This window comes from Wyeomyia smithii, chromosome 2 (assembly GCF_029784165.1).
Source record: "Wyeomyia smithii strain HCP4-BCI-WySm-NY-G18 chromosome 2, ASM2978416v1, whole genome shotgun sequence".
NCBI classification, from domain to species: Eukaryota; Metazoa; Arthropoda; class Insecta; order Diptera; family Culicidae; genus Wyeomyia; species Wyeomyia smithii.
The window spans coordinates 271,926,048-272,423,034 of record NC_073695.1 but is presented as its reverse complement, the minus strand read 5'-3'; the positions used below and the strand labels follow the sequence as shown (position 1 = coordinate 272,423,034).

At 37.4% G+C, this 496,987-nt stretch overlaps 3 protein-coding genes across 5 annotated transcripts; 1 reads left to right on the top strand and 2 right to left on the bottom strand.

The window, feature by feature from the left end:
• Window positions 1–10,715: 10,715 nt before the first annotated feature.
• On the top strand, window positions 10,716–447,447 carry LOC129723294 (ecdysone receptor). Of its 2 annotated transcripts, XM_055677426.1 has the most exons (9): window positions 10,716–11,917; window positions 57,763–58,806; window positions 150,480–151,351; window positions 161,296–161,471; window positions 435,477–435,650; window positions 435,716–436,026; window positions 436,091–436,237; window positions 436,300–436,452; window positions 442,978–447,447. In XM_055677426.1, the coding sequence occupies exons 3-9, from the start codon at window positions 150,774–150,776 to the stop codon at window positions 443,719–443,721; spliced, it is 2,283 nt and encodes a 760-aa protein (XP_055533401.1). In that variant the 5' UTR covers window positions 10,716–11,917; window positions 57,763–58,806; window positions 150,480–150,773; the 3' UTR covers window positions 443,722–447,447. The 2 variants fall into 2 exon arrangements, with proteins under 2 accessions (XP_055533401.1, XP_055533402.1); XM_055677427.1 differs by lacking the exons at window positions 10,716–11,917; window positions 57,763–58,806; window positions 150,480–151,351; window positions 161,296–161,471 and adding exons at window positions 297,304–298,255; window positions 327,976–328,896.
• LOC129723296 (protein transport protein Sec61 subunit alpha-like) lies at window positions 119,312–121,631 on the bottom strand. 2 transcript variants are annotated; one of them, XM_055677429.1, is made up of 4 exons: window positions 121,302–121,631; window positions 120,327–121,237; window positions 119,754–120,270; window positions 119,312–119,651 (listed from the first exon to the last, which is right to left on the bottom strand). In XM_055677429.1, exons 1-3 carry the CDS (start codon window positions 121,306–121,308, stop codon window positions 119,758–119,760), a joined length of 1,431 nt encoding a protein of 476 aa, XP_055533404.1. In that variant the 5' UTR covers window positions 121,309–121,631; the 3' UTR covers window positions 119,312–119,651; window positions 119,754–119,757. The 2 variants fall into 2 exon arrangements, with proteins under 2 accessions (XP_055533404.1, XP_055533403.1); XM_055677428.1 differs by having other exon boundaries at window positions 119,312–120,270.
• A 43,732-nt stretch (window positions 447,448–491,179) lies between the features above and the next one.
• On the bottom strand, window positions 491,180–492,419 carry LOC129723297 (uncharacterized). Its single transcript, XM_055677430.1, has 2 exons — window positions 492,301–492,419; window positions 491,180–492,242 (listed from the first exon to the last, which is right to left on the bottom strand). Exons 1-2 carry the CDS (start codon window positions 492,333–492,335, stop codon window positions 491,180–491,182), a joined length of 1,098 nt encoding a protein of 365 aa, XP_055533405.1. The 5' UTR covers window positions 492,336–492,419.
• Between the last annotated feature and the right edge of the window lie 4,568 nt (window positions 492,420–496,987).

Here is a 496,987-nt window from a genome sequence, read left to right as displayed (position 1 = left end):
CCGAAATGTGATAATCACGAAACATCATTATTTCAGAAACTACACAACCGATTTGATCAGCATCATTATCAGATGAGCGGTCTAGCTAAGGGTTAACTGATGAATTATGATTGAACTCATGTTTCAAAGTTTGGGTGCTCTATACGTTCCCATTTCATTTGATTATAATCGAACTAAAGCAACCGTTATGTTTTAAACTGTTAATAAAACAACGAAAGTCTATCATCTCAAAGATTACATAACTTATTAGAACATAACTAGTGTCATACGAACGAGTCATCTCTCGAACCTGTAAATAACAAATTTCATAACAATTTGATATGTGGCTCAAAAGTTATGGAAAGAAAAGAAATTCAAAGACTATTCAAAACTACCATAGGATATGATCAAAGTCAAATTACAAATCTTTTAAAATGATCGGTTTTATCGAAATGACAACATCCTTGACTTTTGACTTCTGTACATCGCTTTAATTCTGAATATATTTATTCATATTGGGTGGTATTCGGTCATTTTCAGCAGATTTTCTGGCATCAATCTGACACCGGAAATACCCATATTGGGAGGAATTTTCTTGTTTTGGTTGTTTTCCAGAAACTAAAAGTGGTCATCTTTAAATTCAAATGGTGTCCAGGGTCAATGTTTGGTTTCTATGCATCATCTCGATTAAGGAAATATCCATATAGAGTATTATTCGGTCATTTTCGACTGTTTCCTAGAAGTTACCCTTTAGCAATTCAAAATGGTGCCTGAGGTCAATTGTTAGCCCATTGCATCATTCTGGTTCCAGAAATACTAATATTGGATGGTGTTTGGTTATTTAAGGCTATTTTCCACAAACCAGAAGTCGCCACCTTGGATTTCGAAATGGTATTTAAGAAAATTTCTGGCCTCTGAACGTCATTCTGCTTGAATGTTTTTAGAGGTAACAAATATGTCCAAAATATGTCGAACCATCGACGCCCCTCCTTCCTTTAAAAGCACATGTTCCTGGGAAACAGCCGAAAAAGATCGAATAACACCCAATAACGGAAGTCGCCATCTTAGAATTCAAAATGGTATGTGTGGTCGATTTTAGCTCCTGTGTATCATTCTAGATCCGGATATTATTATATTTTGTGGAAATCGGCCTTTTTTGGCTGTTTTCCAAAAACCGGAAGTTGCCATCTTACAATCCAAAATGTTGCCGGAGGTCGATTATGGAACATATTTGCTACCTCTGAAAACATTCACCTGCCAAATTTGGTTCCATTTAGTTGGTTAGCTCTCGAGATGTGCAGAAATTTGTGTTTCATTTGTATGGCAGCCCTCCCTTCCGAAAGATGGAGGGGTGTCAAACATTATGGACATATTTGTTACCACTAAAAACATTTACCTGCCAAATTTGGTTCCATTTAGTTGATTAGTTCTCGAGCTGTGTAGAAATTTGTGTTTCATTTGTATGAAACCCCTCCTTTCCAGAAAAGGGAGGGGCGTCTAACTATTATGGACATATTTGTTACCACTTTATAACATCCACATGCCAAATTCGGTTTAATTTGCTTGGTTTGTTCTTGATTTGTGCCGAAGTTTGTGTTTCATTTGTATGGGACACCTCCCTTCCAGAAAAAGAAGGTGTCTTAAACAATCATATGAACCTTTATCGGCACCAAAAACCCCTACATACAAATTTTCACGTCGATCGGTGTGATAGTTTCCGAGCCTATATGGATCAGACAGACAGACAGACCGGACTGCTTTTTTATATGTATAGATTAAAACATCAATATTTTAGAACCTAAAGAGTAAATATACATTCATTGGTTTGAAGCGTTCATGTAAATCTATTTTTACAAATAAAAGTTCGAATGAGAAAGGCTGGGTCTGACCGCTAGGTGGATTAATTTAGGTTTTTATCTGTATTTTGATTTGTAGGATCGTAGCGCTAGCCCCGCAATTGTCCTGTACACTAAACAGTTGGCTGCGAAGTCTGTGTATAATAAAACAGAAGGTCAAGTTCCGAATCGGAATGTAGCACCAAGGCTTGCTTGGCTTTGCTTTGCTTTACGATGAAGTTAGGCGATGACCGTTTAGATTCCATGAAGCGATGAGTGTCTGTGTTTAACATAGCTTGCATCCGCATGCAAGAAAGCAAATGCTTGTGTTTTATCTAATGCAGTTCGCATATTGTGATGTGATTGTGAAATATAAAGTCTTCTTTTCTTATATCACGAAGAAAAAAATATACCTTGCAATTCTTGCCTCTTTTTGCTTTACTCTGTACCGTATGCATACGACGAACACGTACACATAATTAACTGGAGATAAAAAAAATTAGTAACATATGTAAAATATACGACAGTATGTGTTGTTACTTGAGTGGGGATGAATCTTATTGCTTTTAGGTAACAAATTTATTACAAGAAGGAGAATTCTTCTTCCATTTTGAAAGCATACAAATTAACACAAGCGCGTATACCAAAGACTGGTTCTTTCTAATTGTTTTTCTTTTTTTTTTTTCATTATTAATAATAAATTTTATTTTCTAACGTTGACCCCCGTTACTTGCATACACGTTATTGTTTAAGTATCGTGAATGCTCGCGTTTCTTGCAATTCGACGAAATTGATCGAAATATCATAATCTGGTTTATTCAATTTAGTAAAATCTACATATCTCTAAACATCCTTTCGAATATAAGTTAACTAAAATAGTGGTTTCAATATTGAAGAGAGTGGCAGGTTGAAAGAAAGACAGCACCTAAATCATGTAAAAAAATAGATAAACAATGGTTTGGTGCGCACACGTCAGATGTGAGTGCGGAAGAACATTCGAGAGGGAGAAGAATGTCAAACAGAAAGTGTTTTCCTGCTATCATTAATCATAATCATGCAGCAATCACTTTCCCGAATCAGGTATAGTCACAGAATACCACTTCCGCAGACAGACATACATTTAAGCAGCCTTCTGTTGGCATATTACAAAAACAGCATGTTTTCTAATATCCCTTTGCCAGAATAAAGTACTGATACTAGGCACCTTATTTCTCGTGGGAGAAACAACGATGACCGCATGTCAGGGAAATGAGTACACTATGGTCGTTTCAATAATACAAATTGCTGTTCTCCATTACCAAGGATTTAAATTATCACTCCCGCTCATTTTTTCGCAAGCCGATAGCTCGTTCAAAAAACACATTTTTAAACAACTTTGTATGACGAACCTAAAGCCCTCAAGTAGTACTACAACTTTGTCGGAGAGAGTATTACTCGTACCCGGATACTAGAGCCGTGAGAGCACATTAAAGAAAATTATCGCGGTAATTCTCGCGATCATGATTTGGCCTTTAGATTAACCACTACCTTAGTCTAACAAGGTTCTAACATATTGAGATGGTTTCCTTCGTTATATTTTCAACTCAAAAAAGTTTTTTATGTGGTTTCTTACATACTTAGAACGTATCCGTGAAAAAGACGTAAAGAAGAATAGTGAAAACTTTCAAAGCCAAAAATTGAAGACTGGAAAAAACAGGGAGCAAAAAGGAAAAAATGTTTTCCTTCGGCGGTTCAGCAGTTTAGGTTTAGGTGAAACTAGTTCAATAAAATCAATCGAGTAATAAACTTCCGGTAGATATTTTCTCCATGCGTACGGGGAATTATAAAAAAGCCCGATTAAGCTGAAATTTAGCATGGAGACATTTTTCGAGAAGGCTAAGCTTACGAACTCTACTGCTTAACGAAATACCAATGTCATTTTTTTCCAATACATTCCATTGGTACTCTGAAAACAGTAATGCCCTAATATTATAAAAACATTGAAATCAAAGGCTTTTGAGAGGCTTTTCGAAAATTTATCTAAACAAACATTCGAATAGCGTTGAATTCTTCGAACCCTTTCTATATAAATCTAAGTAATGACGTGGGATGGAGAATAGTTGTCAATGGATGAAAAAATTGATTTAAAAAACAAAAAGTGATGTCTTTAAGCTCAAGTTTTTTTAGCTAGACAATTTAGCTGCCCAAAACTCTTCAGAGTATTTCAAAAACATTCGATCATTGTTAGGCAAAAAGTCGTAGTCAAATTCCTAGGTCAGCTCGCATCGCTACACGTAGCTTTTTGTATCCACGCATATCGAGTCCAAGGTTATCCTTTCTCGTAACTCGTTTGTGATTTCTTCTAACTTGTAATCCGTTTTTCCACTTCTTCGAATAGCGATAAATCTCAAACGACCCGTAAAACATTTCGCGATGACTTTGGAAACGAGGATAACGAACGAAAAAGCTCAAACAGCGAACAGATTATTATTTCTTTACCCAGTTAAACTGCGCTTCGCACTTTTCCGAACGAATAAAACACATCAAAATCCTTCCTACACACATTCTTCCCGGAACGATAAGATCATAATGTTGCAGGACGGAAACATCCTTCCCGGCAGCCGGCCTTGAATGGTAATATCCTGGATCACGCCGGGAATGTATCCGACCGGGACTGGCTGGCAGAACGGAAAAGTTACAATAAATTAGGAGCTTATAACCCAGCGAGACAGACAAACTTCCGTCTTGGTAGTGCATCCTTTATGTGCACACTTTTGGTGTGTGTGGTGCAGCAGCTCTCGGCGCTTTATTATGCGCTCGACACTACCCGCTCCGCATAAAGTCAAACGATAATAATTCTAAGTGATGTTTTTTTTCTCTTGCTCCGAAAACAAGCAAGTGCTTTCCAGCTTTTCCGCCCCTTTTACTGCCGCGTGACATTGCCACATCCTTGCACTCTCCGTTCGGCTCCCCGTTGGGTCGTTATTGGAATGATGTCAAAGGCATTATAGGTCAGTTTTCCCGCTCTCTTTTCGCCTCGGGAGGAACGATGATAGTGCATGGTTGAAACGCTATTACTTTCGGTGATGTAAACACTGTGATTCATTCGCTGCTGGGAGTTGCTCCGCTGGGGATAGGAGGAGGAACTTTAATTTTCTTTGAATTAATTTAAGTTCATGAGAATGGGAATGAAATTTGAGTAAGTGGTGGCGCAATCATGAGTCGGTCATCGATAATTTCAAAATGATAAATAATTTTATTCCGCAGCCTAGTGCGAAACAAAGAAGGTTAGTCAGACAGTGAAAGTTTTGCGAATTCGTTACAGAAAATCAAAAGAACGAAACTGGTTTGTGCGACCCAAGTGTGAAAATATGCAATTCCGTTAAATTATCACGCATTCTCGGCATTGCTCAGCGGAAGTGCGCAGACGGCGAAACTGCTTCAACATCATCCATGGTAGATGTGCAACGTTAGTTGCATTTATTGTTTACATGCAGCATTTTCGACTCCGCATCGGGCCACGCTTCGTGAGAGTGAAGCCCGGTTCCGAAGTAGACGAAATTCTACCGGGGAACGGTGTGGGGCGGCCTCCCCATTCTAACATCGTCGCGTGTGTGGTGAACTGAGTGGTAATATTGCGGAAATGAGCACGTTTCTGCTCCTTCTGCCGGCGCGGCAGACGCACTGAAGAGTCCAACTCGACCATGTTCGGCTGGACTAATACGCAGAAAATACAACCGAAGCCAGTACTGCTGCTGTCTGTCGCTCGACATGGGAACCGGTTTTCCACGTCGTAATGGCATCGGGAGCGACACACCATCGCACTGACGCCGATGAAATGGGAAATATAAGAAAAAAACGCAACATTTACTTCTATGAAATGAATGCTGGAAGAAGGCGCAACGAGCGAAGAGTGGGTGGATCATGGTTGAGCTACATGTATGTGTAGGTGTGTGTTTAGACAACTTCGCATGCCTTGATAGAGGAACTCTGCTTGACCATTAAGGCTACGCAATTGAGAGAAACTCACGAGAGGAAAGTTCTTTCTTGCTTCGCTTGAAAGCTGGATCTCACCATGCTTTTTGTTTACTTTTATTAAAGTGATAATATTGACATAAAATAATTTGTTGAATTGTTTTATGCTGATATTACTGAGTTTTGACTACTACAGAAAAATGCCATTCATATTTTCCTAAATTTGAAGACATTTTTTTGTCTGGCTAACATTTGTATGGAATGCGGTGATTATGCTAGTTAATTAAAAAAAAGCAAAGCCTTGGTGCTACATTCCGTATCGGAATTCGACCTTCTGTTTTACTATACACAGACTTCGCAGCCGACTGTTAAGTGTACAGGACAATTGCGGGGCTAGCGCTACGATCCTACTGACACTAACAGTCTAGTTAATCAAAGTGACAACTGAATCATGAGAAGTTGGGTTTTTTTAATTTTTTTTTAAATAGTGGGATGTTTTGTGATGAATTAATTATTTACTAATATTTATTCAGAATTTATATAGTGTGTTCTGCCACAAACATATCAACACTATTACATAATAAAAAGTTGGGTATTTCAATACAACGTTAAGCCAATAAATAATTCAATAAATAAACAGTATGAAAACCCAATTGACTCCTTCAAATTATTGCAACTTGTTCGCTCACGCCTGCTAAGCTATATAAGATAATATATATAAGATTAAAACAATCTTGCATATAACATAATGTTGTTGAAAGTTTCGCAAAATTGTTACAATAAGCTGTAAGTAAAGTTGGTGTGCTTCTAACTTCTGTTTGCCAATGGATGTCACCAGCGGTAAGTGTTGATCGATTTTGACATACCTAAAACGCGACGAACCTAGCTGAGATATATTTCCAACAAACCGCTTCGACGTAGTACTGATTTCATTATGATGTCACATACTTCCAGTTGTGTGAAAGTTTATGATTTCATGCCGAATAATCGTCACTTTTGGATAATGTTATTTCCTCATTTCATTCAATGAATAGTGGCTGAGGCGGTAATACTGCTCTAAGTAAAACAACGTATCGTGATTGGTTCCGTCGTTTAAAAGACACTTATTTAGATGCTGACGAATGTCCGATTTAAGGAAAGCCAAAACCCTCCGAATATGCTGAACAGGAGGGATTGCTCGACGAGGATCTATGCCAAACGCAGGAACAGCTTGCTTCGGTATTAGGAGTTACCGGTCAAGTCATTCCCAAGCAATTGCATGCTCTTTCAAAATAAAGTTGCATTTTTGTTTAACAAAAATAGGAAGAAAGCAATTGCGCACGTAAAAGAATCCGGGATAACTTCTCATTTTATAGCAGCAGTTCTAGGTACCGTTTCTAAAATCTTTTGACAGCAAATTTTGTGGAAAACTTATAATTTTTGTAGCTGAAAATTCCACCTTGATCCGCTTTGCTATCCCATTCTCACTGATTATTAGCCACAGCTTCACCTTGAAGCTAACTTTCTTCGTGGGGGAATATACAAATACAAAATGCCCTGCCAGTTGTTGCCATCCAGGCTGAGATTGGTCTCGTCCTCCATCACCACCGCCACGTTGCGATTCGTCAGGAAAATTGACTTGACCATCTTTTTCACCCGCTGTCACTGCGTCATTGCCTTCAACTCCGAGGCCAATGGACGAGACTGCCGTTTGTCGACTTGTTTGTTCATGTTCGCCAGATACTTTTTCTCTGTTTGGCCGGAACTGGACTTCCTTTTGATGCTCTGATTGTTGTCCAATAGTGTAAAGATGTCGTAAATGCCGGAACGAGCATATCTGGCGCCAACAAAGTGCCACACCATGTCTGTTTCCGACGCGGCGGGGTACCGTTCTTCAAACGCGCACACTTCTGAACGGAGTAGCTTCACTGTTTGTCCATCACGGTTAGAGTTCGACTGATTCTCTGCTGACTCATGGGTTGCTATGATTGATTCTGCATGGGTAGGTTTGTCTGTGCGTTTGAAGGTAAAACCATGAAAACTCGGCATCTTTTGTTATTTTTTTTTTTTAATTTGAACGGTTATGGAAGCCAAGAAAAAAACTTCAACAGACGCAATCTAAAGTTGTACAACAAGGTTTTGACGATTTACGAAGGATGCATGATGATGAATGACGAAACTTACGTAAAAATGACCTTTGAATAGTTCTCATGTCTGAAACTCTACAAGGACGTGACCAAAGGAGATGTCCAAAAAAATTTTTGTTCGATTTCGCTGATAAATTTGCCAGAACATTTCTGATATAACAATAACGCTTCTCAACACAGGTATTGCCCTAGAGCTCAAATCGGAGAAATGAAAGATTGTAGCTTTTTACCCGTTCCCGTGTCCCTAGCCACTTCGGAAGAGCGTTCAAAAGCCGCAAAGTAAATGCTCAATAGGTTTTTTAAAAATACCTTAGTCGCTTTTTATGCGGTTTTTTTACGCGGATTCTGGAATTAACGCAGTTTTTTTACGCAGATTCCGGAATTTACGCGGTTTTTTTTTACGCGGCATGAATTCCCCGCGTAAAAAGCGACTTTAGTGTATGTTATTTTTCAAATTTGAGTAAATTCAATTCAAAAACATGACAAAAATTTCAATAATTTTATATATTACGCATATAAAAGCATGCATATTTTTTTGCTGGTATTTTTTCTTATAACTTGAAATAATTACCTTTAATTTGATCCAAAAAGATTGAAAATCGATCAACTGGTTCAAAAGCTATGATTTTTTAAATTAAATACATTGAACACAGTCGTTTTTTATGGTCACGCTATTTCGAAGTTGGTCACGCAAAGTGCTTCAATTGTGCTCAAAATCGCAGAGATGAATCTATGTTGAAAAAAATCAATTTTTTTCATTGAGTTGTCAGGGGGACTAGCTCCGAAATAGGGTGACCATAAAAAACGGCTATATTAGATGTATTTTATTTCAAAAAATTCATAACTTTTAAAGTAGTTGATCGATTTTTGATCTTTTTGATCAAATTAAAAGTAATTACTTCTAGTTGTAAGAAAAAATACCAGAAAAATAAATCGGCGTGCATTTATATGCGTAATATATGACATTATTGAAATTATTGTCATGTTTTAAAATTGAATTTACTCAAATTTTAAAAATAAAATATTTTTAAAAATTCTTCCATTTATAGAGTCAAGTATGCCCTTTAAAATAAGACCAAGAGATATTTTTTATGTTTGCCCCAAAAAGAATGACAAACAAATAAAAAACGCATGTTTTTTGATGAAAAACACGAATAACTTTAAGTAGAATTGAGATCTTTACGATATCAGCATTGCAAATTATTTCCCTTAAAAAGCTCTAAAAGTCGTCCAAAGACAGTTTTAGGGTGAAACTTGAATTAAAAAAGTTAGAGCGCAAAATGTGTTTTTTCAATATAAATCGGTTGTTTTCAAAGATAGAGAAAAACTTTTTTACCAAGTTACTTGAAATTATTAGATCTATAACATTGTAGAACAGGTTTTTCTTCTATCTACAAAGATAAAAAAGTTGGATTTTTGATAATTTTTTAATAAGTGCTTTATCATATGTAACAACTTTGTAGAAGAAAATTTTTCTCTAAAGCATTGCCATAGAGCTCTAGACCAAAATTTCCCCTAAATTTGGTTTCTGGACCATTGTACAGTGCGTGGTTGAAGCAAGATTCTGCTCTCAAAAACACCAATGCTTTCAGTGTCCATGTTTCATGACCATAGAGAGCCACCGGGAGAATCAGTGTTTATAAAGTGCTAGTTTTGAACGCGTGTGCAAGCTGTGGAAGCACAGGTTGGTTATGGCCGCTATTCGCCTCTTTATCTCACGGCTAGCCCAATTGTCGCACGTCACCAATGTACCCTGCTTCAAACCAACTAACATCACGAATGCGTTCGATATCCTACCGGGTACCCTGGCGCTTTATGAGGAGCCTTCAAGGGTGGCACGAATCAGTCCAATTAGTTTTGTCATAAAACCCCGGTCGCGCATTATCTGCCTTAACTTATTCTCTTAACTGAATCGTACGCTGCCCTGAAATGTACAAAACCAATTGTTCAAAAACATCAAATATTTCGTAAAACCTGATGATGGTCCCTTAAAAGGAACGAAACGTCGGTGATAAAAGCAGATTGAAATTAACGCAATTCATTAGACTGCAAACCGAAATATCAACCACTTATATTAAACCCAAAAACTACATAATATTAAACTTGCTATTCAGTATAGTTGACTGCTTGTTGGTTGCCCTGTGGAGACTTTTCCACGAACTGTCAACAGCACGGTAAATTCTTTACGTGGGCGATACATTCCGTAGAAAAATGAATTTATAATTAGGGTATTTTTTATTTTGTGTAGCTACTTATTTCAGCTTAAGAAATGCAGCTTCATACGCTCGTCTGACAAGGGTTTTATTATCATATTTTATTACATTTAGCAACAGTGTTTTCCAATGCAACCCTCCATACTTGCATCTCATTCCACCTATACATACCTACTCTCATGCTCCGCATTATTTTCCAGCAGAGCATGTAGTTCGAGAGTGAGTTCCCCGATCAGCTGCATCGCCCGCCACCCACCATTCGAATGCTTCTCCACTGCAATCGGCAGCACTCACGGGGAGCAGCAGCTACACTGGTATTGCTCCCCGGTCACTTCACCACCCCACATCCCACCACCCAACCAGCGAGCGCGCTGGTGTTAGTGTTGGTGCATTTTATGCTTCTGCCGTTCTGCCGTTCGTTCGTACGTACGGGGTACGGTGTGATTATTCGCGGGAGTTCGGCGATGTTTTTCTCGATTTCTCTTGGACCAGGTTTTACTTCACGTCGTCCATCGTCGTTCATATATACTACACAGCAAACGAAACGCAAGCGATTTGCCCGTTTTGCGCTTTGGTGGAGCTAAAACGTCAGTCTCTCCTCGTCCACTGATTCGCACGGTCGCGCGTCTTTTTTTCTGTTGGCGCTGTTTCGCTCGGTGGTGAATCTTTGTGTGCAATTCATTGTGCGTGGAACAAGCAACATTTGCGCTTGCCAGATTACGATCGTTCCGTTCGTGTTCGATATTGTCAAAAAATAACCGCACGGGAAAATAATCGTAAAGCTAATGATGTTTGAGCATCGTTTGTCACTTGCTGACAGTCCAGGGCCATCGTGCCGAACTGGAACTGGACAATAGTGACCGAGAGAAAGAAAAAAAAACGCTTCTACAGTCGGCAACGAAAAAATCAGTGTCGATATTTTTCCATTCCTGTTCGTGTCTGCAAAGCGAGCGAATCCACCAACCCGATCAGATTGCGCGGTGTTTCCATTCCGGGTTTCAACTCTGATCTAGCCCGAGTGCTGGGTGCTGCCGTGTGTCGTAGTGTTTGTGCCTCTCGAATGTTTGTGTCGGTGGTTTGTTATTGTTGCCGTTTTGGGGCCATTCATGAAAAAGTATGCCGAGTGAGCGAGCGGCCTGCTGCAGCACCATGAGAGGCTGCATCTGAAGCGGTCAGCTCATCATCGCAGAGACCGACCGACGAGCGTAGTGTTGGTGGAAAACCGTTCGAAAATCATTTCCCGAAATGTTGGTGAAAAAAATCCGGGGAAAGTAATGTTTTCTGGTTGTTTTGGGAAGAACGAAATCGGAGTTGAAGCTAGAAGTGTGCATCCAACCGCACAATCGGATTCGATTTACAAAAGTGAAAAAGCTCCCCACCGTCTAGGCTATTATGCATCTCAAATCGTGTAAATGAAGAGTATTCTATGCTGCCAGCGAGAAATTAAGTGCGAGTCGTTTCAACACAAAGCGCTGAACAGCATGCAGTGCTAGTCGGGAAGAAGATCCAGAAGGGAAGATAAATGGTGGCGATGAAAAGCCTATAAAACTACGGGCATTACATCAGAATCAACCAGCTGAGTATAACCGCGAAGTAAGATTGGAAAAAGAAGAAACAAAATCAAATTATAAGAATAAACAGTTCTGGCACCGGAGGAAACGCACCCGGCTGCAAGAACAAGAACGGGAGAACGGCAATAAACTAATTCCACAAAACGTAATCAAACAACAGTTATTCGGCGTATGTGCGTAGCGGAAGGGAAACGTCCGGAGCCACACAGTCAATCGACGAGTCATCAGTCAGGCAAAAGGTAAGGTAGAGTAAATGACAACAAAGAAAACTCACTTAAGAGTAACCTAGCAACGCAGAGTGGAGCGTTATCGTTATCGTCGGTGAAGAAGGTAGCTGGGTTCGATCTTCTCGTTCTACCGTTTTATCTCGGCGCAGATAAGCTACTACTTTATGACCCAGTGGTGATTTGATCTACTTCATTCATTAATTCCAGGTTACCTTTTACAGTGTTGTCTGGTCCATTACAGAAGGGAGCTCGTTAGGGGTTATTGCTTGGAGGAGAAATTTTTATCGAAGGTAATTCGTTGTAGGAGCAGTCTTGTAGGAACTTATACCTAAGTTTTATTTCTACTCGTTAGATGCGAGTGCGTTAGACGAATGCGGTCATTTCCGAGTGATTTTATTTTTAAAGTAAAAATATGAAATTCGCAGAATACTGAACATTATTCAATAGTGTACAAATTTTCATTTTTCCTCTTTGAATTTTTGTGCTGTGTGTACTTTTCTGATATAAATCCAGAGAGTGTCCAGGGTCTGGAAATACCTGAAAAAGGAAGAGAATTTTTTGAATAATCGACGACGATTTTTCCCTAAAGATTTTTTTGTACTTTTGAATATTATTTTTTCATTCAATATCCCTCAATCATGTCTCGTTCTTATTTCAACAGAACAGCGAAATTTATTGGCATAAGCCATTTCTTCAGGGCTTGACGAAAGAGTGGAGAGGTAAAAACTAATTCAATCGAGATAAAAAAAAATCTCAATAAAAACTTGACTCTCAATTCAGAACCTAGAGACAGAGTGAGAAGGAACTTTAAAAAATCCCACAAAATGATGTCAGTGTAGAGAATTGAACCCAAATTGAAATATTTGAATCAACTATCAAAATCATGCTTTTTAAATTGAAATTTTAAATTGCCATTTGGTATTAAATTACCCAATTTTCTAGAGAAAGTTACGAAATGATGTGAAATCGAAATAGTTTTTGTCGCGAAGTAAAGTTACACTTAATCTACACAAATTTCGTAGCCAACGGTGTCCGATCCTAATTACTCTCTCATTCGAGATTCGATCATACGATGGTTTGCTTGATGGAATAACTTCGCGCATCGACGCAAACTGGGAGTCTACAAAATATGTTACGATTTTAAGCAATAATGTCAATTCTCTAGATAACCGCATAGCTTCTCGAAAAAAATAAAACAAAACTAGAATAAATTTTATTCACGTTTTGTGCATTATAACGTATTTGATATGATGAATCATTTTAAAATTTTGATTTTGTTGTGTAAGTTTTGATGAAAACTTTGGACTGCTTTGTGATTTTGTTTCAGTAAGTTACTACTCTTCACGAGTTCATTATTTAAAATCATTAACCCATTATGGACCGGACCTAGAACCCAAATTTTCTCCAACGTGATTTCCATGATGCTATGGGCTTGTAATGTTCTATTCAAGAAAAAAATGATTAAAAATTTTTTTTCGACTTTTCACAACCCTGGATGTTTTACATTACAGTGAGTCCGAGCTTGAAAGATTGTACTTGCAGAACATAAGGCCTGTAGAAAAAAATGTCCCTTTTTTATCCGTGTGACTTTTTTGTCTGTGGGTAAAAATTGATGGAAAGGTGGGTATAACTAGTTTGGAGTGTATTATTTACATGTGCCGAATTTCATAACAATCGGTTCAATTGTTATTGAGATGTCATCGAAACAAGAAGAAAATCGCCAGAGAATTTCGCGCGCCGTCATGGAGAATCCGACTGCGACCTTTGGGATGGGTCGAAAGACAACTGTGAATCATCCATACAACTGTGTCTCGGGTAGAAAAATCGTTTAAGGAGTCCCAGACGACCGAGGTGTTTAAGAACGAGTATGAGTTGAAGAAAGAATTAATGAAAATGACCAAAAAGGTCGGCTCCACCATTGCACAAAGTGTAATGGTGGGTCTTGAAGTTTCTATTGTTTCTTTCAGCTTCAAAACAATTATTGAAAAATTGTGTTTTTAAATACATTTGCCGAACACGCTACTCTCTCTCTCTATCTACGGAATAGGAAGGCAGGGGTGCCCGGCATTTTGTTGTACCTAATATCCCAAGCTAACATAAACAGAAAACGGAATATGTTCATCTCATCTCAGTTATACGCAGAAAAATTCTTAAGTACTGGTCAAAAAATCGAACATCTGTATGTCTGAATTTGTTATTCGTGTTTCTGCTAATATATCTGATTTGTTGTACTAAAAAAAAATCCAATACATTTTTAATTGTTTAACAGTCGTTTCTAGAACTATAAAAAGTTAAAACCTGGTTCCTGGTGAGAAAAATACTTGTGAAAATCTGGATGTTTTGAAGGAAATTTTTGAAATTAATTAGACTTTTTTAACTTTAATATTGGATCCATGTCTAGTGAACCAGTCGTCGTATGTTCGAATCCCGGCTAAAGAGAGACAGATACTCAAAAGTTTGCTGCGAAGTCTGTGGCGGTGATATTATATACAAATATAATATGTGCAAAGCCACAACCGCAAGGTTGACGTAGAATTACATAAGGCTGTTTGTTCGTTTTTTTTTTTCAAATGAACTTGCTCACTGCGACCAGAATCATTGATCTATTGTGAGTTATGTCCGGGTGTCTGCTGTATCCCGCACTTCTATCATTAGCAATACCGCTACTGAGAAGTCGCATGCTTATTAATTGTCCGTGCTTGTGTGTAATATGATTTTACCCTCCCTCTACACGCTTGCTGCTCTACTACACCGAGTTTCGTTCCTCCTGTCAACCAATTATGACTCCCTGGAGAAGTTTCGTCAGCGACCTTTTGCCAGTTTTATTATTAAAGGAACTTGTTTTGTTAGGAGGAAGTCACACTAAGGGATTCTAGAATTCAGCGTAAAGGAAGAGTTAGTTGCGGGAGAGCCTGAGGATAAACCCATGCTTAAGTTCTTATTGGCATCGAATGGCCTGATTCTACTAAGATTCGAACCCACGACCGTTCACTTAACAAAGCGAACTCCTGCGACTACGCAGGTCCGCTGTACATTACTGTTTGTTACGTTACTCACATTGTTGCATTGGAGAATGATCAATAACAGAAGATTTTTTGTGTGAGATTTTTTTATAAGAGAAGTTTTCAGCTTTGAGCTAGTTCGTACTCTTAGCGTCTATCATAAGTATTTAAGAGAGTTATTTTATTAGTGCTCCTTTAATGTTATTAACATTGATATAAGGTAGTCTACCATAATCTTAGCGTAATCATTAGAAGAATTATGAAAAAAAAAATAGAATTTTGCTTGGAACTTATCACTTGCGATCACTCTCGAATGCAAGTAATGTAACAAACAGCTTTGTGTAGTTCTACGTCCACCTTGCGGTAGTAGCTTTACAAACAACTTTTCTGTTATTTTCTAGTCAAATTTATAACCGTCTCTGTTAAGGTGTTCCAACGGGTTGGATTAAGTATACTGAACAATTTTAAAATTTTGTGCAGTGCAGGAGTTGAAGTACTATCTGTGCACATGTTCATGTGATTGAAATAACATCCCACCTTTAATTCTAACGCTAAACAAAAGAATATTAAATCTTCATTCGTTTATTTTTTGCCCTTAACAGGACAATTGTTGTTCAATTTAAATCGAACATGATGCTGATTACATCTCTGAGCTATTCCGACAATATTGTACTCTGAAAATACAGTGGAAAGCTGTTTTTTACACTGAGAACTAAATGGCCGGCAGATGTTGATTGCTAGGATCCAAAAAGCTTGTGTTATTGCCAACACAAATCGAAGTTCCACCATAGGAAGGGGCCGTCTGTGTCCCATTATCTTCTAGTGTAATGATTTGTTTGAACCGATAGCAGGCTCGGCAAGTTAACTGCTGTCGCTACCACTGCCGTTACCGATACCGCTGTTACTAAATTGGAACCGTCCTACTCACCATCCACTAGTGAAAAGATTGGTTTGAGCAGAAGCAGGCTCTTGTATAAGCCAAAGAATGCATTCCAGGTTCACTAGGTATAATATTTTTTAGACCGTGTAGGGGAAAGCAAGCATTTAGCGATCAATCAAAGAACATAATCTGCGTTTCAACAAGGTTCGACAATTTTCAGTAGTACAGGACAATAGTTTTCATAAACACGGTGATTTTTCAACCGATTGCTGCAAGACCGAACGAAATCCGCTTAAAACTAGCCGATTGAAAAGCATTTAAAATTGGACATATTTCTCCCATTTTTTGTGTCAAAAATTTTATTTCACACCGGAGCTTCCTGGAAAACGTAGCTCTTCGTCAAAAAAAAAAAGACAAACCAGCTGCAGTACTTTATTTGCTATTTTCAACATGCAACTAACTATTCATCCTAGAGCGGGGGCCTAGTGTGGTTGGTAACGTCTCCGCCAACCACGCTCGACGCCTGGGTTCGAATCCCACCGCCGACATAGGTGTCGATGGTTGTGAGGTGGCGTGATCCACTCACAACCAACCCAACTGGTCTAGATTCAATCCTAGCCGACACCGGGAGATTTTCTGAGGCGAAAAATCTCTGGAATCACGCCTTCCATCGCATGAGGAAGTAAAGCCGTTGGCGCCGGTCCGTTAATAAACGGGTCGTGAGTTAGGGTCCTGGGTGTGGAGTCGCCTCCTTGGGCGTCGGTGATTGGCCACAACAGTGGCGGAACTAGACCGACGGAAAATAAGCGAGAATAAGAAAAAAAAACTATTCATCCTGAAAATTGAACTAACCTCTGATCAGCTGATGAGCGTAAAAAAAAACTGTGTAGTAAGGCATGCTTGTCTTTCCTCCTCGAAAAACCTCTAGAGTGCAGGAGAACATCTTGCACTGCGAAAACAACTGCTCTCACACTAAAGAGCAAATCAACACTCATGCTAGAAGAGAGCGACAAACGATTTTTATCTGCTGAGCTTCCTGAAAGCACTGCGGTGAAATCTGAAATCTCTCTCTTGCGATACAATGAACTATGGTGTACTTTCTCACACGTGTGGACATCACGCACAATAATTACACTGCAGAGCTATCTGCGGTGCGTTTCACAGTTGGTTTCTTGAGCATGACAGAAGAAGAAAAGAGATTGGGAGAGAAAAAAAATTGACTGCGTTGCTCGTGCCGGTCGAATTTACTCTGGTGGAATTCGTTTTCGCAGTGTAGCTACACGAGGACTACACTATTGCCCGGTAGATTTTTTTTCACCTTCCGGACTACTCGCCAGTGGACACTGTTGTGTACTTCTGCGTTTTCTCTGTAGAGTGATTCACCCCTCTTGTTTCTATCAGATGTGGGGTGAGCTGGAAGTGTGTTTGTCTCTCTGTAAGCTGGTTGAGACACTTTGGATTTGAGAAAGAAGCAGTGTGGTGAAAGCATTTGCTACACGCAGGCACATACTGGAAGGGAAATGCGCGCTGAATTTTTTCTCCTCTCCTTTCACATAAGCATGTAGTAAGGTAATGATGAAAGGCAAATCAAGCATGTAGTAAGGTCATGATGAAAATCGAATATTCGAACTTCGCTGAGATGTTACTTTTTCTGAAACTTTGACCGTTTTGAAGAACGTGTTACCAAAGTCTTTACTCTTACACTTTCATAAACGGAAACGTAAAGTGTAAAAGTGTTAAAACCCTATCTTGAAATTTGAAGTCAATCGACCACAATTCAGTAAATTCACAAAATGAAAAATAAAAATTAGGGATTTTAATTTTAAGAAAAAACAAAGTATCTTATATCATAAATTTATTATTATTTACTGCACTCAACAACTGACGGATGAAAAAAATATTTAAAGAGCTGTTGTTCAAATTCCATGTACGCTTTTCTTCGGCTAAAATTTTTTTCTACTTGTTATATCAATCCACGTTAACTAGAGTATTCGTTCCAGACTGGTTCGATTACCCTCTGCCTGTGTGTTGTTTTTATAGCATTCACGGCTTGGTAAACTACAGTCCTGTGCCCCGTCACCAACTGACCGCCAGCTATATAGTTGCCAAACACGCACATTCAAGCTGAACAATGGCTGAAGAAGCTTTTTATTTTAATTTGCCTTTTTTAAATAGGATGCATAACCGACGTGTAACTTAACCCGAATCAGCCTATGGATAACTACCTACTGCGTTTCAATACAAAACTTAGCTAACTTGATGTCATTTATCTATAAAGCGACATCTATTGGTGCTCATAAAAGTATTGATGTCATTGAATTTCATTTTTACTTTATTTCATAGCTGTTTCTCTATTAAAACAAGTACCTATGCCTATTTTAAATGTGTATTTTTTATTATTTTTCGTAAAATCGCATACTTAGTTTTCTTCTTCAGAATCAACTGATTTAGAGCTGTATAAACGCTCACATTACTACTCATCGCTGATTAAAAATCGCAGCTTTTTCTTCAACTAAAGCATTTTTCCATCCAAGACCTCTTAGCAAAAGTTTTGTCATAATTTCAGATTTCTCAAAAAAAAAAGGAAATGTAGTACATTTTTTTCACAGTGTATATTTCTTTACAAAGCAGCATCTTCCCTACAAATAATTCTCAGACAGTTTGTCTGTACAACCAAAGGTTTATAAACTGCAACTCTTTGAATTAAGTATTCAAATCATTCAAATCAAATATTGTCTAATCAGTTTTCCCGTATCTTCAGATCATTTGGTGGTTTTAATCGATTGTGATACTGCCTAAAGGAAGGAGTCATATCGAAACCTCGTTCATTCTGCCAATATCGTGGCACAAAGACAATCTACGTTTTTCTGACTAAAAAAAGCAAAGCCTTGGTGCTACATTCCGTATCGGAACTCGACCTTCTGTTTATTATACACAGACTTCGCAGCCAACTGTTGAGTGTACAGGATAATTGCGGGGCTAGCACTACGATCCTACTGACACTAACAGTCTCTCCCGAGCCGAGACTCGAACATACGACGACTGGCTTGTTAAGCCAGCATCGTACCTCGAGACCAGCTGGGAGAGTCGTTTTTCTGACTAGTACTGTATAATTCTGCGTAAAGAAATGGTGTGGTGAGGAGAAGAATTGACTTGATTCTTCTAAGATGCGAACCCACGACCGCCCGCTTGTCGAAGCAAAATCTGTGACCTGGCTTCTCCGAAGTTTCCTTCAAAAGAGAGTAATACCACAGACAGACGTCCAAGCAAGAACAAAATTGATCGAAAATTCCATGTAAATTTTCAAAGAGAATTGCGTTATAAATCACTTGTATACTAGCGCCACCTGGTGACCTTATCGCTACAATACATTTTTTTCGCTGGTGTATGAGGCTGGCGTCACTGGTAGCGCTGTCTGGTTACGATTTGCTACTACAAAAATCTTTACACAAGTTTGAAACTCAGCTTGGACGTCTGTCTGCGGTAATGCTATATTGATTTCATAAGTTTCGTAATCCGAGGTCTCTGTTAATTCTGCTCTGTTCCGTATAAATCTTGTTCCATTCCGCCAAAATAGGACGCCATTTGCAATACACACCAGACAACCGATGCACACTGTTTCCAAGCTGCAAAAACGAGATCGAAATTATTTCGACCTAAGAAAACTTGATTTTGGAGCCATAGTGTCTTCAGTAAAGTTGTTCCATTAATTATTCTCCATGTTATAGAAGTTACAGTTCCACTTAACAGTGAAAAGTGAATTTTAAAGTTGTATCACATTTCATGAGAAACAGCTTTGTCAAAGACACCATACTTCTATCTGCCTATTTTAATGTACTTATGTGGAGTTTCCTACAGATTGCCACTTAAAATCAGTTCTTTCGATATAACTTTTGGTAGTGATTTTCTACAATTTTTCAATGTTCTATAATATTGTATTGTCAAGAAGGTTTATTTTCATCTAACATATTTTTTTAGTTATTGACGATTTCTACCTAAATAATGCACTACTTCACACTAATTACTTTTTACTCAAAGAAAATCAAGTTTGGAGCCATCGTGTCTTCAGCAAAGTTGTTTTGTTAATTATTCTTAATTTTATGAAAGTGAGAATTTTGTGATCAATCTACCCAAAAGAGAGAAACGAATTTTATTTTTCTCATTTGTGCATATAAAAATCCACTTTGCTGAATAAAGTTTTAGCATATTTTATAAGAAAAAACTTTGTCGAAGACCCTTGAACTATTGTGAAGTTTCCTTTAGAATGCCCCTAAAAATTATTTTTGTGATATAACTTTTTATAGTGGTTTTCTAAAATTTTCAATGTTTTACAATGTTTTCCAGTATAATAAAACACACGAGTTCACCGAAGGAAGCTTATTTTTATCTCTTATAATTATTTAGTTATTGAAGATTTCTATTGAAATAGTGCACCAATTTACTTACAGATATAAACACAGGAGACAGCGAGAGACAAATGCCTATATCTGGCTTCTCTATGGTTTTTTTCGATATAACTTTTTTCCTTCTATGTAAATACTGTCTGGCTTGAGAAAATCATCACTTAGTATATTTATTGAGACTGCCAAACCGATAACCAAAGCTAAAAGCGTCCCAAAAAAGTTTTTCAATGAAGTGTTGAAGTGAATAGTAACAGACATTATATCAAAATCATCTCAGTGTCGCTATTTTACACTACAGTCAGATACTTTAGAACCTCTTTCAGATAAATCATTAGAACCCTCAGGATGAATCCCTTACCCAAAAACCCATATACACTAAAGTTGCTTTTTACGCGAGGGATACGTGCCGCGTAAAAGGAAGTCGCGTAAATTCCGGAACCCGCGTAGAAAATAACCGCGTAAATTCCGGAATCCGCGTAAAAAGCGACCTTAGTGTATATATAGTAACCCACAGGACATGCCTTCAAAAAAGTGAACGGAATTTTTGCGTTGCATCCGAATCGTCATTAGTCATAGCAGAAGGTTCATCTAAATCGTATAAAAATGATCGGCTTCTAGCAGCAAAATAACAAAGGGTTTACTACTTTGATCAGAAAGGTCTAAAATGAAAAATATTTTTCTAATTTTCTAGATCGTTTCCATCACCTTCAAAGTATGTATTCAATCCTCAATCTCAATTTAGAAAGTTAAACTCTATTGAGTGAATACCACCCAAGCCACGATGACAACCGTTGCGAGGCAAAAGGTTTCTGTCTTTCTCTAAAAACATTGTAGTTTGGCAAGCGGTAAAACTGTTCAATGTAAAGATGTGTATTTGGCCAAGTTTTAAAAACAGCAATTTGAATTGGTTACAAGTTCATGAAACATGAAAAACTTTTAGAGTTACTTTGTAAGACACTCGGTACGAGAAGCATTTATGGAATTTACTGGTTGATAGGACGAAATTTCAACTTAATCTTGTTCCGCTGTTTCTTCTACGATCCTGAAAATCAAATTCTTCAAAATCATATTTTATTATAAACTAGTCCAAACCAATTAGTAGGAGCAATCGATTGTCTCGATTTCCCCGGTAAGCTATTTCTTCCTTTCACGCGCAGCCGGCATCAGATCAACCCGAACTGCAAGTGTGATGATGGCATCGCCTGACAGGCGTGGATCAGGAAACGCTCCAACTTTTGCTTTCATGGGCGAAAACCGGTCTTCATCACGAAAGCGGAACACCGCTGATGCTGCGAGGCAAAACTTTGCCGCGACAACGACCGGCCCGGAGTGGTGCACTTGATTAGCATATTTAGGCTGCCAGTTGTCGCTGTTGCCGCTGCCATTTTCAACATGAATATAAATACTTTGCGCACACTGTAATGCATCGAGGAGCGCTTACAGCGAAAGTGTAAATAACCTCGCGGGCTTCTAGCCGTAACTTTTCAGCTTTTGTTAAGGCATGCAAATTTCACCTTCTAGAATGAGCAGCAGCAGCAGCAGCGGGGGCGAACAAGTTCCTGGCTTGACCGATTTCCTAGAACTTGCAAAGCGCTTCTTCGGTCAGGTTGCGAAAGTGGTTTCATTTATACCTACTTCAATTGGTTCTGGCTGGCAGCTACTTGCCATTCAGCGTCGATCGCCACTACGCGCAACAATGGTTCGAAGTCCGTCCGTCGAATGGCAGCAGCGTGAGACTTTGCGCAGAGTTCTGTCTATTAGTAGACTGGCTCTGTGAATGCTCTGTGTAGAAGAGGCAGCAACGAGTCTTGTTCACTGTGTACCATGTGGTTAGGAATATTAATTAGCACCCGTTTTACCGCATTTTACACCTCGGCAAAACAAGCGACTCTCCAATGTGGATTTGGTAGCATAACTAATAGTCTTTGCTCGGTCGTACATTGTTTAAGCAAGACAGTAATGTATGCAAGCGCTAACCCGGTACAGACTGTGAGCGTATTTTTCCATTCATTTGACCCAAACGGAGATGGCACTAGAATGTTTCCGTTCTGTGAGCCAGTTTTGCGCGTCATTTCAAAACGGAGGGCCAAAATTGAATCTCGCATCGATCACCATTCGCAAACGACAAGACCTTGAGCAAAATCTTTGCAGACAGCGAACTCTCGCGCTGATCGAGAAAGTGCATCGAGTGCATTTCTGCGAGGACAATGCAATCTCGCGATTCAGATCGACGCAGTTAAGAACAAAACAAACTCAAACCCGGCCAACTAACCAATCAGCCTACGGAGCGCTGTATCTCTCTCTCTCTCTCTCCTTCTCTGCCTCTTGTCTGATGAAGATGTTTTATTAATGGGCCAGTTGTGCGAAAGCCCCTTCGGTCTATCATTTTTCATTCATTACGAATGCATCCTCCTCCGGTTGCTCGGGCTCGGGCTCTGGCTAGCCGTATCTAGACGTATCGGGGCAACAGCAGCAGCCGCAGCAGGGTTGGACACTACGAAAGATCTGTCGTTGCTGATATGCGCTCTTGACTTGGCGGTTCGAGTCTGCTGGCCGTCACAGCAGGGCGTCTCCGGTCAGGAACCGATGCAGCCGCGACGGAACGGAAAGGTAAATATGCTAATGAGGTTGTCCTTGAACACGGGGTATCGGTGCTGCTGCTGCTGCTGCTGTGTACCCAGCGGATACCTCCCTCTGCAAGCGTTGATAATTTGTTCACCACAGCCGCCGCCTCCCGGACCGTGGTGCTGTGTCTAATGCCGACAGTGCAGTGGCGGTTACGGGGATCCGGCAATCGCGGCCGCAGGCGATCGCAATTTGAACGTGAGTTATTGAAAATGAGTGCTAAAGTGCTGACATATCCGCTGGACGGAGACAGCCAACGTGACTCCGGTGGTGATTTTTTTCTTCGCTCATGTTTCCTGCTTTGGGTGCTTAGGTCGGTTGAGATTTTTTTATTTTCAAATTTTATATGACAATGAGATAAAACAATAGGTAGTAAGCAGCATTTGGTGTTGGAATTTTTGCTCGAATTGTAGTCGATTTTTTTAGAATATTTTTTTTATTCCATGTTCAAAAAAACAAAACAAAAATATTTCCAACCAAATATTACTGTCCAGATCCAAGTGTACACTAATGCTGGATTTCAATTCTACTGTAAAACCTTGTCTTATTGAACTACAATAGCAAGAGCAAAAACTGAACTACAACATTGAAATCTGCATTCTTGCCAGTGCATTAATACGGGTTAGACTGGTACGGAGTAAACTGGTTCGGCAAAATCTATTTTGTTAGAATGATATCAGTGCCTTAGTAAGACACGCAAAATTTGATGTATTACAATATTATACAAAAATGATGATTTTTTTTCACAAAAAAAACGGATATTCATCAAAATTGGAAAAAAACTTGACATTTTTTTCAAAAATATCGAGCAGCTTTTTATTGTTAAAACACCATTTACTCCAATTAGACATAGTAAATAAAAAGGCATCAATTTTGGATCGGGTTTTGATATTTTCTATTGTTAATTTTTTTATTTTCCAAAAATATAATAAAATATTCTTTTTCTAGCTCCGAATTGTAGCCCAGGTGGCTCGTGCTGTTCTTTTCAAAACTTTGGCCACTTTTTGGGTTTTTTCTGTTTTTTGACTTTTTATTGAGTCCCCTATACATTAAAAATTTTTTTGTACGTGGGGGATATGTAGTGCACGAAAAAACGCGTAGAAAAACCGATCTCAGAAATTCGCGCAGCTTGCAAATCAAGATGAAAATCAGAAAAAAAAAGAATTATATATAACCAGTGAATACATCAGTGACACTTTGTACAGACGATTTGATAAAGGAAATCCATTAAAAACATACCGCATGAAACCTTACTTTTCTTGGAAATTTATGTGTCAACGTAAAAAGAACATAAATTTCAAATCTCGCGTACAGAACGAAATCTGCATAATATATGCAGATTTCGAAAGTTATATAAGGTGATTTTAAACTCATCTCCAAAACATTTTTAACTCATTTCCACTAGTACCTTTGTGTATTCTTTTAAATTGGTTGTCGGTGCTTGGTTCAATTCGAGATTAATTTCTTCTCGCGTTTCATACAGGCGAAATCATACTTCAAAAGTAATGACGAAAAGTTCTTCCTTTCGTAACAAATTTGTTACTAAAATGCAGTAACATTTATCCCTAGTCAAGTAATTACACACACCGGCATATATATTGCCCATGTAACAATATCACGTCACTATGAAAAGAACAACAAAAAAAATCTCCTTTTTTTACCACCTTTTTCTTATAAAGCAATAACATTCATCTTCACTCAAGTAACGACACATTTTGTCGCAGATTTTGGACAAGCTATACAGTTCTTCAAAATCCAATTCAACCAGTGTACGTCCATTAGTTTGTTCGTCATACGCATATGGAGCAGAAATAGATATGACAAGACAAGGTTCTTTCTTGTCTCCGTCATGTATGACGGATTCGAATGTAGAAGATTTCACTTAATATGCTTCGTGAATTCAAATAACGATCAGTAAATTGATCAAAAACTCATGCAAATCAGACTGAAATTAACCTAAACGTTGCATCCATACCAATTCTGAAGATTAGGTTTTACTAACACACACCCACATTGCGATTCTAGGTGTTGCAAATAACGTCAATCACGCATACTATAATATATTTCCTTTTTTTAAGTACGAGGTTTCATGCCTATCTCAACTTTGGTGTTATTTTCATTTGTCATTTTACAAACTTCTTTCTAGTATAGGGAGGAGTGTCAAGTCATCATAGAAACATTTCTCGTGCCTGATTGGTTTTAAAATTATGTAGAAATTTGTGCTTCATTTGTTTGGAAGCTCTTCCTTTCTGAAAAGGGAGGGTTGTTAAATCACCATAGAAACAAGCCTTGTCCCTCAAAACCTCATGATGGTGAATTGAATTCCATTTGCTTGATTAGTTCTCAAGTTATAAAGAAATTCGTTTTTTATTTGTATGGGAGCAGGTAAGGGTCAAGTACTACCACTTAAATATTTTTTGCTCCCAAAAACCAAATTTGGGTCCATTTGCTTGATTAGTTCTTGAATTATATAGAAACTTGTGTTTCATTTGTATGGGACCCCTCTATTCTAGAGGAGGGACGGGGGTTGGGGAAGCACCATAGCTATGTTTCCGAATTACAAAAACTTCTACGTGGCATATTTTGTTTCATTTGCTTGAGTAGTTCACGAGTTATGCAGAAATTTGTATTTCATTTGTATGAGACCCTTCACTTCCAGAAGATCTGTGTTATCAAATTACCACAGAAATATTTCCTGGTTTAGGAATCTTTTACGTGCTAGATTTGGTTTCAGTTACTTGATTAGTTCTTGAGTTATACAAAAATTTGTGTCGAACTACCATAAGAATATTTCCTAAGTCCAAAAACTTCTACGTGGCAAATTTGGTTCTATTTACTCGATTAATTCTTGAGTTACAGACGCGAATGACCCTTAAGGTTAAAGCGTCTATAATTAAAGGAAAAAAAAAATTCTTGAGTTATGCGGAAATTTTTGTTTAATTTGTATGGCAGCCCACCCTTCCAGAGGAGGGGGGGGGGCTCAAATCAGCATAATAACCTTCCTCGTCCTCAGAAACCCCTACCTTCAAATTTTTACACCGATTCGCTGACCTGTTTTCGAGTTAAACGGAGTTTTTCGGACTCTACTTATTTTTATTATATAGAATTTAAGTTGGATGTAGAGAATTTTTTTCCGTTTGATTTTCAATTTTTTATATTATTCCTTTATTGGTCATCGCCAGCGATGGAAACGAAACGATTATGATCCGATTATCGTTTTATCCTGAACTGTACAGTTCCCGATGTGTTCAGATAATGAATAAACTTGAATCTTCTTAGTACGTAACAAAATGTTGATGCATTGCTCACTCGAAAATAATAAAGTAAGCTGTAAATCGACCGTAACATTGATGTCGGGATATTTCGGCTAAGTGGTCTTTAATTTTAGAACCAATTATTTAATTTTGTCCAACGTTTCGACACCGGTTGGTGTCTTCATCAGGGAAAGAATTCTAATTGTTCTTTGTCCTGTGGCTTTTTAAAGCATATAACTGTTTGGTATAGTTCGGTAGTGTTAACATTGATGCTTTGTGGTGTTTAATTTCTGTTGTATTCGAAAATCTGTGGTTAATACAACAGAAATTAAACACCACAAAACATCAATGTTAACACTACCGAACTATACCAAACAGTTATATGCTTTAAAAAGTCACAGGACAAAGAACAATTAGAATTTTTTCCCTGATGAAGACACCAACCGGCGTCGAAACGTTGGACAAAATTCAATAATTGGTTCTAAAATTAAAGACCGCTTAGCCGAAATATCCCGACGGAAATAATAAATACATAACTAGACTATATACAGCACTTAGAAGAGAGTGATCCGCGCAACTCGTTGTGTTTTTTTCTCCGTACGTGGCTCGTCGCACGAGGAAAAACGATAGCAAAAGAGAATAATAAACTCGACTTGTCCCCTTCGTATCACAGTGACACAGTAGCAATGATGTGGTGCGGTGACGGCGGGAGGGAGAGTTATTTTAGGCTATCGGACAACTTGGGCAACGATTTTTTCCGGCAGGTTTGCTACACAAATTAATGAAAAACTGCTGGAGAAGTCTGATACATAATATTTGTTTGTTTTATTCATTTAAAAAAAAGGCTGCTTAAGCAGGTAATACAAAAATTAATAGGTACCAAACATTGCTGTTATTCAATTACGTTGGGCTTGCGGTCATGTCAAAGATTTTATCTACCTCTTGTTTTGGTTATGATTTGGTGAAAGGAACATTTTTCTCATATTAATTAGAGAGGTAGTGCTAAGAGGGGAGAGAGAAGTGGTGGCTACCTGATATAAATAAATTAAAAAAAAAGGCAAGGTTGGCATAATTTGCGTGATTGATCGTGGGTCGTGGACGCGAAATAAACGCAATAGTCATCTTCGCGTGCTAATTAGTAGACATTCAAATGCTTGATCCTATCTCCTAAAACTAATTTCTTTTTAGTCGTATTGAACTAAGATTTTCAGTAAACATAACAATAATTCTTGTCTAGAAACAATAAGTTTCAGGGTACGTGTAATATTTTATTTTTTATCGTTTCCTTTCGGATTGACTCTTCTTTAAAAAGAATCACTGCGTTACTCATTGTTACGTAGGAGGGAGGGAGGGAGGTGTTAGTAGAGACAGTTACGTAACTATCATGTTTGCTCGAAATTGAAAATTTCGGAGGGGAGTCAGACTAATTAGTGTTACGTAATTTTAGGCGGGGGGAGTCATGTCGAACGCTACCTATCGTTACATAGGGGGGGAAGGGGGTCTGAAATCTAGATTTTTAGCGTTACGTAATTTGTAATATAACACGTCGATGTTGCACCATCATGTTACATATCAGAGCAATTCCATCACAAAAAACCTGAATTAATCCACCTAGTGGTGCAGAAACCTTCGTTATACTAACTACTTATTACTTTATACTTATTAGACCAGTAATCCACAAATCGTTACCAACGTAAGTCCAAATCCAACAATGAACGAAACGAATTTAAAAGATAGTAGCATTGCCAACGGGTGGCACTAACATATTCGTACGTAAATAGGTCTATACATCTTTGGTAAAGCTTTTCAAAACATCTGCAATTGTGTTACATTTGAACACTGTGAGATCAGATTTTGCTACAATGTTTGGCTCCCGAAAGCTGTAGAAGATTTGCTACACACACATACACACGAACAGACATTGCTCAGTTAGTCGAGCTGAGTTGAATGGTATATATGATTCGGCCCTACGGATCTTGGATCTATTTTGCGTTTTTTGACCGATTTTATAACCTTTGTTTAGTATAACAAAGGTAATTTGTATAACAAAGGTAAAACGGGCAATCGATTTAGTCGACCATTGCGAATATTTTTATAGCCAAAACGGTTCGTTTGATCGATGTGAGGTCTTCGGCAATAACGTAGATAATAATAACATCTTTAAAAGAAAAATACAGTCTAGTACATTTTTTTTAAGAGATTTAAAAGTGGAATTAAAAATTAATTATCTACAAAAGCTCATTTTTTAAAACTCATTTTATTTTATAAAAACAACGAAAGATTACCTAACATTGAGAACTATCCGATCATGGAGATATCGATTATATTAGGGCGCCAGCCAAAATGGTCATCTCGGGTTTAAAAAAACTCTATACAAAATGATCTGCTCGAAAAAACACCCAGTTCAAAATTTCAGCTCAATCGGACTTAAAATGGGGCCTTCAAGTTCGGTTTTCAAATTTTTTTTATGCCAAATGACTTAAAAATGCATGAAACGTCGAGAATTGGTGTCATCTGAATTTTTTTTTTTTTTTTCAAAAATCGACTCTGGGACTTAGTCGTTTTTCAATTATGGAAGGGGAAATTTAAAATATTTAGAATTTATTCAATGAAATTGATCGCTAGTCTCTCGAAATAGCCTGTATAATGATATACACTATAACTAGCATCGAATACATTATGTTCCATTAGGGTGGTTCGTTTATTCGGCATAGGGTGGTTCATAATATTGTGAAAAATGAGTATAAAATAAAAAAAAGCACTTCGGTTCGTTTGATTGGTATGATGTCAAAGTTGTAGATAATAATTCTGTCTTTCCAAAAAAAATACAATAAAAAAAATTATTTATTGAAAAAAAAGTAAGAAGAAAAATTAAAAATTAATTATTCAAATGAGCGCATTTTAAAATTTGATTTTTTTAATAAAACCTACAAAAGATTAGCAAAACAACGAAACCAGTCCGATCTTTTAGAAATTGAAAAAAAAATCCTTTTAATTATTTTTTTAAAAGAAATATTTTTCTTTTGGAAGGACAAAATATTATCAACAACTTTGCCGAAGACACTATGTCAATTAAACAAACCGTTTCGACTGTAGACATATTTTTAATTTCAAATAGAGCACTGTATGAGGAATTAAGAATATTTGTTCAGTCAAAAAGGTTTATTTGATTGTCATAGTGTATCTGGCAAAGTTATAAATAAAAACTTTGTTCTTCCAAAAAAAATGTACCCTGTGAAAAAAAAAATAAATAAATATTTTAGATTGTATATTTTTTTTGAAAGACAAAACTATTAGTTACTACTTTGCCGAAGACGTCACACCGCTCAAACGAACCGTGTTGGCTCTAAAAATATTTGTAATCATCAATACCTATCCGAAATAGCATTTTTTCAATAGCTTTTCAAAAATGAGTTGAGTTTCAAAAAATTGAACCAATAGCACAAAATGGCATCTTTTGCCTATAAAAACGTCTATGTAAAGTTTCAGCCAATGGGCACGTTCACGTTCTGATGATGTAAACTTGACAGAAAATGTATGGTCGAAACTGTCAAAATGACGCAAGCCCAGAAACAACGAGTCAATTGTGTTGCGTATCTGATTGAGATCCCTATACTCTCATTATCACTGAATAACATAGATACAGTCTAATGTCCGAAAATATAAGTGTTGGCAAAAAACATTATTGTGGTAAATAGAACGAATAAATTGTCTGGTACAACATCCGAAAGAACGAGTACAAGTGTCCTAGAGAGTAGATTTTTCAAACAAAATAAAAAAACATTTCCTCAGTTTCCATCGTTTAATGTACTTTTAAGTCATTTGGAATCGAAAACATTTTTCAAATATTCAAATTACATGTACCCCTTGTGCGTGATTTTGCAAATGACATGAAAGCATTCAACATTTTCCGCGAGACACAATCTTAATTTTGGTTGATATAATTTTTTTTTGCACAGAGCAGTTTTTTGATACATTTTGTAAATTTGTTTTGTGATATCTTGCCATTTTACATGGTATTTTTTCCATATCAACATTGCCATCCTAACTACAATGATATAACAAATATATTTTCAGGAATTTTTCTCTTGGTATTGAGTGAAAAAAGATTTTTTCATTTTATACTCATTTTTACACAATATTATGAACCACCCTATGCCGAATAAATGAACCACCCTAATGAAACATAATGTATTCGATGCTAGTTATAATGTATATCATTATACAGGCTATTTCGAGAGACTAGCGATCAATTTTATTGAATGAATTCTATATATTTAAACTCCGCCTTCCACAATTAAAAAAGTCCCAGAGTCGATTTTTGCAAAAAAAAATTTTCGGATGGCACCAATTCTCGACGTTTTATGCGTTTTTAAGTAATTTGGTATAAAATTTATTTTTCAAAAACCGAAATTTTACGTTAAAAAAACGGTTTTCAAAAAGGCCAAACTTCAATCGCTTCGCGCCACCCCATTTTAAGTCTGATTGATAGTTTAATCAGCCCACCAATAATTTTTCACCGGTGCACTTTCACTATCGTGGACTCATCCGATTGTCCAGCGTGTTTAAATCTTTTGCGGCGCAAAGGGTTTTCTACTTCGTCATCTTCATCAAGCTGTTTTCCGAAATTTAAAGTATTAAATTCAATGGGGTGCTGCTCCCGGAGATGCCGATGGTAGTTTGATATGATTATAGTTTATGGCCGGTAAGTGCATTTCTCCGCCGCGATGCATCTGAAACCGTCATTCTCCACTGAGAAAACTTGCCGAACTTTTTGCGGATATATTAACCTTTTTTTGAGAAAAATCACAATCATTGGCTGAATGATCATGAATGATCTTTGTTCATCATATGTACATATTGCGACTAACTTCATATACTCAGCTGTGCACATTTATAGCGAATTTCTTTATTCCACTGTGTGCGAGCAAAACTGCCGAGGAATAATGAAACGTCATCGCCATTTAAGACGCAAGTAAGAAAGAGATGCCAGATAATTGTTTACGAACTAAGCACGTGCGGTGGTGGGTTGAAGCTGACAAATTTTACAGTGCGCCTCGGGCAGCACGGCAGGTCAAAACTGGGTCAAAATCGAGCGAGTAAAGAAGGGTTTTGACAGCAAGTAGTGCACTTCCAGGTCAAAAAGAGGTGAGCTGGTGGAATAAAGAAATTCGCTATTAGATACAGATGTTGTTGTTAGCAGTCACGAGAAGAGGCGAATAGTGCGAAGGAAGAGAAAGAGAGTACGCCAGCAGGGATACTATATGCATGGTGCTTCTTTGTAATCCTCGTAACTCGTCTTACACAAAGATCTGTTTGCAAATGTGAGAAGAGTAAATGTATATCGCACACTGACAGCGATGTTAATGCATCACAAAGGATATGTATTCAAAAACCGCTAGATACGATTTTCTTCCATCGCTGGTCATCGCATAGTATTCAAATTTTCAAAACTGGTCGTCTGATATGGTAACACTAAATGCACATCATCGGAATATAGAAAGCATATAAATGATCCTAAGTGACTGCTTTAGAGGACCCAGAAAGCATTGCGACTTCGCAAAATTTACTTCATTTGTGGGAGAGTTCTTATTTATGGTTTGCATTGATAAATTTTTCTTCACTCAATTTTTTTCTCCTCCTTTCCTTGTTTTTTGGAATTAGCATTAGCTTGAGCTTGTACAACCGCTCATTTCGCTCTTCCGTGATAGATCTGAGCTAGCGAAGTTGCATAGAGAACCACCTTAAGATGGCCAATTTGGTAATAATTTATCTTCTTTTATGTAGGTACAACAATTCAGTAACTTCCGTTTTGTATAGATCGATAACGGCGCCGGCTTCGTTCTTTTGGTCGGTTAGGGAAGGAAGGGAGGAAGTCTAACAACCGTTGTTGTCAGAGACCAAGTTTACCTCTGCATCTCTAACGACTGTTACGGAGAAAAGGGTCCTTTTGTCACCGTGGTCAGTGACGAATATTTATGCATTTCCTCTCTACATGCTTCTATAGACAATTCATTGCATTTCTTAACTGAGCCTCGCTAGATACTCCCGCCAAGTGTCGGCAATTACAATTGCCTGAACTATGTGTGACTGTCTTTTTTTTTCTCCTGGAATTTAGCATGAGGGAAGGGTCAAAGAAGAAATTGGGAGAGAGCCTGGGAACAAATCCATACGTAAAAATCCTCCTGACACCGAATGTTCTGATTCTACTAAAATTCTAATTCATGACTAACCGCTTCTATAACTTTGAGGCTACGAGCTCCCCCTTCGTTCTCTTTTTTTAGAACTAAGTTTTAGAAAAATCGCTAAATTCTAGATAGTTTTTATCTTCTATGGAAGATTTTTATATTTTCCTATTTTAGGCATAACTCACGAACTAATCAAGCAAATTTTTCCATAACTCGAGAATTAATCAAGTAAACGGAACTCAAATTCGAATGTGAGGTTTTTCAGGGTGGCCACTCTAACGAGAAAAAAAAAACAAAAGAAGCCGGAAAAAGATTGAAATTTCAAATACCCATTAAAATACATTCTCATAAGCATGGGTATAGGGAGAACAATTTGTACTCCGTAAACTTGAAGACGACTTCCACGATAACCGTGCAATTTTAAATACAGAGGTTTTGTAGTATGATGCGTATATTTCCAATGTTACTGCCATTTGGGACTTTTCTGCATCTCATCATTCAGGTTGACATAGCACATCCTCCCCCTCCCCATACTCACTATGCCAGGGTATGGGGAGGGGGAGAATGTGCAATGTCAACCTGAATCGCTAACTGATTTTCTTTAAATCCGGCATGTAGAAGCTGATGTTTCAACCACTTGAATTATATCTCTTGCATTAGAGTGGCAAGGTGAGGGGGTGGCGTGTGACGGGGGCGCAAATATGTTTTTATTAAACACCTAAATTTATCACCATGCCAATTCAGTTGTCACGTATGTTTCTATGACATGGTGATTGGTACAACAGTGGCGGAACTAGAACGACGGAGAATAGGCTAAAATAAAAAAAACGTAGCTTAAGCAACAAAAATGATGTTAAAATAAATTCAGACTTTATGAAATAATATTCTGATGGTTTTCTCATGCAGAACCTGACTCAAAATTCTATCTTAAATTACTTGAATACTCCTTCAATACCAAAAAGACATATATGTAAATAAAAGCATAAAAAATTCTAATGGTCATAGCGAAAATTACACCTGGAAACCTGAAATGTAAACATAACTCTAAAATAGACAAAATTTTGAAAATATGATACAAAGCTATGAAATTTTTCAAAAAAAAAACAACAAAATTTTACTAAAAACCAAAAATTTATTTAACCGCAGAAGGGTACCTACATGTTTATAATTCAACTCGTTAGTCTAAGAAATGCACAAATTGATTCTCAAACAAATTTTGAATTGCCAGATCCTGAAAAAGCAAAAAATTATCTCTTTTTTGGATTGAAAATGTGCTTAAATTATTTTAAAAATTCTTCTATTCAGTTAGAAATGACTATAAAAAGAATAGCAGATAACAAGTGAAGTAAATATTTTGAACTAAAAACATTTTTAAAATTCTATTTCAAATTAATGGAACTAATTTTGAATTTGAATATTTTTTAAAAATGATCACTAATTAAGCTCAAAATCCGTAATAAAGCTTTGGAACAGTTATTGAAATTTCTTAAGGCTTGAAGTAATAGAACATGAGTTCAAAGAATTGTCGTTTTCTAAGCTCAGAAACAGCCAAAAAGATTCTGAATTAAATTCAAAATTTATGAAGAAAAATATTCTGAAGGCTTGTAAAAGTAGAAACTGTCTCTATGAGATGCCGAATCAGCAGAAAGTCGCAAGTGTTAAATTATCTTAGTTAAAATATTCTGTAAACATGAAGCACACAATATAAATTATTCATTGAGTTTAGTGGAGTGAACTAAGATATTGTTTGTACGCTCCGTGGTCTTTAGCGGTTCAAAAAAAAACCCAAATGTGCCCTTTGTGTCTGGTGTAATACCTTGTTCAAGATGATGGGCCGAGTTGCATTACTTATCTGTAAAAATTCGAAAATCATCAGCAGCAAAATAATATTGGCCAAACTAGTTTTTAAAACTGGTTTTTGAATAAAATAATAACAATAAAGCCCTCCCCAGCTGGTCCCGTGGTACGATGCTGGCCTAACAAGGCAGTCGTCGTAGGTTCGAGTCTCGGCTCGGGAGAGACTGTTAGTGTCATTAGGATGGCTGCGAAGTCTGTGTGTATTAAACAGAAGGTCGAGATCCGAATCGGAATGTAGTACTTGCTTTTTTGATAATAATAAAAAAAATTTACAAAATTGAATTTTTAATAAATAAACATTGTTGAACTTTTTATTCTTGCGTTTTAAAAAACATTGCTCGTTAAACGGGAAAGAATCGTAAATTTGAAATTTGGAAATCCGCTGGCCACCCTTTTTTAATTGGCTGTTGCGCGAACTCATTATTGGTCCCATGTTGGTGTTCATAGAGAATTATTGTAAAAGACGGAATAGTCTTTTCAAGTTGCAATTCTTCTTGTTTGCATACTTTGTTCCCAGATCCAAATAATCGGAATAAAGTATGAATATAAAAGATCCTAAGTGACTACCTCGGGGGACCCAAATAGTAACTTTACGTTACCAACTTCACTTCCTTCGAGGAAGAATTCTTGTATAAGGCCTGTATAAATCAATTTTGCTTTATTAAAAAGTCGATTTTTTTTCTCCCCCTGCTCTTTATTTTGGTTTAAGTTCTAGAAAACACCATCAATTTTTTTAAATTTTATCATCGTGTTGGCTTTCACAGAACGATAAACAAATTAAAATAGAGTTGCAAATTTTTGAACCCATAATTTGTCAAAAATTCTGACGATCGACTTGGCTACAACAGCATGCCTTAATCGATGGCGCAAGATAACTTATAATTAGAAAACCAGAGGACCAAAGGGGATATCGTCACGATACCATAACACACGAATATCTTAAACATTAAAATTTAAATTCTCTTGTTGGGTCACTTACCCTATGGCTATTATTTTCAAGACACTTATTTCATACGGCACAACACAAGTGAACTTTGGCAAGTGTGTGCTAACCAATCTGTTTTACTCTGTTTTAACTGTTTTAGAATGAAAAAAAATATTTACATTTTAACTCAACTGAAATTTGCATTATTGACCAATCGATCAACAACATTGTGGTATGTGAGTAAGAATTAGCACTTTTTATTCTAAATTGGTAGTATTTTTCCGCTTCCTAGAAAAAAATAGTCTTATAATTCTTTATCAGTATCAAAGGCGGTGACAAAACATTCCCACAAAAAAAAAACTGGCCGAAGTTGTAACACAGCTGTGATTATATACGTACATACCAGCTTAGGGCGTAACGTACATCAAGGTAAACATTTGGAACACCGTAAGCTTGCAGTTTGCCGTAATCGGCAGCGCACCGGCAACAGCAAATCCACCACCCACGCTCTCCGGTCGCAAAACAGTTTGCAGCCTGTCAGTGGAACAAAAGCGTGCGGCTGTGTGTGCTTCAAGTGCAGCCGAATCGGTCGAACGGCCGCCGCCGACCGTCGTTGTTGCCCAGGCAGGTAGCACAACCCAGCTCAGTGTTACGCGCGCGCGAAAACTCACGTCACGACCTTGGCCCAAATCTGAACGCACGCCACGACCAGCAAGCAAGCAGCAGCAGCGAGTTCAATTGGTCGGGCGCGCGGAAAAATTTTTAGCCCCATTCGGGTGCTTTCGGTTGTTTTCATTTATGCCTGCACGCGAAACGCGGTGCGGTGAGTAAATAATTTCGCGATTGTTTCTGACGGTGTCAGTCAAAGCTGTTGATGTTTGAGTTTGTGTATGTTTATCGGGGTAGGTTTTGGTATCTTTTTGCATCGTCGATTATGGCATTTGCTTGCCGAGTGCAGCCATGCACACGGACGAAAATATACACCGACCAGCCGACCGACGTCGAGTTTTGAGTTTGTTGACTTTGTAGAGCTAACCCCGTCTGTGCAGAGAGTAGAGCGGCTATAGCTCGTTGAATTGTAAACCGTCTTCATAAATACAATACCAACGAAACTGAGCTCACACAAATAGCAGAGCGCGGCACGGCGGCGGTGAAAAGTGCAATGTTTTAACGAATGTTCCGTTGAAGGACAAACGGCCGGCAGAGTTACCGATGCGAGGGTTGTTCACCTCTCCGATGGCGAAATATCGAACTGAGAAGAATCGGTTTCACGTCGATGTGGTTAGATCAGCACAAGCTGAGGTTTCTAAAATACCACGTTTATATGTTTAAACATACGCGAATCTATAAAGTCTGTTATTCAAAGCACCCACAGCACAGCTGTCAAGCAGCAATGAAAGTTGATTGTTGATCCTATACAAAGTTGTTTGAGTGATTTTAAAACTTTTCATGTCCTGAACAAGTTTACTCGGAATCACACTGCATCAATCACTTTGCTATCTGGCGTGCCCGATCAAAATCTGCGAAGTAACGTCTTGAACGTTGTTTTTTTTTTTTGCTGTGTCCCTCGGTCATACTCCACACAAACCTGACGATCATCACCCCGAGGAAACGGGCGCAAATGCGTAAAAGATCGCGACAAGATATGTTAGCTAGGCGATTGAACGATGCCGACCAAGGCGGAACATTCTGGGCGGCCAGAACATCGTACTTAGTGATCGTGACCAGCGGCAAGAACACCCCTTTTTAAAACGCAAACAAACGACCGTCGAAAAGTGGTGGAAAGAAAAATAAAACTAATAGAAACAACATACCCGCAGACCGATGATGGACGGAAATTGTTTGTCGGAGATAAGCGTGATTTCCGTCTGGAACGGTTCGAGTTCATAAACGACGACAGGACAGGCTGCTCGCTTTCAAATGCCAACCTAATAAACTGTATCAAAAACCGTCGATTGCACTAAACTGCCACACGACTCACGGAGCCCACCAGTTCAAGTTGGTTGTACTTTACAGTACAATGAACAACTCAACGCGAGTAAAGTAAGATCAATCGAACATAATAAATTAGGCTTTTCGTAAGTCTGCCATCCGCCGCAGGCAAAGGCCGTGTCGTCCACCGGCGGTCATAAAGTATCGGATTTTACGGTCTGATGCTCTGCTGACCAGGCTTGCCAGATCTACGGAGAAAAGAAGAAGAAAACAGGGGAAATCCGTAAAAAACCAAAAAAATCCGTAGAATCTACGGATTTTCACGAAATAGTTCTGGCATCTCTGCTGCTGACCTCGAAATCAGCATCGAGCTTGCAGATTGACACGAAACGGATAACGAAGCTCTTTGAGAATATGGCAACAGCAACCACTTTTCGTTGTAGAACCTTCTCACTTCACAAAAAGTAATATTTGAAAACATTGCAATTGTTGCTAATAATTAATTTTATTATTATTCTGGCAAAGATTAAAAACAAATCAAAATACTATTTCCCTTGGTTGGCAAACCAACCGCCTAAACCAGCTCAAACGATGCAAGAAAAAAAAAATCCGCACGTGCGCGGTAAAAAAAACTCCAACTCTTCGAGCTTATCTTTTAAACATTTTGGAACAACGTCGTCCGTTCCGCACACCTTCCCCAATAGCTGCAGCGGCAGCAACAGCAACAGCATCATAATGACAGCAGGAATTCGCTTTCAAATGTGCGCATTTCGCGTGAGCTTTTTTGTTGTCCCCTTTACTTGTTTATTTGGGATTCATTTTTTTTCGTCTTCTTATTTTGCTTCCTTCGATTGTATGTTCGTTTCACTCTCCAAGATGATGTGCCAGTTAAACACTATTTTGAGACACCTTTGACTGCTGCCATTTAGAGCTTATTTTTAGTTCGGGTGCATAGTTTGGTTTTCAGCTTTTCAAGGAGGACGTAGTTTATTTGTTTTTGTTCTGTTCTATAACACTGTGCTACAGCGATTTAGAACTTCTGAAGTGACCTAGTGTAGGTTGTAGGTCTTGTTGAGTGTAACATTCGCTCATACTAGAAATTTTCCAAACACCCCGAAAATCTGAAGTTATGGTCAAAATACGATTTTTTGGACTCCAGCGCATATAGTATTTTTTAACTCGGTCATTTATCAACCGATTTTCAATATTAAAGCAGTTTTAGAAAGAGAACAAATAGAGCTTCAAAATATATACAGGTTTGTTCTAATATCAAAGGAACATGTTGAGTTATTTTAGCTTAAATCTAAATTTTTAAACTTTTTCACGCAATTTTTCAATTTAATTGTCAATTTGCCGTCTATTTTTGTGAGAAACATACCACAAATATACTATAATTTTGAAAGTTTATTCAATTCCGAACCAATTGAAAGTAGTTTTGTAAAAATCAGTTGATATTTGGCTAAGTTATATATATTTTAGGAAACCAGAATTTTTGGCTTCTATAGCGCAATAATTTCACGGAGCTACAAATGATGAAAAAATGCAAGAACTTTTGATGTGACTTAGTGTGGGTTGCAGCTTTAGTCAAATGTTACTTGCGCGTTTACTTGAAGTTTTTCAAATACCCCAAAAATTATTACTTATGGTCAAAACCCTGTTTTTACCTTAGCTTACATTTTTATGTTTAATTCAGTTATTTTTCAACCAATTTTTTATATTTTGGCTGTTTTGGAAAGGCAAAAAATAGAACTCTTGAAACATATAAATATGTCTAAAGAGTTTACCTATATGTGATGAATAGTTTTAAACTTAATAAGATGGTTTATGTCATTTTCAAATTTTTCATTCGTTGTTTTGCTTTCGTCTCGATTAGACGCAAATTGTTTATCTCCGTTTGAGTTCGCAAAATAACAATACACGAGTTATCGTACGGGTATTTTTTTTTTGTCGATAGTTCTTGTGCTGCGCGACAACAATAGCCTGTTGTATATCGGCAGAAACATCTGCACACTGGTAGGGGCAGGCTACCCCGCCAGTGATTCGATACGCAGCTGATATATCAGCAAAAATAATTCTCCCGCACCGCTGTTACCCCGCTAGCAGCACGGACCACCAACGACGAAAATCTTTCTTCAGTCTTTTAATCATATTTTGATTATTTGCTAGTTCTAAAATGCTTATCCCTCGACAGCTACATCGTCAATTAGATATGAGTAAAGGGCCGATGGAGCAATTTAGAGTTGTTCTACTTTTAATGAAACTTTGTACCAGTTTTTTATAGAAAAGTAAATATTGTCCACGAGAAGTTTTTTCGAAATTCAAGAGTAACTATTCAAAAGAATGTGTAAGTTACTATACACAGCGAATTCTGAGTGAGAATGTTTAGAATACCTATATCTCGGTAACAGAATAGGAATCGTAGCAGCGATACAGATAGAGTCTCTGTGACTCGCAGATGGAAAACTTCCTTATTGATCTCTATTATGGGGATTCACACTCTCACACGCGTTCTCTGTGTGTTAGTTAGGGTACACGCAAAACTTTTCCTTATTACTTTAGAAGCAATAGCGCAAAATTGCCTTTTGGGTAACAAATCTATTACTTAAAAGGCAATAAAATTCTTCCCCAGTCAAGTAACAACACATACTGTCATATATTTAGCACGTGTTACGGGAGTACGACTATCTAATAATGGTCGTTTCAACCACATGCAAGATTTTTTTCTGTCAAAAACTGCTCCCTTTCCATCTCAAGTAAAAAAAAAAGTCACACACATAGTCGCATATGTTGCACATGTTACAAGTTTCTTCAATCACCAATTCATCCGGTGAGCGTGTATTAGTTCGCTCGTTGTATGCATACGGAGTAAAGGAAGAATATGACAAGAGCTGCCAAGCAGCATTTTCCCCGTCATAGAGTATGCAAACGTTGATGTTTTCAAAGACTTGAAATGCGTCTTTAAATGACATCACGATCTGTAAACTGCGTTAGAGAAAAACAAAAACATTCGCTTTCTTGCAAGCTATCCAAAACACATACTCATTGGTTCATGGAAACTCATTTGCACCTGTTTGAAAATACAAAACTCGTGCCCATCCAGAACAATATTCGCAACTTCGGCAACTCTGTTCAGACAGTATAACGTATTTTCATTTCAAGTAAACACTGGGGGACGAAACGAAAGTGTTTCTAATTAGACATTTGAGATTGACGGGTGAGATTCTCATTATGTGTGGATGAAGGGACAAAAATGAATCTGATCGTTGCATCAATACAAATGCAACGAGTGAAGTCTTGCTAACACATGCATTGCGGTGCTTGGCTGTATGTTCTCCTGCAGAAACACATACAAGCGTGTGCCCGTCATAATTTTTGTTACTTTTCGGTTATTACTATTTGTGTATAATTCGCAGTCATAAGACACAATTAGTAATAAAAAATTGCCCTAAAGTAATAAAATGTTCCCCGTTTGCGTTGGGTGTAGTATCCTTCAAAATCTCCGCAAACCAACTAAAGCGAACCTGATCTTTTCCAATGCTGACAAACCCTTGAGAGTGAAAGAATTCGAATCAGATGGACTCCTATTCATGACTCCTAGTCCCATAGGCAGGATAGTCTTGAGGATTACTTTTTCAGGGTTCTCTATTGAGGACGCTCACGTTTTTAATGTGAGGAACCCTAGAGAATCTCTGTGAAACTTGAGTGTTTGTTTTTTTTTATTCAAAGTATAGTAGCTCAGAAACCTTCTAATCCTCATTACAAAGGATATTGCAGAAAAATCAAACTTTTATTCTGAAAAATCATGCTGTTCACTTTCCTTCTCACAGTTACTAGCAACAATTCCCAAAGCGTCGCTGAACGTAGAAACAATCTGATTTTCATCTTGTATCTAGCTCTGATTAATTTGCTGCGGAAACACTAAACCAACTCCGAGTCACTTCCAGGAAAATCTAGCAATCAATCGAACCTATCAAAACAAGTGCCTGCCGGTTAAGAATAGACCCGAAAAGTACCAGCCAGAAGCGTCAAATTGTGCTTGTCTTGTTGTCGCACATAGCGAAAGTGCGTGGGTGCGTGTGATCAGCTTCCTTTTCGTCAGCTACCGATAGGCAATGCTGGAGAAAGTGATTGACGCTTCACTCTAGGCGGATTTGTTTCAGTCGAGATGATATTATCAGTTGGAAGGCTTCTGTCTTTGAGTGTGCTGAACAGTTATTTATTGGTGTATTTATAACTCTTGTACAGATGACAGCTGTGGATTGCAATCTCTATCTGATAAGAATGATTACAGCTCCTTGCGGTGGATTTTTTCTACAACGAATACTTAGTCGAAATGCTATTTTAAATCTCAACATAATTAATTTTGTATCTGCTAATAGCAAATGACATTTCAAGGCCGGAGAAATTTTACGACTTAGCGTCATTCCTTCCAACAAACCAAATACTGCAGAGCTAAAGACTGAAAAGAGTGTTACGAATGCCGTTCAAACGCCTTTCGGCGATATATTGGTGGGCAGATCGCGCTAGTCTCACAAACAGCACCAAACTTCGCGAGTTCGCTTTGAAGGCTGTCAGTGATTCCCACAACTGCAGCAGTATTGGTGATGGATGGATCACCTTTTCGGATCCCCACGCTCTGGTAGACAAAACCCAGTGGGGAGACAGCGGAGTAGTCGCGAACATGCTGAGTCGAAAAAAAAACCGGTTTTTAGCTCCAAACATAAGCACCCTGCCTCGAGAGTAGCGTGATAGGAGGCAGGCAGACGCTGGCAGTGTGGCGAGGCGTTTGAAAACGAATTCGCTACACTACCGGTTTTCGGACTCTGGCGTCTGACTCTCGTTGGTCTTGAATGTGACGGAATGACCCGGCTTTTTGGTTTTCTTTTCTTCTTCTCTACACGCTGGAACGAATCCGGGACGATCGCCTTCTCTGGCTGGCCTCTGTTGCTGCATTTTCGGGAGCCTTTGGATATTTTCTTGTTTGGATGGAATCTGGCACTCGGTTTTGACAGTCTCAGCCATGCTTCGGCGAGAAAGTGAATTATGTTCGCAGAAAATGGTCGGTGGGCACGCAATACCAGCGTTTTTTTTTTGTTTTCGGTGACGGCGTTGTAGAGGTGGGGATATTTTAGCAGTTTAACTTTACTGTATACTATCTATAAGAAATAGGTATCACTCCGGTTAGATAACAAAAAAAAAATTGCCAGTTGCAGTTACTCCCAAGTCCGGTTGCATCCTGCATAAAACAAGCAGCACGTATTATTTCATCTTCTTCATCTCCCTTGATTGTGAGCCCTACTTGGAACTAACCCATTTTCCGATGTTTCGCGAGTGATACCGTCATCTAATTAAAATAAAGGCAATTCGAATCACAAGCAATTATTGAAGAACAAACAACAACAGAACAAGGACAATCAGTACAGTGCTCCGATGTGGATGGCGTGACAGGCGCTACTTTGCCTATGTCACATTGTTTCGAGCTTGCATTAAACATTTCCAATAGTTGCCAATACATGTGCTCGTTTTAGGGAACAATTCTGCCGCGCAGGAATTGCTCTATCTCTTGTGCGCCGGGAATACTAACAAGCAATTTAATTGACCATAAAAATGACCAAACGAACAACGATTTTGCGAATAAGAACGCAATGTTGCATGGTAGAATAACCTTCGCTTCCTCCCATCGGTCGTCGCGCAGTAGCTCCTAGTGGCATCACTGCTGTACTATCCTTGCATTGCATTGCATTGAATGGATGAAAAAAGTTCAGTCGGAAATCAGGTCAAAGTATGTTCAGAAATATAACAGGTTGTAGGGCGGCAGAAACAGCGACAGAAACTGTGTGTATGTGAGACAGAGACAAGGTGTTGGGAATGGAGGTGCATGCTTTCAGCATAATTAACACGACCATTTGCGTGACAAATTGCTTCTCGATGCCTGACGTCCAACTGCATACTTGCAGGTCTATGGAGGTTGTGCCGTTCGAGTGGAATGCAGCAGTTTCTATTCGATTCGTTCAACAAAAAAATATAGTTGTTAGCGATTTTTGAGCCTAATACTTTTATTAAATATTCAGATTATGTATTGATTAGCAAACATTAATTTACAAACAAACTAAAAACTCATTTTAAACGTACTTCTGAACTGTTTTAGGACACTAAAAACTATATACTTGTCATCAAATTGTGATTTATTTTCAAAGTAATCTAGATAATCATCCCCCGACGGTCGAGACAACTTTGAAGTAAACAGTCATGGTTTCATTCACAATAATGCTTGGGTTAATTCTATGTCCTTTTTTTGTTTCAAGCTATTTAGTCTATACAATTTTGCTTTCCGGGAAAACTTTCGCCAACACGCCAACATCTAATATATTTTTAGATGGTTACATGGAAAGTCTCGAATGGACACCAGTTACAGTCCAACGAACACCATCCATTTGGTGCTTGTGACTTTGAAAGTTGGTTGGCATGATGATTCATTTTTATGTGATCTAACTTTAACCCCACAATTACGTACTGTTTTTTACAAGTTGTATGTAACTTTCTAATCAATTTTTGTTTGTTAACTTATGTCAATATGTCAATAACAAAAATATGTCAATAACAATGTCAGTAGTGTGAATCCGACTTTCGAAGCTACAAAAATATTTCTCTATGTGGAATGAGTTAAACTTACCAGGTTTCATAATTCGATGCGTAATGTGCAAGTTGAACACTTTTCGCTCTTTTCGACGTGGTATTGAGAAACCTTTTCTTTGCTCGCGGAATTGCAGTAGCTATATTTCAGTTCATCTTCAAGATAATGTTATGAAATCAATTTGCAGCATTTTTGGACCGTAACATTTGATCAGACAGACAGAGCGATGTCTGGAAAATATGATGGGTGGGACCAAACTTCCTATTTAAAATTAATATTGGACTGTACCATTCTGATAGCTTTGAAGTATTTTCCAACCGTTGATAGGTCAACTACAAGCGATGGAGAGCTGCATAACCGCAAGGTTACAAAGTCCGTATTAACGGTTAGAATAAAACATTGTAAATATTCAAATGTGATCTGGAACTGGATAACAGACATTGTTCAAAATAGGTTTGAACAGAATATAAATTCACCAGAAGATGTCTTATATAAAACAATTAACAATAAAAATTGTAAAGCAAATAACGCAATATGGCTAGTAGCAGAAGCTATATATTACAACATGATTTATTATAAAAATGCCAGTTTAGAATGCTTCAAAAAACAAATAAGGAAAAAGAAATGAAATGACAGAAAACTCTTCAGTAAGCACTTTAATAAATTTCTTAATATTTGTTAAGAATGCCAAACAGTAAAAGTTACTGTGACTTAACAGAAACATCATCTTTGTATAGACAGTACATAAAATGTATGGATCTTTAGGTTAAGTTGTTAACTAATATGTAAATAAAGTTTTAAATAAAAAAAAACGGTCGTAGGTGATTCACCCATACAAGAAAAAAAATTCGATTCGTACAGCTCTAGAAGTATTTGACACGACACCAATTCATCTTCGAATCAGGCTCAATCAGGCAATTTTTAGGCTCAAATGTCGATATTTGATGAGCTCCATGCACAATTCCAGCTCAATCGTGCAGCAGTCTCTTTCTCAGAACTAGGTATAGTCACGAAATTCCATTCGCCAGAATAAAGTGCTGATACTGGACACCTTGTTTCCCATTGGAAACAACGACGGCCGCTTGGCAGCGAAATAAGTAGACAAAAAGTAGCGTTAAGATTTCCTTTTTGAGTGACAAGGTCAAAACCAAGAAGTTAGGAATCGTGAATTGTTTCTGTCCAGTTTTTAGTAGGTATAGAACTAAATAGAAATTGTTCAATAAAATCAATCTAGTAACAGATTTGATTCTGGTCGATCATGGTTTTCTACGCACAATTTTCGATTTCGAAAAATTTAGTTTAATGCCAGAAATGCATAAATTACGAGATCGGGTGTTGTCACAATTTTTTTTGCTCGGACTTAGAAAATTTTCGAGCAGAATACTTCCAGAAAGTCGATTTTTTATCTTGAGCTTGACGACCGCACATTTAGTAGTTGCTTCGCCGTGATCTCGATCTGAGCTAGTGAAGCTGCACAAGGAGTCACGTAGATGGCTACTTGGGATTAGTTTGCCATCTTTAGTGTACAACAATTCAGTAGCTACCGCTTTGTATAGATCAATAACAGCGCCGGCCACGTCCTTACTATCGTTAGGGTGAGGAGAGATGTTGTAAGGAAGAAGGTGTCACAGTCGTTGTTGTCGGAGACCGAGTTTACCTCTGCATCTCCACGACTGCGACGGAAAGGTAGGGTTTGGTCATCGTGGTAAGTAACGAAACGAACAACGTTGCGCGCGAAGTTAACTTATTACGAAAGCAAACGGAGATATATATTGCGTAGTCGTTGGATTAATGGTGATATAAAAGTAACGGATGAGCAACCTAAGGCTAAACGGTTATACTGAGACTGAGTTTATTTCTGAATCTCGAAAAGAGAGGTTTTTGTTATCATGTTTCCGTGGCAATTGACGGAATCTAGGGAAGTTGCGCGCTGTACCTATGCTTTTTTATCTATCGAAAAAGTGACACTTTAACCGCTTTGAGGCGCGAGTCTTATTCACAATTACATTTATCCGCGTTAGCGCGATGCTACTGGGAGGAAAATTGAAAATACCCGTTTGTAGACAATAGTGTCCGTCATATTATCACGTGAAAATTGTGTTATGTTTTGGTAATGGATAAATGTGAGTTTCCAAAATGCATGCATTTTTAAGTAAATTTAGCATTATTGAACGCAAAGAATTGTGCACAAAAAATCGAACTTCTTTCTCATTAATTTGTGAGTTTTCTAAGCTCAAGCTAGCTTTTTGATTTTTACTTATTCAAATCAACTTTTAAACTACTACGGTGATATTTATGAAAGACCAATTGCCTTTAATGAATTTTTCGCATTTGTACGTCAGAATACGATCATCAGTTGGCAAAATTCATGGACCAAGGGGGAACTGGGAAGGTGGTTACATTCCATAATCCCCAAGGTATCGACGAACCCGTGGTTCAAGGGGTTGGATGTAGGTCGGGATTTCATTTGCGTGATGTCCCGGCTTATGTCCAATCACTATAGATTTGACGCGCATCTCCGTCGTGTTGGGCTCGGGGAGAGTGGTATCTGTGCCTGTGGTGAAGGTTATCACGACATAGAGCACGTTGTTTGGTCATGCCCTGTACACCGTGACGCCAGGTCTAGATTAATAGCTTCCCTGCAGGCCGAAGGCAGGCAGTCGGCTGTTCCTGTTCGTGATGTCTTGGCGAGCCGTGACCTATCCTACATGTCCCTTATATACGTTTTCCTGAAATCCATCCACGCCCCAGTTTAGTCCTATCCCCTTCCGCCTACATCCAACCAAACGACAAGAACACGTTAAGACCCCGGATCCGGAAACAGCAATCAGACCCGCACGATACTCTCAAGGCCCGATGGAAACAACCCAATATGCCAGTCCGTAATATCTTGGCCCAGCAGCGGAACAAATTTAATATGCTGCTTACCTATGGCAATGAAAACCATCAAACAGTAAACCTGTGCTTTTAATGCAAAATATTCTAGCTTTAAGTTAAATTTAGTTTCAGCTCGTAGTCGGCAGGGAGGATAAAAAATTTGCTTTTAGTTATTAAGATACTTTAGAAAGTAAGCCACCAGATATAATTGGCGCCGTTAAACATTGAATTGCATTTGTGCCGTGTCAAATAAACTATAGATGAAGAAAAAAAAACTTTCAAACTAGTTATTGTTCATTAAAAAACTACTGCAGTGGATATTCCATTTTGTCCCGGTCAAAACTTCCCATATAACTCTTCGAAAATATATTTTTCAATGTAAATTTGTTCGTAACTTTGTCAGACTACTTTTGGATAACCCCATTTACTTTAATAACTAGATTATTGCTTTATTTGGAAGAAGAAGCTCTACACGCAAAAGTTCAAGTCTTGTACAATCATTGTACTTCCCGATTCACACAAATTTTGCACTAAAATCGCACAATAAATGTGTGAAACGGATAACGCAGCAGTTGTACTGCGAATACATTGACATAGATTGAAATCAGAATATGTATCATATATTGACACTTTATTCCTCACACCGAGTGCATTAGTGACTGCTCTTTCTCTTTTGCTCGTAGGTTTTCCATGCACGTGCGACGAGACTAGATACATTGTGCCGTGTCAAATAAATGTTGTGAAAAAAAGAGACTAGATACGTCACATATAGTTTGCAGGTTGCTCTTTCGCTTCTTTTCGGTTCGGATTGCGACGGGCAAGAGGATGTCTCGTCGTTTTATGAAATGAGCGAGACACCCGTGCTGTACATACTTGATGCCAGTGTTGTTAGTCTCACTCATACTGTCGGTGCGTGCTTGCTGCTACTCAGGGGAAAGCGTGTGTGCAAAAGACTTGAAAAGTGTAGCATATGTCTCGTTCTCAAGCAGAAATGAGGAGAAAGGTTTTGCTTCTCGCTCGCTTTGCAATGCTGCTTGATACCAGCTGAAACTGTTTAGGTGTAGTAGTTTGGAGATGACAAATACATTGAAAAAACCGCTAGAGCATTAATTGCGTTATGCCCAACACGCAATCATTGTACTGGTTTCAAACCACATCAACAATTGCGCTAAAAACGCACAATTTTGTACTGGTTTCGCACCATCCAACTTTTGCGTGTAGGTAGGAAAAAACTATTTATTAAATTTTAGAAGCATTGAGAAAGATTTTCCACTTTTGAAAGTGGAAAGAGGAAATATCTCAGCTTTTCAGTAATCGACTGTGTAATCATCATACAAAGGCTTTGTGAATTTCTGTAACCTGTAAAGTTCGATAAGTTGATTCTCTTTAAGATTTTTGGAATTGGTATATCAACAATTTCATTATCAAACCTTCATACCAAACATTATCGAATGCTTTTCGTGTATCTAGAAAAGCAACTCCAGTAGAATAACCTTCAGATTTGTTAGCTCGTAGCATATTAGTTGCTCTCAGCTATTGATAAGTTGTGGAATGTGGAATTTGAACTCCATAGCCACAATATTGATTTTATCAAAGTTTCATAGCGCTTAATAGAACCAAAAATGCGCTATAAAACTAGTTTTATTACTTGGGCTGTTAATGCGCGAAAATAGAAATTTCATTAAAAGCTAGTTCGCGAGAGGTGCAACCGCATATTATTTCGATGCTCTCAGATCAGGCTGAAATTTTTAGTGCTTGTTTCAAGGTAGGAAATTTCGAAAAATTTTAATATTTTTCATTGGGGTTAAGTGGGGAAAAGATGATATATCTAAAAACGTCAGAATCACAAAAAGTTCAATAACTACTGCTATAATAGTATGAAACGAAACAGTCGAAATAGTACGATACGAAACAGACACAAAAGACAAACATTCCTGTCGCAGTAGAACTTTTGCAGTCATACAGAAAAAAAAGATTGCGAAAATTTCATACATCCCGATCTCAAATGAGTATAACAAACGGTAACACAAATATATCTGAACTTGATAGAAATAATATTCTTATTTTTACTCTCGCTTAATTTCCTTTTTTTTTACTCTCGCTTATTTTCCGTCGGTCTAGTTCCGCCACTGTTGTTGTGCCAATCACCGACGCCCAGGGAGGCGACCACCCCACCCAGAACCCTAACTTACGACCCGTATATCAACGGACCGGCGCCAACGGCTTTACTTTCTCATGCGATGGAAGGCGTGAATCCAGAGATTTTTCGCCTCCGACAATCCCCCGGTGTCGGCTAGGATTGAATCTAGATCAATTGGGTTGGTTGTGAGTGGATCACGCCACCTCACAACCATCGACACCTATGCCGGCGGTGGGATTCGAACCCGGGCGTCGAGCGTGGTTGGCGGAGACGTTACCAATCACACTAAGCCCCCGCCTTGTAATATTCTTGATATGCCAGAATGATTAAATGTACAAAATTATAGCAAATTCTGTTATCATACACTTGAATATTCAAAAGTGTGTTTTTTTTTAAGCAACAAAATTTGTTATTGCAATTAACAACATATTGTACATTTTAACGAATTCTTTTTTTTCTGCCAAAAACCTTACAAAATTTGCTATAATTTGTAATAGTCAGTAAGTAATTTAACTAATAGGTGACATCTTTAAATTACGTAACGCAAAAAACCCAACACCTCCCCCCCCCCATAAAAATTACGGAACGCTGTGGAAGAATTTGCCTAATAAAAATGCTCGTTGCTGAAGAGTCTTCAGGGATTTTTTTGTTACGTAACGCTGATCATACCTCCCCTCCTCTCCTATGTAACAAATCGTAACGCTCAAGGATACTCCCCTATGAACGTTACATAATTTATGGATGCTGCCTTAACGAGACCAAGTTTAGAACACAAATTGATACAAAAAACTAGTAACAAAATATCAAGATTTGTTATAATCCTTATATTTTTTGACTAATCGGGATGACGAAAAAAAACGCAATTTTCTTTTAAAAATCTGCAACTAGGGAAAATTTTAAATATAGCGTACTATAGAGCAACTCAATTATTTTAATTCCATGTATAAGCCGAAGTGAGGTAAAACGATCCTTGACGGGATTTGTTTTCAAAAACTGTCTAAATAACTGGAAATTTTAATAACCACTCTACTCTTCCAAAAAAAGGCTTGCAAATGAGGTTAAATTACACAAAAAATCAATTTTGGTTTGAAAAATGTTTTTTTTTTCATCTCTATATGCTTTTCCACATATCGAAGTCCAAATCCCGAATACAGCGTTTGTGGAGCCAATTTAGTGCCATTTGGGGTCAGTGCGTCTTGAACTGTCCTACAGATCAGACGTTTTTTCGGTTGCTTGTGGACTGGTCTTTGACTGCCTATAGCTTCAAAGTTTGTGTTTTGTCAGTGTGTCTTTTAAAGACTACCTGAAAGTTATTTCCCATCAGTCTTTCTCAAGACTACCTACTTTTGAATTTAACATTTGTTTTAACTTTTTTCGTATCACCTGAAATGGCTGGACGGAAAAAGAAACCTCGCATCGCTGCGGGGAGGAAAAGAGAGGCATCTCTTTCTGACACATCGAGTGTCTGTAGTGACAATCCTTTTGATATTTTGCCTGAGCAAGAAGCTGGTGAAATGGAAGTTACCAATAATGAAACTATACAAAATATAAAATCTTTAAAAAAAGGAGAAAGTTCCACCTATTGTGGTAACTATTTCTTCTGAATTTAATATATTCAAAAAGGAACTTTCAACGTTTGTTTCTGGCGTCAAAGTTACCTATCAAATTGGCCGTAGAGGTAAATGCCGCTTATTAGCCGACTCAGTAGAGGGTCGTGATCGTCTTGTTCAGTATTTAACTGACAAGATGTACAAATTTTTTACATATGACACCAAGAACGCCAAGCCGTTCAAGGTTGTCTTGAAAGGTCTCACCAACGATCAAACCGTTGATGAGATCAAACTTACTTTAACAGAATTACTTGGCATAGCCATAGCCATAGCCAAGTAATTCTAATGAAACAAAAATCACGAGGCGAAAACAGTCAGAGAACTGTAATTTCCCTTGTTAATTATTTAATTCATTTTAACCGCAATGAGGTTAACAACTTAAAATTTTTTGAAAAAGCACATGCTTTGTATAATGTGCGTGTAAAGTGGGAAACTTATAGGAAGTATGGCGGAGGTGAAAAGCATATCACCCAATGCCGTACTTGCCAACGTTATGGCCATGGTTCCAAATTCTGTAACATGGACCAAAAATGTCTTAATTGTGGAGACTCTTCTCACAAAAAGGACACATGTCCTGTGAAAGAGAGTAAAAATTTTCGCTGTGCGAATTGTAACGGCAACCATATGTCCAATTTTTATCAATGCCCAGTCCGTTTAGCAATTGTTAAGGCAAGGCAAGGTAAACAAAATTCAATTTCTCAATTAAAACCAACCTCAAAACAAAATTCTCCAAGCGTACCAGTGACGCATAGTTTACCTACTCCTTTGCATACCCGTTTAACTTATGCACAGGTTACAGGTAGTTCGAACATTATACCGCCTAGTGTTGGTAGTTCGAAAATGACCGTTAATATGGGTAAGCAAAACAGGCTAGAAAATAATTGTACACCTATCACTCCAGCTCTTATTGCTGCCGAAAATATTTTTTCTAATGTCAACTGCCTGGGGCCTATTACGGCAGGTAAACTTTCTTTTTTGCAACAGGCAATGTTCGATCTTATGAACGCCATGTTGCAGGCAAAATCAATGTTTGAAGCCATTCAAATAGGCACAAATTTTACTATTAAAATTGTTTCTAATTTAAAATTTAGCAATGATTTTAAATAAAACAATTAAAATATTAAATTGGAATGCTCGCTCATTGAAGGCCAATGAGAATGAGCTTTTTAATTTTTTAACAGTAAATAATGTGCATATTGCAATTATTACTGAAACATTTTTGAAACCTAACATAAAATTAAAATATGATCCCAATTACGTGGTTCATAGATATGATAGGATTCATGGTTCCGGCGGTGGAGTTGCAATTGTTATTCATCGCCGAATCAAACATCGTGCTCTTCCCCATCTTGAGACGAAAGTTATTGAAACTTTGGGAATTGAAGTTCAAACTGAACTTGGGATTTTATTTATTGCCGCAGCATATTTACCATTTCAATGCACACGCGAGCTCAAAAATTATTTTAAAGGTGATTTACAAAAACTCACCAGAAATCGTTCGAAATTTTTCATAATCGGCGATTTTAACGCTAAACATCGTTCATGGAATAATTCTCAAAGTAATTCCAATGGCAAAATTTTATTCAATGATTGTTCTTCAGGATACTATTCTATTTTGTCTCCGAATAGTCCTACATGCTTTTCTTCTGTAAGAAACCCTTCAACAATTGATTTGGTGCTGACAGATCAAAGTCATGTATGTAGTGATTTGATCACACATGCTGACTTTGATTCTGACCATCTTCCAATAACTTTTTCTTTATCACATGAATCAGTTTTAAACCCTATGAGCTCTGTTTTTAATTATAACAAAGCTAATTGGGAAAGATACCAAAATTATATTGAGAGAAATTTCAATAATGAGCTTGATTTGCAAAACGAAGTGAATATTGATTCCGCTTTGGAAGCATTAAAATGTGCAATTGTTGATGCCAGGAATTATTCTGGGTCCAAAGGCTCAAGTGAAATTTGATTCACCAATAATTGACGAAAATCTTCAACTTCTAATTCGTTTGAAAAATGTCCGCAGACGTCAATATCAACGTTCTCGTGACCCTGTTTTTAAAACTATTTATAAAGATTTACAGAAAGAGATTAAACATAGATTTACTCTTCTGAGAAATCAAAATTTTGAGACTAAAGTTGAAAAATTGAAACCATATTCAAAACCATTTTGGAAGCTGTCGAAGATTCTTAAGAAACCTTCAAAGCCTATTCCAGTTTTAAAAGATGGTGAACGTTTTCTTGTATCCAATGAACAAAAGGCTCGAAGACTTGCTCAGCAGTTTGAGATTGTTCATAACTCAAATTTGAATTGTGTGAGTCCAATTGAAAATGAAGTCACACGTCAATTTGATTTAATTTCTTCCCAGAATTTTTTACCTGCAGAAATAATTGAAACTAACTTGAATGAGATTAAATCAATTATTAAAAATTTCAAAAATATAAAAGCACCTGGTGACGATGGAATCTTTAATATACTAATCAAACATCTCCCTGAGAGTACAATGGATTTTTTAGTGAAAATTTTCAATTGCTGCTTCAAAATTGCATATTTTCCCAAATTATGGAAAAATGCAAAAATTACTCCCATTTTAAAACCGGATAAGAACCCAGCTGAAGTTTCAAGTTATCGACCAATCAGTTTGCTTTCTTCAATAAGTAAACTGTTTGAGAGAATTATTCTTAACAGAATGATGTCACACATCAACGAAAATTCAATTTTTGCAAATGAACAGTTTGGATTTCGCCATGGGCATTCCACAACTCATCAATTGCTCAGAGTTACTAATATGATACGAGCTAACAAATCTGAAGGTTATTCCACTGGAGCTGCTCTTTTAGACATAGAAAAAGCATTCGACAGAGTTTGGCATAAAGGTTTGATTGCGAAATTGCAAACTTTTAATTTTCCAATTTTCCTAATCAAAATTTTAAAAAATTATCTTACTGATCGAACTCTGCAGGTTGTCTATCAGAATTCAAAATCTGATAGATTTCCTGTCAGAGCAGGTGTGCCTCAAGGTTCAGTCTTGGGTCCAGTCCTGTACAACATATTCACTTCAGATCTTCCTGATTTGCCTCCAGGATGCACAAAGTCATTGTTCTGCGATGACACAAGCATTTCCGTAAAAGAAAAAAGTCTTCGTGTCATATGCAGTCAATTGCAGAAAAGTTTAGATATTTTTTCTTCCTACTTGCAAAAGTGAAAAATCTCTCCCAATGCTTCTAAAACTCAAATGATAATTTTTCCGCATAAGCCTAGGGCTTCTTTCCTCAAGCCAAACAATAATCACGTTGTCAAGATGAATGGGGTTATTTTAAGTTGGTCCGACAAGGTTAAGTACTTGGGACTAATTTATGATAAAAAACTTATTTTCAAAGAGCACATTGAGAGTATACAAGCCAAGTGCATCAAATATACGAGATGTTTATATCCTCTCATTAACAGGAATTCTAAACTTTGTTTAAAGAACAAACTTTTGATTTACAAACAAATTTTTAGACCAGCAATGCTTTATGCTGTACCGATCTGGTCAAGTTGCTGTTCAACAAGGAAGAAAACGCTCCAAAGGATTCAGAATAAAATTCTGAAAATGATTTTGAAGCGTCCTCCTTGGTTTGGTACACTCGAATTACATAGACTTACTGGTGTTGAACCATTAGAAGCTATGTCAAATAAAATTATTAACAATTTTCGACAAAAATCGTTGCAATCCTCAATTGCTACGATAAGCTCTCTTTATAGCCAATAAGTTAGCAATTAAGTTAGTTGTAAGTTTACTTTCCCTTTTCTGAAAAGTAGGTTTAAATCCCTACGAATGATAAGTCCTAATTGCGAAAGCAAACAAATCCTAACAATTAAAATTACAAATTTCTAACAGTGTTGAGAAGTCACCATTTGTGATTGGACACACATACTCATTATTTACTAATATTTATCATAAATACTTAAGCTACTAACAAATCCCCCCTTAAAAAAAAAAAAAAAAACTGCCATTTGGGGTGGAACGACAATTGAAGATTTTTTGTTTCAAAAAAGTTACATGTAAACTTATATGAGAGGCCAATTTTTGACGTATTTGACGATCTCTCAGGGAGTTCGGTTACATAGGGGTGTAGAATGAAAAATATGTCCCATTTAAAATGCTAATAATTCGGTTAGTTTTTAATGGATTTCCTTCGTTCTTGCAACAATCGATTGGAAAATCATCTATGCATCCGCCCAAATGCAAAAAGTTGTAATTTGATTAAACGAATTATTGTAAAGCAAGCTATTCAAGCTATTGTGACGAAATTTCAAACTAGTTTGACTCTGTTGGACATAAACCCACCAACACGTATGCATAGAGTGCGTACAGAAGAAAATATTGCTGCCGTATCAGCCAGTGTAGTGGAAGACCGTGAAATGTCAATTCGACGCCGTTCGCAGCAATTGGGCTTGTGTTATTCGACTACATGGTAGATTTTACGAAAGGATCTTCGTGTTAAGCCTTACAAAATACAGCTCGTACAAGAGTTGAAGCCGAACGACTTGCCGCAGCGTCGAACTTTTGGTGAATGGGCCTTAGAACAACTTGCCGAAAATCCACTTTTTTACCGAAAAAATGTGTTCAGTGACGAAGCTCATTTCTGGTTAAATGGGTATGTTAATAAGCAAAATTGCCGCATTTGGATCGAAGAGCAACCAGAGGCAATACAAGAATCGCCAATGCACCCAGAAAAATGCACGGTTTGGTGCGGTTTACACGCTGGAGGCATCATTGGTCCGTACTTCTTCAAAGATGATCAAAGTGCTGGGGCTTGTTGACATGTGGTTTCAGCACGACGGAGTAACGTGCCACACATCGCGAATATCAATGGATATATTGCGGAATGAGTTCGGTTAGCAATTCATCTAACGAAATGGACCGGTAAATTGGCCGCCTAGATCATGCGATTTAACACCGCTAGATTATTTTTTTGTGGGGCTACGTTAAGTCTCTCGTCTATGCGGATAAGCCAACAACAATTCCAGCCTTGGAAGACAACATAACACGCTGTTTTCGCGAAATCTTCGAAAAAGTGACCCAAAATTGGACTTTTCGTATGGACCATTTAAATCGTAGCCGTAGCCAACATTTGAATGAAATTATCTTTGAAAAGTAAATGGCATAAACCAATTTATCGGCTCAAATAAAGCTTTCATACAGTTTTGTAATTTTTATGCGTTTTTTTTTTAAAGAAAAACCAAATTCTTAAAAAATCACCCTTTACTATTGAAAATTGTCAAGCGTTGTCAAAACGCAGAATTCGTCCTCAGATTGGTCGCTTATTGCTTGCTTTCCTTAGCACGGTCGACAGAATTTAACACGTAGTAAACCAGGAATGTATCATTTGGCCTATATAAGAGCCTGCTCCACCCTAAACCAACCAGATAACAACTGGATAGTGACTAATACAGTCCTGACTTAGCAGCAGCTGCAAGTAACAGTAGTAGTGGAAGCGAATAATAGCAGCAGTGACAGCGGATAGCAGCAGCAACAGTGGCGGCACCCGCTGCGGTAGGTGCGATGGCACTACCTCTACTGAAAAGTTGCCTTTGTGCGGTAGCGAACTGCATCAGTAGTAGGTACATTGGCCGGTACTTTCTCCAATAAACAATAATTGCCGTATTGTGACATAAAAAAAAAACAAAGCCTTGGTGCTACATTCCGATTCGGAACTTGGCCTTCTGTTTATTTATACACAGACTTCGCAGCCGACTATTTAGTGTACAGGACAATTGCGGGGCTAGCGCTACGATCCTACTGACACTAATAGTCTCTCCCGAGACGAGACTCGAACCTACGACGACTGGCTTGTTAGGCCAGCATCGTACCTCGAGACCATCTGAGAAGCCAAAAATATTTGTGAAGTATTGTGACATATTTTGACGTATTTTTGCTCTAAAATGCTGGCATTCAGAATAAATGGGTCGTCGAATTTCAACGTGAAAACAGCTTTCCACTGTGTGATCAGTGTTTGGTGATATTATTTGAATGACATGTTTGCTAAATTTTGAAATATTTTGCTTTCTTCCATATAATAGAACACATGATTTGATACCTAGGATTGTTTTAATTTTAGAGATTTTGACATTTTGAAACCCCAAAAATTAGCAATTGTTAGCAGCAAAATGCAACTTTTTTGCTTTTGTTTGACCATGATTTTAAAATTAACCCTGTTGTAGAATAATAACTATCATCGAATAATATTTTTTTAGAAAAAACTACCAATTCTAGCAGGAGTCTGGATGCGGTATATTTTTTCAAATCTGTATCATATTTTCAATTCGCTTATTTTTCGCTTTCCCTGTAGTACACATTGTCTGCTTAATGAATCTAGCAGGAGATAACCGTTATAAGGAGGTTGATAAAAGTTTCAATGGAATCTTCTAAGTTAATCAACTCCACTCACTTGAATGTATTCTTGTTGAACACTTATTTGTTTACCTTCTCTTATTGCTCTGAAATGATTATCATTATAACCGAATTCACCGGCTAGACTGAATTGCCAATTCTCCAAACTACTTCTGGTTTTTAGATTGATATCAAAAGTGAATGAGAGTGGTTCTCCTTTGTGCACACATCGCACGTTTCTTTTATTTTTTGTTATTTTTTTCAAGCAAATTCACCCGAGCTATTCTTATTGTTCTCCACCACTAGCAGTAGAACACTTGAATATGAAATTACAGTTTTCCTATTATTTATTTCGCTTGCGTGCACTTGGGAGACTATAACTGGTGCACTACAGACCTACATTATTGTGGTTACTTTTTGCCCAATTTCTCCCAGTCTTCTTACTGCGAACAGTTTTTTTTTTCTTTTTCTATTTTCGTTCTCTCGTCGTTCACAGCGTACTGGCACTGGCTCTGCTCGAGTGAAAATTGCAGTTATTCAACTGTAAATAGTATTACTTCACACTCTAGGCGTACGTAGATCGCGCATTGCCGGCCAATAAGTTACATCTTTCTGTGCTTTGTATCATTCTTTCTTTCTTTCTCTTTCTTTCCTATCATTCCCTACTTACGAGTTGGTTATGTTGGGGCGCATTGCTACACACATTACATTGCTCCTGTGGCGGTGGAAAAACGGCTGGATGCGGATTTTCCCTGCCCATTTTATTACTCTTATATACAATTCATTTTCGTTAAATGTGCACACTTTACATTACCGGGCGTTGGTACCGCTTATTGGTTTCCCTTTTCTCCGCGAGCATTCGTTTTTCGTTTTTCAATTGTACGTTATAATTTTAACAGTTTCATGTGTAGCTTGGTGCTGTGCGCGATAATTAGAATCAACATTTCGTAAAAGAGGACAGATAATTAAGTTAACGTTCGGAGTAAGTCAGAGTGGGAATTTATCGATGATTATGGTTATTATGTAGATAACCTAATCGTTGAGAAGTCTTCCAGCCCTGTATGTCTGTCGGTGTTGTGGGTTTTGATCATTTATATCATTCTCGCATCTTCGATTTAAATTAATATTCGTTTCCTTTTTTTATTTTCAGATAACTCTTCCAGTGCTGCAAGCAATACGTGCAACAGAGTGGTAATCTAACACCCAAAAACCCAATCTAGTGATCCAAAGTGAAGTGATGTACTTAGTCGCAGTTTTCCATCAGTTTTTCAGTGTTAATGTAAGTAACCAGTGAAGCATTCATCGATGTTCATTAATACATTACTATTCATCGTGAATATACGAAATAAGTCTAAACCAACGTTCTTTTCGTCGTCATAAATGTCTAGCCAGTGCTTCTCGTAAAAAAAAAACGTGTTAAAAAGTAAAATACATATAATTTTTAAGCAAAGGCTCCAGTGAAGTCATCTGATATTGTGAAGAATCTCCCATACTCGAATGAAATTTCTGTCGAATCGAAGAGAAGCCAATCCCAGCAATGTAAAAAACACCTAACCTAAAAGTGACGTGATACAGTATTTGAGCGTGTTTACGTTTTGTCTGTCCTCCCGTGTCAAAGTGTGTAACATTCAGTTGAACGCAGTTTTCCACAACAACTGTGTAGCGTGTATAAATCCATCGTCCGAAACACAAACCAATGTTAGTCCTGTGTCATCGCGCACGCAATAATTCCAAAGTGAAAAGCGAAACAGAATAATAATCTCAACGTATCCCTGTTAGGGGGCACAACAAAAGCCGAAAGTGAAGAAAGTTTGTTTACGTGCGTGGGGCTGAGTAGTGCTGGACCCGAAGTCGCTTTGAAGCAGCAGTGTCTAGTCCAGTTGAGAAGAGAGGAGGCGAAAAAAAGGTGAAAATTTACGACCAGTGTTTTATCGTCAAGCTGCTGCTAGCGCGAATAATTGCAACTTACTGCTTTGTGCCGATTTCTTTTCACCGACATTAGGCGACGATGAAAACAGAGTTGGCTTTAATTCAGCAGAGTTACTTCCACTAATAGTTTATCGCTGCTAGACGGTAGACCTCGTAAACAAGCAGCAGCAGCAGCAGCGGTGGCCAGCTATTAGTGGGCCTTCCAAAAGTTGTTGAATTGCGGTTGGCATGACCTGTACGAAGTGGGTTGCCGTGTAAATTGAAGGTAGGTTGTGTCATTTTACGCAGTTTGTTGCTATGTCTGGGGGAGAAAAATGCTGAGACTAATTAAATTGCAAATTGTATATACAGTTTAATTTTTTTTTTAATTTTTTCGATACTCGAATTAGAATAATTGCTGCAGAGCCTCATTATCAATTTAATTTTGGTTGACTTAGAATTACGTTTAACGTTCGAAAATTTTTAATTAAATTAAAGAAGAAATTTTAAAGAAATTTATTTCCGATATTTCTTTCTCGCTTTGCTCTGGGTATTCGGCCACCGTGAGACAAACTGAAATCTCCACTATTTGTTAATGAAACTATTGTAACGATAACAACGTATTTTTAATTAATTTTGCTAAAAAAATTACGCACAATTATTTTGATACCACATGACACGAAAGAATTTGCTATTGAATAGTACTTCATCCTATGTTCAACCCATTAGTTCAACGCAGAACAGCACACGTGGTTAATTCGACCAATAATTTTAACACTTCCTGTGCGACATTTTCCCATCATTTTCTGCGAATTTCCCATGTCAACTGAATATTTGCCGTGCAACCAAATAGAATCAGACAGAGTTCTGCTTCCGGAAACAAACCACCAACCACTCCGTAGAGCATGTATTGGTGGTTCGGGTCAACCGAACCAGTTTGAATATAATAATTTACAGCCCGGGCACATCCGCTTCGAAACAGGAGCAATCGATTTCTGATTGGTCTGGCTAATACGGGAGGCTGTGCTTTCCGCCCAAAACAATAAACTGACAGGGGCATGTTCTATTGCAAATGTTGTCCACCAGGCAACCCATGCCTCCCACCACTGTTTGGACAGCATTTGTACAGATCCCGAATCAAGCCTGTGCAAGCAAATGCGACTATAAAAAGTATCCAGACTAGCCGTCGTCGCTAATGCAAAGCGGTGTGGCGTGTTTTTGGGGAAAAACAACTACTTTTGGCAGCCGAAAGAGATACAAATTTTATGCACAATTTACAGCCTACCACGCGTCCCCACCGCCACTACTCCTTTCATGGAGACTCACTCGCCACTCAATCGTTTCAAGTAAACTTTACATTAAATAGAACAAGCACTTTCTACGCATCGCTGACATCCCATCGCCGGTTGCCAAGAATGATAGAACCATTACGCCTACGGCAAACTATGACCGCACCGTTCTTCCACATACCAACAAAACGATTGCAATAATAACAATAATTATAATGCTGATGATCCGTCCAACCATCACAGTCAGCGCTTAGTGGGTCAGTAAACGAGCAGCGCTGCTCGCGAGTCGATCTAATTTAGTTTTGTTTTTTCGACTTTCACTTTCCTATTCCTTTCGGGGAAAGATACGTTAACCATGCCATGTTTTTTCGGGCCGCCCTGCTCTCCACTTCTTGCCGATTTAAGGTTTCCAAATACCATCTCCGGCAGTCACCCTTCGTATCCAGAGCTAGCTGGATAAGCTTCGATTAATGTTTATTTCTTGTTTATAAATAACTCATTCACAAGCGCGCACGGACGGGACGGACCGTATTCTACGCGTTTTCGCTGGACGATCATCCTTCGCGCGACGCGACGCCACAGTATGTAATCGAAATTTCACTATCTTAATGAATGCACCCGGCTCCGGTCGTGCTTGCTCTAGCGTTCACTTTCGGCTCGGTGGTGTTTGTGTAGCGGTCTTCGCGAACCGAATGTTTTCCGAGCTGGAATAACTATGTTATTGATTCTTTGGCTATAAGTTTTCTTGCGATGTTCGTATTAAAAACTGAAAGGTTGTAGATTCGACCAGTATTTGTAGAAATTTACCAGCTTTTTTTTTTCAAAGAATTGTGTTGAAACCGATTTTACCATTACGTTACGACGATTTTTAGATTTTTCGCGGATTTCTCGAAAATCACAGACATTATTTTATACAGAGCTCTTTATCAGATGCTGGACCAAACAAAGCGAGTAAAAATGAAAGAAGACAATTTAGTTAAACAAATCAGAGTGGGCAATCCCTAACAAACAACTTTTTTATGTCGAGCATTGTGCACGTTTTTTGCTTCTGAACGTCCATGAATAGTAATGACAAGAGTTAGGAAAAAGTGGTCAAGGGATGATTATTAGGGTCAGGGAATTGTTTGAACTTTCATTTCAAAATATTGCAAAATTAAATTTGAGATCCGAAAACAATTTGTCCTGAAAACAACAATTGATTTAAAAAAATGTCTGTCTATAAAAACTATTTTGAAAAAAAAACCTGAGATCAAATGAGAGCGGACACTCTCAAAGAAAAAATTTCCTCAAACAAAACTTTTGAATGTGTGATTATGCTTCTAAACAACATCGACATTCCCGAAATATCCATATTAAGTGGTATTTAGCCACCCTGCTCAACTCGGGTTGGTCGAAATCAACGCTTTATTTCGTTATACTTCTGTAGAAGTCCTTCTCTAAAGACGTTGTTTTATATCAACATCAAAAACACTTCAACAGCAATCAAGTCTTTATCGACATTAGAGCATACTTATCTCTATTCGGCTGCGAATGATGTCGAGTATGACGAATGATCTATTGAGCGTGTAGAGTTACTTAAAAAATCATCTAGCATTCTCCTTTAAACATAAAATTTCAGGAAAATTCCCACAAGGCTTGCATTTAGGACTTTTTTCATTATATTATTTATTTTTTAAGTCTTGAAATTCGAAAAAAAATCAATTTCATTACATTACACACTTCAACAATTTCAAGCGTTTTAGCAAACTGAAACAATATTTGTTATTATTTTCAAGTATATTATCTATACATATAAAAAATGAAATTTTGTCTGTGTGCCTGCCAGGGTGATCCATATAGACTTGAAAACTACTGGACAGATTGACATGAAAATTTGTATGCAGGGGTTTTTGGAACCCGAGAAGGTTCTTATGAAAGTTTAAGACCCCTCTTTTCTCTGGAAGGGAGTACCCCTATACAAATGAAACACTATTTTTTGCATAACTCGAGAACTAATCGAGCCAATGAAGCCAAACATGGCACGTTAATGCATTAAGAAACAAGAAGTATTTGTGCGGTAGTTTGACACCACTCCCTGCTCTGGGATGGAGGGGTCCCATACAAACGAAACACAAATTTTTGCATAATTTATAAACTAATCAAGTAAATGGAACCAAATTTGGCATGTGAAGAATTTTAGGGGTAAGAAATGTTTCTATGGTGGTTTCAGCCCTCTCCATTCTCTGGAAAAAGAAACTTCCATACAAATGAAGCACTAATTTTTGCATGACTCCAGAATTATTCAAGCGAATGTTATCAAATTTGGCAGGCGACAATTTTTGATGATCAACACTCTTTCCTTTGCTAGTAGGGAGGGGTCCCACACAAATTTTTGCTTTTTAGAATGCATACCAGTATAGAAAACAAAGACGTAGTCCCACGTCAAAAAAGGTATGAAACAATGAGCAATTCAATAAAAAATCTCAATTTTTATATTTTTTTTCTGTTATCAGTTTGTGCTATTTCACGACTAACTCCTGAGAATTTTTTTTTTTTTGTTTTAAAAACCTAAAACCTTTTTTTGGAAATGAAACTGGCAAATATTGCGTCAGATTTCGAACGATAATAACAGCATAACCACATGATGAATGACAATAACCAATATGTTGTTGGATAGATAAAATGTTGAACAATTTTGTAATACGCCAGTTATCATTGTTTTTTCATTGCAAAGCGGTAAAAATCGATAAAAAGTGTCAAGGACAAATTTACGCGAACAATAAACCGATCACATGCGAGCATTTCTAGCACGACATGAATAGACACCAACCATTTCCTGTGATATTCTCTGTATCAATATAAAAAAAAATTGACAGAGTCTCCCCGTCCCACTAGGTCAATTTATGTTTGTTTCCATGAACCTAGACTAATTTGATGTCTCAAAGGTAAAGGTTTTTTGGAAAGTTTGAAACAACTTCTTTTCTTGAACAATTTCTAAACCCGCTGTTAGAGCGTAATAGAAACTGATGTCTTGAAAGAAAACATGCTGGTAAAAGCAACATTACCGTAGAGTATATGTGGAGCAGAGCACCGCTAGTTTCTCGTCGTCTATCATTGCAGCGGGCACGACTTCTATGCGCGTGCAATCAAAACTACAATGCTTACTGATGGTGATTGAAAGTTTATCTCATGGTTATGATTACCATAAAAACCATAAATTAATCAACAAAAATTGAGCATTTTTGCAACGGTTATAAGTTATTTTTATTTATTTTTTATCTTCGATATTCACTTAATAATCGTGACCGACATAATATCGATCGAGTAAGTTCCTAAAACACTAATTTATAGAAGAGTAAGGGTCGGCGAATGCTTGTGATTTTTTTGTTCATTTACTAAGATCTTTTCAGAATCTTATTTTTACATTTGGGGCCATCCACATACTACGTGGTCAGCTTTGGAAGGTTATGTGTAATGTCCACGGTCCATACAAAATTTTCAGGCTGTATACCTTGTAGTATTGCCTACTTCGTTCTATTTATGTTGAGAAATATTATAACAAGATCAATGATATAGGTAATTTCCAAAATCTCCGCACACAACGTACGTAATTCTCATTTCTAGAAAAAATGTCAAAATATGTTTGAGGAAAAAAAAACGTCGGTACTCGATTGACATGTTTGTTCAAGAATTCAATACATGTAATACATACAGCGAGCCTAGGTAGTGTCAGTGTAAGAAGAAGACGATTATCGCAGTGAAAAATGGTTCTACCGTGACCATTTTGAAGCCTGGCAGTGACAAACAGCCAACGCCACTAGCGGCCAGCAGCGAACGAAATCCGTTGGAAACTGACTGAGTTTAAATCATTTGAAAAAGGGCAATTTTCCTGACGCTCTTGATGTTTTCGGTTTTACAGTTTCTACCCCTATATATGTTGCTGTAAGACGTAATTCTACGTCAAAATCGCACTAATCGATGTGCTTAGGTTGACTATGTTCAAGGAAAAAGGGAAAAACGAAAAGTAATTGTATTAAATTAATTCATAATTGCTTCATGATCGCGTGCGATATCCACTCTGACATAATGAATCTCATTTTATTCAGGTTTAGAGCTATCTCCTGAATAGTCCCGCCTTACTTTCAAGTTCCCACAGTTTGTCCCAGTTTCTTGATACGGATGCACAAAAAATGATTTCTTGTGGACATTCTGTCGAGCCGGTGGAAGAGCTGAATAACCCCTCAGGTTAAAGGCTCTCTAATAAAAATCAAATCTGTGGAGCCGGACCGATAGAGCTCTTAGAAAGGCAACAAAATATCATGTGTTGCGGCTTGAAAGAAGACATTGTTCCCGTTTCCGTGTCCAATCGATGCAGGTTGTTGCATGTTTGATATTGTCGATGGAAGACATAAGTATGAAGTTCGAAATTCTGCTATGATGTAAAGCTATAACCGTCTTCTTCAAGACGTTACATCCTTGTTAATGAAGTGTTGTGAATTTCCTAAAACGGACTCAGCTTCGTGAGCAGAACGTGCCGAATTTTTCTGTTTGAAATCGGATGTGTTTCGTATATACCGCCGGTTATGCATAGTATCAACGAATCGTAATAAACATCACATTGTTGTGCATTTGCAGCAGCATCAAACCACAGTTGCAGTTTAATAATAACCATTCATTATGCTTTTCATTCGATTATCGCATAAATGCTTCATGGTCAGATCACGTGCGACATAATATTTTTTTCGAACGATAGAGAATGATGTAACTGGAAATAGAGGCGTGACTCCTTTATTTTCTGTTATACCACTTTCCAACGTTCGAAAAAATTTATTTCCTATGTCGCAATATTCTGTATGAAAAATAATTCTCATTTAATTCTGGTTTAGGGCTATCTTCTGAAAAGCCCCGCTTTAATTTCAAGTTCCTACAGTTTGTCTCAGTTTCGTACTACGGATGTACAAAAAATAATTTCTTGTGAACATTAGTGCGCAGTCAAATAAGTATTTTCTGTCGACCTTGTTAGGGAAAGAAGCAATAAGCGACCGATCAAAGGTCGACAATTTTTAACAGTACAATAGTTCGAACAATCAGATAACAATTTTCTGCATTTGAACGAGTGCCTAGATGATTTTCCAATCGATTGCCGCAAAAATGACGGAAACCAGTTGGAAACTGGTTTCCGTCATTTTTGCGGCAATCGATTGGACTGAGTTTAAAACGTTTGAAAGAGGACAATTTTCGTGACGCTCTCGAAGTTTTCGGTTTTTTAAATGGGATCCCTGTATTGAAATTGAAGCCCTGTGAATGTTGCCGTAAGACGTAATTCTACGTCAGAAAAAAAAACATAATAGAACACTTTTTAAAAATCTGATTTTTTTCACGAAAACTACACAATGTTAACTAAACATTTATAATCGTTTTAACTCGGTGAAATAGAAAATAAAAAAAAATTAAGTTTCCTAAACATATAAAAATATTGTCTGCAATCAGCCGTGCTTCAAAAGAAATTCTAATAGCACTGAATGACAATTGAGGAAAATATCAAAATTGAGGCATTTTCTATGGAATTGCTTTTTTTTGTAGGATTTGGACCACTGTTTTGATCTTTTGTGGTATAACTGTTTCATGTCTTCCTTTTCATCGGCGTGATTGTTGAAGTTTAATAAAAGACTTTTTTAACTCATATGCAAACATATCATTTGATAAATGCAAAAGGTTGTTTCTCTATGTCGATTTTTCCATTTAAAATTTGGACTTAAATTGGATTTCGAACTCACAAATTAACCACTAAATATTGGTGGTAAAAGAATTAGAGAAAACTACTTTTTTACCCTAACTTTTTTAAATTTTTCTACATTCTGTTTTCTTGATGCAATTACAATATTGGGCGTTAATAATTTTCTGCTGAAAGATGTTGAATTGCATTATTTTACATTTCCATTTTCATACAGTTTCATGTCTTTGGCACAATGCTTTCAGATTTGTAAAGGATGAAATTAATATCGTTTATGTAAAAAATAAAATAAAGTGGTCCTAGATGCGAGCCTTGGGGGACTTGATTCAAGCTACTTCAAGAGAGAAAACTCAATACAAATTTTCAGTAGTTTTGAAATAGCATTGATATCTCAATACGGTCATAGTTATGTCTTCCTAAACTCTGTGTAAAGTGCTTCAACGTGGTTCCCATTATCCATTGCAGTATAGACTTATTGTTTAATCAACAAAAGTTACAAATCAACATTCATCTTACGTTGGCCTTGTACGAGTCCGCTAACGACCCCAACAGTGTTCTGCGCACTCTAGCTTCCACAATTCCATCCCCTTCTTGCGGGCCCCGAAGAAGCCAAAAAGCAAAATTGAAACAATATCTCACCCGAGCACGTCTTTTCTCAAACGATCACATCGTTCAGACCGCAATAAATTGGTCTCATTAATTTATTAATCGGTGCACGATCGTTTCATTGGCAGGGCCATTGTTGTACCTGATTACGGCGATATTTATTTTATGGAATATCTCTTCTGCGCGACCAAGACCAAGCTCATTGAGTGGTACTCCGATCCGTGGAAACTGAAGATATTTCGCGCAATCAATGCCAGCGAATATGTGGCAGCAGCCCCAAAACCTGTTCAACCATCAACACCATCATCGTCTCCGGATCTCGGCCACAGGTAGAACGGAACGGCTACAGAGCAGTAAACGCCGATAAATGATCGCGTTGTTATCCCGCTGCCTTTTTGCGATCGACAATGATCGTGATAAATCAATTTAGCATCGGATAACTCGTGTATGCCCCGCTAAGAGCAAGCGCACCGGTGAGTTGCCATTTGAGTTGCTATTTTCACAACGCTGGCCGTTGCTATTTTGGATAGAAACCGATTTTCGCACCGGTCGTTGCTAATGGGGATTACCAATTCCACTATTTCTTTTTCACACCGGCAGTTGCCAATTTCTGAAGACCGTCACTAGCCAGCGTTGGCAAAATGTTTGTTTGTGATGTATTTCGCATATTTTTTGCGTATCTAGTAATAACCAACCTATCCGAAAAAGCTGGCAACACAGCCATTGGAACAAACCCGCGTTTTTACTCGCTCCGATTATTTTCTTTTTTTCTATGTTATTCAACAAGATGGGTGCATGAAAGTTAGCAATTTTTTTCCTTTTTGTACTATCGCGTGTGCCAGTAGTGAAATATATTCGGTAAAAGTTAGATATAGGGTGAAAATTTACTTAGAAGATTTGTGATTTGTGAAAAAGTAATGGCTGAATCAAGAGAGGCCGTTTCGTTGTGTGTATGAGTTTCGTGTTCGTGTGAAGGAGATGGAGAAGACTCGTGTGTGTCAACTTGAGGGCATATTGCTCTCCACATCGCCAAAGCATAGCAATAAAAGATAAGTAGAAATTTGCTTGAACTATTCCAACAGGTTGCATGTAGAGTAATTTTGTATTTCATAGTTAAAATTTTACTTAAACCTGATCTCATTACATAGTTTCCGATCATTGATGCACGAGTAAAGTAGAAAAAAGCAAGTACTACCGTTTTCCAATTGGAAACGGTTAACTGTCCCACTGCTATATTCTCGACTAAATTGTTTTCCTCTCTTTCACACTTGGTGATCGTGTGAAAACGTGGCATCAAAGTATGAGTATTGGCAGGAGTTGATATGATTTATTCCATTATTTGTAGGAACCGAAGAAGTGTTCGTGATTCTGATTTCGCAATGGTTGCTGTCTGCAATGGTGAATAATTTTCATATTTTGTCACCAGATTTTGGTACAGGTGTTTTTGAGCAGATTGTGTGAACTGCTGTTGTATAAGAAAGATGACAGGCAATTTGAATGTATCTGTTCTAGCATTGGCCGATATCATATCGATACATACGATATCGATACCTGGAGGTCTGAATATCGTTATTTTTTATCGATGCAAGCGACATCACTCAAAATATTTTTCACGTCATTATTATCGGAAGTTATGTGAATATTTTCCACTGTCATTTTCACGTAGATTTTACGTGATTGTCATTTGAGTTCATCATGATCTGGTGAGATGATTTATCCTGTGAATATTATTCAGTAGACATATGCGTTTCATGTGATTTTCACGTAGAATTTAACTACCGGCAAAGTGAAAAGCATTTGATTAACGGATAGCTTCTACGTTTTTTAAAACGTATTAATTTCGATTGTGGTTCCCCAAATTCTTAAGAGAGAAATTAGATTTCAGAATTTCTTGAAATATGTTGCTAGATAAATCGCACAGGCATGCAAAATTTCCAATTCGAAAATGGATTGCACGACATAAATATTAAGACATTCACCGTCGATAATTACTGATAGCTGCTACTGTTTATGTTCAGGTAACTCCTGGATCTTTGAACTGAATCCGTACAAAATCTGTAAGCTAATGGTTTTTCTAAATCTCACCCATTGGTAAGCCATCGATGAAATCAATTTTATGTTCAGAGACCGAATTACACAACAGCTTTGCCATTTTGATTCTTGTATATTTTCGCACGGAGAGTTCATTCTGTTTGACGTTGCCAAGTTCACGTAGATACTACGTGATAAAACATAGTATGCATTTCACGTAGATGTTATGTTTGTCACATAAATCATGAAAACTGACAGAAAATGAATAAGTACAGGAAATTTCACGTAACAATAACGTGAAAAATATTTTGAGTGTAGATATGTTCTCTCACTTCTATTTAGGATTTATTTAGCTTTTGAATATTTTTTTTCTAGCTTCCACGCAAATTAAGGTAAAATTTTTTAAAGATGACACGGGTTCAAAACCATAAAACCAATAATGACAACATTGGCATTTTGCAAATTCATTGGGAATGCAGTATTGTTTATTATGCATACATGCTTTTTTATATTTTTCGAGCTTTGGATGCATGAGTGTTGCCAAATTTAAAATTTAATAGGAATATTCTCTCGTGCGTCTACGAAAACGATAATCGCGTTGTTACTGGTAGTGTGAATGATAATATTGATTGTGATTAGCGGGGAAACAGACTATTGACAGACTAACCTATTGCCTACACGACAAACTGTCGGATTTTCCATCCATCAATCAACGTGAAAATAACGTTTCGCTATTCCCCGTGTGTACGGCGCGCATAGTATTTACGCGGTTGATAGCTTCCATATCGGTACGTCGTGTTGAAATCGTATATAACTTGCTAGAGGCTAGATATCCGGCAAACTTTGTCCCGCTCATTCATACTTTCTTCATCTTAACTCTGGCCATTAACGACAGCTTCACTTGTTTTTTTACCGAATATTCGTGACTTCAGGTGTGCTTTTCGCGGTATCGTAGCGTCTTTTTTTCTTTTAGGACAGACGAAGTCTATACGAGAGGCGTCGCTACTCGATCTGTAAGGTAGAAAACTAAATGTCCGGTTGACCAAACCTCCAAAGACTCCGTGTCGATACATTCCATGAGGTCGTAATATCTACAGATAAATCAACAACGCGTAATAGTTTTCGGTATAAAGAGGGTCACCTTACGAGGAGATGTCCGATTAAGTCCAGTATCTTGCGTATGCTTATCATTGCGGTGTTACTTCATCAAACTGAAAAAGTTCGGAACGCATTATGAATTTCGTGGCGGATGTAATGAACTTGCAGGCGCGACATTTGGTTTAAAGAACCCGACACTCATAATTAGTGAATCGTTTACCAAAACGAACCCTGCTGTATACCCTGCCCTTTCTCCAACATCCCAGTGATTTCTCGTGGAAGTGCAGAGGTGTTCTCGGCTTCCAATAAAGCGAGTATCACGTCAACATATTCCCATACAAACTCCTTCTTTGACCTGCATTCGGATGCGGCCGGCGCTGGTATTGCCTTACATAAAGATTAAGATCTCCAGTTTTTACACATTGAGGATACATGCTGGTCCCGAGCATCATCCGTTGGTTCTCTGTGTAATTACAGCTGATCTGGCAATAACGGAGTAGCAACCGCGGGCGGTCAATCATGCTCATGCTCATGCTCATCTAGTAATAACCAACCTATCCGTCAGTCAATCTTTTCCGGAATGATCACGTTCTTTCTGCTTCATAAAATGTTCCCTCCATTTCACGCAACTTTGTTTTAACTTTGTTTCCGTTTTCCCAAGTTATCGATAACATAATTCTTTTGCAGGTTTTTTTACTTGTGCGTACATGGATTTTTTCATCCTTACATGTTTATTTAAAGTAATTTCGTAAAACTGGACACGTCCCGCAACGTTGGCTTAAACGGCTATTCTACTGAAAGCTGGCGAACTTTCATTAGTTGTATTTTGTATTCTATGATGTTTTGGTTCCCACAGTTTGCTATTAATATTTTAAATTTGCCACCAAAAAAAAAACTTGAATATAGAACGCGGAAATTGTTTTCGAGTATTTGGTGGATTTTAGTGATGAAGAAAGTGATTTCGCAAAACAAATTTCCTTATACGCGACAAAGAAAAGGGTGTTTGGAAAGATTCGGGGCGGCTCTCAGCCTAGAAAATAGCCAAACATTGACCGCCATACGGAGGAAGGTGCCATCCAGTGTTTTAACAATATTTTTATGGGAAACACCGGTCAATACAGATGACCATTTCCAACGCCGCTTTCGAACGCATCTCAGGTTGTTTTTGAAGATTGAAACAGCGGTAAAGGAGAAATCTTGTGAGGATTTACGCTCTCCGCATCGTGTAGGTTGCACACCAAAATGCCAACCAAAATGGTCATTTCAATAAAAAACCTATAAAAAATGTTTACCTGCCCGAAAAAACACCCTGTGCAAAAATTCAGCTCAATCGGAAACAAAATTGAGTAGTAGTTCACGCCGACACTTGCGTTCTACGACGTGTTTAACAAGCGAGGCAAAACATCTCGTCTTCCGTGGCCGACCAATTGAGTCCGCATTCGAAACACTCATCATCTTCGTAATATTATTACGAACATTCACTATCGAGCACAAAAAACAACAGTTTGACATTTCATCAAATAGCAACGATTCGGCTCGTTGCTATCGCGTTGCCAAATTTAATAACTCGCTACTACCCGAGATGGGGATTGCTATTTCCCAAACCAACATAGCAACGCCCGGTGCGGTTGCCGCGTTATGGTGGGAGTTGCCAAACTAGCTTTAGAAACTTCAACTTAGCCACTGGTGGGCTTGCTCTAAGACCCAGACCGACAACTGCAGCGCGCCAATGTTTTCTACTCTTCTTGTTGCTTGCTTTTGCATGCATTCGCACCGATCGTAATCCGCGCAGCGGCAATCAACGGATAAATGTCAAGTGTCATCCCTGGAAGTGTTACTAGCTTTGCTCGAGAGTTTTATAGTAGTAGTATGACTCGTTTGATTTGTAATTATCGTTTTCTCTTTAATCATTTACTGTGATTGGATTTCGAATTAAAATACAATATTCTGTACCTATATGTAATACGTATCGTGAAATCTGCCAACACTTAAACATGTGCTAGAACTGAGCTAACCTTTTCTTCCTGGTTTTGACATCAAAACCTGAGAAGTCGAACAGCGCTACTTGCGCTGCCAAGTACGGTTACACCTTTCGAAAAATGCGGACGAAGTTCAGCTAAATCGATAGCCCCACGACGCGACGCGAAAATAGATTTAGACGCCGCAGGCTAAAAGTAAAATGGAATTCGCAACTCTGCGGCACTTTGTGGTTTTAGAACGCACACACAGGCTGGGTTATGTGGAGGACGATTAGATCGTCTAGCAAAGTTTTTATCAGCAGACTGATGTTTGAAATTACACAACCTAACCCTTTTTTTTTTGAAAACCGTCCGATATGACTCAGCGCCAGACCTTGAAAATAGGAACTGGGCGTCGCATTCCCTGTTGTACACACGTCGCACCGGAAATGATTCACCGGCCCCTAGTTCCGTTCCAATGCCAGTTTCGGTACTGTAAAGCAGTGTAACGCATAGAGAGCGAAACGAAAACACTGTTATATTGCCTGGGCTTTCGTTTTCAACTAAGTAAAACCATGCACCAATTGCGAGGACGCCCGCGGCGGTGACGCCACTGTGCCTCACATCCACCGATTGTATAGTCCGGGGGTTGGTTGGCGAGCAGAGCTGAAAAGTGGTGAGAATTGAAACTAAATTATTGCTTAAATGACCTCCAGGCACGAAACCGTTTGTGTGTTTTACAAAAAAAACTGTGAGTGGAATAATTCACAGTGTTATAAATTAATGTTTCGGAGCTGTTTATCAAAAATATTAAATGCTAAATTTATGCAGGGTATAGGAAAAGTGAAAGCAGAATATAATCTAACCAACATTTATTATTATTTTATGTATTTGTTATCATTCTCTTCCCGCGCTTATGGCACAGTAACAGTCGCGATTTAATGTTCCAAAAACCGGAATTCAACTATATTTCAAGTTAAAGTCTTTTTCGCATTCAAGCTAAAAATTCACAAATAAAATGTCGTTTTGATACCCTACAAAACAAAAACACTTTATCTTCCAAGTTTTGATATTTTGAATATATTTTACATATGTATAATTTCATTCCAAGTGTGCAAAAATGCATAAACGTGTCAACGATCTTCTCATAAATGACTCAAATTTTAGAGAATTGTTTATATAAATAAGGTCACTACGCAAAAATCGCAACTCTGATGCCAATTGAACTTCGCTCCGTGAAATCCTTCCTTTTTTTGATTCACCAAAAACCTTTATTGTATTTCTACTGTCGCTTCAAACATGTAATGCCTAAAAAGAAACTAATAAATTATTTTTGAAAAAAAAAACAAGTCAACTAATCAAAATATATTATTTCAAGCGGCAGTGTTACCAGGTATTTTCTTTTTGAATTTGAAAAACTAAAATGCATGTATTATTCTGTTTTCCAGAAGCAGTGTTCTCAATGTTGTTTTATGTTCTGATAAGTTGAAACTGAAAAACTCCATATCAAACTGAAAAAAATGTGTTTAATAAATATCTAAGCAACTGGCCACACTTCCGGTCCATGACTAAACTGTGCAAATAAGATGGTGTATAACGAAAGTTGGTGGATAAAAGGGTTACTAAATTAACCAAAACAAGAATCTAGGCAAATAAGACACACAGGCAAGGGCAGGGAGCATGAAAAAAGAACTCCAAAAACCGCGTAAACTCTGAAATCCGAGTATTGAAAAGTGCGTATGAAAAACCGTGCAGTTATCGAAATCCGGTGGCTCAAGGTATGTAATTAAAAAATCGATTTTAGTGCACTTAACAACGAAGAAAGAAATCTGTAAAAACAAATTTCACAAAAATGGATAGAGAGATAGAGAAAATTATATCTATAGAGAGAGATAGAGAGAGAGAGAGAGAGAGAGAGAAATATATATGAAAATGGAGAGAGAGAAAGATAAAGAAAGATATGGAAAGTGAAAGAAAGATAGAGAAAGAAAGAGAGAGAGAGAGAAACAATTAAAGAGAGAAATATGAAGGGAGAGAAAGATAGAAAGAGAAAAATATAGAGAAAGAGAGAAAAAACAGAAATGAGGAAAGAGGTAGAGTAGAGATAAGGAAAAAGGTATAGAGAGAACGAGAAAGGGAGATAATGATAGAGAAAGAAAGATAGAGAGAGACAAAGATAGCGAAGGAGAACGATAAAGAGAGAAAACAGAAAGGGTTGAAGAAAGATAGAAAGATAAAAAAAGGAAGAAACAGAGAGGTAGAAAAAGATAAAAAGATAGAAAAAGGAGAGAGATAAAAAATAGAGAGAGAGAAAAATAGAGAAAGAATACATATAAAAAGAGAGAGAAAAATAGAGAGAGAGAGACAAAATAAAGAAAGAGCGAAAAAAATAGAGAGAGAGAAAAAATAGAGAAAGAGAGAAAAAATAAAGAAAATAGAAAAGAAAGAGAAAATAGAGAGATAGAGAGACAAAATAGAGAAAGACAGAAAAAATAAGAGAAAGAGAGAAAAAATAAAGAGAGAGAGAAAGAGAATATAATAGAGAGAGAGACAGAAAAATAGAGCGAGAGAGAAATAAAGAGAGAAAAAGAGAAAAATAGAGAGAGAAGGAGAGAACAATAGGGAGAGGAAGGGAGAAAAACAAAGAGGGAAAGAGAGAAAAAAAGAGAGAAAGAGAGAAAAAATAGAGAGAAAAACAGAGAGAGAAAGAAAGAAAAATGGAGAGAGAAAGATAGAGAGAGAAAGAGAAAAAAATAGGGAGAGAAAGAGAAAGAAAAATAGAGAAAGAAAGAAAAAGAATATAGAGAGAGAGAAAAAATAGAGAAAGAAAGATAAAATATAGAGAGAAAGAGAAAATAGAGAGAGAGAGAAAAAAAATAAGAGAAAGAGAGAAAAATAAGAGAAAAGACAAAAAATAAAGAGAGAGAGAGAAAAAAAATAGAGAGAGAGAGAGAAAGAGTATAGAATCGAGAGAGATATAAAGAGAGAAAAAGAAAAAAATAGAGAAAGAAAGAGAGAAAAATAGAGAGAAAAAGAAAAAAAGAGAGAAAGAGCGAAAAAAAGAGAACGAGAGAAAGAGGAGAGAGAAAAAAATATAGAGAGAGAGAAAAAATAGAGAAAGAAAGAGAAAATAGAAAGAGAAAGAGAAAATAGAGAGAGAGAAAAAAATAAGAGAAAGAGAGAAAAATAAGAGAAAAAGACAAAAAATAAAGGGAGAGAGAGAAAAAATAAAGAGAGAGAGAGAATAGAGAGAATAGAGAGGGAGAAAAATGGAGCGAGATCGATATAAAAAGAGAAAAAGAAAAAATGGAGAGAGAAAGAGAGAAAAATAGAGAAAGAAAGAAAGCAAAACAGAGAGAGGAAGAGAATAAAAAGAGAGAGAAAGACAGAAAAATAGAAAAAGAGAATAGAGAGAGAAGGAAGAGAGAGAGGGAGAGAAAGGAGAGAGAGAAGAGAGAGTGGCGAAAGAGAGGAGAGAGAGGAAAAAGAGAGGAGAGAGAGACAAAGGGGGAGCGAGAACGTTTTAGCCAAATCTGGGACGGTCGTTCAATCGAAATTGAATGACCAATATTAAATATTTTTAGCATTTTGCAGCCGGGTATTATATTTTGAAATTGAGACATTTTTTTCAGTTTTTGATATTATTAATATTTTTAAAAAACTTAAAAGGTATTTTCAGTATTGCTTTACTCTATTGAAATGTATATATTTATTTATTTCTGCTGTTTTTGTTAATTCTTAGCTTTGTTGATTTGTGATTAATCTTGAACTTTTTCGGGATCTTCATTTAATATCATTCGATCTCGTCTAGTTTTCGTTGGTTCTTATAAAAGTTTTACAGTGATTCTGTTGATAACACTGGTCAACACAGGTTTATTCCAAAAGCTTAAACCGGAAAAAAAAGAAAGATTATAGCTATTCAACCGTTCCTGTGAATGAAGGGACACCAATCTGATCATTAACGTTTTTCCAGAGAAATAAATGAGTTTTCTCGTAAGCATAACGTTGAAGCGACGAATCTGGCGAGCAATTTCTATACGACACTCCCTCGTGAGTTGACGCGTTTTAGTAACATCTAGGGACACCAAAATTAATACGAATGGTTGAATAGCTATAATCTATCATTTTATCCCGATTTGAGCTTTTGGAATGCACTTTTTTATTTTTCGACCAGTCAGTGCACAGTGGTCCAATAAGGCAAAAAGTGAAACTTAATTCTATAGCGCCTTTCCCCTTCGTGCTAGCTCAAAAGTGTCTTCGGAACAATTGTTTGTATAAATGACCCGCATAATCGAATCTTCTACAACTTTGCTGAATAAACTCTTCTTCTATCTCTCAACACAAAAAAGTTGATTTTTTCATTTTTAGTATAGTAAACTTTTCATATTTTTTGATAATTTGCGATTATGCGGGTCATTCATACAAACATTTGTTCCGAAGACACTTTTAAGCTAGGATGAAGTTGAAAGGCGCTAGGGAATCAAGTTCCACTTTTTGCCTTATTGGACCACTGTGCAGTGTAATTCAGTGTAGTTTTCTCTTTCGCATGAATGAATTACTTCTTTCAAAATTCAACATGTTTGTTTATTTCTATCCAAAAATGCTTATCACGTTTAGCTCATTCAGAGATTTCCGTTGAAAAAAAAAAAAATACTTACAATAACAAATTCACTGCAACTTATATGAAATTAGTATAGTTTACAAGCTTCGACGCTAATAGAATTCGGTAGGTTTTTACAACTAAATTTGAGAGCTCGATTCAATTTTTCGAAACTTTTCTCAATAAAATTTATTGGATTTACAGTAGCGTAACAAAAGTTATTTCGATCACTTTTTAAAACATATGATTTAACACATAACAACTGTCTTAGTCTGTCGAGAACTGAGTTGATAACTTTCAAAGCAACGATCAACATAAATTTTCAGCGTTCCTTATGCATTTATTTAGATCGCAATTTGTTTAACCCGAATCAGCCCAGAATTAATTTTTTTCAACTTTGAATAGCTACTGCGTCCACGTACAAAACTAAACTAACGAGATGTGATTTTTTCAGTCAAGCAGTATCTATTTGTGTTCAGAAAAGTATTTTCAAAATTGTATTTTATTTTAAGTCAAGAAATGTTTAATGTGATGCTATATGGCATCATCGGGTTGATTCGGGTTAATCAATACGTATTAAATATTTTTTATACTAAAGATTTGATTTCAAAAAGGTATGGAAATTAGTATATAATTGTACTATACTTCAGTTAAAGTATAAAGATCATGTACGATAAAGCACAATTACAATGCAGCTAAGTTTTTAAATTTTTATAGTCAATATAATGATTGAAAGCGATGAGAAATGTGGGGAACAGCTCAAGTGGGTTTTTTGCAGGTTCGTCCACATTTTGGTTTGTTTATCTAATTTTTCATTTTATTTGCATATCAAACTCTTGGAGTGGACTTATTCAACGTTTTCCGCTTCTGTTTGAAATCGGTGAAATGGAAATTTAATTCAAATTAAAAATACTAGTTTTTTTGAACCCTCAACGTTAGCAATTAAAATGGCCACATCCCGTGCCAAAACGAGTGCGTAGGTGGTCTAGCGCAAACCTACAACAGCAAAAAGTTGATCTATGCGACACTAGTCAAGAGTCGCGCACTACTCGGAACGAACGCAATGTCAGTGGAAAAAAGTGACAGTCAATGTTTAAAACGTGACAAGCTGTTCTAATGCGTCTCCGGTGAGTATTAAAAACGATAAGCTTTATAGCTTGTGCCTTTTTCTTGCGTCATACCAACCGGCGTTCCCCCGCCAGTTGTTTAGATCGAGAAGAATAGAATAATGAACCGGAATTCGATGAAAACGTAAAACACAACATTGACATTAGCACAAGCGCGAATCAACACGGGAAAGATCACCGAAAACTAGCGCCGAATCCATTCGCGTGGTGTGCACGTACTGCGGGCCAATGACCTGCCGGGCGTTTAATTAGCGGGCAAGTTTCCGAATAGAGATGTTAATTGAATAGTGCCCAATCCACATTTAGCACTACGCACTAGTCGGTTTGCTCAAATGGAGAGCAAACTTTCCAGCACTATGAATCGAAAATTGTTCAAAGACTAAGTTGATAAATTCGTCGATTTAATGTTGAGTCATCATCTGGAGACACGATTGGGAATAGCTTCAGAAATATGAAACTATCTGCAAAACAAATGTGCACAAAAGCCCAACAGAAGCTTATCAATTTTGAAACACTATCTTGTGCACTACCAACCGAGATCTTGGTTTCAAGCTTCAATGGGCTGTCGCATATCGTAGCATCCTGCAGCCATAGACAGCACATGGTCCCCCCGAAGCAGTACCCAGAGGGAGAAGCAACCTGATAAGGGCTGACACTTATTGGCCGGTTCATGTGTCAGGCAGGATAATAAACCGCCGCTGCATGGAACGGAAAGAGTACGCTGACCTAATTACGTACACACGGCTTGCCTCTAGTTTATAATTGAAAGCATTTATTTTTAATCAAGCTGTATGTGCCCCACAGTGATGAGGTGCATCACACCGGGTGTGTTGGGACAGTGATGATACGATGTGTGGCTGGGTCAGTCAGCCGTTGTTGACCGCTCCCGATAGTACAATTACTTTCAAAAAAAAATTCAGAATCCATAATATGAACAAGTTTATAATTTGTAACTAACTTTGTTTTTTTTTTTCTCTGTCATTACAGGTAAGAGATGAAGCCATGTAAAATTGTTTCTCTGTAAGTGCAACAAATTTTAAAATTTCTTTCTCCGATTTCCGATGATGTTATGGTAAAAATCGATGCTACTGCGTTGCGTTTAAATTTGAACAGTTATTAGGATTTTGTCTCTGTGTACGCTGACTAAATTTAGAATAACGTTGAATTTTCGGAAATTTTCGACGTAAATCGCGCGTGCAAATATTGTCCTGATGCTGCAGTCATATCGGAAGCTGATAAATAAACACGAGTCGCAACCGTGAAGTAGTATGCAATATTGATATTTACATGTACACTCGCGGTCGGTAATTAACCAGAAAACTCTGATGTCACATGCAATGTCGTAACCCGTGGTGTGTATCATTTGGTTTATTGTTTTATGCAATTTCTCACTGAGCTTTCATTTTCATTTTGACACTAACAGAAATTATAAGGGAATATTATTTTTTCATAATTATTCAATTCTTCATTCTAGTAGAAATTTTTAGTTGGTCAGTAATAAATGAATTTTGAAATAGAACGTTTTTAGTACCATTTGCCAATAGCACCAAATATTAAACCCATTTAAACCACCTAAGATCTATACACCATAAAAAATTTGCATTTAAAGGGGATCAGTTATGCTGAATTTTCAAAAATCCAGTCCACAATGTCTGTAAATGTCTGGCTAATTCTTGGTTGAAGAAAAAGGAACAGTTTGGTTTTTAGATGTTCCTCGAAGTGCCGGATACTTTTTGCGGGTATTCAGTTTAACCAATATCGGAGAAGTTCGCTTCGGATTTTCAAGAGCACTTTTTGGCTTTAATGTTCTGTTATTTCAGATGGGGATCTCATTCGTCCATTCCGGGAAAGTTTACAGGAAGAGAAGTTTTCTCTCTTGCGAGACATCCCAGGATCGCTAAAGGAAGGTTCCCCAACTGCATTGTCAGAATCAGACTTATACTGGCCACAATGAAGACACTTTCCAGCACCTCATTTACCACGTCTCTCCTTATTGCTGTGGGTAGCCGTATGTTCCAACTGCTTGCATTTGATTTAATTCATCACCCGCGGTACGAATAATCGCACCAGTAGACGCACGAGTACATAGCCCGGCAGAGCAGGCTCAGCGAAAAGCTCCCGAATTGAGTCTGATTGCGTCTTGTCGAGCGATGTTGAATGCAATTATTTGCAATCCAGTATTTTGACCAGCTGGAGACTGGAATTCTCAAAACGGCCGGTACTAGCCTTCAGCAGATCCAAGACAATCAGATTTGAGTCAGTGACAACGCTGTCAACCTCCATTACGCGAGCTGAAATGTACACGTGGTTTTCCCGCGTAAAGAGCTCAGCGGCAGCAATCTTATTTGCTTGCTTGAGGCTTGAAACCGAAACACGTAGTCGAAAAATATTTAGCCATATTTTATTCAACATTGTGCTTTCGCTTGAAACGAGCTCTTTTAGAACTCTATTTATTCAGAAAACAAATATTTGTTGTGTGAAATTAAAAATCAAGAAAATTATAAACAGAAACAAAAAGCAAATAGGAAAAACAGAGGCTTGGCTGAACTAGGAAGAAAAGAACTTGATCTTTCCCACTCAGACCGCCGAACAAACAAGTTGCAAATTTTAACTGGAGAAGTGAACCAAAAAAGTTGATTTATTTAAAAGTCAATTCTAAGGTTAATGAAAGTGATTAAATTGTATCTCTAAAGAAGTGAAATCTATTCTAGAAAGAGATTATTGGAATCGCGAGTCAAGTGATGGGATAAAATTATAATCGGTAAGCACACGTTTTTCTAAAGAAATAAATAAAATTAAATAGTGAGATTATATCAAATTAAAAATCCTACATCAATTGATGCAGAAATAGGACGTGAGTCGAATAAATTAAAATATTAGTAAGGCAGAGCTGTAGATAAAAAACAACACGTGGATGCTAGAAGTCGCGAATTTTCTGTCAGGAGGAAAGACTACCACAGCCAATGTGAATCGCCCGGACTAGCGTCCCGGGAAAGAATCTCAATCAGTCCTGATCGCAGGTCCCCCATCTCTCCATCGAGATCCGCCCGTTCGGTCCTCTGCAAAAACGGGACCTCGTATCATCACCATCGCAGTCGAGGTAATCGAGCAGTAGCAAACAAGGACATAGTAGGGCATGAGCAAATTGTTTAGAAGAGGAAGAGAGATTTTGAATAGACAGGAAGACTCACGTAACAAGGAATTAGAACACATAGAGTGACGTCATAAACAGGAAGAAGATTCCTGGGATAGGAGAACAGGTTTAGGGAATGTTATAAATTGATCTCACCTTCTACCAATTTACCAATGAAAATTAACGTACAATAAATTTCGCTTCCAATTTTTTTTAAAGTCTTCCAATATACATTTTTTTATCCACATTTCTAAAAAAACAAATTTTTGTTGTTCACGAACTGAATCTAGAAAATTTATTTTATTTGAATGGAAAATACTCCTGTTCCGAAATTTGGTCGATGAGTTTTGAAGGTGGATCCTGATGTGGGGTCAGAACCTTGCTAGTATGGCAGAGTGATCTGAAACTTAGGCAAATGGTCATCTGGCGCGTAAGTTAGAATTTAGAAGCCCTGCCAGGGTCCTTCGCTACATGTTTTGGCCCGAAAAAATACAACTCATTGTCCCAGTTATTCTTTCTGGCACAGCTTCACGCTTTACTAGAGACTTTCGGTGCCTCGTATCTAGAAAGATCAGGCTGGGGAACGAGCGGATTTTTATACTACCGTGAAACGCATAGCAGTTCCATCTGTGAAATCATGGAACGGAGAAAACAGCGATAGAAGAGCGAAGATAGAATATACGATCCGCTTAGAATATTGATATGCATTCTTCCCAGATAGATGGATTCTTTTTGATATTTTTGTTCCAGTTCATAACAATTACATTGGAATAAATTAAAGTGGGACTGATATGCGATTCTTTTGCAATACAACATGTTGAATAATTGAATATCAGTACAAGTGTTTATAATCACTGAGACTGAATTTTGCTGAAAAAAAAATCACTTTGAAAGTGTCAAAATAGTGTTGCAAATTATCCTAGTTAGAAATGATCCATTCTTGTTACGCATGGCTCCGGCTCCGTAGAAGACTGTCTCGGTTTTATCTGGCTATTTCTGATATTTTTGATACTTAATGCAGTTGCTTGCAATCCAGTATCTTAACCGGCTAGAAGCTGAAATCTTTAAAACGACCGGTATCAGCAGATCCACGACGGTCAAATTCGAGTTAGTGACAACGCTGTCGATCTCCATTACGCGAGCTGGAATATACACGTGGTATTCCTGCGTAAAGAGCTCAGAAGCAGCAAGTATGTTTGCCTGTATTTGGATGAATCAGACTAGGGAACAAGCAAATTGTCACGCTTACAACTGGTCTGGCAATCACAAACCAAGCACGCAGAGTTCTAAACACCAATAGAGTGAAAAAAAAAACTACTTCTTAGCTCCTGTAACCGTTCTTCTCCACAACCGGCGTATGGGCGATGCCAAACTCAGTCCCGAAGACCAGTCCTGCACATAAAACGTCCGGCTGTAAAAGATGATGATGTGCTGCTTACATATGATAAAGAGCTCATTGAACGATAATCACAAACTAGGGTTATTCAAATTTTAGATAGAATCAAGTACCTAACACTTTTGTCTCTGTAGATAGAAGAAAAAAATGCTCTACAATATTATAGCTTCGTAAAATTTTGTAGAAAAAATCTTTGGAAATAACCGATTTTAGATTGAAAATACACATTTTTCATTCTTATGTTTTTTATTTTAATTTTCACATCGAAACTGTCGTTGAACAGTAATTTTAGGACTTTTTTAAAGCAATAATTTGCAATGCTGACCTCGTAAATATCTCAATTCTACTCAAAGGTATTGATGTTTTTCATAAAAAATATGCCTTTATAATTTGTTCGTCGTTCTTTTTGCATAGAAAATATATCTCGGTCTCAATTTAATGGGCACATTCGACTCTACACATGGAGAAATTTCAAAAACATGCTATATTTGAGTAAATTTATTTTGAAAACATGTCAAAAATTTTAATATTTTTTACATTTTGCATATAAAAGCACACAAAAAAAAACAAAAATTGAAAACTGCTTCGAAAGTTATAAATTTTTGAAAACAAAATACATCGAATGAAACCGTTTTTTCAATGGTCACCCTATTTCGGAGCTGTTCACCAAATGTGCTTCAATTGTGCTCAACAATGAAGGAATAAATCTTTGTCGGAAATAATTAAACCTGTGTTTTTCCGTTCTGTCGTTAGGGCGACCGGCTCTGAAACAGGGTGGCCATAATAAACATTTTTTACTTTTGAAAATTCATAATTTTCAATATTTCGAGGGAAAGACAAAGTCCTGTTCAACTCATCTTACTTTTTACTTTGTTGGCTAACGGACCGTTCACCGGTTCAGGGCCGAACGAATTAGAGATGTCCAGCTTCTTCTGTCTTGGGCAGTCGTTCTCCAGTCTCCTCGTACACCAGCAGATCGTTAATCTTCTTCCACCGCGTGCGAGGCCTACCACGGAGCCGACGGCCTCTTCCTGGTTCTCTACTGAAGATAGTTTTGGCGGCTCGCTCGTCAGGTATTCTGGCTACATGTCCAACCCACTGATTACCCAGCCCCGCTGTATTACCTTCACTATATCAGCATGTTTGTATACCTGGTACAACTCGTGATTCATGCGTCTGCGCCACACTCCATCTTCCAGTTATCCGCCAAGTATCGATCGCAGAACTTTACGCTCAAAAACTCCGAGCACTCGATCAGCTTCCTTCAGCGTCCATGCTTCATGCCCGTAAAGGGCCACCGGGAGTATCAGCGTCCGGTTCAACTCATACTGGGTTTCAATTCTCGATAGGTAAGTGGTTGTCTGCTGTGTAATGGAAACTATGTGCGTTGGTGCTGGAGTACCTTGCTAGAAAAAATAAACCGAGAATCATCCCACGTCATCTACAGTTGGCACCCCGCAATGAAGAAAAATGGAACAAGCTTTTATCCGGTGTCACTGTTGCCAGGGAGGTGTTCAATCCAACAACCAAGCTGTTCTGCTTTCGACGAAACTAGAAAAGAAGGCATTATTCAATTAATTTCCTGCTTTGTAAAAATTTAACCCAAACGTTCTTTTAAGAACAACCACATAAATTTTACTGCGATATCCGAATTGCGATAATCTACGTTGCGCTTTTTCGTGCTGCATGCTGCAATTTTTGAGAAAAGCATTAAAATATTTCTGGAAATACAAGGAAAAATCAAAGAATTTTATTTTAAACACATTTTCGCCATCTTTAAAGACAGCTGTTTTAGTAGAAACAATGCTTTTGAGATAAATTTTTCAGAGATTTCTCCTGCTGTTGTTGCTTATACGTTGATTTTAAACATAAGCCTTGAGTCAGAAGGATCTAAATACCTATAGAAAAACGACGTATCTTTTAGTCAGAAACATATACAAAGTTTCCTCAGGATCATCAATAATGTTCGTTTCCAATTCCTCCATTTTCGGAATAATGTCACTTGGAATTGCTGAATATAAAAACATACACCCCAGGTCGGATGTTTTACGCCGAAAAAGTCAACTAACTCCCCGGGTTTATCTCATAAATTTTTGAGATGCGAATTATAAGTCCTTAGCAACAAGCAGGTTCAAGCAAATGATTGTTTCTTAAACTAACAGCATATTATCAACGAAATCCTATTTCGACCAACAACAACATACTGAAGACTACGAACAGAAAGAAGACTAAAAATAAAATGCCGTGTCGTGTGAGTTTGCCCCATTTCCTCAAGCATAAATTCACAACTCTCCATTCTCCCAGGTCAGGTAAAGCGTACTCGTGATGACACGTCTTATTTCCATCACCTTTCTTCCGTCATCAAGCTGCCCGCTATTGCAATCGTCACATGACCTTTTCACTGCACAAATGACCAGCCCGCCCCATAATGAACAATCGTCGGAAACCGCGAAACCAAACTGACTGCGTACCCGCAGGTGTTCGCATTAAAAATTTACCATGCTTCCGCGTGCGGTAGGTTCGGGATCTGACAACTCATGCATGGCCGGTGTTGTCTGTCTCTCGCATGCAAGTCGCACATCCACTCGTTACTTGCCTCGGGCATCAACTCAAAACGCGTCGTCGCTCGCGTAGCAGCTCGTGGTGGCCCGCAGCTATTGAGGGGGGAGAAGTCTTTGCGGCTCTCACCGTGTTGTGTGACAGTGGTGGTAGCAGTGATGGTGGTGAAAGCCTGCTCGGCCTTTGGTCTAATTATATCGCGAGGCGTACATACACCACAGTTTTGTCGCTATACGCAACGCATATGTCACTCGCTTGCAATGGATGACGCAGCCGAATACGCCACGGATTTATTTCCATGAAAGTCATAAGCCGGCCGGCAGCCAGTCACTGTACCACAAGGCCATCAAACCTTTAAGAACATTGGCATTTTGATGGGGGGTGTGCCACCCGCACCACCCCCTACGTCGTGTTAGTGTTTCTGAGTTTGACTGGCATCATGATGCAGTATAGGGCAATGTTGCAGCCGTATGCGCCGCTGAATATAGGCCGAAGTATCGTGTTACTCGGTGAACGTGCCGTTGTCCCTTGAGACGTTTTTGAAATGCCACATGCGGCACGGATGAACGAATCGGCGCGCCATCGCCGCCGCCACCGCGAACCGTGAACATTTGCAACAATTGCATGACCATGGATTTTACTGTTTCTTGCCCATCATCTGCAGCGGATGCATGTGCACTTTACGACCTCAACAGCAGCAGCATGCAAACGTTTATAGAATGAAACAGGAACCCGGAACCAAGTAATCAATACTTGGGTGTGCAGCAGGCAGGCGGGCAGAGCAAATCATAGGAAAATGTTGTCGAATGATTTGACTGCATCGAATAAAATCGAGAGTGACTGTTTAATGATATTTGACTTCATAATTTTGTTTTAATAATTCTCACACAAATTGTGTATCTCGTTTCGTTTCACCGCATTCCTGAACCTAATCCGACTCAAAATGTCAATACGGTCTAAAACTAGTTTCATTTTTATTTACCTCACATTATAGTAGCTACTGTTTGCCGCTAAGTTCATTGCTCTAGTAAACAGCGCTTAATGAATCGAGATGAGCCGGTTCTACTCACAGCGCTAGCGCATGTGTGTGCCGTTTGTGCTTCTTCAGATGTTTGCTGTTTGCTTTAATGTCTGTGCAGTTTTGTTTACCAAGTAAGTAAAAGCATCGTCGAAGTGCCGGTCATCGCTATACACACAGCCAGTCACACACCGTGCAGTATAGTTTTGTCTTTAATAGTGCAGTAATAAAGTTCCATTCGAGGCAACGCTTAAGGGATCAATTCGTTGTCTTTAATATTGTGACTTCCTTTTTGCAACCGGAACAGTTTGCATGGATACCTTATTTGAACATATTAAATTGTTTTTATTTAATGGCAATGTTTTCAGCTGCCAGTAATAGTTTGGAACAGGATAAGCAAAATGAAAATGGCATCTGACAAAAAGCTGGAAGATCTAGATATATTGATGTTTTTGTCAGTTCTTTGAATTATTTCTCCTGGAAATAAAATTTCGTATGTTTTTTCGTCTTTTAGAGAAATTGACTCTGAAAAAAATTACAAATAATTTTCGGCACGTCAACCGTTTCAAAATATAATAAATATAGACCAATAATATGAAACTTATTAGAATATTATTCTTGAAATTAAATAAACAAATATACCCATAAGATCGTATTCACAGGCCGTTAGTTGACCGGTGTAAGCCATTTTCATCCAGATGACTTACGACTCTTCAAAAGGGGGGAGATGTAGCGACCACAAGAGACATGAACGTTTTCGACCTGAATAAAAATTGTATCCTTATGTGTTTATGTATCGCAGACAGGTATTCAAATTTTCATCAACATGAGTTCTTGAACCAAAACCTTCGTAGCAGCGAGTAAGCGTTAATTCAAATCTCATTTTGGTTGTCAAAGGATTATTTTCAAGCTGGTTGTCAAAGGATTATTTATTCTCAGGCTCTTCACTACTAACCCTTCCTCCACGCCAAACTCTAGAGTATTCCTGAGTAATTCAAAAAGATTCTTCAAGAATACGAGAGCAACTTCGTTGGGTCCAGGCTAATTGACGAATTTATTGTTTCTAGGACTTCGTGTTAAATTGACAGATATATTTTTGGAGATTTTGGAAATAAATGCAAAGTTGTCACAGGCATTATTATTTCTCTAACAATATGGTATGAACATCCTGGAAGAAATTAGTTAAATGATTACAAATTTTGTATGAAATTTCAACTTCTTTCTTTCAATATAAATTCATGCTACATTGAACTTTTCCAATTCACGTTTACGCAGTTGAAAAAAAATTAGAGCATGATAATCAACTTTTGATTCTTCTTTTTTTTGTGCAGCATTGACGGCAAGTCTGAGTTGGTATTTTTGTGCTGCTTTTTAAATAATTTATCGTAAAATAAGTGTAACAAACAGAATTCTTTTATCGAAATCTTCCCTAGTCCTGGGTGTTAATGTTGAAACCAGCGTTATCAACCCTCCAGTTCTTCTGGATATCTCCAGGTATTTTGGACACGCCAGCGAAACAGCTAAAGGTTGAATATCTCTAGTTTTTAAAAAATTGTTCCAGTTTTATCCAGCTTTCTATTCGTCACCTCATTTATCTAATTCATTCCTCTCAAACGTACGGTCTTTCCAATATTTCATGCATTCTATTTCGGCATTCATGCCCTGTAGTTTTCTGGTTTGAATCGAATTCTAGTCGCATCTTCAAAATTTCGAGTACGCCAGACTTTATACATAGTGACTATAATCTTCTTCAGTGTCTCTTTCATTTTTGTTTACATGGAATAATACGGTGCAATATTTCTATATTATTGTTATTTACGCAACATTTTCAAACCGAAAATCAAATAAATTTCTGCAGAAGCTTCAAATTTTTGTACCCAGTTTTCTCCAGTTTTTAATTTGAATTCTTCCATTTTTGTTAAAAAAAAGGTTGGCATCACTGGTTGGGACTGTATCGAGTCTCAGAACCTTATAACAGCTACATAAACATCATGTCAAATAAAATTAGAACGATTTTGTTTCTTAGTAACACTAAATACGAAGCGTCTCCATTGAAATCACATTGCACAATGGTACAGTAAGACAACTTAGGCGGACATTAGCTTTTCGATGTGATTTTGTAGTTTTAGAGCCATAGTTTTTTCTAAGAAGTTGTTTCTTATAGTAAGTCCTTTATTTATGGGCAAATAATAATTAGGGTTGTCCTTAAATCAGCAAAATGAAAAAACTAACTTTTGTATTTGCAGAATTATTTGTTACATTCTTAAGCTAAGTTGTAGATCGAGTAATTTTAAGCAACTTTACAAAAAAAAATTGTAGCTATGAAATTGACCGATTTAGAGCAATTTTTCGTAATTGGCTCTGGGTGGGTCCCCAAAAAACTGCTTTTTTGCTCTATTTTTTTCAATTAAAATTCAATAAAAATGTTGTCTTCGGATGACCTTGAGAGCTTAAAAAGCAACTTTTGACGAGAAAACATAATCGATATCTTGAACAGGTGAAGAGTTGTTAAAGTTTTTATTATGAAAATAGGCCCTTTTCAAACATTGATATCTCCGTTTGGGGCAAACATACGTAAAATCTTTTGGCACAATTTGAAAGAACAAATATTGTACTTTATTATTCTCTTTTTGCACGGTCTTTTTTTACACGAATTTTTTTACACACCTTGTTTTGGCACGGTTTCTCGAAATAACACGCTTTTTCTTAACACGCTTGATTTTACACGGGAAGCATCCTCCGTGCAAACCAAAAATTTTACACTAGATTCTTTATTTTTGCACGCGTTTTATGCACGGTTTCTCGAAATAACACGTTTTTTTGCACGGTTTTTTTACACGGGACGCGTTCCCCGTGCAAAAAAGAATCGGGTGTATATTAAAACAACATGAAATTCATTTGAAATTGTTCACTTTTCATAAATTTTTCGAGAAAATTATACACAAAATCAGTTTTATGACTTTATTCACATACGCATCAAAAAGCTCATGTCCGACTGAAATGCCTTATTGTACCACTGTGCATTGCTTTGTGGAGTAGAGAACCGGGATAACTCAACAGAATTTATTGAAAAACCATCAGATCCTGAAGAATGGCGCGAATGAATGAACCACAAGGACAAAATCTACGCGATTAGTCCCGTTTTCGGGTCAAAAATTCGTTTTTTTGGAATTTTACTCCGGTTTCCAAACAAAAAACAAATAAAATGCAACGATCAAATAAATTAAAGGGCTTTTTTTGTTAGAATTATGATTAAATTTTTTTTCTCAAAGGCAATTTTTAATCGCAAACTAAAACAGATAACCGCTTTAGAAAATTTGCGGCATTGAGAAATTAGAAAAAATATCTAAAAAATACACAGGAACTGCTGGATAGTTTTCTGATCACTTTTATACGCACAAAAGAATGCATTTTTATGTGGAAACGCCACGAAACCTAAGGAGAAAAATTTCTCGAATAATTGCTAACGACTGGGATCAAACTTTTGACTTACTTGTAATTTTAGGTGGTCTGACTCATCAAAACTTATTTGTTCAAAAATAAAAAACATAAACGCTTGCGACTGTTCTGAGATTTTTTGTCGAAAAACATATTTTCACAAAATGAAAACCGAGGACGAAATCCTCCGGTTGAAACTCTGACAATGAACTTTTGTTGCAAAAGTCTTTGAATATCCGATGCCGTTTATGTGATTGCTTACTGAGATGTCCTTTGGATTTCATATTCCTCTTTGGATGTACTGTTTTGAATAAATACATTTTCCATTTTTTTCTTCATAGACTGCTTAGCTGAACAAAAAAAAACTCGAAAAAAGATTGGAAGATTCATGTTCCGTAAAAAATTTTATATTTTTAGATTACTTTTGTTTTATTATTTTTAAACACAAATGCATGCGATTTTTATAAAAATGCGAAATTAATAAAATAAATTGTTTTATTCTTGTATGTACTATTCACTGCAACCAGAAACATTGATCTTCTGTGATGTCGACCGAACTTTTACTAATAGCAATATCACCATTGAGAGTGACATGCTTATTCATGTTTGTGTGTATGCTTTTTCACTCTTACTTTTTACGCTTACTGCTCCGAGCCTCGTTGCCAATTAAATTTTCCTGGAAAGTTCATCTAAATGTCCCACCCATTGTGAGAAAGAATTCGAAGTCATCGAGATTCCGCAGAAATCAACATGGAAGAATGGGGTTAGTGGTGAGCCTAATATTAAACGCATGCGCAACTAAGATCAGGAATAACTAGTTTATTTTATCGCAACAGGCAAATTCTAACCGCAAAATAGATACAGAATATGCTATTGATTGACTGTCTTTCTTTTGCCATTTGATAGCTACGTTATTATGCGAAGAATGCGAATGCGAAGAAATCGAACTCAAATGAGTTTTCCCGTAAGCAAACGTAGAAGCGACAAACCCGGTGAGCAATTACTCTGCGGCCTTTTGACGCCCTTCTGCATTTATTGGGGACAACAAAATTCACCGGCATGTTTAAAAAGCTATAATCTTTTCAGAGCGATACTTTTGAGCCTTTTGGCAACTTTTTTCCGCGTTGGTAGACCAGTGTAATTGAAGTCACTGTAAAATGTAATTATGAAGTAGTAGTTGTTGCCAAATAAAAATGATATTCAATTTGTTTCCATCATATCGCAAACTCAATTTTTACTGCAATATAGAATTTGCACCTGTAATACCAGAAATCTGAAATGTTCAGCTTTCAGAAATGAAAAACTTTTATCTTCAAATGTTGCTATATGTTGGATTATTGTGTCGTTATATAAGTTGGATGTATTTTCGACTTAGTAATCTCGAAAATTGTATGACGGCGTTATTTTATACTGTCCGACGTTTCGTCACCAATTTCAGTGACATTTTCAGGAGAAATTTATTTGCCTTTCTCAAAAGTTCTACAACACCGTTGTTCAATACTGTCCGACGTTTCGTCACTAATCAATACTATCTTCAGAGGTAATATGGATTCCACAAACTTGACATAAACTCTTCGCCTTGCCCAGACACGCTTTCAAACAGTCTTTCAAAACAGTATTAGGAGAGCTTTTGGTCTCATTTACCAGTTTGTTCAACGCGTGACTGGCTTCCGGTGACTTTTCCTCAATTTGAAAAATCTCTCACGTCACACCTATTCATAAAAAAGGATATCGCTCAGATGTAGAGAATCATCGTGGCACAGGTCGTACTCAGTTATGTATATAGTCTCCATTTTTTTTTACTCAAATAACATTTATTTGGCTCGCCACAATACATATTTATGTTTCACGGAGCCAATTATTTCGAGTGTCTTACTTTATAAAATATCTGTAAAACTTAAAGCAAATTTTATATTCTCGTTAATTAAAAACTTACATGGTTGTCCAGTGATTTGTTGATGGATGAGCACCTTGATGTTTTTGATTAAGGCCATGATTAAGCAGCACGTAGGGGCTTATATTTTTTAGGGCCCGAAGGGTATTGTGAAATATTTTAAATTTAAAAAAAAATTTAGTTTCAATTTTGTAATTTTTAAATTATTTGATTTTTAATGTTTTATTACTTATTTATTTTGTATTTTTTTCATTTCATGAATCAATTCTGGAATATTCATTGGTTATGCAGTGCAAAAATAATTATTTTCGACGCCCTCTCCTTTTGTATATTTTCTTAAAATTATCCGCATGGGTTGCTGCGATTTGTCTGATAGCCCCCCAACCCCTTTCCTCCCGAAGCGTCACGAATTTTATGGACGTTTTATGGACGATATGAAAATAAATAGAAAATAGAAAAATAAATATATAATAAATATAATAATAAAAAGAAAAATAAAAATGTTTTTCTGCTATATTTATTCGAGTCTAAAATTATTTATGATCGAATCATACATGATCGACCGACCTGTAAAACAAATCAATTCGCTACTTCTAAGCTCTTCAAACGGCTAGTGTACGATTCGCTTTACGATGTAGTCGCTGAAAACATTTTTTCTGTGCAACACGGATTTCTAAAAAAGAAATGTTACTATAAAAATTTGCAAATTTACTGCCCTGTGCCCTGGATTATGTATCCAGAGATTTTTAAGTCGACTGTATTTACACAGCTAGGCTTTTGATGCGCGTAAAACGAACAGCATTCTTCAATCGGACTTCGGAAATAGCCGTCCGCTCTATAACTGGCTTTGAACATACTTGGTAAGAAGAGTACAGTATGTAGAGAGTGAAAATAAAGGGTGTACCTCAAGGAAGTCACTTAGGGCCGCTGTTACTCTTATTTGTGATAAACAAACTTTCAAACAAAGTACCTGATACCACAACTCTGATTTATACTGATGATGTGAAAATTTTCTTGCCTATCAAAACAAACAGGGATTGTTTAAAACTACGACTGGACATGCAAAGTTTTAGACAAATCTGCCCGAATAGTGGACTAAACGTTGACGTGAACAACTGCTCAAGTGTGCCATTTTCTCGTGGAATACCTTCGCTCGAGTTTATATACCATTTCGAAGGAGTTGAGCTCCCACGTGAAAAAACAATTCACGACTTAGGAACTTGAGATTAGTTTCTCTTGTGAGACGATACGGACGTGCTTTCAAAGACTTATCCCATAGCTATTTACAAAGTGCAAGTGAAGAGTGAACTGGACTTTGCAAGCGTTGTTTGGCGCCCCCAATATGTAACGCAATAACAACAATATCGCACGCTAGCCTGGGGGGCTAATGTGGTCTCGATCAACTAGGTTAGTTGAGAGAATTCGTTATCGATATTGTTTTCGGCACATTTTGCATGTTGAAGGATAAGTACAACGATACACCGTGTCCCAGTGCTGAGTCGAGCAAATTTCCAGCTCGAAAAGATCCTCGACCTGATCGGGAATCGAACCCGATATCACGACCGTGTGGGAGAGCTAGCCGACCGACATCGCTAACCACAGAACCACGGGGACCCGCACATTCAGTGAATCGAAGGAATTCAGAAAAAGTACGTGCGTTTTGCCTTACGGGACCTCAGATGCAACGGTGATCATCTACCTTTCTACTAAAATTGTACGCATTAGATAACATTGACACAGTACATTGCCGACATACAAGAGTGTTCAACTCTCCGCAACAAGCTTAGAATTTTTTTACAACATGAGCCTATTTGCGTTTTATGAGATCTTTCAATGAACTACAGCATGTTGTTGACAATTTTGAGGAATGGACTTGGTTTATATCTGAGATGACAACTCATATTTTTTATTTTCTAACAAATAACTAAATATATTTCCCCCTGAAAATGTCACTGATCAGTGATGAAACGTCGGTCAGTATTGAATCACGTCAATCTACAACTTTTGCGATTACTAAACCGAAATACGTCTAACGTATGAACGATTATATAATAAAATTATTATTAAAAACTTTCTCATTTTTGCTTACTGAAAAAACTTTGTTACGACTAAACAAAAGTTATTCATTCCTCCTTTATTTTGATAAAATATTTTCGAAAGATTTTACCAAGAGTTCAGTTTTTGTTATGCTAAGCTTCCGAAGCATTCAAGCTATAAGAATTTTATCGCGTTATTCAACACCCGAAATTTTACACGAATATACTTCTAATAACCTTTGTAAGAGTAGAGCACGAGAGAAGGCCTTGATCGAAGTTTTAGAGAATTTGGTTGTTTCGCTGTTTCAAAAATATTTAGAAGAAATCTCCTTGATTCTTAAGTGATTTTCACAACCTTCTTTTGCAAACTAAATGAAAAATGTTCATTTTTCATTCGTTAAGGTGGTTCTTAAGTTAGTACATGGAGTACTGGAAATAATGTCGCTTTTTGCAGATTCAACAACTTCATGTATTTGAATAACTAAATAATATTAATATAAAAAATTTTAAAGATTATTATACATTTTTAAGTTAAGGGATCGCATAATGGTGCAGCGCGAACTTCACTTAGTCAGGACGCTAACCTCGTTTGAAAACCATTATGAAACAATTTTAGGTTTACACTATTCAACATCACAGAGCTACAGGTTAACCATGTATCTTCCGGAAAATAACTATTAGGATGTGTGATTTGTAATAGAAGCTACGAAGGGTTGGTTTCTAAAACCAGTTATGAAGTATAAATATTCTAATAAATGACTTTTCAGGGCCTGCATTTTAAAAAAAAAACTTCCGGTTCTGATTTTTTCTATGTGATCAGAAATTACTCTAGCCCGAGATGCACGTATTATCAGTTCCTAAGATCAAGTTATCAGGTAACACATGTTGACTCCTTCCCACCGTGCTCCGACAGCATCATCAAGCGCCTGCTCCATCTGTCGGCAACATTTTACCTACTGAACCAAACACAGTCTGCCACTCGGTTGCATATCACGACTGTTTGACTTTTTGACACCGTTCCCGGCGATATGCAAATGCGGTGCAACCTACCAACCAACCAAACAACCATATTGATGAAACGACGGATTGTGCAGTATGCTGCACCCGCTGGATGAAGGTGACCTTGCACCGACTTTCAGCGTCAGCTTCGTTACTCAGGCGCACAGATGTTCATGTGCTGTGTCTTTCTGAGATAACTTCTCCACTCGCTGTATAAAGTTTATCTGCTAATGGGCGCCATCGTTTGTCGGAAGTGTTATTTCTACGGACATTACTTAGAATGACCAGCCAGTTAGGCATAATCGAAATCATTGATCTAATCAAATGACACATTTCGAACCCAAAGTAATTGGCCGAGCTATTTTTTACGACAAATCAGTTTTTTTACTACTCTCTTGCACAACGCAATACAATCTGTTGAATCATATCATCTAGTCTATCGAGTTCGATGAAACAAGGTTCAGGTTTCCGATTGGCAAAACAAACCCATGCTAGAAGTAGGTAGATACCAAGGACCGATTCCATTCAACCCACGTGAGAATCATTTGCGCCCGAAAGGCCCATAACAACAGTCTGTGATTCATTTCGGACCGTGTTTTCGACCCCAGCACTGTTGTCTCTACATAATCCCCGCAAAACACGCACACTCTAGCCGTTGCCAAAAGCGGTTCGCATGCACTGCTCCAGTGTGCTCCAATAATGGGGACTAAAGGGAGACAGAGCGAAAAAAAATCGCACACACAAACCGTAAAAAGCCTAGCCAAAACAGACTTCCGCTGCGCGCCCTTCCTCTGCGGAAATAATATATATGTGCGCAAATCCTGTACGACGATACACGAGGATGCGAAACACTGCGGGAGGAATCCGTCTGGCGCACTGCTAGACTCATCCCATATCGATTTAAGACCCCCTCCCGGCTGCACAGTTACCGGTCGACTGGTACAAAAAACTTACCTCAATCGAACGAGGAAATCGACATAATTGTAATAATTTGGTTGAACAGAATTTGGACAACATGCTTCCAGAGACTGTGATCTTTGTGTGTTTGTTTTTCTCTCCACGTTAGCCCGCTGTGCATCCCACTTACGTACGGTCTGTGTGTGGTGGCAAGGCCGATTTTTCACAGGGCGCGAATATTGCAACGAGAAAAGCTGAAATGATAATGGTTGTGTGTGGTGCACAGCAGGAAGCAGGTGGGATGGAGAGAACCCCCCTGCAACCGTCTACCAGTATCGATCGGCACATATTTTTCGAGAGCCTTCTCGTTCTCACTCACTGAGAGGTGCTCTGAGGCTTTCTGGCGGGAGCAAGCAGACAAAACATTCACACCTTTTCGCTCTAGCCTTCGCGCCGAAACGCAACCGCTCGAGAGTTGGCTTTGACCGAAAACAAAAAAAAAAAGGAACAAACAAATAGTAGGATGAAGCTGGGCAGTTCTGGTCTGCTGGAAAATGATGTCTCGATGCGTTTGCCGCTGGGTGTTTTTCTTTCACCCATTAAACGACACAGCGGGGTAAGAGTAACAATGTGGCGTTACCGCAAAATTTGCTTTGTCAGTTATATTAGATGTTCTCTCTTTCTATCTCGATGTGATAGGAAGCATTTTGGCATCGTTCCCGGTATGATTTATAGAGGCTGCTCATTTTGTGCCGTTTATTCTGCTGAACACGAATATTCTCCGACCCCATCAGGTTCATCTTCACCATTAATTATGATTTTTACGGGACAGTAAGCGAACCAACGCACTGGAATATCATCTAACCGTGATATGAGACGACGACGAGAATTGCTACGCTTGCCAGACGGTATCATCAACTACACGGAGGTTGGCTGGCTACCCGAGCTAGGAAAATTTCATTGTTGTGTAACGCCGCCACTACCGAAAGGAGCGAAACGAGCAAAAACAAATAGGGCGGCTGTTGAGTGAGTCTTTGTAGATCAATGTCATTCCGGTGAAAGGGCAAGCGGTTAAACCTAGTTGTTACTGTAATTATTAGTTTGATCTGGAATTGCTGCAGATCGTATAATTTTCCTTCCCTCTCTTGTTCGATGAGCTCATCCATCATATATTATATAAGTTATCGTTATTACATTTATTTAACTATTTTATTTATTGAAATACTGAAAATTTATTCTAGGATTGGGTCTGAATAACGATCTAGTACTATGAGTGAGATCGTATTCTCTAGTTCTCTACAACGAGCCTTTGCTCCAAATGTTTGTTCTGAATCGAGAAACAGATAAAATATCAAAAAGCATAATCAGGTGAACAAGAATGGAGTTTTTACTTGCTGTTATTTTTAATTAAAAATGCAACTTTTATTTTTAAAAATAAATATCTATAAATCAAGTAATCACAACTCTGTCCCATCTTTCTAACAGAACAATGAAGGTGTTCATCTTTTGAGGCTATCCATGAATCAAATCATTTTTTGTTGACTTTATCTACACAGATTTGAAGGCAACTTTCGACAAGATCACAATATACTGCTGGTTAATCTGTCTCGTCTTGGATTTTCTTCGAGGCTGGTATCGTAGATTAGGTCCTACATTAGTGGTCGTGAGCTCCGTCCTAAAGTTGACTCCAGTGTTTCCTCGAGTTTCTGCAATTCAAACGAAGTACCCCAAGGCAGTAACAAGGGCCCACCGTTGTTTACGCTATTTTTCAATGACGTTGCTTCGAAATTGCGTTTGGATTACGAACTCATTTACGTCGATGACCATATTTAGTGATTCGTTCAATTGAAGGCTGCCACTGCACAGTGGTCGGAAAAGGCAATATGAAGAACTTAATTCTTTTGTGCTTAAACGGTTGATGTTAGCCAAAGACAATGTTCAAAAGAATTGTTCACAAAAATATAACGGATATGTTGATAAGAAAATTTTTTGATCATGGCCTACTATCATAAAAATAAAAAATCTAACTTTTGATACAGCAAAGATACATGAATAGTTTCTTTAGCAAAGTTGTAGAACTTTTCAAAATATGAAACTTTGTAGAAGATATTAAATTTCTATGACGTCTATTTACTGAAATACAAAGCATTTTCGCTGTCAACCTCCTCAAATTTAGTTTTTCTAGCATAACTTTTTAAATATTGTTTTTTCAAGAACATAATGTTTTAGACAAATATGACCAACATATAAACACAGGTTTCTTTCGAAGACAACATGTTGCTACAAATGTTCTATACTGAGCTAGAGCGTTTTTGCCTTTCTCCTAGAAAGGTATAGCAATCACTTGCAAAACCGAAAGTATAAAAGTGCTCCAAAGGGCCGAATGGCATATATCACTCGACTCAGCTCGACGAGCTGAGCATTTTCTGTATGTGTGTGTGTGTATGTGCAGATTTTTATTCTCATTCACTTTTCTCAGAGATGGCTGGACCGATTTTCATGAAATTAATTGCAAATGAAGGGTCCCATTGTCCCATAAGACCCTATTAAATTTCATTGTAATCGGATTTTTAGTTGTATCAAAATGTAAAAATCATGAAACATCATTATCTCGAAAACTACACAACCGATTTGAACAAAACTGATTTCAAATGAACGGGCTACCTAAAATACCCTTAACTTTTGAATTTCATAAAGATTGAACTTGTGGTTCAAGAGTTATGACAAGAAACGTGTTTTGAAGGCTACTTAATCTCACTCATGTTTCTCAGAGATGGCTGGACCGATTTTCATAAAATCAGTGTCAAATGGAAGGTCTAGTTGGCCTATAAGACCCTATTGATTTGTTTTGCAATCAGACTATTACTTTGCCTGTTATGTTTAAAAATGTGTAATCCAGCTTTGAAAAGGAACATATTTCGAAGACTACTTGAACTCACTCACTTTTCTCAGAGATGGCTGACCCGATTTCCACAAAATTAGTGTCAACTAAAAAGTCTAGCTGCCTCGTCACACCCTATTGAATTTTACTGTAATCGGACTGTGACTTCGTCTGTAAAGTACCAAAATGTGAAAATCACGAAACTTCATTATCTCAGAAACTACACAACCGATTTGATCAATATTATTATCAGATGAGCGGGCTAGTTAAGGGTTAACTGATGAGTCATGATTGAACACGTGGTTTCAAAGTTTCGCTGCCCTATACGTTCCCATTTCATTTGATTATAATTCAACTTGAGCCACCGTTATGTATTAAATTGTTAATAAAACAACGAAAGTCTATTATTTCAAAGATTACATGACTTATTCGAACATATCTAATGTCATACGAACGAGTCATCTCTCAAACTTACAAATACCAAACTTCATAACAATTTGATATGTGGCTCAAAAGTTATGGAAAGAGAAGAAATTCAAAGGCTATTTAAAACTATACCTGCTTTGATTGATATATGTGGTCTCCACATAATTTAATTGTAGTTTTGTACTATTTGAACATTCCAAATTCATTGATTCGTTGCGATGTGTTTAAAGTCTGAAAATGCACGACGAATCGGCCATAGGATATGATCAAAGTCAAAAGACAAATTGTTTGAAATGATTGGTTTTATCGAAATGACAACATCCTCGACTTTTGGCTTCTGTACATCACCTTAATTCTGAATATATTCATATTGGGTGGTATTCGGTCATTTTCAGCAAATTTTCTGGCATCAATCTGACACCGGAAATACTCATATTGGGAGGTATTTAGTTATTTTGGTTGTTTTCCACAAACTGAAAGTGGTCGTCTTTAAATTCAAAATGGTGTCAAGGGTCAATGTTTGGTTTCTATGCATCATCTCGATTACGGAAATATCCATGTTGAGTATTATTTGGTCATTTTCGACTGTTTCCTATAAGTTGCCATTTAGCGATTCAAAATGAAGCCTGAGGTCAATTGTTAGCTCATTGCATCATTCTGGTACCAGAGATACTCATATTGGGTGGTATTTGGTTATTTCAGGCTGTTTTTCACAAACCGGAAGTCGCCATCTTGGATTTCAAAATGGTATTTAAGATAATTTCTGGCCGCTGTTTTTCCGAAACCGGAAGTCGTCATCTTAGAATTCAAAATGGTATCTGTGGTCGAATTTAGCTCCTGTGTATCTTTCTCTATCCGGATATTATTATATTGGGTGGAAATCGTCCATTTTTGGCTGTTTTCCAGAAACCGGAAGTTGCTATCTTACAATCCAAAATGTTGCCTGAGGTCGATTATGGAACATATTTGTTACCACTAAAAACATTTACCTGCCAAATATGGTTCCATTTAGTTGATTAGTTCGCGAGATGTGCAGAAATTTGTGCAGAAACATGTGCTTCCATAAGAGGTAGGAGCTTCGAACTATTATGGACATATTTATTACCCTTTAAAACATCCACATGCCAAATTCGGTGTCATTTGCTTGGTTTGTTCTTGAGTTGTGCAGAAATGTATGTTTCATTTGTATTGGACCCCTCCTTTCCAGAAGAGGGAGGGGTTTCATTACCTTATTATATTACCTTTATGGGGACCAAAAACCCCTACATACAAATTTTCACGTCGATCGGTTCGGTAGTTTTCGAGCCAATATGGATCAAATAAACAGACAGAACGGACTGCATTTTTATATGTATAGATTACAACATCAATATTTTAGAACCTAAAGAGTGAATATACATTTATTTGATTGAAGCGTTCATGTGAATCTATTTTTACAAATAAAAGTTTGAATGGGAAAGGCTTGGTCTGACCGCAAGGTGGATTAATTTAGGTTTTCATTAAATTATTTCCCAGATTTAAATGCGTATAGGGGAGAAAAAGGCAAACCGGTGCACATCATCAAATACTTTTTTTAAAGCTTAGACCTTGTACTATAAGCTAGTTGAACTTTGATACTTGACAATTCATAAATGAATGAGTAGAGTGATGTTTTAGGTATGTATGTTTCTGGAGTTTTATATGCAAAAATGCACAAACGAACGATGATTTGTGAATTTATGAAACAGATGACTCGCAATACTTTCAAAATTAGTGAGTACACTTCTTGGGTATATTTAGTTGTTAATAGGTGCATCCATTATGGATCCATCAGTCATTCGACGTGATTAAAAAGAACACATAACATATGGACTGTTGCTGGCGAGTGAAATCAAGGATATATGGAAACCAACAAATGATCTACATGCAATTCAACGTTGCGCTACAATACTACAGTACATTTTATCTGGCCGGGAAATTAACGCATCAAAATTTAAACACTATTGTTTGGAAACTGCTCGTTTGTTGGTGTTCATATATCCTTGGTATAATTTACCATAAAATATTATTTCAAGGTGCGGACATTATTAAACATTTCAATATTCCATCAGGCCAATTATCTGAAAAAGCGCAAGAGTCACTGAACAAAGTGATAGAAAGGTTCAGGCTAAATCACACGCGAAAAATTTCACGAACTGTTACTAACGGTGATCTTAAACGTCCTCTATTGGTTCCTTAAGATCCAGTAATTGCCGGCTTGCGAGTCAAACCGCAAAAGAAGCATCAAGAATTTTCAAAAGATGCTAAGCTTATATTAGTTTTCACAGAGATTGAAAACGAGACAGATAAAGATGAAATAAATAGGGTAAGAAAAAGCTTAAGCAGCGGCGCCTATTCAAATCAGTCGAAATAAACGGGCCTCGATCTACTGAATTTTGATCAATATGGATAATTTAAATGATGGAAACGAAAACTTTGATTGACTAGCATTCTTACTAATACATAAAATTCCGTTCAACACGGAAAAAACTTTGAAAAACTCAAACGAAAAATATTGCAGCTATTCAGGCGCTATTCGGGTGCTGAAATAAATCCCCTGCAAAACAGATGCAAAGAATAGGTCCCTCGATAGGGAACTTCAATTGATCATTGTTAAAGTTTGCTAAATCGGGTTTAGAATCAGAAAACAAGTGCTGACAGAGAAAAGGATAGAGAATAAATCGATATACTCATGTTCGTATTTCACCTTACAGATTTCAAGTATTTCGTCTCAATACACAGGCGGCTCCTAAAGCTGCTTAAAATATGTTCCCTACCCTAATTAACAATAAACATTGCTGTTATGTGTTCATTTTACTCACCTTGAATGACTGATGGATGCACCTATCAACAACTAAATCAGGGGCGACTCGTGGCTGTTGAACCTACCTGTTCAACTAGAAGTTCTGAAAATCAGAGTTTGGGGAAGTAACTACAATTTTATCCGCGAATAAAAGCAAGTGATTCCCTTTGTTACTATTTAAAAATAAAACTAGAAAATAAGAAAATAAGAGCATGAATTTGGATTTTAGATTCATTTTTTGCCTGACGTCCCCATGTGCATTGCACAGGTTGCACCTATGGACGAGTCGCCCCTGAACTAAATATACCTAAGAAGTGTTCTCACTATTTTTGAAAGTATTGCGAGTCATCTGTTTCATAAGTTCACAAATCATCGTTCGTTAATCAGGTAGTTTGTGCATTTTTGTATAGAAAACTCAAGAAACATACATACCTAAAACATCACTCTACTCATTCATTTATGAATTGTCAAGTATCAAAGTTCAACTAGCTTATAGTACAAGGTCTAAGCTTTAAAAAAAGTATTTGATGATGTGCACCGGTTTGCCTCTTTCTCCCCTATACGCATTTAAATCTGGGAAATAATTTAATGAAAAAACGCTCTAGCTCAGTATAGAACGATTGTAGCAACATGTTGTCTCCGAAAAAAACCTGTGTTTTTATGTTGGTCATATTTGTCTAAAACATTATGTTCTTGAAAAAACAATATTTAAAAAGTTATGCTAGAAAAACTAAATTTGAGGAGGTTGACAGCGAAAATGCTTTGTATTTCAGTAAATAGACGTCATAGAAATTTAATATCTTCTACAAAGTTTCATGTTTTGAAAAGTTCTACAACTTTGCTAAAGAAACTATTCATGTATCTTCGCTGTATCAAAAATTAGATTTTTTATTTTTATGATAGTAGGCCATGATCAAAAAATTTTCTTATCAACATATCCGTTATATTTTTGTGAACAATTCTTATGAACATTGTCTTTGGCTAACATCAACCGTTTAAGCACAAAAGAATTAAGTTCGTCATATTGCCTTTTCCGACCACTGTGCACTGTTTGCAAAATCAGCTGAATTTGTTTGCGGACTGGTGCTCTCGTAACAAAATAATCGTTAGTATACCGAAATGTTCTACTATGATATTCCATCGCACGAAAAACCCGATTTTGACATCACTCTGAAGGATTTAGAAAACGAATGATTTGGGAGCCACTACACTTCAATAGCTGTCAAGATCAATCGTTAACTTAGTTATATTTCGAAAGCTGCCGAAGGCTTCAATGCACTGGTGAAATTCTTCTATTCTTGAGGCCGCTTTAGGTTGCAATACCATAGACGCGTGTTGGCTCGATTGATTGAAAGACGTTAAGCAAAGCCATATCCTGCTGGCCATGCGTTGCTTCCCTTAGAGGAATCCTCTAGTTCTTTTTGAATACCGATGACTGGGACTTTTGAGCATGGATCTATATGAAAAGAGGCGCAAAATTAATCAATCAATATTTGTTGCGAAGTTGCTAAGAGGAGAAGTTGGCTTTTCTCGGTTACTTGCCATGCTAGAAACAGTCAAATAAACTGATAAATAAATTTAGGCGTTTCTATGTAACTTCTACGACTTTGGCAGTATGAGGCCGAGCGTTGTCATGTAGTAAAATCATTTTTTCATGTCTCTGCTTGTATTGTAGCCGTTTTTGGCGTAGTGTTCTGTTTATTCGCATCAACTGAAGTCATTTCTCAGTGATAGTTTTTTTCGGTTTCAACAGCTCATAATAAATAACTTTTATCTGGTCCCACCAAATATAGAAAATAATCTTCGCAGCTTGTATATTCGGCCGAGTCAACGACGTAGAAGCATGGCCCAGTTTCTCGTCTTTAGTTAGTTGTAATAAATCCAGTTTTCATCGCCCGTCATTATGCTATGCAAAAAAAAATCTCTCCTTTTCGTCACTAGTTGTTCAAAGGTGGAAAAACGACGCTCAACGTCCCATGGCTTCAAATTATAAGGAATCCAAATTCCTCATTATCTAACTATTCCCAAAGTATGCAATCGCTTGGAAATGGTTTGGCGAGTCACTCTCAATACCGAAGCAAGCTGTTTCTGCGTTTGACATGGAGATTTTCGACCTTCCTTTACGTGGTCGGCCGTCAACATCGACATTACCGTCTCGTAAGTGAAGGAACCAAATAGGGCGCGTTGTTCTACTTAGAACAGTGTTCGGACAAAAACTCCTGCCTCAGCTGGGGATCACTGTAAATTGTGAGTGTCCAGCTGAGGCCAAGGCGACGCTGGTTTGCGTGCGCTTATTTTAAGCTTTGTTCTGGTTCGACAATCTTTCCGTCCGAGAGGCAGCCTATAAAAGGGTTCATTTCAGTGAGTGGATAATCGTACGGCGGCAGCGCCGTCACGCTGCCCCGTTGTAAATACAAGTAGAATAAAGTTGTACAGTAGCTAAAGTGAAGATTTGTATTTGTGTCGTCGGGCAAAATAAAACTGCTCCCTGGGCTTTTTTTTCTTCTTTACATATTTATTTAAAACAAGACATTACTTTAAAACAAGACTTCTTACAACTACTTACAGCACTATTCAAGAAAAAATAAATTGTAAGTAAATTACGGAATCCTTACATTTGTTCTTTCTTCATTGAACATTTTACCAAAACGCATTGAGAGTAGAACCGAATTCTTTTCCAAAAGCTTTCCTATTATTCTACCGAATATTTCTTAATCGTCTTCGCAAATCATGTAAACTTCTGTTTTTGTAATGCTATACATTGCAACTTCTCCTTCTATGAAAAGAACTGCTTTTTTACTACATCATCTTCGGCTATTTCGTTTGCAAAGACCTGTTAGCCTTAATTGCCCCAAACGTAGGGCCGTGCGGGATCATATTTGGTGCCGTGACCAGGATCAAATATGATCGCGCACAGCACAGTTTCGAAATGCAAAGCAAACGACGCAATCTACTTTCCTACCTAGATGCTCCCCTCATTTGATATATGCTTAGATTCACACAGTTAAAGAACTGTGTAGTTATGAAACGTGCAGTAAAGTTATTTTTTACACAATTCTATGTACCGTGCAAAAAAAACCGTGTAAAAAAACCGCGTTATTTGGGAAAACGTCGTAAAAAACCGCGTTATTTGGAAAAACGTTGTAAAAAGAACCGTGTAAAATGAAACCTTGTAAAAATGAAACTATGTAAAAACCAGCCTACTATTCCCTGTTACCGTTACTGTAGTAGACAGTTAGTAGACAATTTCACGCGAAGTCGAAAAATCGCAAAAAAACGTGTAAAAAAACCGCGTTATTTGAGAAAACGACTTAAAAAAAAAATCGCGGTATTTGGAAAACCGTCGTAAAAAAGAATCGTGTAAAAAAAACGTGTAAAAAAAGACTTTACTGTACTGTCATTTCGTGTGAGAAAGCTCACACCTGTTTCTTAACTCTCTGGAGAGATATTTCAGCTTTCCACCGCGGCTTTTTCTTTTTTTTGCACGCTCCCCAGATACACACGATTCATGGCTCTCTTCAAGCAAGTGCGTCGCTTTGCCCACCAGTGTGAGAGCAGTTATTTTCGCAGTAAAAGATATTCTCCTTCATGCTAGTGATTTTCTGAAAAAAAGCGACAATCCTGATGCCATCTATTGACAAAAAGCGAGAACTTAGTCGCGCGCTTGTTAGTAGATAATAGTCGAAAACGATTACGGAATATATGAAAATTTTTGAGGTGAAACATCGTGCTAAAATTTTATCAGAATTTTGCAAGATAATTTTCTCGCAAATCAAAAAAATTACAAAAAACTTTGATCAATTGATTGCAGTGCTGACGAATGCATAGAGTACGAATTCGAGCGTGATTTATTAGGTGGAAGCTGAGAATTAGACGCTCGAAACTGTCAAGTGAAAAGAAACCTAATCTCAAAATTATATGAAAAACAGCCACCGTCCAGTTTCACCTTGAATCATGTCAGAATCTGCAACATATAACAAAAACCGATAAAACTACAAAGAAAAAGAATGGCAAAGCTAAAAGAAAAAAATTAAAAATGTCAAATCTGATATCTAAGATTTTACTCAGAGTAAATGCACATCGCAACATAAAACGGATAATAATATTTTGGACTGGCAAAGAACCCCTCAGCAGCTGTTTACCGCTTGCTGGTCGTTATCTTCGAAGATTAACGGATAAAATAAATAGTGAGTGGATTCAGTGTGTAGCAGTACATATGGTGACAGCGGTGGGATCAGAAATGTCAAAAAACGTTGAAATGTTGAAACTACAAAAATCCTTAAATATCATAAATAGTAACTACGATAAAAATTAAATTATCAAAAATTATTAGTTTACAAGTAAAACCAATATCGAAAATATCAGTAATATAGAAAAATAGTTAAAATTACTCAAGTGGCTATAATGTTGAATATGTAAAAAATGTAAAAAAAAGTCAAAAAATGTCAAGGATGAATAATGTCAAAAATACCAAAAATAAATATCGAGAATTATGACGATAATTTTTTATAGTCGAATTGCGAATAGGGCAAACATCGGGAATCGAAACCGATATCACAACCGTGACATCGCTAACCCAGAGCCACGGGGACCACGTGTCTTTTATAGTTATAATTATTATTTTATAACAAAAGTAACAAAAAAATAATAGAAATGACGAGAATAACAAGAAAATGTAAAAAATGACACATTCGACTTAAATATCATAAATGATCAAACTGGCAATAATTGAATGTCCAGGATTTCAAAAATTAAAAAACAACATAAATGACGAAAACAAATGAAAATTCCGAGAAAGGCAAAAATGACAATAGGCAACAAATAAACAATTACAAAGATATAAAAAATTAAAAAATCATTGGGAAAAACACAACAAAAAAATTATGCAAAAATTGCATGAAAAATTGACACAATATATAATATGACAAAATAGTAAAAATAACAGCAAAGATAAAAATGATAAAAATATCAAAAATTACGAATTACGAACAGAAAAGATAAAAACGTTAAAAAGACAAAAATATAAAAGTGACAAAAATAACAAAAATATCTGATGAAAGATGAAAGTGAAACACTGCTAAAAATATTGAATGATGGAAACTACAACAATGATAAAAATAACCAAAAATATCAAAAATAATTAAATGACAGAAGTGATGAAAAAGACATAAACTACACGAACGTCAATAATGGCATAAATGCTGAAACTACAAAAAATGTCGACAAAAATATCAAAATGATGATACTGACAATAATGAATGCAATTACAAAAAAAACAAAAGTGACAAAAATGACCAAAGATACAAAAATGACGAAAATAACAAAAAATAGCAGTTATGATGAAAATTGCAAAAGAAAAATTGTGTCAGAAATGACTTAAATAACAAAAAAATGTTTGACAAAATTAACACAATATTAAAAAAAATGCCGAAAATTACAAAAGACAAAAGTAACAAAAATTTTAGAATTAAAAAAAAAATAAATGCAAAAAATACCCAAAATTAAAAGAATGACAAATTACAAAAATGATGAAAATGACAAAACGTGGGGTCAAAATGACAAGAACGACGAAAATGATAGAAATGACAGAAAAAGACTTAAAAAAATTGACACTAAATCGAAAAGTAATAAAAGTCGAAAAATTAAAAAAAAAACAAAAATTTCAAAACCTTTTAAAACATAAAAATGGCCAAATCACAGACTGTTAAAATAATAAAAAATTACATAAATTTCAATAATTACTACAATATTCAATATAACGAAAATGTTATTAACATATTAAGCATGTCAAAAATAACAATAATGATAAAATTGACACAACAATACAATGAAACATGAACACAGCTTGATAAACTCAGAGGCGTCTCGTCCACCTGTTCAACCTGTTCATAGGACAGGTAGACAATCTCAGAAAAAAAGTGATTTTTTCATATTTGTAGAGTGGATGAAAAATCATCGAAGGTAATTTATTTGTAATTTTAATGTTATCCCGAACATCCTTATTTTATTTCCTACATAGTGGAAATTTATGCACCATAAAGAATGTAACCTGATGGGCTACCCTTCAGACTACGCCATACAACTCACACGCAACGCAACCCACACGGCCACACGCAATAATGACTACCGTTTGTTCGGATCTTTCACCTGAACTAACCGCCGTTCAACACTTCTCTGCTCCTTCAAGAGCGGAAGGGTAGACGCAGTCATTTATGCTCACCACTACTAATGCGACGCCTCGCGTAAAAATGACATTTTTGGTTCAAACTTTCTGCTGAACAAAACCGATGTCAGCGAGAGAAAACATTTATTACACACCACCTCTCTTCAGTGTCTGGTAATTCTGCTCCGTTATGCCTTTCTGTTTCTTCTCTCGACGTCATTGAAATTTGAGAGAGACCACGTGGCCGCGAGAGTTCGCTGATCCATCTTCAGAGCTTTCGTAGTGCAAATGAAAAACGAGAAAATTCATTCATTATTTCTGTCAATGTGATGGAATTCTTCCGTCGATGTATAGTTTCATTCGAACCTCTACACCCATTTTGTTCATTCGAAAACTTGAACCTCGCATATTCCGCATAGTATACGTTTGTCTTCTTACGCGCTGCTTTCTTTTTAGCTTAAAATTTTAACATCGTCTAAGGAAACGCTTTAGCATTGAACTAAGATTTGATAAATAAAGATAGGTTTTTTACACGCAAAACTTTTCCTTATTACTTTAAAAGCAATAGCGCAAAATTACCCTTTAGGTAACAAATCCATTACTTAAAAAGCAATAAAATTCTTCCCCAGTTAAGTAACAACATATACTGTCATATATTTAGCACGTGTTATGGGAGAACGACTATCTAATAATGGTCGTTTCAACCACATGCAACGTTTTTTCTGTTGAAAAATGCTCCCTTTTCACCTCAAGTCAAAAAAAATCACACACCGTCGCATAAGTTGCACATGTTACAAGTTTTTTCAATCTCCAATTCATCCGGTGGGCGTGTATTAGTTCGCTCGTTGTATGCATACGGAGTAGCGAAAAAATATGACAAGAGCTGCCAAGCAACATTTTCCCCGTCATAGAGTATGCAAACGTTGATAATTTCAAAGACTTCAAATGCGCCTTAAAATGACATCACGATCTGTAAACTGCGTTAGAGAAAAATAAAAACATTCGCTTTCTTGCAAGCTATTTACAGCACATAATCATTGGTTCATGGAAACTCATTTGGACCTGTTTGAATATACAAAACTCGTGCCCATCTAGAACAATATTCACAACTTCGGCAACTCTGGTCAGACAGTATTACATATTTCCATTTCAAGTAAACACTAGGGGACGAAACGAAAGTGTTTCTAATTGGACATTTGAGGTTGACGGTTGAGATTCTGATTATGTGTGGATGAAGGGAGACAAAAATGAACCAGATCGTTGCATCAATACAAATGCAGCGAGTGAAGTATTGCCAACACATGCATTACGGTGCTTGGCTGTATGTTCTCCTGCAGAAACACATACAAGCGTGTAGCCGTCATAATTTTTATTACTTTTTGTGTATAATGCGCAGTCATAAGACACAAAAAGTAACAAAAAATTGTCCAAAAGTAATAAAATATTCCCCGTTTGCGTTGGGTGTACTCATGCGAAAAGTTTAGAGGCAAAAAGATCATAAACATAATTTTAATTATCGTTGGACGAAACCTGAATGATACTGACATTGCATATCACAACTCCATCCGTCGAGCGAACTTTTCTAGTTCTTCGACGGATCAAGAGCTATTTACGACTAAAACCGATCATTGAGAATCATGATGCGATAAATGTGGTTAAAGATTTCCTCTATGAAATGATGCAGATATCATTATTCTACGAGAAAAGTATCGGTCATAATAGACCGTAAAATTTCTTTGCCATATAGATAAATGTAGAAAGATAAAAGTTTTCGAAACTGTTATCACGATACTGTTGTTTCAGTGTTGCAAATGTTGATTGAACAGGTAGCCCACTTGGTCACGCGTCGCCTCTGGATAAACTAACATGTCATCAATGCTGAAATAACAAAAATGGTAAAAATGTGCAAAATATTTAAAATTTTATTACTGTTCGAACTGTCAAAAATGTTGAAAACGACAGAAAATGTACAAAATGTGTAAAAAATGATAAAATGTTGTAACACAGTTTTTCGAAATCAAAAATTGCTTACAGGGTATCGAACATTTTCGACAGGTTTTTGCATAAGACTGCTACAGAAAATCTAATATGTATATTTATATACGGCATAAGTGCATTAAATTTAACATTTCCTTCGATGTGTATAGCATCTTAAATCGTCCGGAAAACATTGTTTGTGCTTTCAAACCGAAATTGTAAGAACGACTTTTTTATTCATAATCCAGGATATAGAGAAGAGCATTTTTATTGAATTGTGTGTGTGTATTTTTTAACATATTCGAAACCTAGCACACTCTGTGTGAAAAGATGGCGTATTATAAGGACATGATTTTGAAGCTGATTGACTATTCATTACATCTACTTTAGCGTCCTTGAGCCACCTAGAACTAGGGTACTTTGAAAAACTCTGACGATGAGCTCAAGAAATGTAGCTATTCATATTTTGCTTTCTTCGCGCGAATGTGAAAAGTCTTTGTGCATTTACGCATTTGTTTTTTCCTTTTTTTGTGGATTTCCATAACCTGATATTACGAACAAAGAAAGTTCACGCTTTTGTCGGTTACGCTGGAAGGTGCAAACCATATTACGGTACCCAGCTGCTACTAGCCAGCCCAGCCGCCGCAAAAGAAACAGTCAAAGGGTATCTAACTTCTTCGAGTTTTCTTCTGTTGGTTTTTTTTTCTTTCTCGCAAAAGTTGTAGGTTTTTAGTTTCGTTCTTCGTTACTGGCGCGAAACCAAATCAAATCTGGTAGCCTTGGCTGTGCCTTTTTCAGTAGTCGCGTGAACAGTTAGAAGTTAAATAAATCATCTGGTATATTTTGGGTCATGGCTTTTTTCTCCACCTTATCATTTTCTTTATTAGAATAGACACAAACTTACGAGCGCGGGGGAGTACCAGGAAATAACAGTTTATCACTCTTTTTGTACCAAGCCGGTCAGCTCATGTCATTAAAAATTATGTATAGGTGAGGTGTTGCTTCAAGGTATCATAAAAATTGATAAACACATAGATACACAAAAGATAATTCCACTTCTTCGTCAACCGGCGGCTGGCTGAGTAAAGCTCTTATTAATTTAATATTCCCACCTTAACGTCCGTCGGCTCCTTCTGTGGAGAAGCTTACCATCTAATCGTACCATCTAGACAGGTTGGGCTGGTGGACAGCCCGGGACCAGCAGCAGTGCCAAATTGTACATTCCAAAAATGTCACCGATAGAGAAACGAGGTTACGAATCAAAGCTGGGGCGGCGGTTGCTGGGTCTTTGTACGCAGTTCAACCTGAATTTTTGGGGGCTGCTGGGTGCGCTTGCCGAAAGGTGGATGAACCTTCCAGCCAAATATTGATTTTGGCAATGGTAAGCGGAAGAGGATAGAGTGTGTGTGTGAGAGAGAGAGAGGGAGAGAGAGAGAAAGTGGATGGCGGTTTGTTGCCGTCTTGGTCGATTTTCTGACGCGAAACTCTTGTTTATAGTCGAATGATGTGTGGCAGGAAAAAGGGAGGCCAGCAGGAAGGGTGATTCGGATGACGAAAAGACTCTATGCTAGGCCATATAATGACGATATCGTCTGCGTTTTGGGTGAACGCAAACGAGTCTGTGCCGGGTTTGTGTTGAATTTGGGGCGTGATTAATTATAAATTTGACACCACTCTTGCGATTGGGTTTCGACAGTCGGTCGGAAATTTTTAGCAAGAAAAGTTGAATTTGTGGGAATCTAACCTAGCAAAGAGCAACCTGACTGTCTGGATTTGTTGTGATGAGTACGCGTCTCAAGACTTGTCATCAGATCCAGGAAAACACATAAAATATTTCTGCGAGAGGGAAAAGATCAAAAATATATCATTATCACTATATCTTATCAGATTAGACACAGTTTGTTGTCTCAACCTACTTTGCAAGTTTTAAATTCCAAAATCCGTGTTGAAAAATTGATTCGTCAAATGATATTTATGATTGTCGAAATTCTTAAGCAAAAAACCTGAAGCAGAGATATTCCACCTGCGAATCAAGATAAAAAAAGTGAAAAAAATCAAAGGTTATGGAGCTTATTGCGGGAGTCACTTCACGGTGAAATCAGAGTGAAGTGAATTAAGCCCTAGCCCTAGCGGGGCTCACCTAAGTGACAAAAAAGTACGGGAATTCGATTTTGAAAATTGACCCGAAACTCTGAATAAACGATTTGCAAGCTAGAACAAATCTTACAAAATGAAATGAAAATCTACTTTTCTGGAAATGCGATGTGAAATGTGATATGTTCTGTTAGATTCCATTATTCATGTGTATGCATTAATAATGACATTGCGAACTTTCTTTGGAATTCGCGCCATCAGCGGCTTTTTGCCAATTTCTCGCTATGTGTACAGCATCCTACATGACCTTTCCCTCTTCTTCATTTTTCTCTTGATTATTGCCCAGTACTTTTCAATTGGGTGGAGTTGGTCGCAATTGGGTGCATTCCTTTGTGATGGAATCCCCCTTGTTGTCACTGTACCACTACACTACCTCGCGACTGTGTGGCAGTTTACTATATTCGACCAAAACTCAACAGGACCTGTGTGTGTCTTAATAACGGTAGGAGTCGCATTGCTGATGCTTGATTTTGTTTGTTTATCCTTGAATCCATCGTCTTGATCGTGATAAAAACCTTGGTTTTTCGTCCGCAGGTGCAAATTCCTTGCCAGATTTCGTGGCAATTTTTTCTGCGAAAACAAACTTGAACATAGCGAAGACATCGCCAAGTTCTGTGGCGAGACAAAATTTCGCTCCAGGAAGCTGTTCAAAATACGTATGTTTTGTCGTCCAGGACCCTCTCGTACAAGTTTCGAAAGCGTGTTTTAGCCATTAAGTTTAAACCTCTTTTGAAGGTTCGTAATAATCTGATCGTAGTAATATGGTTTTGTGAATTCTTCCGATTAATACACCTTCAAAGGGTCTGATGGCTTATGTCGTATTGAAGACAAAAATCTTTAAATAGCTATGGGAGGCGCGGTGCTCGGATTATATTATTGATACATGATACTTTCGATAGCACAAACAAGAATATATTTCAATGCTACGGTGTTTCGTAATGTAGTGAACAAATGTTTTATTATGCGCGATTTATGATAATTTTTTCAAACCATTTCAACGCTGTGGAGTGTTGAATAAAAGTTTAATATTTAAACGTACAACCTACAAAAGTTTATTTGTTTGTTTGTTAATTAGGTCATTCGGGTCGATATACAAAAGTGTGGGTGTTCTTGTTTATGTGAATGCACGTGTGTACGGTCGTGCGTACAGGGCGATTAACGCATTTTGGGCAGGGTAACGAATCATCCAGATGCAATTTTAAATATTTCTATCCAGTAAACTTAACGTTGGAGCCTTAAAGCATGCAAACATAACCACCAGTGTCATCAACCAAATGGGGCTGACACCACACAATAACATCAGAAGATGTTTTTTTATAAAACGTATTTTTAAGAAGCATTTTTATTTTATTTTAAACAGGCAAAGTATATTTTGGACATCAGATATTTTTTCAAACTGAGTCGAGTGATATACGACATTCGGCCCTTTTGAGCACTTTTATATCTTTAGTTTTTGCAGTAATTGCTATACCTTTCTAGGAGAAAGGCAAAAACCTGAATGCTTATTAAACATTGCTGGCTGTTTGATCATGGTGAAATGAAAAATTTAAGGCTCTCAAGGTTTGTTTGATTGGTGTGATGTCTTCAGCGAAAATGTAGATAGTATTTCCGTCCTTTAAAAAGAGGGGAACGTCTGAAAACCACAATTCAAAAATTTTATTCTTTTATTATATAAATCTACAAAATATTAGACAGACATTGATGGTTGTTCGAGCTTGGAAAAATAAAATCTAATACGATTGATGTTTTGTAAAAATATTTTTTTTTTTGATATTTTTTTCATAGTGTCTACCTATTTTAAAGGAAAAAATCACAACTTTGAATTTTGCCGAAGACATCACTTCGATCAAATAAACTACTCTGTATCCAAAATCTTTTACAATCAGCAATACAATTTTTACAGAAGCAGAAGTTTTAAAAAAATACTGGTTTGATGGTGTTCCTTTTTTATTAAAATTTATGCTTATTTTCTTCTTGAGATGAGGGCAGCTTTTCTCTGTTTCTGGAAAATAGATGTGATTTTTATCTGTAATTATGAAACATTTCGTCCAGATAACCATACAACCTCGAGAACAACAGTTCTACTATTCGTTAAGAAGAGCGGTATGAAGATTATATGATAAAATTTTTAAGTAAAAGCTAATAACAAACCCAGCCTGTCCAAAATATATCTATGCCCAAGATATATTATCCACCCTACGTGTGTTGCTTTGTTTGTTGTTCGGGTACGATTGTATCATTTTCAGTTCAGGTTATGGTTTTTCCAGTTTAACGATCACAAGGCATAATTAAGCTGTACTTAACTGTAATGACTGTTTTTGAACTGTTTTTGATAGATAATAAAGATAATTGAATTTCTGTAGAAATAATCAGAATCTAGGTGGAAAAGATTTATTTAGATTTTTTACAACTTTTTAAACATACTCTTTTTTTCATAAAGATATAAAAAAGGTGACACAGTTTTTTAATAACAATACGGTTGTTAGGTTTTTTATGGTTTTTTTATTAATATTGTAAGTTAAAAAGAAATTATTTTGAGCAAAACTTACAGAGAAGCACAAATTTTTTTAAGTTATTTACATTTTCTTTTTAGATCTTACTAAAATCAAATTTCGAAAGAATTTCCTGGTTAAGTCGAATGAACAAGATATTTTGTAAATTTTCCTCAGCAAGCAACGTACGGAGTTTGGTTAAAATCAGTGCCAATACACTGAATGAACGCTCTACGCTGATCTGAGTACACGGTATTGCCAGAATAGTCGAAACTACTTTATACAACGCCGGTTTCGAGTTTCTGAAACCATACCACCATTCTAGGATGGAATTTTCTTTGTTGTCTGCTTGCGATGGTTTCAGCCGTGGCATTCTGGAAAGCTCACTGAGCTTATTCTCAATATTAATGCTCTCCTGCGTACTGTTCGACTCATCTAGAGTACTGAGATAAACCTCAAAAGAATCATCCGGCGGTGAGTTCGAATGCTCAGTAACAGACGAAGACGATGCAGCGTTACTTTCAATGTGGCAGCTGCCAGAGATAGCTTGCACAGTGTTCCAAGTTTGCATGATGAACTCCTGAAAAAAAAAGGTTTTAGATGACCCTTAGAAAGAAGATATATTCAATCACCATTGCTACAGATCTCTCTTCTTCTGTGATGAACGGACTGTTTTTGAAGTTTATGCGTTGCTCGATGAAAATGGCAGCCAAAAACGATCTGTTGCTCATCAGAGAGGCACGTCTTTTATCCATCTTCTCAGCGATGACTTGAGATATCGCATTGTTTGCTCTTTTCACGTTAAAGGAACACTTTTCCCAGATTAGAAAAAAGTCACCAAAAGTGATCTGCGCATTTTGAAGCTGTAATGTGGCCTCGGCTACTGGTTTAAAAGCATCGGCGAAATTCTCCAGGAAAGTCCACGTATCAACGTCAACGATCTGTCAGAATAAAACCTTTCTCCTTGATGAGAGACTGCACCATCACGTATGTGCTGTTCCATCTCGTCGGACAGTCCAGTTTCGGTCTACATCGCTTGCTCACTGAAAATAACTTTTTATAGGGCAACTTACGCAACACTTTCACAATACTCCGGATTCGCAGAAGTTTTTTTTTTCATTTTAGTCTCCTTAAGAGTATCATTTACCGCTACCTGTAGCATATGTTCCGCGCAACGTACTCCTTGGAAAATGGGCTCAACTAATTCTAGTTTCCTATTAGTATACTCGTTGTCGTAATTTTCTGAATCACTGTGCTCTTCATCGTCTTCTTCATCATCATCGTAATTATTCGGGTCGTCAGAAAACTGGTAGCCATTGAGTTCGAGTTCTTGAGTCATCCTCAAACGATCTATTGTGGCACGCAAACGTCGGATATCGATTCCATACGGTTCCAAGCATCTAAGAACTTCTTCCGTCAGATTTGTTGCTGTGTGTCTGTCATAGAGCTCAATGATTTTGAGAGTGCGAATTTTTATCACCTTTTTGTCAATAAATTGAATATTTATTCCCAACAACTCCCGGTCCATTCGTGTGGTTGCATCCATTTTGAGACAAATCATTTTATCGACAATTTCATTCACAATGATGTCCCGCATTTGGTCTGCCACCTTGGAAAGTACTTCACGTATCGAATCCGGGTCCAAATGTTTCGTCAATTTCAGCCCCTCCTCGATAGGCCTTGCAATGCTTTGGAACGCAGGATATCTGAACATGTTTAGCGGAAGACCATTTACGGTAACAAGTTGAACCATGGCTGACATGTACGTTTTTTTTGTCCATTCGGACTTCAATCTTCGGGATTTTTTTTTCGAAGAACCAGCACCACCTTGCTCGTCTCCATCATCTAAAAGCCCTCTTTTTCGTGCAAAGTCTTTGTGAAGTGTTTTGTAATGACGATAGTAACTAAATCTTCTCAAGTCAGTTATCTTTTTGTTACACAGCAAACATATCGCCTCTTTGGCTGCGATAATTATATTGAAAAGTTCTGTGTCACTGATTGCGCGCGACATGTTGCAAGCCAAGAACTCTAAAAAAATCGAGTTTCCGTAACAGCGCAAAATATTACTTTGAGCCTAATACACGAGAAAGTCTCACGAGCTCTGGCGCACGAGCTGTATCAAGTATGTACAGCACGGGCGTCTCGCTCAGTTCGTAGTGCGACGAAACATCGCCTTGCGCGTCGCAATCCGAACCGAAAGAGAAGCGAAAGAGCAACCTGCAAATTGCATGTGACGTGTCTCGTTTCGTCGCACGTAAATGGAAATTCTACGAGCGAGAGAAAGATTTCGCTCGTCGCTTGAAAAAAAGCACGTGCACAGGAAGTCTGGTCACACATCCGCATTACCATGTTTTTTGGCGTGATGTCCGGTCCGCTCACTGTCAACATTTCGCTTCTCGCCTGTGCGAAACGAGGACATTCAAAAAGCACAAGCTCAGTGATTTCGACCGCTCCCGCGCATTGTGGACACATAGTTGACTCCGCGTGCCCAAACTTGCGCAGATACTGCCTGAAGCAGCCACGGCCTGACAGTCTCCATGACGCCTCTCGAAGAGTCGATATGTCCATCTACCTTTAATAGAGTTGGACCATTCCCGCTGCCACCTGACCATCGAAGTTGACTGGTGTTACGTATACCTCTTGTGCCACGTTGGTCAAAGCACTCTGCATCCTCATTGACAATATGGTATGTTTTCAATCTTCTTAATCCCGAGAACGACCGCTCACCTATGGCAGTAAACGAAGGTATGGTTACGAATATGTTCAGAAACTTGCGACTGCCCCTTCAAATAGTTAATGATATCCGTCATGCCTTCAACAGAATGGTCTGCTACTTCATTTCAGAATCAAACGATCTGAATCAACGTCATCTTTGTAGAATTCGGGAATCTTAGCCTTTTTGGTATCGTCATCTAGTATAAACTGTCCAATTTCCAGTAAAAATTGGCATTACCTTAGAATCGAGCGTCCAGTGCTTTCAGAATAGCATCAATGATCTGCATGAATTGAGATTCATGAATTTCCTCGATTGAACGATTCCTGGGACTGATCGTTGGTCTTGAAGCGCTTTGGAACATTTCGTTTTCTTGGGAACTTTGCGTCTTCTATCTCTGCAGGTTTTTCAGGGAGTACTTTTTGCCAAAATCTATCAAAATCCTTATGACAGAAGCTTAGACTGGTCTTTGAAGTTGTTATCATCCGATGCGCTTTTTCTAAATGCCGTGATTGTTGTTTTGAAGTGCCGTGTTTACAGTATCGATGTTTTCAAAAAGCTTCGTCAGAATCATGAGAATAAAATAAAAATCGAACTTTTCCATCAGTCTCGATAACCCAGAAGCCTTTGCACCAGAATCCGGTGAATTACTGTCAGCTTTATCAGTAAAAATCTACAAAAGCTGAGTAGTTTGATAGAAGAGATGCCATTGATACATGTTTGACGGACCATCTTGTGGTTGACATAGAGGCCGGAGATTAAAAGAATCATCTGGTTTTAGATTCTGGAATCTGGCCTATCGCTTTGGCGACTCTTTTGCGAAATTGATGATCTTCAACCATGTCCAATGTATCTCTGCAGCTTGCAAAACTCATGATAGTGTTTTGAGCTACCAAGTTCAATAAATGGGACAAAAAAGCAAAGCCTTGGTGCTACACCTTCTGTTTGTTATATTTGTTAGGCCAGCATCGTACCTCGAGACCATCTGAGGGATAATGAATGGGCCAAATAATGAACAAATAAAGCTCTCTTTTCGTCTTCAAGAATTTTAGCTTGCACACCACTTTTGTCACCGGCCATTTTCCTAGCACCATCACAGCATTGCCCTTCTACAGTTGGACTGAGGTAAATCAAATCGGTGAAGAACGTCCTTGGTGACAGAGTACAGCGCTGCAGAGGTTGTAGATTCCACTTCATAGAAGCCAACGAAAATTTCTTCGGCTTCTAACAGGTTCCTGGTAAGCCGTAAACATAACGCAAATTGCTCCTTTTGAGATACATCCGCCGTCACATCACAGATAATAGCATAGGAATCCGCTTCCTCAACCAATACAACTAGTTTCCGAAGAAGAGTATAGGCTAGAAGATAACATGACTTCTCCATGTGTATGATTCACGCTTCAACCACGCTTGCAGCTCCTCTGGATCTTCACTACGCAAATGTGACAAATTTTGGAAGTTACTTGCGTCATCGTAGTCACCACGGATTGCTGGGAAGCCAAGTTGGTACAAAAACGAACAGCTTTCTTTTTTCTTCTGGTCGGAAATCTGTAGTTTTAATCAAATTTATGACATTAGGAGACCCTGTTAGATGAAAAATATACTAAAAGGTCACCTGTGCAACGATGCAAACTAAAGATTTTTAGGCATGCATTTTTTTCACGGAATCACTGTTGCACAATGATTTTTTATGTATTTCGAGTTTTTTCAATTCCTTTTTCCAATTAAAGCCTGTTTCAATAGAAACTGTTTCTTTTTTGGAAGAGAATGTCAAACTTATGACGAGGAAAATTTCACGGAATGTAGGACAAAGCACAACGTCCTTTTCCGAGGTTCTGTTCTTCCTGATCAACCGGAGAGAGCAGCAGCTGATGTACCTTCTTCTGAATCTAAAAAATCTACTGATGTGGGGTCTATTTGGGCTTCGGAGTTTACTGAAACTAGCCTGGTGGTTTTTGACGGCAGCTTCATCAAAAACTTATCCATACTTTCGAGTTTGTGCTAAATCTAAAGTTCACTCAGCCTTAGAGAACAAGAGCTCATTAACATTCATACTTCGGAACGTTTTCATATTGAATTCAACAAATGTCTCCGCGCAACAACGAAAAACTTTAGGTCAGCATTATACATAGTTGCCCAAATTTAGGCGGGCATGCTTCATCGCCAGGAGGTACCGCATGATTCGTCTCGAAATTGTTGTAGCTCCTAATACGATTCCTCCTTTAGCTTGGGAAAGTCGGTACCGGGTAGCACCAACTCCTCCTCAAAGAAACAAGCGTCTCGACGCTACTAAGAAGATGAATCGATGAACCTGTAGGTCTTGGATGGCTGAAATATCCAACGAACGTTATTTCCTTCAACTTTTCCTGGAATTTGCTACGCTTTTCCTTTGACAAATGTGCGTTTTTCCCATTTTTGCCACTACTCTTTAATTCCGGAGAATATTCGATAGTGAAGTCGGGGTCTTAGGAAGGGAGTTCTCCACTTTCTTTCTTCATGAAGATTTCCACCGCATCTGGTTTGCGGCATCCAAGTGAGTTTGCAATCGCGCTTGTGAGATGCAGTTGCTATGATGATCTCGTTGCTATTTATAACAAATCTGCACTTTGCGTCCACAAATTCAAACTTCGCTTTCCGAGTGGTCATAGTAAGCACGGAGAAGAAACTCGCTGACAGCTATTCATAAGAGACCACTGTATATGAGAGAAATGACAATTTCTCTCATATACGGTGTTCTCTACTATTCATGCTTCCAGAACCTTCACACATTTGATTCCGGCAATCCTTGCAGGATGCCTTCTTACAGGTTCTATCCTGCACAATTCAGCTTCATGTGGAGATCTTCCATTTTCGTGAAGTACTCGTTCGTGTACTAAGTTTCAGACATTCGTTGTAGGAGAGAATGTCTCCACCTACCTCAGCTGCAAGTGCTACGGAAGGAGTTTTTCAGGTAGATCCACAAAGCACAACATTTTATCGTCCATCACCAGCCAGACGTTTCCAAAAACCGTGCACTTTTTGAAAACTGATTGGAAATAATTTCTTTTAGATTCTCGTTGTTCATTGTATGTTCGAATGTTATAAAGTTCTTCGATATTTTGCACAGCGATCCTCACGCTCATTTTTTTGCAGTATGACGAACAAAATAGAAATCATTTGAATTCAACAGGCGCGCTGCTGCAACCTACTTATTACGGTCCACTGGTCATTTTGCATTTTGGGTACACACTGAAATAACATTCATAATTTTGCGTTGAGAAATACCCTTGTTTCTAGTAAACAAATTTTTTTTCTGGAAGTTTAAAACTGGAAATTGATTTCAGTCTATTGTTCTTTTCTACATACTTTCAAACAAATCAGCTCAAACAGAGGTTATGTTCAAACGTTTTTTTATTATTTTCCTTAAAATGAACGAAACACAAAATGCTGTTTTTCTTACTTTAAGATTGGAAAAGTCTTAAAATCTCTTTAATAATTTTCGTTTTTTTCCATTTGTTATATTATTATCGGATTAGCTTTCACTTCCATCGCTACAAAATCCTGCCGATAGATTGCTTATAAGTTTTCGTTTTGTTCTGAATGTCGTCCTACCTTCTCGCATGGATGAATATTAATAAAAATAAGTTACCGTATGAAATTACAGGTGTTGGTTCCACAGAAACAAAAAAAATCAAACGAAATGGGAAAATAGCCTGCCTATAACCTATCACTGCTACAGTGTGTTTGCATTGTGATGAACATGAATGAAAACGAGAAACAGAAAAAAAAAACTAACTGAATTGAGTACGCTTTGATTGTTTACACACATACAAACCCACTTAGAACAGCATCGCTCCCATACCACCCATTTCGCTCTGCTCCTTGACGAAGATCTCGAAGTACTGATAGATAATCGTCACAGCCAGCAGGATACCGGTTCCCGAGCCGATCGCTCCCATGAAATCGGCAATAACTGACAGTGCTCCGATACACAACCCTCCGAAGGCAGCCGCAGTCGGAATGTACCGATTCAACTCGTGGATCATCGAGTTCTCCCGATGACCACGCATAATCATCTGCTGTTCCTTCAGCTGCTTAGCAACGTCCTTGGCCGAACTGCCCGATACATCGATCCAGGTCTTCGAGAAAAAGGCACAGCTTCCGAGCATGAATACAATATAGAGCATAGCGTGAATTGGATCTTGAGCGATATGCGATAGGTTCTCCGGTGGCGATAGATAGTAGCAAAGACCACCGATCGGATAGGCTCGGGCGGGACCTCCTCCCGTGACGTCAGCCCAGGTACCAAGTAAGTTGACCAGGAAGTTGCCGTGGAATTTTACCGCCAACATCTGAAATGGTTGTTTGTTAAACACTTTTCTTTACTGTTTCGAAAAAGGTTTCTTACCTGTGAAATGACGTACAGATTGGAAACCAGCGCAGACTGTAGGATGATCGGGATGTTACTTGTGTAGAACAACTTGATTGGATAGCTGCTGTATTGGCCGCGATAGCGGGCTGATTTGATTGGTAGATCAACTCGGAAGCCCTGGAAGTATATGACCACCGCAAAGACCAGCACCGTCGCCAGAAGATTCATCAGATTCGGCAAATTCTGTCGGTAGAAAGCTTCGCGAAGTCCTCGCACCTTATCCTGTCGGGTGGCCAACAGATGGAATAGAGCAATAACCGCACCCTCGAACTCGGTTCCTCGTCCGGTATTGACAGTGGCTGGTGAGAATGCTTTCCATACGATGGTCTCGCAAATGTTGGTGGCAATGAACAGTGAAATACCGGATCCCAAACCATATCCTTTCTGGAGCAGCTCGTCCAACAACAGAACGATCAAACCGGCCACGAACAGTTGGATGATAATCAGAAGACAAACACCAGCTCCAATTTCCGCTGGATCACCGTACATTCCAGTCATGACGTACACAATCGCTTGGCCAACGGTAATAACCATTCCGAACAACTTTTGGGCTCCATTGAACAGTGCGCGGTCCTTCGGGCTGTCACCAACCTCGATGATTTTCGCGCCTGCCAATAGCTGCATAATTAAACCCGAAGTCACAATCGGTGAAATTCCCAGCTCCATCAGTGTGCCCCGGTTGGATGCCAGAATAACTCGAATCCAGTAGAAGGGATCGGCCGAATCCGAGCTCATAATACCGAACAGAGGAATTTGACAGCATACCAGGAAAATGAACAGCGTGATTGCCGTCCAGAGCACTTTCTCTCTGAATTGGATTTTTCGTTCTGGTTTTGCAATTTCCGGCAGGATACTGCAAAACGGTTTGATGATTTCCAGGAATTTTACTGAAAGATGATCGAAAATAGATTGAAAATTGCTTGGTTTTTACGTTGCAAACGTTGTACTTACTTCCCATTTTGCACTGATTCTTCTTTTTCTTACTGCTAAAAGGGAAAGCTGAAAACGGGAATTTTCACCCCGAAAACTAGTGAATTTTACTCGCTTCTTCTGCGAAAAACTGTTTCAGCTTCACTTTCCGTCACTAGTTTGGATGTGTCCAGTATTCCTATAGCTGGAAGCACCCCGTCAACAGCCTCGTTCCTTCCGTAATCGGTAAGCACTTTTTTCGAAATGACTGAGCCGCACCGAGTGTGGCAATCAAACACGAGCTACGATTTGAGGAAAGTTGTCCGTTCCCGTCTGCGTCTCTCCTACACGTAAACAGCCAGACGATGATGTGTTGGAGCTTGCAAACTGTGCGAAACTGACAATCGGCAGCTAGCTGTCATGCTGGAGCTTTGCGAAATGGTTCGGGAACGCTGGCGGACACGAGTTGCGTTACTGTGTGTTTGAGTTGGAATGGTAGAACAGTTAAGGGCGTTACCTGCGTCACAATACGGCTAGCGGAGATTTGAAATCACGGTTGGTGTGTAGTGTGGATAAATGGATTTTATTCTAATCTACCAACTTTGTTGTAAAACTTTGAAATGAAAACGTTTTTCAAAGATTCAATTTTAACACTCAATATGTATGAAATGTATCGAATTTGCGATAACATTAAAACATAAGCCTAAAAATTTAGACTCTAGTGCAATACAACACTCTAATGTTTCTAGTTTTGAAATAATAGTAAAACCAATTCAATAGATTCGCCATTAGATGTAAAGGCAGTTATGAAACTTTTATTATGACAATTATATGGCAAAAACACAAATTATAAAAAGGTTTTATCCTCTTACAAAACTTATAATTACTTATTTATGACATTGAGATTTTATTTAGCTGTTTATTTTTTGAACACCTAGAGGCGTACAAAATCTAAATATCAACAGTATTATTTAAAAAATTTAACCCAGCTTAACATTATTCTTTATAATTTTAAAGACACATACATATTTTTAGTTTCATGATTTTATTTCACGCCTGTCGCTCGATTCAAACTTTCCCTTGACGTTGGTGAATTCAGCTGATGGAAGCACAACCAATCGAATCGATTTTGTTTGATACATACCGACGATTCGTGTAAAAAAATCCTCTAACATCACCATTCCACCTGCTCTATCTTCTACGAGTTTCAACCGACGCTCCCTAAAAACCCTGACCTATGACCCCGAATTTCGGAGTGTGACTTTTCTGCGCATCATTACTGGTCCCGTTCCGATGCTCGCATGTCCCTTTCGATTACTGACCCTGCACCTTTTGCTTCCCACCGCTCTCACACTCTCCCTCTCTCTTTCCTCCTGGTCAACCCTTCTTTATCTGTGTTTCTTCTGCCACATTGGATATCATAAGAAAATGTCCTTGCAACCTACTAAATGCAGCACCCTTTTCCCCCCAAAAACCCACACACACAAGTACCACATTGCTGCATCACCGATGATTACTTCGTTGTTGCTGTTGCTAGCAATAACCAAAATAGTGCGGGTTGCCTAGCGAGCAGGGGCAACAAACAACCGTCATTTCATTGCATTGAGCTTTCCACTCCATCCATCTCGGAAAACAGAGCGGACGTCCAAAGTTCACTAACACCAGAACCACACAGATTCGATGGAGTCGTTGTACGCGGTTCTCCTTGAGCTTGATCTTTACTCTCTTCTCAGTTGAGTGTATGCGTGCTCAACGTCAGGCTAAGGGGAGGTGCAATTTAACACCCACTCACGCACACAGGCACGGTAAAATTGAGCGTGGCTCTGTATGCGCTCATATACAGCTAGCCCCTATGTATGGCGTACGGTATACCTTGCAGGCGCACACACTGCTTTATGGACGGCGTGCTTCAAGCGCATATGTATCATCTCCGGTGGCGCCAGGCAGACACGGCAGCAGCCAGCATGCACAGAGCCACTATTGTTTAGGGTGAGAAAGGTGGCATTTTAATCTTATTCGCTGACCGCGGGCTGTCTAGTCGGGTTCGGGTCGGGATGATCAAACGTTTACTTTTCCTGCGCTAGCCTTGGTTCGCCGTCTAATTCTAAGCATTCCTCTAGACCCCAAAACGAAAGGATGCGCAGCTGGCGCGAACTATTTGTTCGCAGGAAACCACCACAAACGATAATAATAACGGGGGAAAAAGTTCCCGCCGGCGAGGACTCTTCTGGAATGAAAGCCGCCACCTGCAGGCGTGACCTAACAAAAGATTAAGGGAGAAAAGAAGTAGGTGTTGGTGTGTCGTACGAAATAATGCTCTGTTCATTGGGGCATGAAGCATCCTGAGATTATCTAATAATATCTAGCAGTAGTTTTTTTAAAGGGGGTTGGAGGTTGTAAGTAGCTCAAGTATTTCTAACAATTATTAGTAAATAATAAGTTTGTGTGCCTAACCACAAATGGTGACTTCTCAACACTGTTAGAAAAATAGTAGTTTTAATTGTTAAGATTTGTTTGCTTTCGCAATTAGGACTTATCATCCGTAGGGATTCAAACCTACTTGTCATTAAAGAGAAATAAACTTACAACTAACTTAATTGCTGTTTTATCGGCTGTTGGATTGCAATGATTTTTGACGAAAATTGGAAATAATTTCATTTCGCATAGCTTCTAATGTTTCAACACCAGTACTGCCGCTCCAAGCATAACTGTCCCAGCGTCCATAAGGTTTGCATAGAATATGGGACAGTTATGCTCGGAGCGGCAGAGTAGGTAAGTCTATGTAATTCGTGTGTACCAAACCAAGGAGGACGCTTCAAAATCATTTGCAGAACTTCATTCTGAATCCTTTGAAGCGTTTTCTTGCTTGTCAAACAACCACTTGACAGCATAAAGCAGTTTATTATTTGAGCAAAGTTTAAAATTTCTATTAATGAGAGGATATAAGCATCTCGTATATTTAATGCGCTTTGCTTGTATACTCTCAATGTGCTCTTTGAAAATAATTTTTTTATCGTAAATCAATCCCAAGCTAGCCCAATTTCCTTCTATGCTCAGTCTGGGTAATATTGTTATATTGTATAACACTTTTAACCGGTCACTTCTGCAAGGTTGATGCTCTTCACCAAGAATTATACGGCAACTTGAAAATGCTGTTGTTAGAGCAGGATAACTGACTGAAGTATTCAAAAATAAATTAATGCCAAATTTTCGACCATGACTTTCATAAAGTTTTTTAAAATACTTTCAGCCACTGTTAGAAGATCAGTGTAAAAGTGGAAAAAACTAGTAATACACTGTAGAACAATCTCTAACTCATGTACCGTAATGCATCAAATTTAGAACACTTAAGCTATGATATAACTTTTTGCACTAAAATTCAACTATAAAGAAGTTTTCTCGTCGATCTTAAAGGTTTAACATGTTGGTTATTTTATTTTTGTTGCAATTAGGTGCTATTTATATCGATTCAAACTTGTTTTGTTTATTAAATTAACGAGAATTCAGAACTCGGCTTTGATTCAAATTCCAAACACTTTAATGTAATCACTAATGTCGAATTCGTTTTCACGGCAGGACTATCCCGTCCCGGACTACGCTTTGCAGCTGAAAAAAAAAAACACTTTCCGAGCAGTTGCAATGGTGTGCGTGATACCAGAGGTAGCTGTCACTTTTGTTTTGGTCATTATCGCTACTGTCTTTTATCGCGTTTGTGCTACTGTACGAAAAATTTGCTAATTTACAGAAAAATTACAAAATAACAAAATAAAATAAATAAAATTCAACCTGATGTTTGACACGCGAAGAACGATAATCAAAGCACGGGGATGGCACCGCTGTCAGCTACCACACATTTGACGCGTTACCAACATCACTGGCACTGGCACCTGAAAAAGGCCAGTTTACCCTTATGTTGATTCGGGCAAACCGACCAAATGTTTTGACTGTAGTTATTGACAGAATATCGGATAATTTTGAGCAATTTCTCAAGATTTTTGTATGTAATGTGATATTCTTAGTGATATTTTGTACAATAATTGTGCCCCAAAACATAAAGAAGCAAATTGTGACGGCATAGAAGGAAGTTTTGTAATGAACGGTACAGAAATAGATGTTCGTAACGCTTGAAGGCTACCATACCAATCCCTTGAATCAAAGCAAACCGATTTTGACACATTTTTTATTTTTTTATTTTGACACATACGTGTGAATGTGTTGGTGTCTTCAAAACTGCACTCTGTTTCTTGCGCGGACTATCCGGGACAGAAAAAGGGTAGTCCGGGATAGTCTGGAAAATGTAAAAAAAAACAGTGATAGGACAAAGTGTAGTCCGCGGGGTAGCTACACCGCAAAAACGAAAACGACATAAGAGATAGATAGGCAAACCGTCTGAATACTGTCACTTTTTTCAACGCCTGCTGGTTCCCTGGAAATGGTCCTACAGTGAAGAGCTATACATCACTGGGTAAAGGATATTCCGAGGAACGAAATGGTATATAATAATCATACTTTTGATTACTCTAGCTATAATAATGTGGTTTTTATTCCAAAGTGTTCGAAGTTTGAGACTGTTCTTAGTTTGAGTCAAAACGGTATTTTCTCTCGTTTTAAGTCATTTTTGCTGCAAATTCTCTAGGTTCTCCACAAACCTGGGTTTTTGGGGAATATCATTGGCATCTGAACGTGGAACAAACATTCGCGATCTAGCCGCTGTAATCAGGAACCGCAAGATTTGATAAAATAGGAGAAGATCTACTTGAGATTCTGAATGAATTCCATTGTTATTTGAAAAGCTAAAGAAGCTCAAATGCTCTAATGGCTCGAAAAAGTTCAAACCTCTTAAAATTTCGCATGGTCAAAACAGCCCAAAAGTTCTAGAAATTCTCAAGAGCTCAAAAAACTCGAAAGCTATCAAAAGAGCTGCAGAGAACTCAAAAAGAACAAAAAAGCTTAAAATCCCAAATCTGGTCATAATATGGAAGCTCAAAATGTATAGGCTCTGCAAAGGTCCATAGCTCAAAAAACTCAATGCTCTAAAAGCTCATGGTTCATAAATCTCCGGACAGTGGAAAAAAAACTGGAAAGCTTCAGGAAATGAAAACAGGAATTTCAACTAACAAACTGTTATGCATTGGTCAAAATGATTTAATACTCACCTAATTTTGATAAAATTCTTATTTCATTTTTCATTTTCTGAAGATGTGAAAATGATATATGCATTACTTCGATTTGCTTTTTATTTCGAACATAAACTTTTTTTGCTGAAATTCCGATTGATATAATAATATGCCTAATAAGTGCTCTCGTTTTATTTAAGCTAGAAAAAAATGCAAATATGATCAAAGGCCCTTAGCTAAAAAAAACCGAAAGTTTTACGAGCGCAAAAAAAAACTCAAAAGTTCCAAAGAGTTTGAAAATTTTTCGTAAACATAAGGTAAATCGAGAGATTAGAAAATTCAAAAACTTGAAAGCTTTTAAAGCTCTAGAAAATATATAATATTGAAAAACTAAATGGCTGATAGCTCTGAAGCTGAAATGCTAAAAAACTCTAAGTCTAAAGAAGTCAGAAAAGGTCTAGAAAACTGAATAATTTACAAAAATTGGAAAGTTTCAAAAAGTTCTGAAAAAATACAAAAATCTAAAAAAAGTTTAAAAAACTCAAAGTTTCAATAAACTCTAAAATCTTTAAACCCCGCAAACAAGTTTAAGAAAGTTCAGAAGTTCTGAAAAGTTTCAAAAAGTTCTAAAAAGTGTTTCGCACAAAACAAAGCTCTAAAAATGCTGCATAAGAGTGTTCAAAAAATCGTAAAAGCACATAAACGCTTCAAGTTTTTGAAAGATCTGGAAAAACTCAGAAAAGCTTTAAAATGCTCAAAAGTTTTACCCAACTCGAAACAGCACTTGACGAAAATTGGGGAAAGTTTGGGAAGTCGAATATCTCCATACTTCTTTTTAACACAGACACCGAAAAAAGCAGACCAAATGATCCAAGTGTAAGGCTGGCAATGCTGCCAGAAGCAATGATCCATAAGGTGACATCCATAAATTACGTAACGCAAAAAAAAACAATATTTGAAACGACACCGCCCCCCATATGTAACGAAACGTACCGATAACGAAGACACCCCGTTAAGCATACAGACGCGAGGCATACGGACGCGAGGCATAGTACGCTAGGCATAATGGACGGCAGGCATACGGACACGAGGCATATGGACGCGAGGCCGAATGGACGCGAAGCCGGATGGACGCGAGACCGAATAGATACAAGGCCGAAAGGACACAAGGCCAAGGGGAAGTGATGCGGAATATGTTATTATCGTCATCATCATCATCACAGTCCTCTTTCAATAACATGTATTTCGCTTCAAAGTGTAATAGCTCAAGAAAGCTGAATAGCTCCAAGAGCTCTAGAAAGTTTCAAAGCTTCAAAATTCTCGCAAGCGCAAAAAAGTCCAAAAGTTGCAAAAACATTCACAAGAGCTCAAAAAACCTGGAAAGCTTCCAAAAGAGCTCTTGAAAAGTAAAAAAAAGACCTAAAATGCCCAAAACTAAATGCCTAAAAGGCTCATGGCGTAAAAAACTAAGTAGAATTTTTTTCTTTCGGCGGCAATCGGCGCGCCGGCGTGACGCCGTTGGTATTTATCGACGGCGGCGGCGGCGTCGGCGTGTACTGGCGTGACACTAATTACCACTTCTAAAATATTGCGTATAATGTGTACACTCTCATGTTAGTTTCTTTTTTATTTCAACATGAATAGATGAAAATATGTTCATCCGGGTTGACAGAATGTCAAAAAAATAAGAATGGTTGAGAATAAAGTAGACAGACAATTTAACAACCAGCAACTAAATGACTTGAAATCATCGGCGGCGGCGGCGCGGCGGGACGGCGCACAGGACAAAAAACGAAAACAGGATTAACAATTCATTGGGCATTGGTCAAATCAATTTCATACATAAAATTTTCAGGGTAACTTAAAGTGCAACTCTGTGATAATTTTGTTGAAAATTATTAAAATTGCCTGTGTGAAACTTTGATCGTTTGTTTTCACCGCTGACATAAGAAATCTAAACTGCAAAAAAATGGTTCAAAAGACAATGATAATGTTGCCAGTATCCATAATAGGATTTCACTTCACATGCTTCGCAATGCAGTTGTATCGAATCTGCGTCAATTACCCTTCAGTCGATCCATACAGCTGTGTACAGCCTTCGTAGCGAATTTGTTTAATTTACCGTGAGTACTAAAAGAGCTCTTTCGAAACAAAATAATATCGGTAGCAACACTATCCCGTACCTTTGTGCACGGCCGATAGTATAAAAACACCTTTGTATTGTGTAAGCGTTAGCATTTTGCATTTTTTCATTTGCAAAAAAAGTAAAGCCTTGGTGCTACATTCCCATATCGGAATTTGTGCTTCTGTTTGCTATACACATACTTCGTGAACAACAGTTGATGTACAGAACAATTGCGGGGCAGGCCCTACTCTACCGCTATTCGCGTAATAGTCCTATGTAGAACTTTGGTGCTTTTTAGGTTTTTTTTTTTTCGGTTCCGGTCTAAATCAAGAGTATCCGTAGTCTCGGATTCCATTTCCATATTAGGTTCCAGAGTCCATTCACAACACTTCCGTCGAGTCGATACTCTGGCGTAGTATCCTTGAGTTGCCAAGGTGTGGACGAAAGATATTCCCAAGCAGATTTACCGAAGCCCGTGAAACTATGATCGAAATTCTCGAAATATACGGACTACTTCGTGATTAGGGCGAAACTGGATTGAAAAACAGGGCAACGATTCGCCCTTATCACGAAGTAGTCCAGCTATCTTTACCAACTAAACCGCAGAAATTTCTGAATACAATTGCCAAAATAAACTGCGTTTCAATAAAAATAAATCTCTCGAACGTGATCGATGGTTAGAATATTTACACAACAGTCTCACTCCTAGTTTTTAGTAAAAAAACGAGAGTATTTTAATAAAATGTGTGCATCAACAAAAAAATTTGCAGATGGAGCACCAATACTCTTAAAAAATGATTATTCATTCGAAAAACTTGCAATCGCGTTTTACTCGACTGCCGTGAGATGACAAAGTGACGTAAAGGCCATTTTTTCGGATATGGGTTTTTCATGCCAATTCGTTCATTATTCGAAGACCTATCTTTTGGTATCTTCCTTTTCGTTGTTACTTATTCGTATGTTGTATAAAATAAAAAAAAAAAAACAAAGTGACGTAGGCACCCATTTCAATACAAAAGTGGGGAGAAATTCATTTGTTTTTGGGCCGTACTGAAAAACTGGTCACTTGGATCTACGCCACAATGTCATATCATGGCAGTCGACTGCTCAGTCGACATCATACTGTTATGCTAAAGGTGGCAGTACTGACATCAACAGTCTCTCCCGAACCAGGATTCGAACATACGACGATTGGCTTGTTTTACCAGTATAGTACCTCGAGACCAACTGAGAGTTCAAAGTTTATTGAATCGTTGATGTCAGGTATAATGTATAAATTCCTTAAAAAAATGGTAAAATAATACATAAAATTTATTGATAAATTACTAACATCAAATAAAGCGCTCGCAATAATATTAAAATTTGCCAAACTAACACAATCAGAAATGCAGAAACCACTGGCACTGGACAAAAAAATCACAAGAAGGTTGTATGCAAAGCCACGACCGCAAGGTTGAAGTAGAATACTTTTACAAGAAAGATAACCCGGCTGCTTGCGTGTCAGTCATTTTTTCTAGTAAATAAACGTTGACCGTTCATTGGCAGTATTGTAATTTCTTTTTGTCTGATATTTTGAATGAAGTTCATTGAATATTTTTGAATTTTGTGCAAATGAGAAGTTGAAGTGCTGCTGAATTGTAATATGCACATTTAATACGACATCATTAAACGGGAACGGAACAAAGGCTACGGTTATGCAGAACGCGAATGCCGGCGCGATGCGATTCGCCTTACCGTGGTGAAATGTACAGCTCTTTTTAAGGCGAAGTAGAGCTATACATTTCAACAGATTTCGTCTTGCCGAATCGCATCGCGCCGTTATTTGCGTTCTGCATGACCGTAGCCAAACACTAAGCGACGCAGACACGTAATAATAGTCAGAGTATGCATATAGATGAAGATAATTAACTTTGGATTAAAGCGCAAAACGAGAAAATATTAACCCTTCAAATAATCATTTGTGTTCTTCAAATTTCAGTTGTTCAATTTAATATCCGATGAAATGTTTGTTTATTATCTGATGAAGCTCTTATATAGGCCAAATGATGCATTCCCAATTTACTAGGTCCATAACTCTGCCGATCGTGCTTGGGAAAGCGCGGTATAACGACCAATCAGAGGTCGAATTTTGTGTTTTGACAAGGCTTAAGAGTTTTCAATAGTACAATAGTTCGAATGATAAAATTGCCATTTCATGCATTTGGTAGGAATCTTAGAAGATTTTCTAATCGATTGCTGCAAAAACGAAGGAAATCCATCGAATACTAACCGATTTATTAGCATTTGAAATTTTTCTCACTTTATTCAGTTTTAGATTTTCATTTTACATCCCTATGTAGCCGAATTTCCTGAGAGAAGTATTCTAATTCAAAATTAAATCTTCATTAATTCATTTATTGTCCTTATAAGGACAATTGTTCAATTTATCATTGATAGTGAGGACTAAGGCGCACGGTCAACACAATGAGAAAGGTGTTTTCACATTGAAAACTAGACACGGCTTTACTGGAGGAAGTGTTGGCAAATGCATCTACCGCTAATACCACCGCTATCATACGAAAGCGCGTCGTTTCATGTGGGGAATATCAACAACGAAAAATGACGCGCGTCTAAGCATAACCCGAACTGTTTCGCCGTGCTGCTCCCATTTACCTTTACATCGGCCTCAGGGAAGTACCGGCTGCATCTGCATCTACCGCTGAGGCTGTCACTATACTGCTATTGGTACCAAAAGCTATTAACTCTTCAAATAAGTGTGTTATTTGTTCTCAAAAGAACAATTGTTCAGTTCAAAATCGGATTTACGCAATCGCATCTCTGCAATATTACCTACAATAATATTCTTCTGAACAAACTGATACAACTTTCCCATTAGGCCTCTGCCATAATAGATGCGAAAAGTGACGCGAACCGATTCGCTCAGCTGTAGGTTAATGTACAGCCATCAGTAGCAGTGATGGAAACGAAACGAATATGATGCAATCGTCGTTTATTCATCATATGTGCACTTCACGAAGTGTACAGGCCGGGACTAAACTCGAATCCTCTCAACCCATAATGAAATGATGATAGGGTGCATAGGTTTCTGGGAGAAAACAAACACATGACTAGACTACATCAGCTCTGAGAAGCGATTCGATCGTTGCGTTTGTCTTTCCATAGGCCGGTAGTTACGAGAAGAAAGGATAGCAACAGGAGAAAATCATGTCGCCTGAACAGCAGCAGAGGTGTGGTGCGGTGAGAGGGAATGTGTGGGGGAAGGAACTACTTCGGCAGCGGTTGAGTTTAAGCGAGAGTAGGAGAGCATACACTGTCATTTTCTTTCTTTTTCTGACAAAAAATCATATTCATGAGTCAAAGGAATAAGGATATAACAAGTTCTGATCGCTCTCTGTAACAGAGACGAATAACTTCATATTCCGAGTTGTGCACATTGAGAACCACGTATTTTGGTGTACACTAATGAATAGACATATGTCGTAAAGAGGAAAGCAAAAAGAGTGCACCAGCACCGATACTTTGTTTTTCGCATACTGACGACGATGTAAACGCATCCCAGGCTTGTTTTATATGTATTCATTAATCGCTAGAGGTGATTTTTTTCCTTCGCTGATCAGTAGAGCTGTACATCAACCTACGGCCGAGCGAATCGGTTCGCGCCGCTTTTCGCGTCTACTATGGCAGAGGCCTTAGAGAAAGTTGCTGGCTGATGTATTCACTTCATGCAAGCCTGCTGCTGATGCTTCCCGCTACCACACTGAAACAGCATTTTAGTGAAGGGAGTGTCGTTGCATCAGCTGACCCTGCTACTATCGATGCTACTATCGATGCTGCAACATCTACGCTATGCATAGCCATGCCACAGTTGTGGCCGCTATACGCTGGCCCAACTGCTGAGCAACTGCAACGCTATCCGTAGCCATGCCACAGTTGTGGCCGCCATTGGTATCCGCTGTACCTGCATCTGCTGGCCCTGCTGCTATCGATGGTGAGATCCGCTGAAACTGCTACGCTTATTCGCAGCCATGCCACAGTTGTGGCCGCTATCCGCTATCGATGGTACCCACTGCTCGCTCCCGCTGCTGCTAAGGGAGGACTGCTGTCGTCGCTGTTCAGAACTACTATGAGCGGCTTCGACTAAAACAGGCTCTTATATAGGGATGAAAATAGCAATGAATTATTTTACGTACGTGGTGGAATGATATAACTTGAAAAATATGTGTGACTTCATTCTGGTTCAGAGCGATCATTTGATAAGCTCCACCTCTTTTTCAGTTTCTAAAGTTTTTCCTCAGTTTCGTTGCACGGATGCACAAAAATGATTTCTTGTGAACATTCTGTCGAGCCGGACCGATAGCACTCTCATTGAAGCAACAAAATAACATGTTTTGTGTCGTGTTGTGCAGCTTGGTTGAAGAAAATGTTCCCGTCCCCATGTCGCATGTAAGCAGATTATTGCGTTCAGTAGACAGTAGATAGTGTATCCAGCGAATAAACACCGATGGTGCTCTCACACACGCAACGGTTTTAACCCGTATCTTATTGCGGTTTGTAACATCAAGCGATTTCGTTTGCTCGCTGTTGCGTGTTGCATCATGTTGCAACTTGGCAGCTGGGAGACGACGAAATTGATTGATTGAATCGACTCCATATAAGCTCTGCATAGTCGAACTAACTGCTTTTGTGAATGCGTACTAACAGGGCAGTTAGTTATTCAATGTCGGTTATGCTGATCGCGCCTTTGCGCTGCCCCTACAGTGGGGGGTTTACTAAATAAAGTGAAAATTAGACAACTACAACAGAATTTGATTGCATCCCGCACAGAATGTCTGCTTGTGTTGATGCCAGAAAATTATTAACCTTCAATTATTTTTTTATTTGCCTTGAAAAAAGCATGTTGCGGTTCAAAATCGGTTGCTAATTACAACCTTTGAGCTGCCCTAACATTGGGGGAACTAAGATACACGGACAACATGCACTGTGGAAGCTATTTCACATTCAGTAAATTAGACGAGTGCGACAAATTTAAATTGTTAGGATGCAACACAGAATGCTTGCTTGCGTTGACAAAAAATGTTAACTTTCAATTACTTGTTTATTTGCCTTCAAAAAGGCATTTTGATTTCCAAAATTGGATTTCCTGATGGCAATCTTCATGCTGCCCCAACACGGGGGGAATAATGGCTGTCTGGCGACACACGCTGAGAAAAACCGCGCTGCTCCTGAGACGTGGTGACCAACCACAGGGCTAGTGCTGCTGCTAAGGAAGGACGACTGCTGTTGTCGCTGTCTAGAACTATTATGAGCGGCTCCGGCTGAAACAGGCTCTTATATAGGCCAAATAGCATGTTTTCAATCAGTGGCGTCTCGTGGATTTGGATATTGACTGTGCACTCAAGGTTGTCCCATACAAACACCTACCCCCTCCCCTCCTCCTTCCCCAGTAGCCATCGCCAGAAATGTACATAATAAAACACATGCATTGCATTTATCTGATTTAGTATTCATATTTTCTGAAAATCTATCATTAGCTGTCATAAAAAGAATCAAATTTATTTATAAAAATATCGTCTTCAAACACCAGATTTATTCTTAGAAATTCTCAATTAAGCATTCATTTGTACAGCAGCGGAATTCTACGATCCGCTCTACGGGCGAATCTATCAATTATTTCATCACTGAAACCACTCTGATGTTGTAATTTGTGTAGCAAAGAACTTTCAACAGCCATCAGCATAAGCCATTTTAGCCTATTGTCTCCCATCGTTGATCGTAGATATGATTTGAGTCTTCTCAGGATTGAAAAGCTTCTTTCGACTGATGCTGTTGTGGAAGGGAGCGTCAAGACCAATCGGACAAGGCGTGAAATCTCCGAGAAGATGTCTTCAAGTTTTTTTTCCATTAGGATCTGCATGATTTCCGGTACTTTTTTTCCCGAAAATTCCTCTTTTGAGTAGAAAACTTTAAGTTCGTTTCCCAGTTTCACTTTGTCAAAACCAGTGTACCGAGAACAGATACCATCAACCAAATCCTTAGGGAACTGGTCGCAATATCCGCTAAACTTAGAACAGTCCAGCAAACTCAAATAGCTCCGCTTGTTTAAGTCAGCAAAACGTTGGTCAAATTCAGAAATTATACGTGTGATCACTGCGTTATATTTCTTGAAGTATTGGTCGTATCGATTTCCGTCGTATGTTTCACCAGTAATTCCCAAGCATTCCTGCCAGATCGCTTTGTACTTCTTGTCCGTCTGTAAATTACTAATGTTTTCACGAGTATTTCTCACGCTTTTGCCGCATTCAATGTAGTCAAGTTCCTTCGTTTGAAGAGTTTGATACAAAATATCAGTGAACGAAAATACTGCCGAAAATACTTTCAAATAAAAGATGGTGTCAAATTCAAGCATGAAACTGTGTAACCCCCTTGCTAGGGAACAAGTTTCGCCGTCCCATTTAACGTTTCCGAGATACATTTCGCCCAAACACGTGGTTAGTTCAGAATAGTTAGCTTCTACAATATTAACCATTCTGGATGTATATGCCCACTTCACTTTACAAACGTTTGGAATTTTACGCTGGATGTAGTTTTTCAATTCTGAATCTCTTTTAGGACTTTGAGTAAAGAACGAAGCCAGTGTAGACAGTGTAGTGAGAAACTTTCTTGTATCTTGGTAGTTGCAAGCGTGCAGCAAAACAAGATTTAAAACATGGGCCTTACAATGTATGTAGTCGGCATCACGGTATAATTTTTGACGATCGCTTGCGTTCCGCCAGCAACACCCGACATAACATGAGCTCCATCGTATGTCTGTGCTACCAATTTTTCAGGGGTCACGCTGAATTTTTCCAACAACGAAACTACTTCTCTGGCAAGGGCTACAGCTGTTTTGTCGTTGCTTACATCACACAAATCCACGAATCTTTCAACGGGCGTACCTACAGACGGGTTTCACAAAGATAACAATGCATTTCAACTCAATCCTTTTCATTACACAAAAAATACTATTAATTTTACTTACCATCTTTCAAACAATATCGAAAAGTCGTAGCCAACTGAGATTTTCTCGCAACATCAGTGGTTTCATCGACCATCACAGAAATAAATTCAGCATTTTGCACTTCCCGGAAGATTTCTTCAATCATAAAAGATCCAATGACTTCTATAAGCTCGTTCTGAATGGAAGCGGATGTTCCCGAAAACACTGAATTGTTGTTGACGAAATCAGCGAAGGCCACGTCTCTGGATGCTATGAATTCACAGAGATCCTTATAGTTGCCTTTATTGACGGAATCGTGTTGTTCGTTATGACCTCGAAAGCTTAGACCATGCGAGCCAAGGAAACATGTTAAATCAATCAATGTTGTCATTCCTTCCCTAATTTTTTTCACTTGAGCGTTATGGTTTTTCCTTGCAATTTCGTGTGCATGATCCAGCGCCTCATCAATCCTCGTTCTTCCAAACGTGCGGTGTGCCATAGCGTTGTTAATATGCTCTTTAGTCGCTGCATGCCCCTTCATGGCCGAGGAAAGATGGTTCAAATCTCCATATCCATCCTTTATCCACACGCATTTATCACTAGGATTTTGAAACAAGAGACACGGCCAGCAAAATAGTTTACCACGTGTCTGTGAGCCGCACAGCCACGTTGCATCATAAGCGTTCACGTTAAATTTTCGTGTAATTGTCTTTCCACCTCTGACAAACGTTGACTTGAGATTTTCTAGCTTTGGTCGAGGAACTTGCATTTTTGTGGTCAAAAGCTTTTCTTCAACAGATCGCCTTACGAATGGCTTCACTAGAAGGTCTTCAACAAGATCTAGCTCCATATTTATTTTAACGTACTGCACTTGCCTCTTAAAAAGTACTGAATGAAAATCATTTCATTCTACCACCCAGGCAATACAACATCGCGTGTGTGTTACATATATACAATGCCACCGAGCGTATTTTCAGTAGCCAATACTAACACCGGCCTTAGGCCGTGACGCGAATAGCGTCGAAACAGTTCGGGATTTTCATTGTTAATATTATTCCTCACCGTGAGAAAAGACATTTGTCGCGTATTGCCGCATACTGCATGGCGAGGGCCTCACTCAGGCCTCTGTCATGCCGGGTGCGGCGCGGCGCGAGCTGCGTCTCTTCTCACGGTGAGGAATAATATCAGCAATGAAGACTCTCGCGCGTCAGAGCAGATCCCGAACTGTTTTGTCGTAGTTCGCGCCGCGCCGCACTCGGCATGACAGAGGCCTCAGTTTCCCACCTATCCCTTCTCTGATGAAGCAGCATTCAATACTTGCGGAGAGTGTACAACGTTGTCAAATTTCAACGCTCTCCGTGTTTGCTCTCATCTCTTCAAGTTCACTGACGGGAGTGCACGGAATCAACACTAACACACCGGTCTTGAAACCAAAACCACTTGCCACTCGCGTAAACGCTCGGTATGTAGATACATAACAATATTGTGTACATTGAAAATTGCACTGCGCAGAGAGATTTTGAGTCTGTTTTATGTCTCACGTTCTCATCACTCATTGATTTCCAGAGTTAACTTAAGGTAGAGTGGGTAAAGCATGGTCACATGTATTTTTTCATTTTGTGCACTAGAAATGGTACACAGCGAGCAATACTAGTTGATCATTGATACTGTTTGATGGATTTTTTTAGCTTTTGACTTTTGTTTGATATTCTTGAAATCGGCCCCCACCCACAACACCTGGTGTAGTGCACGTAGTGCACAATAGGACGAGACGCCACTGTTTTCAATTGCAAGGTATATGATCCTGTCGACCGTGCTTGGGAAGCAAGCATATAACGACCAATCAGAGGTCGAATTTTTCGTTTTGACAAGGCTTGACTATTTTCAATAGTACAATAGTGTGAATAATAAAATTACAATTATCTTATTTTGGGAAGAATCTTAGAAGATTTTTCAATCAATTGCTGCAAGAACGAAGGAAATCCATCGAATACTAACCGATTTATTAGCATTTGAAATTGGACATATTTTTCACTTTTTTCGGTTTTAGATTTTCATTTCACATCCCTATGTAGCCGAACTTCCTGAGAGAAGTATTCTACTTCAAAAAATACAATACTGAAAATACATTGATCAGGCGAAAATGTCAAATGTCATAAGTTATGACTCATAACTGGTCGGCGTGCGACCAGACCGAACCAAGCGCCAAAAACATTGTTTCGAGTAATCGGCGATCAGAGTTTAACCACCCCGTATATTTCCTGCAGGCTGCTACAGAGAAATTTTGTTATAATACCATTATAAAGTGTTCAAATGATTTCGTTTTTTCATGAAAGATACATTATCAATTTAAACATCCACTGGTGACAAAAACTCGATTTTTAAAAAAATGGCGCTGGGTACGGTCTGGTCGCACGCCGACCAACTATCAAAATATGAATTCAACAATTTAAGTTTCTTAATTACATTATGAATGACATATCGATGAAGGGTTCGGTTTCTTCAGATTGGTTATAAAACGAAAACTTCTAACCAGCATTTAACACCCAATTCACCTCTAATTGGATTTTGCGTCGATGACAAACCGTTGATTGTATTACCATTCTAGAAAAAACTTGCCTCACACATTCGCTCATTTAGACAACTTTTTTTGTGTTTATTTTTTTGCTCCCTTTCAAAACCTTCTCGTCCGATTCCTGCGGGCGGCACTTTGGCCAACACTCACCCGGCCGAAGAAAACTCCCCGTACTGCATTCCAATCGCCAGCGGGCAAAAGCTTTCATTCGTTTCAAACTGTTCAAAAAATAAACGGCAAACACACGCGTAGGAGTGTGGGAAAATCGAAAACGAGAGACACATAGCACATAACCTTCCTCCTGGTTTGGTGCTCTCGGAAGGAAGAAGAAACCCTCCGCGCGTTGGGCAAGGGAAGGTTCTGCGGTGGTTATTTTCCGTTTGCGCTGTGCACACGGAGAGTGCTTTCTATTATTATTTTTTTTTTCTTTTTTTTTCGTTTCACTCCACATTCTGTTGTATTTTCGAAACCGGCGCGCTTCTTGCTGCCCCTCTGCAGATCCTCCTGCAGGACCGGGCAATATCTCTAACGAGGTGGCGAAGGTACGCCTGACTGCCATGAAGCATCACACACAGTTGGGGTAGGTTTTTCCCACCCGGCGGCCCTTCGTTATTTCGTGCTCCACCGCACCACGGTTGAAGGACGCGCGCCGTGTACAGAGCCGTACTTCAAGCGAGAAAAGTTTTTCCACCGGGAAAAGGACGGGTGCAGAAACGGGTGGGAAAATGGTTGCTTATATGTTCAAAGTACTGCATTGACCTAGATTCCTATGTGCACATAGATGAAGAGACTCTGCTCGAACGACGACGATAACGACGCTACCCGCCGCCGTCGGGATTGACGCAAAGAACTGCCAGGGACTACCACAATGATAAAAGGATGATACCTTCCATTTTTGTTCTTTTCAATCTCGCTGCGCTGTGCGATAACAGTGGCTGTTTTCCTAGCAAATAAATATTTTATGTGCTATTAAGGTTTTGCTATTCAGAGTGGATTGGAATAGATATTTCTTTTGTGTGTGCGTTTTTTTTTTTCATTGCTCTCTTCCACTCTCCCCCGCACCGCACCGCACGGTTGTTAGATGGAACTGCGATACGGTTTATTTTTCCATTTGCTAATTTTGACAGATAAAATGTCTGCTCTGTGTTAATGAAAGTTAAATATTTTGTATCCTATAACATGAATTTTGACCGGTAAAATGATATTTCGGTAAATGATATTGTGTTTGACTTACGATTGTATATCCGAAACTGCCTAAATAACCCGCACAGAATTTAGTTTTAAAGCTCAACCTTTAGCTGCTATAGAAGAATAGAAAGATTTCACATCAATCCACCTTGCCGTTGGCAACATCTTCTCAGATTACAGTGAATCTTTGTGAATTTGGGTGACATCAAGCCGTTTTGCATCTTGACTTTTTTCTATTTTTTAGAAAATTCTTTACTTACGTATCGAAGAAGAACAAGAGAGCAGGTAACAGAAGACATTGTTTTATGTTTCTTTCTACTCTTGAAATTGGAATCTTCCTACTGCTATTTTTCCCTTGCTTTGATCCTCGTTGTGTGAACAAAAAAGATAAAAGACTTTTGACGAAAACACATACTGATTGCATACAAATCTTAGGAGTGAGATACTACACTTGAATTTACAACCTTGCATGCAAACCAGTGCTGGCATGAACTCGTGCAAAGTTGAACTGAGTAAAACTTTTCCAGATTTGAATCCAACTTGAAACTGCTTCCTCTCGATAATTTGAGTTTTTTTGCACCGCACACTCTGATCGGTTGAGTTTAAATGCGTGCAATGCATGCAGTGCACGATGTATCCAACGATGCAGGCGATGATGTGACGCGATGAGTTTTGTTTTTAGATCGAATTTATGCTGCTTTTGAAGGCATTCCATGCTTAATGACATATCGTTCAAACTCGACCATCGGCTATTTAAATACAAGTTGCCAGACGTATTTTGCTTGGCAAACTGAACATTTTCCGCAGGTAGGAAAATTGAGAGACTCAAGAGTAAAGTTTTTTTTCACGCGGATTTCGGAATACACGCGTTTATTTTTTTCGCACTACGTATCGTCTCGTAAAAAAGCTTTAGGGTATTTTATATTTATATAAAATATTGTAGCTTAGAAATTTTTGGTAGTATGTGGTCTAGCAAGAAGCAGTAGGTACAATATGTCGATCACATTCCCATCATGTTTTCGTTTTGGGATACAAGTAATCATTTACACTAAGGTCGCGTTTTTTTACGCTGATTCAGGAGTTTACGCGTTTTTTTACGCGGATTCCGGAATTTTTTTGTCTTACTTTTTTTCCGGAATTCTGGCGGTTTTTTTCACGCGGATTCCGGAATCTACGCGTTTTTTTACGCGGCACGTATCCCCCGCGTAAAAAACGACTTTAGTGTATCAGTTTTTTTACAAGAAATCAGAATTTTGTATTTCGGTTTTTAGAATGATCACTATCATATTCAGTCAAAGTTCAAACGTTTTGGGAACGTTTTCTACGTTTTTTTTTTTTCAACTCAATGTAGTCTTTTTTTATGCGGTTTCGTACAAATTTGGAGCGTTGCCCCCGCGTAAAAAAACCTGACTGTTATTTTAAAACAAAAAACTTTTGATGATCAACTTTCCAAGTGCATCCGTAAAAAAATTGAAAATTAGATTTTTATGAAAAGAATTTATGTTTGTAAGTTATATTAACATTATATAAAAAATGTCAACTTGATGCGAAAATGCAAACATGCTTAAATCTAAGATTACATTCTAAAAATTATATAAGAGCCAACAGTCAACAGTCAGTTGACGCTTGATTAAAGTGACCAGACGTCCCGCGTAGAAATGCGTCCTGTGAAATGTTCCGCGTTCATCTAAAATGTCCCGCGTGCCCTTGAGATGTCCCGCGGTTCCAATAAAATTTTATCACCAGATTTCCCATATCTTTATCTTTTCGTTCGTGCCTCTTCGATAAGTATCAATCAACTCATTAATACTCTCGTGCTTAATTTTGGAATGAATATTATTGTATCCCAAAATTAGAAAAGTAAACTTTGCGTTGTTTTTACCAGAAACTAAACCAGTGCACAATGATCCAGAAATCAAATTTAGGGGGAAATTTGGGTCTAGAGCTCTATAGCACTGTTTTAGAGAAAAACTTTCTTGTACAAAGTTGTTACATATGATAAAGCGCTTATTGAAAAAATATCAAAATCAAGTATCTATCATTTTTATCTTTGCAGATAGAAGAAAAACTTGTTCTACAATGTTATAGCTCCAATGATTTTTAATTACTTTGTAAAAAAAATGTTTTCCTCTATCTTTGGAAGCAACCGATTTATATTGAAAAAACACATTTAGCACTCTAACTTCTTTATTTCAAGTTTAACCCTAAAACTGTCTACGAACGACTTTTAGAGCTTTTTAAGAGAAACAATTTGCAATTCTGATATTGTAAATATCTCAATTCTACTCAAAGTTATTAATGTTTTTCATAAAAAAACATGCGTTTTTCATTTGTCATTCTTTCTGGGGCAAACATAAAAAATATCTCTTGGTCTCATTTTGAAGCGCATACTTGACTCATAGAGTCATGAAGGATTTTTTAAAAATATGTTATTTTTTAAGTTTGAATAAATTCAATTTAAAAACATTATAAAAATTTCAATAATTTTATATATTACGCATATAAAAGCACGCAGATTTATTTTGCTGGTATTTTTTCTTATAACTAGAAACAATTACCTTCAATTTGATCCAAAAAGATTGAAAATCGATCAACTGGTTCAAAAGTTATGATTTTTTTTAAATTAAATACATCGAACACAGTTGTTTTTTATGGTCACCCTATTTCGAAGTTGGTCACGCAAAGTGCTTCAATTGTGCTCAAAATCGCAGAGATGAATCTATGTTGAAAATAATCAAACCCGTATTTTTTCGTTCGGTTGTTAGGAAGACTAGCTCCGAAATAGGTTGACCATAAAAAACGGCTATATTCGATGTATTTTATTTCAAAAAATTCATAACTTTTGAACCAGTTGATCGATTTTTGATCTTTTTGAATCAAATTAAAGGTGATTACTTCTAGTTGTAAGAAAAAATACCAGAAAAATCAATCTGCGTGCTCTTCTATGCGTAATATATAAAATTATTGAAATTTTGGTCATGTTTTTAAATTGAATTTACTCAAATTTTAAAACATAACATATTTTTTAAAATTCCTCCATTTATAGAGTCAAGTGTGCCCTTCAAAATGAAACAACGAGATATTTTTTATGTTTGCCCCAAAAAGAATGGCAAACAAATGAAAAACGCATGTTTTTTGATGGAAAAGATTAATAACTTTGAGTAGAATTGAGATATTTACGGTATCTGAATTGCAAATTGTTTCTCTTAAAAAGCTATAAAAGTCGTTCAAAGACAGTGTTAAGGTGAAACTTGAAATAAAAAAGTTAGAGCGCAAAATGTGTTTTTTCAATATAAATCGGTTGTTTTCAAAGACAGAGTAAAACTTTTTTTACAAAGTTACATAAAATTATTGGAGCTATAACATTGTAGAACAAGTTTTTCTTCTATCTGCAAAAATAAAAAAGTAAGATACTTGATTGCATCGAAAATTTTGGTCACCCTAGCTTTTGATAATCTTTCAATAAGCGCTTTATCATATGTAACAACTTTGTAGAAGAAAGTTTCTCTCTAAAACATTGCTATAGAGCTCTAGACCCAAATTTCCTCCTAAATTTGGTTTCTGGACCATTGTGCAGTGGTGGCTACAGTTCAGCAAAATCGCTAAATATTAGTTAGCTGATTAGCGATTCCACGAATTTTTCTGCTGAGCAGTCAGAATGTTGGTCTTCCAAACGCTAATCGTTGATTTGCTAAATTTGCAAAAAAAGCGGTAGAAAAAATATCTATAAAAACTGTAAGTTGCTTCAAACGATAGAAATGCTTTACTGCGAAAGTTATTTCCAGAACATATGTATTCACCTTCACCCTCCTCACCGTCCGATACACAATTAAAATGAAGAGTCCCGCATTGGAATTTCAACTATCTCGTCACTTTACGCTTGATGAAACCAAGCCGATTGCATACAAACTTGAGAACTACATAACACTTGTATGCACAATCTTGCATGCAAACCGCTTACAATAACTTGCTCTTGTAAAGGAATCGCAATCCTATACAGCTCTTGATCTATGCTTTGGTGCTTTTCAGGAATACTGAAAGAACTTGAATGCAATCGCTTAACCTTCATTCGAAAAAACTGTTTTCTGAATAACAACGAGAGAGAAAGACTGTCAAAGAATTACTGCTAAAATTTGAGACCTCACACTAGAAAAAAATTATTCTAAAAGTTAAAAATAATTTTCAAAAATTCGGTCATCTTAGATTTTATTTCAAAATAAGCTCTTTAGATAAACAATTTAGTTGCATTAGAACACATCAAAACAAATCAAGGGTACTTTAAAAAAAGTTTTTCCAACATAAAACCTGAAAATGATGCACTTGAAAAAATTTTTGTTAGAAGAACGTTTGTTACCATCCTTTCTGGCATATTTGTTACCATTTAAGTCTCTTCCGGCATGTTTGGGACATGTTCGAATTGAGTGAAAATAAGCAATGTCCAATTTAATTTTTTTGCTTCTCAAGATTTTTCCCATTTTCGCCTCAAAAATAACTTCTGGTTACGCCACTGCACCATACAAGTAAAATAAAGAAAAGAAATATTTATTTTATGTTCGTCAATCGTAAAATTTCAATATTTTTTGTGTGATTCGATTATCCGGAAAACTCGATTATCCGGAAAACTCGATCATCCGGAATGAAAATTTTTTTAATGTTCCGGATAATCGAGTCCGACCCGTATATCGATTTATAAAAAAGAGGTTCAAAAACTCCCGACCTTTTTTATAATGTTAGTTCAAACAAATTTAAAATAATAGTTGAAGAGGTTGTTTATGAGACACGACCGCAAGGCTAACGTGGAATAACAACCGTTCATCTTATGTCACTGTATTTCTTGCAAAAGGTTTGGAAATATGATCGATGTTAACCCTGTTGAAAAAAAGAAGAAAAGAAATTGTGTAAAACATTTCATCAATTTTTTAATTTAGTTCTATACACTTTTGAACTGTGTAGTAACACTTAACGATTTCAGTATTTTTGATTGTTGAAATCAAAATAGAAGAAATTGTCATTTTTTGGTCGCAATCCGGCACATGAGTACAGACTGTTAGTAATTTATGATTCTGTAAGAAGGCAGAGGAAGGCCGGAACCCTCAACCGGCGATGATGCCCCTACTTTAGAGTTTATGAACCATAAGTTAATTGGCAATCTGCAATAAACAAAAAAACTTCTCAACGCCCCAAAACCATTTCATTGTGTAGTAGTTGAAATGCATTTCGCGCATTGTACCTTAGCTTTAAGTGTTTATTTTTCGATTGCGGCCAGTAAAGCTATTGAAAACCGTAAACAAATGTTTCGTTTCTGAAAAAGTTTCTTTCCAAACCTACTAGAAAAGCTACCAAACAAAAATTTCAACTCCTCCATCCTTTTCCTAAGACAGCACCGTACGGATGGTAAGTTTTGGTCATGGCAAAGAAGGGAAAGGCAAAATCCCGTTCATCTCGTGCTGGGCTTCAATTCCTGGTAGTCCGAATTCATGGTCTGCAGAGCGAAGAAAATTACTTTGATGCTGGGGCGCCGTCCATCCGCTAGCTGTTATGGAATACTTAGCAGCAGATAAAGCAACAACCGAAAGAGAATCATTCCATGTAAGTGGTAATCTGCAATGACGAGAAATTTAACAAAATTTCTGAGTCTCACTATTGTGACACACTAATGGTGCTTCTTAGCATCCCAAAATCATTTGATTGTGAAGTAGTTAAAAAAGTTCTGATACTCGCCGAAACATAGCGGATAGAGGTGAAACCTAATTAAATCCATTTAATCTGAGATGTGGAAAACTAATTTTTACTACTTCAATTGAAAATATGTGGTCGTCCTTAAAAGGACAGTTGGTTTTAGTTTTCACAAAGCTAGAAACATGCCTGTACAACGGTGCTTCCTACACAGACGAGACATCCGAAATCTAGAAGTTGCTCCATAATCACCAGAGCGTCGTCCGCCGCTTTCCTCTATTAGTCCTTCCGCTATGGAGGCTGCTAGATATTTTACTTGAAATTTCCTGAGGAATCTAATACATATCAAACGATAGGGTCTAATTAGTTTCGAACCTACCAAAACGGCAAAATATTAAAAGTACAACTTTGGTGTTTTCCCTTGAAAAGCGCTCTAATTACCCTCAATTTGACGCCTAGAGATACTAAATCGTTTTAATGGCTCAAATGTTCCGAAAATCAAAAAAATCTAGACTTTGAAAAAGTCAATTTTTCAGGAAGTCTCACTCTTCGATCAAAAAAAAAAATGCGGGTCTAAAATTTTAAATAAAGAACAACTATGGAGATTTAGAGCCTATGAATGAGCTTAATGGATAGTACTTTTTTGCATGCAATTACTGCACTAGAAATTATATTTTACTCCGTAATCCAATTTGTCAGCGCTGTGTTCGTTATTCGATTCATAATGCAGCTTTACCATGCATTTAGTTCATGCATGAAGACTCGAGAATTGACACTTGATAAAAAACACTTCATAGTTGATTCCATACAAGACTGAGCAATCAAATACAGTCAGGTTTTTTTTTACGCGGGGGATACATACCTCGTAAAAAACGCGTTAGTTCGAAAATCCGCGTTAATTCAAAAATCCGCGTTAATAAAAAAATTCGCGTAAAAACCGCGTTAATTCAAAAATCCGAATGAAGTAAACCACCAAGAAAGGCTTTTGAAAAAACCGAGACGCACTACGACCAGTATTCAAAATTGTCCTCTTTGACTCGACGGTCATTCCGGATCTTTCGGAGGGCGAAGGGTTTTTTATTTGACTATGTCTTTCACTCAGTAAACACTTAGACATTTTTGGTTCCCAACCCGCGTTATTTAAAAATCCGCGAATTTTTTTTTAAGTTACCGCGGTCTCCCTGAATCTTTGAATCTGTGATTTAGGTGGCATCCATAAATTACGTAACGCTCATATGGGAGAGAGGGGTTATCCTTTAGCGTTACTATTTGTTACATAGGAGAGGAGGGGGGGGGGTGGAGGTAAGATGAGCGTTACGTAAAAAACTCTCGAGAAACTTTCCAAAAGCGAGCATTTTTATGAAGCAAATTCTTCTACAGCGTTGCGTATTTTAAAGCAGGTGGGAGGGGTTGGCGGTGACGTTACGTTGTTTTTTTTTTGCGTTACGTAATTTATGGATGTCGCCTTATTTGTTTTCTTCACACAAAATCTTTGAATTATTAAATCTTTGAATTATTTAATTTTTTGAATCTTTGAGTCTTTGAATCTTTGAGTCTTTGAATCTTTGAACTTTAGAATCTTTAAGTATTTTAATCCTTGAATCTTTGAATTATTGAATCCTAGAATCTTTGAGTCTTTGAATCTTTGAATTCTTAAATCTTTGAATCTTTGAGAATTTGAATCTTTGAGTCTTTGAATCTTTTAGTCTTTGAATCGTTGAATCGTTGAATCTTTGAACCTTAGAATCTTGGAATCTTTGAATTATTGAATTTTTGAATCTTTGAATCTTTGAGTCTTTGAATCTTTGAACCTTAGAATCTTTAAATATTTGAATCCTTGAATCTTTGAATTATTGAATCCTAGAATCTTTGAGTCTTTGAATCTTTGAATTCTTGAATCTTTGAGACTTTGAATCTTCGAGTCTTTGAATTTTTGAGTCTTTGAATCGTTGAATCGTTGAATCTTTGAACCTTAGAATCTTGGAATCTTTGAATTATTGAATTTTTGAATCTTTGAATCTTTGAGTCTTTGAATTTATGAAACTTTGAATCTTTGAAGCTTTGAATCTTTGAACCTTAGAATCTTTAAATATTTGAATTCTTGAATCTTTGAATTATTGAATCCTAGAATCTTTGAGTCTTTGAATCTTTGAATTCTTGAATCTTTGAATCTTTGAGACTTTGAATCTTTGAGTCTTTGAATATTTGAGTCTTTGGATCGTTGAATCGTTGAATCTTTGAACCTTAGAATCTTTGAACCTTAAAATCTTGGAATCTTTGAATTATTGAATTTTTGAGTCTTTGAATCTATGAAACTTTGAATCTTTGAGTCTTTGAATCTTTGAATCTTTGAACCTTAGAATCTTTAAATATTTGAATTTTTGAATCTTTGAATTATTAAATCCTAGAATCTTTAAATCTTTGAATTCTTGAATCTTTGAATCTTTGTATCTTTGAATCGTTGAATCGTTGAATCTTTGAACCTTAGAATCTTGGAATCTTTAAATTATTGAATTTTTGAATCTTTGAATCTTTGAGTCTTTGAATTTATGAAACTTTGAATCTTTGAAGCTTTGAATCTTTGAACCTTAGAATCTTTAAATATTTGAATCCTTGAATCTTTGAATTATTGAATCCTAGAATCTTTGAGTCTTTGAATCTTTGAATTCTTGAATCTTTGAGACTTTGAATCTTCGAGTCTTTGAATTTTTGAGTCTTTGAATCGTTGAATCGTTGAATCTTTGAACCTTAGAATCTTGGAATCTTTGAATTATTGAATTTTTGAATCTTTGAATCTTTGAGTCTTTGAATTTATGAAACTTTGAATCTTTGAAGCTTTGAATCTTTGAACCTTAGAATCTTTAAATATTTGAATTCTTGAATCTTTGAATTATTGAATCCTAGAATCTTTGAGTCTTTGAATCTTTGAATTCTTGAATCTTTGAATCTTTGAGACTTTGAATCTTTGAGTCTTTGAATATTTGAGTCTTTGGGTCGTTGAATCGTTGAATCTTTGAACCTTAGAATCTTTGAACCTTAAAATCTTGGAATCTTTGAATTATTGAATTTTTGAGTCTTTGAATCTATGAAACTTTGAATCTTTGAGTCTTTGAATCTTTGAATCTTTGAACCTTAGAATCTTTAAATATTTGAATTTTTGAATCTTTGAATTATTGAATCCTAGAATCTTTGAATCTTTGAATTCTTGAATCTTTGAATCTTTGAATCGTTGAATCGTTGAATCTTTGAACCTTAGAATCTTGGAATCTTTGAATTATTGAATTTTTGAATCTTTGAGTCTTTGAATCTTTGAGTCTTTGAATCTATGAAATTTTGATCTTTGAGTCTTTGAATCTTGGAATCTTTGAACCTTAGAATCTTTAAATATTTGAATTCTTGAATCTTTGAATTATTGAATCCTAGAATCTTTGAGTCTTTGAATCTTTGAATTCTTGAATTTTTGAATCTTTGAGACTTTGAATCTTTGAGTCTTTGAATCTTTTAGTCTTTGAATCGTTGAATCGTTGAATCTTTGAACCTTAGAATCTTGGAATCTTTGAATTATTGAATTTTTGAATCTTTGAGTCTTTGAATCTTTGAGTCTTTGAATCTATGAAACTTTGAAACTTTGAGTCTTTGAATCTTTGAATCTTTGAACCTTAGAATCTTTAAATATTTGAATTTTTGAATCTTTGAATTATTGAATCCTTGAATCTTTGGGTCTTTGAATCTTTGAATCTTTGAATTCTTGAATCTTTGAATATTTGAATGTTTGAGACTTCGAATCTTTGAGTCTTTTAATCTTTGAGTCCTTGAATCGTTGAATCGTTTAATCTTTGAACCTTAGAATCTTGGAATCTTTGAATTATTGAATTTTTTAATCTTTGAATCTTCGAGTCTTTGAATCTGCGGATCTCTGAATCTTCGAACCTATGAACCTTTGAGTCTTTGGATCTTTGAATCTTTGAATCTATGAATCATTGAAGCAATGAGTATTCGAATCTTAGAATCTTTGGATCTCTAAATCTTTGAGTCTTTGAATCTATGAACCTTTGAATCTTTGAATCTATGGATCTCTGAATCTTTGAATCTTCAAATCTCTGATATTTTGAATCCTTGAATCAATGAATCTTCAAATCCTTCAATCTCTGAATCTTTGAAACTTTGAAATTTTGAACCTTTGAATCATGTATTTTAAACATTACAATTAAAAAAAAAAATGATGAGTTTCGTTTTTTTCTCAAAAAAAAAAAAAAATCTATAGAATATGTAAACTTGCATGCAAATTGCTCACAGTTGCTTTTGCAAACGAATTGCATTTGTACACAAGTGTTCATGCTAATATGTAACTATACTTTCATGCTAATATGTAACTACTATTCAGGAATAAAAAAATGAATGCAATGCTAGGAACCTTGCTCAAATCCTTTTTTTTTCTCAATATAGTGTATTCATAAATTGTTCAATGCTTGATGAACATTTTTTACGGGGGATAGTTTTTTTCTAATACCAGTTTGGTATCTTTTTAATTTTTGTTTTCGAATATGTTCTGCTTGAAAACAGACCTGTGACTACTAATTAACACTTTAAAAATCTATATTGGAAATGGTCATTGGGCTGAGAAAATAAATTACCGAAAATATGATTTTAAAATTCAACAGATTTTATTTTTTGCATATTTCTACCCATTTTCTGAATTTTCAATTTTCCTTCTACGTAAATATTTTTGCGATTAATATCTCGATTGTATTTCATCACAATTAATATCAATATACCGCATCAAATGTATATACTAGCTGATATTCATCTTGCTGATATTTTTTCTCCTTGTAGCATTTTTTCAATCAACTCAATTGTTGTGTAAATTGTAATACTTTTTAGTCAAAATTTAAACAATTTACTTGACTAAAGTTTTGTAAATCTGGTTACTTTTAGATTTGAATTATGCTCGAAAAGTTTCTGAGAGTGTGTTGACAACTCTACCAAATTGCCGTAAAATCCCACAACAGTGATGCACTATACGCAATCGAAGCTTCCAGCTATCCAAAAATATCATCTTTAAACCCTCACGAGCAGCCTATTCCGGCATAACTCTTTCTCTCTCTCTCGCATGAAAGCAACAATGAAACCGAAGTAAATATGCACAGTGCCGTTTTACGTCCACATGCAAGTGCATGCAATTGCATCATCGCTCTGCCATGCTTTGCCGTCTGCCGGGGTTGGTTCCTCCCGTATCTCCCACCTGTACGCCTTGTCGACCATGTCCACAAATGTGTGGCATATTGCCTCAATTCGTACCGCGATAGGTACGGCCTATGTACTTTCGACTAATGGCCTCCGAGCTCTCTCTCTAGCATGGTAAATCGTCGCCATAGTGCGCTCCCCGAGCGCAATCGATTGGTCGACGAGTCGCATCGCTCGCTCGGCTAGGCAACTGTCACATGCACTTGCACTTGATTCTCGTAATCCAATATATACTAATATGCCGTGTAAACTTCCGATGCGGCGTGGCTCTTTCGCACTAATGTAATTATTTGTTTTATTTATCGCCTCTCGTTTCCAGATAATGGACGTCGATGCAGTACCAATTAAAGATTCCCGCAGGGATTTCTGAACCGGGACGAAACGTGTTAAAACAGCGCATAACGAGCGAAGGCTTAGCCATGATTCTTCGATTCAAAGACCACAGCAAGTTCAAGAAGAAGAGACTGGCCATCACTAGAAGCCGCTCCGACAAATGAATCTCCCGACGTAGGAAGTCTTTCCATTTTTTTATGTGCCTTCCTAATTTTTGGTTCCGATCCCAGAAAAGTATTCAACACAAGCAATCTTAAAAAACTCTCCAGTCCATCAGGTCATGTACCGAGTAAACATTGTAAGCACAAATCCGACCGGAAACGTACAGCAGCAGCAGCAGCAGCAAACGACGAGCAGCCAGCAACCGCCGCAGCTGGCGCTGGTTCAGCAGCAGTCTACGGGCGGAATTCAGACAATCACTGCCACCACAACGACCATCATCGGACTGACGGCGCTGAATGCCCTCAATGCCAGCACGATCACCGGTCTGGCGGCGGCAGCAGCAGCAGCAGCAGGAGCAGGCGGCAATACGACCGGTGCGATCGTCACCACCACCGGTGGCGCTAGTAACACAGTGACGAACACTGGCAACCACTTAACCGCCACCAAGCATATCCTGAAGGCGGCCTCCAACAATAACAACATCAGCATTGTCAAGATCGGCGATGAAATCATGCTGAAGGCCGTCAAAGTGGAACCTTTACCGGCTGACTCCGGCGGAGGTGGAGGAGGAGGAGGAGCAACCAGCGCCACCTCCAGCGGAGTAACCGTAACTGCCATACCCGCCTCGGCTCCAACCACTTCCAGTGTGCCCACCAATGGTCAGGTGATCTACGGTGGAAAACGACGGCTGGAAAGGTAAGTAAATCAACCCCACAGCATATCAATTTAATTTCGCTTTATAGCATTCCGATCCGGTTGGTGTTTCTTTCGACGGTACATTTTCTACCTTTTCATGTTCATTTTAATTGGTATGCTCTGTGGCTGCTTCAATCGCCTGACAGACAGACAACATCGTCGTCGTGCCAAACCAATCTCACCGATAATACGCTTACGAAAGGTCATGGTCCGGCTTATGCTTCAGTACAGTTTTGCATCTCACCCTTTCCTATCGCGCGCGCCTTGTTTCCAATACCAGTTGATTTTCCATATTTTTTGTTAACGAAAAACGCACACGACACGCGGGGTGGCGTTGCATGCGTATGCGCACTTCCAGTCTGGTTTTTGTTTTTGGACAAAACAAAGCGTTGTGTTTGTCTGCTAAACATGAGAGAGGGAGCGAGATTTCGGTAAACCGTAACCCACCACCGCCACCCGGCATCACTGTTTCTGGGCAGGTCTGGTACTGGTACCTAACAGCTGTCAAAGTTGTCATAGCTTAGCATAACTCGCGCGGATGGTTGTTTGTACGGGAGTCACACGTCATTTGGGTAGTTTTGGGTAGCGAGTAAACATACCGAATTGCGATTGCACTTATCCGAAAAAGAATCACAACATGGGTTCGCCACAGAAGGCAGAATCACGAAAGGCAGAATCATGAAAGGCAGAATTCCATGACCGTACACACAAGGCAGAATATTTCAAAAGGCAGAAGTTCGAAGGGCACGAAAGGCAGAATCACTGGTAGTAAAATCTGACTCACGATAGCCAAGTGCGTAATGACGAATTGGTGCGAATCCTGGTCACGGTATCAAAGCTGCTACTCTACCTTTATTATTTAATATTATTTGGTAACCAGACATAATAACTGGTCACTATCAATGACCACTTTTGTTTCGAGGTGCAAATCAAGCCTAATTATTAGATCCGAAACGCGCAAACTGGTTTGGCTCAGATCCTAAAGAGTCTCACGGCATCGCGGAGAGAAATTTTTCCATCGCGGAGAGAAAGAGAAATACCTACCATATTCCTTACACTAGTCTCAACGGTTTGTTGATTATAATTAACATAAAACAATTCATTTCATAATCGAGGGCAAAGAATCGTGGCGGCACAAAGCCGCTGTGGTTTCCGCGGTCCTAGCCGGCCGCCGACCCGCCGTCGGAAGCGGCGGCCTCTCGCATAGAAACAACTGATCTACTGGTTTTCTAGGATTATTCAAACAGGTTTTCTTTCCCTTAGGTAAGTCCGAACGAGCGGTAGCAAGGTAGGACAGCATACACTTGGACAATAGAGTCGGCAGAAGGCCGCGAGTGTGTGTTGTTAAAAAGAAAATAGACCATTTTCGATTCTGCCATTCGTGCTTTTTTTGATTCTGCCATTCGCTATTCTGCCTTATGAAATATTCTGCCTTTCGTAATTCTGCTTTTCGTGATTCTGCCTTTTGATTTTCTGCCTTTCGTAGGAGACCCCACAACATCACATAAATTTTTCAAAATTTAACTATGTGAAATTTCTTTGTGATTTTTGACTCTTGATATGTATTTACTAAGATTCAAAAATTCGACTACTATCGATTTTATTCAGTAGAAGTCATTTAAAAAATCCAAAATTCATGTGATAAAACCTCGCCAGCAAAGTATTCAATTCGATCATTTTTACCGTTGTTGATAATCTCCTGCACTACAAATTTTGTGCTTTATTGCTATTACCGGCAATTTTTAACATTTTCGAAACTTTAAGGCGTCCTAGATAGACAAATTAGGTTGCCAGAAAATCTTCTGAACATTTCAAATAGGTACTCTTATGAAAAAACTCTAACACAAACGGTTTCATGTCCAATACGTTAAAAATATTTCCTAAATATGGCTTTTGATATTAGTTGGTTCCTGAAAACTGCAGTATGCGAAATTGCTTAGTTAAGTAGAGGATGCTGCCATGGAGTTGACGCGAAATCCGTCTTATCTAACATATCTTAAAGTTCCGAGTTTTTTTTTTCTCGGACATTTCCAATTTTTTTATACTTTATGTAGTTTAAATTTTCTAGTTTGTAGCTATGCAGTTTGGCCCTTTTTAAAACGTTTTACTTTATTCGTGCCATTCTTGATATTGTTAATGTTGTAGACCCGTTCTTTGGCGTTAATTTTTATTTTGGAAATTTTGATAATCGACAACTTTTAATGTAAATGAAATACTGCTCCAATATTCTTTTTACAGTAAATGCTATTTAGATACATTCAACGGTCTTAGACATTTCTAACATTCTAAAAATTGAAGCCATGTCAGTTACTTTGGTTCTTTTCATTTCCATAAAATATTGAAAATCGGTCAAGAAATGACTGAGTTAAAAAAAGTTATATGCACTAAGGTCCAAAAAAGCGTATTTTGACCATAACTTCAGATTTTGGGGGTGTTTGGAAAATTTCTAGTATGAGCGAATGTTACACCCAACAAGACCTACAACCTACACTAAGTCCCATTAGGAGTTCTAGATCGCTGTAGCACAGTGTTATTTTTTGTTCGAATGAAACCTGTGAATGATTAACTTCGAAATGTATCCGTTCTCAAGTTATTTCGAATTTAAGTTGAGAAAAATTGAAAAATAAATTCCAGAACTTTTGATAAATAGTCTTAAATGGAGAAATGTCAGACAATTTTTACTGTATAGCTAAGTTTTAAAGAATGCAATTTTTGCAATTAGATTTTAATAGCTTGAATCATAAGCTATCGGCGAATAACTTTCTAAATGCATCCATTTTTGTGATATTTCAATATTCAGATCAAAACATAACATTCAACTGCCAAATGACACCAATATTATTCATAGTAGGCATAGTAGAGAAACTTTTATTTGTTCCTGACACGCATTAAGAGAGAAACAAATGGAGAGAAAGAAACAGAGATTTAGGAAAAAAAGGAAAAATAAGAGAGAGAAAAAGAAAGAGGCAGAGAGAAATAAAATCAGACAGAAGGAGAAAGAGAAAAATAAAAGAGAGAAAGAGAGAAAAAATAGGGAGGGCAAGACAAGAATATAAAAAGTAAGTGACAAAGTGTGACAAACCTAAAAAAAACGACTTTTCTTGGCACTCCGCGTAGACAAAAAACCGCGTATACTCCGAAATCTCTGTGAAAAACGCGTAAGTTCCGAAATCCGGTTAAAGGCCGAATCTTAGTTTATATATAATTATAATATATAATAATTCTCAAATGTCAAATTTCTAAAATCGACCATGTACATTTTGCTCATTGGCCCAAAAAATGATCTGTGCAAATTTTCAGCCCAATCGACATGATTTAGGGGTGCCTCAAAGTTGTGATTTTTCGACCTTCGCAAAACTATCAACGGGGGGGAATACAGGAAATTGGGAAAATCGAAATTTTTTTTCGATGTCAAATGTCCTATTTTAACATTTATTTGGTATCTCCAACTTGATTTTCATTAGGGTGGTTCGTTATGTTTCAAACACAATAAAAAATTAATTTGTAAGGTTTAGTAGGAAAAATGCTTATGTTTATTTGCCTATTTGACATCTTATACTTGATACACCACAAGGACACACAACTAGTTTTCGTGAGGGTGGAGGCAACTACGAAAACTATAAAATTTTATGATATTTAAAGAAAAAGCTAATTCTAACCTCCTAATCCTCTGTTACATGAACTGTTATATTTTGTACAAAGCGCTTTGTAATTTCCCATTGCAAAAAATATTGCTAGTCAGAGCACGAGTAACGCAACGGTAATGACATGAGTTTCTTACTACGATTGCTTTTTTCCTATTCTATGACAATGGATTTTATTTTAATTGTTTTTGGAACCGCCCTATTAAAAAATAAACGAACCACCCTAATGAAATCAAGTTTGAGATGCCAAATGAATATTAAAATAATTTACATCTGGTTCGGAACGAGTTGTGAATCATTTTAAAAACCCTCTTTAAAATAAGAGGGGAGATAAAGAAGATAGAAAGAAAGCGAGTGAGAGAGATATAAATATAAAAAGCGGAAAAGAGAGAGAAAGAGAGAGAGAGAGAAAGAGGGAGAGAGAGAGAAAGAGAGAGAGAAAGAGAGAGAGAAAGAGAGAGAGAAAGAGAGAGAGAAAGAGAGAGAGAAAGAGAGAGAGAGAGAGAAAGAGAGAAAGAGAGAGAGAGAGAGAGAAAGAGAGAGAGGGAGAGAGAGAAAGGAAGAGAGAGAGAGAGATATAGAGAGAGAGAGGGGGGGAGAGGGGGGGGGGGGGAGAGAGAGATAGAGAGAGAGAGAGAGAAAGACAGAGAGAGAGAGAGAGAAGGAAGAGAGAGAGAAAGATACCGAGAGAAAGAAAGGGAAAGAGAGAAACAGTAAGAGAAAGATAGTGAGAGATAGAGAAAGATAGAGGGAGATAAAAAAGATAGAGAGACAGAGAGAGCTAGAGAGAATAGAAAAAGAGAAAACAAGCGAGAGAGAAAGAAAAAGAGTGTGGAGTGTGTAAGAAAGAGAAAGTAAGAGTGAGTGAGAAAGATTGCGTGATTGAAAGAACAGCAATTGCTCATTTCGTCAAGCTGAGTAGAATGGTATATACCGCTTGGTTCGTCGGGCTTCCGATGTAGTTTGCGTTTTTCGACCGAATTTATAACCTGTGTTTTAGTATAACAAAGGAGCAGTTCCACAAAAAAAATTCCCAGTTTTTATATTTGGTCGGCGTGCGACCAGACCGAACCAAGCGCCATTTTTTTTAAATTGAGTTTTTAACACCAGTGGATATTAAGTTGATAATCTATCTTTCATGAAAAAAATAAAACAATTTGGACATTTTATCTTGGTATTATAGCAAAATTTCTCTGCAGCAGCTAGCAGGACACATATGGGTTGGATAAACTTTGATCGCCGATTTGGCTGATACAAATTTCGAATTATTTTTATGTCCAAGGTTATCATACTTAGCAAAGGGGGTGGCAAAAAAATAAATAACACCGAGACGAAAAAAAAAATTTCTCTGATAAAAGTTTGTGTGCAAGTTATAACTTGCACTCGAATAAATGTTGAAAAATAACAGTTTATTATTATTATTATCTATTTCGCTTGCCTTTTGACGATACTCTCTTTGTCACTGGACTTGTTCATTGCTAAATTAAGAAATAATGCTGTCGGAAAACAAATAAAATGAATAAAACGGTATGAGCTTTTTTTTCTTCCCCTTCCAACATTCAAGATTTTTGAAGGAGGGGGGGGGTGACATAAAATGAAAATAAAATTTGTAACGGCCTTACTCGAAATAATTTTTTTGGCGCTTGGTTCGGTCTGGTCGCAAGCCGACCATTTCTTTGAATTATTATTTTTGATTTGACTGAAATTTTGCAAAGACGTTTCTATAAACAAAAGATGCCATTTTGTGCTGTTGGTTTATTTTTTTGTAGCACGACTCATTTTTAAGAAGCTATTGAAAAATGCTAGGTTGGGAAGGTATTGACGATTACAAATATTTTTAGAGCCGAAACGGTTTCTTTGATCGGTGCGACGTCTTCGGCAAAGTTGTAGATGATAAATTAATCTTTCCGAAAAAATATACACTCTAAAAATACTTTTTTGTTGTAAAATAAAAATTATTTATCCAAAAAAACTCATTTATATCTAATCAGAAACGTCTATGCAAAGCTTCAGTAAAATCAAGAATGGCCGATTATATTGGTTGCCCGTTTCAGTAGTGAAAGTAAAGTAAAAGTAAGTAAAGAAAATAAAAACAAATGAAATAACAAGAAACTGAAATTAAAATGACAGAATAGAAAAAAACTGATAACTATCAGCAAGATAAAAGTTTGAAGTTAGGAAAACGAGAAATTTGGAAATAAATAAAATAAGATTTTATGAGTCTGGTTCTAAAACCTAAAAATAAAAAAAAATAGAAACAAAATACAAAATACAAAATATCCTATGAAAGTAAATCAAATGGTTAACAAAATCTTTCTACAAATATTACTAACAAAAAAAAACAAACATTGAATTGCATAAACAACAAAAACAAAAAAATCACTACAATAATATTAAAATAATACGAAAAAAAAACACAATCTAGGATTTCAAAATGACAAAACCTTAAACTCAAAAAAACTAACGAAGAAATCGAAAATAAAACGAAACAAAAGTCGGAAACAAATAGGAAATAAAAATAAAAAAAAAAAATCGAATCCAATGAACTATACATTACACAAAAGACAAATCAAACAAAATGTACTTTTAAAATTGACAATAACATACGTTAATACTTTTAATATAAACAACAATGGAAAAATATATATAACGAAGGACATCCTCAAAATGAACAAACTGAGCTGTCGTGTGCAACACAAGACAGCTGCGTTGCCTGTGTAAGCTTCAGCTGTATGTTTATTACCTAATTCTTTATTCTGGCAGTCCCGTCCGCTGGTCTCGGAGCTGCAGGCAATTACGCAGCGACAGCGGTTGAATAAGATTGTCAAGTCGATTTTCCCGGCGAATCGCGACGTGGCAGTGGTGATGGACGACGGGATCTATCTCACCCTGGATGGCAACGACTGACAGGGAACTTCGTATTTCACTTCTCCCACGAAGGAAGTGAGCTCCGAGGTGAAATTTATTTCACACACCAAGTTCCCCAAGAAGGTGCGGCTGTGACTGACAATCAGCGAGAAGGGGATGTCAGAGCCGCTCTTCTTTCGCTCCGGGCTGGTCGTGAACGGGGATATTTATAGTACGAAGTGCCTGCCAGAAGTTGCGTCGTTCATCAAGAAATACCATAAGGGCGTAGACACGGTGTTCTGGCCAGCTTTGGCGTCGGCCCACTACTCGAAGCGATCGTTGGAGGAGATGGAGCGACTGAATATCGATGTGGCACCGAAGTCGGCGAATCCGCCCAACGTCCCCCAGCTGCGTCCCATCGAGGATTTCTGGGCAAACTTGAAGCGCAAGATCTATTCCAACAATTTTGTCGCGAAAACGGAGGAGGAATTAATTTAAAAAAAACGAAGAAAAAGCCTAAAAACATGACTACATGCATGTTTTCGTCCGCCAACTAATGTTTGTTGCCTTGAGCCTTGATGTCTTGAAGGTATAGCTTAAAAACCTTCTTTATCAGATAATTCAATGCTTTGCTGTTAGAATGTTATCAAAACTGATATCTTGTAGGAAAACATGCTGGCCTTCGATTTCAATATTCTTGCCGATTCGAATAATTTATATATTTTCGATAAAATATTTGGAAATAAAAAAGGTAATCTCAACAATCCGAAATTTAAATACCTAACCAAAAACTCGAAGAAAAAAAAAACAAACTATCTCATTCAATTGCATTGAAGAGCTAACAATTATTTTAACAAAAAAAAAACAAAAATTAAAGACAACAAACAAGAAATAAAGTGTCATAATAGAAAAATACTATAGAAAATTGAAAAATAAAATGATAAAACCTTAAACTGTTAAAATCTAAGTTTGAAAAATCAAAATGCAAAATATGTTATGAATTATAATCAAATAATTAACCAACCTTTTTTAAAATATTACTAACAGAAAAACGAACATTGAAGTGACATAAATATCAAAAACAAAACAAAAATACTGAATAAACCCTAAACTTCAAATTCATACAAACCTAATGAAAAGATCGAAAATAAAAAAAAAATAATTGAATAAAAAACTATTGAAATGAACTATAAATCCATCAAAATTTACATGAGAAAATAAACAATTGAATTTGTTTGAAAAGTTGACAAAATAAATGTAAATACATTTTGATATAGAAACAATGAATTTTTACTCTCAAGCAAGTCGTAATCAAAAATAAAAAAAAAAAGGGTGTTGTATTATGATCGGAACGTTTCGAAAATACACCATGAACGGAATTATTATTTATGTGCGAGATTGATTCACTATTTCACGGAAAGTTGCTTCAAATATTTGCCAGTATAATCGAACAGCTTCTCCTGATGATGTTCAAAAGGTTTCATGGGGATATTTTTAAGTAATGCTATCAGTAAAGAAGTTTTTAAAAATCTTACGATTGCTATCGTGCCTTGTTTGCAAAGCAGTGATAAATGAATGAAATAATTGGAAAATACAGTATGTTTTTCAGTATAATGCTTCTATAACATGTAAATTTCACGTAGTAACACTTCTTGTGCGAAATATTAAATTTAAAGTCTGAATTATTGGTGCAATGCGAAGACCGGTTTCGTTTCCTGATCGGAACAGCTTACTTCTGAGACTTCATCGCTTCACTTTAAATGTGCTTGATATAATAATTGATTTCACGTAGGTACAATTCAAGGAATAGTTTTTGTTAGAAACACTTTTTTGAAATTTTGAAACGTTAGAAGAATAGTTTTAGGCAATAAAATTGTCTATCTGAAAAAATATTTGGATTCAAATGGATCTGAAACAAAATGGTTGGTCCGATTAAGACACATTATTTGTTCCGAATTTTATACGAATTCTATTATCAGATAAAACTATATGTTGTTCGATTTGTACTGAAGGGTTCTTTTGATGTTTGAACAGCACTCCGTTTCATACCTTTCTCCCCACGCCATTGTCATAAATTACAAATAATCGAATCCGATAGATTCATCATTTGGTAGAAAATTGGTCTCCTATGTACTATTATTAGTCGAACTTTCAAAACAGATACTTCTTCGTTATTTGAACTACTGTATATGGAAAACTCTCGTTTTCTCTGCCTAATTGAAACACATTGATAAACATGAGACCAATTTGAAGAAATGAAATTTCCTCCCCCTCTGCTAAGCTTTGAATTTTTCACTAGAATCCTACAGTGTGTCATTCCCATTCAATTATGCCAATGTATGCAAATCGTGTTTTCTATTGGAAATCCCTGCAGCCCTGGCAAACATCGCTAAAAATCGATCGATGTTCGCCAGAAACACCCTTCTATGCTTTCATGCTCTCGCTTTCAATCCCGAATCTCATCTTCACGCGTGGGCACATCTCCCAACAACCAGACAGCATTCAAACAAAACATTCCCGAAAACTGTAAAATGTGTTGACGATGGCGGTGGCAGCTGCCACCGCGTTCCCTCAACCATTTGATTGCGATTCAATGCGCCAAGATGAAAGCTGCTGTCTGTTCATGTTGTTCCCATCCCATCAGCAGCAGCCAGCAGCATCGGTAGCAGTCGCATCCAGGCTGCCAACACCAGCAGCAGACGGTGCTGGCAATAGTGGGAGAAATGCTCCACAGACCCCATTCGCCGTTCCAACCCGCCACTGCACCGCCGGCGGGAGTCGTATTTCCCTCGTGACCAACTAGTCTTCATTTTCGAACTTTCTCGTCGTCGTCGTCGTTGTCGTCGTCATTGTGGTATGCTTCTCTTTCTTGCTTGCTGGTACCGAACGAGCTAACGTAGGTGGTTGTAGACCTAGGGCATGGTTTGTTTGAGGCTTCTGGTTGCTACGAAGGGAGACGCGAAAAGTACCTGCAGACTAAATTTCGACTTTTTCGAGGGTGACTGGCTTGCCAGACAAAAGTTGTCAAATTTTGCATGCTACCATGCGAGATAATCAAGAAAGGTACAATCTGTGCTGAACAAAGATTGCTTCGGAATAAGATATAATGTACAGATAGAGGGGTGAAATTAAATAATTCACTTTGTTGTTCTATACTGAAAATAAGGATTTGCGATTCGTTTTCGACAGGTTGGCAGCTTTTTTTCGCTAACTGTAGTAATTAAATAACAATACACGTTTTCATAAACGTTGATATTTATCGACATCATCTTTAACTCAAATCCGCTAGCACGTACTTCCCTTAAGTCTTCACCACAAAAAAAAAACTCAAACAAATGTCAGTCAATTATTTTTCATATGCCGAGTGTTGCGAAAATAAATAAAATTAATTCCCTGTGTTATTTGTCACTTTCTCTCCTCCACACGGTTACGATGATACGCGTGCCGCAACAGCAATGCCGAGGAATGGATATCGTCTCCTAGTCCGGGCAGTGTGCCAGGCTCCGCACCGCCCCTGAGCCCTTCGCCCGGCTCCCAGAGCCACACCTACACGACCACGATGTCCAATGGATATTCGTCGCCGATGTCCACCGGAAGCTACGACCCGTACAGTCCGAATGGGAAAATGGGTAAGTACTTAGTCAGATTTTCATTTTCATCTTTAGGCAGTAATATCAAAGACCTCTAGCGGACAGTAGTGGAAAGTGCTCCGTCTTGAAGTAAAGATGGCGACACTACGAGTGATCTTTCATCGCCATCACTAACACCAATGCTTGAGCGATCTTGAGGGTAGTAAGTCATAAAATGTGCCCCACTAACACTGTTTTACTCTCACAAACTTCACGATCGGCCGCCCTCTCTCAGTTCTTCGCTCTACGATAGAGCTGCGGCGAAAGGAAATTTTATCCATTTACTTACTTGGGTATTTTGCTACCACACCGTAATAGTGATTCACTTTCATGATTGTTGAACTGGTATAGTTGTGTGCGTTTCGTGGCTTGGCTGAACATGAAATGTCAATTAAACGATCGTGCGCTCGCACTCGACGATCACCTCTCACGTTCACTGGCACTGGCACTGGAGCGAATGCACCAGATCCAGTTGCGCTGGGCGGCGAACCCACTGACTTTCAAGATCAATGTTGGCTAGCCCGAACCTGAACAAGTCGGTTGGTTGGATTGGGCTGAATGTTTTCTGTGTTTTCTCAGTGGTAGGCTGTCTTGTTTTGTATGACCTTTCTGCTCGACATGTTGCTGCTGGGTGGGTCTGTACAGTGGGTACGGTTTATTGATCGTTGATAATGTTTGGCTTACCTTGCTTTCAAGATCAGTACAAACAAAACGCACAAAAAAGTTCAACCGTTGAACGAACCTGATTTGATCGAACAGTCGGTGCGAAATTACCAACGAAGGGATTCAATTGTAAAACCTCGAATTAGTGATTTTTATATTAAGCAAATTAAACTGAAGATGAATGTCAAATATGAATGTTACAAAATAGTTATTTGTAAAACGACAATGACCTCTAATATCCAACAATCTTTTATTAATTAATTTCGAATACCGTTTGTTTCTGTAATTGTTTTGGTTAACAAACTGATAAATATATTGTTACCACTTAAGGGGTTATATACCTTTTTGGTCGAGAAAAATGAGGGAAGTTTGAATCTATTTTTAAGTGCATAGTACCATTTTCATTGCATCAAAGGGGTATTTTTCTGAAAGTACAGTTTATCAACAACAAAAAGTAGGAGGTTGTATCCAAGACACGACCGCATAAGTGACGTAGAACTACGCACACTATTAACAAAGGCATTGCTGTAGGTGTTTCATTAATGAGTCAAAGTCTACTAATGCTTGCTTTGTGCTGCCTCAACAGTGGGATAATAAAGACACTGAAAACACGAGCTGTAAAAGCTGTTTCACATTCCGTAAATTAGACGCCTGCTACAGATTTAAATTGCTACTATCCAGCACAGATTGCTCGCTTGAGTTGTCAAAAAATTATTAACCTTCAAATATTTGTTTATTTGCCTTGAGAAAAGCATTTTGCTGCTCAAAATTGGATTTGCTGATGGCAACCTTTATGCTGCCTCAGTAGTGGGGCAATAACGGCAGTCTGACGACACACGCTGAGAAGCGAGAAGAACCGCGCTGCTTCTGAGATATGGTGACCAACCACAGGGCAGGTGCTTAATTTGAAGGCAGCCACAGGCGCGACCCGCTGCTATGGTCTGTTACTGCAACTGCTGAGTGCCGATATCTGCTGCTACTGCAGTCAACGTTGTGGACGGTCCATCCAGTTCACCTTCCGACTAATGAATGTAGCTAGTTTTCCCAGAAACACTCTTTTATAGTCGAAGGGTGCTACGTAATAGGCCACGCCCTTCAGTTCAGTTGTCTAATTCTCTAATATTCTTTAGACGAATTATTCCACAATTCGCATTCGATATTTGTTTCCAGCGAAAAAACACCGATGGTGCTCTCACACACGCAACGGTTTTAACTCGTATTTTATTGCGGTTTGTAACATCAAGCGATTTCGTTTGCTCGTTGTTGTGTGTTGCATCATGTTGCAACTTGGCAGCTGGGAGACGACGAAATTCTGTTAATGCTGATTGATTGGATCGACTTCATATTAGCTCTGCATATTCGAATTAACTGCCTTTGTGAATGCGTTCTAACAGGGCAGTTTGTTATTCAAAATCGTTCATGTTGATGGTTCAAAATCGGTTGTTGATCGCATTGTGCTGCCCCAACAGTGGGGGAGTTAAGATACACGGACAACATGCACTGTGGAAGCTATTTCACCTTTTGTAAATTAGACGGCCGCGACGGATGTAACTGCTAGAATCCGCACAGAATGCTTGCTTACGTTGCCAAAAATTATTAACTTTCAATGACTAGTTTTTTTGCCTTGAAAAAAGGCATTTTGCTGTTCAAAATTGGATTTGGTGATGACGATCTTCATGCTGCCCTAACACGGGGGAATAATGGCAGTCTGGCGACACACGCTGAGAAGAACCGCGCTGCTCCTGAGACGTGGTGACCAGCCACAGGGCTAGTGCTGCTGCTAAGGAAGGACGACTGCTGTTGACAACTTGTCGCTGTCCAGAACTATTATGAGCGGCTTCGGCTGAAACAGGCTCTTATATAGGCCAAATAGCATGTTTTCAATTGCAAGGTATATGATTCTGTCGACCTTGCTGGGGAAGCAATCATATAACGACCAATCAGAGGACGTAATTTTCGTTTGAACAAGGCTTGACAATTATCAATAGTACAATAGTTTGCATAATCAATCAACAATTTTCTACATTTGGGTGGATGCGTGTATAATTTTCCAAACAATTACTGCAAAAATGAAGGAAATCGGTTGAAAACAAACCGATTTATAAGCATTTAAAAAGGGACATATTTCGTCCCCTTTTCGTTAATAGATTTCCTATTTACATCCCTATGTGGTAGGCTAAAGAAAAACGTAGCTCTACGTCAAAAAATACGTTTGATTTTAAGATATACCAATTATTACTGGAGTAATGGCCGTTTCCCCGAAACGCTATTTTTTTGCAGAGGCTTGCGGTGATCTTGATAGAGACTCAGCGGGTCAACCGAAATCAAAAATTGCATGAAAATTTTTTTGCGGCAAAATGTAACTGTATGTTTCAAAAAGCGATCGTTCAAGGACCGGTGAATTTAATAACGAAAATTAAAAAAAAAGATGAAGGAAATCGGTTTAGTAGTTTCCCCGCAATCAGGATCACGACAAAGTCATTTTTCGGAAAACGCTATTCCGAGATAATCGCGTGTAAAGTTTCAAGTTTAACTTATGCGGCCGTGGCGAGACGCGCTGCAAATCGCTCTAACTTTCTTCCTATTGCGCAGATCTTTAAGAAAATTTGTGAAAATGTTCTCAAGATGTTGTATTTGAAGATAATACAATAAAAAATTTTTCGGCGTTTTGAAAACTAAAAATCTTAATCTAGTAGGAATAAACATTCATATAGGAAAACAGCCGCATGTATATAACATTCATGATTTTCGGTCATCATTTTAGTAACGCAAAAATTATACTCGAGCTATGAAAACCATGTCCTGGTTTTAGTTCAAAAACCACCGCCAAAAAGACACTCACTTCGTTGGTAATGCTACCATAAGCGTTACACAAATAATTCCCCATTGTGAATGGGGGTAGAAAGCCGAACAGTTCGAACAAGCTAGAACTGCGCACGGTTTCAGGTTTCCCACTACGGAAGCAATCGGTTCCATCCGACAGGTGCCATGACCTACGGCAAGCGTAAAAAACTTCACTGTCACCGCAATCCCTTTATGCTTTCATTCCATGTCCATGTCTGGCTGCTGGACTGCTCGTTAACCCAATTATACATCGAAAAAAGAAAAAAATACAAACCGTGTTGCATCACATGTACACGCACGCACGCTTTCCCGTTCCGTTCCGAGCCGAAAACAAGGAAACACTAATGACGAAACCCTAGAAAGCCTCCCGAGTGCGGCGGTCTAGTGACGACGGGTATTTTCGATTCGGTTGCTTGTTAAATGTACTTCCGTGAAATGTAATACTGCTCCTCTCGGTCGGACGAAAATACCATGTCTTCGTCGTGGTATGTCGCGTTTTGCCGCTGGCTTTAGCGACCATGTATAGTAATGGTACTTCTAATTAAAGTTTGAAAAACGTAAACAGCTACTATTGGCAAAATCACAAACATACACTCGGTTGTCCAAGGTAAGTTAGGGGATTATTCATCAAACCGGACGTGTCAATTTCACGATTGGGCGGTTCATTGGTCTACATTACCGTTCTGTGCCAGCCTAATTGCCACGATACAACAAATTCAATCGGTTTGCAGCTAGAACTGCGTCATTTACTGCGTTCCACCCAAGCCCAACCCGAGTCGGGGTCAGACGAAGTTAATCAGCCGTGGCGTAGGGAATGCAGAAAAAAAGCTTACTTTTGCCTCATACCTTTCACGAATCGGAAGCGAACCGGCCGGCGAAAAGTTCAAGGTTACAATCAATCTACTGCCAACGTTGCCATCGTTGTTGTCGATGAAGTTGAATCGGCCAACTGTTGCCAATTGGCAATATTAACGCGCGGGCAGCTTCGAGCTCTCTCGAAGGAGTTAACCCGATTATAGTGCAGGCTCGTGGCAGCGTTGCTAGGAATCGTGACTTCGCTATGGTTACTAACATTAACGACCCATTGGATGTTGGATGCTAGGGCGGGCAGTTAAGCTCCAGCTAGAGTGCACTTTCATCCAGGATGCCCTTTTTATTTCCCTTTGAGTGGAGGGCGCGATGATAGTGAACTTTAACCAAGTCAAGGTATTTTTTGCAGCTGGAGGAGTAGTGTGGAAGTGTGCCGTAATTGCTGGGGGGAGAGAATAGTTACTAGTTTGCAAATGAACATCGTTAGTACTTTGTTACGAAAATTAGTATGCAGGCTTCAACAACCTATAATGTGTCTTTTAAAGTTTTTTTTTTTTTCGATGTTCAATATATCATTACTGGATTGGAATGGATCTCAAATAATCCAAAGGGGGTAATAAGTTACTTGAAGAGTTAATCCTTGTACCGTTCTAATGATGCAGTAATTTTACTGAATTTTTATGAAGTAATCTATCGTAGCCTACACTAGATTCTTTTTTACGCGATTGATAAAAAATATAAGTACTGTCCATAGAATGTGTATCGCCCCTAAGGAGTCATCCACATTTCACGTTAACAACTTTTCAATGATTATAAAATTTTAATTCATATGCACCGTGGAGATTCTCCACGAGTCCTTTTATTTAACTGGCAACGTGAAATTGGGAAAGCTGTGAAATGAATTCTCAGCTTTCAAACGAAACCAACAGAATTGAGCTAGCTATCATACTTCTTATGCTAGACCTTGTTGAAGGCAAACATAATCGAAAAGTGGAAAAAGTGAAAACTCTGCAGTAGTTGAATTTTGGCCATAAGCGTATGAGGATTCTTTTCGTCACATAGGGTCCTCTATCATCCCCTAAAAAATTTTAAGTGAGCTCCCTAACACTCTGTAGATCTTATATAGCTGCTCATTCAGATCCGAACTCACATCAAATCCTAATCGATTTCAGATCTAGAATTAAACCCAAATCAGAAACCAAATTCAAGTTTGCATATAAATCCATATCCGAATCCAAATTTAAATCCAAATCTCTACAAAAATTAAACGTTAAAAATGACATTTTGAACTACATACAGAATAAAATCCAAAAGAATAGCTAGTTTAAGTTCATAAAAAAATTTATACACTGTCTCCTGTGCTGTAAAAACGTGATCGAAATTATTTTGACCAGAAAAATTTTAGATTTTAGAGCCGCAGTAGCTCCAGCTAAGTTGCAATTTTGTGAATATTCTACCTAAAAGTGAGAAACAAATTTTACTTTTCTCATTTTGCATACAAAAATTGGCTTTGCTAAAAAAAAGTTGTGACACGTTTTATGAGAAACAACTTTGCAACTTTTTCAAGTTTCATCATTCTCGCTTCTGCGTTTACGAAGCTGGTCGTTTTTTTCTCTAAGGCAATGCAAGCGACCAGCTTCGTAAAGGCAGAAGCGAGAATGACGGAACTTGAAAAAATTGTACAGTTTCATGTGCTTCATATGCATCATATCTTTCGAAGACATTTAAGAACTGCTGCTAGTGCTTCTGCTTCAGAAGCCAAATTAGAAATGAACGCGAGTCGCATGTCTGTACTGCCTTTATGCATGAAAAGAATCTCAAGACTATGTTCCCCCAACAACATTTTAATTGCAATGCTGATGGGGTACCGTAGTGCATTGTGCCTATTTTTTTCGACTGTAGAATAGACAAAGTGAATGGTGGCTGTTGTGAAAGCAGCAGAAAAAGTGCTCATTTACTACTAACCGGAATAATTGGGGATTCTAATACAAATACTGTCCGTTTCAGAAAGGTTAACAATTTTCTCTTTTTGTTATACACATAGACCTTTTGGCAGGAATAAACCTTATTGACACAAGAGTGAAGAAACGTTCTTTCTTTTATGGTGGTAATAGCTTGCCCACTGACACACTGTCCTCTACAGAACTAAAAGGATTGAAAATTGAAGAGTTGATTTTTTCCATTATATGCCATTACAGCCAAAGTGCATACACTACCCGTCATAAGTATGGAATCGCTTTTCTGAGTATTGCAACACCCAGTTTGAATATTGCAACACCTCCCGAAAAGTTTAGCATCACCTGGAATAGGCGGATATCTCGTGTTTTTGACAACCTAGAAAGTTGCGGTTTTCAGCAAACTTGTTCAGAAGGTCAAAGGCTACTGTATTATGGCCAGTTCAGTGTGAAATTTTACAGCTAGGTGGCGCTAGTGGGCACACAATTTGTCGTATTTTGAACCTTACTAATATCACGATTCCAATCTGCTAGAAAGTTACGGTGTTCAGCAAACTTGTTCAGGATGTTGAAACTTCAACTTATCGCGCGAATATTACTACCTAGAAATTTGCGGTCGTCAGCTAGTACCACCAGTTGTGGTTAAGCACGTCAAAACACAGTATAACGCCACATATGTGTTCCGAACTATTCCGGCTATTTCCATTACAATTCAGTGTCAACACGAATCAAAATCATCCAGTGTTCTAATTAAAATACCACTTTGACAACTACGGCAACCAGCAGGGCAAGTGTTTTTGACTTCGTCTATACATTTCGGGTGTCTACTCGTTGGATGGGGCTTATATGCGCTTCTCGAACGCACCATGTACTGAAGTCAGAACCACTCGACTTGCATGTAAGGCGGCGGCGTTGCGTGTTCGGTCTCCAGGAAGTCAAATCCTTCAATATCGGATTAGAGGCAAGTCTATTGCAACTCTTTGTAGCCGAGGTAATCAATTTAGTCGCGATATCGTCAATTTTCCCCTTAGTAAAAAGGGTTGTGTATGCTGCTGATCAAACTCTCAACATACCAACACAGTCGCATGCTATATGTTGTAACCTCCTCAAAAGAAAGCACTTCTTTAGAATAAACACACACAAGCTTACGTATTGTGTGTGGTGATCAAATTGTTAACATTCAAATTGGTTTCACTTCGTCATGTGTAAACTATCAGTGTAAACGATGTGATTATTGAGCTAAACTAAGTTCGAAACGCTCAAAACTACATACACACTAGCGCTGCGTTGCGGCTGAATTCGGCACTATACTGTCCGCTAATTACAAGCCTTTGACTTCTTGAGTAACTTTGCTGAAAATCGCAACTCTCCAGATGGTGGGATTATTGAGCTAAATAGCGTTCAAAACTTCATACACACTAGCGCTGCCTTGTGGCTGAATTCCGAACTAAACTCTCCTCCAATCACAAGCCCTTGACCTGCTGAGCAACTTTGCTGAAGACCACAACTCTCTAGGTTTTCAGAATCAAAAGATAGAGTTACGTTAATCTGCCCATATCAAGTGATGCTAAACTTTTCGGGGTGTTGCATTACTCAGAAAATCGATTCCAAACTTATGACGGGTAGTGTAAATGCTCACAAGCTTGAGGAAAAGTGCTCCAATATATGATGGTGATAGCTCGACTATTGACACACTGTCTGTTTTCTACACTACAGGATAAAACATGAAACTAAATCTATGACATAAATGCCAAATGTGCCAACATTTCCGTCAACATTACAACCAATGATTTTGGCTAGTAACAATTGAGGTCGTGGTAATTTTAGTTTCCTCCCCTCTTGCTCACTGTGTTGTGTGTTAACGAATGAGATAGAAAGAGAAAGGGAGAGAGAGAGAGAAAGAAAGAGAGAGAGAGGAAGAGAGAGAAAGAGAGATAGAGAGGAAGAGAGAGAGAAAGAGGGATAGAGAGGGAAGAGAGAGAAAGAGAGAGAGGGAAGAGAGAGAAAGAGAGAGAGAGAGAGAGGAAGAGAGAGAGAGAGAGAGAGAGAGAGAAGAGAGAGAAAGAAAGAAAGAGAGAGAGAAGAGAGAGAGAGAGAGAGAGAGAGAGAGAGAGCGAGAGAAGAGAGAGAAGAGAGAGAGAGAGAGATGAGAAGAGAGAGAGAGAGAGAGAGAGAGGAGAGAGAGAGAGAGAGAGAAGAGAGAGAGAGAGAGAGAGAGAGAGTGAGAGAGAGAGAGGAGACAGAGAGACAGAGAGAGAGAGGAGAGAGAGAGGAGAAGAGAGAGAGAGAGAGAGGGGGGGGGGAAGAGATATGGAGAGAGATAAAAATAGGGAGAGAGGAGAGATAAAAAGAGAGAGAGATATGGAAAGATAGAGAGAGAGAGAGAAAGATAGGGAGAGAGAAACATAGAGAGAGAAAGAGAAAGTACGAGAGAGAGAGGGGGAACCTAAGCTAATGGCTATCACGTAGCAGAATGAGCGCGCTCATCATTCACTCTCAATATGAGTGCGGTAAAATGTTGAAGAGCGATAGTAGAAGACAACAATCTAAATATGAAGTTTTTTTTCCTGCTATCATTAGCGATATCACTTATCGAACTATCGATTTAGAATAACATTCGAATAGTTGTTTATTACGTGACATAAACAGTAGGGTGCCAATGGAAATAAACTGATTAAAATGTGCTTATCAGTAAGTCTCAAAAATTTCGTCTCCTCGAAAAAAATCTCAAGCAAAATTCCAGCTTAATCATGCGGTAGACTCTTTCTCAGAACCTGGTATAGACACAAACTCTCATCCCAAGAGACAGACTAACATTAGATACCACCTTCCGTTGCGCAGTCTGAAATAGAACATTTTCCCGACATTCCTTCGACGAAAGAAAGTGTTGATAATAGACACCTTGTTTCCCGTTAGAGAAACAGAGGGGTTTTCTTTCTTGGTAACTATCGGTGACAGCGACTAGGCCAAAACTTAAAAAAACTAGAAAAGCACAGGGAGAAAAAATAGCAAAAGAGAATTATGAAAAATATTAAATCCATCCATAATCCACGTGGACAAGTTTTTGATGATTACACTGGTCGACAAAAACGAAAAAAAGTGCTGCCCCAAAGCTCGAAATAGCTGCCCTAAAAAGATTATAGCTTTTTTATCATTCCTGTGAATTTTGTTGCCCCTAGCCATTATCAAAACGCAACAACTTACGTGAAAGTTCGCATAGTAATTGCTCGCCGGGTTCGTTGCTTCAACATTATGTTTACAAAAAAACTCATTTAAGTCTCTGGAAAATGTTAGTGGCTAGGAGTACCCAAATTGGCAGGAAAGGCTAAAAACTATAATCTTTCTTTTTTTTCTAATTCCATCTTATTGACCCTCCCCCCTGTCTTGACCAGCGTTATCCCTTACCCCTATCGTGGACAATCATCCAGATATATTCTGAAAATATTTTGGATGGTGCACGTTCGCCATCATTCCACCCCCCCCCCCCCCCCATTCAGTTTCTTACACGTCCATAAGTTATGTGAATGGTCTCTCAACTATTTCTGAGAAAAACCTAAGTCGATAAAAATGACTTGACTTTCTATCGGATATTTTTGAAACTTTCGGGAAATTATTGTTTTTGCAAAGTTGCGTTAATCCTATCGTCTCGCCTAGGCAAAGTTGTTTCTACTTGTAGTTCTAGTAAAAAAAAAAATAAAGAAACATACGATTCTCACTTTTAGGTAACAAAATCAATATCGCACGCTTAGCCTGGGGGCTAATAGCGATCTCGACCAACTAGATTAAGTTGAGAGAATTCGTTAACGTTATTGTTTTTTGGCACCTTTTGCCTGTGTAGGATAAGTAAAACGATACACCGTGCCCCAGTGCTGAGTCGAGAAAATTTCCAGCTCGAAAAGATCCTCGACTCGATCGGGAATCGAACCCGATATCAACAACCGTATGGGAGAGCTAGCCGACCGACATCGCTAACCACAGAGTCACGGGGTCCACTCTCACTTTTAGGTGGATTAACCACAAAAATTTGAAATAATTAATAGAACACTTTTGCTGAAGACTCTACGGTACTGGAATCAATTTTTTGAGTCAAAATAATTTCGACCACGTTTTCACAGCGTTGGAAACAGTGTAGATTGGACTCGAAAAATTACCGACGACAGATTCATATTCGTATCAGCATGCGATTTTAATTTTAAACCAGATTGCAATTCAGATCCGAACCCAGGTCCTAATTCTGATACTAATGCTTACCCTCATCCCAATCCAAATTCAGATCCTTTGAAAATGGATTTCACATTTAGATTCGCATTCTAATTTAAATCCAATCCCAAAATGAGATATAATTCAAATACAGATGCAAATTCAAATTCAGATCCAAGCTCAAATTTGTATCTCAAGTCAAATCTAAATCTGAAACCCAATCCAGATCCAAACATAAATCCAAATCCAACTCTTAATACATATTAGAATCTAGATCCAAATCTAAATCAGTATGAATATCTACACAGGGTGGCGAAAATCTGGAAAATGAGAGAATGTTAGAAAATTCGATTTTTGACCAGGGACCATCAGGGTAAACTGAAAAACATTCAGAGAATTTTTTTTACGGTGATGCAATTCTTTTTTAAGCGGTTTCTTAGCACTAAGACGATTTTTCAGCAAAAAAGGCTTATACGGGACGTCTACTGTTTGGTTGCATATCCGATCTAATACTTTTTCCACGGGTTTTTTAGAGTTGTATTAGTCTATTTTGCATTTTTTTGTGCTGAATGCTGAAAAATATGAGGGAAATTTATGTTATTGGGGAACTGCTCCATTATTCATCTCATTAAGACGAATTCACGAAGAAAGCACGGATTAAACATCAAACTTTCATGAAATCATTGAACAAATAAACTAAATATGCTTACGTGCTCTTATGAAATCGTTTAGCATTGTATATTTAGTAAAATTAGCTAGATTTATCCTGAATTTTGTAAAACAAATCATTTTTCACTACGCTTCCATATACATCTCAAAACTTGAACCACTGTTCAATTATTCATCTCACGACGCTTTCATATTCATCACACTATTAATCATGAATGAATCACATTATCATAATGAACGTAGCCGCAGCCCATCGTACCTATATTTTATAGTTACCTAGATATCCGCTGAAGTTGTTTACGTGCAAAATTGGTAACCTAGGTAACCACTACAGTGCTGTAGATTTATACCAATGATGTCGGAATATCATTAAGCAGATAGTATGTGAAGTAGAGGAAGAACGAAAAATAAGCGAACTGGAAATATGATACAGATTTGGAAAAATATACCTCATCCTGACGGGACTTGAACCCGCAAGATTGCAAGGTTGCGGGTTCAAGTCCCGTCGGGATGCGGTATATTTTTTCAAATCTGTATCATATTTCCAGTTCGCTTATTTTTCGTTCTTTCTCTATTTCACATACTGTCTGCTTAATGAACTTGCGTGTTAACGGGAAAAAGCCGTTGTTAAAAATAGAAATTCAGTTCGAAAAAGATGTCGGAATAATTCAACATTTTCAGTATGATTTTTTTCATTTCAAAGATTAAAGTATTCAAGTGTAGTGAGTGATTTTGTTTAGTGATTAAAATGAAAAGTGGTCCGCTAGTGATGCAAAAAACTTTGGTTGGCTGCTGAACGAGTCCCGTTGTAGCCGTATAGAACAATGCGCGGATTGGGTTTTCTGATGTAGGTGATTGAATTAAATGAGTTTTTGAGTGCAGATGCCCGACTATAATATCAAATTTACTGCTTTTAAGTGAGTTTTTGAGGATTATACTTTATGAGGAATCTAAAGTGAACTAACAAGAATCCACTCCAGCAGTTCGCCTATTTCAGGGAAAATCACGGAATTTAGTTTTCAAAACTTTTTCGCCACCCTGATTCAACTCTAAATATGAACACCATTCGGATCAATATATAGATCAAGATCCGAAGTATTATTCAACTTCAAATTCAAAACAAATTTCTGCACATAGATTCGACTGCCTGAACCGATTTCAACCAAACTTGACATATGTGTTCTTTGCACAAAGGAAGTGGTCATAGAAATATTGGGAAGAGGGAGAGGTAACCTCCATCCTGCATTATGAGAACTTTTTGAACGGATACGATAATTTTCAGGCCTTTAGTCATATCTGGAGGCCGGAAATTAATTTTCAGAGACCGAAAAATGGATGTCTAGGGTCATAATATGATGTCTGATGATTTCCTAAAACATAGATGGTGACTTTTGGTTTCTGGGAAGTTGTAAAAAACTGTGGGAAATGTTTACAAACCTCCCAACATTGGTATTTTCGGAATCAGGGTTATCCGTAGAAACTAGAAATAAACTACCCTTCCAAGCATAGTTGTCCCAGCGTGCATAAGGTTTGTGTAGAACATGGGACTACTATGATTGGAACGGCAGTAAAAGTCCAACGCTTTTTTTTCTAAACAAGATGGCGACTTCCGATTTCAGCATTTTGCGGAAGACGAATACATGCTCTGTTACATGTATATTTCAAGATGACGTCCTTAGTTCGAATATTCATGCCCGGCTCCAGTTTTTAGATCCCACATGACGGCTTACATTTTCTGGAAAGCTGGAGGTCATATTGAAACGTTATTTTGAAATCAATTTCGCGATTTCTGCTTCTGCCAAGCTCTGTTAAACTTAGTAAAATGTTTAATTAATGTAGATATTTCTAGAAAGGGAACTATGTTCAGAAAATAATAACGGGTGTCCAACGCTATTTTCGAATTCCAGGCGACTTCTGGTATTTGAAACGCCGTGGAAAACAAAAAAAAATTCAAAAACTCGCTGATATAAGGTTAATAGTTCAGAGTTCACTCCCCAAATCCGAAAATAGGTGTACGAACGTTTGGTATGGTGAAGGTTGTTTTTCTGCATTGGAAGTGATCCAAAACCAGAGGAAAATGTGAAGATATTCCCCTTATTTCTAATTTGGTAATTAATTCATGAAGAGTCTTCACTGAAGTCTGATGTGAAACCATAAGGATGATATTGTTTGCACAGAAATGTAAAACGAGAGCATTGATTTTCTCTATCAGAGGTGAGCATATTGAGTTCACTGTAAGTTAATGATGTCGATGGTACCTGTTAACTAAACAATAGATTATATATTTTAGTTATACAGATAATTAGTATGTGTTTATCATATTTTTGAGCCATAATAGTGTATTTATGATACTAGATTTTTTTAGAATCTATTGGGTTTGTTCCGAAAAAATGCGGTCGAATGGTTAAGTGAATTAATATTCAAAAAGGAAGATACATGTTTTGCGCGGGTTTGGCTCAAATGGACTTAGCCAGTGTCACTAACATGAAAAAAAGACTCTTTTTCGAGTTTTATTCATTTTTGCCAAAAATTTCTGTTATCAGTAGAATCAGAGTTAAACAGAAATATTTGGAGGAAGTCTCGCTGCTGAATTTGAATTAAATAAAATGCTCAATTACGTAGTTACAAAAATAATTGACGATGCAAAGCTAATTGTGTGATAATTCCAGTTGAATTATTATCCCTCATTATTGTAAAATATTCAACTTTTTGGAATGCAAATTGTGACATTTCCACCCATCCATTCAAATAAAAGAATTTTAATTCCCACACAGAATGCAACACCGATGTTGTCGCTATCGTCGACGTCGCCAGGGGAAATTACATTTTTATTTTCTATTATAACCTCCACCGAACCATCCAGATACTGCCCAGCAAACGGAATCGGTTAATTGTGCTTTGTTCTTTGCTGCAGCCCTTTCCGTGTCAACTGCAACCTGCCCAAGTACACAGGCACACACAGTCAGCTCCAGACAACGGCCGCAGAACCCATTGAATCAACAATTGCGTTAGTTCCAATTGGAGTTCATTACCTCGGCGTGCTCAAACAAACTGCATTATATCACGGGCAATAAATTCAACTTTCCCCAGCGAGGCCCGGGCTCCCCCGATATGGAGGAAAAAAATGAATGTGGTACAGTAATATTTACCCACAGACACAATCTTCTGCCCCGGGTACTCCCAGCCCAGTCCATTCGGCAGATCCTCTTTTGGGCCTTGAGAGTCCATTGCATGTTTTTGCGAAATAACCTTCAAAGGTTACTCACCTTCACCTTGGCAAAAATGTTCTCGCACTCTGTTCGACACTTGGCTCTCAACCCAGCATTCGAATTCGCTTCGGCTGGCCGGATTTAACCTTTTTTCCCTTTTATTTTCCCCCGCATCCACTCCTCTCTGCCTTATCCAACTGGTGGTACTGCAAACGCATCAGCAGCATCGCCTGCCAGAACTAAATAAACCCACCATGAAGGAGAAAACGGAACGAACGGAACAGAACCGGCGCGCGGTTCGGGTTCGGACCCACGCCCTTGGATGACACTGACCTGCGCCAACCGAGAGCAAATTGTGCTGCGCAACGACCGAGACGCGATGTCCTCTCGTGCGCTTCCACCCCACACCAGCCGACGCGCGTCATCACTCGATGCGGCACTTGCACCCCAACAGACAAACCAGAATGGGTGCGAGGCGAAGGGCAACCAAATGCAAAAACTGTTCGCTATGTACACAGCTGTTACTGCTACACCTTCTCCCGAAATAATAATAAAAATAATGATAACAACAAACATTAAAAAATACGATCACCGTTGCCATCCTCCGGGCGGCGATGAGGGCGACTGTTGTGCCAGTAAAACGGCGCGGCGTCGTTTCTCCATCCGGTTGCCAATAATCGAGTGACGACGACGGTGTGCGCTTGATGGTGATTCCCTTTGTCTGCTACCGTTGGATTCCATCATCTCGGGCAAACATTTCTCCACGATGTTTACATATAATCTCTTGTTTAGATGGCAATTGACTGTTTCAATCTTTCGTTTATTGGGTGTAACAAATCAATTAGCGAATCGTTCCTAGCACTGGTTCTAAAATTATTGCAAGTTTGTTATAACATGGCGACTACATCAAAATGTTGCGAAATTAGTCAAGTTTTCCGCAATCTCCCACGAATCTAGTTTATATAGTTTTTGTAGTCATAAACATACTATATTTGTGTATCGAATTTTTTTGGTATCAAAAACGTATTTTTCGTAATATTTTTTTTTAAATAATGAAAACTAAAACTTATAATGGGATTTTTGTCTTTTCTTCGGTAAAAAAATTAGAGAGGTTTGGTTGTTTCGAGAGGAAACAACAAGGGGTTATCGCTTTTCGCGCTTTTATTGAATTAAGTCGTAATGATCATCGAGGACTCTCGGATAAAGACACCGGTTAAAATGCTGCACATATGTTTTGTATCTAAAAACTATTCAAATCAAAACATTACACTTTCGCTAATAGGGATCTTCATCAGTGAAACTATTTTTCAAGAGTCCTCCACAAGTTTTGATAGACCACTTTGATTTATGAAAAGATAACCACCGGAGAAGAAAAAAAGAGAAAACGGATCAATTCGCAATCTTTTTTCTATCGTTGTTTGTTTGCAACTTAACCCATACAGTGAGCGTAAATGAAATGCAGCTAATCGACCAAGCTTGCACACACTAACTGCACTAACTATCGGCTTCTTGGCTCCCCCCTGCAATGCTGCAGTGCCCACAGAAAATCTCGCTTTTACTATTTATGTGCACAATTACTCGATACTTTCCCTTCTTTCGCCTTGTGCCGAGCAGCTTCCACCGCGAGTTAGCTCAAAAATTACTATCATCGTGAGCGAATTTTCTACTCCAATTAAAAGCAAAACGTGTAGCATAACTTGTGCACATATGCTTTTTTTCTGGCACGCCCCACACCTGCTGCGCCTCCACTAGCCAGCTGATGAAGAGGGTCTTCTATTGAATCTCGTGCGATCTCAAGCTTGGAAATCCCCCTTGTTATCGACACATCCACCTAAGCGCTTCCAAGACGGCGAAGGTGTTCGATTCTTACGACGATCGGTCCGACACACAGATCAGACCCACACAGCAGCAATTCCGAATCGCAGTGAAATTGCATCGAAAGCGAACTTTTGCCGAGGCGTGAATTTTCCACGCTGTAAAGGGGAGCACCGGAAAGCGGCACTTCACCTAGAAAACTACATTTTCTATTGCTAATCTATAATCAACACACATTTGCAGCACGTGAGGGATGGTGGCGCTGGCGGGATGCGGATATCAAAATGGAAAGGAGAATGTGTGGTTATGATTTTCTTTCTTTTTCCTTTAAGTTTCGCTACGAATAGGGGGTGGCGTCCGTCCGAGAGGCCGATTTACCGTGTAGCATGCAACAACTACTCTGGCGGCGGGATGGAAACTGGTTTTTCGTGCGGCGGTTGGGAATGTAGTGTAGTGGTTGTTATTACTCTCACGGCAAATTGTCGTTCACTTTGCTGCTTGATTGAAGTTTACATTAAACTATCGAGAAAGCACTTGACGATTGGTGAAGGTATCTGTTATCGACACCATTCTGTTCGCTTTCGAACGGTGGTTGATTGGAATGGTCTTATCTTGCACAGTCAGGGCCGTTGCATAATGACGCATTCGAAGCAGAGCTGCAACTGTAGCGAATGCTGGCACTAACGGACAAAGGCCAAGAGGAGCGAGTCAGGGCCATTCAGTTGAACTCAACTCTTCCCCTCCCTGGGCGATGCGTGTTCAATCCTTTGTATCGACTGTGGGTTATACTGTACTTTGTTTACATCGTTTCACACCTTGTTTGGCCACCCTTCCATTCCAAAGGGCAGTAACGGTTGCGGTATGGGGGTATCGTACATACAGTAAGTAGGGAGCTGATTGTTATAATTATTTCATGCTTCGAAACTTGTCGCTCGCGGATTCATGCTATCAAATATGCGACCACCAGTGTGTGCTGGGACGACAATTTGACAGTGTTTTCACATGATGAATGGCGATCATTTTATGATAATATGGCAAATCCTAAAAAAATTTATTTCTGTTAATTCTAAATCATTTAATTAGTAGTGCTCTGGTAACAAAATGGGTATGATTTTGTCGGTGCAGTTGTAAAATAATTGAAGATAATTAATATACACCGTGTTCAATGAATTGAATTTAATTTCAAATTTCATTATGATATGCAAATATCACCCATTTAATTTCTGAGTATTTTTCATTGAAACTACATTCCTAGTAAACATCAACAGCAGATTTTAATTATTCCAAACGCTATTTCAAACGCTTTTCGAAGCTGGTGATTCTATTGGTTTTTCATCCCAGATTTTCTGGATAACTGCTTTAAACTGTTCCAAGTTGGGATCTTCTAATCAGCAAACTTCAACATCGTGAAAAACCAGACAAAGCAGTCCACAGGGTTCAGATCTCGGGAGCTTGAGGGCCATTCAGTTTTTGTTCAGATAATCCGTCAATTTTTTCCTGTGAACCGCGTTCACAGTATGCGCTGATGCATCTTCTTGCTGGTCATCTAAAAAAAGTTTTCGGACACCCTGCGCAACATTTTTTCCAAAAAATCAGTTGTATAATAAAGAGCATTGACGTCTTGTCGATGAAAATCAGTTGAAGACTACCTCACTTGCAAACGCCCCCGCACCCCACCCCCACTTCCTTTGGGACTTCGAAAGATTGTCTCTTGCTGCTGCCCACAATAGATTATTTCGTGCATTTTGTGTGACTGCTCCAGGACAAATAGTTTCTCATAAAAAATGAACTCGTAACCAGAGTGCCGTGAAGTACCCTTTCCGCTCTCCCGAGCCTCTTTTTCTGAGAGGACTCGGAAACGCTATTGACTATAAAGAAACCCACCTTACATCCAACATCACTTTACCTTTTTCGCCGGGTACACTCCCTCCCCTCTCTTGCAACATTCTAATACAATAATTTCGACGCAACACCTCTTAGCATTGTAGTATCTATACATATAAAAATGGATTGTGTGGTAGAGGTCGACTGTAGGGGGTTCCAATAATAGAGTTCTTGGCTTAGCAGTCTTTAAACTCTAAAATTAGAACGAATTTGTTGTTATTCGTCCCAACGTTTCAGCACTTGTTGGTGCCTTCATCAGGGGAAACTGTTGAGAGGTGTTAATTATTATTCCCTCCGTCTTTGAGGTGTACGGTAATCATCATTATTTTATTATTAGGTATCTGTTTACTAAAGCTTGAGATATTATTCAAAAAACTACGTAAAACATGCAAAATTATGACTTTTTATGCTGAGCTTGCCTCTAAATTAAAATTCAAAGCGATGACATGTGGTTCTTTTTTTATCAATATGTTTAATAATGCTAAGGAAACACATTTGAGGAAAAATAATAAGTATCTGTTTAAGTAAGTTTTGTAAGTTTTAGAACTTGAGATATTATTCACAAAGCTACGTAAAACAAGTAAAATTATGCCTTTTTATACTCCATTCGTCTCTAAATCAAAATTCAAAGCGATGACATATAATTCTTTTTTCATTGAAAAGTTTGTTGATGATCAGGAAAGTCATTTGAGGAAAAAATAACTGGTATCTAATTACTAAAACTCGAGATATTATTCACAAAACTACGTGAAACATATAAAATCATCACTTTTTATGCGAAATTGCTTCGAGATCAAAATTTTAAGTTATAGTCTGTGTTTTTCTTTACATGAAAATGTTCGTTGATGTTCAGAAAAACATATGAGGAAATATAATAGGTATCTGATTATTAAAACTAGAGATATCATTCACAAATCTACGTCAAACTAGCAAAGGAATATAAAATATGTTTCCTTATACATTGAATTCTGTGTTTATGCAACTTTTTTCTGCGTGATTTTATTTAACAAGATTTTTTCACGCGATTTTCTCGAAATTACACGATCTTTTTTTACGCGTTTTTTTTTTTTTTTGAAATTAGGCTGATACAAATTTCGAATTCTTTTTATGTCCGCGGTTTTCAAAGTTAGCAAAGGGGGTGGCAAAAAATAAATAACACCGAGACGAAAAAAAAGAAATATCTTTCATCAAAGTTTGTGTGTGAGTTATGACGTTTGTAACTTGCACTCAAATAAAGTTGAAAAATAACACTTTATTATTAGTATTTATTTCGCTTGCCTTTCGACGACACTCTCGCTGTCACCTGACTTGTTTGTTGCTAAATTAAGCATTTATGCTGTCGGAAAACCAATGAAATGAACAAAACGGTTTGAGCTTTTTTTTCTTCCCCTTCCAATATTCAAGGTTTTTGAATGGGGGGGAGGGGGTGTGACATAAAATGAAAATAAAATTTGTAACGGCCTTACACGATTTTTGACATGGAAAACGTTTGTTTATGAACCAACATATAACACACACACATACATACACACATACGCACACATACACACACGCATACACACTCACATACATACACACATACATGCATACATACACACACACTTACTTCATAGCGAAAGATTTTGTCAAACGACGCGAATTATTTATTTTTTGATTTGTTCCAAGCTACGCGAGTTTTTTTACGCGATTTGTTCAAAATTACGCAATTCTTTTTTTGAGCGCACGCATCAATCGCGTAAAAAGTAAACCCAGTGTATTAAAACCTTGATCCCGAGCATCGCCGGGAACGTTCAACTACTTTATTATAATTTTACATTTTTAATATACATCTCACACAAACCAAAAAATAGACCCGAAGGAAGTATTACAGTTGACAACACTGAAACAGTAATCTGACATTCCGCCTAAGCATTCCGACAGTATGTACAAATTTACCCACCAAATTGGCCGAAAGTTTGAAAATGGTTAACCATAGTTGTAGTGATGTAGAAATGTTAAATTATAATAAATAACACTTCTCAACAGTTTCCCCTGATGAAGGTACCAACAAGTGTTGGGACGAATAACAACAAATTCGTTCTAAATCTAGAGTTTAAAGACCTGTAAGCCAAAAACTCTATTATAAAAATGGAGTTGTGTCTGTCTGTCTGTTTGATCCATATAGACACGGAAACTACTGAACCGATCGACATGAAAATTTGTATGAGGGGTTTCTGTGGCCGGGGAAGGTTCTTATGATATAGTTTGAGACCTCTCCCTTCTCCGGAAGGGAGGGCCCCCATAGAAATGAAACTCAAATTTTTGAATAACTCAAGAACTAATCGAGCAAATAAAGCTAAAGAAATTGAATCCGGTAAACTTGGCATTTTAATGCATTGTTTGACACCCCTCCCTGCTCTGGAAGGGAGAGCTTCCATACAAACAAATCACAAATATCTGTCTAACTCGAGATTTAATCAAGCAAATAGAACCATATTTGACGTGTTTAGTAGTTCACGAGAGCAAGAAATAATTCTGTGATAGATCGACACCCCTCCCTTTCCTAGAAAGGGTGGCTCCCATACAAATGAAACACAAATTTCTGCATAACTCATAAACTAATCAAGTGTCGAAGTGACGAATCAAATTTGACATGTGGAGGTCGTTAGGGGTTAGAAATGTTTCTATGGTGGTTTGACACCCTTCCCTTCTTTGGAAAGGGGGGCTTCCATATAAATGAAACACAAATTTTTGCATGACTCCAGAAATCATCAAACAAATGGTACCAAATTCGGCATGTGATAATTTATGGGGGCAAAAATATTTTTACTAAGGCTCGATACCTCTCCCTCTGGAAGAAAGGAGCCCCTTACAAATAAAACACAAATTTCCTCACAACTCAAGAACTAATCAAGAAAATGGAACCAAATTTGGCATGAGGAGATTTTTGACAAATGTTTCTATGATGGTTTGACACCCTCCCTATTTTGGAAGGAGGAAGGGGCTGGAAAACAGCCAAAAGTAACCAAATACAACCAAATATGATTTAGTATTTCCGTAATAATGATGATGCACAGAAGCCAAAAATTGCTCACAGATACAATTTTGAATTTCAAAATGGCGACTTCCGGTTTCTGAAAAACAGCTAAAAGTGACCAAATACTACACAATATGGCTATTACCGTAATTGTGACGATGCATAGAAGTCAAAAATCGAGCCCAGACACCATTTTGAATTCTAATACAACTTCTTCCGGTTTCAGAAAAACAACCAAAAATTTCCAATTACCACGCAATATGGATATTTCCGAAACCAAAATTATGCACAGAAGCAAAAAATAGACCCCACATATCATTTTGATTCTAAGATGACGACTTCCGATTTCTAGGAAACAGTCGAAAGTGACCAAATTCTACCCAAAATACGTATTTCCGTAATCGTGACGATGCATAGACAGCAAAAATCGAACTTATACTCCATTTTGAATTCTGAGATGTCGACTTCTGGTGTCGGGAAAATAGCCGAAAGAGGCCAAATACCATTCAAAATGGGTGTTTCCGTAATCGTGATGATGCTAAAAATCGACCTCAGACACCATTTTGAATTCTAGTATGGTGGCTTACGGTTTTTGGAAAGTCCAATTACAACCGAAAATGGTTATTTTCGGAACGAAAATGATGCTCAGAGGCCAGAAATGAACTCCACGTTCTCTTTTGAAGAAAGCAACTTTCGGTTTCTGGAAAACAGTCAAAAATGGCCGAATTCCACCCAAAATCGGTGTATTTGAAACCAGAATGACGCCCAGAGGTCAGAAATTAACTTCACATGTCATTTTGAAATAAAAAACGACGACTTCCTGTGTCTGGAAAACAGCCGAAAGTGACCAAATATGGATTATGCACAGATACTAAGAATCCATCTTAGACACCATTTTGAATTCTAGAATGGTGACTTCCGGTTTCTGGAAGGAAATTGTACAAAAGCTAAATGGCAAGGATGTTCTCATTTCGAGAAAACCAATCATTCCAAACGATTTTTCTGTTGAGTTTAAACGTATCCAAGGTCTGATTCGTTACGCATTTGTAGACTCTAAACAAATCGGAAGTTGAATCTTTGGAGGTAGGTGAAATCAATTTAGAGTGCTTGAAATCATTTAATTAAAAATATAAGCGGAACAAAGTTTGCCGGGACAAATAGTAGTAGGCAAAGATTTATAACCCTGACGATGTTGCTCATTTAATTTTAATTGAATGGGCAATCGCTTTGAGGGTGACACTAAAGAAACGAGGGTGCGCAGGTGACCTTGCGGTATGTTTTTCTCTCCCTCCAAGATCAACGAAACGCTAACTAATATTCTCGAAAAATTGGTTGCTCATGTTATGTGCCTCAAGGATGCAACTTATGTTCGGTTTAATTTATATGAAAACAATATTTTGTTTCTGATGAATAAAGCTTAAACCGAAACAAAATAAAATTTTGTTGCTTGTGTTATTTTGATTTTTTTTCTTTCATCTCATCGCTCCTATTTGTCCAATTTTCCGTCAACTTTTAGTACTTTTTCTTTTTTTTTAATAGTATAACCTTCGACCACTAGATTCAATCGAGAGGAAAAATTAAAATTACTTTCATTAAAAAAAAAGTAGTCAAAATTGACTCAGAATTAGATGAATGAGAGCAATGAGATAAATAAAGGTGCTGAGGTGAATATAAAAACGATTACCCTATATGTATACTAGGGTGGCAGCGGAAAGAGTCATGACGAATTTCGTAAACCGATCATGTACATTTTGTTTATTGGCCCAAAAAAATCATCTTTGGAGAATTTCAGCTCAATCGGACATGATTTAGGGGTGCCTCAAATCGCTCAAGATTGTGATTTTTCGACCCTCAAAAATCTATTTCAATGCCAAATGTCCTAAAAATGCATAAAACGTCGAGAACTGGGGTTATCTAAAAAAAAATTTTTTGACATTTTTCCTCTGATTCCTCATTTTTTAAAAAGATACAGTCATGGAGAAAATGATAAAAACACTTCCAGTGTTGGATAATTTTTCGTATTTGCGCAGTGATTTTATATGTTGTATGATGTTATGTTACGTCATTATGATCTTTTTGAAAGAGGAACGGATAAATAACTGGAAAAATTTCTTTGTCGGTGATTCCGAATTTTTTTTGCGTGAGTAAGTGTTTTTAAAGTGGCGAATAAAATAAATACACTATTGAAATATATATACAAAACAATCCAAATTAGCTTTATTTCTCTACATATCGTTGGCAAAGTGACCTTTAACGTTATAAAACTCATTTTCAGTATTTCGTGGCTTGTCCTTTGTTTTGTAAAACCATATTCAATCTTCGTGGTATGTTTACCACCAGGTTTTCACGAGTAGAAGCTGGACTAGCATTTCACGCTGCCTGTACATCATTCCATAAGTCTGTTTCATTCCTTAGATGATGCTTTGCAACGTATGACTTAACAATCTTCCATATATTTTTGATACGGTTTAAGTAAGGAGACTATGCTGGCCAATCCAACAATTTTATATTTTCCTCTGAAAATCATCTTCAAGTTTTCAATGCTGTATGTTTAGGATCGTCACCCTCCAACGAAGAAGCATGTTTTCTTTGGCATACGGCAGCATTACGCTACGTAAAATTTCTACATAGTCGTTAGTATTCATAGTCTATATTATAAAATGAACACATCAGCATCAGAAAACAGCGCCACACCGTTTTGTGGTCACTTCCAAATCTTACTACTTTCTTGGTTAATTGTGCGTTGAAGGCAGTATTCATCGGTCTTCTCACCAGCTGCTAACCGTTGGACCAAAAAGGTTAAATTTCGACTCATCCGACCAGAACACGATGTGCTATTTAGTTGCCCCCTAGTCTAAGAACTTTTTGGAAAAATCAGTTCTTACCAAGATGTGTCGCTTTTGAAGTAGAGTAAGGTTTCCTGTGTACCTAGGTGGTCGATTTTGCTTCCGTATGCCGAAGAAAACATGCCACTTTGCTGGACCTTTTAGCAGTATAACGATCCTAAACATACAGTATTGAAAACAAGAAGATGATTTTCAAACGAAAATATAAAATTATTAGTTTGGCCAGTGCAGTCTCCTAATTTAAATCCTTTAGAAATTCTGTGGAAAATTGGGAAAGTCTAGGTTGCAAAGCATCATCCAAGGAATAAAACACACTTATGGAACGTCGTACAGGCAGCGGGAAATGCTAGTCCAGCTTCTACTCGTGAAAAACCTGGTGGTAAACATACCACTAGGATTGAAAATGGTTTTACAAAACAAAGGACAAGCCACAAAATATTAAAAGTGAGTTTTGTAACGTAAAAGGTCACTTTGCTAATGATATGTAGAGAAATAAAGCTAATTTAGATTGTTTTGTATATATGTATCAATAGTGTATTTATTTTTTTCGCCACTTTAAAAACACTAACTCACGCAAAAAAATTTCGGAACCACCAACAAAGAAATATCTCCAGTTATATCTCCGTTCCTCTTTTAAAAAGAGTGTCTGCAGATCGTAATGACGTAACATAACATCATACAACAATTAAAAACACTGCGCAAATATGAAAAATTATCCAACACTGCAAGTGTATTTATTATTTTTTCCATGACTGTATATGCCACAATTTAGTTATATTACCCTTGAAAAAGGCCTCCAAACGGCCGAAACGTCGCACACTGGAGCCAAATCAAAAGAAGGACGGCAAAATTGTTCTTTCAACTCCTAGGTAACCATATCATTTAGGTAGTTGTTGCGTTTACTGCTGTCCTTCATACTGAGCGAAATGAGTGAGAGCACTGTCTTGGTGAAAGAGCAATTTTTACCATCCATTCCGGTGTGACCGTCTCATTTGGTTTCATGAATTTTGTGCTATGTTTTGACTATTTTATGTTTGGGGAGTTGTTTCGTTTACTGCTGTCTTTCATATGCTTTCAAAGAATTAGTTACAATTTTCACCTATAGAGGACGCCGCACTTCACTTTTGAACCTGACTTGCTAGACAAATAGTTTCTTCTAAAAAGTTGTGTGCAATTTTAATTCAAAACTGTTTGCTGAATATTTTAAACCTCTATAAATTTAAATTTCAGAGATACAAGACTATTTCTAAAACATGACAGTTAAAAATTTAGATACTGCATATTATAACCAATATCTCACTAGAAGTTGTTCATCTTGATCAGCAGCGTTATTCTAAATTTCAAACAGCCATGTTTTAAGTATTAGAGTTGTCTGTATGAATGAAAAACTACTTTTAAAAAGCCTTTTCATAAAAAGTCTTATATCTCCGAAATGTTAATTTATAGTGGTTCGAGGTGTTGAGCAAAAAGTTTTGTAATAAAATTCTACACAACTTTACAAAAAAAACTATTTGTCAAGCAAGTCACATTCAAAAGTTAGGTGTGGTGCCCTCTATACGGTGAAAATAGTAATTAATTCTTTGAAAGCATATGAAAGGCAGCGGTAAAGGAAACAACTTCCCAAATGGAAAATAGTCAAAACATAGCACAAAATTCATGAAACTAAATGAGACAATCACGCCGGAAAATTTCAAAAAAAAAAATTAAAAAATCGTTCTAAGCTCTAAGTGATACAAATTGAATGAACTACTCGCGACGCACGTCATTCATCCACTACCTTGAACATGGTAAAACAATCAATAAACAATATTATTGTATCCATGGATGGTAAAAATTGCTTTTTCACCTAGACAGTGCTCCCAATCATTTTGCTCGCGATACGACCGACAGATTGTATTTTTTTCATATTCCCAAGTTGATATATTTTTAGTAACTAAAATATTAATTGCTGTTTTTTACTTTTCGATTGTTCCCAAAACAATGTTTTCCCGTATCTCATTAATTTGACTTCAGAGAGAGCTTTGGACCAGAACAACACTAAACAGACATTTATTCGATCCAAATAAAATGTTCCAAAACATTGCTCTCACCTCTCAACAGACCACAAGACCGTCTGCGCTGTTGATCCGTATGCTGTCTGCAAAACTGCTAATCACAGTTCGATCCTTGCACAACTGCTAAGCACTTGTCCATGTTTCAAGTTGTAAAAAAATCCTCCCAAATCCATCAATTATTTCCCATGAGCACGTAAGCCACCGCCGAACGTCACACCGGTTGCCGCCGGGACCTACCCCAAAATTTGCATGTCAACAACCGCAGTTTGGCCTTCATTGGATGCCATTCCGGTTAGATGGGTGTGTGTGTGTGTGCATTCATCTCTTATTGTTTGCGATCCGGACTGGCCGCGGTGGCACTCCGCCCTCGTCATGCGGTTCTACGCGGCGCACTTTGCTGCTGCATCGTTATTATTGTTATTATATTTGCATTACCACTCTCGTGCGTCAGTTTTTTTCCTGCATACTGAATGCAACACCCTCAATGAGTAGGTTTTTTTTCTTCTATTCCCGCACAACACACCACGAATCTTCCAATTGTGGCTTTATGGCCTTCATTAAATGTTACTGTAACTGTTTGTGCTAAAAAGTGTCAACAGCTCGTAATGAGGGGCAGCAGAATGAAGTTGCATAATTGCATGAGTGTAGTCATAATCATTTGCGGTTCATCGCTGTTCTCGTTACTAAAAAACTTGGCAAGTTTGTTGAATGTATTTCCGTTTTGTGAATTGTTGGTAGTTTGCGATGGCAGGCGCGCTCATTACTCGCGGAAGCAGCACACATTCAAGTTTTGCTGGTGTCATTCAGCGGTTAGCAAAAGTATTTTGCCCCAATGACATAACTTCATTGAAACGAATGACTAGACTATTCGATGCACGTGAATCTTGATATTTCTGAAGCGATTTGACATTCATGTATGCAAAAAAAAACGCAGTCAGAAATCAAGTTGTTTGTAGACTGTGTAACAACGTACGAAATCGATTCGCTGCCGGCTTTACACAAATCCGTTTTCTCCTTCCAACCTGTTGCCGAAATTCGCCGGTACCGCGTTGAAGAGGCAAAAAAAAAACACGCGAAAAGGCTTCATCAATTACACACGCTGGAAGTAATCGAGTCTACCTTTCGATACGTGTGTTTTTGAACAATTGCCAAAATCAAGGCTAGCAATTAAACCGCGCGCTCCACTGATGAGTGCCCCCCGGCCAGGCCGCCCATTCGGTGGCCGGAAAGAGAGGAGTTTTGAAGAGCAACGGATCTATAAATAAACCCTGAAACAGAACAAAAGCGATGCGGCAGTTGGGTAGCCTAGCGAAACTAAGCCGAAGCCAAAGTATGAATGTGGAGTGGAAGGAGTTGTTGATTTTGGCTTTTGTTTTTTTTATCTTACTCTCATCGAGTATTTTTGTACCTATTAGTGTAACATTGGTGCGTGTACCGATGAGGGTTTCCTTGGTTTTTATCTGCGGTGATCTATGTTAACCTGTTTTAAAAAAAATGCTTTACAACATTTTTTTTTACTCGAATAATTCACCTTCACCTACTTGAAGCTATAAGATAGATGAACTTTTCCACAACAACAACAAGAGAAACAACTACAGCCTAGCATGCAAAACCCTCTCCGCCCAAGCATCCTTCATTCGCTTTGTAAAGTTTCCTAGTCAACTGGCACAAACAAATGCACGCGTGCGAATGTACCCTCTTGGAAATCCTAGGGGACGACGAAGGCTGTCACAGGGTTGGTAACTTCTAAAGAAGCTTTTATTATTCTGCAGTCTCTCAGCCGGTTCTAGCGCTGGTTCGCTATTCTTGCTTCGCGGTTGGCTTCTTTCTATCTTCTTTTCTTCATCCCACTTCTTCTCGATGGCAATACATGTCTTGTTTCGCACAAAACCAACGATGGCGCTGCTGATGGTCTTGCTTCGCATCAAAAGTTAAAAGTTTTATGGAGTTACTAGTGCGATTCGCCTTTCCTGAAGAGTTACGACCAGGCAGAATTAATACGACTAGTGTTAGTGCTGTGGAGCAATTAAACGGGCTAACCTTGAAATTTTGTTGAGCCGCCACTTGCGTACACAGGGAGGGTGAAACCAGGGTTTGCGGTGGGGTTCTCTCCACATAGCTTCACCAAGATCAAGAGCTTTTTCGCTATAGCAGCAGCACAGTTGTTACAGCTTGCCCATTGGGTTGCAGGGAAACTAGGAAAGCTCTCCTCTGAAACAGGTTTGCTTTGCAACTCGCAACTTGGTGGCAGGCGGAAAACAGGGGGGCTATCCATAACCATATGAGGGCCATGTTACCACCATATCACTTCAAAAGTGGAAGTTGTAATTCAACCAGCAGCAGCGAGCTAAGCACAGGGGCAACGAAATGCAAAAGTGTTTGTAGGTCTTGGGGCTGAATTGGACCCCATCCGTGTCGCCCTTCAGCCGTCTTGGCGGATGCCCTTTGCCCCACAGAGCCGCGAAAATCACGGCCGCGCTTTGTATTTCGAGCTCCACTCGGAATACAAGAGAGAGAGAGAGAGGAGCCTTCCCTTTGTGACTAGTCAAAAGAAAAAGAAGTGGAAAAAAATAACTGGCAGATAGAGTAGGTTGCCCATATATGGTGCTCTGCTGGCTCCAGCCTGACGGGTCAGGAAGATACGAACCACCAGTACCTACACTTATGTGGTGACTGGACTGAAGCTCTAGTGCAGTTGGTTCTTGGCATGCTTTTTTGTTGGTGACCAACAGTTGCAGGATGAAATAGAAAGGAGTTATGGCGGAAATTCGTGTTCAAATTGGCAATAAGACAGTGTTTTGCAGGTTGAAAAACGTTCAATCCTTTCTAAACATGAATTCTTTTACCCTTTCATACCAGTATAATTGTTTTGATAAGATTTGTAAAATACTATGTCTAGGAATACAGTGAAATAGTTGTATTCGTTGATGTTACTTTACTTTCTCAATAATTCTTGCAGAATTTTCAATAAGACTCACTCAAAGAATGAACCATGGATTCTATAAGCATGTTATGGTAAAACAAATAGTTGAACAGATTGTTTCTAAGACACAATCGCAAAGTTACTGTAGACGTTATTCAGAAGAGTTCTCAACCATTGAGCTGGAAAGGCCAAAAAGAAAATGGTTCAACCATTTTCTTTTTGGCCTTTTTTTTTGTTGAACAGGTAAAATTTATTGATTGTAACCAAATTTAAAATCATTTTCATTTTTGGTTTCAACTGTTTTTTCAAAAGCAGGCAATTTCTTCTTTTGGACTAAATTTAGAACTTTTCTTTTGTTTAGGAAAGATTTCGACCGGTTCGAGAAAAATTTATGATTCTTCTTACTTTCGACTTATATTACCTCCGATGCGTTTTCAGAATAATTGTTTTTTTTTTCTTTGACGTCTTTTAGTCATTCAAAGTTATGTTCAGAATTCCTTTCTTGCCGAATTCTTTTGAATTTTAGGGATGTTTTTAGTCCAACTTTTTGTATGCTTTCATTCTATCTTTTAAAGGGCGTATTTGGAGATTAGTTTAAGATAAATTTTTGATAGCAGCTTTCGACGTTTTCCTTATGTTGAATTTTCAGAATTATCCTGTTTACCTGAGAACTTGTTGAACTGAAATTGAAGTACTGTCTGGTTTCAGTCAGTTTGCTCCTCGGAGCGTTTGATGCATTTTGAGTTTATTTTTTGTATTTGTTATATTTTTTAATCTTTTCTAACTTATAGAAGAACTTAGTTGCGCACTTGATATCAATTGCATAATAATCAGTATGCTCGAAACTGATTTTCATCAGTGATTATTATTCTTACTTTATAGTTTTTTCTAGTTATGTTACTTTTCAATGATCTAGTCTAACTTTTTTGTGGACTTGGTCGATCATATATCACCTTTCTCTCTGCCTTTTCACTGCGCAAGGTTTTCAGAAAAGCGGTCCAGATGACTGTGCAGATAGAGATAGAGATATTTACACTCATCCAAAGAGGTACAAGAGCTCAAAATCGTGAACCTTTTACATTTACTCTTCAAAAACATGTTTCTATGACATACTATCTCCAGCAGAAATTTAGTATTTGAAATGCTTGAGAGACTGACAGTAAGTTTTAGTTCGAAATTTCGCCACTAGTGGCGTTGCAAAATCTAACTTTGCAGTCTAGTTCTTTAGAGGAATGAGCAACGATATCTTCAGTAAAGTTTATGTAATCTTGTCACAAAAAACTTTGCCGAAGACACTTTTCTTCTAACTTATTTCGTTTTAGAGATATACCGTTTCATATCAGACTAGTCCCAAAGATCTGATTTTATTGATTTGCTGAAGACAGCATTTTTCTAAAGTGTAAGACTGAAAAGTAAGATTTTGCAGCGCCACTGGCAGCGGAAATCCGAACTGAAACTTATTGTCATTTTTTGATGCACTTTTTATGTACTAGATATCTTTTAAAGGAAGTGTGACTATAAAACCTGTATTTGAAATGTAAATGGAAAAATTTCACGATTTTGAGCTCTCGTACCACTGCACAATATTTTTGCAATATTTTTTTTTTATTCTCGCTTATTTTCCGTCGGTCTAGTTCCGCCACTGTTGTGGCCAATCACCGACGCCCAGGGAGGCGACTCCACACCCAGGACCCAAACTCACGACCCGTTTATTAACGGACCGGCGCCAACGGCTTTACTTCCTCATGCGATGGAAGGCGTGATCCCAGAGATTTTTCGCCTCAGAAAATCTCCCGGTGTCGGCTAGGATTGAATCTAGACCAGTTGGATTGGTTGTGAGTGGATCAGTCACCTCACAACCATCGACACCTATGTCGGCGGTGGGATTCGAACCCAGGCGTCGAGCGTGCTTGGCGGAGACGTTACCAACCACACTAGGCCCCCGCTCAAGTAGAAAAAGTTGTTCTACAATGTTATTGTTCCGTTAATTTCAGGCCAACTTTGTAGATTTTTCTTTACTTTATCTTCGAAAACAACCGTTTTAGATTGAAAAAACACATTTTTCGCTGTAGTTTTTTTATTTCCATTTTAACATTAAAACTGTCTTCGAACGACTTTGGGGGCTTTTCATGGGAAACAATTTGCAATGCTGACATCGTGAATATCTCAATTGCACTTAAAGTTAATAATGTTTTTCAGCAAAAATATGCCTTTTCATTTGTTTGTTATTTTCTTGGTACATTCTCTCAAAACTGGGCATAATTACCCTTAGTTTGATTCAGAAAGATCGAGAATCCATCAACTGGTTCAAAAGTTATGAAATTTTGAAAATGAATAAAGCCGCTTTTAGGGCGACCACCTTTGAAGTAGGGTCACCATAAAAAATGGTTTCATTCAATGTATGTTATTTTCAAAAATTCATAACTTTTGAACCAAATGATAGATTTTTGATCTCTTTTGGATTAAATTAAAAGTAATTATTCCTAGTTTAGGAAAAGAAATACCGCAAAATCAAATATGCGGACAGATAAATGCAAAATATCTAAAAAATTTATAACTTATATCACTTTCTCAAATTGAATTTACGGAGATATAACAAGATATCGTATTTTAAGAAATTTCTTCATCTTCATCTCCAAATGGGCAAATAGAAGCAAATAGATGTCTTTTATGTTTGCCTCAAAAAGAACGCCAGACAAATGAAAAACATTAATGACTTTGAGTAAAACTAAGATACTCCAAATGTCAGCTTAGCAAATTATTTCTCTTAAAACATAAAAATCGTTCAATAACAGTTTTAATGTGAAAATAAAAATAAAAATGTTAGATACATGATTTAATCGAAAACTTGAGTCACCCTTATTTCTGATAATTTTCAAATAATTGCTTTATCATTTGTAACAACTTTGTAAAATAAAATTTTTGCTTTAAAATATTGCAGTATAGCTCCAAACCCAAATTTCCCCCTAAATTTGGTTTCTGAACCATTGTGCAACGTAATCAGTGAAAACTGTTTCATGTACATCTCAGAAAACTGAAGCCATGACCCTACCTGCGGTTATTTCCATTCAATCCGTTGTTTCATTACACATTATATGGAAGATCTATATGGAAGAAGCGATCATCATCATATCTTTGAGCACCCTGAGTAACTAGCGCACGGCTTTGTGAAATCCCATGCTTCTTACCTTATCGTGGCCTTTGTTTTTTGACATTTATAACTGGTCTTTTGTCCAACTGACAGAAAAGCGTTGTAGCTTAACCTAGTTTAACAGCAGAATACTGTGTACATAATTTTCACAAATACTTTTATAACTTTCTCTCCTAGATTCTAATTGCGTGACGGAATTCTGTGGGTTAACGGGACGAATAAGGTTACCGTTACATCCGCCCCTTTTTTAAAAAGATGAGAGTTTTCGGGAAGAGAATGACTTACATCGGCCTGTCATGGTGGCTTCATATTCTTATAACTATACATTATTTTAAAAATTTTCTGTGGTTGGTTGTCCGGAAAAATCGGACGGGTAGCGCGTTTCGAATCTTGGGATGTTTTCGTCAGCTGATGTGGATACAACGTTATAGAATTCGATCTTGGCTTACATAAGCGCATATACTGCTACTCTCCTGAATAATAACTTTTAATCATTTTAAACCACCTTGGCAAACAGTTGAGCGATTGCCGGTGGTTCCGTTAAACAATAGAATCAGTTGGTCTTCGCCATATAGTCCCGTGTGTCTGGCTCGACTTTGAACTGCGTCGATTGGTCTTTCCGTAAACAGTTCTTGTAAAAATTTTCGTTTGGATGTGATCATCCCTCTCATGAGTACTTTTCTGAACCTTTTTTGACCGTCGACACCTGACCTTCCAACTCACCGCAACCAGTTCATTCTTCTTTATAATATACTGGTATATACTACTTCACCGTGATTTGTCACGTGGTTAGAATAATGCTTGTGTAATTGAACGTTGCAAGTTGCGCTTGGCTCTGTTGTCCCAGCTTCCTTCACTAACAACGCTGGTGTACCGCAGGGTAGTAATCTTGGCCACCTTTCTCATATTTTTTTTTTTTCAACGATGCGCTCGAGGAATTGGTTGCAGATTTTTTTACGCCGATTATTTAAAAATTTACTTGACGATTCGTAATATCGAAGAATGTTATCGTTTACCACCGCACGAATTAGGGTTACTTCGAGCCTGCAGCGTACATGATCCGAGTTTTCACAAGTTTTCAACTTTCGTGAACCTTCACACATATTTAAACAGGAAATTGTTAGGCTTAGCTCTTTTTAACTATTGATTCGTTCAGACAGCTGTCAGATGATATTATTAATCATAATAATAAATAAACGAATAACTATCAATCAATTACTCACTAAACTTACTTCACAATTTTTTTATACTTAAGTTCGATCCAATTTACAAAAAAATCTTTCCCTTTCTACCACTCGTGCGGGGTACAAATTTCATGTTTCTACTATTTTCTATTATTGTTGCCGCTATCAATGTGGTACCAAAAACACATGTTTTTCTCTCCTCCTAGTTAATCTTTGTTGTCCGGTGTGCCATTTTTTCCTTCAAAACATGATCATTTCACCCTGATACGACTTTTATCGAATTTACAATTATACTATACTTGTTGCGTAGTAGAGATGGTCGGGTACGGGTATTTTTACCCGAAACCCGTACCCGACCCGTACCCGACGGGTTCGGGTCGGGTTTCGGGTAACGCCAAAAAATATTCTACGGGTTCGGGTCGGGTACGGGTAATTAAAAAACCAAGGCTTCGGGTTCGGGTCGGGTACGGGTTTGAAAAATTCTCAATTGGTCGGGTACGGGTCGGGTACGGGTAATTCAATTTTCGTGCATTCAATTTTTATCATTTCAAGCCTGGGTGTTTTCTTAATGTCGATAATCGGTAAGATCGGAGAGAAAATCACCCATCATCACTCAACGAGAGATCGCCCAATACCTATTCTGACAGTTGTCGGCAGTCTATGCACCAAGGGAATGACATCATGCTATCGCTTTCTAATGTTAGATTGAATAGTTCTTCCTGCAACGGTTTTGATTTAAATGGAGTTTTTGTCGGACTTTTTTCATAACTGTCAGGAAAACCGCGGAGCATTGCACAGTGGGGCGACTTAATACAAATGCTTGTCAAGTAAAAAAAAGTGTCGATAAATACGACAAAAATATGGTATATACTTAATTTTGGGGTGCTGAACACGAATCTCCATTCCACTTTTATTTGAAGACGTTCATAAAGCACGTGACTTAATTTTTCATGATTTTTTAGCACTTCTCCTCTAACTTTTTTATTAAACAGAATTATATGATCTTCAACCACAAGCAACGCCACAGGGCGTCCTCTTTACAAAAACAGCTTACGTAGTTTTTGCACAACTCCTCAAATCAACCAAATTTCGCAAATAAATTGTTTTTATAAAAATTAAAACAATATTATATATTATAATATGTAATAAAAACTAACTACAAATCAACTTTTTCTTCGAGGCCAAAAAAAATCAAGCTATCATTGAAGCTGCAGAGCGTTTCAAAGTAATGATATATATTTTTTTTTAAATATGTCAAAAAACGTCAGTATGCCGAGTTTTGAAAAGTTATAAAAAAATCAAATTTTATGATATTGCACCCAAATTTTGGACTTAAGCACTTAAATATTTATTTATTTATTTATTTATTTATTTGATATCTGTTTTTTACAGATTTTTAGAATTGATCAATGACACCGAATCTATACTCAAAATTACAGGTTTTTGGCAAATGCAGTGAATTATCAAATTTTTCTCAAGTTATAAACTATATTAATTTTGACCTTTTAAAATTCGTTTGACCCTTTAATGTGTTTATAAAACTCGTCGTTTATTTTAAACTTTACCAGACATGCACTTTTCATAGTGGACCGATTCCTTATAGTGGACCACCCGCCTGAAACTCTGGGTTCGTTATCATTCGTTCACACGCACACTCGGTTCTAGCCTGGCTCCGGCCATCATCTCGAGAAACCACATATGACAATCAGTGCATAAAATGTACGAGGTACCCAGGCATGTTGAACAAAAAAAAAATTAAAAAAAAAAACAGGACGGGTCGGGTACCGGCAATTTCGGCGTTTTTTTCTATCGGGTACGGGTCGGGTACGGGTAGTTAGAATAAATATTTTTCGGGTTCGGGTCGGGTACGGGTATTTTAAACAAACCAGACTTCGGGTTCGGGTCGGGTACGGGTTTGAAAATTTTCGATGAGTCAGGTACGGGTCGGGTACGGGTAACAAATTTCCCATACCCGACCATCTCTATTGCGTAGCCCGCAAGAATTACTGTATCAGCCTCAAATGTGTTACGTCATGATCAACATCGCATCAGAAATTTCGCGAACATTCGATCACGAGAACATTCGAGCGTCACCACGAAAACAAAACACTGTAGTAAACAAATGAGTGAAAAAGGGAGAAGCGAAAACAATGGAAAAGATTTGAAGTAAACAACATCCTTTTGTTTAGAGTTCTAGAAGATTCGCAAAAAGAACCATCCGTGCTATAAAAGGGACCCGATCGACGCCAATTAATTCAGTATTTTTCTTACAAGTGTTTACAAGCGACAAGAACTACGAAAGTATGAGTAAAGTGTTATTAGAAGCTAGTGAAAGTTGAGTAGTTGTGATTAAAGTGCAATAAAGTTAACAGTGTTAAAATTAGTTCCTGTTTAACTTTCCGAATCCGAAATAAATACGACCAACCGAGTTCCTCCACCGTACAACCGCTACGATTCCCGACACCCAAAGGTCTTCCGATACAGTCCACCGAAATTGAATTCCGATCCGAACAATACTGTTTACAAAGACTTTTTAGGCCACTTCACTAAATTAAACTAACTATAGGATGATTTGCAAAAAAATCGTTTCTAATGTGAATAAACCTCTTTAGTTATACTGTTAAAAAACACTCTTCAGTTACTCCGCCGTATCGATCTTTGTTTTGTTCTCGTCATACTTACAATTCTCCTTTATATGCAGTTGCTCGAGAAAAAATTTAAGACTTTCGAGTAATTTTCTAAAAGGCGCATGTATTTTAGCTTACACTTTATTCGAAGTATTACAGTTAATTGTCTAAGGGCGAAAAGCGACATCCATAAACTTCGTAACGTAAAAAAAAATACAGTTATTCCAAAACTTTTGGAGAAAGCTCAGGATAGCGAAGTGTAAAAGAAATGTTTTTCCGGCAGTCAAATTCTAAAGCATTTTTTTTGTTTTCAATTTTTCTAAAACTAGTCATTTTATAAAGTAGGGCCATTTTTTCAAAAATTTTGAAAATTGAGCTATTTTTTCTTCCCCTTGAAAAAACAGTTCAAGCCGTTTTGTTACTCTCGTTGAGTCCAGTGAGAGCAAGTGTGATATCAAAAGGCAAGCGAAATGAATAATAATAATAAAATGTAATTTTTCAACATTATTTCTTCTCGGTGTAATTAATCTTTCGAAACCGTTATTACACCTAGATAATAATTCGATTCTGACGGTAAGACTATACAGCTATAGAAAGATTGACTATGCTGTGGAATATCGAACATCTATGGCATTATCTGAGCACCGAAAAACGCGCTATGGAAAGGTCACGCTTCTCCCGAGTGATTTTTCGTTGATTGATCGTGCAATATTCGTTTCTGATTCGTGATCAGTCGTGGCGTGTATCTATAGGTAATCGTTCTAATGTAAGCAATACTCATTAAAATTGAGATCATTACAGTTCATGTAATTTATTTCTTATTTTAGATGAATGGAGCTTTGCTTTTAGATTTTTATTTACGAAAACCAGTATCTTTCGACAAATAAAATATCCCTGAGAGCTCAGGCTTCAATAAACAACAATTGTTCATCACCAGTCCCTGGAGGTTTTTTTTCCTAAAGCTTTTCGCATCTCGCTGACAGTCAGTCCTCGGAACGCGCTCCCCGGGCGATCGATTGTTAATGGTAGCACAGCTACACAGTTTCCGTTCGCGGCAGGCTAACAAACGGAAGACCAAAGCATAAAAGTGGTATCGACAAAAAAAAAACAAGAACCTCAAATGTGCTTCGCCATCAGGCCTCCGCGTCGAATCGCCCGGACGAATGTTATGTTGCTAGCTTGATACGGCGTAAAAAGTCGCGCAAAGTTGCAGCTTTCAAATGGTCCTCCACTAACAACATACCCCCGGTACGAGCCCTCCAGTCAGCAGCACCCTGCCCATGGAACGAACATCCAGGAACACCGATTCCAATCTGTTTTTTTTTTTTTTTGTTCGCTTCTTCTGTGTATGGAGAATACCCGCATGTATGTTTTGGTTACTGGATGGCTATTATTATAATAAAAATTTTGCATTAGAATGGTGAAACAGACGCGCATCCGCTTCGTATGAACCTGGGGACCCGATCGGTCGGTGGACGGGAGCAACAGATTGTAATCGCATTGATGAAGGGTCTTGCAATGGAGCCCGCGTCCAGAGATTCGCCAGCAGTAGTGGAAACGAAACTTTTCTGAATGTCGGGTTTTTTTAGTTAAGCCAAACTAAGCGAAACGACGTATATTATGTATGCTCACGATCGGAAAAGGTTAGTTCACTCGGCATCACCTGCCCGGTCAAAAAGCACCGGGCCTCCACCAAATCGGGATGACTCCTTTGACTTTGTGGTGTAGATTGAATCGCGCGCAGATCCAACGCCAAATGGTTTGCTATTGCGCGCGATCCTTCTAACCCACGACGGCTGGCTGTGCTAAAACCAGCAGGATGGACTTGTTTTTAAACGTGCCCAAGGGGGAGACGGAAATCATATGGCATACGAAAAAACACTTAATAGCAAGAACCGGTGTTGATTAACGTTCGCCGGTATAATCCTGGAAGGGGTTTAGAATTCGTATTCGCAATAAAAAACAATCCAAACTAAAGGTGCACGCACTATCTACTCGGGTTGATCAATCAACAATCAGTATTCAGACAAAAATTCGCTGCAACCAGCTGCCTCGATAACGATAATGTTGTGGGTCAAAATATCGACCCAGTTAGAAACTCATTGGTGACAGATTCTAAGCTGCGCGAAGAAGAAACGTGCAGATCGTGACCAAGCTATCGAATGACTACCAAGTGAACTGGTGGAAATCTTTGGCCCAAAAGAAGGAAACCCCAATCCAATTTCACAGACGCGGTTGATCACGTTTGCATTTTAGCTCCAACGCTGGAAATGGTGCCACCAATGCTCACTGTCGAGATAACTTGTTGTGGGCATGAAATAGACCTGGTTAGTGTAATTTGACACCTCCTGGGTGTCGTTCGAGAGACGCTCCGACAGTGGAAAGGATGTCGATGTTGCTCGAGATTCCCAACCACGAATCCCATATTGGTCGCGTCCTCAAAGTGTCACGCTGAGACGAGGGAAATTGGCTAATGGTATCACGTTCGCTCAAGGAGAAGAGCACGAACAGGGAAATCGATGAACTCAGTCAACCATCGTCAGCGGAGATGTGGGGCATTTAGCAGCTGGAGTGCACCACGATATGAATCGACTATTCGAGAATTCGATTGAGTGATTCAGCAACAAAGTGATGCCGTGGTACGTGGTAATGGAGTTTTTTGCGGAAGCCAATAGTATTCGGATGCACACGGGATACGGGACGTGGCCTAATTCAATGATGGTTTTGTTGCGACATGGGTCGTAGTGCTTTTTTGTGTCAGTTCATGGTATGGCGTCGTTTTGTTTATCAACATGTCGAAAGTAGACTAATCTCCTAACATGCATTTCACCTCCGGAAAATGACCTTCGTTCGGGTGTACATCGACTTTGCAATATGTAAGAGACGTATACGGATTTTGTCCGGTCAAAACATCCTTGTCTTTTATTTTCCCTTGCCATAATTTGTCAATATTTTTGCCATAACTTCACTGATCCGATTTCTCTAGCTCTCTGCAATTTACAATGTCGTGCAAATAACATAATTAATTAATGAAAACCAATTTCAAGCAGACGTAGGTAATTTTGGTTTGAACGTACGTTGAAATTGCAAATCTTAAAAAAAACCCATATACAAATATTTGAATTCTTACCACCAAAAAAATGGTTAGGGATGCATGAAATTCCGTTTCGAAAATCTATTATCTCAAAACTGAAGTCACGAAATCAAAATTAAATTATTTCGCGAAATTAACTAATGAATTGTTAAATATTCTTCTGATAGCAAAGGTGGAGTTGGAAACTGGCTGTTTTTTTCCTTCGGATCAAACAGTTTTCGTTAATGGTAACGAACGTGATTTTTCTGCTATTTTGCTACAAACGTGCTTCAAATTATACAAATTAGTTGAATAAAAAAAAATCAGTGCGTCTTGAACTGTCCTACAGGTCAGACGTTTTTTCGGTTGCTTGTGGACTGGTCTTTGACTGCCTATAGCTTCAAAGTTTGTGTTTTGTCAGTGTGTCTTTTAAAGACTACCTGAAAGTTATTTCCCATCAGTCTTTCTCAAGACTACCTACTTTTGAATTCAACATTTGTTTTAACTTTTTTCGTATCACCTGAAATGGCTGGACGGAAAAAGAAACCTCGCATCGCTGCGGGTAGAAAAAGAGAGGCATCTCTTTCTGACACTTCGAGTGTCTGTAGTGACAATCCTTTTGATATTTTGCCTGAGCAAGAAGCTGGTGAAATGGAAGTTGTTAATAATGAAACTATACAAAATATAAAATCTTTAAAAAATGAGAAAGTTCCACCTATTGTGGTAACTATTTCTTCTGAATTTAATATATTCAAAAAGGAACTTTCAACGTTTGTTTCTGACGTTAAAGTTACCTATCAAATTGGCCGTAAAGGTGAATGCCGCTTATTAGCCGACTCAGTAAAGGGTCGTGATCGTCTTGTCCAGTATTTAACTGACAAGATGTACAAATTTTTTACATATGACACCAAGAACGCCAAGCCGTTCAAGGTTGTCTTGAAAGGTCTCACCAACGATCAAACCGTTGATGAGATCAAACTTACTTTAACAGAATTACTTGGCATAGTCCCTACCCAAGTAATTCTAATGAAACAAAAATCACGAGGCGAAAACAGTCAGAGAACTGGAATTTCCCTTGTTAATTATTTAATTCATTTTAACCGTAATGAGGTTAACAACTTAAAATTTTTTGAAAAAGCACATGCTTTGTATAATGTGCGTGTAAAGTGGGAAATTTATAGGAAGTATGGCGGAGGTGAAAAGCATATCACCCAATGCCGTACTTGCCAACGTTATGGCCATGGTTCCAAATTCTGTAACATGGACCAAAAATGTCTTAATTGTGGAGACTCTTCTCACAAAAAGGACACATGTCCTGTGAAAGAGAGTAAAAATTTTCGCTGTGCGAATTGTAACGGCAACCATATGTCAAATTTTTATCAATGCCCAGTCCGGTTAGCAATTGTTAAGGCAAGGCAAGGTAAACAAAATTCAATTTCACAATTAAAACCAACTTCAAAACAAAATTCTCCAAGCGTACCAGTGACGCATAGTTTACCTACTCCTTTGCATACCCGTTTAACTTATGCACAGGTTACAGGTAGTTCGAACATTATACCGCCTAGTGTTGGTAGTTCGAAAATGACCGTTAATATGGGTAAGCAAAACACGCTAGAAAATAATTGTACACCTATCACTCCAGCTAATATTGCTACCGAAAATATTTTTTCTAATGTCAACTGCCTGGGGCCTATTACGGCAGGTAAACTTTCTTTTTTGCAACAGGCAATGTTCGATCTTATGAACGCCATGTTGCAGGCAAAATCAATGTTTGAAGCCATTCAAATAGGCACAAATTTTACTATTAAAATTGTTTCTAATTTAAAATTTAGCAATGATTTTAAATAAAACAATTAAAATATTAAATTGGAATGCTCGCTCATTGAAGGCCAATGAGAATGAGCTTTTTAATTTTTTAACAGTAAATAATGTGCATATTGCAATTATTACTGAAACATTTTTGAAACCTAACATAAAATTAAAATATGATCCCAATTACGTGGTTCATAGATATGATAGGATTCAGGGTTCCGGCGGTGGAGTTGCAATTGTTATTCATCGCCGAATCAAACATCGTGCTCTTCCCCATCTTGAGACGAAAGTTATTGAAACTTTGGGAATTGAAGTTCAAACTGAACTTGGGATTTTATTTATTGCCGCAGCATATTTACCATTTCAATGCACACGCGAGCTCAAAAATTATTTTAAAGGTGATTTACAAAAACTCACCAGAAATCGTTCGAAATTTTTCATAATCGGCGATTTTAACGCTAAACATCGTTCATGGAATAATTCTCAAAGTAATTCCAATGGAAAAATTTTATTCAATGATTGTTCTTCAGGATACTATTCTATTTTGTCTCCGAATAGTCCTACATGCTTTTCTTCTGTAAGAAACCCTTCAACAATTGATTTGGTGCTAACAGATCAAAGTCATGTATGTAGTGATTTGATCACACATGCTGACTTTGATTCTGACCATCTTCCAATAACTTTTTCTTTATCACATAAAACAGTTTTAAACCCTATGAGCTCTGTTTTTAATTATAACAAGGCTAATTGGGAAAGATACAAAACTCATATTGAGAGAAATTTCAATAATGAGCTTGATTTGCAAAACGAAGTGAATATTGATTCCGCTTTGGAAGCATTAAAATGTGCAATTGTTGATGCCAGGAATTATTCTGTTCCAAAGGCTCAAGTGAAATTTGATTCATCAATAATTGGCGAAAATCTTCAACTTCTAATTCGTTTGAAAAATGTCCGCAGACGTCAATATCAACGTTCTCGTGACCCTGTTTTTAAAACTATTTATAAAGATTTACAGAAAGAGATTAAACATAGATTTACTCTTCTGAGAAATCAAAATTTTGAGACTAAAGTTGAAAAATTGAAACCATATTCAAAACCATTTTGGAAGCTGTCGAAGATTCTTAAGAAACCTTCAAAGCCTATTCCAGTTTTAAAAGATGGTGAACGTTTTCTTGTATCCAATGAACAAAAGGCTCAAAGACTTGCTCAGCAGTTTGAGAGTGTTCATAACTCAAATTTGAATTTTGTGAGTCCAATTGAAAATGAAGCCACACGTCAATTTGATTCAATTTCTTCCCAGAATTTTTTACCTGCAGAAATAATTGAAACTAACTTGAATGAGATTAAATCAATTATTAAAAATTTCAAAAATATGAAAGCACCTGGTGACGATGGAATCTTTAATATACTAATCAAACATCTCCCTGAGAGCACAATGGAATTTTTAGTAAAAATTTTCAATTGCTGCTTCAAAATTGCATATTTTCCCAAATTATGGAAAAATGCAAAAATTACTCCAATTTTAAAGCCGGATAAGAATCCAGCTGAAGTTTCAAGTTACCGACCAATCAGTTTGCTTTCTTCAATAAGTAAACTGTTTGAGAGAATTATTCTTAACAGAATGATGTCACACATCAACGAAAATTCAATTTTTGCAAATGAACAGTTTGGATTTCGCCATGGGCATTCCACTACTCATCAATTGCTCAGAGTTACTAATATGATACGAGCTAACAAATCTGAAGGTTATTCCACTGGAGCTGCTCTTTTAGACATAGAAAAAGCATTCGACAGTGTTTGGCATAAAGGTTTGATTGCGAAATTGCAAACTTTTAATTTTCCAATTTTCCTAATCAAAATTTTAAAAAATTATCTTACTGATCGAACTCTGCAGGTTGTCTATCAGAATTCAAAATCTGATAGATTTCCTGTCAGAGCAGGTGTACCTCAAGGTTCAGTCTTGGGGCCAGTCCTGTACAACATATTCACTTCAGATCTTCCTGATTTGCCTCCAGGATGCACAAAGTCATTGTTCTGCGATGACACAAGCATTTCCGTAAAAGGAAAAAGCCTTCGTGTTATATGCAGTCGATTGCAGAAAAGTTTAGATATTTTTTCTTCCTACTTGCAAAAGTGGAAAATCTCTCCCAATGCTTCTAAAACTCAAATGATAATTTTTCCGCATAAGCCTAGGGCGTCTTTCCTCAAGCCAAACAATAATCACGTTGTCAAGATGAATGGGGTTATTTTAAGTTGGTCCGACAAGGTTAAGTACTTGGGACTAATTTATGATAAAAAACTTATTTTCAAAGAGCACATTGAGAGTATACAAGCCAAGTGCATCAAATATACGAGATGTTTATATCCTCTCATTAACAGGAATTCTAAACTTTGTTTAAAGAACAAACTTTTGATTTACAAACAAATTTTTAGACCAGCAATGCTTTATGCTGTACCGATCTGGTCAAGTTGCTGTTCAACAAGGAAGAAAACGCTCCAAAGGATTCAGAATAAAATTCTAAAAATGATTTTGAAGCGTCCTCCTTGGTTTGGTACACTCGAATTACATAGACTTACTGGTGTTGAACCATTAGAAGCTATGTCGAATAAAATTATTAACAATTTTCGACAAAAATCGTTGCAATCCTCAATTGCTACGATAAGCTTTCTTTATAGCCAATAAGTTAGCAATTAAGTTAGTTGTAATTTTACTTCCCCTTTTCTGACAAGTAGGTTTAAATCCCTACGAATGATAAGTCCTTATTGCGAAAGCAAACAAATCCTAACAATTAAAATTTCAAATTTCTAACAGTGTTGAGAAGTCACCATTTGTGATTGGACACACATACTCATTATTTACTAATATTTATCATAAATACTTAAGCTACTAACAAATCCCCCCTTAAAAAAAAAAAAAAAAAAAAAAAAGTTGAATAAAATGATTCCCTAAACAACCACCACATGAAACTGTGTATCAACAGATGAATTTCAGGGAAGTATCTGAATTTTCATTAAAAAATAATGAAAATATTAAACTTGAGGTCTAACACTGCAAAAAATTGATTTTGAAAATGAAAAAAAAAATGATTTTAAGAAAACGAAAAACGATCATCTCAAAATTTTTTAAGCTTAGGTTTTTTGCATAGACAATCAATTTGCCTAAAACTCTTCTGAACATTTCGAAATGGGCACTTTAAGGGAAAAAATGTTTCTAACAAAAAAATTTTCATGTCCAACATTTTTCACGTTTTTGGTTTCTAAATGACAATGCGTCTCATCAACGTACGGTACTGACAAAAAATATAAAAAAGTTGTCAAGGGATGGCTTTTAGGAAATTGTCTGAATTTTCATTGAAAGATATTGAAACATTGAATCCTACACTGCAAAAAAGTTATTTTAAAAAGAAAAAAGTGATTTTGGGAAAAATGATCATCAATGATCAGATCTCTTTAAACATAAGTTTCAAATAATCGGCAGTCTCGATTGATAGTTAACGGGTGACAACTAAAAATTTGGATTTTTTTAGCTGTCAAAAAAGTGAATGAACTTAAAAAAATTGAATTATTTCTCATGAAGATACATTCATTATGAACGAAAGAAAAAAATTGACCTTTGAGATAGGTCTGTTAGGGAACATCCAAAAATGACGTAGCTATTTTAGGCTTTTTTTAACACTCCCTTCTCCCATTGCAGCATTTCGTCACAAAATCAGGACCCCTCTCTAGATAATTACGTAGCTTTATAACAACCATACCTTGTGTCATATACCCCTCCTACCGCCTTGAATGCTACGTCATTTATGAATGTTCCCTTACCGGCTTTCCGACGAAGCTCCCTTATGATGTCAACTGTTTGCAGTTCGTTGATCTCCAGTTATTTTTGCACCGAAGGAAAATAGAATACCAAAAAAATCTTCGATTGGACGACTCAAACTTTCGTTCTGGTATACTTCTTGATTGATAGCCAAACCACTAGGCCACTAAACCACTAAACCACTGAACCATGATTTAGACAAAAAAGAAAAAGCTCTTTTCTGTTCACTACTCTTTCCAGTCTTCCAATATCTTCTTGGCGGATTGTTGTTGAGGTTTGCAGGAAATTATACATAGTCTGAACCGGGGGATTTTCGCTTTCAACATGGTTTACCTCGATCTTTTTGTTAAAATTGTTGTGCAATTCATGGCGAACTGCACAATACGCTTACGGAATGCTCTCTGTTTCGACGCCATTTTCAACAGAACTGAGAATGCATAAACAAAACAAAAAACACTGACATAAAGAAGAGCGAGCGAAAGCTTACTTATACATACGCTCATTCCTCTCTAAGTTTGTTTGTTGTGAAATGAAAGAGCCTCAAAAATATTCCGAATTTTTTTGTTATCACCCGCTATAACTTTAAATTATTTAAAAGTATCTCTAGATGGGACAATCAAACAAAATTAAATCAATCTGAATCCACCAGATTCATGGTATGATCTTCATTATGCGAATCCACGTAAGATATGAGTACTCTGGGCATCCGGCCACCGGGATATTTGAAACCTCGGTGAATAAAATAATCGGAGAGGCTCACACAATGATGGACAACAAAGGTCGACAAAAGCGAAAAAAATTGCCCTTAAGATCAAACTGGGAAAAAATCGATGATTATAGTTTTTTAATCATGAATTTTGATGAAGAAAAAAGTACGTGAAAAGGCTGTAGAATAATTGTCCCAAATGGGCATAAGAAAGGTTTAAAAATGCTAATAGGTGATGAGAAATAGGTTTTCACGCATCCTTCAGTAACAATTCACAAGCTTGCATCAATTGAAAAAAATGTTTTGTGCTTGTTGAAAATTGTCCTAAATGTGCATAAGAATGGTTCAAAAATGCTGATAAAAAGCAAAGCCTTGGTGCTACATTCCGTATCGGAACTCGACCTTCTGTTTATTATACACAGACTCCGCAGCCAACTGTTAAGTGTACAGGACAATTGCGGGGCTAGTGCTACTCGAACCTACGACGACTGACTTGTTAGGCCAACCTCGTACCTCGAGACCAGCTGGGAGAGTAAAACACTGATAGGTGATGGGAAATAGGTTTTCACGCATCTTTGAGTAATCTCTTGTAACAATTGAAAAAAAAAACTTTTTTTGCTTCTGAAAATATTCCTAAATGGACTTAAAAAAGGTTTAAAAATACTGATAGGTTATGGAAAATAGGTTTTCGCGCATCTTTGAGTAACCATTAACATTCTTGCGCAAATTGAAAAAAAAAATTTTTTTTGCTTCGATATAACGCAACTCGATATAACGTAACGAAAATAGACATAAAGTTGCCTTATATCGAGGTATGACTGTATTAATAAAAACGGTTGTCTCAGATCTTTAAAAAATTTTGCTTTTTTAATAGAAAATTTGGCTGCCTGAAACTTTTCTGTACAGTTTAAAAGTTCAAACTCGTCGTATGAATCTAAAATAATACATGATGAACTCCAGTGGCATTGGACCATGTAACTAATCATTGTCAAAAAATCGACCGTCTCGATTAACAGTTTTATTCTCAAATTAATTTAAAGTACCTCTAGACAGGACAATCGAACAAAATAAAATTCCACCAGGTTCGTGGTATGATCTTCACTATGTAAATTCAAGCACGATATGGCTACTTTGCGGTCTCTGGACATCCTGTCACCGGGAGAAAATATATTTGAAGCCTCGGTAATTAAATAATCGGTAAACTAATAAGTTTTGGTAAGCTCACCAAACAATCGATAACAATGGTCGACAAAAGCAAAAAAAATTCCCTTGAGCCCATGCTGGAAAACAATCAAAGATAATAGCTTTTTAACTATTTCTGTGAATTTTGGTGTCACTAGCAAAGATAAAAGTGAGTCAGAAGACCACATAGTAATAACCTGCCAGGTTCGCCGCTTCTACGTTTGCTTACGGGATAACTTCATTTAAGTCTCTCAAAACTTTACGCATTGACTTGACTAGAATTCTCAAAATTCACAGGAACGATTAAAAAACTATAATCTTTCATTTTTTTCCAGTTTGAGCTCTAAGGTAATTTTTGATGAGTCATAAAGTCTACTATTGCTTGCTCAAATAAAAAAACTCTACATTGCTTGTTTAGTTTACTGTTCAAAATTGAATATGATGCTAATCACAATCTCTCTGCTGCCCCGACAGTGGGGAAATAAAGACACTCTAACAACACACACTGAAAAATACCGCGTTGTTTGTTTGAGCCAAAAGCAAATTCGGAAAACCAGCTGATACTGCGACAATCCGCCACGCTACTATCAATATAGGACCGTCTGTCCGTCTCACCTTTCGCCAGAAGAATGTAACTACTTTGACCGGAAGCCCTCTTTTATACTCGAAGGGTGCTCTGAAATAGGCTCCGCCTTTCTGTTAAATTCCATCACATCTCTCTTATCTTCTTTAGCTTAGTTAAACTTAGTTCTGACTGTACATATCAATGGTTGCTACTCCGTGGTGGGTCCGAGCCACTCAAATTGCACAATGAATCAACTGGAAGGAATGGTACTTCCTTTACACTATGCATCATTGAATGACCCGATTTTTTATAGACCAATAACGGTGCCGGCCACGTCCTTACAGTCAGGTGGGAATGGTGTCGGTTTCGTGCAACACCGGCGCAACGCAAAAATGTTTTAATTTGAAATTTTGACATCAAACAATGCCAGATACGATTGAGTTTTATTTCACAAAGACTTGTTGCAAAATTTACAACGAAAGCTTAAATTAGAGGCTGATGTGCCTTTGGAATTCAGAACAAAAACATGCTCCAAAGATGGTAGAAAAGAGATTTTAATTTGCTCAAAGTTTTCGTGGATGTGATAAAGGTAATTTTAAACGGTAATTTTTCATTCCTCTTTCTCTTGGAACTATGAACTTCGAGTCGTGCCAGTGCCGCACAAAACCTACAATGAGGAAGGAATGTTAGAATGAAGTCTTTCATTTGTTAAAAACCGAGTAACCTGTGTATTCTTACAAAGACCACGGAAGGGAGTTTTTGTTAATGGGGTGAGTTTTTGACAAGGATTCACTTTGATAAGCGATATGACCATGCTTTAATTGGATTAATGTAACAATATAGATATAATCATGTACATATAATGTGAAATTCATAGAAATGAATTATAAAATACAATAAGAAGTGTTGGGGCATGTAAAGAATTTTTAACGTAGAAACGCAAGAAAAATAATGACATATCTTCGAAAAACATTGTATTGTGTTCCCAAAAAATAATGAACATTTAAGGGAATTATTCATGATATATCAATAGTTGTTGTTGAGCTCCTTTCTTCGGCTGAAAACATGAATTGAAATAAGTTATTACAACGACATTGCAACCCTTGCACAGACGTGTCGCTTCTTTCTACGACCATTCACCGCATAAAGTCATCCAAACAGTTCATCCATCTACCACAATCACGAACGTTATCGACAAAAAGCACTGAGATACAACGATTCACAGGTCCACCGAAACATAAACGACCCTATACGGCTATAGACCATTTACGAGACGTTTCAGAACTCAATTTATGAATAACTTCTTAACAGAAAACATACAACTGCTGGCATAACGCACGTAAAAGCAATATCAACATCAAGGTATCATAGTGTATCGTACCCTACCAGTTCGTAAAATGGTCTATACTTGTTTGCCAGTGTATGTACGGAAAATGTCATTTATCTTCACAAGTAAACGCATAGAGAATGTTTGATGAAAATAAAAAAAAACAGCAGGGAAAAACGATATTGCAATCCACACACGCGAAATTTTCCTGCACTTTCAGTGCGGCGTAAGACAGGGCGTCGAATATTTTTACTGGGTATGAGCTCAATTATCACTGGTCAACACAGGTGCACTCCAAAAGCTCAAACCGGGAAAAATGAAAGATTATAGCTATTCAACCGTTCCTGTAAATTTTGGTGCCCCTAGCCATTACCGTTTTTCAGAGACTTAAATGAGTTTCCTCGTAAACATAACGTTAAAGCGACGAACCCGGTGAGCAATTTCTATACGACACTCTCACGTTAGTTGACGCGTTTTTGGTAATGGCTAGTGGCACCAACATTCATAGGAATGGTTGAATAGCTATAAGCTTTCATTTTTTTTCCGGTTTGAGCTTTTGGAATTCGCATAGGCATTTTTACGGTGCTTCAGAAGCATTGTTTGTCCATTCAACCATGCACACAAGTTTTTATGCAAGTCTTTCTGCAAGAGTCTTTAAAGGTCTACATTAGGGTTCCAATCACTTCTTATGGGAAAAGAGTAATCAGAAAATTTAACAAAAACCCACACAAAATGTTCACCTGTCCGAAAAACACCATGTGCAAAATTTTAGTTCGATCGGACTTAAAACGGGATGGCGAAAAGCGATTGAAGTTTGATGTTGAGATATTCGAAAAATCACCAAAATCATGATTTTTTTCTTCAGATTATACCAGATCTCGATGTTTCATGCATTTTTGAGCCATCTGGCACAAAAAAAAATTCGAAAACCGAAATTTCATGCATCGCACTCCGTTGGGTTAATTTTTGGATTTATAAAGGGCAAATTTCCATCGCTTTGCGCCACCCCATTTTAGGTCCGATTAGGCTGAAATTTTGCACAGCGTGTTTTTCAGGGTAAGTGAATATTTTGTATAGGGTTTTTCAAAATGACCACCACCCTACTCTACATGAACCTCGTTTTCTACCACTTGACGTTTCTTTCGTTTATTACTTCCAATGTATGGAGTACAATTTTAAAAGTAACAAAACAAAACCTTAGTTTTTTCGCTTTTGTCGCTTTTTGTTATCACAAATTTGTTTTGGAGCTCAAACTGGCAAAATAAAAGAGGTTTTTTATCCGTTCCTGTGAATTCTAATGCTCTTAGCCTAATCGGAAATGTGTCAAGTCTTCAGAGACCTAAATGAAGCTGTCCTTTAAGCAAACGTAGAGGTAACTAACTCGGCGAGTCATTACTCTAAGGCTTTCTGACACACTTCCGAGCTTGCTAGAAACACAAATATTTATAGCAACGGTTAACAAGCTGTAATCTTTCATATTTCCTAGTTTAGGCTCTAGGACTAAACCTTTATAGACAACTTTGCTGAAAATCGCAACTCATTGTATGAACCTGGGATAACTCAATTTATCGGCAATGCTTCTCCATCTCATATTGAAACTTTTATTATCAAATTCCCGAGAAATTTTTTATTTTAAATGCTACTTAAGAAAAATTTTATTAAAAATTAAAACTACACACAAAAAGTCAATATTTTTTTAGGTATAGAATAACTTTTTGTTGTCTGTCGTATCAACAGAGTTTCATTTTCTTACAAAATGAGGTTTCCGGCTTGCAAATGTTACTCTCCCAGTTCCAGAAAAAAAACCTGAAAATGGAAGATGTGTTCAAGTTAGAGTATGTAGTACTTGTTTTGCCCTTATGTGTATCCCTAATTTCAAGATCAAATTAAAACCGTCTCATGCTCGATCCATCGATCGTTGACTTCACGGTCTATTGCACTTATAGCGTCCAAGATCTTGGAAAAAAACATCGAAACCGCTGACCATGCTCGAACAAAAGTTTACCCAGAAGCCGCGCTGCATTCGGCAGGAGAGTAAAAAAAACCGGAAAAAAGGCTACAAACTGCCGCGGTGGATGCGATGTCGGTGCGGGGAGTTGACGACTTAGAATAGAGCCCCAAAAGGGATCGCAAGTTAATTTTCAGTTCTGCGATGCACTCCAGCCCATCCCGTGCTCTGCCCTCTCCCGCTGGGGTACCTGGACCCAAGCCAACCCGTCTCAATCGTAACTGCTGCATTTGATCCAGTTCGGGAACATTGCATCGTACGGCGACGGCATCGGATTTATACACCAACAACAGAGTTAGAAAACTTGAAACTCGAGTCCGGTTCTTGGCTGGCATCGCAAAATTTGCTCCGTTGCAGTTCTGGCTTCTTTGTTCGGTTGACGTCGTTGTCGTCATCGTCTTGGTCGTGGTCGCCGGCGACAGTAATAGATGGTGAAGACGAATCGGGAAAGAACAAAAAGTCAACGAAGACGACGATGAGCCACATTCAGAAACCGGAGGGAATAAAAATTGCATTTAACAAGCCAAGCCTTCCCCAACTCTCTTCTGTGCACTTCTTTTGTTGCATTATGCAATCTGTTGCCGGATTGAGTTCGGGAAGTTATGTGCGAACCCAGAGTTGCAGCAACAGCAGCAGCGTTCCAGGAGTGTCCGGTCCGGTTTCGCATATGGCGGTTACTGGGACGGCAGCGACTGCTGCTGCTTTTATTGTGAAAATTATATCCTTTTCACATATGTGCCAGTAACGCAGAAAATCCCACGATATTGGCAGACAGAACCGGACGATCGACGCTACTGCGTCTCTCTCCTTCTGGCTGGACTAAAAGGGACTTTTGATCCTTCTGCTCCTGGTTCCCCGGCGTCGTCGTAGTCTTTTGTCTTTTTGTACAGTTGCCCGCCCGGGACGAACGGGGTATGCATATAGGATGATTTCCCGATTGAAAAAGTGCATCCCAGACATAAGGGTTAAAGGGGGAGAGTTGGTAGAACGGGGACGGTGTTTGAATGCAGTTTCGTTGTTGACGAACTTGTCTGGCTAGGGTTTGGAAACGGGAAGGGAAGACGGGTTATTATTGCATTATAGCCCCAGTAGACAGACAAGCAGACAATGAAAAAAAAAAAAACAAAACAAATAAATTTTTAATATGAATGATTTGTTTACCCGATCAGTCAAAAATATCAAATCTTGATATTTTGATACGAACTTTTGTATCAACTTGTGTTCTAAACTTGGTCTCGTTAATAGTTAAAGTATCAAAGTTCCTATCAAAATTACCTGCTGATTATTATTATAGCAAGTTTTGTAAGGTTTTTGGCAGAAAAAGATGAGAATTAGTTAGAATCTATAATATTTTGTCAATTGAATAACAAATTTTGTTATAAATATGCTTTAAAAGAAACAAACTTTTGAACATTCAAGTGCATGATAACAGAATTTATATAGTTCTGTACTTTGTATCATTCTGGCATCTCAAGAATATTACAGGCTTCGTTATTTCTATAAAGTTGAGATATATTTGTGTTACTCGTTTGTCATAATCGTTTGATCGGGTACCCAAGGGTCTCAAAAAGTCTATAATTTTTCATAACCTTTATCTTCTTCTTTCTAGTGTTGTAAACTAAATTGTTATATCAATTTTCATTTGATGTAATGTCTATTTTCTCTTTACTTTTAAAGGTAAGTCCAAAAACTTGCAGTTCTGATAATTTTTCAACGAACAGTAAGTATTTATTCGCTAAATTAAATCATAGTATGCAAATCACACTAGATCTCGAAAACATAGAACACCAACCAAAAACCGTAAAGCCAATATCAAACAACTTCAAGACTCAACTCCAACGACCGGGACGTTGCTACTTTTGCATAGAACTTAATCAAATGAAATTTTATGCAGCCACTTCCTTCACATACATTCTCCGGCTGAACACTCGCGCGCGCCGTATTCCGGCCGCGCCGACCGGGTCCGCAATAATACATACATAAAATTCATACTACTCTCAGCCGGTTTCAGACAGACTGCGAACTGTGAGGAAATCGGCACGGCACGAAAAAAAAAATCCAATAGAACGGCACTAAAAAGTGCATTCGAATGGAAAACTTTAGCTTTAGCGAAACTCGTCGAACCACTGGTCGACCGAGCGGCGCGATGCGATGCGTTGCTGAAGCGGTGGGGGGACGCTCGGGACGATTGCTGCAGCAGGGAGCATCGCGAGAGGAGAACCCTTCGTTTGTGCGGTTTAGAAATGCACATTTCTGCATACACCAAAACACACTGAACGCCGCAAACACGCTTACACACACGTACGCGGCTTACATGCATTCAGTGACTGGTTCTTACAGAAACGAAGTTTACGATGCAAATCTGAGAAGAAACACGCTCACAGACTCCAATTCTTATTAGTAAAAGTCAAAAGACGTCGTTATAAAATAGGTTTCCTCCTGGAATAGTTGAGGTAAAGTGCGATGCAAAAGAGGTGAGGTTTGATGCTTCACGGGTGAAGTTGTCGATAGCGGCAACCGACGACGACCAGAAATGGAAGCAGCAACAACCGAGAGCGAGAGCTGCAGTTAAGTTAACAATGTGTGGGACTGGTGCATAAAACAGCATCCACAGTTTCCTGATGTGGTTCTGCTGGTGTCCTTGAAAATATTCTGATCTTGCTTTCTGCTTCTTTCTCGTTCCACGTGTTCTGCCTCACTTGTTGCCTGACTGTGGGGTCTGGTTCGGTTCGCACATACAAGCGCAGGGGCCTAAGCCCTGTAAGCTGGCCACAGCCAGCCAGATCAAGTCACTACGGTATGAGGAAGTGCTTCTCAGTAGGGACCGAAACGCAACCGCTGCTAACGGCGGTGGCGGCTTGAAGGAAAATGAATGAAAACTCACTTTCTTCTACACTCGCGTCATCACAAAGCATGGAAAAAGCCGACAGTGACGGTGGCGATTAGTTAAAAATATATGCCAAAACTGTAAGTTGGTTGGCAAACGACGATGTACGATATAAGTCATCAAATAATCATTAAAGTGTGTGTTGTCTTGCGTCGAATAGAGCTTAATTATAAATTCTGTGTTTACTGCTCTTATGATTAATATTTTTATTTATATTGGATTGGGGGTAATCAAAGTTACATATCATGGACGCGTCTCATGATAACTGAAGAAGCACATATTAAAAAAAATGATCTACCCATCGTAATTTTCGTTTCTTTAGGAGTATTTGTTAAGGCAAAGTTGCTTGAACCTTAAACCTAAACAAGTGAAAGCATGAATTGAGTATATTTATTTTTGTTAGTGCTTTTCTAATTCCTCAATATTTTTCATCATTCAGTACAAAAAAGTGCAACGTAGATGAACACAACACTGAAGTTCCATTGGAAAAAGTATGCGATCGATATGAAGCCTAACACTGCCGTGGGCCAAAATTTTTACGTAAGTGACAAAAGCACAATATCGCTTCAGAAGCGATTTTCTATCCTTCACTTCTCTGCAAAATAACGCTAACGCCTTTTCTTATTATTGATATATCTTAGCTATTTTTCAATAATTTTGAAAACGGCATCAAGCATTTTGAGGTGGGTTACTTATACTATAGTAATACGAAAGAAATTAGATTCGAAAATTTGGCACTTACGTCAAAATTTTGGCTTACGGCAAAACAGTAGATGCCCCTAATAACCTCTTCTGTTTAAAAAAATATAATTTTAGCGCGTATTAGTTGAAAAACTGTTCATGATGTTTCTTCGTCCTGATTTCTCTGATCTAAAAAATAAATTTTCTGACATTACCTTATTCTTCAAGTTTTTGAGGTGTTCACCACCCTGTAATGGGTAACCTTTTAAACGCAATCAAAGGTACGAAACGGTAGAGAGAAATTCACTTTGATTTTGCATTCGAATACTACTCATCAGTTTTCGAAAAAGTGCTCTACGCGCCTTGTTTAAAAAGTTCTTTATTGAAGCAAAGCAAAACATACATGAAAAGATCCTACAACAATCTAGAGATCCTGTTTTCAGGTCTAAAAATAGTTTGGGAGTGAAAAATAATATGCCTTTTAGGTGAATGGTGAATTTTTGTATGCACATTATAGCCTCAAGTTTGTTTTTTTTTCATCATCCATAATCGGTATTTCTATAAAAATAAACTGTGCAGATTTTTTTACATAGGGTAATCGCTCCATTATTCGTCTCAACAGCTAGCTGCACCTATATTCATCTTATTTCTTTCATTTGTCCAATTTACCAGCATTTCGACATTATTTTCTTTGAAACCTAACACTTTTCGACCAACTTGAGATTCTGTTTTTTACCTGCTCTTTCAATTTTCAACAATTAGGAGTTCTATTTGGAGATATTAACAAATTTTTATTGTTTTAAGTGATGATAACTTTATTGTGATTTCCAATTTTTTTTTTTCATTTTCATCGTGTATTCTGATAGGTACTTTTTTGATTATTCTAAAAACCATTTCTATGTATTCCTTTTTTCCGCTTTATGCAAGTTTTTCAATTATTCAAAACTGATTTTGGGATATTTTTTACCTTTTTTGGCTTTCACAATCGGTTTCTAGAAACATTATCTGGTTCTCCTGTCTTTTAGACACTGTTTTCGACGATTCTGATTATGAATTTCTGGCTTTTCCTAAACTTTTTTCCACATTTTTTAGCTTGATTCATAAATTTTCTCTATCATTCTGCATTTCATTCTGCTTGTTACAGTCCTACTGATATACCTTCCTACTGACATACCATTTTGAATTGTGTCAAATTATTCTCGTGCTTTTTATTTTTTAAGCCGGATTCAACTATATCTTCGACACAGGAATCTGGAAAAAAAATGCTAGAAATATATGGTACCATGGAACGGGGTGGTTTTGATCAATTTTTATAACAATTTCCAATTAACTAGCTTCATATACATTTTTCCCGAAATAGTATAATTTTAAAACAAATACTGGTATGTGCTCCAGTAAACCTCTATGGCTATTGGTGAAATTTCTATCGTCTACTTCATGAAACAAATTCAATAATTCTATAAGATACTATGAGGTGAATTGGGGTGAAATTGATCACCATTGGAATCCATACATTCTTTTGACAATGTGCTTTTTTCGAAATGCTAAAGATAAATGATGATTTCTGTACTGGAAATATCATTTACAGTTAGTTTGGAAACGTAAATAACGTTATTTCAGGTTAAAATTTGTTTGTTTTTGTTATTTGGAAACTTGTTTGATCAAATTTGATTGAGCTTTGACTGAGTTAGAAATTTTTTTCGAAAATATGAAAAATTGCACCGAGCATGCAAGGGTTAACTTTGACAGGTATGTGAATCATGCAAAAGTTGCGTTTAAGGATACGTTGACATTACCTAGTGTTGTGAGAGCAAATCTTTTGATTAGTATTTTTTATCACGAATTTTCAGGTGATCAATTTCACCCCGTTGATCAATTTCACCCCATTCCACGGTACCGAAAATCACTATTAAAAATCAAATCACTTCTGAACATACACTAAAGTCGCTTTTTACGCGTGGGATACGTGCCGTGTGAAAGGAAACCGCGCAAAAAACAGCGTAAAATCCGGAATTTGCCTGAAAAAACGCGTAAATTCCGAAATTCGCGTAAAAACCGCGTAAATTCTAGAATCCGAGTGATTTATATTTAATAAGTTATTAACTAGCCTATGTTCATCTTCATATGACTTCTTTAACATTCAATATCAACTTCTGAGGTTTTATCTGTTAATGAAGTTGTCGACTGGAACTGATGTTTAAGACAAGGGGTCAATATTTAGGCTTGTAATGGAGGCGAAGATCATCGCTTGACAGTTTTTCTTTTACCGAAGATAACCAGTGCAAAACCTCCCAAATCATATGTGAAGAAAAAAAAAACCTTCCCAAAACGAACTAATTTGTATCTGCACTTTGGATGTATGGCTTTAAACCCTTTACGACCCGACTGTTTTACGTTTGCAAAATACTTTAAATAGTCGATCACCGTTTTGAGCCTTGGTGATGATCCCATGAAAGGACCGAAACGTTGGTGATAAGCTGATAGAAATCCACGAAATTCATTAGACTGCAAGCCGGAATATTTTGATCCTTTATTTGTTGTAATGCTTTTTGTTTCGATGTAGGAATACGGCTTCGTTGTCTCTACTGAGGTACGTTCTTTAAAAAGTGGAAATGAAACAGATCAAATAATAGGTTGGATTTCAAGCTAAGACTGGAAAAAATGAAAGAAACCTAAATGGCACATTGACGCACTTTTACATACTCTAGGGGCTCCAGAATTCACAGGAATAATTGAAATGTTATGATTTTCCTAGGGCCGCTATTTTGAGCTTCAGGGCAACACTTTTCGTTTTTGTCGACCAGTGTAATCATACAATCAGGTGATGGATCGTAACAACTAATAAGTCGCTGGATGGATAAAATACTGGAACATTTCTGTTATTAGTTTGTCGCTCATGCAGAGACGTCGATAGTAGACACCTACCGTCACCAGGAAATTGTATTTCAAAAACATCTATCTCTAATAAAATATTACCTATGGACGACTTAATTCATAAAAAAAACCAGTGGCGTTACCAAGACTTCTTTCAGGGGGAAGGTGAGGTTTGTTAAAAATGTACATTTTCAGAACATTGAAGAGCTACCCTCACACTGCTGAATAAAGCGATGCTTTTGCTTGAAGAGGGCATGCGAATCGTGTATATTTAAGGGGCTCGCAAAAAACACTGCTGTAGAATCTGATATATTCCTTCAGAAAGAGCAGCAAGTATATTAGTTTTTCTGCGAGCAACAGAGACACAACACAAAACTGAAAGAAAAGTGTACTGCAAAAAATTGTCACACGCAGCTCTCATGCTGAACAAGAAGTAAACGATGGATATTCACTCTTCTCTTCTCACATATTGAGGAGAATACCAGGCATATGAGTGCGGTAGAATATTTTGAAGAGGAAGAATAGGAGAGAACATCGTAAAAGACTAAGTGTTTTCCTGCTATCATTAGCGATAATACTTAACGTGCAACGCACGTGCTGTTCATACAAATTGTTGCGTAGTTCAATCAATTTGAGAACAACATACGTATCGTTGTTTATCACATGGAACAGTAGTGGTAAAGAAAAATCGACTTTTCGAATTTCGTTTATTTCGTCTCAAAAGTTTTGTTTTCTCGAAACAAGTTTCTATATCTCAAACATCTCTTCTGAAAAAAAATCGATTTATTTTTCACAATAATTTTTTTTGAGGATTAGGTGTATTTTCTGCCGCACAGTCCCGAAAAGTTAGAACGACTTTGGTTTTTTACTGTCCGACGTTTCGTCACTGATCAGTGACATCTTCAGGGGAAAATAAATCTTGTTCGTGTTTTCCTTTGACGATGTCACTGATCAGTTTTCGAGAAGATTTTCGAGAAGACAAAGCTTTATAATCCTACTGCTAAACGAAATCTAAACGTAATCTGAATAACCTACCTCCTCCAAATGTTCAATGGTAACCAAATTCCACAGTTACATAGTGAGACAGACTACCCCCCTTCCCCTATGTAACAATATGTAACGCGGACTCATCCCCCCTTTTATACATTACGTAGTTTATGTACGACGCCTTGGCTACTTCACTTTTAGTTTTTAAATAGTTTATTTGACACGGCACGATACAATTTATGTTTAACTGAGCCAAGCTACTTCACTTGTTTAATGTTTTTTTTAAGTCTAGAAATCAATTCTCGTCCAAAAAACAAAATTTTAACGAAGGTCGAAGCTCTCAAGATATAATTTTTCAACGATTTTAGCACAGCGCACAGTGCACAGTGGGGAATCGCTGGCCATCAGCCAAAAAATTTTTTTTCGTTAGCTGTTTCATAATATTTTTCCTTTATTGCTATAACATTCAAGTGTCTAAATCCAAAATTTGGACGCAATATCATGAAACCTGAATTTTTTATGACTTTTCAAAGCTTGGCGAACTGACGTTTTTTGTCATTTTTTTTGAAAAAAAGTACATTACTTTGAAACGCTCTGTAGCTTTTATGATAGCTTGGATTTTTTTGACGTCAAAGAAAAAGTTGTTGTAAATATTGTGCAAAACAAACCCTCTTCATTAAATATTGTAAAATTTGGTCATAATAGGCCTGACACTAGAAAAAAAAACGTTATTTTTTGTAGAAAAGTAGCTTTAAAGTTTAGTTGCCGCAGTTTGCCACGGTTGTGACTACATTCAAAATTTAGGTAAAAACGTAAGCTTTCAAAAGCTTTCAAAATTTCATCCAGGATTAATTTTAATCATAACCATGATACCCCATTAATGGAAATTTATGATATAGAACTCAATTCGTAAGAATAAAATAAATATTTGGGTAAAAATTACAAAATTTATCAATTAAAAGTTATAAAATAAGTGTTAAATAAGAAAATAGAAAACAAATCTTTATGAAATTTTAATCATGTCAAACTTTATCACTTTCTGCAAATTTAAAACAATATTAAAAACATTCAGACCTTTTCAAAATATGATCATGAAACTCGCTAAACTGATTGAAGTGTCAAATTCTATCAGCAAATTCATACCATCAAACTCCGGCTAACAATAGCCCGTTTGAAGATTGCTTTTGCTCCACACTTGTTTGCATAAGCACACATTTTGCTTTATGAGAAAAAAACAAAAAACAGTCGTCGCCCTCCGCATCTTTCGTATTCATTTAGAACGTTGTGTCATTCCAGTGTCTTGGTTTTCAAATTCATAAATTCGTTGAATTTTATTATGGAGCCTTCAACTTCAGCGGCACCACCTAATTCAATGTCTAGTAAGTTGTCAATTCATGGTGTTATACATGTATTTAAATGTCCTCTTGCAACCATAGAAACCGGATTAGGAAGATAACATATGTATGAATTAATGAAACATCGAACATTACTAGAAGAAATGAAAATTGCAGCGAAAGACATTTCGCCTGCTGATAAGTATAATGAACTTCAAATTTTCTGGAAACAAGTCAACACGAGATTTTAGCGATCACAGCGAAAGATGTTGATGCTGATGATGACTTTTTTCAATTTGTAATTAGTTTGTATTACTTATGTTGTTTTAGTTTTTAAAAAATATATATATATATATATTTATATTTAGGCAAAATTTGTTTAGTTCGAGGGGTCGTCCATAAATTACGTATTTTTTCAATGGGGAGGACGCCCGATGGCACTACTAGTGGTCAAAGATCATATAATTCTATAAAAAAAGAAAAAAGTGCCGAAAAATATTAAAAATTGAATTTCGTGCTTTATGGACGGCCCCAAACAAAAAATGGATGCCAAATTCGTGTTCAGCGCCCCAAAATTATGTAAATGCCAAGTTTTTGTCGCATTTATCGACACTTTTTTTGCTTGACCAGCCTTTGTATGGAGTCGCCCCACTGTGCAGTGGTTTAAAACGCGAAAAAGGTGATCGTCAGCTTTTTGAGTAGAAAAAAGCCATTTAAGTGCTATAATGTGTTCGTCAAAGTTTTTGAAGATCTTAAGGGGCATCTTTAAATGCAAATATTTTTTTTTAATCCACCTGAAAGTGAGATAAAATTTTTATTTTTTCAAATTACTTTTCAAATCAAAATGAAGTCTTTAGCAAAGTTGTAGATAATATTATGTAGAAAAACTTTGCTGAAGACTTTAGTTCTATCTCTTTAAAATCGACCACATACAAGTAGTATACAGCTATTTTTAAAATTTCTAAAAATCTGAAAAAACCAAATAACTTTTTCTAAAATCAAACAAGGGTATCTAAAATCCTTGGCATCTGTACACACTAGTGACATAGTAGTTATTTTAAAAAATGATTTTTTTCTGTTTTAATTTTTACAAAACAATGTACGGGGCCGTAAATATAAATGATTCTCGTATTTTTAATGAGAAATCAAAAATCCTTCCATAATTTTTAGAATAAAAACATAAGAAACGCCGGAAAACGAAAAAAAAAACTAATTTTTCTCATCAACGCCCAGGTCCTTAAGAGACTGCAAGATACTAGTGAATTTACCTGGGGAAACTAGTACTATTCTCCATCTTTCGAGTGTAGATTATTATTTTTGCACGAAGCTTCGTGAGAGATTTTATTTTGAAAAAGTGAATTTTTTTTATTAAAAATGTCATAAACCCCATGAAAAGGACGAAAATTTGCTCAAGATACATACCTTACATACATTCGGCTGAATGATGTTTTTTCCTATATGAAAAAATGTCTAGAACATAGCAGGCCTCTAAAATCACATCAGAAAAAGTTATTTGGTATTTTTCGATTTCTAGAAGTTTTAAGAATGGCTGCATATAAAACTACCTGTATGTGGTCGATTTTCCAAAGATAGAACCAAAGTGTCTTCAGAAAAAAAATTTCTACATAAGATTATAACTTTGCTGAAGACTTCATTTTGATTTGATAAGTAACTAAATTATGATGCGGTACTCACTCGATAGGACCGACTGACTTAGCGACACTTCCGTAAGTACTACGAGATTGGAGGAAATTGGGGGATTAGATTACCCAAGTTGCACCACGAGCTGGCGGACTTATTTGCAACCCAAAAAAATTTTCAAATATTTTACCTGCGAAAATTTATTCGATTTTTCGTGAAAAAAACGCGGCCAGAATGGTCCAAATACCTGCTAAAAAGTCATGAGCCTCCTAGACTAAAGCAACTACAAGTCTCTGTGGTCTCTGTTTTTTTATAATTTTAAGCTTTGGGGTCATCCATAAATTACGTAAGGGTTTATAGGGAAAGGGGGGAGGGGGGTATCCAATTTTTTTACGAATGCTTACGAAGGGGGAGAGAGTGATACGAAAAAATCTTACGTAAGATTTGGAAACTAAAATAATAAAAACAAATTTTAGGTCTAAAAAAAATTTAAATTAGTTGAAACATTTCTCGCTAAAATTCTAACAGTTGAACCTTGGGAAAGCAATGAATCCATTTTAGCTGAATGATTATGAACTTTATTTTGTTTACTCCATTTTCACTTTCTTTTACTTCAACATGATATATACTGAATTGGTTAGCCTGTTCTGTTTTTACTCTCTACGAGTATGCTACATATATATTTTTATTTCAAAATATCCCTTTTTTTGACGTGGGACTACGTCTTTGTTTACTATACTGGGATGCATTCTGTAAAATTGGAAATGAAACTGGCAAATGTTGCGTCAGATTTCAAACATAAATAACAGCATAACCTCATGATGGATAACAATAACCAATATTTTGTTGGATAGATAAAATGTAGAACAATTTTGTAATATGCTAGTTATCACTCTAATTTCATTGATAAGCGGTAAAATTGATAAAAAGTTTCAATGACAAATTTACGCGAATAATGAACCAATTACATACGAGCATTCCTAGCACAGACGACGTGAATGGACACCATCCGTCCCCTATGATATTCTCTGTATCAATATCGATATAAAAATTGACAGTCTCCCCGTCCCAATAGGTCAATTTATTTTTGCTTCCATGAGCTTAGACTAACATGATGTCTCGAAGGTAAAAGTTTTCCGAAAAGTTTGAAACAATCTCCATTCTTGAACAATTTCTAAACCTGCCTGCAGAACCTAATAATAACTGATATCTTGAAAGAAAACATGCCGGTAAAAGCAACAGTACCAGTGGAGTAAAGAACCGCAGGTCTCTCGTCGTCTATGATTGCAGCGGTACTCTTCTATTCGTACATTTCAGCGGTACACTTCTATTCGTACTGCAGCGGTACACTTTTGTTCGTACATTTATATTCGTGTGCAATCGAGGAAAAACTGCAATGCTGCTGTTGATGATGATTGAAAGTTTATCTCATAAATATGATTATCATCTCAACAAGAATTGTAAATTTTTGCAACGGATATTTTATAAATTATATCTTCGATATTCACTGTGAATGTAGTTGTAGGCAAATGAAAAAAATTATCAAGAAAAAAAACAAAATGGAATTGTTGATTGCTACGATTTTTTGCTGGAACCTGTTATTAATTTTGCTCAAAATATCTTCTTATGTTTTCCAAATAATGAACCTTTGTAAGGGCTTCCATATTATTTTGAGAGTAAGATCCACATTATAGATTTGATTTAATCAGATTTAAATAAGACAAAATCATTCATTATGATAACGTTAGAATTATGCTTGTGCCTTGTCAAATACATGTTGTTTGCACAAAAAAATACTACAGACATAATATCGTCAAATATAAACGATATTCTTTCGAGTCTTGTTGAATATATTTCAAAAATTGATTTCCTGGGGAGGCTAAAAATAAAAATACGTACAGTAGCTGAGCAAACACATTTACTCTGTCTGCAGACTCTGAATATTTTGTAACAAAAAATCCCCTAGTTACAGTGTTTAGTCCCACGTCACCATTTCATACAACCCTAGGGCTGTATACCTTGTAGTATTTCTTAGAAAGAAAATCTTACATAAGATTTGTGGTGAAGAGGGCTTAATGAAAATATCTTACGAATCCTTATTATGGAGGGAGAGAGGGCGCATTGTAACTTAAAAACCATTAGTTGTACAAGAAAACTGTCTCTAAACGAATTATTGACAACTAATAGTTCTTTACAAATAAAATAAACAAAATGAAAAACAAAATTTTGTTGACCAACAAAATTCCTAATAAACACTAAATTTTAAATTGCATAAAAAAGGAGTTGATTTTTTTATATTTTTTTAAGAAACTTGAAGTTACAACGCAGAAATGAAAAATAAATTGTTATAGAAGGTTAGGTTTTAGAAAAAAAAATATTTTGACATTTTTCATTTTTTTTGTAATCCAAGGGGCCATCCACATACCACGTGGACAGCTTTGGGGAGGGGGGGGGGGATGTGTGTAATGTCCACGGTCCATACAAAATTTTTAGAAATTATATGAGCAGTTGTCCACGGGGTGAAAATCGTTTAAAATCTGTCCACGTCGTATGTGGATGGCCCCCAACAAATTATCACAATTAAATTAGCCATTTCAAATCGAAAAGCTTTTTATATTTAACTTCGTGGATACCCATTTTCCGGTTATTTTGAATTTAATTTGAAAAAATTCAAAAATATACATGAAATTATACATTGAATAGAAAAAGGATTATATTTTTATCCTCAAATTATTGTTTGTTGAAACTTGGCATTATTACTAAACTTTTGGTAAAAAATTCTGGGATGAGAAATGTAGGAAAAATATTCACTTATAAGTTAAGTTATTGAGTTTTTTTGGTTGATTTCAACTTTTTCATTTTTCATAAATACACCTCTTTCGCATATTTAACAGCATTGATAGTGCTTTTGAAATCTACCAACTGGGCTTTCGAATTTAGTTTTAGTGATCAAAAATAATTTCTAAGGAACGTTATTATTACTGCACTATATGCACTCTTATGTGACACGAGACCATGTACTAATGTACTAATGTACTAATGTACTTCGAAACCCATGACATTTTCCCCCGAATACAATTCCTACTTGCAGCAGCTTCGTTAACCCAAAATATACTTTTGCATAGATTGTAGCGTCACCCAAACAACTTAATTGAGTTGAAGCCATTCTTCGAACTTTTCTACACTTGTTCCCCGGCAGAGCGTCACCAGTGTTCGCCCGTGTTTTCACCTCTCTCCTCCACCCAAAATGCCAAAGGAGAGAGAGAAAAAGAATACGCACACTGCTGTGTATCTTTTGAATTTATTGTTTGGGGCCAATAGGCGATAACAAAAATAAACCTCACGTTTACCCCCTTTCCATTCCCATTTCACGACTCGATCGGCACTCTATTAGACCATGTGTTTGTGTATGTGATATTTTTGCGAAACATCGCCGTCGTTTGCGATACCAGTGAGGAAATATTCGACCATATGTGACTCTGTCTCTCTCTCTCTCGCTCGACACCACACAAAATAAACGATGAACTTGAACTTGAAATTCATTTTTTTTCGCAATGTTATTATTATTCTATCTCTGCCTTCTTCGCTTGGTTCGTCTGTACTTCTCTCTCTCTCTCGCTGGCCCATTCCACCTTTCCTCCCACAGGGCCTCTACGCTACGCATTGGTAGTTTGTATAGGTGGCTTTTCCAATCGTTTTTCGCTATTTTGTGTACAGTGTGCAGCTGTCAGTCTTCCTGTTTTTGCAGCCACCAATTTACGAACGACTCTCTCTCCTCTTTCTCTCCCTTCACCAGCACGTCTCGAGGCTTCTAAATTGGCCTGCTCTCTCGAGAAGTAAGAAGACTGTGCAAAATGCAAGCGGCAGCCCGAAAATTGCCGGCGAAATCAACATTTTGTGCGTCAAAGTCGATTTTTCGAGTTTTCCTACACGCCGATTGGATCGTTAATTTATAAAAAGGAAGCCCGAAATTAGGCTGGTATAATTTTTCGCATCGAGCAACGGCGAGAGCACGAAGGGAATGGGCTGCGTGTACATACGATCCTATGCTGAGAAACAATTAGAGGGCCAAGTTCAAACAATTGACTATCCGGGGGTTTCGCGTGCCTGCTTATGCACTCGTGAGTGCATTATGCAAGATCAAAAACAAAATATGCACGTTATTTCGCGCTGTTTGCTAATCTTTTGGTAAAAGTAGGCAATGTCACACAACTGATTTTTTTCTCGTTGTTCATTGCTTGCAATCGCCCCGTTGGGTGGATTAGTTTGTGCATTTTCGGCTTTTTGGCAAAAGCTAATTAGAAGGGCTGCATCTGCGGGTTTTAATTGTCGTAATTGTACTGTGCGTGAGGAGTTTCCAAAAAAAAAAACAGAAGGAAATGCGAGAGGGCATGCAAACTTGCGGTCCATAATCAACGGAGATGGTTTCTGTTCACTAAACGGCAGCAACATGCAATTGTGAATGGCCACCGAATGGATATTGACGTTTTGCTTTGTTTGTCAATTGAAAAACGGGTTCGAAGCAGCCACTTCGAGTTCTTTTCCCTTGAGTGAGTACTCATACCGAAATTGAAACGACGATTTTTTGTTTTAAATATTTAATGTGTTTTCAACTGAAAAAAAGGAGAATTAATTAATTAGTTTTATTTTAACAAACTTGCTAACAAATGTATAATGCCTCGAACTAAAAAACTAAACAGAAAAAAATATGCAAAATAAACTCAGACCAACCAGATTACAAATAAAAAAAGCTTGAATTACAAAATGTGAAAAATTAAGCTAAAAATTCACTTAAGAGTCATCCTAAAGTTCAAATATGTTGTAAATTTTGAAAATTATATTTTTTTTTTCAAAAATTGCATACGCTGAAACTAGAATGCGAAGTTACGAAACCAAAAAATTGTTTTCTCACATCCCACGCTCTTGCTGCTGTTTCTGGGGGGTCAATGCCATAACTTTCCTGGCCATGCGTGAAAAATAATAATACAAAATGTTAACTGGTGCAAACAACCATCACGCAAAGTACACTTAATAAACGAATAATAGTGTAAAAGCCAATCGCCGGCAACAGTGTAAGGAAGGATACCACACACCCGCGTCTTCTCGTTCGTGCAGCAGTGAGTTAATAAATGTGAAAACCTCAATTAAGCTATCAAAATCGTACCCCGCCGGAGGCATCCGCTTAACGCGTCATCCGTGTCAGGGAACTTGAATGGCGAATGACAACCGGCGTGGTAACAGTTTACAATTATGTTGGTTTTCAGGAGTAATTTTTGGCGTGTGCAGACCGACTAAAAAAACTGCGACACGAATCACGAACTCGGTTTTTGCGGCTACGACCTGGACTTTCGGTTGTTACATTTGGGGTAAAAGTACTTTTTGCGAAACAAAACCTCTTGAAATAGGTTCAACGAGATTCATCGGACCCCGCAATCTCTCGGCACACGGAGCGCACCTGAACCCGACGACGGTAGCCGATCACGGAGTGCGGAGGTAAATGATGTCATGGTCTAATGCGTTTTGTTTGACTTGATAGGTCTTTTGGCAATCCGTGTGGGTTTGCTTTAAACTTACTCGCTTGGGGTGGAGGCAATTTTAGTTTTGACAGTGGTTACCGTCGGCTCCGAGACAGACACTACCAGCGGAATATGCGATGTTCCAAAAACTTCCAAACTCGGCAACAGCGGTCTTCGCTTGTAACTCGATCTTAATTAGATGGAAAAAAGCGCAAAATAATGATCACTAATTCAACGCAAGGCAGCACGGAGGATGCGAAAAATGCACTTGTTTGATAAACGATGTTGATATTTTGGATTATTTCTGGATGCAACCGAAGGCTTTGTGCATCAGCAACGTCGTTAAGACGATCTGAGCCGGCAGATAACAACTGCAGCGCGAAAGGATCAACTAACAAAGGCATACAATCACGCAAACGAGGCATAATCCAGCCAGGCCCCGTAGGCTGGGAACTCAAGTTCAAGTAAACCTAGCATTTGTTGCATTTTCTCGATAGGGATCTCTACCAGGTCGGTTCCAGCGCCTCAGCAAAGCGGGGTTCCATCGAAGATCAAATCACTCCAGCCGAGGCAAATGTCATCGCTGCCTACAATACGAGAACCCGCTAGGGCGGTTGCGGTGTGCTTGATATACGACTCCCAGCTTCGGATAAATTCCTACATTTCTAGCAAAGGCACTATTTGTCGTCGAACGTGAATAGATCAACCCCATACGGGCCCCTGAAAGAAGTCAATTGACGACGCAGGAAAGACTTGAACTGTTGTGCACAGCTAGAGCTGCTGTCTCACTCTCTCCGTTACTTTTTACTTTGCCCTGCAGTTGCGGAGCTGCTTGCATCGGAATCATCTAGGTGAGGTATAGTTTCAGTGAACGGCTGGTTGCAAACAAATTGCCTCGACATTTCCATGTCGGGTTCTCTCGAACACTACCCCTAGCACCTAGGCGTCACCTTCGGCTGTTTCTCTAATGTTCTGGGGCTAGATTCTCAAGGTTTCCCAACCCTCCCTCCAAGTTCTGTTGCTGCTTACGCAGTCACCGGAAAAGACAGATAGGAAGCCGTTGTCGACAAAAGTGCTTATATGAGTAAGGGCTTTATCAATAACGTGTTTGGTTTGGTTTGTTCTTCTGAAGTTATTAGAATGATTTAAAACTTGCCAATAAAATTCACTTCCTTTTCCGGTAGTCTGGGTTTTCGATTGATTTCGTGTTTTTACTAAGCTACAAATTTTATTGTTAGTTTTTATAATCTGAATCTTCGTTTTTATTGGGTACTAGTTGATACTCGACCCAGGTTTCAATAATAGTTTCAAACAAATATTAACATTACGTCGTGTTCTGCCCAAAAATCAGGTTTCTAAAAAGTTCAAATTTCTGTATGTTCTGTAATACATTTGGGAAAACAGCAATAGGCGAACATGTTAGAAACTTGACAAAGCGATCTAACTAATTTATACCTCTGTAAATAAATTTGCATGACTATTGGGTTATGGTTTTTTATCTCCACTTTTTCCATCTCTCTCCTTGACAACGCTTGTTGTGTGTTTGCTGTTGAAGTTAATTTTTTTTTCTAAATTTCTTGATATTGCATGATATGGTATGACAAAACATGGTTTGACTTGACATGAGATAAAACAACACAGCTAATAAACACCCTTATCCCTCTCTCCAAGCCTGTTACTCTTCTCAATATGTGAAAAGCACGGAGTTGAACTGCATCGCTCACTTTTTTCCCGGCATGAGCGCTGTATTCAGCAATTTTTTTCACCATACTTTTCTCTTCTGCTTTGTGCTGTGCTTCTGTCGCTCGCAGAAAAAATAACCTACTTGCCGCTTATACCACAGTCGAGCTAAACAAAAGTGGTGAATCACTCTAGTGAGAATGCACAGAAGTACACTGCAGTGCGCACAATACAACAGACAACTTGAGTTTTCTCGTAGAAGAATCTGGTGCGGAGTGAATTTTATTTCTATTTTCGGAATGCAAAGTAAACGCAATCTGCTTTCCTACCCAGATGCTCCTTTCAATTGATATATGCTCAAGAGATTGACTGTAAAAGCACTGAAGTCTCTTCAAGCACGTGCGTCTATTTACTCACCAGTGTGAGAGCAGTTTTTTCCGCAATGTGAAAGATATTCTTTTACACGCTAGTGATTCTCTGAGGAGAAACGACAAGTCCGCCTCTCTGATTTCTATTAAATACACTACTGAAATGAAGCGAAATTTATTCTAACGGACTTCATTCTCATTCCATCTCGCTCACACTTGCAAGACAGAGAAAATTGATTTTAAAGAAACGGGCCTCGTCACAGCTCCTATGCACACATTTTTACGATGATCAGTTTAAATTTAGGTTTTGATTTATGGGTTCAAAATAAACCTTTCACAGCACTTTCATCCCATCCCCTTGCGTTTTTCAATCACGCCACCGAGATACTACTGTTTTCTTCAACACAAATTTACACGGTCATCGAGTAAATTTCTGTTCCTAACCACATACCGGATATAGAGTTTAACCAAAATAAATTGGTTTCGCTCCGGCCCTAACTGAAAACCATGATTCACATACTTCACATGATAGTCAGAATCAAAATATGGTTTATTCCATGCCAAGTGACCACGAAAAAGCACAAACTTGGCATCGATCATCACGGGTTTGACTCAAAGTTAGGGGAATTCATCTAGGTGTGAAAAATCCTTATTTTGGTGTCGATTGGAGTACCCCCCTCTTTGTTGCCAAATAACGCATTTTCGTCCAAATTTTTTTATTCTGTTTCTTACAAAACAAAGACAGAAATACCGACAGATGATTTTTAGAAAAATACAAGGAAACCAGAAAAAATATAATTTTTGACCGGAAGTGTTGCCAGATGGATTATTTTTGTATCGTAAAACTAAATTTACATTTTCCGGCTGCATTTCCACTTTTTTCAATTTCACGTAAAAAACAACGATCACCCCGAGGTAATACGAGTCAATCTCGAGATACAATAAGGTCTATTTTACGCGGATTGCTTACTTCATTAATCAAAAACGGTACAAGGTATCGACTTCATCTCAACTACGTTTTCCGTATTGTGCCAAACATAGTTATATATCAGTTTACAAAAAAAAAACATTTTTGAACGGTTTTCTTTGTTATATTTGCAACTCAAAAAAGTGTTTTCTACGCGGTTCCGGCATAAAAAGGACCTTAGTGTGTAATATTTTCAGGAAATCAGTTTTAAATTTCGAACAATAATATTTATTGGAAAATATCTGTTACCTTCTGGCGCAAAGAAAAACTCAACAAAGGCTTTTTGAAATTTTTCTGTCTAGAAAGGAATCCAAAAATATTTCTCCTTTTTCTGCAACAGTGTTGCCATTTTTTCTCTCAATTATTTCCCAACAATTAAGTTTTTCCATTAAAAATTGTGGGTTTGTCTCTTTCTTTTCACTCCTGTTTTTACTCTCTCTTTATTGCACTTTCGTCGCTATTTTGTTTTGGATTGTTTTACTCTACGGCAATCAAATAGAAAGAAAAAAAATTTCAATTTTCTCGTCATAAAGAAATGAACAAATCTGAAAAGAAAAGAAAATAAAAAAAACATACAAAACAACAATTTGTTCACCTTTTCTTTAGTTTTGCGTGTTTCAAATATTTTCGTAAGGTTTAAAAATCGTCGATTCAATTAATTGAACAGTGGGAAATAATGCAACACTGCTGCGTAAAAGAAAAGATGTTTTTGAAAGCATTATTAACTTGAAAAGTCCTATGAATCATTAATTTTGTTGGTCTAAGATTTTCTAATAAATATGATTAACTATAATATGGAGAAAATCTAAAATGGTTCCGTCAAAATTATATATCTGGAGATTAACTCATATTACCTCGGGGTGACAGTTGTTTCTTACGTGAAATTTTCCAAGGAACATGATAAAATTATCAAATTTAAAATGGGAATGGCTGCTTTTTTTGGAAAATGTAACTTCAGTTTTAAAACACAAAATTAATCTATCTAGCAACACTTCACCGGAAGTCAAAATTATATATTTTCTGAGTTTTTTTCTAACCTTTCTGTCAGTACTTTTCGAACGTCTTATGTCTATGAACTTGAAGAGATATTTTGAACAAAAATGTGTTATTTTGCAACAAATATATCACACAGAGTGGAAAGTACTCCAATCGACACCAAAATTTGGATTTCCCATAGTGATCCAAGATGAATAATTCCCCCAGTTTTGAGCTAAATCCGTGACGGTCGTGTCCAAGTGATTTGGATACTTCGTATGGGACGACCCACATTCAACTAGGAAAACTTCACTTTTTCTCCCTTTAACTACGCCCCTGAGATACAGAAAATCAAATGTCACAGAAATATTCATCGTATTTAAGAAACCATGTATACAAATTTTCGTGGTAATCGAATTTGCTGTTTAAAACAAACAAATGAACAAAACTCCTCCCTGCCCACGCTGATGAGAATGATAGAAAATAGAAAATTAAAAATACAAAATACAAAATACAAAATACAAAATACAAAATACAAAATACAAAATACAAAATACAAAATACAAAATACAAAATACAAAATACAAAATACAAAATACAAAATACAAAATACAAAATACAAAATACAAAATACAAAATACAAAATACAAAATACAAAATACAAAATACAAAATACAAAATAGAAATACAAAATAGAAATACAAATAGAAAATAGAAAATAGCAAATAGAAAATAGAAAATAGAAACTTAAAAATAGAAAATAGAAAATAGAAAATAGAAATAGAAAATAGAAAATAGAAAATAGAAAATAGAAAATAGAAAATAGAAAATAGAAAATAGAAAATAGAAAATAGAAAATAGAAAATAGAAAATAGAAAATAGAAAATAGAAAATAGAAAATAGAAAATAGAAAATAGAAAATAGAAAATAGAAAATAGAAAATAGAAAATAGAAAATAGAAAATAGAAAATAGAAAATAGAAAATAGAAAATAGAAAATAGAAAATAGAAAATAGAAAATAGAAAATAGAAAATAGAAAATAGAAAATAGAAAATAGAAAATAGAAAATAGAAAATAGAAAATAGAAAATAGAAAATAGAAAATAGAAAATAGAAAATAGAAAATAGAAAATAGAGAATAGAAAATAGAAAATAGAAAATAGAAAATAGAAAATAGAAAATAGAAAATAGAAAATAGAAAATAGAAGATAGAAAATAGAAAATTGAAAATTGAAAATTGAAAATTGAAAATAGAAAATAGAAAATAGAAAATAGCAAATAGAAAATAAAAAATAGAAAATAGCGAAAAGAAATCAGAAAATAGCGAATAGAAAATAGAAAACAAAGAAAAATAGAAAATGTAAAATAATAAATAAAAAATAGAAAATTAAAAGTTGAAAATACAAAATACAAAATAGAAAATCGCAAATAGAAAATATAAAATAGGTAAGAGAAAATAGAAAATAGAAAACAGAGAATGGAAAATCAAAAATAAAAAAAAACAATAAAAAACAGAAAATAGACAATAGAAAATCGTTTTTACTCTTTTTACTTTACTACCCTAGAAACCAGGCCCGAATTTGAGGGGGGGGGGGCAGATGCCCCGGGCCTTCTGACTCTAGGGGCGCCCCTAGTCCTAGGCCAGATGAAATAGACGGAGTCAAGGAGATGACCTCTTTTTTGCTCACCACTTTCCATTTCACAATAACCACTCAATGTATTGAGAGGGCCCCACGACGATATCTGCCTCGGGCCCCCCATCACCCAAATTCGGCCCTGATAGAAACATTTCTCGTACCTTACAATCCTCACATTCTTCTGTTCTTAGTTCTGGAGTTGCGCAGTTGTGTATTTAATTTGTATGGGAGTTCTCCCATGCGAAGAGTTTTCGAACCATCATCACCTCGGTCCCAAAAAAAACCCACATTAAAATTTTCACGCCGATCGGTTCACGGCCATGAAAATCAGTCAGACACACAGAAATTCATTTATATGTATAATGATTCTCATAGTACCGATTTAAATCTTCCACAGATACGTATTTTGGTTATTATTTTTTGAAGTTTCAAATTTTGCTTATGGCTCCGCGCATCGGCTTCAAATTGCTCGAACTTTCTCGATTTTGCTTTGGGAAAATGTTCTAAAGAAGTTGTTCTTTAAGATAAATGATTTTTCTCGGTTTATTAAGAAATAAAATGTAATAAAACTGTTTTATTGGACAAGTTTAAGCAATTTGGAAAAACCATGATCTAAAAAAAGCATCAAGACTTTTCCGATGGAGACGAAATGAAGGATAGTATCCAAAACACGATCGCTTGGTAGACGTGGGACTACGTAAATTATTATGCATCAAACTCTTCAGTTACATAATTATGTCAGTGGGGATGCCACACGCGGTCTGACCATTTATGCTATAACTAAATAAAATTTGCAATTGCATTATTCGGCCTTTTTTAAGGCATTATTCGGAAGACCTCAATGAATAATCAATCATTAATCAAACTGCAATTGTGACGAGAAGTCAATGCAGATGCGCAGTAGTGTGATATTCACCACAATTCGATGATATTGTGCATAACCAACGGTATTTACGAAACTAATCCGACTTGAAACAGCGAAGTTTGGCATGTTTTGCTAACAATGCTGAATCCGTTTTAGAAAATTAACAACACTTCATTACAAAGGATGTAACCTTCTAGAAAAAACGGTTATCGCTTGACATCACAGCAGAACTTCGGACCTTATACTCATCTGTCACCGGTAAACGTTAGCACAAAAGGAATTTTCCCCAGCCGCATAACAGCAATATGCAACACGACACGGTACGTGTTATATTGTTGCCTCTCACAGCATATACATAGTATAAAAATATGTTAAGTGAAAGTAACATTGTATGCAGATGACAAGTACAATTTTACACTATACCATCCTATTCTCAGCTATAAAAGCGAGCTGGTGATTGGTTGAGTCCGGCAAAACCAAAGCATTAATTGATTTTCAACTGCGTCCTGCATCCTCAGAGGGCACATTTTTGTTACACTTTCTACAGCATACCATCTTACTAAAGTAAGACATAGTCCCACCTCTAAAACGTTTCCAAAATTTTGCGTTATACATGCTTCTTCACCTTAATCAAATCTGTAATATGTTTCTTTTATGTTTTCATGGCGATTTTTTCAAGAGTTTTTGGTTAAAATTTACACATTTCTCAAATTTTAACTGTTTCTCGCTTTGAAAAAGAATGTTCGTTGGTGTGCTGAGCTCTATTGTTTTTCAGAATTTTTAAGTTACTTTTTGAATCAATTCATTAGACGAAAAACGATATCCTTTCTAGTCCTTGAAAAGGGTTTTAGTTATATTAATTCGACGATATAGCAAATAATTGAATTGAGGATGACTGGGAAGCCGAAATAACCAGTTTCACTAAAGTAATAATCAGTCGTTAGTTGCTGTATCATTTTAACCCTCTAATACCCAAGTTAATTTCTAGACGGGCTTCGGTTAAATCACTATGAATCATTACAAACACTTTTTAAGTATTTATTGAAGCGTTTAGATTGGACTGAAGCCCGCCAAATGGCGTTATTGGGCAGTAGAGGGTTAAGCATGTGTTCCTTCGAAATTTACAAATGTTTTCAAGTTTCAGTATCATCAAATAGCTAGATAGAAAAATTGTCGCAAAACTCAGCACGAAACGTTGGGCAATTGCTACAAATTATGCTCTCTGGTTCTGCTATGTAGTATGAACCACACTTTAAACCGAAAGACCACACTCCGCCATCAATGAAAGTTTGCACTTTTTGAACAGAGTAGGAAATAGTGAGACCGGATCCTAACACAGAAACACACTCGTATCAAATGATAGTGTTAAAAGTGCGAACGCTACTTGTAACCGTGCTCTTGTACTTGTACACACGAGCAAGCAACTGTAGGCTAGAAAACTGCCGAACCACTTGACAACTATTTTTCCTAATTGGACTCAAACTATACACACTCATTTGTCTAGGAGTTCGTAATTGATCACTACATACCAATTACAAAGTTGAATGGAACTGTTTCCTGTTAATTTAAGGTGCATATTCTCCAACTTACGGTTTAATCGTTGAAAGAAAAACTAGTTTTAGCGTGTAGGATTCTATCCCGCAGAGGCATCGCTGCGACGTACAGCAGAGAACGTACGGTTAATTGACGGACCCTTCCGCGTCACTCTGGTGTTCACGAGACTAGCTGAGAAAATGCCAGTGATGCAATCAGCGAAATTGTCCACACATCTTAATACCGGGACTGGGGTAGCACGCGGGTTCTATACGTTATGTGCTACGAATGATTTTTATTACACTAACTAACAATGCCAATGCGAAAACCAAAGGAAGTGCATCCCGGGCTGCCTATTTGCATTCACCGACGAACGCCTGAATGGGTTGATTGATTTATTGTGAGACTTCTACTGAATGAACGCTCCGCATGGCGGCATCAACTTTCAAGTGGTATTTCCTTGTTTAATCACTCAGTTTTTGCTAACGCAATAATGTTCGTGATGTTTAACTAATATTAAAATTGCGAATAGTGTAGCACTTCAACTTGAGGAAGGAATGCTATAAAATCAGAAGCGATTTATATTCATATCACCTGCCAGTGTCCAATACCTCTTAACTGCGCAGATCAACGACTGCAGACCATTACAACAGTAACACAACAATGCCCAATTATATGGAACATGCCCACCGAACCACCAGTAAACTTGACCATCAGCGGAAAAAAAATACCCGAACCTAGCAAAACTCGGTATGCGGCAGCAGTACACACCGAATGCCCCGGACAGTTAATAGGCAAATTCTCGCCAAATTGACGTGCAGACCTTCAATGTGTGTCGATAATCGTCTCTCTGACTCGCACGTTCGGCGACGACGACGACGACGACGAACCTCCAGAAGCAGCAGCGCAGCGCGGCGACGTGATCCGAGCTAATGTCAAATTTAATTAAACGTCCTCTCACCGATCGCTGACGACGGACACGACGTTTGATCTCTGTGTGAAAACTGTATAGAGCCTGAATAGATCAGCGTCGATCCAACTAAAGGGGGAAATCAATTACGGTGCAAATCGATGCGAAGGAGGCAATTTGGTTTCCTCTGCTCAAGAAGATCGCTAACTCTCCGAAAAAAAGGAGGGTGATTATACAGTTTCCTTCTGCTGCGCGGAACTCGTTTCTTCGTGGCTGAACTTGAATGTACGCTGTCGAAGCATTCAAGCTAAGTGTAATTATAGGGCACCGGGTGCGCAGGAAAGAACGTGTACAATGTCATGCGCCGAACAACGCTGAACAACGACGCTAGTAGAATAGGACCTTATCGGTTGATCCGTTTCTAGCCAGACCCTAGTTGTAGGTTACAATTAACTTGCCAGACGTTTGCCACCAGTTGTGATAATACACGAATCTCAATCAGGTTCTTGTTGCTTTGGTATGGTTTAGTGCGCGGTGGGGGTTGCGGAAATGTTGTTTACCACGATGTAATCGATGGACAATAGATAGAGAGGTATTGGTAGTAGGTATGTATTTGCTTGATCAATGGACCTCACGGTTCGACATTTGCATTAGAATTCGCTCGCGGTGTTATGAATCTGCATATGCAGTGTGGGTGCACATGACGAGGTGGCCCCCGTGCAGGAATGCAAGGTCAACCAACTCCGAACGGGTTGCTTGCATCGTAATGATGCGGACAAACCTGGTTCGTAGAGTGGTTGTGATGGATTTGATTTAAGATCGTTCGTAAATCATTGAAAAATGGTTCAATTATCGTCCTATAAAAATAATTTAGAAAGCCTCAACTATAGAATAAAATTTGAAGATGCGTATCCCAAAATGTTGTATATAGTGTTAATACATTTTGTATATTCTGTGAAAATGTGAGGTGAAAACGAAATTTGGTAGGTTAGATTTCAGACAGATAACTTTCTAACCAGAAAATAGGTCACAGTTATCTATATAGCGATGAATAGATAAAATGTAAAACTTTTTTTGAGATGATGTTCAACATTATCACATCAACGTTCAGTGAAAAGTGAAGCAGTAACAATTAGTGAAAAGTTTCAAGGTCAGATTTTCCCATACTTTTTCTACACGATTATCTAGCTTTTCCAACACCGGCATCAAAAAGGTACACGAAACGATTTCAAGCAAACGGTTATTGGCTAGTAATGCCAGTAGGCAACGGACTAAAGCATTATTTATCTAAAAAAAGCGTTCGGTTGACAACGGTTTATTCTTCGTTTTTAATTGTTGTTGTATCTTTCATTGATCTCGTGGTTACGTTTCAATATTATTTCAACTATGTTTTATTTACTGTTTTGAAACGAACTTTTGATTGTTCAAAAAATGTTAGAACCTTCGTAAGTTGATTATTCAATTTAAAAGCCGGTATACGCACGCACGAAGTTTAAAAACACGTATTTGGGAGGATCACGGGTTCTAACCACTGAAATAACTGTCACAAGGCAGTGTGTGGTACTTGATCGAGATGTGCTAAGAACAGGACACAATAGTAGAGGGTGATCGATATTATCACTTGCGGACCTGACTCCTCGAGAGCCGAAAATATGAAAAAAAAAAATTAACCTACCATTGAAAGAATTTTTTTTTGTTCTGGAGGGGTCAGGTACGCAAGTGCTACTCTTAGGGGAGATTACCTTCCCAGCAGGCCCGGATTTTAGGGGGGGGACAAAGAGGGTGAATGCCCCGGGCCTACCGATTCAAGGGGCCCCCCTAGTCCTGGGGCGACCTTTTTTTTTGCTCGTCAACTCGCCAGAAAGATACCTCTAAATGTTTCAAGAAAAGAGGGCCTCACAAACAAATTTGCCTCAGGCCCCCCAGCGCCTAAATCCGGCCCTGCTTCCCAATAGTTTAATCGAAGACTGCGGGTTCGAGTTCCGTCTGGAAAAGAAAAAAAAATAGTCTAAGTAACACCTTCTGTCCTTGTTCATTTTTCAAATCTACGTAGAATTACATACATTGCCCACTTTACTAAAAATTTTCTTTACATATTTTTCATGAGTTAGAACAGTGAAACCTCGATCGCTTTGCAAGTCCACCCAACGACGTTAGATTGAGATTAAATTTTGCGTGAAGATTTTTTGAGGACATGACACGTTTTGAACGCACTCTGATGAGTCTCTATGTTTTTTTTTAATAGTTGATCATGCATTTTGTTACTATATGCGGCTTTTGGGTTTAGTAAAGTTTTTGAAATTCATCAAAATGTCCATCAAAATTGATGGATTGTTGACAGCTTTGATCAAGTCTTTGTCTTCTTGTTTCTCAAGTTCATTTGATTTTTTTTTTACGACCGACAAACATATTTCACTGCCGATATTATTAAAATATGTGCATTTATCATAGAACTTTAGTAAGTTACTTAATGTCGGAAAATTGGAAAATTGATATAATGAGATTACTGAAGAGAGACCCAGGGGGGAGGGGGTGATAAGAAAATGTGAACTGTAAGAATACTGAGAGTAACCCTAATCAATAACTATCATGTCGGGATATCGGGATTATAAAAACATAATCATGCTCATGTCACTAACTCTTAGTACAGGTTGCGTTTTGTTAGATAGGAGAGAAAAACGTTAAAGCTAAGTGTTTTCCTGCAATAATGGGCAATACCGCTTACCGTGCAAGTTGGGAATCGACCTTCTGTTGCATAATCTGGAAAAGTTTATTTTTTTGTTAGAATAAAGTGCTGATACTAAACACCTTGTTTCCCGTGTGAGAAACAACGACACCCACAAGGCTGCGAAAAGAAAAGCTAACAAAAAAAAAAAAAGAATAGCGATAAAGTTAATAATCGAACTTCCGAAAGTCATTCCGAAACGCGGTCAAAGCGTCGTTTTTTAACCGATGAAAAAAGCATTAAACTTTTGATATCCTTTTTTTTAATGCCAAATGTTTTAAAAATGCGTGGTACGTCAAGATTAGGTGTTGTTTCGAAAATAAAATAATCGATTTTCTGGGACTCATGATGTTTTCGAACTGGAAGACAGATAGTCGATTTTCCAAGAAAGCTTTCTCTTGAGATAACAAGATCTCGCAGTTTCATGCATTGCTAATAGGTTTGGCTCCATTTGCTCTGCTTTTTTTCATCGGTTCAAAAAATGATACTTTGACCGCCCATACCAAAGTCTAACTGAGCTGATATTTTGTCCTCTACCCCAAACCCCCTCTTCCATTTTAGACTACGCCCCTGTCGATTAGTATTTGGTTAATTGTTTTTTCTATTGTCTTTTAAATTAATTTAATTTTAAATTTTTTTGATTTAAATTAATTTAATTTCAAATTTTTAAATTTAAACTAATTTTAAATTTTCAAAATCCGTCCGCAAAGTGAACGTGAACAGTCTGTCCTAGGTGAACGAATTTCTAGGGAATAAATCCGATTGTGCTAATTCAATTTGATGATCTGAAACGGTAAAGAAATTGAAATAAACATGTTATGGAATACGTAGTAGCTACTGAGGTGTTAAAAATGGCAGAACAAGAGCATGTGAATGACGAGAAGCTTCCCGGGTATCATTATTATTGTGACCCACCAGCAGCGCTTCTTAGTGCCCCAAAATCATTCAGTGGAAGTAGCTGATATTTATCTACCACTTCACAGCAGTCCAAGAAGGCAAAAAGTTGAACTTAATTCCATAGCGCCTTTCACCTTTATCCTAGTTTAATGGTATCTTCAGAATAATTGTTTGTGTAGGGACCCGCGCAGTCTTAAATTGTCTAAAGTTTACTTCAATGGGTCATTCCATACGAAGTGACCACGAATATGCACAATCTTGGAAACGACCATCGTAGATTTCGCTCAAAGTTGGGGGAATTGTTCGTCTAGTGTCATTAGGCAAAAATCCCAATTTTAGTGTCGATTAGAATATCCCCCAAATTCCTACCTTTGTTGGAAACAAAGTTATGAAATATATTATATAAAAATTACTTAAAATTTAGTTTCTTGCACTTAACTTTTGTGAGTTGCCTTTTGCAATGAGATGTTGTTTTAAAGAAACATTGGAGCATACAAAACACACGTTTTTGTTGAAGTCCAATAATCTCCAGGACTTTTCTTTAAAAAATTATAACATATTTTAGTTTATTTTTTCGATAACTTTAAGAGAGTATAGGGTAAAAGTGGGAAAAATGGAACTTATAACAGTTTGTAGTGCTCGAGCTAATCTTTGAGTAGAAGATTTGACATCGTTATTCCATTTGCTCCATTTTACCCTATGCGTTCTTGAAGCTATCAAAAAATAAACTAAAATATGCTATAACTTCCTAAGGAAAAGTCCTGCTATGTGGCCTTTGGCTAAAATGTGTGTTTTTCGTGTTCAAACCATTTCTCCGAACAACATTTTCTTGTAAATGTATAACCAATAAAATTTAAGTACAAAAAACTAAATTTCAAGTAACTTCCATTCAATTTACTGCCCATAAAATCATAAGAGTCCCATATGACTTTTTGGAAAATTTGTGTTTATGCTGTCAATGTATCTAATTTTGTTAATATTTTCGTATGCCTTGATGAAATTTGCAAGTTTGTTCTGAAAAATACTGGAAAAATACCAAACCTTGTCCATATTGAAAATAAAGGCATACGATTCCCATCCTAAGTGTATACTCAATTGTCTTTTAAAAACAACATTTCACATTTGTTATCAGTTAAAAGAAAAGTGTTCACACACAACTATCATTGACTAAAATAAATAAAAACACAGTTCATGTTTGCAAGGTTCAATTAAAAATAAGCTAGAGACATTAAAACTGAATAAAACTTATCTTAAATGTATTTTCGAAGGAAATCGAAAGTTGAAAAGTTTTTTTCCGGCAACTGTTTTCAGAAATTCTTAGCATCTGGGATGGGTGGAAAAAAATGTTCAGGAGTGTGGCCTTACGGTCTGTATCAATTTCTTGTCGACTCTTAGGGAATTTCATTGTAGACTCTATGTCGAACGAGTTTTCGTCTATCAGCTGTAGTTAGGGGTGTGCGAAACCGGCTTTTCTGGTGTCGAAACGAAACGAAACGAAATTAACCCTTAATTTCGGTTTCGCCAAATTAGTCGAAACGAAATCAAGGTGGATTTCGAGTTCTCGAGACGAAACGAAATTGGTCTCTAAATTTCGCGAAATTTCGAAAAATAAAATAAATGTTTCTGAAACATAGCATTACAATGATTTGTAACGTTGGAGCGAAGGCTAACGAAGTACCCTTCAGCAGCTGATCGCAAAGTGCTTACCTGGTCGACGAAGATTTTTTTAAGATTATTTAGTCCCTAGATAAGTAATGTCGCTAGTGTGCCCATTGTATTCGAGGCAAATCATGTTGCACAAAAGATCCCAAGCACTAGAGTCGATTTTTCGCGTTTCGACTTGAAAACTGCTTTGAGAATCATGATCTAGTAGACCTACCTCTATTTTGAGCCTTGTTATGGGCAAAAACTGCCAAAAGGAAAAGCAGACTACACTGAACCAAATTGCTTGCACATAAATGTGTTATCATTGCTTGACTTTAGCTTTTAACGATTGTATATCATTTAAGAACTGATTATCATCCATTGCTTGCTGGATGAGCACATCGAAAGTGAAACGGTGTGAAACTGAATCGTTAAACAGTTCATGTTTGTAAATGAATTCCCTAACCCATTCCCGGCGGAGCCATACGGCATCACCCGCCGGGAACATGAATGATTTTCTTTCACATACGGCTTGAATTCATGCTGTAAATTATCGACAACTATCACTGAAAATATAAATTATTAGTGAATTATTAGTGCATGGAGTATTTCATATGACTTTTTTAATTTCATCCGTCTGATACTTCTGAATAATTAATTCTCTAATAAGGACTCGACGATTCCGTTCAGTGTAACGACGATTGACGTTACGTCCCCAAGCAGATCAACTCTATACATAACCTGTAAAAATCCAGCGACGCCAGCGACATTACTTATCTAGGGACTTAATAATCTTATTTCTGAACTGATTCTTTTGGTTTGAATGCAACTATGTTTAAAATAGTAATCCTTCTTTCATAGCACTTTCATCATTCAAAATCCAAGTTATGTCCTAGAGCTCGAACTGGAAAACATGAGAGATGGTAGGTAGGTTTACAACCATTCCTGTGAGTTTTGGTGTCCCTAGCAAAGATAACTTTTCCAAAGAGTTTTTCCCTATGCAAACGTAAAAGCGACGAATCCGATAAGCAATTCCTCGGCGGCCTTCTGATGCATTTTTGCATTCTCTAAAAGCAGCAAAATTCAGAGGAATGGTTAAAAAGCTGTAAAACCTTTGGAGGGCAACAATTTTGAGCTTTAGGGCAACTTTTTTTTCGCTTTTGTCGACCAGTGTTATTGAATTTTTTTTAACACCGTTTAGTCAGACTAGATTAAGTGACATCTTTATCAATTCGAGGAAAACAAAATTTAAGTTAACTTTTCTGTAAATGTCCCAGTTTCAATATTTTTTGTCATTTTAGATTTGGCTTAAACTTTGCATAAACGTTTCTATAGGATGAGAAGCTAATTAAAATGCTATTTTGGGAGGATTATTGTGATTATAAATATTTTCAGAGTCAAAAGTTTTTTGATCAGTGTGACGTCTCTGGAAAAGTTTTAGATAGTAATTTTATCTTTCCGATAAAAAAAACTCATTTCATTTTTTTTAATGTGAAAGAAACATTAAAATTAATATAAAAAAGCTTATTTTCAAAAATCTTTTTTTTATATAAAAATAACAATAAAAAAATTACCGAAGCGATGAAGAAATAAAAAAAAAAGTTATTTGTTTTCAAAAAAAAAAAAAAAAATACAACATGTTTATTTTTGGAAGGACAATATTTTTATCTACAACTTTGCCAAAGGCACTATGCCAATCAAACCAACTGTTTCGATTATAAAAATATTTTAATTACCCACAGAGTGCCCAATTGGAGAATAAATTATTTTTTCAGCTAAATCGGTTTGTTTGTATGGTTGTAGAAAAAAATTTTGTCCTAAAAAAATATGCCCTGTGAGTTTCTGCGACACCAAAAATAATAAAATGCATTTGGGACCATTCCTAAACTACGTGGTCATATTTTGATCCCTTTTATACCCTCCTACTCCCCCGTGGTCTTCCGCGGTCTTTTGTTTTGTGATCTTATTCTGTAAATATATGTACAATATATGTTTTTCATACTTTAAATTTTATGTTTTTCATACTTTAAATTTATAAAAAAATGAAGGTTTAAGAAAACTGATTATTAGATATTTCGCAAATTGTAAATAGAGTTTTCGGTAATATCATTTTCTCAAAACCAAAATAACAAATAGATAATGGTTGTTTAATTTTTTAAAAAAATATTTCATTGTCCTTAAAAAATATAATAATTTCCTTACCTGAAAGTAATTTAAAATTCGCTATTCTGTTGAGCATATTCGAAATGATTTTTAATTTGTTGTTGAGTATCAAAATAAATAAAATTTGTTTAAGCAGTTTGATCATCTACGATAAATTTTTCGCTTATAGTTATGGTAAATTGTATACTCATCTAGGAATCATCTAGAAAAATAATTAGTTGATAATAAGTGAAACCTTACTTTTAGTGATTTCCAGGTATCGGATTTGTAACTTAGTTTTTTTAATAAATAACAAAGTTTTTGAATGTCGAACAAAATATAAACATATTTCTTTCTTCCTTCAGTTTACGAACATCCAGGTCTTATATATTGTTTTCAAGACCAAAACGTTGATTTTTTAGTATATATAAGTATATTTCAATACTCAACGATCGGTAAGTTGAGTATTGAAATATACTTCCAGAAAAAATGTCATAAATCCCGATGCATTGCAAAATAGAACTATTATTCTAAAGAAGTAAATGCCATATAAGGCAAAGCCTGTTTAAAACAAAAAAAAAATCGGATAAATTTGAAATATGTTTCCAAAATTTGATTACAGTTAATTGCTGACAACTCTCAAACTTTCCGTGACACTTATTAATTATCAAGTCGTGTCAAATAAAAAATTGCGAAAGCTTCGTCTTGACTTAGTAGCAACAATAAATTATAAGTCAGAAAAAAGACTACGTGGTCTATTCGTTAACCCCCACACCCCCCGCGTGATTTTTCGTGGTCTTTTGAGAAGGAGTCCTTTAACACAGAGAAATCCGGAAAAACGCTTGAAATTTTTCACAAGTCGAGTAGCATAGAACATTTGGCCTGTAAGATAGAGCTACAGAGCTTTAGTTTTGACAGAAATTGCTATGCCCTCCTAAACGAAAGACAAAAAGTGACCTCTTTAACCTTGTGCGCTGCAAATATAACCACATTTTGATGTACGTAAAAGATGCGTAAAATTTATTCCTACAAACAAATTACTAGATACCTTGTAGCGCATTTGAACGGCTTCATATTCCTCGAATATGACTTCAGTGATGACATGAATTTTATGCTCTGCGTGAATAAAAAAAAATACTTCCCGCATGATGTTACGGTTTTGTCTTTAAAAACAAAAATTACCGGCTGAGAGTTTATTCTTCTATGTCTGACTTAGCATACCAGATATCTGTTGAGACATATTCAATTTAATTTATAGTCGCAATGAGCACAAACCAAAATAATGTAATGATGGCGTCGGGAATTTGGTCCGAAATTTCGCGAAATTTCGTAATCGTCGAAATTGGAAGTTTAATTTCGCGAAATTTTAGGCGGAATTTAGCGAAATTCAACGAAATTTTTCGGCAATTTCGCGAAACCGAAATTTCGGGAAATCTCGAGTTTGGCGAAATTATACGAAATCATTCGAAATCTCGCACAGCTTTAGCTGTAGTTGCTCTTTGGTAAATAACATGTACCGGTTCATGCTACAATCCGTTAAAACCAAATAGCTATATTGCAATTCTATTGGATTAAAATAAACTGTTCACATGACCGACACAACAAGGAATAATTTCAAATGTCTTGGCCGTCTTAGAATGCGTGGAGACAGATATGCTTTTATTTTTTGTATATAGATAAAAATAAAGGCAAACGAGTCCCTTCATTTATTTCCAGGCCTGGAATTCATGCGAAAGTTCTTAGAACTCATGAAAGTACCCAAAGCTTCACCTCATGAACACACAGTTGAATAAAACATATTTTTAGTTAAATCATAGTTATTTGCTATAAATTCAAGATTAGAAGTTCATTTGCAATTTTCTCAACTGTGAGCATTTCCATATGGGACTCTTATGCTTTCATGGGCAGTTTAGGTACTTACAACTTTGCACTCAATAAAGATAAGAATTTTTATTGTTCAGCAAAGCTTCATATTTTTAAGTTTTCTGCAACTTTGTTAAATACACCATTCCTCTATCTCTTAATTCAAAAAAGTTAGTTTCTTTTATTTTTGATATTGTAAATTTTTCATAACATTTGATAAGGTTCCACTTTTTGTCTTTTTTGGACCACTGTGCACACGTCAAAAGAGATAGTGGTAAAAACTACACGATAAGCCTTTCTACTTAGAGTTTAGTTTTCTATCGCGGCCAGTACAACCATCGAGAATGGCGAAAAAATGTTTTATTTTCTTTTCCATTTTGTCGTCTACGAAGCTCCGCCTCCACTGAAAGTTCTGCCTGATGTTTGGCCTTGTTTTTTGCTCTGATTGGTCGAAATTTGCGTTCAACAAGGTTATAGATTTCTCTAGAGTACAATAGTTAGAAGCACAGAATCACAATTTTTCGCATTTCGGTGAATGCATAGCTAGTTTTTCAATCGATTGCTGCAAAATTGACTGAGTTTCAGGCATTTGAAATTGTACGATTTTCCTGACGCTCTCGATAATTCTCTCGTAATTCTACGTCAAAATTTCCTCCATTCAAAGTGTCTAATAATACTAAAAAATATTTTTATCATCTGAACGGTTTGTTCATTGGTATAGTGTTTTCGACAGAGTAGTAGATGATAATTTTGTCCTTCCAAAAAAATAATATACACTGTCAAAATTATGCTTTTTTGACAATTTTTTTTTTTTTTTTTCAACAAATTCTTAAACTTTAATTGGTTAGCTGTGTTGTTTTTGTAGAGAAAAATTAAGGTACATATAAAGTTCTTTTTATATTTCAGTTATAATTATATTTTTTGTTTTTTTTTTCTGCAAATAAATTTTTTTGTCACACGATAGATGTTTTTCTGTAGGGACAAAATTACTGTCTACTACTTTGCCGCAGGCTTTATATTCATCAAATAAACTGTTCTGGTTCCATCGATGTTTGGCTAATCTTTTGACGTGTTCGTAAAAAAATTATATTGTTAAAAAATAAAGTTTTTTAGATAGAGTATCGGCTATATTATCTTCATGTTTGTCCAATTATCGTGAGGGGGATGTCTTAGAGCGTTTATTTCTCTAATGACAGTTCTTCATGCTCCAGAGCATCTTCTAATCTTCTAATCTTTGATCTCTCTAATACTTTATTAGACCCTCGGACGATAATTGGACACATCGGACGATAATAGAGCCGATACCCTAATCAATTTCTTTTTACTTTATTCGTTGGATTTTTTTTTTGTCAGAGCGTATATTGTTCGGCTTCGGCGATGTTCGTCACACCACCAAAAAACAATTTTGGGCTCTTATAAAATTTTTCTTTTCACACATTTATTTGACACGGCACAATACTCTTAAAATATTTGTTTTTATTTACATAGCATTTTTAATAGCTTCACAACAATGAATCGGGGTTAAAAAAACAATTCCACAAAATGGCATATTTTACCCGTAGAAACATCTATAAAATGGTTCAGTCAAATAAAAAATGATCGATTAAAATGTTTGCCCGTTTTTGTGGAATTGCACTGTAGTAGAGTAGTAAGCGTTAAAGGAAGGGTCATATTACACAAAAGCACGTATAAATAATAAGCATGCTTCTTCTCAATAGTGCTACTGTCAATAATAGAAGTGTGAAATCCAGCAGAGCCGGGCATTATATCACAATAGATCAACGATTCTGGTCGAGTCAGTTCATACTGGGGAAAAAAAATGATGTGAACTGAATCAGTCAATTCATTGTTTTCTTCTTTTACGAAGTTTTTAAATATAAAAAAAATATTTCTTTCAAAAACTAATAAATCTTTTTGAATCAATTTCAATGTTTTCCTACGGAAGAAAACCTTGATAGGACTCGTGGCAAAAAGAAGGGTTATGGGAGAAAATACATAGCAACATAGCACATAGCACATTTTTCGGCCATTTTTAAATAAGATGAGCTTTGCACAGATGTTTCTCTAGGCTATAGATGTCATTTTGAGGTATCAGTTTTTTTTTCTTTTTTTGAATCACGACTAGTTTTTCAAAAGAGCTCACAAAAAGGAAATTAAAATATTTTTTTTCTGTTTTTTAGGAAAAATAAAAATAAATATTCTAAAACGCTCTTTCAAGCTATTAATATAGTTAAAAAGTTGAAGAGGTTGTCTATAAGACACGATCGCAAGGTTGACATAAAATTTCGACAGCCTGTCTTTGCAATAGTTTGGGGTTGATCAATTTAATGGTATAGAGCGGTTGTGGTCCCCGTGGCTCTGTGGTTTGCGATGTCGATCAGCTAGCTCTTCCACACGGTTGTAATATCGGGTTCGATCCCCGATCAGGTCGAGGATCTTTTCGAACTGAAAATTCCCTCGACTCAGCACTGAGGCACGGTGTAGCGTTGTACTTATCCTACAACAAATTGACAAATTCTCTCAACCAATCTAATTGATCGAGAGTTATTCTCTGTTCTACACACAGTGCAAGCAAGCAAACAAGAAATAACGATTATACACATACGCTACCGGTACACTCACAGCTGTTCAGGCTTGCTGCGCTAAATAGGCTGCTGTTCTAACGGCTACGGATCGAGCCGGTTGCCAGTAAGAGTAAACCGTTATCTAGCTGCAGTAATCGGTTATAAAATGAAGACTAAATTTCTGCTTACTGGCTTTCATACGTGACTACTGAGAGTCAAACTTCCGGTACGCGTGTCTTTGTGGCCTAGAAAAAGTCACGAAACGTTCAAATTACAATTCAACTCAATCTTGCACAAAATTTGGAGAGTAGTAGTACTTTCATAAGGAACGATTCTCGCAAAACATAAACAATAGTTAAAATATTTTTAGTTGTGAAATTCACAGAAAAAATGAAAAACTGTGTTTGATTTTCGCCTAACTAATGTTCAAAAATTCTAGATGTCAGTATTCAATGTTTCCCTACCAAAATACATAGTTTATGTCTGGTAAAGCTTTTAAACATCACTCTATTGGTAGTCGTGACCCCAAACAATAAACCCTTGATACTCATGTGATTAACATCAAACAAATCTCTAATTCAAACGAGTCTCCTACTGCGTAATTCTTTCCAAGTCCTAATAAAATATATATATGCTTGAAACGTCCCCGCTAGATTACCGCACAAAGCCCAAGTGACAAACCCCTTCATGGAAGTTTGCGGTAACAAAGAAAAGGTAGCATTATGTAACTTTCCTTGAATGCACCGAACCGACGCAAAATGCAGTTAGCAGCACGGATAGCATGTAAATAGCTGTTCGAACTCAGCACCTCCCTTTTTCCTAGCCTTCTCCTAGGGACAACACGGTAGTGAAGTGCGTCGTGCATTCGTATTAATCATTATTGACACGTCTTGATTGGCACTGTCCCCCTCCACATCTCCCGGAGGAGGAAGGGTCGAAACCTCGGCTATTATGGTTCTTTTGTATGCTGATGTGCTGCATATTAACTATCTACGATTGAATTTCTCGCCCAGTTGTTTTTTTTTTTTCACGTCAACTTGTTAAAGTTCTCGACGGATCCGAAGCTCGTTCGAAAACAAAGTAGAGCGAGTTACCTAAAGCCCGTTCCGGGCTGTCCTTGACGCTGATCAGTCAGAACAACCCCCGAGAGTAAATTATTGCGTCTGTTTCAATTCCAAGCTCCTCGCCGCTGAAACTATTCTGCCGTAAACAATTGCTGCAAAAATTCCTCGGTCCGTTCACACCGAGCTGCGCAGAAGGTTCACTGCCGTTCGTTTATTCTTAATTAAAAATTCATTTATTACCAAGAGTTTAATTTATTACACTGCGCGATATCACTTACTATATGGGTCTTATTTTTTCCCCTTTTTTTCAGGTGAGTTCTACACTAAAAAATTCCTTCTCCGGTAGGTAGGTTCTGCAGTTGTGCTGCGCATCAGACCGAGCTAAGGCGGACGATTAAATGCAGGTATATTGTACGGGCCATAAAGAGTTAGCACGAGCGCGAGGCTCATCAAAGTGCAGATCGCTATCGGAATCTATCAATCAACAGTTGTAAAACTGTCAGATCTCTGCCAACAGTAGTGGCAAGAGGATTGCCAAAGGAAATCGACACCCTTGCGACGAGGGTTCGCCTCCTTTCGGTCGCAGCAATTACCGTGCAGGCGAACGTGAGGAATGTTTTGGACTGTTTAACCAGCAGTTGCTATTTTATTACCACAATGTGTGGATGTAACAGTTTCCTTCCTGAAAAAAAAAACATCTGGACGGATCACGATTCCGACAAACAAAGAAACAACCATCAACTTGATTCGTCACACTTGATCCCGTGAAATAGCGGTAAAATTTGTTACGTGAGTTGTTCTCTCTGGCACCCGCGAAAAAAAGGTCGCTAATTGGCCCCCACTGTACACATTGTCCGTCCACTTGTGCCAAAGAATTTCGGAATTATGACTTGTGTCAATTTTTTCGCCGTCCAGCAGCAAACGGACGTTTAATTAGCACTTGAAGGCGATGCAGCGCAATCTCCGGGGGAGGAAAACAAGCGAAAAGTGGCAAATCACTTTCGAGAGATTCCGTTATACAAACGATACTTGTTAGGTGTTTGGACATTTTTGTTGAATCGTCAGTAGAAACCGGTATTTTACTGATCTGACGTGGCAAAGCAAGTTATTCATCATATTTTGTTGATTTCGTTTAGTCAAAATACCATAAAACTATCGTTGATTAAGAATTAACACGGTTTTGTCATCTACCATTAATTAAGCCGCTTATTTGCGTTGGAGAGAACCCCAAAGTTAGGAAACTTATGCGCCTACAATCAATCTCCCCATTTATGTATCATTCGTTAGAGGGTTTAGTAGTCGTACAGGAAAATTTATCGAGTCCGGTTCGGTGCTCTTTGCTGTTGGTGGATCGTCGGCTCTCGTCTCCCACAATCGTCGCAATAACAATAATAATAAAAATCTAGGAGATAAAGTGCGTTACGGCTCGAGTACGCCGTCGCCGGAGGAATTTTCGCTGAGTGCAATTTCATGTTTCACTTACGGCTTGCCGCATGATGAACTTGCTGCCCGATGAGATCATCGTTTTATTAACCCGTTCTTGAGGTTTTCACTATCACCGTGCCGGCGACCGCGTTGCGTTGGCGATGATTCTTGATCGATTCGATCGTGTACCGGCTCGAAGTCAAAGCTGGGTTAGCGTAAATTAACCGGAGTTCACACGCTTAAGGCGATTTACCTCAACCGACGCAGCAGCGTCATCTGTTCAAACAACTGATGCCGCACCGCGCAGGCCATACGTTACAAATTATCTACTATGTAACGGGTCCGAAACGGGTGATGAGTCATTCGTTCGTAATCAATTTCATACCTACAGGTGGAACTGGGAATCAATCATCGGGATCTGGTTCAGAGAAGCGTGCTTCGGTCGTTATAGGTTATAGGTAATTTTCGAATCAAGCGACTCGGCAGTACACTTTGTAGTTGCACTTGCTGAAGGATTCGCGGGGTTTGATGAGTGATGAACGGTTGATACTTGATCACGTTTTCATGATTTCCTTATTACTATTGGAGTATACTCGTGACAACAGGATGTAGGAGGGCGTCTCGAAAGAAAAATGATGTTACGAAGACCTTGAAATGATGGCGCTGATTTTGCGGAGATTAATGTCGATAGAATGAAAAGTTTGGTTAGGCTTGTTTTTCATCTCCATATACCCGAGCAAGACAATGTTTTTCCATTTGAAACTTTTACTAATAGCATCACAAAGTCATTTGCCGAATGAAGCAGCAAAAAAAGGTCGTTTTAAATACAAAAATATTATTCTATTAACACATTTTGAAAATCTGATTTTTTTTCTAAAAAAACTCTACAATGTTAGCTAAACATTAATAGTTGTTGGAATTTAGAGAAACAAAGAAACAAAATATAAAAAATCTGAAATTTAAAAAAAAAACTTCTAAATTTTTTTACAGTGTATTTATTTATTTATTTTTTTTTTTTTTTTTGAAAGGTTCAATTATTATATTACAACTTTGCTGAAGACACTATACCGATCCAAACGATCAAGCTAACGGTTTTGGCTTTTAAAATATTTTTTAAATTAAAAGGCACTCAGTCAAGGAAATACTCCCAAAAATAGATTTCGTGTTTGCACAAAGTACTCTGTGCTGACATATGAATCAAGTTTACTAAGCCGAGTGCCATTAATAAAAACCAAAACCGTATGTTTGATCGGTGTAGTGTCTTCGACATAGTTGTAAATAATAATTTTGTCCTTCCTTATAAAAATATAAACTGTAAGAAAAATTGAAAAAGTATAGTCAATTTTCATTCAATTTGTTTCCTTTGAAAAAATAATTTTCACCTAAAAACGAAATTATTATCTCTGACTTTGCCGAAGACGTCACTTCGATCAAACAAACCGCTCTGGCACTAAAAATATATGTCATCATCAAAGATATAGCGTTTACAAAAACCCTTTTCAGGCAGATCAAAAATGGTCAATTGAGATTGCTCTTATGGGAAATCACAAAAAAGTATGATAAATAAAAAAATTAAAACAATGATACCACTTATTTCAAAAACTGGTTCATTGGAAATCGCGTATTAATACGTTATCTTGACCTTTGCGGAACAAGCTGTATTGATATTTTAACTTTGAAGAAAACTATTAGGTCTAGTATTTTGTTCCAAACATGTTGTTTGTCAAATATATCGTTTCTTATTAGAAACCGATTTATAGACAATTTGTAGGCGATCATATAAACTATTCTCTTTTTTCAGCTATAGTTTTTTTTTTTTTTTGAAACAAAGAAATGTTAATTTTTAGAACGTTTTTTATTTTACAGTGTAAATTTGTTTTGTGATTTTGTTACAATTTTGTTTTCATTAAATTTCAAACCATTTCCAATAATTCAGTTTTTTAGAAACTCCAAGTTGTCATCGTTTATAAGGTTGAAAATTAAATGCTTTAAAAACGAAGTACATCCTTCCCTCCATGGGGGGTGTTCTGAAACTCGCCGATTGAAAAATTGAACAATACTTCAAATTTAACTAACAAGAACGGAAGCCGTCATGGGATAGCTAAAAAATGAAAAATTACATTTTATGTTAGCTTGAACAATTCAAAACAAACCGGTTTAAATTGTTTATAAATTGCTGGTTGCTGGATGAATAAATTTAAAAAAAAGGAAACAGCTAGAGTAAACGCAACGAAACTATTACAAATGAGTGAATAGATAGATAGATAGATTTGCAGTTGCCACAGAGAACTTTGTGCTAACATAAATCAAATTGACTGAGCCAAGTACCTATCAACGATAAAAAGATTTTCAGAGCCACAATCGTTCGACAAAGTTATAGATAATAATTTTGACCTTCAAAAAAATACCAAAAAAAAAGTTTTCTTGAACATTTTCACTTTTTATTTTTTATCTTTTTTTTTTTTGAGTTTAAACAATTATTATTGTTTAGCTAAGATTTTGTAGTTTTCTTGAAAAAACAAACGGATTTTTTAAATATAAGTTTTTGAGATATGAAATTTATAAATATATTTTTTCTTAAAATTAGTTCTGTCTTACGGTGTATATTTTTCCTGGAAGGACAAAATTACTGTCTCAAAGTTTGCCGAAGACATCCTACCAATGAAACATACCATTTTGGCTGTAAATATTTTCCTTTTACAAAAAGTTTTACCTTTTTTCTCTTTTCACCGTGCTAAGATAACTATCAACATTAAGCAAACCGTTTGTAGTTTCCATAAACCAAAAGTTTTTTAAAGAATGAGATTTTTGAGAAAATTTATCCCCTCTCCTTGAAGAAAAAAATTTATTTCGCAATGTATATACTTTTTTTTGAAAAGACAAATTTATTATCTACAATTTTGCCGAATCGATGTCACATCGATCAAAGAAACTGTTCTGGCCACAAAAATATTTATAATCATCAACATCTCTGGCCTATAGCAACATCTGTGCAAAGTTTCAGCCTGGTAAAAAATGGTCAATTTACATGGTTGCGCTTTTATTCGTGAAATTGCTCATACAGATCGGACTTGAATATCCGGACACTCGATCATCCGGAATTCGATTATCCGGAATTTTAGACTCGATTATCCGGAATTTTATTTTTTTGCTGTTCGTCTTTAATTTTCATTCCGAAATTTTACTTTATATATGTCACTTCCAGCATGTTTGGGACATATTCGAATCAAGTGAAAAAATTCAATGTCCAATTTTTTTTTGCTTTTCTAGGTTTTACTTTTTTTCGCATCAGTCGTTAATTGCAAATTTGAATATTTTATATGTGATTCGATTATCCAGGAAACTCGATTATCCGGAATGAATTTTTTTTTAAATTCCAGATAATCGAGTCCGACCTGTATAAGAAATCACCAAGAAATATAATAATTAAAAACTAAACTTTTTAGAAACTTAGTCTCTATTTTGAAGCTAGTCCCTATAAAAAATCTCTCTTTTACAATATAAGAGGTCTCTAAAGTTCCTTTTTCACCTAAAATGACCTCTTTTTAACTAAAAATCTTTTACCATTTATCGTTCGTGAATTATTTTTGCAATTCTGGTAAATTAAACATTCAATTTCTTTTTATTTTTTATGGTCTCTTTTTTGGTTTTTGCTCGGTTTCTTTTTTCAGATATTTGGTTTTTGAAATTCCTTTTTGCGAGTTACTCAGTCGCGACTAGCTCTGTTATACAATAATATCACTTTCTTCTAAACTGGGTAGAACAGAATATTGATTTTTCCTCGAAAAAATGTGTTTTGACATGTTATCTTGAACTTTGTGAAACAAACTGTATTGATATCTTAACTGTAGAGACAACTACTAGTTTTGGTATTTTGTTTCAAAACATGTTGGTGACAATATGAGAGCCATCATATGAACTTTTCTTTTCTTTAGCTAATTTTTGTTTTCGAAGCAAAAAAAATTAGTTTCAAAATTTTTGCTTTGCGATTTCATTTCATTATTTTTGTTATTAAATTTCAAACAATTTCCAGCCAAAAAAAATTAGATAAAAAAATTTAGGTTAAAAATTAGGTGCTTAGAAAACTAAAGTCCATCATTCTCTTCTTAAGGGGGTGTTGTAGGGCTCGTCAAATGAAAAATAGAACAAATCTCCAAAACTAACCAATGACAACTGTAGTCAATGTTCGACAGTTAAATGATAAAAAAATGCGTTTTGTTCTAGCTACTACCTAAGCATCGTTTCGAATCGTTTATAAAACAATTTCAATCCGATAAGTAATGGCTTCGTTAATGTTGATGCTTGACTCAAAACAGGGTAGAAAAAAACCTGGAAAATAAGGAAATTCATTCAGAGAAACTGAAAAACAATCAGGCAAAACCCTAACATGAGACGTGATTCTTTTTAAATGGCATTCTAGCGTTTTCTAGCATAAAAGCCAAATGTGGGACCTTTACAATTTGGTTTCATATTTGGAATACTTTTTACACTGGGATTTAAGAGTTGCGTTCATCTAAATTGCACTTTTTGGAATGCTAAAAGATATCAGGGAAACTATTGATATATTTAAAGAAAAAACAGAAAATTTAATTGTTGAAACTTTTTCGCCTCCCTGATAAAAGTAAAAAGTGAAAAAATAATCACCAAAATAATTCTTGAACAGCTTTTTTATCTTTACAAATCAAGAAAAAATTTTATACTTCCGAAAGCCGTTTTGGAATTGGCTGCAACAAAATATATTAGAAATTGTACCATAAAAAGCCTTGCTTTTAATTTGAAGAGCTGAGAGAAGTCAACAATAATAATCTTAAAATAACATGTGCGTTGATTGAACAGTTTTTCGCGATGACAACATCCTGATAGTTTCATAATAAGAATTTAACTTCCAACAACTACGAAACGAATTTTTGTCCCTGTTGTGAAGTTTTTTTGGTCGATTTATATTTTTCCAAATCTAGGAATCAGTTTTCTACAACTCATCTGAGCAATTCCAAAAAAAAATTCAAAAAATCATAACTTTTTTCTCTTTATTTCTCCATGACTTATTGTTTAAATAATCTTTTGTAATTTTTATAAAAAACATAGATTTAAAAAAAATGAGCTTATTTAGAAAATTAATTTTTAATTTTTATATTAACTCTTTCCCACAAAAGAAAATATTTTTTTAGAGTATATTTTTTTCGGCAAGACACAATTGTTATCTACAACTTTGCCGAAGACGTCATACTGATCAAACAAACCATTTTGGCCCTAAAAATATTTGTTACCATCAATACCTTCCCAAAATAGCATTTTTCAATAGCTTCTCGAAAATGTGTCGGTTTCTAAAAAGTTAAACAAATAGCACAAAATGGCATTTTTTACCCATAGAAACGTCTGTGCAAAGTTTCAGCTTTGTCAAAAATAACATTTAAAAAAAAATATCAAAAATGGAACATTTTTTGTGGAACTGCTCATCTATGAACAACGTTTTAGTAGATATTGCAGTTTTTCAGATACATTTTTTCAATCCCGTCTTGGTGTTTCATCTCGATCCGTCAAGTAACTTGAATTATTCCTGCTCAGGAGAATTTTGCAAGTTACACTGGGATTCGGTGTATCGTCTGTGTTCATGAACAAGTCCGATGTACCACAGGATAGTAACCTGGGACCGCTTCTTTGTATTGTTTTCTTCAACGATGTCGCATATGATTTGAAAACATACTTGACGTTTTGTATTTTAAAACATAGAATTTTCTTAATTTTCATTAAGACTTTACGTTAGATGATATTGCTATAATTAAATAAGTAAAATTTTCATCTGCTATCAGAAGCGCAAGTTTCCGTTGTTTGTAAGTGCCGGTTGATTTTGACATATCTAAAACGCAATCAACCAAACTGCGTCATATGGTAAACAAACCGATTTGACCCGTTAGTGATTTTATTGTGGCGTCATACCATTTCAAAAAGTAACGCTTCAGTCAAAATTGCCAAAATAACTATGGAAAAGTTGTGGTCCCCGTGGTTCTGTGGTTAGCAATGTCGGTCGGCTAGCTCTAGGTTGTGATTTTTTTTTTTTATTCTCGCTTATTTTCCGTCGGTCTAGTTCCGCCACTGTTGTGGCCAATCACCGACGCCCAGGGAGGCGACTCCACACCCAGGACTCTAACTCACGACCCGTTTATTAACGGACCGGCGCCAACGGCTTTACTTCCTCATGCGATGGAAGGCGTGATCCCAGAGATTTTTCGCCTCAGAAAATCTCCCGGTGTCGGCTAGGATTGAATCTAGACCAGTTGGGTTGGTTGTGAGTGGATCACGCCACCTCACAACCATCGACACCTATGTCGGCGGTGGGATTCGAACCCAGGCGTCGAGCGTGGTTGGCGGAGACGTTACCAACCACACTAGGCCCCCGCTGCACGGTTGTGATATCGGGTTCGATTCCCGATCGAGTCGAGGATCTTTTCGAGCTGGAAATTTTCTTGACTCAGCGCTGGGGCACGGTGTATCGTTGTACTTATCCTACACATGCAAAATGTGCCAAAAACAATATCGATAACGAATTCTCTCAACTAATCTAGTTGATCGAGACCGCTATTAGCCCCTAGGCTAAGCGTGCGATATTGTTTTTAACTATGGAAAAGTCATATATTATTTCGCGAGGAAATGCACAGGAGCTTTCACTATCTGACATCGGATCTATTAGAAATTAGCCAGCACTGGTAAACTTTCCTGGCCAATTAGTGCTTAAATCAAGCTCCATAGACTAAAGAGAAAAAACAAAAAAAAAGAATAACCATAGAAACAGCTAACCGCGAAGGAGCAAGAAGAAAACCACTTGTGTATTTGTAAAATTATGTTAAGAATAAAGTATGAACTAAGATTTGATAGTGCCGAAACACCTCGACTTCAGTAAACTAAATTCATACAAAAAAGATGATTGACAGCAATCAATCAAGTTTTTACTTGCTGAAAAATGACAGCTTAAATTGACATTGTGCAAATATGTTCAATAAGCAAAAAATCCTAAAAATATCAATATGAAATCTAGCTTTTAATCACCAAAACTACAAGAAAAAAAAATTTCAACAGTATCCAAACAAATCCAAATCAAAAACCGATTGAATTATAAACAGTTGACCCTTGGGGTCAACGTTCGGTTTCTACGCCTTCTCGCAGATTATTATTACAAAATGGTAAATGGAGCACAAAATACACAGAGAATATCTCCGTTTTCACCTGTCTCCAGTCAGTCAGTCAGTCATTCATGGATCAGGCGCCAGTCCCAAACACCATAAATTTCGCCCAAAGTGTCTTTAGAACATTCAAGCCTCGAACAATATTAGTGGAACTCGTTGTTCCGTAGCACGCGCATCTTATTTATATACACGACACCGCGCAGATACACCTATGCGAAGTTCTGATTTGCATACCGACAACGCAGACGTATATTTACTGTTTACAGATTACTAACCGACTGACTGGTCCTCCTGTCGGCTAGCTATGGAGCGCTTTGACAGATGACTGACTGCCGGTGCCTCGATGTTTACCCGGCGGGGTTGGCTGCTGCGCCCGGCTGGATTATGCTAATTTGTCGCGAATCACTTTATCCTGTGCTGGGCCGAGAGTCGTAGTTTCTAGCGATTTCTGCTTTATTCAAATCACTGGTACCATTATTAATGGGATTTCATTTCCTAGTTGGAATACATCATTAATGTTTCAAGAAACTTTTTTTAGAGTGCTTTATTTTGTCAACATTTCTCCGGTCACGATTTTCAACCCTATCAACATCATTAAAAGAATCTTCAAACCCTCTCTTTCCTTTTGTTGAAGCACTTTCCCTTGCTTTGAGGAAAATCCTGCCATCTATCATTTTTTTACATTATGATTTTGATTCACTGTCTAACAAAAGGGGAAATCTTGCGTTAACGTCTATATCAAACATTCTACCTTATTTCATTTTAGGCAAAGAAAGGAAGAATTACGTTTTCAATTGAGACGCTCTTTTGATTGTGGTAAAGTGTACTTGACTGCGTTTTGATTATGTTGCTCAGTTGTGCTGTACATTCAAGGGAGGAAACGGTTTAAAACTAGTAATGAATCTTTCTTCAACAAAATCATTGCGATAATTTTAAAGATTAGTCTTGTTTCGTTCGTAAGTAGAGTAGAACTAACAAACCCACATTCGAATGCTTTATTTAACCTAGTTTAAATCAGAGATACCAATAGGAATTCGCCGAAGGCGAAATTCTAATTTCGTACCAGAAAAAATACTCGTATCGCAAAGTTCACAATCGTCGAAATCGACAGTTAGGACTGTTCGAATCGATTTGGTTTTATGCAACATCCTTCTTCAAATCGTTATTTTCCTTCCTTTTACAAACGTTTCCCTTTCGCTTCAAAGTCTGGAATTTCGTGGTGAACGCGCAATTGACTCCGCCGCTATCGGCAACCGTCCGGTCGGGCCGCGCGTTCTACTACTTGATGCTATTCTTAGATGCAGAGGCACTGCAAAACAAAAGCCAGGAAAAAATCATCATCGAGTCAAACAGTCGGGAATCGAAGAAGATTGCTAAATTGAGCAACAGCAGGTTTTCTGCCGCTCCTCCTGCCGAGCCCGTTGATCGTTGGTCTTGGACCTTACAATGGACTTGTCTGTTTTCAGGAAGACATGGTGGTAGCTACTTTTCGAGCGCATTTCTTCTCCTCTGCACTGGCAAAGGCAAGAAGGAATAGCAATTTAGTGGATGAAAAGATAACAAAAAGATACGTTTGCAAACTTGGAAGAATTTGCCGTTTTTTTTTGTCCCTACTATTTTTGCCTCTAACAAATTCACATTGGTTTAATCGAAAGCTTTATGGCCACTATATGCTTTTCTAGATTATATTGGCTTCTTATAATTTGTAGACAGCTCATGGAATGTTTAAGGGCGGGCGCATTCGAAAATTTATTTCAGCTTACACAACTTATTAGCTTTCAAACATTCAAGTTTTTACGTCAACACGTGAATAAAGAGCAAAAATCCATAGTGTAAGACCTGCGGCACAAAGGAATATATTTGGTTTTAAATTAGGTATTGTGAAAGCTTAAAACTTTTCAATCAAAAAATGACTTGAAATAGTACTTAATTGAAATGCAAATTGCGAAAATATTGCAGCTCAAATTCGCATCCATTTTATTTTGTTCTTTTTCAGTGTAGATCAAACAAAATTATTTGTTATGGTCATGTCCAAGAAAGACAAAAAAAATAAATGTTACACATTTACAAAAAGTATTCTTAAATGTATCAAGATGGCGTCAAAAAGTCGTACATTATGTCTCGAACGGCACCAGCATCAAACGGCAAAAAAAATATCAGATTAAACTGCGTAGTTAATTTAAAAAATGTTAATAAGATGATTAGGAAATTAAAACTGCGAAAAAAATTATCTGATTGATCTTAAGATAACAACGTCCATAAAATACGTTACACTTAACGAGAAGAAAGGGAGGCTATCTGATAAAACGTTGCAACCCAAACGAAAAATTTTGATGATCTATATGAAAAGAGAGGCTGTCGAAAATAATCATTTTTTCGCTGTGTCATTAATGAACGTTCCACAATTGATTCCTAAAATAATAAAATTAAAAAGTTAAAATATATAAAAATTAGAGCTTACACTCAATTTTTCAAATATGCACCTAAAATTAGGTAATTATTAATTCTAGTAACTGGTCTTCTTGTTCTCGCGATTCTCTTCTTCGCCTTTTCTCATGTATGGGTTTTTCACTGCGTCTAGAAACATTGATCTGTTGCGATATTGCGGTATTCCGCACAACTATTGACAACAATAACGCTTCTAAGAGTAAGCGGCATGCGTATCAATTATATGTGCTTATGTGTGAGAATTTACCCTTCCTTTTACGCATTCTGCTCTACTACACCGCGCCTCGATTCTCCTGGCAATATAATCCCCAAGAATAATTTGCTGGTCAGGTTTCAACAGTGTGTTCTTTTAGAATCAGTTTTTTATCGATTTTTTCTTCATATTCCAATTTTTTTAAAACCCTATAAACCTATTACCGAAATTCGAATTCATGTCCATATGCTGGTTAAAGCAGATTTTGTAATCTCTCGGTTACGCCTTCGTGCCTTTCGCGTTGCTATTTTTGCGTTTTCATGGAAATATACTACAAATTTATAAGTTTACCTAACGCGACTTTTCTATTTGTGCAGTTCATAATTTCTATAATATACTCCTCTTTAAATAATTCTTCACTTTCCACTTAACATATGTTTGATACGTATTTAAACTTCGAATTGAGAAAGTCATACTGGGCACAATCATGATACCGCGCTATCAATTTTTTTGCTCCGATCATACTCAAATTCGCTGTAGTTGTGTTTTATCGAAAACATTTAGACCCGTTTTTGACGTGGGACTACGTCTTTCTCCACTATACTAAGGTACATTCTGGGAAAACTGGATTGAACATGTAACGTTTTTGGTTGGCGGAACGGAAGATTTTAGATGCTAATAGCGGTCAAACAACTGTTCCGATTTCAATAGTTGATATACCGTTGGAAAGCTAAAATATACAAGATTTGTATAACATGATAATTCCAGTTACCATTTTCTTATTACTTCGTGAAAATTGCGGAAAAGTTTGAAGGTCGAATATCCACATACATTTCTCATACGATTGGTATATTTCCCTAACGCAGACTTCAAAAACATAGACGAAATGATTTCACACATTCAGTCATTGGCTAGCAATGCCAGCCAATTGGCATCGCAATCATTACCCAGCATAAGCGACGATGAAAGAAAGCAGAGATGCTTCCACGTGATTGGTTCTTCCCCCAATCACCCAAGTTCCCCCCACTGAGTGACGCTATAAAAGGACATTCCGTGTTGAGAGAAGATTCTCTGGTCGACCGTCAAAGCGAACAGTTCGGCTTCCCTTCGATCTGAGTTGGACCCCATCAGTGGTAATCTAATTCAGATATCGTTGTTGGAATACAGCCCGAAACTGGACGTGATTGACACTGGGGACTATTGGAAGCCGTTGGAAGGGACCATTGGAAGACTTGGAAGCCGTTTGGATGCTGCCGATAGTAATTTGTGTAGGTATAGTGTGCCGTATACCAAGTGTGTGTTTCTGAGTAGCGTTAGCGTGTGTATGTGTGTGTGAGTAGCGTGTGTATGTGTGTGAGTAGCGTGTGTATGTGTGTGAGTAGCATGTGTATGTGTGTGAGTAGTGTGTGTATGTGTGTGAGTAGTGTGTGTGTGTGTGTGTGTGTGTGTGTGTGTGTGTATGAGTAGTGGGTGTGTGTGTGAGTGTGAGTAGTGGGTGTGTGTGTAAGTGTGAGTAGCGTGTGTGTGTGTGTGTGTGAGTAGCGTGTGTGTGTGTGTGTGTGAATGTGTGCGTGAGTGACGTATGTGTGAACGTGTGTGTGTGTGTGTGTGAGTAACGTGTGTGTATGTATGAGCGGCGTGTGTGCGTGTATGTGTGTAAGTGGCGTGTGTATGTAAGTGGTGTGTGTATGTGTGTAAGAAGCGTGGGTGTGTCTGAGGAGCGTGTGCTTGTGAGTAGTGTGTGTATATAGCGTGTGTGTAAAACGTGTATGTAAAACGTGTATGTGTGTATAACATGTGTGTGAAAAAATGCATTCATCCGAGGAAAATTTATTAATGACAGAATACTTTCATAGACAACAAGTTAATTATTTTTCCTTTTAGTTTTTATGCTATGGTTTGTGACAGGTGTATGTGTTTTTTTTTGTTCATGGATTGTTGTGTATGGTATTTGTACGTTTGGTGTGTAGTATATAACGTGGCTATGGCAGAATTAAATCTTTACACCCACAATAGTCCCACGTCAAGCCTACGTTTGTGCACTCAAGCACATACCCTTTAACTTTTTTTATTAGGATTGCCAAAGAAATCAACTTACTTTTTAAAAGGTTTCAAGTTTTCAAAAATTTGTGCGTTCGGAACCGTGAAATCGATTTTGAATGTTTTGAGATCAAATTGAAGGTAAATAACGTACCTCGCAAACAAATTATCGTACTGTATTTTAAATAACAACAACCATGCGAAAACTATGATACAAACGATTTGTTGCCATTTTGGAGGGTTTGAGACCCGCAACACACTATCGTTTGTTTTTATTTTATTTCTCAGGAGATTTTACATCAAATACATCAAATTTCCACGCAGGTACATATTTTATATTGGATATATATTTTTAAATTCTCTATTGTTAACGATAACCACCATGCGTCTCCATTAAAAAAGTTACTGATCAATTTTAATATTATTTTCAATTGTTTTTTAGTTTGGTTGAATCTTTGCACAGATGGGCTAAAGATGTCATTTTGTTCTGTTTTTTTTTTTAAGTTAATTTTCAGAATGACACTTTTTGTCATAACCCAGAAAATTGACCTATTTTTAAATTTCAATTTTCAAAAAAATTGTTACTTTTAGGCTCTTTAACCGATTTTGAATCTTTTGTCATTAAATTGAAGGTATCGAATGGACCTCTCAAGGAAAAATATCGAACTATACTTTAAATAACATTAACTGTGCGAAAATTATATTACAAACCGTTTCATCCGTTCTGGATATTATTTTGTATTTTTCAAGAAATTTTACATTAAATATCAAATTTTATTTATTTTATTTTTTTGTGTTTTGTGTTCTTGAGAATCTTTCTCATATGTTCCACCATAACCACCATGAGTCTTCATTGGAAAAAGCTGCTTCGAAACTCCAAACAAATGTTCCAATTTTCTATTTGGTTAAAATTTTGCACATGTTGCATGTTACTAGGAAATAACGATATCATTTTGTGCAATTGGTATTTTTTCGAACCACGACTCATTTTCGTGAAGCGCTAGAACGGGCTGTTTGTACTAGGAAACATTATTGTTGCCGTTTTGAAAGGTGAATCGTCTGAAATTTTTTGCATTGCAGTAACTTTTTCCAATGAACCGTATGGTGGTTACGGTAGACTTTGAAAATTAGAAAAATTTTGTTTCAAAAATAAAAAGTTTAACTCCTTGAAAATTTGACTTTTCGTATAAAATATTCTGAAGAATGCAAAAATAAATAATAGGGTTTTTTTGGGTGGCATATTCTCCAAAACGGCAAAAATGGTTTGTCTCATAATTATCGCATGGGCATTGTTATTTAAAATTCAGTTTGATATTTTTGTTTGAGAGGTCCATTATTTACCTTCTATTTAAGACCAAGAAACCGGTTAAACGGCTCAAAAGCTACAAATTTTTGAAAAGTGAAAATTCTGAAAAAAGTCGATTTTTTTGGGCAATTCTATCACAGGATTTATCTCTTGATATATAAGTAAACTTTGATTGTAAGCTGGGAAGCACTCCTGATTTAATTAAGTTCAGAATTTATGTTCGTTACATCTTTTTCATAAATATTTTAGACCATTTTTCCCTTCGCATCCGCTCACTGTGAATTCTCCGCAACAGCTAATGTTGTTGTTGCTGCCGAAGCTCGGAATCCACTTAATGTTTTGATCGTTTATTTGGTACTTCTTCGTTTAGATCTATCTAAAAATGGCCGAATCGAAGGTTCCTTATTTCATTCGGTCGAACAAATAAAATCGAAACTTTGCAACGCTCAAGCTGTGCGAGCTGCTGCACCCAACCATTAGCATGGATATCATTTCGCGTCTTGCCCATTTTGGCACACCGAAAGGTAGTTAGATTGGATCGAGCCGCGTCCTAAGCTGCACCATTTTGGGAAGGGGGGAAAACCAACCAACAACATTTGGAAGAAACAGCGGCATAAAGTAGCTACCAACAGGTGCCTTTCGCCGTGTCCAAGACGAGAAAAATGGTGGGCTGCGTCTCCTGCACTGGAATTAGAACATTTGTTTTTGGCGCTGTAAATCATTTGTGTGTGATGGATTGCCTTTTGCTTCTTTCGGTCAAATCTGTTACGGCGGTGGTGCCCGAAATGATCCGGGCAGATGTTCTGTTCTTCAGCTCGTGGTAGGGTTCGGGGAGCTCTCGCTGCGTTCTCTCTCCATATTGTTTGCTTGTGTTTGTCGACGATGTACCAACCAAAAACATTTTGAATGTAATTCAATGTAATTGGTATTTATTCTTTTCCACTTATCTTTGTTTCTTGTTCTGTTTCTAACCGGATTATGCTTTGGTGTAATATTAAAACGAATGGCGAGAGAGAACCCCATCCACAGTGCCATTTATAACAATATTGAGAACCTCAAATAAAAATCACATATTCTGTCAATTTGAACTCGATTGCTCTAGAAAGTTAGAATTAACCCTAAAAGCTTTCACTTCTCTCTTCAATCAACTTCCTGTACCACACGAAGAGAACATTGTTTACTGACACTCAATTCGATCGAACCAACAACGATGGAACAATTAAACAAGACAAACAAGCAAACAGCCGAAGCAAATGAGATCTAAATGCACATAGATGAAGGATAATTGATCGTTTTCTAAACAGATTTCCACACAATTGGCCACCAAACAATTGCTTTTAGCCTGCAACGAGAAATAATCGTTTCGAGTTCAACGATTCGACTCTCTTTCTGGAAAGAAATTGTTTTTGCATCCACCATACTTTTCGAGTGAACGAAAAACAAATCTACCATCGCGGAAATCCCACCGAACATCCGGGCGTGCATCAAAACAAATCAATTTTCACCTGATAGGCTTCTTCCTTCTACTCCTACTCGCCTCCGGCGATGGTGCAGGGAAGGGTGGCAGTAATAGCGAAACCGCGACTTGCATTCGTAAAGTGAATGAAAATTATTTTCAGGGCCACCGTCGTCAACTAGGCTTTCTAGGTCGGCCGGTATCAGTCGAACAATAAAGTTCGAGGCTTTCGGCTACAATCAATCTCAATTTTGCCCACCCGGCACAGAAAAGATCCATGTCAGTGAATCCTAAAGCTTGCCAAAACATTTAACGACAGCCGTTCTGGGGAGTACATTTGACGGTCAGGTAACGAGTCTCAATTCTGCTTCAAACGACGTTGATTGAAGATGCACTTATTGTCGTTTAAGAACCACACCGCAGCCACAAAATAAGAAATTCAATTAGATTAAAACTACCCTCCCGAACGGTACGGAACTATTAATCACAATTAACGCATTACCGAGCGGACCTTTTTCTGATGCCGTTCCGAGAGAGAGAGAGAGAGAGAGGGAGGCTGTTCACAAGCGTAAGTAACGATGTAATGCCCCCTGTTTCACGAAGCCTTCAATTAGGGACAAATTGTTGTTGGGTGACAGACCTTCAGCGGAGGGATATGTCTTTAATAATCGAGTAATAATAGTGTGCGCTGTTAAAGGAAAACAACTTCAGTACCTACGATGAACGACGGAAACTTAGGGGAGGGGTGGTGGTGGAAAAACTCGTAAAACCGGAAGGAAGAAAAATTAAGTTGTAATCCTTGGCTTTCTCCTTCGTCGGATGGTTTAGGTTAATTTCCATTCGACAGCGTCTTCAGCCGAAGCTATTAATTGTCGTTTAGTTTGAAGGTTAACTGGAGGAGCTGTTTTTTGTCTTCACCGGTTGTATTAAAATAGAAGCTTTACTGGGTGAATTCAAGTTTTAATTACCTTACTGAAATTGTGATGCATGTAAGATTCTAGAGATTAAGCTGCGAGAGGATTTTTTTTTTATTTTTGTTACTATCTTGAGATTTCTATTTTATTTTTTTTTACGGAAGAGCAATAATATACACAATGGGGCGATCTGATAATACTAAAATTTTACATCTCTTGAAATGCTTCCTTTTCCTTTAATTATACCAATTTCTTCATTTCTGAGCATATTTCTTCAATGCTTAAGTGGACTATTAAGAAAATAGCAAAAAACAGGTGAATCTTTATATCTACGTGGGTTAACACCTACCTTTACTGCATTGATATAAACATGTAGATTTTTTTCGCTATTTTCCTAATAATTCACCGAAGCCCTGGAAACGACTCTAAGTAGAGGCTTAAAAACGTATCCGCTTACAGTTGTGAAAAGTTATAGAATTATAAACGAATAATAAAGTTTTTTACATTCTGTCAAAACACTCAGCAAAAATTAACTAAAGATAGGTATTAAAGTTCAAAACTGTTTCCCCATAAATTTTGGTGATAAATTACGCACTAATTTAATACTTACTGAATGGTGTTGGTTATTAAGAAAATGGGCAGAACTAAAGAATGTCATTTAATGGATGGCCAGCCAGCAACTTACAGTGCACGTGTCACAGGAACCACAGTATCCTCGGGGTAGCGAACATTTCAATTTATCTCTTTATAGCACCAGCCATGGGAGTGCATCTCATCAAAAGCAGTGCCGGGTGCGTTGCATGTTGCTACGGTAGACCACCTAGTAAACAGACAGGAGAATCCTCTTCCCGTAGTTCCAGTATCGACATCGACTTTCGAAGCCGGCGGCTGCGTTCGGCAGTAGTTGTTATTACCTTCTGTGTCATTTTCCCCGGCGCACTAAGTGTAATTTTGCTCCCTGCCCGGCCGCATTCTCGGCTGATGACGACAAACAACAACGACGACGACGACGTCGATGACGATGGGTGCAGTCAAGAATAAACACTAATCATAAAAATGGCGACAAGCAATAAGAAAATCTGTCCCGAATATGAAAGCAGTGCGAGTTTTTATTTCATTCGAAGTAATATTCAAATTTAGAACTGAACTAGAAGAGAAGCTGTTTCAGACAATTTTAAACAAACTTTAACATATTCATATTAGCTTTATAACAATTCCGCAAAATTTATTACACTTCTTTGAAACCTTTTTAGTTCGGGTTATCCACATCCTAGGTCCTGTCGGTTATTCACGTTTGCCGCGCGCTGTCGCATCCTTCGAATGATGCAACGTGATGTTAGTGACTCCTGGCTGAGTGGTGTAGAGATTTTTTGCAGTATACCCTTTCATCCACCCGTCCACCAAGTCCACGAAAGGCTCTCATCAGCCCTGGGGACTGCTTTTAATTTGTTCTAATAACACACATATCGTCAGATTCCCGCTGCCTGTCCAAGTCTGCCCTCGTCTTTCCCACAACTTCCAGCATCAGAGAGTATTCTTTTATGTTATTGTGCCTTCCGGGGATATCTCGGCAGCCATTTTCCCCCTGTTTTTGACGTTGACTAACGTCTATATCGAAGTTAGGCCCCTGAATTTGAAAATCTAGTAATTCAACCAGGGAAAACCAGAGAAGTGTGGTCAGGTTTTGAGCGCTTATTTTGCAGTCATCTATAATCAGATTTTCGAGGTTTTGGCATCAATCGATCAGAAATTCTTTTACGGTTAAATTTATGTAACAAAAACAAACTATTGTTTGAGATACACTATTGAAAAATTGGTAATTAATATCGATTGTCTAATTCATACCGCGCAGCCAATCACTACCTCTCTTCCCAAGCACAGTCGACACTAACGGATACAATCGATCTGACTTTGTTGTTATTGTTGTTGTCACTTTCTGTTTCCGATGTTTATGCTGCTGCTAGCGGAAAAAACCTTGCAAATATGCATCTTTTTGTTGGTGTTAATTTTACGACAGCGGCCGGCGCCCCATCATTCTGATTCCAAAACCGCACCAGTGACATGCGGACGCTAGGTGATAGCAGCTGAAAGGAGGAAATACAAAATAGTACCGGTCATCTCGTGCCGGTTTCACCCGTAATGCTGGTGGCTTTAGTAGTAAATGGCTACTGCAAAACACTTAAATGGCTGGAATTCTGGACGGACTAACCAGGAAACTATAATCGGCAACTGGCACCTTTTGGTGCCTCGAAATTTTGGTACAGAAGCGGCTAATTGAATTTTCTGTTTTACCAAATGCTGCTGCTAGCGGAAAAAACCTTGCAAAAATGCATGTTTGTGTTGGTGTTAATATTATGACAGCGGCCGGCGCAGCTTTCAAGAAACATCTGTCTCTACCATTCCATCATCTATGTAGCCCCTCCTTCTTTCTAATTATCTGACGAAGCCTTGGTATAAAACGTATCGTTCGAACATTTCACCCCATCAGTTTCATCATTAAACCGTACCGGATACATACGGACGCTCGGTGTTAGCAGCTAAAAGGAGGAAAAACAAAATAGTTCCGGTCATCTCGTGCCGGTTTGACCCGTGATGCTGGTGGCTACTGCAAAATACTAAAATGGCTGTACCGGTACCGGTCATCTCGTGCCGGTTTCACCCGTTATGCTGGTGGCTTTTAGTAGATTAACCAGAAAACAACAATGTAATCAGCAACCGGCACCTTTTGGTGCCTCGAAATTTTGTAACAGAAGCGGCAAATTGTATTTTCTGTTTTACCAAATGCTGCTGCTAGCGGAAAAAACCTTGCAAAAATGCATGTTTGTGTTGGTGTTAATATTATGACAGCGGCCGGCGCAGCTTTCAAGAAACATCTGTCTCTACCATTCCATCATCTATGTAGCCCCTCCTTCTTTCTAATTATCTGACGAAGCCTTGGTATAAAACGTATCGTTCGAACATTTCACCCCATCAGTTTCATTATTAAACCGTATCGGATACATACGGACGCTCGGTGTTAGCAGCTAAAAGGAGGAAAGACAAAATAGTACCGGTCATCTCGTGCCGGTTTCACCCGTTATGCTGGTGGCTGTTAGTAATAAATGGCTACTGCAAAATACTAAAATGGCTGGAATTCTGGACGAGAATAATCGGAAACTGGTACCTTTTGGAGCCTCGAAATTTTGTTACAGAAGTTTTGTAAAAGAAGCGTTACAATTCCCTCTACCATTTGCTTCAATGGAATATTATTTTTTTTTTTTAAGAATACGGTAGTCAACGTCATGCGGTCGTGCCTTGAATACCACCCTCCTACTTTTTTCTTATTCGCCCCGTACTCCAATCGAGCTGGCGGGGTTTATCAAGTTGTGAGCTGCCAAACGCTTCTCCGTCGTCAGCAACTGCAGAAAGGAATTTGCGAGATACGTGCCCGATCCCCACTAAGGCGGAGATTTAAAACTTTTATCATTGTTCCGCCGGTGATTAGTTTGGTACGAGGGATATCAGAAGAGGATAGCTATGCATGCAGTTTTTTCCATCCGATAGGTGGAGGAAAACTTTTTTACAGTCGTCAGATTGAATTGTATGTGAATGACTGATCAAAATCTCAAATGCAGATATTTTTTGATAACACATCCACAACCAAACAGCCGGCAGCAACTCGCACTAATTCTAGACCCCATGGTATAGACACAGCCAGTCCAGCTGCATAATACATAGCACTTGGCGAAGGAAGCAAAGGATACAGTTGTGTGAAATGTGCCGTCTTTCCGATGCCGCCAAGCAAAGCGAACATAAAAATGCAAATTTTTCACAGCCCCAAGCAACGACACTCGGCAATCAGAAGGAATAAAAACTAAATTTACTGCGCCAACTATTTGACGACATCCGGTGGCGGAGACAGACAGAAACCGACCGCCAGCATTGTGAGGAACTCGCGCCATTTCGTCAGTTTAGGGGAAGTACGAATGCACTAAGGCAGTGTTACATTTTCACAAAACCTTAAACTTCACTCATTCCAGCAAAGTACAACCAATGACACCGCCTAATTCTCATGAGCTTCTATTCTCGCGGATCTAGCTTAAATCCCCCGTGATGCTGCAATAGTTTTCTCCTAACCTAGATCAATGTGGCTCCCCTTGCGCAAACCCAAAAGTAATGGACCGCTTGTTTTGCCTCCACGTAGCCAGCCAGTGACAACCGGGAACGTTCCGAGGGACACTGCCAGCAGCTGCTTAACGCTCGGGATCACACACATTTCTACCATCAGCTGCTGCAACGTAGTTACGACGAAGTATTAGTACGCGATTTCCTCTACTTCCTCTCTTCGCTGTTCGGTGCATTGTTCATGTAGATTCTTCCCGGTCAATTGTGTATAGATAAACTGGCAGATGAGCTCAACTGTGCACCAGTTTTACTCGTTAAACGGTGTGGAATAAGAATGGAGGATTTCAGTTTTAGTCAATGATGCTGATTTACTGAATTTTCACAGTTTCAGCCAATTTGTTCTGCAAGTAGTTTTACTTTTACACGATGATAAATATAGTATTATTTCTTCTCAAATGAAATATTGTAATATGAGGAATGTGCTTTCAACAAATTTTTGTATTATTATTTCTTTATATTAATATTTTCAAGATAAAGATTAGCTTAACAGGAAACTAAAACTCTATTGGCTATGAACCTCATTAACAATAATGCACATGGAATAATTATTAAATTAATATAAAGAATAATGATTATTTCTATTGGACGTAATTGCTTTTACAACTTATAGAAAATACTGTTTTGAGTTTAATTTCGACTACTTATGCTATAATGTAACTAGATTCATTGGAAACCAATAATGTTTTACTATATGAGGGAAATTGCGAAAACTCTTCTCTTCTAAAATATTTCTAAATTAACTTAGTTGTTGAACCCAAAATTATCAACATCCGATTCACTATAACAAACAGGTAAGTAACTATAATAAACGTGGTCCCCGTGGTTTTGTGGTTAGGGATATCGGTCGGCTAGCTCTCCCACACGGTTGTGATATCGGGTTCGATTCCCGATCAGGTCGAGGATCTTTTAGAGCTGTAAATTTTCTCGACTCAGCACTGAGGCACGGGGTATCGTTGTACTTATCCTACAACATGCAAAATGTGCCGAAAACAATATCGATAACGAATTCTCTCAACTAATCTAGTTGATCGAGACCGCATTAGCCCCCCAGGCTAGCGTGCGATATTGTTGTTATTGTTAACTATAATAAACCGTAAAATGCAAATTGCTCAATGTCCATATATCGATTTTTTCTCAGTTTTTTAAATGTTTTGAGAGTTGTTGAAGTTGTTGTTCTGGTTTATTTTTATATACCCCATTTTTATTTTCAGTTCCTTTGTTTATTTAGTGAGCATCTGGCAGCACGGCTAACGTTGTGCGCATGTGGATTTATGCTTGGGTAAAGTGTGCATTTCGAGTGTTTTCCATCATTTTTTCCTTCTAGAGCTGTTGTATTTCATGTGAGTAGTTACTACAGGCTGTGGAGTCATGGCCACTCATTTTATGATCTGCCTAGCTTTTAGAATATTGCTAAATACTGGAACATGTATGCAAAATTAGGTAGAAGTCATTTTGATCGGCGTGGCACATGGCGACCGTGGGTCATAATTAAACTGGCATATGCATATTTGCATTTTTTCTATTTTTTTAGGTTTCGAATAGTTAATCCCATGCAAAAATCAAAAAATTCTTCGTACAATTCCGATCGGCTCTAATCAGTGGCAAGTGAACTGTGGTCCGAAAGGGCAAAATGTGAAACTTAACGTTTTTCCAAGGAGTTGTAGGACTTTCCTTTACAGTGTTATAGCATGTTTTACTCTTTTCCGTTATCTTTGAGAACGTATAATACAAAAAGAGGCGAGTGAAGGAACGATGGCAATACTTTTTCTTAAAGCTTATCTCAAATAGGTACTACAAACCTTAAGAGGTCCCCATATTCCTTAGAAAACTGTATTCATTCAAAATGCAACTAACAAAAGTTAGGTACAAACAACTAAATTTTAAGTACCTTCCATAAAAATGCTCCATAACTGTTTCCTCAGTGAGAATAGGAATTTTTTTCATTCAGTAAAGTTTCATATTTCTCATTTTTCTAAAACATTGCCGAATAAACTATTCCTTTGTCTTTTAACAGAAACCCTTTCGGACCACAGTACAATGGTAGTCAATCAAGTTCAAGCTCAGTTTTTTCGTTTATTTTAAAATTGCTATATTTTCTCCAATTCCATCGTTTTTTTTTTTTTTTTTTTTTGTTGAGATGCTCTTAATTTCGATCTAAATCAACTCTTTCCTACTTCTTACTAAGATTTTTTCCGAGTTGTTTGTCAGTCGTCATTGCTGATTAGCTACCTTTTTTTTAATTTCTCGTATTTATCGTTCTTTCAACCATTCATTTTTTTCCGATTCTTATTTCATTTCAACTTGCAATTCTAAATGATATTAACTGCTTACCTATTGTTTCCGTTTTGATTTCATTTTAATCTAAATTATTTGGTTTCTCTTCCGGTTGTTTATTTGAGCAATAAAATTGCTGGATTATTTCATTCCGGGTTTGCTATTATTGTTTTCTAATTCGTCATATTTCAAACGGGTTCGTAATCTTTTGTCGTTCTTTCACCCATTAGTTTTTCTTCCTTCAGTTTTCACAACGTTTCCATTTGTAATTGACTTTTTACGTCTCATGATTCAATAGTTACCAATTTTTTGTTTTCCTGTTAGATCATTTAGTCTCTTTTCTGTTATTATATTTATTATTCTGCTTGCGCTGACATTTATTTATAATTACTCAGATTTTTTTTTTTATTTATGTATTGTAGCACCCAGCAAATTTCGTCCCGCTCCTTTTTCTTGTCATTTTAGAATTCAGGATGGTGGCCGGGGTCAATTTTGGGCTTCCGTGCATCATCCCGATTACGGAGATATCCGTATTTGGTATTGTTTGGTCGTTTTGTGCTGTTTTCCAGAGAGCAGATGTCACCGTCTTAGAATTCAAAAAAGAATGTGAAGTTAATTTTTTCCAAGCATCATTCTGGCTCAGAAAATATCGATATTGGGTGTAGACTGTTTTTCGGAAAACTGGTTGAAATTTATGTTTCATTTGTGTGGGACCACATCCCCCCCTTCCTAAGTCAGAAGAGGTGTCAAACCATCATGGAAACGTTCCTTGTACTTTAAAATCTTCACTTCACAAATTTGGATCCATTTACTTGAATAGTCCTTGAGTTATAAAGAAATTTGAGTTTCATTTGTATGAAAGCTCTCACTTCCAGAAGAGGAAGGGGTTTAGAACCACCATCAAAACATTTCTTGTCCTAAAAACCATGTTGAATTTCGTTCCATTTGCTTGATTAGCTCTCGAGTTTATTTGTATGGAAACTCTCCCTTCCAGAGAAGAGAAATACTATTGTGCCGTGTCAAATAAATGTGGTGAAAAATTAAACCATAGAAATATCTCTTGCTCCCGTAAACCTCCACATGCCAAATTTGATTGAATTTGCTTGATTAGTTCTCGACTTATGCAGAAATTTGTAAGAATCCTTAACCCCCCCTCTCCTCTTTTCTACATTAGAGAGGGCTGTCATATTGTTGAAGAAACATTTCTTGGCCCCAAAAACCTTCGCATGCCAAATTTGGTTTCATTTGCTTGATTAGTTGACGAGTTATGCAGAAATTTGTGTTTCATTTGTATGAAACCCCTCCCTTCTAGAGGAAGGAGGGTTGTGGATCTATATTTCTATATACCTTAAACCACCACACGCCGAATTTGGTTTCTTTAGCTAGATACAATCTCGAGTAATACAGATATTTGTTTATCGTTTGTACGAAAGCCCCCCATTATATCGTAGGGAGGGGTATCAAGCTACCATAGAACTTTTTTTTGCTTCTCAAAACATCCACATGCCAAATTTTGTTTCATTTGCTTGATTAGTTTTCAAGTTATGCAGACATTTGTGTTTCATTTGTATGAGAGCCCTTTATTCAAGAAGAGAGAGGGATCTTAAACTATCCAAAGAACGTTACCCGGCTTTGAAAACCTATACATACAAATTTTCACGCTTATCGGTGCAGTTGTTTCAGAGTCAATATGGATCAGACAGACAGCAAAATTCGATTTTTATATGTATAGATAGATTTGCTTATTTCTCATACAAAATGTTTATTTTTATTTCTCTAAACTAAGATAAATTAGCGCCAGACTTTTTATAGTTATTAAACACATTTTGAATCTTTTTTCCTAATTATGTGGAGTTATGTAACTTCGCGCACAACGTTGTTCGATTCCGTCACTTATCACGGCGATATAGCCCTTATTTTCCGTCGCCGGTTCGGAGATGCAGAGGTAAATTGAAAATACGAAATGTGCGGTGGTCAAGTTCCAGCTATTTTTTCATGTCATCAAAGTTAGATCAATTTGTTTTTAACTCAAGGTGAGATGAGATACCAGTTATAAAATTTCCAACTGATTCTTCAAATTGAACCAAGAAATTTTTAGCTAATCAAACAATTATTCAAACGTTCTATTTTTCCAATTTTTCAACCACGTTTTAATATTGATAATAATGTTCACAATTGAATTTTTGTTCACTTCCATAATTTTTATTATTGCATCATTCTTGCTTGCTTTCCTTTGATATTCTATGTACAATTTTTTGCTGTTTTTTTTCTATCAATTTATTTCCATCAATCAATTTATTTCCACCAAAAAATATATATATATATGGGTCATTCCATACGAAGTGACCACGAAAAAGCACAAACTTGGACACGACCATCACAGATTTTGCTCAAAGTTGGGAGAATTATTCATCTACTGTCACTTTGGAAAAATTCCAAATTTGGTGTCAATTGGAAAACCCCCCGCTCTTTGGGACCCCCCTGTTTATTGCAAAGTCACGCATTTTTTGTTCAAAATCTCTTTTTTCTTTTTCTTACAATTTATAGACGTAAGATGTCCGAAACATACTGATAGATGATTTTTGAAAAAAATAAACCAGGGAATCCAGAAAAAATATAAGTTTTGACCGGAAGTGTTGCCAGATAAAGTATTTTTGTATTTGAAAATTATATTCACATTTTTCGGCAAATGCAGCCATTTTTATTTTAAATTTGATAATTTCATCGTGTTCCTTGAAAAATTTTACGTAAGAAACAACTATCATCCCGAGGTAATATGAGCCAATCTCGAGATATAACATTTTTACGATAATAGTTGTAAATTTCGTAAATATTTGATTTTATAATTTATAGACTAAGACACCCTAAAAATAGTAAAAAGTGAATTTTGAAGAAAATTAACCAAGGAATCCAGAAAAAATATTATTTTTGACCAGAAGTGTTGCCAGATAGATTATTTTTGTATTTTAAAACTAAATTTGCATTTTTCGGCAAATAGCTGCATTTTTTATTTTAAATTTGATAGTTTCATCGTATTTCTTGGAAAATTTTACGTAAGAAACACTTATCACCCCGTGGTATTATGAGCCAATCTCGAGATGTAGCATTTTTACGAAAATAGTTCTGAATTTCGTGATTATGATTGATTTTTTTTTCGTGAATCTCAAGATTGGCGCATATTACCACGGGGTAGTAAGTGCTTCTTACGTAAAATTTTCTGAGAAACACGATGAAACCATCAAAATCAAAATTAAATTAGCTGCATTGGCCGAAAAATGCAGATTTAATTTTAAAATACATAAAAAATCTTTCGGGTAAAAACAATATTTTTTCTGGATTCTTTGGTTTATTTTCTTAAAAAATTCACCTATCACTATTTTCCGAGTGGCTTACGTCTATAAATTATAAAATGAAATAATTGCGAAATTTACAACTTTTGTCGTAAAAATGTTATATCTCGAGATAGGCTCATATTACCTCGGGATGATAGTTGTTTCTTATGTGAAATTTTCCAAATTATCAAATTTAAAATATAAATGGCTGCATTTGCCGAAAAATGTAAATTTAGTTTTCAAATACAAAATAATTTATCTAGCGACACTTCCGGTCAAAACTTATATTTTTTCTGGATTCCTTGGTATATTTTCTTCAAAAATCATCTATCAGTATTTTTCGGACATCTTACGTCTGTGAATTGTAAGAAAAAGAGAAAAGATTTTTTTTACAAAAATTGCGCGACTTTGCAATAAAGAGGGGGGTCCTAGAGAGCGGGGGGTATTCCAATCGACACCAAAATTGGGATTTTTCCAAAGAGGCAGTAGATGAATAATTCCCCCAACTTTGAACAATATCTGTGATGGTCGCGTCCAAGTGGCATGTACACTTCGTATGGAATGACCCATATGTAATTTTCGTTTTGAAGTCCTTGTTTCATCCTTTGTCCTTGTCCATTGTTCATTCCATGTTGTCCTAGCTCATTATTCCGATTTTAAAAGCAATGATAACTTGTGGAAAGTATTAGAAATTCGGAAATGTTAAGATAATCAAATTTCATTGTTTGAAAACCTTCTTCTCACTTAACAACTTCTTAACTTTTTCGATTACTTGGAATCTTTGATCTAACTTTGTTCTGCTTTTATCTTTTCAACTTTATTTGTTTCTTATCAATTAATTCGTCCTAACTTCCAATTTTTTCCATTAAGTTTTAAATGATAATGCGTTTTTCAGTTTCATGAAAAAGTCAATTCCTATCGATATTTCCAATATTTGGTTTTATTTTAAACTGAACGTTGATTTTTTTTAATATTCCAGCTGATTTTCATTTTTTCATAAATCCTCACACTCTTCAGTGATTTTTAAGTACTTCAAATTGCCTCCTGCTATGCCGTTATGTAGCTAACGACCAACATGAAATAGATAATTTTTGAGTTGTTGTGTATATCTCTGTAAGGATACCGCTTGAAAAATTCAACTATATAGTTAATTCACTTCAGCTCACAATTGGCTGCACCAGGCAATTCAAGTAATAGTTCTGTAATAAGTCTTATTTTTTTTTCCTGCTGTCAATTGTCTGCCCGTCGAATTTTTCACAACTAAATGACGTTTCATAGAAAATTAATACAGTCCATTGGCACTCGACTTTCGGCAGTTAACCATCCGGAGTCCTTCAGGATCATCATTTTACGGCAACACGAGAAAACGTTGCATGCAAATCTAATCAGCTTGTCTGGAACAGCTGTCAGCACCTTTTCACCAGCCATCGCCGTCGCCGTCGTCGTCGTCGTCGTTCACTTTTTAAACTAGTAGACAAGCCGTACTTCCGGTGCTCGTTTCGAACAGCGCGGAATGACGACAAACGACGACAACCTGGCTTCTTCGAGCTGGAATGCAATTTTATAGCTACATTTTATGATTGCAGTGCAATACACTTCTCTTCGTTGCACTGCTGCAGCCACCAGCTTCGATGATCCTTTGTTTGTATATTTTTATGCTACATTGAGCTGTTATTATTGTTGTTATACTTTTGTTCCCGACGGTCGTGGTTTTCTGTTCGATTACGATTGTTGTTGTTGTTTGCTGCTAGAAATATTGTTGAAAAGTTTTCAGTTTCATTTCTCCACTTGCACCCAGGCTTACGGGTTTTAGTTTTGATTTGATGGGTTGGTGCATTTTCTGCTCCGCCACTTTGTGCGCAGCACTGCCTTCAGAGTTGCATGTTTGTTTACAGTCGGAGCGGTGTTGTGTGCCATGTTGAACATTTCGACGAATGCACTTTTTTTGTTCGCTTTGATTTTGTTTCTGTTACACTGGCTATTCCAAAGTCTTTCTATTTGCATTTTTTGATATCGTTTGCAGATTTTCTCTTTTTTCTGCCCCGAGCACACTAGGCGCTATCGGATTTCGTCCCAAATCGACAAGTGAAACTTTATCGAAATGGCGCTTCACGGTTTCGGTTTTGACTGGTAATTATTGTTTGCTTGGAAATGGTAAATTCCCCGGCAAATTATCGATCATTAGAGATCATGCCTCTCCCCGCTCGCATTCGATAAACAATTTTCCCCCGAAAAACAAAAGCGCTTTAATTGCCACTTAAAATGTAACTTTTCAGCTGCTTTGCTGCTTTGGACCGGGCACTAATCGGTCTAACATTCTTATCCACACACCAATGCGCTGTTGCTGTGCTGTGAGTACAAACGGAACGTTAAAAAAAGTGCATGCCGGACGCCATCTGTTTACACTGACAGCAGCATTTTTTTTCTGTTCGTTGTTTCACTGCCAGTCTGGATTCTATTTCAAAGAAAGGTGCTGCAGGCTGGTCTGATAATAATTGCAGACAGCGGCCGCGCATCGGCAAAAGCGTTGCGTGATAAGCGGGCGGCGCAAGAGCGAGCGGTATGCAAGCGCCAAAAAATTGAAATTCAAATCATCGAAAAATGGTTCGTTAGAGCAAAGTGGAGTAAATTCGGTGGCATGTTCCCGGAATGTGTGTGCACCGTGGAACACAGTGGAACGTGTTGCTTGCTAAAGTGGACATTGTCAGTTTCTTTTTCAACTTTTTTAGTAAGAGTCGTGCATTCTAGAGTTCATACAAGTTTCAAAAAATATGTTATTGAAAAAAATGCATTGAATTTAGTATTTTTTTTTTAATTAGAATCCTATCGAAAGACTATCTCTAGATATCATTCCGCTTAGCTCACAGTGCATCGTGATCAGCGGCGAATGCAGTGACGATGACGGGGCGCGTCACTGCCAAAATATGCACAAGCAGCCAAAAAAGTCGAAAAAAATACCAAGAACGTGTAGGTAGCTGAAATGTGTCTTAGCAGTGCCGAACCACAAAGTTCGACGAGCTCTCGAAAGAAATGTATATCAAATTTATAATAAAACCAGTCATGATTCCCATATAAAATGCTTCGCAGTTGGGAATACATAATGCATTCGCCGTCATCCTCTGCTTTGCGACGTGTTTGCAACTCAAGCCCGAATAATTCGTGATAAGATTGCGTGTTTATTTCACTTTGATCGATCCATCGGGTGGCGCTGAAAGTTTTGTGAAAACCGTGGACTTAGCGAATGCATTTTTGGCCGTGCGTTTTCGGGTTCATTTGGTTTAACCAAACAGCCATTCCGCGCTGCTCTCCAACCGGAAACAAAGTCAACAAATATATTTCATTTTAGATCTGCGTATAAAAAATAAGACTACCAGCGAAACGTCGGACCGATGTCACCAGGGCGCAAAATATATGCCCCACTAACGAGGGCAGAGGACAGCACCAGAAGTCCCCCAGGCGGTGTGTGGGTGGGGGCAAAAAATAACAAAACACAGCAACAAATCACACCGCACTCGAAAAGTGCAACGACTCCAAATTTCAAATCACACGACGACGCCACACGACGAATGCAGAACCTGGTGACCGAGGCTACTACTACCGAGCAGCCGGTCGGCGACGCGACGGTGTGATGACGGTTTTTTTTGTCCCTGAGTAGCGAAAAATCGAATGCAGTTTTTTTTTCACGGCACTCCTCGTGGTCATCATCGGAGAGAGCTGGAACTTGTGGTGTGTCTTCCTGGACTGAACAAATCTAAAATAAACAAAGCTATAAAACGTCAACACATGCACACACCAATTTTGGACAAACATTCATTCCCAGAGTCGCTGGGAACGAAGCCCGAGCGGGACGTCGCCGTCTTCAGCGATAAGCGTTTCTAAAGTGCATGTTTGCACTGGGATGCCGGCTGCAACCGTGTGCAGTTTACCCGAAATAGTATGAGCTGTGCGTTGATTTGACTGATAAAAAATATTAAAAAGTTTTGTGGTAATCTTGAAGAACGATAGATATCATCGACTCTATCCTCGAAACTTGGAAGTACGATGAACTGGAACGGTTCATATTAGACAGAGGTTTTGTGTTAAAAAAAAAACCTGAAATAAACACTTGGACCAACGGGACTTTCTTTCGTTGTAAAAATATATTCCACGATATAGCCTCCTTCCAATTAATTGAATTAAATCTAGCAATATATCATTTGACCAGCTTTATTCCAGTCAGTAAATGCAATCAGTTGTATTGACATCGATTTCCGATCCTCAAACAATCAAAATAAAATTTAAAAAATTTGAAAAAAAAATGAAAAACATAAGAACAAGCAAAAAAATGAAAAACAAAAAATACGAAAACTCAAAAGGGGAATTATTTCATTTTAAGTGATTGATTTTAAAGGGTAGAAAACATCCTCACCCAAGTTCTGCTTAAAGTATCGTTGCTACATTGGTTTCATACAATATGTTAATATCTCTCAATTGGTACTTCTCCATTACCTAACAATAGTTTCGAGAAAATTTCTGTAGTCGGATGCTGGCATAGCGAAATGTTTATAAATTTACCCTCTGATGCCCAGTGTCGCCTTTAGACGGTCTCAGTTACACCTCTATAAAGTTTCAATCAATACTTAAAAAATATTTATCAAGATTCATAGTGATTTATTCGAAGTCCGTCTGAAAATTACCTCGGGCACTAAAGGATTAATGATCAGCAAGGGTTGTGTGCATATCAAACCACCATAAAAACATGTCTTGCCCCCTAAAACATTTCAATGTTAAATTCGGTTCTATTTACTTGACTAGTCCTCGCGTTATATAAAAAATTGTGTTTCATTTGTATGGGAGCCCTCCTCTTTCGGAGGAGGGAGGAGCCTCTAACTCCATAAATATCTACTCCTACTTCAAACAGTTGCTTCATTAGCTCTCGAGCTATGCAGAAATTTGTGTTTCATTCGTAGGGAAACCTTTCATTCCAGAGGAGGAAGGGTTGTTGAACCACAATATAAGTACTTCTTGCTTTCAAAAACTGTACGTGTCAAATTTAGTTGCATTTGTCTCATTAGTTCTTAAGTTATGCAGAAATGTGTGTTTAATTTTTATGAGACCTTTCCATTTTAGAAGAGGGAGAAGTGTCAAATCACCTTAAAAATATTTCTTGTTCCCGAAAACCTGCACATGCCAAATTTGGTTCTATTTGCTTGATAAGTTCTTGAGTTATGCAGAAATTTTGTGTTTCATTTGTATGGGAGCCGTTCAGCAATAAAACTTTTCCAGGTCTCAAAAACCGATACAGACAAATCTTATAACCGAACCGCTTATCCGTTCTTGAGTTAAATTGTTACGTACAGACAGTAACTTATATATATTTATATATAGATATACAAGAGAAAGAAAAAACTAAGTTCACAACCGGCTTCACCGGCACTGCATACTTAGCTCATTTCCTACCTGTCCTACTAAACCGACGAAAAATTAACGGCTAGCTTGAAACCAACACCGGCGCCTTTCGCAACGCTCTATGGTGCTGCACTTCTATCAAAAAATTGTAATTTTACTATTTTTGGTTAGGGAAACCCCGGTAATGCCTATTTAGGAATATCTAAGCCAGTAGAAAATGCACCAAAATGTTAAAAAATAGTCTGCCAAAACTTTGAAATTCATTAGCTAAAAATGTAATTTAGTCTATCTAATCTTTATACAATTTTTTAATCATATAATCCATTCGTAATCCCACAGCTCGGGATTTCTCCATTAGGAAACTTAACCGACTTGGATAACATATATTATAAATAAAATGCCAATTTCCGCCAAACTCATTGTAAAGTTTCATCCTATTTTAACATGGCGACCGTGACACGTCACATAAAATCCGTATCCAAATCCAAAAATTCAGCATTGCTTCAAAAACGTGTTTGTGGCCTTGAGAAAAGTCACTTATTATTCGTTCTTGGCAGGAGGTACGAAACAATTCACTTTGAGCTAGTGTAGTTCCTAATAGCTTCGGGCCCAGCTCTGCTCCGCTTGTGTCCTTGGTGCCATCTTAACGATGTACTTGTTGACGGTTAAACTACGAAAAACTAATGTACTTTCTTGCAACGTTCGTATTTATATCTAAAAACAATGCGCAGTGCAGTCCAACCTTTTTTTACGTTCTTCCAGAATACCACATCCACGGCCCCGCCTACTTGAGGCGTTAGTCCTCCCCGAGAGGCGCAACCGCATGTTGTTTTGGTATTTTCCGATTGAGCTGAAATTTTCAGCGTTTGTTTGTTTATTCAACGTAGGAAGTTTTGCAAAATTTTAATTTTTTTTTTTTCATTGGCGTTAAGTGGGGTAAAACAGCCTTTAAAGATGATATGTCCAAAAACGTTCTAATCACAAAAAGTTTAATAACTCATGCTAGACATGGCGGATTTTTCTGAAAATTCATGTTATTATTTTACACTGATAGTACTTCAAAACGCATGGTCACAATATATGGCAAGGAGGACGAAAAATGCGTTTTCTTTCTTTTTCTTTTTTCTACTTTTCTCAACATCGCACATTGTTTCCAAAGCTGGAGAACCGTGATCGAAATTATTTTTACCCAAAAACATTGATTTTAGAGCCGTGACCGCTTCAGCAAAGTTGTTCCATTATTTATTCTCCATGTTATGGAAGTTGCAATTCCATGATTAATCCACTCAACAGTGAGAAACGAATTTTACTTTTCTCATTTTGGAATATAAAAATTCTCTGTTCCGCAAAGTTGTAGCAAATTCTAAAAGAAACAACTTTGTGGAAGACATCATACTTGTATCAGTCTATTTAAATGGACTTTCGTGGAGTTTTCTATAGATTACTAATTAAAATGTTTTTTGCTAGATAACTTTTTATAGTGATTTTCAACAATTTTTGAATGTTCTACAAAATTGTTTGCTACAACGAAACAAACAATATCTCCGAAAAAAGTTGATTTTAATCTCACATATATTTTTGTTTGTTGACGATTTTTACTGGAATAATACGTAAATTTACACTAATTACTCTTAACTTAAAAAATAATGACTTTGGAGTCATAGGGTCTTCAGTAAAGTTGTTCTATTAATTATTTTTTATTTTGTAGAAGTTAGAGTTTTGTGATTAATCTACCTTAAAGTGAGAAAAGAGTTTTATTTTTCTCATTTTTGCATATAAAAATCCACTTTGCTGGGTACAGTTTTAGCACATTTTATAAGAAACAACATTGTCGAAGACACTATACTTATATCTGCTAATTAAAATGAACTATAAATATAAATATAAATATTTTAATGTTCTACAATGTTGTTTAATATGATAAAACACACAAGTTCACCGAAGAAAGATTATTTTCATCTCTTAAGTTTATTTAGTTATTCAAGATTTTTATTAAAATAATGCACCTATTTATTTATAAATATCTGCACAAGAGACAGCGAGAGACAAATACCTATATCTGGATAAAATGATGTTTTACTTATACTTAAATATAGAAATGGTTTAGTCTGCAGATATTTACAGATTTTAGAGATATCTGTTAGTAAATTAGTGCATGGTTTCAATAAAAATCGTCAATAACTAATGAAATATGAGAGATAAAAATAAACTTTCTTCGATGAAATTGTTTGTTCTATGATAGCAAACAACAATGTAGAACATTGAAAAATTGTAGAAAATCACTACTAAACGTTTTCTGTTTTTCGATATAGAAATTTTTATCCATCATTAACAATTGGGGATAGACTATTTTGAAACAGCAGTCGCGAATCTACATGAAGAACAGTTATCATAAAATGGCCTTTTTATCAAAAAGGAACAACTGTGAAAAGTTGCTGAAAAATATTTCTTTTACCTATTTTCCATGGAATGCCTCTATAATCGAATTTTGATTGTTCTCTGTCGCCTTTTTTACATTTTTACTTTTACAGTACGGTACTGAGATAGTAACGAAAACATGAGCATTCCAAATTTAAATGCCAACGCTGCTAATTTAATTGCTGCTTTCATGTTAACGTTACGATAAAAATCAAGATATTAAACGTTATTAACAACAGAATAGTGGTGAGAACTTCACTGCACTTTTTCAACGAGATTCATACTCAATTCTCGATTGCTGATGAAGAATTTTCCATTAGTTCGATTATCCAGTTCCAGTAACTATGAGGATTTCAATATTCTTGAAATGAGACTGTTATCTGCCATCGTTTTGAAATTTAAGAAGATAAAAAAAGTGAATCGAATATGGGAGATATGAGATGGAACCTTAAAAGTTTAAAACTAGCCCCTACTTCTATTGAAAATCCTCCGTACACCGATAATCAGACTGGTTGCAGACCGTGTTGCTGAGGAGACAAGAAGTCCAGTCCCTATGGAATTGCGGTTTCACGGCTTGTCCATAATTTATGCGTCATTTGAAGAGCATCAATTAATTTCATCCGATGGCACTCGTGGACAGTTTCAAGGCCGGCGCGTATTTAAAGTTTGATCGAACATTTAGTGAAAAAAAACTGTGGCTGGCAGCAATGGCTGTCAATCAGCCAATATTCTCGTAAACCTTCAAAGTGACTGCGCAGATTAAGCTTAAGAACCTATCACCGTGGAGCAACGAAAAAAAATCTGCAGACACCTTGAAAAGAGCCCTATCCATGTTTCCACCTACGAATCCACTGGCGAACCTCGTGACACCAATCGCCAGCAACCATATGGTGGGTAGCCTTTGCCGATTTTCACTTTTTTACCCAAATTGGACGCCTAAACCAGAGACACACAAAACGGACACGGCACGCAGATTCATCGGTTTTCAGGTCAGCTCACTCACTTTCATTCGAGCGACGACGACGACGACGGTACGGCGCGACAGCGTACGTCACCACGTAGTTCCAAGTACCCACCAACTAGCAAAATAATGCCTACAGTAAAGCGAACCCCAGCATATACGCCATCCGTATTATCAACACTCGGCGATCAACGATTCGCGAAAGAGTCGAAGGAAACAAAAAGCCACGATCGTGGTGAGGAATGCCAAATACTCGCGCTCTGGCATCCAAAGACCACCGAAACAAAAAATTCAACCAACCGGACAACCTTTGAGGCAACAGCAGCTTTTTTTTTGGGTTGTTCCATAAACGGGCATACCTACCGACTTGGCATTCGATGTGAATGCCGGCCACAACAGCGAAGATGTCGGATGTGGGTGCGAAATTTGGGCGAAATGTCATCTTAGAAAACCTTTAGTCACGATCACTTACCTTTTGCTGGTGCGGCAGACGTCACTCGCTACCGTGCTGCCAGTTTGCGACAATTTAGCGATGATCGTACGACGGCAATCGATTTCTGTAACCATGCGGCGGTTTCAACCTCTTGACCAAAGGTGAAACGTGTCTTGCCTCTCAAAAAAAAAAAAAAAAAAAAAAAAACAAATCAAGAGACGTATGTCCGCTTCACCGGCCGTTGTTCGGCTGCGTGTGTGAGGAGGAGGTAGCCCCTTGCGCAGTGCTTGAAAGCGCGCATAAATGTGAGGTATTTGCGCAAAAGTCATTCTTCGCGGGCCTTCGCTGACCCTGGCCCAATTAGGCCAATAATAAAGTTGAGTTGGCGCGAGACGCGGACGACGGAGAGACCATATCATTTCAGCCGCAAGATGGATATAGGTATCGAATTGTGTGTGCGGATAGGGATTGGTGCTGCTTTATGGACCATGATTTGCAACGCGGGTCGCTCCGAAATCGGTAAGAGAATGGTTAGGTTTTTGTGTTGCTCTGATGGTCATCGACACACTGCTCGACTACGGTGCGGTAAGGGCCGCGATCGATCGTTCGATCGATCAAGCAAATGAGAGAACCCGGAGCTTGGAGCTGTTGACCTTTTTCACTGTTCGGGTTCGGGCTTACTACGAGCAGCGACCGGTGCGTCGCGTAAGCAAGGAACAGAAACCTCGAACGAAAAATACTCTCGATCTTGTTGAAGGGCTTCTGTCATGTTGTCATGGTTGTTTCCGAATAGCAGCTAGATTGCGGTAAGTGGAATGCCTTGATCGGAAGTAGAGTTGAAGTTATCGACGTTGGTAGTTTCTTTTACTATTCTCGAACATCGGTCAAAATTTGGAAAATGAATAAAAGTTTCTAGTGGGAAGTAAATCCGTTACCCTTGATCTTTAGTTATCGGTCGCTGGACACAGATCCGGCTAGAGTTACCTTCATACGCGTAGGTATTACAATTGCGAAACAAGAACGAAGCTATAAAATATAAGTCAACAGTCAATTTGGTTGCTTCAAATGCATCGCGACTTTTTTTCAATGACAATGAATCATTCAAAGCTATGGCAGATTTAAAAGAATAGGTTTGAAGTGAAAGATAATCAATCATTACTTATAAGAAGTTTCGCGTATAAAGCAAATTAAGAGATCCATTTATTGTCTAGATAGTTTTGGCTACCTACATGTAGATATTAAACAGTTTTTTACTTCCCACACTGGCGGCTAGAAACGGAACCAAAAGTAATGTTTTAATTGATGATCGTTTACATCGTGTTTTGTTGACGTGAATGATTTATTATTCATAAGACCCAAATGTAGACGTAAAACATCACTGCTTTTTGCCATTAATAAAATCAAAGTAAATTTACAATTTATAATAAATTGACAACTTCATTTGAGGTCATTCTGATCGGACTCTTCAAAAAGTTTTTTCAACGCGGATTTTAGAGTTTTTTTTTGTTTGAGTTGCACCTTGGATTTTTTTGTTAAGTTTAAAATACAATAATCCTAGTCCCATAGTATTTGAGCATTTTAGCCGATGGTATTAAATTATACCTACCTATACCTAAATTATACCTATACCTAAATCAATCGTTAGAACAAAAAAAAAGCATTTCACCTATTAGACTTCAATGATCTGTGCCTTATTCGTCCCTTCTTCGGTAGATACTCTAGATTTTTCCCGTAGCTACTAACAGAAGATTTTTCCACCCGTGTCGTAGCACATTCCCGGACGACGCCACTTTACGAAGTTACACAATGCACATGTGGTGCACTCGGTCTGTCGGTCGGTCGACACTCTTCATCCTCCCCTCTCTCTCCTCCTCCTCCTCCTAAGTTCCTACTCTTTTCATGTGCAGCATGCACTGCATTGCATATTCCACTCCACCGCACGCCGTCAATCCTTCGTCCCGTCCATAATCTTGTGCAAGCGGAAATTATGGATGCTTTCAGTCAGCTTGGATGTGTGTTTATAGTTCCAACTTGTTATCGTCAACAAAGTCAGATACTGCAAGTAATTGGAAGTTGCAATCCTTTTGATTAAAAAAAAGATACCCTGCTTTTATGTTATGCGAAGTTTGTGCTACTAATACCAGCACACAGAGCAGACTCTGCCAAACTAGCAGCAATAAATAGTCTCCTCTCTTATGTGTCTCCTCGACTAATCATTTCATTCTCGGCTGGCTGGCTGGCGGATACTACATCGCATCGCATCGCATCGCAGTCACAGTTCATCAGCACTGCACTGCAACTCTGCACAACCACCTTCGCCTTTGCCCACTGCTCCGAGTTCGGCTCCGGGTGCTGTGCTGCTCTGGCATCACGACTACTGATACTTGCTCCGTCCCTAACCTTTCCACTATTTATTACTATTATTATTATTATTTTTATTATTGTGCTACTCTCCGATCGTGCATCTTCGTTTTCCTGTGCTTTTCCCTGCCTGCTCATTGTACGTACCACCCATCAGCAGCGGCGGAGACCCATTCATCCCATCCCATTTCCGCACACATGAAAAGCGAGGCTCCCCTGCCCGTCGGGTGCCCCTGCTTTCGCACCACTGATCCGGCCATCAGTGGCAGTGGCACACATTCAAGTCGGCGGCAAATGTACACACTTTCTCGCATAGCTCTGCTTATATTTATAGACGTTGATGCTAAAACTTTTACTATTTTCTCACACCATCACCACCACCACCAGCATCACGAATACACTAGCTTGGGGGGTAATTGCAACAAAGCGCCAAGATTTCCCGACCCTTTTTTTGTACCGACGAATTTGCTACCCAAAAATCAAAATCTTCCTATGAAAAAACAATCCTGAAAAAATCGTGTCGTTCCAAACGCAGGATCCACCAAAAGCATCCTGTCTAATTCATCCTGCTGAAAAATAATTCCACCCAAGTAAATAAACACAAAAATATTCACACAAATCTTTTGCTTCTCTATTATTTGTTGTACAAATTTGTTTGTATATTACATCATACAATGGGAAAAACGAGAGAATACTCGAAAAGAAAAAAAATCTTCCCAACCAAACCGAACCGAACCGGGAAGAAAGAGGGAGAGAGAAAGCAAACCTGGAAGTTGCATTCTTTATTACCGCTGCTGACATCTGGACATATGTATTGCGCGCTGTATGTGTCACTGGTGTGTTGAGTAGAAGAGATAGATACGGAAAAAATGCGCCTCGAGCGCAATTTATACAAAATTTTGATATGCTTGCTTGCTTGGCGGCGGCTGCTGCTGCTGCTGCTGCTGCTGCTGCTGCACTTCTATGTAAACCGAGACGACTTTGTGCTTGTGTGTTGGTACGCCAGCCAAAAGAACCTGGGGCAGGTTCAGTACCTTGATATTGAAATTGAAAACGACCGCCACCGCCACCCCCTGCGCTTTCCCACCTGAGAAACCAAAGCACCACGACCCGTCGTAGTGTAGTGATGTGCATCGAGAGAGGGAGAGAGAGAGAGTTGAGTGTAGAAAGAGCGAATACACAGCGAGTGAAAATGTATGGCATAGTAGAAATGTAACTTTGTGTAAGTATTGTCACCGTGTGCTGAGTCGAGTCTAGTCGAACGAGTGTGAGAATTGTACAAATGGCACAGTTTGTCGATGTTTGATGAATGAGGAACGCTTGCAAGGTTATGTGGCAGCGTGAAACGGGAGACGTTCGCTGTGAATGTATGGTGGGATCGTTGCGAGTATGAGAACTTGCTGGGCGGTGTGTCTCAGTGGAGATGTTTATCTAAAAACTTTTTGTGTTGGGTTACCGCTGTCCAAAAAATTGATTCGTTGAAAATGAACGATTCCTAACCCCGCAGTTGCTCGCCATATACATTCTACTATCGTTGACATGAGGTTTCCTGATGAACTACGTCGCTACGAGTTAACATATTGTTCAATTTAACTAATTCTATCCTTTTCTTTCTCTATTTTCAGGTATGTACCAATTAAATCATGTGGCTGTGCTAACCATTGTCTATCGTGAGTAGCTGAACAAAATGCTAGATTATTTCTCGCATAACTTTTCTAAGGGACCTAAGTAACATTGAGGGGCTCTTTTTGTTTACTTTCTCTTCGATTAATAATTATTTTCCCATTTTCCGTGACACTCTTAGCATAGTAAACTAGGCAATATTATAATCTTTCGATTTGTGTCAAGAAATCGTTGAAAAGTTTTATAATGTCGCTGTTATGTCACAAAATGAGATTTTAGTTTTGTAATTGAAATCTAATTTTTGTATGGCTGAGTTGAAGTTCAGGAGGTGTTTTTTGAAAGAACATTCAGACTTCAGACTAACTTTTTTTTTTTGCGAAAGACATTAACGATTTGGAAGAAGTTATATCAAAAGAAGATGTTGGCACAAACAATAATGAGCAAATGAACGAAGTACTAAGAGTGAAGGAGCTCATGACGCTGAATTCAGATCGTATCTTGTCACTTTTGTTCGTGCAGTACATTCTTTGAAGCACTTGATGAATATTAAGATACCGGATTTTGCCATTTTAGTAAAAAAGGGCATATTGGCATTACCTGATTCGTGCACATCTCTCTCAGCCGAAGAGATGAGAGCACATAAAAATGCTGTCGTTTTTATCACTAAAACTGTACTATAATACCTGGAGTTCATGATAAGTTAACCATTCTGTGCCGTGTCAAATAAATGTGCGAAAAAAAAGGTAACCATTCCAACTCCTACTGGCAAGAGAATTCGTCAAAAACGGTACATGCATGGAACTTTCAGCGAGCTTTTCTCAATGTTTAATGATACTAATCCTAAGACAGAAATTGGATTCTCCACTTTTGCGTGCTAGTAGGTGGAAGGGACACACAAACCAAGTGTGTCTGTATTATACACGAAAGTATTGATCTGTGCTTGCGAGTTTGTCGAGCGTTCCCAATGGCAAAGAATTCATTTGGTTTGTTCAAACTTTCAACAATGATTCTTGAAGGGCACAGAAAGGGCTATCAGGCACACTATTAGCAGCTGTGCTTACATGCGCTTACATTTGATGGTTTTGAAGGTCAAATTCAGGAAAATTCCGATCATTTTTTATGTAGCCTGCGGCTGACTCTGCGGGGTAAAATCAAATATTTTTCGGGTTTTAGGAAACCAACATAATAAGCTCTTAATTGTATGCAAACATACCATAACAGCTTTAGTAGGGATTGCATATTTTAAAATATTCAGAAAAACTGTTTTCTTTCTTTTTGAAAGAGGTCACTTTATAGGCGTTCTACAATATGAGCCGTTTTATATATCAAGCTTTCATTGATCAATTATGAAAATATAGATCAAAAACTACAAAATCATGAGTTTATCATATTCTAGATTCATTGATATACCCTCAAGAGTACCCCAGGGCTCGATTCTAGGGCCTGTTTTATTCTCATTATATATAAATGACCTGAATTGAATGATTTTTTTCAAATTCACATTCACGCAGATGATGTCTAGATGAGCTTGGCTCATCTCGCTTAGATCATTTCGAATAAAATGAACGAAGACTTAACCAGAATACATGAATGGTCGACCAGAAATAAACTTGTTTTGAATGTGAATAAAACCAATGCTTTATTTATCAACAACTCTCACAACAACAATGTATTAAAACCAACGTTAGAATTTAATAACTCAGAAATCCATTTTGTTGAAGATGCTGTATGTCTTGGAATATCTATACAATCTAATTTAATCTTTGATAAATTTATATTCAAGCAATGTGGAAAGGTGTATGGCAGCCTGCGTACGTTTTTGCTTTCCACTGAAACTTAAGGCGTCATCTATTAATTATGTGAGGACTTTTTTCGAAATTTTCGACCCCCCCCCTCCCCCCTAATAAGGCTTAGTAAGATTTTGCATTACCCCTCCCCCCCCCACGAATCTTACGTAAGATTGTCTTTTTTAAGGGAAAAAAATATTTTCGTAGGTAAAACATTTTTTACACATATTCGTAGAGGATAAAACAGAACAAGTTATGTTAAAGATAAAGTAAACAAAATTCAAAATTAAGTAGAAATGAAGTAGAGCACGCAATCACCCAGCGACGGCGAATTCACTGCTTTCCCAAGTTTCAACTGTTAAGATAGCAGGGACAAATAATTCAACTAGTTAAATTTTTTTTAGTTTTTTAATCTTTTTTTTTCAGTTTTTTTTATTTTTTCAATCTTACGTAAGATTCTCTTGAATCCCCTGAACAAATATTCCAGGGTAACTCACCTTCAATACCGTTTGATTGGTTGTCCATTCACCGTCTTATGTGCATTTGCTTGATTAGTTCTTGAGTTATGCATAAATTTGTGTTTTATTGATATGGAAGCCCTCCCTTCCAGATGAGGAAGGGGTTTAAAACCAGTATAGTAACCCTTTTCGGCTCCAAAAACTCCTACATACAAATTTTCACTTTTGAACAGTAAGCTGAGCATTTTCTACAAATACCGGCTCGTAAGAGTCGCGTAACCACTCAAACTAAGTATACTTTTCTCTTAACACTAATAAACAGCGCGATCGCAGGGCTCGAAGCGTTAGGCAATAGTAGTGACTTGAGTGACCAAAATATAAAAAACTGTGACCAAATAGTGACTTTATATTAATTAAAAAGTGACCAAATAGTATTTTATGTTAGTTGTTACGTTTTTTCGTAGAAAAGCCAGTGGCTAGACGGGATTTTTGTTTCTCCACGGTTAGTTGTACTTCATCAGTCGCACGTTTCTGTGTAGATTGTTGCTTCCGAACTACTGATACACCTTCTAACATCGTCTGAACAAGCTCGACCTACGCCATATCATGTTTTTCAATGACTTTTTTAAGACGAGCATTAACTTCCGAGAACAATCTGTATTATAAAAAATTCATTAGTACAGGTCGGACTCGATTATCCGGAACATTAAAAGAATTTCATACTGGATAATCGAGTTTTCCAGATAATCGAATCACAGAAAAAGTATTCAAATTTGCTAGTTACGAACATGATATATATATATATATATATATATATATATATATATATATATATATATATATATATATATATATATATATATATATATATATATATATATATATATATATATATATATATATATATATATTTCCTTTTTTTATTTTACTCGTATGATGCAGTGGCGTAACCAGAAATTATTCCTGAGGCGAAAGGGGTAAAATCTTGAGTAGCAAAAAAAATAAATTGGACATTGATTATTTTCACATATTTCGAACATGTCCCAAACATGCCGCAAGTGACATAAATTATCACAAATATGTCAGAAGGAATGGTAAAGGTAAAATTTCGGAATAAAAATTAAAAACGAACACCAAAAAAATAAAATTCAGGATGATCGAGTCTGAAATTCAGGAAAATCTAATTCCGGATAATCGAGTTTTCGGATAATCGAATCCAATCTGTATTATGAATAAAAATGATTTTCACGCTCATCGAATCATACTTAGGCCGTGGTTATACTGAGGCGATGCGGCGCGAACTGAGTCAAACCGTTTGGGATCTGTTTCGACGCGCGTCAATTTTTATTGTATAACCACGATCTTATCCGCATCTTTTATCGTTCTTCTTGTTGCGTTCCTTAGGTTTTCCTCTTGTCTTTCAATTGTTATTTTGAGATTTTTTGTTTTCTGCTTTTTTTCTTCCATTTTAACTGAATCCACCAATTCATTTATCTTCTTTTTATTTTCTTCTCGCACATTTTCTGCCTTTCTCAATATTGCTTGTAACTTCCATGCGCTTTATTGGCCATCACAATCAATTCTCTGGGAATGAGGACGAGGTGAGCCTGATTTCCATATGATTTTAAACCACCTTTCGGCACCATCATTGCATTTAATGTTTTCTCACACATTGAAGTTCGAGCGTTGGATTCTTACTGACTTCGAGAATCCCCGCTCGACATCAGCATTCACATGGGATATTGTTAAGACCGCACAACTGTTGACACCAAAGGATATTTATCTGCTCCTCTAGCGGTTTTCATTCCGAAGAATTGATTCCAGTAATTATCAATCCTCATGTTCCCACTGTCTTGCATATCTTTCTCGCATTGGAGCAGATTCCACTCATCCATCAGCAAATCAGTTTTAATATCCAACGAAAGTCATTCGCAATTTGTACAATTTCGTTAGAACTATAACTTGCTTTGCGATTCGATGATTGCTGCTTTATTTCTCACATATATATATGGGTCATTCCATACGAAGTGTACATTCCACTTGGACACGACCATCACAGATTTTGTTCGAAGTTGGGGGAATTATTCATCTACTGTCTCTTTGGAAAAATCCCAATTTCGGTGTCGATTGGAATACCCCCCGCTCTCCAGGACCCCTCTCTTTATTGCAAAGTCGCGCAATTTTTGTCAAAAATCTCTTATTTTTACAATTCATAGACGTAAGATGTCCGAAAAATACTGATAGATGATTTTTGAAAAAAATAAACCAAGGAATCTAGAAAAAATTATAAGTTTTGACCGGAAGTATTTCCAGAGAAGTTATTTTTGTTTTGAAAACTAAATTTACATTTTTCGGCAAATGCAGCCATTTTTATTTAAAATTTGATAATTTCATCGGGTTCCTTGGAAAATTTCACATAAGAAACAACTATCATCCTGAGGTAATATGAGCCAATCTCGAGATATAACATTTTTACGAAAAAAGTTGTTAACTTCGTAATTAATTTATTTTATATTTTATAGACGTAAGACACCCGAAAAATAGTTATAGGTGAATTTTGAGGAAAACAAACCAAGGAATCCAGAAAAAATATTATTTTTGCCCGGAAGTGTTGCCAGATAGATTATTTTTGTATTTTAAAATTTAATTTGCATTTTTCAGCCAATGCAGCTAATTTTATTTTAAATTTGATGGTTTCGTCGTGTTTCTCAGAAAATTTTACGTAAGAAGCGCTTACCACTCCGTGGTAATATGAGCCAATCTTGAGATATAACATTTTTACGAAAAAATAATTACGAAATTCAGAACTATTTTCGTAAAAATGCTATATCTCGAGATTGGCTCATATTTCCTCGGGGTGATAAGTGTTTCTTACATAAATTTTTCCAAAAAATACGATGAAACCATCAAATTTAAAATAAAATTAGCTGCATTTGCCGAAAAATGCAAATATAGTTTCAAAATACAGAAATAATCCATCTGGCAACACTTCCGGTCAAAAATAATATTTTTTCTGGATTCCTTGGTTTATTTTCTTCAAAATTCACCTGTCACTATTTTCCGGGTGTCTTACGTCTATAAATTGTAGAACAAAAAATAATTACGAAGTTTACAACATTTTTCGTAAAAATGTTATATCTCGAGATTGGCTCATATTACCTCGGGGTGATAGTTGTTTCTTATGTGAAATTTTCCAAGGAACACGATGATATCATCAAATTTAAAATAAAAATGGCTGCATTTGCCGAAAAATGTAAATTTTGTTTTCAAATACAAAAATAATTTATCTGGCAACACTTCCGGTCACACTTATATTTTTTCTGGATTCCTTGGTTTATTTTCTTTAAAAGTCATTTATCCGTATTTTTCGGACAACTTACGTCTATGAATTGTAAGAAAAAGAAAAAGAGATTTTGAACAAAAAATGCGTTACTTTGCAATAAACAGGGGGGTCCCACAGAGCGGGGGGTATTCCAATCGACACCAAATTTGGGATTTTTCCAAAGAGACAGTAGATGAATAATTCTTCCAACTTTGAGCAAAATCTGTAATGGTTGTGTCCAAGTTTGTGCTTTTTCGTGGTCACTTCGTATGGAATGACCCATATGATATATAATACATTCCAGGATTTTGCAAAAATAAATGTTGGATAATCGAAAATTTTCGGTAAATAGTAGACTTAAAAGGCAAATATTTCCGAACGTTTCGACCTACTTTATCATATTTATTTAGGTCATCCTCAGCGAATTTTGTTACAAATTCTAGGTTATTCCGCCGTTTCGCTTGTATCTATCTGATAGAAGACTACTTTTTTTCTACTCTTCACCAAAAACTGGTAAAACTAATCTATTGAGACCTATCACCAAGCGTAATTCGAAATGTTTATGTCATGCAGTAAACAATAATTCGAATATTGTTCTAAAATGGACCATTGATTGAACTACGCAATGATTTATTTGAACAGCACGTGCGGGGCATAGTAAGTGGTATCGCTAAAAACAGAAATGAAACACTTCATTTTTCACGTTGTTCTCTCCTATTCTCTCTCTCTCTCTCTCTCTCTTCAATTTTCCCTCGCACTCATATTTCTACTACAACGCAAACCATATTGAGAATGAGTGAAGTTACAAAGCAAGTGACTACTGTTTTTCTAATAGTTGTCCCATTTCCTACTCAAACCTTGAAACGGCATCAAAATATGACCACGTGGTTTAGGAACGGTTTGATTTTTTTTTTCTACGAACTGCCATACTTGGTCACTTTTTCTCCCGTTTTTCGGTCATTATTTAGACACTTCTTCCATCAATTAGTTACTGAAATCACTATTTTTGACATCCTTGACCGCTACCAGCCCTAAAATGAATTTCCGAAAGCTCTGAAAATCGTATTTTATGAAATCTACCATTTTTCATAAGGAGACTTACATAATACATCACTACTAAGAGTAGAGAACAATTCGGAAATTGAGTGCGTAGAAGCTCCCGGTTGCGTTTGAAATGTTATGCAATGAGGCGATGAAATCCGGACGCGTAGTCCAAAACTTAATTCGAATGAAACATTTCAGCAACTGGTACTCGCTGTTGTGCTAGGTTATTTCATCAAATTGTCCATGGCAATACCGAGGTGCAACACAGAACAGACTTTACCATAGATGGCATAGTATGTGCTTTTAACTCAAACTCGTTTTCAATTGAATTTTGCACTATCAGAATAAAATACCATACCAAATTACCAAAAAAAAAAAAAAACAAATTTTGTTAATTGTTATTTGGTTATATTGTTATGATACGGATGTTTGATTTCGTTCGGCTAAACTGTGTGCTGACCAGTTATAGCTTTTTAACCATTCCTGTGAATTTTGGTGCCTTAAACCACCAACATTTTATCAGAGACTTAAATGAGTTCTCTCTTAAGCATAACGTTGAAGCGACGAACCCGCCGAGCAATTACTGCGCCACACTTTGACGTACGTTGACGCATTTTTACCAAATTCTACAAAAATGACAAATAAACTATAATCTTTCTAGAGTAGTAGTGTTTCAATATACAAAATTTTCGCCTTGAAAGATAAAATGACAATGATTTGTAATGTTGTTCCGATTTTGTTCATCCCAAAACAACTATCCAGCACGCCGTTTGCCTTTCTACGGGCACATAATGCATACACCGAAATTCCTTTCCTTATTACCCTCATACCATCCCGTACGGCTATAAAATAGAGCTGCACCATTCGCTGCGTGATTACCGCTACCCACAGCTTTTCCTTCCGTCCCGTGTCAGCATAGCTTCGAATCAAAACACCATTCATACAACCAGCGAGAAACAGCTCGCATCAAAGTATAGGTGGATATAAGAGTGGCTATACCATCATCGTCGTCGGCGTCGTCGTCTTCGATGCTAGCGATGCGGCGGCTTGCGGAGGAAAGCGAAATCATTGCGTCTCCCACGAAACAACACACACAAACACGGTGTTCAGTCGAAGCGAGACACATGCACAACCATTCGGCGTACTAACACCGGCTCACCGTCGCAGAGGCCACCGATCACTCTCCCGGTCTCGGTCACTAGTGTTTCTCCACCAGCTTGTAGTATATGTTTGTCCGTCATGCGGTGTAGAGTTGTTAGCGCTTGTGTTCAACAGTTTAACAGTGTACCTTTCTTCCATAATACACCAGAGTAACCGAGCGCGGTGGCCGTGTGAGCTGCTGCTTGCCCCAGTCGGATTCGTCGTAATAATAATCATAATAAAGATTTGAAGTTCCAAATCGCGCGACACGTAAACCCGGCGAACGGACACACAGTACAACACAGGAGGACGACATTAGAGCAAACGTTCCCGTTATTATTGTTGCGTGGTGCTGCAGCACGCGATTTCACGCGCGTTCACTAGCGTTTTTGCGCTTTTGTCGTGCCGGTAGTTGATCGAGAAAAAAAAGTGCGCCGCGAACGTGTGATCCAAGGAAGATCCTAATATAGAGTGTTGGGGTGGAAACTATTGTTTCATTTGCCTACTTTTGCTGAAGTACAAGTGAGGATGAAACCTTAACCTAGTTGGAATAAAACAACACACCCGGTAAACCGGCTCGCGTGGAGTATTGGCAGGATTAGCCGAGTCAAGTGCCACACACAGCATCGCGAAGAGTTGGAAATGTGCGAACGGTGAAAGTGTGCATCCTTTTCCTGCTAGCTACTGCTGAGTGATCGGATCTAAAGGTGATAGAAACCAATACCAGAGTGAAGAGGAAGAATTGTGTAACTTCGCACGTTTCGAGCATGGAATAAAAATCGAGAGGCTATCGGAAGAAAGAAAGTTGTCCCAGCAGAAGTGCATTCTGGGCGGAATCTAGTGTGTAGTTGTGGGTGCCTTGGTGGTACAATGACCTGCATTTTGTGAGAATTTGCTTCTTACCACAGTTCTGCTCGATGGATAGAGATGATTGTATTTCAAGTTCAGTGGTTACAAAATTGATGCTGTCTATTGTGCAATTACGAAGGCGAAGTAATTCTCATCGCTGACTCGTTGCATCACTGTGTAAGTGTAAATCTAGGATTTTTACAACAGTTCGGGCAATTGTCGTCGTTGTTGGGTGCCGCCACGTTGATGCGGTGTACAAGGACTTCGATGAATTGCTTGAATGAACGGGACACTCCTGATGGTTCCTGCTGAGCTGGTGGATTGCTGGTGCTGCTGTTGCAGCGATGGACGTGACGACGAGGGTATCATCGGGGTGTGGGTGTAAGTGTGAGTGAACATGCACAGCGGAATGCAGTGTGCAGTCTACGGACTTCTCTCTAATGGTAGTCTTGTTGGTTGGGTTTGGTCTAGGCGTTGCGTTGAATGGCTCTGTTCGATCCGTCAAGTATGTGGAAACCGTTTAGAAATGAGTGAAACAACTCGGTGAGAATATGGGTGCACTTTATGTACGATGTGACGAAGAGGTATTGATTTAAAAAAAATAATATCGCTGCTTATGAGGGTTTCGCAGATAAGCGCGCAGGCTATCCTGTAGATAACAGTCGCTCTCGAATCTTAAGCGTAGCGTAGAAATAGTTTACAATTGATTCTTCCTGGTGAATTGTCCGTGTTTCAATAATTATACTACTATCGAAGCATCAAAATCCAAAGATTCAGAGTCATACGATAAAATTTGATTTTTTATGATTCTTGAAGTCAGGCAATCACTAACAAAAATAATTTCTAGGCAGAGCCAAATGGATTGAGTGTGGATTCATCATATATAATAAAATGGTGGCCAGTTCCATGAGGGTGCAACTGTGATAATAGTATTAACATGTTTTTATTCCATTTATTCGTTTGTTTTTTTCCTGGTTTTCAACAGTTCAAAAAAAAAAATAGGAAAGATTTTTTTTTCGGGGAAACAGATCTTAGATTTTTTTTTATTTAAAAAACACACAAAATCAAGGCTCGGCGTTACAAAATCGTACACGAACCAATTTTTTTCTTTGGTTTAAACACTTCATTTGATTGACTAACATCTATATGAAGTCGCCCCACTATCCACGGTGCTGGCGTAGATCGCTAATTGCCTAAGCAGTTTGTGAAACAGCTGTCAAATTAGCACTAGATCCCATTTCCTAGGGAACAACTCGCAATATGTCTCGTCCATTGTGGCTTAAAAGTCAATAAACTGGTAGTCTAATGTTTTTATCCATAGGCAAAACGCATTTAAAGAGCTCCACATAGAGACAGTGTCGTTTCTCGAAAAACAAAATCCTTCCGTTAATTTTTACGACTCGGCTGTAACCGGTTCTTTTGGAAAACAAATTCAGTTTTTTCGGTTTTGTTATTCTCCCAGTCCGGTTCTTTCGAACGATCGAACATCACACAGAACGCACAAGCTAGAGGCAATCCAGAAAAAAAGTCAAATCTAATAACCTTAACACACATATACGCACACACACAAAAAGCAACACCGCTTCCTCCGACCCGCTTTCCTCGACGAATTTATCACACCTGAGAACACTGGCTGAAAATGAACAACCGATTGGTGTAAGCGAAGAAGAAAGAAAAAAAACATCCAAAATTCTCAAAGCCTAGCACTAAAATTCTACCGATCAAGAACGCGAAGCGAAGCGAAAGGAAAGGAAATACAAAAACAAAATCACCGATCTCACTCTCAATCATAATTACTGTGTGTTGCTGCGGCCGGGATCTTTCCTCGTTCGTCTTGCGTGTGTAAAGCCGATGTTCTTCACCGTCTTTCTGTCCGTGCGCTGTGCCACGATGATCGAGAAGATCAAGTCGAACTCGAAGAAGAAGGTCACTTTGCTGCTGGTGGATGCTGGCTGCCGTTTCCTCCTTTCGATGGAAATCGCAATTATCGACCATTGGAGATTCACACATTCTCGGCCGACGGACGCGGATCGCGACTCTCGTCCGAGAATCAGGGTCTGGCCAATTTTGCTGCGCCAGATGTCACTCGCTCGGCTGGCTAATTGACGCAAAGGCCGTATCAATTCCGCGATTGCATTTGGATCATTCGCTCTAGGCTAGGCTAGCGTAGATTACGATGCCGGTCGACATGCGGCAAAAATATTGACATTGGAGGTGTTTATTCGAGTGATCTTTGCACACACAAATCGCTTACTTGAGTTAGATGACTCTTCAAAAAGTAGTCACAGAATTTGTGCTTACTGCGGCGTCACCGGTCCCGATCTGGTCACTGGCCTTAATCGGCGATTGGCGTCGGGTAACAATTGTTTATTTGACCGTGACCGAGTGGAGTGCTTGTCGTGGTGGTGATTTCATCCGAAACTAGACACGAATATTTGACACGGTTGCATACGATCAAACGAACGAACGCACGAAAAAACTTACCTTCCACCGTTCAAGAGATCACTCGGTGGTGTGCTGTGTGAAGGTGTCGTTGCTTGTTGATGATTATTCCTGCTGCTAAAATTGGCTAAAAAAATGCTGTCACATCATGGTTGAACGGACGTTTTTTTTTTCGAATGTCTTAAAATAGTTGTGTTCCAAAGCGGTTTTTATTGCCATTGATTTATGTTTTTCGGTTATTTGAAGCAGAAACTTATGGCGAGAGAACTAGCAGAAAACATTCTAGCTTGACCTGTTACGTTATGTCACATCATTTCTCATTTTTTGAAAGCTAAACAGATACAAAATTAAACATCAACTGAATGTCATAATCTTATGATTTATATCAAATCAAACAAGTTTACATTCAGATGTAAGTTTCACGAACATCTCAACGAGTACTACGAAAAGTAAATCATTACTTGGGATATTTGAGTTCTCGAAGTCATCTTTCCGTCGGTGTCATCAGGAGGAACGAAGGCCACCGACGGAGACGAATTTTTATTATATTATTCTATTGTAAATTAGCGCGACGTTGCAAATGTTGAAAATTGAGTCTGTATAACGTAATGTATCATGATCGGAACACTGCGAAAACGAACAATTTTTATAAGTGAAATTTTTTGCACTAGTTTATAAACTCAAAAATATCGAACACTCAGCAAACACATCAATAAACTTCTTCTGATGCCGGTCAGAAAGTTTGGTTACAATGGTTGAAAAAAAAAATGAGTATAATTATTTAAAAAAAATAAAATTGTTGAAAAAATAATCCAGTTCTGAACACAATTTGCCCTTACATTTCTATCATTGCAAGCAGTGGTAATGGAATCAAATATTCAATGATTGTAGTATATTTTACTGTGAAATGCTTCCATAACATTGAGGTTTCTTGTAGAAACACTTTTTGTGCAAAATAATTTGCTTTGAAGTTGAGATTATTGGTGAGATGCGAGGGTCTGTTTTATATCATAATCGGAACAGCTTACTTCCGGGACTTCACCGTTTCACTTAGGCTGTGCTTGATAAAATGATGGATTTCACGTATCTAGAAACAATTCTTGGAGAAAAGTTTTGCTATTAAATTATCTACCAAAAAAAAAAACACTTAAATTCAAATGGATCTGAAATAAAATGGCGGGCCCGGTTATGATACAAATCCTATGATCAGATTAAACGATATATTTGAATAAATTCGCGTCAAATTTGCCATAAATTGTTGTTCTTGTAAACCAGACAAATAGATTGTTTCGATAAGCGTAGTTTATTTATGATTTCATGCGATATTAGTGGTGAAAATGTGACATGAAAATTTATGTACCATGAAAATAGTCTAAATTGGTCCGATCATGATACATTACCTTATAATTTGCACCATTCTGATTTTGTGTTTTTTTTTTTATAACTTTGTAGGCTCTCAAACGGCATACACTGGGACCAAACCAAAGAACGGACGGCAAAATTGTATTTTCAAGTCCTATCTTATCCATATCTTCTAGGAAGTTGCTTCGTTCCCTGCTGTTCTACTTATGCTTTAAATGAATTAGTTACAATTTTCGCCCTTTAGAGGGCGCCACACCTAACTCTTGAACGTGACATGCTAGACAAACATTTTTTTCTGCTAAGTTGTATATACATTTATTACAAAACTGTTTGCTGAATACCTCAAACCTCTATAAATTAAGATTTCAGAGCTACAAGACTTTTTCTAAAAAGGTCTTTTAAAAGCAGTTTTTCATTCTTTCAACTCTAATGCCGTAATCTTGGCTGTTAAAAATTTAGAATAACGCGGTACATCAAGATGAACAATTTCTAGTGAATTACAGCCAACTTGTGTTCATAAATGTAAAAAAAACCCTTTGGAGGCAAGTTTTTTGCCAACCATTTTGAAGGAAGTTTATTTCGCAAATCAAAAATCTTTTGACTTTTTTTCACGTGATTTCATTTTTCACGATTTTTTTACGCGATTTTCTCGAAATTACGCGATTGTTTTTATACGCGATTCTTTTTTTGCGCGCACGCATTTTTCGCGTAAAAAGAGAATCCAGTGTATAAGTATTTTAAAATAAGGTAGTTGCTTTGTCAAGCGACTGGTCATGGGTTCGAGTCTAAGTAAATGCCATTCGATCAAAGGACATTTAGTATGGGATAATTCCCTGGTTTCCCACTTAGCCTTCTTTTATGTTGAATTCTACAATACTTCGATGATTTCCTCTCGACAAAATAGGTCCTCTCATAACAAAACTGTCCAGAGGGACATGAAGTCGAAACTTCATCAGGGAATTAGGGGCTATCCACACAAATTATTAACGATTTTCCGTGAATAGCTAAACAACCCAATTGCCCATATAAATTTTTAAATATTTTTATAGACCTTGGACATTACATGGACCCTCCCTTCCTTCCCCCAAAGCTGTCCAGGTGGACTGTGGATAGCCCCTTATTATTGGCGATATTCAGCAGGGGTACAAGGCTCCGTTAAATATAGCAGTAAGCATGAAAGGAAGCGTAAAAGCATACACACAAGCACGGATAAATAATAAGCGTGTCAATCACCTTTAATAATACAGCAGACACCTGAACAATATCGCAATAGATCAAGGTTTCTGGTCACAGTGATGAGTCTAGTTATACAAGAAAACAAAACAAAACCCAAGGCAAAAAACGTTTCGAATATTATTAGAAACAAACAATTTTAAACGAGTTTGAATGAGCTTCTTAGATTTTTTAACTACTACCAACTTATGAAATGGTTCAAAAATTCAATTATACAAAAAAAGTTCGTGTCCAAAATTCCGGATACAGGTCGGACTCGATTATCTGAAGACTCGATTATCCGGAAACTCGATTATCCGGAATGTTAGACTCGATTCTCCGGAATTCTATTTTTTTGGTGTTCGTTTTTAATGTTTATTTTGAAATTTACCTTTACCATCCTTTCTGGCATATTTGTTACCATTTAAGTCATCTCCGGCATGTTTGGGATATGTTCGAATTAAGTGAAAATAATCAATGTCCAATTTATTATTTTTGCTGCTCAAGATTTTACCTCTTTTCGCCTCAGAAATAACTTCTTGTTATGCCACTGCATCATACAGGTAAAATAAAGAAAAGAAATATTTATTTTATGTTCGTTAATCGCAGAATTTCAGTATTTTTTGTGTGATTCGATTATCCGGAAAACTCGATAATCCGAAATGAATTTTTTTTTTGATGTTCCGGATAATCGAGTCCGACCTGTAATTGAATCTCCGGATAATCGAGTCCGATCTGTATGAGATTTTTCGTAACGGTTACTAAATGATCAATTCCATGTAACATAGGATAATTCAATTCTATTTTTTTATTGGTCATTTTTCATTTGCACAGATATTTCTATAAACTAGAGATGCAATTTTTCCTCATTTTTCAATCAAGAGTCATTTTTGAGATGGGATTATATTAAAAAGGAATCGAAGATTGTTTGATTGGTATAACGTCTTCGGCAATGTTGTAGACAGGCTCGCTATTCTTCTCAATATGTGGAAAGAGTGGAGTCGAAATGTACCGCCCACTTCTTCTCCAGCATGAGCGTTGCGTGTAGCAATCTTTTGCACCACAGTTTTTTTTCTGCTTCGAACTGTGCTTCTGCCGCCCGCAGAAAAAAACTCACTTGCTACCTACACCACAGCCGAGCGAAACAAGTGTTCATTCATTCTAGTGAAAATTGACAAGTACACCGTAGTGCGCACTGCTGAGACAATACAACAGAGTTAGGCTGACCAGATTTCCTCGGGATAAAAACGGGACAAAAGGGTTCAAAAAACGGGACACATGATAAAATTGATTTTTGAAAATTTTTACCAACCAAAGTATACAAACAATTATTCATTGCTTTGATGAACTTGCCCGAAACTAAAAAGCGTGATTGTTTGCAATGTCTTCCTGAAATTCGTCACATGATGATCGAGATTTTGACTAACAAATCAACTTTCAATCGTGACTTTTTCATCAATTCACGATATGCGATGTCCGGTGCGGTACTGTCAGGAAAGCACAAAACGTATTCAGTAATATTAAAAAATCCTGGCTGCTTGGAAACTTATTTTCCACTCAGGGAAATTTCAATGCAAAGCTCTATTTAAGATTTTTTCAAAGAGTATCCAAAATCGGTACAAAATGGCAAAAAGACGGGACGCTTAAAAACAGTCGAAAAAACGGAACTGTCCCGTCCAAAACGGTACGTCTGATCAGCCTAAACAGAGTAAGCTTGAGTTTTCTCGTGGAACAATGTGATACGGAGTGGGGCTTGGATTTATTATTTTTTAGTTCTGAAATGCAAACCAAACGCAATCTTCTTTTCTACCCAGATGCTCCCCTTATTTGATATGCACTTAGAAGACTCACTGTGAATGCACTGCAGTGCGCGTTGTGTTGTTGTTGTGGTAATGTCTTCAGGCGAGAAAGTTCACCTTAATTTATTTTCTCTCAACGAACATTTCAGATTCCACCACGGTGTTTTTTTGCAAGTTCCTCAGATACACACGATTCGCTGCTCTCTTCAAGCACGTGTGTCGAATTGCTCACCAGTGACCATAAAAAACGGCTTCATTCGATGTATTTTATTTCTAAAAATTCATAACTTTTGAACCAGTTGATCGATTTTTGACCCATTTGGATCAAACTAGAGGTATTTTTTCGAGTTTGCAAAAAAATGCTAAAAAATAAATTTGTTTGCTTTTACATGCAAAATATATAGAATTATTACAATTTTTGGCATAGTTTTAAATTTACTTAAATAAAAAAAATATTTTTAAAAATTTCTCCAAATATAGAGTCGAATTTGCCCTTCAAATTGAGACCAAGAGAAATTTTTCATGTTTGCCCCAAAAAGAATGACAAACAAATGATAAACGCATAACTTTGAGTAAATTTGAGATGTGAACAATTTCAGCATTGCAAATTGTTTTACTTAAAAAGACCTGAATCTGGTTTTTTCAAAGATATAAAAAAACTTTTTAAATAGTTACTGTAAATCTATAACATTGTAGAACAACTTTTTCTTCTATCTACAAAAATGAAAAAGTTTGATACCTGATTTCATCAAAAAATCATTCAACCCCTCAATTCGGTTTCTGGACATTGTGCAATGTGAGAGCGGTTATTTCCGCAGGGAATGATATTCTCCTACACGCTAGTGATTCTCTGGGGTGAAACGACAAGCCTGGTTGTAGATAATATTTTTGTCTCTCCGAAAAAGTTTTCTAGGAGGACAAAACAATTGAAAGAGAATTAAAAATTTTCAAAAGTTTTATTTTCAATTGTAGAAACTACAAAAGGTTAGCTAAACATTGATGGATGTTTGGTCTTGGAGGAATAAGAAACTTAAAATTTTCAAAATAGCTAGTTGTTTTATTTGAGCCAACATGATTTGTGTGATGTCTTCAGTAAAGTAGAAGATAGTTATTTTATCGTTCCAGAAAAAGACTAACCAGCAATTGAAAAATCTTCTTGGAAAAAAGTTGAAAAAATAAATTGAATATGAATTCTAAAAAACTCATTTATTAAAGATCTGATTTTTTTTTTACAAAAACTACACATTGTTAACTGAACATTAATGCTTGTTCGAAGTAAGTGAAATAAAAATTGAAAAGTTATAATTAGAAAAAAAGTTGCAGAAGTGGTTTACAAGACTGCAAGGTTAACGTACACTTACGACAGCCTGTCTTATGTCAACGTATGTTTTGCAACAGGTTTGCTGCCGGTACCCGCAAAACTGTCCCATACTGATTCTGGTCACTTTTGAGTTATCATCGGGAATCGACTTAATTGTTATCATATTTTCTGGAGAAAAATTAAAATTGATACTTTTGTATGGAAAAACATGGAAAAATACCAAGTTGTTTTTGTCCCATATTGAAATTACCCGCATTACACTCTCACTGCATAGTGGTACAAACTGCAAACATATAATTTTGCTCCAGATTAGTGTATATCGGATTATTTTAGACACATAGAAGTATGTCATTTAATTAACTAGACTAATGTTGTTTTTCTGTAGTACAATCTACGTTGCCAATGATACAGCCGGTTGCTGGTTGAATTTATATGTGATGGGACAAAATATGCGAGTACTTTTGAAATGTACCCGCATATTTTGTCCCATTTTGTCTCTTTTTCAAGTTGTATAAACTGTTATGGCCATGAAACTGTTATGGTCATTGGTTCTGGATGTAATTGCTGGAAATCCGAAAATTCACGGATAATATTAAATCGCCGTTTTCTCAACATGTTTATGTTGCGTTATGCGGGTACCGGCAGTTTGGGAATACACTCAATTGGGGTGAAGCGGTAAATTTCACTTATTGATCACCTTGAAGAGAAGATTTTTTTATTGTTATTTACCGATGACTCTGTCATGTTCTCTTGTTATTCTCCGCTCCGCACACACTGCAAGCAAACAAACAAGACATAACAATCATATACGCACGCTACAGATCCGGACAAAATTATTTCCGAACATGTTCTGCAATGCTGTGCTGTGCTGCGGTTCGCCGGTTGATTCGTCTGCTGTGGAATACCGCGATCGAATGAGTCGCCTGCTTAGTCCTGCTGCACTCAAATGAGCTACTGCTCTGCCAGTTGCGGGTCGAGCCGGTTTCCAGTAAGAATCAACCGTCCTCTTTCTGGGGTTGTCGGTTATCCAATGAAGACTAAATTTCTGCATACTAAATTCTACACGTGATTACTGATTACTGACTTCTTGTAGGTGTACCTTTGTGGACTAAAGCGAGTATAAAAACAACAATAACAGTCGGTGTTGAAGTCAAATCGTTTGTTTACTTTAGCGTCGGCTGTGCTGGAGAAGAAAGCCTTGTTTCAGCTCTGATTGGTCGGAAAATACGTTCAATAAGGCTCTACATTTTTCATATTCCGCATTTTAGTGAACTCTGAAAATGAAGGAAATCCCTTAGAAACTAACTGAGTTTTAATCATTTTAAAGTGAACAATTTTCGTTACGCTCTCGATGTTTTCGGTATTCAATTTGTACCCATATATATGTTGCCGTGAGACATTACTCTACGTCAAAAAGTTGTCTTACATTAATCCATTCTGGATGTTTTACCACAACAATTTTGTTATAACTTTAAGATACCTTTAATAAGAGTCAACCTCTTTTTATTTTGAATCAAACTTTAATGTTTATTTTGAATGTTTTGTTATATAATTTTTACAAAGCATTATTCAGTCTTTATAACTCGTTCTTCAGAAATATCCTATACAATTAAAGGATTCTGAGCTACAACACTTTGAATAAAGTGCATGCTGAAATACATACGCCCTCTTAGAAAACACCCCAAAGCACAATCTATTTTTCTGCCCACAGAAAATACTTAGTTTGCTACGCCAAGTACGTATACAAAGTTTCATTAAAACTGGAGATACTCGAATTAATTAAACTAAATTAGGTGCGATTTCACTGAAGGTAACACTGGTAGATAAAAGTAAAAAAAAAGTTGCTCTTAAGGTCAGACAATTTGCCTCGAAAAAATTATAGGTTTTGACCGTTCCTGTGATTTTTGATGCCTCCCCAATTTTCTTCCATATTCCTAGTCCAAAATTTTTCAAAGTCGCAGAAAGTCAATTTTTTCTAAAAAAAAATTTTTCCGAGATCTCGACGTTTTATGCATTACTAAGATATTTGGTATAAACACGCAATATTTATATTTTCATGTACTACTGTGCTTTTCTTAAGGTCTGGTTGAGCTGAGTTTTTGCATGGTGTTTTTTTTTACGTGAAAACGAAACTTTTGAGCACTATTTCTGAGCGAAATTCGAAAAGTCGATGTGTAATGTACATCTGCACCTGGCCAAAAAAAATACTTGAAATGTAAAAGTAAATATTCAAGGTTTTCGTTCTGGGTTATTTAAATTCAAAATTATTGTATTTCGATATCAAATTATTCTCAGTCTCCATTTTTATTATTTGGTAAAATGTTCAAAGCGAGCAAAAAAGAGGACAGAATAATGATGATCGCTCAAAAATAAAAAACGTTAGTGTCAGGTGTAAAATAGATTCAGCCGTAAAAGGTTAAATAGAGCATAACATGCAATTCACATTTGAACATGACATAAAAATCCCCTGTTCTCGAGGTACGATGCTGGCCTAACAAGCCAATCGTCGTAGGTTCGAGTCCTGACTCGGAAGAGGCTGTTAGTGTCAGTAGGATCGTAGCGCTAGCCCCGCAATTGTCCTGTACACTTAACGGTTGGCTGCGAAGTCTGTGTTGTATATAGTAAACAGAAGGTCAAGTTCTGAATCGGAATGTAGCACCAAGGCTTTGCTTTTATAAAAATGGTTGAATCGGAAAGTAGGCAGTAAAAACGGAGATAGTTTAAAAGCGAATCTATACTAGAACAAAAATATGCATTTGAAATCAATATGGAGATTAGTTTTTTTTTTTGGATTAGACTACTGCTTATTCAAAACTCTTATTAGCTCTATTGAAATGATTTTCTAATATTCAAAAACATGAAAACCCTAGACTTCAAGTTTTTAAATGAAATTATGACCAATTCTTCCGAAACGGCTCTTATTAGTATGAAAACAGCTCTTTTGAACCGCAAATTTCTGAATTTACCCGTAAGTATTGTGCTGAATTATCACTGACAATCAAATATTCCGCGCATGACAGATTAGCCTCCATACGTAAAAGCTCGAGCCTGAGTAACTATTGCGTTCTTGCAGTTCGCACAAGTTTTGATTTGATTTCGCACAACCATTCTGCAAAAAGCATAACGCAATGGTTATCCAGTGAAAACAGTAAACTAGTTCGAAGCAGGTTTGATTTGAAACATTCTGTTTTTTAGTGATATAAATCAATTTCGCACAATGTTGATGTGGTTCCACTCCATTCAACTTTTGATTGCATAGAATTCTAAAGGTTGTTCTTTAAAAAAAAAGCTAACTCATCTTCCCTGTTCCTTCGAACGACCTGCTTAAGCAGAATTCTAATCTGATATTCGGGAAGTCATGTCCCGTACTTAGTAGAAAACCAGTCTAATGAAATTGCTGCGAAAAACGGGTGAATTTATTATCCAGCACCAGGGTTGATATTTGTTGACACTCTTGAGTGAAAGTGAAAAAAAGCATCCATGAACGTTATTTTTTTACAATCCCTTCAGAGTTCTCCCTTCCCGCTTTTTGCATGGAAGTGAACTGTCAAAACACCTCATTATATTTCATGCGATGGAAGCAAGACAACAAAATCAGTTTATCAGTTACCGACAGGGGGAATCTATCTGTCAAATATCGTGTAACCGTGGCCAGCATATTTGGCAACAATGCGTCCGGTTGTTTTGATTGTGTCGTTTTGATTGAAGTAAAATTTAGTAGAATTGTAACGTTCTTTTTTGACAAAACTCCAGAAATCGCGGAAAACTTTTATTAATACTGCGTTACGTAGTGAAATTTTGTGGCAGCAGCCTGCAATTAGCTGAAAATCATGAAGTTTCCTCGCCACACAGGAAATCTTTTAAACGTCATGGACCAACAAACATCATGGACCAAAGTTGATCTGCGATAACGCACACATATATGAATTTTGACAGCAGTAAATCCCCCCTGGTTAACGAAGATTGTCAAGGCATCGGTCAGTGTCAGTGAAAAAGTGTATCGGTGAGGTTTATTTTGGTTGAGTGGACTGTTTGTGTTTCTTTTTCGCTTTGAAGTGAAGATCATTTGGTTGGTTTTGTCGTCAAATTTTATTCCGTAACCGTGAACGATGCGCGCGATCTATTTCATCTGAGTATAACAACACGTTACTAGGACGAAAATCTAGTGTATCTGAAAGAGTGCTGCGATCATTGAAAGTGAAAATTGAAAATGATTGGCTGTAATTTTCGAAGAATTTTGCTGGAGAAAATGACTTTTATCAGCACTGTCCAGCACATAAAGCATACGCTTTTGCGTACGCATGGTTTGGAATAATTTTCAAATCCAAACAAATTCTCGAAGTCTGACGTCGTTCCAACGAATGCTGAAATGTTGCAAAATTGCCAAAACCTATCTAAATGTTAGGCTAATCAAGCCATTCCGGTGACGACTTATACCAGTGTAAAATCTCTAATCATTTTGCTACATATTTTCCAGACCCTGCTCGTTATGACTGTTTGTTTTGTTTGTTCTTGCGGACGTGCTCAAGGCGTGTTCATGAGCGCATGGAAATGGCTTGTTTTCTCCCAACACCAATTCTGTTGAGGAAATTTAAGAATTTTTTTTGGCGACCACAATGACCGCCGAATCATTACGACGGATGTCTGTTCTAATCGTGGGTGATGAACAACTTTGTATGGAGGCCCTGTCATATCCGTGTCTCATTCGAAATGAGGTGCGAAATCGCGAAACGCGCACCCACCTAGAAGAGAGCTCTGGCGGCTGTCTGTAACTGCGCGAATTTGAATTGCCCGATTTGCGATTCTAGCTAGCGGCCAATGGCTGTCGATGGAATATAGTTTATTTTTGCGACAATAATAGAGGCAAACGACCGTAATGATTCGAACTATTTCCCGTGTCCCAGCTATTAGCGAGTGGATATTTGAGGTTAGCTTTAGAGATGACACGGCTACGTGATTACCATATGAATAAAACATTGTGCGGGAATGTGTGCATGTGTATCTGTGTGTGTGTGCTCGCACGAGGCGATTGAGTTTTTTAACCAGAAGTGTTAACATCCTCGGGCCGCTAACCAGTTTGAATAATTCAAACTGCCTAAGCTTAGATCTCTCTGCGTGAACGACTGTTTAGTACACGTGACTGGTTGACTGTTTTAAATCTGATTCCTCTATTCAACAAAGCATTTCGCAAGATGCACACCGATCAGATCGAAAAATGTCCCAATATTTTTAACCTTGTCGAACAGCATCACCGAACGCAAAGAAGAAAACTGGCTTGGCGAACTTGCCCTTTAATGATTATGTCAGCGTGCAAAAATTATGATAATTTATGCTCCACACTGGCACCAGCGGAAAGTAACAGGTTCCTCTGCTCTCAGCGCACCGGCTCCGGCTTCTAGCTCTCAGCCTGGGTGCCGTTGCGAATTCGCGAAACTTTTCGGAGGTTCAACACCAATTTGCCTGTCGTACCGTGAGATGAAACGGAAAAATAAACAACTTCAAACTGTTCACGTACGGGTCGTCTGAAAATTTAGCGAAAAATTTGACGTGTTATAGCAATTAACCTCATTCAGCACGGTTAAAAAGTGGGCGAATGTCATTGGTCCCATTTTTGCCAAAGACACATGTTTGATCATCCGCACAGTTTAAAGTGACAGATGTTTGATGCGTTCCCGCTTCGCGCTGTTAGGCGAGAATGAACGTAAAATTTCTGAACTAGGAAACCCGTCTTCGCGCGTGAGGAAACAACCACCCAAACTTGCTAAGTTTAAATGAGGTTTAATTTTTTTTTTTGCTTGTGCCGAAGCTACCAATTTCCGAGAAATTTCGAATTCTCAACCTGAGTGCGGTGACCGTGAAGTGAGCAACAACAGTGCTTGAAATGTGTGGGGGTGTGCATGTGTGTGTGTCAGTGTGTTTTGGTGCTCAGTGCTGCGAGGCTAAGCAGGAAGAATGGGAGAGCAGAATGACAACTTTGACATAATTGACAGTATAGGACAGTGATGATGAAACAAAACACTGCTTCCCATGTATTGAACCATATTATCTCCGAATTTTATGAGCATTGAATGGGAATTTTAATTTCTTAAATGATCGACATTGTTTCCTACATCAAAACATTTATCATGGTTTTCCAATAAAATTAAAAACAATACAATCTTCTGATCAATATCAGGGTTTTGTTTCGTCCTATTGAACAAAAAAAAAAGTTTTGAAATAAAATATTGATAATTGATAGAGATCACAATTTCAATAATGGTTAATTTTTCAAAACATCTTTTTATATAGTTTCGACACCAACGAGTTTCTAACTCATCGTCGTTAGTATCATTATCATTTAAAAGAAATAAATATTGTGCCTCGCTTGGTTCAGCCTTGCTGAAGTAACCGGATCTGCAGCAATTAATAATCCACTGAACACGTCACCGATTGATCTCTCGTGAAAACTTTTTCAGGGATGATTCTCCGGAATTTTTCGCAATCACCCTCCTACACATTCCACTGTGCAACCTTGAATCGTACCCCAAACTGTCGAAATTTAAATGGAAAACATAGCTTGACGTAAAAACTTTTCATTTATCAACGTTCATTTTAAAATCGAACAGTTTAAAAATAAAAAGAATAATTCTATTGAAAAAAAAATGCAATCGAAAAAATGGATTCCAACAATGTGAATTGAAATATAAAACGATCATTTTTTCTGAACATTTTAAAAAAAGCACAACTTAGGAAATAGGTTTTTTTTTTCCAACAAATTTTTTTTCATCTATGTGAGGTAAGCTCGTAGTCTCAAGGTTACAGAGTTCGCTGTAACATGCGGTTAATCATGAGTTCGAATCTTAGTAGAATCAGACCGTTTGGTGTCAAAGGGACTTTAACGCATGGGTTTATTCTCAGGCTTCCTCCCATCCCTCCTGTTTGACCCTTCCCTCGCACCGAATTTCAGAGAAAAAATCACACAGTTGTATGAATACCCAGGCAGTTAGAATTGCCGATACTTTACAGGGTAAATAACGAGGCTCAGCAAAGAAGAGCAGTAGAGTCTGTATAAAACTATGTAGAGAGAAGAGTAAAAGCATGAACATCCCTCAACTGCCACTTGTGACAAAATACCTTCCTGTTCCGTCACAGTCGTTAGAGATGCAGAGGTAAACTCGGTCTTTGGAAACGCTCGCGTTGGCGTTCAGCATGTTTCAGGCCTAACACTTCTTTTAATCCTTCCTTAACCGATCGTGAGGACAACTTTACTAGCTCAGATTTTTAACTTTTTTTTCTCTTTTCTGACATTTCATGCATTTATTGATTTTTTTCCTTTATTTCCATCTTTCTGTCTCATTTTGAATATTTTTTATAATTTTTGGTTCATTCAGATCCTTTCGACATTTTGTTCTGTTTAACCATTATGGACATTTAGTAAATATTGTTGGCTCTTTTCTTGAAGTTTATCATTTATTTTAAATTATTTTTTTTATCTATTTCAACATTCTTTTTGTGATTTTTTATTTTCGTTCGGTTTTTCTCCATTTTAAATCTTTCTAATATTTTGGTTCTTATTTGACATTTTTCATGTTCTTCTTAGATTGTTCATCTTTTTCAAATTTAGAGCAAATAATTTAAATATTTGACATGATTGTTTTTTTTTTTGAAATTTTTGTTTTTTTTAAATATTTTTCCCTCTTTTGATATTTTGACCCTTTTTCCTTGGTGTGACAGTTTTGTTCTTTTTAGTATTTTTCATGTTGTTTTCGATTGTTTCATCTTCCTTAACATGCTGGATCTTTAATTATAGTCAAATTATTTGTTGACCTTTTTTGATATATTCGACCTGTTCCAATTGTTTTTGGCATTAACTCTTCATGAGTTCTAAAATAATTGTCATTTTGTCTACTCTAAGTATCTATTGTTATTCTGGAACATTTTTCGTTTATTGCTTCCTTTGACCTTTTTAAAAACATTGTTTTTATTGAAACATTTTTTTTATTTGGTTTCAATTTTTGTTTTACTTTGATATAATTGGTTTTGGTTTTCGACATTTTTTGTTCGGTTTCTACGTAGTGGAAGTTTTGTATGTTTTTTACTGTTTAATCATTTTGAGCTTTTCCTCCTTTCGATATTTTTGATTGATTTTTCCCGATTTTTTAGATAATTTTCGAATTTTAATCTCTGAACAAATTTGTTCATTTTTTTCGACCACTTTTTTGCGAATCGTTTTATCTGCTTTAACAGGTTGAATCGTTTTTGATTTTCAATTAATTTGTTAATCTTTCTTCCTCTTTGCCTTTTACTTTTTTCTCGTTAGTTTTGGCCTTTATGTTTATTTATGTCCCTTTTAGTGCAATTCCGCGCAAAATAGGGCAGCCATTTCATTGGACCATTTTGATCTGGATGGAACTTTGCACAGATGATCCTATGGTCCAAAGATGTCATCTTGAGCTTATAGTATTTGTTTTTTCACGAACAGTTAACAGCATTTTAAAAGAATCTATGTAAAAAAAATGGTTTTGATGATTACAAACATTTTTCAGAGACAGACAGGTTTGTTTGATCGATGTAACGGCTTCAGTAAAGTTGCAGATAGTAAATTTGTCTCTCTAAAATAATATACTTCACCAACAAACAAGTTGTATTAGATTTTTTTTTTTGTTAAATCACGACTTATTTTTGCGAAAGGCCTATGCAGAAAAGGTATTGATGATTGCAAATATGTTTAAAGCTTGTTTGTTTGTTCGGTGTGTTGTCTTCAGCAAAGTTGTAGATCATAATTTTGTCTTTCTTGAAAAATATACGTTAAACAATTTTAGATTTGTTTATTTTTTACGATAGAACTATCAAATTTGAAATAAAACTAGCTACATTTGGCGAAAAATACAAATTTAGTTTTTAAATACAAAAATAATCTATCTGGCAACACTAGCGGTAAAGAATTCTCTGGATTTCCTGGTTTATTGAATTCAAAACTCACCTATCAGTTTTTTTTTTTGGGTGTTCTAGAATTATGAGAAAAACAACTGCGAAATTTCTAACTATTTTCGTAAAAAATCTTATAACTCAAAATTGGTTCATTGTTTTTTTACGTAAAATTTTCTGAGAAATACGATGCAACTATCAAATTTGAAATAAAATTAGCTACATATGCCGAAAAATGCAAATTTGGTTTTCAAATACAAAAATAGTCTATTTGGCATCACTTCCGCCCTAAAATAATATTTTTTCTGGATTCCTTGTTTTATTTTCTTCGAAAGTCACCTATCAACGTCTTACATTTATAAATTGTAGGAAATAGAAAATTGGCTTTGACAAAAAAAAAGTGTTATCTTGCAGCAAAGAAGGGGGTCCCACAGAGCGTAGGGCATTTTTCCAAAGTGACACTAGATGAATGATTTCCCCAACTTTGAGCAAAATCGGTTATGGTCGAGTCCAAATTTGTGCTTTTTCGTGGTCACTTCGGAATGACCTATATTCAGATTTTATTATTTTCTTAACCTGGAATAATTTTTTTCCTGGCACGACAAATATTCTATCTTCACTGTGCTAAAACCAACAAAACAAACTTGTTCTATTTTGTCATTGTTGTTCATTTTTGGCATTACCATCATTTTTTTCTACAGGAGAGTTAGTTTTAGGCGTTCCAATTTTTTATTTTCAAAAAACGTTTGTTTCTAAATTTTTAAAGTTTTCCTCTATTACCATTCTCTTATTCTTTTTTTTTTGAGCGCTTCTATTTTTCATTTTTGAAGTTCCACTCTAAACTAATTTTTCAGGCTACGTCCATTGGCGTTTTGATGATTTTTGACATTTTCATATGGCTTTTATTTTAAATTTTGTGTCTTAATTCTTTTTTCAAAGCATCCTGTTGATAGATATGCATTGATAAATTGTTAATTTTTTCGTAATTTTTTTATTTGGCGTCATTTCAGCTTATATTTTGACGTAGAACTACGTATCTCAGGAAGTTCCGCTACAAATTTTTGCTTATAGGTCTCTTAGTTTTCAATGGATTTCCTTCGTTTTTGAAGTAATCGATTGGAAAATTATCAACGCATCCGCCCAAATGCAGTAAATTGTAATATTGTTCTTCGAACTTTTGTACTATTGAAACACTGCCCAAGCCTTGTCAAAATGCAGATTTCGACCTCTGATTGGTCGCTTAATGCTTGCTTTCTCAACACGATCGATAGAATATTATACCTAGTTAACCGGGAATTCTTCCTTTGAGTTATATAAGAGCCTGCTTCTGCTCAAACCAATCATTTTACTTGTGGATGGTGGAAAGAACGGTTTCAACTTAGTAGCTGGTAGCAGCAGCGGGTAGCAACAGTCTGCTTTCGGCTCAAGCAAATCCAAACAAAGTCACTTACTCCGGTGGAGCTTTGAGTTCGAAAAATCAAAACCGGTCGTCCGTCTAATGTTCAGTGTGGAAACAGCTATCCACTGTGTTGTCAGAGTGCCTTATTCCCACTATCGGGGTAGCACAGAGATGCGACCAGGTTTATGTCCTATTTTAAATTATCTCGCTGGCCAATCTGCGCATGGAAGTGTACGCTAATAAATAAGTGTTTTTGTGCCGCGGATCCGACAAAAGTTTTCGAACATTTTTTTGTAACACTATATGGTAATGTAAAATTTAGATTTTTATCTAGAGTTTCTGTAGATGAAAGATTTGGAATGCAATAAGGCCATAATCGGAAGCCCTGGTGTGAATGTTTCAAATACTTGATGAAAAACCTGTTAATATGAGAATTTTTTAAATTTTTATTCCACAAGATGTAAGCAAGGAAATTTTTTTGACGTTTGTTAGAGATATAAGACACATGTTCGGTAGAGACGTTTAAGGTCAATCATAATTTATAATTTTGTAGTATTTTTTCTTTAACTTTCACAATATTAGTAACCTTAACTCAGTGTACGAAAATTAACCTAAGCCGGCACTGCGCGACGGTGTCAATGCTAAAGTTTCGCAAATTCGCTCACCTCGACTAGTAGGTACCTACCTATCAATACCTGTTTCGGGGTAGCCGCGCTACCGCTTGTCCATTAGAATTCACAATGATTCAATCCGCAGCCGGAGCGATTCGAATTAACATTAACAAGCAATTAAAAAGCTTGAATCGAATCGAAAAAAAAAACGCTGTAGACAGTGGCAACAGGTTAGGTTATAGCCGAAAAAGCACTGCCGAGTTGAACAGCCGAAGCTGAAGCCAAACAGCGCGCAATCAGTCATCATAAAAAGGAAACTAGAATTGTGGATGACTTGGCGCGGCGCGGCGCGGCGAATGCAGCAGGTGAGTCAGGGAAGAAGCGAAACAAAACTAGAGCTAGGTGTTGTGCGTGGTTTCTCTTCGCTGGCGTCATGCACGAGAGATCCTCCACATCTCATGCTTCCCCCTCTAACTTCAGCGCACTCCTAGGCTATGGCTAGATCAACAGATCCCCGCACAGAAGAGACCACAAAAGGAAGTAATTTCCCATAAATGTGAGCAGCAGCGTATCTACACGGCCCTCGTGTAAAAACAGCCCAATCATGGACAAGTCGCTGAACTTGTTGAAGGACGCCCTGTCCGTGCCAGTGCTGCGGTTGCTGCTGCTGCTGCTTCTGCTGATGTTGTATGTAGCAGGAGAACTGGACGAAGCGCAGGGCGATCACGGCTCTGCTCATGGTAGGGCTTTTGCGCGAAAGGTCGACTATGGTTGCGGGCTGGCTTTTGTTATCGGGCAGAGTGTGCACCTGAAGAGTGCAGTTCATGGCCAATGGCCGTAATGGCAGGGCTGCACTATCGTGTCGTCTATCGCCATTTAGTTTAGTTTTGTTGGGCGGTAGAACGTTGAACTACTCGGCGACGTCGTTGATCGCCCAGCTGCTATTGTTGTGTTATGGTAATTAGGTTCCGACGGGGGGGGTTTCTCACCGTGAACTAGAACTTGAAAAGAGCCGTGCTGCCAGTGCTGCTGCGTTCTGGAGCGATCCGTCCACATCGTCCAGTGAATGAGATTGTGGTACATTGACTCTGGCACGGTTTGGTGTTAGCTACAGTAGTAGCAGGGGAGATGACATGGCTGTGGCAGTGGATTCGCCAGAGATGACACAAGTGTTGATGGGTGTCACGTTACGGTTGATCATCACGGTGTTGTGCCGGTAATTGCTGCCAGTGCCGAAGTTCCGCCGCAATGCGGGTGATGAATATTCACCAGCCGCAATGGCGGTGGCGATGAACGCATTTAATTAGAATGCCCACAGGGTTTTTTTTTTTTTACTATCAATGAGCTGTTCAAGCTGGTTTCGATTCACTCGAACTTAGGCTATTGCGTCGAAACTGCTGCCGCACGGTGCTGAAAGTAAGGCGATACTTTCGATTTTGTTTCTGCTTGCGCTTGCTTTCGCCGAATTCGCGCACCAGGCGGGGCGGAGTAGGTTTTGGGTCGTATATTAAACTGGGAATCTATAGCAAAATTTGCACTTTTGAGTTGGGAAATGATACTGCGTAGAATTGATACCCAGTTTGCGGTACTTCGTGTATGCCATATGTCAAATTCGTTTTTGTATAGAGTATATAAAGTGCTCATAGAATAGACGAATTAAACAGGGCAACGCCTGGTAGATAGTACAGAATGTTTTTTTCATGCCTCTTAAGAGTGCTGGTCCACAAGTCGAATGATTTTTCAATTTTTCTAACATAACAAGAAGAATCAGATAATAAAACTTTTGAACAGATAGGAAGGTTTTATACTTCATCAAAAAAAAACTTCATTGAAATTAGGTTTGTGAAGATAATTTTTATTCCGGGACATCAGACCGTATCTTCTGGCACAGTTCTAGCTTCAATGTTTTGAATATGCTGAAATTGATGTCGTATTCGAGAAGACATTTTTGACAGAAAAAGTATCTGTTATAAAAGGCTAACATTAAATGCAAAATCTTAGTTCAAGCGGAGTACAGTTTAACCAAAAGTCACATTGAACAGATAACGCAAAAAAATGCATTTGAAGCGTAGCTAATATACTTTTATTTAATGGCGATAATTTTCAACAATCTAGAAAAATTCTCAATTCACACCTTAAACCTTGACCTTTTCTATTAGACTGCTATAAAAATCGATTTTGCATTTGTAAAAATTCACACATTTTTATAATAAACATTTCAAGTTTAAATCCCACCGTATTTGCATTTCGCTACCTCGTCACATCTCTAATTACCCCCTATTCATAGCAAGAGCATAAGAGCCACAGTGTATCGAGCACAACATTCGCAAAGCGGCTTCGGCGTAATACCGTCTCCTAGTGTGCTATCAAGCGCTCAATTTCAAAAAGCGAAAGGGACACGATAATTTTTTCCACGGAATAGACGCATATCTTTCCGACCCGAAACCAGTTTCGGGTGCCTTGATTATTTCGCAACAGCAAAACACGGCAATCCTCAACAATAAAAATAAAATGCCAACCTGTCTTCCTTAGGGATTTTTTTCTCGGTATCTCGTCGTATGCGAAACCCTTCTGCGTCCTTTCCCTTCACTCTCACACAGAGGGACACACACATCATACCCACGCATACATGCAAAAGGATTCGCCCGAACATTGCTTATTATTTCGAAACTCCCTTCACTTTGCCCGCCGTTCTTCAGGGCTTGACTCGTTATTATGCTTCATCGATGCTTCAGCACTGTTTCTGCACAGGGACAGGGTGAGCCCCGATGTTAGACATAAAAATTACTGGGCGGCTAAACACGTTCGCATTGCATCGCTTTGTTTGACCCCCAAAATGCATCATCTCCTGGTTCTTTTTTGTTTTCAACTGGGAGTCGGTTTCTCGCTATTCCTGTCTTTCTCATTTTATTTATAAACCGCATGTCGTCATAGCAAGTAACTCGAATCCAGAACCGTCGAGTGTGTGAAGGGCAAAAAACAAATAAAATTAGAAAGGGACTGTTTTCCGTTCCGTTATGTGCGTGGGGAGGGAGGGAAGTGCATCCTCCAGGGACACAACAGTGTGTGAAACAGTGTGCTGATGGATGGTTAGTTGTCTCTGTGTTTACTCAGAACTGTCAATTACGTGAATTCCACCACCAAAATGCATCTCTGTCGTTGAAGTCTTCTCTAAAACGTTTTGATTATACGAATAGAGTAGGTTTAACGAACCTCTTATTAACCCAACAAAAAAAGATACCATCAATCTTCAATCAATTCACCTTGAAGAATGTTTCCACCCATTCCCTGGTCACAAATAAATTTGGATTCCCCATATCAAGCGTGGTCTCCACAGTCTTCGTCCCTGGAGGCGTTCTTTCACGTTGGACCTCCACCTGATTTCCCCCCTATCAACCAGGTCTACATGGATGAAGCTAATAAAACTGCAACCTTGATAAGCACGACGCAGAGCCAGTGAAGAAAAAGTGAATGTTGATAGTCTTTACTGCACACGAACCACACACACACACAGCCCGGGTTGCATTGGAGCACCGAAAGAATCCCGTTTTTTTTCCCTTCGAACCGAACTGCACTTGTGATAACAAAATAAGGTGACGCTGGTTGGTGGTGATGGTGGCGGAGTTGGCAGACGCTCGCCTTGCCGAGAGACGACGTCAACATCAGGCAGCGCAACTGCTGCGCTATCTGTAATCAATGCAACAATATCATTATGTAAATAAGCGCGCTTCACTTGGGAACCGGGAGCTGCTCCCCGGGTTTCGCCACGGCAAGTTTGTAGCGCTTATTCCACAGGATACTCGTACAGTAGTGTAGCATTGTAGTAGGTACAGTAATCCTCTTCATGCTTTCACGTGTGATACCCTCGATGGCGATAATGCTGCAGGTCTACTTCGCACGATCTACTAAGCTTCGCCTCGCTATGATATTGTAGTTAACTCACAGCTTAGTTTACAGAACATCCATCGGCACCTGTTATGGTTTTTTTTCTGTGATTCGCTCGTTCGGGAGATAAAGTGTGTACATAGTAGAATCGCTTTTTAAATCTTTGTTTACGGAGATGTTTGCACAGTAGTAAGGAAGTCGTCTCCATTGCCAGTAACTGCTATCGATGTGGAGATGGTTTGCAACGTAAAAAGAAATGTGAGGGAAATTGAATGATTGGAATAATTCAAGATATGTTTTCAATTAGGATTACTATCGATATTTGGTATTAATAGAAAAGTGGCATGAATGTACTGATTTGATAGTTTACACTGTTTTCAAAAGATTTTATATAGAACTAATCCAGGTGAAGTATAAAATTTAATAACGATCGATTAACAGAACAAACAGCCTTTTTTTTCTCTGGATACGATAAATTGCTCAGATAAAAAGAATTGCATCACGAATCAATCGTTCATTCCTACTGATGAATAGAGGGTTGTATCAAATAGTTATTTATCCAACTCTTCAGTTGGAGTTCATATTCATGGTGGCCCTGAAAAGGACCGTTTATATTGTCAATGCACAACGCTACAGAACGAAATCCAGGCAGAAATGCAGTTTTGTGATTTTGTATGATTTTGTGCTTCTCATAAGTAAATCTCTATTTAAAAATGAGAAGTTTAAATACAAAACTACACTATTGTACATACTCTATATTACAGACTCCTTGGTAAAGACAAAATAAATTGTTGAAACGTTGGAGATGAAATAGTGACACTTTTTTTTCCATACTTGCTGACTGATGAGCCGGAAATCCCTAATCCAATATATATTAGTGACAGTCGAGAGCATTTTCAAAAAAAAAATTGTTCTGATTTTTTTTTGGAATAGCAACCTGTGTACTTTTTATACGAAAAAATTGGAAATAAGTTATTTCTATAATCTGCATAAAATGAATTAATTTAATTAATTAATTTAAATTAATCATCAACCACTCTGTACGTAGTACAACTAAAAAATAAGGTCTTTTAGCCTTACTGTTTTGACAAAAAAAGAGCAGAACGGAACTGTTGATTTACTGTCTCTAAGAACCACCTCTTTTCCGGGAATGTTCATTTTAGGGGCCATCCACATACCACGTGGACAGCTTTATGGTGGGGGGGGGGGGCTTGGGTTATGTCCACGGTCCATACATTTTTTTAGAATTTATATGGGCAGTTGTCCACGGAGGGGGAGGGGGGGAGTCAAAATCGTTAAAAATCTCCACGTGGTATGTGGATGGCCCCTTATGGTGGTATTTGGTCATTTTTAGCTGTTTTCCTGAAACCTGAAGTCATCATCTTAAAAAACTTCAAAATGGGTTTTTGTGTCGACTTTTAGGCTCTGTGCATCATCCTCAAGTTTTTTTTTTTGCGGAACCTAGAACATTGGAATTCAGAATGGCGCCATTTGTCGATTTCCGGTCTCTGAGCGTCAATTTGATTTCGCCGTTTTGGGGTTGATTTTCGGCCTCTTGATATCATGTTGATTCCGTAAATACTACTGGTGGAATTATTTTCGGGTTCTATTTGGTCGAAATCTGCGGTCAAACAAAGGGCATCATAAAACTACAATTCATTGTATTTTGGCGGACGCGTAGCAAATTGTCCAATTGAATGCTTTAAAGATCGGAAGAAATCAGTTAAAAACTTACTAAGTTATAAGCATTTAAAATTGTATAAATATTATTACATGTTCTAGAATTTTCGTTATGCACTCTCACAGGAACTTCTAAAAAGACGTAGTCCTACGTCAAAAAATAGAGAAATCTTATGATCTATTTATCTGACAGAAATAATGTGAGAAGAAAAGTTGTAATTAAATGTATATTTGGTGTATAAAACAAAATAACATAATTTCTGTCAGATGAATAGATCATAAATTTTTTCTATTTTCTGACGTAGGACTACGTCCTTGTGGAAGATCTCGTGAGAGTGTAAAACGAACACAAAATATACATTTAATCACAACTTCCCTTATTACACAATTTCTGTCAGATAAATAGATTAGGGATGTTACGGATATCCGCATCCGCAATGCGGAATATACGCATGCAAATTGACATCTGCTTCCGCATCCTTACGGAATACGGATATTGAAAAAAAATATCGCTTTATGATATTTTGTAGAAAAATTTTCCTTGGTATATTTTCTGCTCGCTCAAATAACTTTTGCACTGGAGAGGGACATGGTCATGTGAAAAAGCAAAATGAAACACAAGGGATGCTACGGATATCCGCATCCGCGAATGCGGAACATCCGCATGAAAATTAACATCCGCATCTACATCTGCATCCGTAATCACATATCCGCATCTGCAGATGTCTGAAAAATCACATCCGTAACATCCCTGAAATAGATCATAAGATTTCTCTATTTTTCGACGTAGGACTACGTCTTTGTGGAAGCTCCTGTGAGTGTGTAAAACGAAACAAAATATTCATTTAATTACAACTTTTCTTCTCACATAATTTCTGTCAGAAAAATAGATCATAAGATTTTTCTATTTTTTGACGTAGAACTACGTCTTTGTGGAAGCTCCTTGAGAAAGCTAAACAACACTGATAAAAAAACTCAGCAACTTGTGTCCTTAGCCATTTTGTCAGGGACTTAAATGTTTTTTCGTTAACATATGTTTTTTTTTAATTTGCCAAATTTTTTTAAATTTTCTCGCATAACCTTCTTTTCCTGAATCCAACCGTTATAAAGTTATGACAACATTTACTTAATTTTATATTTAAAATTTTGCCTTTAGTGTACACTGTTTCCAAAACTGCAAAAACGTGAGCGAAATTATTTTGACCCAAAAAACTGCTGCTTTAAGAGTCGCAGTGTATGCTATTATTATTTTCAATTCTATAGAAAATGCAATTTTTTTCAAGTTAAGGGGTTTTTAACTGCATTGTATTCATTCAGCCCATTTGCAATTTTATGATTTATCCACCTAGAAATGATAAACGAGTTATACTCTCTCATTTCTGCAAATAAAAATCCACTTCGTTCGACAAAGTTATGCCATATTTTATAAGAAACAACTTTGTCGAAGACATCAGACTGTTATCTGCCTGTTTTAATTGACTTTCGGTGAGTTTTCTATAGAATGCCTCCAAAAATCATTTATACTTTAATATAACTTTTTATAATGATTTTTTACAGTTTTTCAATATTCTCCAATGTTGTTTGCTATAACAAAACACACAATTTCATCGAAGAGAGCTAAGTTCTACCTCTTATGTTTCTGAAGTTATTGAAGATTTTCATTAAAATGATGCGTTAAATAATTAACACATGTCTCCATTCATTTTGTTTGTCAAAGAAAGCTTTGTGGAATATTTACCGTAGCGTAAGTTCATTAAAAAAACTTCTGTTTGCTGCTGGAGAACCACAGATAACTCACAAAGAGCGTATATTCATAGAAACAGAAAATTTCCGAACTTAAGCTTATTAAGATTTTACTATCAAGTGCTTTATGATTTGAAATTACGAGAAAAATTATAGGTACCTACATCATCAAAATAATTTGATTTTTATCTATATTGAAAATCTGGAAAATTTTGGAAAACTTAACATTTAATTAAAAATTTATTTTTTTATTTCTCCAGCCAGCTTTTCTTATCGAAAGTTTTGGAAGAACGTCAAGTTTCAAGGAAAAATGAATTTGAAGAGAAAATTCGATCCATTCCTGATTTATCGTATAGTTTAATGTTCATTGTCTAATCTTCTCAACTTGAAAGCATAATAACTTAAAAACGAATCAATTTACTCAGTGATTCATCATAAACTTCTCGATTTGAAATATGTTTTTAAATCGTTTAACATTATTAGAATATAAATATTCTGTAAAATGACGGAATTGATTTTTTTTCCGATGCTTAAACTTTGTTTTCAATATACCCATTCTGGACTTTTTGTTCTTCAATTTAAAAAAAAAATAGGAAAAAATTCAAACATTTTTTTGGCGAATCAAAGTTTAATATTTATTCAGAAATGTTTGCAAAAGTTTTATTTCAGCCTGTATACTTTTCTACGATGTTACATTTGTTCTTAATTCTCTCTCAGATAGTTTTTCTGTACAATCAAAGGTTCCTGAGCTACAATGCTTTGAATGCTTCGGAATGATAACCTATGCCAAAAATGCAAACGCCCTTTTAGGAAATTAGTTTTGAGTCAGAAAAATTTCTGCGCCTGTGAAAATACGCAGTTCGCTAAGCTAAACAAAGTTCCATTCAAATATAATATTGTCGTTATTCGACCATGGGTCTTTTTCCATGGAAACGCTCAACATTGAAAAGTTGTAGAAAATCACTATGAAAAATTCTTCTGAAAAACTTGACTTAAAGGGACTTTCTATAAAAAAAAACTCTAAAATACACTACAAAAGTCCATAGTAAGATCGAAGTATAGTATCTTCGACAAAGTTTTTTCTTATAAAATGTGCCACAACTTTGCCGAACAAAGTGAATTTTTATATGAAAAAAAGAATAAAATGCTATTCTCGGTTATGGCTGAATTAATCGAAAAATTGTAACTTCTATAAAATGGAGAAAAAATAATAGAACAACTTTGCTGAAGACACTATGGCTCCGGAAGCGATATTTTTGAGTCAAAATAAAATGATTACTTAAAGTTAGCTACGAAACGAGCTAGTTTTTTCTGCCTGATGATTCAAATTTTATCCTACAATGGGAATAAAGGAGATTCCTTTTTGTATTCCAAAATCGGTTTTCACAAACTGAGCTTCATGAGACTGAGTGTTGTCGTGCAGCAAAATTATATCATTGCGTCTTGTCTTTTGTTGTGGCCGTTTTCATTATCAAGTTCAAATGATGTATTCACAATGCAAAATCACTGTCCTTAACCTCATTTAAAGATTTATCCTTATTTAATTTGGACATTTTTCAAAGTTATATGCATTCGAAAATGAGACTTCTTCGTTACACCCTCCACGGCAAAGTCCTACGTCAAAGGACACATGTGAAATGAACTTGATCCCAAAAAAGTTTTTTTGAGGTCAACCCTGAAACGAGCTATCTTTTTTTGCTTAATCTGCCATTTAGGCACCAAGTTTCAATCTGATAGAACAATGTGACCGAGCATTGTCGTGCAGAAGAATTTTTTAAACGCGTGTTCTCTTATGCAGTGCCCGTTCTCATTATCAGGACCAAACTGATGTATTCAAGAAGCAAAACTATCGTTCTCGACTTCGTTTAAAATTACGTTTAAAAATCTGTCCACGTGGAATGTGGATGGCCCCTTATTCATACAATATTAATTTGATTTTATTCTGTCTAATCAAGCCTGTTTAAGAGAGACTTACGCTAGTTTTATTTTTCACAAAATTTTGACAAATTTTACGTAAGGAAAATCAATTAATTATGGCGAATTAGTAAATAAGTAACTCATCACAAAACATCCCCCCCATTATGAAAAAATGACGAGTTTGATCTGGAAATTTGCTCCAATTCAATTCCCAAAAAATTTTAAGAAACTCACTGTGTAGAAACATTTTGTCTTGGAAAATCCACGTGAAAACGCCTGAAACGTCTTTTGTGTATGAATATTCCATCAGAGATCAGAGAATGAATAGAGTACCTAAAAATATCCAAATAGCATTCACATGCCAATTTTACTACAATTTATCTTGCATCTATTTACTACAACATTTTGTAGGTCAACAATAGTTGACCTCACAGTTATCAGGCAAAAATTCATCGTGATCAGTGTTGATCAGTGACGTTTTTAAGCAGCTTGATGATTTCTTTTTCTGATAATTGATGATGATGATCTTTAGTTAGACGAAGATCAACGTCTAACATCGTATGATTCTAATCTCAAATTCAACCTTGTAAACAGCCAAAGGTGAGAACGGAGCGTGTATCTTTCCTGAATATTCCGCTTGGGAGCGCTGCCTACAATCACACTGTCTGTGATGCTTCTCCCGGTGCGTGTCGCCACTAATCGGAAGCACTCTGCGCGCTTATCAGTGGTCACATTACAATACACACCAAGCCTGGAGTAGCAGTCTGCGGTGACCTACTTTTGGGTACGTGATGATAAAAGAAACAAAACACATTGCGCTATCGTTATCTGCTGCACTCTGTAAGTAGCAGTAGTAACGGGGGAGAAAAAAAAACCTCCGGGATACTAGTTGTGCTAAAATGCGCGTTGCACGTTTTAAGGAATCCAGAATGCTCGAATCGGTCTTTGTTCTTCGGTTAGGTTAGGTGATCAAAACAGAATGAGAAACTATGGTAAAAACCACATACGCACACACAACATTATCAACCGGTTAAATCGTTCAGCCGCCGAAGAACCTGCTTCGGTCACTACAGCAGCAGGGGAAAATCAATGTTTGAAACTTATAATCAGTGGCGACGTTCCTGTTTGTGGCGGTTTTTTTTATTAAGCAAAGCGCTCGATGAACTTCAAATTTTAATTTTAGATGTCCATCGTGTGAGCGCGGGTTTTCTGTGTGTGTTCGATCTCCTATCTGAACGTTCATCCTAATTTATGGCAGGTTGTTGGCTCCGCAAAAAAAACTTTATATTTTTTTAAATTCTCCGAAACTCGATTTCGACTCCGATTAGCGTCGTTTTAAATTCACTGATTATCGAATCCTTTCGCTCGCTGTGCAAATAATAAAAAAAGCAAAACCTTTTTTTTTTCTTGGTTCTTGTTTTGCTGATTTATAAACTTGATTATTTATGGGGTTCAGCGTGGCAGAGAAGAAATCTTGAAATATTTTGGAATTTGGCCATAATTCGTCGTCACGTTCATCCACGCAGCCAGAACCTGCCCAGCAGGAACTATCAGGTTAGTAACCATTTCAGCTATCACTTCAATACTAACCATATGTTATCCTTAACGTTTCACTACAGCTCGGCCTGCCTGGTTTAGCCGGTATGCGTGCGCCCCAACCGGTCAGGATTTGGGACGCCATCAGAATGCAAATTTTTTCGGAGAAGGGTCACTGCACGATCATCGGCCGCAATCATAATGGGTTCTACCACTGCAGGCATAAGTGACTTGTGAACCTGCGGAAAGGGACGGGAGTATTTGTTATTCGATTTACTAGCTCAGGAGGATACTTTATTGGGGTACAGTGATTACAGCCCCTGTGAACCCGAACGGAGTGTGTTAAACAGTTGTTGCTTGTTTCTGTTGCTTGGTTGGTTGATTCTAGAGAGAAGCCTTTAATTAGAGTGAGAGTTGGATACCGGAAGAAAGTTAGTGTTATTTGAGCTTTATACTGTTGACCGAGTGTAAGAAAGGCACGAAGACTACGTGCGTAGATAGAATTTCCCCTTTAAAGGCAGTCGCGAAAATGATGAAAAGAAGATGGTCCAACAACGGCGGTTTCACGTCGTTGCGGATGCTGGACGAGAGCAGTTCCGAGGTGACGTCCTCTTCGGCAGCCCTGGTGATGTCCCCCGGCATGACCATGTCACCGACGTCACTCGGGTCGCCTGAATACAACGAGCTGGAGTTGTGGGGTGCGTACGAGGAGAACGCCTACAACGGCCACTCGGTGCTATCGAACGGGAACAACAACGTCGGTGGGTGCGGGGCGGCCGGTAATCTGCTGATGAACGGAATCGTCGGGAATAACAATCTGAACGGGATGATGAATATGGCCGGCCAGGCGGCCGCCGTCCAAGCGGCTAACGGGAACCAGATCCAGCACATCGTCGGTAATCTGATCAACGGGATGACGCAGAACCAGACGCTGATACCGCCGCTGCCGTCGATCATACAGATGAACACGCCCCGCAGCGAGTCGGTTAACTCGATTTCGTCAGGTGAGTTGAGTTTGTTACAAAATTATCTAAACGGTAATAGTTCAGAGAGGAGCATACATTTGTCATATTTAGATGACAGTAGATATTATTTTTATTAAAGTTTCAATCAAAGTTAAACATTGGGGTGAAATTATATTGATTGAACCTCTCTGAGTTTTCACTTAGCCGAAGAGAAGGAGCTTAAATATACTTTGTTGAATTCCATGTTGCAAAACTACATTGATGGTCCTACAAACGGACCGAAACGTCGGTGATGAGCGAAAAACAATCAACGCATATCCATAGACTGAAATATTTAGATTTTATTAGACTGAAATAAAAAATTCAAAAATTTGGAAACTTAAATTCAATCTATCTACTAAGAACCTATCTCAGACAGATTGATTTTCTATAATGCATATATGAGTTTCAGGAATCTTGAGCTCAATAAACCAAAAAATTGATTTAGACAAAAGTTATTTTCACTTCATTTTAACCTAATAAAGAATGAATCTCCATGGACAGTTTATCTGACACATCATTTATTTTGGTTTCCCACATTTCCGGACTCGTTTCCGGTATGTTTTCCTGCTACATGCAGAAATTATGCCTCTAGCTTCTAATAGTTGAAGTATTCACGCCATAAAACATTTAACATGTCACCATTCTTTGTGCGATCACTTTTGTTTTAGCTTAGTGGTTCACAGATAGATAGTCTGACAGTGTAAATCGAATCTAGCTGTTTTTTTTGCCCTCGGTTTCTGTGGTATTTTCATGCTACTAATTGCCAATTGATGCGACTGTCGACTGACAAACGGGTGGATTGGTTTTCTTATTCGCTCAATCTTGAATAAAATGGTTTTGCGAAAAAAAAATAGAGATGGTAACTAATATTTCGTCAAGGAAGCATCGATGCTTATTTCAATAAAATATTTTTATTGTTTGCTGACTTTTTTATACCCCGTCTTGTTTACGGGCAGCCACTCGTTTGCTGACACTGCAACATATCGCTTAGCAAAAGAATTCCACTTCGAAATCGAACAAAAATACCCGATCAAAGTTTAATAACAGCCACCTCGGTTGTTATTAGTGCGGCCAAACAAGGCAGTCGCGGTTTGTTTTTTCGTACCTTTCTGTTCGTGACCCAGTAAAAAGTCGCCAGTAATGCATATTACACACTTGTCGATGATGAAAGACGTACCTCCTCCCCACTTTGTCTCTCCCGCACTCTGTTTTTTAAATACACAATCATACTCACACAGAAGGCAGAAAATACACTCATTAGCGCAAAAAGCTAACATGACACGAGAAAGGTGCTTTATCATCATCTGTCACCTTGGGAAAAAGTACGGGGCCATACATCGAGCACCGAAAGTATCATCTCTTTCTTTCAGTCTTTCCCACCCGAAGAGAACACCCGGCTGAGGGTTCGCCATTTTTATTGCAAGGTAAACAAAAAACCCTTTTTTTCGACAAGCTGAAAAATCTCCATCGTGCGAAACAAAGCTCGACTCGATTCGGGCAAACGATTTGTGGTGTGCAGTCTCGAATCGGACGGGTGAGAAACCCCCCCCCCCCCCCCCTATGAAACTGTGTCAATGGTGACTGATGACGCCGAACAACGCCGTTTCCCGTGGTCCCGCGACAGGTCTTTGTTTCCTTCGTGTGATGTGCCAAATGACGTCGTGAGTCGCGGCCGCATTGCGCGGTTCATTTGCTAGCAGAGACGAATGAGGCGGCAGGGTAAGCAAGCAGCCCCAGCATGCGGCTAGACACGATTGAACTTTCACTATTAGAGTCGGATGTAAACTGTGCCGCGACGACGCGAAACGGGTTTCGAGAAAGCAATTCACCGTCAGATGGCAAACCAGGTACACACGGTTTGACTCACGTTTTCCTTTGTTGGCGGCAGTCTAGTCCTCGTCACCCACAAATGGCTGAAGTCGCGTCCATTGTTTCCTAGGTGCGTGGTGTGACGCGAGACGGTAGCGGCAACAGTAAACGGAGGCGGTCTATTGCAAAATTGCAATAAAATGATGATGAGTGACGTGAAATCTACCGCGCCGAGCAGCAGCGGCGTCGTCGTCGTCGGTGCGATATCTTCCAAGGACGCCCGATTGGCGAAGGTTTACAGTCAGCGGGCCGGAATACTAATGTGGGTCGTCACCAGCGTCACCACCAACGACGGGGTGATAATAAACTTGACATGAAGGCTACCGCGCGAGTGTTGAGAAATATCGCAATGAATTGGGGTCTTTTAGTCAATTGTTTGATTTGTCGTTAAATTAGCTTTAGTTCTAGGACTACTGGTTTAGATAGTTGACAAGGAAATTTATTCAAAAAATTTCCAATCAAATATCGAATTTTTCGCTTCCATGGATTCCCAATTTCATCCGTCCGCACACGTCCGCATCAGTCGGCATCTGTCTGCAGTTGTCATTTCTAGTCATTACAACAAGATCATCAAAAAAACCGCATGCTCCCTCAATATGCGTGATATTACGTTCTGTTCCTCTATCTCTTCGCGTGCTGCCAACCCCGCCTCCGGTCCACCGGTATGACGTAACATACCTCTCGCGGCTCACAAGGCAGTCGTGTTGACCTAATTTCCTACCGGCAAACGATAGTCCCAAAAATACACTCACCGTGGTGCTTCACCCTAGAGCATGTTTCCTCTTTCTCGTTCTCTCCTTCGCTTGCTCTTTTTTTTTCTTTCTTGGTGACGAATGAAACGGTGGTCGCCTAGCACAAAAGCACACCTCGAGGCGCGTGGAGTTCGTCAGAAGTTATCAGCGTGAGTATTTCTTGTTAGTTGAGATGAAGTTCGGAATTATTTATAGCGCGAAGGTAGACTGTTGTTGGTAAAGAGTTCGTAACGATTTAAAACGATCGTCAGTATTGTGTGTATTTAAAACACAATACTCATAATATTAGAGATATGAAATGTAAACTTATTTTCGAATCCGTGAAAGCGCAGAGTTCAAACTTTATAATCGTTACAATCGAAACATCAAGCAAATCATGAAATTGATGGATTAAAGATGGAAGAAAACGTATTTTTTAAAGTCTATGCTTAAAATATTGTTAACCGAGTATTCAAAAACTAAGTAGAAAATAGAATAAAGAGAGCTTCGTAGCCGCAAGGTTACAGAGTCCGCTTTGATAAGCGAGTGGTCGTGGGTTTGCATCTGGTTTGGTGGCCATTTGGTTGTCAAAGGACTTTAACATGGGTTCATTCTCAGGCTCTCTACTACATACCCTTCCTTCAAGCTGAATTCTATAGTACCCTTGCTGAATTTCATCCTAACAAAAATAGTCCCTCTTATAATAGAGGTTTCGATAAGACTCCTTCCTCCTGACAAAAATATAAGTCCTACTTATAATAAACCTGACCAGAGGTGAAGCATTGAGTGTCTCTTCAGGGAATTGTGATTATGACGCGGTGTTGGTAGGAGGAACGAGGTTCGATAAGACTCCTTTTCTTGACAAAACAAGTTCTTCTTATAATAAAACTGATTTCAGAAATATTTACCCTCTACAGGGAATTTCAATTGGTGATATTGGCACGAGGAACGAGGTTTCGGTAAGACTCCTTCCTCTTGACATAATAAGTCCCTCTTAGAACTAATCTGGCCAGAGTGAACGTTAGGTGTAGTCTCAGTTCAGGGAATTGTAATTTGGCGATATTGGTAGGATAGAAAAGAGGCTCGGTATAGTAGAGAAGTAAGCTTGAAATGAAAGGGTAAACTCTCACACATAAGCACGGATATAAACAAAAAAGCGTATCATTCACTTCAATAGTGATACTGCCAATAATATGAAGTGCGGAGTACAGAAAACACCTGGGCAATATCACAATAGATCAAAATGTCTCTGGTCGCAGTGATGAGTCCACACAGAGGAAAAAAAAGGGGGGCAAAGGGGGCAAATGCCCCGGGCCTCCCGATTGAAGGAGCCCCCCTAGTCCTGAGGCGACCTGTTTTTTGCTCGTCACCTTGCAAAACGTTACCTCTAAATGTTTTAAGAAAAGAGGGTCTCACAGCTCACGCTCAAGAGATCCTACCGTTTGATTTTATTATGAATTCCTCAAGAAATTTTACATAAGATATCAAATTTTTACGAAGGATTTTTTTATATAACTATCATGCGTTTCTATTGAAAAAAAAAAAAAACAAAAGGGAAACCCAGTATCATGATTCAAACCGTTTTTTGTCATTTTAGAAAAGATACAAGACCCGGGAGATCCTACGGTTTGATATTATTGCAATGCAGTTTTCCCAGTGGAGACGCAGGGTGGTTATAATGGACATAAAGGATTTAAAAAATCCTATCTGCGAAATAACAATATATACCTCCGTGATAATATGATATTTGATGTAAAATTTTCTGAGGAGTCCAAAAAAAAATTCAAACAACAGTGTTTTCTGGGTCTCAAATCATTCAAACCAACAAAACTTTTTGTTTCAGAATTTTTGCGCGATTATTGTTATTTAATGTACAGTTAGCTATTATCTTCTTCAAAGACTAATAAATTTCCTTTCAATTTGGCCCAATTTACAATAATTAGACCTTTCAAGGAAAAATTTAGAACTGTACCTTGAGTAACAATTATGTGAAAATTAAGAGAAAAATCGTTTTTCGTCTTTTTATAGGATTTGAATTCCTACCGTTTAATTTTTTTTAATTCCTCAGGAAATTTTACGTACAATTTTTAATTTTCACGGAAGTATATTTTTCTATTTTGGAAACACATTTTTCCATTTTTTTATGTTCACCACGCGTCTCCATAAAAAAAAACTTATCGCAATACAGTATCGTGATACAAACCGTATTTTGCTGTTTTGGAGAGATTGATACAAACCTATCGTTTGATATTTTTTTGAATTCCTCAGAAAGTTTTACATAATATATCAATTTTTTACGGAGCTATATATATATATTTGTATTCTCGAGACAGAATCAATTTTAATCTTTAATATGGTTTCAATCCTTGCAATCCAGTATCATGATTGCCATTTTGGAAGGTTCAAAACCCAGAAAACTCGATCGTGTGATATTTTTGCATTACAGTAACTTTTTTCAATGGAGACGCTTGGTGTTTATGGTGGACAGTAAAGATTAAAGAAAGTCTATCTCCAGAATAAAAAATATACCTACGTGGAAAATTAATATTTCATGTTAAATTTGCTGTGGAATCTAAAACAATATCAAACAATAGAGTCTTCTGGGTCTCAAATCCTCCAAAACGGTGAAAAACTGTTTGTATCGCAATTTTTGCACAATTTTATTATTCAAAGTACAGTTATGTATTTTTTCTTGAAAAACTCCATTTTTACCTTCAATTTGATTCAAAAAGATTCAAAATTGGTTAAAAGGCTCAATTAAAAATTATAAGATCATTCAAGGAAAAATTTTAAACTATATTTGAGGTTACAGTGGAAAATTAGGATACAAATCGTTTTTTTTTTTTGTCATTTTGGAGGGCCCAGGAGACTATCGTTTAATTTCTCTTAAGTTCCTCAGGAAATTTTTCATAAAACATTAAATTTTCACGAAGGTAGATTTTTCTGTTTTGAAGATAGAATTTTTTGAATCGTTTATGTTCACCATAACCACCATGCGTCCCCATTGGAAAAAGCTACTGCAATACAGTGTCATGATACAGACCATATTTTGTAGGAGACCCTATCGTTTGATATTTTTGCATTGCAGTAACCTTTTCAATGGAGACGCATAGTGGTTATGGTGGATATTAAAGATTGAAAAAAATCTACCCTCAAAATAAAAAAAATATACCTATAATAAATATAATAAATATACCTGGGAAATCTAAAAAAAAATATCGAACAATAGGGTCTCCTTGGTCTCAAACCCTCCAAAACGGTAAAGAACATGTTTACTGTTAATTCCAGTACATATTTTTTCTTGAGAGACCCATTAATTACCTCCAATTTAATATTATAAGATTCAAAATCGGTCTCAAAAGTTATAAATATTTGAAAATTTTAAATTTTGAAAAGTTTAAATTTTTGGGTAACCCTATGACAGAAAGTGTCACCCTAAGGGCCAAACAAAAACAAATACGAATACGAATCTAATTTTTTGCGAAAAAAAAAACAACTATAGCGATTTTGGGTATGATCGGAGAAAAAATTCGGATAGGTCTTTTTCGCTTGGTTTTGCTGCATAAAATTTTTTCTGTGTCTACAAGACTTTCGTTTAGGCATAATCACGTAGAGGAGGAAAGGCAGAACCACACATGCACAGTGGTCCAATAAGGCAAAATGTGGAACTCAATTCTTCTTCATTCTAGCTTAATAAAGTCTTCGGAACAATTGTTTGTATGAATGACCCGCATAAAGTATGAAAAGATTACTTTACTAAAAATAAAAAAAATAACTTTTTTGTGTTAAGAGATAGAAGAATAGTTTATTCAGAAAAGTTGTAGAAGATTAAAGAATATGTAACTTTATTGAACAATTAAAAACCCTATCTTATCTCGGTACAAAGTTATAAAGTATGTAACATGAAACTTACTTAAAAGTTAGTTTTTTGTACTTAACTTTTGTAAGTTGCATTTTACACGAGAGTATTGTTTAGAGGAATTGTTAGGGCACACAAAACACACATTTTTGTCAAAGGTCATATATCCAGGACTTTTCCTTATAAAGTTATATCATATTCTAGCTTATTTTTTCGATAACTTCAAGAACGTATAGGTCAAAAAGGGGCAAGTGGAATCATGATGTCAATACTTTTCCTTGAAGTTAAGCTGAAGTACTATTAACTCCTTAAGGTTCCATTTGTTCCAATCCACTCATGTTAAAGTACGGCGAGCATATGGTACAGTAGGTTTTCATATATCAAAAATACTTACTTTTTTGTGTTAAGAGATAGAGGAATGGTTTATTTGGCAAAGCTTTAGAACGTGCAAAAATATGAAACTTTGTTGAACAAACAAAATTCCTATCTTCATTGGGTACAGAGTTACAGTGTATTTTCTATAAATGTTACTTAAAAGTTAGTTTTTTTAAACTTAACTTTTGTTAGTTACATTTTACAAGAGAACGTTGTTCTAAAGAAGCATTTGGGCATACAAAACACACGTTTTCGTTGAAGGCCACACATCTCCAGGACTTTTGAGTTATCTTCACTAGACACGAGTAGATGAGTTGTTGGTTTGCAAGAGGCCGCCGTTCACGATGCCGGGTCGGCGACCGACTCGAACGCTGTGCGTTTCGTGTCTTATCAAACGAGCGATATGTTGTATTTGAGGTATTTGAGTAAATTCTATCTCCGTTAGCGTTAGCGTTAGGGTTAAGGATAAAGGAACCATAATAAATAAATATAGGAAGGTAGGCGGCTTTTTAGGCGGTTTTTTGACTGATTTCGGAATTCCTACATGTCTTTCACCGATTTCCGAATTTAAGCGATTTTTGTCCGCAGAAAGATCGGTTTCCATGCGGTATATTTCTAATGGTTTGTTGTTTCAAATCTTATTTTATTTAAATTATTCTCAGTTTCAAATTCTAATTCCTGCATGAGGTTTCTAATTTCCGAATGCTTACTGAATCAATTGAACCTTTTTTTTTCATCTTGATTTAGTAGTAGTAATACCAAAACCGATTTTCATGTCATGTTCTCTACGTAGATTTCGGAATTCATGTGGATTTCGGAATTTGGGTTATTTTCCTGCTTATACTTTCTTGAAATATGATTTTTAAAGCAACAGCACCGCCCTCATGGTACAACCAAACACTTTTGTTTCGATAGAAATTTTGTTACTTGATATTTTTAGATTAATGTTTACTGTTTTTCGACTCGAGAAAAATGCAGTTTCCCACCCACTCAAGCGAACTAACAGCTACTGTTTTGTTTTTTATCTCAGTACAAATCGATCTTCTTTCCTGATAAAGTGCTCCAATTTCAGAGGACATAGACAAACATTCTTACATTGCTGTCAACAGACCACTCCACCACAAAATATGCCTCTAACCTAAGACGACCACCAATCAATTTACCAAGGGAGAGGGAGTCGATTATGACGTAACACAGGAAGGAACGTGCTTGCTCATCGGATCGCAAGATGAAGTGGAAAACTTTGTCTCTTTTCTTTTCTTCATCCCACGCACTCGGGCTGACAACCACCTCAGGGTTGGTACCCTTGTTGTCATTGTATGCGGCGGACTGCCCCAAATAATGTCAGTTTTTCTACGGTTAATATAAAAATGGGTGTTGCAATGCTTCGCCTTGCCAACGAAACAACAATTTCATGTCCAACTGATCTTTGAACCTGCTTGGTCAGTGGTCCGCCCCCTGGCCTGTTGCGACTCACTGACCACTGACTGGTTGAACGGCAGACTGCCAAAAATCTAGATGCAGATGCTGGTGGAGGGTAAATAACATTTGTCAGAGTTAACCATTAATCATCGCGGTGCTGTGCGAATTTTTTTTCCTAGTTGTGGTTAATGTTTGTGTCAATCCTGGGTGGCGAGCACGGCTGAGTTTTTTTTTCTGTTTTTGCGTGGATTAGAATTGATATGCAAAATTGATCTTAAATTTAAGAACTAGGCTTTTATGATCAAAACGTTTAACCGCTACCCTTATGATGGAAGATAAATTGTAGTGTGAAAATTTTCGACTTTAATTATGGCTGCCCACTCGACTATCCGCATTCGGGGCGTACTCTCCGGTGTACATTTTCCCGCTAGTGTGTGCTCTCGTTTCTGCCTTTTTGTTGTTATTATTATTCTAGAAGCGCCTCCCTGCCAAAGTCCACTGCATGTGTTGTGTGTACCGAGATGAGGATGAGCGAACCAGCGAAGAAGCAACGACGGGATGCGGATGTCAGTGTTTCTCCTAACGGTTTCGGTCTGTGTTCACTGCCCTAGTCACACTTGACTCGATAGACTCACCCGCGTTACTGCCAACTGCCGGAGAGAGCGAGACAGAAACTCTGTAGCGTGTGAGACCGGCACGCACAACTTCAAACATTTCAGTCAGTCTGTCAAGACACATGTCAAATGTTTACATTTTCTTCCACTTTTTGTTCAGTTCAACTACCGTAAAGGGGCTGCATAGATGTATCCTCCCGCGCTCGTTTCCCAAGTGTCCTGCCCCTCTTTCCACCCGATGCGCTTCAGGCTGCGTTCGCAGCACGCCTTGATTTCCGTAGGACGCAAGGAGCACTTAGGAACAGGAGGACACAAATTGACGAACTACAAATCAACATTCTCCTCGTTCGGTTTCTCCTACTGTGAGTGAGTATGCGTGCGAGTTGTGTGCTGCTCTATTTGCGTTAATGTGATGGATTCCGTGCGGCTTAAGCTTCTTCTTTCTTCCGGAGATCTAAAGTAACGTCCGCAGGAGAGAAAAAAAAATACTCGTAAAACGGGGGCAAAACTAATGACTTTCCTGTGAATGCCTTGCCACCCCGTTGAGTTTCCACATGTTGATGTTACATACTGTTGATGATGATAGTAGCATTTTGTACACTAGGCATTTTCGGAAGCGTAATATCGAGAACACGCGTAACTGATTTGGCTTTCAGGATTGACGACTGGAAGTGATCTAGCAAAAAAAACGACCCCCGTGTACTGCTCTTGTTGCTAATGGTAAACCGGTTTTAGACCCACATCGACAGCACACAGCTACGTGAAAGTTGTCCTAGCAGAGCATGATGGTGACGTTAGAAATCGTGCGAATAGCTTAATTGCACTGGTTTACCGCGTCGATATATATACATGAAGGCTTCGGGGTATCGTTCTGCAATTCCGCCAACTGCCCTCGGGCCTTTTAAAGGCGGTGGTAGACCTTCAGCTTCTGACACACGCGGCGCAAGCCAGCGGTGATGGGTTACGAAAGAATGGTTGTCACTAAGGTTGACTGATTATTTTTGAACAAAAAAAACTATATCTCCTGGAAAATGTGTCATTTAGTAACCTGGGACAAATTTGCCTAGAACGGCAGTTAATGGACCCAACACGTTGAACACTTTTTCAAGATGTTTTCCCATCGAACGTATTTCCTGCTGTCCCATTTAAAAGGCAAAACCGATCCAAAAATATTCACTTCCAATGAAACCGGATTCGAACCACTTTTTCTCCGGTCCCTAACTTTTCCATCCCATTTGAGTTTGACTTTTCTTCTCCTCTTGTTTTATTTTTCTCTGTTCCTTTCTACGTTGTAAAAATACTCTATCTCACCAGCACCCTCGCAGTAACACATCGGAGTACCCGCATTGTACAACCCAACGTCAGCTGAGTGAACCCCCTAGTCTGTAGAAGTCTTTCTATCTGCAGCCGCAGCAACAGCAGCAGCCTGGCAATCATTTTCATATAGGAAAAGTAGGCCACACACCCGAAAGATCACCAAGAGTCACGCAGACAGACACACAGCCACCCGATTCACACAAGGTGAAATGCCATTAAGCAGTAGAAAGATCCAAACCGATCCGGAGTCGATCGCGCTGTGTCGATGCTACGCGCCGCGCCGCACAGCAACGCGCACGGTTACCATGCTTGCTGTACTAACTAGGCGAAAGAGAAAGAGAAATGCACGATTGCGCCATTAGATGACGTGAATCGCGTCATTGTCGTCTGCGCTGCTGCGGCGGACGCTCGGGCAGTAGTGCGACCAGTCGACGAAGCGACGGGGAAAGAAAAGAAAATCAAGTCAAGTTCGCCGGAGAAAGTGAAAAGAGAAGGCGAACACGAGAAAAGCATAAACGATGATGTTGATGATATTGATATTATTAGTGCTGCCACCGGTTTGAAGCCGCAAAATATGTCTAGTTGCTGGCAGGCGGCAGGTAGTGGCTGGGTGGGGGGAATCGATGGTGGTGATCAAAAACCGACAACGATCGAGAAATGAGGGCTTCAGGCGATGTCACTTTCATTTCGCGTATTTGCCATGCCGGTGACGTTGTTCGGAAGGCAGCGCAAGGGTGAAGTGGGATAGTGTTGAGGTTTGCTGCCTGCCGCCTGCTGGCTGGGGACCTAGCGGATATATTCTGTCCGGATTTTGCGGTGGCGTTGGCTCCCTTCAGGTTTACCCAATGCGGCAGAATGATAGGGATAAGCTATTAATCATAGCCTCTTTTGTGTATCTCATCTACTTTAGTGAACCGTTTTCAAACAGTTGGATGAAACCTGTTATCGATGCTGAAAGATGATATTTCAGTACAAGCTACTGGAACTGGTGTTACGCTTCTGTTAAATGAGCCATACTAAAAAAAACATTAGGAATTGGCATTGTTTTACAATGTTTTCGAATTCACAAGAATCCGCATTCCAGTCTCTGTACGTATTCATTTTTTCACAGAGAAAGGCATACCGTGCACGTTGAATACGATATTTTTTACTGAGTTATTGATTTGCTTAAACGTAGACAGATTTTTTATCATGTAGACGAAGGATGGTATTCATTTTGATTAGAAAGTTTTTGCGAACCTGAAACAGCAGCTAACCACCTGTAACGATGTTTTGATCTGTAAAAAGTAAATTATTTCAAAATTCAATACAAAACAAGAATCCTTTGGAACAAAACGTGTTTATTCTATCTTACTGATGTTTGAAAAATTGATAAAGTACACCCTGAAGAAATTGAGTAAGTTTGTGTTATATTATGTTTTAGTTCAATGATCATCATAATATTTTTATTGTTGTAACCGGAAACATTCGAATGATCTTGAAATCCATTTCTTTTAAGGGATATAGAATTTTTCATACTTAACTTTCGAACTAAGTCTCTGGTCGAAAAAAAATGGTATAGTCAACCTCCTTTTAGGCGGGTTTACTGAATCGGTTGTACCATACTGAGTCGGTTGATGTATAAGGTATACAGCGTCGACAAGTCAATTCCACTGATTCCTGGGATAAGTAAAAAAAATCTGGCAGTCATTACAAAAAATAATTTTCTCCGATACAATTCTTGAAATACGCCGGAATTTGAACCTTTCCGGAGGCAGAAAAAATAAAATTAAAAAAAAATAATCCATGGAAAATCTGGAAGATTGGACATCAAATCTGCATATCTGTGGATACATGTTCAAAAGTTTGGATAATCTAGATAAATCTGGATACCTTACAACACTTGTGCTATAGCTCTATAGTTGAGATGTCAGAACTATTTCGTGTAGATCTGTAAATTTTTCAAGTTAACTGATTCCTATGATTTTTTTTCTTTGTGGGTCAATTTGTGTAAGAAACACACAGATCCTAAAGCTCAAACTGAAAAAAAATTAAAGATTATAGCTTTTTAGCCATTCCTGTGAATTTTGGTGCTTTGTCCGCCATTACGGATTTTTCTTTCGCGTACCCTTTGAAGGCTTTCGAGTACCCCCAGGAGTACGCGTACCCCAGGCTGAGAATCACTGTTCTAGGGCAACTATTTTGAGCTCATATTTTTTTCTTTTGTCGACCAGCGTTATTTTATAATTTGTGTGTCGTTAGTTTTTAGCAGTCAGCTTGAATCAGGAAACAGTGGAATCGAAACGCGGAGGAATTCCATTTAAAATTAAATAAAAGCAACATGCACTGAAAAAATCTGTAGATTTCTGTAAATATTTTCAAACGTCCGAAGATTTTATCTAAGGATCCGTATATCCGTAGATCTACGAAGAAATCCGCAGAACTGACAAGCTTTTTTGTGAACAATTCTTAACGATTGTTGAATATGAAGCGCGTCTGATCTATTTTACTGAAGTCTGTGTTTGGAAAGTAGGGAAATCATAGAAGAGTTTTGTTGTCTTAACGCTGTAGTAAACTGAATATTTTTGCAGCTTTTTTTCTAATAACTGCATTAAAATTATACAAGGGGAAGGGATATTTTTCGTTAAGTTTTCTTTCGTTTTGAGATTTATTTTTGCTTTAAAATATGGACTATTTTTTGGTTTGAAGCAGCCTTTTCACCACTGGCCTCAAAACCAATGCACAGTGGTCCAATAAGACAAAAAGTGTAACTTAATTCCATAGCGCCTTCAACCTTCATCCTAGCTTAAAAGTGTCTTCTAAACAATTGTTTGTATGAATGACCCGCATAATCGCAAATAGTCAAAAAGTATGAAAAGCTTACTATACTAAAAATAAAAATATTAACTTTTTTGTGTTAAGAGATAGAAGAATAGTTTTGTTCAGCAAAGTTGTAGAAGATTCAAAAATATGAAACTTTGTTGAACAAATAAAAACCCCTTTCTTTTTTTGGTACAAAGCTATATAACATGGAACTTACTTAAAAGTTAGTTTTTTGTACTTAACTTTTGTTGGTTGCAGTTTAAACGAAAGTATTGTTGGAAGGAATTGTTAGGGCACACAAAACACACATTTTTGCCAAAGGTCATATATCTCCAGGACTTTTCCTTACAAAGTTATATCATATTTTAGCTTATTTTTTCGATAACTTCAAGAACGTATAGGTTCTAAAGGGGCAAGTAGAATCATGATGTCAATACTTTTTCTAGTAGTTAAGCTGAAGTACTATAAACTCCTTAAGGTTCCATTTGTCCCAATCCACCCATATTAGAGTACAGCGAGCATATGTTACAGTAGGTTTTCATATATCAAAAAAAAACTTACTTTTTTGTGTTAAGAGATAGAGGAATGGTTAATTTAACAAAGTTTCAGAACGTACAAAAATATGAATCTTTGCTGAATAAACAAAATTCCTATCTTCATTGGGTACAGAGTTACAGAGTATTTTCTGTATATGCTGAAATGTGCTATTACTTTGTAAGGAAAAGTCCTGGAGATGTGTGGTCTTCAACAAAAACCTGTGTTTTGTATTCCCAAATGCTTCTTTGGAACAACGTTTTCTTGTAAAATGTAACTAACAAAAGTTAAGTACAAAAAACTAACTTTGAAATAACTTTCATAGAATATACGCTGTAACTCTGTACCCAATGAAGATAGGAATTTTACTTGATCAGCAAAGTTTCATATTGCACGTTCTAAAACTTTGCCAAATAAACCATTCCTCTATCTCTTAACACAAAAAAGTAAGTATTTTTGATATATGAAACCTACTGTAACATATGCTCGCTGTATTCTAATATGGGTGGATTGGAACAAATGGAACCTTAAGGAGTTTATAGTACTTCAGCTTAACTTCAAGAAAAAGTATTGACATCATGATTCCACTTGCCCTTTTTATCCTATACGTCCTTGAAGTTATCGAAAAAATAAGCTAAAATATGATAAAACTTTGTAAGGAAAAGTCCTGGAGAAATATGACCTTTGGCAAAAATGTGTCTTTGTGTGCCCTAACGATTCCTCCCAACAATACTTCCGTGTAAAATGCAACCAACAAAAGTTAAGTACAAAAAACTAACTTCAAAGTAAGTTCCATGTTATATACTTTATAACTTTGTACCGAGATAAGATAGGGTTTTCATTTGTTCAACAAAGTTTCATATTTTTGAATTTTCTACAACTTTGCTGAATAAACTATTCTTCTATCTCTTAACACAAAAAAGCATTTTTATTTTTTTATTTTTAGTATAGTAAACTTTTCATACTTTTTGACAATTGGCGATTATGCAAGTCATTCATACAAACAATGGTTCCGAAAACACTTTTAAGCTAGATGAAAGTTAAAGGCGCTATGGAATTAAGTTCCACTTTTTGCCTTATTAGACCACTGTGCAATGGTTCTTATAAGATTATGTCTCGATGTCGCTTTCATTGCTTAGAAAAAACTAAGAACAATCGCCTCCGATTGGTAAAGAAACACTTCAATTCACATTAAATAATTTGGTCAAAAATGCAAGTTTTTCTTGAAACATAGAGCAAATTTAGTAAATCATTTCAGTAGAAGTTTATATGAGGTAGACGTAGAGGTAAATAGTTTATGATATGAAAATTTGGTGCTCAATCGCTGCTCTTGGGAAAACCTGCTTGTGATATATTTTATTGTTTTCTGAAGATATTCTGAAGATAAAAATGGAGGTCTGTCTGTCTGTCTGTCGTATCCATATAAACTTGGAAATCACTGAACCTGTTGGCGTGAAAGATTGCATGCAGGAGTTTTTGGAGCCAGGACAGGTTATTACCCCTCCCTCGTCTGGAAGAAAGGGCTCCCATACAAATGAAACACGATTTTTTGCAGAACTCGAAATCAAATCAAGCAAATAGTCTCAAATTTGGCTCTTGGAGGTTTTTGAGAGCAAGAAATATTTCTATGGTGGTGGTGGATATACACTGTCCCAAAAAAAAATCGATGTTGAAAAAGTCAAGGTGCTCAGCCCTAAATTGAAAGATAGTGTTATTTTTAGCATTTTTGTAGAACATTTCGACTTTCTAAAAAATCGTTTTCAGGTTGCCCAAACGTGATTTATGAAAAAAAATGACTTTTTCAAGCTACAAAAACACTCTTTTGCACTTTTTTCAAATATGTTCGATTCCTACTTTTTTCAATAAATTTTTTATTTTCGTGGGGTAGTTTTCGAAAACTTTGCATGGTTTGGTTCAGCATCGCATTGAATCATTTGACTCACAGAGCCCATTGAACATCTCAAAAAAGTGATTTTTTTCTCAATTTTAGATAAAACCTTTCAAAACACATATGAAAAAATTTTTTGAACAGGAACTGAAATTTTTACTACAAAGCGGGGTTCAAGACGAAAATTAACATGAAAAAAGATCCTTGATATCTTATCGGGGGGCTGAGATATTGGCGTTTTTACATGTAATGGAAAACTATGCATTTTGTCAAAAATGCCACTAAAGCTCAATATCTTCATTGCACAGTGTTTTATTTTGTCGTTTGTGCGTATAATTTTCTAAATAGTAATTCGGATGTTGATTGTAGCCATAAGGTATGTTCGAAGAAGTTTTAGGATATTCAAAAATGCATCTTTCAATGTAGGAAGATGGGTGATCAATCCACCAATGAGTGAGATAAAAAATTTACTTTTGAATCAGAATAAGATAGACGCAAGGTGTCTTCGACAAAGTTTCAGGTTATCTTAAAACAAGAAACTTTACTGAAGACATCATATTTCTATCTCTTACATATTACGTGCATCATTGAGCTTTCTATTAGAAGGCACTAAAAGTCACAATTTTCGTTTTAACATTTTCTCGCTAATTTTTCCGTATTTTTCAATCTTCCACTAAGTTATCAGTCATCCAAAAATACATTTTTTTTCTGAACATTAATATTTTTATCTCCCAAAATAAAACAGTTAATTAACATTTTTGTTAAAATGCGTAGTTTTCCATCACATATAAAAATGCCAATATCTCAGCCCCCCGATAAGATAACAAGTATCTTTATCATGTAAATTTTCGTCGTAAATCCCGTATTGCAAAGAAAGTTTCAGTTTTAGATCAAAAAATTTTTTATTTGTGTTTTAAGAGGTTTTATCGAAAAATTGATAGAAAAATTAATTTTTCTGTGATGTTTAATGGGCTCTGTGAGTCAAAAAACTGAATGCAATGCTTAACTGAACCATGCAAAATTTTCAAAAATAACCCTACAAAAATAAAAAATATATGAAAAAAATTAGGAATCGAACAGATTTGAAAAAAAAAATGCAAAGGAGTGGTAATTTAGCTTGAAAAAGTCATTTTTTCATAAATCACGTTTGGGCAACCTGAAAACATTTTTTTTAGAAAGTCGAAATGTTTTACAAAAATGCTATAAATAACATCATCTTTTAATTGAGGGCTGACCAACTTGACTTTTTCAACATCGATTTTATTTTGGGACACCCTAATATACACTCTTCCTCTCTCTGGAAAGGAGGGCTTCCATACGAATGAAACACAAATTTTTGCATAACTCGAGAACTTACCAAGCAAATGGAATCAAACTTGACATGTGGAGTTTTTTGGGGACAAGAAATGTTTTACGGTGGTTTGACACTCCTCCCTAATTTGTAAGCGGAGGGGTGCTATACACAGTTTTGCACAACTCGAAAACGAATCAAGCAAATAAAAATGGATTCCTAAGATTAGTTTTGCTATCCAGCTCTACAGAACAGTGATAATATTTTTTCTCATGTTATCATGATTTACATGCATAAATTTAAAACAAAATCGAAATAGGACATTTTTATGTAAGTTGAAAATGGCACTTAAAAATGTGCATATTTGTTCTGAATATTCAAATCAATTTCCTACAACTCGTTCATAGAATATGTTTTAGTGAAGATTAAAATTTTCACGACTTTTTTTTTAACTATATAAACGCCTTATTAAAAAATTACCCTTGACTAAAAATGGTGCAAATACTTGTAAGAGACATGTATTCTCTATTAGGAAGCAATTACTAGTTTCTTTTCTGCCAAAATGACTCAAGTTTTGTCATTTCCCTACTTCCCGAGGGACTGTGAACGACTTTTACAAGATTCGATAAAGTATCTACAGAAAAATTAAAATTAGAAAGGTTCTAAGAAACATGCATTAAAATTTTTGCTCTCAAATTATCACACAAGGTTCCTTGAAATTGAAAAAGTCTCAATTATCGTTTTACTTGGCAAAAGACAGCGCAAATTGCAGAAACAGTAAAAAACTATTATTTTTAACCGGGGAAGGTCGCAACAAGTGTCCACATTTTTACCACCCCGCCAGACCCATTTTGCTGAATCAAATGTAGAACTATCCGCTGCCAACTACTTGACAATTAACAGGCTAATTGTCAGTCCCCCATTTATCCTACTAGAATCTACCCATCAGGTACACTACAGTGTCTAAACAAATCCTCCCCAAAGTTGATGATCCATTAGCGTGTGCACATTCACACCACGGGAGGGTTCATTCAAAAGTGCCAAATTCCTTCGACCCGACAGCCGGCCAACCGCAGCCACCCAGTCTAGTAGCGGGTTAGCGAAAACTAACGAAAACAAATCGCGACTTTATCGCGTTTGCCTGCCTCTCGGTCTAAGTCGAACCTAATCTGGTGCAAGTTTATTGCCCCATACCGTCGTAGCTCCGGAGATCGCTTTGAACGTCGAGTTCAATGCTGTTGGACTTGTTGGACCAATACCAAAAACCGGACTCCGCTTGCTGCAGTGATCGTCGGTCACTTGGTGACAATGTCCTCCGTTGTCGGCTCCGAGTGCGATCGAAAATAGAAACCACTTAGGAAGGTTCGGCTGCGTTGTTGAGTCACAGCCAGCTCTTGTCACACAGGTAATGGTGCGCGATCAGTCAAAATGGTTTCTTTGCAGCGGGTCACCTGAGGAATGATCGGCGTAAGTTTGCGCACGATTATTATAGTAACGAATGCCAAAAGTAACGAATGCCACTATTCTCATCGGAAACAAGCGGAGTGGTTCAGAAGAGCAATAAATCATAGGTAGCAGAGGAAGGTCGTGCCAGTACAAGCTGATAGCGCGCTGCGCATTTTCTTAGCCGCTCTCTGAACACAGACAAACCATCGCGGGATTTTCGTCTACCGATTACATCGAAAAGAGGTCACTGTTTTGAGGCCATTCACATGCTGCCAATCTGCTGCTCGAGTGTGGATGTGTGCGTGTCAGTTTGGCGCTTGGATTGATAATCAAAAATAGCCGGCGCGAGAAATTAAACTTTTCAAGGACAGTCGAGACCAAAATATTGGGTCACCATTCAAGCGTGGATCATTGTTTCATTTCTCGCACAGTGGGTTCGATTTTCGATGCCGTTGTCGGTTGCTAGCAGGTCGAGATAAAGGTCAAGGCCAACTTGCGTCGACAAGAGCTGCGTCAAACGATGATCGCGTACGTAAACACACAAGTGTGACTGTACCCCAAGTTGCTGTCAACTGTTTTTTTCTCTATCTCTCTACTTGCTGCTTTCGTTTGACAGTGTAGTGTGCGGCATCAAGGCAAAATCGCAATCAAATTGGTGTGTTTTTATTTTCGTGGTGTTTGGGGAGATGTTTTATTTTTGGTGAGCGGGGTGTGCAACCGATCTAGCGAAACAAACAAACGGGGGTTGGCAGTAGCGATGGCCGGTTGTTTGTGATCTTAAAAAAGGCGTCGTTAGAGAAGATGACCGAAGTGGGTGGGCGGGTGTGTTTGTGGGCTATCAAGCGAAGGGTTTGATATTTTTCTGCTTGGTTTAGTGATGGATTGCATACTCTCGCTTTCTTTTGATAGTTTTCATTATCAACAAAGAGCTGTTAGCCACTGTAAATTCCATCCTCTGTGTCACATAATTGGACCTAGTTTTAAATCAACTTCAATCCTGCAAAACTGCATCCTCTAAGCCAAGACGGTAATCATTTAATCAAACAGAATCTCAAACTACCGTACGACAAATGTAGCTGCGTTATCGTACCTACCTCCAGCAGGGCGCATACATTGTAGCCGCAAACTGGAACCTCCAGCCCTTCCCTTCCCAAATCAGTCTATTCCTGCTATGGAACACGCTAATCAAATTGGGTCTCGTACGGCAAATATTTTGGCGCACCGACTTACTGACTGACTGCCTCGAAATTGAGGTCAGTCTGGATGTGTTGGCGGCTGCCGGCAGAGCGAGCGTCGAATTCTGTGCTAGTGATAACAAACCGAACCACTTTCTTTGTGTTGTCGGTACAGCCAGTGCCGAATAGGACCTTGGTCGTGAATCAGTTTTTATTCCAAACTCAATACACTGACTCGACTACAACCGCCCGTCGTCGTCGTCTTGGTTCACCGTCTCTCTCGAAGGACAGTGGAATAATACAAGGCAGCTGGATTCGGAAAGAATGGCAAACGCGCTTGCTCCTATTTCTTTGGTTGATAAGCGTGTACATAGCGGTAGTGCTATGTGCGAGTATTTTCAAGGTTCAGTTGACAAAAAATAAAACACATAAATGATAATTAACCCATATTTTTTTCGTCACCAGCTTAGTGTGTATGTGTGTGTTTGTGCCAAATGTTTGGAATTTACGTTGAGGTTTTCTCTCGCTCTCAAGGGTAAATTAATGCGGGTGTGGAATTTCGGCTATTTGTCACGTGTAATCTGACTTTGTGATCGTTAATCTGTATCAATACCATATACCAAGCGCCATGTGTACCTCAGATGGGAATGACCTCTGCGCAGCGAGGAGTGGGTTCAGTTATTTTTGAGTTGTATTAGAATTGATACGCTATGAAATGGTGTGAAATGGAATGATAACAACCCGCATTAGAAGAGTACGCCTATTCATGGAGTAATCCGTGTCATTGTCAGCGAAAGTTAAATATCAACGATGAAGATTGGTTACAGTTCGAACCCATGACTGGTTGATTGTGAGGTTGGCGTACTGACATTCACGCTGTAGGGTCAGAGTTTCGTGTTCATCAATCATCTTCTTATTGAGCAACCGCAATCGCGCTACTGCTGCCACTGTTTACACTAACACGGGCACTGGTAGTAGGGATTAGGGTTCCGCTGCTAATCAGATGATCTAATTACGCGATTAAACAAGCACATGACAACGCCTGTCCGGGCATCGGGAGGCCTTTCTTGGATGTCCTCTGCTTGCTTACTGAATGACGCACAGTGGTCGGAAAGAACTGAAATCAGGGCGAAATTAATAACTACTTAGGGTTGCCTCCTAGATGAACGATGTCTTCTCGAATATTGATCCTGAAACTATTGGCCAACTTTTGATAATGGCTGGGTAGTTCAAAATTTCACCGCTAGGGCGGTGCTGTCGCTAATTTCTCAAGGAAGCAAAAAAGAAGGATAATGTCTAAAGAAAGTTTGTAGAGAATAGTATTTTGAAAAACTCCTCCTTGGATATGAAATTAGTACATGATTTATTTTTTGAGTAATTTAGCAATTAATCTTAAAAAAAAACATGATTTACGGCTACCTATAGCATGTCGAAGAAGAAAACCGCGAAAAATCTCGAATTTTACGAGCCAGATTTATCAAAAAAAGCTTTGGTATGCGTAACGGCTTTTAATGTGTAGGTAGTTTAAGTTTTAATTTTATGAGTGGCGCCCCAAGCTAACTTTGCTTGCTAAAAAATGGCTGCTTGCGCGTCGCACGGTCGTTTTTGTTTTTGATATTGTGAACGTTTCGGCGAAAATTGCCCAGAAAACTTTGTTGTTCCTGTCTCTATGAACACGAGGGAACATTTTAGATTTTGAATGTGCGCGGGTAAAGGCGGGGATACCATTTAAAAGTCTACATAAAGTTGGAGTGACAAGTATTTTATTATACTTATTTTGTGGAGAGATTATTTCCATGAAACAACTATAAAAAGGATATCTGAAGTTGTTAGAATACTAGAGTAAGGCCATATAATCATTTCGACACTACTGTAACATTAATTACTACTTCTGCATTCTGTAATTAATCACCTGGGTAAGAAGGAAATGAAATGGTTTTGAGCTGATTGTTTTTTCATCTTGAGTTGTGCACATCATGAAGTGCACAGTTCATGACTAAAATTGTATCCTCTCAATACGTAATAAAATGTTGGTGCCTTGGTCACTCGGAGATGACAAATACAACAGTTGACTACATACAACTCTGAGAATAGAGTGATGCGCGTTGCTCCGTTGTAATTCTCTCTTCGTACGTGGCGCATCGTAGGAAAAAAACGATAGCAACAAGCAAAAGAATAATTGAGAGTCCCATAAATGTTGGTTGGATTGCATCTCGCATCGCAGTGACGCAGCAGCGATGATGCGGTGCGGTGATGATGGGAGAGAGAGTAAGTAGTTCGGAAGGTATTTTTTTCAGCAGGTTTTCTATAGCAGCCAAGCAGATACCAAAATGTGCTATGTTTGTTACCGAGAAATCATACGTTTGTTGTATTGCGTTGCGATTTCGTCAATAACATTACTCACTAGTTTTTGTTATGATTAGTGAGTGGAATATTTTCCTCATACTAATTTGGGTAGTAACGTTATGGAAGAGTGAGAGGGGATGGAGTTTTGAAAATCTTTGAATAATGTTTGACTTGCTTTTGAACTGGTTTTGGATGCATTATTGCAGATTTTGATACTGCATTTTCACGTTTCAGTGCTGCGATTTTCAGGTTTTAGTGCTGTATGCCAATTGTGTTGAACCGAATATATTTGTACAGAAGTACAGAAATAACACCGAGAGGTAAAATAAGGCTTCTTTAGCAAAATCTTTAGCAAAAATTTGTAGAGGTTTGTAGAATTATCATTCTTATTAAACATATGCTGGCAACGACATTTTTATTATCACTGGACTTGTTTATTCATACTAAATTCAACAAGGAACTTGGAATATAAGCATAACAACTCAGATCTTTTTTTCCCTTCCTTTTCAATTTTCTATATTTCTGAGTACAAATGACATAAAGTATTTACAGATCAAATTTGTAACGGCTAATTTAACAAACATATTTACCCTAGTAAAAATGTTATGCAACTTAAATCCAAACAAAATATGGCAAGTGTTTTTTACGTCTAATGCCTGCTTAATACCTGATAAAATCTGCAATATTTTGCAAATCATTAAAAGTTTTTCTATCTTTCACAACAGTTCGAAAAACATAGAGGAGAAACAATTGGTATGATAAAAAGCTCATCGAAGCTTTTTTCCTGATTGGTCTGATTTCAATTAGTCGAATGTTCGCGGAATACCAGTTCAAGAAACACTAGTTAGGGCCAACAATAGTGGTCTTAAAAGGCTTCGCGCTCATTCCACAGCCTTCCGACCGAAAAGCATTGCCACAACGATTTTAAGGTTAGTTTCAGAGCTATATGCTCTGTACTGAAAACAGTTACAGTTTGAACCTTTGTTTTTATTTTTTTTTTTGGAAATATTCGAACTGTTATTAAAATTTGTATACACTTGTAACAGTAAGGAAAAAATTCTTAATACATATTTAGAAGAAATTTGTTTTGTAAGTTCTCCGTACGTCACAATTGAATCAGTTGTAACACACCCTGTTGACACAGTGCGGTTCGATGCTTCGATTTTGGTTACATATTTATTTGCTTTCATTGACCACAGGGGGTTTGCTTCTGAAAAGTTGGTTGGGTTTGTAACGACAGTTGTTGTTTGGCCATAATGGGTCAAGTCGGAGAAACATGCTGTTAATGATAAATCAAACGGGCCCGTAACATCAAAATTGCACAAGAGCTTGAAAACTCCGAAATTCAAAGAGTAGTAAATCTAGAATTTGTTTATATTGAAATGTTGATCTGACTTAACACCAACTAATTATATGTAAGGAATTACCCATCGTGAAAAAGTTGAAGAGGTTGTTTATTAGACACGACCGCAGAGTTAACCTAGAATACGACAGCCTGTCTTAAGTCAATGTATTTCTTGCAATAGGTTTGGGAATACACTCAATGGGGTTAATCAATTTAATGGTCTCTCTGTTCCAGATGACGTTTATCTTTACAGACGGCACCGGTAACGACAAAGAACAACAGCAGAAGCTATGTGCAGCTAAGCAGTTTCACTTGACGCCATATCCAAAACAAGAATAAAATTGTATTGTTTTGTGGCTGTCTTTTGTATCAAGTTACACTGAGAAAGCTTAATTTAGGCAGTGGCTACGATGAGGGCCAATAGTGCATTCCCAAATAAATGTTAAAATACACTCAGTAAACTTTGAGGCTTAGCTGAAGTCAAAAGAGGTTAATAATGTTTGTCAATGCCATTTATTGACAACTGAATATTGTTTTTTGACATGGCAAATTTTTGATTTAGTTCTGAATGATTTACTGTGTAAAATCAACATGAGATGATTTATTTGAAACTATATATGATAATTTTTATCGCTATACTGCTAGTCACTCACGCTATATAGCTAGCCACGCACGCTGTAGATATGCACATACGCTATATAGCTAGCCACGCACGCTATAAACATGCACAGACACGCTATAGACAAGCACAGAAACTATATAACCATGCACACGCAAGCCACGCACGCTATAGACATGCACGCGCTGTATAGCTAGCCACGCACGCTAGCGTCACACGCTATAAAAATTCACACACGTTATATATGTGCACACACCCTATATATATACACCCTGGAAGATGGTGGCTTCTCAAACCACCTGGCGGTGCGAGTCTCATTTAATTTCTGGCTGTATTCACCCCACGATATCTGAATTGAACTACCACTGGTGGGGTCCAACTCAGATCAAAAGGGAGCCGAACTGAAAAAGTTAGGTTCTGCAGCTAACCACTACCGCCGCCGCTGTTGCCCGCTGCTGCTCCACGTCGCCTTTGCCCACTGCCATCGCTGCTACTGTCCGCCGCTGCTGCCTGCTGCTAGTAAACTGAGATTGCTTGAGGAGAAGCAGTCTCTTATATAGCCCAACGAGTGCATTCCTGGCTAACTAGGTACTCCATTCTGTCGTCCATTTTAGGGAAAGGCAGCAAGCAACCAATCAAAGGTCGACATTTACGTTTCGACAAGGTTCAACAATTTTCAATAGTACAATAGTTCGAACAGTCAGATTACAATTTTCTGCATTTGGACGGTTGCTTAACCCTTTCCCGCTCATGGTGACTCTACAGCACCAAGAATTATAATCGCCATATCTTGACATAAAGTAGTTTGTTGTGCTTACGATTGTTCTATAAACTTTTATATGCTGCCTCAGAGCATCACTGGGCATTTTCTTCAAAATACTACAGTTGACAGTAATTTTAGTTAGTCTACAAAGTGTTCAGCTTTAATTTTCTCGTGAAGCTATAAATTTTAAACATAAACCTTGTGAGCGTTAGAGGGTTAAATGATTTTTCAATCGATTGCTGAAAAAATGACGGAAATCGGTTGAAAACTGACTGAGTTTAGAACGTTTGAAATTGGACAATTTTCGTGACGCTCTCCATGTTTTCGGTTTTCGAAATTGGATCCCTGTATTGAAGTTGAACCCCTATATATGTTGCCGTAAGACGTATTCTACGTCAAAAAAATCAATTTTGTCAATGATCAAGGAACAACTTTATTTGAAAAAAAAAGTCTCTCTCTCTCTCCAGCTCGGGGAAAACTAATAGTGTCAGAAGGATCGTAGCTCTAGCCCCGCAATTGTCCTGTACACTCAACAGTTGGCTGCGAAGTCTCATTTTTTGTTATGAAAACATCTTCATCTCATTTTTTGTTATGAAAACACTATAAAAGGTTAGCTAAACATTTGTTGTCTGATCATGGCAAACTGAGAGAGAAAAAGTTACGATGGCAGTTCGTAACGTTAATGACTTTTGGCCGAATGCTACAATTTTCCACCGCCGTGCACCGGAAATTGCCATTCTCCGCCACAAACATTTGCCGAACTTTTTCGGATACATTATTTTTTCTTAGCCCTTTGTCCATCTTGACGCCTTATACCGACAAAAGCTTCTAACCAACTAGCAATTTGCACTTGCGCTTGCACCTACCAGATACCACCAAAAAAACCCCGTTGAGTTGAGTGGGAGTAGGAAAACACAAACTCTCTTTCTTGAAAAAAAATCCCCATCATTGAGTAAATATTTACGATCCAATTTCTCTTATTCATTACTTGTTCATAACGCGACTAACTTTATATTCTCAGCTGTGCACATAGAGAATAACATATATTGCGTGCTCCCACGATGAAAAGTACATCGTAAGAAGGAAGGCGGAGAGAGTGCACCGGTAACGATTTTTTTTATATGGTGCTCTTTTGTGATCTTCGTTATTCACCTACCATGGAGGTCTGTTTGCAAATGTGCGAAGAATAAGAATAACTCGCACACTGACGACGATGTCAACGCATCATAGGCTTGGTTTATACGTATTCATTAGTCGCTAGAAGCATTTTCCATCGGTGGTCGTGAGTGCAGAAGAAGCCTACTTTCTCAACTTAGTTAAATGTATGACAACATTAATTATCCGAACATACTGATGATTTTTCACTAGCTTAAACCCTGCGAAAATGATTCCCAAAAAGGGCTTGCTCGATGCATCAAGTTGAAAAATTGACTTTTTTCCGACTTTATGCAATTTCAGACCACTGTGTGACGTAAGGGAGGGAAACAGTCTCGAAGAGAATAAAAGCTGTTGATGTTATAGTCTTTCTAAAATATGACAGGTTCCATTTTCCGGTTTCTCTTGGGGTTGGAATCAATTACAATTATGAAGTTCATTTCAGTAGTTTGGAAAAGGTGTAAAGTGTAAAGGTAAACTTTGTACCTATCTTCGAATGACTGAACCCCGGATGTGTTGACATAAATCCTCTATTGTAAAATAGTTGGTCCAACTATTCGTTAATTTTAAACTAAATTTAAAATATTTTGTTTGATGAGAAACATTTTTTTTGAATAAAAAGTAGAATGACTGTTGGACTTATAACGGATTTCAGAAATATCAGGAAAAAATTGTAAACCATAACTTTGACTTAAAAAAAAAAAAAAACAATATAATACATACATAAATGTGACACACACCCATGCTATTTATGGGTAAAGATCAAAAGATTGTAAATGATGTAAAAAATTTGATCATCGAATTCTAAATACAGGTCGGACTCGATTATCCGGAGACTCGATTATCCGGAAACTCGATTATCCGGAATTTTAGACTCGATTATCCGGAATTCTATTATTTTGGTGTCCGTTTTCAATTTTTATTCCGAAATTTTGCCTTTACCATCCCTTCTGGCATATTTGTTATCATTTAAGTCACTTTCGGCATGTCGTTCGAATTGAGTGAAAATAATCAATGTTCAATTTATTTTTTTTCTTGCTTCTCAAGATTCTACCCCCTTTCGCCTCAGAAGTAACTTCTGGTTACGCCACTGCATCATACAAGTAAAATAAAGAAAAGGAATATTTATTTTCTGTTCGTTAATCGCAAAATATCAGTATTTTTTGTGTGATTCGATTATCCGGAATGAAAATTTTTACGATGTTCCGGATAATCGAGTCTGACCTGTACATGAAATTTCTGCGATTGATTATTTTGTATGTTGAACGTCAACTTTTTGGTTCTAAGAACATTTTTGTTGGTTGAATGGAGTGAATCAAATAAAATTAAATGAAGGATATGAATACAATAGCTGCATCGGAAAATTATTTTCAATTCAGCCTAGGTAAATCATTTTTTACATATATATTTAAATAACACCAAATTTTAAGTTTTGTGCTCTTCCAAGATATTGAGCATAATAAAGCGACTTCAGAAATTTCATGAAGTGTCTACTTCTCGAAATTCAATTGAGGTAATGGAGAATTTAATGAGGCCTTAAAAACAGCTATTTTAAAAGGCATTCACTCTGCAATCAATGATGTTTTAGTAAACTTTCCAAAACTTTTTACAATATGAAATGATGTGGGCCATTCATACAAACAATTGTTCCGAACACACCATTAGGATTAAGGAGCATGAAGGTGAAAGGAAAAAGGAAAAAAATCGACTAAAACATTTCTTTTTCACATTCAACTTTAAAAAAACAGAGTTGATTTTTTTTTGGAGTTTGAATTCATAACGTAACTTCTAATAAAAAGTCCAGGATAGTTAATTGAAAAATTTTGATTTGTTTAGCATATTTTTGAATTAAAAATTTAATTTGACATTTTTTTAACTCGAAGTTTTAACATAGCTTCTAATAAAAAGTCATTCTTCAAATTATTTTAAAAATTTAACCTTCTATAAAAAATAGTTTTTCATTTTCCAATCCAGAACTTTTTATCAGAAGTTGCGTTATAACTTCAAGTTGCTTGTGAGGAATAAAGAAAAATTCAACTCTTTTTATATTTAACCCTCTAGTGCCCAAATTAATTTTTAGACGGACTTCGAAAAAAACACTATAAAGCTTTATAAACATTTTTTAAGTTCTTATTGTAGCTTTTTAGAGGTTTGACTGAAGACCGTCTAAAGGCAGCACTGGGCACTAGAGGGTTAAATTGAAGTTAGTGTTTATTGAGATTTATTTGATCAAAACCAAAAACAGAAATCTAAAATTATGTTGAACTCTCTCAAGTATGGATTTTTTATTTATTTTATTTTTTTTTACGAAAAACTAATTACGAAATTTAAAACCACTTTTGTGAAAATGCTATATCTCGAGATTGGCTCATACTACCACGGGGTGATATATGTTTCTTATGTAAAATTTTCCGAGAAACACGATGAAACCTTCAAATTTAAAATAAACTTAACTACATTTGCCGAAAAATGCAAATTTAGTTTTAAAATAGAAAAATAATCTATCTGGCAACACTCCCGGTCAAAAATATTTTTTTTTTGGATTCCTTGGTTTAGCAAAGCAAAGCCGAGAGACCATCTGGGAGATTCCTTGGTTTATTTTCTTTAAAAATCATCTATCAGTATTTTGCGGACGTCCTACATCTATGAATTGTAAAAAAAAGAAAAACGGAATTTTGAACAAAAATTGCCTGACTTTGTCACAAAGAGGGGGGTCCCACAGAGCGGGGGGTATTCCAATCGACATTAAAATTGGGATTTTTTCATAGTGAGCCTAGATAATTCCCCCAGCTTTGAGCCAAATCCGTGATGGTCGAGTCCAAGTTTATTCTTTTCCGTGGTCACTTTGTATCGAATGACCCATATGTAAAAAGAAAGTCGTTGCTTAGAAAAAAGTTAGATGACACTCAGAGACTAGAAAAAAACTTTAAATGTCAATTGATGACTTTCGGTTGCTGGGAACCAACCCACAATGGGGCGCTGTCTTGAGGCCGAAAATTGACTACAGACACAATTCAAAATTCAAGATACCGGCTTCCGGTTTTGGAAAAACAGCATAGAACGATCAAAAACCATACAATATGACTATTTCCAGAACCGGGCTAATTCCCAGGCACCATTTTGAAAGCCAATATGGCAAATCTTGATGTCCAATACCATCCAATATAGATATTTCCGAATCTGGAGTGATGCCCAGGGATCGAACTCTAACTTCTGGAACCGAGATTATGTTTAGAACCCAGAAATCCAAGATGGCGTAATAGTCACGAAAATCATCAGAAGGTTTCGATTGACACGTTTTGTAGATTTTAGTCTCTTAAAATTATTAGAATGTTTTGAAACAGACATCTTTGATTATTTTTTCTCAACTGCCAAGGTTAGTTGAATTCTAAAATCCCGAGAGAGTGCTCTCGTTCAATTTAGTATCAAGTGAATCATGGTTGAAGAAGTTTTTGGCTCCTAGAGATAGTAACTGAAAACGGCCGAAACGTCGGGCAATCAAATCGAATCGTCGATGTTCTGTTCTGGTAACATTTTTCTTTCTACGAAATTATTACTCTTGAAACGTTACATTCACTTATAAATCTAACTTCATCACCCTCAGCAGACTATCGGATTCCACCGACACTAAAACATCAATCTGCATTTCTTTCTTTCATTACAGGTAAGCAATCAAAAGCCCCGGAATCAGACAGAATATCTTGTCGACTCCGTCCGTTCGCCCGTTCCGTCTGTCTGGAGGCGGTTTTTATCAACGCTGCTCGGAGGTCGTGAGTGAGAAATAAATTTTCATTTGCTTTACGATTGTTGTTTCCACAAATTCTCGCACCTGTCAGTGCGCTTACTAGCCTAGGCCTAGTCCGTTTACAGCTAAGATGCCCATGTGACCCGGAGCCGGTGTCAGTGTCGGGGCGCGGAGTGGCAGAATCAGCAAGAGCAAGAGGCCCAACATGTAATAAAATATCTCCTCTGTGCTGACCGTTGGGCCGCCGCACTGAGAGAATTTAACGACCTAGTGCAACCTAGAAGAACGCGTGGAAAGTTTTTTTTTGGTTGTTCTCCCCTATTTGTCCTTCCTATCATGGGAATATCAAACAAAAAAGGGGAATTAATGCAGTGGTGTTGAATTTTATGCGCCTATGCTGTATTTGAAGAAGTGTGAAAGTCAAAATATGTATATAAAAAAAGTTGGGTATCAAGTCATAAATTTACACCGTTGCACCGAATATTTGGTTTATGGGCTCAGAGCCAAACTTGAATTGAATAGAAATTTTCAGTCGAAAAGTTAACATGACTTTAACTAACAGCTCTATCAGAAAGGGCAACGATTGCGTGCGTCCGTATCAGCTAGCCACACAATTTTCGAGCAAAATCAAAGCAGAACGGCTTTCACGCAACACAGCAGTGATGGTGGTGGGCTGAAGAGGCGAAAAAAACACACGCATTATGTTCGTAATTTCTCACCGCGCGGCACACACTCTCGTAATGGGCTGTGTTATTGTTATAATCGTTATTAATATATTTACTCACTTTGTTACTATGTCCCCGCGCGACAAGAACCGGACTTAGGTGACCGGAAATGAATACTAGGTTAGCTACTGTTATCGAACAAAACCATCGGAAGCTATTAGCCGCGTTGGTCCTTGGATGACTTACTGCTTTTTATTGAACCATTTGAACCAATTCTCGAATGAAAATGCTTTCACGATTAGAAAAGCCGTGTGCGGGAAATCTGAAGTTTTCAGTGACGTTTAAAAATTGAACTGATCTTAACTAATGATGAAAGAATAGATCCGCACAGTTCTAATTCGAAATTTATGAGGTTGACTTCTAACGAAAGAAGTTTCCTACGTTTCCCCATTTCTAAATGTGAGGTTGCTGCCACATCTTCACTAGCAGTAGTAAAATGGTCTTTTTGGTTACAGAGTCTAGGGATAATAAAATAAATTGGTGCTAAATTTACGACTAGTTCAAAGTGCACTGCAATTTGCTATTTTATTACAACAATCATGGGCGATGGCATGCAAAAAAAAACTGCCGGAAGAAGAAAGAGCCCACCTTAGCAAAGTTTAGCCTGTATCGACCACCGGTCACTGTGCCATTTTTGCTTGCTGTGTCCCATCAGTCCTCGATAGCCGGTAGCCGGACCAGTTCACAAAACCTTCATAACCTTCTCAACCACCGGCTGTACCGTAATCGTCCACAAACCCCCCCCCTTGGAAGGTTACCAGGCAACCGGCCGTCGGTAAACGAAACAAATACGGCCTACTTTTGGAATTAGCATTTCGGGCCTACTGCTACCGCCCCTTGGTGCCGCTGTTATACAACCCTACCGGTCCTAAGTATACAACCGTACCGTGCAGTTGATTGATAAAAAAAAGTGGCGTCCAGCAATGGAATGAGAAGGCGCTTTATTTATTTATGATACTTCACTTCCGCTCTGGAGGGAACCTGGCGCGGAAGAATAGGCCTGAAGGCAGAATGGATATCCCCAAAGCCTCCACTGTTAGACACACACTATTCGCGCAGTGTGTTTCTAGTCCAAAACCTCGGATAAAAATCGGTTCACTTGACCAATGGCCTCTAGAAGGGCGTCATGACCATTCCCCAGCTGGGTGGCGATTCCGTGTCAAGTCGAGGGTCAATGGCCGCCGGCTCGAAGTGTTCTAGAGGCGACCGACCCGGCTGTAGTTTTTGTACAGCCAATAGTAGGCACAATTAGTTTTCTCTGCATTCTTCATGAGTCATAGTTTATTTATCGGAATGTAGGTACAGAGGCCTATGCCGGCTGCCATCGTCGTGCCTAGCAATGGAACAATTGTGATGTAGGCATTTTTTTTTTTCGATGTACCGGCAACAACGTAACAAAAAATTCAACCGATAACATGTTGGCTGCCGAATTGTGAAAGCTCATTATAATTTAGTTTGAAGGTGGCCTCGTTCTTCTGAAAGGGCCTTTTTTTTGTAGTTTGTATAGCGTTGGTGGATTCGTGTGGGTGGCTTTGACTTTCGCGTTCGTGAAAAAAAAGTATGCTGATTTAATCTATAATGGGAAGGCCTAATTTCGATTGATTGCTGCCTGATTGAGCTGATGCTAGTTTGGGAGTTTTTTTGGTTTGATTCCTATGTAACATTAACATGTTTTCAAACGGAAATAAGATACTTTAGAAATTTCGTATGGGCAGTCCGCTTTTTGCTGCTGCTTTTAAACAAGCAGCTTTTGCGTCGCAAGGATAATCTTTCCATGAAACGATAGGAACTGACCGGGGCACCTTTGCGTTGCTTTAAAGCTCTGCGAAGGCATGCCGATACGAACAGGTGTGTAGGCGGAGCTTTTCTTTACCGGTACCCTGCTATAATGGTGCCGTGGCTGACTGACTGACTGACTGACCAACGCCGGTCGGTCGCGCCAAACCAACTTGTGATGAATGCTTAATGAGAATGTTCCGTAGAAAAGATAGTGAGTTGGTGGGCAGGCCGGCCGGTGTGTGCAGGTGGGGATTTCCGTAAAATTAATTAAATCTACTTTTCGCTCCGTCCAATAACTCCCCCGAGTGCAGTCGTGTCATGTGGGGTAATATTATCTATTAGCTTGCATTCCTACTCACCCACACTATTGGCAGTCAACCCATGATTTCCGGATCAACGGTAAAGTTGAAACAACAACTTCGAATGTGGTTTTCTAATGAGAAGATCAGCACAGCGAAACTTTTCATAAATAAACTAGCTGACAATCTGGCAGCAATATGAGCTCAAGCCTCGGAAGGAAGCCATTCGGTGGAAAATTATTATTTATTTTACGGGTGCGAACCCATGGCTTGAATAAATTGTCCGCAACGAGCGGTTGGTTGGCACCGCCGGGAGATCGTGTAGCCATGGCTTAAGTCTTCCCGATGCGTGACGCAATGATGACGCCAGCAGGTATCGTAAGTCTACGATTTGAAAGTTTGGCGCTGGGGGAGCCGTGGATACAAGGTATTAAGTCCTATTAAACTATCTGGAGAATTATTTCTGCGCTCCCAAGGGTGGAAAATTATTGCCGAATTCGTATTAACGGAACTGGGGAACAGCAGACTGGTCACGATAATTGGAGGAAACTGTATGGAGGCGTGAAAGAATTATAAAAAGACAAAAATATTTAATTTGGTTTTTGATTTGTTGGAAAAACACACAATCTGTGGAAGCTTAGTTGGAATTCCAAAAAAAAGAAGGGCAAAAACGTAGCGTAAAAATAGATTCAAACATTCATAACACGAATAAAAAATATTCTTCTTTTGGCGGAGTTGGTTGTAACATTTCTGATAAACGACGCTTTGTATTATACGTATCGTATAATTTATGTTAAACAAACAAATTTGTATATAGTGAGATTGATAAGATATGAAACGCAAAAAAAGAAAAGTTCCAAAAAACAAAAAACATAATGAAGGTGTAAAACAAGCCGCAATACACTCTATGAATGAAGGCGTTCACTTTACTTTCCAATGACAAATATTAAGATGAATGAAAAAAATCATGATAAGTAAACAGAAAGTGTAAAGGTAATAAAAACAAGAAAAACGAAAAATGTTTTGAGAAATCAGAGCATAAGAGCAAAAAAAAGACCGTCAGCGAAACTGTAGAATTAAACTAAAGAAAAAACAGCTCATTTATATGAATGAATGTTAATATAGATCAGAACACTAAGTTATTAGACAAACAGAAAATCAAAAAAATAATCGAAAAATAAAGAAAAGAAAACAAGAGAAAAATTTATAAAATAAATAATTTAAATGAACGGACCCATAGAAACTATGGAATCAACGAATAAAAAATTAGACTGGGAAAATACATTATCCAAGAGATAGACTAACAACATAAGACTCAGTTAATGATAAAATAAAAACAAAATGAGAACAAAATCTTAATAAAGGTAGTGGTTAAGAAGTGAAAAAAAAACTTAAAAATGGTTTGAGGAAACAAAAACAGACTAAAAAGAGAGAAAAAGCATAAAACCGAATGGTAAAAGTAAAACCTTATTGTTGAGCGAAAAAAAAAACAATAAATGGATATAAATAAATGTATAAAATAAGCATGATAGAAGGACACAAATTAAAAGGAAATGAACAACAAACTGTGATGAAAGTCAAAACAGAAAACCAAGTTTCTAATTAAACAGTAACAACAAAATTCAAATCGAAAAATTGGGAAACAAAAAAAAATTATAACAATAAAAAATTGAATGGAATACAATGTTTTTATGTTTTCTTTGAATACAAAAAAAAACATGAAAACATTGAGTGAAAAATAAAACTGGAACAAAACATTATCCAAGTAAATCCAGAAAATAAGACTCAGTAGATCGAAAAGCAAGTGAAAACGGAAATCCTAAAAAAGAAAGAGGTTTAAACGTGATGAAAAAGTAGAAAATGAGAACATAGAAATCGTGTATGACATAAATAGAGTAGAGACAGAAACACAAAATTACCGGTCTAACTCGATTATTTATGATTCGATTATATATAAGTTTAGAGTCGATTATATTTGAGAGAATTGTTTTTTTTTTATTTGAAATATGACTTATTTAAAGCTGAAATGTAGCAAGGAAACGTCCATAAAATACGTAACGCTTCTGGAGGAAAGAGATCTAACACAGCGTTGCAACTTATGCAGAAAATTTTGAAGATCTATACAAAAGAACATGGTGTCTCTAGGAGCTATTTTTGCGCTGCGTTATTAATGGGAATCATGGTAAGCATTAATTCGTAAAATTAAAAAAAATAGAAAAAAAAACAAATAAACAAAAAAAAACAAAAATCTAAAAAAAAATAAGTCGCGACGGTTTATTTGATAGGTTTGGTGCCAACGGAAAAATTGTAGACAGTAAAAAACGCGAAAAAAAAAAACAAAAATATTATAATAAATTAAATATATCAGAAACCTCACTTCTCAATTCTGATTTATTTTACGAGAACTCTTCAACCCAACATCTATGCAAAATTTCAATCAAATAAAAAATGACAGTTAAAAATAATATTGAAATAACACATTTTTCATAAAATTACTCCAAACTATTGATAAAACAATGCAACGCACAAAAAAAAAGATGAAACGTGAGAGAACACAAGAAGACGAAAAAAACGTGAGAAAAAGCATGAAAACATAATAGTATGAGTTACGAAAACAAAACCAGTAAATAACCGAATTTCAACAAGATTGTAGGATATGAACAAAGGAATAGATGTATGAAGATATAAATAGATATGAATTTGAATAGATGTATTTTTAGGTACAATAGAAGTTCAAAAATAATAGAAAAAAACAACAATTTTAAGATGAAAGTCAAAATATGGAACTGAATTGGTGTATTAACAACAGAAAATCAACAATAAAAAACGGAAATTTAAGAAACGACAGGAAAATTCATTACAGTTTTTTTTAAATCAAAAGAAAATAGGAAATAGGTAGAAAAAAGAATAAATGAATAACAAGGAAAACATATAAAGAAAAGAAAATATAAAACAAAAAAGTAAAAATGTTGCTACGGACAGATAAAGAACAAGCCAAAATAATGAATAAGCGAATGAAAAATAATACTAAAACAAAAAACCCAAAAAACATATAAAGATAAAAATGCAACAAAAACCTATGGCGAGAAATCCAACAACATATAAACCTAAACTTTCAAATTGTATGAATAAATTAAATTCCTAAATTTTTCAGTATAATTGAAAACCATTTGGCAGAAAAAGATAAATAGAACAGCTTGGGATCAAAATGAAAAAAAGTTGAAATTTTAGAATTAAAAAAATTTAAAAATAACAACAATGACAAAGGAACAACAAAATTCTCATAAAAGATATAAGAAACTTGAAAACAAATAGAGTATCGAAAACAAACAGCACCGTCACTAGAAATTGAAAGGTCTACGGAAGCAAAGAATTTTAGAAGAACACAAAATAATAAATAACGAAGAAAACACATTATTTTTATTACAGAAAATATAAAACGAAACGAAAAAAATACTATGGATATGGAAAACAAGCTAAAATAACAAACCACAGAGTAAGTAATAAGAAAATTGTTCAACTAGAAAAACACCTAAAAGTCAAAAGAAAAAGATGTAGGTAACAAAAACCAATGGCGAGGAAATCAGCAAAAAATACAAAAAAAACTTCATGAAAATTTCAATGAAAAAAAAACCAACAAAAGAAATACAAGCAATATCAGGGATAATCGAAAACATCGACAGATCAGGTTTACGAATTCAATATCAGCTTCTTTGCCTAATTCGAGGCTTTATTGCGAAAAAAAAGTTACTTTCTTGCATGGGTCACTCGATATCAAGTGATTAGGTAAATGCTACGTCTCTCTCCGATTAACTTCAAACAAAATACAATTACTTGTTTCAATTAACTTGTATTGTGCCGTGTCAAATAAATGTGAGAAAAAAAATCACTTGTTTTAGGTAGAATCTTAAAATAATAAAGTTTTGGGTCAATAGAATTTTTTTTTTGAAAAAACATAATTTTTCATGTTTAGAAAAATAAACATGATATCTCAGAGGCAGTGAAAGCTATAAACAATATTAGATCTTATTTTAGATGTTTTTGAAATTCCCAATCGAATGGCATCACCAGATGTTACGTACAGCGTTGCCTTCTGCGTACTGCGTTTTTTTAAACACCTCAATTTTTCTTGTATTGTTCTTTATTAGTTGTTGATTCACATATAATTGAGAAGACCATGAGAAAAAAAAATCCTGAGAGTTGAAGCGGTGCTTTTGTTACAAATGAGTTTTAATGAGACGTATCACTTTTGTTCGAATTTAACAAACTCGATACCTTGAAAGTTGAATATCTTCGCAACGGCGCATATTGCATTTTGCGGATGTAAAATTTCGCGTTAAACAAAATGGTGATATCCATTTGTTTTGAGATAACACACAGTTTTAGTTTTACAACGCAAAATACTCAATACTGGCAACACTGTACGTAAAATCTGATGAAGCCATTCGATTGGTAATTTCGAAACCTTTGAAACAGTGTCTAACATTGTCAATAGCTCTAACTGTCTCTGAGATATCATGTGTGTAACATGTGTTATTTGAAAAAAAAAAAAATGGAAAAATTGAGGGCCCCGCCGATTAACCCAAAACTTTTTGTTTTTAGTTTCGACCTAAAACAAGTCGTTTTAATTATTTATGAGCGAATCGGAGAGGGTCATTGTATTTACCTGAATGACCCATATATGGGAAAGTTGTTCTTTTTTTCCCAATTTTCCTGGCTGTATATAATTTTCTTCGAGAAAATGGTCCCTTCAAAAGAAATCAATCAATCGAGAAAATGGAAGTGTTGGTCATAGGAAGTGCTAATCGGATAGAGCGGTGTCGGGAGAATACAGCGTGGTAGGACGTCCCATTTCAGCGTTTCCAGGTATGTTTCGAGATGGTGGCGAACCAGTCTGTGGCTGCAATTTTAATTTTATTTTTATCACACTTCGTCATATTAATATTCAACTTTGTAAAATATTAAAAATTTTACATGTTCACATGTTCTCTCGTTTCCCATTAAGTAAGCGCTGGAAACGCACCACAACTTGCGTAAAAATCACACTTAACTTAATTCAACGAAAATTTTAATTTCACATGTTTAACTCGATTCGCGGCACACCCGAAACGGAACCAGGGCGCTCATGAATGAAGCAATGAAAGTAAAACTACACAGTAGAGAGGAAGAGAAAGAAAGGCTTAATGCGTAATAGTGGAACATATATTAGCCGCAAACAGCAAAATAAAACCACGCACCCGCAAAGTTTTGATCAAAAATCACCAAATCCGCTATCGAGGGGCGCTCTTCTAACATCGTTGGCGGATGGTTCCCATGTGTGATAGTAGAGTGAAATTCGTAAACACGGTTTAGCGGGTGCTTTCACAATAGCAATAACAATGGGGCACGCATTATCGGGTAAATATAACAACCATAGGATTGTGAATGAAAATCGAACGAAGCAAAAACAGTGTCATCTTCGATAGACAACATCAACAAGCAACGTATTGTTATTTCCGTTGCTTCATGGCGTTGGATTACATAAATAGATCGCCTTCAACTTGGAGCTTTCGTGTGGGATGCTTTTCCTGGACTTTTCCCCATAATCTCAAATTCCCAAGCCACAGTTCGATGTGAAATGGTCCTAGTAAAAATTGTCGCATCCAACGGTTCGGTTATCATCGTATCAAAACGGGATGAGTGTGCCCGCATAAACCAGCAGTGGCGACAGCGGAGGAGGTGGTAGCGATAGCGGATCGGTGTACGACGCGACGCCGGAGAAAGTGCTTCACCAGTTTTGGGCCGTTGAATGAAAGTAAAACTTGCGCGGTTGCTTCATTTCAGTGCTTTATCTTGTTTTGGTGTCTGGGCAGCGCCACCGAGAGCCGATTACTTTCACGGTGTAACAGCACTGAGCGCAATTTGCTGTTTTTTTTTTCTTTTTTCTTCTTCGATGTTGCTGTAGCTGTTGTTGTTGTTGTTGCTATATTTCTTCGCTTGTTCCACTTTGGTTACTTTCTTCGTGTGCTACTATGCGAGTACTCCTCTATCGCCCGTGTAATCAGTCTATGCTATGTCGAATTTTTCGAGTTTCTTTTTCGTTCGCCATTTTTATGTCTAGCGGCTTTTTGCTGCTCTCGCAATGGGAGTGTGATTTAATTGAAAAATGCTTCAAAGAAAGTTCATGTTGTGTTATTTCTTTTCTTTGCGGCCGACTGACCAAGATTCCGGTTTCACTTTCATGAGTTGGTCGATACAGTTTAAGATGGAGATAGCATCTTAGAAACGGAACAGGTCGAAATCGTTTTAATTTGAGGAGTGCTCTTGAAAACCTTAATCCGCCAGTCACCAGGGATTATTAATTCAAAAGCAAACATCACAGAGAGAATGTTCGAGGTCGCAACACATCGCGTCACTTTCTGTGTTTGTACAATTTGTAAGGCACCACGCCTGGGGGTCGTTGAACTGCTTGCAATCCCTCAATCGGAGTGCCTTTCTTCTGAAAGCCATCCTTAGTCTCACCGCAGCAACAGCAGCAGCAGCAATGCTGATTCACGTACCTTGAAGTAGAATTACCACATTTTTACCTGTTCCCCTCTTCGCGCTAATCGAATCTTCTTCTTGATTCCGTGCATACCGATGAGGAGTCGAACGCTGGTCGGTCGCTGCGCACAGGCACTATGTATTTTCCATCGACCTGCTGCTCAGTGCAAGTATTCTTCAAATAGAAAAACCAACTCAAAAGAACAACTATCCCACCTTTCTACGCACCGCACCCCCTCACCGATGATGTTCAACAACTTATCCCGGATCGCATAGTCGATCATCATGGACGCAAGCAAAGTAGTTTCATTTTTTTGTTCTTTCTGTGATCCTTTCTGTCCACAGAAGTTGTTGTTGTGCAGAAAATCCCAGTGTAAGCTGTAAGATAGTCAGTTTTTGGTGAATGATAGTGCTTTCTTCGGGAATTTTAACAAATTGAAACACCCTAACTTTGAATTGAAACAAAATAGTCCAGTCAAATCTGTCATATCAACGGACGAATTTCTGCTCCGAGAATAGGCAACCTCCTTGCAACGCGAGGAGAGTGATTCCTTCGTGGGTAGAAAAAAAAAAACACTTGGCGCACTATATTCGCGTTTTCGGTATCGAACGAAGGAAGAAATAACAACAATCGAGTGGCTCGAATCGATATATTCAGGTTTTCTGGTGTATCTGGTTAGTGGTGGTTATGATGGTGGAATGGAACAACACCAAACCGATAGAGTAGCAACGCGATAGGTGCTAGAGCTCCGCCGCGTTGAAGGCAGCAGCGAAACAAGGGGATTATAATTAGAATGCTTTTGCAGTAGAACAACAATGAAAAAAATAAGTTTCTGGAGAGTGGCCCTGAAGGCGGATCCCACTTGAGGTGAAGTGTTTACATTTCGTTGGTTGGCGAACGAATGGAGGAGGATAGGTTAAGCGTTGCAGAATATGCTTAGAGAGTGGTGTGGTGGCACAACATCTGGATCGCCTAGAACACCTTGAAAACCGTGGCCACTTTAGTTGCGTGATTCTCAACGATCGGACCCCAACACAATTACCGGACCGACTTAACACTCACTCGCCATCTAATGGCGGTAATCTGGCGTCTCTAATCTGTATGTTGATGAACTTAGCAAAAAAAAAAAAAATAAAACGTTTAACAGATTGGTTGAGCAATTGGCGAAACAATGGCTTGGTTTTGAACTATGAATATAAAGCTACCCTCAGTCATAAGGAATTGCTGATAAGTTCGTCGTCGGTTACATGTTAAACGCTATTTTGTAGCATCGATCGTGGGCTCCACACTTGTGGCGTGTTAGCGTTTGTTGAGATACCGATGTCATCCAAACGGGTTAAGCGATACAGATAAAGAACGAGGGGTGCGTTCGAACACGCAAGACTGATTCATAAAAATCAAAATACAAAAAGGAAATATGTTGGTTCACTATCCAAACAACTAACATTGATTTTTAATTTATTTTTTCCTAATATTGATAACTTCGAGGCGGGCGTACGAAAGTGTAAATCATAGTCGGAAACTGTAGTTTGGTGGAGCTTGCTAGTTCAGAGGTATTAACTCACTTGAAATTATATTAAGTAATTAGGTTGAAAAACTATAATCTTTCATCTTTTTTCAGTTTGAGTTCTAGGACAAAGCATGTGTTGTTTAGCCTAATCAATTGGTTAGTTTATTGCAATAGTTAACCATCTCCTTATTATTCGTAAAATCAGACAAAAAACTGACTTTTAGGAGGGGTATTCCACAAAAAACTCTATTTTGTCGTGTCCAATGTATAGATAGGACATCGCAGTATTCAACAATTGTTTTTCTTTTAAAATTTTCCACAAGAATTGTGAAGGAAGCAATCTGGTATATTGGAAATTTGAAAAAAAATATTATCTAACTGTTAGGTGGATTGATCGAAAAATTTAAAACGCCAAAAGTAAGGCCTTGTTCTATGGAACAATTTTGCTGAAGACATTGAGTACATAAAATCAATTTTTCACAGTCAAATCTAGGACGATCACGATTTTTCGAGTTTAGACCACTGTGCACTGTGGTATTTTCAAATAAATCTTTCCACCAATTGTTAATGTCTTGAAATATAACCCTTGGAATGTGTAGAAACTATTTTGCAAGTTATTTCATATAATGGTGGTTGAAAAACGTGCTTTTAAATAAGTATTTCGTCGTTTTTATATCACTTTTTTGTACTCTAGGACCTTCAAAAGGGCATTACTCAAAAATGTACCGTACGATAATTTTAAATTTTGACCAGACATTTTGGACGTCATAACGAATCGAATGGTGTACTCAGATTCTTTGGTGCATTTTTTTATAATAACGGTCTGTGGGAGCACCGTGCACCGCAGTTCCTCGGAAGATGTTACTGATCAGTAACAAAACGTCGGACAGTGAAAAACAAGAGTCGTTCTATTATTTTGAGACTGCTCAGCCGTAAATACAACTAACGTTCTAATAGCTGCAACAGTCGAACTTTCAGCAACAATTACATTTTTTACATTTATTTCCAATAAACTTTTACAGTGGATGTGTGGGTTTCAGATTTTTGAGAATAGTTTACGTATAATTAAAATAAAAAGACGTAGTCCTAAATAGGAGCCTTGGGGGACAACCGAAGTAACTAGAGAAGTATTTATTTATTTTGAATAAATTTCATTATTTGTTGCCTAATAGTTAGATATGATTCAAGTCACTGCAAGAGACCAGAGATAGTTTCAATTTTTTGCAGTTTTTAAAAAGTAGCACCGGTATGTCAATACGATCAAATATCTTGCTAAAGCCTATGTAAGGAGCTTTACCATGGTTCCCATGATCCATTAATTACAGTAAGTAATCGACAAATTCAAGTAGATTTGTGGATGTTGAGCAATCTCTAAAAACCGTTTTGTTTGTCTGTTATTGATTTGAAGAAATGCATACCAAAGGTGATGTTCTATCTGGGTGCACTTTTGAAATTTTATTAACATTGATTTCTCAGACACAGACATCAGAGAATCAGATTAGGGTTTGTAATGTTCCCGGAAGTTGATTCTGAATGTGAATGGAAAATCTCACTCCTCAGAAATTCCCGGGACCCGAGAATGAAAAAAAAAATTAACAAGAATGAGATTCAACACACAGTTTATTCATAAAAAATTACAAAAAAATTGTTATCAATTTGCTAGAAACACATTTGAAAAAAAAACATAGCATATTCAAGATGAGAAGCGCGTTTAGTTTCGAAATATAACACTTTAACAGTAGTAGTGTGAAAGTTCGGTAATAATAATGTCTAATGACAGTGTAAAATAAGTATTATTGGTACAAGTGGAGTTAATACGAGAATATTAGTCGGATTTGGATACAGCCAAGGAAGATTTTTTGGGCTTTGAAAATAATGTCATGAAAAAATATCCGAAAGAAGAGTAATTTTTTTTATTCTCGCTTATTTTCCGTCGGTCTAGTTCCGCCACTGTTGTGGCCAATCACCGACACCCAGGGAGGCGACTCAACACCCAGGACCCTAACTCACGACCCGTTTATTTGAAGAAGAGTGTTTGTTGTCAAATAATAAAGACCAAGGCAACGGTTAAAGTACAAAATTTAGTGGAGTTTTTCTCGCCGGTGTAGTGAGAAAAACAGCGTTTCCTGGAATTTTTCCGGTAATCGCTAGAGATGAAAGTGCATTTTGGGAAGCACTGTCCGTGAAGGACAAGCTTCAAAACCAACTTTTATGTTTATTTTTGGCAGGGGCGACTCGTGGCTGTTGAACCTACCTGTTCAACTAGAAATTCTGAAAATCAGAGTTTAGGGAAGTAATCACAATTTTATCCGCGAATAAAAGCAAGTAATTCCCTTTGTTACTATTTAAAAATAAAACTAAAAAATAAGAAAATAAGAGCATGAATTTGGATTTCAGATTCATTTTTCGCCTGACGTCCCCATGTGCATTTCACAGGTTGCACCTATGGACGAGTCGCCCCTGATTTTTGGATCTCTAACGTGCTATAATGACTTAAATTTTTTTAAGTTTTCTGATTGCTTATAGTTGATGTTTATTATGGGATGAAATCAATACGGGACTGCTATGCATTTATTTTTCATATGGGACAGTTCAGGTGGGATTTTTTTTTTGAAAAGTTTTATAATAAAGTCGGTCTAAATTTTAGTTTTTCAGGTGAATTACGATGTAAATAGGCTTTTTTATACTTAACTCTAAATCGGTAAAAATTCATATGGGACAGTTATGCCTTTACGGGCAGTTTAGTCGTCAAACAGTCGCTTCAGATTCGCGGACAAATATCCATTTTACTCAATTATGCAAGTTTCTTCTGTGACACTTTGCCCAAATGCGCTCATTCGGCCGTTGATATTTCTAGAATACTCTTGAATCGCCGATTCTAAATCTTACTCAAGGGTAATCATGGATGGCTCCTGTACCGGACGATTTACACTTGATCTCTCTTGATCTACTTGTGGGTTTTTTCTTGATCAACTTGCACAATTATGTCCTAGTTAGGACAGGCAGTTCTGAGGTGGACGAAAGACTCTTGTATTTCGAGAATAATATGTTCGATGCAAGCTCTTTGCTCCGTTGTTCTCTGATTCTCTTCACAAGGGCGTCATACATTACATTAAAGATTAGAGTGTCCAACTCTTTCAGTTTGTTGAAGGCAATAAATTATGCTCCACAGTTTGATGAGGTTTTATTCCATTGTTGTATGAGAAACTATAGTGAATCATGGAGGAATTCGAGAATCCTTGGATTCCCTGGAAATTCCGGGAAAAAGCACGTTTTGCTTCCTTTAAAATTATACTTTAGTCTTTTTTAACGCGGAGGTTACGTAGCGCGTAAAAAATCGTGTGAATTTCGAAATTCGCGTAAAAAGACTTTATTTGCTTAAGGTTTTTTATCATTTTTACTAACTACTTTCGAAAAAAAATCAATAGCAGTGTTATTTCCACCTGTGAATCGAGCATCAGCATATCAAGGAAAAATACAAAAAGGTTATGCCAAATCAGTGAACATTCAGTAATTCGATTGAATAACCTCGTCGGACACTATAACTAAGCGATTTGAAAACGAAAAACCACTAAAAACATACTGCGTAAAAATCGACTTTTCAGTAAAAATAAACCACGTAAATTCTCAAATCCGCGTGAAAAAACCGTTCATTCCGAAATCCGCGTAAAAAATACGTTAATTCCGAAATCCGTGTAAAAAAAGACCTTGGTGATGTTCATTTATTTTCAATGGTTTTTTTATCGTAATTTTATAATTTATAACAAACTAGTTGAACGTTACCAGCATTGCTCGGGGTTAAAACGTTCAAAATTTGGAATCATTTTCTGTATTTCACTGCACAACTCACTTTACAATATTCCGTCACATTTCACATCTTTTAATTCAATTCTCGCTTCAAACACTCGTATTACCGGAATTGCCTACTTTTAGGCTGTTTGGAAGAAACCAGAAGTGGTCATCTTGAACTACAAAATGAGGTTTGGGGTAAAATTCAAACTTCCACGTATCATCCCGATTCCGGAATATTCATATTGTATTTTATTTGACCATTTTGGGCATTTTTGCTGTTGAGCATGAGCATGGGCATGATGAGCATGATTGACCGCCCGCGGTTGCTACTACGTTATTGCCAGATCAGCTGTAATTACACAGAGAACCAATGGATGATGCTTGGGATTAACATTCATCCTCAATGTGTAAAAACTGGTGACCTTGATCTTTATATTAGGCAATACCAGCGCCGGCCGCATCCGAATGCAGGTCAAAGAAGGAGTGTGTATGGGAATATGTTGACGTGATACTCGCTTTATTGGAAGCCGAGAACACCTCTGCACTTCCACGAGAAATCACTGGGATGTTGGAGGAAAGGGTAAGGTTTGCAGCAGGTTTCGTTTTGGTAAACGATGCGCTGAGTTCTAATACCGGGTTCATAATAACAAATATCGCGCGTACGAGTTCATTATATCTTCTACGGAAATCATAACGCGATCCGAACTTATTCCGGTTGATGATGTAACACCGCAAAAATAAAGCGCACGCGAGGATACCGGACCCATAATCTAATCAAGACAGACTCCAATATTCGAAAATATGTTTATGAAGTCATTATGCAACTACCGAAACGTATCTCTCATTGATTTATCTCAGCTGACTACACAATGTTACGAAGCAACCAGATATGCATTAACCAAAAACAAGAAAAAAGTAAATATATAGACCCTCAACACATACTGCAAGCGGTCAGCAAGAGAGCTTCAAAAACGGCCTATTTGCTTGGCCATCGCCGTTCAAATCGAACGAAAAAAAAAGAAAGAGAAAAAAAAGATGTGTGCGTTGACAGACGAGTCGCGTATAATCCTGATATTAATTGCAAATAATTGCGATATTTGGTGGCGATTAATTACAATGTTTTGTCGCGTTTAATTATTTACGATATTTATCGAACGAACGGAACCTACTTTGAATCACTGCGTGCTGGAATAGAACCTACGGGTGGACAGTAGAGATGGTCGGGTACGGGTATTTTTACCCGAAACCCGTACCCGACCCGTACCCGACGGGTTCGGGTCGGGTTTGGGGTAGCGTAAAAAAATATTTTACGGGTTCGGGTCGGGTACGGGTAATTTAAAAACCAAGGCTTCGGGTTCGGGTCGGGTACGGGTTTGAAAAATTCTCAATTGGTCGGGTACGGGTCGAGTACGGGTAATTTGATTTACGTGCATTATGAGAAATTAATTTTTAACACTTCAAACCTAGGTGTTTTCTTAGTGTCGATAATCGGAAAGATCGAACAAGAAATTGCCCTTTCTCACTCAACGAGAGATCGGCCAATACCTATTCTGACAGTTGTCGGCAGTGTTTGCACCAAGGGATTGACATCATGCTATCTCTTTCTAATGTGAAAGTCAATAGTTCTTCCTGCAACCATTTTGAGTTAAATGGAATTTTTGCCAGGCTTTTTTCATATTTGTGAGGAAAACCGCGGAGCATTGCACAGTAAGGCAACTAAATACAAGGGCTGGTTAAGTAAAAAAAGTGTGGATGAATGCGACAAAAATATGGTATTTACTTAATTTTGGGGTGCTGAACACCAATCTCCATTCCATTTTTTATTTGGGGCCGTCCATAAAGCAGGTGACCTAATTATTAATGATTTTGGCACTTTTCCCCTTAGCCACAGGGCGTTCTCCTCACAGAAACAAATTACGTAGCTTTTGCACAACACCAAATCAACCAAATTTTGTGGAAAAAAAATTTTTTTTTTTTCAAATCAAAACAAAATAGATAATACATACAAACTTACTACGAATCAACTTTTTCTTTGACACCAAAAAAATCCAAGCTATCATTGAAGCTGTTTCAAAGTAATGAATTTTTTTTAAACACATGTCAAAAAACGTCAGTATGCCAAAGTTCGAAAAGTTATAAAAAAACAGATCTCATGATATTGCACCCACATTTTGGATTTAGGCACTAGAATATTATAGCAATAAAGGAAAAATATTATGAAACAGCTGACGTAAAAAAAAATCAGGCGGATGGCCATCGATTCTCTACTGTGTTTGGTACGAAGCAAATATGTATATGAGATTTGACAGCGATAGCATAGTCTTTGTTTGCACTGTGACCAGGAATGTACAGAAATATCTGTGTTATACCGATTTTTAGATTGAATCGATGACACCGAATCTGTACTAAAAAAAATACAGGTTTTTGGCAAATGCAAATGAATTATTAAATTTTTCTCAAGTTATAAACAATATTAACTTTGACTATATTATAATATTAAGATTTCAGGTTGCTGCGATGTTCACATAAAACCAGACATGCACTTTTCATAGTGGACCTCTTCCTTATAGTGGACCATCTGCCTGGAACTCTGGGTTCATTAACATGCGTTCACATTCACACTCGGTTTTTGTCTAACTCCGGCCATCATCTCGAGAAACCACATATGACAATTAGTGCATATAACGTGCGAGGTACCCAGGTATTTTGAAAAAAAAAAAAAAAAAAAAAAATCCAGGACGGGTCGGGTACTGGTCGGGTACTGGTCGGGTTCAAGCAATTTCGGCGTTGTTTTCTTTCGGGTACGGGTCGGGTACGGGTAGTTGGAATAGATATTTTTCGGGTTCGGGTCGGGTACGGGTATTTTAAACAAACCAGACTACGGGTTCGGGTCGGGTACGGGTTTGAAAATTTTCGATTAGTCGGGTACGGGTAACAAATTCCCCATACCCGACCATCTCTAGTGGACAGTCTGCGAATAAATGGTTTGGTACACCTCGGAAGTCACAACACACCGAAAATCTATATTTGAGCAAAGCTTACCTGGGCCGAAAACACGTTTACCCCGGAAAGTTATGCGCGACCGCTCTATTCCCTCTTACCGACGCTACGCGCGGAGACACTGTATTTCGCGTTGATTACCACTTACTTCTTGAATAATAAAGCGAAGATACCTACTGAGTATGAAAAACTGGCAAAATTTCATGCATTCATAGCTAGAAAATTTTTAAAAATGCAGATATGCATATCTAACAAGACCGAGTACTAATTAGATTTAACAAAATGCCAAAACAATCGCAATCAAAATTTATTTGCCATGCTGACCGACAAGATATCTACTTAATTAAATTTAAAATTGTCAAAAGCTAGAAAAATCATAAAACAAGGGCATAAAACTGCTCAAAATGTTCGTAACAGCGTCTCCGTTCACCTGAGGAAATAATATCAACAATGAAGACTGACGCGCAACTGTTTCGACGCAGTTAGCGCCGCATCGGCCCAATCGGTAGATTAATGTCGTTTTCGTTTTTGCGGTGTAGCTACCCCGCGGACTACACTTTGTCCTATCACTATTTTTTTACATTTTCCGGACTATCCCGGACTACCCTTTTTCTGTCCCGGACAGTCCGCGCAAGATACAGAGTGCAGTTTTGAAGACACCAACACATTCTCACGTATGTGTCAAAATCAAAAAAAAAAATGTGTCAAAATCAGTTTGTTTTGATTATTGTTCTTCGCGTGTCAAACATCAGGTTGAATTTTATTTATTTTATTTTGTTATTTCGTCAATTTTCAGTAAATTGGCAAATTTTTCGTACAGTAGCACAAATGCGATAAAAGACAATGGCGATAATGACCAAAACAAAAGTGATAGTTACCTCTGGTATTACCGGTATTACGCACACCATTGCAACTGCTCGGAAAGTGTTTTTTTTTTCAGCTGCAAAGCGTAGTCCGGGACGGGATAGTCCTGCCGTAAAAACGAATTCGACATAAAAAAATTCAAAACCGGCTTCCACGAAGCCGCGGTCACAAGCAGGGATGCCACAAACACAGACCAATTTCCCACACAAGTATATGTACATACAGAACTGCAAACGCGCCCTTCAAAATACAGGCAAAGGACGCGGCGCGAAATGCGTCCTTTCTCACGCGAGGAGAAAAAACAACAATGAAAACTGACGCGCGTTAAAACACATCCCGAACTGTTTCGACGCAGTCACCCGAACAGCATCGGCCCCAGTACGCAGTGTACCTCCTACTGTAAACGATTGAGTGAGAAAATTCCAAAACCGGCATCTAAGAAACCGCGATAACAATCAGAGATGCCACATATGTAAATTTAAATTTATCTGTGAATTATAAATTTCTCATCCATACAGTTTACAGATTTGTAAAGCCATAAAGATTCCTACGATTTTCTACGAAATTTACAAATTTTTATACAGACTTTTATACTGGAAATCTGTAAATCATTTTCGATGTTCAGTATACAGAAATGTAGCATCCCCACAAAAGGAATTGTGAAAAGCAGAAAAAAAAACATTGGTTCCCTTTTGCCATGCAAATCAAACAAAAAAAAAAACGCAGGCAAAACGTCACCAACACTAATACTTATCCTTTAATTCTCGCGTCCTCTCTGAACCATCATGCTGGTGCGAGAACGTGCCGCACGCAAGAGCAACCTTGCACTTACTCACACACACTTATGGCAAGGCAAGGGCTAGCGGGAAACGTGCTCCGCCGAAATAGAAATGCAGCTCTCACAAATTAGCCTCAAAATTGCACGAATCTTTCACGGATTTCAACATTGACGTCACTCTCACCGATAATACGAAACCGCCACATTTCGTATTACCTTTTACTCCACCCTTTGCAATTGAAATATAACGATTACGTGACGTACGTACACGACAACCCTCGGAACACTTCATCGCGATTCAAATCAAACACTTGGAATTCACACCGAAACAACAGCGGCCTTCATTCAATAAACGTAGACACATCCCTTTTCCGGACAGAAAATAAATCTTATAAAAACTTGAAAAACGATGAAAAATTCCGACGAGAAACATTTTCACGTTCGTTCTTGATCACCCATTTTGGGCATTTTTGCTGTTGTGCATAAACCGGAAGTTGCCATTTGGGATTTTAAAATAAAAACTGGAGTTCATTCCCGGTTTCTGAGCATCATACCTATTCCAGGAATATTCATATTGTATTCCAGAAACTGTAAGTCGCCATTTTGGGTTTCAAAATGGCGCCTGGAGTTTGTACTTATATTGGATATTGGTTATGTACTTATATTGGATGGTATGTGACCATTTTAGGCCAGTTATGAAAATACTCATATTTTATTATATTTGGTCATTCTACTGTTGAATACATCTCAGAAACGAAAAGAATAATATCAGTAAGGTCAACTGTGTTATGGAATTTCATAATTGTATTGAAAATTCAAAATTTGGCCACACAAAGTAATAGCTTATTATTTTGTGTGGCCAAACCGTAATTTTTCAACGTTCGTTGCTTTTCAAACCTGTTTGCCAAATAAGATATATGTCTGTGTACACGGATCTGATATAATAAATACGGCTCTTAGACCCATATGAGAAGACTGTAAAATTTGATGCCAAAATTCATGGTTCCTTAAGTCACCGAAGAAGCAGTCACTCGTTTCGTTTCTTCGATAGGCCTTATCTAAATTAGCTGTAGCCGCGATTTTGTTTAGCTATGAAGGAAAATGATGAAGCACCGCGTACAAAATCAGATTTCTTTACTAAAACCGCGGTCTCTATTCCAGATCATAACGTATTACCATTTTAACTGATTGAAGAAGCTAGTGTAGAAATCGGTACAGTATATCAATCCAAAAACCAAATTAATTACAAAATGCGTGCCTATAAAAAAATTATCACCATTTCGCATAAACACAACCCCCTCCTCATCCACCGAATCAGCACTAACCCAACTGCGCTCGGCTTGGTGTGTTGGTAAGTGCTAAAATAAAACACATCCTCAATCGCTCGCTAATCTGACCTTGAGCTGTGCCTTTGACATCCAGAAGTTAACTCCCCTTGGCGCATATGGCTCCCAACTTCTTGGCGGACTATTTTTAGCACGCCACGCTTGTTTTGCTGTTCGTTGCTTACCTCACCTCGAACTAGACTCAGATTATGTATGTGAACACTCGCCGTTCCACCGCGGTGAATTGGTTAACCGTTATGGCACCGGTGAAAGGTCGGTCCTCCGCCCTGATTGATGACCTTAAATTTCCGTAGTCACCCCCGTAGACACCCGCACCCACACGTGCCCGCATATGTTGACGCAATCAACAAAACACGGTTTAGGAGATGTGCATCGCATCTAGCTGCAAGCCACCTTGATTTACATGTCCGACAGTCAACCGCAGCCGTTTTTCACTGTCAAGGTCCGAGATTCAGTCAATCTCCCGCGGAGTTCATATATGTAAGCTATTATCGGGTGCCCATCAGCACTCGCGTCAACCGCTCCGACCGTTGCAGTGAGTCGCTGGTGCAGTTCAACGTCGGCTGCAACAACGGCATCTATTCATATCTCGTGTGTGCTGCGTGAGATGCATCGGGCTAACGACAATGCCCTATTGTTCGCGTGAACTGTTTCAGTGTCAGGCATTGAATCACGAGGGGGGGGGGCGAACGTTGGGACTTATGTAAAGCAGTTGCCAACATGACCAGCGAACTATGAATAGATGACAGAAGAAAAAAAAACTAGTAGTACCATTGTTACATTGAATAGTTCGGGAGCGAAGATTCACTGTCACGGCTGGAGCATACGCGAAGAGTGAAGAGAAAAAAAACGACACAGGAAACGGACTAATTATTTTGTTAAACTATGCGAGACTTGTTTTATACACTAGACGGCGACTCTGCTCTGCGCTACGGTAGTTTAGATTTGTGATCGCTAATGGGTATGATATGAGGTCAAGTTGCATGTTAAGGGTCACGTTTGCCCCCAGAAATTAAACGCATCAGCTGATGTAAGTGTAGAACCACTAGTAGGAATTTCCGTTACCAAAAACCCTGAATTTCTCATCCAATAAACCGATTTATTAACGTCAGTCTCTTCTCTTTTTTTCTTGCAGGTAAGTGGAACGAAATCGACTTCCAAAGAATCAAACAACAAACTGCAGCCAAATGCATTGTGCAGTTCGTCCCGGTGGGCAACTGTGCCGGCTACCAACTTCACCAACTCTGACGCGTGAAGGCAAAGAATTGTAATCCAGCCGGACGGTAATAAACATCCAAATTTCATGTATTTTGCTGCATTTTTCGTCACGGTTGCTACGGCAAACCGGAGGTTCTTCTCCAGCTTTGCTCAAACCCACGTCGCGCATCGCTCTGCTCTGGCTGTTTCCGAGTCGTCGTCGCGGATTTCCTTGATGTTTGCTGCTGTCGGGATTTCACGCCGGCTCAACGAAAATAATGCAATTTATTTATTTCTACAATCCCCAGCCAGATTCTGAGTTCTGTGTCTGAGCGGGCGACGACGAGTCAAAATAACCTCGCACATGGTCACAGCTCTCCGCGCCCTCGTCTGCGGGAGGACCATTCACGCGTGCAACAAATTAATAATCCCTGCTGTTTTATTCCGTGTTTTGCTGAATGCACGGTGCACACACACAAGTATGTGCGTTTGTACTGACTTACTGACTGGGCTGGGCTTGGGTGCCACATTCGGTGGGAAGTGGAGTGTAATGTATTATTCTGGATCAGGGCCACCCCCGCAGGCGGCCGACGACGACGACGACTGCCCTCGGATGCAACACCGCGCAAACAAAACAAACACCAACCTGGCACCGATTTTCGATTATATAGCACCACCCATCGGCGTTCGTAAGCGGTTAGTCATGCCCACCATCGAGTGATAGAATGCGAAGTATTTTGGAGTATTAGTCGGTTAGTGTTTTTTTTTTATTCACTGATCTTTCTTCATGAGCGGCTATTGGTCAAAAGGATCAAACTGTTTGAAAATGTAAATGGATATATTTCATGATAATTTGTTAAAGGCATTTTCTAGCTTTGACAGTCGGGTGGTCATGAGTTCGAACCCTAGTAAAATTTAGACCATCCGGTGTCAATGGACTTAACCCTCTAGTGCCCAGTGCCGCCTCTAGGCGGTTTTCAGTCAAACCTCTAAAAAGCTTCAATAAGGACTTAAAAAATGTTTATAAGGCTTTATAGTGATTTTTTCGAAGTCCGTCTAAAAATTAATTTGGGTACTAGAGGGTTAAATATGGGTTATCATAATAATTATTATAATTGACGATAACATTGGCAACAGAAGTGCGGAATCCAGCAGACACCCGGGCGATATCACAAAAGATCAATGTTTATGGTCGCAGTGAGGCCCATGAAAGAACAAAATTAAAGATTATTGCAAACAACAAATTGAGAAATCAGCGTTGAAACTATTTTTGAAAAATATGATGAGAATATTATAGAGAAATAATCAGAATTAATGATAAAAAGCGACAGCTTTAACAATGCCCCATGCATTTTTAATAACTTCTCGAAAATATTTTGTTGAAATCAATAGTTCTGTGTTTGAGAAAAAATGCAGTAGAAGCCGTCTTAAAATGGTTTCTGTAATCTGCCATTAATCTATGTCGTAATTTCTAGGTAATTATCGATAATCCATAACTTTGATTTTTATTATGCTTGTTGCTATGCATCTTGAGTTAAAAATACCTCTAAAATCTGCATTACACGTTTTCCTCCTCATTACCATCATCATCGTCATGCACTTAAAAACAGTCCCAATTAGCAAAGCAAATTGACAGCAATAAACATCACTGAACACAAGTCAAGATCAATCTGTGCAGCAGAGCGCCTCCAGCGAACGAAAAGAAGAATGGCCTGAGAGTGAGTTCTGTCTGCCCATTCCCATCAAAAAGATACCAAATTTCCACACAATGATGATGGGTGATGATGACCGCCCTCCTTCCGACCACCTGTCATCAATACGGGCTCCACACCCCCCCCCCCCCCGTCTTCCGCAAAGAGGAAATATAAAGTCAGCTACCGCAGACACCCGGCACACAGAAAGAACATCGTCGACCGCACAAAATAGAAAAGACGTAATTTTTCGCACAATCATCCAAATCCTAGAACGGAGCGAGTAAAAAGCCTCACCGGGGATGGCGTCAAGCTGCGTCCGACCTGGCAGTCGAATGAAGCGGACTGCGATGAAGCAAAGCACTTCACTTCGTCAAAGAGTCGACATTCTATTTCCATCGCCAACCTACCGCGCCTCTCTGCCTGGCCTCTGGTCATCGTGTGCGCAAGGAGAGGAAACCGCAACGAATCCACGCTGTTTCCACTTCGCTATCCGTGTGCTATTCTTGCTGCCTATTATTATAACTACTATTACATTTAATGGCAGTCGGCTACAATATAATGGCACATGTTGTTGTTGGTTGCGCTCTCGTCTATCTCCCTCTCGCTTTCCCACACAGCCGGCTAGTCTCTTAAGTACGCCTGCTACTTCCTTATTCGGCCACCGGCCGGTTGGCGGCTTCTTACCGGCAAGTCTAGCATGCTCGACGCGAAGGGAAAAGGTGACCTTCAAGTGTCGATCACCCGCGGTGAAGTTTTTATTGTTTTGAATAGTCATAAAATTACAGCATTTTCCGAAAACAACCATTTCGCACAGTAGAGAGTAGGGCTGCTATTCATTCAGCTCATGACTCATAGGCTAGGCAGACGTAACTTGCACACCCGAGAAGGAGATCACGTTTTACGAGCGCGCTCTAATCGTCTAGTTCTTGGACGACGTTGCTGGACTACCATTTTGCCGGTGATCGTGCTTTTCGTGGGTTTCCTGAACTAGGAGAGAAATTTTGAATCGAGTTCAGTGATTCAGCTTTGATTTTGTCCCTTTTTCTTGATGTATAATCTTTTAACTGTATCTATAAAAATGGGTCGTTCCTTATAATCTGAATATGTCAAAAGAATAGCTCCACAACAAATAAATTTTCTGCAATCAAAACTGCAGGGTATTGTTGGGTATGGGTATTGATGATAAGCCTAAGAACGAGATAAATTTTTCCTTGGAGACGTCAATGATCAAAGACAAAACGTCGTACAGTATAAAATAACGTAATTCCACATGTTTGAAATTGCCAAACCGGAAAAGCACCCGAAGTGCAAATTCCGACAATAGCTTTTTGAATCAAATTACTCTTCTCGAGAATTATGGAGCTTTGAAAATATTTATTTCCAAATGTTAAACATGGTATATTCAATATATATATATATAAATTCGTATTTCAAATAAGACATTTGTTTATTGGGTTGTCGTAGTCGTCAACAGAAGCACTGATGATGGTTATAACTCATAACCGATTTTTTGACGTAGGGCTACGTCTTACTTTAACAGGGGGTATGCTGTGGAAAGTGTAGTTATAATTTACACTTTTCAAACACGGTACTACCACTGTACGAATTACGATCACCAATATATATGATGAAGCACCTAATAAAAAAAATTATCAAATATTAGAGTGACCCAAATTTTCTCTAAAAATAAGTATCTAACTTTTTTATCTTTAAAGATTAAAAAACAAGTTCTGCATTGTTGTAACCCCGTTAATTTCAAGCAACTTTGTAAAAAAACCTTCTCTATCTCTGAAAAAAAAACAAAAAAAGATTAAAAAAAAACTTCTGTGCTTTTTTCATTTCAATTTCCACATTAAAAATGTCTTTGAACGACTTTTCAGGCTTTTCAAGACAAACAATTGGCAATGCTTATAAATATCTGGCTTTCAAGTCATCGCTTATCTTTTTCAAGGATTCTACAAATAGACAAGTTGTTACAAAAATTCTTTAATCAGAAAACAGTCACGTACAGAAAGGATAACCTTTTTATGTCTAATAGCTCTTTGTTTTGAGCATCTACGGTCAAAGATTGATTTGGAACTAGCATTGCGTGTACTGTAACCGTGTTAAAAACGCAAAGCCTTGGTGCTTAATTCCGATACGGAACTCGACCTTCTGTTTATTTATACACAGACTTCGCAGCCGACCATTCAGTGTACAGAACAATTGCGGGGCTAGCGCTACGATCCTACTGACACTAACAGTCTCCCGAGCCGAGACTCGAACCTACGACGACTGGCTTGTTAGGCCAGCATCGTACTTCGAGGCCATCTGGGAGATAATAACCGTGTTATTAAGGCAAAAAATAAAATTATAGGACAAATGTTCTAAATGAAAGTTTTACCGTTTTTGCATTCAAATTAAAATAAACTTCAACTGAAAAAATATATCACACGAAGCTGAATTCGTAGTAGCACTTCTCACTGCGTATAACTGTCTATTCAATTTGTTGATTTCTAATTAAGTGATTTGTGAAATGAACTGTGCAAAAACAACAGTATACTGATACGGATTAGAAGTGTGATCTATTGCTGATTTTGATCTTCAGTGCGTATAATATCCCTGCGTTAGGCGAGCTAAGACAATCGACATCAGTGCGTTTGTTTACAGTATGCTCGGTATTCATGATGGAACAAACTTCGAGAATGGGAAGTGCAGACGGTCAGAGTTTTTGTAACAAATTGTCTATTTGTAGAATCCTTGAAAAAGATTTTATATTAAATCGAAACGTCGGAAATAGAAAATAAATTTTCGTTTTGATAAGCAGTTGACTGGAAAGCCCACCCGAAAAAAAATAACATTAAAAAAACGTTTAAAAAAACTTAAAAAAGTAGGAGGTTGTATCCAAGACACGACCGCATAAATGACGCAGAACTACGTACACTATTAACAAATGCATTGAGTGTTTCATTACCCTAGTAACACAACTGGTTTTATCAAAGTTTTATAGCGCTTTTTATTTCAACAAGGCTTGACAATTTTCAATAGTGCAATAGTTCTTAGATTCAAACAACATTTTCCTGCATTTGGGCAGATGCGTGTATAATTTTCCAATCGATTGCTGCAAGAATGGAGAAAATCGGTTGAAAACCAACCGACCTATAAGCATTTGAAAAGGGACAAATTTCGTCCCAGTTTTTCAGTTTGCATCCATGTGTGGTATGCTAAAGTAAAACGTAGTTCTACGTCAAAATTGATGTAATTGTACATAGCTATACCATAATTTAACTATGTTTTTCATTGTAGATACATCAATTTTTCATTAAATATCATTGTCCAGAACGATGAAAAACATCGTTTTTGCCATTTCTACCATGAAAAAGGGGGGTCGTTATGTATCTTAACAGCATTTTTCCCATACATTTAGAAGTCACTGACAATGTTTTTCATGGTAAAATTATTGTCGATGGTAGATTCAACAACAAAAAACGTTGTTAAAACATGGTAATGACAACAATCGTTTACAAGCTTACAGTAAAAATACCGTGTTTTTATTGTAACCAGTAAGAAGAGCAGCTTTGACATCCCTTTCTCGCTGATTGTCAGCCACAGCAGCAGCTTCTTGGGGAACTTGGTGTGTGGAATAAATTTCACCTCGGTGCTCACTTCCTTCGTGGGGGAGGTAAAATACGATGTGCCTTGCCAGTCGTTGCCATCCAGGGTAAGATAGGTCTCGTCGTCCATCACCACCGTCATGATTTGACGGGAAAATCGACTTGACCATCTTATTCAGGCGCTGCCGCTGTGTCATTGCCTGCAGTTCCGAGACTCGTGGACTGCTGCTTTTTAACATGTATGTCTGTGTTCGCCAGGTACTTTTTCACTGTTTAGCCGGTTGCACCAACCTCCTGGCCGAGCGCACGCGCCGATGTAGCCACTCTTCCCTCGGTCTTCCTCTTCAGCATCCTTTGAAGCTTCTTGTCGCTCAGGTCGTCGGCCGTCCGGAATAGGTCCAAGATGTTGTAGATGCCGGAACGCGCGTATCCGGTGTCCAGGAGCTGCCGCACGATGTCCTTTTTCAACGCGACAAGGTACCGTTCTTTGAACCCGCACACTTTTGAAGTAGAGTAGCTTCACTGATTTCACCATCACGGTTAGAGTTCGACGGATGGAGCTGTCAATTTTTTTCTGCTGACTCGTGGGTTAATATGATTGATGCTGCATGCGTAGTTTCGCCAGTGCGTGTAAAGGTAAACCCATGGAAAATCGTCATAATTTGTCCATGTTTTTTAACGCAAACGTTAGTTGACCGATTTTCGATCTTTTTGGATCAAATTAAAAATAATTATTTATAATTTTCCAGAAAAAATACCAAGAAATCGAATCAATGTGCTATTGCATGGGAAATACAGAAAAATATTATAGTTTTTGTCATATTTTTAAACTAATTTTACTCAAATATAAAAATAAAAAATATGTTTTGTGCCATTAAAATTGAGACTAAGAGATATTTTTAAGCTTGCTCCAAAATGTATAACAAACAAATGAAAAAGGTATATTTTCTGATGAAAAATATCAATAACTTGGACTACAATAGAGATATTTACGATGTCAGCACTGCATATTGTTTGTTTTAAAAAGCCCTTAAATTTGTTCAAAGACTGTTTTGATGTGAAAAGTGAAATGAAAATATTAGAGTAAAAAAAAAATGCTTTTCCAATCTAAATCAGTTATTAATTAATGGATGGGTTAATGGATTTACTACGTTGCAGAATTTTTTTCCTATTTACAATGATTAAAAAGTATATTCCATCAAAATTAGAGGTGTTTTATTAAGCGCTTTATCATATTTAACAGCTTAGTAGGAACACGTTATTCTTTAAAATATTGCTATCGAGTTTCAGATCCAAATTTCTCCCTTAATTCGGTTTCTAGACTATTTTGCTATAGCGACAGGTAAAATATTGCACGGAATTTTGAGGCATTATTAATATCTTTTCAATACTACAATTATTGAAATTTTAATTAAAAATCGTTTACAGTCAACCAACCATAAGTTCGCTTCCTCTTCGCTCACTTGCGGTTGCTTGGAAGCCTACTATACTGCCGTGAGATGACAAAGTGATGTAAGTGCCAGTTTCTCGAATATGGGTTTTTCATGCCAATTTGTTCATTATTCGAAAACCTATCTTTTGGTATCTTCCTTTTCGTTGTTACTTATTCGTACGTTGCATAAAATAAAAAAAAAAACAAAGTGACGTTGGCACACATTTTCATACTAAAGTGACGAAGAATTCTTCCGTTTTTGGGCCGTACTGAAAAACTGATCACTTGGATCTACGTCACAATGTCATCTCACGGCAGTATATTAGGAGAATGTGCGAAAATCAAGACCGTTGCGATGTGTAATTCTGGCTGGTTAGACCGTACCGCATATTGTAGCGGTAACAGATGTTATATCAGTTTCAAAAACCTATTATCCTGCTGCTACTGATTTGTTTTTCCCTCATGTTGCCTTTTTTCAAATCACATAATTTTCCTAGCTTTGTGGTGTGATGTTATGACGTTTTTTCCCGTTCCATGCTATGCCTGCGGCTTGGAAGACAACCATATTAATTTTCGCATTGGCTTTGATGGTTATTCACTTCATTTTTTTTTCAGTACCTAGAATTCAATGGAAACATTGGAAACTGTTTCAATTTTCAATATTTACCGAAAGACAAGGATGAATATTTCATACAATTAATCTCTGTTTTATACAATGTTGCATAAAATTGAAACTTCTATTCTGTCTTTGTCAGTATCGAACTAAAATGAAAATGTTCTAGCACTGATACAGAAGAGTAACTTAGGGCTGTTTTATTATCTTGTGATTTTATATAATTTTTGATTCGTTCCGCTTCTATCTTACACAACTTGCGCCAATTTGTTCTTCTTTTTGTATAGGTCAATGTTGACTTTGGACTTCTGAATGTGAAATTTTTAAAGTTATAATTATAACTCTTCTGGGTAAACTCTTCGAGATTTTAGATTTTAAAACGATTTGAGATATTGATTTATATTTTCACAAATCATTTTCGTTGCAGGGATACCCAGGCTATAATTATTTGTAGTTCTAGTTCTAAAAACCGAAAGAAAGAAAAAATATGTCCAATTTAAAATACTAATAATTCGGTTAGTTTTCAATGGATTTCTTTCGTTTTTGCAGTAATCGATTTTAAAATCATGACACATCTACCCAAATGCAGATCATTGTATTTTGACTATTCGAACGATTGTACTATTGAAAATTGCCAAGCCTTGTTGAAACGCAGATTTCGATCCTTGATTGGTCACTTAAAGCTTGCTTTCCCTAACACGGTCGACAGAACTATAAACCTTGTGAACGGGAAATGCACCTTTTGGGCTATATATGAGCCTGCCTCTCCCTGACTCTCCCAGCTGGTCTCGAGGTACGATGCTGGCCTAACAAGCCAGTCGTCGTAGGTTCGAGTCTCGGCTCGGGAGAGACTGTTAGTATCAGTAGGATCGTAGCGCTAGCCCCGCAATTGTCCTGTACACCTAACAGTTTGCTGTGAAGTCTGTGTATAATAAATAGAAGGTCGAGTTCCGATACGAATGTAGCACCAAGGCTTTGTTTTTTTTTATGATCCTGCCTTAGCTCAAACCAATCTTTTTACTATTAGATGGCGACTAGGACGGTCTTTACTAAGAAGCAGCGGAGAACAGCAGTAGATACATCGACCAACACTACAAAGAAAAGCTGCCGTATATTCAGTGTTTGATTAGTTCGACTGATTCATTTACTGTCCGCTTCCCCTAACACGGTCGACAGAACTGTATACAGTCATATCTCGATATAAGGCAACCTCGATATAACGTAACTTGATATAACGTAACTTTTACCTCGATATAACGTAAGTTTTTAATGATACAGCAACTGTTTTTGGGGTATAAATTGCTTCAAAAAATGTTTGTAGTAAGTTTTGAAACCAATAAAACCATTGCGAAATAGATTTTCACGCATCCTCCAGTAACAATTCACAGTCTTGCATCAATTAGAAAAAAATATTTTATTTGCTTGTTGAAATTTTCTCTAAATGGGCATAAGAATGGTTTAAAAATACTAATAACAAATGGGAAATAGGTTTTCACGCATCTTTAAGTAACCATTAACATTCTTGCATAAATTAAAATAAATATTTTTGGCTCCGATATAACGTAACGAAAATAAAAATAAAGTTGCCTTATATCGAGGTATGACTGTACCTAGTTAACCGGGAATGTATTATTTAGGCTATATAAGAGCCAGCTTCTGCTCAAATAAATGATTTTACTTGTGGATGGATTTTTACATGCACAAACTGAAATTCACTTCAACTTCTCTGTTGTAAAAAATTTATAGAATGTTCAATACAAATGATGTAAGAAACAACCTTATGTAGTTCTACGTCAACCTTGCGGTCGTGCTTACAACACTTCTATTATTTAATTGAAGAAGGACAATTTTCAGTCCTTCTTACCTATTTCATTTCTCAATAATTTTCCTTCTGAACGATTTTGGTGTAGATCGAAACTTTCTAGGAATCGCGAGATAAGTTAAAGTAAAAAAATGCACACTAGTGCCATATAACGATGAAATTCGATACTAAACTGTCCACTATTTATAAGCCTTTAAGCTTTTGAACAAATCTACTGAATCATAAGAAATAAAAAAAATCTGTCTATTCCAGGTGATTCTGAACTGTTCTGGGGGCACTGTAATATACGAATCGAATATTACAATACTCAGTGAAGCGATTCTAAACTTAGTTTATGTTTTTTTTTTTTTTTCAAATTGATAGTTTGAAAAGTGTTGTCACCCAAGCCTGCTAATCAAACATATGTTTTTACTTTAAGTCATTATCCATCACAATCTCTAGTCATTTCTATCATTCTTACTTATTTTTGTAATTTGACATGATTTACTTTTTCAAAACCACGTCGAAGACAGATTATGTGCATTCCATTTCACTTTCAGCCGATTTCCGCGAAAACGTCTGCTTCCGTGTTTTTTTTTTCACCGGCAGGCAATACCGAACCGCACCGGTACCGTGACGTTACCATAACTTTGCCGATTTTCACAAAACAGACCTGATTTGGCAAGACATCCACAAACTGAGCACGCTGTCACTTTTTCTGCTCCCGAGATGTTCTTCTAAATTTATTACTGCCATTATTCTTTCATTCATTCATTTATACGGTTCACCCCAGCGCATCGCTGCGACGCGTCGTGGGCCGTTCAAAGCAGCAGCACTTTTTTTTCACGAAAAATTTGACATTGAAAATCTGTGGCTGTGAAAAATAAGAAACAGTAAAACCGTCCAATTCAGTTGTGCTTTTCTAGCGAAAACGATCTCTTATCATGCTTAAATCACCTCACAGTTGATTTGACCGATTGTTCAATTTGCTGCAGTTTGACGAGTCGCCTTCGACAAAATGCAAATTATCTAATAATCTTCAGATGCAGTTGACGGTTCCCAGCTGGGAAAATTGGCCATTATTAATAGAGTTTTCGAATGGGTCCGCCCGCAGAGGGTGGCCGTCGTTTGGGGCCTCCACAATATGTGTGCGATCTCATTCTGTCAGTCAAAACAAGTCGCACACATTCTTCGCTGTGATCCACAACAATGAGCTGACTTGCTTGAAACGTTCCATTAGGTTGAGCGAAGTTTAAGTTATTTTAGCTAAAATTTAACATTTCGACTGTTCAAAACAGGATGCGAAACTAGTTCCCAGCGGACATTTTACAATCTAAGACATCGTTTTACATTCTCATTTGGTTTGGAAAAAAGGGCGGAAATTTATAATAATAACTATTCCGATTAGCATCGCAAATTACGTGCAAGTTGCTGGTTACGGCCGGACACTGACACTGGCCGTTTGCCGAAGTGGAGCTTCTGCAGCATCGTTTGACATTTCGCAGTGAGTTCGATTTGGCTCCAAGCGCTGCTCGTGACTTTCGGGGTGAGCGATGGTGGCAATATTTCTTCATTAAGTTGGTCAATGGCATTGAAAAGCGAAACCAGTTCCCCAATCTTATCCCAGGGGGAACTTTTATTTTTTTTCCTTCTTCCTCCAACTGATGATCATGATATTGTTCAAAACCAGCAGCAGGTCGGGCTATGCGCAACCCGATGCAGGGCAATCGTCGATCGGTTTCACGATAATTACCCTGTTCTATAGACCGATTTTTATGTACGCAATTTACCCTGCGCTGCGCACCGCCGCGAAATGCGGCTGAGATATTTTATACTACCTTAATTAGTGCTGGAACTAGTTTTTAGTCTGCGGTAAAGCAGGATCTGAAGCCGCTTCTACCAAGCGTAGCTACCCGAAACAAGATTTATGACAGGAACGCTGCTACAAGCGGCGAATAAAAGAAAATATAATAAAAATATATAAAGCTCAGTGCAAGAATAGACTTTCAAATTGGCTCCTGGCATTCGATTGGTAGCGAATAATTATTATCGAGTAGTATTAAATTACTTGTAATCGCAGGTTGTTAAACTATGGAGATCTCTACCATTCACTTTAAAATGAACTTCAAGTTTACGATGTAACAGAAAAATTACAGTCGACATATCATTTCCACATCATCTAGATGTTCTCGGAATAAACCAAATCCGTGCAGTGAAACCGGGAGTAATTGAAAGAACGTCTCGAATTAAGATATCCAGATAAGACAGTTCGTGGATTTTTCTCGAGGTTTTTTGATCTTTCTACACCCTGAAAGCATAAAACATACTCACACACGAAACAAAGTAGAGATTCCTACATGAGACTCGCATAATATATGGGCTGACTCATTTCAAGGTTACCAAGGCAAAAAAAATCCACAGCCTCCATCCACATTGAAACTGACACGCTCAGACCCAGTCAAGCTGCAGTTTTGCTGCAGCATATTTCATGAACCCATCACAAAATATCACTTTGTAGCTGCTTCTAATGCATACAAGCGAATAGGCACATTTTTGCGGTCGTCGTCGTCGTTGTTGGTTTCTTTTCGCCCGATGTGATTCGGGTGAAGTTCAAGATGACGAGAGGATGGATGGTGTGTGTGTGTGCACCCGCGGAACAATGTGATGCATTCTCACCACGGCAGCCAGTCGATTGCTTGTTCGTCGGTGTTTGTTTGAAAAATTCACACATGCTGCTGCTTCTGCTGCTGCACTGAATATTTTCCCCGTCTTCTCCGCACTCGAATGTCGAATCGGTCGTCCGCGAGGGAAATGTCTTGTCTACACCGAGCTGGTAATTACAGCGTGGAAAACATGCACAGTACTGGAAAATGAGCCAGACAAGTGTGGAAAAACAGGTCCAGATGATGCACTTGAACGAATGGAATGGAATGTGCGGATAGAAGAAAGGACGCGAGTGGTGTAAGCTGGGAGTTATTGTTGTTCGATAAAAAGCAGAAGAAAGGTTGGAAAGTTTCCGAGTTGACTTAGCAGTACTCAACTAGCCTCTCGAAGCTTTTCTTCGACATTGTATTCAATTGGTTTCCTACAGTATTCCGTTTTTCCACTCTGCAGCTATCGCTAGCTTTCATTTAATTTTTGTATCTTTTGTTATATTTTATAGAAGCATGCAATCTCATCTCATCTTCGACTGATTTTCAATCAGGTTTTGTTTTTTCAATGTAATTTTTGTTAAGATATTTTATTTTTCAGCTGTGCAAATTATTATGGACATTTCTCTCCATTTTTTTTATCCCCAGGCATATTTTTTCACTTGCTTTTGAGAGCTCTTGTCAATTGGTTATATACGATTCTAGCTTTTTTTCTTATTTTCATCCGTTTAATCATTTCACTGGTTTATTTCACTTAATTTTTTCATCGTTCACACCCATTTTTCTCTCTGGTTTGGTAACTTAGTTAAGATTTTGGGTTTCTTATTCTATTCTTTTTTCAGATTTTTCATATATACTTGTTCTTTCTATAGTTCTTGATCTACTTTGATATTCGCCGGTTTCGAACCCTCTTCATTTATTTTTTTGAGGTTAATTTGTTTCGATTTACTGTTGTTACAGTTGAAAAAAAAACGCTTCATGCTAGTTATTCGCCTTTTCTTGTGTTATTTTATTTTTGTGATACAAATATAGCTGTCTCTAGAATCTATTATGTTTTTCGAAACTTTGTACGTCAAATCGGAATAATTTTTATTTATTTTCAAAGCCATTCTATATTACAGTTTTTTTTGCATTATGTCTAGCAGCTTTTTATAGAATTTTAAGGCTTAATTTTTTTTGTCTTAATCATTGTGTTTTTATTTTTATTATTCAAACTAGCAGATTTTTGTTTGGACGTAGGACTACGTCTTACTTCAGTAGGATGGCATGCTGGGGAAAGTGTAATGAAAATGTGCCCTCTTCAAAATTCATATTATGTTACTACCACTGATTAGATTTTAAATTCCAATGTCTTAGTTGCATCTGTAGGCGAGAACAGGATGGTTTGCCATGTACCGTTTTGAATGCATGCATTGTTACTTTCACTAGACAGATCGTGAACACAAATGTTTTAATCAACAGGTAAAGTTTTTCCCAAACACTTGATGTAATAATTAACATTAATTAACATATCTTTTCAATTGCAAATCAGTAAACAAATGAACTAAAAACCAATTGAAAAAGCAGCGACTAACCAATCACAAGTATGCTTTCTGTTCGTGATGTTTATTTTAGACCCACGTGGTTCCGCCTTTTTTGCAAATTATGTCATTTTTCCCAGCTTCGCAAGACCAACCGAAATTTTATTCTGTATGCAATCAGTCACGCGGCAGAATAACACTTGTATCGTATTGCTGCTTGGAAGGAAGACAATCAAGTTTTTCTCATGTCGAATTGAGCAGATAGCGAGAGTGTAACACTCTCAGCCACGCAACAGTATATCACGCTGCGACTAAAAGATAGCAAAATTTGGCACGGAATCCTAAATGCTGCAGTGAATTAGACATACACGCAAATCGATCAAGTATTATAGCTATTTAAATCTAGTGAGTTCACAAGTTGTTGTTTGCTGTTTGCACTTTCGGGCCTTAGGGCAACTTTGTTATTTGCTTTTTTCTTCCACTGTTATTCATATATTGTACATCATTCATTCGGTCGTGTCTTGGATGCCACCTAACACTTTTTTGTGTTTTTTATCGTTTCATCTCGTTTCACCTTTTCACCTATAAGCTTCTTTCTCGTCGACATTTAACTTATTCTGATTTTTACTGTTATTAACTGTCGACAACTTTTTTTCATTGCTTTTTTCATTGTTTTCCATTGAAAACAAAAAAAAATGTATTATTTTTTTTTGTAAATTTGGACGTTTATAACAAATTATGTGGTGAGCTGACAAGAGTTGGGAGTTTTGAAGAAAATGTTTTCGAATGGTTTTTCGTTTTTTCCTTTTCCTTTTCTTTTTTCTTTTTTTTTCTTTTTTCTTTTTTTTCTTCTTTTTTTTGTTTTTTTTTCCCTTTTTTTTCTTTTTTCCTTTTCTTTTCTCTTTTTTTCTTATTATTTTCTTTTCCTTTTTTTTATTTTTTTTTCTGTCCCTGTGTTCTCTTATGATCTTTCTTTTTTCTTATTTTTTGTCTTGTTTTGTTTTTTTTTTTGGGTTAAAGAGGGAAGGGAGAAGAGCCTAAGAATAAACCCTGGCTAAAAGTTTTTTTGTTCTTTTCATTTTTTTGTTTCTTTTTTTTCATTTTTTCTTTATTCTTTCTTTTTCTTTTTTTACTCTTCTTTTACTTTTTTTCTTCTTTTGACGTAGAATTACGTCTTACGGGAGTATTCCGTAATAGGCGTACAAGTTGAAATACTGGAAGCATCAAGAGCGTCACGAAAATTGTGTAATTTTGAATGTCAGAGCTGAAAACAAGGCCAAATATCATCCAATATGGGTATTTTCGGAACCGGGCAGATATCCAGAGGTTGGATATTGACCCCAGACGCCATTTTTAAATTAAAGATGGTGAATTTCGGTTTCCGGAGAACGATCTAAAATGGCCGAACACCACCGAGTATTTTCGGAGCTGGGTTCATATCTACAGCCCGTAAATCAACCCCATTTACCATGTTGTATCTTTTTAGCAACGTTGCCAGTATGCCAGATAAGTCTGGATTTTGCCAGATTTCTGTTTGCGCGCCAGACAAACAGTTAAACCTCAGAATCTGCCAGATATTTGAGAATGAGCAAGATTTTTGCCAGATTTCATTTGCGTCGTCTCGTAAAAAAGGTCATCATTGCTAGATAGGTCGTGACCGGCCTTACCTACTTACACCCGGCGAGTGCAATAAAAAAAGGTCATCACTCCAAATTTTGTCAAGAATATTATCCGAAAAGAAATGGCAGATTTTTGCCAGACTTTTTATTTTCGTTTTGCCAGATTTCATTGAAAAATAGTGGCAATCCTGCTTTTTAGGGGCGTCACATACGAGATTTATTTTATTACGTGTTTGATAAAAGCTATAAACATATTTATACAAGAAAGTCTATCATAATCATGGCGTTAGAAAGAGTTGAAAGAGTAATATATCACTGAAATTTATTGCTTCAGACCATCAAATTGATTACCCCATATCGAGTGCACTCCATATCCTATTGCAAGAAATACCTTAACTTTGCGGTCGTGTATCATTCACAATCCCTTTAATTATCATTTTTTTTACTTGTATTTTTTTTTTTTATTTTTCTTTATTTTTTTAAGGGTTGCAGTGGAATGATTGTAGAGAATCCAAGCCAAGTATAAACCCTCGTTTAAAAGTTCTTCTAAGCCCGAACGGTCTGCTTTTACTAAGATTAAAACTCATGACCATTCGTTTGTCACAGCGAACTGCGTAAGCTTGAGAATACGAGCTCTCCTTTACAATACAAAGTAGCTAGTCATATTAAACTTCATAACCGTTGGAAACTGCTTTGATTCCTGTAAAAAAACTCTCAAAATCGCAATAACTTCAGATCGACTTCAAACTCAAGATTTTACGAAAAATTACCTTCTTTTTAAAATCATGTAAGGGGCCATCCACATTCCACGTGGACAGATTTTCAACGATTTTGACCCCCCCCCCTCCGTGGACAACTGCCCATATAAATTCTTAAAATTTTGTATGGACCGTGGACATTACACAACCTCTCCCCCCCAAAACTGTACACGTGGTATATGGATGACCTAATGACAATGCAATGCGAAAAACGCTTCTCGGTTTATAACTTTGCTCTCAAGACCTAAAAGTAAAAACCTTGTTGTTCCATCTAATCGTTTCACTTGCCGTTTTCATTTGAATCCTATTTTTCCGTCATGTTTTCATCTCTAATCACTTTTCAACAATATTTTACCTTTTCCATTTTGTATTGGTTTCTTTGGGTTTGTTCAAAATCATTTTTCAAAAAAAAAATTTAAGTCTTGTTTGCTGTTGAAATGTTTTTTTTTACACCATGCAATTGTTTCAGTTGTTATTATGATTTTAACTATACTTGGTTGTGGATCACTATTTATTATGCTATTTATATAGTTTTTATTCAACCTCTGCTTCATCCAGAATTATCCGAATTTATCACAGATATTCGTCAAAACCGGTTTATATTTGAAGAACTAATTACATTTTTTGTCTTATTTATGTCTGTTTCAACCGTGATTATGTCTCTGTTAGTTCATTTCTATCGTTTATCTAGAATCGGATTACAAATGCATATGTTATATTTATTTTTTTACATTTCGATCAGTCGGTTCTGAAAATTATTTGTGCTAACTTTCTCAGTTTTTATTCAGTCTCATTCAGCTAATTTAAGATGTTCTGAATATGTAATTCATTGAGTTGTATTGAATTTCCTCATTATGAAAAGCTTCATCTTGTCTACCCCCCCCATGGTCATGCATAATGTATAATAAAATATATACTTCTATGATTATCATCTCACTACGAGGAAATGAAATAGAATTGGAATAGAATAATTATCATCGTTTTTCTGTGCTCGACATTGCGACAAACTTCCTGCATGATCGCATCGATATACAAAAAAAAAATCCTTTCTCGACTCAATGCACAGAAACTCAGCTACTGTTTCCAAACTAACGTTCCCCAAGTTCAACGCCTTCATCCATTGATGGTGCTGAAGACATTAAATTCCAGATCTGTTGCTTCAAAACAAAACAACGAACGACAACCGAGCAGAGCGAAGCTGCATGCAGCAGCGCGCGATGATTCAACTTGAACCCGAAACATTCGTATTCCGAAAGCGGATTAGCCATTAGTCCAAAAATAACATTTCTTGCCTGCGAGTCCAAACTCTAAGGCAGCCCGGAAGGCGCGCAGCGAAAAACCAGAACCTTCCTAAAGCCAATCATGCTCTCTTGGCTCGCTTGTCTGTGTGTTTGTGTGTGTGCAGTGACAGCCTCAGCAAAAGAACAAAGCACGAAGCGTAAAATTAATTCAAAAGCGATCAAAATTATAGCAGCCCCAAGTTGGAAATCCCGCAGGATGGTTCCCCACGAAAATCAAGTGACACAAACAACAACAATAACAACAAAAAATGAAATGCACAAATTCCAAACGCCAGGAGACGGGAAACTGCATTGACAGATTTATGGCCGTTGTTGGTTTGGATCGCACGCTTCGGCTTTTATGGGTCTGCAATGGGTCAGCAGTGCAATTTATCGCTAGCGCGATTGGCAAGGTTCGGCTTTAATTTGATTTTTTTCGGGCGGAAATTAAATATAGTACAAGGAACCTAATGGCACCAAAGCACAACAATCTTAGAATGAACGCACCACAAACTGGAAAGTGAATCAAAGTCATTTATTATTTTTTGAGTGCGGAATCGAAATGCATTTTGGTTGTCGCCACCGCCGCCAATCGTGCCGGCAGCTGTCGGGTTACGAATGGTCTTTCATTAAAAAATTCCGACTAAAATGAAAGCAACGCACGGCAGCACACGGACCTAACTGAGGCTATTAGCCAGGGTGGGGGTTGACAGGCGGGGTTGCGAAGGATATCATCAACATCATCGCCGTCGCTGGTTCCGTGCGAAAGTCAACAATATTCTAAAAAGTATGAGAAGAACGTAGCAAGAATAACAGCAGCATTTCACAGACTGTTTTTTTTTTCACTGTTTCTTATACGATTATTACACCGTTGAATTTGGTTCGAGATTGTGTACGCCGAGCAGATGTATCATTTAGTGGCGGCCGCTGATGCACATCAGCGATTCTTATTTTTTTAGAACTTGAAAACCATTCATTCCGTCGTCGTCCCATTTGTTTGTGTGTGTTTTTAAAGAGGTTCAACTTAACTTTCAGCTTTTTTTGTTTGTGATTTGAACATCAAAGTCGATGCACTTTTTTTCGCGCGACGTTGATGACCACATTTTGTGGTCATCTTACATGTGGTATGTTGTTTGCTGCCGTTTGCCATTCGGAGGGAGCACAGATTACAAATCGAAGTGGTTTCGCTTTAAGGAAATCATTGACCTTAGCAAAAATGAATTTAATATGTCGTATATATTGACGTGTAAAGCTCTCATCAGCTCTATATTAAGTCAAAACCGCAACAATAACAACACAGGAAAAAAACCTGCTCCGATGACACAAGACTGCCCCGACTTGAAAGGGACCGGCCTCGAGTAAACGGACAGTGTGTCAGAGTGAAGAAGTGTGCGTGCGTATCATCGCATAAGCTTCCGAAAAGCAAGAAGAAAAAAAAATACGATAATAGACCGTCTAGCGGACGGGGACCGACCAAAACATAAAATTAATCTTCACTTTTAGTAGCAAGCCGCCTTTAACCGCGCCTTTCCGCGCGCGTCGGCGTTTGACGACGAACAGTAAGCAGCAGCAGGCAGCAGCAATGACACAAAGTGAAATTTAGTTCACGGTCATCGGAATCAAAACAAGCAATTTGAGAATGAACAAGAATTTACGCATACGCAAGGCAGGGCGGCTTGCTCAAGTTGTGTAGAATGTTTTGGCTTGTGGTTACATTTTTCGACAGTGATACAATCTCTGGATGGTTCAAGTAGCAAAACAGTGGGAGAGATACAAGGAGATACACGCACAGCACATATACTCGCACCCGCACCCGCACCCGAATAGATTGACTGGGTTCGAATTTTTGTGTCATCAAAAATGGATGCATGTTAGCAGGTGTGGAATTTTTTTCGATAGAAAACTGTTAAAAAGTACAAGAAGGAACAAGTTTGCTATGGATTAGTGCTATTAGGTTAAAGTAGACATTTAACATTTTTTACTTATAAATTCGAATAACAAATAAATTCGTTTTGCCATAACAAGATCTTTTGGTTTTATTTTATGCGCGAAATTTTAAACGAACTTCATTTTTGCATTTTTATCTCAACGCAAACTATTTGTTCTATTCATTTTCACACTATTAGCATTTTAAACCATAGGATAAATTAGATTTGTCATACCGTGTGATAATTAAATTTTCCCGCATCCTCAATGAAAGTTTTTTATGATATACTCCACCCGGTATTTTTAACACAAACATAATTAAGATAGACTTGTATTCTTTATATAAAAATTTGCGGGGAGAATTCTTTGAGATTAGTTTCGACATCGCGGCAGAACCATGACGCCATATGTACGCTAGACATAGACACGTTGTATTTTATGGACAATAGGCATAATAGGTGAGATTTATAAATGAAATAACGATGATTTTTGCAAAAGTAAAAATAGAAACGAAAATATTTCCAATTAAACCTAAATTTATTTGGGGACCACTGGAAAGATATAAATTTATTTCCAAAATTGGAATATGTATACAGAAAACCATTAATGAAACACATTAGTAAATAGGTAAAATGAAATTTTACCTTTACATTACTAAAGGCAGAAAACGGTCCCAGATTATTACTCAAATAGCTGAAAACTATTTCTAAGGGCTTAAAAAGAGGAAATATTCAATGTGGAGGAGTATAAGCACGACAAGGAAGGAGAACTGCTAAGTGTTAGGGAAAACTATATGGAATATTACATTGAACAAAAAACAGATTTTTCCTGTCCAATGCAGTTCAAAAGATATCTTTTCCACATACTTTCGTCTCGTTAGGTAGGGAGCGATGCAGCGCCACAGAACGCACTCTCTCAGAATCCAATGAAACTTTGTGAGTGTATACTACCCTAAGCAATTTTCCTTTTTTTCGAATTGGTCTGTACTAACATTTGGAACAGGCTGAAGTTTTTTTTAAATCGATATATCTGAATAACAACAAGAGATAAAGAAAAGTTGTCAAGAAATGATATCTAGGGAATTGTCTGAGTTTCCATTGAAAAAATATTGAAAAAAAAATTGTTGAGATCCTATACTGTAAAAAACTATTTTTAAAAACAAAAAGTGATTTTAGAAATATCGGTCATCTCAATTTTTTTTTCGAAATAATTTTTATCAAACTCTTCTGAATAAACCAACTAGTGTAGACTAGACTAGACTAGACTAGAGAAACTCTTCTGAATAAACCAAAATGGTCACTCTTTAGAAAAACATGTTTCTGTAACGAAACGTTTCGTTTCGAGTATTTTGCTCCTGAGATCATAACCGTTCTGTAATGACAAGAGTTAGACTTAAGTTAATTTCTATTTAAAAATATCTATTATCGACAGGTTTATTAAATCATCGTCCGGGGAGTTAATGAAGTCATGGGAAACTAATCTTTCGCCAGAAGATCTGTATTGTGTAGAACCATCATGCGAAAAATTAATGCTGTAGGACATAATTTACCTCCCGGACGATAATAGAGCCGGAGCCCCATTAAATTTTGAGATCCTGCACTGTTTTTTGTTTTTTCAAACGCCACTCATATTAAAAAATCGTTAATCTCAGATGTCTTCTGAAATAAGTCTTTTAGATAGACAGTTCTGGTGCCTGGAAACTCTTTTGAACAAACCAAAGTGGGTACTCTTGAGGAAAAAAAAGTTTTTCCAACAAAAACTTTTTTTGAGCGGTTCCATGAATGGTGCATAGTCGATTAGTAGACGTTTAACTTCAACGAACTTTTATTTCATCAGCTGTTCATCGTATGCTGGCCATTAGCTTCGGAGGAGATTCCTTTTATTTATGAAATAATTTTTTTCTGACGATTGTTGACTATTTAAGGCTTATATTATCGGCTTTACAGTCTCGCAAATAATTTAAATGGTATTTTTTAGAATTCCGACGTTTCGGTCGTTGATCGCGGCCTTTTCCGAAGGATTTTGAGTAATCGTTTTATGTTTGGCGCTGGACAACTCGCAATGCTCAGGCACTGATCAAAAAACGTTACTTTTGATTTTTTTGAGAAGGCCGAAACGTCGGATTTATAGCCTGTTCAGATTACACTCAAATTTAAAAAAAAAAAGAAAAAAATATAGGTTTTTAGCCATTCATGTGAATTCTAATGCCGCTAGCCACTAATTTTTTTTCAGAGACTTAAATGAGTTTTTTCGTAAACATTACGTTGCAGCCACGAACCCAGGGGGCAATTACTATGCTAACTCTCGCATAAGTTAATGCGTTTTGGTAATGGCTAGGGGCACCAAAATTCCCAGAAATGGTTGAAAGGCGATAATCTTTCTAGGGTAGCTATTTCGAGTTTCAGGGCAGCACTTTTTTCGACCAGTGTTATTTCCACAGTTTATTGAAAAAAAAACTTTTTTTATGAAAACTATAATAGGTTAGCTAAACATGATGGTTGTTTATTCATGAATAAATGAGAAAAATTATAATATTTAGCTGTCGTTAAAATTGTATATAGTATCAAAAATACACATCATGAAAAAAATCTGCTGAAAAAAGCAAAAAAAAAAAATTATAAATCAACTATCTAAAAAAAAAAAATCACTTTTCAAAGAGTTATTTTTTTGTAAAAATTACTAAAGTTAGCTAAACATTGATGCTTGTTTGAACAAAAACTAAAAAAAAATTAACAGTGTAAATTTGAGTTAAATTTCTAACAATGTAAATTAACAGTGTAGTTAATTTTTTATTTATTTAGTTTAGTTATTATTATTTATTTTGGGAAGACAAAATTTTTAACTACAACTTCGCCGAGGACGTCACACCGATCAACCGATGGGCGCTGAATTAAAAAATGCTATCTTTGAAGGGCACAACCAACGAGCGAAACGTTGGATTTATAGAATTCATAGAGTGCCGTTCAGATAATTTACCAACACTTCCAAACCGAAAATCCAAACCTATATTGCTTAAAAAGTTCCGAAAAGGAGAAAAATGTTTCGAACTTTGTATTTGATCTGGTTGCCGAATAATGCCAAATGCCAAATGTCTTAGAAAGGCAATAAACTTCGAGATCTGGGGTCTCAAAAACATATTTTTGAAAATAATCGATATTCAGGAAGTCTTCCAGCTGAAAAGAATCCCAGGAAGTCGGTTTTTTTAGACAACACCAGATTTGACGATTGGTGCATTTCTAAAAAATAATAACAAAAAAAAAAAAAACAAAAATAGAAATTTTGATATCGAAAATTTCGTCGGACAAAAAAATGAAACTTTGACCGCTTTGAGGCAAGACTTCTTGATTGCAAAGGCTGAGGTAATCTTTTAATCATTTGTCAGGGATTAGTTAAACATAGGTCCCGTACGTGCAGAGAAAACAACGACCGCCCGGAATCGAGTCTGTTGTATATTGATTTTATCAAAAAAAATTCTATTCGATCCCTCCCTACTCAACACCAGGAGAGAATTTTGGATTTTTTTTCGTTGTTTACCATGGGAAACAAGGTGTCCAGTATCAGCACTCTAGTATCTAGTCTAGTGTCGGACTTCTGATACCGTTCCGCTACGTGATAGTCATTGATTCCGATTGCTCTCTCCCAACCTGAACCTGTCTACAATATTCTCAAACCCCCCCCAAATCCTGGCTAGGCCCATGCACTGGTCTAACTTAATCCGCGAAAAGCTAGCAATTGGAATTATATTCACTTTAGGGTTTATAATCACTAAGAACAGCAATAAAAATACATCTTAATACCATAATTAATGAAGGTTTAACAACAAAGAAAAACAAAATGAATAATTGGCAATACTCTCAGTTAAACTTTAAATCACTTAGAAAGTATTCTAATGGTCAGAAGACGGTAGCAAATTGATTTCAAATCTGGTCTCAGAAATTGGCATAAAAACGTTGAAAAGAATATCCTGAAAATCGTGATATAACTCTACTCAAGCCTCATATCGCTGAAAGACCGGTAAAAAGTCAAAAATCTTTTAAAGCCATCAATTTATTTTGTTTTTGCAGCGATTTTTCCTTGTGATAGATTCCTAATGTAGATTCAGAATATAGTTACAAAACTGAAATATTTTTTAAGGAACATTTTTACTTTTATGACCTTGTTCCGCAATGGCATTCTGAAACAATATCAAGAAAACTACGCTGGTCAGCACAAGTTATGTTATCTATCGACGATCGTTTGTTGACAATTAATTGTCTTGAAAAAAACATTTTTCTGCTTTTGTTGACCAGTGGTTAACATAGGTTCTGTTGGTCGGTCGGTCGGCGAAATGGTCGAAAAAGTATAATTTTGGTTTTTTTTTTCTTAATTTGGGCTCCAGGGCTAAATTTGTATAACCACTGGTCATCAATGACGATTTTTCAAAGACAAAGACATTATTCAATGTCATCAATAGATAGACTTCATCTTCCTATTCTGTTAATTTTCTTGTTTCTTATTTTTTTTAATGTGGTAATTAATTTCTGAAATCGGCGTTTTAAACCATGTTCGCTCATTATTTTAGTGATTTTCCATAAATAAGTGAATCTCCACATAGAGCAAAGTCTCATGTTTCAGTAATTCATCTGCCAGCACTGAAAACTAGAATCTCTGCTTCGCCGAAGCACCTGCAGCGTACAACTCTCCAACTGTGCAAGTTGACGCCACCCGCCCGCGAGTTATCTTTATTTATTCAAATGCCAACTCCAAAGTCAACATCGCTTATGCACATACACACCACGACCATACTCAACCTAGCTGCTGCTGCTGGTGCTGTTTGCTGTTACTATTGATGCAGGTATCGCATGTCTTCATCGGATGCACACATCAACTTTCGCTACATTGTTTCTCTAGCTGGGAGCGAATTTTACCAACAGGCTGGCACTTGTTTTTTTCCTGTTTTTTTTTTATTACTACACACAACAGAAAAAAAGAAGAGTGAAAAAAAACTAAACCATGCGTCAGCCATGTGTACAGGAATCATTCAACTACCTTTATGCATGTAGTAAGTACCGCCACACGTTCTCCCTTTTCGCAAATGAGAAAGAAAAATACGCCAGGAGAAATTGCAGCACATGATGATGCAGTCGAGAAAAACCAGTTGAATCAGAGGTGCACTTGGTCGTAAATATATATGAAAAAGAGTAAAAAACGAAATAAAATTCTGTGCCTTACTAGCCAACGCAGCACACCATTCAATAGTAACGTTTCTTTCTTTCTTTATTCGACGTCGGTTCCGGCGAAATGGGTCTGAAATCGGCACGAATCGAAACCGATGACGATCCACTGGCACTGGCAGAGTCAGAGTCAAGGGGAGCGAAACCACGCACCGGACCAGACCAGACCAGACCGATATTACAGCATTACTCTTTGGAAGGAGACCGCCAAACCAGACCCAGGGCAACGAAACACTGGCATAGGTCATGTTCGCTACGCCAGCCGGTCGACACACAGAGAAAGAGATACCCGGAGAAAGAAAAAGAGAGCAGACAGCATTTTTTTTTTCGGGCGGGAAAATCGATCGCGTTTATCGTGCGGCTTTCTCTCTCCGTCCGTTTCACAGTGCGGCACAGTTCTCACATTGGTGCAATATTGATTACATTTTCTCATGAAGATTTTCCACAATCGATTGACTCATTTGTGTCAATTACCGTTGGGTCCTCTCATCTAATCGTCAACCTCAATCATGCCAGCATTGTGAACTAAGTATCATTTATTGCTTGCGTGTTTATCTATGCAGTCAATCGCATAACTCACTTGGAGTCAGAACTCAACGGATATTTTCTTGCACCAGGTCGGGGTTGGCTTCAATCGAATCGAATCCTCCGGGGCGGGGTGGCAGATGATGGGTGGGTTTGTACTTACTGCACCTACAACACAATTCAAGAGCAACATTACCGTCACCAATGCTACAACCAACCAGCCAGCCAGCATCATGGCAACCGTCGTCGTCGGCTGTTGTTGTTGTCGTGACTGCAATCCCGGTGTTTCTCCTTCTACCACCCCACGTTTCAATTGCTCGCGAAAAATTCTACATCCCAGAGCACGAGTGAAAGAAAGGGGCTAAAACTGAGCGAATAAATAAACCGATTCGCTCGGCAGAGGGCACTGTGCGTCCTTGACTCATGCAATAGATTACACTCTTTTTTTTATTTTTTTTTTCTCCATTGCTCTGTCATGCCTGCCGCGTACACTGTGTGCAATTGCCTTCTCCCGCGCCCCTTTCAGACTCCGACTGGGTGCTTTACGTTGCAGGATCGAATTTACTGCTACTGCAGCTCTCGGCTGCATGAATACTGGATGCGACGGTGATAGGACGGCGGGCGGTGGTGGCGACACAGGAAACGAGAAGTAAAGCAAAACCGATGCATTTGCATTGCACTTGCGATCGACGCTGACGGCGTGGCACGGCCGCGCTTGGTGCTGCTGCATCAGCAGGCGATTTTTGCCTCCACATTCGGCGCTCGGCAGTCGATATAAATAAATATAGCATTTATTTTATGTGTAGTACCTACATACTACATTCTGTTGTAGATCGCTCGCTGCTGGCGGGACCAGACTGCACTTTTTCCCTTTAAAATTCGCAGCGCTTTTTTTGCATGATTTATGCTAGCAGCAGAAGCGGTGTTGCCAACAATGAACGGGTTGGATTTTTCAAAGTATGTTGTTTGGTTAAAACGATGAAAGTTTTTAATTACACCATTATTGATATTGATATCCTCGAACTTTTTAGTAACCTTTTTATTTTCCTTTTCTTTGCAGGTAAGCTGGATATTACTATTGTTTGTAAGTTCAAAATAACAGAAGAGTATGACTAGGACCATTTACGTTAATCTCTTGTCAAGTCAGTGTAGTTCTGATGGACGAAAACGTGTCAAAGAAAATAAGAATCGACCGTAAAGGTAACGTTATAATCCAGAAAATTTTTAATTCCGTTCTTAAATTGACTGTAGCATTTTAAATTGATTCAAGTATGTCGATCTTGCAAATGTAGAAAAAAATTGTTTTAAAAAGCTGTATAATTGACAAAAAACTCAAAACCCAAAAATCAAAAATTGTCACAAAATATACGAAAACACCACTAACAAACCAGTTTAAATTGGCGGCTATAAAAATCGATGGCTAACCATGAATTGAGGTAAATTTTAAAGACCATAAAAACAGCTTCGAACTACAGGAAGCAGTAAAAAAAGGTTTTAAACTGACATATATAGAGGAAAAACGGCTTCATGGCTGATTGAAAGCAACTAAAATTACAGGAAAAGATAAAATGGATTAGGTGAACATGAAACGATTTGAAGCAATTGAATTGAACAATGAAAGCAAAACGGTTTTGAAGGCCTAAAATGGTCAACAACGATTTAAAATTCTGTTTGGAAAAATGATTATTGCGGCAGAAAATTTCCAACACAAATTATTAAAACAGAAGGAAGTTACTTGAAATAAATTTAGAAAATGAAACAAAAAAGCAACACAAGCTGCTATGAAAACCGCTCAATCAAAATTAATTATGTCAAAAGAGTTTTAAAGTATCTGGAGTTGTGAAACGAAACGAACAACTGATGAGAAAAATAGTTGAACTTTTGAAAAGACAACAATGGTATAAAACGACTTCAAGAAACATAAACGATTGAAAGACTAGAAAACAAATTAAAGCAAAACGGTTTAAAACCATTGAGTTAGTGGCTGAATAATTTCAGTAAAATTTCCTAAATTTCCAAAACCAACTTCATAATACAGGTCGGACTCGACTATTCGTAGGCACAATTATTCGGATGCAGTATCGATGCCTAAGAAGATTGATTCATCTCATTATGATTAAATTTTCTGTATTTACAAACATCGACATACATTCACTAAATAATAAATATTTACCGAGTACATTTTTTTAATAACTAACTGTTCTCGATGAGAAAAAAAATGAAAAAAAATGTAGAAAACGGTCATGATTACCCGGAAAATTCGGTTAGCCGAGGTGCAATATTTTTCAAAACTCCGGATAATCAAATCCAACCTGTACTACCAAAGTTTCTTAAAATGGCTCGTAAATATTTCGAAATTATTCCAAAAATGCTGAAAAAATGTCTAAACATACCTCAAATTGTATTAAACACTTTTAAAAATGACTCAAACATCTCTAAAATATCTTAGAATGTTTAAAAATTCTAAATTCATTTAAAAAGCCTCATGGGAATTTTCCTCGGAAGATTTTCAAAAGTAGTTCAAAAGTAGTCAAAATTTCTTAAAATATTTTATGATGTCGAGTTTGAATTCCGAGAATGTATCAAAAATCACTTATAAATATCACAAAAATGTCTTGCAAATCTTCATCTTCAAAAATATCTCAAAAACCCATTCAAAAAGTAACAAAAATCACTTAAATGTCAAAATGTTATAGAAATATCTCCAAAAAGGTGCCAAAAATATCTCGAAAATGTAACAATCTTGTCTCAAAAAAGTACCAAAAGTTTTTTAAAAATGTATTTGAAATTATTTTTAAAATGGCTGCTTAAAACTGCAGTCTTGAAAATGCTGAGAATAGTCTTAAAATATTTCAGAAGTGTCTCAAAACGTTTCTCTGAGCTGTCTAAAAAATATGTAATAAACGTCTCTCGAGAATTGCATCGCATCAGAAATGTCTTAGAAATCTTTTATAAATTATTCTGTTAAAAATGTTTTAAAAGCTGCTTCAATAATATCATATGGCATAAAAGGACTACAGAAAACAAAATTGATTTAAAAACTAGAGAGAACTCAAAACATCTTAGGCGATAAAAAAATATAAAATTATTGGCCAAATTGATGTCTTAAAAATTTAAATTCTCCATAATGTCTCTATAATATCTCCAGCATTTCCGAAAAAAAACTCCAAAATGTTCCAAATTTTTTTACAATATTTAAAAATGTATCATCTCCAAAATGACTGATAATAAAAAATAAGTTTTAAAAGTTAAGTTGCACGTAAATACCCCAAAAAATGTTTTAAAACTGGTTTCAAAAATTTTAAAAATGTTCCGAAACTATTTTATAAATCTTTTACAAATATCCCACCGATATCTTAACCCATGCCCCCCGGTTGATGCCATACGACATCACCATATAAACTTTGATTGCAGTTTAACAACTATACTTGAAATTTCTAACGATGAAATTATTCTAAGCAGTTAGAGAACAGATTGATCTTCAACATGCGATATAGTTTGTGCCAATTATGCATGAGTTCGAATGCCATTTTTCGATATAAAAATAGATTTCACTCCGCGGGGATAGGGTTGAAAACATTTGCTAAATAAATCAAAAACCTTTCCTAAATTACTCAAATGTGTCTCAAAAATCACTTAAACATGTCTAAATAATTAATCAAAATTATCTCCAGAAAGGTTCCAGGTAAAATATCTCCAAGATATTACCTCAAAATGAGGCAAAATAATTTCGAAGAATTCTCAAAAATATTTCAAAAGTGTATCGACGAGGGAAAAAAATCACATCCTCAGCCCGTGTTCATTGTTCGAATTCTCGAAAAAATCATATACATTGCCTACTTTATAACTGAAAATTGAATTAAAACTGCATCAGAAATATCTCAGAAGTCACTTAAAAATAATTATATCAAAGCTGTTTCAAAAATATCTCAAACATGTTAAGAAAATTGCAGGGCATGAAAATTGCAGGGCAACAAAAATGATTGCAAGACTAGAAAAAAAACTCAAGGCTAAAAATATTAAATTATTCGTGAAGTTAGCCCCTTAAAACATTTATTATATGTTCAAACCGGACTTCATAGTGTCTCAAAAAGTATTCTGAGTGGCTCAAAGATGTTTTAAAAATGTCTGAACATGTCTCATGGAATGTCTTCAAAACAACTCCAAACATTTCAAAAATTTTGTTTAAACGGCTCTACAAAGCTTGGAAAAAATGTTTAAAAAGTTTAAAAAAAACATTGCGAGAATGACTCAGTAAATGTTTTTAAGGTAGTTTGAAAATGTCTAAAAAATGTTCTAACAATGTTTCGAGAATATCTCGGTAATGTTCCTGAATGTGTCAAAAATCACTTCAAAATCTTGGGAATATCTCTCGAATACCGACTGTATGCCCCGAAAATGTCTAAGAAATATCCCCAAGATCTCGACAGTTGTTCGACACCATGTCTCAAAAAGGCTCAAAAGTTGCTCAAAAGTATTTTTAAACCCTCTAATTCAATAGCATAAATTTCTCTAACTGTTTTAAAATATGTCAATCACCGTGAAAAAGTCTAATCGTGTCTTAAAATACATCAAATATGTCCTAAAAATCTCAAAAATGGTTCACGACGACTGTCCACGTGAAGGAAGGACAAAAACTTACGACGCTAAATTATAACAATTGTTTGATGGGGATCCATGTCAAACGCAGGAACAGCTTGCTTCGGTGTAAGAAGTCATTTCTTAGCGTGGGCATACTTTTTCAAAGTAAATTGTATTGTTTCAATCGATTTTATTTGAAATACAACGAGAACTTAGTTGCTTAAACCTGTCTCAAAATGCATCCAATATGTCCTAAACGTCTCGAAAATGTCTCAAGACATCTCCAAGGTTTTTTAAAAATTTAACTTCATAATGTCAAGAAAATAGTGCTTCGAAATCGATTTTTTAATGTTCTAAAAATGGCTTCGGAAGTATAAAGTATCTAAAAAATTATTTGAATACACTAAAGTCGCTTTTTACGCGGGGAATACGTGCCGCTCAAAAAAAACCGAGTAAATTCCGGAATCCGCGTAAAAAAACGCGTAACTTCCGGAATCCGCGTAAACAAAACGCGTAAATTCCGGAATCCGAATTCTCGAAGTCAGATTCAGCAATCTTTACTGAATTTCAACAATAAAAACCTTGTACTGAAATTTCAGCAATTTAAATGTGTACTGAAAATTCAGCAATACGTTTTGGTTTACCGACATTTAGCAATCTTTCCTTCGATTACTGAATATACGGTAATATACTGTCAAAATGAAAAAAATGGTGCTCGTTATCAATATTTTTGGTCCGCGCGCGTAAAAAAGGCATGTGCGCGCGTAAAAAGGGGTAAAAAGGCTTGTAAGCCTTGAACGCCGACCGTTGAGACGTGAAGGAAGTGTTTGGTGAGTGGAAAAATTAATTAATCTTGTTTTTCTTCAGTTCAGTGGAGGAAAATGGCGAAAGGACATCGGATTAACGGATCGGACTTGGGCGACACATTACTCGAGGATCAATTTTATTTTTGTGACATGGTGAAAGGTTAATAAATAATCAGCAAAAATCGACTTCCAACGTGTTTTAAAATCTACACGAAGAATTCCCATTGAACTGATATTTCAGTGACTCAATGGACGTTCGCTGGAAATTCAGTAATAGTCCGTCAAACATGAATGACATTTCACATTGCTGAAAATTCAGCAAAGTACCGTCAAAACGAATGACATTTCACATTGCTGAAACATTCAGTAATATTTCATTGCTGAAATGATTACTGAAGTTTCAGCGTTGCGAAATTCCGTAAAAGTTTATTGAATTTCTGTAAAAAAAATTTGGTGTGTAGTGTATTGCGCAACTAAGTTCCCTCTTTTCGTCAATAGATGGCATCAGGAGTGCTGGTCCATTTGACATCATCATTCCGGGGTGACTTTGTTCACTTCATTGTTTTGATGAATTTGGACTGGAACTTTGCAGTTCTGGCAAATTTGAATTGTCTAAAACGACATATCAGTTTATAAATATGAGAAGCAATTCGGGGGGCATTCACATGCTACGCGTACGGTTTATATTCATTAATGTCAAAGATTCATGCAACATTTTTAGAATATATACAAACTCTCTCCGGTTTACGGCACTTTTCTCATTTCATTCAAAGAAAACATTGGCTGTAGCGCATCGAGAGTGAAAAAAAGGTTACGGAAATATTGCTCTAAGTCAGCGGTTCTCAACCTGGGGTACGCGTACCCCTAGGGATACGCGAAGGCCTTATAGGGGTATGCGAAAGAAAAATCAGTAATGGCGGACAAAGCAATTTTTTTTAGTACTATTTGTTTATCAACCTTGCTCTTGGAACTTGACTGTAGCAATCGAACGAGCTATAGTTCAATTTTGAACCGGAACTAGACTACCACAACATGATCCCACACTTTTCTCTCCCACGCTGCGAGAAAATTTCAAGCCAGGGGATATCGCCAAGGGGTACGCGAACAAAAAAAAAGGTTGAGAACCGCTGCTCTAAGTGAAGCAACGTAATCATAGTTTCCTCGCTTTGATGGCGGTAGTTTCTATGCTGACGACTGTCCGCTTGAAGGAAAGTAAAAATGGAGGAATTGCTTCATGAAGATCCATGCTAAACACAGGAACAGCTTGCTTCGGTATAAGGAGTTACAGGCCAAGCCATTTCCAAGTGATTGCATGATTCTTCTTCAAAAAAAAAAAGCCAGAGCGAGAGTTTAGTTGTGCACTTCATATGTTCCAAAAAAGCCTTAGAAATATCTCCACGAATTCTTCAGAAATATCTCAAAAATGTTAGGAATGTTTCAACATTTTAAATTGTTCCAAAAATTCTCTACAAAATCTCACTATATAACCAAAAATTTTTTGAAAATACTTTAAAACCCTTTCCGAAATGTATCAACACACATTTGAATAAAGTTTTTTCAGAAACATCCCTGAAAAGACTTCAAAAATATTGATACGTATTTAAAAAAAATTATTATAAATATCCAAAAAAGGGCCTCTCCGAAATGCAGTCTCAAAAAATCTTGAAAAAGTCTGAAATTGCTTTAAAATATTTCAAGAGTGTTGCAAAAAATCCAAAATTATGTTTTAAAAGTCTCGAAAATAGAATGCAATTATAGAATTGAAATTGCCTAAGAAATGCTTGAAAAAAAAACACGCGTAAGTATGTCTGTCTAAAAAAAATATTTTCACTGGTGTATCGAAAATATAATTAAAAAAAATATAAGAAAACAACGCAAAATATGTCAACGCAAAAATATGTGGTTTGTGAAAGGTCTAAAAAGTTGTAAGCCTAAAAATTACCTAACTATAAGGACAAAATTGAAATGGTTGAATTGTTGAGGTCAATTCAAAACAATTAAAAAGTACAATATTACATAGCTTCTAAATCCAAAATATCGTATAAGAGCTTCAAAACGTTTGTAAAAGTAGTTACTATAACGACTAAAAGATAAGCACGACTTGAATCAAATAGTCGAAAAAATAACTAAACATAATATTAGAGGGCCAAAACTAGCTTAAAAAAGAAAAATAGTGGTGAAAAAGCAAAATCTACTCAAACATGACTAAAACGGTAATAAATATACAAATTTAATGGATCTGAGAGGAAGACTCCGTCGTGAATCATTATGCGCCTCCATCAACTTTCTATAGAATGGAAGGTGACGCCTGATGATTATTGACGTACCACATTGAAAAGCACACAAATTAAATTGTTTACTAAACACCGAGAGTGTTTCGATATTGTAGTTTTCTATTGCTATCGGTTTATACTTATTTTAAGCATTTTTGTATGTAAATCGGAATATATCGAAACAAAATTTTCATGTACTCAAGTACTGCTTGTCAATCAAAATCGAAAAATTTCCATTGATTGCAAGCCTAATCAAATCGCTTGGCAGCACTGCCCCCCCCCCTCTCCCACTCGCCCGCAGCCAAACATCTAAGCGCTTATTTCGCTCATTGAACCGTCATTACAAGCAGTTTCCTCCTAGGTGTGTGCTAAGCTGACGCAGCAGCAGCAGCAGCAAGTACAACCATAGTTTTATAGTGCAGCTCTCTGTGAGGTAGTAAAGTAAAGTATGGTAGTGTGCCGCCTATGGTAGACCGGCCGTTCCGTTCCGCTCGGTTCCGCTTCCACTAAACCACTCCGCACGCTTTCACAGTTTGCAAACCGTGGACTGCATACTGGCCAAAGCACGCCGTGGCCTCACGGTTTGCCGCGAAGTGGACACTTCAGTTTGAGGACTTATTTTTAGCACATTGCACATAAGTCTACCGAAGACGATGACAACACAACTACTGTACTACGGGTGGGAAATTAGTACTGCAGCAGTATTTGCGGCATGTAGTATTATGAGTGCAATACACGAAAAAAAAACCAATAAAAACCGGTCCCCAGGACCCACGTCAAGTTCTTTCTAATGCTAGATGATTGCCAAGCGGCACTTGTTGTAACTTGTAACCGTGCTCTGGCAGTCTGTCGATGTCGTTGAGCATGTAACAGCCACAGTAGTGTGTGTGCACAAATTGAAATAGTTTGATTTTAATGAATGGTGCCGATATTTTTTTTCACACGACGCCCTTCCTTCCAACAATAATACTTGTCGAAGCTATTACTTTACACTGCACTGCCGGGTTGATGACTGGCTGATACATTGATAGACGGACGGACAAACAGCGGGCCGGCGATTGATGAACTCATCATTTCGGTTCGGAAGTGACTTACCTTACCTTAAAAGTCAGTCAGTCAGCTATTCCGTTGCGTGTTTAGAGGTGTGATAGTTTTGCACTCAATAGTTTTATGCGTAGCGCTTAGGAGATGTGTGTTCGTGAGCGCCTCTCGAATGGTTAAGATCAATGTTATGAAATTGAACTGAGCTGGGTTAGGAGTGAGATAAAGAATGAATGATCGATCAATGGCTACATTATAATGCTGTCAGAATTCGACTTAAATTAATTATTTCAGAAGACAAAGTGTTCGTTTTTTGGGTTAGCAATACTAAAGTGTGAATTTATGGAGTTCTATTATAATTCCTTTGGATGGGATTTAATTTTATGATTTGATTGTCACTGTGGTTGTCAAGATGATAAATTATTTCACAATATTGAATAAACCGAACCTTCTGTGAGCTAACATTTGGATGCGATCATGAGTTTCCATGTTAGTCGAAAAATATAATAGTTTGTGTAAAGCGATCAATATAAAGTATCTAAAGATGATTTTTCATCATCAACCTTTAGTGGACAACGGTAAGCATTTCTCATGGCTGACCTCCAACGCTATTGCTCCATGTCTTGTCCTCAGTTAACCTTAACATTTCCAACTCATTTGTGCAATTTGGTGAGAGCGCAAATTCGTACGTGAGAAGAGCGCACGTACAACACCGGAGAAACTGACCGAAAATGATTGAAACACAGAAAGATATAATTAATGCATTAACATTCAGCTCTTCCTGAAGCTTCCGCAATGGCTTTTTGTGCATGTCTGGCGCAGCAGTTTCTAAGCAGCCATTATACATTCTGCTCGCTTTTCTTTCAGTTGTTGTTGCGTTTGTTTTCGCGCACTCGAGGAGGAAAAGAAACTTATTTCGTCAGCGAATCACGTTTATATTTTTTTAATGAAAATGAAATTTTACCTTTTTTGGTTCTCCGTTTCATATTTACATTCGCTGTGGTGACGATTCTTGAAGATGATTTATTTGGTGATTTATAAAGGCAAGTGAAGTTTCAAATTTTCCTGTGTTTTGTAGTATTTAAACATACGTGTTTGCCTGATCGAAGTTTATTGCTAGAGGAAATATAAAATAGTTATGTACTCTGTTTGCTGTTTTTTAATACATTCACCCCCAAAAGCGTCTTGAAGTTGCACCCAGTCAAAGTTAAATGCCAGTCCAACCGAATAATTCTTCCAGGAAAGCGAACGGACGGTTTCGTTGTGCTTTACTCCAAACAAAAAAGCAAAGTTGTGGGTGGTCTTGCTTGACCAACAATTTTCAATTGTTGGGTTAACTTGGATTTGCTAACACGGCAGTGCTGAATCGAAAAATGAAAGGAACGAATGACAAAGGCATAGCAGTAAGAGTTCCAATTTCATCAATGTTGAATATATTTCTATTTATCGTTGCTGCTTGACAAGAATTAGTCATGTAAGTTACCGTGATATTACTGCAGCTCCTCTTGTTTGCCACTTAAAGGTGTGCTCGGTCGCAAAACCGTTCCAAAATTTTGTTTTTTTTTTTTTTTTTTTTTATTCTCGCTTATTTTCCGTCGGTCTGGTTCCGCCACTGTTGTGGCCAATCACCGACGCCCAGGGAGGCAACTCCACACCCAGGACCCTAACTCACGACCCGTTTATTAACGGACCGGCGCCAACGGCTTTACTTCCTCATGCGATGGAAGGCGTGATCCCAGAGATTTTTCGCCTCAGAAAATCTCCCGGTGTCGGCTAGGATTGAATCTAGACCAGTTGGGTTGGTTGTGAGTGGATCACGCCACCTCACAACCATCGACACCTATGTCGGCGGTGGGATTCGAACCCAGGCGTCGAGCGTGGTTGGCGGAGACGTTACCAACCACACTAGGCCCCCGCTCAATTTTGTTTTTTTTTGTGTTGATTTTTCAACCCTAGAAGATGCGGCGGCTTTCTGCTATCAGTAAGCAGTTCTCATCCGATAAAGCGATAATATTCTGTGACGCAGAACTAATTGATCTATAACGACCATAATATCTGTTGTTTCCGACATGTACAAGCCATTGTACTTACTACGGCGGATGCTGGTTGTTTGGTTTTAGATTGTAGCAAATGTTTGTGCTGCTCGGTAACAGTCCAATCTGCTTTGTTAGAACTTACTCCTCTCAGAGTACAGCATATCTGTAAAGTTATATTTATTTTCTTCTTAAATTATAAGGCGGGTCTTCTGAACAATTATTATTTCTTAGACACTATAAAAGAAACCTTGCGCAATAGCTCTTTGATTCTTAAGATGACATCTTTTTATGTCCGAGTACGTGAAGTCTTCTTCAACCGGACATATGGCGACTCAAGTCGAACGCGGTAATTAGCAAGCGTTCAATAATTTGTAACAAATTACGAGCGAAACAACTTCTCCAATGTCATGTGCCTGCCAATCATCCGCTGCCGCGCGCTCTTCGCAGAATAATTTGCCACAACAACGGAATAAACTGCGGCGGTGTCGAATGTCCTCTCGATCAAGATATACCTACCCCTGCAAGACAGGCCACAATCTTTCAACAATGGCGTTTGTCATTTCATGCGAATATCTTCACATCTAATATGCCGTGAAGATCAACGAGGGGAAACCTTGAAAGCGATTGCATGAAAACCGGTAATCGATCGTCACTCAATCTATTTAGCCGGTCGGTTCCTCGGTTCTAGTGTTTAATACTTGCAATGAGAATTTTGCTGGTAGGTACTTGAGTCCACGCCTGTTCTCGCACAGCCTCCGCCACCACCGCCGCACGCACAGAGGAAATCGTTTTCTACATCACGACTAGGCTCGGTCATAAACTTACGGCAATAACTCGTACGTACCTTTGCCTTGTTTGTTTGCTAGGAAAACCAGAAATTCAACTCTCGCCTCGGTGCAGCTTTCGCAGCCTTCGATCTAATCCTTTGGCAGTACACCACAGTGACGACGGCGATGGCTAAAGCTGCTCGAAAGTACAGAACAGCGGGGCAGTTCAGGTGTCAATCAACGCCGCGTAGTGAGTCTTCGATTGCAATCCAGCTAGCTCCAACCTGTTGCCTTTTTCTCGAGCCTCATCGATCGTGGATGCTGTGAAACCATTCAGCAATTAGTCCGTTGCAATTTGTGGGTCTTCAAACTTAATCGTTTTTTTTTTCAATCGTACAGCACCGTAATGATCGTTCGTGAATCAGCAACTTTGCTCCAGGAAGGAATCTATTTTCGCTTTACTATTGAACATTAGCAAGGTAAAAGTACCCGTTTTGATCACAGTGTTCTAGATATGAAGGAAATCGATTGATGTTTAGGAATTATCTTCACTTACAGTAGTAGAATTCGCATCTCTTTTTCTGTCTGCTTCAGTTGTTTCAGAATGCTAAAAATGTCATTTTTGTTACAGGAACAGAAATGTACCTTATGTTTTTTGACGTTGGACTACGTCTTTCCTTTCTATCTGTACTGGGGCACATTCTGTTAAAATGAGAATAAAACCGGTCAACTGTTGGTTGTATTTTGAACAATTACGTGATAGATTATAATAATAAATAGATAGATAAAATGATGGACAATTTTGAGATACTTCAGTTATCATTATTTCTTACATTATCGCTCAGCAGTGGAAACTGATAGAAAGTTTCAAGGTCGGATTTCCCCTAATAATGAATTAATCCCGTGGGAGCACACCTGGCATAGACTTTTTTGAGTAGACATTAACGGCCTGCTATGCTCTATATCAGTGGCTAAAAAATTAACAGAATCTCCCCGTCCCGATAAGTCAATTAATGTTTGCTTCCATGAGCCTTAAATATTTTGATGTCTCGAAGGTGAAGCTTTTTCGACAAGTTCGACAACCTTCTCCAACAGAAAATTCAACGATCTGCTGTTAGAATGACATTAACACGACTCCATACAAATGCTGGTCAAATAGATAAATTTTGTAATTAAGGAAAACATAGTTTTCATATAGTTTCGGGACGTTGAACCAAAATTTTACCTTAATTTTGCCAGAAGACCTTTACGAAAATTATTTAATCAAAATAAGACCACACCGTTTATCTTGGTGAATTTAAGATTGATTGAGTTCTTGGTTTTTGTGGAAATACTAAAAAATAATTCTCCTTTTGATGCATTGGGTAAAATTCTTGGTGGCCATTCAAAAGCTACGACAGGCCAATACTGAAGAGTGAGAATGAAATTCATTAGATTGCTTTAGAAAATATGACAACTCCTAGAGCTGCAAACCTTGTGGTGTTCATTAGATTTTAAATTGTATTTCCTCTGATGACTGATTGTCAATCATGCAATTTTTCACCTGTCCTGTCGTTTAGAAAATTTTAAAAACTATTTTTTCAAATTTTGGCCTTTAGAACTGTTTTTCAGCATTTCCTAATTAAAAGTGGAGTTATATTTTACTTTGGCCTCTTCAGAAACGCGCTGTTTGTGTAGTGCAGACACGAACGTTTTTATAAAAACAGGTTTTTTTTTAAAGGGGGGATTTGTTAGTAGCTTGAGTATTTATGATAAATATTAGTAAATAATGAGTATGTGTGTCCAATCACAAATGGTGACTTCTCAACACTATTAGAAATTTGTAATTTTAATTGTTAGGATTTGTTTGCTTTCGCAATTAGGACTTATCATTCGTAGGGATTTAAACCTACTTGTCAGAAAAGGGGAAGTAAACTTACAACTAACTTAATTGCTAACTTATTGGCTATAAAGAAAGCTTATCGTAGCAATTGAGGATTGCAACGATTTTTGTCGAAAATTGTTAATAATTTTATTTGACATAGCTTCTAATGGTTCAACACCAGTAAGTCTATGTAATTCGAGTGTACCAATTCAAGGAAGACGCTTCAAAATCATTTTCAGAATTTTATTCTGAATCCTTTGGAGCGTCTTCTTTCTTGTTGAACAGCAACTTGACTAGATCGGTACAGCATAAAGCATTGCTGGTCTGAAAATTTGTTTGTGAATCAAAAGTTTGTTTTTTAAACAAAGTTCAGAATTCCTGTTAATGAGAGGATATAAACATCTCGTATATTTGATACACTTAGCTTGTATACTCTCAATGTGCTCTTTGAAAATAAGTTTTTATTAAAAACAGGTTCTTTCCTCTTCTACATTTGCTATTCCGAAGACATCTTCTAAATATCAACGAATCAACACCCGAAGTACATTTTTCGTTACTTTTTGATGCCCGACTGCTCACGCGTATTGCGATCGCGAACATATAGCGACAGAAAAAGTGTTCTGAGAAGACAGTAAAAAAAGGCTGTACTTTTGGAATGTCTGGACTGCGCATTAGACACAAGCAGTAACAAACGAAAATTTACAGAACAAATGACGGCTACGTACGTTACTGCTGGGTTAGTGAGAGTTCATCCAACATTCAGATTGAAGCTCAGTATACTTTTGTCACACCTATACCGTTGGAAACGCCACTGTTTTGACGTAGGACTACGTCTTTCTGGAAGTTAGGTATCTGAATTTGAAAATATAGTAATTCAACCAGAGAAAACCAGAGAAAAGTGGTCAGGTTTTGAGCGCTTATATTTCAGTCATTTAGAATCAGGTTATCGAGGTTCTAGCATCGGTTAAATTTATGTAACAAAAACAACCTATTGTTTGAGATACCGAGCAGCCAATCACTACCTCTCTTCCCAAGCACAGCCGACACTAACGGATACAACCGATCTGACTTTGTAAACGATTTGTTGTTGTTGTTGTTGTCACTTTCTGTTTCCGATGCTTTTTGCTTTCCTTGCCATCCTCTTCTCTTCTTAACTCCTCCCTCTTTCCAACTAACTGACGAAACTTTGATATAAACCTTTTTTTAAACATTCGAACATTTTACCCCATCATTTTCATTCTGAAACGGTACCAGTGACGTAGTTGAAAGGAGGAAATAGTACCGGTCATCTCGTGCCAGCTTTCATCAGTAATGCTGGTGACTGTTAGTAGAACATGGCTACTGCAAACGTATTAAATGTGTTGTAATTGAAGTGGCTAATTGAATTTTCTCTTCTACAAAACGTTGCTGATAGTGGGGAAAGCCTTGCAAATAAGCATATTTTTCTTGGCGTTTATTTTTCGACAGCGGCCGGTTCAGTGAATCGTTCTAGTCTCATATACCGAATAGGTTCGTATTTACTGTTTACTGAGAAAGTGAGTATCTACCGAATTCGCTAATTCAAATTTTTGTCTTGTCACTACAAGCTACGAACAAATGATTTTCTAATTCGAATATCTGCGAAGTGGAGATGCCAATATAAATAAGGTTTCATTCATATATTTTATTTATATTAATTATTATTCAAAGCGCTCTAATGTCTCAGCAAATAAAAATGCACTGTTAGATAAAAAATATAGAAAAATACCGTATTCCCGATATTTCCTGAAATATAACATGAATTTCCCTGATAGTTTTTCAGGGTTCGGCACCAAAAAGTGCAACATAGATGAATGCAAGTCCTGAATTAGCCTTTTTAGTTAAAAAAATCAGTTTCTTTGAAAAAAAAAGAAGTTTCTTTTAAAAAAAGCACCGAGTATCGCTTGAAAAATTTTTCCTAATTTTTTTCCAGTTTTTCCTGATACAGGTTGGACTCGATTATCCGGAGACTCGATTATCCGGAAACTCGATTATCCGGAATTCGATTATCCGGAATTTTAGACTCGATTATCCCGAATTATATTTTTTTGGCATCCGTTTTCAATTTTCATTCCCAAATTTTGTCTTTACCATCCCTTCTGGCATATTTGCTACCATTTAAGTCACTTCCGGCATGTTTGGGACATACTCGAATTAAGTGAAAATAATCAATGTCCATTTTTTTTTTGCTTCTCAAGATTTTACCCCTTTTCGCCTCAGAAATAACTTCTGGTTACGCCACTGCATCGGACAAGTAAAATAAAGAAAAGAAAAATTTATTTTATGTTCGTTAATCGCAAAATTTCAGTATTTTTTGTGTGATTCGATTTTCCGGAAAACTCGATTATCCGGAATGAAAAGTTTTTTGATGTTCCGGATAATCGAGTCCGACCTGTATTCCTCAATTTCTCTGATCGAAAAATGATATCCCTGATACTCCCTGATTTTCCAGGTTTTTCCAGGTTTTCGACAACCTGCCTACGCCATGCGTCGTGTCTTTGATACCACCCTCCTACTTTTTTCTTTTTTACTTTGATTTATCAAGTCGACTGAGACCGCTCACGGCCCATCTTAACACACACACCGTAAGGCTAACGTATAATTACGATAGCCTGTCTTATTTCACTTCATAGGGTTGCAATAGGTTTGGGAATACGATGGATATGTTGAGGCTCTTATAAAGCCCAATAGTGTATTACTGGTTAACTGGTATAATATTCTGTCGACCTTGTTAGGGAAAGCCTGCTTCGAGCGACCAATGAAATTAATCGAAATTTACGTTTAAAGGTTTGACCATTTTTAATAGCCCGGGGTTTGCATGACTAAGGCTTAATTATGCGTTTTAGTGTCGTATGGGTGCAGAAAACAGAAGATTTTGGGCTTACTTTCGCATTATTTTATTACGCTGGTGTTGGGTGTTGCATATTGCTGAAGGAAAAGAACAATTCAGTTCGTGCTGAGACATGGAGATGAAGTCGAATTTACAATCGACTTTTTCAAGACATTCTAACAATTTAAATGTAGTATGATAAATTAACGAGAAAATATTGACTCTTCAATCAGGTTTTTAAATATTCCATAGTAGGACAGTTTATTGTTTAATTTAATATCGGATATAATATGAGGTACTCCTCTGATAACACAGCGCAAAGCTGTTCCTAAACTGTAAATTTGGCGGCCGACAGATTTTGATTGCCAGTATTGTTTTAGTGCTATCCGCAGTCGCTGTTGCTACCCGCTAGTACTGGTGGCCATCCACTAGTAAACTGATTTATTTGAGCAGAAGCAGGCTCTTATATAGCTTTAAAAGTGCATTTCCGACTAACTAGGTATAATATTCTGTTAAGGAAAGCACCCAATCAGAGGTCGAAATCGACCTTTGGGCTTGATAATTTCCAACTCCAATACTTCGAATAATCAAACTAAAATATTCTGCCTTCGGGCGGGTGCAAAGGAAATTTTCCAATCTTTGATGTTTTCGGTTTTTGGATTTGTACCCCCATATATAACATAATTCTACGTTTAAAAATACATCGTGAGCAGCGTTGCCATATATGATTGCAAACGCAATAAAAAAAGAATATGAAGTTTCAAAATAAAGCACGAGTTTTGTACTTTCAAACTGGTTCAAGTGAGGTTTTTTACGCGGGTAATAGAGGAACAATTCTAAAAAAATTAGCCCCCGTAAAGTGACAAGCGTGTGTTTTCAACACTAGCACCATATGCAAAATATACGACAGTATGTGTTGTTACTTGAGTGGAAATGAATCTTTCTACTTTTTAAGTAACAAATTTGTTACAAGAAGAAGGATTTTCCGATATTGCGTTTATTATGACAAGTCACAATTTTGCCTGTAGTTGTAACGGCCATTATTAGATCGTCGTGATCTCGTGACATATACAAAATTGTTGACAGTATGTGTTGTTTTTTGGCCGGGGATAAAAGCTATTGCTCTCCGAGTAACAAATTTGTTACAAAAGGGAGAATTTTTCGTTATTGCTTTTCAAAGTAACGAGTAAAAATTCTACGTACAGCCTTTCTAGAAGCGTATTCTGGCGATCAAAGGATTATTTGTGGTCGTATTCTATTTGAAACCCTTGTTTTATTTTTCAAAAGTGTATTTCGGTGATTCTGAGTTTGATTTTTTGAGCGTTTTGGCGACTTTCCACCTAGTTTAAGATCTCTTCAAATTTTGACCTCTCTTTTTCAGGTCTTGTGAAACATATTTCATTTGGTATTTAAATACGTTTTTTGGTGAATTTGAGTTTGCTTAGGGATCATGTATCGGTGTTTTTTAGCTTTGACGATATTTAGGTTATCATTTGTTATTATTATTTTTTCTAATTACATTCAGAGGAGTTTTTTGGCGATTCCGAACTTAATTTGGGATCATATTTTTTTTTAACCTTTTAACAAGCATAGAAGTATGATTTTATTCTGGCCTCCGGAAGCGTTTTCGATGATTCCGCAATTAGTTTAGAATCATATTTTCAGTTTTTCTAACATTTTTAGAATCATGTTCTGGCGGTTTTGCCCTTTTTTTATTTCAGAAGCCTAATTCGACGACTCTGAGCTTGATTCGAGATCATTTTCCGGGTGTTTTTCAAGCCTCTATAGAAGCCTATTTTGGCGGTTTTGAGGTCAATTTGGAATCATTTTTTATTTTGGTCTTACCATGCGTTTCCAGCGATTGTGAGCTTGATTTCATTGTTTTAGCTTTGAAAGCATATTTGCTTTTTCTAGTTTTTTGAAGCGTTTTTCAGTGATCCTTAGCTTTATTAGGGATTATTTTCTCGGCTTTTATTAGACTTTTAAATAGTTTAAAAGCGTATTTTAGTGGTTCTCAGGGTAATTTGCACTCGTCTTTATTTAGGCCTATGGAAGCGTGTTTCCATGTTTCAGAACTTCATTTAGAACTGGGCGTTTTTTGATCTTTGGATGCCGTTTTCGACGGTTCTGGGCTTAACTTATGATGTTTTTTTATTTTGGAGGTTTTGAAGACTATTTGGGATAATTTTTGGCCCTTTAAGAGCGTTTTTCCACGATTGTGAGCTGAATTTTGGGTCCATTTTTTTGTTTTTTTTTTTGCATTAATAACTAGAATAACTAAAACTAACGCTATGATAAAAACCGGTGCTTCTACTCTATTATTACTCTCCTGTGATCTTGATAATATCTATCTCGAAAGCACCTTAATTATTTATTATAGCCAAATGTACTGTGAATCACTCTGTACTGTCTTTTGATGGCGCATTTTATGTTTTATTTTTCTTGAATTTTCAACTCGTCTTGTCTTTGCCATCCTCACTCAACTTCATTCGTTCTGTGCCATTAACCTTTAACGACGATTACTCATTTTGTGTTTATATAGTTCTACTGCTTCCACAAAATGAAAAATTTAAACCCACAATTTGTACCCACGTTTGATTAACTACTTCAGGAAGTCAACAGCTAATTATCACTTCACCTATGAAATCGTAAAACTCGGTACTACAAGCCAGGGCCTCAAAGCGAAACCGAACACTAACCAGATCTAATGTTGTGACAGTTCAAATGGATTTTGATAGCGATCAAAAATTCAAACTGTAGTTTTATCCTTATTATTATATCTACCTCAGAAAACTATTTCTCGTAAAACGTTAATTCTGATTTTGTAAACATTAACAGACCTCAGAAGGTCCGCAAAAGCGAAATTTCACTCATCACGACTGTCATAACCTCAACATTCACCTAGAATGGCACATCCCGAACCAAACCTGACACATTTAAGCTACGGCAAAAAAAAACAACAAGAAACAGAACACGTTTATCCAATTCCGCTGGCTGGAACATCGCCGTCATAAAGCTGCCACTTTTCGCAGCACGTCGGTCTGCATACAGAACCGACACACACGGCCATCGTTTTAGTAGTACATCTATGCGCGTTGGTCACCGCAGCCGAAACTCTGATCTAATTAATTTTGGCCCAAGAAGGCGGCCGATCCGGCCGTCACAGAGTCTAAATCAATGGTGCAAGCAAGCAGTGCAGTTTTCATAAGCCGACGAGGTGCCAGAAACGGGCAGTCGTCTCGCACATTCCTCACTGCGAAATTGGGCGTGAAATTTTGGATTTTTTGCGCGATATTACAGTAATTGGTGGTTCTATTGTTATAAAATACATTCACATTTCTGCTAATTGAAGAAAAAAAGAACCTTCCACCATCTAGAAAAGTAAAGAAAGTGTCGGGTTGACGACGCCTGTCATTTTACACCGTGCTTGTATTTTCGTCGCACCGAGTGACCTTTACTTGCCATCAAGTCGTGATTTTGATTATAAATAATTGGATGCACTTCGTGTGTCTTTCGATGTATCACTTTTTATCTTGTGAGATCTGATTTTGAAGATTTCAACGGCGACAAGTTACGAACTTGAACCCAACGTATCCAAAACCACGTGTTTCATCGCGAAAGTTGGCTCTTGGAGATGGTGGATTCGATTTCACGGCAAACGCACTTTGGCCCACAACAGCAGAAGAATTCATCATAATTCTGACGTGGGTTCCCGCTCGATTGCGTCCGACAGGGATTCCCGGATTTTAATCGCGTGAATTCGCTTTAATTACCGCCTAATTCATGGACTCGCGGTAACCGGCCATATGACCACCGCTCTTCATATACGGACGCGCGCGCGCTCTGTCGCTCACTTATCACTCCATCATGATGCCGCCCGGGCTGAAAAACCGTGGGACAATGCTCTATTCTCTGCATCATATTTTCTTTTTCATCTTGGTTTTTTAGTGTTATTCTTGTGTGCTTCCTGGTGGTAATTTCAACACACACCCGTGCTCTGGTTGCTTTGAACATGATGTATTTTTTTTTATATTTTATTTTTGCTTCGCGAACAGGTTTGAGGTTGTGTTAATTGCGAAATATTTTATTAATGGACAGGATTCATTACTCATGGTTTCTTCTGCTCGGTTGGATAGATGAGGAGTTTGAGCGAGTCAAGTTCTTAAACGAGGGCTTTTGTTTGTGCCATCAAAGTTACTAACATTAATTTCAAAATAATTGCTTTATGACACTTGAACAGGAAATTGTATCTGTGGTGCAGGGCTCAATAAGAAGAGAGAATGAGGCTTTGAAAACAATATGATCTGATTTGAACTTTCAAAACTGGCGAACGATCTTTTTTTTCGTTTCGCGGTTACGATCAAACGAGATTTTGTAAGTCGAGAGTTACATCAAAATCATTAGCTCGTTTATTGTTGTCGTGTATAGATGCGGTAGTTGAGAAGGGTAGTGCGATTGGAGCACGTTAGTTCTCTTAAATCATACAATAAATATGGGTTGATCTAAATTACTGCCTTGCGGTACGTCGCGTTTATTCTTAACTTAAGCAGGTATTAGACGAAGCAAATATTTGCTATTTTCGGTACGATTTTTATTTGCACAAAATAAAATCTGTATTGAAAAATAGCAAATATTTGCTTCGTCTAATACCTGCTTTAGTAGGTCACTGTCGAACAGTTTTCTCAATTAGATACTATTGTTTTAATAACCAATCCCCTCATTCTCCGCAACAAAACGACTGAGTTGAATGTTTCCGGTTGTGTTTGACAATAATTGTATAAGAACTATTGAAGCATATTGTTTCATCTGAAAAATAGTGTATAGTTCGCACAATACTTGTGATTTATGCAAAATGTTTTTTTTAGGAAAAAACTTTTTTCCGCAAGAAATTCAACTAATCGTGAAATGTCACGTTAAATCGAGAGAAGAATTTATGTGGTTCAATTAGCAAATTAGGAGGTTTGGCTATCTTATTTTTATTTAAATTGTTCATTTTTTCAAAATAAAAAACAATTAAATAAATCAACTTTTCTTAAGAGAACTTTTTTTTCTTGTTGCACTTGTACTTTTCGTTTCGAGAAAAATCGATTCGAATAAAACGATGACACATAAAAACTAATGAAGTTATTGAGAAATTCTAGTACATTGTATCAACAAACCTTTAAAACAGATTGGTGTTAATCCGACGAAAATGGAGAGCGTAATTCTACACGCCGCTTACGAAATGTTCTTTCGAGAAAACCGCATTTAAAGATTTAAAAGTACACAGCAGTAAAGTGGAGAGAGGAACTATAGCGAACCTTGGAGAAAAACATACATAAATAGAGTGCTCTACTCCCATAAAACGTAGAAACTTATTCCGGAGCGTTTTTTTCGGTTCTGTTTTCATTGGACCAGAACCATTTTGTTGGATCTCAGAATGTAACCTCAAAATGGAACTTAAGAGAAATCAATGACACATAACATTTCTCTGAAAATTTTACATGAAATATCGGTGTAGGTATAATTTTTATTTTGGAGATATTTTTGTTTTTTTTTTTTAATATTTAATGTCCATCATAACCACCATGCGTCTCCATTGAAAAATGCTACGATAATGCAATGTCAGGAGCGGGGGCCTAGTGTGGTTGGTAACGTCTCCGCCAACCACGCTCGACGCCTGGGTTCGAATCCCACCGCCGACATAGGTGTCGATGGTTGTGAGGTGGCGTGATCCACTCACAACCAACCCAACTGGTCTAGATTCAATCCTAGCCGACACCGGGAGATTTTCTGAGGCGAAAAATCTCTGGGATCACGCCTTCCATCGCATGAGGAAGTAATGCCGTTGGCGCCGGTCCGTTAATAAACGGGTCGTGAGTTAGGGTCCTGGGTGTGGAGTCGCCTCCCTGGGCGTCGGTGATTGGCCACAACAGTGGCGGAACTAGACCGACGGAAAATAAACGAGAATAAAAAAAAATGCAATGTCAAGACACAAACCGTATTTCGCCGTTTTGGGAGGTTCAAGACCCAGAAGACCCTGTTGATGTTTTTGTAATGCTATAGCTTCAAAGTTAGCTTATTTTTTCCTTCAATATTTCCAGCTTTGTACAGAAAATCCTTGAGGTGAACTCAAAGGAAAAATTGTGCACAAATCTGACCATCCATTCCCAAGTTATGGAGTCCGATCTCTCTCATGTGGTCATGTCAAATTTCCAAAACCGACCATGTACATTTTGTTTATTGGCCCAACATAATAACCTGTGCAAAATTTCAGCTCAACCGGACATGATTAAGGGATGTCTCAAAGCACTCAAAGTTGAGATTTTTTGTCCCTCGAAAATCTTTCCAAGAATAATTATAAATATGCTATCATCTTATGCGAAAAATAAAATAAGAAAAATGGGCGACGCAAACATTATAATTCTGGCTTGTACCTTAAAACACCCCAATTTATCCTAATGATGAGCTTGAAAACCCATTCCACTCCTCTTAGTATTCGCATTAAGATTAATCTTTAAAAAATCTTGAGAAAACTCTGCAGTTTTCCCTGCACCACCGTCAACTGCTTACTGAACTTATTTTCTACCTGACCTGATTTACTACTATTTATGTTGTCTGTTCATATTTCTGGCTTTAAATACGACTGTCGGAGCGCTTGTCGAAGCGTTCCATGGCGCTGCATCTTTCCCTACCTATTGAGGCGAAAGTATTTTAAAAAGACATGTTTAGAACAGCTTGGGCTAGAGGAAATTGCTTGGGCTAGAGGAATTGCTATGCCATATAACTATACTTTTAGTTTTTAACAATGAAACTATTTAAAACGGTTAGAGAACAGAGCGATCTTCAAGATCGATAGAGTTTGCGCTTTCAGCAATTTCTCAAAAAAAAAAAAAGAAAAACCCAACAAATTTGTCAAATGCTGCTATCAAAATTTTATCCCAAATTAACCTCCAAAAACGTCTCTAGAAGGTTGAAAGAAAACATACAAAAGTTTATGCTGAAAATCATTCCTAAAATCTAGAAGCAATCGAAAGGTGAATAATCGTGAATTTAACTTTAAGTAACTAAAAACACCTTAAGGGTAAATCATTAAGGTTCAAAAAATGTATGGAAAAATCGAAAATGAAAGCACGAACCAGGTCGAACCTTTTCTAAACAAAAAATATGTTCTAAACTCAGTACAAACATTAAAAATTACTTTTAAAAGACAGTTGAGACCAAAAATAAAAATAATAATAAAGTACAAAAATTTGCACATAATTTACAAATGGCAGATAAGACGATTGTCATTTCCAAAATTTCCATGCGAATTATCACACGCATTTCAACTTTCAACTTAAGAAACCACAATAAATCCAAATTTGGCTAAAACCACTTTGAAGCATTTATGAAAAACGATGCATTATTTCAATTTTAACTGAAAATTACCAAGAACTTCCAAAACAACAGAACAAAAAAACGGTCAGCGTTCAGCCTAAAATACTTGAAAATCGTTCGAAAAAGCAGAAAAACATCTCTAAAACAAAAAAAAAAACTGGAATCAAATTATCTCTTATTAGTGTTCAATAACTTAATAAAGCAATTATAAACCCAAAAAAAAACTTAAAAAACTTAAATATACAACTTAATGAATAATGCATGAAAATTCTCGCGGATGTAGCTTCAAATATTCGAAAACATTTCAAAATGCTTGAAAAAATAGAATAAAAATGAATTCCGGAATCAACTCAAGATGATTGAAGAAAATCTCTAACTAGGAAAAGATAAAATGGAAATAATGGTTAAAAACGGTTTATTTAGACAGGAAAGGTCAAAATAAAATTTTAAAATTTAGTCAAAAAAGGGTTGAAAAATACTTCTTAGGTAAAGAAGAAACAGAGGAAAATTAAAAATAACCTCAAAATATATAAAAATTTCTATGAAAAAAACGGATAAAACAAGCTCTTTCGAATATAAAAAAGATCTTAAATTTTGTTCAAAATAATAAAGTAATTCCAACGAGGAAAAAGTAAACAAAAATCAATTTAATCTAACCTAACGGTTGAAGAACGCTTCTAAATAACGGGAAAAATAAAGCAGAAATTGACTCAAAATTTAATTGAGTGGGTACAAAGATGGCGGAGACTAAAGATAAAACTGTCCCCAAATTTAGCTCACAGCTCAGTTGAAAGTACCTCAAAGAGTAAAAAAATTGATTTTATGAAAAATGATTTTAAATTAGCCTACAAAACTCAAAAGTGCCTCTGCTAACGAGACAAAACAAAAAAAAAACGGAAATATGTCCTATTTTATCTAAAACTCTTGAAAAGTTCTTAACATATCTGAAGGACTTTTCCAAAAAAAAAAACGTTGAGGCCACGAAAGCCATGATTTCAAATTTATCTCAAATATAACTGTAAATGATTTCTAAACCAAAGTATCTGTAGAATTTTCGTTGTAGGTCAATTTGTTTTTTTTGCAGATTTTCATTTTTTTGAAAAAAAAAATACCGTGTCCACGTAGCCATTATTTTTATCCCCTTCTCTCTCCCATGGACATGAGGGGAAATTTTCGTACCCCCTATACCCGCTAAGTAGTCCTCGTAGAATGTGGATGGCCCCCTTAATCTTAATCTCAAGAAATCACCACTGTTTCCCCTGAAGATGCCAGATGTCAGTGACGAAACGTCGGACAGTATGAAAAGACATTATCTTTTCAGTTCTCATATATACGTTGTGGTCCTTAAGGAAAATATAAAAATTGTATAAACAATTTAGGTATATTCCAAGCATAATTGATCGATTGTCTATTCTTTTTTAATTTATATTTCACTAAACAATTTTGAGCAATATCTAAAGAAAAAATATAAGCAAAAGTAAAGTGAAACAGATACAATTTAATCGTTTGCTACGAAGAGATACAAAGAGTTTAAGAAAAGAATTGAAGAACAGATTGTGTATAGGAAAAGACCGAAAGATTAACGTAGAATTACAACAGCCTGTCTCATGTTAGTTTGCTCCTGACGGTAGGTTAGGCAAAACATTCGATTGTAATTTTTAATTTGATAAACTCTGTTTCTCGTAGATGACTGGTCACTGAGTTTCGAAAATACTCATGTGCCACTTAGGTTGTTTCACGTAAGCTGAAAAACACAATCTTGGATTCCAAAATTACGTTTGGAGTCGATTTGCGCGCTCTGGATATCACTTTGATACCGAGGATATCCTATTATTGCTTATTTTATGCATTTTTCCGAAAACCGGAAAATGCATCCATGGATTTCTATATAGCGGATTTTTTATGGCTTCTGGACATATTCTAGTTCGATTTCCGGGAACTTTATATCATCCCGGTTATAGAGATACCCATATTGGATGATATTTGGCCTAGTTTTCAGTTATAATTGGTCGAAATTTGCGTTTAAAACGTGGCTCTACGTTTTTCAATATTTCAATAGCCAGCATCACAAAATAACAATTTGCTGCATTTTGAAGAATGCATGGCTGATTTTGAAGGAAATTCGTTTTGAGCATTTGGAAGTGGACAATTTTCGTGACGCTCTCGATGTTTTCGGTTTTTCAATTTGCACCCTTATAATGTTGCCGTTTGACGTGAATTCTACGTCAAAAAGTGCGCAAATTCCGCATCACGTCTGCTAAAGAGGAATAAAAAGCAGTGTTTATTCCAACTGCAAAACAATAAAAAGTAGGTAAAGTCAGTGAATACTCGGGAATTGGGGTTTGTAAATTTAATCAGTACGCTGAATCGACGATTTGAAATAAAAAAAAAAACCTAAAAACATACCGTATACAACCCGACTTTCGTAGGAAATCTGCGTAAAAACACACAGAAAAACGCCTAAAGGCAACTTTAGTGTATTGTAGCACGATTGCATTACTGACTTCCGATAAAACTGACCAATTAGGACAAAAATAAGTTGAACAAGTTTAAATGAGTTTTTTTTTACAAGACTGTGTTGAATTGTTGTTATCTAGTGATTTCATATTACATGCGAAGTTTTACTGAAAAATGGCATTTGACATTTAATTTTCCAAAATAATCCTGCATTCATGTCCTTTAAATTATGTGAACAATTTGTTGACCAAAGAAGCTGATGAGGATTTAAAAAAATCGTGTTTAATTTACTTTAAAATATTCAAACATTGGGCGTTCGACAATTACTTCTTTTCATCGAAATGTCTGCAAAAGCGCAATGGCAATCATGAGAGTCAGGCTTCACAAGAGACAAGTTAAGCTACTCATACAAAAGCTGAATTTAATAACCATAATTTGTACAAATATATATCTCTATATCTTCCGTCTACAACACATGTTCTTGTTGAGTAGCTTCAGCCGGATTACAAAGAGCCTCAAGCATAAAACTTTTTTTTTCAACTTTCGTTTACATACACATCACATACCCTTACGGGCACGATAATGATACGAAAAAAAAAACTAATTAAAACATAAATCCTACAAGCTAGCCGGAATTCAAGGTCGACGTCAACAAAACCACACGCCTCAGTTAATTTTGCACCAGTTCCAGGAACCAAAAGAAAACAAAAACGGATGGCTTGCACTGCACTTCCTCCTGTACTGCACTGCGCGTTTTTTTTTGTGACCGACCAGCAGAAGATAAGCACAAACTTTTCCGCTAAATTTTGTTCGTTTAATCTGCGCACATAATTCAGCGGATGCATCTCTCCGCTGTCATAGAATAGGTACACGACAATTAAAATGTTTTATGGATTCGAAAAGTGCTTGTTGCCCGGCCAAAAAACACGGGTCCGGATTTTCCGGTTCTTCACTCTTTGTCCAGTACGCCAACTCACTGACACATTCATAAACGCGCCCGTGACGTCTATTAATCTTGATTATTGATGTGGCTAATAAAATACTCGAATGACTTGAAATAGCGGAGAGTGAATTAAAAAAAAACAGGAAATCTGTTCTATCTCATCCTGAACTCTATCTACCAACGCCCTAGAGCCAAGGCAGTTAACAAAGAAGCAAATGAAATCGTTTTTTTTTTCTTTGTTACTTAAAGTTTGCTAATAGTTGTAGTATGACACAGATAAAAACAGACTTGCGCTGGTGGAAGCAAACCGACTGGAGGCCAAAAAGTTTTATCTTTACCTCAAAGCAACTTTTTACTTAACTTGCAATATTATGCAACTGACTTGGGAGTTTGGGTGAAAGTAACATTCAGCCGCTAGACTAGTTTGTCTGTGACAAAATTATTTTTCTATTTCAAATGGCCTCAATTTTAATTCAAGCGAACAGAAGAGCTTGATAAGAAACGTCTTATCAACCAGTCACCATCTTGATGCACACTCCGTTGGGGCAATGCAATGGTTTCTCAACGACTTTCATTAAACTGCAATGCTCCTTTAGAATGAATATAATTGTGCATCTATATCAAATGCATTTTAAGCTGCAACACACAATCGGTATGACGGGGCAGCGTTTGACTTCCTACCGTGGTACAAAGGTACGTGCCTTTTTTGCAACAAATAGTCGAGTTCAGCAGAATCGGTCCATTCTGTGACGGTCGATGATGGTCAAGTGTAACCACGAATAAACATATGAGCCATCTTTCTGCTGTTCATGGTAATCGTTTTGCAAAAAATAAATAAATAATAGTGGGTTTTTAGATCACGCCCATGCGACAGCGCAACGCAACAATGTTGTCGTGATTATCGTTTTCAAAATCTTCAAGATTTGTTTGTCTAGTATTGAATAAAAACTTCGATGCATATTCAATAGCCGCTCGAAGCGAAAAAGTTTGCCGAAATAATATAAAAAAAGCATGCCTTGAATCCGTTCGCTGACTTCTGGGTGGTATGTACATTAGAGATGGTCGGGTATGGGAAATTTGTTACCCGTACCCGACCCGTACCCGACTCATCGAAAATTTTCAAACCCGTACCCGACCCGAACCCGAAGTCTGCTTTGTTTAAAATACCCGTACCCGACCCGAACCCGAAAAATATCTATTCCAACTACCCGTACCCGACCTGTACCCGATAGAAAAAAACGCCGAAATTGCCGGTACCCGACCCGTACCCGACCCGTACCCGACCCGTACCCGACCCGTCCTGTTTTTTTTTTTAATTTTTTTTTGTTCAACATGCCTGGGTACCTCGTACATTTTATGCACTGATTGTCATATGTGGTTTCTCGAGATGATGGCCGGAGCCAGGCTAGAACCGAGTGTGCGTGTGAACGAATGATAATGAACCCAGAGTTTCAGGCGGGTGGTCCACTATAAGGAATCGGTCCACTATGAAAAGTGCATGTCTGGTAAAGTTTAAAATAAACGACGAGTTTTATAAACACATTAAAGGGTCAAACGAATTTTAAAAGGTCAAAATTAATATAGTTTATAACTTGAGAAAAATTTGATAATTCACTGCATTTGCCAGAAACCTGTAATTTTGAGTATAGATTCGGTGTCATTGATCAATTCTAAAAATCTGTAAAAAACAGATATCAAATAAATAAATAAATAAATAAATAAATAAATATTTAAGTGCTTAAGTCCAAAATTTGGGTGCAATATCATAAAATTTGATTTTTTTATAACTTTTCAAAACTCGGCATACTGACGTTTTTTGACATATTTAAAAAAAATATATATATCATTACTTTGAAACGCTCTGCAGCTTCAATGATAGCTTGATTTTTTTTGGCCTCGAAGAAAAAGTTGATTTGTAGTTTGTTTTTATTACCTATTATAATATATAATATTGTTTTAATTTTTATAAAAACATTTTTTTTTGCGAAATTTGATTGATTTGAGGAGTTGTGCAAAAACGACGTAAGCTGTTTTTGTAAAGAGGACGCCCTGTGGCGTTGCTTGTGGTTGAAGATCATATAATTCTGTTTAATAAAAAAGTTAGGGGAGAAGTGCTAAAAAATCATGAAAAATTAAGTCACATGCTTTATGAACGTCTCCAAATAAAAAGTGGAATGGAGATTCGTGTTCAGCACTCCAAAATTAAGTATATACCATATTTTTGTCGTATTTATCGACACTTTTTTTACTTGGCAAGCATTTGTATTAAGTCGCCCCACTGTGCAATGCTCCGCGGTTTTCCTGACAGTTATGAAAAAAGCCCAAAAAAAACTCCATTTAAATCAAAACCGTTGCAGGAAGAACTATTCAATCTAACATTAGAAAGCGATAGCATGATGTCATTCCCTTGGTGCATAGACTGCCGACAACTGTCAGAATAGGTATTGGGCGATCTCTCGTTGAGTGATGATGGGCGATTTTCTCTCCGATCTTACCGATTATCGACATTAGGAAAACACCCAGGCTTGAAATGATAAAAATTGAATTCTCACAATGCACGAAAATTGAATTACCCGTACCCGACCCGTACCCGACCAATTGAGAATTTTTCAAACCCGTACCCGACCCGAACCCGAAGCCTTGGTTTTTTAATTACCCGTACCCGACCCGATCCCGTAGAATATTTTTTGGCGTTACCCGAAACCCGACCCGAACCCGTCGGGTACGGGTCGGGTACGGGTTTCGGGTAAAAATACCCGTACCCGACCATCTCTAATGTACATGTGTCAGATCATAGATCGAACGTACTGATCAAGTTGATGGATTTGCTTTTTTCGGAATTTTCGATTTGCTTTGTTCTCTTCCACTGGAGATTTGTGACGCAACCATCGAACAAAAAAAAAAAAACGTGGTAATAAAAAAATATTAATTCTATTATTATTAACAACTCTGTCATGTGTAACTTTGCAGCTTGTTGATTTTTTTTGCAATATTTGCTCAGATCTTTCGTCGTCCGTGCAGCGAATGTTTAAAGTGACACCACTCCTTTGCAATCCTATGACTTTCAGTCGAAATGAAAAAAAAAACAGAACAAGGCACCCCAACTAGGAACTTAACCTTGGTCGGAATTTGGTAGGCAAATCAAACGAAAACTTTTGATTTCCGTGGGAATGTCCAACAAGATCGGACGATTTGTTTTTTTCCTGCTGCTTACCAAATTTACTGCTTCTAGTTTGAATAGCTTTGGAATCCGATTGTTTAGACTGTTATCGTGGCTTTAAGCGCTTGAAATTTTAGCCCTGGCGCATATACAATTCCCGAATGTTAATGGCCATACTTCATCCACGATTACGACAATTCACTATTATATTAACTGGTGAATATATTTTCACATGATTTGATAATTTGATCCCGTAGGACAGTGTACGGATTGCACGAATCGACACCGTGTACAGTAGATAAAAACCAATTCATCTCCATAGAAAGACAATGCACTTCCCCCGGAAGTGTTAGCCACACCACTTTTAACCTAATTGACGCTTTGCAAATGACTAAACAATCAAGAAAAACAAAAAAAAAAAATGAACGCACGACCGCAATACCGGCTACCGAATTAATTTTCGCCCAAAACGATGATGATGATCAATCAAACGAGACGATCGTGCTGTCACGTATTATTTTCATGAATGAGTGAAACCAAACCTCGAAAGTCCAGGGATTTCGCGACGGATGCAACGACGGCGTTGCTTATGCAACGCTTGATTACCTCACGTACCAAATAAAGACTCCCGACGGAGTTATTGAATGCTAATTGCCACTCGCACAGCTCCATTCTGATCAGTTCCGTTTCCGGTTTTGTTCTTTTCAGGTCGCGAAGATCTGTCGCCTTCCAGCAGTCTGAACGGGTACTCCGGTGACGGCAACGATGCCAAGAAGCAGAAGAAAGGTCCGACCCCGCGACAGCAGGAGGAACTGTGTCTGGTGTGCGGGGATCGAGCGTCCGGCTATCACTATAATGCGCTCACCTGCGAAGGATGTAAAGGTAAGTATGACGGCTTTCCACACCCGAACATAACCAATCGAACCGCAATCAATCTCTTTTCCCAGGCTTTTTCCGACGTAGTGTGACGAAAAATGCCGTCTACTGCTGCAAGTTTGGGCATGCGTGCGAAATGGACATGTACATGCGACGGAAGTGCCAGGAGTGCCGGCTCAAAAAGTGTCTCGCCGTCGGCATGAGGCCCGAGTGCGTCGTGCCGGAGAACCAGTGCGCCATCAAGCGGAAGGAGAAGAAGGCGCAGAAGGAGAAGGACAAGCTGTCAACGAATGCAACCGTTAGTACAACGAACAGCGCCTACAAAGCGGAGATACTGCCGGTCTTGATGAAATGTGATCCACCGCCGCATGCAGCGATACCTGTGAGTTTGATTTACTCCAACGTGTAAGGTTTAGGTTTAACGACAAAATGTTTTTTCTTTCTAGCTTTTACCCGAAAAGCTGCTGAATGAAAATAGACTAAGAAATATACCTCTGCTGACGGCGAACCAGATGGCCGTCATCTACAAGCTTATCTGGTACCAGGACGGTTACGAGCAACCGTCGGAGGAAGATCTCAAGAGGATAATGATCGTGAGTTTTCGTTTGACTTAGCTCTCCACGCCAATACCAAACTTTTTTTTTTGTCATTGTAGGGCTCACCCAACGAGGAGGAGGACCAGCATGACGTGCACTTCCGGCACATAACGGAAATCACAATCTTAACAGTACAACTAATCGTGGAGTTCGCCAAGGGACTGCCAGCATTTACCAAGATTCCACAGGAGGACCAGATCACGCTGCTGAAGGTAGGATATCGAGCTTCGGTTGATTATTACTTACTCTCCCTAAAAGTATGCAATCGCTGTATGTAGTCTAGTAACAAACCAAATGAGCTCGAAAACTGACAGCATTTCTGCTGTGAGCAGGACCGCGTGAAAGTTTGTCGCTTGGAGAACGTGCTAACTATTTCAAAACATTTAAATTATGAGTTATGAGGCACTTTGATTCTTGAAAAATTAAGCAGGGATAAACTGAGAAATTTGAATTGTTTCTAAATTCCCCTGAAAATAGGACTTCAACATTTTCGTTCCTCAGAAGCCGTTTCTGTAACGTTAAGCGTTCGGCTTCTAATAATTCATGGGTGTATTTTTGTATGCCATAGAAGTGCTTTTGAATAACTTCGCAGGCCTGTCGTTTTTTCGATCCCTAGCTAACACTAAAAAGTTGCTTTGTTTCACAACAACTAATCGCTTGTGTAGAATGATGCAAAGCAAAAGCTTAGCAAAGCTTCCTGAAGTATGGAGAAGAACTCAGTCTTATATTCTCTATGTTTAACAGAGAAAATTGTATGTATAGAGTCGTGGCTACTTTCAAATTGTTTAATTGCAATCAAACATTCAACGGTAGAAGAAACCGAAAAATATTCTTTTTCCGATTCATCACTAAAAGCAGATTCCAAACAGTCTGTTCGGAGCAACCTATATTGTAATGCTATAAAAACAAGTGCTATGAAAAAAACGCTGTCGTGACAACAAGATTTACAGAGTGTTTTTTGTATGCATACTTTATAAATTTCCAAAATATTTTGCATTGACTTTTTTTTAAACACTAGTGATTCTGCTTGCCATCTGGTTTGGGTGCCGAACTGGGAATGTTAATAAGAGTAGGTTTGACGCATAAGTATGCCTTTTTTGAAGAAGGTTCTCTATTGAAGTGTAAAATGAAAATCTTAAATCCAATCCAATTTCAAATTCTTATAACTCGATCAGTTTTCAACGAATCTCCTTCGTACTTGAAACAATCGATTGCAAAACCAGCTCCACGTCCGCCTAAGTGCAGAAATATATTGTGGCAACACTGCCCCAGGAACTGTCAAGTCCCCACAATATCATTTTATGATGCTCACCTGTTGGAAAATGTTAAACCTTGTTGAAGCGTCGGACTTTCAAAGTAGCGGCATCCGGTTTTTGTAGAGCAACCTGGTCAAATACCAGGGTGGCGAAAGCCTGAAAAGTTGGGGAATCTATTTTTCTATCAGTGATCAAGAAATATCATTGGAAATAAAAAACAACCGGGAAAAATTCTTCGATCAAGCAAGTCACTGAGTTGAATTTTAATTTTTTTTTGTCCACCTGAGTATGAATATATCCGGAAACAGGGTAATGGCCAGAGGCCGGAGATTGAAATGCCATTTTGTATTTCAAAACAGCAACTTCCAGTTTCTGAAAAACAGTCTGGAATATTCAAAACCTCCCGATACGTCTATCGGTATGATGCCCAGAAGCCGGAAATCGAACTCAGACCTCGTTTTTAAATCCTAGACGGCTAGATGAGCGGTGAAATGTGGAAAAAACTTCAGAAATGCAAAGAGAAATTTTCAAAGAATCATTTGGTTAACTCGATAACATTCTACCATGAAAATATATGAACTTTGGTTTACTGGTCATCGCATGACCTACACCAAAGAACTACGAAAGCTTAAGTAAAACAGACAATTTGTCGTGATGTGCTCTGCTGGAACGAAATAGTCAGCAACCTTCTTCGGAAAACTAGACGCTGGTTCAACAGGGCTAAATTCACGTTCAACTGGGACTCCTACAGAGCATCCCACACGCTTTGAGCTGCGCAAAGCAAAAAGTCGATTCTGTGTGGAAATTCAGATTCTGCCTAAGGCAACGCGACTGCAAAAAAGGATGTCTGAAGATTATACGAATGGTCTTGGGTCATGGAAAAAGGAAGATGATAGTCTGACTGTCACTACATTAGAAACGGTAGAAGTTCTTATGACAAAGTGTCAAGCCCCTATAAAAATCTGGAATTATCATTATTTATTTATTTAATTATTAAATCCGGAAGAACCTGGAAAAGACGAGGAATTTTAGAGTAATCAGGTAATTTGGCTTTTTACCCGAATTTTGTTCGAATTATCTGATTGTACTTCTTATGCAATCGCTAATTAACTATTTTTTTAAATTCAGAAAAATAGTCATATCCCTAGAATAAACTATTCAATTACCCGAAAAATGCCACAGAAAGTTTTTCTTCAGCGCTGGTCTACTTTTGAAACAACTTTATACTTGATTTACACCAGCGAAACCTGAATAGAACAAGCTGATATAGACCAACTTTTCGTTCTCCGCACCGGTGTTGTATACCTCGTTGTTTTAAACCGCTGACATCTGTCACACTGTCAACAATTTATTACCACATGTTATCAGTTTGTTATAATGAAAAGCACTCAATATTTAACAATAAACGATTACTTTGGCAAGACACTTTATATCCTCAAGACTTTATATATTTGATGGTTTGACCCAAGCGTCAGTGACATTTCTCAGGATGGATTGGTATAATCGAAAAATTTCTGCTACAAGTAGGGCTTCGGAGGATAGTGAAAAATATTTGATCGCGTAGTTGTTCATCTTCCCTTTCCGTCTCATCAATCTTTCAAAATCTTGCAGTTTTTCAAACTTGGGTTTGGTTTTGAGGGTATTGAAACAAGCTTGCATCTTGAACGTTTTCAGTTCAGTGTCATCGAGGAATATTTTTCTGGCCTCTTGAGGTCTCCTCTAGTCCCACTACAATTAAGGCGATTCACGAATAGCCAACATATTTGTCATCCTGGTAGCTGATGGTTGCAAACCAAGTAGTTGAACCTACGGTTATAGTCTTCCAGAATTCCCTCTTTTACTGATCGGTTTGCTTGAAACCAAAAATGACAAACCTATTCATTTTCTTCTTCAGAAAAGCCACAAAAAACGAATTGTGAATTGTCATGAAAAATCTTTGTTTTGTTCATTTGCCAACACTCGCAAAACGCTTATATGGAAATAGCTGAAAATGAGGTATTCAATTAAAATATGACATTTTACCCACCTATTGGGAGCGTACAAAAGGTTTTAGAACGATGTATTTCTTGTTCCAACAAGTGGCAAAAATAAACCAAAACGTATACCAGTTTCAATTTTTTTCAATTAAGATCTGGTATAAAGCAAAATTTACACCACCGGTGCAGCAGTGAATTTGAAGTTTGTTCCCAAAAAAACCACCGCCGAAGATGCCCTTAAATCTCTAAGCGCGAGCATAATGATTTATTTAGAGCAAAACAAACGAACAAAATGGATTCAATAGGAATAGAAAAAGATATTTTCAAAGAAAACTGACTTAATACGAAAAATGAAGTTAAAGAAAAGGAAAAGAAAATAAGCATTAAAAAACATCAGAGATAATTATTTCGAATAAAAAGAATTAAGGCTAGTATTCCAATAACTGTTTTAGTTGAGACTCGAAAGCAGATGAAAACAGATGTATTAATGATTTTGGTTGAAAACGGATTTATCCACATCCACTTTCCTGGTTCGACAGTGACCTCTGATCGAACACGAAAGGCTACAAAACACCGAATCAGCACGCACGACGATATGTGACTCCGCAGTGCGCGCTCGACGACTGTTTACAGAGACTTCTATCAACTGGGCACTAAGCTCTTTTGAGTTTATGAAGTCAACAGGACCGGAAGGCAATTCACCAATCTTCCCGCAAAAACAGACGGGGTCATCATATCCAAACTCATCAGCCTTTTTCGAGCTAGCTAGCGGTACGTTATGGTGGTGTTTTTAGAAAAATAAAACTTTGTCCAAAGCTACAAATGTGATGTCAACTCTTCTCAAATTGATGGAAAAAATTACGGATGACTACACACGCATCGAGTTTCTGAAAGACCCTTGTTTAAACGTCAATATGCATATCAACGGGATAAAACAACTAGAACCGCTCTGCATTGCTTAGTTACGACGATCGAGAAGTCGCTAAGGTCTGTGATTTTCTAGATATTGAGGGAGCTTCAGTTATCACGCCCTTTGTATCTATTCACACGGCTGTACAAAATAAAGGAATCGTCTATAATACAATAGACTGGATACAAGCTAGGCATACGAGCTGGAAAGGAAAGACATCTGTCACAGTAGATGCAACAGAAGGGTGTTCTCGGGGAGAAGTTTCCTTTTTCCGATGGACACTGGTGGTAGACGTTTTACTTAACGTACGTACTTAACTGTAACTTAACAATCGGATTAGATTGAACTCCAGCAAATACAGCCTTGGAATCATTCTGGACAAATAGCTGAACTGCTCAATTACGCTATCAAGAAGGCGACTTCAGCCATCGGGGATTGCAGTATACTGTTTGGCAAGACAATTAGCGCTCTGGTCTTACATCACAATTGCTCGGTTACAGGGAACCTAACACCCCTCGTAGGGTGGTCAAAATTACACTTTCAGTATCAACAGTTTCTGACTAAATTAAAGAGTAGCCCAACCTGGGTGTTCTTTACAAAGTGAACTTGAGAGCTCAGCGCATGTGCTCTGCATCTGCTTTCGGGAAGTCTTGCTTCATCGAGGTTCGACTTCTTAAGAAGGTACCTCTCAACTCCATACCAGGTTTGAAGTACCTGGAGTGTTTCCTCGTGGTGCGATGGGGAATGCTTGAATGTAAATACTTCAAAAATTGCTATCGTTCCATTTACACGAAGCAAAAAAATATGCTAAATTATATAAAATTGAAAGGTGAGCTCTTGAAACTTTCAGACTACGTCACATATCTCGGAGCTCTCCTTGACAAAAAGCTTTGCTTGCAATAAGCAAAACTTTTGATAAACGGTGGGGTCTCAAACCGAGAATGATCCTTTGGATTTATTTGGCTTTTGTAAGACTCGGAATTACTGGTCTGGCGGACAAAAACAAAGGTGAAAAGTGTTCAAGATAAGTTGGGACAGCTTCAACGGGTAGTCACTCTTTCAATAACGGGTGCAATGAGAAGTACACCTACCAAGGCATTGTCAGCTCTACTCTTTATGCTTATACTCCATCAATTTATACAATTAAAAGCCTAACAAAATGCTTTACGGATCAAAAATTCATTGAAACTGTTTGAGAGTACCTAATATGTTATATAAATACTCTTAAAAACTATTCGAACCAGTCCCCTAGTAATTAACAATGGAGACTGGATGAAGAAAAGATAAAAATTTTGCAAGACGATTTCGAATATTTGATCCGAGTGGAAGCAGGGGTAACTGGCCCAGGAATAGGCCTGTCAATTCCAATTTCCCAATTCGAAATACAGACACTGAAACATTTGCATTATGTCTGACAGTCAATCGATGAACTGGCGAGACTTGGATTGTCTCATCAGTTCATAGGACTAGAACCCTTCTGTGGTCTATCCGCTTGTTTGCTTAGAATGGAACTGAACACATGGGAAGCTCCGAAAGTGGAATCCAACTGGACAAACACTTCCATTGGTAGGCAGTCGAAGCGGTTCATCACACTGAACGTTTTTGTGACTCGCAAAATACTGGAATTTAAAAAAAAATCTAAGCCTATATACTGATTTAATAACAGAGCATTATCCAAGCCGTTTTTTTTGAAGGTTGTGAAAAACTTCATGTCATGTATCATTTCACGTATAGGACACGGAAAAAGAAGACTCGGAACATCTGTTATGCCGATGTCCGGCAATTTTCATCAAAAGATATAAGTTCTTCGTTAGAGGATTAATAGAACCGTCTGAAAACTGAAGAACAACTCCCAGTACGGTTGTTCGAGTCATACGAAGTGTAATGCCGGATTGGACTGATGCTATTGGTCAGATTGTAACTACCACTTCTAATAGTGATACGTTATCCGGTCTTAGCAAGATTAAAAAGGGGGAATAAATATCCAACACGATGCATCAATACTAACTACCTCAGAATAGTACTCACTAGTCACTCAAAAATAAAAGTAAAAACTTATCACGGGTCAACATGGTTCAAATTATATAGTAAACACATATTGCAACATGAATTTCACGTATTGAAACTTTCACAAACTATTTTCGCACATTAAATACTATCGCTTTGCACGAAGAATTAGTTCAGCAACAGAAGACTCCATAATCTGCATAACTAGAGGAATCTACTGTGGAAACAACAAAGCAGTCAAGTAGACACTTACTAGAAAGCATGATGAAAAGCTGCCTGGATATACTGAGAATGAAGAATAGCTATTAAAACAGAGCAATTAAAAAAAAAAAATACAATTTATGAAACTGAACTAAGGGCTACCGGCAAACTGATAGAAGTTCTGCTCTGCGTCATGTAGCCTCGTCGTTGGAAGGCTTCAGTTTGTGTTCTGTCAGAATACCGTTTAGCACAGACTCTATCCATTCTTGAGCGCCTGCAAGTAGACAAGCGTGAATATAATTTATAATTTGTGAGACACGAGTTGTGCGTACAAGTAAAATGTACCTAGAATAATAAAATATTTTTTTCTCTTTCCTCCCCCTATAGGCCTGCTCAAGCGAGGTGATGATGCTTCGGATGGCCCGCCGCTACGACGCCGGCACCGATTCGATCCTGTTCGCTAACAACCGATCGTACACGCGAGACTCCTACCGGATGGCCGGCATGGCGGATACGATCGAAGACCTGCTGCATTTCTGCCGCCAGATGTACTCGCTCACGGTGGACAACGTGGAGTACGCCCTGCTGACGGCGATAGTCATCTTCTCCGACCGGCCCGGTCTCGAGCAGGCCGAACTGGTCGAGCACATCCAGAGCTACTACATCGACACGCTGCGAATCTATATCCTCAACAGGCACGGCGGCGATCCGAAGTGCAGTGTGATATTCGCCAAGCTGCTGTCGATACTGACCGAACTGCGGACACTCGGCAATCAGAACTCGGAGATGTGCTTCTCGCTCAAGCTGAAGAATCGAAAACTGCCGCGGTTCCTGGAAGAGATCTGGGACGTCCAGGACATACCACCCTCGATGCAGGCGCAGATTCAGCAGTCCCAGCAACAATCCGGCTCCGGTTCCGGTATCAATAGCAGCAGTAGCAGTAGTAGTAGCAACAGCAGCAGTAGTAGTAGTAATAGTTTACACGGGCAGCATCAGCAATTAACGCCAAATCAGCAGCAGCACAGTCAGCTACAGCAAGTTCACGCCAACGGCGGAAGCGGCGGTAGTAGTGGTGGCAATGGTGGCAGCACTGCGGTCTCCGCCCTCGGCATGCTCGACCACCAGGTATAGCTAGTGTAGGACGCGGTTTCCGGACCAGTTTCCATTCCACTGCTGGCCGGCGAAACCGAAGCGACGACCGTTGACGCCCAATCCGTCGTTCCCTTCTCCGGGGACGATATCTTATTTATCGTAGAAAGTTAAGGCGATCCGGTCGCTTCCAGTTTTTTTGCTTTCTTAGTAATGCCTTTTATTTATTTCATCGACTTGTTTTTTTTTTTAAATTCTTACTATTTCTGTCAGATTGCGGGATCCAGAACCGTGCGACAGCAAGTGACTGAATGATGTCTGTTTTGACTCTATCTCTATGCTATTGCGTTTTCATTTGACCACTTTCGAGAAAGTATTCCACAGACGAGAAGAAGGAATCCCCGCAAGCGAAAGACAAAACAAACTCGCAGTTTTTTTTAAATAAAGTGTACTCTTAACGAAGATCGTGTTTATACTAAATATGACTTCTATTACGAGAGATAAAAATTTAAAGAAACAAATCTGGCGAGCCGCATGGGCGAGTGCAGACTGCAGACAGAGTAAAAAAAATAAATACACAAAACGAGAAAATACTACACGCGCTTAACAGTGTAAGTTTACAACAATGTAGCTGGTAAGGAAAAGAGATGAAAGAGGATCGAGGTTTGTCGGTTTGGAAGGTCCAAAAGTTGAAGTCAAAGTGTGCAGAGAGGGGCCCGCTGGTCGTGCTCGGAAGAACAAAAAAAAAAACAGAGAGAGAAAAAAACATAACAAATGCTGCCACCCCCACTTTTTAGCCCAGCCAATCCAAATGGGCACTAAACACACACATACACACATACATGAACACATTGTGAAACAAGAGACTTGCCACTCACTACTATCGGCGGCCGCATAGAAAACTTCTCGTTCCCTTTGGTTTCTACAACAGGTACGGACTGACACTGGTTGACTTTGAGATCACTGGCTTTGTGGGTGGGGGAAGGGATGATAAGCCGGAGGGAACGAGTGAGTTGAGATCCACTTAAAACACGGAGCGGCGCCCACCCGACCTCTTTCGTATCGTTTGGCTGTGACTTGTTAATATTTTTAAGATGAAACTATATTAATTTAGAGGAGAAAAGAGAAGAAATAAGAGAAAAAAAACAGAACATACAAACAAACATACATAATTAACAAACAAGCATAGTAGACGCAAACCACTCAAGTACACGACGAGAAAGTAAAATAAACAAAACAAAAGAGGAAGAAGAAGAATAAGATGAAGGATAAGATGTGTAAGTAGGGTGAACTGATGCTTCAGGACACACGTTTAGCAGTTAGGGATTCGAATAGAGGAGAATAAAAAAAAACAGAATTACATAGGATGTACATTTTTTTCCTAGGTTTTAAACTAAGCTAGTAGGCAGACAGAAAGAAAAAACAATGTGAAAAGCTGTAAGTTATTAGTTGCATTAAGAGCTGATAAAACCTGAGAGCATGAATTGCGCAGTGAGCTAGAGTTGCGGAAAATAGTAACAACTAAAAACCCACTATCTCTTGTAGCCGGTAAGTTGCGAGCCTGTGGACTTTTCGCCCACCAATCGTTTCGCCCCCACGGTCTCGAACCGTTGCGTTATTCAAGCAGCGGGAGTGAACGAATCCGTGAGCGGCAAGCGAAGCGCGTTTGGGAGTCGGAAATCCACGGTTGGAAGGTTGGAACACAGAGCAGATCTCTTACGTTTGACCTGCTTTTACTGGAAATTGTGCTCGGCAGAGTTTTGGAATGTTACAATTGATTTCGATTGAACTCGAAAATTATTTCAACTAATTTTACTGTCCCGATTGAGCAGTTGAGAGAGCGAAAATTTGTTTTTCCTGTACTTGTTTCAGTTGTGATGACTGCGGAATGGAATGAATGATCGCGCACAACCGAGAAAAAAAAACTGTGTAAATATTAATTAATGCTCGTTGATGTTTGATTGTGCTAGGAGAACAGAAGTTTCCAGTTTCCAGAGTCAGTCGTAATCTGTTCCCGTTTTCTCCGTTTGTTTTCTTTTAATTTTTTCTAGTTTTGTTTTTAAGCAAAACACAAGTTGAGGAAACGATTGTAGTGTAAATTTATTTCTGTAGCTAAAGTTAGAATTCTTTGTTTTTAGTAAAGTTTTTCAAGTGAACCCCGGATAAATAAGATCTATTCGAAGCTAAAGTTTTTTTCTTTTTAGAAAAAAAAAGATGTACTAACATATTTCGTCGTACGTGCGTGTGTGGGTGCGTCTGTCGAGTGAATGAATGAATCAAAATATCGTAACAAAAGATCATTTCGGCATTGAGGAAGGCAGCTGCTAAAAAGTTCTTCATTTTTTTTGTGGAACAATCTGCTAGACCAGAATGCGAGCGATCTGTGTGTGTGTTGATTTGGTTGGTGCGCTTGTGTTGTTTATTTTTAACTAATTCGGGACACAGAAGCATTTCTAGAATAATTACCTTGTTTGTTGCAAAATTATGGCCTCTAAGTTTACTTCTGTTCTGGGCAGCAAACAGAAAACAGAAGCAAAAATCAAGAACAAATTCGCACGTATCAAAACTATTTTTTAGTAAATTTTTTTAGCGATCCATTCATATATTTTGATTGAATGTTTCTTAAGTCAACTGATGAAGTAAAACAGCAAATTAGTCAATTAACTGTTCGTTTAAGTCCGGACTAATATTTCCGCCAGTTTTGAAAAAGCAGACATACAATATACAATGTAGCGAACAACAAAACAGAAAAGCAGCAAAAATAAGAATACACAAACGATAAAACATGGGATCAGTTTCATTAGTAGAATCAACTTGTCTTCACACAAAGTAATGAGAAATATAACAACAACACGAAATGGAAGGGATATTGGTTTTTTTGATGAAGAGTAAGTCTCGGAAACGGAGGTGCCTTTAGTAAAGAGTAAACAAAAAAAACATACAAACATACACAGAGCAAAAAAAAAACCTGCAAGGTAAAACACAGAGAGAGTTAGAAAGTGCGAGAGAGGGCATGCGAGTATTTCGATGCGTATGATAAAGAAAAACAGGCAAGTAGAAAACATACACACAAAAAGAGTACTGACTTTTATAAAAACAAAATCGAATACAGAGAAAAAGACAGAGCAGAAGTGCAGTTTGTTAGATTAGCAGTAGTAGCACAGAAAACCCAGATGAAAGGTAAAAAAAATCCAGGAACCAGTAAAGTAACCTGTTGAAAAGTGGGCAAGTTTAAACAGAAAAAAAAACGACTGAAATGGTATGCAGAAAAAACAGAAATTAAACATGAAACCAATACGAAAATTAAGTAAAAAATAAACACACACACATACAATTCACATACACACAGAAAAACAGTTGATTAGTAAAGCAGATTGCCGCAAATTGTGCGATGGTTGAGAGCACGGACGATGAAAAATGCAGTAAGACAAAAAAAAACACAAAATGAGTTGACACATGAGAGCAAAGATAGGAACGGTGTTGTATATTGGTAGGTGAGAGTGGGGCGAGATGGGGAGATAGCGAGCTGTGTTGACGGAGTTGAACCTGTGTCCGGCCGCCGCTGCTCCTCGTTCTCCTCCATCGTCCGCCGACCGCCGAACGCAGATATGAGAGCAAACGGTGAGTGAATATTCGATACTAAGAAAGAACTGGGATATGTGCAAAATAAGAAATTTCTCAAAACCTATTAATATTTGTATTAGTTACTATTATTATTGCTATATTATTTTATTTTATTTTTGTAATAAAATATTTTTTAACAATTTGGAGGATGTGTTTTAGTTTAGTTTTTTTTATGTTAAGATTGTTGATTTCATTCTTAACATTTTAATTTTAAAATTTCTAACGCAACCTAAAATTCATTTATTAATTTAAAAGTAGGAGGACTAAACACTTGCTTAATACCTCTGTTTTGCCAAATATCATGTCCGAAACGGCATTATTTTGCTTGAGCTTTGGAACATGTCCGAATGGATTTATACGACATTAATATAACCTCAAAAATATAATTTTTCGTTAAATAATATTGGCTTTTGAACAAAAATTTCACTTTTAAATAACATTGTTTCATTTTTTTTAGCTCGAAGAATTTTGGAGATGTGAACGAAATTTATTCTTCATTCCGTCGTCGTTGATGAAGTAGAATGTCATTAAAATTCGGCTCCACTAAACGCATCGTTTTATGCAAGTTAGATTTATTTGCATGCAAGGTTACTGTTTATGTATATCCACAGGCGCTTTCTAGTTGAACATATGATTTTTTTTTCATTTTAACGGCCTCCTGATGAAATTGGCGCCCAGAATCCCACGGTTAAAGTTTATTGATTTACAAACGAGAAATTCTTGGTTGAGCGTATATTTATTTTAATTTTCTCCTCAAAAAAATGTTAAAAATTACTTGCAAGAGAAAACTTGATTCGCACCGTTCCCAGTGGCCGCCTACACGGATAGCCGGCAGGACACCGCAACAAATAAGGAGGACTAGTGCATAACTTTCAAATTCAGCGATTGGACCACCGGAAACAAAAGCGAGCATTCCGAGGAAACAAAACAAACCAGAAAAAAAAACATAAGGCGCATTTTGACATTTACCACTGCCGAATATACTACTAAATTTTAGTGCTAGTGCTGATTGCATATAGGAAAACCCATTTGATACGTAGCTCTAATATTATAAGAAAGAACGACAGATAATCTCTAGCTTATAAGTGTAAATTACAAAGGAAAAAAACGAGAGAGTCAAGAACACACAAACAAAAATAAAACCCGCTGGCAGCCCATTTGAGAAAATCTTATAATCGATTTAAAAGTAAATGCATTCCAGAAAATACAAAAGTTAATCTTGAAATAGCGGTGTAAGGTCTTAAATTATCATTCCTTTGAGAATACATATGATAAAGTCATGATAAATTTCCATAATTGCTGATTGTCAAATGTTACGATTGGATCTTGTAATCTCGCTAGACATGAAACATTAGTCCTCCAAAATAAGTACACATACTCAACTACAAGTAAAAGCGTAAAATTTACGGCATTCGACAAGTTTAATGTCAAAATAATTACCAGCACTGTCATCACCAATCCTATCGAAACTACAATGAAAAAAAAAAAAAAACGAAAGTCGAATTCACCCAAGCATGCGAGGAAAAACAAAGCAAACTGTGCGTTTGCCGGAAACTGTCAGAACCGTCACTTTTGCCTTTCGTGTGAGAAAAACAAAAACTACAAATCAAATTTATCGCACAACAACAATCTTTCAGAAATCGATTTATAGGCTTAGAATATTGCTGTTTAAATAAATTAAAGTAAAATAAGCAAGCTCGAGCAAGTGTTGTACAAAGTTATCACAGCGGTCGTGCGTAGCTTTTAAATACTACCGGTAAGATTTAGTGTAAAACAAACCAAGAAAAACACTGCCATTAATAAGATGATTAACATTTGATTCAAATATTAGAGCGTAAGCAGAGTTAATACGGAAGAACGCTTGGAGGTTTTTAGAATCCTGATTTCCGCACCGAAATTCTCAAACTCACGCTCGATTCAACTTCATTCGACCCACTAAACCTAGATGTCGTCACCGATAGAGGGGAAAACTGCCAGTTTTAGCTGAAAACACGTTTTACCACGTAACTTTTGATAGGTGCTTGCAGAGTTTTATACCGAAAATGAAATAAGAGTCCACACACACACACACCAGAGAAGCTTTCAGCCAATCACGAATCCACACGCCTGCAGCATAATTATCCCGAAGGCAAAACTGACTGTTCTGCGCAAAATTTGGGTGAGCTATCTTAACCTCAAAAAATAACATCGATGATGCTCTAAGAAAAACCACTGCTGATCGCCTCATGCAGCAGCATACGTAAGCCAAGCGTAATCAATTAAGAAAACATTTGTGTCTGTATGTGAAAACTTAATCAAACACGCCTGCGAAACAATATATTGAAGCTTGCTTGAAAGCGACGGAACAAAATAGACAACCTGTCAACAGTGGGCAGCGTTGCCAAACCGGAACGCGACTTTAGGTACTGACGATTGGATTTCGCCTAGAGGTAAATTTAAACCACATTTAAATCATTTTTCCAAAATTGTACTACATACAGTAATTAAGCATATTTGACGTTTCATCGCTAATTAAATTTATATATGATCGTGAAATTTTCAACATAAAAAAAAATGAGACTGGAAGGCTTATCGCGGGACGGAACGTTTAGACGAGTGGTTCACCTAAATCATTCGCAAATGGGCACCGTTCGTTATCGGTTGAACCATTTTTCTTTAGTTAACTTTAGTAGAAGAAAAAATGAGAAAAAAAATCATCCTGACAGTCGTTAACCGAAGACGAATAACAATTGGCACAATACAGAACAAAAGACTTAAAATCCATTTATGAGAGTTTATCACCCACCCAAAGAATATGGCAGAAATTGTCTCATTTTTGTCGTTTTTGTTTCCACGTACACGGAAAAGAAACCACTTCATACAACATGGAACAACAAAAATCAAACAAATTCAAATGACTGATTGCGGTGCTCTTCATTTAGGAAAAGTTTTTGTGCAGTAAAATTGGCATATAAAAATGGGTAAATTTGTAAGATGGTTAAACTTATTGGCAAATGTAGAAACAAAATTATCATAAAATGTCATAATTCGTAGTATAGTTCGATAGGCAACAGCATACGCTAGGTATGATTCTAGTAATTCTTACGTTGAAACAGTTCGGTTCCAGTTTTCTGGCATTGTTAAGTTTTTTCCTGGAACTAGAAGACATTTCACGTCTACAAAAAATTTTTTTTAAATTATTGGCCTACCGACTGCCAAATGTTGACTGTTGGGAAGTAGAAATTTTCGCAGCATTGTTTTGACAACTAATTTCTCCTACTCACACGTGTATCTTATCGTTTATCTAAACTAAACTAGATGTTAAGGCATATTTATATTTAAAACGTTGACTGAAAGTAAACAATTAAGGGACGTCCTCATAAAAAAGAAAAATGTTTTCATAAAAAAAACTGTGTAGTAGATTGGTTTACTCGTGTCTCCTCTAACGATTCCATGCTAATATTATTGGTGATTTATAATCTAATTAGTTATGAAAGTAATACAATTTGTTATATGAATGATTAATCCAATCACGGCAAAACGATTGTGCAATACAAAAAACAACTGATTCAAACATTAACATTATAAACAAACCGGATGCGTCAAACCAGAATGTAGATTATACACAGTGCAACATTCAAGAAAAGAAGAGATAAAAAAAACATTACAAAAGCAGTAAACAAATCCTCACAGGACAAACATTAAATCTTGTTACTATAGAATGTTTAGTTGTTCATTTTTATAAAGACCTATATGAACTTTAGAGCAAGCAAATTGTATAAATTTCTCTTTAAAATCTATTGTCGGTACTACCCTCCTACCAGAATAAAAAGATACAAAGGCACACAGACCTGCTGTAAATATAAGGTCACCTTAGGATACGATCATATATTACAAGAAGTATAATAAACCAAACCAAAACCCATTAGCATTAGGACAGAAGAGGATACGGGAAAGCATGCATGAGAATGAGAACGAGTTATATAAATAGAGAGACCGAGACAGAGAGCGCACCGAAATTGTAGATATAAACATCAGCACGAAAACAAACAAAGAAAATCTCCACACAGTTTCATACAGAAAGTCGAAAACAAAACTGAACAAGTAAACGGGAAAGAACTCAGACAAAACGAAACAAAGAATAAGAAAAACCGTTAAAGTAATAATCACAGAAAAATCTTATTTTTATACAAAAAAGAACAAAAGAAAAAAATGCAACTACAAAATGTTAATAACTGATCAAAACAAACCAAAACTGTCAGGAACTAAATAAATACAAACGAAAATGGGAGAAGAAACCGAGAAAGTACAGAATTCAGTTAATGTTTCACAAAGAAGAAGAGAAAAAAGTTTAACCAAATAGTACAGAGTGAAAAACAAAAAAAAATCACACATACAGAAAATACATTTTTTCCTCCCGGTCGAACGTGCACCGATTCATTTACATTTATAGTAAAGAACTCTATTGCGAACGAACAAACAAAAAATGCATATAATTACAGGCTGAGCGAGAGCAAGAGAGTGTAGCAAGGGTGTATGAAAGTTTATATAATTACGTATAGGTGAAGAAGACCAGGGTGAAAAGGTGAAAACAAAATATTATATTATTATTGCCACTTTCTGACGAAAGGACAGCCAGAAAACATCGCAAAAAAAACAAGAGAACTGCATACAAACAGAAAATAAAACATAATGAAAATTATATATTAAAATAAAAGAAAAGAGAAAAACTGGTGCTCTTTTAAAGTTTGAGGAAATGTCTCAGCATTGTAAACCACATTCTGAAAAAAAAACACAGTTGAATTTTTTCTCACAGTTTCACAGTTTATCATACAGTAAGAATCTGTTGCGGTTAGTCGTTCGACCCGTTGAGAATTTTGTCCAACAACGAGTGCACCGACTGCTAGCTCAACAAAACCCCAACGTTATCAACTGGTTGCTCCCGTTCGGACTGATGATAAGCCTGTTGACTGATGATGATGATGATGATGATGATGCACCACATCTTAGTGCTGTCACAACTCTGGATTCGTCATTCATTGCGTGCTCTCAGTCTCATGTTTGCGCGGTGATTGGTGGCACAGATTTGTCCACTGAGGTTATCAGTATTATAAGAGTGTTTGTAATCATGTATTCAACGGACGTTAAAAGTTACAGAAAAGGGCGATTTTTTTCCCAGTTTAGTGATTCATGATATGAATTGATTTGTATTTTTCCCCAGACGTTAATTTTTCCATAATGAACTTTATCAGATAGTTGATTGGAATTGCACATGGAAATTAGCAATATTGCTATGGGATTAACAGATCAATCGAGCGTACTCACCATGCAAACTAGAGTTTATGAAGATATTACGCTATTATTATTTAATAGCATCGTGATTTCAAACAACTATAGAGTAATTTTCACTTTTAGACTGTCAACTATTTTATTTGGGTAATGCCATTATCGATAACAGTTCAATTATATGGAGTGCACCCGGAAGTATGCAAACTTACTCGTGTATTGGAGTCAATAGAACACTTGAATAACACTTTGTACCAATCATGCTTGCTTGTATGAAAGCGAGACACGGGAATTTAAGTGTAATTTTGAGAGTGAAAATTAAAAAAAAATCAGATTTGAACAACTTTTGGGTTTTTCTGTCGCAGCAAAAAATCGACTTTTTATCTGATCTTAGGCAAAATAAAATGGGCACCTACATCTTTTTTTCCTTTCTCCCTTTTTTAGTGAAAATGTCAAGCAAACACCTAGTGATAATTTTTTTAAATCTTATTTATTATGTTTTTTTAAAGATTCATTCGAGATTGGTTGTCAAAAATAAAAGTTTTTGCACCAGAAAAAAAATCAGTTTTTATTCCATGAAAAGTAATGATAGAATGAAGTGCTTACTTAAAAAAGGCATCAAAAAATACTTGAACGCAAACAAACAAAAAATCAACAATTAATATGACCCGCGTGTGTGTTCAGCTTCAATCGCTTCGATCGTTTTGGTATGCTCTGCACAAAATTCTTGAGGTGCTGTAAATCGAGATTTTTCTAGGCGCGTTTAAGAGCATCGAAATAATGATGTTTGTCGGTAACACCAGTTTTGTCCACCTTGGCGTCGAGAATTGCCTATAAATTTTCGATGGGGTTGAGGTCGGAGCTTTGTGGGGGCCATTTTATCTAATGAGGTATACAAAGGTGAGGAAGAAAAAGACATTTGTCTGTATTAGTAACGAAAAAAGGTAAACAGAAGCACGTGTTGGGGTTGTGACGAAGATCTCCAAAAACAAGAAAAGGCAATTGGGAATTGTGTTCCGCATTGTTTAACGACGCATTTTCAGCCGTAAACTGTCATAACCTGTGAGAAATTTTAGAAAAAAAAGTACCGAATATTGATTTTTGGGCATTGTTTTTTGACTTCTACGTCATCACTGTTAACAAAAAAGAAGCCCTTTAAACCCGAGACTCAAACCATCTCAGAACCTTTCTATATTCCATTGCATTCCATCAGCTTGATACGGCATGACTGGAACAATGTCTTGGCTGTTTGCTTTGGATCATTGTCCTGCTGAAACACAAAGCGATCTTTCAGCCCGGTCTTAAGCAGAGAAACTTCTAAATTATCTTTGAGGATGTTGCAATAAGATTCTGCCGTCATTATCCCGTCAATTATTACCAGGCTTCCCACACCAGCCCACGGAAACAACCCCACACCATAACATTTCGTTTTCCAATACTCAATTGGTTTGTCGGTGTGCTCCTTGGCAAATTTCAGCTGCTTCGCCTCATTTGCCTTGCTGATGAATGACCGCTTCCGTACAATCTTCCTTTTTAGTCCCACTGCTTCAATCCGTAAACGAACAGTCCGATCAAAAACCGCAAGCTGAATTGCCCGGACAGTCACCTCCGGATTTTTTTACTTCGCACAATCTTTTTACCAGTTTGGGCGTCAGTTTTCGACTTCCAACCACTGCCTGAGCGATCCACCACCGACCCTATTGTTTTCAGCCTCAGCATAAATTTTCCTACCGTCCCTTGGCTGATATTGTGCTACCTGGCCCCCTTACCCTTATTTACCCTTACCAATGTCTCGAACCACTTATTTTCAGATGCAGACAGGAATCGTTTTGACGTGGGACTACATCTTTGTTTTCTATACTGGTAGGCATTTTGTAAAATTGGGAATGAAACTGGCAAATGTTGACCCCCCCCCCCTTTAAAAATCTTGAATATTGGAAGGGGAAGAAAAAAAAGCACAAACCGTTTTGTTCATTTTATTGGTTTTCCGACAGCATAAATGCTTAATTTAGCAACAAACAAGTCCAGTGACAGCGAGAGTGTCGTCATAAGGCAAGCGAAATAAATAAAAAAAATTATAAAATGTTATTTTTCAAAATTTATTTGAGTGCAAGTTACAAACGTCGTAACTTGCACACAAACTTTGATCAAAGAAATTTCTTCGTTTCGTCTCGGTGTTATTTATTTTTTGCCACCCCCTTTGCTAATTTTGATAACCTTGGACATAAAAAGAATTCGAAATTTGTATCAGCCTTATCATTATTTTTCCATTGCAAAGCGGTAAAAATCGATGAAAAGTGTCAAGGACAAATTTTCGCGAACGATGAACCAATCACATGCGAGCATTCCTTGCACATACGACATGAATAGACACCAACCATTCCCTGTGATATCAATATCCAAAAAAAAATAACAGAGTCTCCCCATCCCAATAGGTCAATTTATGTTTGCTTCCATGAACCAAGACTAATTTGATGTCTCGAAGGTAAAGGTTTTGCGACAAGTTTGAAACAAACCCTTTTCTTGAACAAATTTTTAAACCTGCTGTCAGAGCGCAATAGAAACTGATGTCTTGAAAGAAAACATGCTGGTAAAAGCAACAGTACCGTATTGCAGCGGGCACGACTTCTATTCGCGTGCAATCGAAATTGCAATTTTTTTTCTACATTTCAACATTGTTAGGTATATTTTTTATTTTTAACTTTACAAATGAAATAATACACTTACATTAGCTGTCTTCGTAATACAGTGAATGAAATTGTTGGCAAATGAAACAAACTTGTGAAGCAAAAACCAAATTGAATCTTTTTAAACTTTAACTTCGTTCTAATTGTTAAATGTTGTTTGCACAAAAACACTACAGGCAGAACATTACCCAGTGTATAAAGTTCTTTCGTGTGTAATTAAATATATTTCTGAAAAAATGAAGGGGAAGTTGAGAATTAAAATACGTACATCACTGAATAAACGAATTTATTGTGTCTGTAATTACAGTAATTGCAGTGTTTAGTCCCACGTCACCATTTCATACAACCCTAGGGCTGTACACCTTGTAGTATTCGTAATTACGGCGTTCTCCATTTTTTCAACTTTACCGATTAATAACACGTGAACAAATGCTAACGAAATGACCACGTGGTCCTGACTTATAATTCATTGTTGCCACCAAGTCAAGAATGAAGCTTTTGCATTTTGGAAGTGTAAAATGTACTGAAAGTTTAATAATAAAAATGTAAAAATTTAAGTGAATTTCTGACAATTGAAAAGACCACGTGGTTAAAGACGCAAGGGGGGGGGGGCAAAAGACCACGAAAGATCAGGGGGGGGGGGGGGGTACGGCGGGTATGAAAAATCAAAACATGACCACGTGGTTTAGGAACGGCCCCCGGTCACTGTAATTAATTTCCTTAATTTGTTTGATATCAATTGCAAAAACTTTCTATTTTTCATGCAATATTCACTTGTTTTTGTTCCCAGAACACTGATACTGTGTATTGAAATATACGAAATTTCAATCCTTTTTCTCCTTCTTCTAGTAGCTAACACAGAGATTCAATTAGCACTGATGAAGCCTCCAAGTAGGCGCCGAAATACTTATTTGCATCGTGAAAAGTGTTACTTCACTGCAAAGGTGATGTAAAGTGTATAGTGGTTCTTGCTAAAGCTCAACAAAAATTAAAAGGATAAACGATTGGAAACTAGGTACTTGGAGCGTTCGAACACTCTGCGGATGACGTGTCAGATGATTACGCCAGAGCTGGATCAACAGATCGCAGGACAACCAGATTGTTTGTTTGTTTATTTGATCGGCCAATAGCACGTTCTGAGGCTATCGGGCCAGGACAACCAGGGAAGAGGATAGAAAACATAGATGGACTGTGAAAAATATAAATGGAGAGAAATGGTACGTACGACCCGTGGGAGACAGTGTAACGGCTGGCTCGACGCCGATTGCCAAAGAGTAACGGACGAAAAGATTTAGGTCGTATATTCACAGCGGCTACGCTCCGAAACATGAGCGCAGAAAATAGCTATGCGAGAAACGACATGCGGAATTTCTTTGAAACAGTCAACAATGTCAGAATCAGGAGCTCTCCTATGCCGGTCAAGGACGGTAACCTGCTTACTCATAAACCGGCGGTTGCAGTTAGGTGGCCAGGAAACATTTTTAGGCACTGGTGAATGGAGAGGATGGAGAGGAGCGAAACAGGAATTGTATGAGAGTTGATATCGATGGACGAGGTGTGGAGCCACTAACATAGGCGGAGGTTGAAAAGGGAATATATAATAAAATATAAAATTCGGAAGTGTTAGTGGTGTTGGTGCTGAGGTGGAGCTAGAAGGTGAAATCTTCAAAGATCTTGAGATCTTGCCGCGCCGCAAAATGCAAATAGGACTTTCTATGGACTACGTAAGGATTTCGTTCAAAAGAAAAACAAGAAGAGGTTAAAAAGTATCGATGAATCACGTCCCTTTGTACTGGCTCTAAAGTGTTTGGGCTAATGATTAGCGATTCCATCATGTTTAACTGTTGTAGATACATTTCACCACAGCAATGGATTTAGGCCTGGCAGGTCAGTTGACACAAATCTCATGAAAGTTTTGACGGCATATTCAGAGGCAACCAAGTAGATGCAATTTACACCGATTTAAAGGCTACTTTTGATCGCATCGATCACGATATAACCCTCAAGAAGTTTAAACAACTGGGATTTCCTGCTCGCTTCTGTGATTAGTTGCGTTGTACCTTAAACAGAAAACTTTATAAGCAAAAATTAGCACATTTGTATCCCAGGAGTTTACCAACTACTTCTATGTACCTCAAGGCAGCAATCTCGGGTCATCTCTCTTTATTTTATTTTTCAACGATGCTACGCACCTTTTCACCGGAAATTGCAAGCTTGGCGGATGACTTTCAACTCTTCATCGAAGTAACCAGCTGATTGTGAAACTCTACAGTCCCGCCTGGACAATTTTCCTACGTGATGGAACATCAACCGAATGACCCTTAGAATCGAAAAGTATATAAAGTTATAACACTATCCATACGTTGGAGCGTGTGAAAGTCGTGAAAGACCTTAGCGTTTATCTCGACTCTGAACTTTCTTTCCGTCCACATCAGCCATAGATGGAGCGAATCGGCAGTTTACATTCTTATTTAAAATCGCCCAGGAGTTCGACGACCCGCTATGCCTTCGATCACTCTATTTTACGTTATTATGTCGCACTTGGAGTCTTCTGTCGTCATTTGGTCACCGTATATCTGTTTACCCTACATCATAAAAGTTCCATGGTAATGAAGTTCAGAAAAAATGCATTTTTGGATGACTGATAACTAGTAGAAGGATTAAGAATTCTGAAAAATCTGCGGAAAAATTAGAACGAAAAATGTGGAAAACTTTATTTTGTGCATAATATGTTAGAGGAAACATGATGTCTTCGGTAAAGTTTCTTGTTTTGCGATAACCTAAAATATTTTCGAAGACACCTCACGTCTATCTCAATCTGATTAACAAGTAAATTTTTTACGTCACACGTTGGTGGATTGATCACCCATCTTTCTACATTTGATGATGGATTTTTGAACACCCTGAAACTTCTCCGAGCATACGTTTTGGCGTCAACATTTGAATCACTATTTAATGAATCGCACAAAAACGGCAGAATAAAATGCTGTGTAAATTTAGCTTCAGTGTAACTTTTGTAAAATGCCAATATCTAAGCTTCAAAGATATTTTTTATGTTAATTATGCCAAAAATTACTTTGTTTGCGATCATATTTTTTGCATAATTATTTTTTTAATTAATTGCATAATTATTACATAATTATTGTGAGACCAAGTAACTGCTCTACATGACTATTTCAGTGTTTTTTCACATAAAAAAATGTTTCCAACTTTTTTCCCAAAAGTAAAATGTATCGGTAATATAGAGTATCTTTTGCGGTAAAAAGAATGGACGAAAATTACCGCTTTTTCATGGGTTTACCTTTAATCGCACTGACGAAACTACTCATGCATCATCAATCATTGTAATCCATGAGTTAGCAAAAAAAATTGACAGCTCTATCAGTCAAACTCTAACTGTGATGGCGAAAAAAGTGAAGCTACACCGTCCAAAAGTGTGCGCGTTCAAGGAATGATACCCTGCCGCGTCAAAAACGGACATCGTGCGGTCCACAAAGTGCCGGTATGCCCGTTTCGGCATCTACAGCATCTTGACACTTTTGGACAGCGATCAGAACATCGAAAGAAAGCCCCGTTGCGAACGGCCAACGACCCTGAGCGACAAGAAGTTTCAAAGGATGCTGGAGAGGAAAAGTGGCTAAATCGCTGCGTGCACTTGGCCGGGAGGTTGGTGCATGCGGTAAAACAGTGAAAAAGTATCAGCTAGGTGCACCTATATTCATCTTATTTATCTTATTTGTCCAATTTAAAAAAAGTCTATTTGCTTCTCGATTTTTTCAAGTGGCTGAAAGTTTCACGTTGAAAATATGGTAAAATTTGACGATAATTTGATCAAAAAGGTGTGGTGAGATGAATATAGGTACTGAGATGAATATAGGATCAATTACCCTACATGTCAGGAAGCGGCAGTCCCGTCTGCTGGTGTCGGAGCAGCAGGCATTGACGCAGCGACAGCGAGTAAATAAGATGGTCAAGTCGATTTTCCCGGCGAATCGCGACGTAGCACAGTGGGACGGATTCAAAAAAAAGGCGGACATTAGCTTTTACGGAGAAACTATTAGTTTTATGATACTGATGTCTTCACAAAAGTTTCATAATTCTTTGAGTATTGTTATGCTGCAATGTAATATTTGAGATTAAGGGGGTATGAGTTAAGATCTCGAATAATTTTTTTTTTGTTTCGAATTAAAATTCAAATTCTTTTATGAAATGTGGAATATTAAGTTATTTGGAGAATTTTTGTCGAAGAAAAAAAATTCTATCTGTTAAGGGAAAAAAGTTATTGACCTTCTAATTAATGACCCCCTTAAAATCAGTTTTTTTACTTCAACTTTTCTAATTCAATTTTAACATAAAAATGATGTTCTAGAAAAATAAGAATATTGTAAAAATACATCTTTTGCAACCAGAAGTGTAGTTCTATCTATTTTGGTTACTGATTTATTGCGGATTTTAACTTATTTTTAGGCAATCTTTAAGGGGGTTTATTTTGAAAGTACGCAAGTATGCGCAGCCAATCTCAGTGACCTCCAATAGTGTGGTTAAATACCTTTCATTCCATATACGTATCGCGATGCAACCTTGTGGAACTTTTGAGATAATTGCGGAATCAAATTGATATTTGTAATTTTTTTATAGTAAGAATGACAAGAGTAATGGTATAAACAAAAACAAATTTTATTTATTTATGTGAAGAAAAAAAAAAAAAAAAAAAAAAATTTTATTTATAGCAGTATATAGTGATACTATAATAAACCTAAGCTCGTGTCAGACTCATCACTGTCGTCGCTGGAGGAATGAATAATTTTTCTCGGAATGTTTGGTTCAATAAACATCTCTAGAGCAGCTTAACTGAAAGGTATTTTCTGCCGTTTGGTGGTTTTGCGAACTGAGGAAATCAAAGGGTCAGACGATAGCAGCAGTCGAACAAAAATATCTTGGCTCGTAAATATTATGTAAAAAACTAATTGATTGCAAAAAGAACGTTATATATCACTTACACTTATATTTATACCTAGAACATTTTCTTGCGCGGTATTCCCGAAACATTTTAATGTCTTTGTTTCGGCATTCCTGCGGTTCTTCGGACAAAGTACCAATAGGTAGCACTGAAGCTTCGATGATATCTGGGCCATGAATTAAAATGCGATGAACACTCGCTGGCATTTTGTACCATCCGTACATATTAACATAAAGCAAAGCAGTGTCCATTGAATATTTTTTTAATAGTTCAGTATTAATTTCAAAACCCGATGAAATTACAGATAAAATCGTGGCAAATCTTTCAATTATTTCTACGTTCAAACCCGTAATTGATGCTGTTGTTTTTGAATTCGAAAAGAAACGTCTTGCCGTATTTCCATCGTTAGATATACCTGAGCCTTGTTTTGGTACATCGATGAGCAATCCCATAACATCCCTAAAAGCATCTTGGATTTTTATTTTGCGCGCAGAAACACTATTCTTTTCGTGTGGTTTCCTAGCTTGCCAACACCTAACATCCAATCGGTAAGCAACATGTAAGAGACATTCCGTTAACCTAAGAAAAAATTAACATTCGTTACATGAAATAGATTAACAAAGTTGATGTATTAGTAATGATAACTACCGAATATGAGCATGCAGAGGAGATAAGCCGAATTTGTACATTTCAGTGTTTGCAATTTTCTTTTTAATTTTAACAATATTATTGAATTGAAACGTTCGAAGTCCACTACAAACTTTACCGTCGATCATAGTGCATACCATGCCATGGCTTATGGAAACATTGGCGCCAAAAGAATTTTGGGTCTTCGTAGGCATCAAAATCTTGATTTGGTCATCTATGTCACGTTTTTCCGAATTATGAGCTCCTTTGTCTCTTTAGTAAATTGCATTCTAATTGGCCGACAGAATCTTGTTGAGGATGGACGATTGTTCTGCCATATTATTTTTGAAGGGCAATGCTTCACACGTATCTGAATTGGTACTATAGACGTTATGAATATAGAGCTATCATCCATACTATTATCGGTGTGTCGCTGTTTATAATTGGAATGGCCCGAGGATCCATCGAACCCCCACTTGCAAATGAGCTCCAAATCCATGAGTTCCGATTTCGACAATGTTGTTTTTGCCTGTAGTTTCACTTCGGCCGTAGACTCAGAAACGCTAGTGTAATGTTTCGAGGGTAGGCATTTTTCCCGTGCTTTCATAAGAGCTGTATACGACGGGTAAATTTGCGGAACATTGCACAGTTTATTGTTTTCCCGCGTTCTAATCCACAGGCTCTTGGAAAAATTACCCTCTGTGTAGAAGTTCAAAGCTTCCACGTTAGAAAGCTTTCTAGCAGGCTTTACAGCTAACGAACGAGATGTTTTCCAAGCATTGCGTATGCGTTTAGAACGCGTTGGAGTCGTTTGCATTGCTTCCGCAAGAAGTTTAGCTGCATCTTCTTTACCCTCACTCCGGGCAACCATTTGAGCAGCAAACGAAATTTCAGAGGAACTTTTATCTGCTCTCAGACTAGCGACTCGTCTTCTTTTGCTACGATCTGTCAAATTGGCAAAATCTTTCTTCACGCGCTGTTTTGTTTTGATACTTGATAAATATTTTTTAACTTATGACCCAGGAAATACGCACTGTGAAAGCCACGAGCTGTTTTTTTCCTTAAGCCGCTCAATATGCCTTCCAGACGCCTGCCATTTTGTTTGCAGTTTCACACAAAATACACGAATATTTCTATGAATTTCGTGCTTAAACTTCCCCAACTCCAGATTCCTACTCACGTACTCCAGAACACGCCTTTTCCTGTCTTCCAATACTAAATTCCCTTCTTTATTCCATACACTTAACATTTCCGATCGAACTGGATTAAACATGTTTTCGTTTTCACTGTAATCACAACACACAGCACTGAATGTAAACAAATTGAAAAAATGAATGCGGTAAAACTATGCATGTACCTAGTTGAAATGCAACGCTTACTTAGATGCACACGATATCATGCTCCAAACTGACATCCATAACACAATATCATTATGGTACAGTATTCTTGTGTGAGTTAACATAAACTGCTTTACGAACCAACAGATTTTTTTTGCAGTTTTCTCAAAAGTTCCACAAGGTTCCATCGCGATACGTATATGGAATGAATGGTATTTAACCACACTATTGGAGGTCACTGAGATTGGCTGCGCATACTTGCGCACTTTCAAAATAAACCCCCTTAAAGATTGCCTAAAAATAAGTTAAAATCCGCAATAAATCAGTAACCAAAATAGATAGAACTACACTTCTGGTTGCAAAAGATGTATTTTTACAATATTCTCATTTTTCTAGAACATCATTTTTATGTAAAAATTGAATCAGAAAAGTTGAAGTAAAAAAACTGATTTTAAGGGGGTCATTAATTAGAAGGTCAATAACTTTTTTCCCTTAACAGATAGAATTTTTTTTCTTCGACAAAAATTCTCCAAATAACTTAATATTCCACATTTCATAAAAGAATTTGAATTTTAATTCGAAACAAAAAAAATTATTCGAGATCTTAACACATACCCCCTTAATCTCAAATATTACATTGCAGCATAAAAATACTCAAAGAATTATGAAACTTTTGTGAAGACATCAGTATCATAAAACTAATAGTTTCTCCGTAAAAGCTAATGTCCGCCTTTTTTTGAATCCGTCCCACTGTGCGGAGCAGTGGTGATTGACAACGAGACCTATCTCACCCTGGATGGCAACGATTAGCAGGACACTTCGTATTCTACCTCCCCCACGAAGGAAGTGAGCACCGAGGTGAAGTTTATTTCACAGACCAAGTTCCCCAAGAAGATGCGGCTGTGGCTGACAATCAGCGAGAAAGGAATGTCAAAGTTGCTCTCCTTTCGCTCCGGGCTGGCCGTGAACAGGGAAATTTATAGTACGAAGTGCCTGCCAGAAGTTGCGTCGTTCATCAAGAGATACCATAATGGCGAAGACATGGTGTTCTGGCCAGATTTGACGTCGGCCCACTACTCGAAGCGATCGTTGGAGGAGATGGAGCGGCTGAAAATCGATGTGGTATCGAAGTCGGTGAATCCGCCCAACGTCCCCCAGCTGCGTTCCGTCGAGAATTTTTGGGCAAACTTGAAGCACAAGATCTATTCCAATTATGTCGCGAAAACGGAGGAGAAATTAATAGAAAAAACGAAGAAAGAGCTCAAAAACTTGCCTACACGCATGTTTTCGTCCGCCATGGCGAATGTTCAGGTTAACTGCCGGAAGGCCGCCCGCAATGGCGTAGAATTTTTTTGTAAATAAGATAATATAATTACCATTAATGGGAAATTAATCCAACTCAATTATCTGTCTTAGTTTTTCTCTCATCACCATCTGAAAAAAGTCCATTTTTTTACCGCAAACGGTATGAGTAAATTTGGCATTCTTTGGTACCTGTTCAAGCGTCTAACAACTTTCTTATAAAAAATCTATTCAAACGAATTTGAAATTAAATTGGTTCCTTTTCTAAACGAGTTAAATAATGGAAAGTTCCCAATGGAAATATGTTGGGACGCTTATTCAAGACGTTAATCAAAATGTAAAATTTTTCAATTAGTCAATTTTATGACAGCGTTTAGAACATATAAAAATAATCATTCAGAATGTGCGTGAAACCCGAACCAACCAGATCCACCCTAGCCCTCTCTAGTCTGCAATTTGTTTATCATACTAAGGGAAGATAGCACGTTTTTCCTGTTCAGCTTTTCCAGTTACATTTTCACTTCCATCATGCTTGCACGCGTTTTAGCCTCCCCGGGGTTTCGGCGCGCTATCCAACGTTGTGTTTTACGCTTCGCGCGCTCGTTCGACCAAAAGGAGAAAACCGTACCTGTTTTTGATTGCGCTGCGAACTACATATATATCTTATTCGGCTGGAGGAAAAGAGACGATATCGGTTGCACTGCTGCGGGGGTCGACGGAACGAGACCACCATATCCAGCTCAGCTCCATGCAGGGGAGCTTCGTACGGCTTCGTAGAAAGAGATCGCCACTGTGTCGACAGCGCTGGAAATGTGCCCGGTCCGGCCTGTGACCAAGTGGCGAAACTCACTCACGGACAGGACAGGGCGGACGGCGAAAGGTGGCCGCATGATGTTTGTCAGGCAGGTTGGTTCGCTCGCTTGGACGGCCAGCAGCAAGCACACAATCAGAACGACGCGAGGAACGTGTCCCGATAAAACTAACGACGACAACAACTGTAACATTCAACCCGAGCGAGGACTTGGGCCGGGGAAAAGTTTGAAAAACGAAATTAGTTTTGTGACAACATCAAATCAGTTTAGTTTGGAACCGCCGGCTGTGGAGGGTGCACACACTTGGCTTGGCACTAGTTAGAGGGACACTGTATCTCCTGGTTCCTGGAAGATTTGGGACACAAAAATAACTTTGTGACTGCAGCAGTCGTGTGTCTCTGGCGTGTCGTCGTACAAGCGATCGAATAGTTTTCTAACAAATCGCGTGAAAGAGCCTCTGAGCTCTCGATCTAGAAGAACATGGCGCGAGTGGATTCGGATGATCTCCGCCGGCCGGTCTCTAGGTTCTCCCGAGCCGAGATGTACCAGGAATGTGTTTTAATTTACTTATTCGGGTTTCGCTGTACAGCATCGGGAATGAATGTGGCATCTAAAAATAACACTAACTTCAACTGTGTGTCCTCGCTCTCGCGCCCACTGGGACGCCGCTACACCGTTGACGCTTCACGGTTGACACCGTCGTCTTCGTCGCCGTCGTCATCGTCGTCCGTCCAAGGGTAATCGCACCGTTCGACCGGCGCTGCGTTCGCCACCCCGCTGCGTCAGTATTTGGTTCGCTTCATCAAAGCTCTCTGTGGCGTTTGGATGAGCTGGTTTGGTGCCGGGTTTCAACGAAATCCGCCAAATGCGCGCACGCCGCACCAGGCGGGATTTGAATTCGGAAATGAAAACGAAAAACCAACCAAAAAAAAATATCAGCCGCAACGACAGTCCACAGCACAAGCCTAGCCAGTGAATGTCGAAGAAATGAGAAATAAAACGAAACAATAAAATAAACTTGAATCACACAATCCGTCCGGACTATATGACGATAAATGAACGAACAAATCAGGAAAACGAGCGAAACAAATTATTGTATGTACAAAGGCGAGATTAAGCTTTTCTGCGCTTGTGCTTAATATGTAGTGTGCACTTTGCGGTTATCGCACGCGTGTTACTTCATACCAATTTGGCGCGCGGTGGCGGCGACGCCGGAATTAGGGTTTGCTTTTTTGCATGATTGGTGAAGTAATTGGAGGCGGAATTCGGCGCTACGAAACAAGCAAGTGCAGGCAGACAGGAAAACCAAAAAGTGGTAAGTAGCAAAACATGCATGCCTTACTACATACATTGTGTTAATTACTCCCGGCGATTGCACAATCCTTATGGGGCCTGTGTGGGTGGTGTTGGTGGTCATCCGATTTGATAGGCGGAAGGTTGCGCGAGTGTGGGGAGTCACGTTTACTGCTTGAGTTTGTAATCACAATGTCAAAATGCTCGGAAGTGGTCTGGGCTTTTTTCGCTGCAATAATCACAACGAGGTTCTTCAATACAGAGGAGTTAGAAAATTTCATTTTGTATCATGACACTTCGTTTGGAAAGCTTTTTCTAACCTCCTGTTTTGTGGATTGCTCGAATACAAATCTTTTTCCTCAATTGTATTTACCAAAACTATCGCCTTGTACTGGAATTGCCGAAATTGACTTACATTCATCATAGTTTTCGAAATTTGATACAGTACGGCATAACAATTGCAGAATTTGAGAACCTTGCTTTGTTATTCAAACTCTAGGTTTATACGTATAAACGTACGATTTTTTAAATTCGTTTCAATTTAAATTTTCACCGAGGCTTCACGTAGCTCATTCCGTTACATGTACACAAACATTTATTTTTTTTTAGTTTTTTGAATGAAAAAAGAAGAATAAAATCGAAGTGTTTGATGCTTTGATTAACCCTATCCCGGCGGGTGATTATATTGCACCACCTGACATATAAACTTTGATAACAGTTTAACAACTATACTCGAAATTTCTAACGATGAAAATATTCGGAGCAGTTAGAGAACAGATTGATCTTCGACATGCAATATAGTTTGTGCCAAATATACATGCGGTTGCTGAGTAATTAGAGTTTGAATGTCATTTTTCGATGTAAAAACTGATTTCTCTCCACGGGGATAGGGTTAAAGCGTCTCGTTACCCGAGTAAAGTTGGATAACAAAATGATAACCTGATGTAATGCCCCGTTATCAGGCAATTCAAATCCTGTAACCCGATATCCTATAGCAGAGTTAGCAGAGAGAAACAAAATGATTAGAAAATACCAAGATTTGTTATTCAGCTGAGCTGGGAGTTGGTATTTTACTTCACTTCGGCAGCATGCTCATTTCTTTTTATATTTCAATAATTGCATATGTTCTAACATTAGGAAATAGAGTACAAGTAAAGTGCACACGCCATTGCACTTCCATGATAAGACTGCGGATGATTGAAAAAGAATAAATTTGATTTATTGCTGACTGTTGACAATCTATATGTCAAAAAATTGAGTTATCATTCAGCTCCGCTTCAGTTCTGTCATTTAATTGATCATTAGCCATATACATGTTGTACAATTCTAACTTGGATTTTTATTTGCAATGTGAATAGTTTTTTTTTTTTTCAAATAAGTCATAAAAGATGTGATTTAGAAAATTTCAAAGATTTCTGAAAACCCTTTAGCACTTTGGCTGACACCGTTGTTTGCGTCAACTCCTTGAAAAAAACTTCAACGAAAAAATTATTCGGTTAATTCAAACCCATAGAATCTTAGTAGAATCAGGTCATCTGGTTGTCAAGTGTCTCAAACAAAGGTTTATACTTTTCTCCTTACATAAATAGGTCCCTTCTATAATAAAACTGGTCTGAGTACGTATACTTCAAGAAATTTGTAATTATGGCGCGATATTGGCTCCTATTTATATTAAATTGACCAGAGGTTTAGCATTAGAGCCTCTTCAGGAAATTTTGATTGTGGCGCGGTATTGGCAAGAGGAACGAAGTTGCGATTAGAATCCTTTTTAACATAATGAGTCTTTTTAAGAATAAAGCTGTCCAGAAAAGAGCTAGAGAAGTTTCACAAAGAACCGCATGATTGCTATTTGAGGTTAATTTTTTTTACCATCTTCAATTTAAAGACCGATAATCAGCCACAAAAAACAATCATTCCTGTCGCAGTGGCAATTCTGCACAATGCCCTTCAGACATACAAAATGGTACCAGCTACGCCCTTACAATCCATTAGTATTAAGGAAGGAAGCAAGAAGGTGTTGAAGCAAAGAACATGTTTTAAGTAGCTTATGCAGCCTCCGAAAAAATACTCAACCGACGAAATACTTAAAATATGTGAAAGTTTATCAACTAACTTTTTTTTCCTCTGTCAGCACTTTAATGAAGTTCTCATTTCAGTGAAGTCTGTCTGCATTTGTATTGATGCAACGTTCAGGATCATTTCAATCCTCTTCACCCACCACACACACAGACTCTCTTCGGTTGCGTTTTTTGAATTGGGAATGTAAAGGTATATACAGTCATACCTCGATATAAGGCAACTTTATTTTTATTTTCGTTACGTTATATCGATTTACATTATATCGAAGCACGAAAGAAATATTTTCTTATTGATGCAAAATTCTTTATGGTTACTCAAAAGTGCATAAAAACTTATTTCCCTTTAACTAAAAATATATATAAACCCTTCTTATGTCCCTTTAAGACAATTTTCGTAGACCAATATAACCAGTCACAAAACATTGAAAAAATAAATGTCAATTTTACCCCATTTTACAGTACTTATTGGTTAACACTTACTTAAAACATTTATTCGGAACATTATACACCTCAAAAATAATTGTTGTACTTCAATTTTTCGAAATTGAAAAAAGTTACGTTGTATCGAGGTAAAAGTTACGTTATATCGAGTTACGTTGTATCGAGGTTGCCTTATATCGAGGTATGACTGTAATAAGTATATTATATTGTGACCAAAGTTGCTCTAATGATTGAAATAGCGAATATGGGTTTTCTAGATTGGCACGATTTTCGTACTATGAAACAAATCCAAATGCGATTTTTCGCTGTTAACACGGTGAAGGTTAGGAGAAAACCAATTTAAAGAAAGAAAAAAAATATATACGGAACATAAAATCCATTTGGTTTCCATAAAGCAAAAAATTTGTGTTTTCAACATAGCATACACCAGTTTGCAAGAAAGCAAATGTTGGTGTTTTTCTCTAACACAGTTTACAGATCGTGATGTGATTTCATGAGTCACATGAAGGCTTTGAAATCATCAAATGACATGGATATGTTGCCCGGAGATTTTCAAAGTAGCGAAAGGCGGGAGGGAGGGAAAATAAAAACAACTTCTGCATTACTTTTGGCTTTTCCAGAAAGAGAAAGATTCAAGGACAATTTCAGCAAAATATTTTAAGGAAATTTAGTAAATGATAAAGATTCGCTGGAATCTCGACAGCCTTAAAATCTCTTTTGGCAACATTCTCAAAATTCATGCCGAAAACTCTTAAACGCTTTGCTAAATTAATATTTTTTTTTGCAAGGACTTGAAAACAAATTGGCCAAATTTATCACTTATGTCATTTCCAAAACGATTTGAAAATAATTTCTCCGACCCGGAGAAAATTCGCGTTCACCCGCAGAACCGGAGACTTCGGGTGAGACCTGGAGAGGTGGCAACCCTATGTATAATTGAGAAGCCAGGCTTGTTATCTTTCTCAATACGTGGAAAGAGCATATTCACCGCTCACTTCTTGCCCAGCATATTTTACACCACACTTTTCGCTTCTACTTTGTGCTGTGTTGCTGCTGCTCGCAGAGAACAAATACACTTGCTGCTAGTACCACAACTGAGTGGAACAAGAGTGGTGAATCACATTTTATCACAAAGTGTAGCTCATCTATATCAAATCTACCGTTAACATTTATATTTATACATAGTTATACATAGTTGATATAGCTTTTCCAAAGCTTCATAATTTCATTTTTAGTTGTCCTTGGCATATGTTTTAAGGTTGGTGAACTAGTTCATCAAACGGGAACCTCTGCCATCCGTCAAAGGTAGTCAATAGTTTTCGCTGAATATGCGTCCACACTGCGGTTTCTAGTGGGCACTCGCAGAATTTGTGCTTCAGATCTTCGACACAAATAGCATAGTGTTGACAATTAGGGTCGCTTACTTGCCCGATGACGTTCATGAGTCTCCGGTGTTTCGTCTTTTATTCCACGACTAGGTTGACTGACCTTTAGGTCTGTGCGTTGGACCGATATTAGCTGTTTGGAAGGGATGTTTCTCCAGATCTGCTTCCAGTTAAGTTTCGTTCTACTCTTGGAAGCTCGGTTTGTTCCAGATAAAAGTTATGAATGAAAAAGCTGTAGGGTTTGTCTTTGATGTGGTTTGGCAGTATCGAAATTTACTGGAACAGAATTTTGAGACAAGCCAGTTCGGTAGAAGGAGGTATATTTTGGGAGTGAAATGATTGATAAAAGGGAAGCGAAACTTTTTCTGTTGGTGGCGATTGATTGATTAATGCTTTGCATTTAATGTCTCCTAGCTGCAACTTTGAACCTACGTTGTCTCTGCTGCGTGCCAACTGCTGCATTGGTATTCGAGCAGGTAAATCCTTTTCACTGACGCTGTCAGTTTTGTCATTGCGGTGGAATTCGAAGAGCAAACATGCATGATGGGCGGCTGGATTTTTTCAGTTTCGAGATGCAAAGCAAAAAACGCAATCTACTTTCCTGCCTAGATGCTCCTGTTATTTGATATATGCTTAGAGACACACAGTCAAGATTTTTAAGAAACAAATTCGATACCAGAAGAAGAATTTTCCTTCATTGCTTTTAAAATCATAAAAAAGAGGAACCTTTAGTTGATGCCTCTTCAGGAAATTGTAATTCAAGGAATTGAAATAGTGTAAATAGTAAAACTTCTATCTTAAACATATATTTATTTACTTGACAACCGCCATGACAATGACGCTATTTCAGCTTGAATTTGTTGTCTACCCGATCAGAAAGACAAAACATAAATGTAACAAAGGCTGTTAGTTTGTTATGTGGAAAACCTTTTAGATTGTGTTTTAATTTTGATCCCGTTAGGTGTTGAAATAACAGAAATCATAACAAAAAATATTCTACTAATATCAAACCCATATCAAACTTTGTTACTAACGTATCTTTACGAACTAATTTCATTTTTTGTCATATGACTTACATTTTAAGTTTAGTAAAGCGGGCAATGTATGCAGTTTGCGAGGATGCGAAAATGAACGGGAATAGAAGGTGTGACTTTTAGGCTTAGGAAAAATTTTCCCTCGTCCAGACGGGACACGAACCCGCAATCTCCGTTGTCGGACGAGGGAAAATTTTTCCTAAGCCTAAAAGTCACACCTTCTATTCCCGTTCATTTTCGCATCCTCGCAAACTGCATACATTGCCCGCTTTACTATAGAGCAAGATCGCGCCAAATCACCGATGGTCGAATATCGACCATTTTTGATTTGAATGAAACTTTGCACACGTATTTGGCTCAGCAAACTGAGCATTTTCCACAGATGGAGCGATTTTTCACACCCATGAGTTACATTCTAAAAGGGCGTATGCCTTTTGGCATAGGTTTTATTCGAAGCATTGTAGCCCAGAAACCGTTGGTTGTATAGAAAAACTGTCTGAGAATGAGTTGTAGGGAATTGAAAATGCACCATAAAAAAATATACACTGTACAAAAAATTTTTTTTTTGACCAAAAAAATTAAAAATAAACATTAAATTCCAATTTAAAAAAAAAAGAGTTGAATTTTTTTCTTATTCTTTTTTTAAAGAAACTTGACGTTAATACGCAACTTTAAAAAAAAAGTCCAGGATGGAGAAATGAAAAGTAATTTTTTTATGGTAGATTAATTTTTTTATAAAAATTCTAATTCAAACATTTTTCAAAATAGTTGTATTCTGATGATTTTAAAAGATGCAGAGACTCATTTTGAATCAAAAAGCTCTTGGTAGTAAACATTCTAAACGCACTGGTTTTCGAGTTATTTCAAATTTAAGCTCGATAAATTAATTATATTTCGGAAAATACACGTTTTTCTTAATTTGTCCATGGTTCTCCAGCAAAAACCTTACGTTCATTGGAATGCTTGATCAAAAATATACAAGTCATTCTTTGACAACAAAACGATTGGATAAATAACTCAAGCGCTAAAACTTAGCCTACCTACACGTTCCCCCTTGCCGAATGTTTTATAAAAAAATATGTTTGTCGTGCAACACTACCTACTTGTTTACTAATAATAACTGTTCGTAAAGTACGCAACCAATAACTACTGGGTTACCTATAATATCTGTTTTCGTATATAAATACGATTGCACTACTCCAGATGTGTTAGTAACAGTTTGCATTTTGTGAAGATGAATAAAGTGAAAATGGAATACACCAAGCCCAAATGCTGTAAACCCTTTCCTGATCATCGGTGCTTATCAAGCTTACGCAAATTAAACGAAAACGTTATTGCAAAATTAAAAATATTGAACAGTCAAGCTCATTTTAATACGTCTTTATCAATTTGTGATTCGTGTAGTTATTGGAATGATAGTCAAGCCACCATTCATCCCTACGTTGTTTACTATTCAGAATCTGGAACACTTAAGAATATCAGCTTCATCATAATATCGGAAGTACTCCATCATGATACTGTTGCGGTTCAGGTGTTCATTGCCAAATTAATGAGTTTTTTGAAAACAACAATAGACTTGAAAAAAGCGATATTAATGTCTGATGGAGCTGCCTCACAATATAAAAATAGAAAAAACTTTGCAAGTTCAAAACAAAATATAACGTCGATGCAGAGTGGCATTTTTTTGCGACTTCTCATGTTAAAGGCCCATGCGATGCAATTGGTGGCATATTAAAACGAATGGCAGGAAATGCAAGTTTAGCTAAAGAACATGAACATCCCATTACAAGCGCAAAAGAACTGTATGATTGGGCTAATCAGAAAAGTAATAAAAATTCATCAAAAATGTCATTTAGTTGGGTATAATATGAAGAATATGAACAAGGAGTAACAGAATGGAGCAATATTTCCAAAAAATCTATAATAATAGCTGCCACACAAAAGTATTACTCTTTTGTTTCGATTTCAGAAAATAAGATACAAACGAAGCTGTTTTCAAAAGATGACGAATCATTTACTTATGATGTATATGAAAAATAAGGTGAAACTAGTTCTGTAAAGTATCTATGTCATGAAAAAATATGTTCTTAAGATAATAAAACTCGAAAATAAATATTTGATTCTTATATATATTTATATCACTTAAAACATTTAACTCTTTTCTTGAGAACCGTTCGCCCAATCGTTTTGTTGTCAAAGAATGAATTGTATATTTCTGATCAAGCATTCCAATGAATGCATGGTTTTTGCTGGAGAACCATTGACAAATTAAGAAAAACGTGTATTTTCCCAAATAATTATAATTTTTCGAGCTTAAATTGGAAATAACTCGAAAACCAATGCCTTTAGAATGTTAACTACCAAGGGCTTTTTGATTTAAAATGACTCTCTGCATCTTTCAAAATCATCAGAATACAAATATTTTGAAAAATGTTGAAATTAGAATTTTCATAAAAAAATTAATCTACCATAAAAAAATTATTTTTCATTTCTCCTTCTTGAATTTTTTTTTAAAAGTGGCGTATTAACGTCAAGTATCTTTAAAAAAAAAATAAGAAAAAAATTCAACTCTTTTTTTAAATTGAAATTTAATAATTATTTTTAATTTTTTTTTGGTCCATAAAAGTTTTTTTTGTACAGTGTATATTTTTTTTATGGTGCATTTTTAATTCCCTACAACTCATTCTCAGACAGTTTTTCTATACAACCAACGGTTTCTGGGCTACAATGCTTCGAATAAAACCTATGCCAAAAGGCATACGCCCTTTTAGAATGTAACTCATGGGTGTAAAAAATCTCTGCACCTGTGAAAAATGCTCAGTTTGCTAAGCGTGTGCAAAGTTTCATTCAAATCAAAAATGGTCGATTAAATTTTCGCGTATTTCCAGGCGATTTGAAATGAATCTGCTCTATACTAACGTATCAGCTTTCTAACAAAATTAGAACAGTATAATAACAACCATTGTTATAAATAACAGGTTTTGATAGAGACGCAAAAATCGTTAGATTTGTTCCAGAACAAGTTAATTTCAGGATTTGTTATTATAACTCATCCAGAATCAATTTTGTTATCAAAAGCAAATGGGAAAATACAAAATCGTATCAAAATATGTTATTTGTATCTCCCGTTGATAGACTTTTGAGATTTTTTAGTTATGCTCTTCTGATCGGGTACCGCAAGTATTCTGATAATCATAGTAATGTGATGGCGTTGGTCTTGCAATGAAATGGCGGGGAAGTCAAAAATTGATTCAAGAATTTTTAAATTTTTCCAGTTGGCATATGAGGTCGACAAAAAACAAAACGCAAACGCAAATCTTTCATACAAATTGTAATGTTAAATGAAATGCCAACTTCAGTTTAAACTCTGACGACTGAGTTTGGAACTGCACCGCCAGACCCACGAATTTTTTCAAATGTTTGCGAGAATTTTGTTGATAAATGCTCTAATATGATTCGGATACTGGGGTTTTTAATTAAAAAATAGTAAAAAAAAATCTATCGTGTTTGATCAAAAGTTAGAATAGCTTCAGATCTAGAATTGAAATCTAACTCTTTTTATAATTTCTAGTTGGCTTTTAATTATTTTTAATATTCTTACTAGTTTTTATATGTGACTATTACCCTCTTTACGAAATGTGGAATGTTTCATAAGAGTTCTAACGTATATTAATACTTTCGCAATGTTAATCAAAAATTGTTCGGTATTATGGGGTTACCTCCGTATGATTTTTTTCGTGCTATCTTTTCTCGCGTCTGAGTATTGTACTTAAGGCCCAAATACGGCAAGAAGGCGTTTTCGCGACTTCCGTGCAGACGTATCGTGCCTTCCACACGGCGCATTTCTTTTCTTCTGTCGCCTTTTATTGGCGAAGCCGCTGGCAACGCCGTGTTGTATTATTTTACGCCTACTGATGATTCAAGTTTTAACCGAGAAGTACCTAAGTTGTTTTTTTCGTCCAACAAACAAAAATAAACATACACACTCTGGTGGGGAAAAGTGATCGATTTTCCAGAACCAAGTTTTTTTGGTTTCTTTTGGGGCCCCAAACAACCCTAAGCTTACCGGAAGTCGATTGGTTTAGTCTCCGCTTGGGGCATTGCATTTCAAATTTGTATGAAAATTTATATGGGAAAACCTGCTTTTTTGCATTTACCTTTCTAGAGAGATCAATAATGATCTAATAATGCACTACATTATGTAAAAGTGTAGTATTTTAGATGCCTAACAACATTGCAGAAGGCACTGAAGAGCTAGGATGTCCCTAAGAAGAACTATAGCTGTTCAAAGTTGAGTATGTCGACTTAAATGCAGAAAATCTAGTTTTCTGCCAACATTACCAGTGTATCGGCGTCAGTAGAATTCCCATCTGAAATAACCTGTCGTAACGAGTTTATACACTCAGCTGGATCAAACAAACAAATTCAGGTCAATATTCTAGGCGTAGGTAGAATCTACATAGGTTACTTCTGATAGAAATCTGACTAACTGACAGTATTGGAAAAAAATGATTTGCAACACAAGTTTCGACATTCTCAACTTTGAACAGCTCCAGTATTTTTTGAGACACTCTAACTTTTTGATGTCTTCGGCCAAGTTGTTAGGCATCAAAAAACCTACCATTTGAAGTCATGAAACCTATGGTTTGAGCCACTTTGAGCTCTTTAGAATGAAAAATGCAAAAACGTTGGTTTTTCCATACAATTCTTCATATAAATTTGAAATGCAATGCGCCAAGCGGAGACAAAACCAATCGACTTCCGATAAATTAAGGATTGTTTGGGGCTCCAAATAGAACAAAAAACTTGGTTCTGGCTTTCTGCTATCAAGTTTCGTTTTTTCCATATAACGATTCCCCACCCTAATACACACAAAGAAAATATTCCCAAGCGAACACGTAAAAACAACGTAAATTTTCGTAAACCTGAATGTTTCTGCTGGTTGAGGTGAATAACACGCATGAAAATTGGTGAAAACAACGCAAAAGCTCAATAAAATGCGAACACCTAGTTTTGGGTAAAAATTTGTATGGAGTTTTTGAATTGATATTGATGTTTCAAGGTATTCATTCAACCTTAATGATGACTTCCGTGCAGGTACTCAAAAGTAGGTGAATCACTCTCACCTAAAAGTACCTTCCCGCACAAAAGGGCTGATTTGCGTCAAAAATACGTATATTTGGGAAGTTTTATTTTTCTGTGTAAATTAAAAACCATGACGGCAAGAAGGTGTGCACAAGGCGGAGCGCAAGACGGCGCGATTACGCCTTCCGTGAAGACGAGTGGAAAATGGTAAATGCTAGAACGCGCATTGGAGAATTTCAAGAAGGTACGGACAATAACGTGTGAAGAAAAAAATCCGAACAACTTTTAAATTGGTCTACGATTTCGAAGTGCTGCACAAATCGAAAAATCCCTTTCCACAAAATGAAGATCCACTTTTATATAACTGGTAACACAAACAGTCGATTCTGTCAAGTGACGCTTAGTTGGGAAAAAGGCATGGTCGAAAGAAGCTTGTCGTAAATTGATTTGCAATTTTTGTAAGCGAAATGAAGAAAAATCTACAAGTGAAGTGTTCTACTATTCACACGATCTTGGATATAGAAAAATACATTAATATACATTATTGACAAACTCGGCGTAGTCATATCGTGAGCTGGGCAATAAATACCCGATTGATTAACAAACGATGAATTAGTATCTGCATAAAATGGGTTTAAAACTATAAATATAAGCACTATAAAAATGACAAAGTAGTGTTTTGGCCAAACCTTGCATTGTCAAACTATGCTAATGCAACTTTAGCGGATTTGCGGCAAGGCAATATCGGGTTTATTCCGAAAGAAAACGATCCTCAAAATGTGCCACTGCTGCAGTCTATTGAAATTTTCCGAGCAAATTTGAAGCGAATGGTCTACCATAAAGGTTACAGAGCAAAAAAACGTCGATTGTTTGAGTAAAAAATCAAGAAGAAGCTCAAAACAATTGAAACATCCGGAATTCAGGAAGCTATAAAGCAAGTAATCCAGAGGATCAGGAAATCAGCGCGATGTGGAGCTGAGTTTTTCCTATTAGGTTTGTAAATGAGTAACATTACTTGAATGAACAAACAAGTATAGAAAAATGAGTTGCGCAAGATTCTAATTTGGAATTGAAAGTTTGTTCGGATTTTTTTCCTCATACGTTATTTGTCAGGAAAGCGTTGTCATGCCGTGGGTGCTTTCGGGTCTACCTAGGTATTATTTCGGTTTCCGAACAAAACTTGACATCCCAGTGTCTACATCATGTGGGCTGTTCCACCATAAATTGTTGCTAACATGTTCATAAATCGTAATCTGTAAACCTGATTTTGTCGTACAATAACAAAACAGTAGAAAAATAAACTCAACTAGACAATCGTGAAGGCGCACCGACAAAAATGTGGGTAGATTTGTAAAGTAACACCAAACTAGAGGGAGGTAATTTTATACTGGCTTACGATAATCCCCACCATCAGAGTCTACTTAGAATTTTTCTGGAGCAAAAGCCACGTCAGTACAAACCGGTCACACCCATATACGGGGTTATTACTCGACAAATATCGTTCATATTGTACCGGTGCCAGTGCGTGCCTTCGTGCGTGCGTGAGAATGTTCGTTCATAGTCTATACTGCAGAGCAGAGGTGTGTTTTTTTCCTTTTTCATGCAGCTGTTTGCTCGAATTTCAGCAAATGCGTTGACATTTGCTAAGCAAATAGATTATATGTTAGCTGTTAAATTATAGAAAATATCCATTGAGCTAAAAGCTAAAATAATTCGTTTCGTTTTAACTATCAGAATTTATTCCGTCTTGCAACGCTAATAAAACCCTCCGCACATGGTGATCTTCGTTTCAAAAGAACATAAAAGTCTGCACAGCTCTGGGCTCAGTGCTCAGCTGCAAAGCAGCTCATTATTTGAAAGTTTCGCATTTAGTGGCATCCAGTCACGCTTTTTCAGAACGGACCATAACATCAGGGCGGATCCCTAGGATCCTTTTTAAGGGGTTGGAACGGCAGCGAAAGTGGTTGTTTCTGTCCCAATAACTGTGCATGATAGGTAACAATTTTTCGCGGAATTCTTCCATACATACTGTGACAAGACTGGATTTCCAAAGGATGAGTTATTAACTGGAGGGTGTGTTCGCTGCCGCTGCGTCGAAGTCGAAGTGCTGTCATGTTGGAGGATTCTCTGTCCACTGCGGTTCGCTGTGATGATGTAATAATTTTACTGCTCGACGAGGCGATCCTGGCCAAGGTCGTTTGATGAAAATAGACGTCGGATCGGATTCGATTTTTACAGAGCTTGATACAAATAATCAGCCCCCGACTTAAATGGTAACTCGCTCTTCAGACAGATAATCTCGAATTAAAAAAGAAGCAAACAAACCTACATAAATACTTCACCATAATCCACTTGTGCCAAAGAACACGTGTTTCTGCCATTCCCTACAAACTCACACTTGTCGGAATTCCCATTCCTGCAGCAAAAATGACCAAACAACCAAACCCAACATGCGGCTTCCCCCCTTCACACCCGCCATCCGCTACCCACTTACACCGACTTGTTAAGTGTCCCATCGCGAAGGCTTAGGATAGTTAAACAAACGAACACTTCAGATAGTGCTATCGGTCCGGTGCCTCCATAACGCGCCCCCGAAGTTTCCAGCTTCGTTCGGAAAATCCCACCGCCAAAGCCAATTGAGCAAGCGATGAAAGTCGGAGACGGAGGAAAACATAAAATAGAAAATCAATTATCACACGCCCTGCCAGTAGTCCGTGCAGTTTTTCTTTCGGTGACGCGGGTGTTTTGCGAGGGAGATCACCAACCGGGAGCGCTCTGAGGCCAAACACCGGCTGCACGCGCGGATGAGGAAACGCCTCGAAAGAGACAATTATAAGCCGTCAAAGTTGATGACGGCGGTGGTGGCGATGGCGGGAACCAGCAGAAATGACTTTTGACGCCCCCGCTGATTTCGGCCGACTGAAGAAGTCAAGGGTGCGCGCTGCTGGTCAAAGAATTTTCCGACATGTTCGAGCTGGTTTTCTCCGAACGCAGTTTGTGTGGTAATGTTGCTTAGTTTGTGGTCCGAGGCTAAAAAAGAGATAATTTCTTCCCAATGGGGGATCTTCCCTTCCCCCGACCATGTATTTTTCTACTTGAGGCAAACAGTTTAGCGTAGTCTGTGGTAGAGGCAAATGGTGCTGACAAATTAATATAATGATCATCGCACTCACAGCACCCACTAGACATGCCCAACCCTTACTAGAGAGTCCTCCTTGATGAGGGGGGAGGGAACCATAACATCGAACTTGTCTAGTCAGTGTAAATAGCGGCTCGCTTTTGGGACGTCGAGAACGGACTTACAACCTTGTTTTCAAAACCGTCAAAAATAACAAATAAAAATCCACAATCATTAGGCAATTTCAACGAGAATTATCAATGATTTACGACTGATCAGCGCCATAACAGAGCACCACTAAGTGACAATTGTGTTTATTTTTATTTGAGTTGAACATAGGAAAGTACGACAACGCACTTCTGTCGGAACTCGAACCCAAGCCGCAGCAAATCTGGTGGAATTCTTTTCTCGCGAAAGTAAAAATAGAACCGTTTCCTTCTTCTTATACCCAACTAACGGTTTGGGTGTTGAAAGTGAGCTATCTAGAGTCTGTGTACTTGAAGGCTGATTTAAGTGGAATGTTTTTATTGAAATAAAACTGTTACCTCTGGGTAAGTTGACCATTAATGGGGGAGGATGTTTTTTAAACCGCGAGTGGATCGGTTGACTGAACCGAGGAGGTCGACTACACTTCTGCAATTATTATTTAAAAAGTGAACCTCCGATACAATGAAGAACGGGTTGAAATTAACTTTCGAGCATCTCGGTGTCGTTGACCGGTTTGCCGAAAACCTGCACTGGCGGCTAAAATGTTTTTAAATTCTCTTCAAAAAAAAAAAAAAAGGGTAATCGGCTGTCCCGGAGAAGGAAAACAAGTTCTACCGGTTGATTGCTAATAAAGGCAGGCACCGGTGTTCGCTCGGACACGACCTTATATACGGAGTCCTCCGCCCCAGCAGCCTCCTGCTGTACCACAAAACTTACGGCGACCTGCATTTGAATAATACAAAAAAATGAGCACATACACTTGCTTGCTGCCTTCCCGACCAGAAAGAAAAAACAAAAATATGAACAAAAGCTGTTAGTTTGTTATGAGAAAAACCTTTCAGGTTGTGTTCTCAATTTGATCCCGTTAGGTGTTAAAATAACAGATATTTTGTTAGGATGGATTTGTCATTATAACTCATTCAGATTCAATTTTGTTATCAAAAGCAAATGGGAAAATACAAAATCGTATCAAAATATGTTATTTGTATCTCCCGCTGATAGAATTTTGTACTTTTTTAGTTATGCTTTTCTGATCGGGTTCTAGCTGCAGTGCCATCATGGAGGGGGTGGAAGGAGTCAGTTGTACGAGTTTTTTTCGTGTCATTCGTTGAAGTTAGCAAAAACCATACCTGGATAATTTATTTATTTTTTTACGCCGTTGGCTTAGCAACAGTGCAATTGATGCGTGCAACAACCTATCCAGCGATTTTTAATCTACCGAATAGTCGGTTGATGTTCCATTTAAACTTCCATTAGTAGTATTCGACCGAAATGCGGCGTTAGTATGCATAGTTTTGAGTATTTAAAACTTCATTCATGTCGTGAATTAAGAACCATTAAGAAAGCTCCGTCTTCAGCAAGATGTTCAGGAGGTAAAGACTTTTTTGTTGCAAATTTTAATTCGGAATTCGACCGCAATGCAGTGCTAGCGTGCAAGTAGTTTTAAATATTTTGAATATCATTTATCTCGTAAATCCTAACAACTAAAAAGTTGTGGATTTCAGCAAAGTTGTTCAGGAGGATAAGGGTTTTCTAAATGTAATTCAGCCATGACGTAATGCCTATAATTTTGAATGTGCCTAGAGTTTTGAGTATTTTGAACTAAATTTATTTCGTTAATCCAACCACTTAGAAAGTTGCAGTCTTCACGAAAATTGTTCAGAAGGTCATGGGCTTTTGGTCTCTGGACAGTTTGATTTGAATTTTGCAATTTAAATCTTATTATTTTCAATTGATTTACAATGTGTTTTTATTCTAAGAAGTGCATTTATTAGATCATGACATAACATGTAGCATGAGACGGGACTGTATAAGTGTTTAAGGTGATGGGAAGTGACCCGTAGATTTCACTTTAGCAATACCCATGAAGTTAAAATATTTCTTAGTTGACATTACTACCACAGGTGGCACTGGCCGATGACTGCAACTTTCTAGGAAGTAAGAATGCGAAGAATTGTGTGCAAAATGACTTTATGAATAACTTCACTGAAGACCGCACCCTTCTAGGAAGTCTGAATTGTCAGATGAGTTTGGGTTTAAAATACAAAGAATTATGTGCAGCGATTGACTTCCGAACTAAATTCTCCACCATCCAGGAATCTTTGACCTTCTGAATAAGTTTACTGAAGACCGCAACTTTGCAGAAGGCAGAGTTCGGAAAAAGTGACAGAACTGTGTGAAGGCGAATAATAAGAGAATTTAGAGTATAATATTTCCTCTATTTTCATTTTATCCTATCCCTCATACAGCATGCTCTAACAAAAACTTTTTACCGTGCCCATAACTGTGTGATTCTCTCGATTGTTCAAATATCAATTACTTTGCGCTTGATTGACTGAAGTCCCTGTTCAAAATTCTATCAATTCGCTGGATTGATAGTTATTTTCCAAATCCTGGAGTTGAAATAACTTATTGCAATTGGTTTCTTGTAAAATGGTTCTATAGTAACACTAATTTAAAGAATCACGCTTGATCCTGTACAACACCCAATGCTTGCTGTAGCCTGGCGAAACTAAATAGGCGCTGTAAGTTTGAAATCATTCATTACTTTCATGAACGAATGAATGGCAAAGCATGACAAAAAGTAACACCAGCCCACAGTGGTCCAATAAGGCAAAAAGTGGAACTTAATTCCATAGCGCCTTTCAACTTCATCCTAGCTTAATAGTGACTTCGGAGCAATTGTTTGCATGAATGACCCGCATAATCGCAATTTATAAAAAAATATAAAAAGTTTACTATACTAAAAATAAAAAAAATAACTGTTTTGTGTTAAGAGATAGAAGAATAGATTATTCAGCAAAGTTGTAGAAAATTCAAAAATAGAAAACTTTGTTGAACAAATGAAAATCCTATCTCTTTCCGGTACAAAGTTATAAAGTACACTACATGGAACTTATTTAAAAGTTAGTTTTTTGTACTTGACTTTTGTTAGTTGCATTTTACACGAAAGTTCAGTTCGGAGGAATTGTTAGGGCACACAAAACACACATTTTTGCCGAAGACCATACATCTTCAGGACTTTTCCTTACAAAGTTATATCATATTTTAGCTTATTTTTTCGATAACTTCAAGAACGTATAGGTTAAAAAAGGGCAAGTGGAATCAAGATATCAATACTTTTCCTTGAAGTTAAGCTGAAGTACTATAAACTTCTTTAGTTTCCATCTGTCCCAATCCATCCATTTTAGAGTACGGCAAGCATATGTCACAGTAGGTTTTCATATATCAAAAATACTAACTTTTTTGTGTTAAGAGATAGAGGAATGGTTTATTCGGCAAAGTTTTAGAACGTGCAAAAATATGAAACTTTGTTGAATAAACAATATTTCTATCTTCATTGGGAACAGAGTTACAGAGTATTTCATGTAAAAGTTACTACGTTGTTCTAAAGAAGTATGGGCATACAAAATACACGTTTTTGTTGAAAGCCACACATCTCCAGGACTTCTCCTTACAAAGATATAGCTCATTTCAGCATATTTTTTTGATAACTTTAAGAACGTATAAAGGAAAAAGGGCAAGTGGAACCATGATGTCAATTCTTTTTCTCAAAGTTTAGCTCGAGTGCTCAAAAATACTATAAGTTCCATCAGTCCCAATCCACCTGATCTTTATTCTATACGTTGTTGAAGTTATCGAAAAAATATGCTGGAATGCGCTATAACTTTGTAAGGAAAAGTCCTGAAAAATGTGCGGCCTTCAACAAAAACGTGTGTTTTGTATGCCCAAATGCTTCTTTAGAACAACGTTTTCTTGTAAAATGTAACTAACAAAAGTTAAATACAAAAAACTAACTTTTAAGTAACTTTTACATGAAATACTCTGTAACTCTGTACCCAATGAAGATAAGAATTTTGTTTGTTCAACAAAGTTTCATATTTTTGTACGTTCTAAAACTTTAGCGAATAAACCATTCCTCTATCTCTTAACAAAAAAAAGTTAGTATTTTTGATATATGGAAACCTACTGTGACATATGCTCGCCGTACTCTAAAATGGATGGATTGGGACAAATGGAAACTAAAGAAGTTTATAGTACTTCAGCTTAACTTCAAGGAAAAGTATTGATATCATGATTCCACTTGCCCCCTTTTAACCTATACGTTCTTGAAGTTATCGAAAAAATAAGCTAAAATATGATATAACTTTGTAAGGAAAAGTCCTGGAGATATATGGTCTTCGGCAAAAATGTGTGTTTTGTGTGCCCTAACAATTCCTCTGAACTACACTTTCGTGTAAAATGCAACTAACAAAAGTTAAGTACAAAAAACTAACTTTTAAATAAGTTCCATGTAGTGTACTTTATAACTTTGTACCGGAGAGAGATAGGATTTTCATTTGTTCAACAAAGTTTAATATTTTTGAATTTTCTACAACATTGCTGAATAATCTATTCTTCTATCTCTTAACATAAAAAAGTTAATTTTTTTATATTTAGTATAGTAAACTTTTTATATTTTTGATAATTTGCGATTATGCGGGTCATTCATACAATCAATTGCTCCGAAGACACTTTTAAGCTAGAATGAAGTTGAAAAACGCTATGGAATTAAGTTCCACTTTTTGCCGTATTGGACCACTGTGCATCCGAATCAGTAAAACGTTAAATTTGGGGTAAGGGTAACTAGATTCAATTCAGTATCACTGCAAAGGGTGAAAGAGAATGCACACTTAGCTTCACTTCAGGTGTATTCCAAGCAAGGTTGTTAATACGATAGATTATCGTCGATAATCGTCATCGCCGTTACTAATAACGTATGGTATCGTTATTGACGATGACGATACCGTCTTCAAACATTAACGATATCGGTGATAACGATAGTCCCTAGACGTTATCAGCTCACTAACGCCTTATGCCAGTTTTGTCTGCTGTGGTAGCGAATGGTGTACGACTTGATCAAAAAGCAGGCACGGAGTGAGGAAACGGTTTTCACTTCGGAGGATTGGAGACGAAACATCACTAGGCAACAGGAAGAAACTTTTCCTTATTTGTTTATGTTTCGCTTCTCATCAGCAAAATAAATTTCTCAGTTTTGATTGTTTTAGCTTTTAAAGCACAAATTCGAATAGGAAGGTATGTAGCATTGTCATATTTGCAATTAATGCATCTAAATGATATATCTAATAAAGCAAAAGATGGTATTGCAGTGGATGGTAATAAACAAACGTTATTGAATCGATACCGTTCGTAGCTATCGTCATTGACAATGACGATAATGTCTGAAGACGTAAGCGTCATCGTCGATAACGATAACAGACGGTATCGTTATCGACGTTTACGATAAATTATCGATTAACAACCTTGATTCCAAGCATTGAATGTGAGATTTCGGAGCTCTGGCAGAATTTTGACAAACCGTGAGATAAGTTTAGATCCAAAATACGACGAATTTCGTGCTCCGTCATGCCACGTAGCGGTGGATTTCTGCACTAAACTACCATAAGCTCTTAATATTCTAGAAAAATTTGCTGAAGACCGCAACTTTCTGGATACTTTGTTGAATAGTCTTTGGAGACAAATTATTGTGCCAAAAATGCTGTAGTTAGTTAGATGAGCAGGCAGTCGTAGCATCGAATTGTTTCGTAGGCCACGAGGTTGCACGTTCAAATTCACTTGTTTTAAGAGACAAGGCAGTCTATACGGTGCAAAAGGTCAGCGGTAAACAATGCCCTGGCCGTGTCTCTCTGGACAGACGGAGGCTCCAAACGTATTAATAAGCAGCGACTTTCACAGGCGCCGTTGAACTGCATTTTAAGTTTAGTAAAGCGGGCAATGTATGCAGTTTTTCGAGGATGCGAAAATGAACGGGAATGAAAGGTGTGACTTTTTAGGCTTAGAAAAATTTTTTCCTCGTCTGGACGAGGGAAAATTTTTTCTAAGCCAAAAAAGTCACACCTTTCATTCCCGTTCATTTTCGCATCCTCGCAAAACTGCATACATTGCCCGCTTTACTAAACTCAAAATGTAAGTCATATGACAAAAATGAAATTAGTTCGTAAAGCCGTTGAACTGACTTTTTTCTTTCCACACCATTGTTAAAATGAGGGGTCCAGACAGCCGAGCAGTACTCTAATATATATCGAGATAATGCGCAATACAACGATTTGAGACAGTATATATCCGTAAATTCTTTAGCGGTCCCGCAGATGAGTCCCTGAACTCTAGAGGCTTTATCGACAGCAAATAAAATGTGAGGCTTGAAAGAAAGCTGGGAATCCAAAATTACTCTCCAGTTTTTAACGCGTGGTGCACGCGCTCGGTTTCTGTTCCTAGCAAAGCGTATTTGAATTGTATAGTCTGTTTTTTTTTTTGCCATGAAAATGGAATAATCGAGCATTTAGAGGAATTAACATCCATACCGTTCCGACGACACCAATCGGCAAAAATATCTAGCTGACGTAAAAGGAAGAGACAGTCTTCAATCGAGTGAACTCGAAGATAAAGTTTGTGGTCATCCGCGTAAACCAGTCGTGGTTCTTTAATAACTAGGTTCACGTCATTAAAATAGAGCAGGGATATAAGACTGACTTCTCTGTGGTATTCCAGGCGTAGCGTCAAAATAAGAGGATTGGCAATCCGCCCAGCAAACCAGAAGTCGTATAAGGATGTTAATTCTAAATCGCTCAAATGTGTATGTCAAGTTCGAAATTCCATAAGATGCAACATTAAATTTGTTTATATCGTACTAGTTGAACGTTTCCGGCGATGCTCGGGATCAAAGTTTTCAAAATTAGGAATCATTTTTTATAATTAATTGCAATATTAGCACAACTCACTTCAAAAAATTTTCACATCTTATACGTCCATCATCACTTTGAGTACTCGTATTCGATTGCATTTTCTATTTTGGGCTGTTTCACAGAACCTGGAAGTCGCCATTTCGGATATCAAAATGACGTATGGAGTCCCACTTTCGGAAGTATTGAAATGGTTGGCCAAATACCACTTCAGGTTATTTTCCTGAAATCAGAAGTCGCCATTTTGTAAAATGTTGTATGGGGTCATCACAGTTCCGAATATACCAAATTCGGGTGATGTCCGGATATTCGATAATCGTTTACAGTAAAACCTCTTTTTATGTAACTTTTGAAAGAAAGTAATCGAAGTAATAAGAATTGAGCATGATGCCTCTATATATCTAAAAAGATGTCATGTGAAGAAGAAAATGTTTGTTGGAGTCCAAAGAAATACGTTCGAGAAGAAGTTAATGCTTTAATCCACAAAACTACGTAGAAATTAAAAAAAAAACATAAATCGCCTCCTAAACGATGTTTAAACCAATGAAATGCGGCCTTTCCTCCAGCCAAATGTCCCGAGATCTAGTTTAGGTAAAAGTAAAAAAGTAAATCGAATCCCGTAATGTGTTACCATTCACAAAACTACGAAAACATCAGAAATGTAATTTTTTTTCTGCTCGACTCGCACATAATCAAAACATGGATTTTTCTGCGAAAAAATATTTGCAAATGTTGAAGCAACAACAAATATTTCAATGAAAAATAATTGCATATCATAGGTTTGAATTTTGCATATCATAGGTTTGAATTTTGATTGGCAAATTGAGCCCAAATATTCATAATTTTGCATGTTTTACATAGCGTTATTTTTACTCAAAAGTCATTCCTTTCCTAAACAGTTTTTCTAAATATCTATTTTAAACATCAACAAACATTTTATAATAGAAAAAATCACAGATTACAGCTTCGGGTTTTGATTTAGAGGCAAATCCAGCTTAAAAAATCAATTTTGCATGTTTCACGTAGTTTTGTGAATAATATCTCGAGTTTTAGTTATCAGATACCTGATATTTTTACTCAAATGTCTTTCTTAAACATCAACAAACATTTTAATAAAAATAGAAACACATGTCATCACTTTGAATTTTGATTTGGAGACGAATTGAGAATAAAAGTCATAATTTTGCATGTTTCATGCAGTTTTGTGAATAATATCTCAAGGTTTAGTGATCGGATACTAAATATTTTTCCTCAAATGTCTTTCCTGAGCATTAACAAACATTTTAATGTAAAAAGAATCATATGTCATCGCTTTGAATTTTCATTTAGAGGCAAATTTAGCAGAAAAAGTCATAGTTTTCATTTTTTTACGTAGTTTTGTGAATAATATCTCAATTTTTAGTAATCAGATAATAATAATTTTTACTCAAATGTCTTTAATGAACATTAACAAACATTTTAATTAATAAAAAAACATATGTCATCGCTTTAAATTTTGATTTAGAGGCAAATTCAGCACAAAAAGTCATAATTTTGCATTTTTCACGTAGTTTTGTGAATTATATCTCAAGTTTTAGTTATCAGACACCCATTATTTTTTTTTTTCAAATGTCTTTCCTGAACATCAGCGAACATTTTCATGTAAAATAGTAGGAGGGTGGTATTCAAGACACGACCGCATGACGTTGACTACCATATTCTTATATTCCATTGAACCAAACAGTAGAGGGAATTGCAACGCTTCTTTCACAAAACTTCTGTAACAAAATTTCGAGGCACCAAAAGGTACCAGTTGCCGATTATTCTCGTTTACTGGTTAGTCCGTCCAGAATTCCAGCCATTTTAGTATTTTGCAGTAGCCATTTATTACCAACAACCACCACCATAAAGGGTAGAACCGGCACGAGATGACCGGTACTATTTTGTCTTTCCTCCTTTCAGCTGCTAACACCTAGCGCTGTCGTGAAATTAACATCAACACAAACATGCATATTTGCAAGGTTTTTTTCCGCTAGCAGCAGCAATTGTAAAACATAAAATTCAACTGACCGCTTCCATTATAAAACTGCGAGGCACCAAAAGGTGCCAGTTGCCGATTTCTTGTTTACTGGTTTCCGTCCAGAATTCCAGCCATTTTAGTATTTTACACTAGCCACCAGCATTACGAGTGAAACCGGCACGAGATGACCGGTACTATTTTGTTTTTCCTCCTTTTAGCTGCTAACACCGAGCGTCCATATGTATCCGGTACGGCTTAATAATGAAACTGATGGGGTGAAATGTTCGAACGATACGTTTTATACTAAGGCTTCGTCAGATAATTAGAAAGAAGGAGGGGCTACATAGATGATGGAATGGTAGAGAAAAATGTTTCTTGAAAGCTGCGCCGGCCGCTGTCGTAATATTAACACCAACACAAACATGCATTCTTGCAAGGTTTTTTCCGCTAGCAGCAGCATTTGGTAAAACAGAAAATTCAACTAGCCGCTTCTGTACCAAAAATTCGAGGCACCAAAAGGTGCCAGTTGCCGATTATAGTTTCCTGGTTAGTCCGTCCAGAGTTTCAGCCAGTTTTGCAGTAGCCATTCACTACTAAAGCCACCAGCAGAATTTGGAACCATGGCCATAACGTTGGCAAGTACGGCATTGGGTGATATGCTTTTCACCTCCGCCATACTTCCTATAAATTTCCCACTTTACACGCACATTATACAAAGCATGTGCTTTTTCAAAAAATTTTAAGTTGTTAACCTCATTGCGGTTAAAATGAATTAAATAATTAACAAGGGAAATTCCAGTTCTCTGACTGTTTTCGCCTCGTGATTTTTGTTTCATTAGAATTACTTGGGGCTATGCCAAGTAATTCTGTTAAAGTAAGTTTGATCTCATCAACGGTTTGATCGTTGGTGAGACCTTTCAAGACAACCTTGAACGGCTTAGCGTTCTTGGTGTCGTATGTAAAAAATTTGTACATCTTGTCAGTTAAATACTGAACAAGACGATCACGACCCTTTACTGAGTCGGCTAAAAAGCGGCATTCACCTCTACGGCCAATCTGATAGGTAACTTTAACGTCAGAAACAAACGTTGAAAGTTTCTTTTTGAATATATTAAATTCAGTAGAAATAGTTACCACAATAGGTGGAACTTTCTCCTTTTTTAAAGATTTTATATTTTGTATAGTTTCATTATTAATAACTTCCATTTCACCAGCTTTCCTTGCTCAGGCAAAATATCAAAAGGATTGTCACTACAGACACTCGATGTGTCAGAAAGAGATGCCTCTCTTTTCCTCCCCGCAGCGATGTGAAAAAAGTTAAAACAAATGTTAAATTCAAAAGAAGGTAGTCTTGAGAAAGACTGATGGGAAATAACTTTCAGGTAGTCTTTAAAAGACACACTGACAAAACACAAACTTTGAAGCTATAGGCAGTCAAAGACCAGTCCACAAGCAACCGAAAAAACGTCTGATCTGTAGGACAGTTCAAGACGCACTGAGCGGCTCCGGCTGAAACAGGCTCTTATATAGGCCAAATAGCATGTTTTCAATTGCAAGGTATATGATCCTGTCGACCGTGCTTGGGAAGCAAGCATATAACGACCAATCAGAGGTCGAATTTTTCGTTTTGACAAGGCTTGACTATTTTCAATAGTACAATAGTGTGAATAATAAAATTACAATTATCTTATTTTGGGAATAATCTTAGAAGATTTTCCAATCTATAGCTGCAAGAACGAAGGAAATCCATCGAATACTAACCGATTTATTAGCATTTGAAATTGGACATATTTTTCACTTTTTTCGGTTTTATATTTTCATTTCACATCCCTATGTAGCCGAACTTCCTGAGAGAAGTATTCTACTTCAAAAACACTGGTGCTTAGACCCTCCATTACTGGATCATCTACCCTAGTAGATAACATTTTGAAATCTGAATTGGCGACTTCCGATTCCTCATTGTAAGAAGATTGATGTACCTTAAGTGATAACTGGTTTAGCTGATAAGAATTGTGATTTAATGATGGTGAAGCGAGTTGTGTTAAGAGACAGTGAAATGTGAGAAATCAATCATAATTTTGAACCCTTCAAGTATGAGCTACGCCGGGAACGTTCAACTAGTCTAATATTTGAGATGTTCGTAATAATTTATATGCGATATGTTATCTTACTGAGACTGCCATCTCGCAGCGGGGCTACCGTTTTAGATATAGCTGCCAAGACACCGGGTTCGGGTCAGAAGCTTGTTTACGCCGTCCCTAACATGGGGTCACAGCCGGGTGCGACCCTCCTTTCAGGTAGTTGCTGAACAATGATAGATAACCACAATAGTGTCAAGTGACATAGGTCCAACCACTAGTCTAATATAAAAAAGTTAAATTTCGTAACGCAGTCGATTTAATTGATGTTGTTATCCTCGTTTCTGATATGTAGGGGGATTAGGGGCATAATGAGCACACGGGGCGAAATGGGCACCCCTCTTTTATGCGCAACTACGCATTTTTTAATACAATGTGGTATGTGGAACTCTTCCGTAGTTAGTATGGTATCTCTTTATGTAGACCGAAGTGATTTGTCTGTTTAAAATATGGAAATAATTTGAAAAAATCAACTTGGTTCCCGGATGTTGGAAAAAATTTTATTGCGCACCACGAAATAAGCTTCTACGATCGATCAAATGGTTCAATCAAGTATGTAGACACATCAATATGACGTATGGGTCGTACCCCAAATTTCACCATTATTGAAGTTTTGATTTTAAGCTATAATTAGTGTTAAAATCTCATGTTAACTTTAACTGATTCGATAGGGGTGAAATGGTCACCTTTAGGTGGGGTGAAGTGAGCACACCTTGTCACATAAACTTACCTGAAATTCATCTCAGTAGACTTGTGAGTTTATCTGTTTCCATAGTCAGTGTTTGTTTACAGTGATCGTGCGAACACATATTAGAAAATCTTTGAGACCGAATCGGTCTGAAAAAGGGACTGCAGGCAGAATTGGCCACCATAAGGCGCGACGGGACATTCACGAAACAAGCCGCCAAGTATCACGGCATCCCGCGACAAACGTTGGGCCATTGGTTGTATTTCTACACAGTTTCAAGATATGTTCTATGAGAGTGCTCATTATACCCCGTGGGTGCTCATTGTGCCCCACACATCGACTGATTGCTAGTTTTTGATGCGTGAATCTAATTTGTGTTTTTCACCATTTTACGATAAACTTTTCAATTGGTGAATAGTGTACCTTTAATTATAGATAGTTAATTCAAGTTTTGCACTGAAAACAGCTTAAAATTTTTGTCGTTTTCCATGCGTAAATTAGCAACCAAGTTAGGATGCTCATTATGCCCCTATTCCCCCTACTTTCGAAAAAGCGCCTTGTTCTCTAGTTATTCGGGATTCTCGAGCAGTTTTAGTGATCAATATTCCACAATTGAGCGACCCGCTCACGAGAAAAGAAAGTAAAATGGAAAAAAATGATTCAAATAATGTTTCTTTTTATTAGTCTGCCATTTCTGCATTTCTAAATAAATACTGCCGAATAGCCTTTCTCAAGCCATCCGCCGAGCTTTTCAGATTTGTAATCATTTCACTCTGTCTTAGTAAAAGTCTTCCCTGGTTCACGATCATATCATTTTGCTCTCTCAACTTGGCAGCCAGGTAGCTTGTCGCATTCTGAAAATATTTCTGCAGCTCAGTTATGTGCCATTTTAAGTCCAAGCTTGGATCGGTCTTTACAGTGCAGTCAGGTGAAATTTGAATATTGTTGCTATTAGTATCGCAGGACACATGATCCATGTCTTCTACCGTTATACCAGCTTGTCTCATATCTTCCAGCATTGAATCTCGCCATAAACAATTGAGTGGATTTGCACCTATGTGAAGAGATTTGAGTTTTGGAAATTGGGAACTCAAGCTGACGACGTATTTTAGTTTATTTTCCATCAGGGACAACTCTTCCAGAGCAGACATACTCCACCAACAGATGTCTATTTCAGATAGATGATTATTGTACAGCATAAACTTTCGAAGCGTTGGTAAGTTTATGGTCGACATAGTTTGAATGGTTTTAATGTTATTGCCTCCAAGCGAAATTATTTCCAAATGCTTCATCGAGTCAAATTTACTCATAGCTTTCGACTCAATATGGTTATGATCTAATTCCAATTTCTTTAGCAGCCGTAAGCGATGCAAGTTAGTCGGCAATGCATTTAGTTTGCAATCGTATAATATTAAGTGCTCGATCTGATAGTTTATACCACTTGGTTCAATCAATAGTTGCTCTATTGAAGACCATGTCGCATGCAGATGTTCAATTGATGATGCTAATATTAGTTGTCTCATGCTTCCACTGAAAATAAGTAAACTTTTCGTTTTAAAACTCGGAAGTAACTCCAGATCTTCATCTGATGGTTTGCCGTCTTCAATTCGAATCGTTGTTTTGTTTTCGAGCTCTGAGAATCGGCCACGGTGAACTCTGCATTCGGACGAAAACCAGCTGTCCAAGAACTCGTCTGAAGATTGTATTATGACAGCGATGGCAGATGGAGTTAGCGAGGTAAGTCTAGTGCGGAAAGTTGATCAACTTAAGGTACTTCGAAAGTGATTCAAATCAAACTTACAGAATTGCGGTCAAAAGTGATGTTAGTATCATCATGTCTATCTATGTACCACTTTCAGTACACAACAATCAAAATAACACTTTCACCTTTTCACGTTGAAACTCTAAACTGAAGAAATTTTGGCAACGACTGAGCAACTCCAGAATAATTCACTACTTATAAGGACAGTGTGATTCGGACGTATTTACGATTGCATAATTGATAATGGTTTTGAGAAACGTCAATTTTTTTTGTATGTTAAATGTTTTACTCAATTGCGCAATTCACTATCAGTTACTGGGTCATAGCCGATGCTCGCTTATCAACTGGCCATGAACTTTTGCATGCGTTTGATGCTGAGTAACATCTTCTCATAAAAACTTTCTACGCATTAAACTCAGACGGTTTGCGGTGATTGGCATTCTTATCTATCCTGGTTTTCTACTAGAAGTTTGTTTTATTGGAAAATGTCAGGAATTATTTTAACAAATAAATACTATATCGATATATTGCCTGCATTGTATGAGTCAATCGGTTAGTTATCATTCATTTAAGAATGAAACTTCATTCTCTGCCAATCTTTGCCAATATCTACCTGTTATTGACATCACAGTTTTTTTTTCTCCTCTAAAACAGCTTCTGAACAAGCGTCACCTTTAGTAACCACACCCATCGCACTTTGATGATTATATACCTTAATTGCATTAATCTTAGCGAACTTTTCATTAGGGTATGACATGCCGAAACCAGAAGTGGCCTCCAATCGGCGTCTCCAGGTCGAAGCGCTGGTTTCAATGCTCAACTCCGAAACGCGAGAAAGAAGGTTGATTCACCTGTTGGACAGGTTTACTTCGGCTCTCGCTCATTTTGGCAAACTAGTTTTTGTCTGACAAAACGCATAATAAATGCGGTGGAGAGAAGATCAATGAACTATACAAAATTTTCTACCTTAGATATCGTCTCCGAATTGAAGGGATTGATACGTGCTACCGAAAAAAAGCAGATAGCTATAAGTTAGAAACATATGTGTCAACAACGTCGAAGGTAATGGAAACATTCGTCTCAACTCGATACAAACCGATCGGTTGAAATCCAATTCCTTACAATGATATAATGTCAACAATTGGCAGCACAACAGGCGTCGATTACGACACACACAAACGATTGGAGAAATAAACAGACAAAATTGAAAACCGATCGTTGAAACAGAGAAGCCGGTACAAAACTCGTCAAATGAATACACCATTTCTTTTCTGTGGACTTCCTATTACTGTGAGCCGTAGTTGGAGCCCCATTCGCTCCACTTTCCTCTTTTCCTCCGTTTCTCGCTCCATTCAATTCCTAACTTTATGGGAGACCCACACCCAGATGTCAATAAGGCTGGCGACGGTAGAAAAAAAAAAGAAGCTGATGACTGAATAATGTGCGTGTGCGCGCGCGATCGATGGATGGATATCGCTTTTTTCCTGCGTTTAACCAATTTTCCTTCGCCGTCTTCGCCAGCATCGCCGTCCAGCATGTTTTGTAACTTTTTTTTGCTCACTCTCCTCTCGGGTGTCTTTAAATAGATACCGGTTTGAAAATAAGCGAAACGGACAAAAATTTATATTAATTTATATCATTACCTCCGTTAGCAATTACGGTCCTGCCTTTCCTCGGCTCTTTTTACTCACGTTTCACCGATCGAATCGCTAGGCGACTCAAGGGGGGTCTCCCTGGAAAACTAATTGGAATCGATAGATGCGACATCTAGACGATGTGGAAAAGTAAGGAGGCGAGAACCAGTTTTTGTAAACTTTTGATTCAGGTGGACTCAATACGCAGTAGTCCGGAACGCTCGGGTAATGCTTCCGGGAAAAATCCGGTTCAATTTCGGCAGTAAAACTAGTCATGATGAAAAATCGTCCGGATACCATAAATTTAAATAAACAAAAAGAATATCCCGTATCACAAAAAATCATAGGAGGGTTGTGTGCAAAGCCACGACCGCAAGGATGAAGTAGAATACTTTTACAATGAAGCCCGGCTGCTTGCGTGTCAGTCATTTTTTAATTTGTTGTTCAATTCAATATCGGATAAGCTACCGATCACATCTTGGCGTTATTACTGACAGTGCGAATAAAGTATTCCTTGTGATAAAATAAACAGTGAAAAGCTGATTTAACCCTCAAAACTAGACGGCTCATGTGTTGTCAAAATGAGTCCACTTTTCATTGAATGCGTTTATTAGTGCCCGCTATCGCACAGAGACTGCATTTCACTAAAGTGCCTCACTGCATCAGCTGCTATCGATGCTAAACCCGCTGCAACTGCTACGCAATCCGTAGCCATGCTAATGTTTTGGCCGCTATACGCTGCTATTGGTATCCGCTGTCCCTGCATCAGCTGGCCCAGCTGCTATCGATGCTGAGATCCGCTGCAACTAGTACACTATCCATTGCCATGCCACAGTTGTGGCCGCTATCCGTCTGATATCCACTGCACTGCTACTGCTGCTGCTAAGGGAGGACTGCTGTTGTCGCTGTCTAGAACTATTATGTGCGGCTTCGACTGAAACAGGCTCTTATATAGGGATGAAAAACCTATCGATAGCAGTAGGAAATCATCGATAACTATCGATAGCCATTTCAGTTGATATTTCCCATCCTTACTCTTATACAGACAAATAGCAAATTTAAAATGACAAGGTCTATGTTTCTGTCGACCGTGCTTGGGAAGCAATCATATTAACAACTAATCAGATTAGTCGAATTTTGCGCTTCATTAAGGATTGACAATTCAGTACGTTCTGAGACACGGAGATGAAACCAAATATATATATATATATATATATCTGTTCCGAATTTCTTGAAAGTGTAAATTGATTCAAGAGCAAATATTAACCCTTCAATTAGGTTTTTATTTCATCCTGAAAAGAACAATTTGTTGCTTAATTCAATGTCTGATAAGATGCCGATCACATCTTTGCGTTATCACTGGCAGTGCAAATAAAATATTCCTTTGGGGAAAATAAACACCGAAAAACTTCCCAGAACGTTCTTTTTATTGGATGCATTTGCTAGTGTGCCTGCTATCGCTCTGAGACAGCATTTCACTAAAATGCCACACCGCATCAGCTGGCCCTGCTTATATTGATGCTGAGACCAACGTCAACCGCTGCGCTATCACCGTTGCCACAGTAGTGGACGCTTCCGTTGCCATTGGTATCCGCTGCCCTGTATCACCTGGTCCTGCTATCGATGCTGCGACGCACTCCGCTATCCGTTGCCATACAACAGCTGTGGCCGTTGTCCGCTGCACTGCTACTGCTGCTGTATGCACTGCTGCTACTAAGGGAGGACTGCTGTTGTTGCAGTCTAGAATTATAAAGAGCGGCTTCGGGTGAAACAGGCTCTTATATAGACCAAACAGCACATTTCAAATGGCAAGGTCTATGATTCTGTCGACCGTGCTTGGGAAGCAATCATATAACGACCAATCAGAAGCCGAAGTTTTCGTTTTGACAAGGCTTGACTATTTTCAATAGTACAATAGTTTGAAAAATAAAATTACAATAATCTGCATTTAGGAAGAATCTTAGAAGATTTTCCAATCTATTGCTGCAAGAACGAAGGAAATCCATCGAATACTAACCGATTTATTAGCATTTGAAATTGGACATATTTTTCACTTTTTTCGGTTTTAGATTTTCATTTCACATCCCTATGTAGCCGAACTTCCTGAGAGAATTATTCTACTTAAAAAAAAAAAACATGTAAATATCGATACGTCGCCGGATCGTACGAAACGATTAAAATTTCTCGGATGACATCTGGTTGGTTTGCACGAAATTACGGTCCCATACCATCGCATCGGGGCAGCGTCCACAGCACGAATTGACCGAGTGAGAGAGAAAAACGAAAGCTGAAAGCACCGACAAGTCATTTACCACCACGTCAAGATAGTGATCGGAAAGTGTCGATCGGTGGCAGCTGCGCTATCAGGTGAATTCCATCGGGAACGGAAATGTGTGCGACCTTCACCGCTATGCGATGTGGCACCAGCACCAGCGAAAGGTGCTGACAATGTTGCACGGAGACATTCTACAACAAGATGCTTGCAACTATTGAAATGACCGAGTTAAAATATGGCTAAAAGTTTCAATTTTCTACATGAAAAAACCTGATTATCCACCCAAATGTTGAATGAAATGGTTTAACATGGATGATAAAAATACAATATTCATAAGCCGCTTGTATGCAGTGAACCACACAGCCAAGAATGTGAAAATCAGCTGAATGACATCAAAATTAAAACCCCGTGAAAGAGGAGAAACCGCCACAATCGGCAGGAATTCGAAACCACTGACGGTACCGTGCAGTGCTTGTACTGAGGCTAACTGAGAACCGTGGAATGTGATTGTGAATTGTTGTTTGTGTGATCACTAGTTAATACTGGTATCGTCAAACCAAGCGAAGCCAGTCTAATAATTGGCTGTTCCTGTACTAACGTGGAACGTGAATCTAAGCTCCTTGTTTTTCACAACCACCTGTTCAATCACCGTCATACGAGAAATTAATCGTTCCTCATTCCTTAGAACAGTGGATTAACGCTCGGCAATTATTGGGTCGCCCTATCGCGCGATACGGTAGGATTATCGCCTTCTGGTACACAACAGTGCAGTTCCAGCTTGTGAAGGAATCACTGCGTCACGGTTGAAAATAAACTT

Coding starts and splice junctions, on each gene's coding strand:
- LOC129723296 (XM_055677428.1), bottom strand. Junction 120,271..120,326: donor ATCTGTACGTCATTTCACAG/GTAAGAAACCTT, acceptor CAACCATTTCAG/ATGTTGGCGGTAAAATTCCA.
- LOC129723294 (XM_055677426.1), top strand. CDS start 150,774: ATGTACCGAGTAAACATTGTAAGCACAAATCCGACCGGAAACGTACAG. Junction 151,352..161,295: donor GGAAAACGACGGCTGGAAAG/GTAAGTAAATCA, acceptor GTGCCGCAACAG/CAATGCCGAGGAATGGATAT. Junction 435,651..435,715: donor CACCTGCGAAGGATGTAAAG/GTAAGTATGACG, acceptor CTCTTTTCCCAG/GCTTTTTCCGACGTAGTGTG.
- LOC129723297 (XM_055677430.1), bottom strand. CDS start 492,335: ATGATGATACTAACATCACTTTTGACCGCAATTCT. Junction 492,243..492,300: donor TCACTTTTGACCGCAATTCT/GTAAGTTTGATT, acceptor TTTCCGCACTAG/ACTTACCTCGCTAACTCCAT.